Source organism: Vulpes vulpes, chromosome 9, assembly GCF_048418805.1.
Source record: "Vulpes vulpes isolate BD-2025 chromosome 9, VulVul3, whole genome shotgun sequence".
Lineage (NCBI taxonomy): Eukaryota > Metazoa > Chordata > Mammalia > Carnivora > Canidae > Vulpes > Vulpes vulpes.
The window spans coordinates 75,368,949-75,910,346 of NC_132788.1; the positions used below are offsets into that span (position 1 = coordinate 75,368,949).

Genomic DNA, 541,398 nt, shown 5'->3' on the forward strand with positions numbered 1-541,398 from the left:
GCAAAGTCAACAGCTGAGTGAGCTGCCTGGTGGTCCAAATTTTAAAGTGGCTGGATAAGGTTTCATGGGTTTCAAATCCCAAGTTCTAGTAATTATCTTGCATTCTAGTAGGAGAGTCAGACCTTAAGCAAGGAATTACAAAAATAAACGTCAAATTACCAATTTGTTTAAAGCAGTGTTTTTCAACCTTGGCGCTCTTGACATTTTGGACTGTATAATTCCTTGGTGAGGGGCTGTCCTGTGTATTGCAGGGTGTATAGTAGCATCTCTGGCCTCTATAGACCAGGGAAACTCTACACCTCTCCCCTCCAATTGTGATCTCCAAAATGTCTCCAGACTTTGCCAAATGTTCTCTGAGGGACACAGCACCCCTAAATGAGAGCCAAGATGGTACCAAGAAGGCAGAGAAGTTCGTGGTATTATCGAGTATACAGTCAGTGATGTAACACAGCCTGGACTACCTGTAAAGATTTCTCTGAGGTTATGGGTGTCAGAGCTAAGATCCCAGTGGTTAATAGAAATTAACAAAGGCAAAGCGGATAAGGAAAGCAATTCATTCATTCATTCATTCATTCATTCATTCATTCATTCATCCAAGAGTTACTTAGTCTTAAAAAACCACCCCTTGGTTTTAAGATTTACTGTAAAGCTATAGCAATCAAGACAGGGTGGTATTGGCTAAGGGATACACACATAGGTCGGTAGAATCAGGAGAGTCCAGAAATACTCACACAGAAATGGCCTGTGGGGTTTTTACAAAGGACTAAGACAACTCAACTGAGAAATGCTAGCCTTTTCAGTAAGTGGTATTGGAACAATTAGATATGCATATGTTTTTTTAAAAATTAACCTCCTACCTACCCTCACACTTTATGCAAAAATTCACTCAAAACAGGTTGTCTGGGTGGCTCAGTTACTTAAGCATCTGCCTTCAGCTTAGGTCATGATGTCGGGGTCCCAGGATGGAGCCCTATATCGGCTCCTCAATGGGGAGTCTGCTTTTCCCTCTCGCTCTGTGTGCTCGCTTTTCTCTCACACACATAAATAAATAAGTAAATAAATCTTTAAAAAATTAACTCAAAATGTATCATAGATCTAATGAAATGAAAAACTATAAAACATTTAAAAGAAAACAGAGTCAAATATCTATGACCTGGAGTTGGAAAGGAGATCGTAAAGATTACACTAAATGTATGGTAACAGAAGGAGGAGAAGAGGAAGAGAAAGAAGGAAGAGAAGGAGAAGAAGAACTTCATGAATGCCTACTATGTGTCAGTTCTGTTCTAGGTGCTGGTATATAGCAATAAGTAAGTCAAAATAAGTTCTATGCCTATAGAATTCCCCTTGTAGAAAGGAGGACAGTTAATAATCAGGTAAAACAGAAGAGTGCGTAGAGGACTATTTCAACTAGAGTGGGCAGGGAAATACTTTCTTAAGAGGTGATCCTTTTTGCCAGTCCCTGAATAATGAGAAGAAGCCAGCCAAACAAACACCTGGGGGAAACGAACTCTAGGCAGGGATAAAAGCATGCACCTAGTGACCATAGGGGGAGAGTTTGAGAATGTCTAGTCCCAAATCTCCTTTCTGTCCATTTGGAATCCTGACCCTAAGATTAAGAAACTGAAACCCAGAGCTACTTAATGGCTAAGCAGTTGTTTTAATGATACCTATTTCTGGTGTTCTTTTAGGTACAAATAGACCGTATTACCATTGGCACAGTAGAAATCAAAGATCCACTGTTAGCAGAGCTGGCATTGCTCTATTTTTCAGAACAGTTCGTCCAAGATCATATTGTCTGAGTGGTCAAGAGAAGCTTTCATGGGCTGTATCTGTTCTGTGGCTAAGAGAAAGAGCTCTTAAAATGTCGTTGGCTATAAATCTAACCCCCTTTCCCGAAGACAAAATTTACAAGAGAGATAAACAGCCTGCAATTCCTGTTAATAGAGTCTACAAGATTGCTTTATAATGAGGAAGGCAATTGACAAGATCATTTAAAAAGAAGTAATGTGGCAAGCCCATCCAGAGGGTATGTTTTCTAATAAAAAGGTTCTTGCCATGACATACAATATTTAGCAGAGCACTTTCCCCATGTTTATTTTTCCCAAAATAGCGGCAGGTTCCAAATGCTAATTCTCCACCTTCATCCTGATAGTTTCCTAAGGATTTAGATTCCCAAAGGGGACTATTGAATTTTAGAGCCAAAAGTATCTAACCATCCCATTTTACAAAGAAAGTAACTGAGGCTCCGATGAGCTGAATGACTTGCCCAAGGTCATAAAATAATTGGTAACATTGCCAAGACAAGAACATCCTTCTCTAAGTATTCCAATCCATGTCTCTTGCCCTGCGTGAACCAATGCCTTTATTTTGCATAAATTGCTCATTAAAGGAAGTGTCTTATGAACTGAAATCCAGGCTTCCCTTTAGTGCTGCTCATCGCATTAAACCAAGGGTAGGGACACCTGGGTGGCTCAGTGGTTGAGCGTCTGCCTTTGGCTCAAGGCATGATCCTGGAGTTTCCAGATCAAGTCCCACATCAGGCTCCCTGCATGGGGTCTGCTTCTCCCTCTGCCTGTGTCTCTGCCTCTCTCTCTCTCTCTCGAATAAATATAAAAAAAAAAATAAACCAAGGGTAGATTTTTGCCCTCCATGGGACATTTGGCAATGTCTGGAGACACTTTAGTTATCACAGCCTATGGGGAAGAGTCAACGAGCTTCTAGTGGGTAGAAGCCAAGGATGCTCCTAAACATCCTATAATGTACAGGAAAGCTCCCACAGCACAGAATTCTCTAACCAGGACATCAGTAGTGCTGCCTTTGAGCAGCGTTGCTCTGGGCTTTGGGCATTGCCTTTCTTCAGTAAACGTTCAGGTCAAGTGAGATCTGGGCTTTTTCTGACTTGTTCTTGTCCCTGCTACCGGCAACTTGTCTGCGCTGCTGGCATTCAATGCATTCTCAATGCGTAACTGTTGAATAATTTAAGCCACGATGAAAGACAGAAATTCCTTCAAAAAGTGGTGGTGAGAGGCAGAAGAATTGCATAAACCAATGATTACTTCCCATAGTAAGTAGGATACTTTTTTTAAAAAAAAGATTTTATTGATTTATTTGTCAGAGATATATGTAGAGAGAGAGAACGAGAGCAAGCGCACCAGTAGGCAGAGCAGCGGGCAGAGGGAGAGGGAGAAGCAGACTCTCCGCTGAGCAGAGAGCCCCCATGTGGGGCTTCATCCCAGGACCCTGGGATCACGACCCCAGCACAAGGTAGATACTTAACCAACTGAGCCACCAAGGTGCCCCATTAGGAGACATTTGACAGTTCTTCATCCTTTTGGGATCACAGATGTCTTTGAGAATCTCACAAGAATTATGGATGCTTTCCTTATAAGAATACTATCCATAACAAATTTTCCGTACAAAAGGGCCAGTGCACTCTCTAACGTAGTCGAGGAATCAGAAGTTCTGACTCTAGAAAATAGTATATAATGTTTTTTTCACTCCTCCTCACCCTATGGAGAGTATAGTGAACCACTGGTTCAATACCAGCTGTCATTTTTTTTTTTTTCAGGAAAATTGGTTCCTCCTTTAAATGTTTTAAAATGAGGGACGCCTGGGTGGCTCGGTAGTTGAGCATCTGCCTTTGGCTCAGGGCATGATCCTGGAGTCCTGGGATCAAGTCCCACGTCGGGCTCCCTGCATGGAGCCTGCTTCTCCCTCTACCTGTGTCTCTGCCTCTCTCTCTGTATGTCCCATGAATAAATAAATAAAATCTTTAAAAAATTAAAAAATAAATGTTTAAAAATGATTCAAATATTGGAAATGGTCTAGACAGCCATCCACTGAAATGAACAAGTAAAACTGGATCTATAAATCAATTTGGATAGATTTTTTAAAAAAGACTGGATACTTAATAAAACACTCATGTGGTAAGACAGCCTACATGCAAGTTTTAGAACACAGGTAAAACAATAATATGTAACATGCATTCATAGCTATATGGAAATTTGGAAGACTTCATGCAAAATTCATGATAATAGTTGCTCTTGGAGTTGGAGGTAAGAAAAAGCCTGGAATTGAGATTAGGGTACCCGGCTGGCTCAGTTCAGTGAATCATGTGACTCCTGAAATCGGGGTTGTGAATTTGAACCCCATGTTGGGTGCAGAGTTTACTTAAAAAGCAACCCAAGGAATAGGAAGCAAAAGGAACTTCACTTTTCTGTAAAGTATTAAATTTCTTCTGATTAAAAACAAAGGACAGTAAGCAAACCTGCTAAAATTTTCAATCCTGACGGGCAGCTGCAGGGATGTATGTTATATTACATTCTGCACTGGTCTGTATTTTGAAAACATTTCTGAAAAAGGGGGAAAAAATCAGATATACAGTGGAGGCTTTCAGTTACTGAGATGCTTAGAAAAATTATCTCTACTCATTCTCCAAAGTATACCCGGGTTCTCATAGGTTTACTGTGCATTTTGTTTTCTTTGGCAAAACAAGCAAACTGCCCCGAGATGCTTTGTATGCATGGTTTAGTTTTTATAGTCACTGATTCACAAGTGTATTTTGCTTTTCCTGCCCACCTAGTTCTTATTCATGGTAGGCAAGTCAATGTGGTTCCTCTTAAAATTTTTTACTTTTTCTCTATATTTGGCCAGTTAGTAAAGAGATGCAGGGAGAGAAATATAGAGAAGAAGGAATGCAGAAACTTTCCCTTAGTACATGAATGGAAATAGAGTTATACTGATCTTATAAATGCTAGAACCAATTTAGGTTATGTGATCATATGACAAAAAAAGCCACTGTTGGAGCACAAATTATGTGCTCCAAAGACAGTGAATATCATCATCATTTTTGTTAATAATGTACAGCATTTGAAATCATGTAATTAGGAACATCATTTAAATGTTAGCAAGAAAATAGAAGCAGATGTTTGTATTGGAAAAGCCCTAGGCTAGAAGCCAAGCTGCCAAGATCCCACTTCCTGTTCCACTGTTAAATAGTCATGTGTTCTTGGGCAAGTCACCTTGACTGTCTGAGCCTCACTTTCCTGATCTGCAAAGTGAAAAGGCTGAAATGGATCAGGGGTCTCAAAGTGGGGGCCCTTGAGTCATATCAGGCTTGCAGATATGCTTTGTTTGGCTAAGTGGTTAAGATGGTTCCAAATCAGTTGTCAATATTTAATAATCAAGAGGTTTTAATAAAAATCCAGGATTCTGGATTCTCTTAGCAAATATGGCAACACTATTCCTGCAACATTGTTACCAAATAGTGGAGGTTACTAGAGACAGGGTGTATACTTTCTAATTTGCCACAGTCTCCACTACTCCCTCTTGTACACTTGAGCTGTGTACAGCTTTATTATCTTGCCTGGCATTTCAGTTTGTAACTCCTGAACCAGAAATTCTCCAAATTCCTTCAAGTTTTATGATTTCTTGATGCTAAGAAAAAAAAAAAAGAGGGGGTAGTGATAGTGAGTTAACAAGGTATCCAAATGTTATAGACATATGGAAAAATGAAACTGGAAGAGCTTCTATTTATTTCGGGAGTGGAGAGCTCTACGTTGAACTAATGGAACTTCTGTTTCCTTGTTTTATACATTTTTAAAAGAAATCATAAAATCATGAATTTTTAATTAAATAATCCTAGAATCATGAAAAGGAAGTATAATTATTAGAGTAGCCAGTCTTTGGAAAATCAGTACATCTAGAATAACATTTAAAAATAGCCTTTTAGAAATGACGGAATAATATCACATTATAGAGACTGGATTTTGAATCTTCCTCCAAATACACTCAGGTACACCCACACATGCATCCAGATGTTTGTGCTAACATATCCAAGTTCTAACCACCAGCAACTGAGAAACACCACACAGGCCAAAACACATGCCAGTTTGTAAACTCTCCAGTTAAAAAGCGTCCTTCCCAAAGTCACTACCACATTATCTACTCTAACAAGACTGGGATCTTTGTGATTAGGTAACATGGCTACAAAATAGCTACAAAACATGTGTTTTATTTCCCATGGAGTGTCCTTGCCCTTTGGAAGGAAAGACGATACTCTCTGAACACTCAGATTTAAGATTCCACTGGACTCACACTATTCACTAAGGAGCTGGACCGCAATGCTGGCCACTTTCCAAGGTGTTTCAGTCTGTGAAATGCCAAAAGAACATTATTAAAAAGCATTTTCACATATAAAAAGGCTTAGTGATGTACCCTCAAAAGACAGTTATGCATACATTATTATGAGGTTCCTCTTCGATCGCATTACTTCCGTCATCTGGAAGCAAGCAGTTAGCCTAGTGACACAAGTTCATGTTCACAGTTAATCATTAGCGACCACTTCATTTTAGGTTGAACCCTATGAAATTGCCAATATTTCACCTTTAACCCCAAAGGCTATTTCCTATAATTTAACTTAATATCAACCTGTGTTTAAATGTAGTTATTTAATGGGCTTTTTAAAATTTTTCTAATTTCGGAACATCAAAACTAGTATGCTGACAGTAAAACACTTATTTATGTTTATTTACATCATGTGACGTAGACAAAGATTGAAGGTAATGGCTTAATACTTCTACTAATGAAAGAAGAGATTTTAATTTATCTCAATGTGTATGCAAAGGCCATGCGGTGAAATGAAAAGGCTTCGGTTATAATGAACACTCCCCATGGAAGCATGAAGTCACAGGTCACTCGCTGTTCTTTGTGTAGTAAGCAGTTTCAGGGTCAGAGGTGTGTGTCTAGGGCTTACACAGAAGTACAGGATGCAGTGGTACCCTTTAGGTATGGGCAAAGAAACTTGGAGTGTGTCTATACATGGCTGTTATTCTCATGAACACTTCTTGGTCATCTAAAATGTGCTTTAGAAAGAAAACACAATGACTGACATTGGACAGCTAAGTAGCTACATCTATGGTTAATGTATCTAATATTACTGTGATTTAATTTTTAAGTCCCTATTAAGCATCCCAGAGGGGTACCTGGGTGGCTCAGTGGGTTAATAAGTATCTGCCTTCAGCTCAGGTCATGATCTCAGGGTCCTGAGATCAAAGCCCCTCACTGGGCTCCACATTCAGCAGGGAGTCAGCTTCTCCTTCTCCCTCTCCCTCTGCCCCTTTCTCCATTTGTGCCCTTTTTCTCTCTCCCTCAAATAAATTAAATCTAAATAGAAAAAAGAAAAAAAAAGAACCCAGAAATCAGTGTGATCTACCTAAACCATTACATTAGTAACAAAAGTACCAAAAAAGGCTGGGTCTCCTTTCGTGATACATGAGACCTCCATATCCAGCGTCAGAAAGTTCTGGGATCCAATCTTAGCTCCTGACTTATCTGTTGTGTAACCTGAAGCAAGTCATTTCCCCTCTCTGGGCCTTGGTTTTTCTCACACGTAGAATGGAGAGAGCAAGAGTGCTTTCCTTCATAAAGTGACTGACGAAATGAGACCTCATATAGAATGTGCTTAACAAACATGTACATGTGTTCTATTTTTCTTAAGATTTTATTTTTTTATTCATGAGAGACACACAGAGAGAGAGACAGAGGCAGAGGGAGAAGCAGGCTCCATGCAGGGGAGCCTGATGCAGGACTCAATCCCAGGACTCCAGGATCATGCCCTGGGCCAAAGGCAGGTGCTAAACTGCTGAGCCACCCAGGGATCCTCTCACATGTGTTCTTATTACAAAACTCACAGATATTTGCTCACTCACAAGCCTTTAGCTACAAAACATGCAAGCAGTATTCATGTTCTTACTCTAAACCTGATTTCATCAAGAAATCTTTAGAAAGCACAAACTCCTTGCAGCTAAGAGGACCAGGATGCTGTAGGGTTGCTGTGACTTCTCTTTAGATATCTTTTTAAAATAGTACAGAAAACAAAAAATCAAAGAGACCCAATTGTACGCCAGTACATCAGTAGGGAATTGGGCATATGCATTATGCTACATCAATATAGCAGATGATCTGAATGTGTGTTTGCACGTACATTTTTAAAAATCTAGACGCATATATGTTAAAGGTACTCATTCAGGGTGGTTGAACTTATTGGTGATTTTCAATTTCTATTTTACTTTCTTTTTGTATTGTCAAAAACTTGCCTAATGAGTATATATCTGTACAAATAACTAAGTACATAAATATAAATACGTACAGAAGCCAATACATAAATCTTTTTTAAATTTGGAAATAAAATATTTATGAAGCATGTTCTTATTAATTCAGGAGCTGAATCTCATGATGCACATACCAAAACATATTCCTTTATACTGTACAGAACTGAGATAACGAGCTTGTAAGTGGCGGTCCAAGGACTTTCCGGCACATCTGGCATCAAAGATCTCAACCTCCAACATTCCATTATGTACAGAATGATTGGTGAGGCCTTCATTTGTCACCCGGAAACTCTATATTTCAGGACAGAATTGTTTCCCCCTGCTGCTTATTGCTTTTTTGTTGTTGTTGTTCATATGTATTTATCTCATCTCACCAATCACTTTGTGTTTCCGAACAGTGAGATCCATTTCTTTTATCTAATGTGTTGCACCATTTTTGCCCAGTGCCCAGGGTAGCATTAGGCATTTAGTAGTCATCCCCAAAGTACAGGAATTGTTAGTTATTTTTTAATCTGAGTATGTTCCTCCAGCCATAGTAGCGATTATAAATGGGCAGTCCATGGGTGGATTTGACCTGCAAAACATTTTTCGAGTATAGAATATTTAAAAAAATTTTAGTTGCTTGCCAAGATTTTTTAAAACACTGAGAGATTTCATACCAAAACCCAGGTTTCCAGCTTTTCTTGAAAAATCAAAACATCAGGTCGATCAGATCAACACTCCCACATGGCACAGTGTGCTGAGAATGACAGTGGCTGTCTCCTTCAGAAGGGGACAATATGTTCTCCGTTTTGCCACAGTCTTCACTATTCCTGATTGCTTCACCTCTGTTCTAGTTTACTAGCTAATGTTATTGATCTGGTCCCTGACTTCGTTACTTCTGAGTTCTCTGCTTGGTTTCTCAAACTTACAAATCTCTGGGCCTTCGCTGCTTGGCCTATATTCTGTTCAGGCTTTTGACCATACTCTTCTGTAACTGGAGCAATTTCTTTCAGGGAAGCTGCTTGGACATGCTGAATTCATCATGAAGTCCTTTCTGGATTCCTTCTTCCAGATGCATCTTTTCAACATCTCTCATGTATTGCTGTCCATCTTGTCTACAGGTTAAGAGCTTGTCACAGGGCCCCATACATTGTAAGCTCTCAAAACACCTCAATCTTACTATTATATCTTTTCATGTACCCATTTTTTTCTTCCAGATCGTAAACTCGTTCCTACCATCGAGGATGTTACTCATCTTTGGACCGATTTGTAGTCATTTGTACAAAATTGGTGCTTATTAAATGTACATTGAATTAAATAGGAATACACACACAGTATTTAACTCAAGAGTTTAATAATGTAGGGTGGGAAAAAAGAATACCTAGGTCAATAAGATGGTGGGCATCGAGGGGTGTGGAGGGGAGAGCAATGCAGTGTTTCTCAAGTAGCCCCCCAAAAAGCTTGTTAAATATGCAGATTTCCGGTCCCTGAGCCTTCTGGAGCTGGAGTCCAGGAATGTGAGGTTTTATCAACCCTAACCCCAGAGATTCTGATATAAATGCCGCAACTATTAAAAACAAAGATAAGCCTTCCCTTCTAATATGCAGCCAGAATTGGTAATTCTATACTACAGTAAGAATAAAGAAAACAAGTTTTGTTTCTTTGTTCTGCTGCATTTTGTTTTTTATTTTACTATTTTGGGTATTTTATAAATATTTACCAGAAGGTAGAAGTTGGAAAGAGAGCTGTCCCCTCTCCTTTAATAATAACCACTAATATTTATTAAGCATTCATCATGGGCCAGACATGATTCCAAATACTTTTTATGTGCTAATTCAATCCTTATAACAATCCTATAAGGTTGGCATTATTATTATCCCTATTTTAGGTTGAGTAATTGGAAAAGTTGAGCTTCAAACCCAGATATAACAGCCTTGGAGTTCCCTGGCAAGCCAGGGCCTCTTTGCTTCCAGAAAATCCAGTAAATACCCTGCATCTTCCAGAAAACTCTCTAGACTACTCTGGCTGACCACATCAACCTTACTGACATCACCTACATTGCATTTTTCATGTAAAGTCTGCATCTGGTGCCCCCTCCCCAAAACATACAGCAAGCACTTTTTGGAGGGCCAGCCTGGTGCTATTCATTTCCCCTGCGTTGCTCCACTTTGCTGTACACTCCCTGGAATGTTCTCTAGAGCCCATGCCGTATGTATTGACTTTCTCTTCCCCAAGAAATTATGTGCACTTACGAGGGGAGAGTAAGCCATTACTCTTTGCACTGCCGCCTTACTGGGGGCCCTTATGCTGCAGCTCACAGTGAACAGACAGTAATGTGCAGTGGTTAGGGGGTCTTCATATCTGAATTCAAAGACAGGTACAACTGTGTTCCAGTTTCCTATTCTTGGATGGGTCAATTAACCTCTCTGACCCTTAGGTTTTTCCCCTCTGCAAAACAGAAGTCCATTAACTGACCTTGAATGAGCCACTGCTGTGTGGCAGGGGCTGAACAAGGCCAGCATAGACCAGGTACTTATGGGGTTTCTAGGTATCCCTTTTCTCCCAGAACTAAATGACATAATTCCAAGTGAAGTGCTCCCTTTGCTCAGGTCTGGGGGGCACGCAATAGCTGCTCAACAAATGTCAGCTATTCATTCAATATATTCTATTTAATTAGAAGCAAGTAGTCCATTCGACACCAGAAGAAAATTTAATTAAACTTCACACCACACAGAGGTAATATGATACATCACTCCATCTAAAAGCCATCTCAAGGCTTTAGTGCTTCAGATCTTGTTTTCCACTTCATGTCCATGGCAGCTGTGCCAGACCTGGGAAATCAAGCCAGGCCTCCCTCCCCCACTTCATCCTTCTCTGCAGGCTGGTGATCAGTCAAAAGAAGAAGAAGAGAAAGAAGGAAAGATGAAAGAGGAGGAGAAGTGCCCAAACCAGGGTTACTGACACTGTGATCTCTTTCAAACATGGACATTGACTAATTAACTCAACTTCCCACAAAACGCAGAGGTATCTATAATTGCGGGGTCTCAGAACAATTATTTTTTTAAAAAATTGATTTAGTCTTAAAAATAATTTAATTTACACTCCTACTGTGCCCCCTTCCTCCGTTGCCTGTGTTTGTGTGGATTCCCTAATCCCCAGAGCCACGCTGAGATGGACACATTGTCTGTAAACCCCTGGGTAACTGTCAAGTCATGATCCAGGCTTCAGGTTGTTCTGTATAAAATACAAAATAAATGTTTTTATTAACAATTAAAAAACATATAAATAAATAAAAATAATTTAACTTGGGCACCTGGGTGGCTCAGTGGTTGAGTGTCTGTCTGCTTGCAGATCCCAGGGTATCGGGATCGAGTCCTGCATGGGGCTCCCTACTCGGAGCCTGCTTCTCCCTCTGCCTGTCTCTGCCTCCCTCTATGTGTCTCTCATGAATAAATAAATAAAAATCTTTAAAAAATGAATTAATTCACAGTATATAGAGAAGTGGGTCCGTCAATGGGACCCACGTTCAAAGCTGTTTTGGAAATGCTCCCTCTGGGTCCCGCCAGGCACCTCTGGTGTTCTTCTACTCGTCCACTCATTTGGAGATGAGGTCAGAGTCCCAAGAGCGGGTCCTCCCCTCATGGTCCTCCCGTCTTCCTCCACTCTTCTCGCATTTGCTGCATCAGATCGAGCTGCAGTCTCTGTCTTGTCACTTACCAGCTCTTTGCGTCAACCTCCGGAGTTTCCTCACCAGTAAAGAGAGCGTAAGGAAACGCAACTGAGTCACAGGACTGTTCTGGAGGGAAAGAGCCAGGCATGGGGTAGGCTCTTACTCCCTCTCTTTTCACTCTTCTTTCCTCTCTCTCCTTCCTTCTCTCTTACCTACCACTCTCCCTCCTTCCCTTCTTCCCACCGCCACTCCCCCCCTCCCCTTATCTCTCTGTCTTTTATTTCAAGAGGAGCCACCAGGTTCGCGGGCATCTCAGATCAAGTCGGTGGCCGGACCCGCTCCGGTTCGGGGCCGGATCCCCGCCGCGCCTCCGCCCCTTTATTCTAAGGGCAGTCGGGGCTCGGGATGCTGAAGCCTGGGAGGCCAACGGAGCCGTCCGCGCGCCTGCAGGCAGGGGAGGGCTCGGGGCGAGGGATGCAGGGGCGCGGGCTCGTGCCCCCTGCCCCCCGCCCCCCCAATCCCGGCCGCGCCAGCCGCTCCGCGCCCCTTGGCACCAGCGCCTTTTCTCGGTCGGGGTAGGCGAGCCCAGCCGGCAGCCGCGCGGCGGGGGCCGAGGGCGCCCCCTCCCTCCTCCCGCTCCCCTCCCCTTCCTCCCCGCCCGATACAATGACTGGGCCGGAACAGCGCATCAGCCGAGTCTCATTGGCAGCGGCCGCCCCGGCCCCCGGAGAGGCGGCGGCGGGCGGGCGGGGGCAGCTGCGGAGAGCCGAGCCGGGCGCCCGGGCTGACAGCGAGGCAGGCGGGCGGCGGGGCGCAGCGCTCAGCGTGGACCGAAGCGGGGACGCGCGGCCCCGGGCCGGGGATGCGGCTGGCGCCGGCCGCCCAGCGAGCCCGGGGGTCGGGCTGCGCGCCTCCCGTGCAGGGCAGGAGCTCGGGCCGGGAGCCGGAGGCAGAGGAGGGCGCGGCGCCCCGCGGAGTTGCTGGCAGGGCTGGCGCAGAGCCGGCCCCCCGGGTCCCGCGCGGTGAGCCACCGAGACAATAAAGTAGCGGTCGGCAGCCCCCGAGCGCCCGAGGCAGGCAGCGGCGCGGCAGGTAGGCGGGCGCCGGCCGGGGTGGGGGCGGTGGGCAGCGCGCGGCGGGGGCGCGGCCGCTCCGCGTGCGCCCGGGGCGCAGAGCGCACGGCCGGAGACCCCCAGCGGAGGCGCGGGCTCGGGCGCTCGGGGCCGGGTGGGGGGGGAGGGGGGGGCAGGAAACCCCGCCCACGGCCCCGGGGCCGCAGCTGCCTCCGCGCGAGCCTCGGGGGCACTTGGCGCGGCGCTGGGGGCGCTCGGCTGGTGTGGAGACAGGAAGTTTAGCGGGTTGGAGGCGTTGGCGCTGGTGGGGTCTGCAAACGCGCCGCCGGGGACCATGTGCTCCGGCGGTTGCGCGTCCGTGGGAGGTGGGAGAAATGCTGATGAATCCCAGATACTTTGAAAAGGCGGGGCCCGGACTTGGAGGGGAATCCCGGGTGTCAGCGGCGGACCCGGGCTTCGGTGTGCCTGCCCCTTCTTCAGCGAGGTGTGTCTGACTCGCACCGCTCCAGGGCTGGAAGGGCAGCGTGCGTGTGCGGATCGCTGTCTATTTTTCTGGACCGTTTCACCTTTCACCTTCGTGTGTGTGCCTGTGTGAGTGCACGCGCGCGCGCGAGTGTGTGCGCGCGTGTCTGGGTCAGGGGGAGGGGACAAAGATGCTATTTTGAGAGATGCCATTCGGTGTGTGGACTGGAAGATCAACTCTTCCTGTGCCCCGAACACCTTGTGCTCTGAACGGTGCTGCGGAGCAGCGGCTGGTGCTGTTGACAAAGGGGGTGGGAGCTGGTCGGGGAAGTCTTCCCGAGCCGAGAAAGCAGCCGCAGGAGGAGGTCTCCTCGCTCTCCTTTGTGTGGCCGCTTCCTTCCAGATGTGAGAGGGTTGGGCTGGGCGCTCCTGGGTGGGATCATAATTATCCCTGAACATTCCTGCGATCTGCTAGGACTTGTAAACATACCCGAGCCAACTCCTCTGAACTTTGCGAACCAACTTGGTGCGCTTGCTGGTACCCAGACGGCGGCGTCTGCAAGGTGGCCCCTTCCGAAGAAGGACTGCGAGGGCTGGCCGCGGCAGGCTCTCGGGGAGGCGGGGTGAGCGTGCACGCCTAGCTAGTGTTTGCCCCAGAAATTCACCAAACCCAGTTGGAGGACGTGTACGGGATTTTCGCGCAATCCCGGACATGCTGCTTCCTGTACTAAAGAGAATGCATCTGTGGAACTTCCAAATCAAATATCTGGAGAAGGAAAACAGCTTGGCCTTACTTAACCTCCTCGGGCTGCACTTTCATCTGCCGTACACATGCTGTGGAGCATGGTGGTGGGGAGCGTATGGTGTGTCAGGCGTCCCCGTAGGCGCTTTGGGGGCATCATGAATGGTCCGTGGAGTGGTAAGTGGAGCCCCCGAGGGAGAATAAGTGACTTGCCGTGAGTCACATTGGTAATTTGGAGTTGACCTGAGGTCTGATTCCAGATGCCAGTCTGTTAACCACGACAGTGCCTCTAACGGGGATGTGCTGTAATGGCATCAATGATGATGAGGGAAATAGTAGTAGTAACAATAAGCACCTCACATATATTTTTCATTCCGTTATATAACATGACGGTGACTGACCCAAAGCAAACAGTATATATTTTGGTCTCTCTCCTTTTTTTTTCTTAAGATTTTATTTATTTACTCATGAGACACACACACACACAGAGAGAGAAGCAGAGACATAGAGAGGGAGAAGCAGGCGCCATGTAGGAAGCCAGACGTGGGACTCAATCCCAAGACTCCAGGATCACGCCCTGAGCCAAAGGCAGACACTTAACCCCTGAGCTACTCAGGCGTCCCTATTTTGGTCTCCGAATTAAATGTCACAGTGTGGGACTCGATCCCAGGACTCCAGGATCACTCCCTGGGCCAAAGGCAGATGCTTAACCACTGAGTTACTCAGGCGTCCCTATTTTGGTCTCCGAATTAAATGTCACAAACTAGGTGACGGTTATATTGATAAGTCTATGATTCTTTTTTTGTATATCCAGGAATTTTGTAATAAATAGTAAAGCACAAACACATACCTTTGAACACTGCTTACATTTCCTCAAAGACTCGATCCCAGGTCCCCAGGATCAGGCCCTAGGATGAAGGCGGTGCTAAACCACTGAGCCACCCGGCCTGCCTACATTTCCTAAAAGAGAGCCAGAAGAATTCAGGCAATTCCAAGGACTTCTTACACAGGAGAGGTTACTCTCTTCTTCATGACATCCGCAAATATTAAACAAACATTTTGTTTGTTTTGATTTGGTAATGCGGGTGGAATGTATTTGAAAAATATAGTGATGGAAGATGAAGAAATCTACCTAAAATACCATTATAGTGAGGTTTGATATTCATTATCCCTGGGAAAATTCTCAGAAGTCCCTTCTCTGGGGGGTGAGAGCAATTGTCTTAAACTTCACTCTGCTTTGAAATGAACAGATTTTCATCTTGGTGGCACGACCGTTCATGGCTTCTCAAATAGGTCAGGCAACTGCATTTGACCCTAATAATCGAGAATAACTTGGGGAGGAGTTAAAGCTTCAGCCGTTCAAGAGTGCAAAAGCAGCTAAGTTTTCTCAGGGTTGTTTACAGACACTGGCCTCTGTTTCTAGCAAGCATGAGAATCTGACTTCTCCATTTGATTCCACAGATTTAATCAAGACTCTGCAGTGCTTCTGAGCAGACAAAAAGGACGTTTTGGCTAACTGACAATACAAATAAGGTATACATGGAAAGCGGTTAAAAATACCCTGTCTTATCCAGCCTGCAGTAATTGCCTAAAATTTCAGGAACTCTTCATAGTTATTTTACACACAATACACACATAAGTGAAGGCTTGAGGTTTATACTGTAAGTGACCTCTCTCTCTTTCTCCCCCTCCCTCCCTTCCTTTCTCTCTTCCTATCTCCCTACTTCCCTCTGCATCTGCCCCAGAGATCTGATCTTATCATGAAGACACTATTTTTACATACTCAGTAACTGCTGAGGTTCACTGAAATTACTATCTTCAGCCTATAGATAAATAAATCATGTAACTCAGCTCAGCAGCAGGACTTAAGTGTTTTTCCTTAATGTAGTTCTCACCTATCTCTTTTTAGACATGGTTTTTATTGTGTTTTTAGAAAATGTTTGGTGTTTCTGTTTTTTGTTTGTAATTCATTTACCTCTAGGTCATTAAGATTTTTTTTTTTTCCTTTTCTGGTAAACATGTCCTGGGTAGATAAAGAGAAATGGTAACAATTTTCTGTTGCTAAACCCTTGAGTTTATTATTGCTAAACCCAAACGTCCTATTTTCTTCAATAATCTGATTGAAATTATCATGATGTTTCTTATCTCACTTTTTCTGGTGAAATCAATTTTTAGCCTAATCTCACAAGGCAGTGTTTTTTTAAAGCTAAGGTCATGAAATCAATTTAGTGGGCTGCAACCAGTATTTTTTTTTTAAAGTATAACAGGACGGAAAATATCAGCCTTATCCTATGTTTGTGAGTTCTGTTGCTTTATGAAACTTTGAGTCCGTTCTCTCACTCGGGCTGCATGCACATTCTGGGTTGCAGTATAAAATGTAATTCTTACTGTGAGTTGCTCTGTAAAAAATTGGAAAGCTACTGCCACAGGGTATATTTTCCTAGTAAGTGACAAACACCCAATTTATTTATTTATTTTTTAATTTTTATTTATTTATGATAGTCAGAGAGAGAGAGAGAGAGAGAGAGAGAGAGAGAGGCAGAGACACAGGCAGAGGGAGAAGCAGGCTCCATGCACCGGGAGCCCGACGTGGGATTCGATCCCGGGTCTCCAGGATCGCGCCCTGGGCCAAAGGCAGGCGCCAAACCGCTGCGCCACCCAGGGATCCCGACAAACACCCAATTTAAATGAAACTAGGAGACAGGCATATATATATATATATATTAGTTTATATATATTAATACATACAACTTCAAGTTATTGCAAGACACATACCTAGAACTGGCCTCAAGAGCATCTTGCTCAGGGCTGAACAATGACTTCAGAATCTGACTTCTTTCTTTTCATCTTCACCTCTTTCTCTTCTTTCCTCTGTGTATGAGGCACCTTGTTGGCTGATTAGCTGACTGTAGCAGTTGCTGCTTTACACAATTTCAGGTTCAAATCCAACAAAAATAAATAAATCTCTTTTGCCCAGTTGTTGAACAAAAAGCCTCCAAACCAGTTCCAGTTGGCCTAGTAGGCATGGTTTGTAGGAAAGCCCTGGTGCCAATGACTTCTGTGGAGGTTAAGGGCTTTGCCTTGTGATAGACTCTCACCTAGACCACACGAACTGTGAGCTGGACCTCCAGATGAATACATTTGCTGGAAAAAGGGGAAACAGAAGCTGAGGAAGTCAAACATTTGCTGAAATGTACGAGTGTCTTAAGTCATTGACAGCCGATTTCTGTTCTCTTTGATGCTCCAAAGAATGGAAGATGAGCTGAATTATATTCAGGCAAATAGGTTATCAATACGATTTCTCGTGTGCGTAAGGAAGCCTTAGTGGTCACTTTTAACATGGTCAGTGTCAGGACTTACGAGATCACTATGCAGAACAGGTCAAGTTGTTAGTGGTTGCTCTACTTTCCAATGACACCGAGGGAAAAAAGGCAGATATATAGATTAAAAATCCACTACAGACCCTAAACCTCTTACAAGGGGTCATCTGGATCCTTTTTGCACTTATGTGCGAATCTTGGAAGGCATTTAATTTAATCACTTTGTTGCGCTGATGTGGTGAAAGTAGTTATTTAAGTGGTGTCTTTCATCAAATTATTTGAAGAATACACCCCCATAAGGGCCAAGGCCAATGAGTTTTCTGCTCCACAGCTCTTCAGCATTGAGATATTTATCTGGGTCTATGTTACTTTGCCCTTGGGGATGTGCTGCTTTTAATTATCCTTTGCCACTTCACATACAATTATCCAGTGGGTAAGGGGGCCCTAATTGTGTGCGGCTGTGAGAATAATGTTGCTTCACAGCAGAAGTTCCCTAGAAGTAGTGTGATCATGCTGGCTTGCCTGGGTCAGCCCTGGTTAATGTCTGTGACTTTGGTTTGGATGATAAATTATATGGTCACCCCACCTAGGTTATTTTAGGGGGCCATGATTAGAGGCCTTTTTAATGGATTAAAGTTTAAAGAATTCCTTTCACCAGGCAAGATTAAATGATAATATTTAAGGATGCATGCTTGTGTGGTTAGAGTTAAAAAGAAAGCAAGAAAGTGGTTACCAAAAGGGTCATGATGGTGCAGTGGTTTTTAACCAGGAGTGATTTTGCCCTCCAGGGGACACTTGTTCATGTCTAGAGAAATTGTTGCCATTTCTTGTTGCCTTTTGGGAAAGGTGCTATTGGCATGTAACTTGTGGAGGCCAGAGAGGCTGCTACACATCCCACATGTGCAGGACAACCCCCACAGCAAAGAATCGCCCAGCCCCAAATGTATGTAGTGTTGGGGGAAAAACCCCAGTACAATAGTTATATTTGAGGAGGGGGGAGAGAAAGTATCTAGGAGCTTCTGGGGCAACAGAGTGATGGCTATGTGGCTGTTTACTTGGAGCTGATTATTGAACTGCATATTTATATTTTGTTCATTTTGTTTTTTGAGAGGAGAAGAAGGGCATAGGTGGAGGGAGAGTCTTAAGTAGATTCCACACTCAGCATGGAACCCTATGTGGGGCTCAATGTCATGACCCTGGGATCATGACCTGAGCTGAACCTAAGAGTGGGATGCTTAACCAACTGAGCCACTCAGGTGCCCCTGTTCATTTTCTTAATGTAGGTTATATTTAAGAATAAAAAAAGCATTCAAGAAAAAAGTAAAGAGGTCCTCACCATAACTGAAGGATATGATGGACCTCCCAATGCCTCATAAAATCTTGTTCAGACGTGAAGGCTCACTAAATAATAGTAGAGCTAGTGGTAGCTAGACCGGCTCATGTTCAGCAAGTGTTCACCTGTGCCGGGAATTACTTTGCCAAGATCCCATAATATTTTTTGAACTGGCAAAGTCTATGGGTTGACCAGTATTTTACAGAAAAGCAGGATGAGTTGAGGTTATGAACACTGGCTCTCAAGTCAGATGACTTGCCCGCAAGTTCAGTTACACTACTTATGAAATGTATGACTTTGAGCAAGCAGCTTACACTTTGTGCCTCGGTTTCCTCATCTGTGAAATGGGTGAATAAGAGTTCATACCTCCCTGGGTTATTGTGAGGATAAAAGGACAGAGTGTAAAGTGATCATGTAGTGCCTGCCTCATATTAAATACCCCATAAATATTAGCTATTATTATTTTGGAGGCCAAGAAAAAATATTAATAGCTCTATTTTTTGTTGAACACTGACTGTATGGTGGAACTCAGTCTCAGCGTTTTTCAGCTATCCTGAAAATATCCTTGCAAAACTCCTCTTGTGTGGGTGTTATATCCATTTATTGCTTCCATTTTATGAAAGAGGAAAACAGACTTAATGAAATTAGCAAGCAAGGGAGACTTAATTTCAACCCCAAATCATTCTGACTCTGGAGGTTCTGCTGTCATATTGTCAGATATGAGGAGAACCCTGTGATTGCAAAAATGAGCCCCCAAGAGGGCTGTGATTTGGCAAGTTTTGAAGGGGTGGTGCAGGTCCAGTATCTAGATTTTCTGCCTCCTACCGTCCCCTACAACCACCTATGTTTGCAGGCAAATGCATCATAAGGCAGCCATGGTAGGTGGGAACAGGCCCAGACCAGGAACACAGGAGCAGGAATTGGGAAGATGTCTTCTGATTCAGCTGCAAAAAGCCTAGAGCTGTGTTTGCTAAAGTGGGCTAGGTGTACCCTTGGTGGTGTATGAGTTAATTTTATTTTTGTTTAAGATTTATTTATTTATTTATTTGAGAGAGAGACTGTGTGTGCACCTGTCAGTGCAAGCAGGGTGAGTGGGGGAGAGAGAGAGGGAGAGGTAGAGGGAGGCAGAAGCAGACTCTCCACTGTTCAGGGAGCCCAAAGCAGGGCTCCATCCCAGGACCTCAATCATGGCCTGAGTCAAAATCAAGAGCCAGATGCTCAACTGACTGAGCCACCCCAACATCCCAGTATAAGTTAATTTTAGATGATAGGTGGAGAACCATTTTACTTTGATGGCTATTTACTTATTTTAATGTACACCAACAGATTTTTTTTTCACTTGGAACTTCAAATCTTGTTAAAGGATATATTTCTTTCTGCCTTGCTGAATAAACTATTGACAGACTGGATATCACTGCTTAGGGTAAGCTAAGCAAGACATAATGTCAATGTAAAATCATTTAAAATATATATATTAGTAACAGAGAGTGTGATGGTACTGAAAAATGACTAGGTCTTTGAAAGGAACCTGTGAATGAGTGAAGTCTGGGAAATAGGCTCGAGCAGTGTTTCTCTAGCACTTGCACTTGAATCACCTGGGATTCTGATTCAGAGGATCTGAGATGGAGCCTGAGATTCTGACGAGCTCCCAGGTGAAGCTGCTGATGCTCATCTATGGACCACGCTGTGCCTAGCAAGGGATCAGAGAACCTAGAAAATGTGTGGACATGTGCTGGATGCTGGGGAGGAGTCAAAGAAATGTAAGGTGACCTCTTGTCCCCCAGGAGCTTAATCTAGTTGGGGAGAGGAGATGTGAATGAATGTGGGAGGCTTGCAGAGAAAGCACAGCGGGAAAAGATAGAGAGATACAGGTACAGGTCTGCCCAGAGCTGCTGCAGCGGGATGGCATTAGGGGATGGGTGGGGTGAGGCGTCCCTTTGGCCTGAAAGATGTGTGGCAGCCAAGACAGGCTTGCAGAGCTGGAGGATGGCTACAAGTAAGAGGGAACCCTCTAGGAAATGCCTGTACCCACAAAGTGGATTTTTCAACCATAATCTGATCACTGCAGAGAATTAGCCCAGAACATTCAGTTAGAATAACCTGCCTCTTCAAAGAACAGGCTGCTGCTTAGAAATAATAGTTGCTGTTTATCGAGTCCCTGTAAGTGCCAGGCATTTGCCAAGTGCGTTCCAAACAGTATGTGATGCCTGTCTCCACAGTGACCCACAGTAGCCCACACCTTCACACCTTACAAAGGTAGAAAGCAGCAGCCCGGGTGGCTCAGTGGTATAGCACCGCTTTCAGCCCAGGGCGTGATCCTGGAGACCCAGGATCGGGTCCCACATGGAGCACCCTGCATGGAGCCTGCTTCTCCCCGATTCTCCCCCTGCTTCTCTCTCTCTCTGTTTCTAATGAATAAATAAAATCTTAAAAAAAAAAAAAAAGGTAGAAAGCAAGGCTTGGAGGGGCTATGTGACTTGTTCAACATGCACACAGCTGGTAGGTGACAGATCTGGAATCTGAACTCGGAAGGGAGTCTGAGCTCTTTGACCCCACCCTGCAAGAGACTCTGCTCTTCTTTATCCCTGACAGTCTCAGCCTGAGAGGTCTAGCTTCCTCTCCGGAGAGCATACCCTTCCAGGAACCTCGGATGGTTCATCTTATTTCAAATGAGAATATTGCCCTCTGAAACAGATCCTGAGCAAACATCCAAAGTTGTCAAGTAGCTTATCTTTCATCACGATTTATAAAAGACTGTATTCCTTTCTGCCCTGCTGGATAAGTTAGGAACAGACAGGAGTTTGGGGCATTGTTCCTTGCATAAGAAATAAGTTCAAGACAGCATCCCCCAACCCAAATAAGCACTGAATGTTTTGTTGCCAGGAGGAGCCACTTTCCTTTGGAAATCACCAAGTAGCCTAGGCAGACAGTTATTGGAAATAATTATGCCTCCGTCACAGCATGGGGCCAGTCACAGCCCCGCCTGATTCAAAAGGTCTTTCTGGAATACCAGCATCCATCTTCCAGCTGGTGCTTATAACAGCCGACAGCATCGGTAGGGAACCCGCAACGGATACGGCCTGAGGATTGTTTCCAGGCCTCCCTTGTTGCACCTGACTGAGCCCATCCCATCAATTCAGTCATTGCAAAAGAGCAAGGGGACCATATGTGACCTGAATGGGAGGCGCAAGGCTCACAGAGCCAGCCCTGGCCCTGGTTCAGCCAACTATAATAGTCTGGTAAGTCTCTGCCAGACGAAGGAGGAGCTGTGAAGGAAAAGAGGTGGAGAATCAGGAAGGCTGAGTTCTAATCCCATCTCAGCGGCCTAACTGGCCTGAGCTGTGTTAATTAGCTCTCTGGGTTTGTCAAATGGGTGGTGACACTTGAGGTTCCCTCCATCTCTAATCCCTTATGCTATGAACAATCAGATGTGTGTGCACTGTACCTTACCTGCACCTGTTACACTATTCCCCTTTTATTTTTTAAGTCCCAGATAAATAAATGTGCTTAAAATAAATGCATGTATATAAGCTTCCTTATCAGCAGTATGTTGGTGGAATGACTCTGTGAAAGTATTTGCTGGGCAGTAAAAATAATATTTGGCATAACCTGTCATCAAATAACCTTTCATTATTGAGGCAAAGCTCAAAACATTAGGGTAGCATAGCTTTTTTGATAAATTGGGAAAGATAAGGGTATTTGAGGCCATCACAAATGAACTAATTGCATCCATTTAAATGGGCAAGTTGAAATTGCAGGATCCTGATTAAGTAATGAAAACCATGTGCTCCTAGACTGGGAACATAGAGCCTTAGCCCAGTGGGGCCATAACACATAAATTGAGGACATAGCATGGTAATTTGCTCCAACTGTGTTAAATTAATTCAATGTATTTTGAAGAGGAAAAAAATGTACTGTGTTATATACCTTCATGTTCTCAATGTAGCTGCATTTTCACTGCCTAAAAAAATGGGAGTGTCCAGTTTTTTAGAGGTCAGAAGTTTGATTCAAACTAATTAAGAGTAAGAAATCCTTTTTGCAATGATTCAGCTGCTTTAAGCAGTTCCAATCATGAGTGGTTCTTGTACTTCCTAGCAGTAAGCTTAATTATACGTGGAAAAAGCATATCAGAAAACTATCATTGGTCTTTTTTAGATCTCAGAGAGAAGTAGTGAAAATGGTAAAGATAAAGGATATTTAAAAGTTGACAGATTGTCAGCAAGTGTTCATACTCTTCCGTAAATACTTTCACTATAAGAATAAGAGGGGACAATGCAACTTTGTCTTCTTTCAGAGCATACAATGCAACTTTCTCTTCCCACTTCTTATACAGTTTCATTTATCTGGCCTTGTCAAGGAAAAAATAATCTGTTTCACTAAAGTGATTTTTCCAGGTGATTAAAACTTACCCCTGCCTACCCACATTATTCTTTTGCTTGAACTATTTTTGATGAAAACATAGCACATACTTCTTTACTTTTTTACATGGAGTATATAAAGGCAGTTAGATCATTCCTGGATTTGGGCTTCTCGTGACAAATACTGCTTTTTGTTCCTTGCCATCTCATCCTGTTACTCTTTGACAGCTGAATTGTGGGGCTGAGTGTCTCTGTATAAATAATCACCGATTTCTATTTTACAGTTACTGGCATTCCTAATCATAGGACTCCTCTAACTTGTTAGCAAATTTTATCTGGGGTGCTGAGAACTTCATGTACATTATAACCTTGGCTAATCTGCCTAACTGCCACCCCCCCCCAAGAAATGAGATTACTCATCCCATTTTATGGTTGAGAAAATTGAAGTTTAATAAATTAGGAGTAAGCGGTAGAGCTGGGATTTGACCCCCGTCTCTCAGTGCAGCATGCTTGTTGATAGCATACCATGAGGGTTGCCTTCTGTTTTTCCTCTCTGCCTCTGGGAATTTCTGTCTGTCCCCTTGCTTTAAAGACCGTCTCCCAGGTCAGGACGCAAGATTAGGTGTCTGCCTCTTTTACGGGTCATTTTTTGGCATCTCTTTCCTTAATTGGGGTTCTGGGGTACTTTCACTGATTCCTAGGTTCCCAGACATGTTCTGCACAGTGGCAATTTCTGGAATATTAGCTGTGAATTCATCACTGCATATGCTAAAGGCTTTGGGGGGATTATAGGATTTTCTGCATTATGATTAAGCAACATAATCAAGAAATCTGCAATTGAGAATGCTTGGCAAGTCCAGAATGCAGGGGTCAGCAAACTTTCTGCGAAGGGCCAGGGACTAAATATATCAGGCTTTGTGAGCCATATGGTCTGTGTTCACCTACTTAACTCTGTTTGTGTAGGGCAAGGATAGTCACAGAATAATGGATGAAGTTCTAATAAAATGCTGTTTTTTTTGTTCTTAAAGATTTTATTTATTTGAGAGAGAGTGTGCACACACGCACATGAGGAGGAGAGGGGGAGGAGCAGAGGAAAAGAATCTCAAGCACACTCCCCACTGAGCCCTGAGCCCAATGGGGGGAGGGAGGGCTCCATCTCATGACCCTGAGAACATGATCTGAGCCGAAACCAAGAATCAGACACTTAAACCAACCAAGACACCCAGGTGCCCCTGATAATAAAACCTTATTTAGAGAAACAAGCAATGGGTAGGAGTTGGCTTATGGGCCTATAGTTTGCTAACTCCTGATGTAATGGGGGAAAGGACCAATTAGGATATCTAAAAAGCCTAACTAGGTAGTTAGTTCAGAGGCAGTGAGTGGCCCGTGGACTCTGGAGCCAACTGCCTGGATTTGCCCCCTAGCTCTGCCACTAACTGCTCTAATGTAGGCAAGTATCTTAATATCTCTGTGCCTGGTTTTCTGTCCTTAAGATGAGGAAACTAACAGTCCTTACATCCGAGGGTTGCTTTGAGAATTAAGGGAATTCTACATAAAGTACCCAGGAGGGGACCCAGGACTTTAAAAGTTCTGTGTAAAGTCTTGTGAAATTAAGAATCATAAGGAATCCAACTTCTAGGGATGCAAAGTATTGTAACGAGTTGTTGGGCAGAACAAGACTTCCTGTGTTCTGAGTGGAGGGGAGGGTGGCCATCAGGCTGCCGCCTGGTGCCGATGGATGTGTAGAGGGAGGGGGGAGGTTTGCTAGTGCGGGCAGTACAGTGGGCCGGGGTTGGGGCCCTGGCCTGGGAGTTACGGGGAACAGGGTTTAGCAGTTCAGTCTTTAAGTCACTTCTCTCTAGGGCCCTGCTTTCCCCATCTATGAAATAAGGGGTTTCACCTAGGCTGGTGGATGTGACCTGCTTGCCCACAGGTTGACTCCCGCCTCCAGAGAGCTCGGTTAGCACCGAGAGCGTTTTTAAAATCTTTTTTGAATTCATCATCAGCAATTACGGATCAGGAGGTTCTGCAAGAATTCTGGATTCCAGGTTTCTTTTAAGCATTCAGGAGCTCTGACAGCACTGGCCGCGTTCCCTCGTGGCAACAGTTGGCCAGCGCTGAGTAATGGTGGCCCTGGCTTCTGTGTTGGTCTGCTGTGGCAGCTGCTGCTGGGGCCCAGCCATATCGCTGCCCTTCAACTTCGGAGCAGGCCAGCTTGACTTCCCACTACCAGCAGCCGCCTTCGTCTGTCGGAGGACTCTCTCTGACTGTCGAAGTGCTGGGGGTGAGTGCCAGGGAGTTGAGGCCCACCCCTCCAGGGATGAAGGATTCAGGGTGCAGACACCTGAACTCCCTTGCCCATCTGGTGAGATAACCAAGGTGTTAGTCTACACCAATCTTTACAGTCTGCCATGGGGTTAATCTCCAGTCACCTAGTGACAGTTGACTTAATAGGACACTCCTTTTTTGGTGGCCTGTCCTTCCTTTCCTCATTTCCCCCCACTCTCCTACTGGTATTCCCTGGGATGACCTCTCAGATAAATACCTTAAAGTTGAATCCTTGTCCAAGTTTCTGGAGGAAATCAGACTAAAAAAACGATAGTCCCTTGGGATCCCTGGGTGGTGCAGCGGTTTAGCGCCTGCCTTTGGCCCAGGGATCGAATCCCATATCGGGCTCCCGGTGCATGGAGCCTGCTTCTCCCTCTGCCTGTGTCTCTGCCATAAATAAATAAAAATTAAAAAACAAAAAACAAGAACGATAGTCCCAACCCCTGAGGCCAAATAAGAATTGCTTTTGTTTTTCATCAATTGCTTTTGTTTTCATGCTTGGGCAGTTTTGCTTGGGTGGAGAAATAGTTGTCCATCCTATGTCTATCGGAGGGAGGAAGGCTAAGGACTGAATGGGCTGTAGGTTTCTAGAAGAATGTGAGTATATTTCCTTGTGTAAGTAGGAATAGATGGGAGGCTTTTGTGCAGATGACGTTGGTTACTCACTGAAATCTTGCAGTATAGGTGTCTGAATTTCTCATTCTTTCAATACAAAAGCCTTATGGATTCTGTTTTTTAAATATATTTTATTTAAATTCAATTTGCCAACATATACTATAACACCCAGTGCTCATCTTGTCATGTGGCTCCTTAATGCTTGTCACCCAGTTACCCCATCCCCCCACCTGCCTCCCCTTCTGCAACCCTTTGTTTGTTTCCCAGAGTTAGGAGTCTTTCATGATTTAGTCTTCCTCTCTAATTTTTACCCACACATTTTCCCTCCTTTCCCTTATGGTCCCTTTCACTATTTCTTATATTACACATGTGAGTGAAGCCTTATGGTAATTGTCTTTCTCCAATTGACTTGTTTCACTCAGCATAATACCTTCCAGTTCCATTCACGTTAAGATAAATCTTTATGGAATCTTTTCTTTTTCTTTTTAATATTTATTTATTTATTTATTTATTTATTTATTTATTTATTTATTTATGAGAGAGAGAGAGAGAGAGAGAGAGAGAGAGGAGGAGGGAGAAGCAGATTCCATGCTGGGAGCCCCACGTGGGACTTGATCCCGGGACTCCAGGATCGTGCCCTGGGCCAAAGGCAGGCGCTAAACCGCTGAGCCACCCTGGGATCCCCTCCTTATGGAATCTTAAAGTGGAGGCTGTTTTGGGGGTATTCTGTGAGAAGCAGAACCCTAAAATGTGGTTGGCAGATGGCTTTAAACTGCCTGAAGAGGGGTACCTGGGTGGCTCAGTGGTTGAGCGTCTGCCTTTGGCTCAGGTCATGATCCCTGGGCCCTGGGATCGAGACCCACATCAGGCTCCCCACCAGGAGCCTGCTTCTCCCTCTGCCAATGTCTCTGTCTCTCTGTCTCTCACGAATAAATAAACAAAATCTTTAAAAATAAAAAATAAACTGCCTGAAGAGATTTGCATTTTAAAAAAGGAGATTTGAGAATCAAGCTTGTTTTTTCTTTCTTTAAAAAAAAAAGATTTTATTTATTCAATTGAAAGATAGTACAGGGAGAAGGGCAGAGGGAAAGGGAGAAACAGGCTCCCCGCTCAGCGGAGCTTGATCCCAGAACCCTGGGATCAGGACCTGAGCCAAAGGCAAGTGCTTAACCGACCAATCCACCCAGGCGCCCGAAGAATCAAGCTTGTTTTCTAATAGGGTGACCAATCATTCTGATTAGCTCAGAACTGAGAATTTTCCTGGGACATAAGAAAAGTGGAAAAATCCCAGGCAGACCAGAATAAGCTGGTCACCTACCCCCCAGGCAGATCACACCTAGGACCCATCAGAGTCCAACCCCTGAAAGGTTGTGTCCTTCCTATGTATGTATGTGTATGTCTGTATGCTTATCTATTTTTAAATAAAATATTTTTTTAAATGACTCCAAACTTCAATGTATGTTGAAATAAAATAACTGTTTTCTGGATTTCTAGTTATAAAAATCTAAAGTAAGTTTAGCAGCACAATTTCAGGTTTTTTTATTATTGTTGTTTGTTTGTTTGTCTTTTCATCTGTGCCTCTGCTTTGCTGCTATTTGGACTTGGCTGTGGGGTAACACAATACTGTGAGGAAAAGGAGTGGATTCATAGATGTTCAGTACCTCTTCCCTTTCACAGCCTCTACTGTCACTCAAGCAGGGGCTCTGCAGGGTCTCACCCCTCACTTGAAACTCTGAGCAACTCTCCTCAAAGGTAAATGGGGAGACTGGTGTGTTTGAGGGTAAAACGCTTACCTGTACATTTGCTCTGCCCTAAGTGATCTGTCATCTTTCTTTGACTGCCTATTTATCTATTTTTAGTGACATCATGTTTTAATCAGAAATGAACTTGTGAAAATCCTTATGCCTAAATTAGGAGAGTGTCACAGCTGGATGAGGGAGAGAGAGAGCCATGCCCCCAGACAGGAGACATAAATAGCAAAGGGCGTGAATGGCACCAGGATGTGGGAATCTCGGAGAATCAGAAACCAGATGTGTTGTCTGCATAGAACAATGGGAAAGGAAGACCTGGGAATTTGAAGGTTAGCATGATTTGGGGTATCAAATCAGGTAATTAAGACCCTGGAATAAATATGTCAGACTCAATGGAAAAGTTATAAGTAGGTTTGGAACCAGAAATGTATTTGTATTTGAACCCGAGATCCATCATTTAACTCCATTTATAACTTGGCACAAGTCAGGAAAGCTTCCTGAGCCTCAGCGTCCTCATTCATCAAACAGACGTGAGAAGGAACAGAAGCCGACTCTTGAGTGTCTGCTATATACTCTCATCAGTGCTAGGAACCTTGGAGGAATTGTTTCATTTAAAATTTTACAGTATTGCAAGGTTGATACAATTGCCCCATTTTACAGATGAGGAAATCGAGGCACCAGCAAGTCAAATAATTTTCCCAGCATCGCTCAGCTAGTAAGTGATGAAACCAGACTTCAAGGCCAGACTCCAGAGCCTGTGCCAGCCTGCCATAGCTTACTTCTCACAGTGCGGGTCTTTCTTGGGTCCATCCAGAAGCATATCCTGAGATAGACTGCAAGTAGTTTATTTGGGAAGTATAAGAACAGCAGCAGTGAAGTCAGGAAATGAGATAAGGAAAGGAAGACAGACAAGAAGTGTGTTATCAATCCAGCTCCATCCCAGTGGGGAAACTTGGAAACCAGCAGTGAGTACATGCAGCATAATGCAGCATAATGCAGCACAGTGCAGTGATCTCGTCCAAGGGGTGAGGGAGCTGGGGTGTTTATATACCAGTTCCCAAGAGTCACCAATTGAAGGCTGTTTCTGAGAGGTGGAGTGATAATTCCTAGGTGCTCCTCTTGTATCCTGTGCTTGGCAAAGTGGGACTACCAGCCCAAGAAAACCCTTGGCAGAGAAATGCAGGTGTGGTGGTTTGGAGCAGGACAGTGTGTCCAGAAGCAGTGAATAGAAGGGAGTGAGGAAGGAACGCTGGCAGCACCTGCTACGGTGGATGTTAGAACCAGAGACCATAGGTACAGAAGCAGGACTAGGGCCACCATTTGTGGAGGATATACTATGATTGTGGAAATAATTAAAGTGAGATGACTTTTGAGTAGGTCCTGTGAATCCTTAGTTGACATAGAATTGCCCCCAGACACCTATATAAAGGTCTAAGGGAGGTCAGCCTGCATGTGTTGATCATGAACTTGGGATAAATGCCAGGCCTGACCAGCTCTCCACAATGGATTGTTTCCTTGGTGGTTCCATCCATCCATAGCATCAAGATTATCTGCTACCCCTGGCCTGGGTCTGGGTCCAGAGGGAGGAGCCAGAGTAGTTGCTTCCCCACAGAGCCAGACACCTCTTCCTCCATTTGAAAACCCAAAGTTTACCCACCCTGTGTACTCTGAGGAAGGGAGTTTGACAAAGGAATATAAGCCAAAAGCAGAAAAGGATAATTGTAGCTTAGGTAACATGACTGGCAAGAACTTGTTTTTCTTATGATGACAACAGCTTGTTTTCCTGCCACCTCTTAAGGCTCTTTTTTTTTTTTCTTTTCTATCAGAATGTAATAACTGAGCACTACAGCAGTTATAGTTTTGGGTTGTCTCACTTTCATCCTTCCCCCTGCCCATTAGGGGGGGTCCTCCATTTTGTGTGGTCTTGATGGGGTAGTGTCCATCTCTCCCTCTGAACCAGAAGACCAGATTGTCCCTCTTTTCATCCAAGAAGCTGGCAGAGATTTTGTCCCTCATATCCTGTTCCCTTCCCCTGTTGGTAATAACCCACACTCTTTGCGTTTTCTCTGGGCATGTGGCTACTGTGGTAGGGATTACATTTCCCAGCCTCCCTTGTATCTGGTGTGGCTATGTGACAAAGTTCTGCATCATCCACCTCCGGGAATGGATAGGAAGTGGGGTGTGTAGGTTCTAGTTGTTCCCATTGAAAGAAGACACTTGCTTGTTCTTCCCGCCTTGCCTTGAACTCTGGAACAAGGAAGTGGTGAGTGGTGATGTAAAGTCTCCATGTCTTCAACAGTGGAGGTGAGGGCAATAATCCAGTCACTGTTTTGCAACTTTGGTGCTTCCCTAGGTGAAATCTGAAACTGATCCTCTTAAATGGAGGGCAAGAGGAGGTTGAAGAAAGAGGCAGACCACTGCACCCTTGGAAGGCCGAGTCCTTGAAATGGCTCCTACTGAGGGAATGCTGGGCAGAACATATAATCCAAGGACAGTGGTCAGGGGGTGGAGGGTCATTAAGGAGCCACTGATTGCCTGAGTGCAACTTATCATCAACCAGCCATCACATCCTCCCTATGACTTCCAACACCAGGGGATGACAGAGATGAAGGTGAAAGAGGTCTGGATCTTTCTATCTCTGTGTGGAACAGAGCTGTACTACCAGCCCCTGCCCCCTTCCAGACCCCCCCTCTACTTGAACTTGGACGGGAAACAGAACTTATCTAAATGATTCTTACTTGTTCTTTGTTAAAACCAAGAACCTATATTTTAACTGATATTAAGGCTTAATACATGACATAGCCTCAGCCAATGGTGTTTACTAAAAAAGAATCAGGGGAGTTGGTGCCAGGAAGACCTGGGTTGAATCCTAGCTCTGCCACTTGCTAACTGGATGCTGTCAAATACGAGATTAATCGCAACATCTTCTGGGCCTGTGGCAGACACTACCACATTCAATACTCCTAAGCAAGTCTCTTGGGGCAACATGCCCGGCACAATGCTTGGCACATAGTCAACAGTCAATGAAAGATGGCTATTGATGTTATTATTCATATTATTATTAATTATTCACAATGCTGCATTGTTGCTGACCACTCAGGCAGTAAGACGGTATTAGTAACTTTATACCTGCTGGCTCTGAGCTCTGGAATTAATTTTGCAAATTTCTCGAAGATTTAGGTGATCCATGGTAAATTAGCAGGTCAGCAGAAACCCTGTGTTCCCTCAGACCTCTGTGGGTAGCACGTGCTTCCTAACCTCAGGTAAAGGATATTAATGGTGCAGAGGATATATCTGATGGTGACATGGACAGACCTCCTGGGGTGGTGCCTTTTGATCCCTCACAACCCTGGGTAGGCATGCGAGGCTGGCAGGTACAGGTGGGGAAACCTACTAGTCAGAGGAGAACTAAATGAGTTACTTCATTGCCAATACTGTTCCCTGGCTAACCTGGGAAGCCACATCATTAGTGTCTGTGACAACTGCTAGTGGCTTGCATGATAACCGGTCTCTCCATTCTTAGAAACACACCCCCAATTTTATTTGCGGTGGGAATATGCTTTGCTGAAAGACTACATTCCCCTTCCTCCCACAATAGTAAATATGGCAGTGGGACCAAGTGCTGGCCCATAAAGCAAAAGCAGATATTTTGGGGAGCTTCTGGGAAGGGTCCCATTGTTAGCTGACTCAGGTGGGAGGCATGCTCTTTTTGCCTTTCCATCTTCCTCCTTCTGCTTTCTAGAACACTGGCATGGCAGCTGGAGCTTCAACAACCATTTTGTGAATTGGAGAGCAGAAACCGTGGGCTCAGGATAGTGGAGTAGAGAAGGTAGAGGGATGTGCTTTCTGCTGAAAATGGCCACTGCACATGAGTACTTGAGTGCCACTCAAAGCTCCTCCCTCGCTGTCACCCCTCCTCACCCTTTTGGTTTTATGTGTATTTATTGGCCTTGGCCTTGTTTTATAGTAAGCATTTCAGTACTTTGAAGGTTCAAAGCACCATGCTAAAGGACTACTAAGCTACTTTCTCATCCAGTGTGGGGCTGGGTTAATTTCATCATCCTTCTTGCAAGTAAACGCCTGGAGTGCAGCTTCCCCACAGAATAATCACAGATGCTATCATTCTGTCCTTTGTACTTACTCAGGACTACTGAACATTTTGGTCCTGAACTATCCTCTAACTTTTTCATTTGTTATTTTATGGCCTTTGCTGGTGGTCAGGGTTTATTTTTTGTTTGTTTGTTTTTTTCAAATACAATAACCCTTCTTATTTTCTGCTGTTCTGAATATGTGGAGGGATTCCTGAGGATTATTACTGCAGAGGAGGGATCTTGGAAAGGGCCTTAGAAGAATAACCCTGGGGGGTAACCTAAGGTTTGCGGCTTCTTGGTCATCTCTGTTGAATCAATAAACTCGACACACTGCTGGTTCTTCTTCTCTTGATTCTCATCTCCAGGCCCATCTCCCTCCCTGTCCTCTGAACTGTGATGGAGGGTAGAAGTCTACAAGTTACATTTGTCACACTCCCTTTTAGCTGGCTTCTCATTAGGCTCTGTCAGGGGGAGCTGGTGGCTGGAGATGGGGATGCAGGAGGATGGGGAAGGGATTTACTTCTGCTTTCAGCTCAGGTGTGCATTGCTCCAATAGCAGCAAACATCAGTGGAGCTTCGGCCGGAAAGTGTGTGCTCGAGTGGGAAGACCAACCCCAGTCCCATATTTACAAACTCCTCTTGCATCCAAGCATCTAAGCTAGAAAGTGGCTTAGAACAGTAAGGAAGTAACTAAAGTGCCCCAAATGTGTGCAAACTTCACAGCCTGCTACATTGTTCATTCAATCATTTATTCATTCAGGAAACATTTATTGTCTACACAACTGTGTGAGTGACCATGGGGATCATTAAAAAGGTGATTGAGAGAGTGTAATCTGGAGAGGGAGTGTTACTTTGGATTAGCTGTGAAGGAAAGTCTGTTTTTGGAGTTTGTCTTTCAGCTTAGCCAGAAGGCCTAGAAGGAACCAGTCAGGTGAGCCTCTAGTGGGAGAGCATTCCCAGGCAGAGGGTATGGCTAGAGCCAGGCAACGAAGTAGGTACATGCCTAGAGGGTATTAGGAGTAGAGAATGGGCCAGGTAGCTGGAACACCGTGAGCAGGGGAGAGCATGGGGAGGCAAGAATAAATCACGGAAGGCCTTGTAGACCGCTGTTGAGGGTTGGTTTTTTTTTTTTTTTCTAAATACAGTGGAAAGTCATTGGATTTTTATAAGCAGAGAGGTGACATGATCCAACTCACAATTTTTTCAAAAGTCGCATGAGATATTTACTAGATGAGAACATCAATAAAAAGCAGCTTGTTAGCTAGAAGGGTATAGCCATGCTTCAGGCCAACGGTGCTGGGGGCTCGAACTAGGAAGAAGGTTCTTTGGGCAAACCCACTGTGAGAGATACAGAGGGAGGGCAGAGGGCCAGGGCTTTGGGGGCCAAAGAAACCAACCTAAGGACTGACAGAGGAGACTACCAGGAAGTTTATCTGCCAGGAAGTTCACCGTGTTGTGAAGTCCACTTAGGGTCTCTAAGGCAGAAATCAAAGGGTCTTCCTCAGCATTAGGGCCTGGCCAGCCCTGGAGAGTGGGTGAGCATGGGTTGTGAGGGAGTGTGGGGCAGAGCCCCTGGGTGGCGCCCAGGCCCTGAGAGGATTCAGGCCCCACGTACATAGGGAGGCAGGCCTTCCCACACAGCCGGCAGCCCCTTCAGTCTTCTCTATCAAGCGACACTCAGAGAAACTTAATCCGACTTTGAGCCCAGGCAGGATTGGAAGGGCTGATCCCCAGGATGAAATAGGCACTCACTCCAGACAGTATTAGGGGCCTCCTCTTGGGAATATTAGAACAAAGTAGAAAACGTGAGAGTACAGCCCCATCTACATTCCAGGTAAGACCAGGAGGGATAACAAGCCTTTCTAATAGTTTTTTTTTCCTGACTTGAATTCTTCTCTTTCCTCATGATTGCTGTTGGCCTGTCTCAGCATGAGCTTCCCCTAAGGCAGAGCTGAAGACAAGGGTGCCGGTGGTGGTTGAGGTAGGGAAGAAATCTCAAGGAGTCTGAGTGGGGATTGTGTAAACAGGGGAGAAGGATGCAGACCGGCACCTGGGGCCACCAGTTCTCTATCGCACTGGGGATGCTTTCAGATGCTATATGAAATGCACCTTAGAATTTTCTACCCAGGGGGAAAGGAGGGGGAGTGGTTGTCCCTGGGCTCTGGTCCCCCTTTGGATCAGGCAGCCTGGTGAGCGTCAGCACCCCCACCCTCCCAGGCTTGCTAATGCCCCACCACGGGTGGCTCCTGGCAGCCATCCTGTGCCCAGCCCCAGGGTGGAAAGCCCAAAGCCCTTTCCTCAGTAGGCTTTTGCATTAAATACTCTTTTAAAATGCTGGGTTTGGATTCTAGAAATGTCAGAGAAGATAGCCAGAGAGAAAAAGGGTTTAAATAGAGAAAAATATAAAATGGCTGTCAAAAGCCAGTGAGATTCCTGAGGCAGGAGGAGGGATAGACTGCTGCCTGTGGGAAGAAATAAGAGGTAACTGTTTTTCAGCAGAGGGTTTCCTAATTGTTAGGCAGTGCCCCCCAACCTCTCTCTCTCTCTCTCTCTCTCTCTCTCTCTCTCTGTCACACACACACACACACACACACACACACACACACACTGCGCTAGCCACATGGGAAGACTTTGGATCCCCAAATATGCTAGACTCTCTTGACTCAGGTCCCTTCCACAGCCCCTTACCCCACTCCTCTCATCCACTTGGCTTAGTTGATTCACCCTCGTCACTGAAGACTCACATCCCACTTTGTCTCATGGGTTTCCTTAATTTCCCACATTTGGCAATGTGTACTGTCTTAATTAGATCTTTTTGGTTCTGAGAACCAGACACACACACCCCCCCCCCCTTCCCCAAAGGCTTAAGTTAAAAACAGACAGATGTAGGGTAGTGTTTCTCAGAACGGGATCCACAGACTACTCACATCAGGGCCACCAGGGTGTATCCCTCCCTGCGCCATGCCTACCTGCTGTACCAGGAGCTCGAAGGCCTGGCCCACGAACAAGCTGCCCTGATGCACATTGACATTTGAGAATCACATTTAAGACTCTCCCAGTGGTCTGTGGAGAGTACATACAGCCAGGCCTCAGAGGAACCACAGCTGTGGCAGACAACTGCCTAGGTGTACAGGAACTTGCTCTCTTTTTTTCCCATCTGGTCTCCTTACTTACCCACCTTTGCTTCCTCAGGGCTCCCTCAGTCCTAAATGCTGTGATTCCCACGGCCAACTGGCTCAGCCTCCAGATCCCCTTTCCAAACCCCTGGGTTGATCCAGGTTGGGTCAGGGATCACCCTCTCCAACTAGCTGTGGCCCAGGGGATGGAAGGTAGATGGCACCTGCTCTGATGTCACCTTCTCTACCGTGGCTGTGGACCAGGTAGCTTTTTAAGAAAAAGAATGGTGGGGATCCCTGGGTGGCGCAGCGGTTTGGCGCCTGCCTTTGGCCCAGGGCGCGATCCTGGAGACCCGGGATCGAGTCCCACGTCGGGCTCCCGGTGCATGGAGCCTGCTTCTCCCTCTGCCTGTGTCTCTGCCTCTCGCTCTCTCTCTCTCTGTGACTATCATGAATAAATAAAAATTAAAAAAAAAAAAAAGAAAAAGAATGGTGGCTGAGAGAAAGTGTCCTTTCTAGTACAATGTCCTATGAGGCTTTGATTTTCTCCTATTCTACCGTTCACTATATAATATTGTAATGGCAGTAAACTTCTTGGCATCCACCATTAAGCTGGGAGAAATTTCAGGATGAGACCACCGTCTTATATGTCTTTATATTCCCAGAGTTCACCAGAATGCATATCATCAAGAAGGGACTCAATAAAGAACAAATGATGATTGACCAGGTGCGTCAGTGCAAACATATAAGAGCACATGATTCCATTCATTTTTTATAGCTTTAAGTCAATTTTATTAAAGCATCATTTACACACAATAAAACGCACTTGTTTTAAGTGGACATTTCAATGCGTTTGACAAATGTAGGCACCAGTGTAACCATGTGCCAGGGAAGATATGGAACATTTCCATTACCCCAAAGTCCCCTCTCACAAGGGGCTATGTTTTAATTCTTCTAAATTTGCTTAGGAAAGGAGTAGTCCATGCTCAGTCTCTGGTGGTTCTTCCCCAAGACAGGTGGAGAAAAATGCAAAAAGCGTCTCCTGGGACCTTGTTAGAAATGCACATTCTTGGGGCGTCTGGGTGGCTCAGTGAGGTAAATGGCTGCCTTCAGCTCAGGTCAGGATCCCAGGGTCCTGGAATCAAGCCCTGCATCGGGCTCCCTGCTCAGCAGGGAATCTGCTTCTCCCTCTCCCTGCCACCTACCCCACCCCTGTGTGTGCTCTCTCTAGCTCTCGCTTGCTCTCTCTCTCTTAAATAAATAAATAAAATCTTTAAAAAAAATGGAAATGCACATTCGTGGGCTCTACCCCAATCCACAAAATCAGAAGCTCTGGGTGGGGCCCAGAAATCTGTTTTTAATGAGCCCTCCAGGTGATGTTGTTGAATGCTTAAGTAGGAAAACCATTGCACTAGGCATTTGGGGTTTCTTAAAAATAGGCAGCTGTGGGGAGCCAGATGCATGATAGCACCAGAGGGGCTACAACTGGGATCAAAGGAGGCCCTAACATGTGCCCATCATTGTGTGGGGCCTGCCTGTAGGATGGATTTAGAAGCAGATGGTCAGAGTCAGGAGCACCAGCTCTTTTTGCAGCACAGTTCTGGAAGATCCCGGTACCACTGCAAACGTGTAGGAACACATCACCCTGTTACTTGGGGCCTTTGATAGCTTTGGACTCCTTATGCAATGAGGCCTTTGAAATGACATTACTTTATGATGTGATTTGGTAGTTGGGCAGTTTTTCTCCTATTTAGAAAGATTCAGGTCAAATCTCTGATCCTAATGCTACTTTTATTTAAAAATTTTATTTCCTTTGTTCAACTCTTCCTCTGCCTTTATGGTGTTCATTTTAAAAATTTATGTGCGTGACTTTATACTCTTTTTTCCACGAGGTTGTGAACAAATCAACCCAACAGTAGTCAGGTCAGTCGTGATAGAGGGAAAGTAGAATGAAGAGACTATACTATATGCTACTTTAAAAAAAAAAAACAAGAAATATGCACCTAGGAACTGTAGCTTTAGGAATGATGCTGTCTGATATTCACACTTGGTTGCTGAAGAGATTTTTGAGGGAGGGGAAGAATGGAAGTATGTAAGTGCTTCAGAGAGAAATATAGATGGGGCACCTGGGTGGCTTAGTTGGTTAAACGTCCGAATCTTAGTTTCAACTCTGGTGGTGATCTCAGGGTCATGAGATCCAGACCCGTGTTGGTTTCTGCGCTGTGTGGAATCTGCTTAGGGTTTTTCTCTATCCTTCCCTGCTCACGCTTTCTTCCCCTCTCTCTCTAAAAAATGAAAAAAGAAATATAGGTAGAGCAAACAGATGTTAGGAAAGGTTATTCAAACCTTGACAATAAAGCAGAAAGATTACTATTTGTCTTTCAGCATGATACTAGAGCACTGTTGAGTCAAGCCCACCCAGGGGTCATCCAGCTCTCTGAGGGAGGAAATTTGACTCATGTTTAACTATTGATGAGAGACCAAATTCTGTAAAGTTAAATGCTAACTTGCAGGAAACTGATAAGATCCAAATGTGTTCCTTCTAGGAGAAATTATATCAATTTCCTTTTGCTGCTAACAAGTTACCACACATTTATGGCCATAACACAACACAAATTTATTATCTTACCATTCTGGGGGTCAGGAGTCCTAAATGGGTTTCACTGGGCCAAAATAAAGATGTTGGCCAGGTAATGTCTTTTTTGAGTTTCTAGGGAAGACTCCATGCCCTTGTATTTTCCAGCTTCTAGAAGCTGCCTACATTTGTTGCCTCTCAATATCTTTCTCCATCTTCAAAGCCAGCAGTTTAGCGTCTTCTAATCTCTCTCCGACTCTGATCCTCTTGCCTTCCTCTTTCTGTTATAAGGACCTCCATCATTACATTGAGCCCACCTGGACAGTCCTGGATACTCTCTCCATTGCAATGTCCTTAACTTAGTCACATCTGCAAAGCTCCTTTTGCCATGAAAGGTAACATATTCACAGGACCCAGGGATTAGAACATGGACATCTTTTAGGGGCTGTTATCTGCTAATCACAGAGATGCAAGTGATTTTGTTCATGACAGAAGTTAACCCCAAAAAGGTTTAATATAGATTTGGAAAATTATACTTCACCACAATGATGGGAATATATCAAAAGGACACAAGAGCCAATTGAAAGAACTACCAATGTCCAAAGCTGGGACAATTTGAGCAACAAAATAAATAAAATAGTATTGGATTATAATATATTTTATAATATATAATATAATATAATATAATATATTTTGCCCAAAGTGTAAAATATCTGTGAGGCAGTGGGATAACAACATGGCTGAATAAGATACCCCTTGCTGGTATCCTTCTTTCAACAATAGCAATTTAGAATTCATCCATAGACAAAAGTGCCTTTGAGGGAGCTGTAGGAAATAGTACCATATACCAGGTGACCTGGGAAGGAGTCTTGCCCACCCATGTGCCCGGTCATAGATAGACCTTAGTCCCAGCTGTGGATCCTACAGGAATCTGTGAATAGGCTCCAGCTTCTCTTGGATGTGTCCAGCAGTCCCTGGAAGACACAGTGTTAGACGGTCACCCACAGAGAAAAGAGCCTTTGTGGAAGTCCAGGTTTCCTGTAGAAAGCTGCTAGCACACCACTGCAGCAAAAAATATGACGCTCTGGAAAGGGTTCGATGGACAGTTTGTTTTAACCTGCAGCACTGTGCCCCAAGGCAGCATAGCTCAGTGCCAAACAAGACCTTCTCAGCCTATGACTTCTCCCTCTGTGGAAGTGAGCGAGTGTCAGTGACCACCATTTCCACAGCTGTGCCAGGTGTTACCAGAGAGGTCCATTCCTCTCCCACCTTCCAGTGTACTGACTCATGAGCTGCATGACTGGAGGGTGGGAAGAGGACGGAGAGCAGCAGACAGGACTTTTGGAATGCACTAAAGGGATGTGAATCCTGCTAACTGTGTCATGGATTCCATTAAGAAATCCACCCACAAGCTCTGGGGACACCTCTCTTACAGTCCCCAAGCTGACCCAGCACCTTCATACCTTGTCCACATACTGCATACCTTATCCACACACACTCCCATGGTAGCCACCTCTCTGTGTGCACTCCTGACAGTGAGGAGAGTGAGTTTTGATAGATGGCTAATGAGCTTCTGCAGAAGGCTGGCCTCAATCTGTGCGCCAGGAAGAGACCACCAATTTAAGCTTTAACTCTGCCCTTGAGAAAGCAAAACGGAATATGTCAGGAGGCATCCTGGAGCACTGCCAGACCAAGAGAAGGCATACAAGCTTAAGAATTCTGCCAACAAGAGGGAGCAAGAAGTGTGGAAGAGGTGTATCCATAGAAGCCTCAGACCCCCTAGCAGGACCGATGGAAGGTCTCCATCTTCCAAAGTCAGTTAGTAAAGACTGGAGGAGATGACTGATATATACGAATGTGAGGACAAAGGAAAAATGAGATAAGAGTGAAATAACTAAAATAAAACATGAAAGAGGACTTTACAACCGATACCACAAAATATAAAGATTGTAAGGGATAAGTACAAACAACTATATACCAACAACTTGTATAACCTAAAAGAAATGGATAAATTCCTAGAATCATGAAGTAGAAAGTCTGAACAGACCAATAATGAAGAAGGAGAGTGGGTTAGTAATCAAAAACCTCCCAACAAAAAGAAGCCCAGAACCAGATGGTGTCTCTGGTGAATTCTTCCAAACATTTAAAGAGGAATTAATGCCAATCCTTCTTAAACTCTTCCAAAAAATCAAGGATGAGGGAACACTCCCAAACTCATTTTACAAGGCCAGCATTACCCTGATACCAAAGCCAAATAAGGGCAACACAAGAAAAGAAAACTATAGGCCAATATCTCTGTGAATATAGGTGCAAAAATTCTCAACAAAATATCAGCAAACTGAATTCAACAGCACACTGAAAGGATCAATGCACCATGATCAATGGGATTTATCCCTGGTATGCAAGGATGGCTTATACACAAATCAATAAATGTGATAAACTAAATTAATAGAATAAGAGATAAAAATCACAAGATTATCTCAGAAGATGCAGCAAAAGCATTTGACAAAACACAGCATTCTTTTATGATAAAAACTCTGAATAAATTGGATCTAGAAGAATAGATACCTCAACATAATAAAGGCTATATATGACAAGCCCACAGCTAACATCATATGCAGATGATATGATCTTATATATAGAAAATCTTAGACTCCACCAAATAGCAGTTAAAACTAATTAGCTATTTCAGTAAATTGCAGAATACAAAATCAACATACAGAAGTCAGTTACATTTCTATACACTAACAACAAAATAGCTAAAAAATAAAGATAATCCCATTCACAATAGCATCAAAACTAATAAAATACTGTAGAATAAATTTAACCAAGGTGTTGAAAACTATAGAATTTTGACTGAAAAATTTAAAGGCATAGATAAATGGAAAGACATCTGTGTTATAGGATTGGAAGAATTAATATTGCTAAAATGTCCAGAATAGAGACTCAATGCCGTCTAGAGACTCAATGCAGGATTCAATGTGGTCTGTTTCAAAGTTCCAATGGCATTTTTCACAGAATTAGAAAAAATATCCTAAAATTCATATGGAACCAGAAAAGATTCAAATTGCCAAAGTAATCTTGAGAAAAAACAAAGCTGGAGATATTTCAGTTATTGATTTTTAATGATATTACAAAGCTATAGTAATCAAAATAGTATGATACTCTCATAAAAATGACAAACAAAAAAAAACCAATGGAACAGAAGCAAGAGCCAAGAAATGACCCATCACTTATATCGTCAACTAATATTTGACAAGAAATGAAGAATATTCAATGAAGAAAGAATGGTTTCTTTAATAAATGATATAACTAGATTATCACATGTGGAAGAATGAAACTGGACCTCTATTTTATACCACTAACAAAAATTTAAAAGAATTGGAAACTTAAGCATAAGACCTAAAACCATAAAACTCTTAGAAGAAAGCAAACAGAAAAAAAAAAACTCTTCGACATTTGTCTTCACAGTATTTTTTGGATGTGGTATCAAAAGTACAAGTGATGAAAGCAAAAATAAATAAGTGGGTTTGCATCAAACACAAAAGCTACTGAACAGCACAAGAAACAACAAAATACAATGGCAATATATAGAATGAGAAAAAAATATTTGCAAATCTTTTATTTGATAATGGTTTAATATCCAAAATATGTAAGGAACTCTTACAACTTAGCAAAACAAATGAGAAAACAAAAACGAAACAAAACTACACTGATCCAATAAAAAAATGTCAGAGAACCTGAAAGGACATTTTTCCAAAGAAGACACATGGATGACTGTGAAAAGACATACAGACAAATGAAAAGATGCCTAATGTCACTAATCATCAGAGAAATACAAATCAAAGCTACAATGAGACATCAACTTACACTTATTATAATGCCTGTTATCAAAGAGACAAGATAAGGAGTGTTAGTGAAGATGTGAAGAAAGAGAATCTTTGTGTGTTGTTGGGTAGGAATGCAAATTGATACAGGTACTATGGAAAACAGTATGGAAGTTCCTCAGAAAAGTAAAAATAGAACTACCATATGATCCAATAACCCCACTTCTAGGTATAAATCCAAAGGAAATGAAAGCAAGATTTTTTTTTTTGAAAGCAAGATTTTGAAGAGATTATTGCACTTCTGTATTCATTGCAGGATTATTCATAAAAGTGAAGGTATGGAAACAACCCAAGTGTCTAACAACAGATGAACGGATAAAAAAGATGTATTGTAAATGTACAATGGAATATTATTCAGTTATAAGAAAGAAGAAAATACTGCCACTTCTGACAATAAGCACAGACCTTGAGGGCACTGTGGTGGGTGAAATAAGTCAGACACAGAAAGGCAAATACTACATGATATATGTAGCATCTAAAAAAGCCAGAATTATGGAAATAGAGTACAGTGGTGGTTGCAGTTGGGTCTGAGGGGTGGTGGAAGTGGGATGATGTTTGTTAAAGATACAAATTTCCAATGATAAGATGGTCAAAGGGTACAAACCTCCAATGATGAGATAAGTAAGTTCTGAGGATATAACGTAGAGCATGATGGTTATAGTTAGCAATACTGTATTATATACATGAAAGTTGCTAATAGAGTAAATCTTAGATTTTTAACCACAAAAAAAAATTGTAATTATATGAATTTATGGAGATGTTAATAACCCTATCGTGGTTATTAGTTCACAATGTATAAATGTCAAATCATTATATTGTACACCTTAAACTTACATGGTGTAACATGTCAATTATATCTCAATAAAGCTAGAAAAAAATACCCATGAGTCTATACTGATAGCTATAAATGACTAAATAAATAAATGGGGCAGAAAGGACAAATATCCTTTGCAAAGGAATTACAAATAATTCATGTAGATACTCTATCCTCAAGGGGGGGAGCATAACTTCCCAGTGCTTGAAATGTAGGCTGCATGTAGTGACTTCCTTCCCAAGAGTACAGCATGGAAAGGAGAGGAAGAGTGTAACTACATAAAGCAACATGGCAACACTACCTCAGCTAGGTGATCAAGGCCAACATCAATAGTAGTGTTTTTTATAATATGTACTCTTGGTGTGAGGAGATGGTAATGATACTTTATGTGTTTGGTCTTCCTTCCAGAACACATAACCCTAATCTAATCATGAGAAAACAGTGAGACAAACCACAAGTGAGGGACATTCTACAAAATGCCTGACCAGTACTCCTCAAAACTGTCAAGATCATCAAAGAGAAGGGAAGTCTGAGAAATTGCCAAGAGGAGCCTCATGAGACATGAAAACTAAATGGAAAGTGGTGTTCTGGATGGAGAACTAGAAGAGAAACAGTATGGAGTTTCCTCAAAAATTTAAAAATAGAATTATCATATGATCCAATAATTCTACTATTGAGTATTTACCCAGAATACAAAAACACTAATTCAAAAAGCTATATGCATCCCTATGTAAATTGTAGAACTATTTACAATAGCCAAATTATGGAAACAGATCAAGTGTCCATCGATGGATGAATGGATAAAGAAGATGTGATATATATACAGTGGACTATTATTCAGCTGTGTGAAAGAATGAAATCTTGCCATTTGCAACAACATGGATGGATTTAGAGAGTATAATGGCAAGTGAAATAAGTCAGTCAAACAAACATAAATGCCGTGTGATTTCACTTATATGTGGAATTTAAGAAATAAAACAAATGAACAAAGATAAAAAGAGACAAACCAAAAAACAGACTCCTAGAACAGACTCAGAGAACAAACTGATGATTACTGGAAGGAGATGGGTGGGGGGATGGGTGAAATAGTTGAAGAAGATTAAGAGTACACTTGTCATGAGCCCTGAGTAATGTATAGAATTGTTGAATCACTATATTGTACACCTGAAAGTAACATAACACTGTATGTTAGCTATACTGGAATTAAAATTTAAAAAAGAATTTAAGTTTTTAATTTGGATGAAATCCATTTTATCCATTTTTTCTTTGGATGCTGGGCTTAAATGTCATATCTAAGCAACAATGGTTCAATTCAAGGTCATAAATATATACTATCAAGTTTCATAATTTTAGTTCTTACCTTTAGATCTTTGATCCATTTTGAGTTAATTTTTATATTTAGCATGAGCTAATGCTGCAAATTTATTTTTGGGGGGCATGCTAATATCCAATTTTCTTGGAGTCATTTGTGGAAAAGACAATTCTTTCTCCACTGGAGATCCCTTGTTTGAAGATCAATTGACTATAGATACATGAGTTTATTTTAATTCCATTAATTTTAATTCCATTGATTTGAATTCCATTGATGTGTATCCTCATGCCAATACCACATAGTTTGATTACTGTAGCTTGGAAGTAAGTTTTGAAATTGGAAGTGTGAGCCCTTTAAATTTGTTCTTTTTCAAGACTGTTTTGCTTATTCTGTGTCCCTTGCCATTCCAAATCAATGTTAAGATTAGCTTTTCTTTCTGTAAAAAGGGAAGCTGTGATTCTGATAGGGACTGTACTGAATCTGTAGATGAGTTTAGAGAGTTTTGCCATCTTAACAATATTGTCTCCCAATCCATGAACATGGGGTGCCATTCCATTTATATGGATCTTCTTTAATTGTTCTCAACAATATTTTGTAGTTTTCAGAGTACAAATCTTGCACTTTGCTAAATTCATTCCCTAAGTATTTTATTGTTTATGATACTGTTATAAATGAAATTATTTTCTTAACTCAATTTTTGAATTATTCATTGTTAGTAAAGAAACATGTGGTTTTTATATGTTGATCTTATTTTCTTGTAGCCTGCAATCTCTCTAAATCTCTCTTATTTTTTTTAGCTCTAATAGGTGGTTTTTTTTTTATTCCTATGGATTTTCTATGTACAAGATCATGTCATCTACAAATAGAGATAGTTTTACGTTTCCCTTTTCAATCTGGATACTTTTTCATTCTTGCTTAGTTTCCTTGCTTGGTTAGAACCTCCAACACAACATTGACTAGAAAGGATCAGAGCAGACATTCTTGTCTTGTTTCTGATCTTAATGGGGATTGCTTTCCTTTTTTTTTTTTTTTTTTTTTTTTTTTTTTGGCCATAGTAGTTAGCAGAATATCTTAGTCTATTTGGGGTCATACATCTTTTGGAGGATCTGCTCAAAGTTACAGTGCCAGTTCCAAGAAAACCACAAACATGAATAAGTATGTAATATTTCACCTACAATTTAAGAGCCTTCACAGCCTTAGCTCAGTGCCAAGAATATAGCAGAAATTTTATAAAAATGTATCAAATAACTGAATCCATGTGACCTTTTAATAATAATGAGGCAAATATATCACCTTTACACTTTTACAGTATTTTGATATTCTCAATCCCTCTTACTCCTCACCGTAACTCTGGTTTCAGTTGCTGTGACATTGGTTATCCCATTTATGAGAGATTAAACATAGATCCTGAGCAATTACTCAGCAAGTAACTGATAGAACTAAGACCACCAGCATTTGGTTTTTATAGGACCTACCTAATAATGTATACTCATCCTCTTTTGTCTCTTTCTTTCTAGCAGCTTTTCTTAGAGATGGTATTTAGATTGGGAAGAAGTGTAAAATACTTATAATAATAGCTAATAATTTTATATTCCTTTTATGTATTTTCAATTATTATTTTTATTATTACCCTCATTCTTACAAATCGTTTGAAAAATTGAGATCCCACAGCCCCTGTATTTCCCTGAAATATACTTATCTTACTAAAAAAATAAGAGCCAAAGAGCCACTTGCCCAAGGTCACACAGCTAATAAGTCTTGGAGTCAGGATTCAAACTCTAGCTGCCTGATTCAAGAGCTGCTAAGCCTGAAGCTTGTCCTATTCTTTCTGTTATATATTTAATTTTTAAATACTATGAGATTTGGAATCAGAAAATTTTGGGTTTGTCATACAACTCCTGAGCTGTTGTATGAGCTTGGGAAGTCTACATAAATATATTCCTTCAGTTTTCTCATCTGTAAAATGAAGGTAGTTACCTCAGTGCATTGTAGTGAGGAGGATAAAATGTGATAATGAATGTCAGGTTCATAGCATGCTTCTTGGTGTACAGTTAAGGGCAGTCCCTTCTTACCATGGACACATCACACTGTTACTAGGAATAGATAAGCTCCTTAGCATAGTGAGAGTCCTTTTGTGATTGGACCCTCTGCAGTGATATTTCACAGCCCGACCTCTTACTCTTGCCAAGTTGAACTGTTTCAGGTTCTACAAAAGGTGTCATGTACTTTCTTGCTTCCAGACATTTGCCTGAGATGCCTTTGCCTGGCAAACCCTACTTTTCTCTCATGTCATAGTTTAGGCAGCTCTTCTTCCAAAAAACATTCCCCGACTATTCCCCTTTCCCATGCCTGGGATGAGTGAAACTTTTGTTTGATTCCCAGTGCCGTTATTACACTGAAGTGTAATGATCTGTCTCCACAATAGAGTGTACACTCCAGAAGACCATGTGATGTTCCCTGTTGTATCCTTATATAGTCTGGCACCATGGTTAACTTGGAATGGGCATACAATGAATAAATACAGAATGAATGAAGAGAGTGTCACTATGCCCCCTAATTGTCCCCTTGTATCTGCTCTCCCTTTTGTTCATTTTTTTTTAGTTAAACCATTAAAACTTTAATTTTATACATATCCACACACATACTCCACCCCCACATGACTACAAATAAAATGGGGGAAGCTTGAAAGAGATTGGTCAATAGTAAGATTAATGTTAGTATTCTAGCTGTGATATCATACTATTATTTGCTCCCCTCATATTATAGCTTTAAAAATTGTGGTAAAAGACACATAACATAAAATTTACCATCTTGACCACTATTAAATGGTTCCAATTTTTCTACGTCCTCATCAACACTTACTATTATTTTCTGTTTGTTTTTATAGTAGTAATTCTAATGGGTATGAAGTGATACTTCATTGTGGTTTTGATTTGCATTACTCTGACGATTAATAATGTTAATAAGTATCTTTTCATGTTCGTTGGCTATTTACACACTATCTTTGGAGAAATGTCTGTTCAAGTCCTTTGCCTACTTTTAAATGAGGTTATTTGATTTTTTTGTCATTGAGTTGTGTGAATTCTTTGTGTGTTATAGATATTAGCCTCTTATAAGTTACATGATTTATAAACATTTTTTCCCATTCCATAGGTTCCCTTTTTTACTCTGTTGATTGTGTCCTTTAATGGGTAGAAGTTTTTAAGTTTTAAGTAGTCCCATCTGCCTATTGTTTTCTTTTGTTGCCTGTGCTTTTGGTGTCATATTCAAGAAATCATTGTCAGGTCCAATGTCATGAAGCTTTTCACATATGTTTTTTAGAAGAAGCATCATAGTTTAGGGTCCTGTATTCAGGTATTTAACCAATTTGAGTTTTTTTCCCTTTCTCTGTTGTGTGTGATGTAAGATAATGATCTAACTTCATTCTTTTTCATGTGGATATCCAGTTTACCCAGCACCATTTTTTGACAAGGCTATCTTTTCTCCCTCTAGTGTTCTTATCACCCTTGTTAAAGATTATTTGACCATATATGCAAAGGTTATTTCTGAGCTTTCTATTCTGTTCCATTGGTTTATATATCTGTCTTTATTCCAGTATCATAGCATTTTGGTTGCTGTAGCTTTATAATATGCCTTGAAATTAGGAAAGATCATTCTCCAACTTTGTTCTACTTTTTCAAAATTGTTTTGGCTATTTCGGATTTTATAGGACTTTTAGGATGGGTTTTAAAAATTTATTCTAAAAATTTTGTTGGGATTTGATATGGATTGCATTTGCCTTGGATAATATTGTCATCCTAATGATATTAAGTCTCCTGATCCATGAACACAGAATGTCTTTCCATTATGTTGTGTTTTCTTTAGTTTCTTCCAGCAGCATTTTGTAGTTTTGTTTGTTTGTTTGTTGTTGTTGTTGTTGTTGTTGTTTTTAGAGAGAGAGAGAGAAAGCATGACAGAGCACAAGCGGGGGTGGAGGGGGGGAGAGATAATCTTAGCACAAAGGAGAGGGAGAGAGATAATCTTAAGTAGGCTCCATGCCCAGCATAGAGCCCGATGCAGGACTTACTTTCATGACCCTGAGATCATGACCTGAGCCAAAATCAAGAGTTGGATGCTTAACCAACTGAGCCACCCAGGCACCCCTGTTTTGTAGTTTTTAATGTGTAAGTCTTTCACATCCTGGTTAAATTTATTGTGTTTTTTATGCTATCATAAATATAATTGTTTTCTTAATTTCTTTTCTTGGATTATTCATTGTTAGTGTACAGAAATGCAACTGGGGTTGCCTGAGTGGTTCATTCAGTTAAGTGTCTGCCTTTGGGTCAGGTCATGATCCCAGAGTCCTGGGATTGAGCTCAGTGTTAAGGCTCCCTACTCAGCAGGGAATCTACTTCTCCCTCTCCCCCCTGCACTCTCCTATGAATGTGTACTCTTTCTCTCTCAAATAAATACAGTCTTTTTTAAAAAAATAAATGCCCTGAATTTCTGTGTGTTGATTTTTTTTTTTTGTATCCTACAAGTTTACTAAATTTATTTATTAGTTTTAACAGTTTGGTGTGTGTGTGTGTGTGTGTGTGTGTGTGTGTGTGTATAATCTTTAGGGTTTTTTTTTAACATACAAGATCATGTCATTTGTGAACAAAGATAATTTTACTTCATCTTTTTCAATTTAGATTCTCTTTCTTTCTTTCTTTCTTTCTTTCTTTCTTTCTTTCTTTCTTCTTTTTTTCTTTTGCCTAATTGCTTTGACTAGGACTTCCAGTACTATGTTAACTTGAAGTGACAAGAGCAAGCATCCTTTTGTTTTGTTCTTGATCTTAGACAAAATGTTTTGTCTTTTATCATTGAGCATGATGTTAACTGTAGGCTTTTCATAGATGGTTTTATTATGTTGAGATAAATTCCTCCTGTTCTTGGTTTGTTGAATGTTTTTATCATGAAATCAGGTGTTGAATTGTCAAATGATTCTTTTGCATTGATTGAGATGAGCAAGTAGTTTCTGTCCTTCACTATGTTAATGTGATGTATTATATTGATTGATTTTCATATGTTGAACAATCCTTGCATTCCAGAAATAAGTCCTACTTGTTCATGGTGGGGTAATCTTTTTCATGTGCTATTGAGTTTGGTTTACTAGTATTTTGTTGAGATTTTTGCATCAGTATTCATTAGGGATATTGGTCCTTAGTTTTTTTTTCTTGTAACATATTTGTCTGCCTTTTGTGTTAGGCTAATGGTGGCCTCACTGAATGAATTTGGAAGTGTTCCTTCCTCTTCAGTTTTTTGGAAGAGTTTGGGGGAGGATTGGTGTTAATTGTTATTTAAATGTTTGACAGACTTCTCTACAGTGAAGCCATCTGGTCCTGGGCACTTTGTTGGGAGATTTTTGATTACTGATTCAATCTCCTTATTAATGATTAGTCTGTCCAGATTTTCTATTTCTTCATGATTTAGTCTTGGTAGTTTGTGTATTTCCAGGAATTCATCTATTTCTTCTAGGTCATCCAGTTTGTTGGCACATAATTATTCATGGTAGTCTCATAGTCCTTTCTATTTCTGTGGCATTGGTTGTCTCTTCCATTTCCGATTTTAGTTTAGTCTTACTCCTTTTTTTCTTAGTGTAGCTAAAAGTATGACAATTTTGTTGATCTTTCACAAAACCAGCTTAGTTTTATTGATTTTTTCTTTTGTTTTCTATTTCATTTATCTCTGTTCTTATCTTTTTCCCCTTCTTCCCATTAATTTTGGGTTTAATTCGTTGTTTTTTTATTCCTTGAGGTATAAAATTAGGGGTTGATTTGAGATCTTTCTTCTTTTTAAAATATGTCTTTATAAATACAGGCTCTCTTCTTAGCACTGCCCTTAATGCATCCCATAAGTTTTGGCATATTGCATTTTTGTTTTCATATGTCCGAATGTATTTTCTTAATTTCCCTTTTGACTTCTTTTTTGAGCCATTGCTTGTTTACCTTTTGTTCTTTTAATAATAGAACCTTCCTCCAAGTTTTATCTGAGTATATGGGTTCCCAACTGAAGACTATTTTCCCTAGCCCACTTTGCAGGCAGCTATACCCATTTCTCCAAATATCAACTGATAAGATGCTCTCTTCTCTTCTCCCCCCATTCTCACTGGTGAGAATTGGAAAAATTGCAACTTTTATAGCAGCCACATTGAAAGCCATTGTGAAAGATGGCAGAGCCAACCTACCCTCATGGATTCCAGTGTGGTCCAACAGATCACAGATCTTTACCTGCTATAGCCTACTTGCTTCTATTTGGACCATTATGTAAAAGAGAAATGCATGTCTATCTTAATTAAACCATTATATTTTTAGTCTTTTGTGATAACAGTTTAGCCTGTACCATATTAGTACTTTAACACTACCTAAAGTTGTTATGATAACCTGAGGAATTATGCAGAATTGGCTTTGTTCTTTGTTGGCCTTTCTTAGTAAGACATTAAAACTAAATGAGTAAGTAAATTCTTAGGAAAAGTTGAATGGGACCCTGACACACATAGGATATTTCTTCTTAACTCCAGCAGCATACTACACCTCACTGTGGTGAGAACGGGTGGACATTTTTTATGTTTGTCTCTTTATCTGGTCCTTGCCCTCTTCTGCACCTTCTTCTTGCTTTTTGTCTCTCTCTCTCTGCTTTTTATTCTAGGCAAAGCAACTGAAGCTTTCTTCTTTTCTCTCCATCTGGACACACTCCTGTGACTGGAGGATCTTTGCACACTGCTAATATGTATCTGGAGTGCTCTTCTCTTCCTCTTGACTTCATTACATTCTACTTACACTCATATTTCAGTTAGTACCTCCCCACTGAAGTCTTCCCTGATTCTAAAGCTAGGCATGTTCGTGTCTTATATGATGTGTTAATTCAGATCCTCTGAGGATCAGATGTTGAAAAGGGATTAGATGTGCAAGGGATCTGTTAGGGGAAATGCATGTGCCGTTTCAAGACAGGAACTGGAGAAGCAGGGATAGATGGGGAGAGCCTTCAGACTGTGGTGCAGTCTGGCCCCTGTGAAAGATGAAGGAGAGGAAGAAGTGGGAAGTCTCAAACTATGCACAGCTCCAAGAACATTTCAGTGAGGTCGATAGAGTGTCCTCAAGTCTAATCCGCCCATTAGAGGCAGAGTATGCCCAGCCATTGGCCAAAGGATCTGGAGGAGCAGCAGCTGGGACTGTCACGAATTGTGCTCCCTGCAGTAGGAGATACAAATGGTGCATTGTCATGGCCACCACATATGTTCTCTGAGCCCCGTGCCTGTGATTATACAGGCTTGTGTAACTATACAGGCACTTACCTCTCTGTACTCTATACTCCATGAGGGAAAGGACTGTGTATGTTTCACATGGTGTCCCCAAGGGCTTGCATGGCGTGTGGCACATTTTAAAAACAAAAGCAACTGGAACGCCTTTAAAAATTAATTTAAAATTACTTAGAATTTTAAAAAGATTTTAATTTAGTCTCAAAATTTTGGTCAACCTGGTTTAAAGAGGAATGTGCCCTAGGAAAAAAAAATGAAGTTCAAAATAAATGTAATCTGTAATGATAGTTGTAGAACTCTGAGAGCATTAACTTGAAAAATCTCTATTAGATGAAATTTAATGAAATAAATGTCTTTATGGCAGTTGATCAGGTCAAGTGGTAAAAACAGCTAACTCCAAGCAAATCTTGAACCTAAGAATTTATTCACTGTGCTTGGAAGGATGGTGTTTGTTCTGAGATATCTTTATGAGTTTAATAAAGTACTCCATTTATAAATGATTCCACATGTAAATAAATGCTTTATTGGTCTACACGGGGGGAAAACAGGTCAGATTTATTGGTCAACTATAAAAATGTAGATGAAAAAAAATGGAGATGATTCTCCCATGCTCACTGCTTTGAAGTTCGGCAAAGAGGAAATGTCAGCAAAGGGCAGGCATGAAATCTGGGCACCATGACAGTACTGCATCAAAATTCTTGACTTCCCCGTATGTTGACTGTTAGTGTAAATGTGGGTGGTCTCAAAAGTGCTTTGCTTATAGTGTAATGTACGGGAGTTTAGGGGCCAGTGGAATTACCATGTGTGAGCCTACCTGCTGTGGTCATCAACACCTTTGGCTCTCTTGTTGCAGCTTTGAACTCAGTAGCCCTGGATGTGTAAATTAGATCCTTAATTTACGAGTGTCCTCATGGTGCTGGGCTTCTATCCTCAGACAGCATAGGAAATAAAGTGTTTGAAAGTAGAATCCAGTTTTACCCTTGACTTATAATTTCAAATACACCTGAACTTCCTCTAACTTTCTTCACCCCAAACGGACACTGCTTTATTGTTTTATCTGATAATAACAGTAATATTAAAGCAATTCAGGATCAGGGGGAGACTAAAATAAGATACCTTTAATTCCACCACCATGAAAGAAACTGCTTAACATTCTGTGTAGAGGTGTCTGGACTGACGTCATCTCTGATCCTCATTTGGCCATGGCTTCTGACATTGTCATTTTATGTTATGATCTTATCATCCATGTAATTTTTTAAGAGTTCTAATCTAATAACAAAAATAGCTATTATGATAGTCCATGTACTTCATGTTTTGTGGGGATTGTATCATTTAATCCCACAACCACCTCTTCAAGTAGGCAAGATTAATCTACTCTTCTTATATAATAAGAAATGGAGATGCTGAGAGGTATAAATATTGGCTAAGAAAAAAATCCCAACATTCTAGCCTGGACAAATCCTCCCCAGTTTGGGAGGAAAGAAGTCCTTTATGTTACATCATCTGACTGTATTTATTTTATGGATTATTATGAGCTATTTGTAAATCCTTCTGGAATAAAACGTGAGATAAATCCCATACAAACATACATATTTGAAGGGACCCAGGGACCTTTCTATGTGAATAAATATATGGTCTGCCTTTCCGGGACCCTGGAATAAACCATTTGTCCAGGAATCGCTCTCCTAATTTATCAGACTTATAATTTCAGAGTTTCATAAAGCAAAGGCTCAACTGTAATTACTTTGAATGTACCATTTTTAAGCAGTCATGATTTTTTTTTTCAAATTCTGATGCTTGGAGACCTAATCTAGCATGTCTGCAATGTCCCATATGTCTGCTTAGTTACTCACAAGCTTTCCAAGTAGACCTTCAGCACTTTATGGCTGGTAAATATTCCCAGATACATTTTAGTGCTCTTGGCCTTCTAAATGGGACATAAATTCTATGTTTCATGTATGAGTGCTTCAAGGATGAGAGATGTTTCTGAGAAGCTATCTCTATATCTCCGATCTCAGATGCTCCATTAGGATTCTTGAGTGACTGGCTGAACTCATTATTGAGGTAAGAGAACTGTTACTTGAAGAGCTGGCAGACTTAGATTCCTCTACCTTGCATGCAGCCAACAATGTGCTTTCTTTTATACACACTCAAGAGCACAAACTCATATTCACACACATGATCCTTAGCTTAGTTTCCAATTTAACATTAAGAAGACTAGGAGTATTGGCCAAATAAACTTGTGTATTTATCATATTAAGGGGAAAGGGTCTAATCTATTGCCTGAAGTCTTTTAAAAATTGAGTCAAGAATTACAAACTTGAAATGCTGGTAAGGGCCAAACAGGCAGATTGCATAAGTGTATAATCCAGGCTCGATAGAAGCCATGAGGGAGATGGGGCCTGGAGCAAACTGGAGAACCATGCCCACTTTTTAAAAAATATTATGATGGCCAAACAAAACATGCTAAAAGCTGAATGTAGACCAGCTGCCATTTGAAAATCTCTAGGTACTGGAATGGAAGAGTGGTATGAGACAGGGAAACATTTTAAGGCCTTAGAAGTTTGACCACTGTTATCCAAGTAGATCTCCCCCTCCTTTTATCCTATTTTTCAGTAGTCTCTTTGTTCTCTTTTGTGGCACTTTTCATAATATCTGTAAATAACTTCCTTTGTTATGTGTTTCTGTTTATAATCTCTCTCCCTCTTTCTCTCTCCATCTCTCTCAACTTCTAAGCTTCATGAAGGCAGGGACTGTGTTATCTTGCTCGTGTTTGTAGTTACTGGCACTAGCCAGGGACAGGCACATAATTGGTCCTCATAAAAATTATTGAGGGAATAAAGCAAAGAGGGTGATACATCTTATCATCATGTGATATATCTTATTCATCTTAGTACCTCTGGCACTTAGTGCCATAATACTGATGCAAGAAGTATTTGTTGAATAAAATTGTTGGTGATCATGGTTCACCGCAGATGGTTAACCACAGTGAGGTGGTTTACATTTGGTGGGGCCAAGGTTTAGAAATAGATGTGGTCACTAGGCTGAGGATGCGTGGGTACTAGATCCAGCTCTGCAAGGAAATTCAGTAAGACAGAAAATTGCAAGTTTTAAATTATGGACACTAATAAGGCATGAATGGTAATCTGAGCAAGCTATTGGAATTCAGGATGTCCGATGATGGATAAAAATAAGAAATCTAGGAATGGTCATTGTTCCCAGATACAGGTTTGCAGTCTCACCCACAAGTAAGACGACTGATGATAGAACTAAATCCATAGTAGCTGAAGGTTGAGTTCACATGGTAGTAAGAAGAAGAAGGATGAGAGGAAGGCCCAACTGGGCATAAAGCACCAAGAAACCATGTAGGCATTTAATGTGGATTTAGGATTTTAAAATTGTAAATTTAAAATTGATTGTAAGGTGTAGACTTGGCCTCAGCATCATGCAGAACAATCTCAGAAGCCCAGAGCAGCCCAGAAGCTCAGAACACCAGCATTAGTGTTCGTTAGTATTGAGTTCCCAAACAAACTCACCCGCACTAAGGATACCATATTGCCAGTAACTGAGAGGCTAAGATCAGTACCCTTGACTCAAGGGAGAAGAACTCACTCTTTGTCCTGAGTGAGCATGATCCTGGAATGTTTAATTCCAGAACTGGAGAACCTTATGTGGGTTAATGCTATCACATGATATAGTGATCAGGACTCTGGCTCCTAACTCAACAGCTTTGATGCCAGAGGGCAGAGAATGATTCAGTCTGCCAATTCTACTTAAAGAAAACATCACTAGGAAGGCTGGTCATTAGTTCAGCCTGTGACAAAGGTACTGTCCATGTGAAGGGAGGGATCTTCTATCAAAAGGGTTAAAATTGAGAGATGAGGCAGAGATGCCTCTATCCACCAAAATTTGCTCTCCCCTTCTATACAGCTGTTGCTAGGAAGTGGCTGCCCAGGAACTGGCTGCATTTCCCAGCACTTGTCCCCACTGCATGGGGCTGGGGAGGTAGGTTGTACACATGACTGGTTCTTGCTCATGTCGGGTAAGTGGAGGGGATGTGTGACAATCCCAAGCCAAGGCTTTTAAGAAGTGCTTGTGTTTTCTCCATGATTTGTCTAGGATGTAGTTCATGATGAGGACAATGGTTCTCAATCCTCATTACACATTGGAATCACCTGGTAATCTTAACAAAACTAATAACAGGCCTATTTTTGTTTTTATTTTTTAGAAGATTTTATTTCTTTGTTTAGAGGGAGGGAGAGAGGATGGGTGGGTGAAGGGGGAGAGGGAGAGGAAGAGAGAATCCTCAAGTAGATTCCCCCGCTGAGCACAGAGTCACACATGGTGGTGGATCTCATCACCCTGAGATCATGACCTGAGCCAAAGTCAAGAGTCAGATGGTTAACAAACTGAGCCACCCAGGCACCCCCCAGGCCTAGTACTATACCAGTAGTTCCTAACCAGGGAGCGTTTTTGTCCTCCCACCCCACAAGTGGGCATTTGGCAGCCTGAGGACATTTTTGGTTGTCACAACTTAGGTAGAGGAGTTCCTGGAATCTAATAAGTAAAGGCCAGGGATGCTGCTAAACATTCTACCGTACACCAGACACCCTCTCCCAACAAAGAATTGCCTCGTCCAAATTTTGTCAAGGTTAAAAAACCATGTCCTAGAAGGTGGAGATCCACAGGCTAAGAGATGGAAGAGGCCAGAATGCCAGAATGACTGCAGTGAGGAAAGCTGCCTGTCAGTCTGGAACCTTCACCATGGACAGTTACCTTAATGAGAAATAGATCTCTCTTGTGTTAAACCATTGAAATCTGGGATCTGTTTGGGACAGTAGCTAGTGCTACCTTAAGTAACACAAGAAAAGAAATGTGCTAAAGACATTATAATTATTTAACTTATGAAATGGACATATTAGATATTTTACTACTATCTGCCTAGGTATCAATATTAAACTGTGGGCCACTGTTTTCTTTAAAATTTACCAATAATTCACAGCACAGATTTCCCTAATTAAAATCTCCCAAATTAGTATGCAGTGATTTTGTGGCATGGAAATAGAATATGAATCTTTACTTTGTATCCCTGATGGAAAATATTTGGGTCTGACCTTTATAAGTAGGTTAGGTTAGGTTTCAACTCAAAATTTGTTTTATTTAGTATTTCTTCTGTTTTGGTCAGTAAATGTTAAGGTAATCTTTTACATCATCTTATTAGCTATTGTTTGTAATGTAGGCAAGTTGGATTTATGAAGTAGGGGAAGAAAAACTGTTACAGATGGTAGCTTTAGTAAATATTGTAAAAATGCCAGACTCTTGAATCTGTCTTCTATGCTAGTCACTGTGAATGTTGTGAACTTGGTTAGTATTGTAACTCTAGGGATTTTGTTATTTCAGGAATTTTAGAGAAAAGGAGGCAATAGTGTTGGTGTGTGGGGTTCAGGAGGGTCCACCCCCTGCTCTGGGAGTGGCCCAGGGTTGAATAATAAAATACTGAACCTTCTGGCCATATTGATTGATTTAGAGATTGCCTAGGTACCCAAGTTGGTCCAATTAGAGCCAATCTTGCTCAGGGTCGATGAGACGAGACATGTTTCTTTTTGTTGGTTTGGACCTATAAGGCTATCAGCCATGAGCTGTGGATAGCCTTCTTAGTTAAGGGTGAAGCCAGCATAAAGAAAAGCATATATGAAAGATGAAGAGAAAGGGGGGAGGGAGGGAGGGAGAGAGAGATTGGGTTTTAATGATAGTATTTCATTTGAGTGTCTGGGTCAAGTTATCAAGTCAGACCTATGGTTCCATGGAGTGTTTATTAACCTGAGCTCGTGAGTCCCCCTTTTTGCTTAAGCCAGTTTGGGCTGAATTATTTGTTGCTTATTTCTGTCTACTTACAAGTAACTTGGGTGAGATATGTTGATTATGCCTTATCTGCAGAGGCTTACATCTCTGTTATGGTAGATTATATTATCACTACTGGTTATGTGCTCCTTTTCCAGTAATAAACTTGCATCCTCAATCATTCCATGAGACTGGGGCTGCCTATCCTGTGGAAGGAGAATACTTCTCTAACTCACTGTTGTCAAGTCTGGCCATGTCACTGGCTTTGGTCAATAGCACGTGGGAAGAAATGATATATGTCCATGCAGAATGCTTAAGGGCTATCACTTGGGTCTGTCATTTTCCCTTTTTTTCTTTGCCAAGTGGCCATCAGACCCCATGATGAATCCTTTAATGGAGAAGATATTGGTAACAGAGCCTCAGCTGACCCACGACTGACAAATCACATGAAAGAGAAATACATTTATTTTATTCCCAAACACTGATATTTTGGGGTTGTTGTTAATGAATCATAACCTAACAAAAGCTGACTAATAATACTTGTTGTTTTTTTAATGCTTGCCAAAGCTTATAATTAAATACAAATCTAGAGTACCTATAATGTTTCTTGTCATTCATATCCTGCAAATTACCAGAAATGAATTTGGGATGACTGGTTGCTTCTCTCTCTGTCTCTCTCTTTTTGGTGTTCAAGCCCTATTATATAAGTGGTGATCTAGATCATGGGCTTTGTCCTTGTGGTTTAATGACTCATAAGCTCCTGAACTTTTCTGAGTTTAAATGTCCTTAAAATACTAATACTTTCTCTTAGGATTTTTGCACATACATAGTTAAACACGGTGCAAAGCACATAGTAAAGCACTGAGTAAAGAGTAACTTTTATTTTCATCATTGTAGAAGAAAGTGCCCTGATGAACTCTTTTTTAAAATAAGATTTTATTTATTTATTTATTCATCAGAGAGAGAGAGAGAGGGAACACAAGCAGGGCAGGCAGAGGGAATAGCAGCTTCCCACTGAGCAGGGAGCCCGAACAGGAGACCTGATCCCAGGACCCTGGGATCATGACCTGAGCCGAAGGCAGATGTTTAACCAACTGAGCCACCCAGGCGCCCCCTCTGATAAACTCTTTTTGTTGCTTTCAGTAACAACTCCCTTGGGTGGGGCCCAAGGTAAACTTATTAACCAGTATTAAACACAACTTCCTAGCAGATGGCATTCTGGGGAGGTTCCCAAGACATTACTTTTAAATTTGCATCCATGCCATTCCAGGAAACCATAAGAGGGGAGAGTGTGTTAGAGAAAGTTGGATGGGAGTTGAGGGAATATACAGAGAAGTAGGGTAGCCATTTATCCCCTGAATATCTTTGTGCTCTGCGTTTAAATGAAAAGAGAATGATACCTGCAGAGTTGATCCTAAATCAGAACTCAGAAGGACGCCAGAATGTTAGTTATTGGTGCCCTTGAACATTCTTCTTCATTTACAAGTGGCATGTGGCAAATTCGTTTTGCTAGAGGTTACATTGGTCTAACTTATTTAATGTTCTTGGAAAAGAGGATAAGGAATTTTATGACACGAATATTTCTTTGGACAAATATCTCTGGGTGATGAAGAATAAGTCTTTTGAGTGATTTAGATTGAAGAGTGTGTGTGTGTGTGTGTGTGTGTGTGTGTGTGTGACATAGAAAGGCCCAGTACATGAGACCACTGGGGGAAAGAAGAAACTGGGCTTAGAAACATTATTGGGAATTTGTGTTCAGGTATTGTCAGGGGCTAAGGATATAGAGACTTGTTCATTCTGTTACTTATTCAGCGAATGTTTATGGAGTACCTGCAACGTGCCAGGTGCTGTGCTAGACACTTGGGAATACAATAACGAGTGACATCAGGTATTGTCTGTGACCCTCGTGGAACTTAAAGTCTAAGCACAGAGGTGGTTAAATCATCACATAAATAAATATGAAATCAGATGAGAATAATTGCAAGGAAGGAAAGTAACAAGAACTGGGATGTAGGGACCCCAGTAGGGATGTTTACCAAAGGGATGTCACCCTGTCTGGTTGTGTCAGAGATGTGATATGGTCAGATTTGTGTCTGAAAAGATTAGGCTGGTTTCAGTGTTGAAAGGAGGTGCAACATTAAGACCAGTTAAGGGAGCTAGCACAGTGGTCCCCAGCAGGAAATGTGGTTGGCCCAGACCAGGTTGGTGATCATGGAGGCAGAAGTGGACCAGTATCAGAAATCTTCAATGGGTCAACTCCATTGACCTTGATGAAGGATTGCATGAGACAGAAGAGGGAATTAGGGTTGAGAATGACGTCTGGGGTTTACATCTCCCTCACTGGCCTCTAGGACCTCACAAATGCACCATGAAAAAATAATATGAAATGTATGCCTCAGGTTAAGCAAAATTATTGCAGAGATCATTGGGACGTGATAAAATGCCCTATTGCTGCTCCTTGAGCTGAAATGCCTGCGAGCCCAGTGTCTGAAGATGAGAGTATAATGTATTTGTTGCATGGTCCATAGCCAAAGTCAACACAAGTAGCCAGGGTATAATGTACCACTTGAGGACACAATTTGAATATTCCAGCTCTGGGCCTAACTGTAAAGTCACGCTCTTGTGTGGTCCTATAATATTCTCCATCACCTCCCCCCACCCCCAAATGCTCTGTGCTCTTTACTTGTCAGAGCTGTTTGCAAAGCCTGAGGGATGTCACGCAACAGCATGCTCTTCAAGGAATTAGCTTTGCAATTTAATGAAGAGCAACTTTTATGACTTCAGCTGTGCTCAGTGTTTATAATTTCTCAGACTATGCTAAGGTTAAGGCTTAGTTATAAAAGCATACACTTAGACTTACATAAGTTATAGAACTTATAACTCTACAATATATGACTTGTAACTCTTGTAGCAGTTATAAGAATAAACATTTACTGGGAGCTTGTTAGTATCACTTACAAATGAGAAAACGGAGACTTATAAATATTAACTAACTTGCTTATGGACTCATGGGGACTCATTATTGTTCAATGCTTATATTTATACCCAGGACTTGTTCCTTTGACAAATATTTATTGAGTATTTACTGTATGCTAGGAATGTTTCCAAATACACAATATAATATAATAAATTTCTTGTCCTCACAAAGCTTATGCTCTTTGGGGGAAGAATACTAAGCAAAATATATATATATATATAATAATAACATAGTATACATACATATTTATATCATGAAGTATATGACAATATAAGGAATGTGGTGAAGTACATTAGAAAATGTACTTGGTTCATGAAGTCCTTTGTGAAGGGAAGATATTTGAGCTGAGATAGGATTGATGAGAAAGAATTTGGGGGGCAGAAAGCATTTTGGTTGGGGACACAGCAAGTGCAAATGCCCTGAGGCAGGAAAAGGATTGATGCGTTTTACAACAGGAAAGAGAAAGCCATGTGGCTGGAACATCTGAGCCCAGGAAAGAGGAGTATCTTTGGAGGCCAAGAGAATAGAGGCTCTTTAGGACCACAGTGAAGAGCTTGGATCTTTTCTAAGTGCAGTGGGAAACCACTGGAAGGTTTTACAGCAGAAAAGTCACATGATCCAAGGAGGAATTAAGATCATTTAGTTCCTGTGTGGCCAATGAACAAAGTAGGTATACCAGAGTATAAGAAGAAAGTTTGGTGCTTTGGACCATCCCTTTGGAAGAGAAGTAACAGAAAAGTAGATGAATTTTCAATGTCTTTTGGATATGAACTGAGAGAGCTTGCTGGCCAACTAGATACAGGAGATAAAAAAAACAGAAACAAGGGCAACTTCTGGGTTTTTGATCAAAGTGATTAAATCATGAAGCCCTATACTGAGGATTCAACCCAGATTTCCTTAACATTCCAGCAATCTCTTTTGAAAGGCAAGTATCTAATTGCCTGTTCTGGTGAGGAATTCTTCCTTTTGAAGTGTTATCTTATTATTCTATCTACAGGAAGCAGGGAGAAAGAGAGATTGATATTTATAGGGTGCATTTAAATTCAGGTTTGCCTGCCCCAGATGTCTGCTCCAAGCCTTCTGACTAGGTTACTAATAGCTCCACAGCCCTGGCTCTGCCACTCCTGGTGCCTGTCTTAGGGTCCAGTCCCTTAGATCTAAAAGAAGACAAAGAGGTTGACAATGTTGCCCTGACTGACCTTCTTGCTTAGAAAATGTACTTGGTTCTGTGCTGGCTTTTGTTTGCCGTCTACTTCCTGGATCTGGTGTCATGACTTGCCCAAGAAGACTTTGTAAACATGTTTGCTAGCATGTGTTGACAGATTGGTTTCCAGAAGGAGATCTGGACTGTGTTCAGGGCGTCTGATGGTCCCTAGAGGCCAGAGGGAGTCTGGCCCCTCTGTCTCCTTGCTTTCTACTGTCAGAGGGGCCAGGCCCCAGAACTCAGTGCTGCGGTGGAGCTGGGTCACCACTGTGCTTTGGACGGAGAACAGGGTGGGGCAAGTTGTCCCCAGGCTGCTTCGGAGTTGGCTTTAGACAAGAGACTAAGGTCCGGCATGTGGTCGAAACTACACATGTGTTTCTGGCAGAAATCACATCAGGATTTATGAAAGTATTTTTTATAACTTCATCTGCGCTTAACAACGATCATCTCTTGGTTGGAGATACACAGAGGGTCCTTTGGATATAGTCTTTCTGTGGATGGATGAACTCTGACACCAAGTGGGTCATTCTTACCCCTTAAAAGACTGTGTAGTCTCTTATTTGGGCCTAGAGGAGAGTGTCAATAAGTCAGGATCCTGGCAGGAAACAAGATTCACCTCGGATGGTTCAAATGGAAGAGAATCAATGAAGGAATTACTCACATGTGCGTGGGTGGTGCTAAGGGAACAAACAGGATTGAGGTGCCATCCAGAGGCTAGTGGCAGGGTAAGCTGTCACCAACCCCAGGGCGAAAGGGGACAATGGGCAGAACGGTGCTAACCTGAGCCAGATGAGACCAAGAACCATAGAGGAGGAGCCCCCAGCAGGGGATAGAGTCCCATCCGTAGCAGTCCTGCCAAGACAAGTAGCCTGAGGTGGGAGGGAATAAGACAGGATTACCCCTGTCCTCTCTCCTGTCATCTCCTGTCTGTCTGCCAGGAGAGAGGAGGGAGGAAATGGAGGCAGCTGCATCAGGAGAAGCAAACAAAGACCCACCAGCATAAGAGGAAATGTCATTCTTCACTCCAAATCATAGGGTTAGCATTGTCTTTAAATACACACTCATGCACACACACACACGCGCGCACGCGCATCAGGTAGGCACACCTCCTCCCACAAAGGAAATCCAACCTTGTATGTTTTATTATTACTTGGGAAGTAGTGTTGTGGATGTATAAGACCCAATTATATTTTTGGTTAGGTATATTATCATTAAAAAAAACTTCCAGCAACCCAAAATTTGCATTTATTTATTTATCTATCAATTGCATGTAGTATATGCATATTACCATGCTAATATATTGTGCGCAGTGTAGCACCGTAAGAGCCCCGTTCTGTAGCTCAGTTTCTTTGTAATGTTGCTATGAGTCTTACGTGAGCATCTACAAAATCCTTAGAATTGTGCTAGATGGGAAGTAAGCAGAATGTGGGTTATGTTGCAGTATAAAACATGTCCTAAACAAAAGTTTTTAAGAGTGAGATAAAAATATGTAAACAGAAGTTTTGGGGTACCTGTGTGGCTTAATAGGTTGAGCATTCAACTTTTGGTTTGGCTCAGGTCATGATCTCAGGGTCTTGGATTTGAGCCCTGGGTCCAGCTGTGCACTCAGTGAGGAGCCTGCTTGGGATTCTCTCCCTCTTCCTCTCCCCCTCCCCCTGCTTGCATGGGGTCTCTCTTTCTCTCTTTCTCTAAGATAAATAAATAAATCTTAAAATATATACATATATATACTTATATATATAAACTTCTGGTGTATTTATATATACATTTGTATGTTTATATATTGTACCTACCTAGCACACTTCCTCAGGGGTGTACGCTCTCTCCAATTTGAGACCAGCAGTTACGACTTAGTATTTGCTACCTGGCAGACTGTGCCATCTTGAGTAAATTCACCTCCCCACAGCCTCACTGGCCTTATCTGTAAAATAACAGCAGTTAATAGTGCCTATTTTGTAGGGCTTCTAGTGGACTAAATGCATTACAACCAGTCAAACACAACCCCGGGCCCTGGCACACCAGTACTTAGTAAAATATTACATGTGCTTATTGCTACAAAAGTAGTGGTCATAGTATTTAAATGATCAAAGAGAAAAAAATCCATAATCCTCAGAACCATATAAGATCACAATAAAAAATATACTGGCATGTTTTTAGACTTTTTCCTAAAGATTCCATATACACACATTCATATGTTGCCTAATTAGAATCACTGTACATTCCATTGTAGACCTGTTTTTGTAGTGGCTATGAAATATAACATCTTATAGATTTAGAATAGTTTAGTCACCCAACCCCGTGGTGGGTTATTATTTTTTTTCATTTTTAAACAACGCTGTGATAAATTTTTTTTTTCAACAACTTTTTTTGGGATTATACAATTGACCCTTGAACAACATGGGTTTGAACTGTGCGGGTCTGCTTGTACGTAGATTTTTTACACTACCGTACTATAAATGTATTTTCTTTTCCTTATGATTTCCTTTTTTAAAGATTTTATTTATTTATTTAAGAGAGAGAGGGAGAGTGCAAGAGCACAAGCAGGGGGAGGGTCAGAGGGAGAGGGAGAAGCAGACTTCCCTCTGAGCAGGGAGCCCGATGCGGGGCTCAATTTCAGGACCCCAGGATCATGACCTGAGCAGAAAGCAGATGCTTAACCAATTGAGCCACCCAGGCATCCCTCCTTATGATTTTCTTAATGACATTTTCTTTTCTCTAGCTTATTTTATTATAAGAATATAGTGTATAATACATATAACTTACAAAATATGTGTTAATTGTTTATGTTATTAGTAAGACTTCCTTCTGGTCAAAAGTAGGTTCTTAGTAGCTAAGTTTTAAGGGAGTGAAAAGTTGTACTTGGATTTTCAACTGCCAGGGAGGGTGGGCACCACCGACGCCTGGGTTTTTCAAGGGTCAATAGTAACTTATATACCATAAAATTTATCCTTTCAAAGTATGTGATTTAATGGTTTTTAGTGTATTCAGAGTTGTGTACCAAACCAGAATCTAATATTTTTGTCACTCCAAAAATAGACTTGTACCCATCATTCTCATCTCCATCTCCACCCCTCCTAGAATTAATCTACTTCCTGTCTCTCTAGATTTGTCTAAATTCTGGATGTTCTGTGTAAATTGGATCATGCAATATGTCATGTTTCAAAACTGGCTTTAGTCACTTCAGATAATGATTTTGAGGTTCGTCCATTTTGTAGTACTGCCAGTACATCATTTCTTTTTATTGCTGAATATCCCATAGTATGGATACATTTTATTTTTCCATTCATCAGTGATGGATATTTGGGCTATCGATGGATATTTGTGATCGATGATCTTAAAAATTAATCTGTGTACAGATGTTAATTATTTCCTTTGAATACATGTCTAACCATAAAAATGCTGGGTCAGAGATGATGCGTATAATTTCTACTTTTAATTAGCAAACATTTCTGATGCAGCCTCTCATTTGAACACATTAATTACTTCTTTTGTCATTTGAAGGGTCATTGCTCTTCATCATAAGAACTACAAAACTTTTCTTTTGTGTTCCTGTGACACCTGGAGATATTTGCAATTGCTAATCTTCTACAGAACTATCTCTTGTGATTTGATCCTGTTTTGAGTGCCTGAGACTCTGTTGGGCAGTGATATTCCTAAAGGGAACTAACTGTATTTACTTATATCAATCTGTATCATTTTCAACTAGAAACGCCCTGTAGTCAGTCTGGCATTAATGAAAATCAACAGAGACTTGTCAGTGGCAGATGGTCTCTTGAAATTGTCTGACTTTGCCCTTTTAAGTACATTTTTCTGACTATCAACCTCTTGAAAGGGTTCTGAGCCACGGTTTCACAGCACACAGACAGCTGATATCCTTAAGTGCATCATCTTATTTATTTAAAATATGTTATATAGATAAACTGACTTTTCCCTGCCTTTAAGAGTTGGAAGATAAGTGAAAATTTGTTTTCTCCATGCTGGGGTTTTTAATCCAACATAGCTGTTAAACTCTTGGGTGGCCACCTGGGTAAAATCTACTCACACTTTTCCTTTATTATATGAGAGGATCCTGCAGGGAAGGCAGCTGGTGGATAAACACCAAGCTTAAGTCTTACTCGGTGTGAATCCTGGATATTGTTTACAAATAGAATGGTCTCTGCAGCAACCAACTAGCTGCAGATAACAGAGCCACCTCATTTATAGCTGCATTTAATCTTTCCAAAGCCAGAAACACAGTCCTCGAATCATGGTGAATAGAACAGCTTATTATGCCCTCACCTTCACCCCCAGAGCCTCTTTCTCCATTGACCTTTCAGGTCACAAGCATCAAAGGTGATTAAAATACTTTGTTCTTTGTACAAAGACTGCACATCTCAAGGCTCCCCAATATTGTGGTCAGTGGTGCTGATGCCATCTTTACTTCACTACTTCTTGGGAACAACTCCATGCATTTATGAAACTGATGACCTAGAAGAGAAGAAAAGTCTAGCAAGACTAGTAAGTGTTGGACGTCTCCTACGTATCACTTACAAGAGGCTTTTTTATACAGGCCATCCAATATCAACCTCACAACTCGCCACGAAGTAGGTGCTGTTGTGGCCATTGTTAAAATATGAAAGTTGAGGCACATCTACTCTGTGCCTCTTAGCTGCCAACGTGTGAAAATTCTAATTAAATACAAACTTCTTAGGATTTCAGCATAGGAAGTACATTTATTTCTAAGTGTAAATAAAGGTAACCTGCTTGCTCAATTCTTTCCTATCAGTTAGAGACTGTGGCCAAAGCCTTTTAAAATAAATGCTGCCATGTTGTATTCTCCAAGATGCAGTGTTCAGAGACGATGCCCCCCCAAAAAGTAGGGAGGTTCTATGACCAAGAAATTTGGGAACTGTTGGGTTAGATTAAATTACATAAGATTCTTGATTGCAGACCTTCTCAGAGACTCTAATATAGGATGTACATTGTGAAACCTTAGAACGTACTTTTTTGGTGGGACATCAGTTAACATTTAAAGAGCTGGGTTTTGTGACACACACGGTCAAAATGAACTTCTTAATGGCCATTCTTTATGGGCTTAATTTTTTTAATAGGTCCAGAGTACACAGAGGTATTTAGTGAAAAAGTGTGTCTCCCTTTAACTTTTCCCTCTGAGATTCCTTGAGAGACAAACATTGATTTCAAGATCTGATGTATTCTATGTGTGTGCATATATGTGTGAGTGTGTATGTTTCCATTTTGAGCACGCTATATACATTTTTCTGTACCTTTTTAATTTAATATATATTAGAAGTCACTCCATAAAATGCTGTGTCATTTATTTTAATATCCACATTGTATTCTATTTTATGGTTGTGCCCTAATCCATTTAACCAGTACCTGACAGGTGGACGTGTAGAATATAGTATTTCCAATTTTTCCTACCAGGAACAGTGCTACAGAGGGTGCCCTTGTACATTTGCCTTGGCACCATGGTGCTCCTTGTATCAGCCTTTGATAAAAGCTGAGGGAATAATAATAATAATTAATAATAATAATAATAATAATAAGTGATTCTGATGATCTGGCTTGATCCAGAGATATTTAGAGTTCTGGAGACCTATAGATCCAAATCCTTAAAAAAAATAATGTCTTAAATTGTTTAACATAGAAGAAACAAAATATAGATTATTTTTTGAGAGAAGAAAAATTAAGATTTTAAAAAAATTCTGTTTCTCTGAGAAAATAAAGAGGTTTGGAGTTAATAATTCTACGTGTATTCCTGCTCATGGCAAAATGAAACTTGCAGCATCAGACCTCTAAGAGCAGGGATTTCCTACATGCATAACCTTTGATTTTTGATTCAAACCTTAAAGCAGCCTGCTTTATTCACCCTGGTTCAGAAGTAATGGATTCACTTCCTCACAATCTCTAACTGCTTTTCATTTCTGCCAAATAGCATTTAACTGACGCTCAGTCTTTAAGCCTTGTTTTTTCTCTTGAATGTATTACTCCCTTTTCTTTTTTGTGTACTGAATAGAAAAAAAAAATAATACCACAGAGAGTAACTCTTCACGTAACAAGAAATATAATATTTCTTTTTTAAAATGATGTTGATGTCTAGTGAAAGTCTGCTATAGAATGTGATAGAAATCCTCCCGTATTTTGCTAAACGGCTTTATTGATCATGTCTTCCATATTATTTTAATCAATTTGATCAGTGGGGTTCAGTCTTAGCACACACGGGGAAAATTTCCTCGTAGCCAAATTACCATCAGGAGATCAGGTCATTTCAGTGCATGTTACATTGGCTGGGCCTCCTTTGGAGAGTGCCAAGCGGTATGCTGTAGCCACCACTCATCATAAAGTGCCATCGCTGTAGGCTAGGCACTCTGTGTGTGGTATCTGATCATTTATACAATATGTTCGGTGTCATATGGTCCTGTATTAATAGGTGGGTACTGTTATTATCCCCAGTTTATACATAAAGAAAGCAAAGTACAGGACAATCAAGTAACTCCCTCTAGACCACTCAGCCAGGAAGTTCTGGAGCTAGAATTTGAACCCATTCTTCTAAAGTCTTGCCCAAATTAGAGATGGCCTGATTCTTTAGGTCACATTTGGATTCTTTGAAGCCTGAACACATGTAACCAACAGTAAGAGAAGAGGTGTTATCACTGCTGCAGTCTAGTTATACCAAGCAGTGTGTGGATGGGCCCCAGTGTTCACAGCCCTCTGCAGTGGGACACTCCCTTCTCCTACATCTAAGCGGTCCTGGCTTCAGAGTTGGCACCGATCTCTAGGCTGGACGTAGAGCAAACTCAATGATACAGGTGACTCTTTCAAGGAAGGAGATGCTTTGACCCTTTTGTTAACTCCCCTGGGACAGAAGTCATCAGCTACAGTGATGTCTGATCATAATTGTGTGTCAGATGGGCAGGTCCCTCACCATGTTCTAATAGAAAGCATCACGGGCAGCCCAGGTGGCTCAGAGGTTTGGCGCCACCTTCAGCCTGGGGTGTGATCCTGGAGACCCAGGATCGAGTCCCACATCAGGCTTCCTACATGGAGCCTGCTTGTGTCTCTGCCTCTCTCTCTCTCTCTTTCTCTCTCTCTCTGTCTCTCATGAATAAATAAATAAAATCTTAAAAAAAAAAAAAAAAGAAAGCATCGCCAAAAATTTCCTTCAAGAATTTTTACAAATATTCGCTGTTTCCTTCCCGTGTTTTAATGTGTAGAAATGGTCAGAATGCGTAGAACCCAGTATGACAATAAGTTTTCACATCTCCCCTTTGTGTCAAGGGGCTGATGGAGAGTCATTATATAAATCCTGAGTATTAAGGTGTTTTCAGGTCGTAAAGAAGAATTTGACCAAAGGATTCCCCAAAACACTAGTCTAATTTGATTCTAATCCTGTGCTCTTAACCACTGCTGTGCTGTGGGCATCTGGTCATTTGCATTTGTCCTTTGAGCACTATAAACCCATCTACTGCTGGAAAAATCTCAAAAACTATATACAAAGGGAACTAACACCTATTGAGAGCCAGGAACCGTTAGATGCTCCATCTCCCTATAAAAAAGGGATTGCTGGCACCATTTCACCCGTGACAAACTGCCAGCTGCCCAAACTCAAACAGTGAAATGCCCAAACCAGGACTCAGATGCAGGGCTTGCAAACCCTTGCTTCCGTATGCAGTCCTTCCACATGCTCTCTTGCCTCCACAAATAAGCAAGATGCAGAAACCAGAGACAAGAGGGAGTCTTGATTGCCAGGTTCAGTTTCCTGCCAAAGCAGGATGTAATTGCAGGGCTAAGTCTAGGGCCTATGATAAGCAGACACTAAACTTGCTCTTCGCAGAACATCTGGGATGCGTTGGGGTTAGGGCAGGAGATGGGGAGGAAGAGGCTGAGGTGCAAGGATCCCTTCATAACCGCTGCCCTCCTCTTGACTGAGCCTGCGAACATTTCCTGAAAGATGGTCCTAGATACTCAGTGGTCTCCCAGATGTAATTTAGGTTTTCAAAATGCTCATAACCTGGAGACATGGTTGCAGTAGCATGGATAGTTTTGCCGTATCTGAACTTGGTCTTCATCTCTTCTTGGGACGCTGGCTTGAGTTATTTTGGATGTGATGTCATTTGGATGTGATGTCTCTCATGATGTAACAGGTACCTGTGCGAAACAGGCTGCCAGCGCTTTCTCTCTTGACTACGCTGTTCACCAACACTGTCCAAAGGTAACGAGGAATCAAGCACCAGCCGAATGGCTTTGTTTCTGTAACTTAAACTCTGGTTTCTTTCTTTTTTGCAGAAAAGAAAACGATAGTTATGTTGCTTTTGTATAACATTTCTTTCATCCCTAATAGGTATTTCTTTTCTTTTGATTTTTCTTATTACCTGGAAGAATGTTAGGTAAGGATCTACTCTTGCTTTTACAATTTTTTTTCTTTTTCTTCTTTCCCTTTCTTTCTTTCTCTCTCCCTCCCCCCACCCTGCCACCACCTCTCTTTCTTTCTATTTTCAAAGATTGAAGGGCTCGATGCTTTGTGGTTAGCCGCACAAAGGCAGCTATAAATTTGAGACACTCCACAATGCGCCATGCTTCATTCTGCTCTTCGTTTCCCCGAGTGATCGTCATTTTGTCAGGGTAATCGCCTACCGGATGACTCCTCGTTGAAAGGAGGAACACATTAAAAAAAAAAAAAGAAAGAAAGGAGAAACATAGCACAAGGCTGAGGGGTTTCCTGATACCTATTGTTTGAGCCCCGCTTTGATTTTCCTTTTCTTCCAAGTGTGAGCTAGGCTCTGTCATTTGCTTTTCTCTCCTCTCATTGATTTTGCTTGAGACCGTAGTTTTACTGAAACATAAATTTCATCAAGCCAGTCAGGTGAAGAGGAATCTATTTTCCTGAAATTGGTCTTTCGGAGAGAGGTTTTCAGTGTAAGACGTTGTGGAGGAAAATTCTGGCTGCTTTTTGGGGTAAGTTGTGGTGAATGAGGGTAGAGATTTGGAGAGCAATAAGGCTTTGCTTGGTGGTGGTGGTTGTTGTTGTTGTTGTTGTTGCCGGGTGAACTGAGGAGACCCCAGGCTCTGGAGCCTCAACTCAGCCCGTCCCAAAGATGTCACCGAAGGCTCTTGGTCTCACCATGGGAAAGAATTCAAGCACAGACACAGTGCAATGAATGAGCGACATAAGTGGGAAGGTCTATTAAAGCAAAGGTACACTCCCTAGATGTGAGAGCAGGAGAGCTCCAGAAAGAGAGTGAGCTGCATGCCCTGGGGGTTGGGTTTCTATCTTTTACTGAGGGTTGTTAACTAGGGGCTGGAATATTCATTACTTGGGGCAAGTATTTCTTGGAAGCAGAGTTTCCAGCTTTTTCTTCCTAATTTGTTTGGAGGTTTCCCCATCATGGCATCTGCCATCTTGGGCCTGTCTAGTCTGATCCGCCTTCTTGTGGAATGTGCCAGGACAGGCTTCTGATTTCCTGATAGCTGGCCATGACTTCCTTATTGCTGGCCTCCAGGTGTCCTGTAAGAATCGAAATGAACGGCCTACTCTAACACAATTACAAGAGCAGAATCAAGCATCTTTTTTTTTTTTTTTTAAGATTTTATTTATTTATTTGAGAGCTGGAGAGCAAGCAGGGAGAGGGGCAAGAAGGAGAGGGAGAAGCAGATCCCCACTGAGCAGAGAGCCGGATGCCGGGGCTTGATCCCAGGACCCTGAGATCATGACATGAGCCCAAGGCAGATGCTTAACCGACTGAGCCACCTGGGTGCCCTGCAGAACCAAGCATCTTAATGGTGCTCCATTCATCTTAAAAGTTGGGTAGCCAGCTCTTGATTACAGGCCTCATGTGGTGGGGTCAGCTAGGGCCCAGCTTCTACTACCCTCAGAGAGCATAAGCTCTAGTGAGGAAGATGGATAGTATTTCCATAAGCAGGCAAACAAACAGAAATGTGAATGTGGAAATGAACACAGAAGCCAGCATCACATACAGATGCATACCATGAAGCAAAACAATGAGTGGAAGGTGGTGACTGTGGGCTGTTTGAGCTAAAGAAACTGAAGTCTTTGCTTTTGCATTGAACTAAAATGGTGAGAAAGGGGCAGCCTTGAAGATATCTGGGAGAAGACCTTTCCAAGAAGGAAGTTCCATTGCAAGTGCCTGAGACAAGAACAAGCCCGATGTGTTTGAAAGACAGGAACATGGAAGCTGTTCTGAAAAATAAGAGGAGCCAGTTTGTAGTGTACAGAATAAAGGTATTACCGACAAAGAAGGGCTGGTTCAAGAATCTAAAGGAAGAAGACTAAAAAGAATAGCAAGCAGGGTACGTGGGTGACTTGGTGATTGAGTGTCCACCTTTGGCTCAGAGTCTGATCCAGGGGTCCTGGGATTGAGTCCCCCATCAGGCTGCCTGTGGAGCCTGCTTCTCCTTCTGCCTATGTCTCTCTGCCTCTCTCTGTGTCTCTCATGAATAAATAAATTAAATCTTAAAAAAAAACAAAAAACAAAAACAAAAACAAAGAATAGCAAGCACTCTCTGGCTGGCAGCACTATATGGGGCAGATATATATTTTTAAAGAGCTTTAGTGAAGTGTAATTTACATACCAACATCCCATGAAAAATGTTTATGCATTTGAAATGTTACCAATTTAAAATGTACAGTTCAGTGGCATTTAGTATGTGTACAGAGTTGGGCAGCCATTGCCATAATCTTACTTTAGAACATTTTCATCATCCCTAGAAGAAACACAGTATCCATTAGTAGTCACTTTCCATGCTCCCAACCCCAACTCTAGAGCAAGGCAACCACTAATCAGCTTTCTATCTCTGCATGTTTGCCTATTCTGGACATGGGATCATAAAATCTTGGTCTTTTCTGACTTCCCTAGAATGATGTTTTTGAGGTTTTTCTGTGTTGTAGCACAGTATTTTGGCCTTCTTATTGCCAAATAATATTCCATTATATGGATATACCACATTTTTAATATATCCATTCTTCAGTTAACGGACATTTGGACTTTTTCCAATTTTTGGCTATTATGAATAATGCTGCTGTGGATATTGTATACAAGTTTTTATGTGGACATATATTTTCATTTCTCTTGGGTTAAATACCTGGCAGTAGAATTTCTGGGTCAAGTGGAAACTCTGTGTTTAAAATTTTGAGGAACTATCACGTTGTTTTTCACACTGGCCATGTTGTTTTACATTTACACCAGCAATGTGTGAAGGTTAGCATTTCTCCATATCCTTAGTAACATTATTACTCTGTCTCTTTTTGATTATAGCCATTCTGGTGGGTGTGAAGTGCTATCTCATGCCTTTGATTTTCATTTCTCTAATGATCAATAATTCTGAACATTTTTTTCATGTGCCTATTAGCTATCTGTGTATTTTCTTTGAAGAAATGCCTATCCAAATCCTTTTCCTATATTTTAATGGGGCTGGGTTTTTTTTTTAAATATTGAGTTATAGGGTTTCTTTTTACATTCTGGAGGTAAGTTCTTTATTAGATATATGACTTACAAATATTTCTCCCAAGACACCAGGTTATCTTTTCACTTTCTTGATGGTGTCCTTTGAGGCACAGAAATTTTTAATTCTAGTGTAATCTAATTTATTGATTTCTTTTTTTGCTTTTGCTTTTGGTGTCATATCTAAGAAACCTCAAGGTTTGACCATGAACATTAGAGTTGTGCCGTCCCATTTAGCCAAGATGTGTGTGTGTTTGTACAGCACCAGTGTCCTGTGTCTGGTACCCTTCACTTATGTACATTCCCCATCCAGCCCCTGTAGGAATTTGACTTGGCAGTTAGTCCTATAAGCTCTCATGATTCTTCTTTGTTGTCATGAACTGTTAAATCATTCTTCCATTGCTCTTCACTGTGTGTTTGTCTTGGATCCCCCATTAAATTGAAATGTTCGTAGCATAGTACCTATGGTGAGATCTTGTATATATAAGATACTAAATAAGTGCTCTAAAGTGATTTTTAACCTCCCATTCCTTGCTCAGAATATCCCACCCTTTGGGGTACCTGGTTGGCTCAGTTGGTAAAGGGTCCAACTCTTGATCTTAACTCAGGTGTTGATCTCACGGTCCTGAATTGAAGCCCCATATTAGGCTCTGCAATGGGCATGGAACCTACTTAAAAAAGAGAAAAAGAATATCTACCTTTTGCTTACATGGATTTAAGGTAGTATTTTTGAAAGACCTGTACCCAGAGGGTATAGAAGAGGAATTCAAATAAAAAACCAGGGCCAAAAAACCAAAGAGAAATGCAATAAACATGGTTGTCATGATTTGATGTACAAAGAGAAAAAAAGGATAAAATATATTTTATTTCAAGGAAAACCAAATCTGCAAGCTGAACCCATGGAAAGCTCACTGACCAGTGTTCTGGCTTCATTTTGTATTGGTTGGATGTAATTGGCTTTTATTTTTAAATGACATTTTCTTTCAAATGAAATAATCAATTCAGGGCTTTCAATAAGGTCATCATAATGGAAATTAAGTCTTCCATTTTATTTTAGTTGATTTTAAAAATAACTCTATGGGTCCACAGTTGGTTAACATTTATTGCTTTTATTTTTAGGAGTTGGCAAAGGGATCTGTCTCCTATTTTTCCACCAGAAGTTTCCAGGTTTTCTGTGTCTTCTCTTTTTCATCAAGTTTCCCAGCATGAAGTGCAGGGCAATGTCCCATTGGTGACCAGTTCCCAAGACAGCCCCCTATTTTTCAGTATTTTGTCATTAATATGAGGTGAGGCAGTTCTACAATCTATTTGAAGCTTTCCATTAGCCACATATGGATACCTGGCCTACTTTCCTTCTATTATGGACTCCACAATATCCTCTTAGACTAAAGATTTTTAAGAGGAAATCTCTTTAGGACTCTAAATTGTTAGAGTCATGACTGTCATCAATGTAAGCACCTTGTAAGGGAAAATGTTGCCCTGCAGAAGCAGCTCTCATGCTCAAAGCTCTGATAAGGGTCTCAGAAGACAACGGTGCTCTTTCCCACCCAGAGTATTTGTTACACTGACATGGATTTGGAACATGAGGTCTCCTTTGACCTATGAGCCTCACAATCATACATGTTTCATGACTAAAAGAATACTTCCTGAATCTTTGTTACATCTAGTACTACCGCTCTTGAGATTTTTCTTTAAATCTGCTGTCTTTTTTAAATTCAAAAAAATTTCTAAGGTAGCTTTACATGACTGTGATAAAAGGAATACCAATCTTCATAGGCTAACACTGAATGTTATTGGAATACTAACTGCAGTGAAAGCACACCAGTATTATTCAATTCTATCCAGGTCCTCTTGCCTACAGAGGCTCTGCTTTCTCTCTTATACCATAGGGGATAAGAATTGGTTTTAGAGAAGGGCTACACATATAATAGCAAACTGAGACTGCCTGAGGGCCATTCAGAAGGATTAAAAGAGGACCAGAACTGATCACTTTTTACTCTGGGATGCAATGTACTTAGGGACCTCTCTGGGGACTCCCATGATGCCATATCAAGCAGTGACATGAGACCCGCCCTTTAGCAATCCCTGGACCGATTGACAATTCCTGCCACCCCAAGTGTGTTTCAGAAAATCTTGGTGAAAGCTTTCATTCTTAAGTTAGAAGGAAATTGGTATAAATGAGCTTCCAGAAAAAAAATCAACACCATGAATGCCTGCATGAAATTTGCTCTTAAAGAAAGGTATTTACAGCAGTGGCCCAGATCAGACTGGTTTAACTTTTCAGTCTCCCCGCTTCAGTTTTTCCCTTCCTCCTTCCTTCCCATTTCCCTCTCTTCTTTCTTTGTCCCCCACCCTTTCTCCTTTGTCCTGCTTCTCCTCCTTCTTCCCACTCCTTATTAGTCATCTTCACAGGACACGCACCTGTGGGAGTGTGTTTCTGATCATTAAGTGCAAGAGCAGACACACTTCAGATGTCCCCAGGGTATGACCTGTAATTCCCAGTTTACCTAGTTCTGTGATATTCTTAGGGCTTCAGAAAAGCTCTCAGCAACGATGCTTATTTAGGGCATTTTTAAAGTGCTGTGTCTCACTGCAGCTTTTACCCACCTCCCCATCTTCTAAGAAAGCAAACTAAAGTCTAAGGAAATTGAACTTGGGCATTGAACTACAGGTTCACGAGGCTGTGTTGGCATGAGCAAAGCCAATGCATGCATGCTCAGTGATTTCTGAAGTGCAGGTGATGATTTTTCCCCAAAATTGAATTTTAGCTTCTAAAAGAATTTGTTTCATTTAGTTGTGTCTTTGGCATTAGAGAAGCAGGTTGCAGAGAAAACCTAGTCAACATTTGTTGAATTTTTTATTCAGCCCTACTTCAGTCTCCTTCTTTTGGGAATTGCCCAGCCAAGCTCTGTTTTTCTAGTTGCTGTAGGAGCAGCCATTTTATACCACAGCACCCTGTTCTCTTTCGACTTTTGGTTTGTCCTAGGACAGGCACCAGATTCCAGGAAACCAACTGGAGCTCTTCCTGGGATCCTTGAACTTGGAACCCTGAAAGTTGAGGTTTTCTCTTTCCAGGGACTGAAGTTATAAAAGGTAAAGCTTGGGAGCTGTTGTGTTTTTTGATACAGTATAGCCCTGTAATTATATTTTTCTTTCATACTATTTCCTTAATAAGTTTATTTTCTGTTGCTTATTTCCTTATAAGAATATAGAATATAATACATATATCATAGAAAATATGTGTTATTCAATTATTTGTGTTATCAGTAAGGCTTCTGGTCAACAGTAGGCTGTTAATAGTTAAGCTTTGGGAAGTCAGAAGTTATCTGTGGATTTTTGACTATGTGGGCTGAGATTGGTACCCTTGCCCCTGCGTTATTCAAGAGTCAAGTATAATAGTCTTTCCCCATATTACAGATTAGAGCCTGAGGCCCCAAGAAGTTTGGAAATATTCTCAGAATTACCAAGCTAGTAAAGGGCAGAACCAGGATTTGAATCTGTGATGGTCCAACTTCAAACCTTATTTGTTTTCCCAATTTCACCATTGTAGCCTCCCTACTGACATTTCTTCAATTTTCTCTTATTTGTGTTAGTTTTGTTGTAAAGGATGGACTAAAGATGGACTGAATGGACTGGCAATCCCTTCCAAGGTTTATACAGATGTAAGGGAACCATCCAGATTAAGTTCTCTAGACCCTAACTCATTTTACAGATCAGGAGCTAGAGCCTAAGAGGCAAGGATATGTGCCCAAGGTCACCTTGCTATTATAAGGCAGTCCTGTAACTTGAATTTATCTTCTAGCACCAAGATGTTTGCTTTTGCATTCAAACAAATTCTTTTGGTCTAAGCTTAAAAACCACTTCCTTGGGACACCTGGGTGGCTCCGCGGTTGAACGTCTGCCTTCTGCTCAAGCTGCGATCCTGGGGTCCTGGGATGGAGTCCCGCTTCAGGCTCCCTGTGAGGAGCCTGCTTCTCCCTCTGCCTATGTCTCTGCCTCTCTCTGTGTCTCTCATGAATAAATAAATAAAATCTTTAAAAAACAAAAACAAAAAACAAAGCCACTTCCTCTACAAAACCTTTCTGGTCCTTAGAATAGCTGAATTGCTTCTGCTACAGGGCTTCCTACTACCCTCTCTTTCTCCATTCATAGTATTTTATTCCTGCTTATGTGCCTGTTAAACAGCCCATCTGCCCCAGAGAGTAGCCTCTGTGAAGGCAGGAGTCCTGTGTGTCTTGTTTATTATGGCCTCATGGGTGGCATATGCTTAATATGCCTACATGGCAAATAAATGAGTGAATAAAAGAGCATTGGGGTCTTCAGCAGTGTTCTGGTTTTTAAGGCAACTGGGCTCTATGGCATTGGACCATATCTTCTGATTGTAATTCTTTGGTTTTTGCTGTGTTGAACATTTGCTGTTGTAATCATCTGTGTAGCATTTAAACGTATAGCTTTAGGGTAAAAGATGCTCATAGATGAATTACCAGGAACCATGTTTCTTTCTTCCTTACCTACTAACCTCAGTTTGATACAAGAGGTTTCTATCATGTGTACACAGTGGTCCCTAGCAGATCCATGAGCTAAGACAAAGCTAAAGATGAGAAAGCAGGAGGAGAGCAAGTAATTCAGACCATTGTATACTTTCCTGATGGTCTTTAGCGTTTGTATTTTGGAAGAAGACTGAGATGACCAAAGTGAACCTCTAATTTTTGAATCATGCAGGAAAGATTGGAAACAAAGAAGAAAGGATGTTATATGGCAGAATTAGAGAAGCCTAGGGAGAGAAGGTGGCCTGAGAGCTAAGGCTTGAAAGACTGACAATTTTTCACTGGGGGTGACAATGGAAGGAACAGCCTTCTCTGACTGAATTGGATAGGTTTTCTCCCTTTTGACTAAACACTGTGTTGGATCACTCCTTCAAGTCTCTTGCTTAGAGCTCATCTGCTTTTTATTTTTAATTTTTATTTCATAAGTTTTATCAAACCCATTAAAAAAATACTCCACATACCCCTGCAGCTGGTTATAAACCATCATTTGAGTTTCCAACAGACATAAAGCCATAAGGATGCTGTAGAAATGGAAATATATGTACTCAGATGACTTTAGAGAAGAAGACAAATATGGCTGGAGAAGCAAATTAGGTCAAATATAAGATGACTCTATGAAGGCCATACTAGGTGTGGAATGTGCAAGAGGTAACTATATTCCCATTCTCTCCAAGTTCAGAAGGAGGGATGAGGTGGGGATCAAGATATGAGCTTTACTGATGATGAAGCCACATTGTAGCCTTGAACCATAATGGTCTTCATTATATTCCATTGCCATATCTGGACTTTGGAGCCCAAACTTGGGAAGAGTTGAGGTGATATAGTGGACCTTTACCCACTAGTCCATAGAAGATTGCAACACCTCTATCAAGCCCAAGAGCAGGGCAGGCAAAACATGCACACTTGCTGTAGGTATGCAGTTTAGGAGGGGAAAAAGTCAAGGAAAGCAGAGGCTGTATATTAATAATTGGTCTTCTTCCATTCTTACCAGATGAATCACTCCTGGAGACAGTTCACAGGTTCATCCTCCAGCCTTCATGTCTTTTAGGGAACATCCTTTGTCCTCTACTTGGAAGCATAAACAATGGAGTTAGTGAGAACCACTGAAGAAGTTAGAACCCAAATTGCTCTTACGGGGGATCCCTGGGTGGCTCAGCAGTTTGGCGCCTGCCTTTGGCCCAGGGCGCAATCCTGGAGTCCCAGGATCGAGTCCCACATCGGGCTCCCTGCATGGAGCCTGCTTCTCCTTTTCCCTGTGTCTCTGCCTCTCCCTCTCTCTCTATGTATATCATGAATAAATAATAAATAAAATCTTTTTAAAAATTGCTCTTACGTCTTTAAGATACTATATGCAAAGGGCATTAGCCAAATATACAATTTCCCAAAGACTCACTTCAAGGCTAGAAAATACAAATACAGCTACCAGTATGGACAAAACTTACTGTCCTTTGGAGCTCTCTATTCTTGATATGCCCAATATGGCAATGCCAGGACCATATGACCCATTGCAAGCTCCTATTAGACAACATCTTTGACTGGTAATTTGAGGTAGAACTTTCAAAGTAATGTCTTTCTATACAAAATCTTTGTCCAAAGAATAGAGTCATTTGAAATGAAAAGCCAACCAAAAGATTTAGTATCTCCTGCAAGCTCCTCATGAGCATGCTTGGGAAAGAGACCCATCTTGGCAAAACAATAGCCTTCCCTATTAATGTAAATATGATTTCCATAATAAACCACATGGTGCTGTCTTCCTGATGTAATTGCAAGAAGCCTCCTTGACCGTGCTGAGAAATTTTATTTGCTACCATAAATGATAAACTTCTTTTCTGCAAAAGTAACCTCTTTGGGGAATACAGATCAGAAATATTCCCATCATCTTGGAGTCTTTAATGTGTTTTGCAGCTGAGTGTCTTGGGGTATATTTCAACAAACCTCTGAACTAGATTTTCTGATTCTGCCCCACAGAGAGCTGTACTGTACTGCAATTAATCTGAAACACTTGCTGCATCACACAGCAATTTGGTGAAATTATAATTGAAACATGGTACTTGACCCTGAGGGGACCATGGAGAAAGGGATTTGTTTTGGTGGCTTCTCATGCATCATTTAAAAACTGCTGCCACTGAATCAAAGTCTCACTTATATCTTAACTATATGAAGCCCATATTGACAGCAATTTCAGCTGTGCTATAGAATATGGTGCTCCTTGCCAGCCCTGTCACTTTGTTCTATTTGTTTGTCTTTACTTTTCCATAAATTGGATTACTCTGATTAATAATAGGATTGTGAAATAAGAGCTTGTTATGGGATTCTGGTGACTACCAAGCAGAATATAATTAAACCACAGTCATGCCGTCTAATTGAGGAAAAGACATTTGGAATTAAAGGAAGTTGGCAATGTTCAGTTATTAATTTCATGAATACAAGGTATTAAACTGGGCTAGCATGGGATTACTGATTGTTGGAATCCTTCTGAGATCCACCTAAAAAGAAGAAATGAAAGGGATGAAGTAAACAGGCTAATTTGGTGCAGTGCTCAAGAACATTTCTTTTAAATCTTGTTTACATTCTGAAGTTGTTTTAATTAAAAATTGTCAGTTGAACCAAATCAGTTAACCCTCCCTGCTTCTTCTGTAGCGGAGGCTGCTAACTGTGCCCCAGTAATTATTTTCCCATTTTTCTAGTAAGAATAGAACTGGGCATGTGGCCACTCAGAATCATATCTACAGTTCTCAGCCTTATGCACAGTGGGTTGTTGCCATGTGACTATGTTCTGGCCAATGGGATGTGAACGCATGGTGGAACGGAGACAGATGCCAGTATGTCTACAGAGCCAGGCTGGAAGGCTGTGCTGAACATCCTCTTGGCCCACAAGCAGTCCAACCAGCCAGCTGAAACAGACTCCATGAGTCTCTCTGAGAAATCCAGGAAGGTATTCCGAATATTCCGGCAGTGGGAATCTTTATGCTCATCCTGAAGACATTCTAGCCCTTCCCGGAGAGAAGCAGAATGAATGACTTTGGGAAATGAAGTCTGAATGTCTCTGTGGTCAGCTGATACCAAGTTTTTTCCACTCTGGTATAACCATCAGAAGCCATCATCCTTGCAAAAGGCAGTGAGTGTCACTCTCTGCATCTGACTGAAGGGAAGCCTGTTTCCATGAGGGGGTGTGGACAGGTGAGGTACAGCACATGTGGTCCTATTAAAAGAGTGTGGGGTCACTTCAACCAGACAGAAGACCAAGGCCCTGAGCACATTTAGTGTACTGGGCAGTGTCTCAAGGGCTCTTGTATACTGGGAATGTGACGATGTGTATTAATAAAATATTTGTGAATATTCTTAAAAAAATTAATTAATTAAGGGATTAATCTGGGGGTTGTGTGTCTTAAAGGTTTGAGTGTCGGCATCATCTCTGTCTTCTTCCCAGTAGGTGTGAGCTAGGGAAGGCAGGAGAAATTTGGTTCTGATTATTGTAGAGCCACCTTAACCGGCATCACCTGTGCAAACTCACCTATGAAGAAGAAATCAAGGAAGAAATCAATTGGACTCTTGAAATCCAGAAAATCAAGATATCAACTAACTGATTAGTCAGTTAAAGTGTCCAGCTCTTGATTTTGGCTCAGGTCATGATATCAGGGTGAGGTTGAAGTCTATGTGGGCTCCCCGCCGGGTCTGGAGGCTGCTTAAGATTTTCTCTCTGTCTCCCTCTTCCCCTCTCTCCACCCCCTTCCACGCATGCGTATGTGCTTGCTTTCTCTCTCTTAAAAAAAAATATCTTGCAACACCATCCTGAACTGGTTCCTTCTACAGAGGTCATAGGTCTATACTGATGGCGAAATTGAGTGCTTCCAGCAGCAAATAATAGATACCTAGACACACAGGAGCTTAAAAAGTGACATAGATTTGCAACTCTCAGAACATCAAGTTCAGAGGTAGGGCAGGCTTTCTGTGCTGCAGATTGAGCAGCTCAATAATATCATAGGCCTCAGTTTCCTTCTCCCTGTCCTTTGCCATCCTTGATGTGAGCCACAGCTTCAAGCCAGTAGCAAATATGGGTGTTCCAGGTCTGAGCATCATGTCCAGACAGAACAATATTTCATAAGAAAGAAAGAAACCACTTCTTCTGTGGCTGCTTTAGGCAGAAAACTTCCCAGAGATATCTTTCCTTCCCTAGCAGTGTTCCATTCATGTTTCAGTGGCCAATTTTCCTCACATTCCTGACCCTGTCACTGACAAGGAAAATGAAATTACCTCCTAAGCCAAACAGGTCTACCACAGGGGCATGAGTAATGTCTGTATCTCTGGCTGTGTAGGGGAGGGGTTGAGAAAAAATGAACAAACATTGGATGTAATAATTGAGGAAGTGGATGATGGATGGGCCACCAACAGTGTCTACTACAAAAGGAAACATAAAAGAATCTGGGAGAAAATATGAATGAAAAGGTTTATATTGGAGATTTGCTTCAAAATAATATGGGAAAAGGGATGTGGGTGGAGTATAAAGACAAGGTTATCCATGAATTAATAATTGTTGGATTTCATGGGGGTTCATTATACTTCGTTCCCTGCTTTTGCATCTATTTGAAATTATCTGTAATTAAAAAAAAAAAACCTTAAATAATCCAAGCAAAACAAAAAAAGAAAAAGTAGCACATGAAATTTGATCTGTTTTCCTGTTAGCCGTAATGTTATCTAACATTTATTAAGTGTTTGCTCTCTGCCAGGAGCTCTATTAATCAGGTTAGAGTGGCTTAGGCCAAAAGGAGAATTTACTTACTGGTGGGACTGGAACTTGCAGAAGTAGCTTCAGGCCTAGGTTGAGTGCATCTTTTGCTTGTACTTTCTTCCACATTTGGGGGCTCTCTTTGTGCGGGGGTGCAAAGGGAAGACAGTGTGTTTACTGGGCAGGCAAAAGTAACAGATGGCCATTGTGCTTATATTATTGTATTTATTCCTACTACAAACCCTAGGCACTACTGTTATTACTCCATTGTACAGATGAAAAACCCGAGGCTTCAGAGGTCAAGTGACTTGCCCACAGTCACATAGCTGGTAACGATAAAACTAGGATTCAAACAATGGAAGCTGATTTGGGAGACTACATGTCCTACTGTCTACAGTGAGTGACTGGCTATGATTCTCTAAGGTCAATTCCAAACAGTGAGATTTCATTATTGAAGGTGGTGCAGCATAGTGGTTCCACCATCGGTTTTGGAGGTAGGTGGATTTGGGTCCAAACTACAATGCTCACCAATAAGTTGCTGGCTCTCTTAATCAGTGCCCAAGGTAGTATTAGCCTCATTCCAGAGATGGGAAATTTGAAGTCAGAGAACCTAAGTGACTTGTCAAGATGTAGAGCTAGGGGTCTAGTCCCTGTCCTGCTGGCTCGGAAGCCTGAGTTCTTTCTGCCCCACCAGTGTGATTTAGACTGCATCCAGGGCTGCAAGGCATTGAAGCAAGTAAGGCATGTTCTGGGTCCCTGACTCACTTTGCCTGAGAAGTAGCAGTTTAAAAACCTCTTTTAAAGGTTGGAATCCCACATCAGGTTTTGTTTTTAAAAGAGTTCTCTCGGGGATCCCTGGGTGGTGCAGCAGTTTGGCGCCTGCCTTTGGCCCAGGGCGCGATCCTGGAGACCTGGGATTGAATCCCACGTCGGGCTCCCGGTGCATGGAGCCTGCTTCTCCCTCTGCCTGTGTCTCTGCCTCTCTCTCTCTCTCTCTCTGTGACTATCATAAATATTAAATAAAAATTTAAAAAAAATAAAATAAAATAAAAGAGTTCTCTCTGCCTTTCTGTTAATTTGTTTTAACTTTGAATTATGGAAAAGTCCAAATACAAAAATATATATTCACATCCATATCCAAAAACAAAATCCATATATGAAAGACAAAATATGTGATGATCACCTCTATACTCATCACTCAGCTCCACCAATTTTAGCTCATGACCAGCAGTGCTGTGTCAATATCCCCATTCTCCCCTCCTTATCATTTTAAAGCAAATCTCAGAAGGCATATCATTTCTTTTGTAAATATTTCAGTGTATCTCCAGAGGGTAAGGTCTGTTTTTCCAAAATGCCAATGTCATATCTTTAAGTTTAACAATAATATCTTAATGGTATCATACATCCCGTCAGTGTTTAGTGTTTACCTTTCCATTTGTCTCATGGATGATTATCATTTTTTGCAGATTGTTTGAATCCAGATCTAAGTAACGCCAATCCATTGAAACTTGTTAAGTCTTTTAGGCCTCCTTTAATCTATCAGTTTCCCCTCCCTCTCTTCTGTTTTCCCCTTGCAATTTTTAATTATTGAAGAAACTGAGTCATTTGATCTATAGAGTTGCTCATGGTCTGGATTTTGCTGATTTCATCACCATGGTTCAATTCACTGTGTTCTGTTAATTAGTCACTGGTAGTTAAATATGGGAGTTTGATCAGATTCTGGCTAAATTTTGTTTTTCTTTTTTTTTAAGATTTTAAAAAATCTTTAAAAAATTTTTTTTAAAAAGTACTTATTTTTTTAAGTAAGCTCTACACCCCAACATGGTGCTGGAACTTACCACCCTGAGATTGAGAGTCACCTGCTCCACCAACTGAGCCAGCCAGGCTCCCCTCAATTTTGCTTTTTCAAGAATAATTAGTGGGTGCTGTGCTCTTCCCTAAGGAACCCCACGGTATTGAGAGATCACTCTGTAATGTTGAATGACAGCACAATAGTGATTGCAGAGGGGTGAGAAGAATGAATTGACCAGGAAAGGGCCCAAGGAATTTTCTGGGCTGATGGACATGTTCTAGATCTAGATGCTGGTGTGGCTTACCTAGGTATTTGCATTTGTCAAAACTCACTGTAGGTAGATTATGCTTAATTACAAAATAAAAGCTCAGGTTCTGACACTTTATTGCAGAGTGCAACTCCAGGGACCAGGGGTGAGGTCAGAAAGGGGTGAGGCAAGGAAAGAGAGAGGGCAAATACAAGGAAGTATGTCATATACTAGGAAGCTGGCCATGGCTTTGGGACAAGCTGATTACTTAATCTCACAGGGATGTCCTCAGAGAAGAAATCACCATGCCTCAGGATAGTACAGGTGGAAGGAGAAAGAATAATTTTCCTGACAGTCCCCTGAGAAGCCAAGGGGTGCTCTGTGGTCATGAGTACCTCAGTCTGTGGCTGTGAGAGAGGCAATAATGCCTGCTCCTATAGCTGCAAAACTTTGCAAGTCATTGCAAGGGCCTTTCAGATCAGAAACAAGGCCACTGTGTAGATGCTGGGTGCTGTGGAATGCTCAGGAATCAGGACACCTGGGTGGCTCAGCGGTTGAGCATCTGCCTTCAGCCCAGGGTGTGATCCTGGAGTCCCTGGATCAAGTCCCATGTCGGGCTCTCTGCATGGAGCCTGCTTCTCCCTCTGCCTGTGTTTCTGCCTCTCTCTATGTCTCTCATGAATAAATAAATAAAATATTTTAAAAATTCACTCAGGAATCAACACACAAAAATCATTCACTATGGTTCAGGGTAGACTCTCCAGAGCCAGATTGTGTGGCTCAAGATCCTGTCCCTGCCACCTATCAGGTAGGTGGCTTTGGACAAGTGACTTCACTTCTCTACCAGCATCAGTGTCCTGACAGTAGACGCTATTGGTACTCCTGGGCCTACTCTGGAGGTTGTCTGTGGATACTTCTCACACACAGTGACAGAGTTCTCTGTGTCTTTTACCTGAGGGTATTCATTCTCTGGCTAGAGGTGAGCTCCTTGAACTGTGGACAGGCCAGATATGCAGGAGGGAGAGTTAATATCTCCAGGAATGATCTTCAACCAACGAGGGATTGGAGCTGTGAAATAAAACTGCAGCTTCCTTGTCCCATCATGGGAAAATTCTGAGGCATGCTCACACAACCTCTTATAAGGTTTCCGGAGAGACAGAGCCCTGGCTATTCACAGCTATAACCAACTCAAAATGCACTGTGTATTGATTTTCTTCCTTTTTCTATCTCCCTCCCTCAATTCCCTCTCTGTGCTTCTGGAACCATTTTCCCCAAAAAACTACTTGTCCCCAAGTCCTTGTCTGCTTTTGAAAAAAAAAAACCCAAACTAAGGACACCAACCATCAGCAAAATATTGTGATGATCAATTGGGATAATATAGATAAAGCCCTCAGAGCAGTGCCTGCTTCTTAGTAGTGTAAAATAAATAAGTAAAATAAATAAAAACTTAGTAGTATAAAATAAATGGAACAATAATTTTGACTATTTTTCTTCGAGGTCACCACCAAGGATGACCATGCGATTTATCATCCAATTTGGATATGTTTGAGAATGGAAATGGGTGCTATGTGAATTTAAGACACAACAGGTGAAAACTGACAGTATCCCTAGAAAACCAGGAGGTATTGCCAGGCAATAGTCATGATATCATTGGAAAAGGAATTCTCTATACAAAGGAATTATAACCCAAACACTATAAATACTCCCTAACTGAACTGTTTCATAATTTCACATTTTTCTGTATTGTCCTTTCTTTTTGTTTTTTAAAGATTTATTATTTATTCATGAGAGACACACAGAGAGAGAGAGAGAGAGAGAGAGGCAGAGACATAGGCAGAGGGAGAAGCAGGCTCCATGAAGGGAGCCCGATGTGGGACTTGATCTCAGGTCTCCAGGATCACGCCCTGGGCTGAAGGCAGCGCTAAACTGCTGAGCCACCCAGGCTGCCCCTGTATTGTCCTTTCTTAAATAGAAGGCTCATCTGTATTGTATCACTTTAGTGCCCAAAAGGGATAATATTAAATTTCTCATTTTCAAGTTAGCAATAAAATTGTCACTTACAAAGAACTGACAAGGGATGTCACGCACAGGAAGAAGTGCCTTAGATCTAAACACAATGAAAAGAACTGTTCAAACTTCTCCTGGAAGAGAATTGAATTTTGAGAGGGTAAAAACTTCATATGTAGAAAGCTAATACCCAAATGGGATGCATTTGAAGGAATATTAAATTACTGTCTAACTAATGTTGATGGAAAAGAGTCACTTCTCACAGTGAAGAAAGGTAGCATCAGAGCTCCCCGTAAGAGCTGGAAGGAGACTTATAGCATCCAATGTAGTGGTTCCCTTATAGATCATCTGGAAGAGCTTTTGTAAATATGCAGAGAATTGGTTCTCACCCTGTGGAGGCCACACGTGGCCTAGAGCAGAGGTCAGCAAACCAGGGTCCCCAGGCAACCTGGCCACGTCCAGCCATGCTCATTCGCATACGTATTGTATATGGCTGCTTTGACTTGACAGTGGGAGACCTGAGTAGAATCAGCTGCAACAGAGATTGTATAACTGACACAGGCTAAAATATTTATTCAACTGCCCTTAATAGAAAAAGCTTGTTGACTGCTGGCCTAGAGGGATCTCTATTTAAAAAAGCTTTCCAGAAGATTCTGGTGCACAACCAGGGTTGGGTGTTACTGATGACAAGTTGTGTCTTTCATTTATAAAAACAGTAAGCTGAAAGGCCCAGAGAGGTGAAGTGACTTGCCCAAGGTTGCAAAGCCAAGACTTCTCACTTCTCACTTCCTACCACAGCCCCCTCTTTCTCCAAGGATGATCCTAGCTTCTGTTAAAAATCAGCCGCTTCACTTGACCACTGTGGAGCTCAGCTGACAACAATCAGTTTCCTGGCTGACAACATTTGATGATGAATAATACAGTGAATTGGCTTGTCATCTGGCAGCGTAACTTTCCTGCATGCCAGAATGCCTTCCCTTTGTCACCAGCACCATCTGGATAGAAAATTATGTGGAATTTCCAACAAATGGCATTTGACAGACATGTGCCATGGAAATCTCTGAAGTGAAAGGCTTGTCGAGAGTGAGAGGGTCATGTGTCCCGGAAGGGAGTCATTTGTTCATTTGTTCATTTGCTCAACAAGCATTTACTGGTCCCAGTGCCCGGCACAGGGGATTTAGTGTCAGTCTTCATGGATCCTATAATTTGATGAAGGAGGCAAACAAACTAACAATAATAGATAACTAATTAAATAAACAGATAGGTAAGTAGAGACTGGCAATGCAATTGCCATAAGTATTATAGGCAAGACACAATACAATAGTAACCAAAAAAAGACAAATTACAATAGTAATTTCAAAGTGCTAGTTTAGTTCCAGGTACTCCTACTTGGTTTGTATGTACTGACTCCTTTCATGTTTGCAAAAGTCCTGTGGTGGTAGCTGCTATAATAACCCTCATTTTACAAATGGGGAAACCAAGGCACACAATGGTAAATTGGCTTGTCCAAAGTCCCAGGGCTAAGAAATGATGAAGCCAGGAGGTAAATATATACACAGTCTAGCTTAAGAGTCCCTAAGTACTGTGTTTTATGCCCCCAGTAGAGAGGGATGCACACCTAAGAAAGAGCTGTTCAAGTTGACTCGTGCCTTTGGCAATATTGGCACATGGATAGTAAATGTATGAATGAATTAATTAATGAGGGTTTTCAAATATCTACATACATATATATGTATATTCTCAAGAATTATGTCTGGCCTGTGGCACATGGGTGGCTCAATGGTTGAGCATCTGCCTTCGGCTCAGGTCATGATCCAGAAGTCTGGGATCAAGTCCCACATCGGGCTCCTTGCAGGGAGCTTGCTTCTCTCTCTGCCTGTCTCTGCCTCTCTCTGTGTGTTTCTCATGAATAAATAAATAAAATCTTAAAAAAAAAAAAGAATTATGTCTGGCCTCAAATGAACTGTTGTGAGGCCAGCGTTTCCCGTGCTCATTTCCTTCCCTTCCTAGTGTTTGAGATATTACCAACTATTTCAGCCCAAACACTCCTGCACTCTCATATGAAAGGTGAAATGCAATAATTAGATAGAGCTCATTAAATCAGTTAAATGATTCTGAAGTAGGAACCAGAGAACCATAATTTACTAAAATGTTTGAAGTATTAGTATGCAGTGAGAATAATAAAAATAAGAAGTCAAACTTACAAGACCGCTACAAGAAAAAAGGCAATCGATCGTAAACACAGAAGCACTGAAGATGTATTTATTGCATTTTCTCAGCATACAAAGCATTGTGCAAAGGTGCACATGTTTGAGAGGAATCGAGCTGATTCAGATTCTCAGGGAGTGTGCATGCCCCCAGAGGTTTGTAAGGTTCAGATTCTCCTAGGCTGCTTGGGGGGAATCAGCAGGCAGGCACTCTTGAAAGCAATTTTAAGTGACATCTTTGTGAACCCAAAGCTGTGGGTCTTTGAAACAAGGTACAGTGCTTTTTGCCACCCGGTGGAAGAGCCACATTCTCCCTGGTTAACAGGAACAGAATTCACCAGGCACACCCTCTGACAAGGCTGCGTCTCGGGGCCATGTTTAAATCTTTATGGCCAACTCTGGTCCTCTTGCCGATTAACACCCTGAAGGTGTCTGAGCACCTGCTCAGTTCTTGGGCTATATAACTCGTGAGATGAAAGGGGAGAATGTTTGCTGACCATGTATTTTTTTGAAATCCTCAAACCTTTAACATGCTTTGCCAGCCCATCACTTCTCCACCTTCCTGCTCTGCCTTCCCAAACAGAAGAAGTATCGAAGCCTTTGTCTAACTCACCCCTAGGGACCCATTTACATGTTGTCTTCTTAAAAATCTCATGATGGGGATTCCTGGGTGCCTCAGTCCATTAAGTGTCTGATTCTTGATTTTGGCTCAAGTCATGATCTGAGGGTTATGAGATTGAACCCGGGGGTGGGCTCCACACTGGGCATAGAGTGCTTGATATTCCCTCTCCCTCTCCCTCTGCTTCTTCCCCATCCCCCTCCTTCTCTAAAGAAAACAACAACAACAACCTCATGCTGTATCATCTCAGACTGGGTTATTGAAGGCCAGCGAATATGCCACCCTAAAATATGCTGCTTTGGTATATTATTTTGGGATCTAGGTCCTTGAAAGGCAGCAGATATAGGAAGAGGCTTTCTCTGAACTGCTCTTACCTGCCTGGAAAAAGTTCAGTTGGCATTAGATCACCTCCCTGGGAGTGTCTCCAACCAGGGAAGATTGGGTCTTAACCACTGCAGAGACTAGCAGTCAACACCACACCCAGCCAAACTTTGTCACAAACTATCACACCTTCTCATGACACCACCTCATACCTTTTAAGGGCCCATTCATCTCTCCTAAAAATTATTTACAGTCTCTGGAGGGGCCTACATGCCCCACCCTTTCCCTATTAATATGTATTTAATATTTTAGGTAGGTAAAATATTAATATGTATTAATATTTTAATATTTTATTTAGGTATTTAAGCCTGAGTTCTAAGCCACTTCTTTGAGTGACTCATTTTTATCTGGGTATCTGCTATGTATACATGAGGTACATATGTTAATAGATTCTGCTTGATTTTCTCCTATTAATCTTTCATTACAGGAGTCTCTGCTAAAAACTCAGAAAAACAGAGGCAAATTGTATTTTCTCCCCAGCATTAATCTTTCCTATATTTTCCTCTACTTTCATAGTACAGTTTGTGTGGTCACTGTTGAATGTCTTAAGTCTTCCACGAGTATAGACTAGACTGTGTTTGTCTAGTTCATTTTGCATACCCAGCATATGTGTGGCCCCATGGGAAGCCTACTAAATAGATGTACAATGAAGGAATGTATCCTAGAAATGTTTGAACCTAATTCACACACTCTCTGAGAGCTTCCTGGAGCTCTATGCTGTAATTCTTGCTACTGGTTTGATATTTGCTTATGAACTCTCTTAGCTTGAGTTCCTCTGAAGCAGAATCTGAGTCAAGATTTTTGGTGCAGGGAGCTAATTTGGGAGATTTCCAGGAAGCAAGAGAGACGGGAAGGGGAAGAAAGGAAAGGGGAAAAAAAAAAAAAAAAGAAAGATGGTCTCTACGGACAACTGATGTTCATCTCTGCTGCAATCTTGAGGCCCAGAAACCAGAGCATCCATGGCTCCCTCATTTTTGAAGGTTGCCCCCAGGGGTGTTACCTTATGTTATCTGCCATGTAGGCAGAAAAGCAGAGAGTTATATAATTGATGCATGAAGTGAGAGCTGTCAGCATTGCCAAAACTGTCCACCTTGGCCAAGAGTAAAATCAGGGCAATGTGACTGAGGTGGGGTAGGGGCATTCAAGTATCTTACCATTAAGCCAGAAAATATCTTTTCCAAACACATTTTGTCATCTAGATAGTGATGGTAATCTGTGCTTTGGAAAGAGCTAAGTGGATTATTTTTTTTAAATTTTGTAATATAAAGAGAAATCACCCAGGTCAGATTGGGGCCAACATTAATACTTTTTGAAGAAAGGTGGCTCTGGGTACTACATTCTCCATCTTGGTCATGTTTTCATTTTACTGGAACTCAATAATGACAGGCACTGTGCTGAAAGGGGTACATTCTGTGAACCTGAAGAGTTCCCCTTGCCTGGCAAACACTGGGAGACACATTCCTCCCATCTCTGTGACTGGGTACTATATTTTCACTGTCTTTCTTTTCAACATCACTTATTTTCTCTTTTTCTTATTATGAAAGTAAAGCATGTTTATTCAGGAAAGTTTAGAAAATACAACAAAGACCAAAGTAGGAAACCAAAGCTATTATTATATTTCCCTTCAGCGATTTATCCAGTCATTACAAAGATATAACCGTACTTCATACCATATTTAAAATGTTCACTTATTGTGGACATTTTTCTGTATTGACAAAACTGGATAAGCAATTCCCTTCCTCTTTCTCTTGCTCCTTCCCTCTCCTATTCACACTCTCCTTCTCCCTTCTTGCAATCTTTCCTTACTTTTGTAAAAATAATTCCAATTATTGTTTGGTTACAAAAATAATTCATGTTTGTTATTAAAAATGTATATATAAATACATATATACATACACATATAGATACACACATACATAGAGTTGTGTTAGATCACTCAGAACTTCTACCATCTCACTTCTACCATCAGAGCAGGAGTCAGCAAACTTTATCTTTAAAAGATTAGATAATCAATATTTTCAACTTTTTAGGCCATGCTGTCTCTGTTGCATCAACTCAACCTGCATTCTAGAGCAAAAGTGGCCATAGAAAACATGTAAAAGAATGAGTGTGGCTGTGTTCCAAGAAAACTTTATTTACAAAAACTTGTAAATCTAGTCCAGGGACCATAGTTTGCTGAGGCCTGATCTAGGAAAAAAGCAGTAATAACATATTTCCAGAAAGTAATGTCTATTTTTTTACCAAAATAGAATCATACTACATAGGCTATTTTGTATGTAGTGAAGTATTTATGAGTGTCTGTTATGTGCCAGCTCTTGTACAGTGATGCGTGCAGTGGTGAGTAAGACTGACCAGGACTCTGCTCTCATGGCGTTTACTGCAGTGAACCCAGTAAGTGCTCTGAAAGTCGGGGGGTGTGATACACATTTTCACATATCATAGCTTTTACAACCAATTCCCAATTCATGGGTATTTAATTTCCTTTTTTATTTTTTTTTAAGGATTCTATTTATTTATTCATGAGAGACACAGAGAGAGAGAGAGGCAGAGACACAGGCAGAGGGAGAAGCAGGCTCCACGCAGGGACCCTGATGTGGGACTTGATCCCGGGTCTCCAGGATCACGCCCTGGGCTGAAGGCGGTGGTAAACCACTGAGCCACCCGGGCTGCCCAGTATTTAATTTCCTTAATTGCTTCTGTTGTAGGCTACACTGCCATAAGAGTTCTTGGGATTAAGTCTTTATGTGAAAAACTGTCATTTTTTACTTAGGCTGAGTTCCTTAAAATGGAATCTTTGAGTCCAAAGACATACAATTTTTTTCACTCTTTTATTTGCTGGGCATTGCCAAACTACTTTCTAGAAAACTTACACCAACTTAGACTTTCACCTGGGCTGACCTTTTTTTTTTTTTTTCCTTACTTCCTTTGTGCAACCAAATTGAGTTTCTTGAATCGACAAAGTAAAATGAAAGTGACAAATCTAAGCCATGAAATAGAAATGACGAGGTAGGGAATCGTTTGTGGGAGAGGAGCCCTCTTTCAGATGTTTTGTCTCTGGGGACATCCTGTGATTTGATCCCTACATAATGGTTAGAAATAAATCTCAGAAGTTCTTTAGAGCTAGCTGACATCAGTTATTAACTCTCTTCACTATATGCCAGAAACTATGCTAAGCCCTTCATGTGTCTGATCTGAATTAAGCCTCAGAACAAAATGGAGCTGAGAAGCTACAAACACCCGATGGTGGAGCAGGACCATGACCGTGTCTCTTTGAACTACAGGAGGAATCTCAAGCTGGCAGCCCCATGGTCAGTTTTCTTTGGCTTACACAGTGACCCAGTACTAAATGTTTAAAACTTTAATGACATGGTTCTAAACATTTTAGAAGTGGAAAATGTCCCTACTTAAAACTGCAGAGTTTACAAGATCTAGGCACACTGGGGTCCCATCCCCACGTACTGACAGGTGGGTGGGTCAGCGTGTGACTCTGTTCATCCTCCAAATTCTCTTCTAGGACATGTCACCATACACTTGTAGGGAGACCTACTTCATCTCCCCTTAGAGAATGGACTTGGCTGTGACATGCACACAGAGGGTCAGACCATTGTCTCCTTTCCTTTCCTAATACATCTCTCTGCCCAATGTCACTGTCCACGGCCGCTGCTTGGAGTCGTGCACGGATTGGTTTTCTGCTGGGAATGGTTCAGACATTTGCGTAGCTTGTCATAATGCTCTGTGGCTAGAGAGCAGACTGGGGTTCCGACAGGCCTAGTGGCTCTGGGAGCCAGTGCTGGGCTATTGCAAGTCTTTCCCTGGTATTTATGTGTTTAGAGCCATTTTGTGCAAAGAATAAATTGCTCTCATATATTCACACTTCCCATACCCCAGGCAGTGTGCTAGGTGAGGGGATGCCGGGAAGGAAAGGACAACCTGAGAGCCTGAAAGGCTCATTCGAGAGTGGCCCAGACACCAGCAGGAAGCAGATTTAGGGACTCCCTGAGGCCAAATGAGCCAGGTGAAGAAGGCTTCTGCAAGGAGCTGCACCAAAGCCTCTGTGCCAGGGGAGAGCTCTTAAAAACACGAAATCTTCCTATTTCTGCCTGTCTTGTTCCTGCCTCACTCTTTTCATGAGCCCACCTGATAGCCTCTGTCTTCAGCAAACTCTCTCATCTCCAGACTTCTGGAACTGTGCTGTCCAGTACAGAAGCCATTCACCTCATGTGGCTACTGAGCACCTGGAATGTGGCTAAGCTGAATTGAGGGGTAGTATGAGTGTAAAGTATACAGAAGGTTTGTAGGTGTAGTAAAAAAAAAAAAAAAAATAGAGGCACCTGGATGGCTCAGTCAGTTAGGCATCTACCTTTGGCTCAGGTCATGACCCCAGGGTCCTGGGATAGAGCCCTGCTTTGGCCTCCCTGCTCAGCAGGATGTCTGCTTCTCCCTCTGCCCCTCCCCACTGCTTGTGCTCTCTCTCTCTAATAAATAAATAAATAAATAAATAAATAAATAAATAAATAAATAAAATCTTTAAAAAAATAGAATGGAAGCTATCACATCAATAAACTCATATAATGTTTATATGTTGAAATGATAATATTTTGGCTATCTTGGGTCAAATATGTTATTTTTTAAAAGATTTATTTATTTGAGAGAGAGAGAACACAAGTGGGAGCAGACACAGAGGGAGAGGTTTAAAGAGAATCTCAAGCAGGGTCCCTACTGAACAAGGAGCCTGACTCGGGGCTCCATCCCACAACCCTGAGATCATGACCCAAGCCAAAATCAAGAATTGAACACTTAACAAATGAACTACCCAGGGGCCTCTGGGTCAAATTTTTATTAAAATTTATTCTATATGGTTCTTTTTACTTTTATTAATGTAGCTACTAAAATTTGAAAATTATCTATGTGCCTCTCCTTTATGGCTCATGGTGTATTTCTATTAGAACATCCTATTGTACAACACTCCCTGACTCAGCCACATCAAATGTGCCCCCTTATGACTTTTGCTATATATTTGTTACATACATTCACACACGCAGGCACACATGCACACATATGTGTATATATGTATAACAGAATATATATTCTCGGTCTCTCTAGGTAGGAGACAGGATTAATGTCTCTTTACTCTGTGTTTCATCACTCTCTGCCCAGGTGCCCCTTTTGCTATTAGAGATCCAGTACATGTTCGATAAACGATTCTTTCATTCATTTGACAAATATGTGTTGAGCCCATACTCTAGACCAGGCTCCCCTGGGAACTTAATAAACTTTAACTCAATACCTGGTATAGTCCCTACAGGGTAGGAATTATTAGCTTTGTTTCAGATAAGGCAATTGGAGTAGAAAGTTTAAGTGACTTGCTCGAGATCACCTACTGTGCAGGAAACAGAATTCCAGCACTTTTGGATCTGCTCCAAATCATGTCCCCTTTCCACTTCAGCATGTTCATACTGTCGAGGATTCTTCAGCTCAGCCTACTTGCTACCTAAACCCTGTCCTCTTATCGGTATATACATACCTATTACATATTGTTAAAAGTCCATCTTTCTCAATAGACTTCATGAGAGGACAGAAACCATTTCTCTTCTGAGCACTGTTGCATCCCTGACGACTTGCACATGCCTGACACCCAGTAAACACATGGAAACTTTCCGCTGAATGTATGAAGTATTTGAATAAGTGATGGTCCCTTCTTCTCACCATTATAAAATTCACATTGAATTCCATTTTCCTGGAGAGGATACAAGTAGGAATAAAACTCTGTAGCCATTTTCTTAACAACTGTAATAATGTAAGTATTCATTTTGTGTTTTATTTATTTAGAGCTCCATTATGCAAAGAAAGAATCCCATTTATGTGAGAGTCTGGGGAAGAAATCTCTCTTTGCCTGCCAGCCTCTTTCTGCACATGACGTTATCTTAGACCAAATGACAAAAACCAGGCACCTGTCTTTTGTCAAAATAGAACATGCAAAAAAAAAAAAAATAGAACATGCATCCTCATAACAGCTTTGTGCTAGTGGTTGCCAGAGCCTTGGTACAAACCTTGGACCGGTGGGCTTTTAAAATGATCTTGGCATAACTTATTCATTATGGAAGTGTCTGAATGGATTGTAACATGCCAACATCACTTAATGGTTATAAGACAGGAAGCCATCCTGCCCACCAGAGAAGGAAGGCAGCCAGGCATGAAGAGAGCAGGACTGAGCTATAAACCATAGGGAGTAGTCACTGGTCTCAGTTTTGCCACTTGCTTTCTCCCTAGCCTTGGATGAACCATATTTCCTCATTGTTGTGAACTTTAGTTTTCATATCTATTAAATTGAGGACATTAAAATAGATCAGAGAGGACAGTAATGTCTACTTCTACCCTATATTAACTATTACGGGAGGGGAAAAAAAAAGTCTTGGAAAGAAAAAACACAAGACCAAGACTCTGAGGTCTGAGTCAAGGATCTGATTTTAACACCCAGCTCTTCTCAACTGTTGTCTGACCTTAAACTGGTAATTTCACTTCTCTGAGCCTTGATTTCCTTTTCTGTAAAATGTGATCTTTGGATTAAATGATCTTTAAGATCCCTTCTAGGTTGTAAATAATATACATTTATTTGGGTGGGGGTTAGGGGGTGGAATTTGGTAGATGCATTAACTAGAGTTTTTTCCTCTTATGAGGTGATGATTACTTAGGAGTAAGAAACTTTTTTAAGGGTCGCATGGTGTAAAAAATGCATAGTGATTCCTGTGCGAATGCTCTGGAAAAAAAATAATCTCCTTTTCGTTAGAACCATGAGACCCTCTAAACAAATGTGTTAGAGCACAACTTTGGTTGTCATCATAAGAGTCTTCATACGCAGCTTGGTCTTTAATGTACAGCCCATTTCTGTCATCGATGTCTGTCTGATTGTCTAGTCTAAGTTAAGTGGTTTTGTGGTGTTGAGGTTGTGCAGGTTATATTAGAGTTAAAATACATGCTGTTTTATTAAGTTCATTTCATTTATAGATCTTGAGAGGCTTTGGGGTGATAAAAATCTGAGTTATGCATCGCATTAAGCAGAGTTATATAAAGCCTGTTGAATATTAATTTTGTAATGATTCACCTTACAGTTTTACGAGACTAGATATAAAAAGATACTGTGAATAATTGAGCCTATGGTCTATAAAATGAAGTCTAGGGGAGAGAGAATAATTGGAAGTGAAGAAAGCTCAGCCTTTTACTTCTTCACTGAGATCAAGTTAATTCAATCTCAGCCCCTTTCTGCAAACACAGGCCCCCTGGTTTCTTAGAGCATTAGATGAATGCATAGTACAGAATACAGTGCTAATAAAATGTGGACCATATTATTGTTTTCATTATTTTTAGTGGAGCCTCAATATATTTTATTTTATAGTTTGAATATTTTCTATATCCTTGAGTTACATTTTTTAAAAGATTTTATTTATTTATTCATGAGAGATACAGAGAGAGAGAGAAAGGCAGAGAGAGATACAGGCAGAGGGAGAAGCAGGCTCCCGTGAGGGAGCCCGATGCGGGACTCGATCCCAGACTCCAGGATCATGTCCTGAGCCGAAAGCAGACACTCAATCACTGAGCCACCCAGGCATCCCATGGGTTAAATTTTTCAAAATTGCTTCTAAAATAAAGCAAAGTCTTGCACATAAGAGATAAAATTTCTTACACTTCCTTTCTCTAAAAATGCACTTTGCGTAAATTATACAAGTGGGCAATAAGCATGTAAAAGGATGCTCAGTATTATTAGCATCAAGGAAATGCAAATTCAAACCATAATAAGATATGAGCAAATACCTATTAAAATGGCTAAAATTAAAAGATTGATAATACTAAGTGTAGATGAGGACATAGAGCAACTGGAGCTCTCATATACTGCTGGCAGGAATATAAAATGGTAAAACCATTTTAGAACACAGTTTTTAGTTTTTGTAAAATTAAAAATACCTTTATTATAAGACCTAGCCATTCTACTCCAAGGTATTTACAGAAAAGAAATGAACAAATGTCCAAATCCATATAAAGATTTGTACTGGAGTGTTCATACAACTGCATTTATAACTCCGAACTAGGAGCAATCCAAATATCCATCAGGAGAGGAATGACTAAACCATTTAGGGTATAGTCATACAATAGAATACTGTAAAATCAAATGAAACAATTTAAAAAAGAACAAACTACTAATATGTGTGGGACATGGATGTTCTCAAAGACATTATCCTGAGCAGGAGTCAGACACACGAAGTTCAGACTATATGATTCAATTCCTATGAAATTCTAGAAAAAGCACACTAATATATAGTGACAGAAAGCAAAGCAGTGGTTGTCTAGGGCAGAGGTAGGAAGTAATAGGGAGGATATAGTACATGGGAACATGAAGGAACACTTCAGGGGATAGAAAGATTCTATATCTTGATTGTGGTGATAGGTATAGAAATACATATGTCAACATCTGATGGACTGAACACTTGAAGTGAGAGTATTTTATTATATGTAAATTATACCTCAACAAAGTTGATTTTTTAAAATGCATTTTGCAGTATCTTTTGTTGGCTCATTAGTACCTCTAGAAACTGATCTTCCAAGATCTAGACTCCAAATTAAGGTTCAATATTTCCTCATGGTTAAATTGTGAGTCTCATATACACAACATAAAGTAGATATAATAACTACATTTGGCCAACCTTTGGAACTGCCTAAGAAACAAAAGAGATGATGAATTTGTAAAAATGATTTATAAGTCATGATACTGTGCAGAAAATTGACTGTCACTACCATTATATGGTTCACTCTGCAAGTCAGAATGAAATTACCTTGATTTGGGCATATTTAACATTAATTGAGCCTCTTATCTGGACCCAAAATGAACTCTCCCCCATTGAATGCCTGGATAGAGCACAGAATATCCTAGCAAATTTCCTTAGCATTTTAAAAATATCTACCTGCCTCAGTCCCTGTGACATACTGATCAACCCACTCAGACTATAAGCCCTTCACTGCCAGCAATGACAACCTACACAATCGTTCCTCCAAGTCAAGACACACTGTACGAGTCATTTTAGCTTGTCAACGAGGTTTAAATTTCATTTGACATCTCCAAAGAATCCTCTGCTTTCAGAGCAATGATCTCTATGTCAGAGAATCTAGCCTCGTATTGGGTAACTGCAGATATTCACAGAGAGGCATATGTCTATTTGCAAATTAACAACTTGCATCTGGGGCAAGAAATTGGGTTTCAATTCTGAGATGGGAAGGACTGAAAAGTTGGGTCCTGATTTAATCTAAAACAACGCGCATTCATTTGACAAAAAAATCACTGAGTACTATGTGCATTGTTCTGGTGCTGGGGATCTGGCATTGAATGGGACAAGCAAGGTCTCCCTCCTCTGGATCTTACACTCTAGTGGAGGGGGCAAGTAGCAATCAAGTAAACAATGTAATTTCAGGATCATATGGGAAATATTCAGGGGTAGAGAATAACACCAAAGCAGGTGGATACTATTTAGGATGTGGTCGAGGAAGATCATGCATGTTGAGTTAGGATGGTGAGAGATGGAACCAGTTATGTGACAATCTAGAGAGACAGTGATCTGAGCAGTGGGGACAGCAAGTAAGAACAGGCTTGGCAATGTAAGGAAGGAAAAGGAAGCCAATGTGGAAGTATCAAGAATCAAGGGAAGACCATCATGAAATGAGGCTTAAGAAGTGGAGAGGGGATAGAGTTTAAGTTTTATTCCCTGAAAATAAGAAGACACTGAAGAGTTTAGAGCAGGGGAAATAAATTATCTGATACATAAATCTGGCCACTATGTGAAGGAGGGATTGTCTCGAGTCAAGTGGGGAAATTAATAAGAAAACTGTTGAAATAGTCTAGGCTAAGGTTAAGATAATCGTGGCTCAGACTGGGCTAGTGACATTAGAAATAAGGAGATATTAACAAATTGAGTAATGTATCCTAGAGGTAGTGCTGCTAGGGTTTGAGGAATGGGAAGTAGGGGAAAAGAATACATCGTTTAATGTCTGAGCAATGGAAGTCTTTCTTAGGAGACCATCTGGAGTGATAGGTTAGGGTGTCTACATCCTTGGTCCACTATTAGGACAGTGACCAAATTTCTCTGAACATAGGAATAGCAGTTAAGTATTTGTAAATATCCTGTGAGGGGAACTCTGATTGTAAAGACCTTGTCATTTCTCTTCTGTGATAGTCCAGACATGCTAATAAGTGGGTGCTGGAAATGTCATGATTTTCTAATCACAGCCTTCTTTTCCTAAAGCCATTTTCAGCAGACATCAGTTCAGGGCAATAGCCAAACTCTTTCTGGCTGCTGTTGTTTACTGCTGGTATGTCACTGTTCCCAGCACACTCACGGCAGGGGAGATGCTTTGAGGAGTTTACTTTTGCTCTGGAAGACTTTTTGGAAGCTTGCCTCTTTTTGTTAATTATAGCTTGGGGATTACTTTGTCAGAAATTTTGAACCTCCGAAGTGTAAAAAAATTATAGCATATTATTAAATATTTAAGTATTGCTCATTTCTCCATGTGGTGTGAGATTTTGGCTGAGACTGGATCATTTGGACTGTTTAGTTTCCATGTTTATCATCTGGTATAGAGTCACAGATTCAATTTTGCCTATTTAAACAAATTTTAAATTTATTTCGAACAAGCAAGGATGGCATTAAATTGCCTTGACCTAGGTATGTTGAGATTTTGTTATTTCTTTGTATTCATGGAGAGTAGTGAACATGAGCACTGAAACAGAAGCATCTCAGCTTGTGGAAATCCTGCTGGAGTAACAATGTGAAAAATCTTTTAAAATGCTTTGGATTCTTTTTGCCTTGTGAAAGTAATATAAGCCCACCCTAGGCAGTTTGGAAGGTACAGGGGAAAAATTCAGCTATAGCCCAATCATTGACAAATCCATGAGATGTTGAGGTTTCTCATAAAATGCTGGGGTGGGAAGGGGCTTGTTGAATTATCTGTTCCAACTTCTCATTTTGCTTGTGAAGAAACTGGAGGTGCAGGGTAGTGTGGAGTCTAGAGCTCATATGTCCTTGCTGCCACTTTTGAGCTGTTTCTCTGGTTGTTTATGTGGCTTCATAAGCACTTAGATTCTTGAGGACCTGATGGAGGCACAGAATCTACCGCACCCTCTTTTTGAGCAAAGGGAGTGTGACATCTTAACAGTGGGAATATAGGTGGGTCCCTCTGCCCCCTGGTGTTTGGGAGGATACATGGTCTTAAATAAGGATAGTGTTAGATTGCCTTGACCTTAGGACACCTGTGTGGCTCAGTGGTTGAGCATCTGCCTTTGGCTCAGGTCCCACATTGGGCTTCTTGCATGGAGCCTGCTTCTCCCTCTGCCTGTGTCTCTGCCTCTCTTTCTCTCTGTGTCTCTCATGAATAAATAAATAAAATCTTTTTTAAAAAATGGCTTGACCTAGATGAGCATTTCCCAAAGGGTGGTTTTTGGGCCACCTGCATCAGAGTCATCGGGCATCCTTGTTGAAAATGATTTCTGGGACCTGTCACTGGTTTGAGAAATTAACCTCTAGAGGAGGGGGTAGGAATCTGCTTTCTTAACAAACTCACCTATCCTTTGAAAAATAATGATTTATCAATAAGAATAAAACTTACCGTATTAAATAATTGGTTCTCTAATCTGTGATAAATAGATGATATAGATAGGTGGGTAGATAGAGAATGAGAGAGAGAGCGAGAGAGAAAGAGAGAGAGAGAGAGAGACACTAAGTAAATGGGTGAAAAGTTGGTGACTCCATACAAAGAAATTGTTAATAGTTATCTCTTGGGAGTAGAAATAGGGTGAATGGGAGCCTTCACTGTCCTATATAACTTAAAACCTAGATTTGTGTGCTGCAGCACACAAATCCTTTGGAATTCATATATTCCTGCAGCCAAGCTATTTCTTTAAGAGACTAGGAATGTCTACAGAATATTTTTTATTTGCTTGAGTGACATGTATGGCCAGCGGGGAAAGGGAACACTTTTTGTTGATATAAGAGGACATAGAAAGATCAACGAGGAGATGAGGTGAGCTTCAAGTCAGTTCATTTATTCACTGATTCATTTGTTCAACACCTGTACTTTGAATACCTGGAGTGCGCCAGGCACTGGTCGAGGTGCTGGGGACACAGGAGAGAACAAGAGAGCAGGCACCCCAATTGTGTAGAGCTTATCGTCTGCTGTGGGGAAATGCCAATAGAGTTGGACAAGATAATTTCTTTTTTTTTTAAAGGTTGATTTATTTATTTATGATAGACAGAGAGAGAGAGAGAGAGAGAGAGAGAGAGAGGCAGAGACACAGGAGGAGGGAGAAGCAGGCTCCATGCTGGGAGCCTGACGCGGGACTCGATCCCGGGACTCCAGGATCGCGCCTTGGGCCAAAGGCAGGCGCAAACCGCTGAGCCACCCAGGGATCCCCGGACAAGATAATTTCAAATGGTGACAAGCACTGTGAAGGAATGAAGGCTATATGCATTATGAATGATTGAAGAGTCTTTCTCTGGTGGGCAGGGACAGTGTGAGAGATGACATCTGACCTGACTGCTTAGTGGCAAGAAGAAACCAGCCATGTACATATCTGAGGAACAAGCTTCCATAAAAAGAAAGATGCAAGGACAGGGTCCTGAGGTGGAATTAGCTTGATATGTTTAGGGTGTATAAAGAAAACTGGCATGGCTAAAGCTTTATGACTAACACAAGATTCAAAATAAAGTTCAAGAGAAAGACAGGGCCAAGCCACATACCATACTCATGCCACAGGAAGCAGTTTGGATTCTATTTTAAATGTAATAGAAAGCCTCAGGAGACCTACATTCGGGGAGGGAAAGTTGATATCTGCAGATTTGGGTTTTTAGAAAAAAATCACTTGAACACTCAAAATCATGTAGAGACTTTGAGTCAAGTTTTAAAAAGATGTGCAACTACCGCAAAAGCAGTCATTGGAAACCATAAAAGATGAACTAAAGAAATGGTAAAATATACCATATACATGAAGAAAGAAGATCAATATTATAAAATGCTGATTTTTATCAAAAAGAATTTCTAAATTCATTGCAGTTCTCTTTTTTTTAAGACTATTTATTTATTAATGAGAGACAGACAGAGAGAGAGAGAGAGAGGCAGAGACACAGGCAGAGGGAGAAGCAGGCTCCATACAGGGAGCCCGACGTGGGACTCAATCAGGGGTCTCCAGGATCACGCCCTGGGCTGAAGGCGGCGCTAAACCACTGAGCCATCGGGGATGCCCCAATTCATTGCAGTTCTAAACAAAACCCCAACAGCCTTCTGAAACTGAATGGAAATATAAAAATTCAAGAATTTAATAAGGGAGGTTTGCAAAAGAAGATAAAGGAATGAAGACTTCCCCTAATTATCAAAATTTGTTATAAAGCCATAGTAATTAAGACCCTGTATTATCAGTGAAGTATTATCACTTTCTGGCCCTGAAATAGATCAGTGGGACAGAGCAGAGAGCCCAGTGATGGACTGAACATACACGGACCCTTCTATATGACACAGGAGGCTGTGAAATTCAGAGTGGAAAGCATAAACTATCAGAAGAAGTACATGAGTATCAGAAGCAGCAGAGTATCAAAAACTTCCTAATTTACATTTTGTACAAAATTAAATTGAGAAATTGTAAACTTAAATATAAAATGTAACAATTCAAAACCTTTAGGGAGAAAAAAATAAGGTATCTTTATACTCAGGATAAAGTAGATTTTATAAGCTAGAGACACAGAAATCACATTTAAGAATGATGAACTTGATGGATTTCATTATATCAAAATGTATAACTTCTGCACAAAATAACATCATAAAATGAAAAGGCAAGTGATAAGCCAATGGAAGATATGTGCAGCCCGAAATAATTAACAAAAGCTATATTTCTAGAATCTTTAGTGAACTCCTATAAATTGATAAGGAAAACTCAACTACCCAGTGGAAAATGGGCTGCTTATTAACAGGCACTTTCCTGAGGGGGAGACATGAATGAGCAATAAAAATGTGAAAAGTCTTTCCACACCAATGATAAAAGCAAGAAATGCAAGTTTAAAATCCCAGGATAGCATTTTATGCCTATCGAAGTAGCAGAAATTCAAAAGGTTGAGTTAGACAAGTAAAGCTTGGCAAGGAATTGAGATAAGCAGGCACTTGGGAGAGTAAGTTGTCATTCTCTAGTTAGACATGAAAATACGCATATTCTACAACTGATTCTACTGCAGACAGTAAGCAATCAAAGGTGTTTCTCCAAGAAGGGGATTTTGGTTTTGTGTGAGGGATGAGTCTTTGTCACTCAGGACTTTCCTGCACCATAGAAAATGTAGCATCCCTGCTCTGCTCCACTGCCAACTCACAAAAGAACTCACAAAAGAAATGGGGGAACCCATTTCCCAATGCACCCAAGAGATTTGGACTTACCAGGAGAAACTCCTGCAGGTACATGGTGATGCCACAATACTAATGTGTCAGGACAACCTCTGCCACTGAACCGAGAGACTTATGACCCCAAACTGGACATTGTCCAAATAACTATCAGTCCAGAAAAGGAAAATTAAATTATGATAGTGTGCTATACAACAATTAATGACCTAGATCTGTATGGAGCAAAGTGAAAATATCTCAAAAACAACATTGAGTGCAGTGTAATAAACAGCATGATACACTTTATAAAAAGTGTAAAAACCACAAGACTGTAGGATATATTGTTTTGGATACACATAACCCACAAACGCACACAGGCATACCCATGTGTGAACTAGAGGCTAGCTTCTGTGTGGTTCTGTTTCTTAAAAGAGTAAATGAGTGTGAAGAACATTAGTTCATTTTGAGTGATGGACACATGGATAAGAGTTTGTCGTAGTATCCTTTGCAATAATGCTGTATTGTCGCCCTCACTCAAGTTTCTGAGTGGATAGTGGATGGGGTGTATGGAAAGGCGAGCATGGGGGTGGGGGCAGGGAGGCTGTGCTGGAAGTGGAGTCGGGCACTGGAGGAGTCAAGGGAAGATCCCAACATCCCAACAGCATTCTACAACTGAATGGAAATGTAAAAATTTGAACTCCCGAGGGGTTGTGACCACTTTTCTGCTTCATTTCTCTGTCACACAAAAATTCTTCCTGGAATAACACTTTTCCTTGTTACGTCCTCTGTCTTCCATCTATGATATTGTCACCTAAGCAAGCCAAGGATTTGTCGGCTGCTCATATTTTTTAGCAGAATGAGACATTCTGTAACATACATTTCAAGCCCTCTCCACCCCATCCCTACAATTATGCTCCTACTCTTCCTTTAATTTTTTTCCTGGGCATTTTTTATTGTGGTAAAGTATACATAAAGTAAAATTTACCATTCTAACTATTTTTTAAAATACTTTATTTGACACACACACACAGAGCACAAGCAAGGGAATGGCAGGCAGAGAGAGAGGAAAAAGCAGGCTTCCTGCTAATTGGGGAGCCTGATGTGGGGCTGGATCCCAGGATCCTGGGATCATGACCTAATCCAAAGGCAGACTCTTAACTGCCTAACCCACCCAAGTGCCACCCACCCCCCATTCTAACTATTTTCATTTTTTAAGATTTTATTTATTTTATTTTAGAGAGAGAAAGAAAGTGCATGAAAGCCTGGGGAGAGGCAGAGGAAGAAGGAGATGAGAGAGAATTTCAAGCAAACTCCATGCTGACCATGGGGTCCAATGCAGAGTTGGATCCCACGACTCCAAGATCATGACAGGAGCTGAAACCAAGAGTTGAATGCCTAACTGACTGAGCTACCCAGGCGCCCCGCCCCCCACCATTCTATTTTTAAATGTGCAATGCAGCATTAAGTACATTCACAGCATAGTGCAACCATCATCAACTTTCCATCTCCAGTGATGAACTTTTTCACCATTCCAAATTGAAACTCTGTGCCCATTAAACAATAACTTCCTTTCCTCAGTCCCTTTGTCTTCTGATAACCTCTATTCTACTCTGTGTGTCTATGAATTTGACTACTCTAGGCATCCCATACAAGCGACATCATACAATATTTGTCCTTTTGCATCTGGTTTATTCCACTTAGCACAGAGTGTTTTTGAGATTCACCCACAATGTACTGTGTTTCAGGATTCCATTTTCTTTAAAAAGAATACTGTGTCTGTTATATGTATATACCACATTTTGTTTATCCACTTCTCTATCAGTGGACATGTGGGTTAGTTCTGTCTTTGGGCTACTGTGAACAATTATAACCTATAATGCAGCCATGTACATGTGTATGACTGTCTATTCGAGTCCCTCTTTCAGTTCCTTGGTATACATACCGAGAAGTGGAATTGCTGGATCTCATGGTAATTCTATGTTTAATTTTTTAAGGAGCTTCCTAACCAGAACTTTCCACAACACATTCCCGTCTATAATGTGCAAGGGTGTCAACTTTTCCACATTTTCACCAACACTGGTTATTTTTGATTTTTGAAAGTACCCCACTTAATGGATATGAAGTGGCATCTTATTGTGGCTTTGTCATGCACTTCTTTTGCAATTAGTGTTAAGAAAGCATCATACACGTCTTCTGTCCAATTGATCGATCCGTGATACCCATGGTTTGAGTATTTCTGCATTTCCCTGAGTGCATTCCATGGAACACAGGTCCTATTACAAGCTTCTGACACTAGGGGTTCAGGGAACATGAGATGGGAGAGGTTAAACTGAGAAATAATTCAAAAAAAAAAAAAACAACAACAACAACAAACAAACTCAGAGCTAAAGAAAAAAAGCCCAGAAACCTCCAGCAAAGTCAGATCAAGTACATAACTGCAAATTCAAGACATAAATGTGAATCAGTATCCTGAATCCCCATTCCTTGATAGCTATTAGTTCTTTCAAATATCTCACCATGCTGAGAGTGATTCTGTTTTTTAAATGTAGCCATCTTTGTATACAAGTGGCCCATAAAGAAAGCCAACTCTTTCATGTGGTGCTCAAAAAACAATTTCATCTATTGCAACTTTGGAGGTAAAACTGGCCACATTGATGACAATGTGCAATGGTAGACTCTATGCTGTGGCACTTTCCTTAGGTAATGCCCAGTGTTAATTGTGACCATACACAGTTTTCAGTTTGAGCTGACTTTAGAAAATCACTTCCCATGCAAGATGCAATTATACTGTATATCTTGAAGTTTGAAATACATATTTTCCAGACCCTTAGAAGTCCTACAATAAAGAGACCTGACTAACAGAGTTTCAAGTAGGAGTTGGCGATCTATCTCTGTGAAGGGCCAGATAGTACATACTTTTGGTCTCGTGTCTCTGGTTCAGCTATTCAGCTGTGCAATTGTAGCTCCAGAGCAACCATACACAATTTTTAAATGACTGGATGTTGCTGTGTGCTAAAAAAAAAACAAAAAAAACAAAAAAAACTTTACTTGAAAAAACAGACAGCAGACTGGATTTAATTCACAGACAATAGTTTTATGACCCCTGGCTTATTTAGACCATCATGACAGAAGTTTGTTGAATTGTGACCTTTCTCGCCTTTATTTTTTTAAATTAAAAAACCCTAGTAGCCCTTAGATTCCTGAATTCAAATATTAGAGAGTTTTAAATCTTTCTAATGACACTGGAGGTTGATAGCATGTAGCAGGTTTGTCACTTTTGTGGTACCTGGGTTTGCATTGCTGTAGCACCAGAAGTAGTTACTTAGTGGGTAGTGTGGGCTAAATTGTGTTCTAAGATTCATATGTTCAAGCTTTGACCCCCTAATACTTCAGAATGTCACTATATTTGTAGATAAAGCCTTTGAAGAGCAATCTTGAAAAAGAATAACTAAACTAGAGGTATCCAATCCCCTATGTCAAGATGTACTACAAAGCTGTAGTAATCAAAACAGGATGGCACTGGCACAAAAATAGACACATAGATCAATGGAACAGAATAGAGAGCCCAAAAATAAACCCATGGTTATATGGTCAATTAATCTATGACAAAGGAGGCAAGAATATCCAATAGGAAAAAGACCATCCCTTTAACAAATGGTGTTAGGAAAATTGGAGAGCTACATGCAAAAGAATGAAACCGGGCCACTTTCTTACACCACACACAATAAAATGGGCTAAAGACTACATGTGAGACCTGAAACCATAAAATTTCTAGAAAAAAACATAGACAGTAACCTCTTTGACACCAGCCATAGACACATTTTTCTAGATGTCTTTTTTGGCAAGGGAAACAAAAGTAAATTAAACTATTGGGACTACCCCAAAATAAAAAGCTTTTGCACAATTAAGGAAACTGCAACAAAACAAAAGGACAACCCTACTGAATGGGAGATGTTTGCACATGATGTATCCAATAAGGAGTTAATATTCCAAATTACATAAAGAATTTATACAACTCAACACCCAAAAACCAAATAATCCAATTTTAAAATGGGCAGAAGACATACATAAACATTTTTCCAAGGATAATATACAGATGGCCAACAAACACATAAGAAGATACTCAACATCATGAATCATCAGGAAAATGCAAAGCAAAACCACAATGAGATATCACCTTACGCCTGTCAGAATGGCTAAAATCAACTACATGAGAAATAACAAGAGCTGATGAGGATATGGAGAAAAAGGAACCCTTGTGCACTGTTGATGGGAATGCAAGCTGGTACAGCCACTGTGAAAACCAGTATGGAGTCCCACAAACAATTAAAAATAGAATTACCATATGATCCAGTAATTCCATTCCTGAGTATATATCCAAAGAAAACAAAAACACTAATTCAAAAAGATACACACACCCTGATATTTATTGCAGCATTATTTATAGTAGCCAAGGTATGGAAGCAACTCAAGTGCCCATCAACAGATGAATGGATAAAAAAGATGTGTGTGTGTGTATGTGTGTGTGTGTGTGTGTGTGTGTGTGTGTGTGGTATATACAATAGAATATCACTCAGCCATGAAAAAATGACATTTCGCCATTTGCAACAACATGGATGGATCTAGAGGTTATAATGCTAAGTGAAAGAAGTCAAGTACCATATAATTTCACTCATATGTGGAATTTAAGAAACAAAACAAATGAACAAAGAAAAAAGAGATGAACATAAAAACCCAACTCTAAAAAGTTGCCTTTCTAGGTAATCATGATAGTTCCCAGAGGGCAGTTGAGTGTCTGTGTGTGTGTGTGTGTGTGTGTGACAGAGATAAAGAGGATTAAGAGTACACCTGTAATGATGAGCACTGAGTAGCAGCATGGTATAGTATAGAATTGTTGAATCACACTATGGTGTACACGAAACCCATGTAATACTGTATGTTAATTATATGTGAGTTTTAAAAAAATGAAATGAGGCTTTTAGGCTGTTAGGGTGGTCCTAATCCAATCTGACTGGTGTCCTTATGAGAAGAGGACATCTAGACACAATAAGAGATGCCAGGGATGTACACACAGAGAAAAGACATGTGAAGATGCACAAGAGGTCAGCCACCTCTAAGTGAAGGAGAGAGTTCTCAGGACAAACCACCCTTGCTGCTACCTTCATCTTGGACTTCTAGCCTCCAGAACTGTGAAGGCTGTTCAAGCCACCCAGCATATGGCATTTGTTATGACAGTCTAAACAAACTGGTACAGAGGTGATCCTATCTCATCTGCCCTAACTTGCTGAGACCTTGAACTGCTTTGCTCACCCTCAAGTACTTAATATCACAGGTATTATCACAAGTATCCTTCACCGAATTTTATGGAGAAGTTACATGATACGCTCTAATTACATTTGCATATTTGCATATGTTCAAAGATCGTAAAGACATATCCTTTATAACTGTTACCAGTTATTATTGAATATATTCCCGTAATGCTTTTATATTAGTTTCCTTCCCTTCTTTTCTTTAGTCTCCTTTTAAATACTATCCATTCTGTTTCAGTTCCTGGGCTCTGGACTTTTCAAATAGATGCATATTTCCTGGGTTTATAGTTGCTATTCATCACAGGCAGGAAGTCAGTGTGTATCAGGACATGGAATCAAAGAACTTACTAGCTAGTTTAGAAAATGCTGCTATAAACATAGGGGTGCATGTTCCCTTTGAATTAGTGTTTTTATATTTTTGGATAAATACCCAGTAGTGTGATTGCTGGGTCATAGAGTAGTCCTATTTTTAACTTATTTTTTTAAGAGTTTATTTATTTATTCATCAAAACAGAGAGACAGAGACATAGGCAGAGGCTCCATAGGGAGCCTGATGTGGAACTCTATCCCAGGACCTCAGGATCACAACTTGAGCCAGAGGCAGATACTCAACAACAGAGCCACCTAGGCACCCTATTTTTAACTTCTTGAAGAAACTCCATATTGTTTTCCACAGTGGCTGTACCAATTTGTGCTCCAAGGGTCCATTGATAGAGGAATGGTTAAAGATGTGGTGTGTGTGTGTATATATATATGTGTGTGTGTGTGTAATGGAATATTATTCAGCCATAAAAAAGAATAAAATCTTACCATTTACAAGGGCGTGTATAGAGCCAGAGAGTATCATGCTAAGTGAAATAAGTCATTCAGAGAGAGACAAATACCATATGATCTCACTCATACGGGGAATTTAAGAAACAAAACAAATGAACAAAGGCAAAAAAGAGAGAAAGTCAAATCAAGAAATAGACTCTTAATGATAGAGAACAAATTGCTGGTTACCACAGGGGAAGTGGGTGGGGGGGAAAGGGGAAGTAGGTGGTGGGGATGAAGGCGTACATTTGTTGTGATGAGCACCGGGTGATATATGGAAGTGTGGACACTATATTGTACACCTGAAACTAGTATTACCTGTATATGAACCATATAGGAATTAAAATTTAAAAAAGAAAAAACAAAAAACAAAAAACAACAAAGAAGTAACTAGTAATGTATCACCTCAGGCAAGGTATCAAATTTCCCCAACTCAGATTCCTCATCTTCATCATATAATACCTATATGATCTTCAGAGTTCCTAGAAGCATCAGCTACAATATAAGTGATGTGCCTCCCACACTGTATGGCTTATGGTAGACACTCAATAAATAGTTGCCTTTCTAGGCAATCAGGAAATGTCTGTTTCTCTTTTCTGCCCTTGTTGTTGTTGTTTTTTAAGATTTATTTATTTTAGAACAAGCACAAGTGGGGGCAGGGGCAGAGGGAGAGAATCTTCAAGCAGACTCCCTGCTAAGTGTGGAGCCCAATCAGAGCTTGATCTCATGACTCTGAGATCATGACCTGAGCCGAAATCATGAGTCAGCCACCTAACTGACTGAGTCACCCCGGCGCCCCTCTTTTTACTGCACCTGTGATCTGAACTTCCATCAGCTGTGTAGTCTTTGTTAAAACTGAAGAAGAGAATTAACTAGTTTCTGTATACGTGATGCGAGATACGGCTTGTTATATCATTAATTATAAGGCTTAACCCCTCAAGGAACTTGTGTCACTTGGTGGACACATGAAAGTTGTAGAAAGATCTTTTGATAAAGCAGAAAATGTACGGAGTCATTGCAGTGCCAGTTCTCCTTGTGTATCCTTCTGCAAGTCACCGTCTTCCTCTCTGAACCTCATTTATCTTATCTGTAAAGTAAAAGCTGGGACTATACCATACCTCTAGTATATTTGGAATACCCAGTTTTTATTTGGAAGCCAGGTTGACTAAGGAGATGACTGGATGTGAGAGGTCTTCATTCTGTTTGGTATACCCAAACCATCCTGCTAGTCCCATAGCTATACTCTATCAACATTAGATCCCACTATTTAAATTTAATTTTGGTAGCATTTTAATGTTTAATTTAAAACACCTTACATAAGTTAGCATCTTATTAGCTTTATTTTTTATTTTTATTTTTTAAAGATTTTATTTATTTATTCATGAGAAACACGGGGAAGCAGAGACATAGGGAGAGGACGAAGCAGGCTCCCTGTGGGGATCCCAGTGTGGGACTCCATCCCAGGACTCCAAGATCGCACCCTGAGCCAAAGGCAGGCACTCAACCACTGAGCCACCCAGGCGTCCCATCATCTTATTAGCTTTAAGATTCAAAAATAAGTTAACTCTTTTGTTTCCTAAGACAAATCTATTTTTGTCCAAAAAGGATACTGAAAATATTGCCTGCAGGAAACTCCCAACCTATACCATGCTGTCATTGCCTTTGAGCTCTTTGAACATCTAGTTCCTGTTAGAAAAGATGGATGTGTCATATGGCATCAGTAAGGAGACAGAGGCAAAGGTGCTGATGCACAAATTGTACGAGTTCTTTCTGCTTCCTGCTGCCATCTTCCACTTCACACCTACATCCTTGTCCAGGGAGAGCTGAGGGGCAGGTGGAGTGTGGAGGTGCCATGGGGATGGTCCAACAGTTGAGTTTTATTTACCCACATGGCAAAACAGTGAGTGCCACACCTGCTGCTTCTGCCCTTTTGTCCAGTTTTTACACACTGGTGTGTGTGAAACAGTTTGACCCATAGTTGACAAGGAGAAGCACACTTCTTGACTTCAGGAGAGCTTCTGAGGCATAGCTGTTTCCTTTTCTTTTATTGGAAAAATGACACAAATACATATAAATGAGCATCTTATGGCGCAACACACACACAAAATTTCATCAGTATTCATGACATGCATTTCCTCCTCTCCACAACTGACAGCTGTTAAAAATGAGATTTGGGAGAGCTATCCTGGTTCTAGTAATTCTGGAACATGGATTCTAAGGTGGGGTTTTATTGATTTCTCCCACTTTCACAGCCCTGATTTTATGACTGACTATAGATAAGTTTTAGCACTGCAGTCTCCCCTACAGAGACAGTGACACCACCCATTCAATGAAATGCATTATGCAAGAGGCCAAATCAGTACCAGATCTTTAGTGGCTGAGAATAGCCTCAATTTCATGTGTATTTGGAGATAGCTCTATTTTAAATCTCATTAGGCAAATTTCTAAAACTGTGATTAAACTGTAGCCACCCAAGGGAAAATTAGAAATAAATTAGAAGTGTTACTGACTTGAGATCTCTAATTCTTTCTTGTGTGCATACAGAAATTAAGGAGCTTCTCTTTTCTGTATTACAGGCTTGGATGAGAAATCCAGAAGAAAGAATGTGTGAAAGAAAAAGATGACATCTGTGCATGGCAAAACAAATCCAAAGATTATTACAATAAAAACAAACGGAGGTCAAGAGAACACTTACTAGTAAAGGTAAGTGGACATCCCTGTACATGGTGGGTTAGAAAAGGAAAGTGAGTTTCTACATGTCGGTGTGTGAGTGTACATTGACCTGTCAAATGGAGAAAGGATAGGATAGGATAAGATACATGATATGATCTAACATCAAAGTATTTGTGTTCTAGCAGTGAGGAAGAAAATACATGCAGTTAGCTCCCTACTCTCAAATAAAAGCCAACTGCCCAAAAGTTGAATAATAGACTTACCTTTTAATAAAGGGGTTCTCATCTCAGACAGCAGAACAAACAGAAACAAAAATAAGTACTGTGCTAACTATGCTGTGCCATTAACACATTTCCTACAGTATATTTCTAATATTTTATACACTCAGTTGTAAAATTACTATCTTTTTGTTCACAGTTGAACATTTGACCAGCTAAGCCCAGTGGACAGTTAAGCAAGCTAGTGGTTGATTATTTTCAGGCAGCTGGGCTTTGTACCTTTAGTGTTAATACTTTGGAGGGTTCTGTCCCTTTTTCCACTACTTTTCATAATATAATAAGAGGGAAATGAAATATTTCATTACAGCAATGCTATGGAAACCAAACTTCCAGGTATGTAGGCAGTGCTACCGTACACTGTCTCAGGAGATTTCTTCGTTAGCTGATCTCACAAGTCCATAGTTGACACACAAAGGTGATTTGAAGGATTTTGATGTATAATATGCAAAAGTATGAGTCGCGCACAAGTAGAATGTACAACAGCTAGGGACAGCATTTACACAGTCTCTCAAAATGCTTCCTTGAGTGAAATAAACCATTGGATTGCTATGTCTGCATGCCATCCCCTGCTGGGGAGGACTGGCATCTAGAAGCCAAGGACATGGACTTAAGATTCTTGCTCTTCCACTGACCACTTCTGTGCTGTGGTCAAAATGATTAATCTTCCTTTGCCTCAGTTTTCTTGAGTAGATGAGGATGAGTAGATAAAAGGAGTTACTAGATACAAAGCACTTGGAATAATGGCGAGCACATAAAAGTGCTCAATAATTAGTAGCTGATTTTAACATTGAGTAAAGTAAAGGATCCTTCACGGATGGAAATTTCCGTTGTTTTTTTTTTTTGTGGAGTAGACACGTAGAGGAGCCTAAAAGATAGAGGGGGGTTGGAGGGGAGTATGTTTAAACCTGGGCATATAGGCACTGTCCATACCACTACCACAGGAACCCGTGAGCCCCAGGCAAGGATAAAGGAAGCTACCTGGATCTCAGTGCATCTCCCAAACTCATAGTCATTAGGTACTCTGAGAAGAATTGGAGAATATGAACTTAAGTGATGTAGGATCTTAAATTACAAATCAGGTCATCTCAGATTCTTGGCTGTAATCTGTAAGGCACAGTGTGATCTGGCTCTGGCCATTAATCTCTACCCTCTCCTGGTTAGTGTTCTCACTCATACCTTCTTCCTGTCCCTCTAAATCACATCAGCTCTTTTGCACACACTATCTGCATGACATGCTACCCGTGAGCCTTTGCACCCACCACCCGAACAGCCTGCATGCCCTCCTTCCCTACACCTGACCCATTTGCATGTTCCTTTTCGTCTGTCTCAGACCTGTCTACTAAAGAGAACCCCCACCTCGTGACATCGTCTCGCAAAAATATCACCCCTACTGACATTCTTGTCAACAGTAACTGAGAGCCATTTTTGTCCATATTCTTGTAACAAGGAGCATCCAAAATTCTTTTCGTCCTTGCCAGTCTGCCAAGTGATGAGCTTGGCTGTTTAAAGTAGTTAGAAGGGGGGAGCCTGGGTAGCTCAGTGGTTGAGTGTCTACCTTTAGCTCAGGTTGTGATTCCAGAGTCGTGGGATCAAGTCCCACATCAGGCTCCCCAAGGGGAGCCTGCCTCTCCCTCTGCCTATATCTCTGCCTCTCTCTGTGTGTCTCTCATGAATAAATAAATAAAATCTTTTAAAAAAAGAAGTAGAAGAGAGGATGCACAGATTGGCAATGAAGGTAGCAGTTAACCATTCATTCATTCACTGTCAGAGCCTTTCCTATATGGCACCCATTCTTCGTGGAAGTGATTCTCTTTATTTGGTTCTTCAGTTACATTTCCTACCTTCCGTCTGTAAGTTCTGCAAGGCCCAGGATGGTGTATTCATGGGAATATTCTGGGATCCTGGTCAGCAACTGCTATATGATGTACTTGGAAAACATTCTGGGAATCAAAGAATGAATGAGAGAGACAGGGTCCCTGATCTCGGAAGCACAGGTCTTGTCGTTGAGACAGATGGTTGCTTGATAGGACTAGAGGTGCAGAATTAGAGCCAGGAGATAATTAATGGGTCTCACACAAAATTAGCCTCATGGAGACAGGAGCACGATTCTAAATGCTAACTGGTCAACACAAATAAGGACTAACTTGAACGAGTATAGACAGTGGTGCTGGGCAGGGTCTTTACCCTGCAGGTGCTGGATTGTGTGGAGGTGGGCAGGGTTTGAAGGTAGGTTTCAGGGCAGTGATCACTTACCAACCACTATGGAGAAAATTGTAGTATTTTAATATGGAGTGCAGCTGCATAAATGCATTGCTACTGAGTAATAGCCCCGGTGATAGTATATTTTGTTTAAATAAGCAAGTGCACCTGTCACACTGGCAAGGACGAAAGAATTCTAAATACACCTTGTGGGAAATACATGGACAAAAAGGCTCTCATAGTCCCTGTTGATGAGACTGTCAGTAGGAGCAATATTTTTGGAAGCTAACTTGGCAGTATTTATCAAAATGTTAAATGCACATTTCTGTTAACCAGATAATAGAACTTTATCTTCCAGACAAACTGGCATGAATATAAAATGCTGTAGGTACAAGTACAATCACTCTAGCATTTTTTAATAGCAAAAATACAGGAGCAGTTTATATGTCTATTAATAGAAGAGTAGGAAATAAGTGATGGCATTTTCATCCAATAGAACAGTGTGGCTCCTGAAATATGTGAGGTGAAAGGGGAAATCCTGCCAAAATTATGTATATTACGATCATGTTTGTTAAAAGCAAATGAACACAACCCAAGTGTCCATCAGCAGATGAATGGATAAGCAAAGTTAGGTCTTCAATGCAGTATTCTTCAGCCATAAAAATGAATGAATTTCTGATACATGCCACATGGATGAACCTTGAAAGCATTACGCTAAGTGACACAAAAGGACAAACATTCTGTGATTCAACTTCTATGAGTTATCTGGAATAGGCAAATTCATAGAGCAAGTAGAGATTTTCAAGAGCTGGGACGAGGAAGAAAAGGGGGGGTTGGTGATTAATGCTACTGTTTGTGGTGCCTAAAATGTTTTGGAAATGGTGGTGATTGGTTGCACAACATTATGAATGTAATTAATGCCAATGAATTGTACACTTAAAGATGATGAAACTGGCACCCAAAATGATGAAAATGGCAGATTTATGTCATATTTGTTTTATCAGAATTTTCTAAAACTTGAAAGAAAAAGCAAAAGAACAAACCAAAAATAAAAGCAGGCACACATACACATGTGTGCCCACGGGCACCATATCATCTGGAAAAATGCCTGCAGATTGTTGACAGTGTCTAACAGATGAAATGAGGGACAGAGCAGGAGAGAAAAGAATTTTGTCCTATATACTTGTGCATGTTATGCATTCTTTGCAGTCAGCGCATATTTTAATATTTTTTTTAAATTGAAGGGTTTTTTAAAAGTCATCCTGACCTGTAGTAGAACCCTGGAATTGGTACAGTTTTCTAGTTTGCAATCAAAACAATGCTGAAAGGTCTGTTTACAATTGAATGTGCTCACATCTAACATCCCTGTGCAGTGTTTAACCTAGAGTGCAAATTTAATTACAGGTTAAAACGCAAAATCCTTTTCCTTTTCTAGATGAAATTACATCTTGTAGAAAACAGCATCTTGATATAGAAAGAATTTGAACTTATCCCTCCCTCAGTGAAGACAGACTCCTCTATCTAGTAATTTCCTGCAAAGCAAGATGCTTCTATTTGTAGTTTTATATCCCCTTGGCTGGTAAAGGATCTAAGGTGTGTTGACTATAAAAAGTGAGCCTCAGGGATCCCTGGGTGGCGCAGCGGTTTGGCGCCTGCCTTTGGCCCAGGGCGCGATCCTGGAGACCCGGGATCGAATCCCACATCGGGCTCCCGGTGCATGGAGCCTGCTTCTCCTTCTGCCTGTGTCTCTGCCTCTCTCTCTCTCTCTCTCTCTCTCTCTCTCTGTGACTATCATAAATAAATAAAGATTAAAAAAAAAAGTGAGCCTCAATATCAGAACACCTAGAAATTTTTATGCATAAGCAGAGATTTTTTAAAACCCTAATAAAATTCTGCAAAAATAGCATCTTATTTGGTCACCAATTTTGCAAAATGTTTAAACCCTGTAACCTGATCATAAGTTTATATAACTAGAGAGAATGTTTGAAAGGTTGTGTACCTCAGGCTATTCATGTTGGTAGTCTCAAGAAGAGAATCTCACAGGATGGTGTCAGATGAGAGGAGATTCTTTATATACCTGTACATTGTTTAATTGTTACAACTAAGGGCTTTTCTTAATAACTTCCTGAAGATACAACCAACCAGCAATAAACTGTACATATTCAAAGTTGTAAAATTTCAGAAGTGCTTGGTGGCTCATTTGGTGGAGCATGCAACTCTTGATCTTGGAGTCGTGAGTTGGAGCTCCAGGTTGAGTGTAGAGTTTACTTTAAAAAATAAAGTGCAAAACTTGAGAGAAAATGTTGTAACTATATGAGGAGAGAGATGTTAACTAGATTTATTGTGGTGATACTTTTACAATATGTTTATGGCAAATCACTATGCTGTACATCTTAAACTTATACAGAGCTTCGTGTCAATTATGTCTCAAGAAAACCAAAAAAAGTACATATATACAATGGAATAATATGCAGCCATCAAAAAAGAATGAAATCCTGCCATTTACAATGACGTGGATGGAGCTAGAGTGTATTATGCTAGGTGAAAAAAGTCAGTCAAAGAAAGATAAATACCATATGATTTCACTCATATATGGAATTTAAGAAACAAAACAGATGAACATAGGGAGAGGGAAAAAAAAGAGAGGAAGGCAAACCATAGGAAACTCTTAACTATAGAGAACAAACTGAAGGTTTGGAGATAGGTATGTACGGGGATGGACTAGATGGGTGATGGGGATTAAGGAGGGCACTTGATATGATAAGCACTAGGTGTTGCATGTAAGTGATGAATCACTAAAATCTACTCCAGAAACCAGTATCACGAATATGCTAACTAGAATTTGAAAAAATATTTGAAACAAACAAATGAAAAAGAAAAAAAAAAGACAAAGGGAGAGGTGGGAGAATGATGAACCTAACAAAATTTTTTCAAATATAGTTAAGAAAGAGCATCCTCTGAGAACTGTGTCTTGTTTTCTATTGCATGTTCAGCACTGTTTTGTCAATAAAATAAAGCAGCAGCTTAGAGTGGAGAAGACAAAAAATAAAAAATTAAGAAATAAAGTGGACAGTTTGATAAGTTTTGACACATGTATATACTCATGAAGCCATCACCATAATCGAGTTAATGAAAACATCCATCATTCCCAAGTCTCCTTATGTACTTTTATAATCCCTCCTTCCTACCTACCAACCCCCTCTCTTGCCCCAGGAAGCCACTGATCTTGTTTCTATCACTGTATATTAGTTTGTGTTTCCTACAATTTGATATGAATGAAATCCTACACTACAAATCCTTTTGTCTGGCATCTTTCACTCTGCATAATTACTTTGAGATTCATCCATGTTGTAGTATTATGGATAAGTTTTTTTTTTTCATATTTAGAAGCCAGTAAGTTTGTGTGCTTATTTTTTAGCTCTAGAATAATTTTTCTAGATGCCTGGAAAATGTGTAGCTTCTAAGCTTTGGATAAAACAATCTGGGTAAATTACATTTAAGGAAAATATAATAATTAATAAAAAGAAAACGCAAATAATTTAAGCATCTTCTCAAGCATGTAATAGACAATCATTATTTGTGAGTAACCAGGTTTTATTTTATTTTTTTTTAAGATTTTATTTATTTATTCATGAGAGACAGAGAGAGAGAGAGAGAGAGAGGCAGAGACAAAGGCAGAGGGGGAAGCAGGCTCCATGCAGGGAGCCCGATGTGGGACTCGATCCCGGGTCTCTAGGATCACGCCCTGGGCCAAAGACAGATGCTCAACAACTGAGCCACCCAGGCGTCCCAGTAACCAGGTTTTAAATCAATACCTGGATGCTGGCTGACATTCAGAACACTAGACATTGAGAAATTTGATGTGTTTCTACTGGTACTTGAATTTCTTACTGAAGCGTGATTAAAACAAACAGACCTGCTCTGGGCTCTGAAGTCTCACAAATTGATTGCTCTTATTTTTAAATTTTTTCTTATTTTTAGAATCGTTTCTTTATTTCAAAACTATTGCCTGATGATGGTTCTCAGGGGCTGGAGGGAAGGGGAAATGAGGAGTCACTGCTTAGTGGATACAGAGTGTCATTTTGTGATGATGAAAATGTTCTGGCGATGGATAGTGGTGATGATTGCCCAACAACATAAATGTGCTTAATGCCACAGAACTGTGCACTGACAAATGGTTAGAACAATAAGTTTTATCGTTGTATGTTTTACTACAACTTTTGAAACGTTAAGAAGAAAAATTTCCAGGTATTTCCAAATTAAAAAAAGATAATAGCTAACACATCACCCTAATAATTTTAGTGATAGTCAGCCCAAGTTTCTTAATGGTCTTGTGGCCCAAACAAAAGAACAATATTTCTAGAGGAGGAAGAAATTATTTTCCTTTGAAATGATGCTTCATACTTCTGACTTTAGTAGTGGAAATTCAGAAACACAAATTACTAGCCAACTACCAGGCATTCTTTTAAGACTTTACATGCATTAACTCATTTAACCTTCAATGGAATTAGAACAGATGGTTATTTCCATTTCAGAGATGAGGAAGGACATTGAGAACAGAGAGGTTATGTAACATGCCCAGAGTTACACAGTGGGTGAGAGGCAGAGCTGGTTGTCAAACACCAGAAATAGGACTCCAGAGCCCACAGTGCTCTGAGCCACTACGTTTCCCCATCTACTAACTATAAAGAGCTGGATATCAGGACAGCTGTCTGTATACTGTGTGACCATTTCTAGAATTTCTACTGGATAGTTATACCTGAAAAGCTTGAGAGTATTGATACTCTTCGCTTTTCTTCAGCAAAAGCTTGTGACTTGAAATATGTAAATAATTTATCTCCCACTGGAAATTATCCTTTAACATTTACCCAGCTTTTTACTAATGCCAATCATGAAGGAAATGTAAGAGAACGCTTTCCATAAAAATGTAAGTTTTCTAGGCTTTATCGGAGAAAAGCTCTGGAAGGGAAATCTCCATATTGAAAGAAGACATTCTTTCCTTCCCCCAAGGTTCATGTCTCCCAAAATTTTAGGTTCATTTTAAACATAATCATGTCTGTGTTCATATAAATTTAGGAAATGCTAAATTAAAGGGAGTTAGAATTTCTTTACTGCAGGACTTCTTATGGACTTAACATACTAATAAATATTGTGAATTGCCAAGAAAGGAAAATTATAGGTATAACATATTAAATAATATATGAGTAGTTATTATATAATATGCAGCTGTTTCCCAGGGTTCTTTTACCACTACTTCTCCCATGGAAAATCATGAGCAGTGAGTGCTTCCTGGAACACTTTTCTGGCATCTTGGACTAGGGATTTTCCAAATTTACCACCAGGGGGCAGTTCCCCCCCATTTATATTCTGACAAACCTTAAAACTTATTTTCCTTCATCACACATGAGACAGGCTGACATTTTCCAAGCAGACTTTGCTAAAAACTTTCAAGGGTTGAAGAATAGAAATAAGAAAAATAAGAAACTCAGAAATAGCGATTCCCAAAGAAATAGTAAATCTGCCCAACTCTCCTGGGCCAATATGGAATACAAGTTCTCAGGCGTATTGCTTGCCCCTTCTCCCTCCTGTTTCTCACCCACTTGACTTTTCTGTCATTTTGACCCCACAGAAGCATCTATGGGCTTATCTTCTCACAACTGAGGATAAATCTCATAGACCCTTGTGTTTTCACAGCTCAAATTATTTTCTGATTTAAATGTCCCTGGTCTGCACTGTGACCTTTCCTCTCAGTCCTGGTTGGCAGCTCTGAGGTACTTCCGTGGTGATGGACAGAGACGGCAGTTTCATGAATGTTCTAGTCATGACTAAATGTGCAGTAAATGGATCATCCTCAAGTCCTTTGCCAAGGCAGAGATTATTCATCAGCAAAGCATATTTTCTTTGTAGAACTCAGAACCAGTCTCATAGCCCTTCTTGACACTGGGCTCTGGGAAGGCATTATTACCAATGGGTTGCTGTTAATTTGAGTAGGAAAATTCTCTCATTTAAGTCTAGGATATAAAGTCCACCCACCTCTGGAACCTCCTGTGGCGACCCTCTCAGATGAATGTAATCTCCAGTAATCTCTACCCAACACATAATCACAGGTTTTTAAAACTCTGTTTTAGGTCCACAATAATGAACGTGTCTATTATAAGCCCATCTGAGCCTAATCCATACCTTATCTATAGAGCACTGTGCAAACACCACACCTTACTAGAAGACGAGGGTTGTTATATCCCAGCATGTGCCAGAGGCTCCAAACTTGGCCCATTCTGTTGTTTAACTTCTGAGTGGTATTGATATCATGTGCTTTTATGCCCCATTTTGATTAACATGTCCTTGGAGTTAACTGCCTTTGTAGGAGCTGCTCAGGGAACAGCCTGTGTTCTTTGCCGAACTTCAGCAAGTGTCATAAAAAGGCCTAACCTGTTACGGTAGGCTTTGAAGCTAATTGCCATGTGACAGTTTTTTTTTTTTTTTCTTTTCTCATAATGCTGAAAGCTTATTTTAGCATTCATGAATAAGAGGAGCAGTACAGGGGTGCCTGGGCGGCTCAGTCTGTTACGTGTCTGTCTTCAGCTGAGGTCATGTTCCCAGGGTCCTGGGACTGAGCTGCGCATCGGACCCCCTGATCTGAGGGGAGTCTGCTTGTCCCATTCCCCCTGCCACTCCCTCCAGCTCATACTCTGTCTCTGTCTCCTCTCTCCTGTGTCTCAAATGAATAAAATCTTTAAAAAAAAAAAAAAAAGGAACAGTACAGTGTAGTCATTAAGCTTGAACTCTGGGGTTAGATGGGGTTCCACTGTTGGCTGCACACTAAATTTCTTTAGAGCATTTGGTGAGTTACCACTTAACCCCTCCAAGCCTCCTGAACCATAAGGGAAATAACAATACCTATCGTGTTGTGATTCATTTATAAATGTTATTGTGCATCTAGTTTGTACCAAGTACCAGCAACAGGGAGTGGATGTAATGGAATGAGACCCGTAACTAACTCACCTATCACCAAAACGATACTATTGTCATTCCTCTTCTAAAGTACTGAAGGCTGAAGCTCTCATGAAAGGTGGGGGCAAAAGGAGACCATGGCTCTTGAATTTGAAATGGATTGGACCTGCAGTTTAGGTGGTGGACCCGCAGAGTCAGTATTTAATTTTTAAAGTGTGGCCGCGGGGTGAACTTCCCCCAGTGGCCAGTGGGGTGTGCTGTGTGAACAGAGTAACTGCGGTACTGCCAACCGCTGGTTTCGGGAACAGGGTGATGCTTCCCCTAGGGAGAGTGGGGATCAAAAGGGTCAGTGGCAAGTTCAACTTTGAATCCCCTAGCTTCTGTTTCCTGTTGAATTTAACTCCAACCACAATGTAATGACAGCAGAATTGATTCACCTGTACGAGACGTCCTCACTGACCAATAAGCTTTTGCAATGAAAGCCATGTGCTTGGGGAAGCGTGAGGAAGTGACACAGATGCATTGGGTAATGGTTAAGAAAGCACTAGGGGAATACTGTAAACGAGAAGCTACCTGCTGGAGAGAGGCAATACCACTGCGGATAACCTGAAGACAAGGGAATCTTGGAAAGCATTAGCGCATCTGCCCCTGCCTACTGCTGGAAGTCACAGTCCGGCCTCGGCAGCCAAGTTCTAGTGACCACAAGGTGAACTCACTATGGGCAGCACCTATGACTTTTTTATATTGCTTTTATTTGGTTTGTGATTTCGAACCTCACGTTCATTCTTTTTGGCCTTGCCTCTGGAATTCAGCTTCAGAAATTGACCCAGTCCACCTGAGCAAATTTCAGATTCATCTTTGGGTTCTCAAAAGAGCTGGTTTTATTCCATTTTATTGCTAATTTAGCAATATTTTATTCCATTTAGCAATAATCACGCGTCGGATAAACCTCGCTGGCTACCATACTGCCACTGCACAAAGCCAAAAGAACTGTTCTTATTCCAAATATGAATCCATGTTAGGATTCAAGGTAGTCAACGTATGTCCTATTTCATTTCATTTGTCTTATGAAAATATTTCAATTCAATGTCTTACGTCTCTAACCTTTTGATGAGAGAAATATCGCATCTCATTTGTTTACTGTTTATTCTGGATTATGGGTAAAGTCGAGGATTTTTCTTCTCTTTATTGGCCATTTATATATCTTAGAAAAATTGCCTATTCCTAGTCTTCTTTTTCTATCGATTTGTTTATTACATTAATAGATTAAGAAGGAAATCAGCGATTCAGGGATGACAGACCAGAGTGCATGCAATGGATCTTAGTAGTACAGTCCCGATCACAAAGCCATTCCAAACAATTGGAGAAACTGAATTCTCAGACCCTGCCTAATCTTTATAGTTAGGTGTTGTGTCTTGCCGTCTCCCTCTTGGAGTCAGTCTGAAGCTCAGAGATGGCTGGTTCCTCTCTGTGAAGGGTGGATGGTCTCTGTGAGCCCTGTGGCAGGTGGCAGAGCGCTGGGAGAATCTCTGCTGTCCATGCAGAGCCAGTAGAGGAGGTGGGGGTGCTGCTTGACAGTCCTCAAGAGAAAGCAGCAGGGACATTTGTCTGTGAAGGAGCAAAGCTCAACCTAAGAAGGAAAGATGCATAATTCCTCCATCAGCCTGGGCAGTGATTGAATTGTATTCATTTCTGTATCTTGCACTCTGGGCAAACTTTGATTGGGATGTTGGTGACTCCATCTGCCAAAATATCATTCAAGGTGTTGAGTCCTTTTACAGAGATGAGTTTTGTGATATAAAAACTATGGTATAATAACAAAGGTGCTTATTTATTAATGCAGTAAATAGCATGATCTGGTATATAATAATTTCAAACTAGTCAGGAGTGTGAACAAATATTTTGAGGTCTAGGCAATTACAGGAATATGATAGAAGAATATCTGTGATTTCTATTGAGACTGAGTGACCTGTTCTGCTAGTATTTCTGTAGTTTGTTCCTTATATTCATAACTAAAGGAATGCTAATTTTTTTAGAAGTTAATGAAAAAAATTTTTAAAGTTGTAATTTTTTACACTCATGCATGTTCCATCCTTGAAGTCCATACAAGCGTCCTCTAGGAGTCAGAAACCCCTGATGGAAGTCCTTTGGTCTCTGGCTAGTGGGGGCAGTGACTACAAAGGGGCACGGAGGAATTTTTTGAAGTGATATAACTGTTGAATTGTGATTGTGATGGTGGTTAAATTACTCAAAAATGAGGAATTTCATGTATGAAAATTGGAACTGAAAAAAGAGAGGGAGGGAGGAAGAAAGGAAGACAGAAATGGAAAGAAAGATGAGTTATGAGTTGCATATTGTTGCTAACAGAAGCAGACCTTGTAAAAATTCCTTTTCTATTGGGGCTGAGTTTCTTCCACAATTATTATCCACTGCTTTCTGGAGAGTCGTTATAGTAGTAGCGGTCAGGGAAAAGGACTCTGGAGCAAGTCTCCCCAAGTTTAAATCCTGGCTCGGCCAGTTATTTGCTGTGACCTGGGGTGAGTCACAGGACATCTCTTTCTCAGTTTTATCATCTTAAAATGGAGATGGTGCCTACCTCATATGATTATTTGGGGATTAAATGGGTTAATACATTTAAAGTTGACTATTAGAATAGTGCCTGGCGTATAGTAAGTGCTCTAATGTCATCTAATATTTAGAAATGTTTGGGAAAGAAGCCAAGGTCATGATGAAGAGCTCAGTCAATGCCAGTGATGGTATCAGCAATCACAGAAAGACTGGTCAGGATAGTCATTAACAAAAAATAAATGTGTTTATGTGTCTGTAAGACACGTCAACATACTATTCTTCTAAATGAATTTGAAACTTTTTTTTTTTTTGGCTCTGCCTGGATCTCACCTCTCAGATGTATCAACTCCCAACATCCTCTTCCTTTTCCAAATAACTTCCCCTGCTGGACCACCTCACATGATGTGTTTCCAGGGGACAAAGCCAGGGCCTTTTGTGCAACGTTTGCAAATGAAAATCACACCCATCATAAAGGAGCCAGGTCTCCTATAAAACCTGATTGACTTAACCATGAATACTTAGTTTGAGGTTATTAATTATGACTGATATTTAATATCATTCAGAGAATCTACAAAACTGTTGAATATTTACAACATGGCAAAATGTTCACCTGCCAAGTTTCCAACAGAATCCGTCTGGGGTTTTAGTCCTGGGGTGTTTTATTAGTGGGAGCACAGTTTGTGAGCTTTCAAATCATCTACAAGTGAAGAATTTATTGAAAATAAGTTTCTCTGCCATATACCAGGCAACAGCCCATTTATCTGGAGAACGAGAAACTGGGGAATGATGGAAACCTAAAATCTTTATTTAAATTCATTTCAACCTTCCTCAGTAAACCTTACAGGCAATTTATAAGGAGAGAGAACATATGGGATATCACAGCAACTTCTTTTTAATGTCAGTAAAAATATAGACAGTCAGTTCTCATTTTTTGGTAGTAGTTATGTTGTATAAAGTTGCCATGAGCACTGAATTAGCAAATGCTGAACCAGCTCCCAGGGGAGATACAGGTTAGGTTCTTATGAATCTCTGGTCACAACATTCTAATTAACCAATTAATATATAACCTTGGCTTATGTGTGTTTCTGTTTAAAGACACTTTGTTGACTGTATATTGTAGGTCTATTAACATTGAACTCATGGCCAACAGAACTGTAACTCATGCCTGAATGATATTTATCCAGCACACCCATTTTCTCTATAAGGCACATCATTGCATTTTTGTTATTCTTAGGGACACTAACCGCATTTCAGTGCTATATTTTGGGACCATTTTATTTTATTTTATAGATTTTATTTATTCATTTGACACAAAGAGAGAGTACAAGCAGGGAGCAGCAGAAGGAGGGGGAGAAGCAGGCTCCCTGCTAAGTGGGGAGCCCAATGCAAAGCTCGATCCCAGGACTCCAGGATCATGACCTGAGCTGAAGGCAGACACTCAACCCACTGAGCCACCCAGCTGCCCATGAGACCATTTTAAATAGCAAAGTCACCAATAAAAAGCAAAATAGGCAAAATACATTGTGCTAAAGAGACCATGAAAAGGATGGTATGTGCACTGAAATAAGAAGGCAGGATGTCATCCTTTTTGACCTTAGCTAGGGCCTTGCTCAAGGATTGACTCAAATTTTTTACCCCTCTGTGCCTGAGAATGACTGTAATTACAATAAAAGTTTGATTTTGGGCTAACAAGTACATTTTAGCACGTAGATGAATTTGCAAATATGGAATCCATGAACAATGGGGATCAATTTATAAATAAGAAAAAGAACAAAAAAAGAACCTAGGTGGTCTTTCCCTCCATTCCTAAACAGCTTTAGCTAAGTATAGAACTTACATTGGATAAATGCCCAGTGAATCATATACATGTGCCAGAGCACAACCCTCGCTGGCTTGAAGCCCACCGATCTCTCCACCAGAGGGCTGGCCGAACTTCATGAGTGGTCAGCAAACCCCAGCCTGGGGGCCAAATCTCTCATACTGCCTGTTTTGGTATGGTCCTGAGCTAAGAAAGGGTTTTTTTCTCTCATATAAATGGATTGGGGAGGGAGGGAATCAAAGGAAGACTATTTCATGACCCTTGAAAATTTTATGAAATTTAAATGTTGGTGTCCAAAGGTGAAGTTGTGTTGGACACAGCCCATGCCTGTTTGTTTATGCACTGTCAGTGATTGCTTTCATGTAATGGGGCAGAGAAGCACAGTTGCCATGGAAACGATGGAGTCCACAAAGCTAAAAATGTTTACTATCTGGTCCTTTATAGAATAGGTTTAATGACCTGTGGTCTAAACCATTGCTAGTGGTCATAATGTAGGGTCTTGCACAGGCGATTAAAAGGTCGTGTGGGGGAGCCTGGGTGGCTCAGCTGGTTATCTATCTACCTTGGGCTCAGGTTATGATCTCTGGGTCCTGGGATCAAGCCCTGTATCAGGCTCCCCATTCAGTGAGGAATCTGCTTCTCCCTCTCCCTCTGCCTCTGCCTCTTCCTGCCCCTCCTGTTGTTTCTCTCTCTTTCAAATAAATAAAATTTTTAAAAAGTAAAAGGAAGAAAGAAAAGCTCTGTGTGACAGTTAAACTTTATCTAGCAGGGGAAGAGGTAAGTTTTAGGCCACAGAAAATAAGGCTTTCCCTTCCTCAACCCCACCTCCTCCTTTTCAGACAAGGTTAGGTTTCGAATTCTATTAATTAAGTAATACAAGAATTTACTTCATACATTGAAGCATATTAGAAATTATCAGTTTGATTCGGTTAACAAATATGTTGAAACCAATTTAAATGCAAGTGGAAGAAATTCATCAAGGAGAAGAAAAAATGAAGACACCAACCTTTTTGTGTTGGGATTATGAAATAAAATTCCAGAAGTTTTGTTTCTTATCAATTGAGAAAGTATAGGGGTGCCCAGGTGGCTCAGTCACTTCAGTGTCTGACTCTTGATTTCTGCTCAGGTCATGATCTCGGGGTTGGGATCCAGCCCTGCATCAGACTCTGTGCTGAGCAAGGAGTCTGCTTATCCCTCTCTCCCCTCACCGCCCCTTCCCCCACACTCTCTCTCTTTAAAAAAAAAAAAAAAAAAAAAAGTAAAGTTCATTTTATTTGTTTATTTATTTATTTATTTTATTTTATTTTCAGTTTTAATAGCTGAAAGTTGCCTTAGAGATCATTAGATCAAGACTATCCTAGAGAATTTTCTGCATGGTTGAGCATGTCCTCAATCTGTGTTATCCAGCATGGTAGCCACTAATACATGTGACTGTTGAGCATTTGAAATGGAGCTGGTAGGACTAAGGAGCTGAATGTTTAATTTTTGTTCAGTTGTAATTCAGTCAAAATAGCCACATGCAAAACTATTATGTACCTTATGGAGTTAGGTTGTATTTAGAGTCAAAATGACAGTGGGCTTGTCTTAAGTTTGCCTTGAGTAGAGTTTTTAAGGAGTTTGGATTTGTTGCCAACATTTAAAGATTGGGAGATTTTATGTAAAGTCCCAAATTCGGGCTTCTTATGGGAAATTGATAGATCTAGAGATACCACAGATGCCCTTTCTGGACGAGATATGGGCTCTCCAGTCCCCATTGCTCCCTATTGTCTTATACTCAGCATGCTGCATCCTTTTCATTGCCTCCTTAGTCTCCATTGGCATTTGAATGTGCAATTGCTAATCTAATTCAATCCCCAAATTTTCGTATGGGAAACTAAAGCCCAGAGATAGTAAGTGCCTTACACAAAGTTGCCCGGTAATTAATTAACAGCCCAACTAGCACACACAAGAATCCAGGTCCCTGGCCAGCACTTTCTCTTCTCCAGGGCCCTGACTGAAATCCCTGGGTGTGTATGGGCAGTGGGAGAGGTGGTACCGCCCAGTACCTGGGTGTGTCTTGCACTCATAAGCCTTATTCTTTCCTACTTCCAGGCCATGGAGAGGTTGGACATTGGGTGAACGAGGTCTCTGCTTTCCTCCCATCTGGGCTGACTCAGTGAGAGTCACAATGGGCAGTGAGGGTGTGGAAGGGATATTGACCTGAACTTTCCCTGGCTGTTTCCCTCTCCAACTTCCTGTCTCATTGTTTGCCATTGACATTTCCAAAGTTGTCAATGGTGGCACATCTGAGAATCCACTGTTGGCTGTTTATCCTCCCTTGTATCTCTGCAGTTCCTCTGCTTATTTGTGTTCACCTTTCTTTTTCCAAAGGCCTTTTGACTTATCTCTGCAGCCCTAGTCAGTTAAATCTTGGGACAAAATACTTACTTAAATGCACAAAGAAAGCTTTTGAAATAGTCTTTCACAGAATGAGAGTTAAGTTTTGGGCATTTCTGTCTTCTCTCGTCCTGTTCAGGTCAAGGTTTAGTCAGAAAGAGGAGGTTTAGCTTAGTAACTTCGGGAACATATTCACCTAGATTTGAGTATTTGCTCTGCCATTTGCCAGATCAATGACCTTGGGGAAAAATCCCTTAATCTTCTGGGCCAGAATTTCCTCAAATGTCGAAGTATCTACTTCATAGGACTGTGGATGAGGAATAAATCTGATAATGAATGTAAAGTAAAAAGCATGGCACCTGCGACAATAATGAGTGCTCCATAGATGGGAAGGATGGAGCATTCATTTCTACTGTGTCTCTCTATGCATCTCCCATTCTTTCTTTCGAGAGGGATCTTCCAGGTCTATCAGGCCACACCCATTCTGAAATCCTTCCCTGGGGTTACCTTGTTTATTAACTCAACAGATCAACTACATTGACCCAATTTTTTTTTTTTACATTGACCCATTTTAACCCCAAACATCTCTTCCTACAGTGCATTCTCCAGGTTCTGCTCTGTGTATTCTGCATGGAAACTTCCATTTACTACTTGGTCCTTGACCTAAAAAGCCCTCTTTCCTCCTTTTTCCAAGTGTGGAACCAGCATTCATGTATTTCTGCCATCTTGCATGGTGGGGAATGGGCACCTGTGATTCTTGCCTGCCCAGGATCCAGTTCCTTTTCTTCTCAGAAGAGAACCCCACCAAATTATCCTTTAGGCTTAGGTAAGGCTCCTCCCCCAACCTTTTCTGGTATGAAGTTTGGACATGTGACTTAGGTCTAGCCAATCAGAGCTAGAGAAGAGAACTGAATGACTCCTGGTGGAATTATTAGGAAACAGAATCTCTTTTTCCACAGGAGTTGCTAAACCAGCTAGATGTAAGCTTGATCCTGCTAGTGGCCAACTCTGGCTTCCCTGGGAAACAAGAGGGAGATAAACACTGAAGAGAGAAAACTGAGAGGCCGAAAGGGACAGAGTCCAGAGCATTAGTGCCTGAAGGTGGATACCCTTGAGCTTTGCCGATGTGTGAGCCAATAAACTCCTCCACATTCACCTTTATTGGACTTATTTATCCATGTTTGCTTTGATTGGTTTGAATTGGAATTCAATCTCTGTAACTAAAAGAGTTCTGCTTAAACTCTGCCCTTTCTAAATTTCACCCCAAATCTGTCTCCCAGTATATTTCCAGTTACTATAAATCCATTTGCTGGCTCTGAATGACCTCATGTCTGCTGCATGCATTTTCTCCCAGTGTACTTTGCTATCTGGGCGTACTTGGAATCAAATGTATTAGTTTTCTCTTGCTACATGACGAATTACCACAAAGTTGATGCCTTCAACAACACATACATATATTATCTCACAGTCTCTGTGGATCAGGAGTCTCGGCACAACTTCAGTGGGTCCTCTGCTCAGGGTCTCCCCAGGCTGATACTAAGGTGTTGGCTGGGACTGTGATCTCATCTGAGATTCAGGATCTCTTCCAGGATCACTGACTGTGGGCAGAATTCAGCTCATTAGAGTTGGAGGAGTAAGGCCCTAAGCTCCTGGAGGGCACCCGCAGTTCCTTGCTATGTGCCCCACCCACTACCAACATGGCAGTTTGTTTCTTCAAAGATACCAGAAAATCATCTTTCTCGCCAATTTGCTAATAAGATAGAGTAATAACAGCCGTGACAATCTGTCAACTTTGGCACATAAAGTAATCTAATGAAAGGAGTGACACAGCCCATCACCTTTTCCATATTCTCCCAGCTGAAAGCAAGTTTACAGGCCTTAGCTACACTTAATGGAAGGAGATTACATAGGGCATAACACCAGGGTGTGGAAATCATGGGGACCACATTAGAATTTTATCTACCACCCCAACTTTACCTCCCACCAAAAGATCTAAACCCAGTTCAGAGCAGTAACATACATTGATAAGTCAATTTGTTCTGCATTGTAGATTTTTAGTAAATAAGTGTTATTGGGTATAATGTGTGTGTGCACAACACGTGGGTGTGTGCATTTTAGGACTGAAAAAGATAGCTTCAGTAGGCTGAGTAATGCCCCTCAAAAATATCAGATCCTAGTCTCTAGAATCTGTAAATGTTATCTTATATGGCAAACACTGGGGAGACGTGATTAAGTTGAGGTTCTTGAGATAGGGGGATTATCCTAGATCCTCTGGGTGGGCTCTACATGCCATCACAGGTGTCCTTAGAGAGAGGCAGAGGGAGATGAGAGAGACGCAGAAGAGAAAGAACAATGTGAAGACAGAGGTGGACACTGGAGCAACGTGGCCACAAGTCAAGAAATACTGGCAGGTACTAGAAGCTGGAAGATGCAAGAGTGGATTCTATCCTAGAGCCTCTGCAGGGAGTGTGGCCCTGCTGACACCTTAATTTGAGGTCAGACAAACTAAATTTGAACTTCTGACTTCCTGAACTGTGAGAGAAGAAATTTCTGCTGTGTTAAGCTGCGCGTTCTATGGTAATGTGCTACCACAGCCACAGGAGATGAATATAATGGCCATGGTGACTGATTAAGTATCAGGTTTTAGTTGAAGTTTTGGAGCCTATAGACAATTTGGCCAAATTTCAGCCTAACTTTGGAAGTGATGTTTTTCCCAGCAAGGTCCTTAGAGCAACGGCTTTGCAATCTTTAGAGATTCTTATTTAAAAATGGGTTACTCAGAACCACCTGCTCAACAGGGCCAATTATTAAGGGCAAGACCACAGGTTTGGCCTCAAGCCACTTGGTGCTACTTGATGGCCAAAGCAAAAAGTGGTCTCCCAATCTAAAACTTTTCATATTTGATCTTTCTAATCTTTCTTTCTTACTTTATTCAGCGAGAGGCTAATTTTTGCCTTGGGTAGGTGATTAAGTCCACAGGCACTGCCATCTTTTATCTGGTCTTTACTATGTCAACCAGATTCCTTGAGTATTTCTTCATTCAGCAAATAGTTCTTGTGTCCCTGACATGTGCCATGAGGGATGGAGACATAATAACAACCAAAAACACACAGTGTTTCCTGCTCTCAAAAAACACAGCTCCAAAAAAAAAAAAAACAAAAAAACAAAAAACAAAAAAAAAAAAAACACAGCTCCATGAAAAGACAAAAATTAAATAGTCCCATGAATAAATGTGTAATTGCAGACTTCAGTAAGTCTGAAGAAAAGATGCATTTTTTTTAAGACTTTATGTATTTATTCATGAGAGACACACACACACACACACACAGAGGCAAAGAGACACAGGCAGAGGGAGAAGCAGGCTCCATGCAGGGAGCCCGATGCGGGACTCGATCCCGGGTCTCTAGGATCACGCCCTGGGCCAAAGGCGGTGCTAAATCGCTGAGCCACCCGGGCTGCCAAGATACATGTTTTGAGGAGGTTTTTTTTTTTTTTTTTTTTAAAGATTTTATTTATTTATTCATGATAGTCACACAGAGAGAGACAGAGAGGCAGAGGGAGAAGCAGGCTCCATGCAGGGAGCCGGACGTGGGATTCGATCTCGGGTCTCCAGGATCGCGCCCCGGGCCAAAGGCAGGCGCCAAACCGCTGTGCCACCCAGGGATCCCTGAGGAGGTAATTTAGCATAAGAATTGTGTCTCGTCTGGGAGAATCATGGATGAATTTCTCCTGGATGTGACTTTTCAATTAGGAGCTAAAAGTGAGTAGATTTCAACCAGGAGAATGGGAAGAGGCCAAGGTTCCTTATGGAGGCAACAACATACAACAGCCATGGGACCAGGAGGGATGGGGCATTTGAAGGCTGAGAGGGAAGTGGGGAAGTTGAGTGAGGTAGGACTGAAGAGGCTAGCAGGGTCTGACCATGCTCACAGAAGACTCTCGAAGGAAGGCCGAGCACATACAGCTGAAATTAAAACAATGGGGGACATAAATCTCCCCAATCTACTACATCCTGTGACCCTGCTTCTGTTTGGAAGCAGTGGCCCAGCCTCAAGAAACTAGTATGGGGCTTTCTCTACGTTCACTTGAGTGATTTACTCATAGCATTGTCTGTTCACAAAATAGACATGTCGCATATTTCTTTCTTCTCACTGGGCAGTGGTCAAGGCCTTAAGAGGCTGGGAGCTGTGGATCTCAGCCTCAGTAATAGTGAAGATTAGAGAGAGCCCCGTGCACATCCTTGGAGGACAACACAGCTGCCTGCAGAAGGCCAGCGAACACCTGTGATGATGTTGAAATGCAGTCCCGTGAAATGTGCTGCACATCAAACCCACTTTAATGGCAGTGCCAACCTGCAGCAACAATGTCTATTGATTCAACCCTGTTGGAGACCTAAGATTACCATTGACTTTTTCTGCCCATGGACCACTGGACTTTCAATGAAGTAACACCTTCTAATTAAAAAGGAAACATATTTTTCCTTGCTAAAGGCAGAATCATTTATTTTCTAAGATACATGGTTCCCTGCCACATAATATAAATTCCTTAGAGGGGAGGGGGCATACTTTGTGCTACCCATCTGCCCCATGGGCAGTTTTTTTTTTTTTTAAGATTTTATTCATTCATTCTTGAGAGACACAGAGAGCGAGAGGTAGGGACACAGGCAGAGGGAAAAGCAGGCTCCATGCAGGGAGCCTGACGTGGGACTCAATCCTGGGTCTCCAGGATCAGGACCTGGGCTGAAGGCAGGCGCCAAACCGCTGAGCCACCCAGGGATCCCACCCATGGGCAGTTTTATTCTAGGGTTTGTCTCTCCATTGTTAAAGCAGTGCATTATTTCCTTCTGACTGAGGTCTTTTGAGAAGAGTATTGTGTATTTTATACAAGAAGAACTCCTGGTTCTATTCAGATATGCATCTATTACCTGGAACCACCTTTCTCTTTTAGATTCCCTCTCTATGTGAATGAAATATTGCTGCGGGATAATTTCTTGTCTCCCTGTGGATAGAAGAGCATCCATGTCATGAGAAACAGTTGAAACTATTCCATATATATACCTCTCCCCCAGGCCAACATCAACCTTATAGAAAAGGAACAAATTCAGTGTAATGAAAATCCCAACAAAATAGGCAGGGTCCAGAAATTCCAGAAGGCTTCCAATTCCCCAAGGAAGGAGGATGGCATTAGTATAAACAGGAGAAATTAAACAAACAGAACTTGTTCTCCACTTCTTCCCCCCTTTACATCTCTGAGAAATAACTAAGTGCAGTTGGTACTGTTTTCTTCCTGTTGTCCTTAACTGTGCAATTCACGGCAGATGAGATGCAGGGTTTTACTGTCTTTTTTCTGCTGCTTCTCAAAATGCTGCCTGTCTTTGGGATGCATGGTGAAGTCATCACATTCCCTTGAGATTACTGAGGCAATCAAGGCAAACTCTAAAGCTAGTGAAAGAGAAGAGGAGGGGAAATCTTGATATTCTGAGCATCTTGCATATCTGTCTCTGTCTGAAAACCACTGTTAGGATTAGAAGACATTTGGGGAAGCCTGAATATGAAGCGGGGGTTACTGTGATTTGCGACTATGTGTGGGTAAGCTTTGAGCAGACAAGATGATGGGAAAGTATCCAAGAAGAATTACTGAGAGAATACGAGATGCTAACTGCCTTCAGGGGACAGATACAAGGTGGGGCTAAGAGATCTGATTCTAACATCAGATCACCACGAGTCAAATCCAGGTGCCTCCTGGCTGAGTCCAGACTAGCTGAGTGACCTTGAATATGTCACTTCACTTCTCTGTGCCTCAGTTTCCTTAACTATAAAATGGAGATAATCAGGGTAATGTTTCCATTACAGAGCAGTTGGGAGATTAAATGAAATTATGTTCATGTAAGTACTTAGCTCCTTAGTGTCCAAAAACTGTTAGCTATTTTTTAAAAGATTTTATTTATTTATTCATGGGAGACACAGAGAGAAAGGCAGAGACATAGGCGGAGGGAGAAACAGGCTCCCCAGGAGGAGCCTGATGCGGGACTCACACCCAGAGCCAAAATTAGACGCTCAACCACTGAGCCACCCAGGCATCCCTAGCTATTTTCTTTATTGATATTATTGACCAGTTTCATTTGTTGATTTAGTTGAGTATCTTTAACTCACTCAATAAATATGACTTTTGTGCCCAATATATGCCAGGGACTGAGCTAGGTGTCAAGAATGTAATGAACAAGGACACCTGGGTGGCTCAGTGGTTGAGCATCTGCTTTTGGCTCAGGTTGTGACCCCAGGGTCCTGGGATCCTGTCCCACAGGCTCCCCCGGGGAGCCTGTTTCTCTCTCTGCCTATGTCTCTGCCTCTCTCTGTGTCTCTCATGAATGAATAAATAAAATTTTTAAAAAGAGAATGTAATAAACATTATCACAGGCCATAGGAATTACTGTGATAGAGCTATGAGTAGGCTGGCTACCATAGCAGATCCAGAGAAGAGATGTGATTACTGTACCCATCTGTACGATAGGGAACTACAAAGAAGGTTCTAGTGCCCAGAAGGTATGAAGTTTCCCACTGAACCTGGAGGGTCTGAGAAGAATATGGAGTTTGTTGTTGGCATTCTCTCAAGTACCCTCTGACTGCCTTCCATGCATGCCTCGGACTCTCATCCCAGTCCCTGCTGTCCAAGGTCCCAACTTGAGCATTTGACACAAGTTAGTACTTTCCAGCAGTTAAACTTAGATGATTAGAAAGACTCATTTCAAGTTCTAAATCTCAAGCAACTTGAGTAAATTCATGATTGGGAAGGTAGGAATACCTGATAAGCTCACATGACAGCCATTTGTGCTTTAGACTAAAACTCAGCCACATGGATTTCCCATTCCACCTTCATCTCTTCCCCTCCCACATCTGCCTGTGTTCACTCCCCTGTGCTTTTTTGGGTTAGGAAAGGAAAGAAGAGGAGAGGAGAGGGAAAGAGAAAGAAAAGAAGAGAAAAGAAGAGGGAAGAAGGAAGGAAGAAAGGGGCACCTGAGTGGCTCAGTCAGTCAAGCATTCAACTCTTGGTTTCTGCTCAAGTCATGATTGGGATCAACCTGAGGCTCCATGATCAGCCAGGAATCTGCTGGAGATTCTCTCCCTCTGCCCCTCCCCCCAGTCTTGTGCATGTGCACACCTGCATGTTCTTTCTCTCTCTCAAATAAATAAGTAAATCAAGTACATCTAAAAAGAAAGAAAGAAAAGAGGAAAGAAGGAAGGAAGGAAGGAAGGAAGGAAGGAAGGAAGGAAGGAAGGAAGGAAGGAAGGAAGGAGAAAGAAAGAAAGAAAGAAAGAAAGAAAGAAAGAAAGAAAGAGAGAAAGAAAGAAAGAAAAAGAAAGGAGTCAAAAATAAAATCAGCCTTCTGAAGATTGGCCAGTCCACCATATAGTCTGATTCCAATGACAAGCTCTTCTACATTCCAGGTGTCCTTTTCCTGTGACTTAAGTTTATCTTGCCATTGTCATAATCCAAAAGGTCTTTTGAATCTGCTTTTCAACCCAGTGAGGCAGTTAAGCCTTGCAAACCTTTGAAACCTGGCTCCACCACCCACTGGCCGGAAAACCTGGTGTAATTGTCTTAACCCTCCTCTGCCTCATCTGAAAAAAATGGGGAGAGTAATAATAAATATATGGGACCTGCTTCATAGGGTCGGTGGGCGCATGAAGGAGTTCACAGATGAAAAGTGCCTAAAGTAGTGCTTGGCACGCAGTAAGCACACAATAAATGTTACCCGTTTCATTGTCATGCACAGAGAAGTGAGATTTCTAGCTAGATCAGCAAGCAGGGAAATATTCCTGCTATATTTCTGAGCACTCAGCCACTTGTTTCTGCAACTCGGCTTGAAGACAACTTTAAAAAATCACTCAGTCAGGGATTTATTTGGATTTGATCTAGATGATTGCTCAAAAGCATGATCCTTGGAAATCTTCCACTCTGAGAAGTGGATGTGGAAACTAGGAATTGAAGCTAGTCTATCAAGAACTGAAATTTCAGTGTGAATTGTATGACAGCCACATCCCCAGAGAGTTGTCCGGGATTTTATAAGCTACTCACTTCTGTAGTTCTGATAGACTTCTTCAAAGTCCCCCTAGAACGGAGTGGGAAGGTCAGCTTTGGAACTGGAAACTTTGTTCAGGCAAATATTTTTATGAAGTCAACGAGACAGAACAGTTTCTAATTCTTCATGCTTGTGACAAATATATTTATACCACAGGGGGACGGGGCACTGAGTGATTCATATCCTGTGGGATGAAGAAGAGATTTCAGAAATCCAGTGCTGTCAGCCCCTCCCTCTCTATCCTAGGTGTTGCTCAGGCACATTTATCATCACCCAAGCATACCTGGCTTCAGACTAAGTTGGGGCGGCCATTTGTACTCTTTGTGAGTTGAGTCATATATGTAACAGGACTTTAAAGGGGTCCTAAGTTAAATCTTTTCAAATCTAAAGTAGCAACTGAGTATGCGAGCAGAGGTGGCAATTGGGATTACAATGTGGATTAGTAGCCACCATCTAGAAAGTTGGGATGGTCTCTGTAGAAACCTGGATAACTTGACTGGTGTACTCTGTTGAGCATTCAGAATTCTCCGGCACCATGGGGCCACCATTACCACTTGTCAACACCATTACCACTTGTCAACACGCAGTGCCCCCCTTCCATCAGGCGTGCCATCTCATGGCCCTCGGAACTCAGGTTTCACTGGGCTGACCTTCTTGGGTTTGCAGCTCCTGTTCCATAGGCCACGTACAGATTTTCAGACATTAGATGATAGCGTTTTCTATTACAATAAAACTCTCATTGCCTGTTTTCTTTCTTCCATGACTGTTCTCTTATTCACTCTTATTAAATAGACTGCTGTGGCCTCTGGGTAAACTGTGATGCTATTTTTTTTTCTTCTCTGTGGCCAGTCCTAGGTCATAACTACTTTCTGTCATCACAAGACATCAGTTTGACAGTTTACCCTGAGGGGGAGTACTTATCCAGAATCGCTTGTACACACACCACATATGCTCCCGCACGCTTGTGCTCACTCACAAACACACGTGCACACTCACTCAGACACTCATACATTCACTCATTTGCACAAGAATGCCAGTAGGACGCACAGATTTATGAGCATGTCAGAGCTGATGTTGGCTTTGAACTCTGAAGTCAACTAGACTTGGTGGATGGCAAATCATCCCAAAAGGAATGTCAGGACAGAGGGAACAGTCACGAGCATGAGATGGGCTCAGAGGGGAAGGTGGGAAGCCGTCCAGGTTCAGCCTTATTCCTTTGTCCTTTTGCTACACAGCCTGAGGGCAGTAAGCCAGGGTCTGCTCTGTGTACTAGGAAATCGCATTCATTGTCAGGAAATCTGGTATATTTGAGGAAAGGGTGGAGTTTTGTTGGTGTTGCTGGAAGGTCTAGGGATCTTGGAGCAAGAAGAGTCCGTATGAGCAACGGAAACTCCAGTTCGGACTGTCTTAAACAGTAAAGGATGTTTATTGGCTCATGTGACTGAGAAATTCAACGTTTCTAATTTCAGGTGAGGTTTGATCAAGAGGCTGACACAGTTCCTTGAATTCTCTCTTTCTGCCCTTTCCACGTGGGTGCTTTATTGTCACGTTTTCTTCCTTTACTGTGGTAAGACTTGCTGTGGCAGTTTAACCCTCACGTCTGTGCTTTACATGTACCAAGAAGAGAGGGTAACTTTATCCCAGAATTCCAAGCCGTAGTCCTGAGACTGGTTATGTCCCAAATCCACTCCCATGCTAATCAGTTTATGCCAATTAGGTTTGCCCCTGAAGGAGGCCTGGGGTCAACACATGGGTTGTATGAGGATGGATAATGTACAAAATTGGGATTACCACACCAAGAAAAAGGATGGATGCTAGTGGCCATTGTACCACCAGGCTAACCCCTTAGCAGTAGCTCAGGATTCCTCCAAAGGCTAAGAGCAGTTAGAGCAAAGCTGGGATTTTTACCCCAGGTTGGGTACAATCTGACTTGAAACCCTGAGCTTTTTACCTGCCTGTTTTCTGCATAAACACACTTTAAGCGTCCTTCTCACCTTGAACTTGGGAGCGAGTGCCCCAGGCTTCTTCTCTTCCCTGTTTGAAATTCTCCCCAGCCACAGCCACCCCCACTCTGAGAGCGGCCTTGTCCCTTTGTCGAAATCCACGCAGCATCTCCCAGGTGCTGGTGGCCTCCATTTCAGGAGAGGCTGTCTTGTTTTCTGCCATATTCAAACCCACCCTGCCCATCCAGTGCAGCGAGCCATGATGCTTTTCTGATTTTATTTCCTTATTTTACAGCATTTTCCATTCAAAATGTGCATGCCCCATGTCTGCCTCCATCACAGCCCCGCTATTAGCTAATATGTTCCCCAAAGCTGGTGGGTTGTTTTATTAAGTGTTCCATGGAGACAGATTTATTTTCCAAGGGCCTTCTGGAGAAAGTGTCTTGCTCACTAGCTGGAAACTTTAGATTACCAAGATGGTGCCTACGCGAGCATTTGGCTCTTAAACCACAGTGGTGGGGTAGTCATGTTTTGCTTTCGTGTGGGGGTGCCCCTGTTTGCATTACTATTAATTGAAAGGAATGTCTCATGTCTCAGAAATGCAGACTTCTCCATTACTTCAAGGGGAGCTGTTCAGGTCAGGTTTGCCCCTGAATTCCTGTTCAGAAGCAAATGTCCTCCTGATTGAACCCTCCCATTTAATCTGTGCATTATCTCCTACCCATAGTCTAGATCATAGGTCAGTAGGCCACGACCTGTTTTTGTAGATAAAGTTTTATTGGCACACAGCCATGCCCATTTGTGTCTGTGTTGTCTCTGGCACTCTTCCACTGAGTGGCAGAGTTACATTGTCATAACTGAAACCCATGTGTGTCACTAAGGCTAAACTATTTACTCTCTGGTTCTTTACCAAAAAAAGTGCTGACCTTGATCTAACTTCCATATTATTCCTCCCAAGCCCCTCAACTCCCCTCTCCCTCACATGGCCAGGAATAAAAACCTCACATGGCCTGGGCTCCATCAAGAAAAAAAAAAAAATCAAATGTCTGATGTTTAGAAATCAAAAACACAAACTCAGCCTTGGTCCAGTCTGAAAAAAAGCAAGCGAGTGACACTTCTGTATCCACTCCCTATTTCTGGGCCCCTGGCAGACATTGCTAATCAACCATTGCACTTTTTTCCACAGAGCCTCAGATTCCTTCTTCAAAACAAAGCCCCAGAGCCACTACCAGTCAACTGGAGTTGGCTTTTGAGTGGAAAACTATTTTCTGTCTCTAGTCCAGTGGCCATCATCAGGTCAGAGAATCACTTAAGACAAAAATCACGTTTAAAAAATAATTCTTGAATATCCTTTCATTTGCCATGTCAGAGCCAGACATAGCATCTCTTATAAGTCTAGAGTTGGAAATTAATCCACTGTTTCCATTTCTTTTTTGAAGTCATTGGCTCATGATTAAAGACCATGCTATATGAAAAATACCTCTACCTCCTTTTAAAGAAGAGATTTATGACACCGTGCAATGCTCAGTGAGAGGCACCAGGAACTGAGGTCCACTGAGAAAGTTCTAGAGTCCTGTACCAATGTCACCCTCATTGAGTGGCTTCATAGGTGGAGTCACTGGGAGTGTTTATGTTTTTTCTTACTCATAGCTAAGCCTTACTGTCTCTCCTATTGTTGAATTCATGTACAATATTGCCAGGGGCTAGAGTGGAAGCATCTAGATTACCACAACTTCCTTAAAGCAAGCCACACTCCTCCCGTGTTCTGGTTGATTCAGATTTCAGGAAGCCCCCGTGAACACTCTTTTCAAATGCTGGTGCAAACTGATGTTAAAGGTGATAGTTAAGAATTGACTAAAGATAGATATCAATTGACAGCTATGATGACCTGCCCCAAAGACCATAGTTGCTGCCACAGAAGAGACTGAACTGGCTTCTGAGGAGGAGGTGCTAGGCAAGTTGCAAATGAGGAGATGGTGTCACTTTGCAGTTTCTTGCTTCTTTTTGCCTCCAGAAGTTGGAGAACAGGACAGAAAGGGAAGTGGATATTTTACAAAGGAAACAAGGCAAGCCTATTTAAAGGAGCAGTTGGCAAGAGAAAGATGCACCTTCCTGGCTGGGGAACATTTGAGATGATAACTATTGACTGGAAGGATCCAGACACAGTGGGACACTTTGGTTTGAGCTTTGCACAGTTGGCATCTTGACAACAAAGTTGTAGGCACTGCTATGGAGTGCCGGCTGGAATCCAGTGCAGGTTTTTCCAAGACCAATTGTTCATTGAAAACTGGAGCTTTAAAAGTTTTAAGTGAGTGACTGGCTGAGCATGCCTTTAGCCATTTAAAAACCTTAAGCCAACCTTGGCAAAAAGGTTTTAGCATTTGGCACCTGTGTCTTTTTTGTGTGGAAGTTATGGAAAGAGAATAAGAAGTGCCCTCCCAGATGGCAGTGGTGACGGCCTTTTTAATAACATTTTAAGCTTTTAGATTTATGGGATCCCAATAAAATTAAGAATGTGGTGTTATTGATATTCTGTGGGTGAAAATAATAAAAGGCAATCCATCCATTCCTGGAACAGATGTAAGAATTTAATATGTGTTGTATCCAAGGTGCCCTATAACCAAATCATTGAAAGTGCAAATGAATATTATTTGAAATCACATTAATATAAAGACTGTTACTATTAATATGGTATATATCCTATTTTATTAGGAGGGACCTAGTTAAATTTAAATTTCCGGTGGATAGGCTGCCATGGAATGAATTAGAAGGCCTTTCTACAGACCAGAAAACACGTTACCATGGATTATTTAATCTCTGGCACAAATAAAGAAGGGGCTAGAAAATATGGTACTGGAGTAAGCTGGATACTGTGGTATTCCAGAGCAAGGACATTATGGTTTAGCACTGGTTCCACGTTAGCTTGGATGTTGGTTTACCTCAAAGGCAAGAGGCCTCCTAGGGAACATCAGCTGTTTCTGCTACCCAGAGTCCCTTTACCTCCTTCTTCTAGTAACAGGAACTTTCCTTCGCTGGGAAAAACATTCTTTCCAAACTCTCACCAAGTTGTTCAGTAGGGGGCTGCCAGTCATGTTACCCCATCCTCCTCGACCCTGGCATGGCTCCTGCTTCTGACTGAGCCAATCACTACTCACACCACCATCCCATCCACACTAACCACAGTGCGTATAATAGTTAATCAGCATACTATCCCATGATTTAACCTACTAGAGCTTGCAGGGAAGAGCTGGCTCATTAGTAGGCTAGAAGGACACATACCTGGAGCTGGCTTTGGTTATTTTTTTTATACCCTGTTAGGATTGCGCACCTGAAAAAAAAAAAAAAAAAAGGATTGCGCACCTGAGAGAATGAATGGACCATGCGAAGGAAGCAGTGACAAAGGCAAGAAGAAAGAAAGAGAAAGTTCTTGGCATCCTCAAGTCCCATTTGACCCTACTTGTCCCCCATTTGGGGAAGTTAAGAGAGTGACAGGTTATATTCAGAGACTGGAAGAGAAGTAGACATTAGAATACCCCAGACACCCAGGCAATACAGTTCCTGTTTTGCTTAAATGAGTTAGAATTATGTTTCTGTCATTTGCAAGCAAAGTGCTCTGGCGAATAGACTGATACAGGCTCTGTGTGGCTGGCACTGGCACCCCACATTTCTCTCCTAGGCTGACCATGTTTCTAACCTCTTTGATCCCTTTCTGCTCCAACAAGCTTTCTTTGAGTGACTGTTAATGTGCCAACACTGGGATAGCACTGGTCCCTGCCCTGTGGCACACACACATGGATATAACAAGACCACTTGCACCCTCTTACCATGCCTATAGAATTATGGGTTCTAAACCAACCAACTCACTTTTTTCCATGCCTTGTCCTCCTTTTTTGGTGTCCTCATTCCCACCTGCTCACATGAATTTGATTTTTTATCTTTCTTGACCTACTTTGATTGTAACAAACTCCGCCCAATACCAAATGCTAAATTCACTGCTCTACCTTGACTTTTGGCCTCTGGGTACTCTAGTGTCTGCCTCCAATCTTCTGAATCTAACCTGTCACTTCTTCACTGCTCTATGCTTCAGTTTCACTATCTATAAAGTTGAGGTATTAATAATACTTATTTCATAGACCGTGGTGAGAATTAAAGGCTTAATGAAATCTTTATAACAAGAAATCAATATATTGTAACCAAAGTTATATCTGATACTTCTACCTCTGATAAACAAATTTAAATGTAGAGTCACATGTTTTCATCCTTAGTGTTAAAATGATATGATGAAAATGATTAGATTAGAAAGCCTATAAATTTTTAATTTTCCAGAGTCCTATTATTGGACTGAAATCTCAGGGGAAAGAAATGCATTTGCATGGGGGTTTTTTGCATGGATTTTTAATTTTTTTTTCTTTAAGAGAGCCCAGAAGAAAATATCCTTAGGAATAGACTCGTCTCTGATTTTAAGTAGTTTTAAATGTGCAAAGAGAGACCAGTATGTGTGTATGTGTGTGCATCTGCATACATGCACACATGTGTGGAATAGTAAGAGAGAATGCTATACTGTATTTCATAACTAGATCTGACCACGTCCTTAAACCTCTTTTATTTTTAAGCTGATTGCATTTGATTCATATTTAAGGTTTCTACACTTCAAAACCTGTCCAGCCTGTTTCTTCTCCCTGTGAAGGATCATGTGACTGTATTTGAATAGCGCCCGATATTTCATAGTCTCAGGGGTAAGCAGTAATGGCAGGAATGAGGTCTGCTTCTCCACTTACCTGATGGGGAAGGGTTCCCTCCTTCCTTGTTGAAATTGCCCCATCACTGAACCCTTTCCTTTCTAGAAAATCTCTTGGAGAATGCTACATTACATGGCATTCTTTGGTGTATTTGTTCTTCCTTGTTTAATGGAAGAAACTGACCAGGTAGGGCAGTTTGAAAAGGAGGATGGTGATAATACCTCAGAGTTTTCAAGGACACTAGGATTGGTTGATGTGTGTACAAATCCATAAATCAATGCCTGACATGTAGGTTCTTTTCTAAGGAATATCAGAAAGGAGTAGATCTTCCTTTTCTAAGGAATATCTATGTGCATATTTAAGGCCCCCCAATCCATAGTAAACCTCAAATTACCTCTACAATCCAAGCAGTTCATAGTAATGAGATAGTGGGAATCTTACCTAGCCTTTGTGTTTCACTAATGTAGATACACACACATGGTATCACCAGTATTATCTACGCATCCCCCTGCTACTACTGGCATGTCCTCCTGGATGTTCTACAAATACACAAGCACTGTTCCTCTCCTGCATTCTGTATTTGAATGAATAGTACCATAATCCAGACATTGCAAGGTTGTGTGCTTCCTTTAAACCAAATAATCACTCTGGATCTTTCTCACTAGTTCCTTCGCCAGAGTTCCTTATCCCTTTCAATTGCTGTTTTTCATACATATTAAAAAATGATATATTGAGGTCAATTGTAGTACTGTCTTCTGAGGCCAACAACCCTATTTCCCTTCATGTCATAGTGTCTATAATCTGGGATGCTCATCTGGATATTAGAGGTCTAGGAGGCCAAGAGTTGACTAGGAATTTAATTTAGTACATCTTGAGTTTGATAATTGGTTCAGTTTAGTTCTACATATATTAATTAGACCCTTACTATCTATAGGATGCTGTGTTAGACTCTGGAATACAAAGATAATCAATCATAAATCCTCAGGTGATATAATGAGCACTGGGTGTTATATGCAACTGATGAATCACTGCACTCTACCTCTGAAACTAATAATATACCAAATGTTAATTAATTGAATTTAAATAAAATAAAATAAAAAATCAACCAATCATACACCCTGCCCTTGACAAAGTTCCAGTCTAATGTAAAGTATACTGTTAAAGGTCTCCTTGAGTAAAAGAGAAGTCACACATTAATTGGCTTAATTAATCAGGAAACAATATTATCTCGCAGAAATGGGCATCCCACACAATGCTTGAAGACTCCAGTTGCCTAGTTGGTAATTGTCTTGCTTAAATGGAGTCTCTGTCTGGCTTCATCATCAGCTAGTGGAAAGGTGGCTCAACCAGTTGAACAGGGAGCCCCATAAGGAGACTTCCCCTTGGGTTTTAATGACCAAGACTGTATTGGATGCCCTTCCTAAACTAATCACATGGGAAAGAGGATGGGATTACCATAATTAGTTTAAGCTCTTTATTTTGGGTAGAATGGATGTTGGGTAATTGCCCAAGGACCACAGCAGTTGGATAGGCATAAGAAATGAGAAATACCACACTCTAGTGTGGTATGTGCTATGATAGGAATCTCTGAGATTCCAGAAGAATTGTCTACACATAGATTACCATATTATTTTTTTTAAGAATTTGTCTATTTTAGAGAGAAAGAGAATATGGCAGGTAGGGGCAGAAGAAGAAGGAGAGAGAAACTCAAACTCAAGCAGACTCTAAGCCAAGCACAGAGCCCTAGGCAGAGCTCGATCTCAGGACTCTGAGATCATGACCTGAGCTGAAATCTAGAGTCAGGCATTTAACCAACTGTGCCACCCAGGTGTTTAATCATTTGTTGATGGAAAAAAAAAAAAAAAAAAAGCTTTTTTTTTTTTTAACAAGTTACGAGCTTTTCTGAAGTTTGTATAGATTATATGATTATTTCCCCTAATGTCTACTTCTGTACTTCTTATACTGGGCTAATGCCCTCTCCTCATCAGGGTATTAAGAGGTGCCCTAAGAGATTATGGGAAACCAAAAATAAACATGGTGCATCTTCCTGTACCATCAATTTTACTTAGTGTATTTTTAGAAGGAAAATCAAAGATATATTATGGAAAAAAATACAAAATCCACCTGAATCTTTAAGATAAAATCAGTGAATTCAATTCCTCATTGCTAAAATTGCTTTGGGACCACCCTGGCCCTGAAGCTTCATATTCCCTTCCCTTTGCCCTGTAGTTTACTTGAATGGAATAGTTGAAGAGAGCCAGTGTGCATACATTTTCACTGTTGTAAAAAGAAATTAAATTAATCTGGATGCTTTCCTTTCCACACAACTATATTTCAATGATTGTGGGCCTTGGAAAAGTTCTTCTCCAGCTTGAATATAATCTAGTGTTTTTGGTAGTTGTGCTTTATCATGTAAATATAATGTTTGCATTTTATTTATTTCTAAATAAATAAATAAATTACTTGTAAGTAAGTAAATTACTTACTTCAATTCTTCATCATCTCTGAAACTATATCGTGGCATTTATGGAAAATGACATTCAAAAAGAATGCCGGTAACTGTTGACATTCTCAGCACTCTTGTAGTTAATCATTTAACAGACTTAGGTATTCTGTTTTAGAAATAGAAACAGAGAACAAATCCACAAGGCAAATGTGTTCAAGTCTTCTTATCCTGCTCCTAGCATAACTTGAAGTAATCAAAATAGAACTAGTTTCTGAACTTCCCAAAGCACTCTTGAAAGAGGCTTTAAAGAATAAGCCACTTAGGAGGACAAATATGTCTTGGATAATCCCATTGCTACTGTCAAGACCTATTTGAATCAGGTCAAATTAAAATTGAGATGGTTCAACATATCACCTTCTTAGCACACAGTGTCCTCTGCTCTGGTAGGAATATCTCATGCTTAAGTCATCTGATCACCTTCCTAGGTCCCAACCATTTTTTCCCAGGCTTATTTTTCATCTGACAATTGCCCTAATCCAGTACCAGCTTCATTTTCTCCCCATTTCTTCCTTGGACGACACTTCTAGTCTTAAGGAGTAGGTTCCAAGCTTTATCATTCTTGGCTCTCTATTAATTCTAAGCTTTCTTTTATTTTTTTAAAAAAAGATTTTATTTATTTATTCGACACAGAGAGAGTGAGAGAAAGAGAGAGCCAGAGAGCACAAGCAGGGGGAACAGCAGAGGAAGAGGGAGAAGCTGGCTCCTCGTGGAGCAGGGAGCCCAATGTGGGGCTCAATTCCAGGACCCCGGGATCATGATCTGAGCCAAAGGCAGACACTTAACCGATTGAGCCACCCAAACGCCCCCTAAGCTTTCTTTTACATGTCACTCAATTTGTTTAAATGAGTGAGGCTCTCCTAGGATCATGGGTAGCTTTTGCATTTCCATCAACTCACTTGTCAGGTTTATTGAATAACTACTATGAGCTGGGTGCTAAGCAATGGCAGTGCAGTGGTGACAAAGCAGGCACTCATGGAGCATATGGTCTGGGGGGGGAGATCAAGCTGCTGTGATGGGGCACTCACCTGCTTTGAGGGATCGACATTCAAGCTAAGTCTGGGGATGTGTGGGTGGCTCAGCAGTTGAGTGTCTGCCTTTGGCTCAGAGCATGATCCCAGGGTCCAAGGATCTAATCCCACATCGGGCTCCCTGCAAGGAGCCTGCTTCTCCCTCTACCTGTGTGTCTGCCTCTCTCTCTGCGTCTTTCATGAATAAATTTTTTAAAAATCTTTAAACAATATTTTTAGAAAACGTTCAGGCTAAATCTGGAAAGATAAACAGGAGTTCACTGGATGAAATTTTGGGGTAGAGAAGTGTTCAGAGCCGAAGGAACAGCTGATGAACAGCGTGGGGCAAAGAAGTTGGAACCCAAAAGAAGACCAGTGTTGCCTTCTGTGATGAGGCAAAGCATGGAACAGAAACATAGGCAAAGGCCTAAAAGGTTACTCAGAGTGATAGAACAATCCTTGCAATCAGATCTCATAATTTGAATTATTTACTTATTTAACCATCATTTTCCCTAAATAGAAATTTTAGCCCAAGTTGGATAAATACAGAAATGTTAGACTATAGATTAACAGAGTGCTCTAGGTTTCCGTGTAAGCAATTCTCTTTGTTTTCGAGGACACTAGAGTGAAGGAAATGGAAGTACCAGGCTTCATGTGGGGACACTCATTTCTAGGTTTCTCAGCAGATGAAAATCCTAAGGCTCTCCATGGTGGAAGCTGGACCACGCACATACCACCATACTCTTCTAAGCTGTGGGAAGCATGGTGAATAAAGTACCAAATATCAACCCACTTGGCAATTGCATTTTAATCAATTTCATTTGCTGCTTAAACAGCATATTGAATTGGAGACTGCTCGGTTGGAAAACAATCCAACAATCCTTGCACTTAGGATTCTTCCCTTAAGACTTGTTTGTTACAAATAGGCTTTTTCCCCCTCCTCCTTTTAATCCTATTTTACCTTGAATGACTCCTCTAGAAGCATTTGAATTCTGATTATATTGTATTGCTTTTTGCTTTTCCTGGTATTTCTTTATTCTTTTTAAATAACTGTTTCATCCATACAGCGTGATGTATCTGTTTGGATAACATAGACTATGTCTGGAGGGGCATACAAAACACTAGACATAGTGGTAGCCTTTGTGGAGGGGAGAAGGGTAGGGCTGGCACTTCCTTACATAGTATTTTCATGTGGTTTAGATGAAAAAGATGGTTTCCTCAGAGCCATGAGTTGCGGCTTATCCAGCAGAGCCCAAGCTCGATTATAACCTCTGCTCACTTCCTCAGCCACATACCATTGTGCAGTAAACAACTTGGATGATCTTACATGGCAGTCCTGGAAATGAGGAGTGAGGGAACCAGGATAGGAGAGAAACTTAACATTTCATTCACTGGATAATAGCCTTTTGTATGATTTCATGTGCCTTTCAGAATTAGAAATCAAAAAGTAACATGTGCAGATATAGAAAAGAAGGAAAAGAAGGCCCTCCAAAAAATAATAATAGTAAAAATCATCTAGTGAACCTAACTCAAAATCACTATCAATAATTTGATGTAGCACTGGGTGTTCTTCTGTATGTTGGTAAATTGAACACCAATAAAAATTAATAAAAAAAAATAATAATAATTTGATGTATTTTCCTTTAGTTTTTTTGTGTTGTTGTTTTTTTTTTTTTTTTCCTGCCTGCATTCACCGAGTTGCACAGTGGAGTTCATGTGCAGTACTGATTTCCTGGCTTTTTTTTTACTTTGTTTTGTATAATAGACATTTTTTTTTCCAATCAAGAAATTCGAACACCTTTTCCTGGAGAAATAGTATACAGGTTCATTGTAGAATGTTCAGGAAATATAGATAAAGGGTTAAGATGTGTTCTATCGGGGCACCTGGGCGGCTCAGTGACTGAGATCCACCTTTGGCTCAGGTGGTGATCCCATGTGTCCTGCATCGGGCTCCCTGCAGGGAGCCTGCTTCTCCCTCTGCCTAGGTCTCTGCCTCTGTGTGTGTCTTTCACGAATAAATAAATAAAATCTTTTTAAAAAGTGTTCTATTTTATTTATTTGTTTGTTGGTAACGACTTTATTGAGATAGAGTTCACGTATAAAGTTATAAAGTTCACCTGTTTAAAGTATACAACTCAATGGCTTTTAGTATATTTGCAGAGTTGTGCAACCATCACTATAATCTAACTTTAGGACATTTTCATTTTCTTAACTCTGTACCATTAGCAGTCATTCCCCATTTTCCCTGCTCTCCCTCCAGACCCCTCTTAGCCCTAGGCAACCACTAATCTACTTTCTATACCTATAGATTTGCCTAATCTGGACATTTTATGTAAATAGAATCATAAAATATGTGATCTTTTATATCACTTAGCATAGTTTTTTTGAGATTCATCCATTTTGGCTTTTTCATTTCTTGTCAATACTTATTTTTTATGATCACTTGATTATTGATTCTTGATTCATTTATTCTATTATAGTCACAAATCACGAAATTCACCTTTTTAAAGTGCATGATCCAGCCGTTTTTAGTACATTCACAAGGTTGGACAACTATCACCATAATGTGATTTTAGATTATTTTCATTACAGTGAAAGAAACTCCAGGGATGCCTGGGTGGTTCAGTCAGTTAGGCATCTGACTCTTGACTTCAGCTCAGGTCATGATCTCAGGTTGTGAGATCGAGCCCCACATTCCCAGCAGGGAACATGCTTAAGATTCTGTGTCTCCCTCTGCCCCCTACTTCTCTCTCTAAATAAAAAAAATTTTTAAATAAAATAAATTTTAAAAAATTAAAAATAAATAAAATAAAATAAATTACAAAAAAAGAACCTCCATACCCATAGACAATCTCTTTCCATTCCATCCCCCCAAAATCCTGGGGGACCAGTAACCTATGACCAGCCTCTATGAATATATGGCTTTTGGGATGCCTGGGTGGCTCAGTGGTTGAGCGTCTGCCTTCAGCTCAGCGTGTGATCCCGGAGTCCTGGGATCGAGTCCTGCATCGGGCTCCCTGCATGGAGCCTGCTTCTCTCTCTGCCTGTGCCTCTACCTCTCTCTCTGTCTCTCTCTCTCATGAATAAATGGGTAAAATCTTTTAAATATATATATATATATATATATATATATATATATATATATATATGACTTTTTTGGTCTGGTTTCTTTTACTTAGTATAATGTTTTCAAGATTCATCTATGTTGTAGCACATGTCATTACTTCATCCCTTCTTATGGCTGAATAATATTCCACTATATAGCTGCACCATATGGTGTGTGTCCACTATCAAGTGCCATTTGAGTTGTTTCCACTTTTTGACTCTTATCAGTAATTCCTCTTTATTGCTAAATCATATTATATTATGTGTATATACCACTTATACCACTTTATTTTTAGTCTGTTCATCAGCTGATAGATGTGTGGGTTGCTTCCACCACTGGGTTATTATGAACAGTGTTGCTATGAGTATTCATATACAAGTTGGTTTTTTTAAACAAGTTTTTACTTCTTTAGGGTATATACCTAGGAATAGAATTGCTGGGCCATATGGTAATTCTATGTTTAACCTTTTGATAGATTGCCAATCTTTTCTACAATTGCTGCACTATTTTACATTCATATCAGCAATGTGTGAGGTTCCAATTTGTCCACATCCTTGCTGACACTTGTTATATTTCTTCTTTTTGATTATGGCTGTTCTAGTGGATGTGAAGTAGTATACCCTTGTGGTTTTGATTCACATTCCCTAAGGATTAATGATGTTGAGGATCTTTGGATATGCTTAGTAGACACTCATATATCTGCTTTAAAGAAATGTTTATGCAAATCCCTTGCCAACTTTTAAATTGGGTTATTTGTCTTTTTCTGGTTGAGTTGTAGCTCTTTACATATTCTGGATAGAAGTTTCTTATCAGATAAAAGATTTACAAATATTTTCTTCTAATCAGTGGCCAGGTTTTTTTTCTTTCCACTTTATGGTATTCTTTGAAAGACAAAAGTTTTTAATTTTGATAAGCGCTAAATTATTTATTTATTTTCTTTTGTTACTTATGCTTTTTATAGCATATCTGAGAAAGCACTGTGTAATCCAGTGTCACAAAGGTATACAATTATGTTTTCTTCTAAGAGTTTTGTGAATTTCACTCTTAATTTTAGTACTTTGATCTATATTGAGTTAATTTTTGTATATGATGAGAGGTAGGAGTTCATTTTTTGTGATGTTAGTATCAGCGATCCTACCACCATTTGCTGCAAAGACTGTGCTTTCCCATTGAATGGTGTTGGCACTCAAAAATCAGTTGACCATAAATGAGAGGATTGATTTCTGCACTCTTGACTCTACTCCCTTGATCTATTCTATATCTGCCCTTCTTCCAGTGCTAGTCTGTCTTGATTACTATGGCTTTGTGGCAAGTTTTGAAATGTGGTCTGTTGAAGGTAACAAAACATCCAACTACAAGCAGCTTAAACTCTGTAAGACCCTTTATTGTTTAAGTCACATTGCAAGTCATCTGAAAGTGCACTGCTCCCAGATTGCTTTGACATTTAAACAAAGTCATCAAAACGCAAGCTTTTACCATTCTTTTTTTCCTCTCTTTGCTGTCAACATATGTCCTCTTGGTCACAAAATAGCTGCTGTGGCTCAAAGCATTGTGTCTTCATCCAACAATGCTGCAAGCAGGAATCAAGGAATATGCTGACAAAATTCTTGTGGTATGTCTTTTTTTTCAGAGGGAAATCTTTTCCAGAACTCTTTAGTAGGGCATCTGGGTGGCTCAGTCAGTTAAGTGTCTGCCTTTGTCTCAGGTCATGTTTCCAGGGTCCTGGAACAGAACCTTGCATAGAGCTCTCTGCTCAGTGGGGAGCCTGCTTCTCCCTCTCCCTCTGCCCCCACCTCATGCATGTGCACACACCCTCTCTCTTTCAAATAAATCAATAACATCTTTAAAAAAGAGAGAACTCTTTAGAAAACTTTACATCTTTTGACAGATGGGGTGTCATGCATTCCCTTAGATCAATCATAGTTCATTTCAAAGGTATGGAAAATGAAAGCTCTGAAAAGAGGGGGTAAATGATTAATGAATATACAGTCGACACCATCTGCCAAAATATATAAACATACAAGGAATAAACTAAAATTATTTGCAAGCCCACCGGATTGACATTATGATGGAATCTTTTTAGAGTGAGGAGATCTACCTTAAATATCTTTAGTGCCAGCTCCTTCAGGAGTGAAACTCCTGTTTTCTTCGTTTGTTATTGATTCAAGACCAGATCATGAAATTCTTTTCCTCATTCTTCTCAAATACTGCCTAGAGCTTTCTGAACTCTTGATCTGAAGAATATACAACTGTTTTCTCAACTGTATGAAATATCCATAGGCCTTAGGCCTATAGCCTGCTGTTTTCAGCTGCTTTCTCGTGTTGCCAATCCATTTGTAGTTGAGAAGGATATGTCATTAATATCAACTTTAAGTTAATTTTAGGGTAGCAAGATAAAATAAATACCTTTATAACTTTTTGTCTTTTTTTACGGTTTTACATGCCAAACTTTGCTTTTATTTTGTTCTTGCTGCTCAAGGCCAAATAGTCGAAATTCCTAGCAATAATCCTACCAAATCATTCTGTATTTTTTAGTAATAACAGGAGAATGACCTATTTTTTATAACTTCTTTATTTGATGACCAGGATATACCTGGTCCTGAGAGTTCTTACTACTTTGCAAGCCATCAATCTTGGCTGATTTCTGTTTTTTTTTTTTTTTGCTTTACTAGTTATTGGCACATACACAGTATGATTGATCTTTGGAAAGTCAAGATTTTTTATGTATCTTTTGGTTTTCTTCTTTTTTTATTTATTGTATAGGAGCGAAGGTCCATTGGGTTTCAAGTAACTGCTTTTAACTTCCATAAAAAAAGTTCTATAACTTTTCATTTTCTTTTTCTTCTTATCACTGTTTCATTCTTACTTAAATGGGGTAAGTCCAAAGGGTGAGAATTTTGCCAAATTCACCTCCTGGAGAAATAAATAAGTTCCAGAGCCATTCATAACCTATAAATTATAGCAGGAGGCCAAAGAAAATAACTTACCGATACAAAAGAAATTGACCTTTTGTCTCTCAAATTAGGATTGAAAAATTAACAGCCCTACTATTTAAGATGCTTCTAAGTGTTTTTCCTACTGATCTTTAGCCAATTACAATGGTTCTGTTTGCCTCAGTTTGTTTATCCATGAAATGGGGCCAGCAAAGCCTTTCTGCATTTGACCTTGGGAGAATACTGTGTAAATCAACTGATGCTACCTCTGGAGATGACTGTATTTATTTAAAGAAAAGGGTACTACAGGGGTACTTGGGTGGCACTGTTGGTTAAGCAACTGACTCTTGGGTTTGGTTCAGGTCGTGATCTCAGGGTCCTGAGCTCGAGCCCTCCACTGGGCTCTGCACTCAGCTCGGAGTCATCTTGGGACTTTCTCTCCCTCTCCCTCTGCCCCTCCCCTCTTTTCTTTCTCTCTCAAATAAATAAACCTTTTTTTTTTAAGGGTGCTATATCACCAATTTATTACTATTTTAATTTTGTCCTTTTTGGTGTGCATGTAAATGAAGTGTAAATAAAAGGTGACAAATTATGGGGATGGGAGGTAAATCACAACATTGATACTATTTCTTCTTTCAAGAAGAAGGTCAACTCTTTCCCACTGACCTATGAGGGCTTCTTTGGAAGCAACATCCCCTTCAAGTGCTTTCACATCTACATAGATGACTTCTACAATCTGACTTGGCAGGAGCTTCCAATATCTGTTCAATGGATTAACTAGTAAAAATGGATACAATGTGGATCTAGCACATTGCTCCCTTTTTGTACCTCATACAATAAAGATAGCATCCCTCCTTTTTCCTTTGAGCTAGAATTTGGCTAAATGAATTAACACATGAGATGTTTGAGGAAGATGAGAAGGTTTGGTTTTCTTTCTTTCTTTCTTTCTTTCTTTCTTTCTTTCTTTCCTTCTTTCTTTCTTTCTTCCTTCCTTCCTTCCTTCCTTCCTTCCTTCCTTCCTTCCTTCCTTCCTTCCTTCCTTTTGTTTTTTCTTCTAGGAGTGGAATGAGTTTGCCAAAGGATAGATGCTGGATAGGTGCCTTAGTGCTGGATATTATTTAGTTTATAATGTTTTTAGATCTTTATGATGCCAAAAAGCCATTCAAAGTTGGGAAGACAGCTGCAGAATTTAATCAGCCTACTGGTCAGCCCTGGATGATGGGCCATAATGACTGGTTCCTTCCCTGGACGATGGGTCATAATGACTGGTTCCTTCCCCTTCAGGATTCTACGACTTCTGCACACTCCCTTCCAACTCCTGCTTGAGTCCAAGACTGGAGGACACTCCTTGCTCTCTCAGCCAAAAAGGAATTAAAGCAGGAGTGAAGGGAAGAACAAGACCACCTAACCTCTAGCTCAAGTTGGGATTGAAGCAGAATTTCTCTGTCTGCCAAGCCATTCAGCCTTTTCCTTGGGGCAGGATAGAGAAGGGAGAGGGGCAAACAGACCCCCTGAATGAGAAGCCTACCTCTGCACAGCTGCTTTTAAGGGGACGCCTTCACCCACCATTTCCTCACTCTGTTCTGCAGGATAACGCCCTGGGTTCTCCAGGGGCATGAGAGACATGTTGACTTTTTTGGCTTAGTTATTGTAGACATTCCCACCAGCCTACCTTAAGCCTTTTCTTCTCACCCATGGAACTCTGCAGCTGCTGCCCAGATGGGCTTCCCTGGCCCCCCTACTGTTCAACCATTCCCTACTGTTGGTTTTTCTAAGCTCCGCAAATCTGGGCTCTGTCTTTTCACAGAGCCTTCGTTCCTACTGCCCTTCTGCCTCAGAGCATTATTTGTGTGTCTCTTCCCCCTGTCACCTAGCTAGCTCTTTCCTACTCACTCCTCTGTCTCAGCTGCAGTCTCATGTGATGCGTTCCCTGATTCTCCCCCCGCCCATCCTATATTACAACCCTCCCTTATAACCCTTGTGGCAGTGCCTGCTTCCTCTTACTACTTGTTCAGTGGTCTGCCTTTCCCACTCTACTAAGACTCACTTAGACAGATCATCTCTGTTTTGTTACAGTGCATTCTAAGTACTTTGTTCCCTGCCTGACACGTAATGCAAACTCAATACATTACTTTTTTTTTAATGAACCACAGTATGTATTTTGGGGATGGATGAACTTCTTTCTGTATTCACTGTTGAGACAAATAGTCATTCATTTGTCAGTTCCATAGACATGTATTGATTGCCTGCTTTGTGCCAGCCACCCGGGAAACAAATATGAGTAAGACCCTTTCCCTGCTTCTGCCAGTGGTTTCTGAATGGGGGCAGCTGCCACCATACCTGAGGGCATTAGAAATGTGTAGAGGTGCTTTTGCTGTTGATGTCATAGGGCCTGGGACACTCCTGGCAGCGCCCAGGGTCACAAAACATTTTCCAGTGCAAGGGGTACTCCCCAACAGGGTGGGACCATCCAGCCACCCCACCCCCCCGCCTCACCCACAGGGGTTCCTGCTAGAGTTTACAGTCTAATAGAGAAAAAAGGAGGAAGGGGAAATAGCCTGCCACATGAGAGACTTTGTAACAGTGTGTGGCCCAAGGGAGGCATCAGTATTGCACTTTGGGGTCATTATGGAGGGAATTTTTTTAACATGCCAAAGAAAGGCTTTGGTCCAGCTAAGGAGTCTCTAATTTAAATGAAATGATAGAACCAAAAATTAGAGGATCAAAAATATAAGTAGTTTATGATGATAATTACTATTCCTCATTTTTATGAAGAATCACAAAAAGATTAAGTGAAGATGAGAGAAAATGACATTCTAGTTCTTTCTCAAAGGGCTTTAAGTTTGTTATGGTGCTTTTTAAGGACATGAAAACCATCATAGAATGATTGCTGCACCCTTCCCCAATCTGCCTTTAGGGAAGAAAATACCAAGAAGGAAGACTGTTTCTCCCAATGAAAATGATATGAGAGGAAGAGCAGAGTGTAGCATTTAACTAGAAGGGTTCATCAATCCCTGCATGACCGACGTTTTGGGCAGGAGAGTTCCTTTTTGTGGAGGCTGTCCTGAGGATTGTAGGATGTTGAACAGCATCCCTGACCTCTACCACTAGACACCATTAGCACCCACCCCCCTCACCAGTTATGACAACCAAAAATGTCTCCACACATTGGCAAATGTCCCAGAGGGAGGTATACAACGTTGCTCCTGACTGAGAGCCATTGAACTAAAATCTTGTTTTCATCCCCCTCAAGCCCTAGGTCAAACATTCAGGGTCTATCAGAATTTAGCCATTGGCTTTTCAGGTGTGTAGAGAGAGTAAAGTTTTAAAATGTTCATTGACAGGGGCGCCTGGGTGTCTTAGTCAGTAAGCATCCAACTCTTGATTTCAGCTCAGGTCATGATCTCAGGGTTGTGAGATCGAGCCCCTTGTTGGACTCCCACTAGGCATGGAGCCTGTTTAAGATTCTCTCTGCCTCTCTCTCTGCTCCTCCTTTCCCCTTCCCACTTGTGCTCTCTCTGTCTTAAAAAAACAAAAATCCACAGACAGTGAACCCTGTCTTTTTTGAGGCGCAGAGGGGACCATTGGAAGCTGCTATGTTACCAACGGGCTAGCTTTCTTTCTAGAGAGCTGGAGTTGGCATTTTGTGCTGCCTTCCCAGCATTGTGCTGATTGCTCAAAGGAAAACCGACAGGAGCTTCAGGGATAATGACAATTTCTCTTTTACCTCCGTAGCAGAACTCCCAGGTGTATGAGTAATGCTGTCACCTGAAGCATCTTTTTAAGTCCCCAGAGAGAGCTGCAGGAAATTACAGTGTATTGCAGGGAACTGTGATGCTGAATAGGAAAGAAAGTCCTCTTCCTAAATAAGAAAGAAAGAAAGAAAGAAAGAAAGAAAGAAAGAAAGAAAGAAAGAAAAAAAGAAAGAAAGAAAGAAAGATTGAAGAAAGAAAGAGAAAGAAAAATAAATTATGAACAAGATAATTTTGAAGCCAGCTTGATTTAGCTCCCTTTCCAGTGGAAATTTTAGACCAAGGGTGTGTGCCTGGGATTTGGTTTGTCCCGTGTGGTTAGTCCATTTTAAGAATGATGCCACACTTGGGTCACTCTTTTCTCCACTGCTGCACATCTGGGTTCAGTTGCCAACACCCCCACCCCCTGTTGATCTCTGGTGAGGAGGAACTTGCCTTTCCTTCCCTGTCCTGGAGCTTCAAACTTCTTCTTCCACAGAAGAGGGAAGCTGTTTGTGTAAGAAGCAGCATCAGAGTGGATGTTGGTGTCTTTATTTGTCTTGCGTCCATCTTTGAGCATCTACTGCCTCTCCAAGTCCCCCAGCAAAGGTTGGCTGTGCCAGGGAAGATGGAGATTCAAAAAGCTTTCTGGGAACTTGAATGAAAGCAACAGAATTGCCCCCTGCAAGCGAATCACCACCAACTATAACCTCCAACCCATAAAAAGGTGTAGGAAAATAGATGTGCATGATTAGTTGAAATTAAAAACAATACCAAAACCACCTTACTTCTGTTTTATCTGCATACAAAAAATGGAAACAATTCATGATTTGAGGGGTGGTGGTAGTTTTCTTTGGGTGCTTACGCTTTGCCAGCTACTACAGTAAACACTTTCTTTTTGTTTTATTTTATTTTGTTTATTTATTCCTGGGAGACACAGAGAGAGGCAGAGATATAGGCAGAGGCAGAAGCAGGCTCCCTGCAGGGAGCCTGATGTGGACTGGATCCCAAGGACCCCAGGTTCACGACCTGAGCCGAAGGTAGATGCTCAACCACTGAGACACCCAGGTGCCCCTACAGTAAACACTTTCTATGCAATATTTTACTTAATTTTCCCCAAAACCCTAGATGGTGGATTCTGATATTATACCAATTTTATAGATGAGGACATTGAGGCTTTGTGGGTTTAAGGAGCTTGTACAGGTCTCTAGGAACAGGAATTGAAGTCACGTGTGTTTCTCATAGGAGACATGGCTTCTGCCAACCATGCCCCACAACAGTGCTTTTCTCCCTTTAGTGTGAATCTCCCGGAGGCCGCGTGAAGGCTGGGATTGCTGACCTCACCCCCTGGTTTCTGATTCTGGAGTGGGCTGAGAACTTGCATCCCTCACAAGGTTCCCCCAATGATGTTGATGCTGCTGGATCAGGCCTGGCACTTGGAGAAAGAACCCTGACACCACATCCCACTTTCCAGAAAGTAGTATAAGCCCCCAACTTTGGAAATCTGGAATGAAAATGACTGAGGTTGGACTTGAGCAGTGACTTTAGACCTGTGCACAGAGGGATAATAGCCCTGGTTTCTAGAGCATCTCTTCTGAGAGCTTAGTGTCATGAGACAGAGATAATTGACCTGCTGGAGGTTTTATTCTGGTATTCCCTTTGCTGCCCGGTATTTCCGAGAATACAGTCACACTGCATCGTTAAATAAATGTACCACCTCCATTCACTCATACTAACACTCCATTTTTGAAGACCAGTAGTTTTCCATTAGAAGGATGACATTTCATTTTCGAACCATACTTAGTTCAGTTTCTTTTGATTCTGTAGGACCTAGTTTATTTTGTGGAAACACTGTGACCATTATGTTGGGAAACATCGTCAGAATGCTCATACTCATGGGCGCATAGAGTAGATTTACCGGGAGGAATTGTTTCCAGATCTCGGATCAGGTCTTGTGTCCAGTGAACTAATTCAACAGAAACTCCTAGGTGATTTTATTAGTAATAAAAAGAAGTAAAAATAGTAGGAGAAACGTCATTTAAAAGTTTCCCGATCATGGGCATTCCCAAAACAATAGGCACTTTGAGAACACAGTTTTGTGTTCTGACTGATTGAGTTTCACCTGAATTAAGATTCCAAAGGCACATTTGAAACCTGAAATAAAGCTGATTTACTTGTCGATAATCTGTTCTGAAGCCTTCTGAGCTAGTTCAGGAGAAAGGCTTTGGCGCCTTACCTCCCTGCCACTCAATAGCCAAGATAACAGCCCAGGTGTGAAACCACCAATAAAATTGACAATTGTCCTACAGATGGATTCAGAAAAAAAAAAAAAAAAGACATCCTGCAATTTGCTGCAGTGCTTTTGCTGTAAGAAATGTTATAAAAAAAGAAAAGAAAAGAAAAGAAATGTCATACTGTTATATGGAACTGAAATCTACACATATTCTAAACAGAGACTGGCGGTATGTGGGGCTCCTTGGGCTCCTTTTCCCAAATGCCTTAGGCAATATCAATTCCAGGGGGAGAACTTTAAAAAAAAAAAAAAACATTAATTATCTGGTGACTTCATGAGTGGTCAAACAGTTTCCTTCAGTTTTGAGTCGAGAATAAACTACCTGTGCCATTCTGTGCTGGCAACTAGCTGCTGCCAGACATATCCAGAGGCTGCATTTTCCAGAACCGAACCAAGGATTCTCTTGTGAGCTTCTATTTTCCAGCAAACAGTAACTGGGAGCTATTCGCTGGAGACCAAGAACACACTCTTTGTAATTCTCATGAACTGCCTTGCTGCATTGGAATTAGCGCGGCGGGAAGCTGAGGGAACCTGCCCTGTGGCGGGGGGCAGCAGCAGGCAGGCTGTCGTGTTCTTGGAGACCCTCAAATGGGGAGCAAAGACCAGGTTGTGCAGCCAACGCCAGACACAGACACCGTTGCTCTGAGACTGGTGTCTTCATCTCCTGCCTCCAGCACAACCAAGGAAACGCTCAGGGCTGTCTCCCCCCCCCCCCCCCCCCGCCCCGTCTCCGCTCCCCAGGGAAGTGGGGTCCAGAGGGATGCTTTGGAGGTTTTTTTTTTTTCTTTTCCCCTCCTGCCTCTGTGGCTGCCCGGAGGTATTCATCAGTGTGCACAGAGCAAAGACCCTGTAGTGTGCAGTGAGATGCTCCCCAAGGCGGTTTAGGAGGCTCCGGCTGCTGCGTGTGTGTGTGTGTGTGTGTGTGTGTGTGTGTGTGCGCGCAGAACGTACGTGCAAGCGGGAGGCTGAAATGCAGCCCTGGTCTTTGCCTGCCCCGAGCCGCTCCGCTCCCGCCCCTGCCCTGCGCGCTCGGGGCGCGCGGGGGGGAGTCCCCGCCGGCCTGGGCTGCCCGCGCCCCGGGAGCGCAGAGGGCTCGCCTGGCGGAGCTTAGCGCAGCTCGCTCGGCGCTGCCAGCGCGCGGGGCGGCCGGGGCGGGCACTGGGCTCGCGTGTGCCAGCCGCGGCCGTGGGCTGGCGGGCGCCCAATCCCGAGCATGCGGCGGGAGGCCGGCCGGGGCGCCCGGTGAAAGCCGAGTTCGGGGAAGGCTTGACCCCCTCGCGCCGCCGCGGCGGGGCTTGCTGGGCTGCAGCTGCGGGAGCCGGGGCGCGCCCCCCACCCCACCCCACCCCACCCCGGGGTCCCGGGGAAGCAGGCGGCATGGCTTCGGTGTTCATGTGCGGAGTGGAGGACCTGCTGTTCAGCGGCAGCCGCTTCGTGTGGAACCTGACCGTGTCCACGCTGCGGAGATGGTACACGGAGAGGCTGCGGGCGTGCCACCAGGTGCTGCGGACGTGGTGCGGGCTGCGGGACGTGTACCAGGTGAGCCGGGCGCCGCGCGATGCCAGGCGCTCTTGGGAAGCCCGTTCCACCTGTAGGATTTTATCCTCCCTCTCCCCCTCCGCCCTTGCCTCGCTCTTTTCGACTCCTAGAGGGCTGCTTGACTCTGGGGTCAAATGTGTGGGTTCAGCGTGTGTGGGTAACTGTTGCCTGACAGAGCTTGTGGATTTTGCCCACTGGGCGCGGGGGCACTTGCGAGCTAGGACCTGCACTTGCAGAGACATGTTACACAGTGATGGTGTCCACTGCCTGGCACTTGGCTCGGAGAGAGCGGCAGCTTTGCAGCTTTGCAGCTTTGCAGCTTTGCAGCAGCAGCAGCAGCAGGGTCTGGCTGCAGGAAGCCACACTTTGACATTCAGATGATTCCTTCCTTTCCATTTTATTGGGGTGGATGGGGGGTGAGCATTTCGGGGACCGGCGATTTCACGCCAGTTTACCATCAGAGGGGCCTTGCTGGGTTTGCATTCTTTCCTTTGATTTTATTTCAGTTTTCCATCAGGCAGCCCCAAATTGCAAGGCAGAGCCAGGAAAAGCTGATTCTGTGTCTACTGGCTTGCGGAGGAAGGACAGCAAATTGTGAACACTTCGCAGAAGGGTGATGGCTAGGGTAGGGAGGGCTGGCCTGGCAGATGGTTGGAATGCTTACGTTGGGGTTTACTCCCCTCGCACAACACAGCCTCTTTATTTCTCTGCTGGGTCCCATCCTGCAGGCAAAAAATGCAGCAACTTTGTTCAACTAGGAGACCATTCATCTTCTCTGGGACTGCTGCTTCTCTGGATTTTTTATTTTTATTTTTTTGGACAGTCATTTGTGGATTTAAAAGTCCTCTGCTTGAGTTGTTAATATCTTTGAGGTTTTTTTTTTTTTTTAATCTACGCTGTATTTAGGAAGATTATGCCTGGTGTTTACTATCATCACAAAAACATCATCCTGTTTTCTTCCCGATGTGGAAGTAGCTTTGTTGCAGATCCTAGAGTCCCCCTTCCTCTGACCCCAGGCCCACTCTGGCTAGAATTTGCATCTCATTGTAATGAGTCCTATGTGCCATCAAGCCTCTGGTTCTGACAAGCTGTAGCCTTCCATCCATAAAGCAAAATTAAAAGAATAGCCCCTCAGGTTAAACTGGGACGATGTAAAAAATCAGCATTCCCTTGACATCGCTGACATCTGTATCATCCTCATTATAATGTGAGCAACATTTGATTCATGCTTTCATGACTCTTGCTTTAGAAAACATGTCCCTGTCGTCTTGTATTTTGTGAGAATGCAAAGGCCAGACTGAGACGCCGGGTGGCATGTGGGGGTTTGAGAGTATTACAGAGCTGTGGATAGAGCCCATCTGGCCACTGTAGACAGATCACCTGGCTTCTTGAAGCCAGAAGTGTGTGCCTCTCTGCCTTTCTGTCTTTGGGACAATCATTGTTGCATTGGTCTGTAGGACATGTGACCCCCATAGAGTTTTGTTTTTGCTTTTTAATGTTGAAGAAACTTTTATAAGTTGTATCAATAATTATTTTTAAGCAGAACAGCCACTTGAAGGACTGTCCTGCCAAACTGTAAGTTTTCTCTTCTGTAAAATGGATGGTGACTGAGCCAATACCCACTCAGGATAATAAGAAAGGACATCTAAAATCATGATGGCCATTTTTATGAGTATGGTCAAGTAGGAAATGATCTCCAAGTTTAAAGTTTCCTATGCTTTGTGAGAAGTAAGAATTCTTAAAATATTTTAAGGCTTAGGAGAATCATAGATTTTTTCATTGCACAAACGCAAGTTAATTGCTAGCAAAGAAACACCATTTTCACTAATGCCTTTTAAATGTTGAGCAAGAAGGCAGTGACTTAAATTGTTTAGAACTGTAAGGCAGGAAAATAAAGTGGTTGATACCTTAGGCTCCAAGTTAGAGAGACATAGGAATAAATCCAACCTCTGCCTATGTTTGATTAAGTTACTTAATCTTACCCTGCTTCAGTTTAATCATTCATAAAATGGGAAATATAATAGTACTAAACACAGAGGTTGATAAAAGAATTACTTGACACATAAGATATTTAGTTCAGTGCCTAGAGTTTAAGAAGCGTTCAATAAATGTTATCTGCTCTGTCATTTGGAATTTATAATAATGGAAAACCCAACTCTAATCTACAAAATAAAAAGAAGGGACTTTTGACAAACCAGAAAGTCGAGCAGTTGAATGAACTGCAGGTATGGTTTGATCATGGCCCAATGCCTGTTGCTCATTATTCTTTTAGCCTTCTCTTGTTCATGTGTTGGCTATTTCTTTACTGGTTTCTTTCCTGATGATAGCAGAGAGTTGCAGTGGTTCCAGAGCTTAGATCCACCTATCAACCCATCCAGAAAGAAAGAAAATTTCTCATCTCTAAAGGCTATTAAAAAAAAAAATTCCGAGTTTGCACTCTGATAGGTTAATTTAGGGTCTGCCCACCCTCAGTACCATGCACTGTATGGCACAGGGAATGGGATTATGATTCAGGCATTTTCAATGGGAGTGATAGGACCACCAAGAGGCAAAAATTATTTCTTAGGAGTGGGAAGGGGGCACAGAAAATCTTCCTCTTTTTGTGTGTAAAGCACAGATATGCATACATAACAGATACACAGTATACTTTTGGCATTAGAATTTGTAGGGGGAGGGGGTGACTAACAAACAAAAAACTATCTACAAGGCTCCTTAAGACGATGATAATGAATATAACTATTGAGAAACACTAATTACATTGATGGGCTAAGGCCAGTGGGGGAGCAGACCCATTCCAGTAGCTGGTAGCTGGGAGTGAGGTTCGTCCCAGGCAGACTACATAGCTGCCAAACAGTGGGGGAGGGTCAGAGCTCAGTTGGGGTGAGATCCATAATGTCCACTGCACCTGCCTTATTAGAATCTCAAAGCTAGAGCTCCCTAAAAAATAGTTCTTTTTCAAGGTAAGTACAAAGATTAATGACAAACACATTTCCAAGTATTTTGCCGCAGTAATTCGAGTTAACAGGGTGCGGGGCTCATCATTAGAATACCCTTATTGCGATCCAGTAATTGCAAATTCTAAATCATGAAGGGGAATGTTCAGTGGTACTGCCCAGTTTACTGGCATATGAACAGGAAACACCATAGGGTTACAGATTTATTGAACCCGATTTTTTATCGTCTTGATAATAAAAAGGTGTCATGTTTCTTGCTTGTAGTCTAAATAGTTTTGTTTGTAAGGAAATCCAGGGTTCAGTCACTCCAGAGAGAAATATAAGGGTGGTGCTGGAGATATTAGTTACATGAAATACCTGGCAGTCCCTGGGGGGATGTTTTGTTTATTCATATACTGTAAGTGAAATAAGATCTCCCACCTATTCATGCAGAATTTGGCAACAACATTATTGCCTGGCTGGCACAGCTGAGAAGGCATAATTTCTCTGGAATTGGACACTTCCTCTATGTCTAGATACTGGAGAGCCACGAGGCTTAATTTGCCAAAAACCATGAATAATTAAGGTACTAGCTATAAGGCAGTTCTGTAATAACACGACTAAATAAAGAGCAGGCCAAAGCTATACTGGGCTGCTTTGAACAAAGACTTACTTCATAAGTAAAAGTTTGAATTTGGTTGAAGTAGTAGGCTGGGACATTTATCTTCAATTTGGGATTAAATATTAAAAGCTGATTCATCAGCCATTTATCTATCCTGCTGATATTTTGCCTGGATGGGTTCTGTTATAGCAATTAATTAGGTTTAACAAACAACTGAGGTGGAAAATGATGGGAGAATGTGGTTGAAAAAAATCAACACTCTTTGCTTCTTATTCAGTGTGACATGTTCTAACAAAGCCCTCAGTTTGTTACTTGGGTTTAAGTTTTCCCCTCATCTCCAACACCTCAAAGGTAGAATTTCTTGCAAACCCTGAATAGAGTCATTGCCTCCCCCAGGAGGTTAACTTGGACAGAATTTGAGATACTTAAGTGACCTTAAGAGGCTGGGTCAGCTCCCCTGAGGCAAGCAGTTGGCACTGAGGGGTAGCACACAGTGCAAAACAGGCAGAGGCTGTAGGCTCCAAGTTCAGCAAATTTGACCTTGACCAAATTGCTTTCACTCTTTGGGCCTCCTGGATAAAAGAGGAGAACTGTAGTACCTGCATTATGGGCAGGATGAAAAATTCATGAGATAAAATCTTCAATACTGAACACCCTGCCTGGTACATGCAAATTGTTCAATACATGTTAGCTCTTGGGTATGCATAGCCCTTACCACCAGACCCATAGAAGGTCCTTGATTAAGGGTACCTGGGGGTATTACCATTGTTTTTCTAAGTGATACTAGTTCTCTGGAAACTAAATTCCCATCTTTGCAGTCAAGGATGTTAAGTAAGAGAGACTGTGGCTTCCCACAGTGGGAGTAGGGTGAGCCTTGTGTATTTGCCCTCGTATTCACACAGTAGGCCCGTATTTTGTTTAAGCCAAACAAAAAAATCTAGGGGATCACAGACCCAGTAGGGTCTCAAAGGAAATAATTTCTCTAAATCCAAGACTCTGATAATCCATAAACTGGTAACACATGAACTTTGCATCCCACCGCATTGGCTGGGCAAGACCGACCTCCCCAAAAGGCAAGTTCCCCATTGAGCATTCAGTGGCCAGTGTGCATCTCAAACCATGTGTATTTTGCCTATCCCCAGCCTTCACTCTCTGAATTACACAGACTAGAAGAGGGGCTTGCAAACTGTGACCCGCAGGAGAAAACTGTCCCTCCTCTCATCATCGTAAGTAATGTTTTATTGACACAGAGCTTCCAGTTTTGGTAAATAAAGTTTTTTTTTAAAGATTTTATTTATTCATGAGAGACATAGAGAGAGAGAGAGAGGCAGAGACACAGGCAGAGGGAGAAGCAGGCCCCATGCAGGGAGCCCGACGCAGGACTTGATCCCAGGTCTCCAGGATCAGGCCCTGGGCCAAAGGCAGGTGCTAAACCGCTGAGCCACCCAGGGATCCCCTGTAAATAAAGTTTTATTGGCACACAGCCCTGCTCATTCATTTACATGATGTCGTGGCTGCTTTTGCACTGCAGCAGCAGAACTGAGTCGTTAGGACTTAACTACTTACAGCCAGGTAGTTGATACAAAGACTGTATCGGCCACAAAGATGAAAATATTTACTGATAGGTCCTTTACAGATAACATTTGCCAGTTCCCATACTAGGAATAAAGCAACACATTGGATAGAGAATGCTAGAGGAGGAAAAGTCCAAAATTCAATCATAGAAAAAAATAGAACTTGAAGGAATATGAAAGAATTTTCTCATCAAATACCTAGTCACCAGGAAATTAGTGAACAAATATTCAAGACGAGTGTTCAGTTTACTTTTACCAGGTCCTTTATGGTAGAACATGATTGAGGTTACAGATTGATTCATTCTGTGGTTCGTTTATTTGTACCTTAAATAATGATCAAAGTGCTCGGCCCGGCCCTGCTACTGTGCCAAGGTATCAGCAACACAAAGTCAAAATAGGCATTTTTTTCTGCCCTCGAGGAATCTATTGTCAAAGACGGGAGACAGTTAAGGAAATGAAATGCTACGTGCACAGTGGAGGGAATCTAAATCAGACTGGACTAAAGCAAAAAGAGAGGAGAAGGGAGTCAAGGGGGCTTCCTGGAGGAGGTCATTCTCAAGCTGAAGTTCGAGGGACAGCTAGAACTTGGAGAGAAAGGCAGAAGGGCATTTTGGGCCTAGGAAAACGTGGCTTTGGGGGAATCCTAAGTTTTAAGGCCGATGGGGAGAGAGGGTAGGGTGAGAGAAAGAGAAAAAGAGAGCTGGAGTCAGAGACAGAGATTTTGATTGAGAATAGCATCTGAATTTGAGCAATCTTTTACTTTAGGATTTTGATGTTTTTCCTCAGATCTTTGGGGGTAGGGGAGAGGTTGTTTTAGACCTTTAGACAGATTTGGGAGAGGGTGGCAGGGTAGAGGCGGGAAAGGCAGCTGGGAGGCTGTGGCAACGATCCAGGTATGTTAGGCAGGAGAGGATAGGTTTCACTCTGGCAGCAAACAGCCCCAGCATCCTGATAGCTTGAAGAAGCAAAGGTTTGTTTTTGGTTCACGCTACCTGCCCAGTCACTGGTTGTCTGTAAGCTCTGCTCATCACTGTCACGGAGGCTCACAGAATGTTCCTGCATGTTGCCAGTTACCAGGATGGAGAGTGAAGAGCCCTTTAAAGGCTTTGCACTGGCAATTAGGTGCTCGGCCTCTACGTGGCTCATGTGACTTCTCGCAGGTCGTTGATCGGAGTTGATCCCGTAACCCACTCGACCACAGGGACTAGGAAAAGGGATCTTATCATGGTACCGCATGAATGCTGATGCAGATTTGATTCCTGAAACAAATTTACAAGCAGGATGTTTACTAGAGAGCACCCTGGGAGTGACTCCTTTTTTTGAAGGGGGTGGTGGTGGAGGGAAACGTAGGTGGGGGGTGAGTTTTGCTTGAAGTGACCTCCAGGAGACGTTAGTTATATCAGCTAGATCGAGAGGTGGATGTGGGAGTCCATTGTAATGGCTGGTTGTTCTGCAGCCTCGAGGGGCTTCCCGTCACCCTCTGCCTTTGCTCCTGCTGTTTCCTCGGCTTGAGATCCCCCCAGCTGGATCCACGCCTGGGAAACCGCCCTTCCCTCCCAGGCACACGACCCTCCCTGCCTTTTCACCTGTGTCTCCTCGCTTGTGTGGGCACCCACCTCGCACTGGACTGCAGGCTGCTGACAGAGTGTCTCTGCCTAGGACATAGATGGTGCTCAGCGCATGCTGGGTGGCCTGGGGAATGACTGAGCATCCAGGAGGCCTGTGGTTCCCCAACCACAGGGGGTGAGTGAAGAGGACCTGCAGGACCTGGAGATGTCCTCGTGCACAGGTCCTTCTCTTCCATGGACAACTACAGTGGCAACATCCCTTTCTAGAAGGGAATAGAAAAAAGCAGGATGAGCAGAGGAGAAATGGCTTCAGCTGCCCTCCTGGGTAGTTCTGGAACTGAGAGTTGTCCCCATCGGGAATAAGAGGGCTGTTCTCCCGGCCAACTTACATCAACCCATCGTTGGACGTGGGGTGCCCTTGAGAAAGAATGTGGAGTGACCTTGACGTAGGCAGCTCTTTAAGGGAGGGCGATGCCCAGAGGGGCTGTGGGCTGTCAGTTCAGAATGCCTCCAACAACTGAGGGACTAAGTCTGGGCAGCACATCACAGCATCTTCTACAAATGCCTGCCCAACAGGTGCTGGGATCAAAGCCTGAACTGAGGAAGGGCCCACGGGAAGGAAGCGGGGAGTAGGGATTGCATTGACGTGAAGGATGTAGAATCTGGCTTTATTTTAGAACATGGCCTGACTGTCTCCGGATTGGATCCTACCTTAGTGAAGGGATCGGGTGGCCATGGAGTCAGTTAATAGCAGTAATACACACAGAAAGGAGAGAGAACTTGGCCAATAGGGGAAATACGAGTCTCCTTATCACAGAGAAAATTTGTCTTCCATCTTTTCTGGTAGCCAAAGACTAGGGTTTTATGGCAAGGAACTGACATGCTAAGATACCCAAAACTCAGAAGGAAAACTGCCTTAATGCTCTAGCCCATCACTTCACATAAATACATTTCTAAAAGACTGTGTTATTTAAAATCAACAAGATCGGTCTCAGTTATATTTGAAAACAATTGCAGACTCTTTGTTGCACAGCTTGAAAAACACCAAGTTAAGAATAGACTCTCCTGCTTTTTCCAATGGGTGTTTGTTTCTCCTTATACCATCTTGTCTTGGTAGAGCTGCGGCGCAAAATAACTTCTGTTTATCGTGTACTGTTTATCATAAACATGAAATTTGTGTTGTCCAGCTTGGTGGTTGTAGAAAAGTGTGACTGATTCGAGTGGAAAAATAAGATAGGTAGCTCTAAGTTTTGTAGACAAGACAATATGATGTAAAGCATGGAAAGGAAGCAGAAATTAAACTCTCATGAAAAAAATTAAAGTTGCCATGTAATTAATTACATGTATGTGTGCCTAGAAGTGTTCATATATAACAAATATAAATCCTGGCATCCTTGAAATAAACTTAGCATGAAAGAGGCTGACAAATGTGATAAATTATATTGTGCCATTTTCCCCTCATGTCCTAATCATCTTTAGTCTCTTGAATTTTGTGTTTGGGCAAAGCTTGTTGCTTAAATCACTATTTTTCTTTAACTAGTGCTTTTATATAATCTCATTGCCTTGACTTGATTAATAGCTACTAATTATTTAGCAGCTGCTGTGTGCCAGGCCTTGTCTTTGGCATTTGACATGTGTTATCTTAAAACACAAAACCCTTAGAGTTTTTTTTTCAATATACAAAAATATAAAAGATAATATGAGTAAAAGTCCATGCACCTACCTCCCATTTTTAAGACATCTTAATATTTTGCCATGTTTACTTTTTTGAAATATAATATAATTGTAAAATCGGATTTTACAATTGTAAAATCGATTGAAACCGGTACTTTTCCTTTCTCCCTAAAGTCCTATCACGAAGTTCATGTTTCTCATTCCTGGGCATGTTTTTATAATATTGCCACATATGTTTGTATGTGTTCCATATATATATATAAACAATATATATTACCACTGTGTTTGTCAAATGTGTATAAGGATATATCATTCTGCTACCTTATTAATCTCTCAACAAGCTTTTGGGATTTGTCTCTAAATTCATTTTAATCCCTATATTCCATTGCATGAATATAACCAATATTTTGTTGGTGGACACTTAGACCGTTTCCAATTTTTCAGTGTCTCAAAATACTACAGTGATTGTTTTTGTGTTTGTCTCCTTGTGCTTATGAGCAAGAACTTCTCCAGGGTATATACAGAAAATCTTTAGCTTTATGAGATGTCGTGCCTTATCTTTGTCCTTGTAACAGCTCTACGAGATGATATCTTGAACCTCACTTTATTGGTTTTATATACTTATTAACTAATAAGTCACAGTGCTGGAATTTGAATAGTGCTCTGGCTGACTCCAGTGCTCAGCCTCCTGCCACTGACTTGCTGCTTTATTTATTAAAAGGTAAACAACATGTGGAGATAGAATCTTATCAGTTTATTCACTTATTCATTCACTCAGCCAACATTGAGTGGAAACATAGGCTGACCCTTAAAAATGAAGTCTATACACTCAGTTTGCCTGAGTGCAAATCCTCACTCACCTTTTGTTAGTATGTGAGTTCTCTGAGACTAAATTTTTCTTCTGCTATAAAATATAATTATAGTATCTAATTTAAAGTGTTTCTTTCCCGGGATTGTTCTAGAAATTCAATGTATTGATACTTTCAGTAAACCGTGTTAGATATAAGTGTGGATGGATGGATGGTTGGATGGATGGAGGGACTAGTGCCTGGCAAATGGTTATCTTTATATGTGCCATCTTCTCAATGTCTTATGTGTGTGAGTAACCATTGAAACCCCTACAGTCTGCAGAATCCTTGGCTCCTCCTTTCTCTTCTCCACCAGAGATTAAGAACTATAGGATACTGTAGCGAGCAGGACAGGGACCCACTGAGCACCGCAGAGAGACACTGCCCACGTGCTTGCGTGGCACAGCTTTTTATCCTGGGATTCTGACATCTTCTGATTCTGGCATGACAGCAAAGATGCTCAGAACTATTTGGTTGGTTTCTTTCTTTCTTTGCAACCGAAGCTATTAAACTTTCTTCGTCTCAACTCTGAACCCTAGACTCTCATGCATGAAGGCTATGGGACCCCACTGACTGCTGTCTCTCTCATCTGGATGAGCTCTCTTCTCATATGACCCTGAGATTTGCAACTGCTAAGGAGATCCAGTTATTATAAGCGTCATGCTACCCTTGGGTAATGTCGCCAGCAAATATTTTTACAGAAATAAGTTTGTCTCATTAAAATGTGATTAGATGCTTATTATCTTGAGAGAGAAAAGGGCCTTGATAAAATAGGGAAATAGAATGAGCTGTAGTCAGCTGGACCTGGTTTAAAATCAAGGCTTCATGACTTACCAGCTGTGTGACCTTGAGCCAAGTTGCTTAATTGCTCTGGGCCTGTTTCTTTACCAATGCAAAACATAAAATACTACTTACATTTGCATGGTATGGTGCGAAGGTTAAAAATAACATGGGTTGAGAAATAGTAGCTTTTTGGTTGCAAAAATTTGAACCCCTTGCTCAAACTTGATCCTAAGCCTAAAGTAATCATGCTAGGAGTTATGAGTACAAAGTGTGACCAGGATAGAACTCCAAACAGGGTCCTTTCCTAGCCATGTGACATGAGCAAATTACGCGACCTCTCTGTGCCTCATTTTCTTGTGTAGGAGATGAAGATGATAATAGGACCAATCTTCCAGGGTTGTTGAGGGAGCAACACAGATAAATAAAGATTTCAGTAGGGTGCCTGGCTCATGGTAGGCCTTTAAAAAGTGTTAACTATGGTTTTTTTTTCTACATTTTCTATATGTCGTATATAGTGCTAAGCACTTTATAGTCACCATTTCATTCAGTTCTCCTAACAGTGCCATGTAACAGGTATTATCGAACCCCTTGGCTAATGTGGGAAATATGTAGAGCTACTGAGCAACTTGTCCAAGAGCAAAGGTTGGAGCTCAGTTCTGTCTAAAGACAAATCCCATGCACTCAGCCATCACATGCAAGAGGCTTAGTTTACAAACCGTTCAGCCAAAAAAAACGAAAAAACAAAAGAAAAGTTCAGCCCCTTCCTTTGCTCTGTTTACCCACCTGATGCCTTAGGACTTCCCCAGTCTTCACCACTCCCTCTACCAAATCCCATAGACATAGCAGGAATCAGTGAACTAGTTGAGACTAAATGATATATATTCTCAATCCAGGCTCCGGAAGTAATTCAGATCATGCCATTCTCTTACTTGTTTTTGTTTGTTCGTTTTCCATTCTCATATTTGAATCCTCAGGTGATGTCCCAACTCAGAAAAAGCCAGCCTCACCATACCCACAAGGCCCCGGGTGATCAGCACCTCCTTTCTCTGGGTTGTCTTCACCCCCACTGCCAGCAAACACACACTCAGCCTCTGGTGGTAACTCCTCACACCCATCCCCTAACTCTTCTCCAGTGACACTGGCCTCCCCTCTCTCTCCTAAACCTACCCAAGTGCATTCCAACCTCAGACCTTTTACCATTGGGGTGTTCTCTGCCAGGAACCCCATCACCCAGAAGTCCACACGTGTCCTCCACCTCCCCCTCCACTACCTGCAGGTCTTTCTTCAGATGTCACCCAACCCTCCAGGCCACCCCTGACCCTTCCCGCATCCTGCATTATTTTTCTTCCTAACCCCATTGCCACTTGACGTTAGAACTTTGTTCAGATTCTCCTCGGTGTCTGCCCAAGCAGAATGTTAGTGGAAGACGTGCAGGGCCTTGGCTTTGTCCACTGTAGTAGCTTCAGTGCCTGGAACCTAAGATATCCTTTGGAAATACTTATTGACTAAGTGAATGAAGGAATCTGCTTTACATTTTAAGAAGCTCACTCTAGCCAACCTGCCGGGTACAGCTAAGGAAGGGGAAGACAATTAGGGCACTGTTTTCTGATGTCCTGTGAGACGCGGTGGGGACCTGGGCAGGATGGTGGTGGCATGTGGTGTAGGGGGACACTAAGAGTCTGGAGGAAAACGTAGCATTAGGGGAACTCTGTCCAAAGGGGAAGTTCGAGGTCTGTAAAGTTCTGGAAATTTCATACAGGGGAAAAAGCCATGCAGGCTGAAATGTCTTTGTATGTGTATATTTATTGGTGTTTTTGTTTGTTTGTTTTTTGTTATTGAAAATAGCCCCAAGCCAACCTAAGTACTTGTTTGGGTTCTCTGATGTCTTGAAAAGCAGTTTCTGGATAGCAGAGTAGGTTATTTCCTGCAGGGCCCCTGAAAACGGGCTCACCCCAGGACCCTAGGTCTTATGCACAGCCGGCTTCAAGTCCCCATCTGCGCCCAGCCCAGGGTGGGGAGCTTGGCAGCTTCTGCAGTTTCTCGTCAGCTCTGACTGTCAAGTGATCACTGTTTCCTGTGCCCAGCCCTGTGGTTAGGTTCTGGAAGGTGCCCTGTTTTGCCTGACCAGTGCTGACAGACACTTCTGACATTTTGCTTTCCTTTTTCTTTCTTTTCTTTTTTTTTTTTTTTCTTTTTTGGCATTCTATGGACATTGCTTATCATTCTGACCCTGTCTCCTGTCATTCCCATCCACTGGAGTTAAGGATAGAGGGACCCTTTGGATTTCCCTGGATTCTTGGGAGAAAAGAAAAGAAAAAAAAAAAAAACAACCTTTTTTTTTTTCCCCCTGGTCTTCATTAGTGTTTAATTAAAAGCTTGCTTTCCCTAGGTCTTTGGCTATGTCTAGGCTTTTTAAAATTCTGCAAGCACAGACAATATAAAGAGAATTTGACCCTTTGAGTTATAAGAGCTGGTTATTGTGTCTAATTATCAACCTTAAATAATGACAGAATCATAATCCCCAGCACAAAAAGTAATACTAGGAATTTCCCAAATAATTCCTGAACACAGAGTACATGTACTTTTAATAAATAATCTAATATCAGTTTTTAAATGAAATTATTGGTTAAATTTGGAACAATTCAGTCAGGATATAAAGAATCTTAACTCTCAACTCATATTTAAATTTATTGCAGTTCTTTCTTCCTTAAGATTTTTATATATTAATATTTCTAGGTCTTGATGCCAGATATAGTTCTAGCCAAGCTCATAAGATTTTGCTCTCAAATACCTTTTGGAAATGGTATTTTTTTAGTGAATGTGTTTTTCCTTTAATAAACTTCAGAAGCCAACTCTGAGTTTAAAAAAAAAATTTTTTTTTGAGACCTTACCAGAGTCTAAACAGTGCCCTGTATTCACAACCAAACTGGATCAGTTAAAAAAAATTTTTTAAGGCTCCTACGCTACATTAGGTGACAGATATGGCAAAAATTTGCCGCACCTTTATGCTATATATTGTGTGTTTTAAGTAAGTAAAATTTAATTATGGTCTTTCTGTCCTTTTCTTTTTCCTCCTGACTTTTTTTTTTCTGTATATTTTCTTGGAGCTAACTAGGTCATGTTTAAGGATATGAATAATTTATATATATAAATGTATGTGTGTGAGTACAAATATACAAATAAATGTATATATACATATGTGTATATATATGTATGTATATATAAATATATGACTATATCTAAAGTTTTTCCAGAAAGGAGAACCATGAACCAATGTATTTATCAAACATAACTTTTACTTTTTTCCCTCCTCTCTTCAACATCACGATTAAAGTTATGTTATGACCCTGGAATAACTGCTCAGTACCAATAATATGGTGAAGTTCCATCATAGATTGTATTTTTTAGGAAGTTGCTATCAAGTTTGAGTTTAAGGTATGGGAAGTTGCTATCAATTTTGATGAAGTTCAGTGAATGAAAATTAGTGAACAACTTCATTTGTTTCCATTGGTTTAAAGAGAAGAAACTAGAGAACCAGAGAGATGGTTATGTGCCGAAGCTCCCGTGTCATGTCCCAGCTCAGCTCAGCTCCCCTGCCTGTGAAATGGGTCCATGCTATGGCTGCCACATGGGGGCATTGAGTATTTAAGTAGGGAGCAGTAGAGCGAGTCACTCACAATGTGGTACTTGCCCGCTCTCCTTCCCCAGCAACCACTCATCCTGTGCAAGACCAGGTGAGTCATTGCAAGCTTGAGGAACGTCTGAAGAAAAACACAGACGAAGTGGGCAACAACAGTGTCATGCCTTCCTAAACCAAAGCTGCTTCATTCATTATTTAGAGATATTTAATGACATCTGTCCATTTTAATAGACCTTGTAATGAGATGAAAGGCTTTATCTATTTCCTTTGAGTGATTTATACATATCCTTTGGGAGCTGGGGACGTTGGAGTCAGATGGATGTGAGCCCTGATCCTGTGGCTAAAAGGCAGTGCAGCCCATAGCATGATGAGTCTTGTCATCTATAAAATGGGGACATAATATCTCATAGTATTGTTGACAGGTTTAAGTGGGAGAATGCCCTGGGACTACTCACTCCAGTACCTCACCCCATTGTGATGAGAACTTAATAAATTATAGTTTATGGAAAAGGCCCTGACTACTAAAATAGGCAGAAAAGACAAGGACAAGCATCCTAGAAATGGGATCCTCTTTTCCTCTCTCATCTAGGTGAGCTTACCTAAAATAAGAATAAGGGAGCAGGGCAGCCCTGGTGGCTCAGCGGTTTAGTGTCTGCCTTCAGCCCAGGGCATGATCCTGGAGACCCAGGATTGAGTCCCACGTCAAGCTCCCTGCATAGAGTCTGCTTCTCCCTCTACCTGTGTCTCTGCCTCTCTCTCTCTCTCTCTCTCTGTGTGTGTGTGTGTGTGTGTCTGTCATGAATAAATAAATAAAATCTTAAAAAAAAAAAAAGAAGAAGAATATTTTGAAGCAGGAGAATTAAATGATAATTGATCTGGTAAATTGGTATAATCTTTTGGAGGAAAGGTTAGTGGTATCCAAAATGTGAGATATGTGACCTCTCTGACTGAACATCTCCACTTTAGGCAGTCATTTTGAGAATATTCTTACATAATGGTACATGTAGAAGATTTTCATTGCACTATTAGTTGAAATAGCAAACCATTAGATACGTGAATAAATAAGAGAAAGCATGATAAAATGGTAATACCTCTGTACCATGCCATTCCATGAGATCAAGAGGAAGAATGAAGTAGAGGACAGCTTCCCCAAATTGTCAGTGATATAATTTTGAGTGAAAACAAACACACAAGACAGAATAATATACAGGATGAGTGTGTGTGTGTGTGTGTGTGTGTGTGTGTGTAGAGTGATAAACAGATACAGATATTATGCAAGAAATATGTGTATGTATTCCTTTGCTTGGGAGAACCAGGCTGGAAATATATACACCAAACCATTAATGATGTTTACCCCTGGGCAATGTCAGTGGATGAAGGGAGTTTTCCACTTCTTTTATTTTCTTAATTCTGAGTTTAAATTTTTTTTTATAGCAAGGATTTATATAATTTTTTGTAATTCTGTAAAATTTCCTACTTAGAACAATTGATCCTGCCTATTGTGAAAGTGTTCCTGCAGAACTGGGGATCTGTCCCAGTTAACCCTGTGTCACTGCACCCAGCATGTAGTCCATTCCCCCAAGTGTTTGTCTTGTATGTCCATTTAATAATGATTACTAATCATTATTGATGTGATTACTGTTGAATACAGTAATACTTGTGCTCGTTTGCATACCATAGAGCTTTTTATCATTATAACATAAGTCCATCAGTATAATTGTTACAGAAATGCATGGCTTTTTTATTTAAGATTTTATTTATGTATGTATGTATTTATTTATTTATTTGAGAGAGAGAGAGAGAGAGTGCAAGCAGGGGGAAGAGCAGAGTGGGAAGAGTGGCAGGGGAGAATATCAAGCAGACTCTGCACTGAGCACAGAACCCAAACTGGGACTTAAGCTCATGACCCTGAGATCACAACCTCAAGATTATGACCTGAGCCAAAACCAAGAGACAAACACACTCAACTGACTGAGCCACCCAGGTGCACCCCGAAATGCCTATCAGTGGTATATATTCACCAGATTTTTAAAAAATGTATAGTGGCATGCATATTACATTAATATAAATTTTTTACAAAGGTGAAATCATCATATACATCTTATTTTGAAATGTATTTATTTATACACATGTTTAGATACTGGCCTCTCATTATTTTTTGTAACTGTTGTATATTCAGTGATATGATTGTACCGTAATTACTTCCATCAATCCCCTATAATGGGCATTTAGATTGTTTACAATATTCACTAAGACAGTGCTACAGTGAACATCTTTGTATGCAGTACATTTGTGGGAAATTTTCTGTAAGATAAAAACACCTTGTTTGGAAGGAATTTGGATTTCCAAAAAGGTTGTACCTATTTATACTACTGTTGAATGAACAAGAGTGTTGCTTTTCCATACCCTAGCCAATAACTTTTGATTTATGCTGCTCTCTTAGCCAGAAATTTATTTCTTATATCTTTTTTTTTCATTTTATTTCATTTATTAGTGGAGCTGTCTGATTTTCATAACTTTCTTACAGGCCATAATGCTCAAAACACTGGAATTGTTCTTGCCTGAGAACATCGGGGGAAAAAACATATTCTATGTTTTATCACAGTATCAAGTGGTTTGCATGTTTTCAGAGCCAGACTTGAGAGCAAATTTTGGTCTCTTATAAAATGTTTATCATCTCAGAGTAGTATGGAATTTTCTTGTATGCTTAAAATAAGTTTAAGTAGAGCACTGCATAAATCCAAGTATCATAAAGATAAATTATCATTCAGCCTCTCTGTCACGCATTTCAATATATTTCGATGTCAAGATTTCAATATAGCCAGAATAGTTCTTGCCTTTTACATTTACTCTACTGTTTAGGTCATACTATGGTTTCCCCATTCACTATTGAGTGAATTTCAGCAATTTTGTTTTGTCTCTTCTGTAAATGTTCTATACTTCATTTAGAGAAGCTGGAAAGGCTCACTGAGGCTTTTATTTATTTATTTTGTAACAAGGGATAAAGCTTGGGGCAGGAGAGCAAAACAATGCACCATCTATTTTCTCTTTTTCATCTTAGATGCCCGAGGCCTAGAAGCTTATTGGGCGCTCTCAATCCATATTTATCAACTTAAATATAATTTTGTCATAGTTGAATTGTCTCAGTGAGATTTCATAGCCACAAGCAACCACGAAACTGTCTTTTGTCCCATTCTGGGAGCCACTAGAACTGATTATGTAGATGATGGAAACTGCTGGTCCCATTAATGCCGGTGGTTATCCAAGAAGCACCTGACCCACAGATTTGTTTGTGTATAGAGTTACACCAGGGTCAGCCGAACTCAGGGGTAAGTTGGAATTGCCACAGGAAGCCCTTCAAAGAGGCCTCTTGTCACATTTTAGCTATCCAGCTCTCACCATCAGCATCTGCTAGCACCCCATCTCCCTTCTGGAGCTGTCTGCCTGGCAAAGGCAAAAAGGCAGGTCCCAGTGTAGACTTCCTACCATGGCAGCCAAGAGGGCTAGCTCCTCCTCTGTCTGCACTGGGGTTCAATGAGGGAACAGACCCAAGGCCTCTTTCTGACTCCCAGATACCTACACACTCTTGCATTCAAAATGAGGAGTGGTGTGGTGAGCTGGAAGACAGAACGTTTGAAAGTCAGAACCATCAAGGTAGCAGTGGGGTACGACACAGACAAGATGGCGGCATGACATGATACTGGCTGTGTTTGCCACTGTTGGGTTCTCTTGTTTCCTATTCATTTTCCAAGCCTGCTTCCAAGAGTCTTTTTTTTTTCCTTCTATCCTGAGAGGCCTGATTTGGTCAGGAATCAATATCGCCCTCCATGAAACTTGGGAATATCCTGGCTGGTCCCTCAGCCAGTGCTTCCCAACTTCTTTTCATATCATAGAGTATATATAAGATGATAATGTTGCTGTGGCCCCAGGGTAAGGTTTATGAAACTGCTCAAGGTCTGAGGTCACCAAGGCAGGGTCTCAGGCTGCTGTGAGGGCTGAGAGGAACAATAGTTTAGGATAGCTCTTACTCACTCTATTACAGATTGGCTGTGAAGATGTGGCCAGAAGGAACTATGATGACCTTTTCCTCTGGCCAGTGATCAGGTTAGCATAAACATATGACCCAGAGCCATGACTCTGGCCAATGGGTGGTGGAAGGGGGACAGGTTGCTGATGCATTTCTTGAAAAGCTCTCTTTACTCTTAAAAAGAGACATAGAAGAAAGACATGGTCCTCCTTTTGGAGTAGGCATGTGTGATGCCTGGAGGAGTGGCAGTGATATTGCAACCATGGAGGAATGTTAGCTTGAGGAGAACATGCTGAGTGGAAAAATAGAAGGGACCTGGGACTTTTATTTAAAAAGGTTTTATTTATTTATTCATGAGAGACATACAGAGAGAGGCAGAGCATAGGCAGAGAGAGAAGCAGGCTCCTCGCGGGGAGCCTGACACAGGACTTGATCCCACACTCCGGGATCATGCCCTGAGCCAAAGGCAGATGCTCAACCCCTGAGTCACCACCCAGGCATCCCGGGACCTGGGACTTTGATGGCATTTCTAATATGTAGACCTCACCAACCTTGGAACAGTCCTATCTTTAGGTATTGCCATAATGGATCCATATTAATTTTTAAAATTTATTTATTTATTTAATCTGAGAGAGAAAGAGAGAGTATGAGCAAGGGGAGGGGTGGAGAGAAAGAATGTCAAGCAGACTCCCCACTGCTCTCAGAGCTGTAGGTGGGGCTTGATCTCATAACCCTGCAATCATGACTTGAGCCAAAACCAAGAATCAGATGCTCAACCAAAAGAGCCACCCAGGCACCCTGTGGGTTCATATTATGAAAGTTATTTTCACTTTTTGTTTGTTACTTACTGAAAAAAGCTTTCTGATATAATATCTGTCCAGGACTTAAGATCAGGACTTACAGAAGACTTGTCCAACCAAAAAAGTTCTCAAAATAAGACTTTTGAGGAAAGAATGGGAAAAGAACTGGAGATATATTGGTGAAAAGAAAACGCTTAAGTTCAAAGTAAGATGGATAGAAGAAAAAAAAACTGGTAAATAAAGAATCAAGCATTTGCTCTGTGTCTCCTATTATGACTTATATCACTGGGTAACCTGTTAGTAGATGAGAGGAAATGTCTCATTACAGAAATAGTCTAGGTAATAAATAAAGGATGATAGAACTAGAAAGTCACCATATTGCAACACTTAAATCCATTAAATGATCTAGCTATTGAACCAGCATCACAAAAGAGAAGGCTCTCCTAATAATAAAAGAACACAGGTGATAACCAAAAAAGATCCAACTGGACTCTGATCAAGCTTTCAGATTCAACCAATTTGTGAGAAATACAATGGACAGAGGACCATGTTTAATCACACCATTAGAGGTGTAATCAGCAAAACTTAGATGGTGAAATGTACAAGATAAGCAATCCAATTTCTTCAATAAATAAATTGCAATGAGAAAGAAGAGAGAAAATGAGTAAGGTGAGTAGGAGATTAACAGAGACACAAGAGAAAAATCAACAAATGGCAAAGTGTGGACATTTTCCACATCAACATTCAAACTTGAAAAAAAACCACATTAACAAGACAATTGGAAATTTGAGCACTAACTGGAAATCTGATGATATTAAGGAATATTGTTATATATATATACATATAACAATATATATAAAACATATACACATATATAGATATACAATATACAAATATATATTAGGTAATTGGGGTTATGCTTTTAAAAAGAGCCCTTATCTTTTATATTGAAATATTTACAGATGAAATTATTTGAATGCTTAGATTTACTTAAAAGTAAAAGGACAAAAGGACAGAAAGTGGGTGAGGAAACAAGATGAGCCGAGTGCTCATAGCTGTTGAAACTGGATGTGGGATGCATGCGGGTTCATTACACCAGTCTGTCCCTTTTTGTAAGTGCTTGAAATTTTCCATCATAAAAGTTTCATTTTGTTTGTTTTTAAAGAAATGCAAAGGGAGTGGGAAAGGGGAAAACAAAACAAAACACCAGATTGTGCAGAAATACAGGAAGGAAACCTAGCAGCGCCTGAACACTAACCCCTGGATGCATTTCCCATTGTCCGCAGCAACCAAGCGGAAGGGCCATATTTAAGAACATAAGCCCCAGGTTCGAATCCTGTTCTATAATCAACTGGGGGGACCCTTGGTGCCAAATTTTCTAGGGCTCAGTTTCTCATTTATAAGATGGAGATGAACTAGTATCCACTTCAGAGGGTCGTTGTGGGGAATAAAAAAGATAATCTGTGTCAAGCATGGGTCCTAGTTCCTGGTACCAGTTAGCCCTCAGTAAATGTGGGCTATTATTTCATTGAACGTGGTATTTAAAATTAGACATTAGACAAAAGTGAACACGTGCACTTTTCAATGGATGTTGGAGCATTTTGGATAACTCCTGAAATTCAAAGGCCTTTTTTGGTTCCTTTTTTCCAAACGCGGGGATGAGATCAGATTTTACCATCTTTATGTCCATCACCTGAAAAATTGCATGTGCCTCATGGTCACACCCAATCAGAAGTCACTGCACCCGCCCTGTGAAGCAGACAGGGGGAAACCCTCAGGTGGCTTAAAAATACATATATACCTCTTTTTCACCTACCTCTTTCTCCCTACCTCTTTTTCACCTCTGTTTTTTCATTTATGGTTAAGAAAGCAAGAGAATCTGGCTAGAACAAGAAACTTCCCTCTTTTTCTTCCTGGAGGGGAACATGAGTAATAGACTTTTCCATCGGGGTTGTTTTTCCTGGACACGTTGTCCCCCCTCCAACTGCTAAAACATGTGATCCTAAAGGAGACCTTATGTAAACTTCAGATGTTCCTTATCGGTCGGTGATGCCATCCCAGCTTCGAATAAATTATGAAGTTGTTTTCTGTTTTTGGTGCTCTTCCTTTTAAAACAGAAATTCTATTCATTCGTGGTATTAGGTTAGAGCTTACCTGTGCCATGTGTAATATAGGCTCAAACAAGTCAAGAAAGGAGCCACATGGCTGGCTTCTTCATCCCTTCCAGGCCTCCCCAGAAGCTCACCCTCACCACCCAGTGCTCTCTATCACATCCTCCTGCTTTCTTCATGAGTCTCTCCTTCCTCTGAAACTACCTTTATTTATTCATGTATATTTATATTTTTTATTTCTTGTGCCCCATGGATGTCTCTCCTTTTCACCACTGCGCCCCCACCACCTAGCCCAGGATCCAGCGAACCAGCTCTAGAACCAGGCTATGATTTGTAGGGCCCAGTGCAAAAAGAAATTGTGAGGGCCCCTATTCAAAAAGTATTAAGAATTACGAGACAGCAGAGCATTACATCAAGTATGGGCCATTTCTGAGCATGGGATCGTGGGGGACAACGCTGGTTGCATGCTTCTTGTTATGAGGCCTAGCACCTAATAGACACCCCAAAAAGTTATTGGAGTGAATCCAAATCTAAGAAAAACCAGGTATTCAAAGAGCTCTGATGTACAAATTGATAAGAAATTAAGAACAGAAGCCAGCATGTGTATGACAGGGATGCATAACTTCTCAACCACGGGGCTGGCAGTGAGGTGAAAAATAAGATGATCACTCTACTCTCCTTGCGAAACACAAGTCTAAGCTGTAAATCCCTTGAGAGCCTGGACCCAAGTGTTTTCATCTTGACATCCCCCCGCGTTCCCTTGACTTCCCCCTGCGCGTTCGTGGTGTTCAGTGAACAAAATTGGTTCTAGAGGTGGAAGGAGAGCAAGATGAGGAGTAATGAAGGAAATACACCTCTGTTTAGGGCAAATTTCACTAAATTTAGGAAATGATCCAGCCTTCAAGGACATCCTCTCGGTTTATGACAAATGGTTCAGAGACAGCTCAGCTGTCATAGAAAATCAGTCCATCGCCTATGATAGGATGTTTTGGTGTATCTGGCATTCATTAGGTATATCTGTGATCATGTTCTGTGATCCTTTTGGGATAAATGCAAAGCTCTTCACAGAGATTACTAGGACTGTATATACCCTTAAAAATCAAGACTACACGACCATGACCATGTATTTTTTCCTAAATTGATGGGCGTATTTTTCTTTTCCCACTTCCAGCAATGGTGGAAGTCCCCACAGAGTCATTGGTATGCTTGTCCAGGCTCACCAGTTTGTTGGTCATGTGATGGAGTCACAGATTGCATTTTGTAGGCATAATTTCACAAATGTTCATATTTCATTTGGACTTATTCCAGAGTAAATTATTTTCCACTGGGACTCCCTAAAGTCTACATCCCTAGATCCAGATTCATCCCTGCCCCGTGTCTGGCTGCCTGGAAGGAGCCATTTGAAAGAGTTGTTGTTTCAAGTTAGATGTAGGATGAGTTTTGCTGCTATACCTGTTTGGGACTTGGAATGCCAGTTTTCTAGGACCAGTTCCTAACTGATTCACTGATCATAGACCTTCTATCTGATACCTGAGTACTACAGGAGCTATCCCTTTCCCTAAGACGTAACCCCTGGCACCTAGACTGCTTTGTGATTTGCACCCAGAGCCTCCCTGCCAAGCTCCCCAATTCTGGTTGATAAGTAACCCCGTTGTAGAGCAGCATTGGTCACCTACCTGATGATATCTAACTGTTGCTATCCGTTCTCCCACAAACGGATGTGTTTTGTTTGCTAGTGAATTCTTTTTAAAAAAATTAGAACCAACTTGAGCACAAGTGGGAGTTATAGTGATTCAGACAGTCTTCAGAGTCTATCTCCCACTCTTCTGCCCAGCATGAGGTGGTGCGCTGGTAGCCCCAGACTCATCGCAGCAGCCTTGTAATTCCAGAACAAAACCAAATACAGTTCTCTGATCCTTGTAACTGAAGAGTATGGGGTAGGGTTTTTTTTTTTTTTTCATTATTCCTGAATCATATGTTCATCCCATGATGGGAGGTGCAGCACATGAGGTTATTCTCACCCTAATCTTGTACCCTGTGATGGTACCCTCACAGAAAAGCAGGGATCTGTGATTAGGAAGAGGTGAGTCAGACTCTGAACAGGCAAAACCAACAGGCACTATGACAGTCTCCTTGTTTTAAGCCTCCTGTGTGCTCTCATGGCCATAACCTGGCTTTGCCCCACCCCTGTATTTACCTGACCCTACAAGTTGGCCGGGCTTCCTGGTTTTAGCTCATCCAGTTGCCTCAATTCTGAAACTGGTTATCAAAACTCTGATTGTCCTTCAACAGGAGAAACTTCTTCCCATACAGTTGGAAATGTCCCATTAATTTTCTCAAGAGACTCTCCAACCCAATGAGAAAAGTTGCCACTTACAGGGTTTTCTATTTATATATACATAAATAAATAGAAGTTTGCACAAAAATATAAAGTAATTCTCCATTTTCCTAGTAAAAAGATTCAAAATACATGTTTGGGGTCAACTTAAATATATACAAATTTAGGAATGAAGATTACATAGTGGAATATCTACTCCTAGTATTTCAGCTTATTTGTTCTATAGATTGAAAATCTGAGTGCTTGTTGCCTGGCACTCTCCCTCTTTGTGCTGTGGTTTGTTCAGCCTCTTTCTCTGTATCTGTGTATTAACCTTGAGACAGAAGCCCATCTTTCAGTCATCCTCTTAGCTATCCCAATCACATCTTCACTGGTGCCTGAGACATATGAGCTACAGCACTTTTTTCAATCTCCATATGTGGCATTTCATTGGGAAAATGATTACATGACTTTTTTCCTTCTCCCATCCATCCTCGAGGTGCATATGCATGGTCTTCCAGTATAACCACCTGCTGCATGACCTTTTATTTATTTTTTTTAAGATTTATTTATTTATTTTAGAGAGAGAGCTTGGGTGAGCAGGGAGAGGAACAGAGGGAGAGGGAGAGAGAATCTCCAGCAGACACTCTGCTGAGCAGGGAGTCCCACACTGGGCTCAATCCCATGACCCTGACATCATGACCTGAGCTGAAATCAAGAGTTGGATGCATAACCAACTGAGGCACCCATGTACCCTTGCATGGCCTTTTAAGATGATGAATAGGTAACTAGTTTATTCTAATATCCAGCCCATCCAATTGTGAGGTCACAGGCCCACCAGTAATTAGTAAGTCTGTATTGAATTCTTTGCCACCTTTTCCACTGATTTTATCAAGTGACCCAAATAAGCATCCAAACTTGGCATTATTTGAGGTTGTTTCAAGCTATTGTGTCTTCCCAGACTGCACATTGTGGTTCAGAGTAATCAGTTTTTGAAAGGACTTCAAGGTAAAGCCACTCCATCACTATTTGAGGGTAAGATATTTTTTTTGGTAGAGGGAAGGGGAGAGTCTTCCTCATTAAATACATGTCCTATGTACCCATCTATCCGGCAAATTCTTTATGTTATGTATGCAATCATCTCATTTAATTCCTCCAACACCCCTGACAAGATAGGGATTTTTATTTCCATTTTACTAAAGAGTAAACGGATTGTCAGAAAGGTCAAGTAACTCTCCCAAGGACAAACAACCACAGAAACCTAGGTTTGACTCTAGAATTCACATCCTTAACCATACCACACACTTGCACAAAATTTCAGAAGGTTTTTTTTTTTTTTTAGATTGGAGAAGCATGGTACCATGTCATAAGCTCCTACTTAACTATTCTAAAAATAACCCATAGATTTATTATTTTTCCTGGATTCTGTATATTTTTCTTTCTGCCCCACCTTGGAGCATAATGTACTACAGTTATTCCCTATTCATTGAGTAATTTCAATAGTAATGCTTCTGTACAATGCAAATGATGAAATAGATCTGTTTTTGAGACCACAGTCATCCTGCCAAGATTTTTTGTCTGTGGCTGGCATCTCTGCTATTGATTGATAGTACTGAGGCTGTCTCATGGAATTCTGACTTTCTTTATGAGTGTAAAAGCTAGTGGCATGAAATGGGTGTGGGTACACAGTTGAGTTCAATATCTTTCTGTTTATATGCATTCAGTCTCCTGCCTTGTGCAGAATACACACAGACTGAACTGCTGAAATTAAAGTTTGGGTTCTTCAGTCACCTAACACATCACAAAATAATGATCCTTCCCACATCATGCATCATCAGTGAAGTTTGTAGAACAGTAAACATTAAACATTTCATCGTGTGTTTTAAAGATGTAATGAAGAGAAACCTTAGGTAGCCAAAAGAAATAGCAGAAGTTTTAGGGTTTTTTTTTTTTTTCCCCATTGCTCTCCTGACTCATGTTGAAAGGCTTTTGTTTCTAATCAAAGCAACAAACGGTAAGGTCATTTCCTTGCGATTATATGGCAGCGGAAGGCGTCAGGGTTTTCAGATCCCTACTTCCACCAGCTTTGATTTGGAGAAAACACACACACACACACACACACACACACATCACAAGTGCTTAATACATGTGTCCTTTGTCCTGTACGCTCTCTCCAGTCCCTTTAAATGAGCCGAGATCATGGTTCGGAGGTAAGAACAATTTCTCTTATAATATTCTGACTACAGACGGTGTCACGGGGCTTTGTGAGCTCTTACTGGCGTTTCTTAGCAAAATCTTGGTCAGATTTTATAATATTATACTGGGGTGGAGTCCTCGAAGTACTCCAGAATATTCCAGAATTTAACATTCAGAAAAGGAAACTTCAAAAAAAGTTTGTCTCTGCTCTTTTCAAAAAATTGCTCTTTCCAAAAAACAGTTGGCTCTGCTCCAGTTTGATACCGAAATGAAGATGGTCCTTAACACCCATCTTTTGGAGCGTTTTCCTGTCATTGTTTTTAATGCTACCTCTGCTCCCTTAAAGGTCCTAAAAGGCTGATTTTTTGTTTTTACTTTGGAACTTAACAATTGTTGTTGAAGTATATCCCTCTACCTTACCGCTCCCCTCCCACACACACCCTTTTTCTTTTCTTTCGTACTTTCTCTTTTCTTTTTTCTTTTTTTTTCTTGTTTTTTTGGTGGTTGTTAATTTTAAAGGCTCAAGCTCCTTTATGGATATGGAAGGGACAGGGAGAGGGCAGGAACTGTGTCAGTGAGCAGCATGAAAATACTTTAAGGTTTCCAGTTGTTAATCATGTCCTCAGTACAATATGTGTGGTGAGCACTTCTCTATCTTTGTGGGCACTTGGCAGCAAAGATTCTGTGGGGATCTAGAACTCATTAGTTGCCTTTCTAAAAGGACCTATTAATATTTGTCCCTGTCTTGCTTGAAAAAAGCAGCAGGAAAGTGAATTCTGTCCCGGAGTCAAGATTATGGTGAAGACTATGTGATCAGAATTCAGCAGCTCAAGGCAGTGACCTTGGGAATATCATTTTGGGGGATGGCTTTTAATTAATTCATAAAACTTGTATGATTTGTCAGAGGAAGTTCTACATCCTAATTTAAGGGAAGCTTTTTTTTTTTCTTTCCTCCCTTGTAGTGTGGTGTTGGTAAACTCATCAAATTTAACTCCACATGTCCATTTTTTTCTCTGATAGGTAGATGTTGGAGATGGAGGAGGGGAGGAAAATCTGGGTTGACTTCAGAAAACAAAGGAAATTGTCTCATCCAGGAGACTGCAAAACCCTTGGGTATAGAAGGAAGTCTGTGGAGGAAGTGGGTAGGATTGGGTACAGAAGAGAAACATCAAGGAAATAAATACATCACAATAGGGACTGGGATAATACCCCCTTGCCATGATATAATACTACAGCGTAGCCTGAGAAATGAATTGGTGCTCTATAAATTAATTCTATCTAAAGCTATCTAATGATCTGAAGGAGTAGAAAAGAATATAATCTTAACCAAAATGTGTTCCTTTCACTTGGTTCTCAGACCGTCATTACGGTGACCCAGCACCTCACATTCAATGATCCTATTCTTTAGGTTCAGGCCATAGAACCTCTCTAGAAGTGAGACTCTCTTGCAATGCAGCCTCCTCAGGAATCAGAAACTACACTTCTTAGCAGAAGTTCTAAGATAGTCACAGACATTCCAAATTCCAGTCCAGAGTATATTCTGTGTGTTCTATGCATCATTTATTTGGCCTTCCATTTGGAACACACAGCAAAGTGGTGAGAGAATGGAGGCTCTCACCACCAGATACCATCCTCCCCCACCCCCCCCCCACCCCCCACTATAGGGCAAGTGCTCAGAAACTATTGGGAGAGAGGGGGATGGGTGGTAGACAAAGACCACTGGTTGAGTAGAATTGTAAAGTATGTTTATGCCATGGAATATTTGAGCCCAAAGAAACCTTGTAAGTTGCTTTGTCTGGTCCCTTCATTCTATTACTGACAGAATTAAAATCCAGAGTAGTGGGGAAATGTTTCTAAGATCTCATATCCCATTAAGGACAAGGCACAGCCTAGAATCTCCAAAGTCCTGATTCTATACCCTGTCCACCACTGTGTTGTTTCTAGGACCAGCTGATTGCTTTGTCTATTTCCAGCATCTCCAAATTACATGGAAATCAGGTTATTTCTCATTTATGTCTATCTTGGACTAAAAATGTGGTAACTCCTCTCAAATGAAGTTTTGCTTCCTATTATGCACTGCTTACAACTTTTGGCAAAAACTAACAGACAAGTACGTGAAGGACCCCAAGAAAAGGAACCAGTTGCCTTGTCTCTTTCACCACAAGCCGTAATACTGGATAAAAATGTATTTAATCACTTTCTCATAGCTTGGAAAATATTGTAGGAACTGAAAAATATTGGTGAGCTCTTAGTAAAGGCCTGTCTCAAGATCATAGTTCAAGTAAGAGATTTTTGTTTGTCCTTGAGATGGATTTCATGAAACTCCAATGAAGACTTTTTTGGTTTTTTGCTTGATATTGGAAAACTGCAAAAAAAAATTTTTTTTAAGATTTTATTTATTTATTCATGAGACAGAGAGAAAGAGAGAGAGAGGGAGAGAGAGAGAGGCAGAGGGAGAAGCAGGCTCCATGCAGGGAGCCCAACGTGGGACTCGATCCTGGGACTCTGGATCGGAGAGAGGACTCCGATCACACCCTGGGCCGAAGGCAGGCGCGGAACCACTGAGCCACCCAGGGATCCCCAAAACTGCAAAAATTTTTAAATGAAAGACTCTTTTAAACCAGAAAGATAAAGCTGAAGATAGGCTCAAATATACATGAACATATATTAACATAATGTGGCAAGAATAGGCAAGCAGTTTATCATTCCAATAAAAGCAAGTAAAGAAAAGGAAGATATTGGGCACCTTCTGCTTATTTTAGAGGGTTTTTTTCCCCCTAAATGAAGCCTTTGTAGATGGGGCTGTAAAGATATGTTCACTTCTGTTTTCTTATATTGCTTTATTCTCTCTTTTGGTTTTGTTTTTCTTCTATCCTTGGAACTTAGAATAAACAAGTCAGCAGAACTCGTATTTATTTTCAAGATTTTACTTAATATCACCTTTTCAACTTGATGTGTTCAGGTTCAGGTTTTCCAACCAGGAATGGAATTAGGCCAGAAACTGACCTTCCATAAGAGAGAATCTTTATCTGGTAAAGCAGTGGGATGTTGCCAAACGGCTCAGTGGACAGAGAGGCGATGGATTGTAGGTCTAACTCTGCCATTTCCTGATAAACTCTGTGGCCTTAGAGCAACTAATTCTTCCCATCCAGACTTTCAAGTCCACATTTGTGGGGTGAATTAGACTCATGCTAGGGCTCCTTTCCAGCCCTGAATTATTATTATTATAGTAGAGATACCTCTAACTATCTGTATTGACCTCCCTGTCACCCGGAAAAATGGCAGCTCTATCTCTCTGCTTACCCCCATCTCCCTCTCTCTTAGTCCTCTCTTTCCCATCCTTCTCTCCCTCCTTCCTTCCTCTCCACTGATATTTTCCTTTTCACTGTGGAAGGAGTGGAGGGCCTGGGCTCCAATGACCCAGGCACCTGTAGAGCCAGTGGCAGGAGAGGAGTGGGAGCAGACTAAGTACTGCTGAATTACTGAACCTGCAAACTGGAATCAGATGCTGGGATGCTCTCTAGGAAGAAGTCAGGACCTTGTAAATACTGGATGCAGCTCTTATGCTGAAATGTAACATGGCTCCGTGGATTCCAAATTCTTGCAAAGTCAACACCTCTTTCTCTGGTGGATGCACTGCCTCCGTGATGGGCCAGGCAGAGGCTCCTGAGGGGGAATACCATGCATCTACTGCAGTTCTGAAGCCTCCACCAGCAGGAGAGTGCAAACGGACTCCCTGTAACTCTTACAAGCTTGACTTGTAGTCTGTTTGCCATTCACTCTTGGGGAGTTCACAAGTTCTTGGTGGGAAATGGCCGTGCATAGTAGAATTTAATTAACCTGATTTTGAATCAAAGGATTAAACCAACAGGGGTGTACTTAGGTAGAAATCCAACAGTGTTGACTACAACAATGACACTAATGCATTCAGGGGCCAATCAGTAAGAGTTCTGTTTTTGATAGGCCCTGTCGAAATGAAACCAGAAAGAGAGGAAGTGGTAAGAGTGCAGTGTCCTGCATCTTACATGTAAACTCTGCTTTGCCACTTAGGAACTGAGTGACCGCCTCTGACCTTCTGATAGGGCTGGTTAAAGTGACCTTATAAGGTTGTTGAGGGCATTAGAGCCTGCCCTGGCACTCAAGCCATACCTAATAAAAGACAGTTCACATTATTTATTATTATTATTATTATTATTATTATTATTATTATTCCTCTAGCCCAAATCCAGGAAATGAAGTGTCAGTAAAACAGGTAGACACCACCAGCAGATTGAGAGAGCAGTAATGAATAGGTCATTTTTTCTCAGGGCCCTTCGTGTTCACGATGACATAAGTAAGAACCAGTTATTCATCACTCCACATTTGGATCTCTGCACATCTTGCCATTGTAAGAATACTTGCCAGCCTTCCATCGTTTTGGCCACATGGGGTTGCCTGAGCCCATAGCCATTTGTCTGGATTTCACTGGGTGCAGATCCTAAATAACTGATCACAACGTGTCCATTGCAGCCTTCGAGCTTGGACTTGAGGTCAACTGTCCATCTTTTTAAGGACCTGGTTCTAAATCACTTTAAGGATATGGACTCAATAAAAATCTGATCAAAGTTATAGAGACTTCCTGGCAAGAATCTCACCAGCACATTTTGCTTATATTGGGGGAGGAGGTGATGTTTTCAAACCCTTCTCACCTCAGTAGACCCGTGAAAGGTCTATGTATCCTAGTTTAAGAACTGGAATAACAGTATCTTTCAGAGAAATGGTGAGAAACTAGTTGGCCTCTTTATGATCCCCAAGAAACAAGTTTCTCTGGAACTTTTGAGGACCTAACTTTATTTTAGCCCCTAGATGTGTGGTGTCCTGGAATTGACATGGGCTGCAGAAAAGGTATTTAGGATCTAAGAGCAGAGCAAGTCCTGCCACCCCATCCTCTGCAGCTATTTATACTGTTCCTCTGGGAACAGGAGTCATACCTTTGGCAACCAACAGGGTGTGGAGGAAAGAGGCTCCCTCTTGGTACTTGGCCTTGTGTTGAGTTGAGAGTCAGTTCACTCTAGTGGGACCTGAAGGTAATTGCTCCACTCACCATTAGAGCAGCCATCTAGCTTCAGGGATTCATCTGAAAACCTTCAGAGATTTTGCAGTAACCACTGCATTTGAGCTGGAGCAATAGGCCATTGTTTGCGGTAACCATGCACACCCCCAAGCTCCCATCTCATGGTGCAAGCACCCCTCTTTATTAGAGCAAGTACTGAGGTCCAGTGCACCCACGAATCTTGCTTTGCATTCATTGTCCTTTTTTTCCTCTTTTTAAAATAAACTACTCCTCAACCAGTAATACTTTTCAATATTTTATATGATAAAAAGACTATATTGCTTCCTCAATTTTAAAAAAATGAATTAAGCAACTCAATTTTTTTCATTCGACAGCTGTTTACTGAGCGGTAGCTTCTTCAGGGTGTGTGCTACAAGCTGGGGAAGAGGGATTAAGAGACAGATAGGGTCCCTGGAGGAAGATACTGTAAACGAAGCACATCGTTATTTAATTACAATTGTAAAAAGTATGGCAAAGAAAAGTACAAAGAGCTAAAAGAAAAAGTAATACTTTTTATATAAATAACAATTAAATTATTAATTAAATAAATAAATAGCAGTTAATTAAATTATTAATTAAATAAATAAATAACAGTCATGTAGCCCAGAGCTATTCCAGACACTCTACGTACACTGCCCCAGGCACCGCTATTGTGTCCATTATGCAGATCAGAAAATTAAGTAACAAAGGGATGAGGTCCTTTGCCCCTGGTTGTGCTGCTAGCAAATTAGCTGAATCCGAATTTGAGCCCCAGGCAATGTGACTCTCCAGTCTTCAAACTTAGCAACTACATGAGTTGTGGCTTTGATAGTAAAATGATTTTTAGCATATATTTTTAAGGATAAATTGGGTTAGAGTGCGCTTTCCCTACTCTCTTGTGCTTTGAGGTGGGAAGGAGATGACACAGAGGAAAAACTGGAAGAGGACCGGGTAGCTGGAGCCCAGAGAAGGAGGAGAAGGCTAGGCAGAAAGCAGGCAGGCAGGGGTGGGTGGGCAGTGTTAGGGATAGGAGGTGGCTCCCAGCTGGGGGTATGTGCCCCTTAGTACTGTAGCATGAAACAAAGGCCTAGGAGCCAACCGGGCTTCTGGCTGGATCTGTATGTAGCATGTACTTTATTATTTTTATTGTTACTGACAGTTAAGAGGACAGTGGTATGACAGAGCCAGGTGAGCAGCTGGGCTGCACTGGCCTTTGCAAGGGGGTGTGTGCTCCTGGTAGCGGCCCTGGTGGGAGGGGGGAGGTCAAGGTAGTTTGTGTATCTCATGGTCTCAAGGGGCCAGATGTGTTCTTTGTTTTTGTATCTTTTGTTTTGTTTTGTTTTGTTTTGATCAGAGCTTCACTACTGACCTGTCCTAGGCAGTTATCTTACAGACGCATGAATGTCAGAGGAAGAAGGGGTGGGTGTTGGGATCACTTGGGGATCTTTGACACTTGAAGAAAAAAATACACCTGGGAGCTGCGTTTGCCCATCCCCCAATGTGTACTGAGTAGTTGAGCTGTGAGGGGATGGGGCTGAGTGGGGTGGGGGCTGGAACCCCTCCCCCCCCCAAGAGTGCCATCTGGGTCTTCCATCTAGAACTGTTTACATGAAGATACTCGCTGTTCATGAATACACTTGATGTTCAAGTATTAAGACCTATGCAATATTTTCTACTTTTCTAATAAAAAAAAAGTGTTTGTTAAAAAAAAAAAATTTCTTCTGATTGAATTTAGGTCAGTTCTGAAAGTAAATGCCTCCATCAAGACCCTGTCAGGAACCTTCCATGCCTGTCATATAAAGACACTGAGTAGTGTTCTCCTGAGCTGGCTGGATTATTTCAGATCAACCTACTAATATGTATAGAAAACAAACTGCTTGAGAATGTCTTATGTGTGTCATCAACCCATCCCAGTGACATCCTTTCTAAGCCAAAAGTTGTTTTCTGCCTTTCCCGGCAGAAAAGAACTACGTGTTCCATAATAGTTCACAGAGTCATGTTGTACCTGTGGCAGGTTCACTCATCATCATCATCATTATCATCATGGCTCACACTTTGTGGCCGTCATGCTTTCCATGCATTCCGGTATTTCAGCCTCAATTCCATGGGGTAAGTAGGTGCTATTAATATCCACATTTTCCAGACAAAGAAACAGATTTACAGGGGCTGACTGCCCAGCGTCCCACCAGCAGAGTCACGTCTTGCATCCAGGGTTGCCTTGTGTCAAAGTCCAAGCGTGCTGAACACAACACTGTCCTGCCTTCCTGCCCAGGGCACTTCCTATTTGACAGATGTGAAAACCATCCAAAGTTAATGATAGAACTGATTCTAAAACTTGTGTTTTACATGAACTTTCATTTTCTAGGCCAGCAGCTAAATCTCACAGTAAAAAAGAACAAGAAAGGGAACTGAATAGAACACCATGGACTCTCACCATGACCTGAAGCAGCCTTGTAAACACGTTACAGATTTACTGGCCCACAGAGATACTTTACTAGCCCACCAGCTGCTGAAGTTGGTTAACACTGGCAAAAATAGAGACCTAGGGATCCCTGGGTGGCGCAGCGGTTTGGCGCCTGCCTGTGGCCCAGGGCGTGATCCTGGAGACCCGGGATCGAATCCCACGTCAGGCTCCCGGTGCATGGAGCCTGCTTCTCCCTCTGCCTGTGTCTCTGCCTCTCTCTCTCTCTGTGACTATCATAAATAAATTTAAAAAAAAAATAAAAATCTTAAAAAAAAAATAGAGACCTAAAAGGGGTGGCGAATCTGTATTTGGATACTAACCCGTGGGTGTTTGAAAGACAGAAATAAGGGCAAAACAGAATAGTTGTATTAATTATTGGGTGCTTTCAATCTGCCAAGCACTGTGCCAAGTTCTTTACATGTATTCGCTCACTTGATGCTCACTACAACCTTATGAAATTGGTCTCAGCCATATCTCCATTTCATAGACACGAACCAGAAGACTTGTTTCTCTTTCTTCCATTTCTGTCTCTCCTTGCCCTCATCCCCTTAGTAACCAGATTTTTCTTTTGTGAGTGTCCCTAGATCACGTCTCCCCCATCCCTGGAAGCCTCTGAGAGCCTTCCCCTACAGTTAAAATAAAGTCCATGATCCTTACTATGGCCCACAGTTAAGGAAATGACACAGCCTAGTGTTTTCCAGACTTTAGTATGTATCAGTGTGACCCAGAGGGCTTGCTGAAACAGATGGCCTGAGCACCACTCTGCATTTCTAGCAAGCCCTGGTTGGTGGGGAACACACTTGGAGCGCCACTGATGAACCTCTTATTAACTCTGTGCCCTTGTCTCCTGTCGTTTTCCTTTGGGAGCCTAAGCCCCAGGCACACTTGCTGCCATTTTTTTTCTTAAACTATTGATTCTCAGTGGTGAGACTTCACTCCCAAGGAAGTAAATCTTGGTTCTTGAGGGGCAAAAACAAAAACAAAAACAAAAACCCTTAGATATTAGAATAGTTTGTGGCTCTCCAAAGTTCACCTTCACCCAAGAGGAATATAATGTGTTCATGGTGTTAAAATTTCATGGAGGAGGTGGGTGTTAGGGTGGGGGGCTCTAGGTCTAGAGAGGCTCCTTAAGAGTGCAATAATGAAAAAAAGTTATGCAGCATATCTTAAAGCACATTCCTACCACAGGCCATTAGCACTTATTTGGCCCTGTGTCTGGAATGTTCTTTTTCCAGGTATTCCCAAGGCTGACTCCTTATCATTCCCATCTCAAATTAAGTATCATTTCCTCAAAAAAAAAAAAAGTATCATTTCCTCAAATAGCCCCTTCCTGACTACTCTAAAGTAATAGCTTTCCTGTATCACATTCTATTTTCTTGTTTTCACAGTACTCAGTATGATCTGAACTCATCCCGTGTATTGGTTAGCTTCCTTGGTTGTTGGCTGCTTCCTCTACTAGTGAGCCCTGTAAAAAGGGAGCTCCTTGGCTGTGTCTCTGCTGAAAATCGAGAGTCTGTGATAAATTCTGGCACCCAACTAGAGCTTGATAAATATTTGTGAATGCATGAATGGATGGTAATCGAGTAGTTGATAAAGCAGTCATGCTGAGATGTGAAGCCAGGCATTCAGGCTTCAGACCTCCTGCATAAGCACTCCTGAAGCCCAAGGGTCATTGAGTGAAGGCCCCTCGCAGGCGTGGCGCTGTCACAATTTATGGAGTCCAGCAGATTACCCTGCTAAACCTGCATCATCTAACAGGCAGAGGGAAGGAGCAAATTTTTCCAAAATTTTTTTTCCAATTGTTTAGTTCCAGTCCTACCACTTAATTTTCTCCCATGGTTATCACAAGCAGGAATAAAGGGGGAGGAAAACCCCATTAATTTGAGATAAGGGGATCAATGCAAAGGATTATAGGTAGTATTATTCTCCCATTTTACAAATGGGAAAACAGTGGCTCAAAAGACATTTCACCAAATGCCCAAGGCCCCAGAGCCAGGAATTGAAAAGGCTGTAAAGCCCACCATTTTCTTTCTCCTCCTCTGGGACCTCTCCTCAAAGCTGACACTCCTGATCATAGCTCCATCAAGTGTCAGCCATACCAAACAGCCCATGTGCACCAGAGTATTGCCTGCATCTCAGGGAGTTCTACTGGCCCCTGATGCAAAAAGATTGGCCCTTTTCACGTCTGTTCTATCTTGATTAGGAAAGCCAGAAGGTCACCTAAAATGACATATTTCATTATCTGTACATCAAAGGAAAATAATTTCTGGTCACTTCCATTATGGCATTATATTCATTTGTCTGATTCCCCTCCCACCAAACAAAAATGGGCAGTTATTATTTTATCTCTGGGAGCCTGACTCAGAGTAGGTGCTTCAAGAATACTCATTCACCGCAAAGCAAGCAAAATAAACCAATGAATGAAACCAGCAAAATGGAGAGTGTTCACAATTTGGTGGGAATTTGGCATTATATAATCAGAGGGAAGAAATGATGAAATAGAATATTCTCAATTGCAAAAAACAAACAAATAAATAATAACCCTGACTGCCTTCAATGCAGTTTTTAAGTTTTTTTTTTTAAGATTTTATTTATTTATTTATTTAGAGAGGTAGAGAGCATGAGCAGAGGGAGAGGAAGAGAGAGAATCTCAAGCAGGCTCCACACTGACTGCAGAGCCCCACGTGGGATGCGCCCCCAGAACCCTGAGATCACAACCTGAGCTGAATCAAGAGTCAGATACTTAACCAACTGGGCCATCCAGGTGTCCCAATGTAGTTTTTATTAATTGCTTAACCACTGTGGTTGCAGAGGCAAGAGACACTTGAATTTCAGTAGGAACTCAGCAGAACACCAACTGGCTGTAAAACAAAAGGAATGGCATTGTAATGGAACAAAACAGAAGTTCTACAAATACTCCTAATTCCCAACCACAAAATTCATGGAGGTCTGGGGGTGACCTCTGTAGGCTCTCCACCTTCAGTCCCTGCCGGCACTACAGGATCCACTTTTCTTGTTTAAATAAATCACCTCTCTTGATAAAACTCTGCTCCAGTGCCTTAAACCCTCTAGGACTCAAAAGGTGTCAGTAGCTAGAGTAATAGTTCCCATGCCTGAAAAACCCAGACTTTGATCTCTAGGGCTGTTAAAAAATGCTCCCATTTTTTAAGAGTGCATTTCTTTTCATGGACTTCAGACTACTAAAAGGCTTTGGGGACTGGCAGAGTGAGCACATGGGAGGAAGGGAGGCAGCCTGAACCGTGCTGATGGAGCACTGCAGGTTCCCCAAAGCACCCCTGGGTCGGGAGAGCTACATTCTCTTTGCAGTTCTAATTTAATGTTAATGGAAGCCTTCCCACTATAAAACACACAAGAGAAAGCTTTGCATGCAGGAGCTGCCTTGTATTTTAGTGGGTTTTTTTTCTTTTCTAACTTTACTTCTTGGTGAATATTTCATAAGGGTCAGGGGATTGGGGCAGTAGAAAGCAGGAACTCCAGTCTGGAGTCTCAGCTCTGTCTAGCTGTGTGACCACGGAGAAGTCACATCCCTTCTTTGGACCTCAGTGGCCTCATCCATAAAATCGGATTATGACACTTCTGGCACATTAAAACGTGTAAAGTTTAAAAGAATAAATAGAAGTGAAGGCACTTTGAAACTTTGAAGCTCTCTAGACAGGTAAGGTGATATTATTACTAATTAGAATGTTCAGACCAAGTCTGACATGGCCCGAGCTCCTTGTTCCTTTCTGTGCAGTAGAGTTCGAAGGCAGAGTAGGACCTGCTCGCACTGGAACGTGGCCTTTGAAGACATCTGCTCTGAAGGAGTGTGTGGCAATCGCTTGGTCTTTATTAATGAAAGGTGTAATATAATACAACTAAAAACTGCATGCCCTCTGCTAAGCACTTTTATGTATATTATCTCATGTGAACCTCCCAAGCCAGGGAAATGGGTGCTTATTATCCCCATTTTTTTAAAGATTTTATTTATTTGTTCATGAGAGGCACAGAAAGAGAGAGAGGCAGAGACACAGGCAGAGGGAGAAGCAGGCTCCATGCAAGGAGCCCGACATGGGACTCGATCCCAGGTCTCCAGGGTCACACCCTGGGCTGAAGGCGGCGCTAAACCGCTGGGCCACTGGGGCTGCCCATTATTCCCATTTTCAGATGGAGGAAAACCAGGCTCAAGAGAAGTGAAGTAACCTGGACTAGGCCACACAGGAACTGAAGAGCAGGGCTGGGGCTTAAACCTGAGTCTGTCTGACTCCGAAGCCTATACTCTTGACTTTCACACGTCTGGAATAAAACACTACGTTTGAAAAAAGTAACACTAGCTGCTTCTTATGGAATGCTTACAGAGCATGAGGCAAAAATATTCCCATCGCACAGCAGCTGCTCAGAGGGTGCAGGTGTCCTGCCTGAAGTTGCCAGGTAATTAGAGGCAGAGCCAGGCTGAGACCTCATATTCATCTGACTTCTGAGTGGTGATTCCCAAACCACCGTCCTGCACCAAGTCGCCGAGTGGGTGAGCTCCACCTTGTGTTATCACCCCATACACCCCCACCCCAACTAAAGCACATATGATCAAAAAGGCTCTAGGAATTCCGGAATGTAATGATTTCCCAATGGGTTTGCAGAAGTCACCATCCAGGCCACTCTTGCCAGAAGCACCCACGTTTTTTTTTTAAGTGACCAAGCCCCTCTCTGCCTCCAGAGAGGCTATTCCAGAACAGCAAGGCCAAGAAGCAATGCTGAGGCAGGGCCTCAGGGGAAAATATTTGGTTCCCTGGATACAGCTGTGTGTTGTTGGGTGAGATTTCCTCTCACAAGACTTGACCCTTCTGCTGGAGGCAGAGGGGAACCGAGATTAAAACGGCCACCGCAGAAGTGGGGAGAAACTTGCCAACAGAGCACAATGACACATGCTCAGTTCTGCTTGTGAATGAAAAAGCTGGAAACATCTTTCACCTATGCTTTAAGGTCACGGTGGCCTCATTCTGCAGGGAGAAGAGTTCCAATGGTTTGAAAGATTCCAGAAGGATAGCAACACAGCTGGTTGGGATCTGGCAATGAAGAGGCAGGAGGAGTCCCTCACTTGCCAGGGAGACCTTGACAGGGAGAGGGAGGAAACTCAGAAGTGGGGCGGCAGATGGAAATAAAGGGAAATTCATTCATTCCACACATAGTTAGTGAGCCCCGCCATGGGCTCGGCACTGTTCGAGGAGCTAGGAGAGCAGCAGTAAATGAAGCTTGCATTCCAGTGGCCAAGGAACCAGGAAAAGCAAATGACATTGAACTTGTGACAGGAGCACTCAATCCTTGGTCGGCAGACCCTGGGGGTGAGCTCTGTCACCGGGGATTTGGGGAACTACAATAAGAAAGTAGAACAGGGACGACTGGGTGGCTCAGCGGTTGAGCGTGATGCTGGGGTCCTGGGATCGAGTCCCACGTTGGGCTCCCTGCATGGAGCCTGCTTCTCCCTCTGTCTGTGTCTCCACCTCTCTCTGTGTGTCTCTCATGAATAAATAAATAAAATATTAAAAAAAAAAAAAAAAGAAAGAAAGTAAGTAGGGCAGCCTGGGTGGCTCAGCGGTTTAGCGCCTGCCTTCGGCCCAGGGCATGATCCTAGAATCTCGGGATCAAGTCCCGCATCGGGCTCCCTGCATGGAGCCTGCTTCTCCCTCTGCCTGTGTCTCTGCCTCTCTCTCTCTCTCTCTCTCTCTGTCTTTCAAGAATAAATAAAGAAAATCTTTTTTAAAAAATGAAAAAAAAAGAAAGTAGAATACTTAATTTATGTCGGCCCCTGCCTGCCAAGCTCTGTGTCTGTTGATGGCTATCATTGGTCCCATTGTCCGGATGTGATAAGTAAGTCTTAGGCAAGTTAGGTTGGCTGAGCTTTGAATGCAGTTCTGTCTGAATCCAAAGGCTCTGTTACTTCATCTTCATCACCTGGTCTCTCAGTGGCCTCAACATCCTGACATGGTGCTCTGAACCCCATCCTTTCACTGAGACCTTCTGCTCCCACTGAACTTCTCCAGGGGTATGCTGGTGTGTGTTTAACAATTGGCTCTCTGGGGAAAAGGGTGCTGATGTGTAGCATTTGCCAATTTCTGTGGTGTGAAGACCCTCACCTTGGCCAACCTCATGTTACCACGGTAACCTCACTGACTGGGGACAGAGGAGCAGTAGCATGCCGCCATTAGATAGCATTGCTGTCACACTGACTCATTAGACGTGAATAACCTCAAGAGCAAAGATAATAGTAAAATGTAGTAAAAGAACTGGAAATGATGAATTTTGAGCATTTATTGCCTGTATTTCTTTTCTTTTTTTTTTTTTTTTTTGAGTAAGCTCTAGGCCCAACATGGGGCTTGAACTCATGACCCCAAGATCAAGAGTCACATACTCTACCAAATGAGCCACTCAGCACCACTTAACCTGGTTTGTTTTTTGGGGTGTTTTTTTTTTTTTTTTTTTTTTTTGGTCTTGGCCAAAATTTTTAGTTAGTATTCTATAGTTACTTAAGACACACTTAAATGGTCTTATTGGGGGAGGGTATATTTTTTTAAAGATTTTATTTATTTGACAGAGCACACGAGCAGGGGGAGCAGCAAGCAAAGGGAGAGAGAGAAGCAGACTCTCCACTGAGCAGAGAGGCTCAATCCCAGGACCTCAGGATCACAAACTGAGCCGAAGGCAGATGCTCAACTGACTGAGCCACCCAGGCGCCCTTTATTACCTGTATTTTTAATGTAATATATTTCGCTGTAAGTTTATATGCTGTAATTTTTAATACGGAATCGTGCTTCACAACCAGCTTGAAAATGGGGCAGTAGACTCTTGTGAGCTGCTAGGAGACTCACCACTCTCTCTGTCAAAGGATTCTTTCCCCCTTGTTGTGTTTTCTGGTTCTGGCCGAAAAATTGTTTTTGGCTCCTTTTTCATACTTCCTTTGTCTCCTTGACCTGTGGCCATCCAGTTTTTTTGTTTTGTTTCATTTTAATCTATGAAGCCTGCGTTAGCCTCAAAAAAAAAAAAAGGATTTCATCCCATTTGATAAACGAAACCTGCATTAAGTGACCAAGAAGTTTCTTCGCCAAATTTTAAAAACCTGTAGGTTGAGAAGGGAGTGTTTCTTCTGTGACAGTAAAATGAGTCCTGGACAGTATGATTAAGAAGTTTTCTATATTGTCCTACATGTGCTTGACTTTTCTGTTTTCACAGTTTGGTAATGCTTTTCTAAATTCCATACCCAAATGTGACATTTCTACCAACCCAGCTAGTGCTCTGGACCTAATACAACCCGTTTGTATTATTTATAAACTCTCAAAGGACTGATTTCAGCCCCTACTTGTACATAGGCCACAAAGAACAAAGAGACTTTGAAAAGCATAAATCCGAGACATTCTAACAAGGATTGATGAAAAAATGGAAACGTGAAAACTCTGACAATGAGTGTATACTCCAAAACAAATGTAAAGTTGATTTTGGTTTTCTAATTAATTTTAGTTCAGTTTTAGGTTTCCAGGGCAATATATGTGATTTACAGGCTCTGTGGATGACTTACATTCAGCCCAGATTTCCAAATGTGCTATACAGTGAATCAACAGTACCTTGAATATCTTTCAACTACAAGTACTGCAGTTTATTTTTAAAATCCCTTCACCCAAGCTATGCTTGTATTAACTTTTAAGTTTTTGAAAGACGCAATACTTTTGCTCATTCCTACAGACTGTTTTTCATAGGAGAAGAGAAAACTGACAGTTGGCAAAGCAAAAAGTTTCCAAACCACAGGGTGTCTGCTACTTGCATAATCACCAAAGCCAAAATTTCCATTTTCTACAAGTTGATGGAAGAACTTCATTTCTGGTCAACCTGAACGGCAGAGAACTGAAATCCCCCACAACCCATGGGCTGTGCTCTTGGCTTTTCTTGGTTACACTTTGTGACTTTTCCTGTTTACAATATCTGTGTCCTCCCATTTTTTCTTTTCTTTTTTGACTCAATACTGTACCATGACGTCTAAAAATACAGTCTAACAACTAGTTTTAAGTAAAGAGGATGTTTCTTTCTGGAAAGGAGCAGCAGATATATCCTGCACCATTTTCTGAAAATAAACATTTGACAAACCCATCAGTGCCTAATCTGAGTTTCTAACTGGAAAAGCACAGAGTATTTATAAAGACAATCCCACTTTTCACAGAAGCTTCTCCCATGAAATATGTCACCTGTTTCCACACTTATCATTGGGTGAGCTCCTAGTTGAGTTTGGCTCAGGCCTTTATTCACTAGGAAGCTTGGGTAAGCTATTTTCAACTTCTTGGGGTCTCCGCTTCTTCAGTGTAAAACAAAGAGCCAAAAACACCTGCTTCACAGGGCTGTTGTAAGAATTCAGGGGATGGGGCACCTGGGTGGCTCATTTGGTTGAACATCTGCCTTCAGCTCTGGTTATGATCCGGAGTCCTGGGATGGAGCCCTGCATCAGGCCCCCTATGGAGCAAGGAACCTACTTCTCCCTCTCCTTCTGCCCCTCCTCCTGTTTGTGCTCTCTCTCTCTCAAATAAATAATTTTTTAAAAATCCTTTTAAAAAAAAAAAGAATTCAGTGGATAAGATGTATGTCAAAGCACATGACACAGACATAGAAGTCAGCCCGTTCAATTCCACTTCATGTTGGTGAGAACCAAAGTAGCCAGCCCAAGACACAACCTGGTCACAGTCAGATAAGGAGTAAGAGTTTATAAGTATTTCCTCAGCTTTGGGTACCAGGGCAGCTAAAAATGGCAGTTTTGAGTTAATCTGTCGATGATCACTGAGAAATCAATGATCATGAATGGCATTAGTCCCCAGCTATTGGGTTGACCACTTTCTCCAGGATTTGACAGGTAGGTTGATTTTCAACTCAAATTTGACAGCTTGTCCTCTTAACCCAGGAGAATTTTTTTCTTGAGAAAAACAATCATCCAACAAACTTAAAATAACCACTTACAGTTAATATAATAGCACTCAACAGCTTACAAATCATTTGCACTAATCATGGTACTCAGTGCGCGAGGGTAAGAGTAAAGCTGATAATGCATGCCAGGTGCTTAGCACAGACTCTAACACCTAATCTATAACTAATAAATAGAGTGTGATATGATTATCATCTGCACTTTTGAGGTAGATCTTAGGTTCAATCCTTATTAATACAAGAGACAAACAAAGCTAAATAAGATTGATTCTAAACATTCTCATTTCACAGGGACAGAAACTGAAACTTAGAGAGTTACCATGATATTGAAGCTATACTCTTATAGTTAAGTGACAGAGCTGAACACAACCCAGGCCTCTTGATTCTTTTTCTTTTTTAAGATTTTATTTATTTATTTTAGAGAGAGAGAGAGAGAAAGTGAGTGCAAGCAAGAGGAGGGGTGGAGGAAGAGGGAAATAGTATCTTTAAGTGTCTCTGTGCTGACTGTGGAGCCCAACACAGGGTTCCGTCTCACAACCCTGAGATTGGTGACCTGAGCCGAAACTGAGAGTCAGACAATTAACCCACTGAGCCACCCAGGCGTCCCCCTAGGTTTCCTGATTCTAAATCCTGGCATTCCTCGCTGACACCAGGCTGGTCAGGGCCAGGCTTACTAAGTACTTTTGCTTCTTTTCTTCTTTTCGTTCTTCTTTGGAACCTGGCCTTTCTTTTCACCAGCCTTACGAGATTAGGCTCTAATCTGATAAGGATTGTCTTTTATGAGAATGCCCTCCCGAGGGAGTATCTGCCAACACTGACCGAAATTCCTTGCCAGGTTGTTGCTGGAGCTGCAGAAATGACTATCCAGTCTTTCTTATTTACTTTTCTCCAGCCTCTGCCAGAAAGGAGCTTGCACTTGAATGCTAATGTCCAGAAAACAGGATTATCCCTCGGATCTCTCCTGGGAACCCCTTGTCAAGAGCAAGGGTCCAATATAAGTTTTCTCTATTAGTTTCCTAGTTTCTCACGCCTCCTGGGTGAGACATGACTTTGCAGAGGCTCAGAACTGAACTCCATTGCCAGTTGAGCCATTTTGGAACCTTTATTATTGTCTAAGAAGATTTGTTAATTGTTCATAATTTCTTTTCTTCTCCTTACCTCAGAGCAATTGTTCTCATCCAGGGACGATTTTTGTCCAAGATACTTTGAGCAATGTCTGAAGACCTGTTTGGTTGTCACAAGGAGGTTGGAGGTGTTCCTGGCCTTTGGTGGGTAGAGGCCAAGAAGGCTGCTAAACATCCCACAGTGCACAGGACAGCCTCACAGCAAAGAATTATCTGGCCACAAATATTAGTGCCAAAGCTGAGATACCCTGCTCTGGAGCAAGCCTTGCTGCTGTATATTACTCCCCAGAGCAGTGCTTGCACTTGGAAAGTGCTTAGTGAATCCTGGTTGAGCAATAAACGAACACATGTTTCAGAGCTTTCCCACACTGTGTTCATTGCCTTAGGTTCTAGAATGCATATTAACCCCAGAGTATTGTGGAGTCAGACCCAGGAGGCCACATAACTGATAAATGTCATCCTGCACCCAGAGTGTCCACATAAGCATGAGAGCCCCCAGCCCAAGAGATGGGGCTAATTTAGGGGGATTTAATCCATCCTGATGTTCAGTGAAAATCAATAGCAAACATAGACATTGTTTTTAGCAGCTGCCCATTTTTCTTCAGTGCAGGACCAAGAGGTAGCCAAGGAACAGAAATTGTGAAAACCTTGCTCCTCCTCTGGCCTTGCTGCCGCACAGTGACCTGAACCCACAAACTCAGGTTTGGTGACTCTAGATGGGGCTTTTCCAGAACAGTGTCTTGCCTGGAGGTCAAGCTAATATGTGAAATGCCTAAGCTGGGTGTTTAAATATATTAGACCTCTTAGATGGGAAATACCTTAAACAGAAGTAGTACAATATAGCAGTGAAAGGCACAGACTCTGAAGTCACAGTGCCCGTGTTTCTACCCTCTGGGCCTCCTCCTCATTCTGTGACCTTGCGGGATAGAGTCAGCCTTTTACTTTTTCTGAGCCTCGACTTCTCATCCATAGAATGAAACTAGTCTTGGAATCTGCCTCACAGGCTTGTTATGAAAATGAATTTAGGGGAGCCTGGCCGGCTCACTCAGTGGAGCATAAGACTCGTGATCTCTGGTCATAAGTTTGATCCCCACATTACGAGTAGAGCTTACTAAAAAATAATAATAATAAAATAAATTGAAAATGAATTTAAACAGCCCATTTAAAAAGAAAGAAAGAAAGAAAGAAAGAAAGAAAGAAAGAAAGAAAGAAAGAAAGGGCTTGGAATAGTGCCAGCCACATGGTCACTGGCCATTAATTATTGTTAACATTTTTTTCCCAAGTCAAATTACTAAAGTTACTCAATTTTGTTGTTGGGAAACTGAATTCTCTCATTCCTTATCATTCTCTCTATGTCACCTCATTTTCCTTTCTTTCTGTGCACTTTTATGCCACCTGCCTCTCTGTCTCACTATCTCTTTTGGATCCTCCACTCCCAGTGAACCTATGAGAGACACACAAGAGACCTATTTTGTGTAGCTCATGGAACCTGAGAGTCCCCCCACCCCCCACCCCCGCCCAGGTCATAGCAACACGACCCAAGATAAGTGACCTAATATCTTGGCACTTCAGTTTTGTCATCTACAAAATCTAACTAATAAAACTTCTTACCTCATAGGGATGTAGGTAGTATGAAAGAAGATACTGCCCATGCGCTTCTGTGACATACAGTAAGTGGTTATAGAAGCTAGGAGAATCATTCATTGATCCGGGGAAAAAGAGGTTTCCAATGATTGCACATTGGGAGGGTCGGCACCATCTTGAAACAACTGGAGGGAAAATCACAGCTGACTTGGTGTGGAGACATCTGTGTCAGTCTAGGGCATTCTCTGAACGGGAGTGTCAATAGCTCATATTCAGTCAACACCCAGAGATGATATAAAGGAGCCCTGTTCAGCTGGGGTTGACATCATTTGGGTGAAATATAAAACTCCATCCAGTCAATAGATCCCAAAGTAAGAACGTCCCAGATCCGCCCTTCTACCTCTCTCCAGTTCCTCCAGAGTATCTCATCTGATGAGGAGTCTGATAGCACACCTTGTTCTCAGGGTGGAAAGCTTGTTTGCTACATACGAGCCTGTCTGGGCCTAGGCTTAGGAGGTGTTTTGGAACATCCTCACTTTATGTTATGCTGTGTAAATTGAAATCATTTGTGACTTTATTTCATTCGCAACTGTGTCTAGGTTCTGAGCAGTTAAGACTTCACTCAGCAGATATTTAATTTTACCACATTCTTACCCTATACCAGGCACTGTTCCTAGGCCCTGGAGATACAGTGGTGAACAAATCAATCAAGGTCTCTGTTATGAAATTTGCATTCTGCTAGTGAAAGAGAGAGACAGATAAACAAAAACAAAACAAACAAAAAATATAAATTATGAAGCAAATAAAGCAACATAAGAAAGAGAGTATTCAGTTTCCACTGTATTTTTTTGTTTTGTTTTTTTAGGTTTTTTTTTTAATTTTTATTTATTTATGATAGTCACAGAGAGAGAGAGAGAGAGAGAGAGAGAGAGGCAGAGACATAGACAGAGGGAGAAGCAGGCTCCATGCACTGGGAGCCCAATGTGGGATTCGATCCCGGGTCTCCAGGATCGCACCCTGGGCCAAAGGCAGGCGCCAAACCACTGCACCACCCAGGGATCCCTCCACTGTATTTTGAAGACAGGGATCTTGGAAACAGTGACATTTTATTTCAGATCTGAAAGATATGGGGCACCTGGGTGGCTCAGTGGTTGAGCATCTGCTTTCAGCTTAGGGCGTGATCCTGGGGTCCTGGGATCAAGTCTCACATCAGACCCTCTGCAAGGAGCCTGCTTCTCCCTTGGCCTATGTCTCTGTCTCTGTCTCTCTGTCTCTGTCTCTCTCTCTCTCATGAATAAATAAATAAATAATCTTAAAAAAAAAAAAAAAAGATGTGAAAGCATCCAATCATGCAATGACCTGGGGAAAGGGCATTCCAGAGGCAATAGCATATGCAAGATTCCAGAGGAGGAACAAGCTTTTATTTTGAGGAAGAAAAGGAGGGCCGGGGTACCTGGGTAACTCAGTTGGTTAAGCGTTTGCCTTTGGTTCAGGTCATGATCCCAGGGTCCTGGGATTGAGCCCCAAATTGGGCTCCCTGCTCAGTGGGGAGCCTGCTTCTCCCTATCCCTCTGCCGCTCCCCCTGCTTGTGCTCTCTCTCTCTCCCTCTCTATGTGTCAAATAAATCCATAAATAAGTAAAATATTTTTAAAAAATAAAATTAAATTAATAAAAGGAGGGCCAGTGTGCCTGATGTGTTAAGGCAAAGGCAGTTGGGTTGGAATTAAAATTAGAGAGGGTGATCAATGGCAAGGGAAGAAGTTAGATTTCCCCAAGTTTGCGTAAGAAACCATTTGGCAATTTTAAGCAGGAAAGTGAAGGGATTTCATCTGTATTATAGAGCTACTGCTTGCATGATCATGTGGAGATTGGACCCTAAGGGTACTCAAAAGCATAGAGCCTGATTAGATAGCTGGTTTCACACATACACAGACAAGGCACAATGGGAAATCAGACTCTGAATGGCTCATCCCACAAAAAATCCTGAGGAGTTATTTTTATGAGTCAGGCCCCCTCATGCTAGGATTTCAGAAAAGGTCAAAAGGGAACAAAAGAAAAAGAAAGGGAGGGGGAAAAGCAGCTTGCTGCTTCCTTTACCAAGCTTTCATATTTCCTTGTTCCAAAGAACTACTAAAGCGAAACCAGAGTAGGCTGAGGTTCTGGTCTTTTTCTGTAGTTGTTATTTCCTGTTGCCTTTTAAGCTGACTCTGGTCATTAGGAATGGTCCTACACTGCCCTATCTGGACTTGCCTTTGGGTTTCTGACCAAGGCTGCCTCCTCTCTCCTCTCCTAAATCAGGTAGTGGGCTTGGGCGTCTGGGGCAGGGTGTGGTGTGTCCACACAGACTTGAACCCCACTATGGGTTACACATCAGGACGCTCCATGAAGCCACAGGTCTGGCCTGTGGCCAATTCTCACTTCCCTCTGCTCTTCCTCATGAGACGAGTGACCAGATGGACAACATCCTTCTACCAACACCCAGTGTTTAGTGTCTGAGGACCCACTCTACCAGCTGGGGAGCAAACACAGGGCAGCCACAGACCAAGGTGGGACTTTTAATCCAACCTGCCCGACTTTAACCTCTGTGTCCCTGGGGTTGAATGGAGAAGGAGGTGGCAGGAGGGGTATCAAGTCTGGGTGGGGGTTAAGTGAAATTTTCCAATGAGATGATTTTTTTAAAAAATGTGTTTTCTGTTCCACGTGAGGCATTGCTGCCACTGGGGAAGGGTCATACTGAGACTGTTCAGGTGGTCTCTGTGGGGTTCAAAAGTGATTCTGTGTGACATTCTTTCACACACTGACTGGAGAAAGAGTATGGCCCATGATTCTCATGGCTGCTGATGAAAAGAAATGTGGTTTTCCTTTGGGACTTCTTAAATGAAGTGTTGTGGCCTGACTTGGCAAATTAGTTTCTGTCTGGCATGAGGGGATTAAAGAGCTCATAGGAAAATACAGACTCTTAAATCTTAAAGCAATTTGTTAATCAAAGAAAAAAAATGAAAGAGAAAAAGGCAATTTGTAATGAGAAGAGCTTATTTACTTTTCTCCTAAAGTGGAATTTAAACATCCCAATTTTTGTAAAGAAAGCAAATTGTCAGGGTAATCAAATAGAATGTGAAATGCAAAGACAATATATTTAATTTCTTCCATGGGTAATAATTACATTTTAAAATGGATTAGTGAGACATGTGGTGAGCATAGCATATAAAGTATAGAGCTGTTGAATCACTGTATTGTATCCCCTGAAACTAATGTGACATTATGTGCCAACTATATGTCAATTAGAAATAATAATAAATTTTAAAAATAATAATAAATTTAAAATAAAATGCGGTAGTGAAGAACACAGACTCAGGATCTAGTCTGCCTAAGTTGGAATCCCAGCTCTCTTACTAACTGTGTGACCTTGGGCCAAATCACTTGGGCCAAATTACTCTGTGTTTTGGTTTCCTCAACGTAAAGTGATGATGATAGAGCTATTTACTTCATGGTGCTAAATGAGTTGCTATATCTTCAATACATCAAATATGCTCAATAAAATTTGTTGTTATATTTTAAAGTGACTCTGTATTTAAAGATTCAGTCATTGTGATTCTTGAATGGTTCCCTTCAACTATAGCTCCTGTTGTTGAAATTAGAAGAGAAAGCATTGGTGGGAGTCCTGTTTTAAAATAAATTAAAAATGCCTGGGTTTTATTGTTGTTGTGGTGGTGGTTGTTACAGTATTCTTTTTTAATTAAAAAAAAAAAATCCACCTGTTGCAAACAACAGCATTTGAATAAGATGGTATCTCCTAGCCCAGTAACCTTGTGCTCAGCACTTATGCTCTGGCCTGGAAGTCAGAACTCTGAATTTTATTCTCTTGTAGTAATTACTTGTGTGACTTTACACACATCCCTTTCTTCATGTCCCCATATCCTAAGTGAGCAGCAGTTATTAAGTGCTTTCTAAGACTCTTTCTATTTGCAAGTTCTAAATTCTAACAGCTAGTCAGCTGACATGATTTTTCATGCCTGCTTTAGGATGTTTTGTTTTTGCTTTTGATACCCACTCATCCAGTCCGTTGAAAATGGGCTGCGTAGGCAGGCTCTCCCACAATTTGTCACCATAGAGCATAAGGAATAGCAAGGGTACAGCTAAGTGATTAAGAGCTTGGGCTTTGGGTTTGAGTCCAGTTCTGCCATTTATAAACCTTATCATTTACAAGATCTCTCTAGCCTCGTTCACCTGTAGTATCAGGAGACGAGACTGCCTACCTCATGTGGGTATCACCAAGGTGGGATATGTGAATACATGGAAAGTGCTGAGTGCGATGCCTGGAATACAGAGAGGACCTATTAGTGGTATTATTGGTGTTGTTATTAAAATGCTGAACTGGGGGACGCCTTGGTGGCTCAGTCAGTTAAGTGTCTGCCTTCAGCTCGGGTCATGATCCCTGGGTCCTAGGATAGAGCCACACATTAGGCTCCCTGCTCAGTGGAGCCTGCTTCTCCCTCTGCCCTTCCTCCACACTTGTATGTACATGCTCTCTCTCTCTCTCTCTCTCTCAAATAAATATGTAAAATCTTTTTTAAAAATAAAAATAAAAAACAATAAAATGCCAAACTGGATGCCAGGCTTACAGAAGGCACGCAGGAACTCTTAGTCCCCCCTCTCTCTTTTTTTTAATGTATTTCCCATTAGCTCTGGAGAATTTTTCTGCTATGTCCTTTTCAACTGGCTTGTTAACTCTACCTGTCACTTATCTTCTTCAAAATCAGTTAGTAATCTTTCTCTGTTTGTTTCTTTTTCACGGGAGAATAAATGTATTATAGGAAGGTTTATTAGCTGTTTGTTAAGCTTCAAGCAAATAAGGAGTATAATGACTGCTTTGTGGAAGTGGTTTATTTAGTCTCAGGGTGTCAGATTGAAAGCTACCAGGACATTGCTTCTGAGGCTCAGGAAGGTTATGTACCTTCTCCAAGGTAACACAGCTAGAAAAAAGATAAAATATCATTTCGAGCCCAAGTCTGGCTTAGAACTCTTGTGTAAATGCCATCATTTCTCAGGCCCTGGTTTCCTGTTGCTTAAATTGAGGAATTGAGGAAGACCTTCCAAAATGAAAAAAAAAATAATAATAAAAACCACAAAATGAGGATGCCCCTTTCAGAGGCTTACATAGAAACTGAAATACTATATGTTAATGAAGGTCAAGTGTCAAGCACTTGGCCTGATGCACAGGCGTCCCTTTTTTGACATTGGTTTTGTCTCTTCCCTGGTACTATGTGAACTTAAATAGAAGTTTGCTTATTCTCATGGCGTGACTCCCAGGAACCTGGCAGATAATAAATTTGGGCGAAGCAGAGACCACAAACCCCATCTAAAGAAGGGGGTGCCCTAAGCTCACCAAATGTTGCCATGGAGGAAATCCAGCCCAGTGTTTCCAAATCATACCATCTAAATTTTTCTTAAGTGGCATCTTCTGATTTCTAATATCATTAGCAAGAATTTATTCATACACCCACCACCTTTCAACCTCTGATTTAAATAAGTGACAAGGGCAGACTTTGCAATTGCTAGCAATGATCAAATCAGTACCCTGGCCTCCAAGAGAAGCCATCTTCCCATGAGAAAAGTGCTCAGTGAATACAGAGCATGGATGTGCCAGTGTGGGCATCAAACTATAGCATTTTTTCCCCTCAAGTTCATCTGCACTGCCCATCTCTAGCTTGTCCTGTATGATATCTTACCATGTTACATATTGAGATGTTTGTTCAGTTCTCCCTTACCAAATGTCAGCCTTTCTCCTGGCTGTTGTATTTGTTGGTGATGCCTCAGTGATTATGAATAGATGACTTTACCATATTAATAACATCAGCTGGGGAGACCATCCTTTGGAAACTTCCTCTCTGATTTAGGTGTAAATTATCATGGTATCTGGGGCGCCTGGGTGGCTCAGTCGATTACGCATCTGACTCTTGATTTCAGCTCATGATCTCGGGGTCCTAGGATAGAGCCCCACAGTGAGGCTCTACACTCAGCATAAAGTCTGCTTGAGATTCCCTCCCTCTGCCCCTCCCCCCTTAAAAATCCTTGAAAGATACCTGTGGTATCTTAGGAAGATGCTTTTAGTTGGAAGAAGCAGAATCTAACTCAAGTTAGTTTCAGAAAGGGAAAAAAAAAAGTGGATTTACCAAAGGAACACAGGGGTATTTCATGGAGGTAAGAGCAAGAATTCACCCAAACCAGTGCAAGTGACTCTGCAAGTGACTAGAATGACATTAAAAACCCTGACAGCAGAAAAAAAAAAGAAAAGAGAAAAAAAGAAAGGAAGGAAAGAAGGAAGGAATAAAGGAAGGAAAGGAAAGGAACCCTGACAGCGGGCAGCCCCGGTGGCTCAGTGCTTTAGCACCACCTTCAGCACAGGGCATGATCCTGGAGACCCGAGATCGAGTCCCATGTCGGGCTCCCTGCATGGAGCCTGCTTCTCCCTCTGCCTGTGTCTCTATCTCTGTGTGTGTGTGTCTCTCAAGAATAAATAAATAACATCTTTTTTTAAAAAGGGAAAAAAGGAAGAAAGAAACCCTGACAGCAACTCTCTCAAGCTTCCCCTTGCAGGTTGCATGATTTCTCTTCCCCCTCTAGGGCTCCTTGCGTCCTTCACTCTCTCTGCAGATGGTTTTCCTTTTTGCACACACAGCAGAGGTGAGCGAGGCCCCTGCGGCAACCGCCTTCTCATCCTCTCATCCTCAAGGCCACATTCCCGGGACTGAGGATATGATTGGCCCAGCCTGAGGCAGGTGTCTCTGCTCTGGTCCAATCAGCGACGCCTGAAGCTGATGAGGGAGGAGCAAGTGGTACCAACTTGGCCGCCACCCCCCCCACCCCCGTGTTTGTCGAGCCTCCTGCAGACCCCGCAGAAAAACATTTACTATTTAATTCTCTAGGATGGAATCAGGTGTTGACAAAAGGAGAATCCACGAATCTGAGCAAAGCACGGTGTAACAGGAAAAAAAAAAGAGGCTTTTTGAAAATTAGGAAATAAATTCATTTATTTGCGACTCATGCAACAATGCAGTAACTTGAAATATTTTATGAGTTTTGCCATATTTGATACATGTTGTGTCAGTTGATCTTTTGATTGTTATTTTATTTTCTCTTTCCATAATACATGTATTTGGGGGTTGTTTGTGTGGGTTTTACAAGAGAAGTAAAGTGATTTGAACTGACACATTTATTTCTTTCTAGGGAAAGAATGACTTTTGTATTGTTCAGCTAGACATTAATTTAAATTGTGACTTGGCTTTTTTCTTGCTCAGATAACTCTAGATAAATAAATTCTGTACCTCGGTCTCTTTGTAGAATAGGGATGTTGTCATATCATGGATTTTGTGGAGCTTTAATGAAATAATGTACATAAAGTACCCAGCTTAGTACCAGGAACAAACTAATATTTGTTCCCTTTCTCCTCGTCACCAAAGTGTGTATTTGACCTCAGCTTTGCAGAGTTAAGGATGTAATCAGGGGCTGTGGGACAAAGTAAAGCTTGCCCGCTCACCTCTTACGGTACTTCAGTGGTTTCTATGAGCCACATCTCCATAAACCATGATCTCACCATTTACATTTTTGATTAAACTTTAGAGCCAAGTTTAATAAAAAATGTAAATGTAATTGTATTTTTCACACTGAAAACATTACTTATTCCTCTGTGAGCCTCAATTTCCCCATCTGTTAAATTGGTGATAGTAACCACAATCCCACAGGGTGACCATGCAGCTCAGAGATGGTATCTATAAAAAACCTGGAACAATATTAAGTCTATAGCTGGTGCTTAGTAATGGAGTGGTCTTGTTTTTGAATTGTTTATATGTATCTGAGTTTCTAGGCCTTATAGTCTGGTACAATAGCTGAGAGATAAAATGCTGCTCATGCTTTTTAAAAGTGACCCAGAAGGTCCTCATCTGTGGGCAAAGTTGGGTATGCATAGTTCACTATGACGTTGCTTAGAATGAAGGACTGGAGGCAATCTAAGTGTTTCTCAGCAAGAGACTATTAAATGATTATATGTCTACACAATTACTTGATACTATAGAACCTTTGAAAAGAATGCACATGGTCTATATGTGCTGACAATGGAAAGATCACCAAGATATAGCCTAGTTCCATTTGAGTTGAAAAAGAAAATGCATATATAGATATATATATATACATAACATGTATGTGTGTTTATAAATAGACAGAATCACATACACAGACTCTATACGCACAGTCATATATGAAATTTCTGGATGGTTATATACACACAAACACACACACAAATATTAAGAATACTTGTTTCATTTGCAAAACAATATGTCCAATATAATAACATTGCAAAGCAAACTATTTAATATGAAGATTTTGAAAATATGTACACGTATATATCTGAACATACATGTAAAAACAGTCTGCATGGATTCTCCTCAAATTGACTGAATGGTGATTTCTGCAGATAAAATGATTTGGAGCATGAGTTAGCTAAGGGATCTCTTTGTATTCTGTGCGTTGTTTAAATATTTTACAGGGGGCCCTGGCTGGTTCTGTTGTAGAGCATATGACTCTTGATCTCAGGGTCATGGGTTCAAGCCTCATGCTGGATGTGTAGCCTACTTAAAAAATAAAATAAAAAATAAGTAAATAAATAAATATTTTACAAACAATATTTCCCAGTATTATAAGTGATAAAAAAGTGAATATGATTGGAAATATATACTGATGTTTACCGTTCTTTATGTATCTTTTTTTTAAAGCATTTCTTCTTTATTTATTTTAAAGATTTTGTTTATTTATTCATGAGAGAGAGAGAGAGTGAGGCAGAGACACAGGCAGAGGAACAAGCAGGCTCCATGCAGGGAGCCTGACATGGGACTCGATCCCGGGTCTTCAGGATCAGGCCCTGGGCTGAAGGCAGTGCTAAACTGCTGAGCCACCAGGGCTGCCCCTTAACTGTGTATCCTGATTGTTCTTAATTACAGTAGTGATATACTATAAAAGGGACAGAAATTTCAAAGACGAAGACTTTCAATTTTAATTCTAATGTTATATGTTTTCCTTTATAATTATGCATGGTTTGTGTTTATTAAAATACATCAATGAGTCTAGGCATTTTTATTTGAAAAAATTAAATATTGACTCAATGAAAAATATAGTAGTTTCCTCTGGGAAGGAAACTAGCTTTTTGTAGTATAATCTTGTGTGCACTATATAGACATTATTTTTTCAATATATTGAGTTGTCTTTGCTTTTCTTTCTTTTCTTCTTTTAAATCCACGAGCAAATTAACTAATTGATTGATTAATTCAAGAGCTAATGCCATGTAGTAAGTCTGTTTATGATCAAGGCTATCGATTAACCCAGCTGAAGCCATTTTTACTCTTGAGTACATCGTATGTGAAATAAACTATAAATTGAGTTCAAGGGTTTGCTTCCCAGCCCAGCCCCAGCCCTGATGCCACTCTTGTATTGTCCCCACAGATGACAGAAGGCAGGCACTGCCAGGTACACCTCCTGGATGATAGGAGACTGGAGCTTCTGGTTCAGGTAAGTGTTGCCCACACAGGGATAGCCTATACTGATTCCCTCCGTGAGCCTGTTTTCAGGTTACTCACTTATCTGTGTCAATGACTTGGGATTGTTTAAGGGGCCAAAGAACAGCTTCTAAGTCAGAAAACTTGACCTACATGTAAGAGTAGTTACAGCCTGGTGACATGGGTTTAAGACCCTTGGGATCCAATCTCAGCTCCGACACTCAGTAGCTGTGTGAACCCCCAGGAAGTGATTTGACTTCTCTGAACCTCTTGTTGGTAAACCAGGCACCATGTTTTCCTTAAAGGGCTAATGGGAGCTGCAAATCTGCATCCTGCCACTTTTCTGCTACATGACATTGTCCAAGTTAAATACCCAGCTTTATTAGCTGGGAACTGGGATTGAGAATGCTTAGTTTTCCTCATAGAATTATGGCTGGAATAAAGCTAGATTATATTTGCAAATGAAATCTTTCTGTAGAATAAATGGGAGTATATGAGTGGAGGTTTTTTTTTATTTTTTATTTTTGAGTGGTGGTATTTTAATTGTTGATCCTTCTCTCTTTATTTACCCAACACTGTGGACCAAGGACCTTAAAAAATTTGGGGAAATTCCATCTGATAGCCACAAGAGTAGCTACAGCTAACTCTTTCTCTTAACCAAAATCTAAATTCTTCTCCCTTCTGAGGCTCAGTTCTCACCCACTCTGCAAAGGCCTCAATTAGAATGAAAATAGTACAGCCAACAGTGTTTCACCAGAGTAGACCTCTTAGTCTAGATGTCTGCCTGTTTGTTTCTTTTTTCTTCTTCTTTTTTAAAAAAAATTATGACCATTCTTTCTTCCCCAACAGCAAACATCCAACTCTCAAAGCACCATAATGAGCCTTAAGCTGTTTGACTCTAAGTTCAGAAAGAGTCCAAGTAAATGCCCTCCTAGGTATTCCCCTTTCCTTCCTGCATCCCTGCAAATCAGGCGTCCACTCTCACTCTGGATGCTCCCCCTGATTCCAATCCAGGCTTCTTGCCACCAGGCCCAGTGCTTCTCAAAAGCTCATAGATTAGATCCTTCTTCTAACTCAGTGCTTAGTAAACACTGGTGACAATCATCTATACAATGGGTAAAATTACTCCATCTCTAGAGAGAAATGAAAAGCTTCAGCTTTGGAATCAGACAGAACCAGGTTCAATCCCCTGCTCTTACTGACTGTAACATCAAGCCAAGGATCTAGTTTTTCTTTGACTTTGGCCCCCTCATCTCTAAAATGGCAATAAGAACCCCTATCTCATAGGCTCATGATAAGGACAAAAGGGGACAATGTATAGAAGGAGTTCAGCACAGTAAATGGTAACCAGGAGTAGAGTAGTAGTTTTACCCATGACCCCAGAGCCTTGGGTCTTCAGCTTTTTCAGCTGGCCCTCACCAAGCAAAGTTATTCCTACAATCCAGGTGGTGACATGTTTGATATTCTTTGTCTTGGTCACTAGCACCATACTACATATAAAAGAGGTTTTTTTTCCCAAAATATCATCCCTGTTCCCCTAGGGGAAAAAGTAAGATACTGGACTGATTGCATGTTCCTGTTAGGATTTCTTCCCCTTTCCAATCTCTTGGAACATGTATAGTTGATTAACCTAAGCAGCAAAAGGAGGCGGATATATTTAAAAACAAACAAACAAAAGCTGCTCTGAACTACTTGGGGCAGAGAAGGGTGGTAGCAATAAGACAGTAAGGCAGCCAAATTGCTTCTGATCACATTTTATTTTAACAGCCCAAACTTTTATCAAGAGAATTGCTGGACCTTGTGGCCTCACATTTCAACCTGAAAGAAAAGGAGTACTTTGGAATAACGTTTGCTGATGACACGTGAGTGTTTTAATAATTTTTACTTGTTTACCTTTCGTGTGGACTACCTGCTGACTAATCATTCACAATCAGCACCAAGGGAGGAATGCTCCAAGAATTAGAATATTTCCTGCCTAAAGACTACTTAATACAAGATTTCTCTCCTGGGATTATTGCAAAGGGAGAAGAAAGGGAAAACTGATCACTTTTTTTTTTAGATTGATTGATTAATTGATTGATTGATTTATGATAGACAGAGAGAGAGAGAGAAGCAGAGACACAGGAGGAGGGAGAAGCAGGCTCCATGCCGGAGCCGGACGCGGGACTCCATCCCGGGACTCCAGGATCACGCCCTGGGCAAAAGGCAGGCGCTAAACCGCTGAGCCACCCAGAGATCCCCCACTGATCACTTTTAAACATAAATATTGTCTTAATGTTTTAGAAATCTATTGTAATGAGGTCATCAGTCTTAGTAGCCTATCTGCACACTTCTTGTACCGTAGTTATGTATCAGTGATAGAAATACTAGATTGTCATCCACTTGTGTTTTGAAAAGAAAATTCATATTTTAGGTATTGGTAGCAAAAAGTTTACAGGCAAATGTATTCTTTAAAAAAAATAGGGGCACCTGGGTGGCTCAGTGGGTGAGCGTCTGCCTTTGGCTCAGGGCGTGATCCTGGGGTGCTAGGATCGAGTCCCCCATCAGACTCCCTGCAGGGAGCCTGCCTCTCCCTCTGCCTGTGTCTCTGCCTCTCTCTGTGTCTCTCATGAATAAATAAATTAAATCTTTAAAAATAAAAAATATATTAAAAAATAAAGGCAAATCTGTGGCCCACTTGAAAAATATATTTATAGTTTTAATCCAGAAAGAACTTTTCCACGTCCACCTAGGCCCATTTTGTGTTACCTCTTTACATCTTTTTTTTTTTTTCTGCTGCTTACATTTTTTATGCCAGCTTGGACATTCTATGTGTTTATCAGGGATTTAAATGCTTAGTGAAATGAGACATGTATATAACAGTAAAATCATAAGAATTTAACACTCCATGTGAAAAAAATGTGTTTGGTCTTACCAGTTCTTTCCTGTGTGTGTGTGTGTTATGACAGTCCAATTTGCCTACACTATTTGCAGCCTGATAGATTATCAGAGGAATTTTTCCTCTTTGTGGGGATAATATCCAAAGAGTTCTTCCAATATTTAAATTCAAGAAAATGCATTCCAGACACAAAATGCATTGGCTTATTACCCAGCATTCTTTCTGTAACTCTCCCAGTGTAAATGTTTTTTTCAGTTCTTTAGTTTAACCCCACAGGAAACAATCTCAACAAAGGGTTAATTTTTTTTTTTTTAACACCTTACTTCTGATTATTTCTAGCTTGAGTGAGCCACAAGCATAGGATTCCCCAGGGGAAATGTCCATGGGCTGGGATATGGGCTGGGCAAAAGGAGGCAGTCACTTGTCAGGAGACAGAAAAACCTGAAAACTTTGATCCCAGACCCAGGATGCTTCCTGAATAGGATGTGACAAACCAGAAAAAAAAAAAAAATACACCAGACATCACCCACTTCACTCTGAATCACAGTTATCAGTTCACCCAACAGCTATTTGAGACCCTCTCTGATCAGTCCTCTGCTGGATGAAATAGGAAATGCAGGCATCCATTGCCCACGTGCTCTTAGCTGGAAAGACAAGGCTATTTCAAGTAAATCAGTGATGAAACACGCCCGCGCACACACACACACACACACACACACACACACAGGGTTGAAAGTAACTGTGAACGCAACAGTTGCAAACAGTATAAGTTTTATGCAAACATAAAACCTAAAATACATAATGGCTAAGCTATATGGTTGAACTCTAAGTGCTATAAACACTGTAATTTAGAGAGATCACATAGGATAGAGGCTAAAAACATGAATATCAGAGTTATTTATTCACTAAAAAAATATTTCTTGAGTGCTCCCCAAATGCCAGGTATTGTTCTAGGTCCTAGAGATTTAGCTGTGCAGAACAGAGACAAGGCTCTTGTTTTCATGGAGCTTATGTTGCAGTGGTATGGTGTAGCAGAACAAGCAAATAAATAAACAAGAAATTATTTGAAATGATAAGCACTTAGAAGAACATGATGAGGAACACCTGGGTTCAGCGGTTGAGCATCTGCCTTCGGCTCAGGTTGTGATCCCAGGATCCGGGATTGAGTCCCACATCGGGCTCCCTGCAGGGAGCCTGCTTCTCCCTCTGCCTGTGCCTCTGTCTCTTTCCCTCTCAGTCTGTGTCTCTCATGAATAAATAAATAAATCTTTAAAAAAAAAAAAAGAACATGATGAAGAAAAGCGGGGTGGGGGACAGTTTTAGATAGGATGGACAAGGAAGGCTTCTAGAAGGTGATGTGTAATAAAAGGGAACAACCAGTTCGGCAAAAGTATAGGGAGGCATTCCAGGCAAAAGCCAGTGCAAAAGCCTTGAAGTGAGACTGAGCTTGGCTTTGGTTTTTTTTTTTTTTATTTTGTGTCTTTGAGTAAAAATCCGATATGACTAGAATATAGAGAGTAAGAAGGAAAGTGGTACATGTTAAGGGTTGAGCGGGAGGCAGAGAGTGGCTATTATAGGATTGTGGAGTGTCTCTGATACACCAGTGTTCTCATCGGTACATTGTGCATAGTAATTGTACCTCTGTACAATGAGGACTACGTAAGACACATGTAATAGGGTGCTAGTATTATTTACTGTTAAGTCAGGTTGGGTATAGCACAGGTACATGCTAAAATTCCGGAAGCTACACCTTTTAGACAGGCTAAAAGGAAGCTGGACACCAGCAGCGAGTCCAGTGTCCAGAAGGGGGGCTAACACAAGGCTAGAGTGGAATTTGCACAAGACGGTAACTACAGATGGACAGAGAAGGGCAGGTAGACTTGAGGTGGAGGGGAGAGAAATGGGAGATGACATTCCACTCATATTGTGGCCCAGTGCATGAAGCATGGAGATGAATATGGTGCATGTGTCCAGTGGTGAGGAGCCCGGCCTGATGGTGAGGCAAGATATGAGAGGGACAAGATCATAGGTGAGCCCTGTGTGTCATGTAGATGGGGGAGCACCTAGGCCACTGTAGGATGTTATGCACAGGAATTACATGATTTATGGCTGGTGTTGTAAGTTCCCCAGGCTACAAGGTTCGTGATGGGCTGGAAAGGGGGGTCCTGGCCACGTGGATGGCTTCTGGGAAAACTCTCGGATCAGGTGAGCATAACCAAACAGTGCATAAATCAGTCCTTTAGCTGTAAGACCTTCTCTTCAGATAGAAAAGGAATAATATGAATGACTTCCTTTAATGCCTTGGGCCACCTCCCCCCCTCCTTTGCTCTGGGATTTCTTTCTAAATCCCCTACTGGGAGAAGAATGTCTCAGTCAAACGTCTCCTCGGCTCTCTCATTTGGCGACAGTGGCTGATGGTTATAGTCTTTCCAAGAAGCCTGACTCCAAACTGTCTTTGGTGTACTCCCCTGCAAAGTGACAGTAGAGTCTATTTTTGAATTATGACCAGTTTGGAAGGTGTCTTCTGGCTGTAGCTGTGTTTATTTTCAGAAGAAGTAGGAGCTGGGCTTTGGGAGGGGGGAGGGAAGACTTGGCCATTTCCACCTTTCTGGGGAGCAGGTCTGGAAAATTGCTTCTGTCTAAGGGTGTCTCCTTGGAATGTCTTGGTCACAAGCCTAGCTCTTTTTTCTTTGTCTGGTAAATATTTTTGGAAAGTATTTTCTTTCAGCACTCCCTTTCCCCCGCCCCCAGTAAAACCACTGAGTCCGATCCCTCCCAGGATGCTGTCTGAATTGAATTTCCAACTTAGATGCCACATCAGCCGTCTGCCTTTGGTGAACTTCTCCCAACAGAGTAAAGCAAAGCTGAAGGGGGCATTTTGTCAATGAAACTGGCTAGCTACTGTCTATGCCCCATGCCACAGGCCAAGAAGAGAAATGGAAAAATAGAATTGTGCGGTTACATAAGAAAAGTAGTGATGGTGACCAACAAAAATAAATCCAACGGTCCTATTGGATGAAAGGGTAGAGTTCCTTGAGATTACACTTGGAAGTACCTCCTGGTGGTCTGCGTGCAGAGGCAGTATTTCACCTCTAGAGGGCAGTCTCGCCCTCCTGAGGCAGCAGCCCTGAAGCTCACCAAAATGATTTCCATCCCCTGCAATCCACTTCATTTTTTTTTAATTTCCTTGTTTTGAAAGGCTTTGCTGAATAAGCTTTGTTTCCAAGGAAAAAAAAATAGATTTCACAATACAATTGTGACTTTTGATCCTTATCCCGTTTGATGGGTGTAAGATGATGGGCTTTTTGACTGATACATTCTAGTCCAAAAAAAAAAAAAAAGCGTGCTTTAGGGTTGACCTGCACAGCTTGATAGAAGTGAATGTGGAGAATCAACTGGCTTTTTGAGATATTGATTAGATCTACTATATTTGCTGATGGAAAAACTTGAGAAAAGCAGGTTATAAGCATTAAGTGTTTTGTTTTTTTTTAATCTGTCTCAAAGACTATATAAAAGAACACGTTAACTTTATATCTCAGTGATAGAGTTATGGGTAATTTTCAATTTTTCGTTCTTCTAATTTTGTCTTGGTGAGATTATGGATGAGTTTTTTGTTTTATTTTTAGGTTTATTATTATTATTATTTTAATAATCTCTGCACCCAGTGTGGGGCTCGAACTCACGACTGCCAGATCAAGGACCAGTGCTCTTCCAACTGAGCCAGCTAGGCACCTCTGGATGGATTTTTAGCTTTTTTTTTTTTAAGATTTTATTTATTTATTCATGAGAGACAGAGAGAGAGAGGCAGAGACATAGGCAGAGGGAGAAGCAGCCTCCTTGCAGGGAGCCCCCTGCGGGACTCCTTCCCCAGACCTGGGATCATGACCTGAGCCAAAGGCAGATGCTCAACCGCTGAGCCATCCAGGTGTCGCTCTGGATGGATTTTTAAAATCTAATTTCTAATTTATCCTTTTAAAAAATTAATTTTATGGTACAAATACATGAATGTCTTTTTACAAAAAAATTTTTAATATTATAATGTAAGCCAATCCCTTTTGATTACCTTCCTACTCCAAATGTTGCAATTGGCTCTGTACCCCTCCAGAACGATAAGAATTTCATCCATGTATAATAGTGTTTTAGTGTGCTTCTTTGGCTAATATAATTGATTGATGCTATATCTGTTATTATAGTACTTGTTTTGTTCATTCTTGGACATTATTCATGCAAGTTCATGTGAATATACATTGTGCTCTTATAATGCCATATCTTTCTTATATAAAAGCAAGAAGAGTGATTCCAAATTAGTCTCATATTCCCTAAGAAAACTTTCTTTGTACTATTTTATGGACTTTAATACACATATTTGAACATGTCTGAAATTGGCATATGTCTTTTAATCAGCAATTCTAAACTGGATGAATACGGTTTACTGAGAATACGGCTGGAGAATCTCTTACCTTCTAGCCCCCAATACTGTTTGTTTAAAATATATATAATATATATATTTATTTATATTATTTAATATATATATTTTAAACAAATAGTATTTCTAATACTGTTTATAATACAGTATTTACAGTATAATAGTATTTCTAATACTGTAATATAATATATATATTTTAAACAAACAGTATTTCTAAGAACTTCCCCCATAGATCATTTGTATCAGTTTATGTATTTTTATAATATTCCTCCTAGGAAAGCTAGGGACAGGTATTGGAAGCCTCATCTTATAACTGCAGAAACAAAGACACACTTTTTCCAGTGTTGAGACTAGTAAGGGATAGATTCAGCCAAAAGTTATAAAAGCTGATTCAACCCTCTAGTCTCCTGTATACAAAATCCTATAGTCCAGGTCTGGGTTCAAATCTTGGCTCTACCACTTTTTTTGCAACCTTATTATAAAATACAACCTTAATACATAAAAAGTTTCGGCTCAGTTGGCAGAGAGTAGCTGCTATTATTATTGTTATTGTTATTGTTATGTTGCAGTAACAACAATAATGTTACTATTACTCTTATTATTATTTATGTCCACTTTTCCTATCTACTTATAATGAATACAGTTTAGAGTTTTCTGAGTTTTTTTTTTTAATTATTTATTCAGAGACGAAAAAAGATGGAGGGGATCCCTGGGTGGCTCAGTGGTTTAGCATCAGCCTTTGGCCCAGGGCATGATCCTGAAATCCCAGGATCAAGTCCCACATCAGGATCCCTGCAGGAAGCCTGCTTCTCCCTCTGCCTGTGTCTCTGTCTCTCTTTCTGTGTGTCTCTCATGAATTAATAAATAAAATCTTTTTTTAAAAAAGATTAGAAAATATCTTCTCATTATAGGTTTATTATAACATGATACTCAACTACTATTGGCATGTTTTTAAGCTTTCCATAAACAAGCAAAATAGACTCTATGCCTTCCAGGAATATACAATTTAAAATGGACCAACTGAGGACACCTGGGTGGTTCAGCAGTTTAGCACCTGCCTTTGGCCCAGGGAGTGATCCTGGAGTCCTGGGATCAAGTCCCACATCAGGCTCCCTGCATGGAGCCTGCTTCTCCCTCTGCCTGTGTCTCTGCCTCTCTCTTTCTCTGTGTCTCTCATGAATAAATAAATAAAATATTTAAAAATAAAAATAAAATAAAATAAAATAAAATAAAATGGACCAACTGGGGGCACCTGGGTGGCTCAATGGCTTTGGCTCAGGTTGTGATCCTAGGGTTCTCGTATGGAGTCCTGCATTGGGCTCTCTGCAGGGAGCCTGCTTCCCCCTTTGCCTGTGTCTCTGCTTCTCTCTGTATCTCTCATGAGTAAATAAAAAAATAATCTAAAAATAATAATAGTAAAAATAAAACAGACCAACTGGTTGGACACCCTTAGAAAGGTCCTGAAAACAATCCCAAGTCATAGCATCATCAATCCTTTGGATCCCTCAGAGGTCAAAATTTAAGGAGAACTGCTTATAGTCATGAATTTGCTGGGGCTCTTGAGTAAATAAACAAATACATGCTCAAATATTAGGAAGTCCATAATATATGGTATAGAAACAGCACTCAAGGAATAGTGACCCTGTACTTTTTAGAAAGCTGTACTATTGTTATCTGTGTCTGTCTGATTTCATAAAACTAGGGGTTTCTCCCTTCTTGACTATGTAAAATATTTCAGATATCAAATTTTCAAAGAATTTAAAGATTAAGATGTTAAGTTTCACCTAGTTTTTTTTTCTTTACCTCCAGAGGCACCCAGTGTTCTCACTTTCTTGTTTATCCTCTCAGAGATATTTTATTTATGTGTGGGTGTATATTTTTAAATTTTAATATACTGTACTCACTGTTAGGCACCTTGCTTTTCCATTTAACATCATGTCTTAGAAGTTGTTCAAAACAAGTTTGTAAAGATACCCTCCATCTTTTATATGGCCGGACGCCTTGTATTTTATTGCTCAGTTTAAATTAATTTTTTAAACAACACCATGTTGGACATTTATAGGTAGTTTTGAGCCTTTTTGCTATTAACAACCAATGCTACAGTATGGGACTTTATACATAGGCCATTTTTCGCATGTCAAGTTTACCTTGGTAAATTTTTGGAAGTGGACAGTCTGCTTCAGAGGCAGATGCTTTTATAACTTTGGTAGTAATTGTTAAATTGGCCTCATTACTAGTTGTAACAGGTTATATGCCTACTATTCATGTATGACAGTAACTGTTTCACCACAGCCTTGCCAACACTGTGTGTTATTGAACCTTGCCATGACCTTCTGTTTAATCCTTTTTCTTTGCTTTGCCCTCATAGAGGTCAGCAGAACTGGCTACAGTTAGATCACCGAGTTCTTGACCATGATCTGCCCAAGAAACCAGGTGCCACCATCTTGCACTTTGCTGTAAGGTATGTATCCATAGAAACATCCAGCATTCCCACCTCCCTTTAAAAAAAATTCTGGTGATCAGATAGAGAATAAAAAAGAACAGACCTATCAAAACATTATTATGTGAAAAAATTCTCTACTGTCTTAGTCTGGAGACTAAGTTGCTATAGATACTGTGTAGAACTGTTTTCTTTGAAGATGAAGGATAGAACCATCTTCCTTTATTCCTCAAAGTCCTTGGATCAATTTAAAGCTGAAAAGCATAGGTAGTTTGTTTTAATACATAAGGCTGTTTTCAACTCAGTATACTTTTAGGATTTTTATAATTTGAAATATGGCAAACATTTACTGTTACATGTTATGTATGAAGGTTTCCTAGAGACTGTGGCAAGAACTGAATTTTATACAATTTCACGCCTTAGCTTGAATTGAAGATAAAATGCAAACGCTCATGGAAAGAATTATCTTAACGGTGCAGAAATCTGAATTCAGCTTGCAGGCAGAGCAATTGCTGAGAAGGATGTAAGGAGTCCTTGACTTGTTCTCTGGCTCTGCTTGGGCGAGTCACTTACCCATACCTGTAGGCCTCCATACATATTTTCTCCAGAAATGGATGCGTTCAACTCAATCAGTGATTTCTTAAAGCCAGCCCAAGATGGGAATAGTTTTCCACATGAAGTATTCACACTGCAAAATAAATAAAATGTTATAAAAAGTAACCTTGTGTCCCTGTAGCTAGCTTAAGAAATAAAACATGACCAATTTTGCTGAAAGCCCCTTTCTGTGCACTAGCAGCTATCCTCGCTACCTGCATTTGATGATAAATTTCATGATAAGTTATTTTCCTTGTCTGAAGCCAAATATGATAAAATAAGCTAATAGGTAGTAGATTTCCCAGGAATCTAAATAAGTTTTCATAAAGCTAGATCAACCTAAAGAATGTTTCTGTATTCTGAGCTTGTGTTGTCTTTGGATATTGAAATATGCTTTGTGTGAGGTTCCTGGCTAGCTCAGCAGGTACAGAATGCAACTCTTGATCCCTGGGTTATAAGTTCAAGACCCATGTTGGGAAGTCTAGTTCAGAGGCAGATGCTTTTATAATTTTGATAGCTTACTTAAAAAGAGAAAGGAAGGAAGGAAGGAAGGAAGGAAGGAAGGAAGGAAGGAAGGAAGGAAGGGAGGGAGGGAGGGAAGAAGGAAGAGCGAGCTTTGTTTTATGAATAGTAGTAGAAGCTTCTTATTTTTCTTTTTTTGGAATTTTTTTACTGTGATTAACTGGCAAAATCATGTTGATTTACACATTTTTTTAAACTTCAGTCTGCTCCATGAAATCCAAAAGTATGGAGTAAGAGATCCTACCCTTTTTTTAAGCATCTTTTTTATATGAATTGTGATTGTCAATAACTGCTCCTCACTCAGAAAATAAAGTTGGTTTTTTTTTCTTTTTTTTTTGCTTTTTGCTAAGATAGCTTGCTTAGAATTTCTTTCATATCACTAAAAAACATGTTTCTGAAACCCAGGAAGGAGGTAGCATAAATGGTGATTTGTCCAGGAGCATAGCTGGTATGGAGAAATATGTGGAAATCCTAAAGAAAAACAGGAGTTTTCCTGGAAAGAGTATGATGTAAGTGCTTGTGTTTGTAGAAAGGGGAGAAAAAGGCAAACGCAAACTAACAACCAGTAGGAAAAAGTGTGTATTACTAACTAAGCAGGGATCAGAGCATAGAGCAATTTTAATCTTGTGTGTGAAAAAAAGGCTCAACATATATCAATGTTTTTTTCACAAAAAATTATATTTTCACTGTAAACATTTCATATTATATAAACTTACTTTCCTCCAGCCTTCCTCCCTCCCTTCCATCCCCCAACACCTTCCCTTCTTACAGAAAAATAAGGATGACACATTGCTTGGTGACTTACTTTGTTTTTATCCTGGAGATTTCTCCTTGTGTATATTTTTTTAAAAATCCACTTTATTTATTCACACTTTCATAATTTAGAAGTCTGGTTTACTATGAAGCATTTAGGCTGTTTCCAATTATGTATATTTTAATGTAGGCTGTGGTTAAGATCCTTGCATTTTTGTCTTTGCACTCACGTGCAGTATTTATGCAGCTTAGTAACTAGTCAGCAAAATCCTCTGTCTTTGGAGAATTTAACAGATACCATTTATTTAGTTCTCTGATTGTGAACTTGTTCTCTGACACCTGATATCTAGTCTAGTTTTGGTCTCAAAATACCAAGGAAGAAAACCCTGTCTTCCCTTCTATTCAGTCATTCATAAGGCAGCCCTATCTTCTGGAAGCAGGTTCCTGAGATGCCCAAGTAGCCTGCTACTTGTTCCATGAATTTCAGCACTTACTTGAGTGTTATCTCGAGAGTGTCCCGTAATCACATGGCATGCCTTGCCCTTAACTTCTTGTATGTTTAAAACCCTTATCGAGCTCTTAATTATTCACTTGATTTTTCTTCCCAACAGTATAGTGAGATCATAATAGTCTTTGTTATTATTCCAATTAAGTACTTGTTGTTAACTCCAACTTAATTAAAGAGATGATAAAGCAAAAGCACACAAAGAATTAAGTGAACTGATGAAGGTCACTCAGTGGAATGTCATTCTTTGGAGGCCTTATGAAAGAAGGGGGTTATATGTGCCCCTGTGAAGTCTGGTGTCTCTCAGAGGGCTTCTAGCCTCTTCTTTTGAGAGAAAAGAACCATTGGTGAGACTTACATCCCAATAGACACCACCAACAACCCTTGAAGTTACCTGTGTTGGCTATATTTTTAGTCATTGAAGAGTAGAACCAAAGATAGCTTAAAAAAAAAAAAGATTTTATTTATTTATTTGAGAGAGATTGTGTTTGAGAGAAAGCGTGACAGGGGAGAGGGAGGCAGAGGGAGAGGGAGAGGGAGAGGGAGACTGCACACTGAGCAGGGAGCCTGATGTGGGGTTCAATCCCAAGACCCTGGGATCATGACGTAAGCTGAAGGCAGATGCTTAACTGAGCTACCCTGAAGCACACACCCCCTTTCAAAGTTTTTTTTTAAGATAGCTTTTGATTCCTTTTTTTTTTTTTTTTTTTATTTATGATAGTCACACACACAGAGAGAGAGAGAGAGAGAGAGAGAGGCAGAGACACAGGCAGAGGGAGAAGCAGGCTCCATGCACCGGGAGCCCGACGTGGGATTCGATCCCGGATCTCCAGGATCGCACCCTGGGCCAAAGGCAGGCGCCAAACCGCTGCGCCACCCAGGGATCCCTTGATTCCTTTTGGATATTGGTCACTACAGGAGCCTCTGGAAATGTTCAGGACCTCTTTTTCTGTTTTTTAAGTATAGTTGACACACAATGTTACATTAGTTGCAAGTATACAACAGAGTGATTTGAGGACCCTGTACATTATCTTGTACTCACCACAAATGTGGCTACCCTCTGTCACCATAAAATGCTATTACCATTGACTATATGTCTATGCTGTACCTTTCATCCCTGTGACTTACCCATTCCAACTGAAAGCAGTCACCAAGGTACAGTCACAAAGTAGTTAATGCACAATGACAAAAGATTCCCTACAGTGGTAGCACATTACAGGGATGTGCATCATGGCTATTTTCATTGCAAAAGGTTAAAAATATCCAAATGCTGGGATCCCTGGGTGGCGCAGCGGTTTGGCGCCTGCCTTTGGCCCAGGGCGCGATCCTGGAGACCCGGGATCGAATCCCACATCGGGCTCCCGGTGCATGGAGCCTGCTTCTCCCTCTGCCTGTGTCTCTGCCTCTCTCTCTCTCTCTCTCTCTGTGACTATCATAAATAAATTAAAAAAATATATATATCCAAATGCCAACAATGAAGATTAGGTTCAGTAAGTTATGGTGTTCTTACAGTGAACAATTGGTCACTTTAATAAAAGAGATTCGATTTTTTTCTTTTAGTACGTTGCATTTCAGTGTTTCCTCACAGGGAGAGGGGGTGCATATCTAAATCATCCTAGGAATTTTCAAACTATACAATCATACCCTTCCAAACCCCAAATCCCCCACATTCCTGGCGCCCGGAGTCTGATACAATGCACTAGAGATGGTAAATGCAGTCTTGTTGAAGTTGGTTGTGACAAATAAACAGACATCAGGATAGAAAGTGATCTTGCAAAATGCTATAAAAATATAAGAAAATATCAATTTTTTTCAAGTTGTAGTGTTTATGAAAAAGAAAAAAACCATATATATTTGCTTTCAAGTTTTCTCTCTACTGATATGTACATTAACCCTGTGGCAGGCACTGGGCTAAATATTTGACGCCCATTGTCTCACTGAGTCCTGAGCTAAACACCGGGGTGCAGATCTGGGTGGGGGGATGACTTTCTTGGTTAATTCCTCCCAGGGTGCAGGGAGCAGCTCAGAAACACACACCACTTCTGCATGGAAGAAAGAAAACACTAAAGGTGAAGGGCACTTAGTGTTCCCTTTATGAACTTCAGGATTAAACCTTTGTCTTTTCTTCAGTTACAAAAGCTCAGTGATATATGCTAAATATGCTTGTGACACCTGAGTGGATAGATGCCCCATAATTTATTTAAGCACCATAATTCATTGAACCAATTCTCCATTTCCATGTGAGTCCAAACTCCCCCAGGTTGCTGGGGGACTTCTTCAGGCTGGGGGGTTGTTATTTGCTGCTGTAAATTATCTTCTGCAAACACATGGGCCTCTTTGGTAATGCAGCCCAGATGTGAGCATTGGAAAAGCTTGATAGTGAGTGAACACGCAAGCATTTAAATCAGAGAGCAGGGCCTTGGCGTGACCTCATTGGAAAAGCTCCCATTCCCTCGGGGGAGGGCAGGCGGAGGTGGCTCAGGCTGGTACCACCCAGCTCCACACAAAGCAGCATTCTCGGGGTCTTTTACTCCCTTATTCTTCTAACTACTTTTTGCTTCCCACTCTCCCATCCATTCTGGTCTTCCCTCTCCTGCCCCTTTTCCTCCTCCTCTTTCCGGATCCCCTCTGCTATGCCCGAGGTCTAGTGGTCCCTAGGTAAGGGACCACTCAGAGGTCCCCCTAAAGCATTGTCTGTGACACTCAGGGCTGAGAACTCCCTGCATTACTTGGAGAGTTCTATAGAAATATGGAGGGTGGAAGGAAACTGCTACCTTTCTGCCAAAGTTGCTGCAAACATGGAGCCTTTGATGAACTCTGAAAGTGCTCTCAGCACCCTCTGGCCTGGTCCTGGAACACTCAGCCTTTAAAAAGAGTTAAGGAAGTATCATGACTGTAATCTGTGGATCCCCATCATTCCACCTGATTTTTTTTTTTTTAAGAAAGCCAAATATATGGAATACAACACAACAGGTAAAAACAAATAAAGACTCTGGTGAAAAAAGAGATTTGTTAATGCAGAAAGATGCCCCCGATATTCAAGCAGACCACAAAACAACATGTGCAAGATGACTGCACTTATGTAAAACACATGAGTAGGGAAAAAGTTTAAAAGTTAACAGTAGTTAAATGTCTGGGTAGGATGATTCCGGGAATGATTTGTTTTTGTCTTTTTGTTAATCTCTCTACATGTATTTTCCTACAATGAACACAATACTTAAGCATTTTTTTTTAATGCAAGCATTAAGATTGATTTTAAAAAGAGAGAGAAGTTAGAATGTTTGTGAGTGGCTAACTATGAGTTATTTTAAAATTATCAAAGAGTAGGTAACTTACACAATAAGTAGAGGACCAGAAAGTTTATCTCTTCGAGGAGGAATGTGATCAGAAGCCCAGAGGAATAACTGATCCCTCCTACCTTGGGCAGAGGCTCTTTGAGGCAGATATGTGAGGTCAGCTGGAGCTCTGGGCCACCCACCACACTCCTATCTGAGTGAGTGATATTCCAGAACCTAGAGAATGTGACCGTTGGTTGCCTTAATGTTGACTGTGACCTCCTAAGTGGCATAACCCATTCTTGAACTTCCAGGCCCTTGGCTAGAGGCCTCCATATGGGAGCATCCAACATCCTAATTCATATGAAAGCTCTGGAAAGACACAGAATCCTTTAAAACTCGTGGTCAATCTTGATTCCAGTTTCTTACAGGATTATATTTCTTAGTGTGCTTTCTGATCAAATATCAGACATTGTTTGTGGGAACTGGTTCATTCTCCTCCGTAATCTGTCCTTGGGGTGACATCTAAAGGGTAGAAGCAAAGAATGAGTAATGTGATGAGTGTAAAAAACTGTAGGGTGCAGAAGTTAAAGCTTGGCATTTAGCACAGTTTTTTAATAGTGGCACTACTGACATTTGGAGCAGATAATTTTTCGTCATGAGAAGCTATGCCGGGGTGTGGTTGCAGAACCCCGAGCTTTGGCTGCCCAGATGCCAGTACACCCTCCAAGCCGGGGTGATCAAAAACCATCTTCAACATTGCCAAATGTGCCACACTCCACCCACTGAAAACCAGTACATAGCATCGCTCCTCGGTTCAAATCACAGCTCTTCCATTTATTAGCTCTGTGGTTTTTGGCACCCTCTGTGGGCCTATTTTCCTCACGTAAAATGGACCTTGTTGTTTGAGGATTCGGCCTATAAAGACGTATAATGTAAATGTTAACAATCTTTGTGATATAAATGACAGAGTCTGCCTTAATCACATGTTGAATGGGAAAAAAAATTCCATAATGTAATATATGGTCTTCGAATGTGGAAGGAAAAAAAAAACTCCATAACGTGATATATGGTCTTCAAATGTGGAAGGTTTGGGACTGTCCGGCTTCAATCAGACCCGTTCACTTTTGCCCTGGGTGGAAGATCTCATCATTTGTCTCTGTCATTCATGGAGCCTAACCATCCCCACCCCACCCCACCTTTCTTCCCCCTCTTGCCTCCTCCTCAAAACCTGTGTCCCTACTTTGCTCATGGAGGACAAGAGCAGGCTCTTTTTGCAATTGCAAAGGGAAGAATCAACACTTGGATACTTCTTGTTGCCTGGGGCAGAAGACTTCCTCCCCTTTTGGACAGGTCAAAGGAAGGCCTTTACCCTCCTGGGCCTCCAACCCTTCCCTGGGGAACTCAGAAAGAGCAGCACCATGGCAGTGGAGCAGCAGGGCAGGTTCCTACAGGCTTACCTGGAGGGCCCTCACCCGTTCTCCTGGAGATGCCTGGAAATTCCGAAGTGAGGGAGCGTCTTTCTGGCAAGGGAGCACATTGTGGAAGCAAATAGTGCGTTCCTTGGTGAGTTCTCCCAGACTGCACCACTCCCAGAGATGAAAGGAGCATCTGGGATTCCCACAAGCCCTGCATAATAGCTTGGAGAAAGTGCAGTACACTTCAATTACCCAGCCGTCTTCAGCGTGCATTTTAACGTGAGACTGTGATGTTGCAGGGTCATTACAAGCAACAAGCAGAGATCTCCCTGCTCAGAATGGGAATTGGGATCTGATAGGAATCTCCTTGAGCCCGTAGCTACAGTGAGTGCCAGAAATTACCCACAATGACTGACCAACACCCAGAAGGAGGCCCTCACTGGCTGCCAGTCACAAGCTCAGCATTGTTCGCAATGCAAAGTCAAGGAGCGATTCTTGCTTGAGTCACCGTCTTTGAGGATATCACTGAGACATAAGAAAGGCCTGGAAAATGAAATGTGCTCAGTTGCAAAGAACAAGTTGTAACTGGTCAGAAGGGTTTTTGTTTCACAGCATTTTCCCATTCTGGGCCAAAATGGACACTTGTGGAGCATTTTGTGTCCTTGAAAGAACTTAGGAAAGACACCTGCTAAAGTTTTCAAAAGCTTTGCAGTTCAGTCATTGCCTTTTATTATTTATGTCTCACCAGTAGGAGAAGAAGAAGAGGAAGAACATAGTAATAACACCCACCACTTGTTGGCTGCTAAACGACATGCCACCCATGCACTATGCTGAACACATTTAAAATATCTTGCCTCTCTGGGATGTGGGGCAGATGAAGAGGGGGAGCACTGAGAGGCCCAACAGCCAGCTCAGGGCCCCAGGACAAGACTCAAACTAGTCTCTCCCCAACTTCATGGTGTTGATCTTTGGTGACAATGAATAAATGCCCCAAGAAGAAAATGTCGGTCACCTACATGTAAGTGAGTGTCGAAGGACGGCCCATTCCAAACAACTCCCAGGTTCAGCTTTTTGACACACACACATTGTCATCAGGCCAATATGCCCACCTCCTCCCCAAGCCATCTTTGTCACATGACTCAAGTGTCATGTTTTGTTAGCATCGCTAAATGGTTAGGTGAACACCTGTCCCATCAAGAAAGGACAAAGACAGCTAATGGGAAGAGCACACAGATTAGAGATGAAACCTCTTGGAGCAAATTCTCTCCTCAAGAAGTTGCACTAATGAAGCTTTAGGAGGTTTGTCTCTGAAACATATACCTACCTAGTCAAAGAGCCTGAACTCATTTCAAGGCTGAAAACTGAGCCGTGGGCTTCAACTTCACAAAATCTTGGTGAAATCATTCACAGTAAGTGTGCAGAAAGGAAACAGTATCCTTGTGTTAAGAAGGGGCTGAAACAAAAGGTCTTTATTTTAGGAGTCTGAGAGAGTTCATTTTATTTCACAAGAAGCCCTAGATTTTGCTTTCACCTCATGATACATGTTGATAGGTGTGCGCCTGGGGAGCCATTCTCCCAAAGGATGATATGCACTTTTCATACACTCCATAAATATGAAGTCATTACAATGGTCCCCTTGAGGGAGAGATAGGATTCTGGATTGAGAGAGCAGGTAATCAGATGCCTAGGAAGAAAGGGAGAAGGCAACAGGGCAGGTCGCCAGAAAGTAGTGGGAAACAAGATAGGGACCTGTTTACTGGAACTAAGGTATAGTCAGGGTCTTGGGCTTCAGAAACAAGGTGAGCCCAGTTTCTGATACAAAGCTACCTGTTCAGAGTTGGACAAGCCACAGGCTGATTTGGTGCCGAGCCACCCAGCTCCCCGCGTGTCGGTTTCTGAAATTCTCGAGGATTAGCAAGAGGACTGGTCTGGCTAATATGCCCTCTCCCTAGAATAGCTTTCCTTCCTTCCCTACCTGGTGAACTCATGCATTCTTTAAAACTCAGCTCAATTGTCCAAGGGGACAGACACTTCGTGTCCTGTGACACTCAGTGCTACGGATTCCAGCTTGGCAGGCTTCTCCCCCTTGTTTCATAAGCTGAGCTCATTGCATCCCTCTCTCTTGGCCACATGGCATTGTGTGCATGTTACATTTCATCGCGATCATTATTATAGGAAAGCATTCTATCGCATTGGTTTGGAATGTGAACTTTGAGGCCTTAGTTTGAATCATGGTTCCAACCACATCCTACCTGTATGGCTTGGAGAAGATGACTTGACATCTCCATCTCTATTTCCTCATCTGTAAAATGGGTTCATAATTCACCACCTGTGGCATCTGGTTATGCTGAAGATTAAATGAAATGATTGTTGAGAACGAAATGAGACAATGCATGGAAAGCACTCAGCACCTGGCTAACCATAAGCAGGAGCTCAGGAGATTGTAGCTGGCAGACTATTGCTGTTCTTTTCAGGCTGCCAGCCAGAAACCTGCTGCTGTTACCTCAGTTGACAGGGATAAAAGCACTTGTAGAAGCAAAGAAAGCAGGCAAATGCCACCACCACCACCTAGTTAACTAGAAGGTCCTTCAGGATGCAGCCATTGAGTTAGCTGGCCTGGAAGGAAGAGTACTCAACCCAGAGAGACTCCTTATATGAGCTAAGGAGTGGACAAAGCACGTATGACCCCTCGGAGGGAGTGAGACACAGTCAAGGCAGATGGAGGCCCTAAACAGAAGCCACCAGTTGAAGGAAGAAGGGCAAGCCAGCAGTAGGAGCTGGCAGGGCAGAAGCCAACGAGTCACTGCACTGAGGGCCACAAAGCAAGGATGCCCCTGGGCCAGCTGCCACTGCTGCTGGAGGGCTGGGATCCGAGACACAAGCTGGAGCTGCTTCCCCTGGGCCACACAGCATTACATTCCAGAGAATGGGTTTTTATTAACAGCTTAATATTTAGTGAGTGCTTTCCATATATTATCTCCTTTCATCCTTTCACGATCCCCCCAAACCTTGAGATAAGTGCAGTCATGACACTCATTTTAGAAGAGGCACAAAGCCGATGAACTTGCCCAAGGCCACACAGCTAATAAGTGATGGAGGAGGGGACTCCCTATCTCCATCTTTCTGATTCGAGAGCCTGTTCCCTGCTAGCCCCACATTTCCCTCCCTGTGTGAGTCCTTTACTTTCCTTTGTCATAAAGTAGATGTCATCATCATCATCATCGATCTTCATGAATCTCACTTCTGAAATAAACCCTTGTAAGGAAATATATAGAGGACTCAATCTCTTTCTGGAACTCCCCTTGATGATTCAACATTAGAGGTGGAATTCTTCAAATGGCTTTGCCATCTCTGTGATAAAATTATCCACAGCCCTTTTCAGTTTCTTTTCTTTATCCAACTTTCTGTCGTCGTTGGGGGGGAAGGGAGAACAAACGCCCAACGCCTGTCATAATGGTGCAGAGCTAAGGTCAGGCTCCCCAGCCACGTGAGCCCTGGTTGATCTTAACTCTCACCAATCAGAGAGCAGGTTTCTCTTCCAGGACCTGAGCTGAGCTGTGTGCTGTCTTGGGGCATTAGGTCTCTTCATGCATTATTCATCAAGGAAGGCTCTAACACTTAAGAAAAACTTCTGTGCGTGGGCTGGCCCACTCACCCACCCAGAGCCCAGTGTTCACAGGCCAGCCTCATCATTACAGGGGTTCAAAAACAGACAGTTGTGAAGGACTCTCCTCCCTTCCTTACATGGGGCTGTCGGAACTCTCCTTAGAGCAGGAACCTACCATCGGTGGCCTCACAAACAGAAAGAGCAAAAGCCCGGAAAAGGAAGAGGAGGGAGGCCTCGAATACTCTGATTTACATGAAAAAAGTCCAAGGTTAAGCGCTCCTAAGGGCTTGGCTTCCAGCCAAGAGAAAACCCTGGCTTGGAAGGATGCCAGAGAAGGAGCAGTGTGTGATTGAAATTTGCCTGGTAGAGGGGGGCAAGGTGGGCTTGGGGACCTCACAACCCACTTCAAGTTGGAAAACCAGAGCGGACCTCAGGGTTCCATTATGTAGTTCTTACTCTGGCGACTTCTACTTTCAACCCTCAAAGCTCACCTGGGCTTTGTTTTGAAGCTGTCTGAGGTATAACGAGCTCCCAGAACATGTGTCAAAGAATGATCAACACAGATAAAGCTGGGTTTGCAGTTGGGTACCATTTTGGATTTCTGCTGAATTCACCATCCAACACACAAATACTGTCTGTTAAGAGATTTTATCTGCATATACGCCTTTGTTCATAGGCACATATATGTACATACCTGTAGACATACCTATGTGTTATCTATTTGTTATAAAAGGCAAAAAAAGCACAACCAATTCCTAGTTCCTCAATATCCCCTCTGCTTTTGGGGACGCTAGATGAGGACATGACATCATGCTGAGTGAGGGAAAGAAATCTGAAGAAACAAACTTCTGTATTATTTTTCAGGTTTTACATTGAGAGCATATCGTTTTTAAAGGATAAAACCACCGTGGAGCTGTTTTTCCTGAATGCAAAGTCCTGTGTACACAAGGTAATGTACCCCATTTGTTATGTTCAGTGAATGATTCCAGAATAGAGAAATGGTGTTGCCTATATTTTCATGTTCAAAGAAAATAGCCATACTCTTTTCTACTGATATTTCCTACCCCGCCATTAAAAAAAAATTAAAATTTACACAAAAGGCAGCTCTTCTCAAATTCTGACTGTGAAAGATAGCCATCTGCAGGGGACTCATGCTCAGAGACAATTACCACTACCTTAAATGCCCCTAATACTCCACACAGAATAATCCAGAAAGACACAAAGATGGATCCATCAGATTGTGATTGAAACCTCAAAAAAGTCATGCTGGAAATTTTGTATACTCTATTAAATAAGATTTCCATAATTCAAAACCAATCTTATTTAGGGGTCTCTGCTCAGAGCCATGTGTTTTAAAGCCATGTTATCTGTGGTGAGGGATTAGTTTTATTGTTTTTTATTTGTATTCAATCTATGAAGGACACATTGCTTTTGTAAAATTCAGTTAACATGAATTGCCAGAAAAATGATCCCATGCCTGGATGTCAAATTGCTATAAAGCATTCTCAATTTTGATCTTACCTCCTTGCAGACAATGATTGCTTTCAAGGCCCCCACTCTGACCTCCTCAAACCACATCCTTGGCCAGAACAGGGAGTCTGTGAACCCATATATGCACATCTAGACCAAACTTCTCCATTCTAGGTTACAGTCTCAGCATTCAGGATCGCAGAGCCCATGCCCACTTCCAAGGCCAATGGGATCCCTTACTGTCCAGATACATCACCCTAAATCTGAGAGGTGACCAGGGTGCCTGGCAAGAAAGACAAGGGGACAGGCTCTATATGGGTTAGGGAGCCTACACGGGTACATTTCCCCTAGGCCCCCAAAATGTTAAGGTGGCTTACTGCACACACACACACACACACAGTTTTAATTGATAGAAGACTCAGACGGAGCAGAGTTTTTGTTGGATTTTTTAAAAAACAACTATATTGAGAAATAAGTGACTATACATATTTGAAGTGTACAGTCTTATAAGTTTTAACATATCTTAGCTATGAAATGATCGCCAAAATCAAGGTAGTGAATATGCCCAGCAACTACACATCTGCTTTTTCTCACAAGGGAGCAATTCACATTTTCTAGAGTTGTATATAGATGGAATCATACAATAATGTGTCTTCTTTCTTTTTTTTTTTTTTAAAGATTTTATTTATTTATTTAAGAAAGAGAGAGCAAGTGGCGGGGGAAGGGGCAACGGGAGAGGGAAAAACAGACTCCCTCATAAGTAGGGAGCCAGATGTGGGGTTCAATCCCAGGACCCCTGAAATCATGACCTGAGCTGAAGGCAGATGCTTAACCAACTGAGCCACTCAAGAGCCCCATCATTTTGTCTTCTTTCAATGAGTATGATTATTTTGAGATTCATCTGTGTTGTTATGTGTATCAATGGCCCATTCCTTTTTATTGCTGAAATATACCATTGTATGGATGTACCTTAAATTGTTTTTCAGTTCTCCCGTGGGTTTTTTTCCTAGCTTTACTGAGATACAATTAACATATTACACTCTAAATTTAAGGAGTATAATAGGATGATCTGAAACACATATATGTTACAAAATGATCCATTCACCTGTTAATGGACATTTGGGTTGTGCCAATTTGAGGACTTTTACAAGTAAAAACACAATGAACATTCATGTACAAGTCATTGCATATACACATACTCTCTTTTTTCTTGGGTAAATACATAGGAGCAGAATGGCCAGATCTTGTGGTAGCTTAACTTTTTAAGGTACTGTTACACTGTTTTCCAAAGTGGTTTTCAAAAATCAGTTGTCCATATATGCATGAGTTTATTTCTGGACCCTGTATTTTGTTTCATTGATCTATTTGTCAACCTTTTTTGTCAATAACATACTGTTTTGATTACTATAGCTTTAGAATGTGCCTTGAAATCAGAACAAACTTTAGCATTTTTCTTTTTCAACATTTTGTAATTATTTTGTTTTTTGCATTTCCATATAAATTTTAGAATCAACTTGTCAATTAAAAAAAAAGAAACAGAACAACAACAACAACAACAAAAAAACCTGATGAGATTTTCTTTAGGATTGCACTGATTCTATAGGCCAATGTAGAATTGACAACCTAGCAATACGGAGTTGTCAGACCCATGACACAGGGTATACATCTCCATTTACTTCGGTCATCTTTAATTTCTCTCAGCAGTGTTTTTTGTTTTTGTTTTTCTCAGCAGTGTTTATAGTTTTTAGCATACAGGTCTTTTGTCAGATTTGTCCCTAACTCTTCCATATTTATATTATTTGATACAATTGTAAATGGTATCTTTATGAATGGAATCTTTTTATTTCAATTTCTGAGTGTTTAATTCTAGTATATAGTAATACAATTGATTTTTGTATATTGCTCTTGAATCCTGCAACATTCCTAAACTCATCATTTTTGGTAGCTTTTTTTTGTAGATTCCATCAGGTTTTTTTATGGGTGTTCGTGGCATCCACTAATAAAGATAGTTTTACTTCCTTTCTAGTCTGCCTGCTTTTTTTATCAGTTGTCAAATTTATAGATGTAGTTGTTTAAAATATTTCCTCACCACCCTCCTAATGTAGTCTATAGAGCTGTTACCTCTTTTGATCCTGATATTAATATTTGGTGGCTTTCTCTTTTTTTTCTCATCAGTCTGCTTAGAAGTTGATCACTCTTGAGCTTCTAAAGAACCAGTTTTTGGTTTCAGTGACTTTGTTGTTTTTCTGGTTTCTACTTCACTGACTTCTGCTATGATCTTTATTATCTTTATCTTTTATCTTTATTATTTACTTTTTTCCCTTTTCTTTGGGTTTCATTGGTTCTTCTTATTCTAGTTCCTTAAGATAGAAACTAAGATCACTGTTTAAGCATGGTCTTTTCAAATACAGGCATTTAGTATGTAAAATTTCTCCCTAAGTACTGATTTTGTGGTATCCCACAAATTCTGATATGTTGTGTTTTCATTTTTATTTACTTCAAAATATTTCCAAATTCCTCTTTTATATATCTTCAGTGAATCAATTCAGTGATTGTCATTTAGAATAGTGCAGTTTGGTTTCCAAATATTTGGGGATTTTTAGAGATCTTTCTGTTATTTATTTCTAATATAACCCCACTGTGGTCAGAGGATGCACTTTGTAGGAGTTAAATCTTTTTAAATTTATTGAGACTTGTTTTATGACCCAGAATATGTCCCATCTTGACAAATGATCCGTGTACACTTGAGAAGAATGTGTATTCTGCTGTCACTGGGTAGAGTGTTCTGTGAATTTTATCATTGCTTTTGATTATGAGGTATATTAGTTTAACTTTCTTTATGGTTCTTGTGATTAATGTTTATTGAGGATCTTGGACTTTGAACTTATAGTTTAATCAGTTTGGAAATATCTTAGCCATTTTTTTTAGAAGGAATCAAGATTTTTGTTTTGTTTTAAAGATTTTATTTATTTATTCATGAGAGGGCAGCCCGGGTGGCTCAGTGGCTTAGTGCCGCCTTCAGCCCAGGGCTTGATCCTGGGGGCCTGGGATTAGGTCCTGCGTCAGGCTCCCTGCATGGAGCCTGCTTCTCCCTCTGCCTGTGTCTCTGCCTCTCTGTGTGTGTGTCTCTCACAAATAAATAAAATCTTTAGAAAAAAAATATTTATTCATGAGAGATACACAGAGAGAGGCAGAAACACAGGCAGAGGGAGAAGCATGCTTCCTGTGGGGAGCCAATTGTGGGACTCGATCCCAGGACCCTGGGATCAGGACCTGAGCCAAAGGCAGATGCTCAACTACTGAGCCACCCAGGCATTCCACCTTAGCCATTTTTTTAAAGATTTTATTTATTTCTTAGAGAGAGAGAGAGAGCACAAGCAGGGTTTGGGGGGAAGAGAGAGAGAAAAGCAGACATCCCACTGTAGTCTCCTTTCTCAAACACACTTTGTATGAATTAAATCCTTTTTAATTTATTGAGACTGGTTTCATGACCCAGAATATACCATAGTTTTAATTAGTTTGACTTGGTTGGTAATATTGTTGAAGTCTACTGTATTTTGCTGATTGTCTCTCTACTTCTTATATCAGTTATTGACAGAGGAGTATTGAAATCTGTAGCTATTACTATGGATGTTTCTATTTCTTTTTGCAAGTTCACCTAATTAACATAATCAGTTTTGTTTCATGCATTTCAAAGTTCTGTTATTAGGGCATAAACATTTAAAATTGCTATGCCCTCTTGATTATCATTATAAAATGATCCTCTTTATCCTGGTAATATTCTCTTTTTCTGAAGTCTGCTTTGTTTGATATTAATGTAATCACTTCAGGTTTCTTCTATTATTAGTGTTATCATGGTAAATCTTTTCTCATCCTTTTAAACTACTTGTATCTGTATATTTGAAGTGCATTTTTTGGGATCCCTGGGTGGCGCAGCGCTTTGGCGCCTGCCTTAGGCTCAGGGCGTGATCCTGGAGACCCGGGATCGAGTCCCACGTCGGGCTTCCGGTGCATGGAGCCTGCTTCTCCCTCTGCCTGTGTCTCTGCCTCTCTCTCTGTGACTATCGTAAATAAATAAAAATTAAAAAAAAATTCTTTGAAGTGCATTTTTTGTAGACAACACTATGTTGTCATCTTGATTTTTTAATGCATTTTGGCAATCTCTGTATCTTAACTGGTTATATATACTATTTACATGTAGTATGATTTTTGACATGGTTAAGTTTAAGTCTGTCATCTTCCTATTTGTTTTCTGTTTGTCCCATCTGTTATTTTTTTCCTTTCCCTGCCTGATTTTGGATTTATTGTGTATTGTATGATTCCATTTTATCCTCTTGTTGGATTATTCGCTATAACTCTCTGTTTTGTTATTTTCATTGTTGCTTTAGGGTTTATAGTATACATCTTTTTTTTTAAGATTTATTTATTTATTATTTGAGAGAGAAAGTGAGTCGCGGGGAAGGGCAAAGGCAGAGGGGAAGAAAGAATCTCGAGCAGAGTCCTTGCTGAGGGCAGAGCCCAACAAGGTGCTTGGTCCCACGACCCTGAAATCATGACCTGAGCTGAAATCAAGAGTCTGAAGCTTAACTGACTGAGTCACCCAGGCACCCATAAAGCATACATCTTTAACTTATTACGTCTACCTTCAAGTGACATAATATCATTTCACATGTAACACAAGAACCTTACAATAATATATTTACCTCTCCCCCCCATCAGCCTTTATGCTATCAGTTCCATACATTTCACTTTTTGATATGTTATAGATGCACATGACATTGTTGGTTTTGTATAAACATTTGATACTTCTGTCTGCTTTTTAAGATTTTCTTTTTATCAGCCCTTTTTATTATGAGGTATTATGGTATAGTTTTTCTTCATGGTTCTTGTTTTTGGTGTTTATTGAGCATCTTGAGTTTGTAAGCTTTTAGTTTTCATCAATTTTGGAAATAGCTCAGCCATTTTTTCTTCAAATACTTTTTCCTGTTCCCACCCATGCCTCCTTTCCAAACTCTAATTACACATATACTGAGCAATCTCAAATTATCCCACAGCCCAATGATGCTCTTATTTAGTTACTTTTGTGTGTATGCTTTATTTTGGATAGTTTCTAATACTCTATTACTCTCAATTTATATCTTTTCTTTTGCAATCTAATCTGCCATTGGTCTCATCCAGTATATTGAGATTTTATCTTTGCAAATTTGATTTGGATCTTTTTTATATCTTGTATGTGGCTACTTAATTTTTTGAACATACAATTCAAACAGTTACAACAATTTTTTCAAAGCCTTTTTCTACTTATTCTAATATCTATGTCAGTTCTGATAGGTATTAACTGATTCATTTTTCTCCTCATTATGGGTCATGTTTTCCTGTCTGTTTTGCATGCCTGATAATATTTGAATAAATGCTGAACATTGTTTAATTTAACTTTTTTGCCTGCTGTATATTTTTATATTCCTATAAATATTCTTGACACTTGTTTTGAAATAAAATTTAATTACTAAGATGCATTTTGACTTTTCTCAAGTCTTAGTTTTATTATTTGTTAGGCTGGCCTAGTGCAGTGCTCACTCTAGAACAAATTATTCCCCATTACTGAGGCAAGACCTTCCTAAGTACTCTACTCAATGCCCCATGAATTATGAGTTTTTTCTGTGAGAACCAGCTCTGTGTGAAGACCAGGTACTCTTCCCTTTCATCTTCTTGGATAGTTCTTTCCCCAGGCTTGGGCAGTCTCCATCCATGCATGCAATAATCAGTATTTTATGTATCTCAGGATTCTCTCTGTGCAACTCTCCTTTCTCTGGCACTCTGTTCTGAAAACTCTATCCATTTTGGTCTCCCCAGCCTCTCAGCTATGTCTCCTCAACTCAGAAAGTCCAATGTGTATCATCTGTGTAACACCTTCACAACCTAGAAACATTCTCATGGCAGTAAGGAGGTACAGTCATAGGGTTTACTGCCCTTTGTTGCCTTTTATTCAGTATTTTTTTTTATTCAGTGTTTTTGAAAACTTTGTTTCATATTTATTGGCTCATTTCTCAGGTTTTTTTCAGATGAGAAGGTAAATCCAGTCCCTGTTAATCCATCTTGGCTAGAAGCAGAAGTATTCAAATCAGAGTTTTGGGTTAATTTTATGGGAAAAGTGAAAGTCTTCAGCACCAAAGACTTTATTATAGCCTCTCTTTATTGAGACTTAAGCTTCCTTAAGAACTCCAAGAGTTGACTGATAAGTAGATATTTATATAGCAAATGCAGCATTTACTGAGTCAGGAGAAAATATTTCATAAACCACCGTTGGTCATCATCTCCTATGTGGAGACATACAATTACCCTTTGTTATATTTTTTACTACCTAGCTGGCCATGGTTCAATGAAACAGTTTCCTTGATTGTTTCTTTGCTCGGTTGCTATGTAAAGAAAGATACAAGGCAAATTTTAACTCGTATTTCTCTAGTAGCTTTGTAGGCTAAATTCTGTTGGTCTTGAGGAAGTACTGAAAAGTAGAGTTCTTTTAACTTCTACTCCATCTTATGAATGTCAGTTCTTGAGATATCCTCTCTAAGTAGGAGTGTTTCATGACTTGTCAAAGAATTCAGAACTTTTACAAAATATAGTAGTTAGGCACTATGACCTAAGAATATTATTTCAATAATATTTTAAAATTCAGTTGTAAGAATTTAGAGTTGAATATTTTCTGTCTAAGCAGTATGCAGATGGCTAGTAACAATCCCAAGAGATGTTATAGTATCCGGGAAATGATAACAGGATCAAGTAGCTGTGTGGAAAAGCAGCTTTCAAGTAATTTCTTAAGACATATAATTTAAGAACATCGTACATAAGAAATATCATCTGAATCACAGACACAGGAGTAAATAAGTTTTATGAGAACATAGTCTCGTCTATAGAACACACGTAGGTGGGTTACTGATTGGCACAAGTCAGTCACTGCTGTGACAATAGCTGTTGTTAATGCAGGATATGAGAGTGAATGGGGCTTCCTTCCATATCACGCCAAGGACATTCTTCCCACCAGTTATATGTCCAGTACCTCTAATTACCAACTACCCACACTTCTGTCTCCCCACCAAACAGTTGTCCCCGTCTGCCGGCTCCTTCCTTCCACCGAGGACAGAAACATACCGGCAAGGAAAAGAGAGCTCTTATTTGTAAATACTGACAAAGCCACAATATCTCTTTGCATGCTTGGCTAATAAGAAATAGGACTTGTGATAAAGTTTCATACGGTCACTGAAGCTCTGCATAGCTATGTAAATGTGGATTTATATTTTTAAAAATCACCTCTGGGGCAGCCCTGGTGGCCCAGCAGTTTGGCACCGCCTTGGGCCCAGGGTGTGATCCTGGAGACTGGGGATCGAGTTCCATGTTGGGCTCCCTGCATGGAGCCTGCTTCTCTTCCTCTCCCTCTGCCTGTGTCTCTGCCTCTCTCTCTCTATCATGAATGAATGAATGAATGAATGAATGAATGAATGAAAAAATAAATAAATTAAATCTTTATAAAAAAAATCACCTCTGTCAGTATGTCATTTGAAGCACTGGGTGGTTCCCAATGGTTTTGTAAATATCATTGTCCATACTGTATAGCGAAGAAGCCATTGGTAGCTTTGTGTTGAAAGAAATATTGGGCCTCACTTTTGAGTTTGGATATCCTGGGAGATTCTGAAAAAAGGATAGAAATTTTTCATTTTTATTTCAAAGCAAAACCCCAGGTACACAGTGTGGTAATGATTCGGCATTCAATGAATTGTTGTAGACTAAGTCAATAAATGAATGGATGTTGTCGATGATGAAAGCTTGAATCCCAAGAAGCCAAGAGATAAACAAACAGCTGTCTGTTGTATCATTTGACTAGCATTAACTATGAAATGTTTATAAAACTTACTGAGAAATTAAACATCCAAAATGCTAAAAAATTTCATTTTCCAAGTATTACTGAATATCACTTAGCAGTGCTATGGTAACTCTAATGATAATTTTCAGCAAAAAATGAGTAAGAATGATTCCATAAGGGAGAAAATTTAATGTATAATCTAATATTTTATTTTAAAAAGTTAAAACCTATTGGACTTTTCTCTCATTATTTTAGTATCAATTAAATACCAATATTAATCTTACAGAAAACTAGTTCTGGTAGACTTCAGTTATGAAGCCATTGGTATATAGGCCAAAGTCAACCATGGCTAGAACTAAGTACATAAGAGAATATTTATTTAGCAGTTACTTCTTGTGTCCTGCTCCCTGCCAGCACCGTTTGAGGCTGTTTGTAACTGGAAATGCTCTGAGGAGTTTGTGATTTTTTTCCTTGCGTTACTGAGCCATTTTTTTTTCCATTCTAAAATGATCTGGGCAGCATTTCTTATTGTGTGACTGACCTTTGACTACTTTTATCAGATTTACAATACATGCTCATTTTTAATGAGCATTTTAATGAACAAGCTCTTGCCTTTTTGCCCCTCTCCAGACCATGGAATCAGAATTGAAAAGAGAGATGGAAATCAACCTTTTCACCAAGGTTCTTTGGTGATTTTCCTGAGCACTTTAGTTGAAGAACTGCTGGGTTTTCTGTGTGTTAAGCAATGCAGAATGTTTAAATATGAGTTGAACCTGGCTTTGAAACGTACGAATCAAGGTCCAGAGACAACTGTTTCATTTCTCCTCTTTTTTCCTAGCAGTTAAAGCAGAAAAGCCATTTCACCTTAAGAATAAGAGAGGAGAGGAAGGTATGAAATTGTTTTCCTGCTCTGAGACTAATAGGAATGAAAGAAACGTCTGCAGAGCCTTTTCTGCACATTTGTGTGTGTGTGCCAGTACTAGGCTAAGTGGTACACATTTCCCTGCATTTGATTCTCACTATAGCCCACGAAGAAGAAAATGTGTGATCTTCTTTTAGAAATAAAAGAATAGGGGCACCTCAGTGCTCAGTCGACTAAGTGTCTGCCTTCAGGTCATGATCCCAGGGTCCTGAGATAGAGCCCCAAGTCGGGCTCCCTGTTCAGGGGGGATCTGCTTCTGCCTCTGCCTCTACCCTTCCCCCTGTTTGTGTGCTCTCTCTGTCTCTCTCTCTCTCTCTCTCTCTCTCTCTCTGTGTGTGTGTCAAATAAATAAATAAAATCTTTGGAAATAAAAGAGCAAAAATAAATAAATAAATTAATTAATTAAATTAATTAATTAAATAAATAAATAAAAGAGCAGAGGTACAGACAGGTTTAGTCATTTGCTTAACATCACAGAGTGAGTAGGTGGGAAAAGTATCCTAGGAAAATTATCCCAACAAGACATTATGCTCCATTAAAGCCCCTCTCGTTTGTCTCACCTTTTGTTTGATCATGGCTCCAGGGAAATAAAAGTGTCCTCCATAACTTAGAGGTTGGGGGCTATTGTTACAGGGGGGGAGGTCACTGCCCATAATAAATATTGAATACATATAATTTTCTAGGTGCTTACTGTGTATATTCATTCATTTAGTTCTCACTCCAGACCTTATCTAAGTTCTGTTATTGCCCCCATTTTACAGGTGGGACTACTGAGGTAGAGAGGTTAACTAACCTACAGAGGGTCACATAGCTAATAAGTAGAGGAGCTAACATTCATCCCAAACAGTGTGATGCCAGAATCTACGACTTTAACAACTACATATTACTGCTGCTGGATGGGTGAGGGTTGTCTATCCTCTCCCCATAGCGGAGGCATATCAATGTCATCTGAAGTTGAAAATCCTTTCTCTTATTCCAAACTGTGTTGTACATGCTAATGCTCTTAGCCCATGGTGGTATAGGCACCTCCAGATACCAGGAGCCAAGTGGCTTCCACAAGTTGGGCTGGGGGACAAAGCACCCTTATCCTTTTTTTTTTTTTAAAGAGTTTATTTATTCATGACACACAGAGAGACAAGCAGAAACACTGGCAGAGGGAGAAGCAGGCTCCATGCAGGGAGCCCGATGTGGGACTTGATCCAGGTCCCCAGGAGCACGCCCTGGGCTGAAGGCGGCGCTAAACCGCTGGGCCACCCAGGCTGCCCACCCTTATCCTTTCTGAAGCACCTGAGCACTCATGTAGGAACAGAACCTACCAGAAAGTGACAACCAGCCCCCATGTGGGTCAAGTGTTCCCCTGGAGAGTGCTGTTGTCTGAGTTGTCCATCAGATGAGGGCTCTTGAACCTGTTTGGCTTCCTTGGTGAGAATGCAGAGGGGCACACCTTGCCTTTGCAAAAACAAGCACCTGTGCCAGGTGGCGATGATGTGGAAATGCCGAAACTGATACTGGGAAAGCCCGGCAGCAGCGCTCAGTGTGTGGGCAGCGGTCCACCTTGGGCAGCCTGTGGCCTGCTAGGAGAAGCCTCAGTGCAAGAAACGGGACTGTAGGTGTGGCCTTTTGGACCACATTTGACTTTCGTATAATCAATCCACATTTATCACCAGGACCCCTTTTTTAAAATCAGTGATTTGAAGACCTGCTTAGAAAATTAAGAGTATTGGCCACCTTGTCTCTTGCTATGTGTAAAATTTTTATGATGAAGGAAAGGCAGGAAAAGGCAAAGCAAGTGGGGTTCAGGAGGTGCTCTGCAGTGGAGATCATGCACTGGGGTGAGGACAAGGATGGCAGCTCGACTTCCCTGAGAGCTCCCCAAGCAGCAGGCATTGATTTTTTTCATTTAGGAGTGCATTTAATCTTCTCAACAACTGATACTGTTATTTGTTGCTTTGACAAATGAGGATATGGAAACATAAGTAAGTTAAATAATTTGCCCATAATTAAATTGCTCATTAGCAGCGGAGTAATCACTAGGCAGCCTAGCTCCAGAAACCATAGTATTTGCCTTTCATTCATTCCTTCATTCATTTAGTCAGTAAAAATTTATTGCATTCCTATTAAGGGCCAGTATTTTATTTTATTTTATTTTATTTTCTTCTTTCTTTCTTTTTTTCTTTTTTCTTTTTTCTTTCTTTCTTTCTTTCTTTCTTTCTTTCTTTCTTTCTTTCTTTCTTTCTTTCTTTCTTTCCTTTCTGTTTGTTAAGATTTTATTTGTTTGAGAGAGATTGAGAACACAGAGGGAGAAGGAGAAGCAGACTTCTCGCTGAGCAGGGAGCCTGACACGGGGCTCCATCCCATCCATGACCCTGAGATCATGAACTGAACCAAAGGCAGATGCTTAACCAACTGAGCCACCCACGTGCTCCAAGGGCCAGCATTTCTGATGAGTGCTGCATTATCAGTATTCTAGCACTAGAACCTTCCCATGGCCTGTCCTAAAGGATGCTTTCATCTGTACATTTGTGTGTAGATGTGTGTTGGTTTACTTTAAAGGCAATATATATGATGATACTTTCTAGGACATAATATTTCTGAAAGATGCCAGGAACTATGGTAAGACTGAACATACCCAGAATTCATTGATGCATCTTGTTACTCATTCATAATAATACAAAAAGCAATGTGAGACATTTTCCTAACTCTGCAACCCAAGAAATCTCACAAAGAGAATTAGGAGTTTGTAATCTCATGCACACACACACAAATACTGTACTTGAAATCTACAGCTCCCAGTGCCTGGGTGGTACCATCAGTTAAACATCGGACTCTTGGTTTCAGCTCAGGTGGTGATCTCAGTGGTGAAATCAAGCCCTGTATACGGCTCCGTGCTCAACACAGAGTCTGCTTAAGACTCTCTCTGCCTCTCTCCACACACATATTCTCTCTCCCTCAAATATATAAATGAATCTTTAAAAAAAAAAAAGAAATCTACAGCTCAAGAATCTATCTCATGATCATAAGCTATTTTCTTGCCAAAAAGAGTTTAAGAAACTTTGAATATTAGACCACTTCAGTGGAAATTCACCACATTCTTCAAACATGTTCAAGACTTCAAGAAATTCTTCAGTACATAAACTTGTGATTTTGTTTAACCCAATATTGTCCAAACTTTCTTGCATATGAAATTTTTCTTTCCAGCAATATTTATTAATGGACTGCTGACCACACTTGTGAAAATGCCATTGTGGATATATACTATTCCATTAAGTAATAAAGCAGAAAGTGACAACTGTAAGCTTCCCGGGATTAGCCTACGTTAGATCTGACCACAGGATAAAATCCAGATTTTATCCTGGTCTATTCTGATTCTTTAAACAAAACGTCTCTGGAGTCAGTCAAGTAATGTTGACTCGGGTAGTAAGCCAGTTAATACTTCCTCTTCTCCAGGCTGAGCAGGAGTAGATACCATACCAAAAAGGAACAGGAATTGGCTCAGTAATGCCTTGAACAGATTTCACAGTGCAACTTTTTCTGTTCTAAAAAGCTCTCATCTCTTTGTACCTCGAATAAATGTAGAAACACAAAAGAGCCAACCATTAGTAATCCTATTAAAAATTAGTTATTGCAAGACTATCCAGTCATGTTTATTCTTATCCTCCCTCTTACCCCATTTCTTGACTGAGACCTTATTAGATGTGCCCTTTCATTAGCAGACTTGACAAGAGCCTCAGCTTAGTATCCCTAAAACACATTCTTAACCCACTTAGAGTGATAGAGCATATTGCATAATGGTCTTAGAATCTTAATGCCGTTTGCATTTAAGTGTGTGAATCTGGAGGCGCCAGAGCTCTCTTAATAGCCCATGTGGTTTTTGAAGGTAGTCTAGCCATGTCCATTAAAAGTAAGAACATATCTTTTCACCCAGCTGTCCACCAACTTTAGGAATTATCCCATGGAAGATGTTACTGAAATATGAAAAGATAAATACAAAAAGATCTTAAATAATTGTTTCTAGTAGTAGGAAACTGGAAACTGCCTAAATTAACAGGGATTAGTTAAATAAAGGACAAATCATTCATGTGATAGGATACTGTGTGGCCATCAAGAGTAGAATAGCCTGGGTACCTGGGTAGCTCAGTGGTTGAGCATCTACCTTCAGGTCAGGTTGTGATCCTGGAGTCCTGGGATCGAGTCTCACTTTGGGCTCCCTGCATGGAGCCTGCTTCTCCCTCTGCCTGTGTCTCTGCCTCTCTCTCTCTCTCTCTGTGTCTCTCATGAATAAATAAATAAAATATTTTTTTTAAAAAAAGAGTAGAATAGCCCTGCTGGACTGACATGGAAATGTGCCCAAACTACATTGTCACATTTAAAAAGAATCAACTTATAGAACCATAAATGTACTGTGGTTGTTAACTTTATTATTTACTTTTATGTGTATAAAATGAACTCATAGGAGAAAATGGAAAAAATATGTCATAGCCTAAATTTCTATTATCTCTGAGATTATGGAACTTTTGCTTCCTAAGTAATGCTTTTATAATGTTTTTAAAAAGACGCTCGAATTATTTTAAATCACAAAAATATAGATAAAAGCAATCAGTGTATTCACTGAACTTTACCTCTTTAAAGCCATGTGAAGAGAATAAAAATATTTTGCTCATCACTTTCCCTCCATTAGAAAAACACTCAGTCATCTTTTCACTGGGCAAATCTGACGGAAGTTGAAAATTCCTAATTGCTTTATCTAGAAATGCAAAAGCTCTACTCTTAAAGACAACTGCCAGAATGGGTTTTCTTCCAATTGTAAATATAATACTTGCCTGTTGTAGAAAATTTAGAAAATGCAGAAAAATACAAAAAAAAAAAAAGAATTGATTCATATGCCCAACCCTGGGCCATTCATTGTATTATTTTGCAATATTTCTTTCTTTTGAGCATAGATTTTCCTTGGTTGAGATCACTTGCTGCCTATATTTTACATTTTTTAGACTTTCAACATTTTATGTATGTTTAGCCTGCTTTAACCTTATCCGGTCCACTTTTCTTCCTATTTTCTTCATGTTCTTATGTTTGGAGAGTAAGTGTGCAGCATGGGGAAGGAGTCCAGAGATATTTTGTCATTACAGATTTTTATTTCATTAAATATAAATTCACACATCAGGGATAGTGGCCAGGTTTTCTTTATATCGGAATCTCTAGAACCTCTATCTTACATAAAAGGTTGTCAAATGGACAAATAAGTGAGCGGGTGAATGATTAAAGAATGAACAATTGGATGGCAGGGTTGAGGCATTTTAGAAAGTGAAATCGACAAGACTTAGCACTTCCCCAGGGGATCCCTGGGTGGCTCAGCGGTTTAGTGCCTTCCTTTGGCCCAGGGTGTGATCCTGGAGTCTTGGGATCGAGTTCTGCGTTGGGCTCCCTGCATGGAGCCTGCTTCTCCCTCTGCCTTGTCTCTGCCTTGTCTGTCTGTCTGTCTGTCTGTCTGTCTCTCTCTCTCTCTCTCTCTCTGTCTACCATGAATAAATAAATAAAATCTTAAAAAAAAAAAAAAAAGACTTAGCAGCCCCCACTGCCAACAGAGGCTGTGGAATGCAGTGACTCTGCAACCAGGCACCTTTGGCTCATGGCCTTGGCTCTCACGTGAGCATAGTACTTACATTTTTTAAGCCTCAGTTTTATCAACTGTTAATGTGGGGGCAGTAATAGTACCTGCCTCAGTGGATAGGTTAATCTATGCAAAGTGTATAGAACAGTGTCCGGCACACTGTTTTGCTGTTAATATTTTTGCTTTTATTACTTACTACTGCTGTGTTCCATATCAGCACCTTATAAGGACCTGCAAGCCCTGCCTTATTACTGGAGCCTCTTCCCACACTCCCCCTGTGGTCAAAGTGAAATAACTCCTTGCTTCCTGACTATCCCGGCCTTTGCCAAGCTTCTGTGCCTTTTTTTATATGCTTAGCCTGCTGAATGTCTTTTTCTCTTTTATGTTCTCATTTCCCTACTGACTGCCTTTCTCCTTTCCTTTCCCTCTGACAAATATTCCACTCATCCTTCAGAACTCAGCTCCAGTACCTGCCCATTAAGCAAGGCTTTTTTCCCCTTATACACCATCACCAATGTCCTACAAGTTCTTCCAGCCTCCAGAACACCCTTTAAATGTGTCTCCTAACTCTCCTCCCATTGGGTTGAATTGTTGGTTCATATATCTGCCACCCACAACCTAACTCCTTAGGACCAGGTCAGCTCTCATTCATGTTTATGGCCCTACCCCTGGCACAGAGCCTGGCCTACACTAGAGGCCCTCTGTAAATATTGGTCAAGTGAGCAAAGTAAATGGGGGTTTACACTAACAACTACATTGATCAATTTTTCAAAATGGCCTTGTAAAAAGATCAAGTTAAATTGAAAATCAGTTCTGAGTAACAACCATAAAATTAGACTTTTTCAGCTTTCAATCTTACTTTGTTTTCACTACTTAAGGTAGAGTTACTGCTCCTAAATTCAATTTTCCAGAGTTGATGCTGCACTCGTAACCTTGAAATTTAATATAGTGAACTTATTGGAATACAATTTGGACATCGTGTGATGGGATTTTTAAAGCACTGGTATCTCAGCATATGTATGGTAACCTTTGTTGCTATGTTCACTCTAAGTACCTTAAGGAAACATTCAGGAGAATTGCTGTAAAATCAGCTACAAGGCTAGGTAGACACACATCTCTGCTCTTCAATTCAAACATCTTCTCTTGGAATTCCAAGGAAATAAGTCACCAACTTCTGATCGCCTCTGGGACAGAGGAGCATTAAGAGTATATGCAGAGGGAATCCAGTGAATCCTAACTGGATAGGTAGTATCCATACTACCCTGGATATCACTGACTTTTCTTTTTCCTTCTTACTAGAGCCAAAGTCACCATAGAAGCAGCAAAAAAGCAGAGATGGGAGAAACACTGGAGAAATTAATCTTCCCCAAAGTTAATACATGAGCCCCTGAATAATCAATACATGACTGTTTCTTGACAGGGAAACATTCCCTACAACCTAGAAAGGTATTTTGATAATTCAGTACTATTCTAGCTGCCCATTCATGGCAAAGAGATGTTTCCTTTAAGTACACATTCATGGAAAGGTCTGTTACTATCCTTATTTCTAATGTCCTAAGAGAAACCAATGGTCTCAGTTCCATGTAACCTAACAGAACATAAAGCATACTCCTGGATAACCAAGGCAATATGTCACCATCACATTAATGGTTCTTGCCCCAGAATTACTGCATATAGTTCAACAAACAATTTGAGTAGCCATCGAGAACTAAACTATATTCAGTACACCTGCTAACCTTGCAGTTTTAGCATTTGGGACTTGAAAAGTGAATATGTGTGTGCGTGCATGTGTGTGTGTATATACACATGCATGCATATGTGTGTGTTTTAATCCTCAAGCTCTTTTCAAGATGCTGAAATAATTTAAAGGATCAGTAAGAGAAATTGAATTTTGCAGGCTCTAAGTTCTGTCTACACAGAGGCAAGCGTGCCTCCTCATAATAACCAGCCATTAGTATTTACCAAGTGAAGTCACTAAACTAAACATCAGAGTTGGTTTGAAGGCTGGCCAGTCTGCAAGGAACAAAGAAATCTAATATCATATTTTAAAGGGCTATTGCAAGCTTTATAATAAATATTTCACCTTTTTCTGTTTCATGTGGTTTTGCCTCTGTTTTCCTGACATTGAAATTATGTGTATCTTAAACCATGAACATTCGGATATATGCTACCTTGTGCATTTGTGAGAATCAAAGTTTTCATAATAATAGCTTATAACACATGCCAGTTTGAATCCTCAGGGACTTGCCATATGTACTATGTCATTTGCCTTTATCACCTCCCTGGATGGTAGAGAGGAAGATGTTTGGTCCTCAGTTGAAAGCATTGAGGTCCACAGAAATAAAAGAACCTCATCACAGAGTAAATAACAAGGAAAATGCCTTCCAGGTGGCACTAGCCAGGGTAAATTTACAAAGAATGAATTTTTTGTTCACTGATAAATCGCCAGCACAAGTAGGCACTCAAATATTTGTTGAATACATTGAGAAGAACTACTAAAAATGCAATTGGAAAGCCTGTATTTCATAGTAATGCCATTTAGCAGGAATTGTCTTAAAACATTTAAACTCAGTATTTATACTTTTGGTAAAACATCATCTCAGAAACGAGCCATAAGAAGAGCATTATAGCTAAATGTGGCTCAAAATAGTCACAAAAAGTATGATAAATGCTTGGACAGAAGCAAGAGGAGGTTGATGGTCCATTTAGCTGAAAATAACAGTATCTTAAATGTAGGAATGAATGAAAAAACTCTGTAAGATGTTTTCCCAATTTATTCTAGAAATCAAACTCTTTTATATGTTTCCTGCTTTTGAAAATGCTTAGCTTGACATCCTTGAAGACACATCTTGGATTTCAAAAGGAATATGGCAAAGAAACTTCCCAAAACAAATTTACCCATACCAGATCTCTCTCTATTGCCATCTTTTTACCTGCCTATCATCTATCTGTCATCTTTTTTTTTTTTTTTTTGACCTGTCCTAGAGCCAGATGTATTTTGCCTTTTGGCAGAGTGACACATGCTCAGGAAGCCTCAGGAGGAGATCTGAAGGGCTATTTTTAGATATTTCAAACAGAAGAAATTGAACAGAAGATTCCCATTTCATAATTAAGTAGGCCTATGATGTCTTGCAATGTGGATTCATTAGGAAACAGGCTAAGATATCCATTTCAGTTAGACCTATTGAATTGGCCACAATAGTTACACGTGTAAAGTATACTGGAAGACTGTGATTGACTTCTCAGCTAAACACAGTAGTTCATGAGTGCTGGCCACTAACCAAGACTGTTCGCTCCTTGAAGAGACTGTCCAAAGTATGACCCAATGCTTGACATGGGGAAGTGGGGGCCACTGAGGACAGGGGGTCCCAACTGCCTCACTGTGAATCTTGGCTCCACCACTCACAGTTTGGGTGGCCTTGAGCAACAATCTCATTATCTTCCTAAGGTTCCATCTCCCCACATTACCTCCTCACAAGGCTGTCCTGAAGACTCAGTGAATTAATATTTGTCAATCTCTTGGAGCAGATAATTAGCACTTCAGTGTTTCTTGTTTTTGTTGTTGTTATAGACAGTATTATTCCAAAATTCTGTCACAAGATGTTCTCATTTATAAAAAGTACTTGAGCATTAAAAAAACCACAATTATAGGGATCCCTGGGTGGCTCAGCGGTTTGACGCCTACCTTTGGCCCAGGGTGCGATCCTGGAGTCCTGGGATCGAGTCCTGCGTCGGGCTCCCGGCATGAAGCCTGCTTCTCCCTCTGCCTGTGTCTCTGCTTCTCTCTCTCTCTCTCTCTATCATGAATGAATAAATAAATCTTTAAAAAAAAAACCCACAATTATGGTATAAAAGGAGAATGTTGGTGAAGATATTTTAAGCATGGTATAACCTATTGGAAAAAATAATAATAAATAATAAAAAAACAAGTAATCCAATCAGATGGATGAACGATAGTACTGAAAATAAAAGTATCATTGCATATTGACTCATGCAAAAAAAAAAAGTCTATATAGCATACTAACTTTAGCAGAGCTTCTTTATTCAAGGACTTAATTTTAATGTCATGATCATAACTTTCCCCTTATTCATCTTTTTCTCTCTCTAGTCATCCCTGATTACCTTGTAAGCACTTTGCACTGTTTTTTAAAAATATGACTAGTTTTGGGATCCCTGGGTGGCGCAGCGGTTTGGCACCTGCCTCTGGCCCAGGGCGTGATCCTGGAGACCCGGGATTGAATCCCACATCAGGTTCCCGGTGCATGGAGCCTGCTTCTCCCTCTGCTTCTCCCTCTGCCATGTCTCTGCCTCTCTCTCTCTCTCTCTCTCTGTGACTATCATAAATAAATAAAAATTAAAAAAAATATGACTAGTTTTTCAGCTGAATACTCCACTACTACAAATTCAAATTGTAATCATAAATTGGTGCCAGGGTGCATTTAAGCAATTAGAATGTTGTAATTAAGGTCTGCTGTGTATGTCATCTTATAACGCATAAGGGTAAGTACAGAAGTCGAGAGCTTGGTTTTAAGTGTTTACTTAATGATGGCTATTCATCTGTTTTCCAGTTGTCTCCCCTCATATTTATCAGATGTGGGTGCGTTGGAACCTCCATGCTTATTAGCAGAGTGTGACCTACTGAAGCTCCCTGCCTTTCTTGCATCACCTAACAATTTGGCTGTAGATCACCACACCTAATTTTCAGGGCAGTCTCATAAACATTCACTACCTTGCTTTGAAACTATGTTGGTTCAAGACTTTATTAAAAGGATTCAGGTATTGCAGAATGGTGGAGCCAGTCTCTCTTATACTTACCACACGACAATCTCATTCTCTCTGGGCTTAAGAAGAATAAAGCAGAGCCTCAAGCTCTCAGAATAGGGATGGGAGGAATGGAATAAAAATGAGAATTAGGAGGAGGAAGACTCAGAGTCCTGATTTTTTTGTAGCATTTATCTGGTAGAACAGTGTCATCAAAAGGTTTAGGCTTTTTTTTTTTTTCTTAAGTATAGATTAATTCATTAAAAATATTTTTTGATTGTCCACTATGTGGTAGTCACTATACGGATGCTGGGTATACAACCAACCAACCAGATCTCTGCCTGTGTAGAGTTTGGAGTTTTGTGCAATGCATACTGTATTTCACAAGTTGTGTCTATCCAAACTCCAGCTCCTATTCAATTTTTTTCTAATTGTCTCAGATTCTTTATAGCTTTTGGGTTTTTTTCCCGTTCTGATCCAAAGTCCAATCTAGGATCACACATTGCAGTTAGTTGTTATGCTTCCGTAGTCTCCACAATTGGAAACAGGTGGCCAATCTTTCTTCTGTTTTTCTTACACTGGCACTTTTTTTTTTTTTTTTAAGATTTTACTTATTTATTTGAGAGAGAGAGAGCACAAGTGGGGTGAGGGGCAGAGGGAGAAACAGACTCCCCACTGAGCCAGGAAAATGGGGCTCCAGCCCAGAACCCCGAGATCATGACCTGAGCAGAAGGCAGACGTTTAACCCACTGAACCACCCAGGCGCCCCACACTGGCACTTTTGAAGGATATCAGGCCAGTTGCCTTGCAGAATGTCTTTCCATTTGTGATACAGGAATTTGTCTAATTCAGTGGTTCGAAACATGCATGATGTTGGATGTCAGAACCCTCTAGGAACTTGGTAAAAATACGGAGACCCACAACGTCTCCTATTCTATCCTATCTTACTTCAGTGAGCCTGGGTCTCTGTACTCTTCCTTAGCTCTCCAGGCAGTTCTGCTACACACCAAAGTTTGGGAGCCATGAATCTAACATAATTTTCTTGTGGCAGGAATACCACACGAGTGATGTGTGTTCTTGGTGTATCTTGCAAGGAGGCTGGCAATAGTATACTTTGGGGGTTTTTTGTATTTAAACGATTTATTTATTTATTTGAGAGAGAGAAAGAGAGCATGAGTGGGAGGGGCAGAGGAAGTGAGAGAATCCCAAGCAGACACCGGTGGCGGTCAGTCCCACGACCCTGAGATCAGGACCTGAGCCCAAACCAAGAGTCAGATGCCTAACCAACTACGCCACCCAAGCGCCCCAGTTGTTTCTGACTAAGGTAGTATCTGCAGTTTTCTCTTCCCCTTCCCCTTTGTAACTTGTATGGAGCTGACACTTTGACATTTCCTAGTCAGCATTCACCTGTAAAGAATAATTTTTCCTCTCCTCCATCTCCAGCTTTTAATAACATTTTTCAATATCAGCACAGACTCATGGATTCCTTTTTATTCAGTGTATTATCATCCATTCTGCTGTTTGTTTTGATGAGCAAAATGCTATCGCTATGGCCTTGGAATCAACCCTTTTTCCTTTCCGTGGAGAGCGATGTTTAGAAATCAAGATCCGATTTCTATTTAAACTAGTTGGAACTTCATCCCAAAGGAAAAAAAAAGTATAGATTAATTCATTAATCTATAACCACGCCTAATTTTCATTTAACATCATTTATTTCATTTATTTTAGTTGGATTTTCATGTATTTAGTTGTCCAACTAAAAATAAAAGGCACTGCACGAAGCATACCTGGGCTGGTCCTTGGGAAAGTGCCTGCCTAGTTTCCCTTCTTTCTCATTTCCATATCCGTATATTCCTTTGATTATCCTCCCACAAACGAACACTAATTCACAGGCTGCCGAACTTACTCTCGCTTTCTCTTTGCTCCTATCTTCCTTGTGATCAAGTTTCTGAGAAGCGGTCTGCCCAGATGCTTTGGTCATAAGGCTTATGTCTTTGAAACTGTGATACACGCCCACAGAAACACCTGTACTTTTTGGCTTTCCTGGTAATGCTTTTTCCCTTTTCTTTATTTCTTTTTTTTTAAAGATTTTTATTTATTTATTCATAAGAGGATAACAGAGAGAGGCAGAGACACAGGCAGAGGAAGAAGCAGGCTCCTTGCAGGAAGCCCAATGTGGGACTCGATCCAGGGACTCCAGGATCACGCCGTGGGCAGAAGGCAGATGCTCAACCGCCGAACCACTCAGGCATACCTGCTTTTTCCTTTTTCAAAGCTTTTTTATATCTTGTTTTTCTTTTTGTCCTCAAGCTCCATGAAACATGTGAGACAGGTATTATGGTTTTCCTTTTGTGTTCTTAGGAAGTGAAGACGGAGGAGCAAAAGACTTTCTGACATCTAACACCAATTTGTGTTTGGTGCGTTAAGTTTGCATATCTAGTCCTTGACAACCTAGTACTTAGCGTACAGTTCTCATAGCTGGTGAGGCCTGGGCTGTGTTCTCCCAGTTCAGAAATTCCTTCTGAGTTGAAAATCAAGGCAAATCAGCTGTATAGGAATCAAGAAATACAAGGAACATTCCCTTTTTTAAAAAAGAAAAATAAAGGCCCCCCGGGTGGCTCAGTCAGTTAAGCATCTGCCTTCAGCTCAAGGGTCCTGAGATAGAGCCCCTTGTCCTAAGGCTCCCTGCTCAGCGGGGAATCTGCTCCTTCCTCTCCCTCTGCCCCTCCCCCTGCTCATGCACACAGTCTCTCTCTCTCTCAAATAAATAAATAAAATATTTTTTAAAAGAAAAATAAAAATACTTCCATCAACTTTTTACCTCACTACTCTTATAGTTGTTGTTCTACAAATATTATTGATCACCTGCTCTGTGTTCAGCAGTGTTCTAGGTCTTGGAGCTATAGCTAGATAAAAACCCATGCCCTTAAGGATCTTGTCTGTGAGACAGGTGTGATAGTGGGTGGGAAAATAAAAAACAAAGAAAGTAGGTAAGTTGTGTAATGTATTAGAAGGTGCAAATAGGATCGCCAAGTACAATCGTACAAGGTACTCACCACTCAACTCCATGTTCGAAGGTGCCATGAGATTTTGGACCTAAGCAACTGTAGATGGAACTGCCACTAAGTACGATGAGAAAGGCCTCAGGAAAGATCAGGAGTTGTTTGTTTGCTATTTAGCTGTAAATTGAAGTATAATATACACATAGAAAAGTGCATGTAATGTAAATGTGCAGCAACAAACCTTCACAAATTGAGCACATCTGTGCAACTAGCATCGATAACAAGTAAACAGAATATTACCACCTGAGAAACCGTACACATGTTCTCTTCCAGTCATTAACGCCCTCCCCACTCCATGACTTTTAATAGCATTTATTAGTTTTGGCTGACTTTATATTTCATATAACTGGAGCCATACAACAAAGGCTCTTTAATGTTTAGCCTATTTTGCTCAAATTATGTTTTTGAGATTCATTCATACCATATGTAGTTTAGGCTAGCTTGTTCACTTTCACTACTGAACTGTAGCACATAGTATGAATATACCACAATTCATTTGCTCACTAACAGGCATTTGGGTAGTTTGCAGTATTTAGTTATTACAAACACCACTGCCAAGAAGATCCTAGTGTCCATCGTTTAGTGGACAAATGTAAACATGTATGTTAGGTATTCATCTAGGAGCAGAATTGCTGGGCCATTGTGTGTGTGTGTGTTAAGATTCGGTAGACTTCGGGATCCCTGGGTGGTGCAGCAGTTGAGCGCTGCCTTTGGCCCAGGATGTGATCCTGGAGTCCCGGGATCGAGTCCCACATCAGGCTCCCTGCATGGAGCCTGCGTCTCCCTCTGCCTATGTCTCTGCCTCTCTCTCTCTGTCTCTCATGAATGAATAAATAAAATCTTTAAATTAAAAAAAAGAGAGAGAGAGAATTTGGTAGACCCCGCCAAAAAGTTCATCCAGAACTAAGTTATACTCCACCAGCAGTGTATGAGAAGAATGTAGTTTTGATGTGTTAAGTAAAATGTCTACTTCATGTAGTACAATCAGATATACCGACTACATTGCAAAGAAGCACACCAAAATATTTGAAGGTGATTTCACTATATGCCTACAAAATGGAAATAAAGGAGCTAAAACTTATTAGCATCATAGGCTTTGGTGAAGAAATTTAATGGTAGTCAAATACACCAAAAATAATAATCCTATATAATGCTAACCAGGTAATATAATGAAAATGGTGGATCATTTATAAAGGAAAACATAAAATACTGAGTATTAACCCTAATGTTGGATGTGTGTGATCTTTATGGTATATCATAAAACTTTATGGTCATTATAAAGCCATTTCTTTTTTTGTTCTTATAAAGCCATTTCAAAAAAAAAAATTTCAATAGACATATATGGCTCCAAGGAGGAAGGCAAATTATTACATATGTATATTTTCTAAACTTGACAAGATTATTTAATTTTTTTAAATATGTGAAAGAGAATATTAAAGATTATTATGGAAAATTAAAGCACTTAGATATTGAGATATATTGTCATGTAATATTGACAGAATGTTACAGAACAGCACAAAAATTGAACAGTGTTCCAGATCAAATAGATTATTATAGATACATTAATATGTCACAGTGTAAGAAGCAACATAGTGCAGAGAAAATAACACTGAAAGAATCTTTGAGCCTAAGCTTTATGATGAATGCTTTATATTTGTCCTTCATTAATACTCTGAACAACCCACTAAATTCAATATTGTCATTCCCCATTTTGCAGATGAGGAACTAAGTTTCAGAAAAATAGCTTGCTCAGTACCCCAAAGATTCTTCCAGTGAGGGAGATGGTCCCCAGGACCATCTGATTTCATAGGCCAGGGGAAGGAGAATAGATTGAAGGATACAGTTTGTAACCAGTAGACAACACAAAGGGTTAACTAACATTGGTAGCTCAAACAGAATGTAAGTTCTCAAACAGATAAGTGAACAAAGGGTCATTTCACACATAGGCAATAGCAAATAATATGCAATTGCAAGGGAGAGACTCAAATGGATTAGTAATCAAAGAATTGCAAATTGCAACAATTTTGCAGTATTATTTGATACCTTTTTAATTAGCAAAAATAATATTTATTTGATGATACATACATTTCCCTAAGATGAAAAAAGTAGTGAGAATGTTTGATATCTTTATCTGGGTGGTGGTTGGTTGCATAAGTGTATACACATGCCAAAATTCACCAACCTGTGCACTAAGATTTGTGCATATCACTGTATATACCTCAATAAAAAAGAAAAAAAAGCACTTTAAAATATGATGAGTGACAAAATCAGAGTTACTTGTGAGAAAATAAAAGTAGAAATAATTAGATGCTGCCAAGGTTAAGGTTGGTTTAAAACATTTAGCATGGCTAGTATAAAGCATTGAACTCACAAATATGAAATTCAACTTCTCTTAAGAACCACAGCAAAGAGGGAGTTATGATCACTTGCATAATTCACAGTGGTCATTAATGTAAAAACAAAGCAGCTGCTCCGAGGAGCATAGTCACTACTGGTCTTAAAAATCAGAAGCTTCTCCCAGGGGTCCATAGGAAGGCCTATCACATGATGTCATTAACTATGTCCTCAACAACACACCTAGAGTTATTAAGATAATGAGGTTCTGAGGGTTGCTTCCTATATAGTTTCTCAATAGAAGCCAGTGGAGTGATGCCAAAACATTGTTACACAAAAGCAGTTGTACCTTGGGACAAGCCTTATGGCTCAGTTTTGTTAAGTTTTTGATGCTTTTAGCTTACAGGAATAAAACTGAGAATCTAGGTCAGTGGTTCTCAACTGGGGAAACTTTGCCACCCAGAAGACATTTAGAAATGTTTGGAGACATTTTTGGTTGTCACGCTGGGGAGGTGGCGGGGAGGCTGGGGCTAGAATCAGCAGATAGATAGAGGCCAGGGGTGCTGCTTAGCACTCTGCAATGCACAGGGCAGCCCACACAGAAAGCAGTTATCTAACCGAAAATGTCAACTATGCCAAGGTGGCAAAACTCTGGTCCAGAAGGACAAATGAAAAATATATATCATCGAGACCACATCCTGCAGAAACATTACCTGTCGCAACTAGCTTGGACAAAAAGGGACGAAGTATTGGTCCATTTATACAAGGGGAATGGGGGAGGGGGTGCAGATGTGGTAATTATGGCACAAAAATCCCTAGAAGACAGGACTAGCACGGGGAAGTATGCCAGCAAGAACTGCCTTGTAAGATAATGGGTAGGTCTTTGAGTGTTGATGCGCCCCCACCCCCCACCATACTAATTGTATGAAACTAGTGAGTCCATATCTCTGGAATTCTCTGATTTGGCAGATTCCTCCTCCATGTAGATGGGTTCATAGGAGGAATTAAGTCTCCGGAGAGCTACATCCATTCACTCATTTGTGTGCTTATCACATTCTGTTCTTTACACTCTTTGTTTGCTGGCTTAGTGGTAAGCCAGAATGAGAGCATCCAAGCAGCATCTAAGTCACTGTTCTTGCCAATTTTTTAGTTTTAACCAGACTTTGAAGTCTGGCCTGGCTGAGCAATGGATGCAGTTGACTACCAATGTCGGGAAGTTCCTTTCTCTCCGTCTGTGGGCAGTGATTCTCTATGGTTCACATCTTCCCAACTTTGCCCCGAGACACAGCAAGAGAGAGAGTTTTCTTCTCTTAGTTCTAATTTGGAAAATCCCTGGGAGTGTCTTTGGACCAGCTTCCATCACTTGTCCACAGCATGATGAGTGTGTTTGCACATAGGCCAGTAGGGAAAGAAGCAGTTCTGAAAAGAGTGGGATGTTCTACTCAGTAAAAGAACAGGTACTAAGCAGTCAAGACAAACAGATATCCAGCACTCTGGGAAAATATGTCAACTTTTTCCAGACTTTTTATTTTGAAATTATTTCAAACTTATGAAAGAGTTTTAAGAATGGCACAAAAAGTGGCAGTAGGTCTCCATCAAACCAAATTATCAGTCAACATTTTATCACATTTGCACTCCCTCCCCCTGCCTGAGTATGTGTAATTTTTTTCTGAATGATTTAAGAATAAAGTTACACTGTTTATCCTTAAATAATAAGTCATCCCTTATAACCATATTACAACGATCACATTTAGAACATTTAACATTGAACCTCTACTGTTGCATAATGTACTGTCCAGTTGTCCCATTAATGCCGTTTACAACAACTTTTCCTCTTGACACAGGATGACACACTACATTTAGTTGTTATGACTGCTTAATCTCCTTTCCTTAGAAACAGTTCTTCAGCCTTTCTTTGGCATTCATCCTGTCAACATTTTTGAAAAGTATGGGCCAGATATTTTATAGAATGTCCCCCCATTTCGGTTTGCCTCATGCTTCCTCATGATTAGATCTAAGGATGTATTTTTGGCAGGAATACTACCCAATGGTGTGCTGGAGCCAGCTAGTACCAGTGGTGAGAGCCAGTTCTCACATCTCTTCCCAGCAGCATGTTCTGTGATGTCATATTGATAGTTTGAAACCAGCTGTAGGGAGAGTATGTGGACCATGAATATCAACAAATGCTACAAACGAGGGATCATCCTCCCCACCCCCGCACCCCCAGCATTTTGATTGTGAAACATTTACATTTACCAACACAGCCATGTAGATGAGTGAAGTTGTGTCCTTCTCAGTGAATACTCTGAGGAGGCACATGATGCTGGTCTGTCCAGTTATTGGTGATATCTCATCACTTGATTAAGATTGTATCTGTAAGGGGCACCTGGATGGTGCAGTCATTTGGGTGACAGACTCTTGGTTTTGGCTTAGGTCATGATCTCAGGGTCATGGGATCAAGCCTCATATTGGGCTCAGTGCTTGGTGCAGAGTCCTCTTGGGTTTCTTTCTCCCTCTGCCCTCCCCGCTATATGCATGCTCTCTTTTTCTCTCTCAAATAAATAAATAAATCTTTAAAAAAAAAAAAAAAAGATTGTATGTCAGATTTCTCTGTTGAAAAATTACCACTTCCCCCTTATCATTAAACTTCCTCTATAAAGAGATATTTTGTAATTATATAAATACCCTGTCCCGTTTCTCACCAAGCTTTCACACAATAGATTTTATTTATTGAAAACTATTTCCTGGATAATTAGTACTATGATAATTATAAATGATAATTTTCTTTTCCTCTCATTTCTTATACATTTATTTGTTGGTGTTCTACAAGCTACCTTTTTTAATAGACTTAACCCTAGAATAGCTAGATAATTAGTTATACACTTGGAAACAAATCAACTTCCCCCAACAGTTTGTCAGGTAGTTCCAATCCTAAGTGTTTGTGAGCAAGTAATTCATGTCCATTGTTGTGCAGAATGAGTTTCCAAGAAGTACTACATCAATACAGAAAAAGCAGATGGATCTTCAGAAATAATTTTCCCCTGGGACGCCTGGGTGGCTCAGTGGTTTAATGCCACCTTCGGCCCAGGGCGTGATCCTGGAGTCCCAGGATAGAGTCCCACGTCGGGCTCCCTGCATGGAGCCTGCTTCTCCCTCTGCCTGTGTCTCTGCCTCTCTCTCTCTCTGTGCCTCTCATAAATAAATAAATAAAATCTTTTAAAAAAATAATTTTTCCATTCTAAGTGTTTATGTTCGATAATAACTTACCCATCCCGTCAACAGGAAAGGTGGCATTTGGAGTCATTTTTCAGTCTTATCTGATTCTAGCTTTTATCAAAAGCATACTTTTGGAAGATTCCTGGTGAGAGATTTACACTGGAGCCAGAAAACTAACTAGTACACGGTGGAATGGAAAGAGCACTGGACAAGAAGCACTGAGTCCCAGTCCGCTGTGGGATTGGGTAGTACACTTCATGTCCCCAATTCTTGATGCCATCATCTTTAAAATAATAGGAGCCGTATTTTCACTAAATTCCCTTTCTTTTTTTTTTTTTTAAAGATTTTATTTATTTATTCATGAGAGACACGGAGAGAGAGGCAGAGACATAGGCAGAGGGAGAAGCAGGCTCTATGCAGGGAGCCTGATGTGGGACTTGATCCCGGGTCTCCAGGATCACACCCTGGGCTGAAGGCGGCGCTAAACCGCTGAGTCACCCAGGCTGCCCCACTAAATTCCCTTTCAAACTCTAAAACTTTCTTTTATTCTCTTCTACTTATGACTCAAAACCTAGAGTGTACCTCATTAGCAAGATGTCTTGGTCAACTGAGCTAACAAGCCAAGGGCAAAAATAAGATGCCTGACACAGAGCCTGAACCTAGTGACCTAGGGACTGAATCTGTAAAGAAGCTAAATTAGCCATGAGGCTAGAGCACCTTGATACTTGACTTGATACTGTTTCATATCACCCTTGTGCATTGGGCCACATCATCCGACTCACTTCTCTGCTCCCTTTGTTTATCCCTGACCGTCATGGAAACCCATGAAGGATCCTGTTACCTCCCTCTCTGACTAGATCCTTCTCTCAAGTGTTAGCTTGCCCGGTACCTATAAGGTTACCTCTGTTGCCATGGTAATAAGTAAAAGAAATCTTCCATCCTAGGATAGACAGCAATTTCTAAAGAACTTTTTCACTTTGAGCATGAAATTCTGGAGTTCTGTATATGTCTTAATTAAATTTCACCATACGAAATTGCTGAGAACCAGGCAAATAGTATTATTTTTGCTTGATCCTTTGTTTGGTGAGCTTCGTGTGCAAGTCAAGTAACCTTGGCAATCAGTATTAGAATTCAAAATATGTTGCCTTGGATTTCCAGAACACAGGTTAAGAGGAAGGTGAGGTAGGGGCTGAGGTATATAAAAGAATGTAAGACTTGGCTAAACCATGCATTCTCTTGTCTCCATGGAACAAGAGTTCGGTCAGCCCTACCCCTCCACCCCACCACCCCACCACCCCACCATCACCCTCCTCCACCAGTATTGCTTTGGGGCAACTTGCATAGGTGAAAAAAAAAAAACCCATAGGTGAGTTGTAGATAGATTTGCCTCCCCACTCTTCTGGAGCTGTCTGAGCCTGGCATTTTTCATGCTTCAGCTCCTCATTTCAGCATTTTTAATATTTAATGACCCTTCTAAGGTAGAGAATTATTTGGCAACGTTCTTAAGAGTTTCTGTCTGAGGCCTTTTTATCTACTGGACTTCCATTTGCTAAATTGCAAAGTTGGTGTCTCAAATATTGTTTGGATGACTCACCTCAGGTTCTGATGAGGCAAAGGGGGTCATAGGGGGGCCAGAAGAGTTGGCAGTCATTTTCAATATATTTCGCTGTAGTTATTTTAATATCCAAGACAATCCATTTTTTTCCTCTTTTGTAAGATTTTTAGACAAACTGGACTTTAAGTTTGGACGTAATTTCAAACTCAAAGATGTTTTTGAGTGTTCCTCCCTGTTTCCTGCCTCCCTCTGCATGAATTTTTTTTGTTGTTTTTTTCCTTTGAGCATAAAAATTTAACCTTTGTAAAATTTAGCCTTGATTAACACCCATCTCACCTGCTGGATTAACTGCTTCAATATTTTTCACCAAATTAGGAAACCACTGTCTCTTGCCTGAAAGACAGAGGCCAATTGATTCTTAAAATCAACCTGGCTTCTCTTTGATTTTATAATCTGTTTCTAGAGATTAGAAGCAAGCTTGGAATTCCAAGCTCTGGGCCGTCAGCTTTTAAAGCAAAAAACTGGAGCAGATCCGTTGCCTCAGGTTTCAGAAGGGAAACTTTGATTGTCACAGGATGAAATTCCTTTGTTTTCATTTTGTAATATAAGGGAAATGCAGATAGTGATCACAGCTGACATTGTAATGCTCTTGGGTTTTTTGGTTTGTTTATTTTATTTTATGGCTTTTAGAAGAATTATTGTTATTAGTGCATTTTGGTTTGTTTTTGAGAACCCTAGCCAAATCACTTGGAAAGGTGAGAGAAAAGTATAATCCTTTCAGAAATCCTCAGTGAGGTAAACTGCCTCTGTCAACCTACCTCGTGTGCATTTACTTAAAAACTACTTCATACTTACCATTGATAGACTTGGTGTAACTAGAAAAACTCTTTAGCCTGAATTCAACAGGAAGAAGGGAGAAATAAAGAATTCAGTGCAATTTCTAGGCTTATGAGTTCCATGGTCTCAAACACTCTGTGCTTTCAAGTACTAATTTTTTTTTAATTTTTATTTATTTATGATAGTCACACAGAGAGAGAGGGAGAGGCAAAGACACAGGCAGAGGGAGAAGCAGGCTCCACGCACCGGGAGCCTGACGTGGGACTCGATCCCGGGTCTCCAGGATCACACCCTGGGCCAAAGGCAGGCGCTAAACCACTGCGCCACCCAGGGATCCCCTCAAGTACTAATTAGGCAAGGTTATATGAAATTGTTTTCGTGTGTGTTAATGCTTACAAGGCAGCATATCACCAAATTTTTTTTTTTACAAATTTTTAAAAAATAAAGAACCCTCTATACACTCATTGACTCACTGTTGTAATATATTACATGATGTGGCAATGGCATTAACATATATGATCATACTTGACAAAATAAATGAGGGCATGTGTGAGTATTATTGCTAAAGGCAATACTCCCTCCCCACATACTTATGCATCTTTACCAGGCTACTGAAAAAGCATTCCTGTTTTCCAAAGCCCAGAATTCCTATTTGGGGGGGTGGGGGGATCTTAAAGGATGAAAAAATAAAATAATGGGTAAAATGATAAATCAGAGTTCACCAAACTTCAGTAAAAAGGAACAGAACTTTGGTCTTCTCTAAGTATCTACTATAACTGATTCCTAAGGCTTTACATTTTATCACTAATTGTATAAATATTAATTCAACAATGTATCATTGATGCAGAAGTGAATTTATATTTTTAATAGTAGTTGCATTGTGTGTATACCAAAACAAAACAAAACAAAACAAAACCATGTGGTGACACAGAAAAAAAAAATCTCAGGAAAACACCAAATAAACAAATCTAAGTACATCTGCAGAGCTTAATAATGAACCTGTCGGGATGAAAATGATTCACTAAGAAGCTGTCTGAATTTTCAGCCTCCAAGTCATTTGTGTTTCTTCCAGAATACTGCTCTCTGAACAAAATTCCCCTGGCTAATTAAAGTACACCCGCAGGCACACACACACACACACACACACACACACACACACACACTGTGGCTTTCCCTGAACCCTGGATGCGCCCCTCCACGCCCCCCCTTCCTTTCCCCTGTAATGGTATGATCTGCGTTTGATTGTAAACTGGAGGTGCCAAGCTGTGACAGCTTCCCCAACTCCACAGCCATTTGCTACAACCTAGGGCAGCCTGTGTTCAGTGATGCTTTTCTTTCCCCCCGACAGGGGCAAATCGAAGCCGACAGCGAAACCATCTTCAAGTTAGCAGCGCTTGTGTTACAGGTAAGAATCAAGCAACTGCCTCTTGCCTGCGCCTTTTTTGTTTGTCGGTTTTTGTGAGCTGCCTGCAACTCTGAAACTTTCTCATGAGCCAGTGGCTGATAGATTTTTAAGCCAGCTGGTTGTTTGCCGATGAAAAACGTGAGCTGTGGTTTTCTGCTTTAGCCTAACTTGCATGAGTTATAGTGTGATATTATATGTCGCAAAGGAAAATGAAATTTAGACTCCTCTGGGGGAAAAGAATTTAGACCGTACTTCAGGAAAGGAGCTCTGGAATAGTTGGATTTGGGAAGCAGCAGTTGTTACAGCGGCTGTAATTTTCATTTAAATTAAGTAACTTTTGTATACATTTTCTTGAAGTCAAGTGCAAGAGCCCCTTACTTCTTAGAGATGCTAGTAGCTGAAAAGCCAAGTGTGTTCTGTGCTTATTTAAAAAGAGAAAACAAGTGGCATGCGTTGATTTACCTCTGTCTGGTTTAAAAGGTCTGTGTCCGGACTAAAAAGTGCTGCTCGAATAGACAAGCATTTATCACATAATCATAGAGACCTAAAGGAAGACATAATCATCTCTGCTTTTTCAGATCAATTTGTCTCCTCTGTTAAGAATAAGAAGTATTTCGTGGGTACTAATGTGTTCTCACCAATGCCACATTCTTCTCCGGGGCCCTAGAGAAAGTGTTCCTCAGTGGACATTCTTCCAAACAAAACTCAGGCACTTTAAGAGGGAAACGTGACCAAGAATGAAATTCATTCACTTAATTAACATAAATACATATTGATCATCTATCTTTCTTTTTTTATTTCAGGAAGCCAAAGGGGATTATAGCAGGTAATGGTTCCTTTTCTGATATTACTATGCAAAATAACCCAAGCTGAGCCCTAGCTGAATGCCGTTGCTTTAAATAACAATGGATGCAAACTCAAAAGAAAGTAGATCTCAAGGCGGGAGACTGAGATCTCTTCCCTCTTCAAATAGGGACCCATTCTTTTTATGAATGAATCCAGCAAGGACGCTTTCTTAGAATTTTTCAAGCCAGAGTGACAGTGAATTGTAAACAGAAGCCCTCCAAGGCTCTGTTATCTGTTAGCAAGATGAAGAAATCTCTAAAAAGCTTTGGTAGCCGTGCTGACTTTTTAAAATTTATAAACAATCCTGCGTTGGAAGAGTTATAACATATGCACAAAAAGATAAACTCCATCAGCTGCTTAGTTAAGGGATTAATAGGGGCTTTCTTTCTGCAGCTGCCCTAAAGGGGCCTCCCTCTTCAGACACTTGACCTAACAGTTGTATTGTTGCCACTGGGACACTTACTGGTTCTAACTGCCTAACTGGCCACCTCATCAGAATGTTTATATTTGAATTCATGCTCTACCTGCACCTTTCTGCCCTTCTAATGCAGCAGTTGTAGTTGGAGGAATCGAAACGGTTCAAGGCGGAGGCAAGGCCCCCAATTAGAAGCAGCCCACAGGCCAATGACCCATTGCAGGCCTCACCTCGACCATGTTAATGTTCCACTCCTGGTAAACTTTACCCGTAGATTATTTACAGACGACCTAGTACTCATTCCCAGCCAAGGTCTTGAATAGTATGCCCCTTAACAGACTGATAAGCGAATAATGCCTTCCAAGCTTGCAAACGTCCAGTCAGGGCTCACTACTTCACCTCAGAAACTCCAGATCCTCTCACCTGCCTGTTCAGTTTGGTAAAATGACTGCAGAGTCCACTTCGCACACCACAATCCACCTCGTGAGCATCATTCATTAGCTTTGTTCTTGTGCCATGCTATTTTTTTTAAAATGTGCATTTAAGTTAGGAAATATGCTTTGAAGGAATCAGGAAAATCTATAAACATCATCTTTTTTTAATTAAAAGAAAGTGTTGGGATAAAAGGAAGATATAGTAGTTTCTAGATCCTTGACATCATGCTGGTGTGTTCTCCGCTCTTGGCTTTCCTGGAGGAGCCCTATTTCCTAGGAAGATCAGATATGCAAGGAATGTCATCATGGAGGGTGGTGTCTGAAGTTGATTTATAAACGAGGGCTTTCAGGCCCAACCTGACCCTCTGCAGTCTGTGAACTGCTAACCCTTCCTCCCCATTTTCTCCCCACCAGCCATGTGATGGACACTCTCGAAACCTCATTTGCTCATTAGGATAATGGCCCTTACCCCTAGATTAATGGGTGTAGATTGGGAGATCAAATGTATGTAAACATTGCCCAGGGCAGTTTCTGGCACTTGTAGCGAGCTCTCTGTACACTTTGGTTATTATTATCAATTATTCTAGTATCATTATTGCCCTCCTCATTATCATCATCCTCTCCTGTCTCTTGGCAGCCTTACTCTGGGAGTAAGGTGGTCCGAAGAAGTTGAATAGTGTATGAAGGAAACATTGATATCACAAAGCTTCCTTAGGGAAGATCTCTTGCCAATGACTGAAGGCTCAGAATAGACAGTCCTTGCGTAGTCCAGACCTTTTAGCCCTAAGACTTCAAACTTGGCAAATTAGTCTAGCCAAGCCCAAACCAATCCTCTTCTTTAACTTTGCCTTGTGCCTGGTGGTTTCCTGAGGGATTAGTAGTCTAACTAGATGGAGGACACTGTTTTGAAATTGTCTAAACTACCCTGAGTCATATAAGCAATGTGAGACTGGGCATCAGGAAACAAGCAGTGTGACCCTAAGTGAGCATTGCCCTTTCTGGACCTCAGCTTCCTTGTCTGTAAATTGGGATTCATGAAAATAGCAACTTGGCAGGATAGTTTTGAGGAGATGTATGATGTGATATGATACGGATTGTTTTGCCAGTGAACGTTTGTTATCGCAGATGAGGGTGAGGGAAAGAATAAGGAACTGTGAACTTTTGCCATTGGGTTTATGATGAAGCAGAATTTTGGTTCCTTGCTACCACCTACGCCCTCCCTGTGATGTGATCGCTTCCTCCTATGAATGGGGAGAATATATTTTTCCTCCAAAATTTTATTACAAAACTAGTTTTAGAAAAATCCAGCAAAATGGGATTCCTGGATGGCTCAGTGGTTTAGCCCCTGCCTTTGGCCCAGGGAGTGATCTTGGAGTCCTGGGATCGAGTCCCACGTCGGGCTCCCTACATGGAGCCTGCTTCTCCCTCTGCCTGAGTCTCTGCGCTCTCTCTCTCTCCCTCTGTCTCTCATGAATAAATAAATAAAATCTTTTTTTTAAAAAAAGAAAAATCCAGCAAAATAAAGTACCGTGAGGCAACATTGTATATTGGTTAGAACAAAGACACTAGAATCAGTCAGCCTTGCTCAGATCCCTGGTCTGCCACTTATTTACCTGTTCAATAATTCTGAACAGATTATTTAAACTGTCCAAGCCCTCCACTTCCTCATCTGTAGAATGGAATTTATGTTAATAGTATACACCCATAATATTGCTATGAGCATTAAATGAACTAATTGCAAAGTGCTTAGAACAGTACCTACAAAAAACAAAAAAAAAAAAAGAAGAGTACCTACAGTCCCCACTTTAGTATTCGTCATATTTAAAATATATATATATATTTTTTTATTTATCTAAAAGAGAGAGAGCATGAGCTGAAGGGCAGAGGAGGAGCATAGGCAGAAGGAGAAGCATGCTCTCCACTGAGCAGGGAGTCCAATGTGGGACTTGATCCTAAGACCCTGAGATCATGAGCTGAGCTGAAGGCAGACGCTTAACTGACTGAGTCACTCAGATGCCCGTATTATTTCATCCTACTAATGGAATGATTTACCACCACCACCATCCCCATTATTTCAAATATAAATTGTTTCCCCCTTTTTTTGGCTGGTATATAAATAATTCTGTGATGAACATCATGGTGTCATTGGGATTGTGGTTATCTGTGTTTATTTTCTGACCTGATGTTTCTCAGGTGGAAACAAGCAGAGGGAAGTTCCTTAAAAAGGCAAAGTACAAAGTGCTGAAATGGAGCTTACACATTCTTGATACCACCACATTAAACCTGGACAAACTTTGTAGCTTTATCCAGTAACATTTACTGAATGCCTAAAATGTGTCAGCCCCAGTCTAGGCACTGAGGATGCCGAGAAACATAGGCTAGGGCATCTCCTTCCAGGGAACTTGGCTTTCTATCAAGAATTACCACAGTGGCTATTACAAATCCTGCTTTTCTGTTGGTTTACATGTTGGTGGCCACAGCTCTTGGCTTTTAGAATTTCACTGAGTTTACTCAGTGAGGTTTAAACATTTTAACCTTAAAAAAATGTCCCCGAGTACCTTCCAAGACCAGAGCAATGTGGCTCTCTCAATTAAAACAGTGACTAACACGTAATTCTTTTTTTAAAGATTTTATGTATGTATGTATGTATGTATTTGTTTATTTATTTATTTATTTATTTGACAGAGAGAGAGCCCGCAAGCAGGGGGAACAGGAGAGGGAGAAGCAGACTCCCCACTGAGCAAGGAGCCTGACATGGGGCTTGATCCCAGGGCCCTGGGATCATTATCTGAGCCTAAGGCAGATGCTTAACTAAGTCACCCAGGCACCCCAACAGCTACTTCTTATGGCTGTTCTGGTCCACCCACTCCTTGTAAATATCTCCCTTTTTCTCAAATTTAGCATTTCCAAAGCTGAACCCACCAGCATCCCAGCCCTCAGAGCAACTCCTCTTCCCTGTCTCCCCTTGCATGACATCACCTTTTTTCTCTTGAATCACCTCTGAGGATTTCCCCTTCTCCCTCCTACCCGTCTCCTCCATCCATGGGTCAACTTCCTTGTTTCCTTCTCTTTATCAGTAGGCTTGCTTTCTCAGTCCTCATTCTCCTCCACACAAGCCAACTAGCTCTGAGTGTGTATAGTTTGTGTGAATGCCTTCAACATTATTTTCAAAGTCCATGCGTGATTCCACTCAGTCCCCACCACAAATGTTATCACTGCCATTTAACAAATTACTAGATGAAAAATCAGGTCCGAAACAATGTCACACTTCCAGATCTTTTCTGATGCCATCACCCACAGCCACCTGCACAGAACCCTAGTTATCTATCTTCCCAAGACATAAATGTGATCGGTGTTGTTCACCTGCAAGAATCTCTTTACAGTTTCTCATTGCCCAAATGCCCACCTTCCAACACCCTACCTGGCATCACAGCACTACTTAATCTGTACTGTGTATTTTAATTTCCCATACTTTACTGTTTATACGTCTTAATATCTGTTCAGGCCTCTCTTCATTTCTCCAGGTACCTGTAGCATTTTCCCTTTGCAGCTTTGCTCAAACTCTTCTTCCTGGAATGCTTTTAAAAACAACAATCCTCCCCTCCTTATTTAGCTTCCTGCCATGTTTCCTTTAGAGTATTTTAAGTGAACATTATCATAACCAGTAGGAAACCTTGCTCTCTGGAAGTTAATTATAATAGTAGAGTGGGGACTTTCATTCTCTTTAAATAGTTGACAGTCTGAATTTCCAAGTCAGCCTTTAAGCTGCAAAGATAACAAGCTGCTTGGGTTACACAACACAGACAACGCGGAGAATTCCTGAAAGCTGACACGGCGAGGAAGGAAGGCTTTATCACCGAGCCAGCCAGTGCAAATGAGTTTGTAAAAGCAAAGCTGTTTTTTTTTTTTTTTTTTTTTTTTTTCATTTTTCTTAAGATCCTGAAAGGTGGAAGTTACCAAATAACCATGTGATTAGGGCACTTCTGCTTCTAAGAAAAAGCGAGTGACAATTTACAATTCTGTGCTGGGTCAGAATGAACACATATTGTCACCCAGCTTCAAATGGGAAGGAATAATTCACAACTTACAGCTGTGCTACAAAATGCAGCTATTTCCCATGGGAAAGGACCTTGTGTGGCTGCCCTAGGAGTAGTTAATGAAGGGAATAGGGGGGAGGGGAGAATCAAAGACTTTAAAGACTTTCCCACCTCATTCTTACATCTCTAGAGTACTTAAAGTTCTGAAATGTCCTTCCATTTCCAGAGCCTGTAAAATCAGTTACAGTAATAAAAATAGCAGCTCCCATGGGCTTGGTGCTACGTGGAGTCCTTACTCACCTCAATGGGGAGGCAGTAGCAAAGACAGGAGCTCTAAAACTTAACTGCTTGGGTTCAAATCCAGCCCCAGATGCTTGCTGTATAACTCTGGCTAACTAACCTCTCTGGAGCCCAGTTTCTGGGTCTCAGGAACTATTCCATGGTAGTGTTATTGTTCCTGAAATGCATCACTGTCACATTAACCCTGTGACAATAGACGCTATTAGTATCCCCAGATAGGGAAACTGAGTTTCAGGGTGCACAAGTGGCCTACTGCCTAAGTCACATAGCTAGGGGCACTGGGTGGCTCAGTCAGTTGGGCGTCTGCCTTTGGCGCAGGTCGTGATCCCGGGACTGAGTCCCACGTTGGGCTCCCTGCTTAGCAGGGAGTCTGCTTCTCCCTCTACTGCTCACCTCACTTTAGTGCTCTTTCGCTCTCTCTCAAATAAATGAACAAATAAATACATTTTTTAAAAAAGTCACATAGCTAGAAAGTGGCAGAATCAGGACTCCAAGCCTCAAGCTCTTTACTGTTGTCAGGAGTCTCCTATTTCATATTCTAGCATAAATTGTAAGAATCATTACCTTTCTTGCTAGCTGAGTAAAGAAGACTGGACAGAAACTGAAGGTTTCTGTCTCATTTCAAGCAAGGGTTTTAATGAATCAGCAAAAGGCCTTTGTGAAGAAAAACTTAAGAAGCGGCTTTTCACTCTCCTTGTGACATGATTCTATTTTAAGCTTTGACCTAAAGATAGAAACAAGTTTTTTTGTATATCCGTTCAGTGCATTAATACTTTATTTTTAATGATTGGTAAAAACGTCTAAACATTAGGGTGGTTTTTACGTGTTTTACAAACATTTAATTCATTGATCATCATTGTCACCTTATGAACTTGGTATAATATTATCTCCGCACTAGAGGCGAGATTAAGAAACTTGTGTGGCATTATATTGATATTACCATATTATGGCTTAACATTTCCCAATGACTTGGCCCAATGTCAAGAGTAATGTTGAATAAAAAAAACAAGGTTAACAACACAGAGGGAACCGTGGACAATTAAGTGTGGGGAAATACCGGGTTAAGAGTTAAACAAAATTCAAGTTCTTTTCAGTAGGTTTCCAATCTGTCATGTACCTTGCGAACCTCTTAGAAGAAGACATGGAAACAATATTTCCTACACTTGTTTGTTCCTGATGTGTGAGCTTCTTGCCTGACAATGTCCTCTGGACTTCACTTTGTAAAGTGTGGGTTTATTTATTTGCTGAAAGCTCAGTGTTCAAATGCCTTTTTTTCCCCTAAGATTTATTTATTTATTTATTCATGAGAAACACAGAGAGAGAGAGAGAGGCAGAGACACAGGCAGAGGGAGAAGCAGGCTCCATGCAAGGAGCTTGATGTGGGACTTGATCCCAGGTCTCCAGGATCACATCCTGGGCCGCAGGCAGCACTAAACCACTACGCCGCTGGGGCTGCCCACAAATGCCTTTTTAAAAGATGAGCAGTTTGGGGAAATCTGTTCTTTGTAATCCCTGCCAGATTCATTACTCCCCTAGATTTTAATTCCATTAACTCCTAGGCAGGGTAAACATTCATCAGGTTCTGCACTTGATTTTTCTGAAGAGCTCTGAGTTTGGAAAAAAAATCATCCATCCATAACAATGGGCACTTTTTCATCTATTCTAAGCATAGAGTGTTAGAGCTGGTCTGAATCATGCATTTGAACCCTATTTTATAGCTGATGAACTAAGGAGTGACATATCCATGACAATTCAGCTAGGCAAGACCAGACTGGCAATCTGTGTACCCCACCTATCTCAGATTTGCCATTTTAATTTACACCTGTGTAAGCAGGCCTGTGTGGATCCCTGCTGTCCCTGCTAGAAGGCAGTGAGGGACAGCAGGCAGTGGACTCTACCTTGGTAAGTGGTGTTATCAGTACAGTGGCCCAGAGTCTAATATTAGTCACTTCAGGAGATAGTTTAAGTGTGAGAAGGCAGGAAATGAGCTCGCGATCATCAGTGCCCTTGGATGCCTTACCTTTTTCTCATTGTTCAACGCTTGTTCCTTTGTGTAGATTAAATACCTAGAGTGTGGGAGGCACTTAGCCAAATAAGAGCCATGATGGAGGCAAGACTGCATTTCCAGTCTCCTTTTCAGAGACACTGGTGAAAGGCATGGGCTCTGAATTCAGAGAGGGTGGTGTGAGTTTGAGACAAGCCCTCCTAATCTGCCAGTTGCTTGACCTTCAGCTTGTTTTAAGACATCTAAACCGAAGGTCCCTTTTCTTTAAGAGGTTTGTTTTGAGGAATAAAATAAGATAAGGTAACCCTTAACCTTAACCCTTTCAGGGTGCCTGGTACAGAGTAGAGATGTCATAGTCCCTGGGAGTTGGTTTCCACTTTCCACTGAGTCCTATCTATTATAGTGAGATATGGGTTTTGTTGGGTTTTTCCCCCTTACCATCTTAGCAATTATTAAATGTGTAGTTTAGTTCTACTCAACATGTTCACACTGTTGTGCAACCATCACCACCATCCACCTCCAAAGCTTTTCATCTTGCAAAACTGAAGCTCCATACCCACTGAGCACTAACATATCTCTGCCAGTCCCCCGGCCTCTGGCAACCACCATTCCGCTTCCTATCTGTAAAGTTGCCTATTTTGGACATCTCATATAAGTGAAATCACGAGATATTTGTCCTTTTGCGACTGGCTGATTTTACTTAGCATAATGTCCTCATTGTTCATCTGTGTTGTACCATGCGTCAGACTTTCTTTTATTTTAAGGTACAATAATATTCCTTTGTATGTATAGACTACATTTTGTTTATCTGCTCATCCATGGATGGATACTTTGGTTACTTCCTCTTTTTTGTTCTTAAGAGTAATGCTGCTATTAATATGGGTATGCAGATCTCTCTTTGAGACCCTGATTTCAATTTTTCTGGGAAAAGAGATGCATTTATTAAGAAGAATCCCTGGTTTCTAGGTACTTAATTATATCCCACCATTCATTGGGATAGGATGGGGTGAAGACCTAGGAATGTCAGACGGACCTCAGATTCTTTTTTTTTTTTAAGTATTTTTTTTTTAAGATTTTATTTATTTATTAATGAGAGACAGAGAGAGAGAGAGAGGCAGAGACCCAGGCAGAGGGAGAAGCAGGCTCCGTGCAGGGAGCCCGACATGTGCCTCGATCCCGGGTCTCTAGGATCAGGCCCTGGGCGGAAGGCGGCACTAAACCGCTGAGCCACCCGGACGCCCCAGACCTCAGATTCTTATTCTAAATCATCAAATCTTACCTATCAAAATTAATGCTTAAAGAATCTAGTATTCATTTTAAAAATATTGTTGTGGATGAATGTTTATTGACATGGAAAGATGCTTACAATATACAAAGTTGAAAAAAATACAAATAGATATATTATCCATTTTTTTAAAAAACATATGTACCAGTATATTCAAACACATGATACATGCATAAAAACTGGTATGTAAGTTATGGCAGAGTGCAGTGTCCTTTGAATTCTTTTGCTCATACAGCACTTTCATTCCCAATATATGTGTTTTATTTATTTATTTGTATCAGTTATATACATGTACAACCATACCAGCATCCTGTTCAGAATAAAATATTTACAGGGCCCCTGAGTAGCTCAGTCTATTGAGTGTCCAGCTCTTGGTTTCCACTCAGTTCACAATATCAGGGTCAGGGATCTAGCCCTGATCTGGGCTCTACGCTGGACAGAGTCAGCTTGAGAGATTCTTCCTCTTTTTCTCCCTCTGCCCCTCCCCCTATTCGTGCATGTGCTCTCTCTTAAATAAGTAAATAAGTAAATAAATAAATAAATATCTTTTAAAAAAAGAATAAAATATTTACAAAAGAATAACATGTGGAAAGGAATGAGAGTAATGCATTCAAAGAAATGGAAACAAATAAATATTATTGGAAGTTCTATTATTTTTTTTCTGTATGGCCACATACTTTTCCACCGTAAGTGAGACACCATAAGAGAGTGGATTCTGAAGTTCAGCAGAGCTCCGGTTAGTTCCAGATTCCACTTCTTACTGGTGAACAATCTTAGCTAAGTTAGCGAATGTCTCTAAAACTCAGTTTCCTTGTCTGTATAAGGATAATTGCAGTTCTTTTAAAAACATTTTTTTGAGGTACGATTGACATGTAACATTAGTTTCAGTTGCAGCAATCACCATAACGGTCAGATAATTTTATGGAGCGTGCAGTGATCACCACAATGAGTCTTGTTAACACCCGTCACCATATGTAGTTATGAGCTTTCTTTGCTCTTGAGATGAGGACATTTAGGATCTCTCTTAGTAACTTTCATCTCTGCAGTACGGTATTACAGCGTTTTGTGCACTGCCTTGTTTCAGGTAGGGGCAGAAAAAAATTAAGCTATTATTATGGTTGTCATGACTTACAATTGTCTCAGGATGGTGGGCGGGGAAATGTTTACAGTTTTCCTTCTTGGCCTGGCACTGTGTTTTTGTTTATTGACATCAAAAAAGTGCTTTTGTCAGAATTTTTTTAGAGGTTATTTTGTATTTTTAAAAAAGCTTAACACAGTGACTTACACATGTCCTGCACTGCATCCTTGTTTAACATGAATGGAAGACTTGTGGAATATTACCCGCTTTGCCCAACGGAAACTTCCCAAACCAAGACTTAAGCTTTTCCCTGCCACCCAGAGCAGGGAGCTCTGACTCCACACAGCACGTGGGGGGCCCTGGCCAGAACCCGCTGGTGCCCAAGGCCTGTGGGCCTTTGTCAGTGGACTCCTTTAGTTTGGGCACAGGCGCCCAAGGCTGGGCAGGCAGAAAGGAAGTAATTAAGACAATGGAAACCTACCAGGGAAAGAGTGTGTGACCCGTGCAATCACAAGGGGCCCTGTGCTCAGAAGGGCCCCATGCTTGGTTGATGCTCTTCTGTCACCATTTTGAAATTGCTAATGATTTTTTGACCAAGGGCCCCACATTTTCATTTGTCACTGGGCCTTGCAAATTATGCTGATTGTTCTGGCTGTTGAAAATTGTAAGGCACAGAGAAGACCTGGGTGTTGAATGAATTGTTCAAAGAAGAGGCCCTCTCATTGGTGTCTGAACAAGTGCTCCACTGAGGAGGGTGAAATCACCTGGAATTCTACAAGCCAGCTTTTTGGTGGATGTCTGGAATGTCTTAGCCCTTTCTGATTCCATTTTGCATGAGTAACATGACCTCTACCTCATAGGGCTTCTGTGAAAATGTACAGAGATAATGCATGTAAAGGGATTAGAGCAGTGCCTGGTGCCTGGAATACTCATTTCTAAAAGCTTCCCAAATTTTCACTACCTTAGTCCTTGTATCAATTCCAAGAGCTAGGTATGATTATTATCCCCATTTTACAGCTGAGGAAACTGAGGCCCAGAAAAATTGAGTGACTTGCCCAAGTCACATAGCTGGTAAGCTATGGACCTGGGATTTGAGTCCAGGCCATCTGACAGCAGAGCTCATGCTCTCACTTCACCATTATGCACACTGCTTTTACCATTCTCTGCTAGCTGCCGGGCACCCTTACATTTTGTCCTCAAATTGAGATGCTCATTTTGCAGATGTGGGGACTGAGACTGGCAACCATGGTCCCACATCTTCCACATATGGAATATGGATCTGAACCCTCCTTCTCTGAATATCCACTCTGCCTTTTCTTTGGATAATTACTCAAAAATGAAGTTAGAGGATGTTTAGTGGGATCTGCTGCACAGGGCTGATAATGAAATGCACTTAGACCATGGGGTACTCCTGGACCACAGGGCAGATGACTCTGCATAGCTTGTTTATGGCAACAATGTCATGTCCTCTACATAGCTCAGGCCCTGGTGTCATGCTGGGTCCCTGTCCCAGCTCCATCCTGAGCAGCTGTGTGGGCTTCTACAAGTTGCACCTCTTTATTTCTCCGTTTTTCCATCTGTAAAGTGGAGGTGGTAATCCTGTTTGTGGAAGAGGATTCTTGGGTGGATTCTGTTTACATGCTCAGTTGAGTGCCTAGCACGTTATAAGTATTTCAAACTGTAAAAGCTGTTTTGTACCAGCTTTAGAAAAGAAAGGTATTGCCTGTGTTTGAATAGAAGCAAATACTTTTATTTCTTTTGATAGTTCTTAGCAGTTCACAGAACTCATGCTCAGACTATTCCCTTGTTGGACTTCATTTGTTTTTAATCTGTTTTTAAATGCTGGTATAGTCTTGTGTGGACTTTAAAATAACCCTGTGAAAAATAAATAAAATAAAATAAAATAAAATAAAATAACCCTGTGAAGGGGCTCCACTCTATTTTACAGAAAGGGAAAGCCTGGATCCACCACTTAAGGGCAGAAGCAGGCTAGGAATCCAGGCCTCTGTTTCATGGCTTTTAAATATTTTGCATTTCAGAACACTTTGCATTTCACAATTTAAAGATTTGATGCAAGCAAACAAAAATAAAAGACCTCCAGGATCCCTCGTGTTTTAGTGCCTTTCGGTTTGGTTCAAGAAACACTAAGTTACAATATAGCACATATTCAGTTTTATCATTTGTGTTCAAATGGCTGATGTGGCTAATCCAGTTTTTGTGTGACCAGGAAGGACACACTGAGTCACACATGCAGGAAGAAGGGATACAGCTTTGGGGCTTCAAGTTGGCCATAAATAATTTTCACTTATCTAGTAGGCAATGTCCCAGGAGAGGAACAGATTTCTTTAACTTTTCATTCTTCTATAGGAAAACACGATCTATAAAATTTTTCTTCTATTTGCCCTTTTTTTCTAACTCAAGATCATTTTTTTAAGTTAGAGCAAAACATACATAAAATTCACCACCTTAACCATTTTTAGATACGTAATTCAGAAGTGTTAAATATATTCTTATTGTTACACAACCAATCTCCATTTTGCAAAACCGAAATGCTGTGCCTGTTAAACACTCCCCCTCACCCCTGCCCCAGCTCTGGGCAACCACCATTCTACTTTCTGTCCTTATGAATTTGTAAAATATTTTTACAGAATTTCATGTCAACTTGCTTCTCAGCTTGTCATTCTTAGAAATTTTCCTTCTTCTGAAAGAGTCGGCGATTCCAAGTACACAAGATCAGAATCTTCAGCAAGCTGGCTAATGTTTAGAAAAACCTCTCATCACATTTTCATTATTACTAGAAATTCTTTAGGCTTAAAAAATAGGTGGACAGTTGATCACTATCAAGCATGCAGATGGACAGAGTAATTTGTCCTCTGTTATAAGTCAGGCCACGGACAGAAACAATGGCAAAAGAATCCAAGCTGAGAGAACACTGTGTTTCCCACCAAGAACACAAGCAGATTCTTTGCATCTTTGGTACAGTGCTGAGATAAGCAGGGGGCAAGACAGATTCCATGGACTGGTCATGATGTTGGAGGAGCAAGATTCAAGGCTGAACTTGAACCAGTTAGTGGGTTCTGTTGAACCAATCCTAAAACTGCTTACAGTTTTGGACTTGGCCCAGTGCTTCCAGAGTTCTTTCCCTGTGTCATTTATTACCAACCCTTGGCAGATTTAGCAAATAAAAGTACAGGATACCCACTTAAATTTGAATTTCAGATAAGTAATGAATTTTTTTTTTTTAATTCCTGTGGTTAACACACAGTGTTATATTAGTTTCAGGTGCACTATATAGTGATTCAACAGTGAATGATTTTTTTTTAGTATGGGTGTGTCCTGAGTATTTAATCTGTCTACTCTAACCTGGATGACCCACTGAGGATTCTTCTTGGTGGTAATCATCCATCACCAGCCTGGTCTGAGAGTGGGGGCAATAAAGGGTTTGGCAAGCTCTTTGGTTTCAAGTGCTGCTGTCAGAAAAGAAAGAACACATTTATTCAATGTAGGCAGGGGCCTTCACAGTATGCTTTGCCGTCTTCCTAAGAACCCTATAAGACAGGTCACTCTCCCTAGTTTTATAATGAGGAAGTCAAGGCTCACAAAGGTTAGTTTATCTAGGGCCACAAAAATCCTACCAAGACAGAAACTTGGGACTGAATTCAGTTCTCATTCCAAACCTTCTTACCGCACATCGGAGAAGGGCTGACTAGCTGGTTGGTTGGTCTGTTGATTTGTTTCTAAGTGGAAGCTTTGCATCCAAGTCCTGGCTGCCCATCTACAAACTCTGGCGGACAGGCACAGCGAGGTGACTTTTCTAAACCTCAGTTCCCTTATCTGTAAATTGGAAATAGTGCCTACGTGTAGGTTTGCTATGTAGATTAAGTGAGTTCCTAGAGGTAAAATGCCGAGCACCTGTCCGCCACACAGCATACGCCCAGGACAGTCCCCTTTAAAGCCAGTTTGTTTTATTCTGCTAAGGAACTGAGGGGTCTGAGGGAGCTGGAGATCAGGGACTGCCAGGAAATGTATGTTCACACCTGAACCCAAATGAAAGAGCTGAAGATGAAGGGGGGGCACCCCTTTCCTGGAAGCAGTGGGGGCTCCAGAGCTTCTGCGGGAGGCCAGGAAGATGGCTTAGGTAATGCTTCCAGTGACCTGGCTGGAGGTGTGATGGAGAAATGTTTGAATGGGGCGGGGAACAAACTCCAAGAATGTGACATGGGAGGGGAGTCCTGGAGGTCCGGCCCAGCCAGCCCGGCTTTGCCGGCTCCTCCCCACTTCCACTCCAGCCTTCCAGCTCCCTCCTGCTCCTCCTCCCCTTCTTCCCCTTCTGAGGCTCCGACCCGGAGCCCGGGGAACCAGCCAACCAGCTGCTGCTGTTCTAGACCAAGAGCCACCTCACTGCGGAGCCTTTGGTAAGTCTCCAGGCCGCGGTGGGCTGCGGTCCCTTCCAGGGACCCCCGGGTGTGGACCAGAGGAATTCAGCTCGCCCAACCCGCTGGAGGGGTGGGGGGCAAGGAGGGCACTTCATCTTAGCTTCTAGGAAATCACCTCCGTCTGGGGGTTAGGCATTGAGTGACCTGGAGCTCTAGCTTTCTGCCTTTGCATACAATTGACAATGAAAGTGACAGCACGTGCCCTACTCCCTCCATCTCCTTCCAGGACTGGGGCTCCTGCAACACAGATAACCCGGCAGGAGCGGGGAGCTTCCTAAGAAATATTAAGTCAGTATAAAAAAAGGGGTATCAGGAATATTTTGTGGGAGTGAGGGAGCCTTGTTGAGATGTCGGGCTTCTCACCTGAAGTGAGGTTCAGGTGAGTTTGGATGCCCTAGTTTAAAATGCTGCTGAAAACGAGGTCTGATTTTTTAGCTCTTAAAAAAATATACTTTTTAACAAAATTCGATCTTTTCTATTAGGGGACAAGCATGGGCTATAGTTACTTTGGTTTGGCTCAAGAAACACGGAGTGGTGGCAAATACTCAGTTTTGTTATCTGTGTTCAGATCTCGGATGCGGTTTAATTCAGTTTTTGGCAAATCCAGATTAATCTAGTTTTAAAAAGCTACCTGTCCTCACCCAAGCAACTACTACTGTCATAGAACCAGTCCATGGCCATCATGTTTATAACTTCTAAAGCCCTAAATTAAGCGGAGTCTCCTCTTTCTCCTCTTTCTCCCCTTCCCCCGCTTGTCGGAATCTGGAGGAGTTAGGCAAAGTGGGTAAAGCACAGGTTTGGAGTCACATCTGCTACTTTCTTCCTGTGTGAGTTTAAATTAATCTCTCTTAAATTTCAGTTTTCCCATCTGTGAAATGGGGGAGCTGGTGATAATAGCATAGTACACCTATAGAGAGAGGCTTTCTCCCAAGCTCTGCCACCTAATAATGCTCACAGTGAATGTGAGCTGTTACTGGCAGCATTCCTTTTGGGGGCTGAATGACAGGTTCACTTGGCATCAGTGTTGGGTCAGCCCCCTAGAGTTTCCTGAAACTAACCTCCTAGACTGTCCTCAGCCTCCTGGACCTTCTTTTCAATTTTAAATGGTTGATTACTGCCTCTTTTTTTTTGGAAATCTCCTGGTTTTGCATGATGTGTGTATTCTATTATGTTGCAGTTCTTCTCAAAGTCGTTTGTGAGACAGATTCCTGGGTCCCCCTTTGAGCCCTTTTCTGATTCAGTAGGTCCGGGGTAGGCCCCACGAATTTGCATTTCTAACAAGTTCTGAGATAATTCTGATTCTGCTGGGCAGGGGACTGTGATGTGATAATTTTAAGCTTGTCACCTTTCCTATCTCCTCATCTAGGAATTAGTAGAAAGAAATTTATGGTTACAACTCTCTGGTTATTAAGTCAAGGAGCTAATAAACTAGACTCATCATGGAAAGCCAAGTTTCCAGATAACTGAGAGAAATGTGATTTTTTAAAAATTGAAACAGGGTAATTTGAAGGCAGTCCAGCCAGTGAAAAAACCACTCTGAGTAAACTGGTAATCATGGAGTGTTAAGCCATCAGTAGATTGGTCAAGGAAATTCATCTTTATATACAGTAAGCAAGATCCTTTTAATAATGACATGGTGAAGCAAGCTGTCATCCTTAAATACTGGATCCAACACGAATGTTTTAGTAGGTGAGTTGGCACCTACACCATTTAACAGACATTAAATATACTTTCTGTAAACTAGTATGATCATTATCATGTCCCAGTCCTTCAGTGGAGTGGATTTTTCTAGCAAACTTAGATAAGGAAGTGGCTTATCACCAGGGTCTCTACAGGGCCATGCCAGGAGACTGGCAAATGTTTCTAATTCGCACAATTCCTAATAACTGCAAATCTTTAGTTTGCATGGAGCACAGCATTAGATAGAGCTCCCAGCGCTGACAACTTGCCCAAGTCCCCGGATGTCCCTTTTCATACCCTTTTATTTTATTTCTTTTTTCTCCCCTTTATTTAATTTCTGATTATATTTGGGCTATGCTAGACTTTATCTTGAGTGTTCAAACAGGCATTAACTATAGCATTTTTACATTTACATATATTTAAGCAATATACTGTACCTACTCAATATGTCTGTATGTATTATTTTAAAGTAATTTCTATGCCCAATATGGGGCACAAGACCTCAAGATCAAGAGTCACATACTCTGCCAACTAAACCAGCCAGGCTTCCCTGTGTATACATTTTTATGAAAATGAGTTTTAGGCAGCCTGGGTGGCTCAGCGGTTTAGCGCTGCCTTCAGCCCAGGGCATGATCCTGGAGACCCGGAATCAAGTCCCATGTCAGGCTCCCTGCATGGAGCCTGCTTCTCCCTCTGACTGTGCCTCTGCCTCTCTGTCTCTCTTTCTGTGTCTCTCATGATTAAATAAATAAAATCTTAAAGAAAAAAAAGAAAGAAAGAAAATGGGTTCTGAGTTATATATGGGTAAAAAGAACCCAGCAGTCCTAAGTTACTTTTTAAATAGCTTAGTTTATTTCTTTGTGTAATAAGGTTTCCACAAACATTTCTATTGGGTCATTACTTTTAACATGTGCCTTTTAGGCACTTTTGCTTTGGATTTCAGGTAAGAAAGAGCTTTAGCCTCGAAAAGAAAAGGGAAGTTTGGGGGTTGGGCTTTTTTTTTTCAAAGTGTCCTAGAAACCTAGGGATGCCCCCACACCAGGCATACACAGCTACCATCATCAAGGGACCTCAGTGATTGGTCTGCTCTGGGAAGCACTGGCACCCACAGTTTGCTAATTGCCTGTGCTCCAGCCTCAGAATGGCAGGTGGCTGGTTATCACTATGAGCATGTTCCCAATTAGCCACAAACAGGTGCACACATTTGCTGGGGGTGGCTGTTTCCACACAAGTGCTCCCGCACACACAAAGGGTGGCCTCCGTTTTGCCAACCATGTGGCTTTCTCAAAAATGAGTGAGGTTGGCACATTCCTCCAGGGCTTCTGAGGTCAGTGAAGAAAAACAACAGCCCAAGAAAAGGGGCCTGAAAATGCCAGAGGGAATCATCGCCTGGAAAGTAGTTGTAGGGGCAAAATGGTGGGTCATGGGTTGCTTCCTTTTAAAAAGCTGTCAGAATAGGAATCTGGAATACCTAATGGAGGGGTTCTCCCCAGATCATCAGGTGAAGCACAAGCATGTTCTTCAATGTGACAGATGATTTCCTGCTGAGAGATGAAGAAAAGTTAGTTCCTGATTTAGTTACCAAGATGTAGCAAGTCTTATAGATTTATGGGTATTCACTCTCGCCAGAAGCTGGAGAAATCTGCCCCTCTTGGCAATTCTGGTCAAGTGCATCTTTAAAATAACATTTCCATTGCCATTAGGGTCAGCACTAAATGCATCAGGGTGAGTGCATTTAGTGCTGGGGAAAGGCAGAGACGTCTCCATCCAGGACTGCTCACCTCCAGCTGCTTTCCGGCCCTCCCTCTGGATTCTGAGGTTGCTCCTGATTCATATACACCCAGCCTCCTGCCCTGCGCTGTCTGCCTGTCTGTCTGCCTGCCTGCCTGCCTGCCTGCTAGCCGGGAGGGGCCCATCTGTGCTGAAGCCAGACCTGGCTGCCTCTGCAAGCTCAGGGGATCCACGTGGCCTCAGGCTCCCCGGCAAATTCCCGGGCTAGGTTCTTCAGAGGGTGAACAAAGAAGCACTCATCTACTGTCAATCCACTCAGACGTGAAATCCTTGGTCCTAAACTCTGAAAATCATCAGGATTAACCTTAGAATAATGCACCAGTGTTTGTAACACCGTGGTGCGTTCACTTTTTGGTTAGTAAGTTATAACCTCTTGCTTTAGAGATGCAGCTCTTCCCCTCTAAAGCGCAACGAGCAGCCTTCCTCTACACACCTTATTTCCACCCACTAGCCACATTTGATTTCATTTCTGATGGGGAGTATATCACACAGAAGAATGCATAAAACATATACGTTTGGTTTAAAGAACAAATCAGAGAATGCACAGCTACATACCTACACCCATGGAGGAATGTCGCCAGGCAGGACCCCACCCACCCCTACTGTGGACTGTGCCCTTCCCCCCTTCAATAAAATCCTCTTTCCCCGAAGGTACTCTTGACTCTATGGTACTATATTTTCTTGTTTTGCTTTCTACTTTTATCACCTAAATATGAATCTCTAGTTTCATTCTGCTTATTTTATTTTTTAAGATTTTATTTATTTGAGAGAGAGAGCACCCCAAACGGGGAGGAGGGGCATAGGGGAAGCAGACTCCTCACTGAGCAGGGAGCCCAGTGTGGGGCTTAATCCCAGGACCCAGAGATCATGAGCCAAGCCAAAGGCAGACACTAAACCTACTGAGCCACCCAGGTGCCCCTATTTTGCTTATTTTAGAACATAAGATTGTGAGGTATACATTATTTGGGGTCTTGCTTCTTTACTATTTGCGAATTTCATCATATTGTGTGAAGCTATAGTGTATTTTCTTTGCTGTGTGATATTCCATTGTTTGAATACACTGCAATTCTATCATTCCTATTGTTGTATCCTTTTTTGTCTTGGCTTTATTTGTTTCAAATTTTTATTTAAATTCTAGTTGGTTAACATATAACGTAATATTGGTTTTAGGAGGAAAATTTAGTGATTCATCACTTACATATAATACCCAATGCTCATCACAAGTGCCCTCCTTAGCGCAGCCCCGGTGGCCTAGCGGTTTAGCGCTGCCTTCCACCCGGGCCATGATCCTGGAGACCCGGGATCGAGTCCCACGTCAGGCTCCCTGCATGGAGCCTGCTTCTCCCTCTGCCTGTTTCTCTATCTCTCTCTCTCTCTGCCTCAAATAAATAATCTTTAAAAAAAATGCCCTCCTTAATACACATAAAACCATTTAATTGCACCCCGCCCCCCCATTCCAACCCTGTCTTATTTGTTTCTTGTGAACAATGCTGCTATAAAACTTATTCTTTTGTGTAAATGTCTCTAGGGACATACCTAAGAAAGGATTTCTGTGTATGGGGTATGCAAATTTCCAAGATGATCATACCAATTAACATTTCCCCTAGCAATGGATGGGAGTATCTGCTGCCCTACATCCTCAAGTAGACTAGGTATTGTCAGAGTTTTAAGTTTGGCAGTCTGATATGTAGTGGTGGTTCCTTGAGGGTTTAATTTGTGTTTCCCTGAGTCCTTGTGAAGCTGAACACTTGATTCTGTCAGTCATCAGATTTCTACTTCTGTGCACTGTTTATTGAAAAGTTTAACCCATTTTTCTGCTAGGTTGCCTGTCTCAGCCATCTTCGGGTCCTTCTGGGACTCTCTCTTTTAATGTTTATAGCTAATGTCCACAGCTCAATTATCTCAATATCTGTGGTGGCTTGTTAGAAATGGACTATTAAATGGGTTTTTACGGGAAAGTGATGTTATATTCACAAAGAAAAGACATTTTTGCAACAGCACAAATGACTAAATGTGAAAGGACAACAGGAACCTTTACTAACACAAAGAAATAAGGCTTTGTTCTTTCCTGAGAGTATAATCACCTGGGATGGTCCAGATTCTACGTTTGTCAGAATCACTTATGTATCTCTTTTATTTTTGCTCTAGTGATAATTTGCTCTGTTAATACATTTTTTTAAAACTGGAAACCAAATTGAGGAGCTCAGAAGGCATCTCCCTATCCATTCTGTACTAATAGCTTATATCACAAATTGCAAAGTGATAGTGATGGTCTCCGGTATGTTTTATATGGCTTGCATAGTGTTTCAGTTTTTATTTTTGTTTTGTTTGTTTCTTGCTGGAGGCAATATTTTAAAATTTTACATAACCTTTATTATAGTGCATTTTTTATTTGTTCTATTTCATTATTATTGCTTTTAGTCTCTTATTATGCCTAATTTACAAATTAAATTTTATCATGGGTATTTTTATATAGAAAAAAACATAGTATATAGGATTTGGTACTATCTATGGTTTCAGATATCCACTGGGGGTCTGGGAACATATCTCCCTGGATAAGGGGGGAACATTGTATAGTTAAAATTACTCTTGACAGTTCCTTGAAGGGTGCCTGGGTGGCTCAGTGGGTGGGTGGCCAGCTGTTGATTTCAGCTCAGATCATGATCTCAGGGTCCTGGGACTGAGCCCCATGTCAGGCTCTGAGCTCACAGGGAATCTGCCTGAAATACTTTCTCCCTCTGCCTCTGCTCCTCCCCACTTAGCTAAGATAAATTAATAAATCTAAAAAAAGAAAAAGAAAAGAAAAGAAAGAAAAGAAAAAAAAGAAAAGAAAAGAAAAGAAAAGAAAAGAAAAGAAAAGAAAAGAAAAGAAAAGAAAAGAAAAGAAAAGAAAAGAAATTCCTTGAAAAGATGACATATTAAAGACCATGGTTTATTTTTCAATAAATTCCGCACAGGGAGTATTTTTTCTTCTGCTGAAACACATAGCTGTTTCTTTAGTGAGGCACTACATGTAAGTTGCTGGGGTTTAGCAAACATGTATCGAATGCTTAAATGCTAGAAAAATTTCAGTGTTGTGAGATACTGGTGTTTTGAGGTCACAGGACCTAAAACCTTCTTAAAGGGCCGTAATAACTTCCCATTTATTCTCAGCCACAAGCTTATTGAATAGAGTGGTGGATAAAATCCCTCTCTTACTTCTCTCCCTTCCCTCCTCTCTTTTTTGCTTCTACATACTAGGTGTGCAGTATATACTAATACATACTTGCTAAAAGAACACCACAAAATTAACTACAATCCAAAGAGGTAACTGAGTGCTGGGCTGAGTTCTTGGAACATGGCCTATAGTTCACATGGACCCAGAAGATGACAATCCATATGTAATTGGTGGTGATGATTAATAACAAAAAGTGTTGTCCTTAGCCTCTCATTTTAGAATATGTACATGTATTTGCCCTTCATAAAAAACTCACAAGCCAACATCTTTGAAAAGGAAATGAGATTTGAAGGACAGAGCATGAAAGAAATTATTTAAGAAAAATAAATATCATTACTGGGAGTTGACAGATGACCTTTAATATGAATAAATTGGATTGTGGTGTATTTTGGTTTTCAGGAAGCCCAAACCTGTTTTCCAAGATTGTCAATGTGGTTAAGCCATACTGCTTAGATTTCAAATGAATAGAGAGATTTATCCTTATGTAAGAACATGAGCCAAGTGACTTTTTATTTCCTGTAGTAATTTGTAAAGCTGGGTCTTTCCCCTTTAGAAAGGGCCACAACCTTCATTCTGAAATGTAATGTTGACAGGTACAAATCATAGTGTCTCTAAGCTAGGTGACACTCAACTCTCTCTGTTCTTACTGAAAGACCATAAGTGTATGTACAGTTTGCTCAGTGGGTTCACTTGGTTGCCCTGTAGCATGGTCAGGAAACATGATGGTAAAACCAAATCCTAAATAAACCTCTGTAAATGTTAAAGGAGAACCACTTACACCAAGCGTGATCTGGTGACAGGAGTGAGCAGCTTCTAATACACGCAATAAAATGTGGGTCAGATTAAACCTGTCTACAGGCCATGCTTGGTTTCCCAGATTAATCTGTAACAATTGATCTGTGAGTGCTGAATGAATGTTTTGGGAGGATATTCACCTTAGATTGAGTGTTTGGTTCTGCAGTTGGAGGGTTCATCTCTTTCAATGTAAACACTGGGGTAAACCCCAGGAAAGCTAATGTGAAAATGCATAAATGATGGCTCTTAAAACTAATTGGTTCAGTGTTTTCACTTGTAACTAGTAGGTAAAGATGAAGGGGAGCTCTGCCTTGCCAAAGATGAGAATGTGCATGTTGGCTCTTTGGGACATTGCTCTGAGAGTCTGTTGGGAATGGTTATGGTCTTATTCTTTAAAGCCAAGCAGACTGGGTTTGCCTTCTAGCTTCACTACATAGTGGCTGTGAGACATTGAGCAAGTGTCTTAGCCTCTGGAAACCTCTCTTGCCTATAAAGCATATGTAATAATAGTACCTACCACATGGAAAGAGTTGTGATGAGACTTATTTCAGGTAAATAATACCTAAAAAGTGTGTTGCATGGGGGCTCCTGAGTGGCTCAGTTGGTTAAGTGTCCAACTCTTGATTTCAGCTCCGGTCATGATCTCAGGGTCATGAGATGGAGCCTCAAGTCAGGCTTCATGCTCAGCATGGAGTCTGCTTGAGATTCTCTCTTTCCCTTTCTCTCTGTCCCTCCCTCTGCCCCATGCTCTCTCTCTCTCTCTCCCAAATAAATAAATAAATCTTTAAAAAATAAAGTATGTTGCATGGAGCCTGACATTCAACAAAGGATAGGTCATGTAAAGATATGAAGCAGTGGAAAGTTTGATGGACACCAGTTTGGTCAGGATTTTGAGTAGCTCTTATATACTTATCCTAGGCTCTAATAGACCAGAAAGTCATGTCTGTTTTCTCATAGACTACTTCCTTAAATATTGGGGGCAGGTTTTGAGACTATTTTCTCTCATACTATGTAGGAAGCTGTGACTGGTCATATTACCTGTTCTTCCTTCTGTTAAGTTCTGTTACACCCCTCTCTTTTCTTTTTAAAATTTTCCTTAAGTAACCTCTATACACCCAATGTGGGGATCAAACTCACAACCCCAAGATCAAGAGTCATATATTCTACTGACTGAGCCAGCCATGAGCCCCCATACCCTTCTCTTTTGATAACTAGGATTTTACCATTTTATAATGTGATAATAGCCAACCTTACACAAGGTACATTTTTAGTTTACTTAATGCTATTTGAGCAATAACTTGGGTTTCATTAGAAACACATTTTCAAACATCTTCTATTCAAATGATTTTTACAGATGGCCAAATTGATCTGTTTTATTTCAGAGGGTAGTAAGGAAATAAGAAAGAAGTAATAGAAAGGTCTATGTATATACACTTTTTTGAAAAGATTTTATTTTTGGGACGCCTGGGTGGCTCAGCAGCTGAGCATCTGCCTTGGGCTCAGGGCGTGATTCTGGGATCCGGGATCAAGTCCCGCCCGCATCAGGCTCCCTGTGGGGAGCCTGCTTCTCCCTCTCCCTATGTTTCTGCCTCTCTGTGTCTCTCATGAATAAATAAATAAAATCTTTTTTTTAAAAAGATCTTATTTTTTTAAGAGAGAGAATGTTGCATGCACACAAGCAGTAGGGAGAGGCAGAGGGAGAGAAAGAAGCAGACTCTTGGCTGAGCAGGGAGCCTCACATGGGGCTTAATCTTAGGACCCTGGGATCATGACCTGAGCTGAAGGCAGAGGCTTAACCAACTGAGCCACCCAGGCATCCCTTTATAAACTCTTTTATTGAATTGATATCTATTATGAAAAATTGGTGATACTACAAGTGGTTTTATGATAATCAATATTCCAACAATATTATATAGCTGCTAAAGGTCATTATGAGGATGCTAAAGGAGCATAGAGGTTTATAACAAAATTTGAAGAATGCTGTGTGAAAATGGAGTATCCATAATTATGTAATAGAATATATATACACATAGGAAATATCCGATGAAAATGGCTGCAAGTTTAGCAGGAGGGTAAGGAAAATGGGATTATGGTAGCTGAATACTGTTATTTTAATTTTTTAAAAATATTTCTAAAAACTTCAAAATATCAAATGACTTCGAGGGGTTCAGTTGGCAGCTATCTTTAATTGAATCCATAGCCATATGTGTGTCCTGACAACATTTTGATAGAGCCCAGTATACTGTAGTTATTTATCAGATTTCCTCTGGTGATTAGCTTGCATGATATTTTAGGTAATGGTGGCTGACATTACTGTATTACTCTTCTTTTCAGTGATGAAAATGCCAGAAAAGATTTAAAGACTCTACCAGCCTTTCCAACCAAAACGCTCCAGGAGCATCCATCCCTTGCTTACTGGTAAGCCAAAGCAAGACAACAGATAACCCTGTTATCCTAGCCTCCATTGAGAAGTGCACGCTTTTCAAGAAATTAAAAGAAATATAAGTGAAGAAAATATCAAATTGCCTATCACATGCATCAGAGCGACTGTAAGTAGACCTTGGTCCTTTCCACGAAAGGGTCTTGTCAAAGCTTACTGGAGATCATCGTACTAAGACTGTAGTCATTTGTGAAGAGGGGCTGCGTGCCTTCTCATTCACATATGTAAAAGGTCTGTAGAGTGTGCTTTTAAGTGAACATAATGCTCAATACATGTACTGCCACTGTGTAATGTGGCTTTAATCTAGTGGAGTGCAATATACATGTTATAAAATACAAACTTCCTTGGATAGAGGTTTTGTTAATGGCCAGAAATGACCTGACTGATCATAGGTTTCTTCCATAGCCAAAAATTGTTGTTTATTTTAAGTCGTTCTATTTGTTTATATTTTAATGAATCCATAGTACCCATTTTCCATACAGTATTTTTCCTAGAAAAGTATTTTTCTCCCTTTGACTTAGCTACATAGTTTCCTTGATTTATGGCTCTGAATCCTGAAGATAGTTTTCCTTTCCACTGAAAAACAGATTACAAAGTAAATATCCAACATGAATAGTTTTATAGGGAAGATGAAATGTGCAGAAAGAGTGAAAGTGAGTCCTGAGACTGCATTTCTTCCTGAGTCTGGAATCTTCTAAACAAATTATTGTTAAGTGATAGTTTCTTAAGAAAAAACAAACAAAGACCATTTACCACTGATTACTGGTTGTGTAGAGATAAAAACATTTACCCTTCTAGGTTATACTTGAGATACAACAGCTGTCTGAAAGTAGGGTACAGTTGCTGAGTGAGTTGCCTTTCTAGTCAACAAGTTCTTTTAACTTTTTACTGAGGAATCTCTACCCCAAACTTGGGGCTCGAACTCACAACCCCAAAATCAAGCATTGCATGTTCTACTAACTGAGCCAGCCAGGTGCCCCTCCAGTTAACAAGTTTTATGCTGGGCCAGTAATGAAGGGTTTGCTCTGAAAGCAGTGTGTCCCCAGGCAGCGAGTGACAAAAGAGCAGCATTTTGGATTATACACCAGACTCAGAACAGTTTTAATCCTTTCTAAATCTTTGTGGATAGTTTAAGGAAAATGTCTTTAATACCGAACACTTGCTGATCTCTTTTTTTAAGCCTTTTAATTTCTCTAGCAAGGCTCACTAATTAGCATTTGATAACACTATTTTGTACCTATTATATCTCATTCAGTTACAGAAAAAAAATACTTGTTTTTCATTTGACAAACTGATATTATTTCTCCATTTCCAATAAATCTTTTAAAAATATCAATATATGTCATATATCATATAAAATACAAATAGCAAATCATGATGAGGGAGTCAAATGTCTGAGGTTCAGGAATCCATGTCCTACAGAAAAGAAAGTCAGCCAAGCTTCTGTCTTTCAAACAAGTTGGTAAAGGCCTTTTTTCTCAAGTTTCTCAACAAGCCACCTGAGCATCTTCAAATTGAGTCTGTACCTCATTTAATTGTACACTGCCATATTTCTCATTTCCTTGTTTTACAGTGAGGACAGGGTAATTGAGCATTATTTGAAAATCAAAGGTCTGACTCGAGGTCAAGCTGTGGTTCAGTAAGTATCTGTCTTTTCTTTTGCTTACATAGAATTTTAATGTCTTCTGTTGTGTGGTTTGTGTATATATCATCTCTCCTTTGGTTAGAATGGCCTTGCTATGAATTATAAAATGCCTTGGGTCATTCCATAGTTGATGTCATCAATTCAGATACCTGCCAGTGCCAGGCAGGTTGCAAAACTGAGAAATCTAGGCCAGGTGTAGGTCAATAGGGAATGATGGGGACTGAGGTAAACTGGAGATCTATTGCCCTGGGGAGAGGCAAGGTGATTCCGCTTCAGAAATCAAGCCCTAAAGCTGTAAGATCTGATATTTTCTAAGAAAAGCTGGAAATTCTGATTTTTAAAATCCGAATTTAAACATTGCAAAGTAATTTTAAGAAAATGTTGTTACAATGCAAGCCAAACAAAACCTATCTGGAGGTCATCTTTGGTTGCCTGGTTTGTGCCTCTACTTTGAGCGGAGCATACAGTGTTGGTGTTGAATAATTTGTGTCTTCTTGCTGCCAAGAACAGACCAGAGCGATATATTTCTGCATTTTAGACTTACAGAGTTACCATCCATTTATTTATATATTTTTTAAGATTTATTAAAATTAGCGAGGAGCCCTGATGTGGGACTCAATCCCAGGGCCCTGAAATCATGTCCTGAGCTGAAACCAAGAGTCACAGGCTTAACCAACTGAGCCACCCAGGCCCCCCACCATCTATTTATTAACAGTAGTTCACAAGCTACATCAAATTTTTAAAATTATAAGAACTACATTTATAATTTTGTAATTTTAAAATTATAAAAATTAATATAGCATCATTGCTTTAGTAATTGTAGAATGACTCTTATGGCCAAAGATGTTCTTCTAAAATACCTGCTGAGTATAGCTTAAAGCATGTGAGAACTGAAATAAGGACTTAGACATGGCCTTTCCCCTGGTTAGTGTACAGATTTCCCTCACACCTCTACATCTTGCACTAATCTCCTTTTTATCACAACACACCTTCTGTGGTCTTTAAGGCAGAAATAAAAAATGGGCAATTCTGAAGTTAAATCCTTGACATTTTAACTGACTGTTTTTTGGGAGGGTAGTGGGGGGGTAACATCCCTGAAGGATGTTAGGTAAGGCTAATGAGCATGTTATGAAGTATCCTTGTTTAGATGCAGAGGCCTTTTACTTCCCTTGATTATTACTGTTGTGGTTCCAAATAAGAGACTAACTTGGTGGTTAAGACTCTAGACTAGGGAATCCAACTCACTTTGTTAGAACCTTGGTGGTGCAGGGTACTTGCTGCTTGCTGTTGGGACATTTACCTAGCCTCTTATATTCATCTACATATAGGTCATTTGCTTTTTTTAAAAAGCATCAAATTATTGATTACAAAACCCGGAGCAACTGATATTCAAAATGTCATTAAAAAGTTCACTCATGCTAAAGAGGAATCTCAATTCTTTGTGAGCAGAGGGGAAGTTATACACTATTTCACACCATAAAACCTTAGAAATACACAATAAACACTTGTTGACTTAGAATTAGTAAATGGAGTAGATGGAGAAATCATTGTCTTAATTTTTATTTTGAGGGGCATATATTTTAAAATGAGATTGATATAAATAAAATTCATCCTTTTTTGGTACCTGTTTCTTAGAATTTAGACTTAAGAGTTAAGTATACGTTTCGAAGAATTTACCACAATCAGTAAATGGAACCACTTTATTTTTTTTAACTATTTATGTACATATGTATATATGTAATTTCTACACCCAACATGGAGTTCCAGCTCACAACTCAAGATTAAGAACTATATGCTCTACTGACTGAGCCAGCCAGCCACTCCACAATTGCTTGATTTTTTACTTATTATGAGCATGACCCAAAGTTGATTCTCATTGCTTTGTATCATTAAGTGTTTAGTTTAAAAAAAAAAAAAACTTATAATTTGGGTTGATGATACAGTACAGTATGTTTTTAAGCCATAGAAATCTTAATGTGTAGAAAAAGAAGTTTCTTTTAGCTTTCTGAAATTGAAGTTTTATTAGCAACTTCCTAACATTTGGGTAAGATAAAATATATTACTCCCTAGAATGGCGTATTCTATTTCTGCTCTAGTCAAAGACATTAGCCATGTAGTAATGAGAAAAGTAGATACAAATTGCATTTCTCTTCTTTTTCTTTCTTTTTTTTTTTAAGATTTATTTATTTATTTGAGAGAAAGAGTGCGTAAGTGGGGTGGAAGGGCAAAGGGAGAGGGAGAGAGAATCTTAGGCAAAGACTCCCTGCTGAGCACAGAGCCCTATACAGGCTGGGTCTCAGGATCCTGAGATCATGACCTAAGCTGAAATCAAGAATCAGACACTTAACTGAACTACCCAGGTACCCCACAAATTATGTTTCTATACCTCACTTTTCCCAAAATGGTCCTCTAATTTATTAAGAGATTGTAATATATATTCATTTTCCATAGGTATATGAAAATAGTAGAAGCTCTACCCACGTATGGAGTCCATTATTATGCTGTAAAGGTAAATACTTTTGTATAGCAAAACGTTTATAATGCCCATCTTAGTTTATGAGTTAGTGAGTGGCAGCAACTTCTGAAATTACATAAATTAATATTATATGTATGCAAATTGTCTCTCTAATTTTCAACATTTAAAATATGATTGATTTTCTTAAAAAAAAAATAAAGGCCTGATTATATCTTGTTATTTGTAGCAAATTAGCAAGTTTGTTATTTTTGAAAAATACTTGTTGCATTCAGATGTTTTCCCAAAACAGCTGTTAATCCTTACACAAATTACTCTCTTTTGGTGCATCTGTTCCTTTTACTTGTTTTTGCTGCTATTTCTCTTCCCCAATTGTTCACCTGTCTAATGCTACGAAGTACTCACTTGATAGTGCCTTTATATGAGAATCATACACTTGCCACTGTCATTTTAAGAGCTTCATAAAATTCTCAAATTTTTGCAGGATTTACAATACCAATTTTCAATTGGTATGTTCCATATGTGTGTAGTATTTTCAGGTGTTTTCAAGCAGAGAGAGATTGATTAAGAAATATTTTGAGATAGTAAAGGATAAAGCACCATTAAGAAGGGAGTCTTGTTTGAAAGGAATAATGTTACCATTGATAAATCTGGAGTGACTTTTCAAGTTATGACAGTATTTACAACTCAGAATGGGGGGGCTAAATAATAAATACTTACATAATAAGGACACCTTGTACTAAAAGTATGTACCAATTCAACTTTAGCTTTTCATGATTCTTAGTTTATTTGCATATGTTTAAGGCTAAATATGTACTTCGAAGTGATGATTCAAACATCCTGCCATTGAATCATACAGTTCTCTAAAAGAGCTTTTCAGTATTCCCACGTTCATTGTTAAATGGATTATAAACCTCAGATTTGGAGTCACTTTTCTCATCTTTGTAATTCTTTGGAAACTTCTCTATTATAGCTGGTTATTAATCAAAAGAATAGAGGCTTTTTTCCTCTTTCTTTTTTTTTTCCCCCCCAATGGATAACTGGCTTTATACTGGGGATTAATTTTACTTTTTACTTCTTCTCTCCAACTGTTTAGTCAAGACAGTAATGGTTAAAAAAAAAAAAAAAAAAAAAAAAAGAAGGCAGTAATGGTTCGTTCTTTTTTATGGCATTAATGGTATTGGTCTGTTTTTTAACTTTCAGATCTTATTTGAAGGCATTTTAATAACAAGTTAGGTTTTTAAGTAATGTTTTGTTTACCAAGATAGCTTTATTTTCACTTGCTGATATTTGTTAAACAGTTAGGACTTGGTTCTCATGCTTTCTGTCTTCCAGGATAAACAAGGACTTCCTTGGTGGCTTGGAATCAGCTATAAAGGAATCGGCCAGTATGATTTGCAAGATAAAGTAAAACCTCGGAAAGTAAGTGTGAATCATTTTAGACACTTTGGAGAACTTGAGGTATTCTGGATTTGGCAACATTACTTTAATGGGCACCAAATAGTCTCAGACAAGTAACTTTGACTGGTGAAGCCATAGGTTTGGAGAAGGCTCAGGTTAAGTGAAAAATACTTTTTACAAATAATTTATGTACGCTTTACACAGCAATTCCACATCTGATCATTTATTCTAAGGAAATAAAGTTATGCACAAAGATTTAACTCTAAGGATGTGGTTCCTAACTTCATTTATACATGCATACAATTTGGGGCACCTGGGTGGCTCAGTCAGTTAAGTGTTTGCCTTCACCTCAGGTCATGATCCCAGGGTCCTGGGATCCAGCCCCATGTTGGGCTCTCTGCTCAGTGGAGCCCCTGCTTCTCTCTCTCCCTCTCCCTGCTGCTCTGCCTACTTGTGCGGTCTCTCTCTCTCTGTGTCAAATAAATAACAATATTTGAAAAAAAATAAAAATAAAATAAATGCATACAATTATATTTCTATTTTAACATCATATGAAAAAGATGATGACATTTGTTTTCCAAATTTTATATATGTTATATAGGCATGAAATATTTATTTATATACATAATTATGTATAATGTTAAAATATATTTATATATAAATTGCATATATACGTACATATTTGATACACAGGTGGATGCATTGTGAAGACATAAGCCAGGATCTTGGTGCCTGTTCCATCTCAGTAATATAGTTATGACTGACCTTTTTACTATTGCTGCTGTTTTCACTTATCTTTGGTTCACAATTTTCCACACTAAACATGTCTGCTTTTTCAAGAGAAGAATAAGTTATGGGCTGTTTGTTAAAGGTCACACTCTATCAGGTTTGGGTTTTCCAGAGCTAATAAATTACGTTATTTTCAATTTGAACTTTGGCTGTGAAGCTCTTTCTCTTGATCCAAACACAGACATATAATACATTTTCACCTATATGAGAATGGATGAGTCCACATAGCCACCCGCCTGTACTGGCCTGCTGTGTCTTATAATGACACAATGGCTTATGCAGGCTGCCCTGGTTGGGTTTTGCCACCCTCCCTGTGCTCTGCTGCCATCGCCGGGAGTCATGGCAGTGAAACAATGACCTATAATAGCAGACCATGTGTTATCACACCCCGACATCACAGCCTTGAATAACTCCTATCATTTCCATCTGTCTTATGCTTTAATGTCTATTAGAAATATAGCCATATTCATCATAAAGTGGCCCTTGTAATCATACCACAGTGTTCTTCATCTTCTGTGTGTTTTTCCCAGCTTCTATCAATGCTCACAATCTTTCTTTGAGTTAAAATAATTAAGTTCCTCTTTTCTCCTCATTTTATGATTGTGAAGCTGACACAGGCAACACAAAGGGGTGGCCCAGCGCTCGCCCTCTTCCAATGGCAATCCCATCGTCCTAGAGGCAGGCTAGCTGGGCATTGAGGCCTCTTATTGGAAATTATTTCTTTTTAAGATTTTATTTATTTATTTGAGACAGAGTGAACGAGAAAGTGAGAGAGAGCACAAGCAGGGGGAGGAGCCAAGGGAGATGGAGAAGCAGGCTCCCCACTGAGCAGGGAGCCCCATGCAGTGCTCAATCCAGGGACCCCTGGACCATGACCTAAGCCAAAGGCAGATGCTTACCCAGCTAAGGCACCAGATTCCCCTGGAAATTATTATTAAGAATGATGAAACATCATTTCACAACTAATATCCATCTGTGTGTGGGACAGTAAGACCACATGTAGTAATCATATAATAATATTGTGTCTTTCTAAGCCCTGTGACCAAAATCATTTGAAGTAAGGTCTACTTACTTAATTTCCAGGAGGAATATGAATAATGTTGTTCATACTTGAAAATTTGCCTAATTTCTAGTAAATAATGTTAGAAATGATGGGCATACAATTTTTTTTCAAAATCATTTTTCTTTATAGTTTTTTTTTAACCAAAAGTTATACATAGCCAATGTAAAAACAAACAAAGAAACAGAAACATATCAGTTAGGGCAGGAAGTCCTTCTGCAATCCCCATCCCTTCCCCTTGATAACCACTGTCAAGAGAATGATACTGGTTCATTGAATCTTTGTCAGTGTCTATCCTAGGCTTTTCAGAGAGAGAAATCTTTCTGTGTGCACTATATCATACCATATCCTATTTCTCCAGGTTACTTTATAAACACATCTCTTTTCACTCTAGCTGCCCAGTATCCATTATGTGGAAACACAGAATTCATTTAACTGATTCGCTTTGATGACATTATGGTTGTTAACCATAATGGGGGTCCATGGCAGGGGGAAGGAACATAATGAATCCCAGTCAAGGCATATAACTATTCTCTAGTTTATCTATTTAATAAAACAAAATTACTGCTTATCATGTTTTCTTGAGGTAGACCTCAACTTATATGAATATTTTTGGTAATTTATTTCTCCCCCACATTTTACTTTAAGAAATAACATTTAGGAGTCTCACTGGTTTTGCCGAATCTCTCATGTAATAACTTAAATCGACTCACAAGTCCTCTCTTAGCTATCATGGCTTCATGAAATTGAGAATCCTGCAGAATATAAATGTACTTGCTAAAAACGACCAGGCTTTCTCCCAAAATAATGGTGAATCAGAATCTGCGCAGTATATACTGCAACTAATTTCCTCGCCATTGCTCATGACTCACAGCCCTTTCTTTACATTCACAGTTTCAGAGGAATTGGTCAATATTGTTTGACACTGATCACAATCAGGCTTGCTTGTTCATCCCAGAGTTTAGACAAGGATCAGAAGACACTCTTTTTTTGATTAGCAGAGTTTTCCCTTTCATTTTCAAGACGTGCCTTATTCAATTCAAATAGGACCATAAAACAGGCCATCTTGCGTTATCCCTGCCTTGTCTTCTCTTTCTTGCTTATTTTTGCAGGTGTTCATGCTGTACCACTGTTTACTTCCTCCTCCTTCTTTAAAATCCAACAATGGATTTTGCTTCCATTGTTTATTTTTCCATGGCCAAACAACCTACGGGTTTAATTGGAGGGAGAAAAAAAAAAATAATTGGAGGGAGGATGTTCTACAAGTCACTGCCCTGGCCCAGTTGGTACAAATGAAAGAAGCCATAATTTAAAGGGCTGTGAGCATTGACTTGTAAAAAGGAGAATCATGCTTCAGCTGTTTGCATGGCTTATGTACTCAACAAGTTACCAGTGGCCGAGCAGGATTGAAGGTCAGATTGGCAAACTCTGAAACAAAGGCTGGAATGGGAGGCCTTGGAGATGCTGAGCCTCTTAACTGCTTGTTACACATGCCTACTGGGTTATAATTATGTGGCTTAAAAACAGGCCAGAAGGGGAAGATTTGCCAATAATAAGAGAGACTAATGCCAAAGGCTATTTTGAAAAAAGGTTGGTCCGAGACCCACAAGTTGGAGCTTTCTGTCCTTTCCATGTACTGTCTATTAGTTGGAGCCTATGAATGTGAGGAACTGTGTTAGTTGTACCTGCCATAGCACCCAGCAAGTGCTCTTCATGTATTTTGGCCGTAAGGCTTTTGCCGAGTTGTTTCCAGGCTATGTAGTATAATGATGGAGAGCAAGAATTCGGGAAGCAACCCAAAGCCTGTCCTTGGTGTCCATTTGCTGTGTGACCTTGGGCATGTTGTTTCATCTCTCTTTAAACTCAGTTTATTTATCTGCACCATGGTAATGCCACTAATGGCGCAGGGTATTTGCAAGAATTACATGAGATTATATTCACCACCGTGCCTGTTACACAGTTATCACTCTGCAACTGGTTGTTGTTCATTGGTAGTGACAGATAAAGACAATTTAAAAAGGTATGAGAAATCCTCAGGGTTAGAGAAGGGCCCAACATTCCTAGACTCGTAGCCTTAGCAGTCTAAGAGTTGACACTCAGATATGATGTTTTCATAGACTCTTAAAAGCACTCTGTGCCAGTTTATTAACCATGATGCCCTAAGGCATGATGCAAATTAAAAGAAATTTTAAAATTCTGAGTAACAAACCACAGAAATTCAGAGTATTAAAAATTGAGATCACAGGCAGGTTTTTTTTCTTTTTAATTCTCCCTTTATGCATAAAATGTGTCATTGCAAACTCTTATGGAATGTGAAAACATACCAGAACACAACTTAATTTCAAATCGTAGGACAATGGAACTTAAAAACAGTGAAATTTTACATTAAAAAAAAAAAAAAAAGCAAGCTTGTGTTCCTATTAAGTTTTTGTTGTTTGTCCAGTATTTCAAGGAAAAATGTCATTTCTTCACAAAGAGGTAGAGTGGGTCATTGGCTAAGTGAAGTATGTCATGACTGATTTGTACCTCCCCCCCAGCAAATTATTTGACCTGGGTAAACCAGACTCTGTCAGATGAGCGAAATAAAAAAGGCATGCCAGCCAAAGTGTCATCCTCAGACCTTAGTGGGATAAAATATCTTTCAAGATTAGTATCTTTGTGCATTATAACTGCTAACAAAGTCCTGTGATTTGCATCATCACCCGGGGGCATTTCAGGGTGGGGAAAGGGTTCTTAACTTCTGTTAACTGATTTTTCTTGGAATTCCCAAATGCCTAGAGCCAAATGAATTAAGTCACAAGGACAAAAGTCTTCCTGTTTCCTTGTCCTAAAAATAAGGGGTCCATTTCATTTAAACTCAGCTGCTTGCTTACTTTTCTAAACCAGCCATCTTGACATTTCTCACCACTCCAGTTTTTCCCCCACTGCCACATTACCAGGGAGCTGGATAGGGATGCTCCTTCTAACACTGCTTAAATTCTGGATGCACTTAGCTGCAGGAGAAGAAGGAACATTTGCTGTCCAGTCACACTTTCTACGTCAGTACATAATAAAGTATGGTGTGAAACAAAAGAATGGAGTTACAGAATGTCAACTAGAGACCGGTCCATCCTGTTTGTAAAGTGTATAATTAAGCTCCAGCCACACCAATAATCAATCTGATTGTTAAAGCCTTCTGCAGAGTCGCTGGGAGGAGAGCTCAAATCCTACAGCATGGGTTTGAAATAAGAACCAGTCCTGCACTCCTACTTACTGGTTGGCTGACCTGGAGCTGTCACTCAGTGTTTCTGGGTCTTTATTTCCTCAACTTTCAAATTCCAACAATTCTGTCTGCCTTATCTACCTCAAAGATCATTGTGAGGATCCAGTGGGTTAGTGAATTCTTTTACCGAGTAGATATTTTTTTCCTTCACATCTTACTCTAATCTATAGGACACCATAGATTTGTTTTTCTTCCCTTCCTGTAAGCTAATCACAGGATTTTAAGCAGTTCTTCTAAGACAGGGAGCTCTCAGAGAATCGGTTGGGCATTGGTGAGTCTCCATTTCCATTTCACAACTGGCAAGCAGATGGAAAGAATTCAAGGCAAACAGCCTGATTAGTCATAAAATCTAATTGCAAGGGAGGCTGGGAAGGGTAGTCTTTAGGTGGGTGGCCATGGGCAAAGCCATAACTCAGAGTGTTCTGTTACTAAAAGGAAGGAGGGAAAAAAGATCCTGAGGGTGATAAGTAGTTTCTGCCACATTGTGTTTATTTCCTCTGAAGTCTTTTAGGGGGATGGTTAGTGAGAAACTAATGAGTGAGCAGAGAAATAAAACATGATGATAAATTTTGAATAGCTTCTGATGGAAACAAAATGGAGGAGCAATAATGTGATGAGTGTGGAACACTCAGTGGGTTCAGGGAAGGCCATTGAGAAAGGTGACATTTAAGCTGGATCCTGAAGGGTGAGAAGGAATCTGGCCATGCAGAATGGGTTGGCACCTTCTCGTCGGAGAAGAGCGTATGCTGATGGGAGGGAGGTAGGCCCATCGTGAAACTGAGAGGGGACCATTGTAGCTAGAGCTTAAAGGCTGAGGGTTTTCTCTATAGAAACAGAAGATGATGTTTGAAGAAGAGGAAGTGGCTTCTGTACAGGCAAAACCATTCAATTTCATTATTTAATCTGTTAGTTTTTATTTCTAGGCATTTACCAAATGGCTGAATTGTTGGCACAGAGAAATGAAAGATAGCGCTTTTAAAGGATTGACTCATCCAAATGCTGAGAAAACCAACTAATAAATTGGTTTTTGCATTGTGAAAAAAATGTTCTAGGAAGGTTGCAAAAAAAAAAAAAACAGTGAAAGGTTCTTCGCTTTGTACTTATGACTAAAGATTGGTTTGGTTTTAATGCACTCATCCTTAGGGAATAAATTTCGAACAAGAGAGTAGAGAGTACAGTGTACCCAGTTTTGGGGTTATTTTAACAGCAACAACAAAAAAATGTATTGAGCCCGTGCTGTTTACAAGGACCCTGAGCTAGTACTTTAAATTCTTTATTCTGTTTAAGGAAAAAAACCAAGTCCCTGTCCTTAAGGATCTGACCACCCATCTGGAAAGACAGAATTATATCCAAAGTTAGGGTTTTATTGAAATATTTAATAACTGGGCTTAGTTACCAAGCTATGAGAAAAGACGCCGGTTGTAATGTCCAAAAGGGCCGTGCAGGTGCCCCTGAGCAGTGGGGTTACATCATACACATTGGGTGAGCACTCTATTGCCCATATTGATAGGAAAGTCATTAGGGCAGCCCTGGGAGGTTAGAGATTTGGCCACAGGAATCTGGGGAGATCGCAATCCTGTTGGACAATCAGAATTTTATACTAGGCATTTCCTGATGCCCAAAGCTTCTTTATCTAAACTTTTTCTAAAATACTCAGAATGTTGTACTCCTTGTTGGAAGGTTATGCTATCACACCTCAAAATGTAATTTTTGCTACCTGAGTGTGTCCCATTTGGGTATGTTATACAATTTTTGTTCAGCACACCTGACACTATTAGCATGGCCTCTAGTGGATAACAGTTGCATTTAGAAAATCTGAACAGCCATTTCTTCCTAAAGGGGTTACCTAACTGAGAAAAATAGGACCCCAGTGTTCGTTATTTTAGAGGAAACATTTCATCTTCTACATCAACACACTCTACCTATCAAAGCATAGGTGTATCACCAAAAATTATCCTCTGAGTCAGGCTTTCTCAGTCTCTGCACTGTTGACATTTGGAGCCAGATAATTTTGTCCTGAGTATGGCATGATATTCAGCAGCATCCCTGGCTTCTACCCAGCAGATGCTTGTAGCACCCATCCCTGCAGTGTGATACCCACAAATGTCTCCAGATATCACCAAATGGCCCAAGGGTTGTGGATGAGAGTATGGAGTAAATCATCACTGGTTGAGACCCACTAGTGTGAGTGACATTTGAGGGTCTCTGAGCCCTCTTCTGCCAGTGGCTGTCATAATTACTGAGTTATTTTTTTTCCCCATGAGGTTGATCTGAGAATTACTCCGTTTTTGTTAACATAACCAATGTCCAGTGAGTCCTCTTCCCAGATAGTAGAGGCAGGATGGTGTGTTTTGCTTAGGCACTGGGGTTTTGGGAGCCTGGTTATGCCTGAATGTGACTAACAGATCTCCCCCCATTTAGGTTTGTGACCTTGGACAATTTATGTAAACCTCTCTGAGCCTCAGTTGTCTGTCTTAGAAAATGAGGCTCTAAGTAGTAACTCCCCGTAGGGTTGTTGGGCAAACTTTCAGGCACATAAGCATTTGGTGGATAGAAGGATGGCTGGATAGAAGGTGGTCAGTTTGGCTTTCTAAAAGCCCATGAGCCTGCAGAATTCTGTCTTTGTGGGACTCCAGAAGGCAAAACATATCCCCAGTTTAATCATGCGTACTAACAGTATATTCATCAAGTATAACTTTTTAAAAAAAATGGAATAAGAAATAGATCAGTAATATAGTGATTTGGTTTTGCTTCAAGTTACAGCAAGGGATCACCCAATATGAGTCATTGTTTGATGTACAGTCATACACTACAGCTGAGACTATCCCAAATTTAGTCATTTCCAGGTGAACTTGCAGTTAAATGATTAACCTATATTACACTGCTATTAAAAAAAAAAAAACGAGCTTCTGATCATGCTTTTCCCATCCGTGCCTGGTGTTATACTTTTGGGTGACATCTAATTTTGAATTGTTAAGATTCAAAAGGCAGTTTGATTCTTTCTGTCCAAGGCTTTCTCTCATTCTCTTTTTCCCCTGGGAGGTCTCCCCTTGCCTGTGGCAGGTGCATACTCCTCAGCATTTTTGCACATGCCAGGGCACGTTCCCTTTCTGGGTACCCCAGGCAGGAGGGAGCTTGCTGCCCTGCGTCTTTCTGTGGGCGTGCCCTTGACCCGCCCCTCCCTCCTCCTCTGTGACCTCCACCATACAGGAACAGTGAACAGATTTCCTAGCCAGAGGGTGTATCAGGAAACCACCGATGAAATCAACAGAAATACAGCAGTTTTTACAGAAGCTGAAACTCATAGAATCGGAAACCTGATGTGTCAACAGAAAAACTCAAGTTTCTGGGTCTCATCAGTGGAAAGACAGATGTGGGATCCAGGCAGCTGTTTCTTCTTTTGTTTCTGCTATTAAGTGGCTGTCTTCCCTCCTCACAAAGACATGATAAAATTAGGGAATTGGACTGAGAGGCCTTCATAACAGTTACAACTAGCTTTATCACTTACTGAATGTTTATTCTAAATCAGACACTGGGCTAAGTGCTTCATAAACGTAACCTCACTGAACCCTTCCCAAAACCCTCGGAAGCAGGCATTGCTCCTTTTTTACAGATGAGAAAACTGAGACTCAGAAAAATTAAGCAACCTAACCGCCACCCCCAAAAAAGACAATTGATACAACAGGAATGCAAACCCCTGGTACACTCTCCCATCCCCACTCTAGTGGCAACGGCCACCACGAAGTAAGTCTGTGTCATTCCAGTTCACTTACGCTATTATAGGCACACATATGAAATCACATTTTCCATAAACTTTAAAGATTGCAGGTAGAGAAACGGCTTTTTGACTTTTAGACTTGAAGACTCAGTCTCATATCATTAACTTCTTATGCAAACCCAGTTGCTATCTAATTATTTCAAATTCTTTAAATCAGCTGAAGCCCTTCACCCTTTAAGTAGGGTTTTCGCTTGCAGGGAGCATGTTTGTTCTCAATGCAGGGACCCGCTGAATGGAGGCGAAAGCGCTAGTATTTCACTTTTGTAAGTGATAAGGGGGGGGGGGGGTGGCTTTCAGAGATCATGTTTCAAGTCCAGCCCTGGTTTTTATGTGTGTGGGAATGGACGCAAAGAAAAACACAGCTGAGCTGCATTGTGGCTCTTCCTGTAGAACCTGTTCATGCCCAGGGTGAGTAAACCCGGAGTGGAATATCTCCCTGAGACAGCCTCCCGAGAAATTTGTGCCTGGATTCAAAGCAGCTTACTCCCCAGGAGGTATCATCGGGATCCACGCTACACCCCAGTTAAAAGAATGTGTCTCCCTTCTGGGAAGATCGGCCAGTGAGCACTTTGCCCTCTATCTCCCCGATCAGAGGAAGGAGTGGAACTGGGGAGGTGTCACTCGCTGGAGTTGCTGATGTCAGTGGCGTGTCAGCCGTGGGAGGCTCTGTTTGTGAAATTGAGTTACACCTAGATGTCTCATGAAACTCCGCTCAGAACTCACCGGAGCTACTGTCTGGGAGCAGGGAGGTAGAGCCAACCTTGGGGGTTTTCCCTCACATTTCTGTCCCACTTTTGGAATTCCTGGATTAAAAGAAATGAAAGCGTCCAGCCTCCGGACATTTTAGGAAATGGGTATGTAGCTTTAAGCCTCACTAATAACTCTCTCCATCTGGGTGATCGTTGTAGCTACACTGACTGCGTGTTCCCTTACTGTGTTTGGGATTGGGGGTCCAGCCTGAAGGCTTTTGTCTCCTAGTGACATGTGCATAGGAACTTGAAGTTCATGCTGTTCCTTTACATGAGGTTCACGTGGTCGTGAAAAGTCTTGGTTCCTGTGCTTTAGGAGATGGTTCTGCTGCTGGTGCTTTGCAATTAGGCAAAATCCTCCCCTAAGATTCTCTGAGCGTAATTTCAAACTCCAGCCGAAGTCTAATAATCATCAATAGTGGGACAGGTTGCACTGGGAAGTCCAAGTTGAGAGGAAAAGCTGAGGCTCAGGCCGGTACAAGGGGGCTGGGAGTGAGCCCAGAAAATACAGCAGGGCACTCCTCTCATGAATGGGGCACCTTTCACAGATTATTTGATTTTCAAATGTTGCTTATAATAAGTTCCCTTTCTCCCAACCCATCGGCAAATGACACCGAGTGCAGCATTAGAATGTCAGCAGCGGGAATAGAGAAGAGGGCTCTGTTTACAAAAACTGGAGGCCCTAGCTCAGAAACCAAGAGGGCAACCCTACGTTTACCTGCACCCCCACCTCTGCTCCAACTCCTGGCGCTTGGGTTCTGTCGCGTTTCAGGGAACTCCTGTAGGCGGGAAACTGGCATCACAGAGAATCACTCCTGCTTGGGGTTCCATTTCACTTTCACTTTGCATTCTTTTGAAATTTCATCTGTGGTTCTACTGAAACATCCCTTTGACTATCTTTCCACTTAAATTGTGAAGTCAACATCTTTGATCAGAAAGCATGTGCTTACTGGAATCTGTGAGGATTTCCTCACTATTTATTTAGTTGAGTCAGAGGAAAAATAGTGTGCATGTTCCCCACACTTGCCTGGTTTTATCGTTCAGGGAAGAGTTACTGGTGAGGTGAAGATTACTGTCAGAGAAAGGAATGGAATGGTTTCAGGTGGTGGATTGATAAAAAGACTGCATCACATATTCGTGCTTTGCTTCAGAGTATACCTTCTTGATTATTTGATGATTGAGCAGAGTTCTAGATTTCATAAAAATTAGCATTGATTAAAGCTGTGCGTCTTTTCTGTTTTCTTAATTTCTTAGTTATTCCAATGGAAACAGCTGGAGAACTTATACTTCCGTGAGAAAAAATTCGCTGTTGAAGTTCACGATCCACGGAGGTGAGGATAACGGCCTTTTCTGTGTATGGTCCTGGAGGACCGTAGCAGAACATTCATAACATAACATTGCGGCTAGGAACATTCATGTGCAAGTGTTTGTGCAGACACATTTTCATTTCTCCTGGATGTACCTGGGAGGAGAATTGCCAGGTCCAATGTTAACCCTTTGACCTTTTGAGGTGCTGTCACAGTTTTTCCCCTTAGCTCCACCATTTTGCATTCCCACAAGCAATGTATTTGGTTCCATTTTCTCCACCTCTTTCCTAACACTTGTTATTTTTAGTTGTGTTTTTGTTGTTTTTTAAATAGCCATCCTGGTGTACACGATAGCCCATTTTTGGTTTTGACTTGCATTTCCCTCATGACTAATGATGGCTAAGCATCTTTTCATGTGCTCCTTGGCCACTTGCATATTTTCTCTAGAGAAATATCTGTTCCAATCCTTTGTTCATATTTTAATTTGGTATTCCTGGTCACATTATTTTTTTTTAAGATTTTATTTATTTGAGAGAGAGAGAAAGAAGTGCATGAGTGGGGGGGGGGGGCAGGGGGAGAGGGAGAAGCAGACTCCCCACTCAGCAGGGAGCCCGATGCGGGGCTCCCACCCTTGAGGTCATGACCTGAGCTGAAGGCAGATGCTTAGCTGACTGAGCCACCCAGGCGCCCCCCTGGTCACTTTTAAAACAACAGTTGCCATGTTATCAACGCGGACTGAAGTCAGGATTGTAGGCTCTCCGAGCTATTCAGAGGAATTCATTATCAGTCCTCAGTGTTTGCCTTTCAGGTACATTTATGGATGTTTGGAGATCAGAGGGATGAGGGAAACAGCTGTAACAAAAAGATGGCCAAGAGATAAGCCAAATTCCTACAAAGAACATTGGTACTCTTCTCCTTCCTTCCCCACAGCGTCTGCCTGCCCGCCCCCACTTCCTTCTCCGTTTACCCTCTCTTCTTCTGACCTGCTCCCCTCTTTTTATCTGGTGCATAAGAAGTACACTGGACTGCCTTCAGACTTGCATTATCTGTAGACACTATCATGTTCATCCTCTGATACTGTCAGAGCTGCACAAGTCTACCTAGATCTGAGATGCTCTTTTACCTTCAGGAAGGTGGTGATCCTGCCCTTTTGGTTGTTTTCTCTTTGAAATATTATCACATTAATTCCAGATCTATTATGATGGTCACATGTCCTGTGGTTTTTGAGTAAATGTTTTTACTACTACCCCTAATTTGAGGAGCTCTTATCACTTTTATGTGTGTGCCTTTTTAGAACATGCTAGTTTAACAAAAAAAAAAAAAAGAGATTATCCAGGTGCAACTGGTTTTTTCATAAAAGGAGGAAATGAGGGGCACCTGGGTGGCTCAGTGGTCGAGCATCTGCCTTTGGCTCAGGTCATGATCCCGAGGTCCTGGGATCGAGTCCTCCATCAGGCTGCCTACAGGGAGCCTGCTTCTCCCTCTGCCTATGTCTCTGCCTCCATCTCTGTGTCTCTCATGAGTAAATAAATAAAATCTTAAAAAAAAAAAAAAAGGAGAAAATAAGAAGCTTGGCCCCTGTTGGCATCAGAGTGTGGCAGCAGAGAAACAATTAGGAAGATACTTCGTGATAACAGTCCTCACTGGATATGTTGTGTGTTGTGCTGGGACTAGAGATGAATACATCAAAAGCTTTCCTTAATCTTTCAGGATTTCTGTGTCAAGAAGAACCTTTGGGCAAAGTGGCCTCTTTGTGCAAACGTGGTATGCAAACCCTTCTCTCATCAAGTCCATCTGGGTAATGGCAATTAGTCAGCATCAGTTTTACTTGGACCGGAAGCAAAGCAAAGTAAGTAACAAGAGCACTTCTATAGGAACAGACTCTCCTCCTCGTTTGCTTTCTGTTCAGAAGTTAAATTTTCTCAGAAAAGATGCAAGCGCATGGGTTTTTGTTCTTTGAGTTTTGGGTTTTTAAACTTTCCAACTGCTGTTTTAATTTTTCTTACTCTTAAAAGGGGAGCAGTATAATATAATCTGATTTAAAAGTTATAAGACATGCCAACTTTTTGGCATATGTGTACATATTCACAGGTGACATTTTGAAGTTAATAGTTGAACTATACCATGAGAGAGATTCATGCGTATTTAAACATTTTCCATAGAAAACTTGTCTTACTTTATTTCCTTCTGAAGTGTCAGTTGAGCATGTAAAAATTCTAACTTGTCCTCCGTGTTGACTTACTCCATAGTAACTTAATTGCTTTATTAATTTGAAATAGGTGTAGTTGAGTGAATTCTGTTTCGCTGTCATACCTCTTAGGCAAAAATTCCTTCAGCCAGGAGTTTAGATGATATCGCGATGGATTTGACTGAGACAGGAACACCAAGGGTCTCCAAAATGGTGACACTGGAGGCAAAAAGTCAGTTCATCATGGCGAGCAATGGCAGTTTAATCTCTTCAGGTAACGTTTTGGGAACGTACAAGTGATCTTTATTTCACTTCTTTTTTGTCCTAACCTACTTTTGGGGGGGTCATTAACCACTTTTAAATACATTTAAGCCCATTAATTTGGGAATAAATAAGCCTATCAAAACCAGCAGCATGTAACAAAAACCAATATTTTAAAAGGTAAAAAGAAAGTTAAATTATAAATAGTTTGTATAAACAACAGTACAAAGACAGTAAAACTCCTCAGGGTAACTTGAAAAGACACTTTCTCCCAATCTATTCCATCAACTTCTTCTCCCAATATTTAGTTTTTGATTCAGACAGTTGTCTAATTCCCTATTTAATATATAGTTAAACATGATTACAAACTTCAAACCTCACCCCAACCTTACCTCCCTGTGTGATTACTGCCCCAAACCCTTCCTCTATAGAAATTCTGGAATCTCTTTATCACCAAGTATATGTAACTTAACTCAAATGAATTTTCCCATCTAAGTCCTATTGTCAACTTAATCTGAGGCACAGAGCATTCCTTTTGCCTTGCTTCCTTGCTTTCTACAAGGACATTCTAAATAACCATCGCAAGAAACATCTTACCTTCTCTCCTGCTCAGAAAAATGAAATCCTTCATTAAGCAATTTATCATTGCTTCTAAAATGACTGAGTCAAAATACAGAAGGTATATATAATTACCAGGCTCTGTTGGATGCCCAGAAGCATGAGAAAATGTTCTCCAGTTTCCTTTTATTATGTTCAGAAACAAGGAGAAAAATAAATTATTATTTAATAGCAGATTTGGTTTAAAAATCCTTTGTCCTTTAAAAAGGAAGGAAGGAAACATGCATTGTATAAACCTTCCCTACCCTCCCGTCCAATCCCTTTAGGTTCTCAAGACTCAGAAGTTAGTGAGGAGCAAAAGAGAGAGAAAATCCTGGAGCTCAAGAAGAAGGAAAAGCTCTTGCAAGAAAAACTCCTGAAAAAAGTCGAGGAGCTTAAGAAGATCTGTTTGCGGGAGGCTGTGAGTGTCTTCTGCTTTTGGGGACTCTTCAAATTGTGTTTGACAACCTCTGCCAGTGTCAGTTATCCCCCCTCTTGATTCTGTCCTGTTTTACAGGAGCTCACAGGCAAAATGCCAAAGGAATATCCGCTGAACGTAGGTGAGAAACCGCCTCAGGTCAGAAGGCGTGTAGGCACCGCATTCAAACTGGATGACAACCTACTGCCCAGTGAAGAGGTATGAGCACCAGCATTTCGATTAACAGGACAGAAAAGCTGTCAGCTGAATGTGGCTGACTTGTCCCTTTGGTTTTTGAGTCCTGTTGTACATTTCTATCTCACCACTTAAGAGTGCTATAATAGTCCAAACAATTCTTTCTTCCAGGCACAGCCCAATTACAGTTGAGTTATTTCTCACTACTTTACTCCTCCAAATATAGAGAGCATTAAACAAATCCCAAATGTTTGTAAATTGAGAAACATTACCATAAGAATTAACTCCAGTATTAGACACTTCCACGTAAAACAAAGAAGCTTTGAAAAATAAGATTGCCCTTTCTGATGGGTCATTTCTCGGGTCCCAGTTCCCCTATCCATGAAGATAATCCTCATTTTTCCCCGCTAGGGGACACAAGTAGTAAATGATATAATACATGTGCAGCATTCAGGTATAATAAAGTCCTAATATAGAGTGTACTTTGTCATTTGCCTGTCATCACATAGTAGGGCCCTAGTCGTGTTTATTGCCCAAATTTATCCATCTTGGCTGTAGAAAACCATAGCAATTTCCATCCATAATAGAGTGAGGTTCACAATTTTTTAAAAGATTTGTTTATTTACTTTAAAGAGAGAGCACACACTCAGGAGTGGGGGGAGGGGCAGAAGGAAAGGGAGAAAATCTCAAGCAGACTCCCCACTGAGCATGGAGCCAGACACAGGGCTTGATCCCACAATCCTGAGACCATGACCTGAGCCTAAATCAAGAGTCGTACCTCAACTGATTGAGCCATACAGGCACCCCTGAGCTTTGAAATTTATTGAGTATACCCAGTTCTGAGCTAAGCAATGCACATATATTATCTCATTTAATCTTTGCCATATTTTTTCAAGGTAGATGTTCTCTCTCCATTTGAAATGGAGATGCAAAATGAAAAAAGCCTGCAGCATTAAAAAATTAAACAGTGTTTCCAGGGTCATGAAGCAGAAACCACCAGAAAGAGAAATCAAACCCAAATGTATTTGTCACTAAAGCTTTGTATGTGAATATAACCTTCTGTGTCTGTGAATTTGGGGCTAAGACTCTCTCCTTGAAAAATATAATCTTCACCTAACCAACTACATGAATGAAAGGCCATTGCCTTCTTTAAAAGGAAAAAAGTCGGATGAGTGAGAAAGTTTAAATAAATGGATGAGAGAGGTCTTATTTTCTAGAAAAGTGTTTGGAGATATCTATGCAGTAAACTTAAGAAGGTTTTATTCTCAAAGAGCATCTGATTTGAGAATGTACAAGAAACAGTATCATTGTATAAATGCAGGATCCTGCTTTGCAAGAACTGGAGAGCAATTTCCTAATACAGCAAAAGCTGGTTGAAGCTGCAAAGAAGCTTGCCAATGAGCCAGACCTTTGTAAAACCGTGAAGAAAAAACGAAAGCAAGATTACACGGATGCAGTGAAAAAGCTTCAGGAGATTGAAAACTCGATAAATGAGTACCGAATCAGATGTGGAAAGAAACCCAGCCAGAAAGCAACAGTTATTTTACCAGGTTCGTAATAAGTAAGGTTTTTCAAGTAACACAGTCAATTTTCTTGATGATATGTAGCATTTCCAAATCAGTTCATTTGGTGAGAGATAAAAGAAAGAACAGATTTAAAAGTAAGTTCCTTAGGGGAAAAATGATTTGGAATGTCATTCTTGCTAGTGTGTAAATTTGGTTTTCAGTGACATTCTCATTATTTTTATACTATACTATTGCTTTGCCTTCATTTTTAGGATGAAAGAGCATTCGTAGCAATATTGATTCATGATAAGACAAATCCACCTTTAACTGGCTTGATATCATCACAGGAAACATAGTTGACAGCACAGGGTAGTATGGGAGCTGGGCCTACCCAGTCACTCCTCAAAGGTTTTTAATGCAGGGACCGTACATTTTTTTAAGGACCTACCTAACATTTGTGAAAAGAGCTCTCACAATTCCTGTCATTTGTGGAGGCTATTTAAAGCTGTGGACAAATGTTTGTGATAGAATATGAAATGAACAAAGCAGGACATTATGTTGTAACCACAACATAATCCTGACATCATATAAATATCCACATACAACAACTGGTTGGGAAATATTTCAAAACACAATTGTGGAATTTCAAGTAACCTATTTTTCTTTTAATACTTCTCTATATTTTTAAAATTCTCAACATTATATACCTAAGACTTTCATATTCAGGAAAAATGTACACTGAAAATCTCATTTAGGTAGATTTCAAGTCCAGTTGGCCTTACTTTATCAGCATGGTTTTCAGCTTTCATCATTGGTTGAAATATGATTATATTTCTTTGATTCCAAGACTGGTTTTTTTTTTTTTTTCACATTTAAACATCTGTGAAATTTGAATAATTCTTAAACTAGATGGTGTATTACAGTTACAATTGGCAATACTTTTTCTTTTTTTATTGAGACATAAAACAATTATATATGTCAGATTGGATAAAATGTGGTGACTAGGTTTAGAGTCTACTCGGATTTAGGGCGGTATGGTTTATACGGCAGAGATATGGCTTTTGGAAAGTGAATGCACAGACATCAACACACAAGTGTTCATCAGCTACAGCTGGAGAATTTAGGATGGCTTTGACTCCGAATGAGAAATCCAGTTGGCCTTGGAGGTGGCTACATTCTGGACCTGCAGGAATGGGTGATTAGCAGTGTACTTAACTTTCATAACCATTTGTTGTGGCCCATTCATCCCCAAACTGTGCAAGATTTGAGCGATTTCCCTTACAATGAGTGACATTTGGGCAGCAGATGGTGCCAATGGTTGAGCATATATTGGGTAGATTTTTTTTAAGTGTGCCTGACAGCTGACTACACTGGCACCTTGCCTTCAAACTCTACTGTGTGTCCAATTAAGAGATAGTCTGCCCAGCTCTGATGGAGATTAACTTTTGAGATCAGATGGGAGAGATTTCCTTCATGATGGTATTGAAACCTACACTAAGGTGCTATACTTGCCTATAACCTTGCCAGGACTTGCCCCTGTGTATGGAATGATTGACCAAGGTAAATCAACACATCTGAGATGACTCCTATTACTAAATACATTTTTTAACATTTGATGGGCAACAGTAATACTTAGGAATATTACGGGTATTTCCAACCAACAGAATGCTGTGTCTAAGTAATAAAAGCAATAAGTATAGCTAATTTTTATTGAGCATTTGTCCTGTACAAGGAACTGGGCTAAGAGCTTTACATTCATTATTTTAATTACTGCTCACCTTAGCACTGCATACTACGTACTACTCTTATTCCCATTGTAGTTGAGCCAAGTGATGCTAAGAGGGGTTAAGTCATTTGCCCAAGATCTTACAGCTAGTAAGTGACAGAACCAAGATATGAATCCAGGTCTGTCTTATTCAGTGGTTCTCAACCAGGAGCAATTTTGCACCCCAGGGAACATTTGGCAACATCTACAGACATTTTTGGTTGTCAAAACTAAGCATGGCAGTGCTGCTGTTAGGTAGAGGCTAGAGATCCTACAATTCAAAGGACAGCTCTCCCCAGTGAAGAATTATCCAATCCAAAACGTCAGTAGTACCATGTGAGAAACCCAGGTCTAATTGAAAAGCTCGTCCACCACAAAGCGTTCACCTATTAAGAAAGTCCCTTTTCTTAGGGAGGGGCCACAAAATAACTTAAACTAACAGTAGATTTTCAAATGAGGGTTCAAGTGTATTTTAACATTTAGCATTTATGACATGAGTGGCATAATTTTTCTTTCCTGTTTATTGGTTGTGCGCCCTCAATGTATAAGGTAAAGTTTTCATCCTATGTAGAAGCTAGATTGAAAACTAGTTGAAAACAAAAATTTCCTTGAAATCTGTTCCATTTTTAAAAGATTTTATTTGTTTATTTGTTTATATCTTTACTAGTAAATGATTCCATTGTTACAATCATTAATAACTCTTAATGCACTGTAATTAGTTAATACTTACTAAATAAAAATAAAGATGCACTCCATTGAGAATTGCTGTATTAAACTCACTGTAGGTGTATAAATGTCCCATTATTCTAAAGGCACGTATTTTTATTCACAGAAGACATAATCCCCTCAGAGAGCAGCTCCTTGTCTGACACTACCACCTATGATGATTGTAAGTAGCTCTTCTTTTTCATTTCAAAATGTTATATATTCTGAAATATTAAGACAATTACCTTAAGTAGTGCCTACGTGTTATTCTTTTGGGAAAAGTAGAATGAACTAACTTACGCTTATGGAGAACGGTTGGGGAAAGGAGATTATGATTAACTTCCATCCAAGTTAACTCATCATCAAATACAGCGCCATACAAATCACGTGACCTCAGGAAATCAGAATACTATTACATGACTGAGCAGCCTCTCAGTAAGGGTTTGTGAGGCTTTGTAGAATTTTTTTTAGTAGCATTTTTTTTTTACTTACTTATTTATTTTTTAGTTTTAAGTAAGGTCCACACTCAATGTGGGGCTTGAACTCATGATCCTAAGATCAACAGTTGCATGCTCTCCTGACTGAGCCAGCCAGGCGCCCCTCTGGAGGATTTTTTTAACATTTTATCTTGAAGTGATTACACATTCATAGGGAGTTGCATAAATAAATACGAGTTTTTCACTCAGCTTTTCCCAATGGTGACATCTTACATATTTGGAGTCTAATCTCAAACCAGGAAACACAGTGTAGACTTTGATTATCCCTGGATAGCTAGGAGTTTGTTTTCCTCAGGAAGAAATTGGGTTACATGTCATTATAATGGTTTCATAGAGGAAGACCTTATCTGTTGTGATGGCCTTTGTTTGTTCAACACATTTCATGATGGAATGGATTTCATATTGAGTGGTAGAGTACTTCCTTGTAATCCCTTGTCCTTAAGCAGAAGAGTAGCTGTCTGTCTAATATGATTTAAGAAATTCCGGGAAGCCACTAACCCATACTGCTTTATCTCCCTCATCCCCACCCCACGCCATGTTTTATGGTGCATGAAACTCCACCATTCCAAAATTCTTCCTTTGAGCTGAAGTTGGGTCATGCTTACCTTTTCCTCTTTGAAAATGCAAATGTCAGCAGGAGACATAACAAGTCTCTGAACTTGACAGACCAAGTTCAGCATAAATCAGTTATATCATGTTCAGTGACAAGATGAGTCTCTGGTCACCTAAAGAGGCCTGACAACTTGAAAGGTGAACAAAAGTGATCCATGCCAACTTTACAGGTCAGCTTTCTTTTGGCCTTTTACACACTGGGGCTTTTCTTTTAATGTGACTCTAGAAAACCTATAGTAGCACCCATTCCACCTGAGTGATTTATAGCTTATTTGCTCAGAGTGGTACCCACTAAACTGGAAAAAATTGGCTCAGGCCCCACATCCTTAAACAATGTGGGAGTTAGGGGTGGCCACATCCCCCAGAGTCAAATCTGAGTATAACTTTTGATTCCCCCAGAACTAAACTAGTAGCATACTACTGACAGAAGCTTTAACTTAATCAATTAATACATATTTGCATGTTAAATGTATTGTACACTGTATTCTTACTGTCAAGTAAGCTATAGAAAAGAAAATGAGAAAATTTTCCTTATTAGAAAATCATAAGGAAGGGGTGCCTGAGTGGCTCAATCAGATAAGTGTCTGCCTTTGGCTCAGGTCGTGATCCCAGGGTCCTGGGATCCAGCCCCACACAGAGCTCCCTGCTCAGCAGACAGTCTGCTTCTATCTCTCCCTCTTCCCCTCTCATGCCCCCCCCTTATGTGGTCTCTCTCTCTCTCAAATAAAAAAATAAAGTCTTTAAAAAAAATCATAAGGAGGAAAAAATGCATTTAGTGTACTATATTTATATTTTTAAAAATTCATTAAAAAAAATTCGTATATAAGTGGACCCACACAGTTCAAACCTGTGTTGTTCAAGGGTCAACTGTATCCAGTAATTTGTGTTTTCTAAGTCTATAAAATATAAAAATAAATTTCTTGAAAGTAATATACCTCTAAAAATATCATCTCTGGTAAAGCACTTTGTTCCCCAGCTCTTTTGATTTGTTTTTTGGAGTGCTGGCAGAGTATTTGTTAACTTATTTATTTACCTACCTACTTATTCATTCATTCATTTACTTTTTATAGCCAATGACACCTTCACTCTTGCTGGGCAGCGACCAAGTTCAGTACCTCATTCTCCAAGAATTCTTCCCCCTAAATCTCTCGGTATTGAACGAATCCATTTCAGAAAGTCATCCGTCAATGAACAGTTTGTGGATACCAGGCAGTCCAGGTGAGAAGTCACATCATCAATAAGGCAGATGCCTCCCAGCCATGACACCTTTCCTCCAAAATGGTTGACTTTTTTTGGCATTATCCTATTTTTCCTTTCAGAAGGAGTTATCTTGTAAACCCGAAGCATAGAAACTAACCCTTGTTATTTGTAGTTGATGACAAGTGCAAGTGTTTCTAAGAGATCTTTTCAAAGCATTCAGCAGTGTCCTATATTTTAAAGTCTGTTGGATTTATGTTAGGTTCTAGGAGCATTATTTATAATCTGGATTTGGATATGATGCCCAAAGTTCAATTTCATAACCCATGCTCTCAGAAAACTGTTCTTAAAACAACTCTGTCAGTGCAAGTGACAGAAATGACTTCTGATCTTTCAAATGAGACTTCAACTCAGTTTTAATCTGTAAAATAGATAATATGACTTTTTTAAAAATAGATAATATGACTTTTTTTCTCAAATGTCTCAGGTAAATGTTATCCAAGCAATAACACCAGATCTTAAAAAGATGACAGACCAGTGATTCTCAGAATTTGGCTGCATGGATCAATACTACTTAAAAAAAAAAAAAAAAAAAGGACCCAAGATAGGATTGCCAAATGTTTGCTCTGTGTAATCAGAATGCTCAAATAAACAATACCGTGATTTCATGAAAAAAATGACATGTAAATATCAAAAATACAGTCCTTGTCATAATAATAAAATGAAGTTAACATTTATTGAATGCTAATTATATGTCAGACGCTATTCAAAGTGCTTTAATATGTATTGACAAATTTAATCTGTACCACAATCCTAGGAGTCTGATAACTACACCTGTCGTTACCATTTACAGATAAGTACACTGAGGGCCAGAAAGCTTGAATAACCTGTTAGGTTCATATGAATGTTAGAATCGGGATTTGAACCTACATAGCCAGACTCCAAAGCCTATATTGTGATTTTTACCAATATGTCATATTTCATCTCAGCAAAGGTAAAAATTAGCCTGAAAATAAAGGAAGATTATTTAGATTAAATAATTCTTCACTTACAAAAAATACAACTAGCACTTTGTTATATTCCTCATTTGTGAAAGACAACTTTTATTACATATCAGCTTCAGTTGTTAGATTAGGATTTAGAACTGTTGCCTTAAACAATAGCAATCCAAGTGTCTAGAGCTGTGCCAGCCAGGTCAGTTAAATGTAAATAAAATTAAAAATTCATTTCCTCAATCATGTTAGCCACATTTCAAGTGCTAATGGGCACATGTGAGCTAATGGCTGTAATACTGGCACAGATATAGCACATTTCCATCATTGGACAGCCCTGGACAAGTATATTTATTATATTTGGGAAAATAAAACTATTGCAGCAGAAGGAAAAATTATAACTGGAAATCATTATCTTAAAAATTATTATACCTACTTCCTTAATAGCTAAAGATGGGTTTGTTCTTTGATCCAACAATTTCACTTAGAGGACTTTTTCCTATTGAATTAATTAACTACAGGATGCTCATCATAGCATTGTTTACAATAGTGACAAAATGAAAATAACTCAAATGCTCAACTAGTGGATTGCTTAAATAAATCATAAGTCCTTATAATGAAATGCTATGCTGTCATTAAAATAACATTGTAGATGAGTATTAACCAACACAAAACATTAGGTATAGTTTTTTTAAATATGAGTTTTGAAAGAGAATATAGGGTAAGATCTTATTCTTTTGTTGTTAAAAACTATAAATGCTTATAAGTAAATATGCTTAGTAAAAACATCTGAAAATACTCAGTGTTGACTGCTTGTATCTGAGGTTGCAGATTATAGACTTTAAAATTTTTCTTTTTTATCTGCACTTCCGAAATTTTCTGCAGGGGACTTTACATGCTTCTGTAATAAGTAAAAATGTAATCAGAATCACATTTAATTAAAAAATTAACTTTAAACTGTGTTCTCACTCACTGGGTAAGTGCTGGGTAGCCAACAAAGTGATTTGCAGAACTCACAGGCCTGCAAACAGTAGCCCACTGGCCAAATCCATTGTGCAACTTATTTTCCTATGGCCCATGAGCTAAGAATGGGTTTTATGTTTTTAAATAGTTGGAGGTGAAATCAGAAGCAATAATATTTTGCGATGTGAAAAATTATGTGATATTTTACTTTCATAGCCACAGTCAAGCTTTATTGGTACACAGCCACCCCCATTCACTTACATGTTGTCTACACTGCTTTTGTACTTTAGGGATAGAGTAGAGCAGTCAAGATAGGGCCATCTGGCCGGCAAAGCCAAAAATATTTACTATTAAACTTTATAGAATAAGGCTTTACCAACTCTGCTCTAGTTGCTTTCAATCTCTTTTATTCAGTATACTCTTTTTAAATTTTTTAAAAAAATGTTTCCTTCATATTTATGATTCAGCAAGATCACTTGTGTTTCCCCTAAAACTCATGTAGGTCATACGAGGATACTTAACCACAAAGACACCCTTCCCAGTTTTCTCCTATGTCTTTTCCTTTGGTTTCCAGTAAGTTTCAAATCAGCTTATGACAAGTTTGCCAGAGATGCTGGGAGGCTCATCACCTTCTAAATTCTTCTTTTTACCCTCACAGGGAAATGCTGTCGACACACAGCAGCCCTTACAAAACCCTGGATCGGCGGCCCCAGGGCGGACGGAGCATGCCCACCACTCCAGTTCTTACCCGCAACGCCTACAGCAGCAGCCACTTGGAGTAAGAACGCTTCCTTCCAGTTACTTCAACTCTGTTGATTTTTGCTTCAAGGTTTCACTCTACTTTGTTGTGTGTTTTAATCATTTTAAGGGTCCTTACCCAACAGGACTACGTTACGAATCTGTGTTTTCTACTTAATGGTTCAACTGCATTGGCAATGAAAACATACCTAAAAATATACTTTGCTGGGTAGATATGAGATTTTTGGGGTTGTGTGCCTTAATTTTCCCAACCAGACATCACCATTTGTTATTTGGTGGTGAGGGCGAAGATAATGACACTAGCAACATTTTGAAGTGTTTGGGGAGGGTTTTGCTAGCTCTTTTTTTATACCTGATATAATTCAGTCTGCACAACGAGCCTAACTGTAGATCCCAGATCCTGTTTTACCTCCTCACCTTACAGAGGAGGAAGCAAGACTGAAGTTAAATGTCTTACCCAAGCTTGCATAGCTGGGGGACGGCAGAGCCATGACTCAACCCGAGTATATCGGGGGTCAGAGCCAGGCTCTCCTGCATGTGATGCTGCCTCCACCTAGTCTGTCTCCTGCTCTCCTGCTCTCCTGTTGGGAGAGAGGAACCTCCAAAGATGAGTTGGGCTTTTTTTTTTTTTTTTGAAAGCTTTGATGCAACTTGTGCATCATCAGTGTATTTTCCCTACTCTCGAGTAAGGCTATGGGTTGCACAGTTGTTAGAACCTGGTTCTTTTCTCGTTTGGCCCCTGACAGTGAAACCGGTATGGGAACCAATAGATTATGTGAAAAATGGATTCTCTTGTACAGTCAGCTTTGGATACCTTGAGTTTTATGGCAGGTCAAGGGTGATTAAATCCTTCACTTGTAAAATTTTGGTCTTTCTTTCCTTCCTCCGTTACAAATTTGCCTTGCTCCTCCCGCAGACCCGAATCTTCAGCCCAACACTGCCGCCAGCGGAGTGGAAGCCTTGAGTCTCAGTCCCACCTGCTGTCTGAGATGGACAATGATAAGCCATTTTTCTCCCTCTCCAAATCCCAAAGAAGCAGTAGTACAGAAATCCTGGATGACGGGTCTTCCTACACCAGCCAATCAAGCACAGAGTATTACTGCGTGACGCCCGTTGCTGGCCCCTATTACACCACCCAGACTCTGGACACTCGTGCCAGGGGCCGGAGAAGGTCCAAGAAACAGAACGTTTCGACTTCAAATTCAGGAAGCATGCCCAACCTAGCACAAAAGGATAGTATGAGGAATGGCGTCTACACAAAGAGTCAGGAGCAACCTTCTTCTAGTTACTATATTGCTGGATACACGCCCTATGCAGAGTGTGATCTGTATTACAGTGGCGGCTACGTCTATGAGAACGACACTGAGGGACAGTACAGTGTCAATCCTTCCTATCGGGCCTCAGCACACTATGGATACGAGCGCCAAAGGGACTATAGCAGGTCCTTTCATGAAGATGAGGTCGACCGGGTGCCCCATAACCCATATGCAACTCTCCGGCTGCCCCGGAAGGCTGCTGCCAAGTCGGAGCACATCACCAAAAACATCCACAAGGCCTTAGTTGCAGAGCACCTGCGTGGCTGGTACCAGCGGGCCTCTGGGCAAAAGGATCAGGGGCACAGCCCACAGACTAGCTTTGACTCAGACAGGGGATCGCAGAGATGCCTGGGGTTTGCTGGGCTGCAAGTACCCTGCTCTCCCAGCAGTCGAACATCCTCCTACTCTTCAGGTAAGAATACTGCGAAAGCACCTGATTCTCGGATCAAATTTACCTCATGTCCCCCAGCCCACCTTCCCCCCCAACCACTCCCCTGAGGGATTATGGGACCAGTACCCAAAGTCATGACACTAGTAGCCATTCGGTAGGGCCTACACAGTAAGAATTTCCAACTTAAAAACAGCTTTTTCTTTTCAGCTTTCCAAAGAACACAGTTTACAGGAGTCCAGTGGAGCAAGTTGTAGATTCAAATCAAACAAACGTTCATGGAGTACCTACTGTATGCTGCCCTGTGTGAGGGGCTTTCAAATATTGTGTGTTCTCCACATTTCATAAAAGTGTTTGAGTCACTGATGTTTGATGTATTTTTTTCAAATTTTTTTAAGATTTTATTTATTTATTCATAGAGATGCAGAGAGAGAGAGAGAGAGAGAGAGAGAGGCAGAGACACAGGCAGAGGGAGAAGCAGGCTCCATGCAGAGAGCCTGACATGGGACTTGATCTTGGGACTCCAGGATCATGCCCTGGGCTGCAGGCGGCGCTAAACCGCTGCGCCACCGGGGCTGCCCTGATGTTTGATGTATTAAAAAAATAAATAGAATAAATCCGTCAGGCAAGCGGAAAACATTAGGATTATACATCCTAACATCCTAATACACCCTGTTCACCACCAGGAACTTGATCATCTAAAGGCAATTTGTTTTGAATGTGCAGGTAGCTATGGGAGGCTCCTAATAGTTCTTTTAGGAGGCAGTATTTAGTAAGCCCTGTTCCTGGCACTGTTCTACGTGCTTCGCATGCCTTGACTCAACTCAGTAATCATATATACTTCACCTTAGGGTTGATTTCCGGGATTTTCAAAGATAATTTTGGCTAGAGATGTTGCCTCATGCAGTGACTTTTGCCCCTCAGTCCACTAAAATCCATGGAGGACCTACTGCCTGCCCCTAGCTGTGTGACCTACTCTAAGTAGAGAAGTGAAGGGAAAGAGGAGTATCTGCCTCTGGTTGCATTTATTCAGCAAGCAAGCAGGCATATCCTGGGTGCTGAAGAGCTAGTGTTAACCAGCTTCTGGCCTTGAGGAGCTCAGTCTAGTTAGCAGCCAGAGGAATGTATACAAATTCAGCAATTTTAGAGCTTGGAACTGAATGTGTTCTTGAACTGTGTGGCAACCTGAGGTCACATGTTCTTGCCCCCTCTCTCAGAATAACCCCTTAGTAAGACATAGCACCAGGTTCCTGAATCACTCCACAGTAGTCTGTGAAAACTGTGCCTTTAAAAGTTTCCTAAGCTTGTTGACCAGAGGCATTTCCATGGAGATTTCTGTTTGGGTTTAAGGTCTCTTCTCTCTGGGTAGGACTTTGGACTTCCGCTAGGGCTTTCCCATTTATTACCACACCGACCATACAAAAAGGCTCCTGTCATTATTCCTTGTTATTTATGGCTCAGATCTAGAGAATGCCTTTCTTCCCCTAAGGTTCAGGCAGTTGCACAAAAATCTCTCAGAAAAACATGGGGAGAACATTAGAAAGAAAGAACCAAACAAGGAGGGCTGAGGTGCATATGGATGGATGGTCATCAAAGCACCTGCCTTTTTAAACAGTGAGGCTGGAGAGCAGCAGGTGTACCTCAGAAACCATGGCATTACTGGAGGGTGGCTCAGTGTCTGGAGCAAAGTTAAGAATGGAGTTAATGCTTACTGATTTATACCCAGTAGGAGCCTGCCTGGGAGCTGTAGGATTTGGCCCCACAGACCAAAAAGCATTACATTTTAAAGAACTAAAGGGTTGGAATTAGAGTTCCTCAAGAAAATTCCCTTTTGGAATCTTCCTCATTCCTGTCTACATTTTATAGCTACAAGAAATATAATACAACAGGCATGCATCATGGAAAGTTTCCTGTTATATGCCAAAGTAGTCAGGTTTTGTAGTCCCTTCCAGCCATCTAAAGACTCTCTTGGTGACTCAGTTTTATTTATTTATTTTTAAAGATTTTATTTATTTATTCATGAGAGACACAGAGAGAGAGGCAGAGATATAGGCAGAGAGAGAAGCAGGCTCCATGCAGGGAGCCCTATGTGGGACTCGCTCCCAAGACCCCAGGATCACGACCTGAGCTGAAGGCAGATGCTCAACCACTGAGCCACCCAGGCACCCCAGTGACTCAGTTTTAGTAGTACTGACAGCCACCATCTCCTGGCAGCTTACCCTGGGCCACACCACATGCTCAGTGCGTCATGCTCACTCTCCCATTTAATGCACGCAACAGTTCTATATAGTGAGTGCTGTTGTCACGTATGTTTTTATTATCCCCATCTTGCCGTGGAGGCAGTTCTGGTTTAGATTGAAATGACCCCGCCCAAAGCCCCAAACCTGGTAAGTGCTCAAGTGGGAATTCTCTCCCAGCTCTGACCACAACCACCAAGCCTCATAGCCCCCTGACTCGGAGTTATGAAACGTTCTTGGAAACTCAAAGGGAGAGGATTACATCTTTGAGTCAAAACTTCACAGCATCCAGGGCTACGGATGAGTTTTGCATCTGTAGTACGCTGGTCACAAGGGCTTTGTGGGTCTGAGAAAGAAGAGGAGGAAGGTGGCTGCCAGGAGCAGGAAATGGAGCAGAGCTGGGAGGCTCCATGAGCGGTGCTGGTGTTGGACCATCAGCTTGACATGGTGGTCACCTTGCATATCCTCGGCATGAAGCAAGACTGGTTTTAGAGAGGAAAGCAACGCCCTGGGGTGAGACATTCACTGGGCTTTGCTCCAGATCATACCCTTGTCTTGTTCCAGTTCAGTAGAACTAATGTCCTTCTGTCCTAATTACTCTCCCTACCCCTTCACCTGCACACTTTTGTTTAAGGTGAAAAGTATGCATTGATCCTGCTAAAAGCTGGTATTGCCTTGGGTCAAGGAACAAGTCATGTCCCAACAGATCAACCTGTGGAGTGCTTTTCCTCCAAAAGCCTCCAGGAAACTCAAACTGGTCATCTTATCTTTACAAATAAAGCCTTATCTATCCAGCCACCATAGCGAGGATGGAGAGATCCTCTCCATATAGAAGAATTTTTTTCCTCCTTGTCTTTGAGGTTATTTCTTATAGCATGCCTTTCAATTAACTTTAGTCTCATTAATAATATCATTAGTTCTCATTTTTGGGGGGTACATATTCTATACCAGGCACAGTGCTAAACATTCTCACATATAACTTGATTTAATCATGGTATCATCCCTATACAGGATATATTTGCATGATTACCCCCACTGTGCAGGTGAAGAAACCGGGACTTAAAGAGAATAAACTATTTGCCTAAAGACACGGCCAATAAATGACTAAATTGAAATAGGAACTCTGTTGATTATAAACATTGGCTCTTGATCTCTGCACATAGATGATTATAATGTATATCTAAATGGCCTGAACAGTCTTCATTTTGAATAGTCCCACTAATTTTGTCTCTTTCCATTTTTATTTCTAGTATCTTCTACAAATGCTTCTGGGAACTGGAGGACCCAGATAGCTATAGGGCTATCTGAATACGAGACCCCGGCACATTCTTCCTACACCAGCTGCTATGGCAACATCTATAATCCTTTGCCCTCCCCAGGCAGGTGAGAAACCAATGCTCCAAAATTCTGGTAACCTGTTCCTGGTCAAAAGAATTGAGGAATTCTGTTTTACTTTATAATGCACAAGGATTATCAGACTATAGCCTACAGGCCAAAACCAGCTGCCACTGGTTTTTGTAAATAAAGTTTTATTGGAAAACGGCTGCATTCATTCATGTACATACTACCTCTGGCTGTTTTTGCACTGTGAGGCAGAGTGGAGTTAGTGACAGAGCCTGAGTGACCAACAAAGCCAAAAATATCTGGCCTTTTAAGAAAAGGTTTCTTGACTCCTAATCTAGATTGTTCCAACTTGATTCTGTTGTCTTCTGTACATTAAATTCTGTGCCTGAAGGGTTTTTTTAATTGCAGTACTCTAAACTGAATTGCTGATATATCCATTTAAGATTCTTCTGGAACCTTGGAGGAAAAATATCTCTACTCCAGAAAAGGCTGTTCGCACCAAAATTCCTCATAAACAGTTGGTGGGCTTGATTTCAAACATTTGCTGCCTTTTTGTGTCTGACCCTGTGTTCACTAAGAAGCTACAGACACAGCCAGCTGTCCTGTTTGTAATCGTGGTCCTTTGTAAACATTTGGAGGAAATACGTAAGAACGATTTGTTAAAACGCGATTTTAAAAAAAGATTGCTAACTCCACATTTCACGTTTTTCACTTGTTTGTATATGTAGGAGGAATTAAGTTTGAAGAGGTCATTTCTCCCTATCACTTTGCACAGAATATAATTCACACCCATCGTGCTAAGAAATAGAACATTTTCTGTTTGTTTTTATTTAATTTTGCTCTAGGTCAACTTGCTTTGGCCATAGGGAGACTGCCACAGACCATAACTTATAAAAGTGTCTATCCTGATGAATTTGAGAGGTTAATTTCTTTGCTTTTTTACTTCAATTTTTTTATTTCAATTCTAGTTAGTCAGCGTATACAGTAAGATTGGTTTCAGGAGTAGAAACCAGTGATCCATCACTTATATACAATACCCAGTGCTCTTCACAAGTACCCTCCTAAATCCCCGTCACCTACTAGCCCATCCCCCCCCCACCTTCCTCCATCATTCCTCAGTTTGTTCTCTACAATTAAGAGTTTCTTATGGTTTGCATTTCTCTCTCTATCTCTCTCTCTCTCTCTCTTTCCCTTCCCCTATGTTTATCCACTTTGTTTCTTAAGTTCCGCATATGAGTGAAATTGTAATTTCTTAATAAAGTACTCTGTAACAAGCGAATTGGAGGTAGTCAACCAACAAAGTCTTATTTTTCTTCTCCCTGTTCAAGAAGAGTTTTTCTTGGCTTGAACTATTAGGCCAATTGTCTCAGCTCAACAAAGAGTGTGCTCAAAATAGAATTTAAGCAAAAATATACCTCAGGGGATTTCAGATAGCTTGGATTTCTGTAAATAATGCTTGCAAATGAGTTAGGAGCGAGAACAAAAGTGCCTTTGGCCCAAAACTTGAGCTGCACTTTTTCAATTCAGGTTTCATCATTTTGTAGAATTCACTTGCAAATAGTTTTCCCCTTTGTATACCTTTTACTTTCTTTCTCGTTGACTGCGTTAGAAATGATAGAAAAAGCCCAGCACGTAAGACAGTTTGAAGATCCTTGACACCACTTTCACTGGACTCAGGAAGTACTAAACATTTTTAAGGAAAATCTGTTTTTACCGAGTGTGCCTATCTATTTCAGCCAGCCCAAGACGGCTTGACATGGATTCTGATGTCAGAGGGGGATAATCCACAGGAAATTAGAAACTATTTAAAGATCCCTATTGTGTATGCTCACATGCACATAATATGAGCTAATTGTGGAAAATTAGGAAAATGATAAAGGGATAAATAAGTAGGAAATCATTTACCCATAATCCCACCATCTAGGGATGGTAGCTATTAGCATTTTGACACATCCCCCCATTTTCCCAAATCCACTTTTAACCTGGTTGTAATGATAACCTTATGTGCAATTTTACATCTTTCATTGTCTAGGAACTTTTGCATCCCAGTTTTTTGTTTTTTTTACTTAATTTTGCAACATTAGACATGCTCCCATATTTTTAAAAATACCTTAAGCCTTATTTTATGTGATCAACATGATATTCCACTCAATAAATATACCATACTTTATTCAACAGTTCCCATTATTTTGAATTTGAATGGTTTTTAGATTTTCTCCTTTTTTATTGTAATGCTGCTGTTGACCTCTTTGTGCAAAACGTTTGTCTGAATTCCAGATTACTGCCTTAGATTACATTCCAATAAGTAGAATTAATGGATTAAATTGAAAAGTGTATTTTTTTTAAGCCCTTGCTTTCCAGAAAGATTTGCCAATTGACCCTCCCAGCAAGGTACGGGTGTGCTTATTCCCATCTATTAGTCTATTAAGGATTTTTTTCTTTTATTATACCTCAGAGTGATCAATTTAACTTGACCTACTAACAAAGCAAGTATAATAACAGCCATCCATCAAGTTTTAGAAATTTGCTATGAAATTGTGTTATTTTTGATGAAAACATAATTTTCAAAATAAGAGAGAGATTAGGTTTCAAGATAAAGATAAAAAGAAAAATTTTAGATCTGCCCTGAAGTTAAAGATTTGAGTATTTTTTTTAAACAAATGAAGTCCCCATTATTTCAAGACCCTTTTCCCCAGAGGGTCTGGCTCTTAACATTTACAGAAAGCTGCACGTTTTTACCAATAAAAATTTGTTTCCAAGTGTAGTGCGGTATAATTGTCAGTGGCATAAACTTTCTAAAATTATAAATGCCAAAGTCTCTTATGCTGCTTGGTATATAATATGCTCAGATTCTTGGCTCTGCGCTGCAAACTTTTTTCAAGTAATTTTTTTCTTTCGTTTCCTGTTTTCCGTTTCCCATCCTCTTCCCCATCTAACTCGACCTACACTAGGCAAAACCAAGGGCTTCTGTCCCGGAGAATGGTTGCGACTCCAGAAATGAGATCAGTTTTAAGTGCTCTTTTGCTAAGTGTAGCCAGCAGTAGTAAGTATAGCCCTTCAGATCTGGGTGTTGCATCTTGTGTAGTAGCAGCAACTTTGCTTGCTCTGGCTGATGTGTGAAGCTATGGAAATCTGACTTTGTGTTTATATTAGATGAAAACACTAAATACCTGGTTTCGCATACTATTTATTTCCAAAGCTCTCCTTCCAGTGACTTTTTAATCATCTTTACTAAAGAAATTTGAAATAAAAAGAAACCTACTAACTATCTAACCTATTCTAAATGACTCTTGCAGGAACGAGGTTTTGCTTCTTAGAATGGCTTGTGTAATAGAATGCTTTCGTCTGGCTCTCCCCTCCGAATATGCCTATGATTGTTGTATGGGGTGTTGTTTCCAATTTACAACCAACCCATTATACCCCAGGGATGTAACATGTGTCCCTGAGCGCCCCTGCCTTCCTCTAACTATATTCCTTTGTCCCTTAGGAAAGCATCTAGTAGATTCCCTTAATTTGAAGAATACTTAAAATGCGGCTGTCAAAAGTAGACTTTTTTTTTAAGTTCAAAATATGACTCCCACCCAAAGAGAAAATAGGCCTGTGTCAAAGCCTTATTTAACTCATCAATGAGAGAACTAACAGAATGGTAAAGCTGCTTCCAAGAGTATTCAAAAGACTAAATTCAACACACTGAAAGATAAAATGCTGGCATGAGATTACTAAATTAGATTTAAAAACCAGTCAATGGCCTACGGGGCAATAAAGCTATAACCATGATCTTTTTATACTAGAGAGAAGTTATTTGTATTTCTTCCAGACATAAAAAAACCTTCGAGTTAACATGTAACTAACCACAGTCTGGGTCCTGATCAATGATAAATGTGAGTGAGACAAAGGACTGTCTCTCTAGAGAATCCAGGGCACCTTGCATGGACCTTTTTGACAGTGCGCCAGCAGGACAATGAAAGAACACACACACACCATTATCCTTTGACTTGACAGTGCTTTCTACCAATTCTTTGAGTAATCTTTGTACTCCGATAATAAAAATGACCACAAATAATAACTTCTCTGGTTTCCTTTAATAGACAGTACACAGAGATCAGTCAACTGGACAGTACAGATGGAAGCCGGTTGGAAGAAAGCCTGGAGAGCAGGGAGCAGAGGCTCTTTTGGCATGAAGATTCAAAGCCTGGAACATTAGTCTGAACTGCAGTTGGATCTCTCGACCAAGCACTGCGTTCTCACACTAGTGTGCCTTGCAGAATGTGCTCGTCTTCCCAGAAAGCTGTTCGGCTGTAGAAAGCTAAAGGCATCAAAGGTCGAAGAGAGGACTCAGTTGCCCTGGAAGTGAATCACACGCTGAGGCTGTGCAGAGTCCCTGAACGACTTGCCTTTCAAACTCCGGGCACTAACCCAACAGAGCAAGGTAGAACCGTGGCCGAGAAAGGACTCAGCCTGTATCAACAGCAAGCACTTTTTTTAAGGGACTAAAAGTTTTGAAGGCAAACCACAAAACTGTGACAAGTGCGTTCAGGGTCTCCAGTAGGGAAGAAGGACAGGAAATTTCAGAGCACAATTTGGAATGAAGAGAAAAGGGAAACCAGGAGCTCCTTAGACATTGTTCACCTTCAGAAAGTTTGAATTTGTGAGCCAGCGAAGAATAACATGCTATTTCTACGTGGCCGTGGACAATTGAGACAGTATTGGAAAATTACTTGAAAAGAGGCTGGATTTTCATGAAGTTCTGGATGAGTGTAAAGGATTTTAGCAGATTATAAAGAGTGATGGTTTTCATAAGCACCATAAAATGGGTTCTGGAAAGACTTAGTGCCGTAGCATCCTGTAATATAACTTTATGGTAGCAGATTGGGGAACATGAAGCAGCCCACTGAATAATTGACAAACTCTGCTTGGAGAATTTTCTAAGGTACAATATTACTGGGCTCCTTTTTCCTTTGTACACCAATGGCCTGATGGGTTATTATTCGGGCTGGTAACTCTCCAATTTGGCTGCCGTTTGAAATGGCAGACCTGATATGGAAAGTTTTTATAATTGAGAGTTTGAAAAAGTATTTTAAGGTAATACAGAAAGAACCCGAAACAAAATGAAATGAAAAAAACAAAAGCCACATCATTTTAGATGAATTGCGTGCCTTAAAATGGTGAACATTAGAAAAGGAAGCAAATTGTCCAGATTCCACAGGGGGTTCTAAGTCACCAAATGACAAAAACAAGATTAGTCATTAAAGAGACGAAAGCAAAAAAACTCCAAGCTGCAGTAGATTTAATTATGAGGCTAAAACTACCTCATACTTTACTTGGAAGAACTAATTAGCTATGGTTTATTATAGTGTTTTTTTTTTAAAACAAACAAACAAACAAATATTTCCATATTCCAGATTGTTCTTTTGTGTCATCTTCACTCTGCTTCAATATTCCATAAAAGGTGCTCCCTCCCCCCTCCCTTTTATACAGGTTTCGTGTTCATATTGTGAATAGAGAAGTTTCTGAACAACTTTTTTGGAACATTTTCTATCTATATTCCAAAGCATGTAATATATGCATAAAGATGATTTGTTAAACTGGTCCTTAGTCATTTGTATCATTAAATATGAAGTTTGAGGGAAAATTTGGAACAAAAAAGAAGACATGCAAAAAAAGTAACTTATTCCTTTTTGCATATTTGTATAGCCTTCTAGAAACAGAAATACCCTTTTGCATATTCTTTTACTGTTCTGACTTTTTAAGACCTATTATTTTTTTACATAGGTCAATAAACCGAAGGTGTGCTACTGAAAATGTTTACGTGTTCTTCCATTACATTCAGGGTTCATCCGAAGCCGTTAAAAGTGCTCTACTTCAAGTGATCATGTCGGACAAGATTGCAGGTTTTTAGTCATAGTATTACCATAGTTTACGGATGCCAAGATGCACATTTTTTTCATATTTACATCTTTGAAATCGGGATGCATCTTTTGATTGATGGCATGCTCTAAATGAATTGGCAGTGTTTTTTTTCTTTCTTAGTGCTGCATAAAATAATGCTGTGTCTTACAATAAAGTTGTCTTAGAACTGATGAAATACGGTAGTTTATTGCCTCATGGAGGATGACAGATGTGAATTTTTAGGCTTCCTAATCTTGCGAATGTTGTTTATTTGTAACGAGTCATTCATCCTAGTTTTGCAGACTGGCAAACAGGTCTTTTAAATTCAAGAGAATGTTTCATCTGACATCTCTTTATCCTGCCCAATGGGGAGAAGGGAATGGGAAATGAAATATAGGAAGAACTTAATATTTCTGTGCAAGTGTCTTAGATGGAAATAACCTTCTTCTGTTCAAGAAAGGTAATGCTCAGAATTACAAGTGCACCTTGAGAGAAGGTATGGAACCTGGCTCCCAAATGGCTTAAGAAGGTACAGAAATGGAAGCAAGTGGGCCTGCTGTATAATTTTTTCCCCATATCTTTTTAGGAAAACTGCTTTCAACCACATTTTTGGTATGTTTATTAATAACCAAAACGTGACAGGGGCAAATTGGTCAACATAACCCATTGATCCGTTTCCTACTGTAAGATGTCATATCTTCCTGATAAAAATTTTAAATTAAAAAAAAATTCAAATTCAAACATAAAACAAATAAATAACATAAGAACATAACTGTGCCCTGGGAGCATAACGTAAGCAGATGTAAGATTTATTCATTTATTTTCTATTAGTTCACATTTTCTTCTATGCACACAGTAATTTTTTTTTAATTCAGCATCATATTACAAGTAGTTTACACGTAGGGGTTTTTTTACCTAACATATCTTGGGCCTCTCTGTATCAATATATATTGATCTACCTCATAAAAATGTCTATTTTACAAGGTGGATTTTTTAAATTGCCTCACCTTCCTTGCTGTTCATATTTTTTCTATATTTGAGAAAATTCTACAGAATTCTTTCTTGTACTCCTAAAAGCTTAATGTTACAAGCAATAAAGATTCCAGAACTGTTTCAAACTATTAGTTTGGCCTGTTCTTAGGAACAAAGGTTCAGAGTAAAGAGTTTCCTCAAATACTAGTCCTCAGAGCATTCAGGAAGTGGAATAATGACTTTCTTCAGGACGGTAGAAAAGTTTGGGTTATTTTCCAGAGTCGTTCTTTTCGAAGGACCGGTGGGGAAAGACAAATTTTTTAAATTTTCAACTACTTCAACTTCTAGTTTTGTGAAGAGAAATAAAAATGGATTACTAAGCAAAACAAGGTAATTTAAAAAATGAATTTGTAGAGAAGTGGAAAAAATAAATACAGAAATAGACATTTCTGCTCGTTATTAAGATTCATTGGGCACAAAATGTTACAAGCAATCACAGATCTAAAGTTGCAATCACAGATTCTAAACACACTCTTACTTTCTGTATTTACCCCGATTTACTTTCCAGTAACAGTTTCTTAACTCCCCATGTTTTTCTTTGAAGTATAGTTAACATACAGTGTTGTTAGTTTCGGGTGTACAATATATTGATTCTCTGCATGACTCATTGTTCGCCATCATAGGAGCATCTGGACTACCCTTTGAGCACCACTAACTTGGACTTCTGTCACAGGAGGTTCCCATCCATGCATGGTGATAAGGCAAGTCACTCCTGGTCCCCTGTTACCCCATAAGGCATGGAGATGTAATTCATTTCCAAAGAGAAAAGCCTTGTAACGCATACACAGAGCCCAGAATATGATGTAAAACTTAACTCATCTTTCTGCTCTAACTTCTGACTCAAGCCCCTTATCTCTCCTATTCCTCATGTTTCCCACCCAAGTCCAATCCCCTCCTCTGGATCCTCATAGGACTTTTCTGCCTTCTCTCTACCCCCATCCTTGTGCCACCCCTGGAACAGCAAAAAGAAAAGCATGTCCTGCTGCAAAAATGAGTCGGCATTCCTAGAATTTGAGTTCAGTGTGTGCTGGGCTGGCGTGCTGAAGTGCCGGATGTATACGTGCTACTTTAACCTCTACAGCAGCCCAGGGACTTGATATTATCTCCACGTTACTGAATCTGAGAATTGGGAAGGTCAGGTAATTTGTCAAAAGTCAAGCAGCTTGTGAGAGAAAAGCAGGAAATAGATTTTGATTTGTCCAACACCAAGTCCTACACTACTGCAGCCTTGTTCCAAGAACAATTTCTCTACAGTCAGGATGGCGAACAAGATTTTTAAAAAATTTACTAGGGGCGCCTGGGTGGTTCAGTCAGTTAAGTGACTGACTCTTGGTTTCAGCTCAGGTCATGATCTTAGGGTCCTGGAATGGAACCCCACGTCAGGCTCCCTGCTTAGTGTGGAGTCTGCTTGGGACTCTCTCTCCCTCTACCACTCCCCCTTCACTGGCTCTCTCTCACAAATAAATAAATTTATAAAATATATGTGTGTATGTATTTAAAATAAACACATAAAATTTATGTAAAATATTCACATAAAATATATATGAAAATTGAGTGAATACATGCTAAGCTCAGCTGTTCTTGCTTTTTTGGCAAAAAGAGGCAAAAAAGGCAGAGGCAGCCGTCAGTCTGAATATAGGTGAAGATAACCCTTCTCTGTTTACTATCTAACCTTGCAGCCTGGTAGGCAGCCTGCATTATTTATTGCTATGTGAGCTCATCAGTGGGCCAAGTACATTTGTTAAATTCTTTTCAAATCAATAAAATGTCTTACACCGGTGAATATACTTGTTACAATCACAGATAACTGTAATGAGCTAAATATTGATCAATAGCACTGAAAATACCTATCGATCTTTCTCCATTTCTGATGGTTCAGGGCGGTATGATAATGTGAAGCTATATGCTCTTCTATCATGACCCTGAGGAGTCCTCTCAGAATTGACGTCTATCAGATGTATGTGCCTGTGGACTTTCACTCTTGAGTCTCTTTGGAAAGAATGAACCTGGGATTTATCTCCTATTAGATAGAATTTGAGCCCAGTGCCAAAAAATCCTTCTAATACTTCCAACCTCTTCTACTTTTGATGCTTCACTATCTCCCCTACAAAAGAAAATAGGAAATATGCACCAAGATTTGTTTTGGCAATACTTAGCTGATTCTTTTTTTTTTTTTTTTCCCAGTACTTTATCTGTAAATTAGACTTTTTTTCTTTTTTTGATTTTTTAATTTAAATTCAATTAGTTACCATATAATTATTAGTTTCAGAGCTAAAGTTCAGTGATTCATCAGCCTTATATAACATCCAGTGCTCATTCCATCACGTGTCCTCCTTAATGCCCATCACCCAGTTAGCACATCCCCCACCCATCTCCCCTCTAGCCTATGTTTCCTGTGTCTCCCTCTCTGATTTTGTATTGTTTTATTTTTCCCTCTCTTCCCCTGCTTAGCTGGTTCTTAATGTTAACATACACACAAACATGTTTTCTCTCTTTTCTTTTGCATTTGATTATTAGCAGTCTTGACAAGCATGGTGTATCAGGACCGAAGGAAATGGGGGTGGGAGTGGATCTAACTGCCGAGTTTTGGGATAATTATATCATCTTAAATGCTTGTTACACCTAAGGAGTGTCCCAGGTTTTAAAAGTTCCATGATTTTCAACCAGAGTTGTACCACCTGTTATGGGGCATTTGGAAATGTGTTGCTGTATATTAGAATCCCCCAGTGATTTGGAAATACTACTGGCATTTAGGGACCAGGGACTGTAAATAGCTACAAGGCAAGGGATGGTCCCACACAACAAATAGTTGTTCTATCCAAACTGCCTAAAGTGACCCCACTGAGAAACCCTTTTCGACTTACCTAGGAAAATGTGTTAAATCTACTTCTATGGGTACTGCGTTCCAGTGTTTAAAGCAGAGATTCCTCAATTTTGAAGGGAAGGAAGGGGGAAAGTAAAGGAGATGATTGTTTCCTGAGGATGGGGGAGAGGTTGTATGTGATTTGAAAAGGCACACATCCAACAAATATGAGAACACCAACTATGAGTCAGTCTCTGTTCCAGGCAGTGAGGATAGAATGTTTCCCTGAAGCTGCCCATCCAATCAATGAGGGAAAAACAGAAGTGACTAATGTGAATAACTTAGAATCATCATTAGTCTTATGAAAGCCAAGTGTTGTGAGAAAAAAGAAAGGATGTAGATAATACCCTAGGTTGGTGGGACACAATGGGGCCTTTTGGGGCTGTGCCCAGGCTTGGGTGTTGGTAAAAGAAAATTCAGTTAATCAAGAAGTAAAAGAAGCTCTCCCGGGGGTTAAGAGAAGGTCACAAAGGGAACAATGGGTAGCTCAATCAAATCAGGTCCGACTCTTGATTTAGGCTTAGGTCATGATCTCAGGGTCCTGAGATCAAGCCCCACATGGAATCTGCACTGGGCATGGAACCTGATTATGATTCTCCTTCTTTCTCTCTCTCTCTCTCTCTCCCCTCTGCCCTTCCCCGCCTCAAAAAAAAAAAAAAAAGGAGAGAGAGAGAGAATGTTACCGTGGCATTCACCAAAGCCCTAAAGCTAATGGAGTTTAGCTAGTTTCAGAAACTAAAAGATAGGAAGACATATTATTCTGAGATTGAAGAAATACAGGTAATCAGAAAGAAAGCTACCTGGCTGGGTGCCTGAGTGGCTCAGTCGGTTAAGGGTCTGACTTTTGGTTTTGGCTAAGATCATGATCTCAGGGTCCTGGGAGTGAGCCCCATGCCGGGCTCCCTGCTCAGTGTGGAGTCTGCTTGTACCTCTCTCTCTGCCCCTCCCCCTACTCACGCCTGCTCTCTCTCTCTCTCTCTTTCTCTCAAATAAATAAATAAAATCTTTTTTTTTAAAAGATTTTATTTATTTATCCATGAGAGACACAGAGAGATGCAGAGAGACAGAGAGGCAGAGACACAAGCAGAGGGAGAAGCAGGCTCCATGCAGGGAGCCCGATGTGGATCCCCGATCTCCAGGATCACGCCCTGGGCTGAAGGTGGTGCTAAACCCCTGAGCCACCCAGGCTGCCCTAAATAAAATCTTAAAAAAAAAAAAAAAAAAAAAAAGTTTCCATTTTTGAGTTCTAACTATAGTCTCAACGATGGGCTAAGTGCTCTCATTTGATTTAATCCTTCCTACAACTGTGTGACAAAGGTGATCTTAGCCTGAGAAAGGAAAAGAGAGATGCTCCGAAGGATTACCACAGCCTCATTACATGACCACACAGCAAGTTGTAAAGCTAAAATTCAAAACTATGTTTGTCTGACTCCAAACCTCATGCTCTGGGATCCCTGGGTGGCGCAGCGGTTTGGCGCCTGCCTTTGGCCCAGGGCGCGATCCTGGAGACCCGGGATCGAATCCCACGTCGGGCTCCCGGTGCATGGAGCCTGCTTCTCCCTCTGCCTATGTCTCTGCCTCTCTCTCTCTCTCTGTGACTATCATAAATAAAAATTAAAAAAAAAAAAAAAAAACAACCTCATGCTCTTTATTGACCACGACATTATAGAAAAGCAGTTGTTCACCAAGCATCTCTCTTGAATGGAAGCCAAAGAAAATGAAAAGAGAAAAGAAGGAGCAAACAAAAGAGCTGCCCTGGGAGAAAGAAGGAGGGAAGTCAATTGGCCGGTTGGAAATCTGATCAGCAAGGTGAACATGGGGAAAAAGAGAATCCAGGGCAGGCTGTAGTGCGTGGGTTTTCAAGATACACACTTCAGACACTTCTGATTGTGGTGGTGTTGCTTGGAGATGTTCCTGATGAAGGGCCAGCTGGGGGAGAATTATCTTTGCAAAAAGGGTGGAGGAAAGAGCAAAGGCATTTGGGGAATGTCCTCCAAGGTGGGTCGTGAATAGTGAACTAAACTAGCATCACAGCCTCCCGCCCCTGCTCACTTGCAAAGCAACACTTCACATTCCCTGGAAAATCACTCTATGTTGTCCTCTCCTCATTTTCAAAAGAAATTGAAAGCTCCCTAAGGAGATCAAAGATTGGGAAGCCGGAGTGAGAAAGATCTCATCAGGCAAACTAGCAACCCAAGACTGGGAAGGACAGTCTCCTCAGCCCTTCAATTATCAGAAGATAGTGGGTGTCTGCATAGACATCACCATCTTTATAAAGCAGTGGTTAAATGAGTGGGCTTTGAAGTCAGGCAGACCTGGAGACAGGCTGCCGGGCTTGAAATCAATCCCCGCCTTAGCACTTGTTCATTGGATGAACTAGGGTAAGCTTTCTAACCTCCCTAGGTCCCAGTCTCCCCACTAGTACCCATCACACAAGGGGGTTTGTGGGCCGAACAAGATAATGCATGTAACAGAGAGGCACAGCTAGTCTCTAGCAGGTGCTTCATGAGATCAGTTATTTCCTGGGGTAAAAATGGTGAAAAATGATGGTTGGATATTAAATGAGATGTAGAAAGTTGGGGTTCTGAGGATTGGCACCGACTTAGTTTTGTCACTGAAATGACAACACTTTTGTTAAAATTTTATTTATTTATTCATGAGAGACACACAGGGAGAGGCAGAGACACAGGCAGAGGGAGAAGCAAGCTCCCTGTGGGGACCCCAATGTGGGACTCGATCCCAGGACTCCAGGATCATACCCTGGGCTGAAGGCAGTGCTTGCTGAACTGCTGAGCCACCCGGGCTGCCCAGACAACACTCTTGAAATTACTCATCATTGTCAAGAGCTAATTATATTTCGGGCCCTGTCATGAGCATAGTGGAATATTGGAATATTTTTTCCTTTTTTAATCTTTACCTCAAGTTTGTAATTATTAATCCCAAACAAAAGCTCGGGGAGGTTAAGCGCTTGGCCCAAGTTATATATCTAGAAGATACTCAGGCCTGGATTGCAATTCACAAATGCATAATTGTGCAAATGCAAATTCTGCTTTACAAAGCAGAATTTGTAAAGTATGGATCTGTGTCACTCTGGAGTTTGGAGATGGAAGATGCACCAAGGTTTAATGCACACAGTCAAGCCAATTAAGGTGTTTTCCAGACTTTTCAGCTCTCCTGCAAGTTCTAGACTAGGGTGACGTGAACTTGCAAGAGCCTGGGACTGACTGCCTACTTAACCTGGGTGTCCAGCTGTCTGACTTGCTTCTCCCTGGGCTTGGCACTGCTGCTGACTCAAGGACTACACCTGCCTTTTTGTGTGCAGAAGAATGCAAACGAGCCAGCCCAGTGGCCAGATTCAGCAAATGAAAATCAAGAGGCTAGGTTAAATTTGTGTATTTTTAAAAGATTTTATTTATTTGAGAGAAAGAGTATGAGTGAGCGAGCGAGCGAGAGAGCACGAGTAAGGGGAGGGGCAGAGGGAGAAGCCAACTTTCCACTGAGCAGGAGCCCAACCCAGCTCAGTTCCAGGACTCCAGGATCATAACCTGAGCCAAAGGCAGATGCTCAACTTACTGAGCCACCCAGGTGCCCCTATGATGCTAGGTTAAAATTTAAAAATAGCTCTAACTGCCAAATTTTTGTCATTACTAAAAGAGAAGAAAAGAAAAAAGTAAGATAAGGACATTTAGGGCACTCTGGAAAAAAATCACCAAGGGACACCAAACACAATCATTAAATTCAGAACATGCACCATAGGGCAGCCTGGGTGGCTCAAGCGGTTTAGCGCCGCCTTTGGCCCAAGGTCTGATCCTGGAGACCAGGGATCGAGTCACACATCAGGCTCCTTGCATGGCGCCTTCTTCTCCCTCTGCCTGTGTCTCTGCTTCTCTCTCTCCTCTCTGTGTATTCTCAGAAATAAATAAATAAAATCTTTAAAAAAAAAAAAAAAAGAACATGCACCATAGATATGGGACACTTGGCAATGCCATTTGCCAGCCCACTACCCACTGTCAGGAGGGACAGTAATGAATGGATACTTCAGAAGCTCTTGTAGTTGGTTTTCTAGAAAAGTGTCACACCTGGGTCCATTAAGAGGTTTGCCCTCCTGAAGCCAGAGTCTTTCTTCAGATCAGGAACCATCGAGATCAGGCCCGGTTTTGTCTGAAAACATGCACAGAATGTGCGGAAGTTCTTCTGAAGAGCACGCCCGAGAAAAACCTTTCCTAAAACAGACTTTTGCTCTGGCCAAAATTCTGGCTCTTACAAAATTGGTCGACGAGGACACCTAGAGGCCTGTCTAGATTATCACAGGCAGGAGGTTTCTGGTGGGCTGCCTGGTGATAACTGAATTAAAATGCTGTAAAAAAAAAAAAAAAAGCTGTGTGTACAAAAAAATTTAAAAAATTAAGAATAATAAAAAATACAATAAATTAAAAAAAGAAAAAATCCTATGTGTGCAAACATGTTTCAGTAACCCTGCAGGGGAAAAAAAAAACAATTTTGAGTATCTGACACCTTGATTTGTTAGCTGTATCTTCTTGGGGAAATTGTTTAAATTTTTGAAAACTTCACTTTTCTATAAAACAGAAAATAGTGACTTTAGGAATCTCACAGTATTGTAAGAATTCAACGAAACTATGCACTTAAGGAAGTTAGCAGCCTGCCAAGGATACAGAAAGTTCTTATAAGTGTTTCTTGCCATTACTGCTTTTAATGTGACCCTACAAGGCAGTGTAATGTAAGAGAGTTGTTATTCATAATATTTAATGTTATTATTAAATTTAAATATTAATACAATGAAAAGGGTAAATATCAATATTTAAGACTCATTGAATGCCAGGGCCAGGACTCGGGTGAAGTGATTGAGCTTCTTGCTCAGGTGCAAAATGATGTAAAGGCGCATCAGAAAACCCCTAGATAAATAATATTTTTTTAAAAAAATGAGTAAAATAAATAGATAATATTTTATTTTATTTTTTAATAAATAATATTTTAATGCAGTCTTTTTTAAAAATCAAAACTTAGGCTGAGAAAATTCATGATGAACAAAACATTAAATTTTTAAATAAAGGGCAAGATCAGTATTACTGGTTATTCCTTTTTCCTCTGGCTCCGTTATGGCTCAGCATTACACTGCACTGTACTAGCACTTAAACCTAACAAGCAGAGGAGGCAAGTGTTCTATATACCCATTTTACAGATAAGGAAATCGAAATCCAGAGGAACTGCTCAGACACACTGCCCAGAGCCACATAATCAACTATAGAGCCAGCAATCTCCCCCAGATTTGAATGATTCCAAAGCTCACTCCTGCCCCCTTTTTATCTTGTCCATACTTTTCCATTCATGAAGTGATACAGGCTCAAGATTCTCTGCCCCACGTGTGTCATTTCACTTGCACTAGTTTAGAGTTGCCAGATTTAGCAAATAAAAGGGTGCCCAGTTATATTTGAAGTTGAGACAAACCACAAAAAATTTTTAGTATGTGTATATCCCATGCATATCCTTTATTTTATCTGGCAGCCCTCCTCTTCACCCCATCACCAAGGAGACCAGACATTTTAATAAATAGAGCTCACAATTTCAAAATGGAATAAATCTGCTGGATTAATCCTGCCATTTCTGTACTGAGCACAGATCAGGAATGGTAAACGGCTTTGATAGAGTTACAAGCTCTACCCCCCAAATAAAATAGAAAACTGGCTTAGTATCTTGCTTACAGGCAAAGGGACAGTTTGAGCCTTATCTGACCTTACAAAGCTCTCCTTTTGGTCTTTACTGAGATGTTTTAGGATAAGAAATTACAAGCTTGAGTTGAAATAAAATAAAGAAAATGCTTTAGGCATTCTGCGCTGCGTGTCCTGCAAATGTTATTTTCAGATCGCTGGCTCCAGGCGACATAAATTATTTCCTTTGCAGAATAATATTCTGAACCCTAATGATTTGCTTCTGTTCACAGTGTAACGAAGATGATTGAGAACGAAAGAAATTTGTTCTTTTAAAAAAAAAACCTGGTAATCCTGTTGCCCACCTGGAGCTGAACCATCAGCCCCTTAGAGCTCAGTAAATGGAATCTATTGTCAGAAACTATTTCTTCTAATAATGTTATTGCATGCAGATGAAGAAGGAGAGAAATATTTCAAGGCTAACCTGAACTTTAAGCGCTATTTGAATTATTAGGTTTTTAATTATATAAGAGTGAATCATTAAAACCTGTCAATGGATTGAACAACCATTTTAGTTTCTAATTCACACCCTACCTAGCCAGTGAAAATTTCCTAGAGCCTTCCTATATTTTCCAGATCACTCCTAGATCCCTCTCAGATACTGTGTGTGTGTGTGTGTGTGTGTGTGTGTGTGTGTGTGTGTGCTTACCCTCCATCCCCTTTATTTTATTTTTTTAAAGATTTTATTTATTTATTCATGGAGAGAGAGAGAGAGAGAGAGAGGGAGACACAGGCAGAGGGAGAGAAGGCTCCATGCAGGGAGCCCGACATAGGACTCGATCCCAGGATTCCAGGATCAGGCCCTGGGCCTAAGGCAGGTGCCAAACCGCTGAGCCACCCAGGGATCCCCCTCCATCCCGTTTAGTCTGTGAGCTCTTAGAGATCAGGGAACATGTCTTTCTTAAATATGAGTTCCATTCAGAATCTAAAGCCAATTTTTTTGTCTAGCAAGTGCTGTATACACACCGGATTAGTTTCCTAAGGCTGCATAAACAAAGAACACAAACTGTGTGATTTAAACAACAGAAACGTATTGCTTCCCATTTCTAGAGTCCAAGACAGGGTGGTGGCAGAGTTGGTTCCTGCGGAGGCTGTGAGGGGGATCTGTTTCATCCCTCTCACTGGCATCTGGAAGTTGCATCAATCTTGGTGTTTTGTCACTTGTAGACACGGGTCCTGGGATCAAGTCCCACATTAGGCTCCCCACAGGGAGCCTGCTTCTCCCTCTGCCTCTGTCTCTGCTTCTCTCTGTGTGTCTCTCATGAATAAATTAATAAAATCTTTTTTAAAAAATGAAGAAGAAAAATCGCCTGAATCCGAAGGATGCGCTTTTGAGGTGCAAATAAGACAAAATTAAAGACTGACAGGCTCTAGGTGTTTTAACAATATCTACTCAGCAGATTTTTGAGAGAAGGGTTTGGGAGGAATTCTCTTTCAAAATTGCCCTGAATAACGATCTTGAAGTAAAGATAATTCAACGAAATCAGGATATTGACAGTTGAGAACAGATTTCTACTTGCCCCATTAACACAAGAGTTCCCAGCTTCTCTGCTAATTCTTTTTTTCTTTTGGGGGATTTTACTTATTTATTTGAGAGAGAGCAGGAGCAGGGGAGAGAAGAAGAAGGAGACTCCTCCCCTGAGTGGGGAGCCTGGCAAGGGGCTCCATCCCAGGACTCTGGGATCAGGAACTGAGCGGAAAGCAGCCCCTTAACCGACTGAGCCATCCACATGCCCCTCTTCTGCTAAACCTTAAAGTTGATAAAGCACAGGGGCTTTACTTAGGCAGTGTGACTACAAGACCCAGCTCAGACACCTGCTAGCCCTATGACCTTGAAAAAGTCATTGGGCTTCTCTAAGAATCTCTCTTCTCTCCTCCCTTCCAAGGGTTGATGTGCAGATTAACGATGATATGTACAGGGCACCTGGGTGGCTTAGTCGGTTAAGTGTCTGCCTTCAGCTCAGGTCATGATCCCAGGGTCCTGGGATCAAGCCCCGCACTGGGCTCCCTGCTCAACGGGAAGCCTGCTTCTCCCTCTCCCACTCCCCTGGCTTGTGCTTTCTCTGTCAAATAAATAAAATAAAATATTTTTTTAAAAACATGATAGGGGATCCCTGGGTGGTGCAGCGGTTTGGCGCCTGCCTTTGGCCCAGGGCGCGATCCTGAAGACCCGGGATCGAATCCCACATCGGGCTCCCGGTGCATGGAGCCTGCTTCTCCCTCTGCCTGTGTCTCTGCCTCTCTCTCTCTCTCTGTGACTATCATAAATAAATAAAAATTAAAAAAATTTTTTTAAATAAAAAAAATAAAAATAAAAACATGATACGTATAAAATGAATAGTGCATTGACAGGCTGAGAGTAAATGCTCATTGTCTGCTCGCGATGGTGGTTGATTTTGCTATTTTGTGACCTGGCCTCCTAACATGCAGTTGATGAATCCAGGGGTGCGTGCTTGACACAGCTAGGGCAATCACACCCCATCATAGGAATTTGAAATTAGGAAGTGGAAATATCAGAGACTGGATAGTGTCAAAATTTGACATTTGAATCTTTCTCCTAAAATAGCTGTCAGAGGACCAGCAGCATGAGCCTCACCTGGGAGCTTGTTACTTGATACAGGATCTCGGGCTCCAGCCCAGACCTACTGAATAAGAATGCATTTTTCATAAGGTGCATATAACAGCCTGAGACACGCTTGAGGGAAGTTTATTACTTTCTTAGGCATTTTTGTGACCTTTGCATCTTCATACCTACATATACAAATGCAGATGTTTATAAAAATACTCTCAACTGATGCCTTATCTGTTTTTTAAGCCGGAGCTAGCTCTAGTTCATTCCTGCTACTTGCAACCCCCAAATCTCAACAGCATTGCAGACTATATTCACTTAGAGCTTTTCCACCATGTCCTATAATGAAGACAAATCTAGAAGTGGAAGAGAGGTTAGGTTCTAAAATCAACCCATAAGGTAGAAACTGTATCTGGTCAAAACATGCGAGAAAATGTAGTAGAGATGTCCCACATTAAAAAGCAATACACCATCTGCAGTAAAGCCAACACAGCTGATTTTGGAACACACTGATACTTTGTCACTTGAATTACAGAGGAAGTAGTAGCTTCTCTTTCATGATTACATTGTATGAAAGTACTTATTTTTAAACCCCAGACCAAGGTGCCTGGATGGCTCAGTCTGTTAAGTTTCTGACTCTGTTTCATGATCTTAGGGTTGTGAGATCAAGCCCCACATTGGTCTCTGTGCTATGTGTGAAGCCTACTTAAGATTCTCTCTCTCTCCGCAGCCCAGCCCTGTCCTGCACTCACCCATGCGCATGCACACACTCTCAATCTCTTTCTCAAAAAAAAAAAAAAAAAAAAGTAAATCCCAAGCTCACAATCACAACAGGAAGATTACACTATGGAAACTGATAAAATAGAGGCGTATTTCCCAGCTCACATCCATTCTGGGGCATAAGTTCGTTGAGTGAAATGGCAATCAGAATCACTTACACAATTTAAATGTTTTCCCTGCTCTCTCTCTGGTGTGTAGAGTTGATTTTTCACACATTAAATGGAATCCTGTTATGACTCTCAGTATGTCAGATCACACATTTTTGTAGACATTGCGCACTCCCCAATTCTAACCTTCTGGGCAGCCACTAGGAAGTCTTTAAGGCTATTCAAGATAGTAAACAGGCCAGCAATAATAACCCTGTGACCACTCCTGTGGCTCAGTGGTGCTTGCCTTCCAGAGCATCCACCGTTAACACAGCCTTTGCTTGCTTCCCTAGAGGTTGTCCACTACTCCTGTCCTTTCCCCCTGTTGTATTCCACACTGTCCATGTCATCAGAACAGATGGCCTTGTCTGACAGGTTTCACTGTAAATTGTGTGTGCCCTCACTCCTAGCAAATACAAATTCTCTATAGTGATCAAGATTTGATGGCTCACTTGTGAAAGGTTTCCTTTTCTAGCCACTTAAAAGTATTAAGGCCTCTGCACAATAACAAACAAGCCCACACCTCCCTAATAGGCACCTATTAACACCATCTTCACAATGTACTGCTGTCTGTCATCCACTCTTCTGCTTAAAAATGGTCCTCTTGCTACAATGTGAATAAACCTGGAGCATATTTTGCTAAGTAAAATAAGCCAGACACAAAAAGACAAATACTGTATGATTCCACTTATAGGAAATGCCTAGAATTGGCAACTTCACAGGGACAGGTAGTAGATGAGAGATTACCAGGGGTTGCAGGAAGAGGGGAATGAGGACTTCTTGCTTAATGGTTACAGAGTGTCTATTTGGGTTGATGAAAAGTTTTGGAAACACGTGGTGGTAAATGCAATTAATGCCGCTGAATTGTATGTACTTAATGCAAATTTTACGTAATATATATTTTAAATAGTAAAAGAAATGGGGAAAAATGGTGGCTACTGTCCACATCATGAGATCTATATACCTAAGGTCCCATATTCTTCTAGCTAGCCTTACTGCTTAGTAAATCCAAGGACCACCATCCACTCCATTCAAAACTCTCCTCATTCTCTCCAGTACCAAACACACTCTGTGTGCATTCTCATTTCCTTTTTTTTTCATGTGCTCTTCATGTATTTATTAAATTAATTACTTATGAAGTATTAATTTATCAAATTACTACCTATAATGTGCCAGGCAATAGAAATACCAGAGTCTCAGACATGGGCTCCATCCCCTGGAAGTTTGCAGTCTAACCAGGGCGTCAGTCAAGTTCATACATAATTGTAATATAGTACAATGTGATATGATCAGGGACCCCTAGGAGACTGGGTGTGGGCAACCAACATAATGAGGGGTAGGGTGGAGTCAAGAAAAGCTTCCTGGAGGAAGTGTCCTCTGACTCTGTGTGGGTGTGCATGTGCACATGCACAGGATTGCTGTTATCTTGTTAATTTGTTTTAAAGGAGGCATATCGCCTTTGTAATAATCGACATCAGGCAATACTACTGGGAGTAGCCATCCTAGAACAGAATCAACAGCATACAGTTTGGTATTATCATTGCAGGACATCCGCCAGTTAATGGGTTCTTGTCCAAGAATTGTATCTACAGAATCATCCTAACTATAATGGGTGCTTTATCATGCTGGAATCCAAGTATGGCAGATTAAAATCATCATGATATTCTAAAAATCTGAAGAAAAGAATACCTTACAACAAGGGAATAGCATGCACAACTTACTTGGCCCATGGATTTTTCCCTTCTTTTTTGAAGTCTCAGGGTTGGGGTGAGGAGTGTCCAAGAAATTAAATAACTTAAACTTGGGATATAGGGAAAGGCCAATGTGTATGGCCCATCTGAGCCCTCCCTGAGATTGTATGTAAATAAATGAAAAAATTTTGACTCCTATTATTTGGAGGTCAAGTGGCATGGTGGGAAGGGAAAAAAAAGTGGAGTCACTTTCCCACATGGATCTTGTTAGTAGCAATAATAAGAAGACCTAACAATAGTTACACTCTTATCAAATAGTCAGGTTCAATTCTCAATCCAATACACCCTCGAGGTGAGTACTACCATTACCCCTATTTTACAGATAAACAAGCTGATGCTTTACTAGGTTACATGCCCAACCTCCCTGGGATTAATGCCATTGGACCACTTTAGAAATGAGCTCTCTCTATAACTATCCCCTTTGGTTACTTGAGAAACCAATACCCTCTGGCTAGAATTCCTTTTGGGAAAGATTCTTGGAATTCAAGTCTTTAATAAGTTTGTTTTATAAATTTTATTTAAATTCAATTTGCCAACATATAGTATAACACCCAATGCTCATCTCATGTGCCTTAATGCCCATCACCCAGTTACACCATCCCCCCACTCACCTCCCCTTCTGCAACACTTTGTTTCCCAGAGTTAGAAGTCTCTCATGGTTTGTCTTCCTCTCTAATTTTTCCCCACTCGGTTTCCCCTTTCCCTTATGGTCCCTTTCACTATTTCTTATATTTCACATATGAATGAAACCATATGATAATTGTCTTTCTCCAATTGACTTATTTCACTCATGTCTTTAATAAAGTTTAAAATTCTGGCTCCGGCTAACATAAGCACTTCCATAATCAAACAGTAATGTGTAGATTTGATGCATAAATAATGCTAGACTAACAATGAAGGTCTGATCTAGCCTTCAGAGGCTGTCGGCTTGATAGATACTGTAGATCTGGCAAGATCTCAATAGAGCAAGAAGGTTTGGGCTGGAAATCTACCAAGAATCTCAAGGGATATAGACCTTCTTAGCCTGGTGTCTCTGTTAGGGCAGTATCAAAAGTTACCATGCTATAGGACTAGCTAGGTAATCAGATAAACCCTAAAAGAGAAAGAAAGTAGTTCCGAATTCACACCCTAGATTCTGATCGACTATATATTTTTAACAAGTAGAAAAGTAGTCCAAATCCACTCTCTACTCTCAGTATCCATATCCATATCTCAGTATCTCAATAAGGCAACTGTAAGCCTTCTTTGAAGATAGTCTTGAAAAGGGTACATATGTTGATGTAGAGCAATTTATGAATCAACACATCAGTAACCATTCCTTGACATAGGCTCTACTTAAATCAAAAAGCCAGTCTGGGGAGACCAAATTTGTGTGCACCCTAATCCTCTCTATTTAGTCCCTGTATAGAGGACAGCAATAGAACAGGGGATCCAAAGAACCTAAACAGAGGGACTCCTGGGTGGCTCAGTCAGTTGAGCATCTCACTTTGGCTCAGGTCATGATTTTGGGGTCCTGGGATGGAGCCTCTCATGAAGCCCAAGCCGTCCTTTGAGCCCCAAGTGACGTTCCCGTTGCACACTCGGGGAGGAGTCTGCTTGTCCCTCTTCCACTGACCCTCCCCACTGCTCATGCTCTCTCTCTCTCAAATAAATAAATAAAATATTTTTTTAAAAAACAAAAAGCAGGGGCTCGTGGGTGGCTCAGTCAATTAAGCACCTGCCTTCAGCTCAGGTCATGATCCCACAGTGTAGGGATCCAAGCCTGGATCAGGCTCCCTGCTAACAGGGGAATCTGCCTCTCCCCCAACCTACACTCTCTCTCCTGTGCTCTCTCTCTTTCAAATGAATAAGTAAATTTTTTAAAATAACACAAAAAACAAAGAACCTAAATAGAGTATTTGGTTTTATTAATATGATTTTAAGTAGCAGATTTATTTATACTTATACTTGGCTTAAGTAAAGAATTAAATGATGCTAAGTTACTTGGGTACATACTGCAATTTGTTTTAAACAAATAGTTCTGTAATGGTGCCAATAATGGTTCTCATAATTCTAAATTCTAAAATTCCTTTGTAGGACCCTGTTCTCTCTGGTTATAGGACATCTTCTCCTGGCATGTTCTTCACTTTTACTCTGTGTTGTAGAAGAAGTTAAATGTGCAAATCTAGGAAGAAAAACAGCATGTGATTGGTTCTACTCTAAGACCCAGATGTTAGGGGATGTCTCTCACACTGGGGTCTTAGTCCAAGTTCCTTCTGTGTATTTAGGGGGCATGTGTTAGCAGGTGTTCTCACACTTCTCTACTCCCCCTTTCTTCTAGAACAGAATTTGCTAGCCCTTACACTGTTGACTGTTTGGGCCAGATACTTCTGTTGCAGGGGTGCAGGGGCTGTCCTGTGCAATATAGAACATTCAGCAATACTGCTCTCTTCTACACTCTAGAAGCCAGTAGCATCCCCTCCCCAGTGTAGCCACCAAAAATGTCTCTAAACATTGCCAAATGTCCTTTGCAGAGACACAATCCCTCCTAGAGGAGCACTGCTCTAAGAGGAGGAGTTGCTAATCTAATTGGTGACACTGTTACCTCCATTGGGCCACATTTCACTGGTAGGGTGATCACTGCTCAACAACTCTTAACCTGACCTCTCTCTTGCTTTCCGAAGCTTCTTAAGTCACAGAAGCCAATAATGTGATGGCTAAATTAAACTGGGTTCACAGACACTGGAATCAAATCCAGCTTTGGCACTCACTGGGTATTTAACTTTATTCCTTCCTTTCTCTAAGCCTCAGCTTCTGATCTGTAAAACGAACATAATGATAATACTTATCTGTGGCAGATGCAGCTCCTCCCATGTTCAATAATTGTGTTGCCCTTCTTCTATACTAAAACCCAGAGTTTTGTCTGGGCTGCAATGTGTCCAACTTAGGATTGTTAGATCTGGCAAATAAAAATACAGGATGTTCAGTTGGATTTTAATTTTAGGTAAATGACAGATTTTTCTTGTAAAACCATGTCCCAGGGCAGCCCCGGTGACTCAGTGGTTTAGCACCTGCCTTCGACCAAGGGCATGATCCTGGAGACCCGGGATCGAGTCCCACGTCAGGCTCCCTGCATGGAGCCTGCCTCTGCCTCTCTCTCTCCTTCTCTCTCTGTCTCTCATGAATAAATAAATTAAAAATATTTAAAAATAAAAAAATAAAAATAAATAAAAGCATGTCCCATTTACTAAAAGTGTCTTTGGTATATTCAGGGCCCCTCAGAGCTTGATCTGCTCTCTTCTTTCTTTTCTTCTCTTTGACACTCCTCTTCCCCTCTTTCCTACACCCTCACACTTTAGATAGGTCCCAAATATGCAGGTCGCAAAATTCTGTGAGAGAAAAAGAAGGAGTTTCACTTCATCCTTGAACCTGAGCTGGGTCCAGGGCTTTGCTTTAGAGTGTGGTACTCTTAACAAGCACTGTACAATCTTGTACTTTTCCTTTTGAAGTTGATAGGTATATATTCCATGGATCAGAACATTGAAAGGGAAAATGAGTAAGTGGTACCTCAAATTCCTAACAGAAGTTGGCAAGGAACAAAATCTAACTTTTGCAGAAATGGAGTTTTTAAGCTTTATTGGAATATAATTGAAATGTGACATTTTATAAATTTTATAAATTATCACACTGTACACACAGTGTGATAATTTAATGCACATAGATATTGTGAGACAATTGCCACAATAAGGTTAGTTAAGACATCCGTCACTTCACATAATTATCTTTTTCTTTTTTTGGTTCAAGGGAGAACATTTAAGATCTACTGTCAGTAGTTTTCAGGTGTATGATACAGTACTGTTAGCTATAGTCACCATACCATATGTTCAACTCCCAGAATTTATTTATCTTATCACTGGAATTTTGTACCCTTTGATCAACATCTCCCTGTTTCTCCTGCCCCTGGAAACCACCATCCTACTCTCTGTTTCTATGAGTTTTTCTCTTGTTTCTTTGTTTTAGAAATAAGTGAGATCATACGGTATTTGTCTTTCTTTGACTTTACAACATAATGTCCTCAAAGTCCATCTATATTGTCACAAATGGCAGGATTTCCTTCTTTTTATGGCTGAATAATATTCCATTGTATGTATATGCCATATTTTCTTTGTCCATTCATCCATAATGAGTCACTTAGGTTGTTTCCATGTTTTGGCTATTGCAAATAATGATGCAGAGAGTGACGATATCTCTTTGAGGTCCTGGTTTAAATACTTAAAATTCTTTTAGATATATACCCAGAAGCGGGGTGGCTGAATCATACAGTAGTTCTAATTTTAATATATTTTTAAAGATTTTAAGTAACCTCTATAATCAATATGGGGCTCAAACCTACAACTCCGAGATGAAAAGTTGCAACGACTGAGCCAGCAAGTTGTCCCCTATTTTACATTTTTTGAAGAACCTCCATATTGTTCTGCATATGTTTATGGGAATGTTTACATTCCCATCAACAGTGCACAGGGGTTCCTTTTTACCACATTCTTGCCAGTATTTTTTATCTCTTGACTTTTTTGTAATAGCCATCCTAACAGGAGGTTTTGATTTGCATTTCCCTGGTAATCAGTGATGTACCTATTGGCCATATGTATGTCTTCTTTGGGAAAATGCTTATTTAGGTCTTTCACACATTTTTTATTGGATTATTTGTGGTTTTCTTTCTAATGAGTTGTATGTGTTCCTTACATATTTTGGATATCAACCTTTTACCTGGTAAGAGGTTGGAAATGTTTTCTCCCACTTTGTAGTTTGTCTATTTTGTTTGTTACTACCTTTGTTGTGTAGGGGCTTTTTAGTTTGACATAGTCCTATTCTTTGTTTTTACTTTTGTTACTTATACTTTTAGTGTCATATCCAAAAAATTGATACCAAGACCATAAGTCAAGGAGCTTTCCCTTTGTATTTTCTTCTAGAACCTTTACAGTTTCAGGACTTACATTTAACTCTCTTCAATCCATTTCAAGTTAATTTTTTTTAAAATGGTGTAAGATTGGAGTCCACTTTAATTCTTTTCTTGGGAATATCTATTTTTCCCTGCACCATTTTTTGAGGAGACTATCTTTTCCCCCATTGAACATTAATCTCCAAGTATTAGTTGACCATATGTGGATGGTTTTTTTTTTCTGGACCGTCAATTCTGTTCCATTGGTTGATGTGTTTATTTTTATGACAGTAACATACTGATTTGTCTGTGTGTGTGTTTTAAAGATTTTTCATTTAATCATTTAGAGAGAGAACATGAATAGGGGAGGGACAAAGGGAGAGAGAGAATCTCAAGAAGACTCTGCCCTGAGCGGAGCCCAGTGCAGGGCACGATCTCACAGTCCTGCGACCATGAACTGAGCTGAAATCAAGAGTTGGTCACTTAACCAGGTGAGCTACCCAGGCATCCTCCTATGTGTTTATTTTTATGCCAGTAAAAACTGTTTCGATTACTATTCTATATAGTTTGAAATTAAGAATTATGTTAACTCTAGCTTTTTTCTTTCTCAAGATGGCTTTGCCTATTCAAGGTCTCCTAGAGTTCCATATGAATTTCAGGATTATCTTTCTCTGTATCTGTAAAAAATGTCTTTGGGATTTTGATAGGGATTGCATTGAACCTATCAATAGCTTTGGATGGAATGAACATTTTAACAGTATTTTTCTGATCCACAGACAAGAGGTATCTTTCTATTTATTTATGTTTTTCAATTTCTTTTGTCAGTGCATTACAGCTATCAGTGACTAGATTTTTCACTTCCTTGGTTAAGTTTATTTCTAAGAATTTTATTGTTTTATATGCTGCACATAAATGAGATTTTCTTTTTTTCAGGTATTTTGTTGTTTGTGTATAGAAACATAACTGATTTATATATGTTAATTTTATGTGCCTATTTTGATGGAATTTTTAGGATTTTCTATATATAAGATTAGATCATCTGCAATCAGATAATTTTACTTCTTTTTCGATTTATATGCCTTTTATTTCTTTTTCTTGCCTAACTGTTCTGGCTAGGACTTTCTGTTTTTGTAATTTTTTTTTTCCAGCTAGGATTTTCAATACTATGTTGAATAGGAGTGGTGAGAGTAGGCACCCTTGTCTTGTTACTGATTTTAGAGGAAAAGCTTTGAGCTTTTCACCATTGAGTAAGCTGTGGGTTTGTTATACATATAGCCTTTATTATGTTGATCCTTCTTTGTGCAATTTGTTGAGAGCTTTTATTGTGAAAGGGTGTTGAATTTTGGCCCATTTTCTGCATCAATTGAAAAGATCATAGGATTTTTATCCTTCGTTCTATTAATGTGATATACCACATTTATCAATTTGTGTATGATGAACCATTCTTGCATCCTAGGGGTAATCCCACTTAATCATGTAAATCCCATTTAATCCTTTTAATGTGCTTTTAAATTCAGTTTGCTAAACTTTGGTTGAGAATTTTGGCATCCATATTCTTCAGTGATACTGGCCCATAGTTTTCTTTTTTTTTTTTAATTTTTTAAAATTGGAGTATAGTTGACACACGATACATTAGTTTCAGGTATGCAACATAGTCATTCAGTGTCCTATAGTCTTCTTACAGTGCCCTTATTTGATTTTGGTATCAGGGTAACACAGGCCTCACAGAATAAGTTTGGGAGTTCCTTCTTTTCCTTTTTTTCTTTTTTTTTTTGAGAGAGTTTGAGAAGGATTATAATACCTAAATATTTGGTGGAATTCACCACTGGAAACCTCTGATCTTGGACTTTTCTTTGTTTGGAGGTTTTTGATTACTGCTTCAATATCTCTAGTCATTTTTGATCTGTTCAGATTTTCTATTTCTTCATGATTCAGTCTTGGTAGTTTGCTTCTAGGGATGTATCCATTTCTGGAGTGTTATCCAATTTTTTGGCTTATAATTATTCATAATAGTGTCTTAGGATCCTTTGTATTTCTGTGGTATCAATTGTTACCCTTCCTTTTTTATTTATAATTTCATTTATTTGAGTCGTCTTTTTTTTTTTCGTGGTTAGTCTTACCAAAGATTTGTCAACATTGTTTACCTTTCAAAAAAAAATCTAATTCTTAGTTTTTTTTTTTCTTTCTAGTCTCTATTTCATTTATTTCTGCTCTAATCTTTATAATTTCCATCCTTCTGCAAACTTTGGGCTCAGTGTGTTCTTTTTCTAATTAGATGAGATGTAAAGTTGTTTGACGTCTTCCCTTTTCCTTAATGTGAGCATTTATTGTTATCAATTTTCCTCTTAGGACTGATTTTGCTGCATTCCATAAGTTTTTATATACTGTGCTTTTCTTTTTTCTTTTTTTTCTTTTCCTTCTTTTAGGTAAGCTTTACACCCATCATGAAGCTTGAACTTATGACCTTGAGATCAGGTGTCACATGCTCTTCTGACTGAACCAGCCAGGCGCTCCATCCGGTGTTTTCATTTTCATTTGTCTCAAGATAATTTCTGATTTCTCTTTGATTTCTCTTTCTACCCATTGGTTATTCTGGATTGCGTTGTGTAATTTATATGTATCTGTGAATTTTTCAGTTTTCCCTTGTGTTACTGATTTCTGATTTCACAACATTGTGGTCAGAAAAGATATTTGATATGATTTCAATTTTCTTAAATTTGTTAAGACTTGCTTTGCAACCCTACATATGATATGTCCTGTAGAATGTTCCATGGGTACTTGAGAAAAATATGTATTCTGGTGCTGTTGCATGTTCTATACATGTCTATTTGATCCATTTGGTATATAGTGTTCCTGAGGTTTGCCATTTCCTTATTAATTTACTCTCTGGATGATCTTTCCAATATTGAAAGTGGGGCATTGAAATCCTCTGCTATCATTGTATTGCTGTCTATTTTTCCCTTCCTTTTTAAAAAAGATTTTATTTATTCATTTGACAGAGTACAAGCACAAGCAAGGAGAGTGGCAGGGAGAGAGAGAAACAGGCTCCCTGCAGAGCAGAGAACCTAATACAGGGCTCAACCCCAGCACCCTGGGATCATGACTGAAGCCAAAGGCAGACACTTAACTGATTGAGCCACCCAGGCACCCCCTCTTCCTTCATTTCTCTTAATATTTGCTTTAAATACTTAGGTGCTCCAATTTGCAATTGTTATATCCTCTTAATCAATCAATGCCTTTATCACTATAGTCACCTCATTTGTCACCTGTCTTTGTTTATAATTCTTTTTTTTTTAAATAGGCTCCATACTGGATGATCTGAGAGATCAAGACCTGAGCTGAGATCAAGAGTCAGATACTTAATCGACTGAACCATTCAGGTGCCCCTCTTATAATTCACTTTGCTGGCAAGCTGTGGCTGTGAAGAGGCTGGAGCCAAGTGGAGGGCCCTTCCAAGACCTCTAGTGGCACAGAAAGGAGTGTCTCCTGCTGGGTCCCTGTGCCAGCAGTCTTGCTGATGGACTGTGGCTGGGACAGATGAGACAGGTGGGTCAGGCTGGAGCCCACTTTCAGGGCCTTTTCAGAATCTACAGTCTAAGTGAGTTTGGTAGGCTTACCTCCAGGGGCTCCCAGACTACAGCTGAAAAAGGATAGAGCCAGTTCATGGCTTATTTCAGAGTCCACACCTGGGACCAAGGTTTGTATGCCTATTATTTGATATACAGGTGGGCATTAATTCTTCTGGGTCCCTTGGCATATGGTGGCAGCCAACAACGGCCAAATGGGGTTGTGGCTAAGCTCTCAGGGTTATGGAGCTATTTCTGAGTCTCTAGCTGAGAGCATGGTCTGAGAGTCAGCCAGATGGGAACTTGCTTTCCTTAATCCTGGTGTATGCGCATGCGTGTTTGGGGGAGCTCAGGATCTCTTACCTGGATCCCAAAGTTTCTACAAAAACATTTTCATTCATGGACGGATGACAAAATATTCTTGTTCAAGTGGGGACACAAATAAGGGACACCTTATTCAGCTATCTTGCTCAATAAATGGTTTTAATTAGTGGCTGAATAGCAGTTTCATCTCACATATGAAACTGATTGATAGTGGCCACCTCGTGTGGGGCTGTGAAGGTCTCCGAGGTTGCTTCTGGGCTTGGAGACTGTGTCATGATCAGTTAGCAATGTCCACCCTGGACACGACAGGGGAGTGGCAATACAAGTGCCATGTATTCATCATCCTGATCTGTAATATAAGCCTCAGCCAGTGGTAGTAGTTGTCATTTTCTGCTGGGTCATGCCCTGACATGGCCTTGGCAGGCTATCCAGATGTCTCGGTAGCAGTTGGGGAGTTTCACTGTTTACTAAACTAACTTTGCGCTAATTAAACTTGTAATTTAAGTAACTGATTAACGAGCATATTATGTACACATAATTGGCTCTCAAGAGGTGTTTAAGCTTTTAAAATATATTCTGATGCCAAGAAAGGTGAAAAATCTATTTGGAAAAATACAAGAAATAAATTTACTTTAGATCAAAAAATGCTGGTGATTAGTCTTATTTTTTCATGAAACTTGAGAATATTATTTCTCTTCATGCTTGAAACATTTATTTTGAAAAAAAGGAAAAATCATGTTAATAGAAATTATACATGCCCTGACATATAAAAAGCCTCAAAATTATTTTAGTGAAAACTGCAGCAGGATGGTTGTTCCCCCCAAATTAATGCCAACATTAACATTAAACATTCAAATACCATGTCCTCAAATACCATAGCCTTGCCTATGTCCCAGAACCTTGTACTTCTATTCCTCTAGTTGCTGGGTGGTTGTTATTGTAAAGGCACCATCTGACCCTCTATAATCCCCAGATTGCATTTCAGTGGATTGCAGTTGGGCAGAGGCAGACAAATATTTTTTTCAATTTTAGAAGCCTCCATCATACCTACAAGTATTTTCTAAAGTGATGCTAGTTTGTGTTACATGGAAACATTTGCTGGGCAAAGTCAGGGAATGCCTGGCAACCAAGGACAGTGAGCAGTGGTTAAATCAATCATTGTGTTGTTTATCAGGGGAAAAATTGAAGCCAATAGTGTGAAATTTGTTTTAAAGCATTTAGCATGGGACACTATCATTAATTTAAAAATAGACCCCAGGAAGTATGGGAAGTACATAAGGAACCCTGTGGGCTGTAGGATTAGTGAGACAACCTCGCTGTGAATAAAAACAATGGTGATGGTGGGGAGACCACAAATCCATGTTGTTCTAATTCTCCTAATATTTTTGTGGTTGTTTCTCCTTCGTGGATGGGTTGCATTTCCGAACTCCTGGAAGAAAACATGTGTTTTCAAATATTGAATTCTGAAGATAGTAAGAACTGTATTGCTAACAAGATTTCATGGCCCAGTGAAGTGGTTTACTGAGCAATGTAATATGAACCAGTGAAACCAGAAAGCTCTGAAATAAGTCTGCATATTGGCTGTGACTTAAAAACTGGAGAAACAATGACACACTCACCTCTAATTCCACGCTTTTATCTAGAATAATAAGAGCTCACAAGGAGAATTGATTGTGACTTTCAATTACAACTTGAAGACCAGGTACAGTATAGTTGGCTATTTTGGACTATGATATGTTATTTTTGGTTCAAGTGTTTTAAAAGTTGTCACACAACCTCCAACAGTCTCGCTTTGCAAGCTGACACTCTTATTGCTCTCCAGGCTGCATACAATTGCAAGGTGATGATATCTGTGTCCTGATAGTGTGGGAGGCAAAATTCCCTTGTGTAAGCTTTGTTGCACACCAGAGACTCTGAAGGAAAGGCCCGATCCAAATGGCAAGGCAGAAAGGGACATATGAGTTGTGGCTTTCTTTGTGTATCTATTGACCTTGTAAATTTACAAGTTGTTTTTGGTAAGCACTTTTGATAAGTACCACACATCTCTTCCTTTTCTCCCCAACCACCTACATGGCTCATTCATTCACTCAACCAGAATACTTGGTAGCTTTTTGGGTGTACTAACCATGAGAAGACATAAGAGCATTTGCCAAAGCTTTCTGATACATGGGCCATTGGCATATCTTTTGTTATAAAGAGTGCAAAGAATAACCAAACTTTATTATTTTTGCCTTTTTAAATTGAATTATAGGGGCAGCCCGGGTGGCTCAGTGGTTTAGCCCTGCCTTCAGGCCAGGGCCTGACCCTGGAGACCTGGGATCGAGTCCCATGTTGGGCTCCCTGCCTGGAGCCTGCTTCTCCCTCTGCCTGTGTCTCTGCCTCTTTCTCTCTCTCTCTCTATGTCTCTCATGAATAAATAAATAAAATCTTTTAAAAAATAAATAGAAAAAAATAATAAATTGAATTATAATTGGCATGCCGTATTATATTGGTTTCATGGGTACAACGTAGTGATTTGATATTTTTAAACAACATGAAGTGATCACCTTGAGAGGTCTAGTTACCCTCTATCACTATACAAAATTGTTACATTAACCAAGTAAATTTTATATCATTTTATAGTTAATAGTTAATAGTTTAATATTTAATAGTTATTTATAGTTATCTTTTATCTGTTATCTTTTTATCTAATAGGAGAATGTCATTTCTCCTCCCTTGTACATGGTAAAGAAAGGGTGAAAATATGTTAGTTGAAAACATTACCATTTGGAGAACTAACTACTGGCATATCCTGTCCAGCAGCATGCCCAGCCCTTATTCATAATCAGCGTAGTCAGGCTGCAGTGGCAGAGACTAGCATTCATGAGAGGTAACAGTGTATCTCAAAGATAAAGATGAGGGCACCCACACACACAAAACACCAAACAGATGAGACAACTAGCATGAGAGGAAGACAAAGTCATGAAATGGAAGAATTAATGCACAGGGAAGTGGAATTAAGAACAGAGAGCCTTGCATCCCTGAAACAGTACAGTGTGATATGTGTTCTAGGAGAGGTAACACACGTGGCTGAGGATCCGAAGAGGATGAGTCCTACACAGACAGGAAGAACAGATCAGGCTCTTGGAAGAGGTGATATTTAAACTGGTTTTGTTTGGTGTTTTGTTGGTTTGTTTGTTTTTGAATTTTAGATTGGGGGCAGCTAGAAAATAGGGCAAAGAAGATATTACAGGTCAAATGGACAAACAAGGGCAAACGAGACAGAGAACTTGATAGGATATACAAAGACACCAGGATTCCTGATTTTGAAATAGTGTGCATTAATTCCCATTTGTATAGTTCTTCACAGTTTTCTAAATGCCTTCACAGACATTCTAGGTCAATTCCACCTGCTACCTGTTAGTTGTACACATTTGATAACATTTCACAGATAAAGAAACTTTACTTGGAGAAGGTCAGGGATTTACCCGTGTGAAAGAGCTTGTCAGAGACAGGCTCCGGCCTTCTGTTACCCAATGAAGTGGTTTTTCTTTTTTCTTTTTTTAAAGATGTTATTTATTTATTATTCACGAGAATACACAGAGAGAGAGAGAGGCAGAGACGTAGGCAAAGGGAAAAGCAGGCTACACGCAGGAAGCCTGATGTGGGACTCGATCCTGGGTCTCCAGGATCACGCCCTGGGCTGAAGGCGGCGCTAAATCACGGAGCCACCAGGGCTGCCCTGAGTGGTTTTTCTACTACTTTACAGCTGTCTCTATTTTGTGTTAGCTGGCATAATACAAAGTGCCACGTATTATGCTGGCCATGTGAGTAGTGAAGAAAATGAATGAGGTGGAGAAGGAGCTCCTGGTGTGCTGTAAAGAAAACATGATTTTATCACTGAACCTGGAAAGCCTAGTAGAATTCTTTTAAATGCAACAGAAGTCACTCAAAATTTTTAAAAAATCAGCAAAATCTTGCCAATTTAAACTTGATTTTGGAAGCAGTGTCGCTGTGGGACAAAGCATCAGCGATCAATATCATAATTCTTTTACAGTGCTGTTTCGTGTCTTACAGTAATACTTCCTTTATTAACTAGCATTAACGTGTTCAATAATATGCTATGACTTTTTTTCAGTAAAGAATCACTGATGTGGTTATAAAGTTAGCACAACACGTTGGGGATATCTATTGTATTTTTGCTAATCCAGTGACTATTCCTATTTCTCCAAATAATAGCACTGCAGCAATTCTTGGGACACCATCCTTTTCCTTACTGGATAGGAATATTTGTGGACTGCCAAGTCGAGGTGGCCCTCCCCTCCCCAGGGCATCAAAGCTAAGATAATCACGTGCCCATTCTCTGGAATTTTCATCTTAAACTGAGAAATCTGAAGGCTGAATGGATAGTAGGGATGTATTCATCTCCATAAGGCATGTGAAAGACACTGCTGCTTATTCCTGCTCACTGGATGCCTACAGCCCTGTCTGTTCCACTACCAACATACATTCAGAAACAATGCACTTGTCACCACCGACAGCAGGACCTCTCTGGCTCACACTGCCATCTTGTCCCTTCTGGATTTCTACAGCAGCTTCTTCAGCATCCCCTCACTTCTACTTTTGCCCCCGATAAAATCTATTCCCCTTGTGTATTCAGAGGAATCTTTTAAAGACACAAATCATCTTATTCCTTTGCAATTTTCTTGCAGTGGCTTCCAATTGCATTGAGAATAACACGCAAACCCCTCACCATCTAGATGCTATCTGACCCCTGCCTACCTCCCCAGACCCACTTCCTATCACTTGTAACCTTACTCATTGACCTCCAACCACCCTGGAAAAAGAGAGAGGAGGAGGCAAAGAGTCATCTTAGGAGACTATAAATTATTTCAGCAATCAAATGACTCCCAGTCAGTGGAAATTTGTTACCCATTCATTCAACACGTCAGTTTTGAGGCCCTGTTTATGTTTTCCAGGCAGTGGGGATAACAAAACAGAGGAGATAGACAAAGTCCCTGATTTTACAGGGCTTGTGTCCTTTTTTTTTTTTTAAGATTTATTTATGTATTTTAGAGAGAGCAAGAGCATGGAGGGTCAGAGAGGGGCAGAGGCAGAGGGAGAGAGAGAATCTCAAGCAGACTCCCTGTTGAGCATGGAGCCCAATGTGGGGCTCCATCCCAGACCCTGAGACCATGACCTAAGTCAAAATCAAGGGTCATATGCTTAACTAACTTAGCCACCCGGGTGCCCCTACATTGCTTGTATTCTAATAGAAAATAGTCAATTGAGAATATTTAACAAAGGCCACCATAGGCTAATGGTTGCTCTCGAAGAGATGCTGCAGAGGTGCTTTAATCAATGGCAGAACCATTTAAATAAGTATACATCCTACCAAAAAGACTACCCATAGGAAAATGCTCATTTGGATTTGTAAACTCAAGTGTGTTCCTTTTTAAAATCATCTTTCATAGCCATTTGTAGTCATACTTCATGCACAAGTGTAGGTAATGGCACTTTTATATTTGCAAGAAGAAATCATGGAAAATACTACTACCTTAAAAGAATAGCATACATTCCAAGTCATTAATGGTAGCATTGGAAAGACAAACTTAATTTCTTTTAGATGACAATAGACCTATCTTTATTTCTTTAAAGATTTTATTTATTTATTCATGAGAGACACACAGAGAAAGGCAGAGACATAGGCAGAGGGAGAAGCAGGCTTCCTGTGGGGAGCCCAATGTGGGACTCGATCCCAGGATCCTGGAATCACGACCCAAGCCGAAGGCAGATGCTCAACTACTGAACCACCCAGGCTTCCCTAGACCCATCTTTTATTTTTTTAAATTTATTTGAGATTTTGGGCAGCCTGGGTGGCTCAGCAGTTTGGCGCTGCCTTCAGCCCTGGGTGTGATCCTGGAGACCCGGGATCGAGTCCCACATAGGGCTCCCTGCATGGAGCCTGCTTTTCCCTCTGCCTGTGTCTCTGCCTCTTTCTCTCCCTCTGTGTCTCTCATGAATAAATAAATAAAATCTTAAAAAGAAAAAAAATTTGTTTAAGGTTTTATTTATTTATTCATGAGAGGCAGAGAGAGAGAGAAGCAGAGACACAGGCAGAAGCAGGCTCCCTGCAAGGAGCCTGATGTGGGACTCGATCCCAGATCTCCAGGATCACGCCCTGGGCTGAAGGCAGATGCTTAACCCCTGAGCCACCCAGTTGTCCCTAGACTCATCTTTTAAAAGAGAGAAACTGAGGAAAACATTTTAAGATCACACAGTGAGTTACAGGGACAAATATGATAAATTACTTGATCTGTTGGATCCTCCTCAATAGACAGCTACAGGTTTTTGCAAAGTGAGATTTGCAGAATCTCACCTAATGACCAAAAAGATCTTAATCTTAAAAGAAGCATTACAGCATTTCAAACACACACACATACCACATGTTGAGCTGTTATCTGTTAACTAGTCATTTCATTTTTTAATTTCCGCTGATCTATAGTTCCATTTTTTGCTATAATAAACTTGTATGATTTATATAATTAAAATCAAGTGAATGTAAAGAAAAAAATTAACTTATTTCCGCTAACCATATTTTTTAGTTCTTTGGAAAGGCACCAAAGAGGAGGCTTGTTTGTACTTAGTAAGATTTGATAAAATTCTTGAGACACTGAATGTGGTTTCAGGTTATGCTTCTACAGTTTCTTGAAGCTCTGGCCTTTTCTCCAATGTCATGAGTGCTTCTTGAGTAACTGAACTGTGATATCTAAATTTCTCCTTGCATTTCAATCAACTGAAGTGCCCTTTACCTCATATCCTCAGGCATTTGGTGCCACCAATATTGTGGTTCTTTTTTGCCACATGTGCATGGCCTACTTTTTTTAGCCCCATCTTTTGTTTAAATTTTTATTTCTATATTGAGGTGAAATAAGCATTAAGTAAAATGCCTAGATCTTAGATGTACAAATAGATGAGTGGTGACAAATGGATTCCCTTATGTAACCAACACTCCAATCAAGATAGAGCTGTTTCCCCACAATTTCCCCTAGTGCCAGCTTTCCAGTCAATCCCCACCCTTCATCAGCCACGGCTCTTATGATTGCTATCTCCAAGGTTTTGCTTTACTTGTTTTTGATCTTTTTACAAGTGGAATCTAACTCATATATTCTTTGGTGTCTGGCTTCTTTCACTCACCTAAGGCTCTTGCAATTCAGTCAATCTGCTGTGTATATCGGCAGTTCATTTTTATTGTTATGTAGTCTTCCCTACACTACAATTTGTTTATCCATTCTTCTGTTGGTAGACATAATAGCCTCAACTTTTTTAAGAAAGTGGCTTTTTATTTTGTAAGATAGTTCAGAAAAAAATGAATAGGATCATTTTTTTCCTGTATTGGATATGTTTATTTGAGATGCCAACTGAACTTCATTTTTTTAAAAAGATTTTATTTATTCATTCACAGAGACACACACAGAGAGAGAGAGAGAGGCAGAGACACAGGCAGAGGGAGAAGCAGGCTCCATGCAGGGAGCCCGACGTGGGACTCAATCCGGGACTCCAGGATCATGCCCTGGGCTGCAGGCGGCGCTAAACCGCTGCGCCACCAGGACTGCCCTGAACTTCATTTTTTAAGTTTTATTTAAATTCCAGTTAACATATAATATTAACATACAGTGTATATTAGTTTCAGGTGTGCAATATAGTGATTGCACACTTCCACACCACACCCAGTGTTCATCACAAGTGCCCTCCTTAATCCCCATCACCTATTTCCCCCATCCCTCTCCACCTACGTCCCCTCTGGTAACCATTAGTTTTTTCTCTATACTTAAGAATCTATTTCTTGGTTTGCATCTCTTTCTCTTCTGTTTATCTTTGCTCATTTGTTTGTTTCTTAAATTCCACCTGTGAATGAAATCACATGGTATTTGTCTTCCTCTAACTTATTTTACTTAGTATAATACTCTCTAGTTCTATTGACAAGTGACAATTTTCACTGCAAGTGGCAAGATTTCATTCTTTTTTATGGCTAAGTAATATATATATATATATATATATATATATATATATATATATATATCTTTTTATGGAAACAGCCCAAATGTCCATCTGGCTAAGTAATATATATATATATATATATATATATATATATATATATATATACACATCTTCTTTTTCCATTCATCATTTGATGGACATTTGGGCTGTTTCCATAATTTGGCTATTATAGACAATGCTGCTATAAACATTGGGGTGCATGTATCCCTTTGAATTAGTATTTTTGTATTCTTTTGGTAAATACCTAGTAGTGCAATTGCTGGATCATAGGATAGTTCTATTTTTAACTTTTTGAGGAAACTGCATATTGTTTTCCAGAGTGGCTGTACCAGTTTGCATTCCCACCAATAGTCCAAAAGGGTTTCCCTTCCCCATAACCTTGCCGACACCTATTATTTCTTGTGTTGTTGATTTTAGCCACTCTAACAGGTGTGAGGTGACATCTCATTGTAGTTTTGACTTGCATTTCCCAGATGATCAGTGATGTTGAACATCTTTTCATATGTGTGTTGGCCATCTATGGAAAAATATCTATTCATGTCATCTGCCCACCTTTTAATTGAATTATTTGTTTTCCGGGGTGTTGAATTTTATCAGTTCTTTATATATTTTGGATACTATATCATTTACAATTATCAGATGTATCATTTGCAAATATCAGTTAATAAATATTAGTGGGCACATCTTGATCATCTAATTATTTGCTTTAAATGTTTTTCATTCAAGATGTTTTCAGATATTTTTTAAACTGTGCTAATAAACTTGTAATATAAAACTTATGATCTCAATCATTTTTATCATATTCATTTTAAAGTATACAATTCAACAGTGTTAAGTATATTAGCACTCTTGTGCAATCATCTCCAGAATTTCTCACCTTACAAAACTGGAACTCCATGTCCACCGAATAGCTCCCCATTTCCTGCTTTCCCAGTTTCTGGTAATGACCATTTTACTTCGGACTCTATAAATATGACTACTGTAGATGTCTCATAAAAGTGGAATCAGACAGCATCAGTATTTGGGTTTTTTGTGATTGGCTTTTTTCACTTAGCACAATGTCCTGAAGTTTTATCCATGTTGCAGTATGTGACAGTATCTCCTGCCTTATGGCTGAATAATTTTCCATTAGGTGTAAATACCACATTTTGCTTATCCATTGATCTGTTGATGGACAGTGTGGTTGGCTCAAGAGCCACCTCTCGGCTATTGTGAATCTGCTGTCATAAACTGCTTTCAATTCTTCTGGATATATATCCAAGAGTTTTAATGTTTTAGGAAACTGCCATACTGTTTTTCCAGAATGCCTGGAAAACAGTATGGCATTTCACATGCCCATCAACAGTGCTTCAAATATTTTTTGAGTGAGTCAAATATCATCATTAGTGTTGAGGTCCTAGGTTACCCATTCCTTTCACTCCTCTCTCTCTCTCTCTCTGCCCAGAGAGAGCCACTTCCCTGAATTTGGTGCTCCTCTTGCCAGTGCATATTTTGATATTGCTCTATTGACTGTTTACACCCACATTACTATGAATGAGATGTCTGCTGCCACTCTGAGTTTCTGTTATTCTGTAGATAATGTCTTTTGTCCCTGGTAGTTTCTCTGGACTCCTTTAGTTTTTTGTTGTTGTTCTTGTTGTTTTTAAAGATTTTATTTATTTATTTATGAGAGACACACAGAGAGAGGCAGAGACACAGGCAGAGGGAAAAGCAGGATCCCTGCGGGGAGCCCGATGTGGGACTTGATCTCACGACCCAGGGATCATGACCTGAGCCAAAGGCAGACGCTCAACCACTGAGCCACCCAGGCACCCCAATACAACACTGTGGTGCCCTTGGACTCCTTTAGTTGTACTACAAGTTGTCTAAGTATGGCCAAGTGCAAATGTTTTAAAATTGCACATGGTTTTAAATGCTTCAAAACCTATCTTGCTCAGTATTCAGAAAACACTTCCACTTAGAGGAACTAAATCTTGCTTCAGTTCTGGAAAATTAGCAGTAATTTCTCTTCATATCCTGCTTCTTCGTTGTTCTCCCCACTCTCATTCTGGAATTTCTGGTAAGCATGTATAGGAGCCCTAGAATCATGGCATATTCTGAACATCACTGTTCTATGTTCCCTTTCAGAAATGCACTCTGTGTCCAACTGGAGTTCATCCTATTAATTTTATGGTTTATTCTCATAACTACATTATTGATTTCCAAGATTTTAATTTTTATCATTTTCTTATTTGATAATTTCTAATTATGTTGAAAGAGAAATTATATTTTATTTCTCTGAACATCTTAAATAGGATTATTTTAAAACTCTATCAAAATCTATAGATTAATGTAATCTACAGTAAACATATGTTCCAAATACTGATTTTGCTGGATTCCCCCTCACATATTTATCTCCCTCACCCACTTACGTTTTGTCTTTCCCTTAGAAAAAGTATCCCCATTCTTTTTTTTCATTTTATTTTTTATTTAAATATAACTAATCTACAACATTATATTAGTTTCAGGTATGACCCATTATTAAATTTTCACTTAAACATAGTAAAACAGGGGAGATGCTAACCCCTCCTTATAATGTCAATACAGAATGGCCTACATTTTAATGATAAAAAATGACCCCAATAAGGTGATTACCTACACACACTTAAAATATGGTTTAGGGCAGCCCGGGTGGCTCAGTGGTTTAGCGAAACCTGGGATCCTGAAATCTGGGATCAAGTCCCGCATCGGGCTCCCTGCATGGAGCCTGTTTCTCCCTCTGCCTGTGTCTCTGCCTCTCTCTGTGTGTGTCTCTCATGAATAAATAAATAAAATCTTTTTTAAAAATTAAAAATAAATAAATAAAATGAAATATGGTTTAGTGTTTTTTCTAATCATAAAAGTGCATATACACTTGCAAAACATTCAAATAATTTGGAAATGTTTAAAGAAGAAAACAAGGGTCCCTGTTTCATTTGATATAGATCCTACTAGACTTTTTCTGTTTATATATAAAGTAAATATAGGTGGATTACATTTATAAGTTTTTTAAATTTAACAAATTATGCCATCAAATAATAGGCATTTTTCACTCCATATAGATAAGATTCCATAATAAAACAACTGTCAATTTTTTTAATTTTTAATTTTTTTAAAGATTTTATTTATTTATTTGATATATAGAGAGAGAGAGATTGAGAGAGAGCTCAAGCAGGGTGAAGGGGCAGAAGGGAAGCTCAATCCCAGGACAAGATCATGACCTGAGCCAACAGCAGATGCTTAACCGACTGAACCACCCAGGCACCCCTTTCTTAATTAGCATACTAGTTTTAGACTAGTTTTGTGGTATTAGATTGTAGGAATAGGATATAATTTGATTAGTCCCTCACTGTTGGGTACTTAGATTGTTTACAGGTCACAGTAAACACACTTATTTTTTTAAAGATTTTTTTTTTTTTTTTTAAGATTTTTTTTGAGAGAGATAGCATGGGTGGAAGGAAGGGAGAGAGGGAGAAGCAGACTCCCCGCTGAGCAGGGAGCTTGCTATGGGACTCAATCCCAGGACGCCTAAATCATAACCTGAGCTGAAGGCAGAGGCTCAACCGACTGAGCCACCCGGGCACTTCTGTGAACACACCTTTAAGTATTGAAAGTTGTAAGGATCTTTCAAAATAAAATATGTTTCCTATATCACTATGTTTTTCTGAATTTCACTACCCTTTGTTTTGTTATTGTGGTAAATTGTACATAACATAAAATTTACCAGATTAGCCGATTTTAAGTATACAGTTCAGTGGCATTAAGTATAGTCACAATGTTGTATGATCACCCTTTGTTTTGAAAGAGTGCAAATCTCAGCTTGATTGAAGAAATCTCCTTATGGCAAAGTGTGTTGTAGACAGTCATCAGGAAATCTTAGGCTTGCTCTCAGTTTTTAAGTCTTTAAAATATCTCTGCCTTCGAGAATGTGAATTTGTATCAAAGTAATTGGGGAATATCAGAGTAACGAGGTATCCAAAAAGAAAATCCTGACGTTGCCTGCTGCATTTACGAATGCCAGAGAAAAATATGGATGGGTTGTTTTAAAAGATGCTGATGATTTAAGGGTTAAAGTATTTTGTTCTGCGTGTCTGATCAGACCTGCATTCATTTTCTACCTGTTTTAGCAGGATATTCATAGCCCAAATTAGAAGATAAAGGCAATTATTCTGAAATTAACTTAAAGATTATCTGCAGTTATTTTCTGTGTTTTAAAATGTAAAAGCAGCATTTCTTTGTTATTCTGGAAATGTAGAGAAGGCTGGACCCAAAAAATGAAACAAAATAAAAGCACCAGTAAGGCCTCACTTGAACTTGTAACATTTTAGTGTATTTCTTTCCAGCTTTTTTTTTTTTTTTTAAGATTTTATTTATTTACTTAGCTTATGTGGGAAAGTGGGGAGGGGCAGAGTAAGAGGAAGGATCTCAAGCCGACTCTGTACTGAGCATGGGGCCCACCATGGGGCTCGATCTCACGATCCTGAGATCATGACCTGAGCTGAAACCAAGAGTTGGTCGCTTAACAGACTGAGCCACTCGGGTGCCCCAGGAACATTACTCTGTAGTAAAAAGGTTTTTGTGGTCCTCAGTTTAAAAAAGGACTATTTTCTCAATTTACACCTTCACAATTACATTTAATGTTTACCAAAAATCTAGGAGGCTCAGCCTCACTGATCTGTGATTTGTTTTAAGATTGGATTATTCTTGTGTTTCCTCAAATCACTTGGGTGCTTTCCTTTTCACTAAAATGCTAGTATACTAATTAAGAAATAAGAAATTCACCGTTCTCATTGGGATGTTCTCAACTTTGGCACAAAGAAATCTCTCTAGCTCTCCAGCCATCTCCAGACCAATTTGATCCAGGAATCCTCACAAAGTCAACATTCTGAATACACGTTTGATGATGATACTACTGCTATGGACAATTATATGAGTTACGGTCTACCGGTGTTCACCATTTTTTTATTTGTACCAACAAGCAGAGCAATTGCTTTCTGTGCTAATTGAAGTCCGCTAAGGACTTGAGATGCCCTTCCTGCTGGACTGGAAGGAAGTAACAGGACACCATTTGAGAGCCCTGACTTTAGAGGCGATTAGTCTTTAGCTCAAATGCCTATGCCTATTTGTAAAATGAGGTTCATAAAAGTAGCCGTCTTCTAAGAGCATTGTGTGTAGAGATTGGCATATCAGCTATAAAGCACTTCTCCCAGACTTAGTGATGTTAAGTGCTCAAAAAATATTAGCGGTGTGACTCTACGATTTTTTAAAAGATTTTATTTATTTATTTGAGAAAGAGAGAGAGCAAGGGGAGGGACAGAGAGAGAGGATCTCAAGCAGACTGCCCAACACTGGCTCAATTTGGGGCTCAGTCTAATGACCCTGAGATCATGACCTGAGTTGAAATCCAGTCGTGCCCCAAGAATTAATAGCAGTAGTAGTAACTGCCAGCTGTCATATTAATAGCAATAGTAGTAGCAACAGTAGTAAACATTGTAGCAACACTAGTAGTAGAGGTGCTGGTGGTCATAGCAGTAAAGGTGATACTCAGTGTAGTAGCAGTATTAGTAGTAGGGCAGTAACATCTTCATGCCCTTCAGAAGTACAGAGAATGAATTCATCCTTGAAATTAAACCAAGATCAAATGAATTTAATTTCACAATTTTGAGTTGGCTTATAAAACAATTAAGATAAAATAGTAAATACCCTCATAATTCAAGCCACTCTGAGGTCTGGTAAAAGCAAGAGAGGCTGGGTATTTTGGCTGTAGAGAAGCACTTGCCTCCTGAGTTTAAGAGTCCATCCTGAGGCAATGCAACCATGGGTCAGGGAAATTTGAGGAGAGAGGCATTTATTTTGCACACACAGAATCTTCCGGCAATTTGCAGCCAGTGAGCACAATGTTGGTGATCCAGATGAAATTGCATAAGAGAATAGGGTGCCACAAACAAGACAGAACTGATTTATTTAGTAACATTTGGAAACCATTTATAGAAGTCGTGTTCATTTACAGCCAGTGCTTGGGGCTGAAGGAGGATGTGGCTTATCCATAGTTTTCCCCATCTTGAGAGAAAAATGGGGTGAAAAAATAAGTGGATCAAAGGAAGAAGTGCTTTCTTTTAGCATCAGGACTTTTCATAAAGGTATTAAGATTTCCGTATTTCTTTTACATGTATTCTGTGTGCTGTTTGCAAAGAATAAAACGGAACAGCCATTTATTTCTGTCTTGAACAATATTTGTTAGGCATCAGGCATTTTCTAGGCAGAAAAAAATTGATATAATTTATTTGTGAAAATATGATAACTGGTGTTAAATGTTTATCATGGAGTGTGTCCTTTAGGTTTTTGGAAAGTCCTAAAGTAGGCATAATTACCATCCCACTTTCGCAGATGAAGTAGCTCAAGTGCAGAGCTGACGTGCCTAGTGTAGGTGAGGAAAAAAGTATTTTCTTACTACCTTCTGGGTTCTCCAGCTAAGACCCTGTAAATTGAATTGATGGAAGACAGATTAACAAAAGAAAAGCATACAAATGTACTAAATAGAAGTTTTACCGGACACAGGAGGCTTCATATGGAAATGAATACCCCAAGAAACGTTAGACCTAAGTGATTTTATGCTAAGTTTTAACGAAGAATAGAAAATCATGGAAAAACATGTGACAGGACAAAAGGCAATGAGCTAAAGGTAGTAAAGTGGGGGAAATGTAGCAAGGCTTGTCAATATGTATTCCTCTTGGAGTCCTGTCTTCTGAGTTAAGGATTCTCCTTTACTCTGCCTAAAGGGGAGGGCACCTCTCCAGTAAGGGACTTGGGAGCTGCTTGAGCCCAGGAAGGGGGAGGTTGGAGAGTCCTTCCTGCACCTGCCTTTTTTGAAACACCTTCAGCTTAAAATAGTCCATATCCCAAGGTGCTGAATTTGGGGGTAGCATGTTGTAACCTTCATCAAATGCAGTTCCTTAAGCTATCTGACCCTGATCTGTAAAATGGGTGTCTTGCCATAGCTCTGTGAGCCCCATGCTTATTTACATACCAGAACCACCTGGAGAGTTTCAGAAGTTACGGACTCCTGAACCCAAACCCGAGATGTCTGACTCAGTAGCTTCTGGGTGGCCTCTGGGGCATCATCAATGCCCTCGGTCACCTCTGCCAGAGGATCTGACCCGTGGTGCCCCACGGGGCTATAAAGCCCAGCTGTCCTACAGCTAGCTGCTTCCTTTCCGTAGGGTGGTTGGATTCTGATGCAAGAAGCTGCTGAGGTGGCAGCTGCACAGCATCATTAAGAGAAAGCACAGCTAAATCATCTGTGTGTCAAACGAGGCTAATTACACCAGCAAAACCCTCTCTGTCAGCGTATGAGTAAAATGCACAGTGGAAGCAGCTGGGAGAGATGTACTCACTTCCTGGACTCATTCAGCAAGATGGAAGTTAGCTGAAAGAGCACCCCTTACAAACAGTTCCTAAATCTGCTTTTGATCATCAAAAACGTTTGGTCACCAGAAGAGAATTTAAATCTGAAAGCTTACCAGCCACAATTCAGATCGTTTTCTTGGGAGAGCTGTATAATAATATGCAAATGGTGGTTTTCTATTTTCCTTACACACAATCCCATCTAAAAGCCTCTTGCTTTCTGTAAAAGCAATGAGATTTTTTCAAGCTCTTTTGTTTATTGACATTAATATAATAGTTTCTCTCGCGGAAGTGGTTTATAAAATGTATTACTTGCCTTTGTTTTTCTTGAAATGTTTCTTTGGTTGTCCACGAAAGATGAGACTAGTAATATTTAACACTTATTGAGAGCTTGCTCTTTACCATGCATGGTCCTGCTTAATTTGTATATCCATATACCACCTCATGTAGTTCTCAATAATTGCATATGGTAACTATTATTCTCAGATCCCTTAAAAAAAGATTTTATATATCCATACATGAGAGACACAGAGAGAGGCAGAGACACAGGCAGTAGGAGAAGCAGGTTCCCTGTAGGGAGCCCGATGCGGGACTCGATCCCAGGACCCCGGGATCATGGCCTGAGTCAAAGGCAGACGCTCAACCACTGAACCATCCAGATGCCCTCTCAGATCCCTTTTATATGACGAGGTAATGCCCAGAGGTAATATATGTGCCCAGAGGCACATAGCCACCAAAAAAAATTCAGCTGGAATGTGAATCCGTCAGACTGATGCCAGATCTTTCTCTTTCCTATTTAGACCAGTATTCCCCAAAATATGAATTCTGGAAAGTTAATTGCCCAGGATATTAACAAATAATTCTAGGAGGAGCATGAATTAAATGAGGTTGGGGAATATTGGGCTCAACAAATTGGTTTTGTATGTGTGTGATTCTCAGTGTTTAAAAATTAGGCGCCATACAAATCTCTAAAAGGCAAAAGCAGAATTTCACATTCCCAAATCTCCTTGAATCCAAAACTCTTCTTGGTCAAGTCTCTTTAGACCATTGTCAAACTACGTCTATGAAATGATACTTTGCAAATGAGTTATCTGCAAAGAGGTCTACCTCCCTGCCCACTGAAGCCAAGTGCATCATCCCTTTTACAGGGACAGTAGGAAGACTTGATAGGCAAGAGGCCAACAGTGTGTTGCCACTGTGCACATGTTCTTTACTTTAAAAAAAATTTTTTTTAAAGATGTTGTTTATTCATGAGAGACACAGAGAGGCAGAGACATAGGCAGAGGGAAAAACAGGGTTCCTGCAGGGAGCCCCAGGCAGGACTCAATCACAGGACCTCGGGATCACTACCAGAGGTAAAGACAGGTGCTCAACCACTGAGCCACCCAGGAGTCCCAAAAGCCTTCCATTTCTTCATATTCTTGGACCTAGCAATTTCATTTCTTAGAATGCATTCACCTTTTCCTAAGGAAATAACCTTACATGTGTATAATTATTTAGCTACAGGGAATGTTTATTAACTCCGTGTGCTTGTGAGAATTGAAAATAGCCCAAATATTCAACAATTGGGGATTGGAAAATCATGATATATCCAAAAAGTCTTAACAGAGAGCTATTAAAAATAATGTAGTAGTAGAAAAAAATGCTATGGAAAAATCCTGATTTTGTAAGTCAAAACAACAACAACAACAAACAACAGATGACAAAAGATTATTTAGTTCATATGCCCAGAAGAGTGGATTGGAATGATAAATCGAACTGTTAATAGTGGTAGCTCATAGTGGTGACATAGGGTAAATTTTTATTTTCTTTATACTTCCCCGTGTCATCTTAACTTTTGTGCAATAAATGTATAGATAAGCATTGACTAAGCATTGAAATAAGCATTAAATGCTTGACTAAGCATTATATTCATAAAATCCCAAAGTTGGCAATTATGAAAGGGTATACAGTAACAAAGTTTGGGGTTGTTTTGCATTTCATTTACGATCCAGTTTAATTTATTCCAGCTTCATGGATACTTAGTAAGAAAAGCAAATTGTTTAAAATATGAAACTCCTCACTTATCGTGGCAATCCAAGTGCTGGTTGTCCCCATCTGTTAGATCACAGGATCTAGATGCAAATAAGGACATCATCTTGCAAAGGTTCAGCTTACGCAGGGAATGAGTAACATAGCCAGACCTCTGCTCTGCTGTGTGCAGGTTTGCTTTCAGAGTCACTCTGTAGTAAAGAGGGAAGCCCTGAGAGCTCGAGTTCCACCTTCAAGTAGAATTTTCACTTCAGTAGAACTCAAGTCGCTGGTGGGATCTTCCTTCCAAAATCTTGTAAGTTGCTTGGGTCATCTAAATAAAAAAAACTGGTCTCCCCTGTAGTGTTGGGGTTGATGTGTATGGGCTGCATGAATTGGGGCATGGCAGTATAGAGGAAGAGCACTAATTTTATTCCTGTAGAGATTCCCTAGACTTGTTACTCACTGGCGAACCTCAGCAGCTGCCCTGAAATGTCAGATGGATTTGCGCAGCTGACTCAAGTTGCCAAAATGAGAGCAGCACAGTGGCTCCATAAATTGACCCTATCCAGCCAAGCCCTACTTAATATAGACCCGGCATGAGCTTAGCTGCAGTCACCCCTAGCTGCGCGGCGTGCACCACTGGGATTCTCGGGGGGAAATCTCTTAAAGTAGGGTTAACCTGGAATGCTTGTTGGCTGGGGGAACTCCTTGAGAGCTTTTTGTTCTTTTGAGAGTCTTCGATTATTTCTTCTCTTCTAGTAACAGAGAAAAGCACAGAGGAAAAAACCATGTCAGAACATAGCAGGAATTCCGATCAAGAAGAACTCTTTGATGAGGAGATTGATGAAGATGAAATCTTGGCCAACTTGTCCCCCGAAGAGCTGAAAAAACTGCAGTCGGAAATGGAGGTCATGGCCCCTGACCCCAGGCTTCCCACGGGAATGATTCAGAAGGATCAGACCGACAAGCCACCCACGGGAAACTTTGACCATAAATCTCTTATGGATTATATGTATTGGCAAAAGGCATCCAGACGCATGCTGGAAGACGAACGTGTCCCTGTCACCTTTGTGCCATCCCAGGTAATCAGGGATTTGTGTACAACAGAGGAACGGCTGCCTGGGCCTGAGCGACAGGTGTGCATGTGGCAAGTGTCATCTCTCAAGACTTCATGTTTGGTCTTGTTTTGTTGCCACTGCTAGATTAAATCATAACGTTTAATCTTATTGCCAGATTGGAAATTCCTGAAACACTTACATGGTATAATTGGGAAGGAAAAGCAGTAATTTTTGTGTAAATGTCTTCTTTTTAAAAGAAAGGCTGTAGGGTTCACTGTGTAGGAAAGCCTGTATTCTACAGACATGGTACTTAATGAATTACTCGTAACCCATCAGCATTTGTCCTTAACTCCTTTTTTTTTGGCACACAGGCTACTTTAAGAAGCTGATGAAAGCTCTGTACCCCCTTCTTCTGTATATACATTCATATGCAGTATTTCACATACCATTGCAAGGGCATCACAGTCTTTCTGAAGTCCCACCAGCCAACCTGCAGTTAAACCAAGTTAAATAACCAAATTCCATATTAATGCAGTTTATTGGATATTGGTCATGAATTTAGGAATTGATAGCTATTAAATAGGAGTTATAAAGACAGTTCTTTCTTAAATATATTTTTCTATGAAAACTAGAATTGTAGTTGAATCTATGAACCTATTGTATATCACCATACTTTTACTAATGTTCCACTTAAAAATGACACAGCAAAAGGAAGGGAAAGACCCCGCAGGTAAAGCCACTTTTAGTTATACCTGTTGATACAGATAGATCTTGTCACATTGCTATCACATGGGCTGTAAGTAAGAAGACTTATATATATAAACCATGGTTTCGTGGTCAGAAGTGTTTAAACATTTACTAAACTTAAGAAAAGAAATTGCTAGCTTGGTCAGGTTAGAGTTTAAGGTAAAATCTGCCGATATTTGGAGTGACTGTATTATGCAATTGGAGTAAAATCAATTCTTTATGAATGCAAATTTCAGAAAAAGAAAATTGGGTACTTTGAGCACGTTTTCTTCCCTTGGTATAATTTAAACAGCTTGATGATTGGCTCCCCCTGCTGGGACCGATGAGAAATGCAGTGGTGAAGGCTTTAAGGTGGTAAGGATGTCTGTTACCAACAGTCACTTCCAAACTACAATATGTTGTGAGCAAGAAGATAAAGTTCTTGCTTGAAAATGCTACACCAGCTTTTGAAATGACACTTAGGAGTTACACGTGAGGTATATAGGAAAGCACACTAATTGATGGGTAAGAATCTAATAAAATGTTATTCATTACACACTGCCAATTTCCTTTCTAGACTAAGCAGTTGTTTTCAAGGATTTGTATAATCCTGCCCTCTTTTGTGGCTGGCTCTGCCCCCTAGATACTTTGTTTCAAAAGAAACTGGACTAGTGATCCTGTCCTTGGAGTAGCCGGGGGCAGTTGTCCTAGAGCTAAGGAGACAAAAAAAAAAAAAAAAAAAAAAATCCAAGTCTAGGTCTTTGGTCTATTTCAGAGTATCAAAGTGTTCTCATTTTTCCCACAATATGTTTATGTTTTCAGGGAAAGTTGACATACACATTATGTCAATGTGTTTGTACGTATCTATAGTATGGCTATAAAAGTTCATCTTTCTTTAGATTATATTTGCTTATAAAACTAATACGTGTATTTTATTTTTAAAAAACACTCAAACACTTTAGAATTATATAATGTAAAAACTGAAAATCCCCTAAATGTGTCTCCTCCCCAGTTGTTTTTTTTTTTGTGTTTTTGTTTTTGTTTTTGTTTTAAGATTTTGTTTTTAAAGTAATCTCTACACGCAATGTAGGGCTTGAACTCAACCCTGACATCAGGAGTCACATGCTTCACCAACTGAGCCATCTGGGTGCTGCTCTCTTCCCAGTTACCTTAATGGTTCCCCCTCGTTCTAAGAGAGAACTACTAATTTGGTAAACATTGCAACAGAATTTTTTTCCCTATACATTTATAAACTTTTATATGTTGTATATGTGTTTTTATACATGTGTATGCACACAAATGGAATACTAGACACACCATTCATGTGCTTGCTTTTCTCATTTCCTAACACATTTCTTTATTATTTCCAGTAGCTACTGCTCTGCCTCATATTTCTACATTGCCATGTGTTCTAACCCTCATAAACCTCTCTTTTAGGTGGACACTCCAGGGCAGCATGAAGAAGTAGGCAGAGGTAATAAAAATGTGTCCCAGTATTTAAAAGAAAAGCTTAACAATGAAATCACTGCAAATAAAAGGGAATCAAAAGGCAGCAACGATGTCCAAGAAACCGATGATGCTGATGGTGAAGAAGATGAAGTTGACGAGGATGATGAGGATGATGATGAGGAAGATGAGGATGACGAGGATGAAGATGAGGAAGAAGAGGCTGACAGTGAAGAGAGTGTTGAAAAGCCACAAAGAAGAGTGCAAGGTGAGGCAAGGGAGCAGATCAGAAATGGTGAGAGCAGCAGCCCACAAGTAGTGAAGAAAGCATTTGGAGAACAGAATGACAGACCAGAGGCCCAAGAAAAAAGTGAGAAAAAAATATCAAAATTAGATCCTAAGAAGTTAGCTCTCGATACCAGTTTTCTAAAGGTGAGCGCAAGGCCTTCGGGAAACCAAACAGATCTGGATGGGAGCTTGAGGCGCGTTAGACAGAATGACCCTGACATGAAGGAGCTCAACCTGAACAACATTGAAAACATCCCTAAGGAGATGTTGCTGGACTTTGTCAATGCGATGAAGAAAAACAAACACATCAAAACCTTCAGTTTAGCGAACGTGGGCGCCGACGAGAACGTTGCCTTTGCCTTGGCTAACATGTTGCGGGAAAATAGGAGCATTACCACTCTCAACATCGAGTCCAATTTCATCACAGGTAAAGGAATTGTGGCCATCATGAGGTGTCTCCAGTTCAACGAGACACTCACCGAGCTTCGGTTTCACAATCAAAGACACATGCTGGGCCATCACGCTGAAATGGAAATATCCAGGCTGTTGAAGGCAAACACCACTCTCCTGAAGATGGGCTACCATTTTGAGCTCCCAGGTCCCAGGATGGTGGTAACCAATCTGCTCACCAGGAATCAGGATAAGCAAAGGCAGAAAAGGCAAGAGGAACAAAAGCAGCAACAACTCAAAGAGCAGAGGAAGCTGATAGCCATGTTGGAGAATGGGTTGGGGCTGCCACCGGGAATGTGGGAGAGGTTGGGAGGACCCATGCCTGATTCCAGGATGCAGGAGTTCCTCCAGCCTCCTCCTCAGCCTCCCAACCCCCAAGTGGCCCCCTTCAGTCGACAGAATGAAATGATGAAGAAGCCATCCCAGCCTCCGAAGTACAGGACGGACCCTGACTCCTTCCGAGTGGTGAAGCTGAAGAGGATCCAGCGCAAATCCCGGATGCCGGAGGCCAGAGAACCACCTGAGAAAACCAACCTCAAGGATGTCATCAGAACGCTCAAACCAGTGCCGAGAAATAGGCCACCCCCATTGGTGGAAATCACTCCCAGAGATCAGCTCTTGAATGACATTCGTCACAGCAACGTTGCCTATCTTAAACCCGTAAGTAGAGGGAAGGAGAAATGGTGAACAAGCTCAGGTCGGTGTGTCCCACCTCTAGCCTCTGCTTGTTTTAACACAAGGAAATTCTCAGTAATGGTGACCAACTGGAGGAAGGCCATCAGTATTACCAGGGGACGTAAATTACTAGTTATCCCCAAAGACATACATACATACATCTAGACAACTTTGAAACAATAATACTAACAGCTAATGTTTATTAAGCACTTACCATAGGCCAGTTGCATGATATGAATTAACTCATCATCTTAACAACCCTATGAGGTAGGTATTATTATTCTCCCCATTGTATAAAAGAGAAACTGAAGTTTAGAGAAACTCGATAACATGTATAGGAGATAGAGCTAGAAAGTGGTAGAGTTGACACTGAACTTCGGCTCCAAGTCCAGGGTCAAGCTTTTATTCACCTCAGTCGCAGAACTGACCAGAGATCTCTAGGAACCTGCTGCAGAAATAAGCAAGAACAAAGCCTAGGTTAGTTGGTTCTTTTTTAATAGATGAAGAAAGACTGCCTGCAATTGCATTTACCTTTACTTTTTAGGCGGCCAGACAAATGGTGAACTTCAGGTTAGCATCTCCATGAATTAATGGAGTTTTGACTATTTTTTTTTAAGATTATTTGTCCATTTGAGAGAGAGATAGAACACAAGCAGGGAGAGAGGCAGAGGCAAGGGGAGAGGGAGAAGCAGACTCCCTGCTGAGCTGGGAGCCTACTGTGGGACTTGATCCCAGAACCTGGAGACTATGACCTGGGCTGAAGGCAGACACTTAACCATCTGAGCAACGTAGGTGTCCCAGAGTTTTGGCTGTTATTTCAGTTTTTAATATTTACAGTCATTCCCAATTAACTGCTGCTAATACATAAAAATATCTTATTCCTTGCAGGATAAGTTGAAGAAATCATTTATTTGTCATTACTATGATAGTATTTATGGTATCTGAAAGGTGTATGTCCAAAGGTCACAGGGAGTTGAAAATTAACTGTATTATTTTAAAATCTAGTGTATAATTCAGCTGAAATAGTCCATGTATTATTTCATCGTAGAGAGTCACAAGTTTTTCAAGATGTGTTATACAGATGTATGTCCCTTACTCCCATCTCCTAGGAATGCAGAATTGACAACATTCCATTCTTCTAAATCAAAGATGACTTTCTACTGTGTCATAGAGGGATTCTGATGCTTCCCAGGGTAGAAGCCAGGGTGAGAACAGTAAAGGTCCTCTGAGGTCGGGCAAGAGTTCTTTGCCTGCCCTTGGGTACTACATCAAGACTTTCTGCACCTGCTCTTCTCCAGGCAGCCAGACCCTGTAGGGGAGTGGATTGGCGTGTTGATTTGAGAGAAACTAGCCCTGTCACCGTGTAACCAGTCATTTGTAAAGCATATCCAAGCTGCCTGGCAGGCTGTACCATCAGAAGATAACAGTCTGAAAAGAGTGAAGAAAAGCCTTTTTCTTTTTTCTTTTTATTTATTTTTTAGAGAGAGAGAAAGAGAGAGAGAGAGAGAGAGAGAACAGGGGGAGGAGGGGCAGAGGAAGAAGGAGAGATTGAGAATCTTTAACAGGTTCCATGTTCAACATGAAGCCCAACACTGGGCTCTCTCTTACAACCCTGAGATCCTGACTTGAGTTGAGATCAAGAGTCAGCCTCTTAACCTACTGAGCGACCCAGGTGCCCCAAGAGAAGTCTTTTTAAATTCTACGTTAGAGGTGGCCTGTGGATTCAGAATAGAAGAGAGAATGAAGTTCAGATGTCAATCTGACCCCTGCCTTCCAAGGGAGTGTTCTACTGAGCAAGCCTGCTTACCCTGGAGTCTGTTTCATTCTACCCATTCATTTATTCATTAATGCAACACATATTTATGTAGTGCGCCTGCGTGTCAGGTCCTTTCAGAGGTCAGACAGACAGCAATGAATAAGACAGGCACAGTCTTGACCTCATGGAACTTACAGTCTTGGTTTAATAGTTTCCAGTCAGGACACTGTCTTTTAGTCAACTGAGAATACTTCACCTTTGAGTCCAGATTCTAGAACAAAAGACATTAAAGTAAATTTGTGAGGATAACTACAAAAACGCAATCCCTGGCTAACTACTACATTTTCTATTTTCAATCAGTTCTAAACCGCTATCAGTTTTAAGCTGTGTTTTGTTTGTGTTTAATGTCCATTAAGAAAGAAACACGCTTCAGAGTAAACTCTGACATGATTTTTGAATGATGGTCTTGCACATCAGCCTCTACTTTGAAATGTTTTTCATCTGTTCCAAAGGATTGGCTATTTCTCCTGCTTTAACTGCCTGGCTTGGCCTGTAAGAGGCATCTCTTTGCATGTACTTAAGATACAGAATGTCACACAACTTCATCCACGTAGTCCTGTAAGATGCTCTACAAAAGGTGAAAATTCATCATCTCACTGACAAAAATTCACTCCACTAATGTCCCTCTGCTTCTCACTGATCAAATTTTGTGCCTTGCTACATACAACAATAAATTTTTGCTTCCATGCTGAATCATAGTGTGATCTTTTTAAAATAGTCTTTTTGAAATCATTTTAAACTCACAGAGAAAAATAAATAAATAAATAAATAAACTCACAGAGGTTCAAAAATAGTACAAAGAATTGTTATATACCAATCACATTGTGTCAAATTTGTCATTCTTGAAAAAGCTACTTTAAATGGCAATACATCCGATCCACGTGTGTAGTTAATGGTAGCACAGATATTGTAGAAGGCCATGGTGTGCTCGTGTTTAAATCTGTAGTCAACTACTGTAAAACACCATGGATTGTAAGATGTTTTCTGATTTGGGGGCCTTGGAAATGTCACAAAATGTGCCTCTTAGGCTGAGTGAAATATTGAAAATGCCATTGGTGGTGATATCGCAAAATCTCAGCAGAAAGGGATATTTTTAGCCAGTCAAATGACATATTACAGCATTCACTTTGGAAAAGTGAAACTAAAGGTTTTTAGGGTTTTTAACTCCCTCCTTCATTGGTGGACAAAGATGCCCTCTAAACTCCTGGGTTTTCAAGTAAGATGTTAAACTTAAAGCATAATTTTGAAATGTTGTGATTTTCTTTTAAACTGATGCTCCTAACTGGAGTCTTGAATGTCCAGAATATACCTACACATTATTTAGTCTTAGCTAGTCTTGTTTTCCTTTTTAAGTTTTCTATTTTCCTCTTACGGACTTGGAAATAGTATTTTTGCATTTCCTAGAGCATATCTTATCCAGTAGTCCATTTATATTTTTTAATTGTATTTTTTCATTTCAATACCTATTCTCACCCCATGCCATGCTTCTGGCCTGAGATCCTTGAAATGAAGTTGATAGCAAAGACTAAAGGAAAAATCTGTACACTTGCTTGGCTTAAATGCTACCTCCTCTATGAAGCTGCCCATTTAATCAGTTTAAGAGAGATGTATTCTGTGGGCCAGGTATGGAGAACTGGCAGGCTATCAGCCAAATCTGCAGGCCTGTAGTGTTTGGCTGGAATATTGTACAAAATTTAAAATATCACATCATAACATATCTGGCACCACTTGAAACATCAGATCTGGCCACGTTGGGCTTGCATTTGCATGGCACTAATAAGCTGAATCTGGCATTGGCTTCTCCCTTGAGATAGGTAATGGACTCTCCAGTTTCTCCCAGTCTTCACCATGCCCTACTGCCTCATACCTGGCCTGTATCACTCATTTGCACTACTTATTTGGCTCCTGTAGAATTCTTAGGGTTTTTTTTTTTAAGATTTTATTTATTTATTCATGATACACACACACACACACACACACACACACAGAGGCATAGACACAGGCAGAGGGAAAAGCAGGCTCCATGCAGGGAGCCCGACGTGGGACTTGATCCCAGGTCTCCAGGATCACACCCTGAGCCAAAGGGGGCACTAAACCACTGAGCCACCCAGGCTGCCCAGAATTCTTAGTTTTGTTCCTATTTTTAGCTCTGCTTTTAAACTGTCTTGCCTAACAAAGTGAATTAATTAAATAATCACAAATTCATTCCCCTCTAAGTTAATAACTGAGTCAGTATGAGACCAGCCCAAAACAAAGACGTTAGGCCTATACAAGCTTCTCTCTCCCTGGCAAATGTGTGATTTCCTTTCATCTTGAAAAAATTTGGTGGACCAGTCACTGCCTAACATCCCAGATGGGGCTTTGTACTTCTCCATGATTTCATTCACCCAGGTGAAATGCATTTATATCACACACAAGCTTCAGTGCCAATTAAAAAAGGTATTTTAACATTCACTCAATTTCACTTTGGGCTCACCTGTGTATATTTGGGATTGCTTCCACCCAGCTGCCTAAAAACACAGCTAAATTTCTCTTTTGGAAAGACTTCTGTTTAATCATATCAAAAGCAGCCTTAGCCAAAAGACTCCATGACATATTGGGAGTTATAATTATGAAATGGGACATTATAGACTCTCGAGTCTTCATCTCTATCTCTGGCCATTTCTTCTTTGCCTCATTGACAATATCTCCTTCCTTAGGATTTCTGGATTCTATCCTTTTGCAATTTCCCCCTCTTTCCCATTTTATCTACTCCTTCTTTTCAATTGTCACATAATCTAGGACACTCCCCAGATGTCTCTCTCCCCTTCGATCACTGAAGTTTTGTTTGCACCTTCATTCAATGTGTCCCCCAGCCAACCTCTTGAGTTTACATCTACTCCTATTTCTGGTTACCTATTTTGGTGCTGTCTCTCCTCTCTCATGAATTGTCTTCAACAACTTTCTCCTGCTCTTTTTTTTTTTTTTTTTTTTTTTTGCTCCTTATAAAGGAAGTCTCCATGAGAAAGAGCTATGTAACATTTCAAACTCCTCTTGAAACAACATGTGTTGACCAGAATTACATAGTGTAGGGACTGTCTTTTCCTAATACTTAGAGGGAAAAAGGGCTTATAGTGTACAACTTTTCTGAAGTGTGTGATTATGATTCTTAACTTTTAGCACGCATCAAAATCACCTGGAAGGCTAAGTCCAGATTCCTGAGCCCATCTCTAGAGTTCCTGATTCAATAGGTTTTGGATGGTGTCTGAGAATTTGCATTTCTCTCAAGTTCCTTGGTGATGCTGGTGCTGCATATTTGGACACCACAGACAACCACAACTCTGCGACACCTACGACAAACCACATCCCCTCATATTTCCCCCAAAGGACCTTCTTTTCTTACCTCAATACCCTTTGCTCAAATGACCTTTAATTCTATCTGTTGAAATCTACCCATACAGGCTTGGCTCAAATAGGACTTCTTCCAGCAAAAGAAACCAAACAAATCATCAATAGTGAATACATTCCCTTTATATTTCCATAAACTTTCATCTATACCTCTCTTATAGCATCTCCCACATTCTGCCTTAGGCTGAGCACCCATATGGGTACAGTGTAGGTCTCCTAGTAGATTCTGAATTCCTCAAAGTAGACCTTCCTCATCTCTTCCTGGACACCCAAGGTTTTGACTGAGAGCAGGAATTCAACTTAATATGCCAAATTAAATAACCCCTGCTGAGATGGATCCTCTCTTCCTGCCCCCATCTCTGTGAGTGTATATGTGTATGTGCCCTATGTAATGCTATCCACAAATACTTTTTTGAAAAAAAAAGATTTACTTATTCATAAGAGACACAAACAGAGAGGCAGAGACATAGGCAGAGAGAGAAGCAGACTCCATCCAGGGAGCCCAATTCAGGACTCAATCCCGGGACCCCAGGATCACAACCTGAGCTGCAGGTAGATGCTCAACCACTGAGCCACCCAGGTGCCCCCACACATACTTTACTTAAACTAATTTTAACCAACAAGTGAGGGGGAAAGCGGCCCCCTAACAATACTACAAGCTGATTCTCATGTGTTTGTCAGTTTTACATATTTATAACATTGAAACTGGCTATCTTTTCCTTTATGGTTTCTGTCTTTTGTGTTCTGCTTGAAGATGGCTTCTTAAGATTACTAAGGTATTTGCCCATATTTTATTGCTATTTTTATAGTTTCTGGTTTTTTATAAAATATTCCATATTACAGATGAATTAAAGGGTTAAGTTTTAGGGATCCCTGGGTGGCGCAGCGGTTTAGCGCCTGCCTTTGGCCCAGGGCGCGGTCCTGGAGACCCGGGATCGAGTCCCACGTCAGGCTCCCAGTGCATGGAGCCTGCTTCTCCCTCTGCCTGTGTCTCTGCCTCTCTTTCTCTCTCTCTCTGTGCCACTATCATAAAAAAAAGGGGTTAAGTTTTAGAAGTAAGTAGGGAGCAAGAAGCCCAGTTTGTTACTTCTTTTCAAAACAGCTGACCAATGATAGCTAACTCAGTCTTTTTCACAGTGATCTGAATTGCCAGCTTGGTCATATTTTAAATGTGTCAATATGTATCTGGGTTTACTATGTTGGGTCTGTGACACATTTTGTTTTTTAAAATATTTTTATTCATTTGGAACCCTCACATGCATATAAACATATATCCAGAAGAGCATTACATGAAATACTTTTTTTCCCCATTCAACAATAACAAGGATACATAGTTTTAATTATTTGTTGCAGCATTGTAATTATTTTAAATACCTGGCATTGTATTTTTGGCTCACTAGTGTTCCTCACTGTTGGGTGTTCTCCAAGGTTGAGCCCTACGAAGGTGCAGTCACAACCCTCCCATCCTGAAGAAGTCTGGCACTAGGAGGGAGAGGGCCAGAAGCACAGGGAGAAGACCTTGGTCTGAAGGCTGGGCAGGCAGCAGCAACATATCAGAAGCCTCCCTGTTGGGCAGGATATTGGGAAATCTTTCCAGACAAAGATAACTGGCTGCAGGAGGGGCTGTAGCAGATGGCCAAAATGGCTCATCACATTGGCTGGTGGATTTGGGGAACAGTAGGAGAAAGATTCTTAGTCATTATTATACAAACTCTGAGCGTCCTCTGCACTTCTTCAGTGTCCTACGGAAAGTTCCTGCCTGATGGATAAGTCCCTCCTAGATGTAACACCACTTGAAACTGTTTAAGAACTTACCTTATCTTTAAGTTGTTCCTATGAAACAAAGCTGAGTTGATTGGCAGTCAGGCTTAAGCTACTCTTTTATAATTTTTTTTGTGCCCTTGGGGCTTCTCCAAATAATATTTTGTTTTTAAAATTTCATTGAGCTTCAAATTAGGAATGTGCTTCAAAAAGGAAAGACCAGTTTATAAAAGAAAATACAATTTATATTCTTGTGGTGGTATTTTTTTGTGGGTAAGGCTTGGGTATGGAAGTCAGGCAGATCTGGGTTCAAATCCTGATCTGGCATTGATTAGGTGTGGGGGAAATAGATTCTCCTCTGTGAACCTGTCCCCTCTTTATAAGGTCATTGTAGGATAAAATGAGAAAATGTTTTGAAAGCATTGATGTTGCTTACTAACTTGTTTTATATCACTTAACCCTTAAAATAGCCTTGTCCATTAGATACACAGTTACTGTCATTTTACAGTTGAGAAAATTGATGCCCGGCACCACACAGCTAGAAATACCAGCACTAGGACTTGAACCGGGCAGACTCCAGCATCTGCTCTTTTGTTTTTACAATGTGCTTCATCATGTGCTTGAAGCCCTTAGATCAGTCCCTGGCATCACTAAATGCCCAAGGAATGGTGGATGTGATTGTTGTTGTTGTTTTACTATGCTTTGGGAGGCTCTCTGACCCAAATTTCTCATCCATTTTGCAACTTTTGAGGCATGTAAGTTTTGTCAGTTTTGCTGCCAAATTCTTGAATTTCCAGTATTAATTTTTTTTCCCTTTAACAACTTCATTTCACAGGTGCAACTGCCAAAAGAACTGGCATAAATGGCAACAGAATAATCTAGAAGAACAAGGAATTGAGATAATGACTCGGGTCAGAGCTTGGACAGTTTCAGCAACATACTTCCGGAGCCAGGTGGTGGAACCAAGAACAAGGCTGGCATCTGATAGAAGTATTTTGTCAAGGCAGAGGCAAAAAAAAAAAAAGGGGGGGGTGGAGCTGACAAGGAATGGGGAAGGAGAGAAAAAGAATTACTATTCTGGGACATTTTCTACTTCCAATCAGTTTGAGTAATTACAACATTTAGTCATGCTTCCAGCAGCAGAAGTTTAAAAATATTTTTTTCATAAACATTTGTTTTACTATTGCTTTCTTCTGGTCGATAATAATAAATACTATAGAAGTGTTAAGTATTTCTCCCTCCGTCTCCAGCTGTAATTCATGGCACAGTATCAGAAACAAATCGTTGTTCCTCTCTATGGAAATGTGAGGGGTGAAGTGAGCTCCAGGTCCCATGGATACTCCGGAATGGAAGAACTGTTCACTGGCTCTTCTCTGGAGAGTCAGTTGGGATTTGTAGTTTCTTGACCCTAATAGCTTGCTTTCCTGGCAGTCCCCCGGTGTCGTGCTTTGGGAAAGGGTATGTATGAAGCAGAGTCAGAAGGCATAGGACTCGGAGAAAACAGTATTTCCAGGGGGAAAAAATAGGATGAACAAATCCATACACACACACACACACACACACACACACACACACACACATGCGCATATACGTCCCAGTTTCCATATAGAGAGGAACAAAATTTTTTTGTATAAATAAGATAGTCAATGACAAGTTTCTGGTTTTAGCTAACTAAGTTTAGTTTGTGACTCTAATTTTGATCTTGTTAGTCTCCTCAAAAATCTTCTTCTTTTTTTTTTTAAAAAAAGATTTATTTATTTATTCATGATAGACATAGAGAGAGAGAGAGAGGCAGAGACACAGGCAGAGGGAGAAGCAGGCTCCATGCCGGGAGCCCGATGTGGGACTCGATCCCGGGACTCCAGGATCTTGCCCTGGGCCAAAGGCAGACACTAAACCGCTGAGCCACCCAGGGATTCCCTCTTCAAAAATCTTCTAATGGCAACTTACTATAGGATTAAACTTAAATTTCTTATCGTATTATTCAAGGCCTTCCATTGTCCCTTCCCAACTTAGTAATGCAGTCTGATTGGCCACAGATTCTTTATACTCTTCTTGATAAGACATCCTCATCCATACCCTGTGCCTTGCTCTGGTTGGCTCTTCTATAGAATACCTTACAAAACACTACCCTCCTACTCTCTGTTACCAAAGTCCTGTTCTATCTTTAAAGCCAGGGTTAGGTCCCAATCCTCCATAAAAATCAAATCATCCAGACAACTCCAATCCTAGTGGTCTTTCCTCTTTCCAAGTTCCTAGAGTCCTTAATTATTGATTGTAGTCACTAGATGCATAGAATCTGAAATTTTGCATAGACATGGCATGAACATCAGAAATCAGGAAATCACACATTGGTGCCTTTTCTGTCTTCTTTACCTGAGTGAATAGTTGGCACCTGCTTTCTTTCTCCTTTTCCATAATCATAGGTGGTAACAAGCAAAACAGGAATAGACTAAATGGGGGGAAAGTTTAAAAATACATTATTTAGAAGGACAAGTTATGGGAAAGAAATATGGTGTTTCCATTTTTTAAGGATAATTTAGTGCATATTAAAGTATCCAAATTGGAATGGCTATAGTTTTAATCAGGTAACTGATTTTGCAATAGCCAGTGGCTGAGAAGTTTTTTTCTCCTATGTTATTGTTTCTGTAAAAGATTCTTGCATGCCAAGCAGGATAGTTAAGAAAGAGCTGTTGTAAATAAAATTTTTAAGTGTCTAGCATATTCTACATCAAGAGGCTAACCACTAATGGGACAAAGTGCTCTAAACATGTTTAAAGGCTTATATACTAGTAGTTGAAGTTCTTCAAAGCTCTTATACATTTGTTTGTATAATCACAGTATTAATAAAGTCAGGAATTTCAAAAAGTGCTGATAGTCCTAAAAGAGGGCTTTAATCTGAGACGTGCAAAGAGAAAAGATGATCCAAATGCATAGCTTACTGCTTTAGTACACAGATTTTGTGAAGAGACTGGTGAAGCAGCTTACTATTGCTTTTTCCATCTACCCACTCCCACCCTAAAAATCTTAGTTGAAGATTTTGGCTTTTTTTTTTTTAAGATTTATTCATTCATTCATTCATTCATTCATTCATTCATTCATGAGAGACACACACAGAGAGAGGCAGAGACACAGGCAGAGGGAGAAGCAGGCTCCCTGGAGATCCCTGGAGATCCTGGATCTCCAGGATCATGCCTCGGGCCAAAGGCAGGTGCCAAACTGCTGAGCCACCCAGGGATCCCAAAGATTTTGTTTTTTATTTTTTATTTTTTACACAATTTTATTTTTAAGTAATCTCTACACCCAAAATGGGGCTCAAACTCACAACCTTGAGATCAAGAGTCACATATTCTACTGACCGAGCCAACCAGGCACCCCTTAATTTGTTTTTTTTTTTATTTTTAAAAGATTTTATTTATTTATTCATGAGAGACACAGAGAGAAAAAGGCAGAGAGAGAAGCAGGCTCCACGCAGGGAGCCTGATGTGGGACCCATCCTGGGACTCCAGGATCACGCCCTGGGCCAAAGGCAGGCGCCAAACTGCTGAGCCACCCAGGGATCCCTAATTTGTTTTAAAATGCAGTAATTTACAACACTTACATGCTACATTTTTATATTATTATCCTCCCAGAATTGACCACCAACCATTAGTAATTATGATGAGTATATTTTTTTATTTAAGTTGTCACTTTTTCCAAATAGATTGCACTCAGAATACAGAATTCATGTAGAAAAATAGAAGGGGGGGTGGCGCCTGGGTGGCTCAGCGGTTGAGCATCTGCCTTCTGCTCAGGGCATGATCCCGGGGTCCTGGGATGGAGTCCCACATTAGGCTCCCCACAGGGAGCCTGCTTCTCCCTCTGCCTATGTCTCTACCTCTCTCTCTGTGTCTCTCATGAATAAATAAAACCTTAAGAAAAAAAAAAAGAAAAATAGAAGGGGCTCAATTATGTCAGATTTAAAAAAGGGTCCCATTGGAATTCAATTTTATTCTGGCTGGAAATTAATAAAATATTAGAGTTTTATTAAACAGTATTGTAGTCCTCCCCCCATCCAGTTGGCATATGTTCAAGGACCCCAGTGGATGCCTGAAACCACATAGTACTGAACCCCCATACATAGTTTTTTTCCTGTACATGCCTACAACAAAGATTAATTTATAAATTTGGCACAGAGATTAACAACAAAAACTAGTATGTTAGAACAATAATAATATGCTGTGATAAAAGTTATGTGAATGTGGCCTCTCAAAATTATCTTATTGCATGTATTCCCCCTTCTTCTGTGATGATGTGAAATGAGAAAATGCCTCCTATAGAGATGAAGTGAGGGGAATGAGGTAGACATTGTGACATAGTATTGTCTACTGTTGATCTCCTGACAATGTGTCAGAAGGAGGATCATCTGCTTCTGGACCAAGGCTGACTGCAGGTAACCGAAACCATGGAAAGCAAAAGCACTGATGGGGGATGGGGGGGAGGCAGAGACTACTGTATTTGAAACACAAGCTGAGTGGCTTTTGCCGTTTAGCATGTCCTCATGCCCTTATCATTTACAGAGCTGTCACCAAGTATCCCAGATATTTAGCAACAGATATGCATTAAACAAAGCCTCACAAATAAAAATCTTCGATAAATTTTATTCTCCATATTTGGATAAGGGTACAAACTCTAGACCATATCTATCAAGTCATGGCGATATCACTGTGCTAGAGATGGAGGCTGCAGGTTGGCTGAAAAATGAAAATGCAAGAAAAACCAGGAGCAGCATATGCTGTTGCTGCTTCTTTTAGGACACACACAGTCTCTTCAGTAAGTACTGCTCCAGTTGTCTTCATAATTCAGTGTTAGGGAAACCCAAATGTTTTCTGTTCAGCTATGAAATCACTCAATTGGCAAGCAAAACATTTTTGTATGATCTATTTCTAAATACATGAGAAATAAAAGGAAGAAAGTAACAGGATATATAAACTCATGCTATCTTGATTCTAATGCCTATCTATAAAACATACGGTTGTAACAACTGCTATCTAAAATTTTTTTGAAGTGCAGAAGCCATTGATGACTCGCATTTTCATAAGTCTTTTTGCTTGGTCATCTGCAGGTGCCGTTCAGGTTTCAAAGGATCAGCCATTATTGTTCTTTTTGTGCCCCTAAGGAATCAATACAATGTACATTGATTTTCTTCTTTCTAAATGTTCCAGTTAAAAACTAAACAGTGAAAAACAATATAGGAAACATAATTATCTTGGACACCTTTCTGTCAGAACAACAAAAAATAAGCAATATAAACAGAACTCATATTTTATTTTTTTGTTGTTGCTTTTTTTAAAACAAGACCGTCAAGAATAATATAGGGCATGTAGCTATAACCTCCGTAAAGGATGATATTTAGGTTGCAACAAATACCTGCTAGTGAAAAGGCATTACTAGCATTTCAAAATTTTACCAAAATTTGACAAAATATTCTCCTCAACAGCTATCTTTACACTTGTAAACAAAATAAAAACCGGTTTATCCAGTTTCCACTGCATGTCCAACAGGCAGCAAAGTGAGACAGATCGTCTTCAATTTTAAGAGAGTAATAATAAAAACTGAAATAGTTTAGACCGCACATATTAGGGTCCCAGGAAATATTTTTGGAGGATGCTGGGGGTTTGGGGGGATTAAAACAGGCTAACCCATGACATCTACTTTAACAGGTTTTTTCTTCATTTACTCATATTGCCTTGATACTTTACAATTAGTTTTTTCCTACAAGTTAACAGTACTGTTGCTGTACAATGCGAAATTCTTTCTCATTTACTTCTCTAAAGAAATAAGTGTGATCCACTTCTTATCAGTTTGCATAAACACACTTGAAACTTCAGGCAGAAGAGGAGGGTAGTTTCTTGCAGTTTCTGAGGGCTTCTCTCTGGAACATCGGAGATGTTAACAGTTGGACCTACACATGCATGCTGCCATAGATAGGTGGATGGTACAGGCACCTCCTATTTCAAGAACACATATGGGAAGTAGGTCTGGATAAGGGCAGACTGCAACCTGATGTCTGCTGCAGTCCTCTCAGCAGGTCAGCTGTATTTATTCCTTCACTTTGCTGATATAGTCAGCGAATTTGCTGACAGTTTCTTCCTGCTGTTCTAGGGCATCTAGGACAATGCCCATCGGTGTCCTCTTCAAACCTATCCCCTCCATTTTATTCTCCAGTTTGTTCTTCAGATTCCGAAGTCTCAACGACGCGTGGATGAACATCACTGTGGGGAATTGAAAGGTGGTTAGTGTGAAAGTAACAGTTCTTTTCCACAGCAACCTAAAGGCTCCTGTCTTCACACTTTGGGGAAACCTCGCCTATAGACTATAGACTATAGTCTATAAACTAATCTGGTTCTCTAATTGATCCAAGTTCTCAAATGGATCCTTGGACTTGATCCAAAGCTCTTTGTTAAGTCATATATTATATTTTCTTTGTGTGTGAAGGAAAACCTATATAGCAGGAAGGACCTTAATCTGGCAACCACATTCTCTCTCTCTCAGGTTGATGTTGTTACCTTTTGGCTGCTACTTAAATGCCTTGGAATCCAAAGTGAATCAACAGGATTCCAATTTACATAAAAACCGACTCACAGCGTTTTCCAGAAAGGAACTCACAATCATTTCATGGATTATCTGCATTTGCTTCTCAGCAGGAAGCACACGGGTTAAGTCCACCTAGGACATGCCTCCCAAGTGCTGGATATAGATGTATAGATAAAAACTAAAGGTTTTATAGCTCTCAGGTACCCTAAGGTTCCCCAAATTTGCTTCATCATTTAGAATTACGTTTGCTTATTAAGAAACATTCCCTGGTCCCTCTCCTGGACCTCCTGAACCAAAACCATAAAGAGATGGGCCCGGGGATTTGTATTTTAAACAGGCACAGCAGAAGATCTACATCAGTGATTTTCAAACTCCTATGCACATACATATAAGTCACCTAGAGGGACTGTTAAAAAGAATTTCAGGTCTCCACCATCCAAAATTCAGACCAGTAAAACTCTGGTAGGGCTCTACAATGTAAAAAGCCAATATTCACTCTAGATGATTCTCATTTATGTGATCTTAGATGCTCATTTTGAGAAACACTGATGTGCATTGTATCTGGAGGCTCCCAACCCAGACTGGCCATTGGGAACATTTGAGGCACTTTCTAAAAATACAGGTTTTGGCAGCCCCACTGTCAACTCACAGAATAAAGATCTCTAAGGGTTATTAGGGCTGGGCAATCCATATATATATTTTTTTAAGTGTCATGTATGATTCTGATAATCATCAAGGTCTAGGAGTCACTAATCCTATTTTCCTTATTTTATAGATGAGTGAACTGCAGCCCATATAGGATATCTGGTCCAAATCACATGGCTTGTTTTCAGCAGGTATAGAAATAGAAATCTGGGTACTTGACTCTCTACCTATGATATATTTCATTAGACTGGCCTGTCTCAGGCCCTGATGTGAAAAGATATTGAAGTTAACAAGCTGTGTGTCAAAGCAGGATCTTTGAAATACTAAGCCTCTAGCACATAAGGAAAACTTAAGGAATATTTCAAAAAGTCTGAATTTGCTGAATCAAGTATTTTGTCCAATTAAGGATGCCTGGCTGGCTCAGTCAGAAGGGCAGCGACTCTTGATCTTGGGGTCATTAATTCAAGCTCCACATTGGATATAGAGATTATTTAAATAAATAAATATTTGGGATGCCTGGGTAGCTCAGCTGTTGAGCGTCTGCCTTTGGCTCAGGGCGTGATCCCAGATTCCTGGGATCGAGTCCCTCATCGGGCTCCTTGCATGGAGCCTGCTTCTCCTCCCTCTGCCTGTGTCTCTGCCTCTTTTTCTGTGTCTCTCGTGAATAAATAAAATCTATAAATAAATAAATAAATAAATAAATAAATAAATAAATATTTAAAAACAAAAATATTTTGCTCAATAAGGTGTGGGATTCATCCATAAATATTCTGGGCATAATCTAACATAACCCCAAACAAACAACTGATTTTATTTAATGAAATAAATGTACATGTGAAATGCTATTAAAAGCTACAAAGGGGCAGCCCCAGTGGCCCAGCAGTTTAGCACCACCTTCAGCCGGGGGCGTGATCCTGGAGACCACCACGTCAGGCTTCCTGCATGGAGCCAGCTTCTCCCTCTGCCTATCTCTCTCTCTCTCTCATCCTGTCATGAATAAATAAATAAAATCTTTTTAAAAAAAGTTAAAAAGGATCTTCCCATCACTTAATAGAGTAGAACTTTAATTGGATTTCTGCTGATGAGACTGGAATTCTATCTATTCTCTATCTCAGGTTTCAAGTGTTTGCACAATAACTGATGCATGTACAATTTAGAAGCTACCTAGTTCTTTCCACCAAAATCTGAATACTTGGTAACTACACTGTGGGCCAATTATTCTTAGGCAACTTTGATACTAAACATGATCTACTGAGTAAGCAGAGAGTAAATAGTTTACTTCTAAATGAAACACATTCATTCTTGTGTCACGACATTATGAATAGCACTTTAAGACTGAGAGACTAGAATATTAGACAAATCTGGAGACTGACATAGGCTGTACAAATTTCTTGCCATAGGACTTGGGATGTGTATTTCTTTGTGCATTGTTCTGTCCCCAGAAGAGTGTCGGTCACAGAGCAGGCACTCAATATTTATCTGTGGCATTAGTGAACCATCACACCTTGATCTGCTGTCGCAGAAAATTCTGATAACTTTGCAGACATGCTGACATACATAAAGAACAGGTTAGGTAATTTCCAATGAACAATTGTTCCTATTTGGTGGGTGGATGGATTGGGGTTTTTTATGGCATAAGAAAAGAAGACTGAGGTTCACTTACGCAACAAAGGAAAAGTGATGCCAAACACAAAGACCATGACTCCCCCAAACATGGATATAAGGAAGTAGCTAGCCAACATGACCACCATGACAAATGTTGTGGGATACTGCTTCTTCATCCGCCGGAGAATGTCTTTGTTGTGGGCTGCCCACACAAACCCCGTGAACACGAGCACCACAACAATGCCTCCAAGGATCATGTTGAAGGGGCTCAGGAACCTGGAATATGAAGAAAAGAGGGAGACTAGGTCAGAAGTGGTAGCAGCAGGAGGTGAAGATGAGGAAGGTGAGGAGTCAAATCATTAATCAGTAAGTTGAGTACTTACTCAGCATTTTACCTAAATTGTCTCATTTAATCCTTATAACGTGATGAAGTAGATACTCTTTATTCATTTCTCAAATGAAGAAAATGAGGCATGGAGGTGAGAAAATGGTGGAGCCAAGACTGACATTTGGGAAGTCTGACATCTCCAAACCGGTCCATCTTATTAGAGACCCACAATTTTCAAAGACATCCCCCCCCCCCCACCAAAATCCATATGTGGCTTTTATTGCATTTTAAAACATACCACAAATGAGCATCTTGCTGTTTCTGTAGTTTCGATCTTGTTTGTCACCTAGCTGAATGGTTCCTTTTCCAGAAACACGGGTACCATCCACCACTTTTTTTTATATCTTTGTTTTCAACTGCTGTGGTTGCTGAACCAGAGCAGCTGAATTTGATACATGTTCAATGTCGTTTCCTTCAAGAATTAACTTATTCTTCTGGGCTTGAGATGCCAAATAAGCAAGGCCTGGCCTCCTCTGAACCCTGCGAATGTATTTTTCACCCACGAAATTTTGGATTTCAACAAGAGCGCCATTCTCCTGGATAACAGCGTTGCTGGGGAAGAGAGCATATGCAGAACTTGGCTTGTCATGGAAGCCCAGTGTAATGCCCTTGGTCACGTTCTGTACATGACTCCAGATAGTATGAGCAGTGGCCTGTCTCCGTCTCTTTCCCCCAGTTTGTTAGCCCCGAGCTGCTGCTTTCTCCTTCCAAGGAGAGTGAGTTCCATGCTAATGTGACTGAAGTCTCCCCACAGGATCTTGTGGGGCCTTTCACAATACCTGTGTGTCCCTGCAGAGTGATGCTGACATTTGCTGGAAATCAATAGTCCGAATGCTGAGAATGGTCTTCATTCTCACCGTAAATGCAGCAAAGAGCTAAGAGGCTTTTAAAATTTAAGAGAGACTACCTCTTTTGGAGGGATTGTTTCATTACATCCTGGGCTCTAGTACACACCCAGGACAGTGCTCACATATTTTCCAAGCTCTTCAGGTTTATTTAAATTCTCATAGGACCTGCCATGACAGATGTACACGATGGCCTCCAAGGGCCAGATCCAGTCTACTATCACATTTGTGTTTGGATCGCAGTGTTTAAAAAAACTTTTATTTGAACCCTGACGTGTTGTTGTTGTTGTTGTTGTTGTTTTTCCTGACGTGTTTTAAAAAAACTCCACACAACTTGGGATTTCTAGCTTTTCCTGTAAATGAGAAAAATCTAAGAGTAGGCCCACTTTACCACATGTCAACAACTGGCTGGAGCACCTTCTCTTTCAGATAGAACAAATATTCTCCAATTAGCCCCCATCCCTACCACCATCTACTGCATTTCTGACACAGAGGCCCTCAGTGAGCCACCATTCATCACTGCTTCTCTAATAGCTGCCCTGCATTGTTCTCTTACATCACCCGTCTGGCCCATGGAGGTATTTGAGTTTATGACTCCGGGCACAGAAAATCCATTCTAATTCTTTAAAAGGGCCGAGAGTGTCATTAGGAGATGGGTTATCAACTGAGATCTCTAAGCACAGAGCCTATGACTTCATTGTTACATGAGCCAAAGTTTACACTACTGTAGATACTAAAGAGGAAAGTTAGACCCAGTGTTTCATAAGTGAGAATGACTGGGTGTGGTAGCCCCCACTGCCACCCCAACCCACTATGCACACAGAACCCTTAATATGACATTTGTAATGAGTTACTAACTTTTTAACCCTCACAACAGGCTTAATGAGTATTTACTCAGGAAGGACAATGAGGGTCAGTGTGTTTTTATCATGCTCTGAATATCAATGTGACCAATTTAGAAAGGAGGGACGGGGTCAAATGGGAATGGGAGGTGATGCCAAGAACTTACTTTTTCTGAAATAGAACAGATGAAGGATTCAGACTTAGAGCAGGATTCATATTTGGGATAACTAAGATTCTTTTCTAAATAATCCCTTTACATTGTAGCTCTGATTCTGCCTTCTGAAACACAAAAGCTATCTGAAATAGTTTCAAATAAGACTAAGAAGTATTGCATACCTTAATGGGCAAATCCAGGACATAATCAATGTGAAACTACTTTGGAAAAATTAAAAATTTCTATTAAAATGCATGGAATTAAACAGTGGCAAAAGCAGTGTAGTACTTAGTACTACGTAACTTAAAGTTAAGCCCTATAATAGTAAGTTGCTTATTTCATTCAAAACTCTTGCAAATATTCATCCCCTTCTAGGCAATAATCTCTTCCTCAGAATAGAATCTAAGGAAATAAATACAAAATGCAAAGATTGGGTTGTAACAATATTCACGAGTGGTATTTATGATTTAAAAAATTTAGAAATAACATATGGCCACCAATTTACTAGAGGTGGTACAGCAATTTTAAAATAATAATATGGGAAGACATTAATAATCTATTGAGTGGGTAAAAGAAATCATAATACATTCTCTCTGTTAGATGTATATATGTTATGTAGCTTAGCAGTTAAGATTTTTACAATTAGTATGTTATTTTGTAATCAGAAATAAAATGGACATCTAAGAAAAGAAAATATAAAAGTAACTGGTTCCTAGTCTACGACCCAGGCTTGGCACAGGCCAGCTACAACAGCCCACCTTTATTTCCGTCATCTCTCCAATAACATTAATGCGATTGCAATTCATATGCCACAGCGAAGCTGTTCTTTCTTCCACACAAACCTTGGTTCCCTACCGATTCTCCAGATCCTCTTGTGGCCAGGTGCACCACCCCACTCCCCCAAGCTTTCCCAGCATCCAGCAGTTGAACTATTCTGTGTGTCCTTCATCAGTTCTCTATCATCTGGGTCCAGAGTCATTCTGTACTTTTTCTGTTTTAAAATTTGATCTGGGGCAACCCCGGTAGCTCAGCGGTTTAGCACCGCCTTCAGTCCAGGGCGTGATCCTGGAGACCCAGGATCGAGTCCCACATCGGGTTCCCTGAGTGGAGCCTGCTTCTCCCTCTGCCTGCATCTCTCTCTGTGTGTCTCAGGAATAAATAAATTCTATAAATAAATAAATAAATAAATAAATAAATAAATAAATAAAATTTGATCTGGGTTATGCCGTCCTTCTGCCCAGATCTGGGAAAGACAATTATAGGCCTGGAGAATGGAAGAACTGGATAGGGCAAAAACAAAATCTTTTTTAGCAGGTGGTAAGGAAACTGGGTGGAGAGGCCCAGAAACTGTCACTGATGAATAAATCTCATTCCTAGCACCCAGAAGATTCCGAAAGAAATTATACTGAAAGACTAGTGTGTTTATGTTGGGTAGTAGTAGCATCATGGGTAGTTTATTCCCATTTGTTTATTAGTTTCACCCAAATATTTTTGAGCTGTCAAGAAAAGCAAAGATCAACATTAACTCAAAAAACTAGAGTGGCGGGTTCAAGGTTAACAAAACTGCTTTGCATAAAGCTGCAAATAAAAGATGGCTGGTTGGTAGCAAAGTAGCAAAGGTACCCTACTCAGTTCTTTGTAGAATACCTATTAAAATAATTCATGAGGTGAAGCATAATAATAAAAGTATGCCAAGCTTTGTATATTTTCCTTGGGACAAGCAAAGCAGGCATCTATGTTGAATGTCTAAATAAAGCCCAGGACAAAGAACAACAAAAAATCCAGGCCTGACTCAAGCAATTCCAAATTTGCTTTTCACCTGTTCCTGTTGCTCATGGTCAAGAGCAAAATGAACAGAGCTCAGAGCCCTATAGAACTGGTTTTAGCTTACAACACACCCAGCCACAATCTATAATTAGAAAGTAACCAAGTTTCCAAGCTGGAAAAAATTAGCAAAGTTACTCGGAGCAGAAACGGTCTTTCTTCCTTTATTGTTCTTAAGTGCCATTCCATTCTAACAAAGAGTAAAATCTGTACCACTCCAATGCCTTGGCACCTACTTGCACTTGGAGGAAAATAAAACACATACACCACCCTCTAGAGTTTCATTTCATTTTCCAGGGAGTGCAGGGACTTGGGAGGTAGTTCTCATCTGAGAGGGAGGGAAGCTTTTTAAAAGTCAACAGCTGGGCTCTCTTGTCACTCCAGTCTCAAGAGAGCCCAGGAAACCTTAGGTAAAAACTCCCACAAATATGTGGCCCCAGCTTCCAAGGAGACGATTGCCACTGGGCTCTGGGGGGTAGAGTTTCATTTACTGGTATACTCCCCCTGCGGCCCCCCCCATGAGGAAGTGTATAAGGAAGGGAGGCAAGAAGATAAAGGGAAGGGAGGAGGGCAGAGAGGGGAGAGAGGACAGAGGGAGAGAATGTGGCTTTCCATCCTTGATGGAAATAGGACCTAGTTTAACAAGCCAAAAGCATTCAATGTTTTTCTCTTGTGAGATAAAAATATAGACCTACATACATATACATCCTATTCCATAAGAAAGTAACTGAGTAAATAAATAAATCACTGTAATGGTTAAAAATTCTACTGGAAATATTGATGGTTGGAAAAAGGTTTACAATCCCATCACAGAATCCTGTAGCAGAGCGTTCAAAGATTCAGTCCCATTACACAGATGAATAAACTGACAGCCTGGAGAAGTGAGGAGACATATTCAAAGGGGTCTAGGGGAGAGAAAAGGGTACCAGCTGATGCAACCGTGACAGCAATTCATAATGTAACCCCTCTGTGTGTTGTTAAGCAGCTTCAGGAATCTGCCTCCCCCTCCCCCACACCCACCCATTCTTAGTATCCTTCCAGTTGGGATCAGCAGTGAAGGGGTATTCTGGGAAATCCCTCAGCATTCCCGTTTCTCTCTGAAGGAAGGTGGCTATCAGCAGGTGTGGACACATGTCCTGAATGTGCCAACATGATTCAGCTAGCTAGAGCTACAGTTTCAGCACAAGTTCTTGAAGGGTGAAAAAACAAACAAACTTGGCTGAAAACGGAATTTTAGGGCTAAGATAGATCTTTAAAAACACATCTCATTCTACATATAAGCAAGCTAGGGAACAGACTGGTTAGTAAATATGTCCCAAACCCAACTTTAGAGCTGGTGCTAAGTTTACCAAAACAGAGATGGTCAGATCAAGACGGGTGCACAGTTGGTAACTCTGGGCTCACTGCAAAGCCATCAAGAACCAGAAAGGGAGCAAAATACTTCTGGAGCAGTAGAAGCCACTCTGCCCCGAGTCCCAACTTTCTAACCCAAAAAGCTATTTTTGTAGTTTGGTTCCTGAGGAAGCCTGACTCACCAAAAAAGCAGGGGGGTGGGTGGAGAAACAATTTACTCACAGTGGATTTCTCTAAATTGGTGATGTTTTTCTGTGGTCCTTAAACAGCCAGAGGGGTCATTGCAAATATGAATCCACCCATTCATTTTCTTGCTTCTCTTAGCTCTTAGAATAAAAACACAATTTGTTACACATGTTCCAAGGCCCCACAGGGTCTGGCCCCTCCCTGTTGGTATAGCCAGGGCCACTGCATCCAGTTGTGTAATTTGTACCTGGCACAAGGAAGCCTGGCTAGGGTAGTAAATGGGGAGGCTACAATCCAGGCCACATTTGACTCACCAAACAATTTGGCTTAGGCTGCATCTGCTAGCAGTAAGGGGTGCTTTCAGCAATCAGTCTGAGGGAGCCTGAGGGCTAGCATAGCAGCCCTGCCTGCGGTCTTCTCATACACCTGCTCCAGCCCCTGGGGTTTTGATTTACCTCTAGACCTCACCCTGTCTCTGGCCTCCACAGGCCTGTGCACAAGCCATTCTCTGCCTGATTCATTCCTACTTCCTTCAAAACACAGCCTAATCAGCTCATCTCTGTCTCTCTGACGACGTCATAGCACCATATGCCTCTCCTTCCTAGCCTCATCACAGTGGTGCTTATACATTTACTGGAATGAGGATTGGATGCACGTCTGCTTCCCACTGGTGATTGAGTTCTATGAGGGCAGGGACTGTAACATTTTCTCCACAGCACCTAGTGCAGAGCCTGGCACACAGTAGATATTCAATACGTGTATGCTGAAAGAAAGAAAAAAGGTAGGTAAGGATCTAGCACATTTTCATGTTATTTAAAGGAAGCTCAGCAACTTTCCATGGCCACGAAAGAAGGGATAGGAGATTTATTTTGGACAAATCACTATTATTCCCATTGTACACTAAATATTACTGGAGAAATAATCCCTGAATTTGTACCTTCACAGAGTTACGATGAAACGAACAGAGGAAAAAGAAAAGTAGGAAATATCATATGAATATCCATGCAGATGTGAGGTATAATGATGGTGACATTGTCAGATGGAATGAAAAGGCCCTTTAACTTGCTGGCAGGAGGATCTTCGTAAGTCTTGCTGCTATTGTGTGCTGGGGATCAGGAGGGGGAGGAGGTCTAGCACAGAAGGAGACTCCTAATCCTGCAGACCTGTCTATTTAGGCCCCTCTTGCTCATTGATTCCTCAGATAGCCCCAACAGCCTTCCATGGTTATACTGGTTTCCCAACATGTTTCCATCCTGGCAGGTAATATTTCTGACTGGAAAGTATAAATGTAAATGTACAAAGCAACTTTGAGTCAACACGATTAAGGTAACCTTGGCCTAATAATCACCAGGTAAAGGAGACTTTGGAGCAGTTGAGGTGGGATGGGAGCCTGCCTCTTTTGTCATGAAAAGGGCATACTAACCTAACATTGAGATGTTCTTAACCATTTGAGTGAAGGAGACCCAGTATTTATTGCATTCTTGTTGGTACTGTATATCTGTTGCATCCTGTGAACTTGGCACCATGAAACTAAACACTCAAATGATCCAGTGTCTTGGCAGCAGTTGGCATGTTTAAAATATTCACAATAAGACACACCTTATGAACCTCCAGTTTTCTTTTGTGTTTATTAAGCAAATTGCTTATTTTATTCTTCTTTTTTTTTAAGATTTTATTCATTTATTCATGAGAGACACAGAGAGAGAGAGAGAGAGAAAGAGGCAGAGACACAGGCAGAGGGAGAAGCAGGCTCCATACAAGGAGCCTGACATGGGACTCGATCCTGGGTCTCCAGGATCACACCCTGGGCTGAAGGCAGCGCTAAACCGCTGAGCCACCTGGGCTGCCGCCTTATTTTATTCTTTTTTATTTTATTTTTATTTATTTTTATTTTTTATTTATTTACGATAGTCACACACAGAGAGAGAGAGAGAGGCAGAGACACAGGCAGAGGGAGAAGCAGGCTCCATGCACCGGGAGCCCGACGTGGGATTCGATCCCCGGTCTCCAGGATCGCCCCTGGGCCAAAGGCAGGTGCCAAACTGCTGCGCCACCCAGGGATCCCCTGCTTATTTTATTCTTAATAAACAGTGAGTCGGGCCTGGTTTAGAAGCCATATATCTCAGACTTTCCACAGCGACGGAGCTTCAAGTAACAGTGTACAAGGATCTGACTGGTTTGCAATTATTCCTTTTTAAACTTTATATAAAGCAAATTTCTAATACGATGTTAGAGAGAATAGTATAATGAACCCTCATGTATACTTATCATTGCTTTCAACAATTAGGAACTGATGGTTACTCTCACAACAAATAATGTTTTGAAACTGAGGTGGAAAGATCTTTCTTTACAAACTGTTCTTTCTGAATCCTTCCAGTAGAGTAAATTCCATTGTTTTCACATGCCAAGTTCTTACAGCACCGAGAAGGCTGGGGATGGGCAGATGCAAATGAGCCTGGTGACACATAATCTTCCTTTTTACAAGGAGGCTCCTGCCTATTTACCTCCCACGAACACCCAATTCCTGCATTCCTTCTGTTTCTGAGACAGGGAGAAGCCACAGTGATGGCGTACTGAAGCAGATTAATAGAAGCAAGAACCAAAGCCTCGGTTTTCTATTTGAGATGGACTTTCTGCCTTCTGAGTGGAATCTTCACTACTGACTGGCTCAATGGAAGGGCAGGCTGGGAAATCCTTCCTGTCTCTGGTAAATCCTGGCAGAATGAGAGGCAGGCTGCAGCTTCTGTCTCAGATTACAGGCATGAAAAAGTTCTCTGAAACAAGAAGCCAAGCCCATTGGGTATGTATTCTGAAACTGAGTGATAAAGGATAGAATTCAATTGTCCAGAAGGAAAAGAATAAGACATTTCCAATAGTGCTTCACAATTTGGTATTAAGGTCAAGTTCATCTTTTTAGAATTGGATTTCTTATGCAGAGCTCTCAACCCCTACTAAGTAGATTGAGAGCTTTGCCTTCTAAGAAAGGGTCCAGGAATCGAAAATATGCTCACCTGCACACTTATCCAGAATCATTATAAATCCTAATGTAGGAAAAGGAGACAGAAATTACCATCCCCAGGCTGATGGTGGCAGGAAATATTTTAAATATGTGGGGAGAAGTCAAGAATAAGGTTGCATAAATGATGTCCAAGGATTTAATGGAAGGCAACCCTTATTAGATGAAGAAATTTGAGATTACATTTTTATTGAGCTGTCAACGCCTTCTTAAAGTTCTTACCTCAGAAGAAGCACATGACCCATCAGGGAAAGATATATGCCAGCATTGCACATGCCCTGCCTCAAGTGCAGATAGAGGTATAGGAGGGATAGAAGTATAGGAAGGGATTAATTCTGGGAGGATTGGGAAGGCAGGGTGAGGTTGTATTCCTGTTTGTACCCTCAGTGCCTACACAGTGTCTGGCACACAGCAGGCACTCAGTAAATACTGCTTCAACTGAGTCAAAGATGTCTGAGCTGCAGGGGAGAATGGGAAGGAAATGAGGATTTATCCTTTCCCCTGTCCACATACTCAATGCCTCTCCCATTTTCAACACCTGAGTTTTAAAATTTGGAATCATAATGTACAAGGAAAAGAAGGCAAGTCAGTTTGTAAAGAATGTGTTTATGTAGATGTCTATCTCTGTACACTTGGTATAAAAATTATTATGTCTGTAGTTTCATCTTGCTGCCCCTCTAGACGCTAAACATGATGAATGTAGGAATCACAGTGTCTCTCTCTCTTTTTTTTTTTTTATGATGGTCACACAGAGAGAAAGAGGCAGAGACATAGGCAGAGGGAGAAGCAGGCTCCATACACTGGGAGCCCGGGTCTCCAGGATCGCACCCTGGGCCAAAGGCAGGCGCTAAACCGCTGTGCCACCCAGGGATCCCAAGAATCACAGTGTCTTATTCTCTACTCTATCTCCTAGCATGGTACCTGAGAAATTGGTAAATGCTTCATAATCTTTGTGGAGTGAATGAAGCAAGAAAAAGAAGAGTAGCATTGGTGTGGAAGCTGATTGATCTTAAAAACCTTTCCACTAGGTTTTGGCATAAAAGAAATGCAATTAATTTCATCTGCAAATGTTTCAATACATTCCGATCCAGAGCATCCCAGGGCTCTCTTATCCTTTTCTTCCTCTCTTATCCTTTTCTTCCAACTAGAAACTTGGGTTTTTCATCTTTGCAGCATTAAAAGGTAAAAACAATTTGACTATTTTTCAATATTAGGCACTGGCAGCCACAGGCCTCAGACATATTATGGGACCACACTCATTTTGAAAAGGCTAAAGTAATGCTCTTTTCAAACAGAAGTACCAGCCTTCCAAAAATCCCTTGTCATTTCAAGCAACTAGAAGCATAAAGTGGCAGCTGGAGTTTCCACCCTCTGGTAACGCCTCCACAGGCCACATGGTGGAGAGACACTTTAAGAATACATGGGCTCATTCAGCAGCTATACTATGCTGGCTTAAAGGGGAGGCCGGACCATACACATATGAAAATAAATGAGCCTTTTAGTGAGAGATGCACTGGACACATGTATATGTTTGAAAATTCTGCATGTGGCTGGTGCTTTTTGATGCCATGCCAGAAAATGAGAATCCTGATGGCAGGGAGGAATTTGTGAGAACAAGAAAGGCAAATAATACAAATGTGTGAGACTCAGCAATTGAGCTGAATTTGGTTAATTAGGAGCTTCAAAATATTTGCAATATGACTTAACAGAAAAGGTATTTTAGTGCACATTAATAAAAGAGGCTACTATTTATTAGCAGTTTTTGGTCCTTACTAGGTTTTCACAATTGTGAAACTGAGAGTTTGATGGGATCCGTGCTTCTCAATTTCAACTTGGGAGTATATATCAGAATCACTTGGGAAGTTAAGATCCTGGACTCATCCAAGAAGTATATATTTAGAATTGCTGAAGTTGACACCTGGGCATATGAATACATTTATTTAAATTTTCTCAGTGTTTCTTTTGAACCAGACCAGACTAGCGTTTCTTAAATTTTAATGTGCCTATGAATCATCTGGGAATCTTGTCAGAAAGCGGACTCTGATTCAGTAGGTCTGGATGGGGGCCTGGAATTCTGCATTTCCAACAAGCTCTCAGGGTGAAAGATGCTGCTGCTCCATGGCCCACACTTAGATTTTAAGCACAGAAATTCCTGTCTACAACCAGAATGTATCACATGCCGAGCACTTAAACTCCAAGTGCTATTAGGTGTTGCCTTTGCTTCTCACTTTGAAAATAGAGGCAGGAACTTCTATTGCTGTGCATGATATAAAAAGAATACCTAGAGGTGCTTGGCTGGCTCAGTCAGTGGAGCGTGTGACTCTTGATCTTGGGGTTGTGAGTTCAAGCCCCATGCTGAGGGTACAGATTACTTAAAGAAAAAAAAAAGAATATCTAGTGCCAAGATGTACTGTGTCAAGGATGGAGGAGGTAAGTCATCTATTCTTCAATCTTAGACATTTTTCTTGATTTAAAATATGCAAAACACTTTCAGCAAAACATACACTTCCCAACTTGTTATTCGTGCTATTCTTTTTAATTCACCCAATCTCTTCTGTAGTGATGCCTGAATCTCAAGAAGGAACTGAAGTCTTTAAGTGAAACACGAGTTTATAAGAAATACAAGTTGCAATTATGACAAAAGCACTAAAGTATATCCATCATCTAATACTTTTAAGAGAATGCACAGCTGTCAATTCCAAATATACCTGTAACCTAGGATTTAACATAATAACAGCAGCTGCTGTTTAAATATTATTACTCCTTGGGACTTAAGGCACTTTATATTAAGTGACATAACTCCGATTTTATGATAGTGGAACTCCAGAGTGAGTGAACTTTTGAGCAAAAACGAATAAAAGCAACTGCCAGAATGCTATCACACAACAGAAAATGAGTTTGTGGAATCAGTAGAGGCTTCTAGGCGATTAATAAAAGAATGATAGCATAATACATTTAATAAATCAAGGGTAGTAATCAAAACGCTGTAAGCTTCAAATCTGCTCCATTCTTAAGTATGAAAAGTCAGAAGCCAGGAGCTAAAAATCAAACTGTTTTTGCTAAGTAACTGCCAAGAACTCTGTTTTTGTAACTTGCTATAAACCAACTTGAATTTAGTGAAGGTGATCACTAAATTATCATTGTTTTCTTGGAAACTAAGCTATGGTTCTCAACCGGGGGTGATTTTGATCCCTCAAGGACATATGGCAATGTCTGAAGGCATTTTTTGCATGGCATGGGTACTACTGGCATTCAGAGGGTAGAGAGTGGGGATGTTGCTAAATATCCTACAATACAAAGGACAGCCCTGTACCACAAAGAATTATATGAGTCTGATTGTCCATAGTGCTGACACTGAGGAAGCTGGCAAGAGAGGATTTCATCAAAATTCTACAAGGACAATATGAATTAGCAAGGAGTTTAAATCATAACCTTTTCTATACTGAAATTTTATGCTGTAATAATCCAAATCAATGTGTAGCAAGGGCTATCAGCAATGACCCAGTTAGAATCACTTTAGGAGCATGCTATTGCTGTGTACTAGTGTGTTGCTATGTGCTTCAAAATAATTTGTTCTGTTAGGTAGGTTAAAAGTTGCCCCTGTGATTATGTTGAGGCCTTCTGTTCAATTATTTACTCTGCATTCACCAACTAAGCATCTGCCATATAGTAGGCCTCAGGGATACAGTGAATAAAAGTAATGATAACCACAACAAGAAAAAGAAAAAGCAATCACAAACAAAACCCACAGACTCTAGCCTCAAGGAATTTATATAGCCCAGAGTGGAGACAAGTAAACAGACAATTTAAAAGCCTGTGAGGTAACTACCAGGAAAGATACAGGCACAGGTGTGTGGCCCAATTAACACAAGGGAATGAGGGATAAAGGGAAAATGTTTCCTCAATGAGATGGTACCAAAGCTGAGTCTTGAAGGAGAAGCAAGAGTAAGTATGTTGGCAACTGGAGCTTGGGAGGATGGAGGTTTTGGGATTAAAAATGCTGTCTATGTTTCTCACACCAACAATGATAAAAGTAATAATAATAAGTAACATAAGTGGAGCCAAAACTAGGAGCTAGACACTATTCTAAGAACTTTGCCTATAGTAATTTGGGTAATCCTCACAGAAACCATATGAGGCAGGCACTATAATTAGTCTCATTTATAGATGAGGAGGCTGAGGCACAGGTGTAGCTGAAGTCCAAGGTCACACAGCTAATGACTAGCAGTTGGGATTTAAAATTTACTTAATCTGGCCCTGGTGCCTGAACTCTGAACCATTACTTTATACTATTTGAAGAGCCAGAAGATATGACTATTATCTTTAACAAGGGCTGGGGATCCCTGGGTGGCGCAGCGGTTTGGCCCCTGCCTTTGGCCCAGGGCGCGATCCTGGAGACCTGGGATCGAATCCCACATCGGGCTCCCGGTGCATGGAGCCTGCTTCTCCCTCTGCCTATGTCTCTGCCTCTCTCTCTCTCTCTGTGAATATCATAAAAAAAAAAAAAAAAAATTTGAAAAACAAGGGCTGTTAGCCAAGAGACTTACTCAGAATTAATCCAAGAGGCAGAGTAGACCTACTGAGTGGAAGTCACATGCCTAGTAATCCATGCTTTTAGGATGAAGACCAATTTTCTAACCATGGATTACAAAGCCCTGCCCATCAGCTCACATACGGATTTCTCTCTACCTTAATCCCGCTTAATTTGCATCTTGGTAAAGGCAGCCCTTTCTGTTGTTTTTGGAGCTAGATGATATCCACTTGGTTTTCTCTCTTCCTTCCTGTGATCTAGAAGGGCAGGCTCTCTCCATCCTGACCCAAACCAGTTTTCAACATAGGAGAATTCCCAGTTGAAGCTAGAGTCCTCCAACAATGCCCTGGAGTACCCTCCTCACTACTAAGGGATGGAACCACTGAAGAACACACTTTGAACATGATCCGTTCCACAGTAAACCCCCATGCCATGTTTTCACACACTCTCTACCAAGATATGGAAAAGTATCAGATGCTGTGGAAGATCCAGATAAACAGCCTCTAACACACCTCTGACCCACCCATCTACTGACATCACCTAGAGGAGAATTCTCTTTAGAATGAGAAATGTTCCAGAGTCAACTAAGCTCTCTGACCCTGAAGATATTTAGTTTCTTCCAGCTTTCAGAGACTATAATTCTAAACTTCATGACTCATAAGAAGATAGCACATTGGGGCTCCTGGGTGGCTCAGTCAAACATCTACCTTCGGCTTCAGGTGGTGATCCCAGGGTCCTGGGAGGGAGCCCTGGTGTTGGGTTCCCTGTTCAGAAGGGAAGGGAGCCTGCTTCTCTGTCTCCCTCTCCCCTTCCCCACCAACTTGTGTTCTTTTTCTCTCTCAAATAAATAAGTAAAATCTTAAAAAAAAAAAAAAAAAAAGATGGCACATTAGTTCAGAACACATAACTGGGTCTGTGACTTTGAGCAAGTCCTTTATACTCTGAGCCTCAGGAATAATAACAGTAATAATAATATCTCATCTCACTGGGTCACATGAGATAATGCAGGTAAATTACTTAGCAAATACCTGGTACACAGAGCATCCAATACTCAATAACTGTTTGCTTTTATTATTACTAGATTATAAAGACAGAAAAAAGTCGTTTGTAGAAAAATTACTATGTGTTTGTGGATGCAGAGAAAACAGTCAAAGGTCATACACCAAATTTTTCCTGGGGTATGAAGGAAATCTCATATTTTACACACATATAAGTTTCAAAACAATTTACTTCTGGCCTGTATCTTTTATAAGTTTTTTAAAAATAAGAATAAAAAAAACAAAGATGGCTATTTTTTACTTTTACCTTCAAAAATTTCACTCCCTATCAACATTTCTAATTTGAAAAGGAGACAGGGAAGGGACAACACTCCTAAACTGCCTGAGTTAGGAGTCTAAGGCCCCATAATGAGGGAGCTATATTTAGTTAGGGGGCTGGACCCTGACCTTCACAGTGAAAAATGGATTCCATCAAAGCAGCAAGACTGCCCAAGCCTACGCGTCTGATCTGGGCAGTACATCTCTTTGAAAAGCAATTGTTTTTTCCAAACATTTGACTGGTCTGTGTCCCACCTTGTCCGACATCTAAGTTTTGAGGATTACTTCAAAAAAAAAAAAAAAAGCCTCATATCTAGATCACCAGATAAAAGTCTGGCTTGCTTCTTTACCAAGAGGGAGAAAAGAAAAAGAAAGCAAACTAAGAGATGCAATCCCATAAACTATTATGTTTTAAAGATAATTCTTAGTGTCCTGGGAAATGAGCGTCAAGCATAAGGTTAGAGGAAGTTTCTCGGGAGGCCGCTGCCTCAGACCTCAGGCCTGTCCTACCCCAACTAATTTTAACTTGGCTGCCACGCCAATTCAGTCAGCTCAGAGCCTGTGCCCTCCACACACCAAGTCATTCTCAGCGTTTGTGATTCCTTAAGCAACACAGGATGAGGATCGGTGCAACTGTCTACTGCAGCCCACAAATGAGCGTTCTCTTCTGCAGGGCGGCAACTACTCTGAACAACATCTAGAAATTGTGAACTCTCCCTTCTGTGCTGTGTTCTTGGTCCTATAGCTTCTCAACAATTGCCACATGCCGTTGGGCTAGAATTCCGGTCTGACTGATCTTGGTGTGTTTTGTGTCTGGCCCAGAGAAGTGACTCAATAGTAAGTAAGCCAAAGATCGGCAAACCAACCTAAGAAACCACCCAGGCAGCTGGGGTGGCTCAGGGGTTTAGTGCCTGCCTTCGGCCCAGGGCGTGATCCTGGAGACCCGGGATCAGGTCTTACGTCCGGCTCCCTGCGTGGAGCCTGCTTCTTCCTCTGCCTGTGTCTCTGTCTGTCTCTGTGGGTATCTCATAAATAAATAAATAAAATCTTTATAAAAAAAAAAAAAGTCTGAGTATCCAGACATTAAAAAAGAAGAAGAAGAAGAAAGAAAGAAACCACCCTATTTGGCCTTTCCCACACCCTCCAAGTTTGGATATCTCTTTGCCCCAGGCCAGCGTGTACTTTCCCTCCGTAATGGCAAAGTTCCCTTATAAAGTGTGAGGTTGGCTTTTTCTTCAAAGATGCACAGAATCAGCAAGATCTAGAATATTGCCAACCTGTAAAAGCGGGAGAAGCATTTCTTAAAGGGTACACTACAAGAAGAGGTGGTTTCTAGTAAAGCAGGTGTCGTGTGCACCAGAAGCGGGTGGAATCTTATATGACACAGAACCCTTTTGATTTTAAGATCTGGTATTGAGAAGGCCTTTAATAACAGCCTGAGACCACGGGCTAGGAAGTGAAGGGGACAAAAGCGGCCACGCCTGACAACTCCTGGAGGAGAAAAGCAAGAGAATGCGCGAGTCATCCTCAGAGTCAGGGCAGGAGGTGCGCTTCCAGGAAGCACCCACCCCCTTGCTCCCTGAGCTCCTCTTCCTCATACGCTGCAGCAGGCACCAGGCTTCTTAGGTGCCCTTTTAACACTAATACCCCCAAGAATGCAGATTTCGAATCCACACCCAGGTCACCCAAGTCTCCCAGGGCGGTGCCTGTTCCCGCCAGCCGGGGGATAGGGTTACACCACTTCTCTCTTATTTTTATTTTTTATTTATTTTTATTTATTTTTAACATTTTTTATTTACATATTCATGAGAGACACAGGAGAGAGAGAAAGAGAGAGGCAGGCAGAGACTTAGGCAGAGGGAGAAGCAGGCTCCTTGCAGGGAGCCCGATGTGGGACTCGATCCTGGGTCTCCAGGGTCACGCCCTGGGCCCAAGGCAGGTGCTACACCGCTGAGCCACCCGGGGATCCCGCTCTTATTTTTAAAAGACTGGGGCGCTGCAAATATCTACAACCATCAGGGCACAGTAAAAAAAAAAAAAATTTTTTTTAATTAATTAAAAATAAATAAATTCAAAAAAAAAAATCGTTTGCATTGCTTGTCCGAAGGTGGCACAATCGCCTCACCCCTGGGAGTCCCCACACGTCTCCGCCCGAGGCACGGGGAGGTAGCAGAGACCTCCCCCCGCCCGGACCCCCACCCCCCACCCTGCACCCCGATTGCTACGGCCTCGCCCCGCCAAGTTTCCACCGGCCTGACCGCTTGCACTTGCCAGGGCGGAGGCCGGTGCGGAGCGCTTGCAGAGGCCGGGGTGCCGTCCGCCCCGAGCCCCACGGCCTCGCCCCCGATGGGTGCCCCGGGAGGGGGGGTACCCCACTTACCCCACAACGGAAATCATCATGGCAGCTACCACCAGGTAGTTGGTCTGATAATAGAGCAGGTTGCTCACGACGCGGTTGTTCCATTTGGAAATGTCCCTGAAGTCCGGCCGGGCAAAGCGGTCAGAGCCGGGGAAGAAATCGTCCCAGGCGCGGAGCGGGGCGAAATTCACGTCCATGTCTCTCGTCTCTGCGCTCAGCTTCTTGTTCTGACCCCCTCTGGAATCCGGCGGCGGCGGCGGCGGCAACCGATCAGCTGAGCTGGGTTAGAAGTGACAGCGGCTCGGGCTCAGTCGGCTCTGCGGTTGGTGAGCAGCTGAGCGAAGGCAATTGGGAGCGGGCGGGCGTTTTTTTCTTTTTCTTCTTCTTTCTCTCTCTCTCTCTCTCTTTTTTTTTTTTTTTCTTTTTCCTCTCCTTGACTTCTTGATTGGCTCTAAGAGGTTGGTTACAGGAAAAGTGTGGCCTCGCGACAGAGCAAGGGGCAGAGTGCAAAATTGAGATGAAAAGACAGAAAGAGACCAGTGGAAATCCCCAGTGTGAAGTGAGATGGCAATGCCTTCCCCGGCAGTCGGAATACACACAGCCTCCTTTAAAATACCCCCCTTTTGAGTGTGCAACCTAATGTGCTCCGGACTTAAGGGCACTTTTTTTTTTTTTTTTTTTTTTTTGCAGCTGTTCAGATGCCAATCTAAGTGAAATGGAATGGAAGGCAACTATAGTGTTACTGGAAGATGAGCTGGTTTTGAAAACTAAGTAGTTACTAACCTCTGCACATCTGAAGGCAATTTTCATGTTTTCTGTTGCACCATGAGTCACTTTGAGTGAAATCAGATTGGCAAAATGGGAAAGAAAGGACGTGGAGAATGGAAAGGCTGACTTGTTCGTTCACTTCCTTTTTTGTTCTGCATCTCTGTCTTCTCGGGACAAAATTATTGAACTACTGTGCTATTCTGATGCAATGGGAACTCTAGTCTACATCAGCCTTGAGCTGTAATATTGTTCACATTAGAAAGCAAAGAATGGTCTGCAGTGACCAATAGTGTAGAGCGATTGCTTACAGTTAGATATTATTGCTACTGTTATTAATAATAGTACAGGCCATGATTCGTCTGTATGGTAATAATAGTGCTTTAACCTAATTTGTTTTCTGTGCTTTATAATGAGCACCCACTGATTTCTCTCTATGTTGTTGCAATTTTACTGTTGTGGTTGTATCTGAGTAGACTTGATAAGGAACAAAGAGGCTGAAAATTTCAGTATGATCCCAACAGATATTTTGAGTTCCTTCAAGGCTATATGAAAGCCCTGTGGGGGATAAAACAAAACAAAACAACAGAAGAGTGCAGCCTTTCCCTGCCTTCAAGGATTTTGCAATGCAGTGGAAACACTAACTTAAATATATTACAGTAAGAGGAGTGCTAGGTAGAGATGTGCCAGACCCTAGTGCTCAGTTACAGGAAGTTAGAGGGTGTGGAAGAGTTCCCTGGGGCTTAAGAATTTCAAGAAGCAGCACTGTGGGCAAGCTGAGAAAATGATCTTGGTCATGACCAGCAAACCAGCACCAGTAGGACCCCACACCTGTTGGAGACGTCAGTGAGCATTAGGAGCTGTGACCAAGAACCTTGCAATTACTCAGGACTGCGTGACTATAAGCTGTCAGATATCTGCTAGTAATAATATGATTCCTCATTGATCATAGGCAATTGATATCCAGTAAACATTTTTTCTGTGTATTTTTACTTATTTGTTTAGAGGAAGCTGGCTGGCTCAGTTGGTAGAGCATGTGACTCTTAATCTCAGAGTTCAAGCCCCACATTTGGCATGGAGTCTACTTAAAAAAAAAAAAAAAGAGTGAATTTTTTTGTTTAAACCTCTAAAGAAGTTTAAAAATAAATAAATGAAAAAAGCCAGAATAACTGTATTTAACATGATTTCCTTCTCCCTTTCTCACGAAATATTAACCATGCTTCTTCTCTGGCTGCATATGAGACTTTTTTTTTCCCCCCACTACACATTTTTTTAATTTTATTTTTTTCCACTACACATTTCTATCTTTGTCAAAATAATTTTAAATAAAAATGGACACATCTGAAACCCTTACTTGATTTCAAGTACCCTTCAAAATGCTATTAGCAGCACTTTGTCACTATTCATTCAGGGAGTCAGATTCAATATAGAGGCCTTCCTGCAGTTCTTATATCCACACTTGTGCTTCTAGATAGCCCCACCCTAAATATTTATCTGTCTGTATACAAACCCTAGTGGATAGTCTAATAGTTTATGATATATTCCATCTGAAATGAAATAAATCTGTTGCATGTCTGTTAACTTTTCATGCTGGCAAGAGGAGGTAGCTATCTCTAATTGGTCAGTCTGAGCCAGTGGGAGTGACTGGTGTCATTTACCAAAACACCACCACAAGTCTCTGGGTGTTAGTCCCAAAGCACAAAGCACAAAGCTGAAGGGCTAGATGCCTTTGCAGGTCTCTTCATCGTCCATCAGCACCTGTTTCCCGGGGTCTCGGGTTCCTCCCTGTGAAATGGGTAGGTTTAGACTAGGCGATCTCTAAGGTTTTTATCTTCTGAAGGAACTGTGGTACTGCTTGTGGCCACTAATCAAAGTCTCCTGAAGGTAGCATTGCTGGAGCCCTGCCCACATGAGCCTGTTTTTAAAAGCATGGGCTTAATCTCAGTGGTTTCTGTCTGCAGAGTAGTCTGGGGAAAAAAAAAAAAAAGGTTTCTGAGTCGATGTTGAGACATGTGACCTGAGAAAGTGGCTGGTATCTCCTGCTACGGACTGTGACTGTGAACTCTGTCTTCTTTCATTTACTGCCTGGCACTGACTTTTAGCTCAATGAGTGCTATTGAACTGAACCTGACTGGGTGATAATAAAGGACAAAGAGGAGACAATATCATAATTTATTAACATCAGCTACATTTACTCAGTACCCATTGGGTTTTATGTACTCCATGTCAGTGGTTCTCAAGCTTTATTTTGCACAGAATCATCCAGGGCTTTGTAGAAGGTTGGGAATGGGGCCTGAAAACTTTCGTCTGCAGCAATTTCCTAAGTGATTCTAATAATATGGCTGATCAGGGATTATATTTTGAGAACCACCCTATTTCATTCAATTCTCAGTCTTCCAAGGCAAATAGTTTACAAATGAAGACCCAGCAGTGCCCAAGCATTGTTCATTAGTGGAGAGTTAAGAACTTAACTGTTCTTGCTGACTCTGATTCTAGATCTCATATTTTTTTTTCTGGCTACAAGAAAGGATATATGTATCTGTATGTGTATCCTTTGTACCAGTCATCCAGACACCCTCACCCACCTACACTTACATCTATCTATCTATCTATCTATCCATGTCTTACCATGGAAGAAAATAGTCCAAGGTTTATCATTTATCTTCAGGTAGTAAGATTATAGGTGTTCCAAAATAATTCTTTAATTTTTATGCTTTTTTTTCTTCATACTTTTGTCTAGATATATATTTTCCCCAGAAAAAAAAGTGGCTTTTTGAAATTCAGTTTCATTTCTGTTGAACTTGTCTGACATTAAAAGACTACCACTGAAAAAAAAAAAAAAAAAAAAGACTACCACTGATACTCACAAGGGAAGAAAATAATAATAATCTCTCCACCCCACCACTATAAACTGATTTAGATTTTATTCTTAAAGTGCGTACTCTTAAGCAAAAGTGTTTCCTGAAAAGTTAAGGGTGAAAATTACTCCCATGCTTTGCCTTCAGAGAGACAGCTCTTTGGTATGAGGGTGGCACCTCCAAGGAGTTTTCTCATAGAATATACCATTTTTTATCATTATTTATTAGCACGTAAATCAGCACGTATTAGCACGCAGTATATATATAAACGTACAATGTATTATGCGTGCATGTTCACGCAATGTAACATTATACACGGGATAAGATTTATGTAATTATGCAGAGTTAATCAGGATTATAATTATGAGAAGAGACTGAAGCCCATGGGAGCCTCGGCGCCGTCAGCCCCGCCCCTCCCATCCCCTAGCCCCGCCCCTTTCCGGCTCTCCCAGCCGGCCCCGCCCCTCCGCCCCGCCCGCCGTGGAGGCACCTGGGAAGAGGCGGAGAACAATATGGCGGATGGCGAGGAGCCGTAAGTACTCGGGCTCTGCAGGCGTGCGGGGCCGGGCTGGGCTGTGAGAGAGCGCGGCGCTGGGCGGTCGCCGCCGCCACCCGGGGTCCCCCCCACCCCCGCCCCGTCCCCTCGGCCCCCCATCCCCTCGCGGCGCCCAATGTGTAGCGTGATGCTGACCCTTCTTTTATTCTCTCTTTCTTTTAGGGAGAAGAAAAGAAGGAGAATAGAGGAGCTGCTGGCTGAGAAGTTAGTGCTGCCGGGAGGCCGGGGCCCTCTCCGGGGACCCCCGCCTCCCCCCACCCCAGGCCTAGGGGACCAGCCGCAGCGGGCCCGGGGGGCTGGGAGGGGGGCACCCGGAGCGCAGGCCGCGCGGCCTCATCCCCTGACCCCCATCCCGGAGCCCCAGGGGCCCGGCGGGCCGCTCCTCGTCCCTCTCGGGCGGGCGCCGGGCCGGGGTCCACCGCAGCAGGCCCTGCACCGGCCGGCCGGGGTGCTCCTTGACCCAGAGGTCTTGCGGAAGGACCCTTGCGCCCCACCCCCTCCTCCACCCCAAATTGCCAAAGCCATGACCTTGTGAAAAGGCGGTCTTAAAACACGTGCAACGGACACTAGGACGTTTTTTTTGGCCTTTCGTAAACACTGAGACAGTAGTATTAATTGCAAACTTTTTTTATGAGAACTTTATGTGTGAGGTATTGTACTAAGCACTTCAGTCATTTTCTTGCAAAATAATTGGCTCTTCCCTTAAGAATGTTGACTCCAAAGAGCTTATTTTCTCCATTTGTTACACACCCCTTTTTTCTTTAATCAGATGCTCAGTTTTGTGCTGGTGAGACAGTGTTTTCCAACCTGGCCCACGCCACATAATTTTTCGTCTCCCTACATGGGAGGGGAAGCAGGTACTCTTGCAGTGGGTGTGGTGAGTTACTAATTTCTGTGCCAGTTCCCACTAGCAGTGCTTTAAAGTCTTTACGTAGCTTCCTCAAAAAGTTTGATTTCAGTTGCAAAAGGATTGGAATGACGAGCTTAACTTCACATTCCTTCCCACCTTTCATTTCCTTCCCACTTTTGCTTAAAATGACAGTAAAGGTTCAAATGCACACTATATGCCCGGTATTGTACTACGGCCTCAATGTGGATTATTTCTTTATCCTTGTCCTGACCTTACCAAGTAGCTACCAACAACCTATAAATAAGGTTTATAGCTGTTAGGAAGTCTGGTCAAGGTCACAATGTTGTGGAACCAGAACCAGCCTGACATGAAATGCTATGGTCTTTATTGTTAGGCAGTGTACCTATTTGTCCCTTCTGTAAGAATTGGATATTACAGATAACATTTAGAGGTAGAAACTGGGATTACAGGAAATTTGAAAATTAAAGATAATTACAACCAAACATAAATCTTGCCTAGAGTAGAAAATACAATTTGTTAGAACATACATTTTTGTACTTTGTTAGGAGTCCCTCCTTATTCTAAAAAGTTTTTAGATGGTAATCCCTATCTGTAGAGTAATTGTAACCCCAGACTTTTTTTGTGTTGAGTGGAAACAGTACCTCATAGTGTTAATGCATTCTTTTTTGAAAAATGGGACCATTTTTTTCAGGGAAAAATGGATAAAGGCTCTCTCATCAAAAATAAGTCACATCTTTCAAACTTGGAAAGGACACATGAGTTATATTAGATTTGAAGCATCACAATTCTGAAAGTGGAGGTGTTTTTTTTTTTTCTTTTCCTGATCTAAGTGTATTGATGGAACAAACTGAGGAAGTTTACAGTGATCTTTTATAAATTCCAAATGTAGAAAAGCCCATTTCTCACCAATTGACCAATAATATCCCAAGTTTGATCTTGGGGTGCTTTAGGATCCCAGAAACATGTAGACTGATTTATTTTATCAAACATGTGCAGTTCTTAATTTTAAATAAATTAAATAATAACCAAGAGAAAAGTTAAAAGCATAAGGATAACCACATTGATATTTCCCTTTTTATTTGAGCAGGTCTGGTGTGGTTACTTTTTCATTTGGGGAAACCATAATAGTTGTAGGTGTGGCTTTTTCCTACTGATCTTTGCAGCTGAATTTACTGTGTTCTGTGCAGAATGGCTGTTGATGGTGGGTGTGGGGACACTGGAGACTGGGAAGGTCGCTGGAACCATGTAAAGAAGTTCCTCGAGCGATCTGGACCCTTCACACACCCTGATTTCGAACCGAGCACTGAAGTGAGAAACATTTATTTTTAAATAACTCCTCTAATAGTTTTATGTTTCAAAAATAATAAAATGCTTTCTTTTTAGTTTGCTCTTTTATAAAACTAGTAACAATTGTCTAAGTTACTTTGAAATACTAAATTGAATATTTGCAACTGATTTTATTTGAATGACAGATATTTGAGTCCTTATTTTCACATTTCTCATATAGTATGTTGAAAATTCTCAACAGTAAAATAACTTCATAATCTCATTTAAGATTCTAAGTTATACTTCACAAAATTACAGTTTAAAATGACTTGAGATACATTCCCCTTTTTAGCCCTACTATGAGAAATTAAATTTGATAGAAATATAGATGTGCTTGCTTAAATTTTGAAATTTAGTTGAAATGAGCATCTTTTCCTAGAATTGAAAATAATTGCATGTTAAAAATTATGTAACTGCTATATAATAGAGGAATAGAATTTTGGACTGGTAGTGTTTGACATAAGGCAAATGTTCAATTAGATGCAACTTGTTTTTTACTGCAAGGTAGAAAATACATTCTTTATGGTAAATTTTTATGTCTTTTGTGTTTATAAAGATAGTGTTTTGAAATAGCGGTATTATGCTACTCCTAAAATTAAGGTACAGACTTTGGGTTTCATTCACTGTATTATCAGTATAACTTTAACTTTCTCTTGTTTAATCTTGGACAGAATCGAAAGTATTTGTGTTTCTTTGGATACGCCACCATGGTTTTTTTTCACCATATTTTTTTTGTGCTTCTGAATTCTTTTTTTTTTTTTTTTTGTCCTGATACTTTAAGATACTGCTGTTAAATTACTGTTTTAAATTATATTTCTACTGATGTACAATTTTCCAAGAGACTTATCTGGGTTTTTTTCTTCCTGTCCTCTTTTGTTTTGCAAATTTCATTCACTGTGTTGAAAAGCAACAATTATTATTCTTACCTTTTTAAGACTTTTAAACACCTTGTGCAATGCTTGAGCCTCTGTTCTTAAGGATTTTACAGTTTACTCTTTTTTAGAAAATCGAAGTAAATAAATATGATGCTTTCCAAAACTTACTTTCCAAGTTTAGAAAAAAGATAAATCTTAATTAACTAGGTATGTAGTTTTTCTTGTTGGAAATAACCTTTTAATTTCATAAAAAGTCAATTTAAAAACATTAAAATTGGAACCCTCTGAAATCATTAGATTACAGAATTCCTGGTTCTACCTTGTATATAAATTTAAAATAATTAAATACAAAGTCTGCTCTTTATCCTCAATTGCATTTTTCATGGAAACATCAGAAACTGTTTTATGGCCTACGGCTTTATTGGTAGTACTTATAGTTATTATCAAGCAGATTTTAATATGCCTTTTCATTCTTTACAGTCTCTCCAATTTTTGTTAGATACATGTAAAGTTCTAGTCATTGGAGCTGGCGGCTTAGGATGTGAGCTCCTGAAAAATCTGGTAATATATATATGTGTGTGTGTGTGTGTGTGTGTGTGTGTGTGTGTGTGTGTGTGTGTGTATACAATGTATTGTTTTTCCTCCTTGTGATAATTAAACCTTTTTCTTTTTCTTTTTCTTTTTCTTTTTCTTTTTCTTTTTCTTTTTCTTTTTCTTTTTCTTTTTCTTTTCTATTACTAGGAAATTTCTTTGTGATGATTGTTAACCTTTTTTCCTGTGAGCCGTTGTTTGATAAATCTAGCAGGTCAAATTCAAGATAGTAATTAAAATAATCATATAACTGTGGAACTTTTTATACTCTAAAGTCCTCAACTATAAAGTCATTGATAGAAAATTCTTCTGTTTTCTTCTCTGATCTTTATCAAATAAATCTTTGTGCTTCTTCTTGCACAGCAGTCATTAATTTCAGTGACATAAATAACAAAACTGGTCATTCATATTTTAACATGTCATTTCAAAGAATTATTTCTTCTGTTTCTCAAGCAGAAGTGGATAGGGTATTGTCTCATTTTATTTTATTTTTTTTATTTTTTATTTTTATTTTTTTTTATTGTCTCATTTTATATAGAGGGAGACACTGAGGTTTAGAGATGTTAAATGATTGCCTAAAGTTTTCTGTATAGTCATGTGCCTGGAACCTAATCCAGGTCATTAATTCTTAGTCAAGTGTTCTTTTTTACTGAACCATTAGGTCATTACATGACTTAATGAAACATAAAATTTGGGATAGCTAAACTTTTCTTTTTTGGGGGGGGGGTCTTTTTTTTTTAGCTAAATATTATCTTAAGAGGGGGTACTCTTTAGAGAAGCTGTTTCTGTTTACTGGTTTGAAATCAATATGTGACTTAATAGTTTCACTGACTTCTCATAACCACAAATAGCTCCTTTTTCTTTTTTTTTTTTTTTAAGATTTTATTTATTCATGAGAGACACAGGGAGAGAGAGGCAGAGACACAGGCAGAGGGAGAAGCAGGCTCCCTGCAGGGAGACCAATGTGGGACTTGATCCCTGACTCTGGGATCACACCCTAAGCCAAAGGCAGACGCTCAACAGCTGAGGTACCCAGGCGTCCCTACAAATAGCTTTTTATAAGCGTTTATGGGTTTATTTAATATGAAATGGATAGGAGAGGAATTGTTTTAAAGGTGTTAGGTCAGCCTTCTCATTGGTATGTAGAAAGTTGGAAATGCTAGAGCAAACCTTAGGCAATGAATCAGGTCACATACTTAGATGAGGAACCTAAAAAGTTGGCCATGGGGCTATATTTCAAATGTAAACAGCTACATTCATTTTGCTTAGAAAACACTAATGTCACTCCTAGTGAAATTGCAGAAACTTAATGTGCTTCTTGGTACTTACTGATGTGTTCAGTTCTGAAGGGATTATAGGACATCTTGGTCTATGTCCTTAATGAATTTGAAATTTCATTGGAGAGACAAGTCTTACACAAAATAAATAGCATTATGTATGATATACTATGTGATGGGGTGCCAGAATGACAGTACTTTGTCAAACATAAAAACACAGTATCAAAGAGTTCTAGAAGGGAAAGATTTATAGAGGATGGGTAGTGATTTTGGTAGGCATTCTATGTAAAAATCCCCTAATGCTTAACCTTTTCTGTTATGAAGCTGTTACCTGCAAATGTGATTTATAGTAATTTTAAATGTAAATTAATTGGAGATTAGATCTGAGAAATAGTCCTCATGCAACTTTAGGAATAGCTTTGTTATTTATTGCATTGTAATGTCTTAAAAGAAAACTAAAGCTTTTCGATTACCACTTGTTAATTTCAGACATAAATACATAAGAGACATACATGGTTTTTAAAATTTACTATAAGTCCTCCAAAGGCTCATTTTTTTTAAGATTTTTTAATTTTTTATTTATTTATTTTTTTTATTTTATTTATTTTATTTTATTTTTTTAAGATTTTATTTATTTATTCATAGAGACACAGAGAGAGAGGCAGAGACACAGGCAGAGGGAGAAGCAGGCTCCATGCAGAGAGCCTGACGTGGGACTCGATCAGGATCACACCCTGGGCTGCAGGCAGCACTAAACCGTTGCACCACCAGGGCTGCCCTATTTTTTTTTATTTGAGAGAGAGAGAGAGAGAGAGAGAGAGAGAGAGAGAGATTGAAACACAGCAGAGGGGCAGAGGGAGAGGGACAAGTAGACTACCCCATGAGCATGAAGCCTGACATGGCACTCTATCCTGAGACTCCAGGATCATGACCTGAGCTGAAGGCAGATGCTTGACTGACTGAGCCACCCAAGCGCCACCAGAGTTTATTCTAAAAAAAGAATATGACATTAATATTGACTGAGCAGATAGTTATAAAACCTCTTCTCCCTATATACCAGGCACCATTTTGAAAGCTAAAGACACAGCATTGAAATATACTGACAGGTGTTTCTGTTTGTGGGGCTTACAGAAGGAAAAGGACAAGTAAAATACATGGTATGTCAGACAGTAATAAATGCTATGGGGAAAGGAAGAATGGAAGATACATAGCCTGGTGGGAAAAAAGATGCTATTTGAGCAGAGAGGTGAGTAAGAATATTCTAGGCAGAGGGTACATCAGGTGCAAAATATGTGAAGTGGGAGCATGATTTTTCTGTTCTAGGACAGCAAGGAGGTCATTTTTATAGCTAAAACAGAAGTGGATCAGTTTCCCACAGGATATCGAGAGGTGATAGGAGATGGAAGGGCTCAGTGAATATTGCAAAGGGCTTTAGAGGCTACTGTAAGGACTTTACCTTTTACTCTGAGTCAGGAAGTCATTGGAGAGATTTAAGCAGGTGAGTTGATTTGATTTGATCTGACATTTAACCTGGCACACTGTGCCTGATGTACAGAGAAAAGACTCAAGAACAGAGCAGGAAGCAGAGAGGCTGGTCAGAAGGTTGTTGCAGTCACCTGGGCCAAGAGGTGGCAATGACTTGAAGCAAGGTGGTGGCATTGAAGGTGGTGAGAGGCAGTCAGATGAGGGATATGTTTTGAGGTTGGAGTCAACAGGATTTGCTAGTGGATTAGTTGTTGGGCATGAGAGAAAGAGAGGAGCCAAGGATGACCCAACGTTTTTCCCCTGAGCAACTGGAATGATGGGGTTAGCATTCATCGAAGTGGGAGACACTGGGAAAAGAAGAGATTTAGTGGTGGTGAGTACGGATGGTTGAGTTTGGTTTCGGAAACTGAAGTTTGAGATACCTGTTAGATGTCACTATCTTACAAGGTTGCTTGAGGTCACACGCACTAACCAGAACTGAGCACAAAGGCACTCCAAATTCTGGCCAGTAAAGTAGGAGGAAAACTCCTAAGGAGGAAAACTCCTAAGGTAAAGTAGGAGGAAAACTAACTCCTAAGGCCAGTTTTTAATGTTTAGATTTCTCATGAGTGTAGCGACCAAGTGAAGAATGTATTTATTTTTTTTAAAGATTTTATTTATTCATGAGAGACACAGAGAGAGAGAACCAGAGACACAGGCAGAGGGAGAAGCAGGCTCCATGCAGGGAGCCAGATGTGGGACTCGATGCCAGGACTCCAAGATCACGCCCTGGGCCAAAGGCAAGTAAACTGCTGAGCCACCCAGGGGTCCCTGAAGAATGTATTTTAAAGAGGAGGAATTGATCCATTTTCTGCCAGATGCTTCAGGGAGGTACGATCAGAGAGACGGAAAATTGTCATTGGAATTAGTAACATACAAATCTCTGGTGACCTTGACGAGTGCAGTTTTCCATGGAGTGGTGCGAGGGAAAGCTTATTTAGTGTGAGACAGGACTATGAGAAAGCAAGTATGGACAACTCAAGGTTTTGTTGCTATAAGGAGGGGCCGAAAAGTAGGGAAATTATTGACACCTGATTTAATTTGACTATTTAACTGACCAAGACCAGAAAAGCATGATTAATTATGGAGACTTGTTTTTTCCAATCTTTTGCTTCTGCTGGTAAATTTGAAGAGTGGTTGTACTGCTCAGAAGCAAGTTTGTTGCTTTTTCCTAGCTTTTTTGACTGCTTGTTATTGACTCAATACTTTTAGTATATTCCTTTTACATGTGCTATGTACATATGTGTGTTGATAATATACACCTTCTAATAGTTATTTCTGAATTGTGATATACTTAATGTTACTTAAACTAAGATAAAGCTTATAGGAATTGCTTTTTAACAATATTATGAAAAAGAATAGCAAATTCAGTTAATTAGTAAGACTTGTAAAATTAAAATATCTGGTGGCAGCAGCAAAGCAACAAACTTTACAAATGTGTTTATGGGATGATAAAACAACTGTAGAAATTTTGAGTTGTTTTCTTTTGGTTATAGACTATTTAAAACTAAGTAGTTACAGATTTTTGACCTTTACAAGAACCTTGAATTTTATATACCTTGTAAGACTTTTTAACCATTGAATACAATTATGTGGAATTTATTATTGAGCATTTATAAGTTTAGGACTACCTTGAAAACAAGTCTTAACATTTCAAATGTGTGGAAACTTCTGCTTAATTGGTTTTTTTTTTATTCCCACAGGCCTTGTCTGGTTTTAGACAGATTCATGTTATAGACATGGACACTATAGATGTTTCCAATCTAAATAGGCAGTTTTTATTTAGGTAAGTTTTAAGATCTTAGTTTAAAATTCTGATAATTACTTGAACTTGAGTACATTGTAGTTTCATAATTTATAAAAACTATGAGAGGGCTAACTAATTTTATTTTTTAAATAATCACCACTCCCTTTTTAGGTAAAATTTTGCAAGAAAATTTTGAACACCCTGGTGAAACTAGTTTTATAAACAAATTCATGATTTTTTTTTTTTTTTAAAGAGATTTCCAAATGGCTTATGTGATTTGGGGGTGATTGTGCTCTGAAGACATAGAACAGGGCTCTTTTCCTCCTGTTCATTTCATAAGAGAACAGTAGCTAGACTATTAGGTCCTAGTGAGATATATTGGTGGGGACTTAAGAGCCAAGAATTGTATGGTATCTCTGGGGGAATAAAGTTGTGACAGAGTTTGAAGTTACTTCTACAAAGATAAAGAAAATGAACAATTAAGGAGAGAAAATCCAGGAGTGGTTGAAATGGAACAAAGGGATAATTACCTTTTTTAAAAAGGATTTTATTTATTTACAAGAGACAGAGAGAGAGAGAGAGGCAGGGACACACAGGCAGAGAGAGGAGAAGCAGGCTCTGTGCAGGGAGCCCGATGCAGGATTCGATCCTGGGTCTCCAGAATCACACCCTGAGCTGAAGGCAGACACTCAACCAGTCAGGTACCCAGGCATCCCCAAAGGGAAATTTACCTTAAACAAACATGAAATAAAGAAAGCATCTAGGAATGGATTGCTAGAAATGACTTTAAAAACTGGAAGTAGGCCATGTATGCAGACCTGAGGAGAGGTTCATTAGTGAATTTTAGTATGTAGCATGTAAAGATTTGACTAGCTCAGATATAAATGTCAAAGAATTACAGGAATGGAGAGATAAGGACTTTTTATTTTTCTTTCTAGTGATTAGATTATTGGCAGAAAGTGCTCGTAGGTATGCAGTATAAGGTTAGGTTAACAGAGAAAGTAAATTTAAATTTTTGGATAGGCATGAAACCTTTTTTTCTGGAAGATATTAAAGAGGTTGAAGAATGGTTTAAACAAAGTCAAGTTAAGGAAGTGTTGTAATTGCAATGTGAACTCTGTTTAATGTTTGGGCTTTATCTTTTTGTTTATTTATTTTTTAAACCCTTGAAATTACCCTTCTCTACAGAAAACTGTGGATCCTGACACATTTTTAGTATATGAATGCTCTAACAAAGATAACACTGAATTGGTTGGTTATTGATAATAGGGCACGCCCTTTAGTTTGTACCTAAAATAATGATTGAAAATCACAATGATAGTTAACATTTGTTGAGTGCTTAGGTTGCAGTAAATACTTTCTAAAGTCTTTATCTGTATTTCCTATAATCTCAGAGTAGCCCTCCGTAGGTACTTGTTTTCAAGATTAAGCAATTAGGCCAAGGTGTTTTGCAAAGATGATATTTGTAAAAGGCCTTTTTGTTCAAAGTGTAGTTTTTAGGTGGAACAATCTGATCCCCTAATTCTGGAAAGGTAAATTAGCAGTTTCCACAGAAACCGTCCAGGAATTTTTTATTTGGGATCTACTGTAGGAACACATACAATTCACAACATTAAAGAATCTTGAAAGTTTCCTTTATCCGCTTTACCAAAAGAGCTCTGTCCGGAGTAGTTGAATGCAGTACTGAAATCAGGTTCCTTGATTTATAACTAGAGCCTAGTTGTAGGACAAAGAATAAAACTCTTATCAGAGGTTTTGAATCAAGAGTAGCAGACTGCTTCATTGGCTAGAAGAAAATTGACCTGTTAAATGATTTTTCTTTAAAATTCCAATTTTAAGTAAAAATAATTTTTATTAGGGACATTGATTTTTAAAAATGTTTTCATTTATTTTTAAAGTATTCTATGCTTATATATGAAGGAATACAAAGAGATAAGAATATGGTCACTTTCTTCCAGGTGTTCAGTCTAGGGGGTATAATAGATCTCTGTATCTAATGAAAAATATATTGTGAAAAAGTAGTAATGAAGCACTATGTATGTGTGAGGGAATGATTTACTTCTGTGAGGAGGATGAGGAAATACTGCGAAAGAAAATACCATTTGTACTGAGATTAGAAGAGAGAATTCTTTGTGTCCTCTTCTGTCTATAGCTGTGGTTCTTATCTAGGAGTGATGTTTTGAGGCCTTCTGTTTTTAGTTTCTTAAGAATGTTGGCAACATTTGCAATTTTAGATAATGCCTTCAGAATTGTTTTTTCTTCAGAAACATGCTTATGGCTTTGTTTGGGACATAAAATTTATTATTTAATCTGCACATGTGGGAAGAAGAGATAAATGAAGGCTCTTATATCCCTAGAATGAATTGTGTGTATATTTCAGCCAAAACCTCCATGGTAACACCTTGAGGTTCTAGGGTTCAGGGTAGATTTGGAAGGCTTTGGGTGTGGGATAATTTTTTACATTGGGAAATGCCACAATGAGAAGTGGCCAGGAAACATGCCATCATTATGCTTTCCGTGGGTGGGTGGGGGGGAAGCACCATTTATATTTTCATTTAAGAAATACTTAAACTTGTCAGTACTTGTAAATACTTAATTTAGAACATCAGCAAATGTTGACATTTGATGTTGAATTACTAATTACTCATCAACATTTAGATAAAAGTATTCCTTCTAAATATCCTCTAAATAAGCTCACTGTGGATATTTTTTATGTTTGAAAGTAAATTATATAGATCATCTAGATTTATATCATGAATGATAATTTAAATATAATTTTTCCCATAGGCCTAAAGATGTTGGAAGACCTAAGGCTGAAGTTGCTGCAGAATTTCTAAATGACAGAGTTCCTAATTGCAATGTAGTTCCGTATCCTTTTGACAAAAAAGTTACTTAACTTTCTAAAGCTTTGTGTTTTATTATAAAAGTATTTAACATAGAAAATACAGATAAGCAAAAAAAAAAAAAAAATCAGCAGTAAGCTTATTACTGAGGTATCTACTGATGACGTTTTGCTTTATATTCCTTCCAGTCCTTTTTTTTTAAGGTTATATAAATATTTTTTGCCCAATTTTTAAATTAAGCATTTACGGCCAGTGCAGTTATTTTGCATTATTGCCCTTACTTTCAGTTTGATTGCATAGCTCTTCCGTTAGACTGTAAATTCCTTATCTGGCTGTAGTTAATCTGTGTCTCCCTACAGTTGCAGACTGAATAGACAGTCAACATATATTAACCAAGTGGAAAATGTGTCAGAGTAAATTTATTTTTCAAAAAAATGTTTTTTTAAAAAAGGAGTGTTCTTCAGATCTGGATAACTTTCAGTGTTTTATAGAAATTCAGAAAGTGAGATTTGCTATTTGGGAAATGCCACAGGATTCAAAATAAACATAGAAAATTCAATTGTATTTGTGTACTTGGAGTGAAAATGTGGAAAGTGAAATTTAAAATAAAATGAGTGCCATTTACAATCACTCAAAAAAAGGGCGGGGGAATACTTAGCTGTTAATCTATAAAATAAATCTTATAGTATAAGACCTGTATGCTGAATACTACAAAGTACTGATGAAGGAAATCAAAGAAGGTCTAAATAAATGTAAAGATGCTCTGTTCAAGAATTGGGCGATTTGACATAGTAAGGATGTCATGTCTCCTTAGATTTGTATACAAGTTTAATACAATTTCTATTAAAATCTCTGCAGAACTTTTTGTTGATACAAAATTATCCTAAAATTTATGGAAAGATAAAGGAATATCTAAAACAAATCTGATAAAGAATAAAGTGGGAGGAATCGCTGTATAATTTCAAGACTTACTATAGCTACAATATCAGGACCATGTGGTGTTAGCAGAGAGACACATCAGTAGAACAAAGAAACCAGAAATAGCCACAGGCAAATATTGATGTTTGACAAAATGGCAAAAACAGTTCAATGGAAGAAAGGATAATTTCTTCAACAAATTGTGGTGGAGCCACTGGAGGCAAAAATATGAATCCCAACTCAAACCCCAAAATTGCAAAAATTAACTCAAAATGCATTGTAGGTTTAATATAAAATGTAAGACAGTTAAACCTTGGATGACAGTGTAGGAGAAAATCTTTGTGATATAGGGCTTGGTGAAGAGTCCTTAGACTACATCAAAAAAGTGTGATCCATATAAGAAAAAAATTGATGAATTGAACTCTATCAAAATTAAAAACTTTCTTTTGTGAAGGGCCCTGTTAAGAGAATGAGATACAATGATTAGAATGGGATATAATTATGAAGTAAGTATCTGACAGAGGATTCATCCAGAATAAATAAAGAATTCACAAAATTCAGCAATGAAAAAACAATGCAATTAGAAAATGTACTGAAAATGTGAAAGGACATTTCACTAAAGAATATAGCAAAAAGCACCTGAGAAGGTGTTCATCGTCACTAGCTATAAGAGAACTCTAAATTACAACCACAATGAAATATTACTACATACTTCTAATAGCTAAAGTAATAGTAACCTCAAATGCTGGTAAAGCTACAGAACAACTAGATCACTCCTACATTGCTGGTGGGAAATGCAAAATGGTATAGCCATCTGGAAAATAGGCTGTTTTATAAAAACCTGAACATACATTTTTCCATACAATTCAGTAATTTCATTCCTGGGGGTTACCCCAGAGAAACAGATACTTAGGTCTGTGTAAAACTTGTTCTTGAATGTTCATAGTGTCTTTATTTGCATTAACCAAAAACTGGGAACAACCCAAACATCTGTCAATAGGTGAATTATTAAGCTGTAGTACAGCCATACTGTGGAGTAATGCTGAGCAATAAAAAGGAATTAACTAAACATGCAGCAAGTTGGGGAGATATCAAAGACATGCATAATGAAAGATGACACTCTCAAAAGGTCATATGTGTATGTTTCCATTTATGTAACATTCTTCAAATGAGGAAATTATAAAGAGAGAACAAATTAATGATTGCCAGGGATTAGGCATTGTGGGCCAGAGAGGTGTGAATAAAGGGGTAGCAGGAGGAAGAGCTTTGCTGTGATGGAAAGTTGCGTAACTTTATGGTGGTTACAAAAATCTACACAAGTGTTTATTTATTTATTTATTTTAAGATTTTATTTATTTATTCATGAGAGACACACAGAGGAGGCAGAGACATAGGCAGAGGGAGAAGCGGGCTCCCTGTGAGGAGCCCAATGTGGTACTTGATCCCAGGACCCCGGGATCATGACCTGAGCCAAAGGCAAATGCTCAGCTGCTGAACCATCCAGGTGCCCCTACACAAGTGTTTAAATCACAGAACTACGGGACGCCTGGGTGGCTCAGGGGGTTGAGCGTCTGCCTTCAGTCGGTGTGATCCCGGGTCTGGGGATTGAGTCCCGCATCGAGTTCCTGCAAGGAGCCTACTACTCCCTCTGCCTATGTCTCTTCCTTTCTCTCTCTCATGAATAAATAAATAAAATCTTAAAAAAAAAATAAATCACAGAACTATACATATTTATTTTATCAATGTTGTATTTGTGATTTTGATTTTATAGTCCTGTAATATGTAACCATTGGGAGAGACTGGATGAAATACACATGGAACCACTTTATACTAGCTTTGCAACTTTCTGTAGGTCCATATTATTTCAAAATAAAAAGTTTAAAAAGGCAAATACAGGCCTATTGGAAGAAAGATAAAGAAGAATGTGCATATTCTAAAAGTTAGATCTGTGAACTTTGGGTATTTTATAGAAATCTAGGACATAGGATTTCTTGGTATGGCTCCTGGGTTCCCCTATTGCTATTCCCCTGTTTGCTCTGGTTCTCTTGATCTCCCTGTGCTAGCTGCAGCTTATGCCTCTTGCTTTCCTATTAAAAGGAAAAGAGGCCTGAATGGGTGAGGGCGAGAATTGAATTTATTATAGCTTTGTTTGTAGACCAGAATAAAAAATCTAGGATAAGAGTATTTTATATTGTCCCTCTTTTCTCCATTTTGGTTTTTAAAAAATGGATAATGGACTATTTATTATAATTTTAGAGAAGTATATAATTAAACAGAAAATTGCTCCATTGGAAAAATTAAAAATTTTTTTGTACACATGTGCTGTTAAAATATTAAGTTCTGTGATTGATTTACACTCACAGCTATTTTTGAATGGAGTTTTCTTTGCACCTTCAGGTAGGGAAAGACTGCTGGTTAGGTTTGGTAAAGTAAAAAGAGAGAGACTTGGAAAACAGAGAGGAAAAAAGAACTCATACCTCCCCTCACCCCCAAAATAACCAATCATATTTGTACCCGAAAAAGCTATTGGGAACATGTGTTGTTTTTTTTCTTAATTAGCTTTGCAGCAGTAACTCTTATTTTTAATTGAAAATATTTGATATATAACCTTGTATAAATTTAAGGTGTTCAAAGTGTTAATTCGTATTCTGAGTCTTGCAGTCCTCTTCCCAAATGGGAACTGTAATATGCTTGTTTCCTTCACTAAAATGCATTATTGCCTCTGTGCTTGATGCTAATGTTTGAGGACACACAGTCTGCTTCCCAGGATGTATGGTTTTATATAAAAACTGAAGCAGAGTAGAGAGTATTACAAAGACATAATATCAGGGTTCAGGGATGAGAGAAAATACTCTAAATAGGCAAGAAGTATTTAAAAAAGAGGTTTTGTGACAAATTAGGGTTGTATTCATTTTGTCACATTCCCTGATTTCCACTGCTTTGAACATTGATGACTTCATTTCTTGTTATGTACAATTATAATTTGTTCCTTCTGACATTGTTAAATTCACTTTATAAATTAAAAACTTAGCAGCTAAATTCCTTTACTTATAAGCAGACATTTCAACAAGATTCAGGATTTTAATGATACTTTCTATCGACGTAAGTTGTCTACTTTAAATTCACTTCTCACTAAATTCTTATTATATTTTAGCTGCTAGCTATTTGAAGGGTATTTCTTCATTTGTTATCAGCTCTTGGTGTTTGCTTTTCAGTAAGGTTGACTGAGCAGAGCATGCCACTGTTTTAATTCTTAGCTAATCTCATTAGCTGCATTTTTATATGTTGTCTTGAGTAAGGTTACTCAAGCATGAGGAGCTGTGTGTTATAATAAAAGGTGTGGTTTTTTTCTTTGTTTGTTTCCTAAAATGTGAATTATTTTGTGCAATGGCATTTTTAAAAACTAGCTTTTTCTTCCGTAGAATTTCATATAATTGTGTGTGGACTGGACTCTATCATAGCCAGAAGATGGATAAATGGCATGCTGGTAAAGATTTTAGTGTTGTTATGGTTCTTTGAAATTCTTGCTGATGCTCTTAACATACCAAAAATTAGAGTACCATGTCATGTTTTTGACAAATCAGAGTTTAATTTTCAACTAAGTAGAGGTTCATCATTGTTTATTGCCAGTTATTAATTTTCAGGTGAGAATATAAGTTGCTAGTATCCTAATCCCATGATTTGATAATCTAGTACTCAGTATTGCGATTGATTTATGGAATTACTTGACAGCATGTTCTTTTTTTCGAATTCTTACTCCCCTCTCCTACCTTTAAATAATTTTCCTAGATATCTCTTCTAAATTATGAAGATGGTGTATTAGATCCAAGCTCCATTGTCCCTTTGATAGATGGGGGGACAGAAGGCTTTAAAGGAAATGCCCGGGTGATTCTGCCTGGAATGACTGCCTGTATTGAATGCACACTAGAACTGTATCCTCCACAGGTAATCAGAAAAGCACCTGCATTTATTTTATAGTCTCTTGGGGCAGAGTTAGGATTAATTAATAAGTCTAGTCGACATTTAGGATTTAAAATTTTTTAAAATTTTATTTAACTTTATTTATTCATTCATGAAAGACACACAGAGAGAGAGGCAGAGGCATAGGCAGAGGGAGAAGCAGGCTCCATGCAGGGAGCCCAATGCGAAACTCGAACCCGGGTCTCCAGGATCACACCCTGAGCCGAAGGCAGACGCTAAACCGCTGAGCCACCCAAGCATCCAATATTTAGGATTTTTAATGAAGGGTAAACAGTTTTTTAAAAATTATTCTAAGAAGAAAGATAAAATACGAAATTCTGCTCTATTTATGGAAAGATAGGAACTGAAGATTGTGGTACTGATATTCTGTTCTCAATTCATTTGTATTAATTTTTTCATTTGGAGAGACGGGATCAAGGGAGCAATTAAAAAGTTATATGTTGGGATTTAGTTATAATCTGTTTTCTTTGGTTTTTGCCTGTGAATGTTTCAGGGAGATAAAGATACTAGGCATGAAAACGATCCTTCCAAAGATGGGGCCCTTTAAGCTACATACCCAGTTTAAGGAATAGTTAGAATGTTGATTCATAAATAAAAATATTTTTTTTAGTATTTACTTGGAATTGATTTAACTCTGTGAATTTGCTTTTGCTTTGATTTTATACCTTCAGATATAAACATCATATAAACATAATAAAATGCCCATATTTGAGAACTTATTCAAACATCTCATGATCTAACAAAGCTTAAATTTATATACCCTGTAAATATAGGGCAAACCAACATTCCTATATGAATGTAAGTCAAGTGACTCAGATGCTCTTTTTAATTTTAGAAACATTATTAGTGGTATAAAATGTTTTGTTTTTATAAGTGGAAAGCTAAAATGAATTATAACCTACTACCTACTTTTACAAAGTCTTAACTAGAAGTTGCATTTTAAAATAATTCATTGTGTAAAATCCACTAAAAAGGCAAACTATGGTTTTAGGTTAATTTTCCCATGTGCACCATTGCATCTATGCCCAGGCTACCAGAACACTGTATTGAGTATGTAAGGATACTGCAGTGGCCTAAGGAGCAACCTTTTGGAGGTAATAAACTGAATTTCATAATCTGGAATTATGTGAGATGAATATTTATATTATTCATTTATATAATTATATTAAAAGACAAGCTGATTTAAGTTTACATGTTTCTGTCCTGTTCTCTTTGTTTTTTCTAACAGAAGGAGTTCCATTAGATGGAGATGATCCTGATCATATTCAGTGGATTTTCCAAAAGTCTCTCGAGAGAGCATCACAATATAATATTAGAGGTGTTACCTATAGACTCACTCAAGGTAAATTAGTGAATTGTCATGAATTAACAACCTTGGGATAACCCCATTTCAGGGGTTGGGAACTCTGAAGGAAATAATGGATAAGTGATTTCAGATAGTACCAGCCATTTGAGGTTCAGTCACGGTAAGGAAATGATAGTTTCCAGGTGGCCTAAATTTGGTTGGAGGAAACAGGGTTTGACAGAATTCATATTACTTCTTAGTTAGGAGGAATTTTTTTTTAAAGATTTTATTTATTCATTTATTTGAGAGAGAGAAAGCATGTGCAAGGAGCAGAGTGGGAAAGGGTCTCAAGCAGACTCTGTGCTAAGCCCAATGTGGGGCTCAGTCTCACAATCCTGAGATCATAATCTGAGCAAAACCAAGAGTCAGACGCTTAACTACTGAGGCACTCAGGAACCCGAGCTAGAAGGAATTTAATAAAAGTCACTGAATCTTACTAGAATTGGAAGAGGCCCTAAATCATCTAAGTTGAACCACTCATTTTATCTTTCACTAAGAGGAAGGTGTCACCTCCTAAGGCGATCTATTTCACATTTGGATAAGACTGTTAAGACAGTTTATTTTGTATATTGAACAGAAGTCTCCATCTTCAGTTTGGTCTGAGTATTGTCCCAGGTTATACCATAAATAAATCAAATTCCCTTTTAAGTAATAGCCTTTAATATATATAGAACAGGGGATGCCTGGGTGGCTCAGCAGTTGAGCATCTGTCTGCCTTTGGCTCAGGGCATGATCCTGGAGTCCCGGGATCGAGTCCTGCATCGGGCTCCCTTCATGGAGCCTGCTTCTCCCTCTGTCTGTGTCTTTGCCCCTCTCTCTGTGTCTCTAATGAATAAATAAAATCTTAAAAAAACAAAAACAAAAACAAACAAAAAAAACCCAACATATACAGAACAGTAATCACATTCCCTCCAAATCACTGTCATCAACCTTTCTAGTTTCTTTAACCCTTTTACATGTTGGCTGACATTAAGTTCCCATCCTGTTTGATTTTCTTTTTTTATTTTTCTAACTATTTTCCAGTTATCCATATTTTTCTTATCTAAGCTAGAATTCACCATGCTAGGATTGATTTTACAATAGACTTCTAATAATTGATGCAGTCTTAGAGGAGAGCAGGATTTTTTGCTTGTTGATTATGTTGATGCTGTACTTCTGATTCTTTAAGGTCACTGTCCACTAAAATCTGGAAGTTTTCTTTATATGCAGTTGCTAAGCCTTATTTTCCCAATAAAATGTTTGGCAGTTTTTTAGGGTGGTAGTTTTGTTTTTTTTATATTCAAGTATAGGTCTTTACAAGTTTATTCTTAAACCTGCCGTTTTCTTTCTTTATATCCTTTTATTTCTTTTCCAAATAATTAGTTAAAAATTTTAGTAAGACTGAACTGGCTGATAACAGACATTTGAATCCTACTTCTTCTGGTCGCCCTTTTCCATTTATCTCATTCTCCCTACCAGGCCTTCTAGAGCACTTCTTTTTTTGTCTTGTTCACAAGGAGGTCAGAAAAGACCTTTCCAACTGCTCTTTTTTTTTTTTTTTTTTTTTTTAAGATTTTATTTATTTATTCATGAGAGACATAGAGAAGCAGAGATATACACAGAGGCAGAAGTGGGCTTCCCATTGGGAGCCTGATGTGGGACTCAATCCCAGAACCCCCGGATCACGACCTGAGTCAAAGGCAGATACTCAACCACTGAGCCACCCACGTGCCCCTCCAACTGCTCTCCTGAAGCCTAGATGTACTACTTCCACATTTCCCTGGGTTGCCAAATTACTAGTTACAATACCAGAATCCAGCATGACTTGTCTCAGTGAACAATCATAATGCTTAATCTAGTGATCACTGCTTCCTAATCTAGGTACTCAATTCATCTTTCTAGAGTTTTGTCCCAAGTTCATCACTAACTTCACCAGAAATAAAACTTTGTCTTCTTTTTGAAAATGTGCTGTTTCTCTTCTGTGATTATTTCCTCATATTTACTGATGTTCTGGTGATGTCTTTTAAAAATTCTGTTCTTACACACTCCTTGTTGCTTTCTGTATTCCTCCTATTCTGACCTGCTGTGTTCTTGAACACACCAAACTCATTCCTGCCTTGGAGCTTTAATATTCCTGATTCTTAAGCCAGGAATGTTCTTCCTTGGATCCCATTAAGGCTGGCTGCGTATCGCTCAGGTGTGAAGTTAACCAGTTTATTTGATCATTCAACTGAAAATGACTTCTGAGCCATTCACTATTGATGTTTTTATAATTTCTCAGAAATAATGGTAGCCTCATTTTTCTATGCAAAGATTATTTCATAGGCATAGTCTCATACATTGTTGCCCTGGGGCCTTTGCCTTTACTATTTACAGAAATACTGTTTCCCCAAGTCATTGCATGGCTGGGTCTTTCTTCTGGTTTTAGATTTCAGCTCAAATTACCATCTCCCAGTGGAGGTCTTCCCTGATCATCCACCCTGATGGGACTGCCTCCATCATTGCCAACTCTATCATATACCTTGTTTTACTTTCTTCATAGTACTCTTCAGTATTTGAAATTTTGTTATTTACTTGCTTGTTATCTCCCTTAGCAGAAGGAAAGCTTATTAAGAGCAATTTTTTTTTTTTAACTGGCACTCTGCACAACACCTAGAACATTGTTGGACATATAGTGCACAGGTGGTAACTGAATTAAATGATCTCAGTTGGTCCTGATCAGGAAATATAAAGTCATTTCAATATGTAGTCTCACTTATCTTTTCATACTTTTTAGCAAGTATTGGTTTGTACTTTTGAACTTGATGATTGAGAGCCTTGACAAAGAGTAGAGAAGCAAAATTGGAAGTGAAGTCCAGCTTTTTTAAGGGTAGGGGACAAGAGGACTCTTTATCATTTCTGGCTTTTATTGAGCAATGTCTCTTATACTACTACTTCTTCCTTTCAGTATATCTTGCTCTATGTGGTTCACTGCAGAACTTCCAGTTTAACCATCATGAAGTTAAGCTCCTCCTAATTTCCCCTTCTCTGAAATGATATGTAATCATATGGTCAGAATTAACATTTTAAAATAGCTTTCCAAACTTTGTCACTGTCTTCTTTTCATGTCTTCTTAGATTATTTGGCTTTTTTCTGAAGTTTTTGAAACCTGCCTATTCCTGAGGCCTTGGGGACATGTCTTTAAGTGCTCCCTCACACCCCAAGATAACATGGCTACTTTTTTCTGAAGTTTTTGTTTTCTAAAATGAACAACCCAAATATAGTTAAGGAATATTTATGTTTTACTTTAAAAAAAATGGTGTAAGGTCAGGCTGTCTTCATTCCTATTCTGTGAATACTAATATGGAAGAAGTGAAGTAGAAATAAAGAAGTATATTAATAGTTTGTGTAGACCATGTTATAGAGTGAAATGAGGAGACAAGGGCAGGCTTTCTGATTGTTGAAAATTTGGAGGAATCAAATGGCTAGAACTATTATATGAGGAACAGTTAGTTCTTACTCTTTATACTTTATTCACACCTCATGGAGTATAGCATATTGTTTCAGTTAAGATTATGCACTTTGGGGCATATGTAGATTCATATGCCACTTCTGTCACTTACTAGATATATAACTGTGGATATTAATTTGTCTCAATTTCATTTTCCTTATCTTTAAAATCAGAGTAATGAGACTAACAAGGATGTAATGAAAATTCTGTCCTATCTTATTTAATCTTTATACGGTGCCTGGAACATAATAAACATCCTAACTGTTAGCTATTATTATATTGTCTCATCTTTATTTGAAGCTTAGTGAAGAGTTTTCTTTGCTACTATACTTTAAGATTCTGAAAATACAACAAAATGATGGGAATGTGAAAGAAGATCATTTCATTGTTAAATTTCAGTCTGTTTTCTGACTTGAAAGCCTGAGAAATCAGGTTGTGGAAAATGGTATTTAATAATCAGATTGTCTAAAAAAAAAAAAATCAGATTGTCTAAGGTACCTATTTTTTAAAAGAAATGACCATATTTTAATCAATATATTTTTTCAGGAGTAGTAAAACGTATCATTCCTGCAGTAGCTTCCACAAATGCGGTCATTGCAGGTAAGGAAAAATGGCCACCACTTAACTTTGGTTTCCCTTTCCTTTGGTTTTTGATTCACTATCTAAATTAACATTCCTGCAGCTACTTAGTTTCAGAAAACTGGCATTTCAAGAATCTGATATCTTCTTGGGTGTTGTAATTAAGCTATCCAAAAAACAATAAGCTGTTGGATCTGTGTATATTTGGTCTTACACTATGTCATAGATAAAAATGCTCTGCAGTAAGGGGACATTTTAATGCCTTTCCCTTTAATCAGTGTAACAGGTTGCTCATTAATCTGAAGAAGAGGAAGGAAAGCATGTAACTCTGTTACTTGGTTTATACAAAAGAAATATAAAATTTGTTACTTTCTCAGTTTTTTTTTTACAGTTTTTTTTTTAAAGTATATTCTTTATTATCAGTTTATCTGTTCCGATTTGTAACTTTGAAAAACTTGAAATTTTAAATGTCTGAATTGCATCAAGTTGAAGCACCTTTATTTTCTTCCCCTCTTCAGCTGTGTGTGCCACTGAGGTTTTTAAAATAGCCACAAGGTAATAATGGATTTCATTTTATAAGGTGTATGTAAATTGATCTTTTGGCTTGGCTCAATTATATAAAGATGAACCATTTTTCATTGCAGTGCATATATTCCACTTAATAATTACTTGGTTTTCAATGACGTAGATGGACTGTACACATACACATTTGAAGCAGAGAGAAAGGTTAGTATTATAGTAATGAAAACTTTTTTCGATCATTTACACTTAGATTTTTACATACTAATTACTGGTTAGAGATATAAATGAAATTGCCCACATCCTAAGTATTTTCTAACTTTTAGAACCCTACTCACTGTGTATCTTTTGCAGTATAGCCCGAAATAAGTACTATGTAGAAAAATAATTTAGGAGATTTTAGAGCATAAAAATTTGTTCATAGGAAATATGCATAATTACAAAACAAGTTGATTTTCATTTGATCATTATAAAGTATTATTGGTTCATATGCCTCTGTGATCTGTTATGTTTTATATATGCAGGAAAACTGCCCAGCTTGTAGCCAGCTTCCTCAAAATATTCAGTTCTCTCCATCCGCTAAACTGCAGGAGGTTTTGGATTATTTAACCAATAGTGCTTCTCTGTAAGTGTTTCGGACTTTTGTTTTGTTGTAGAAATACTTTTGTGATTTTAAAGCTTTAAAAACTAGAATTGTTTTTTTAAAAAGTGATCTTTAATTTTGTTTGTTTCCCTGCTCATAATTATATTTAGGCAGATGAAATCTCCAGCCATCACAGCCACATTAGAGGGAAAAAATAGAACACTTTACTTACAGGTAATCAGTGTTGGTTGTTTTTTGTTTTTTGGATGTTTTTTTCCCCACAAAATTATATTACAAGTTTATTTATTTATTTATTTTTTATATTACAAGTTTAAATTCATTTTATGTGCTTTACATTAAAATAATTTTGTTTTCTAGTCAGTAACCTCTATTGAAGAACGAACAAGGCCAAATCTCTCCAAGACATTGAAAGGTATTCTAAATGAGTATTTTACTAATCAATTTCTTCCTTTCTTTTTTCCTCTTGGTAAAAGTAAAAAATGCTTATTCTAGGTTCGTTTTAATGCCTTTAAATGGTGATATCATTGTAATTATGTCTTGAGAAACACTAATAGAATGGCTCTTTTAGCAGAATGTTTAAAAATCTCTAAGAAATCAAACTTAATATTACCTTGATTAAGGAGAACTGGATTTTGATGTTAATCTAGACATAAAACTGTGCAGTTTGTGTGCATTGTGCATTTTGTTGAGATTTTTTTGCTTGGGTTAATTATACTTTTTTCTGTTTTAGAATTGGGACTAGTTGATGGGCAAGAACTGGCAGTTGCTGATGTCACCACACCACAGACTGTACTATTCAAGCTTCATTTTACTTCTTAAGGAAAATAAATCTGCACATAATAGAAAACTCACGGAAATATTATATTATGTGGATGCTAAGAAATTTAATGTAATTTTTAGCATTAGTGTTGCTGGACTTTTGACTTTTTTTATATAATGAACCACTCTTTTTAAAATTTATAACTTACCCTTGAAGACAGAATTTAGGGTTGGTACTTGTAAGCATTTTCATTAATAATATGGGAAATGATGCCTGGAGAGAAAGATAATGAGCAAATATATTGCTTCTTTCGAAGGAGGAGGCGAGCACTTTCTTGTGTCTGAATTTTGTTCCTTTGGTCAAAGAATGCATTCCTCAGTTTTCAAAGATGTCCCTTTAAAGAAAAAAGGAAAATTAAGTTTTAAATAACATTGAGTATTACACCCTGACATCTAGAGCATATTAAACATAGCCTATTTCTTGCTTGATTTAATATTCATTTAGTTGTAGTTGTCCAAATGAATATTAATTATTGCAAAGGTTACCTTGTCCATAATAATTTGTAAATGGTGTTATAGCTGAATACCTGTGCATGAAAATGGGAACTATTTTCATGTTTACTTGTAGTGCCATAGAGGCCAATATGCACAATATTAAAGCCAAGACTTGAATGTTTAAAAGAATTTAATGTTCAGTTATCACTGATGCTTTCACACTATTTATTAATAAAATCATATATTGTCTACTTTTCTCAGTGAAAAATTTTTAAGTATATTAAGGATAAGTATAGTTGCATAGTAATACAGGAATAATTTTTAAATGTGTAGTAGGATTACTAATACAAAACTACTGTGGTACCTGAATTAATACTTTTACCATAATAAATACCTCCTGATTGAATTTGGTTTACCATAATAATGTAATGAAATAGAATCTTCTCATATTGGGATCCCTGGGTGGCGCAGCGGTTTGGAGCCTGCCTTTGGCCCAGGGCGCGATCCTCGAGACCCGGGATAAAATCCCACATCGGGCTCCTGGTGCATGGAGCCTGCTTCTTCCTCTGCCTATGTCTCTGCCTCTCTCTCTCTCTGTATGACTATCATAAGTAAATAAAATTGAAAAAAAAAAAAAAGAAAATTAAAAAAAAAAGAATCTTCTTATATTAAGGTCTCTTAAAATGCCTTTTTTCCCCTGTAAAAAAATAAGCCTTAAAATTAAGTGTAAGTTGTGAAAAGTTGAGTTTTAGTATCTCTGTGGGAACATATTTAGTTTTTGATTTGGGTGGCAGTTTTCTATTCAGAAACCTTGTGATTACATGTCACTGGGTTAAATTTTTATTTATTATTCTTTTTTGCTCCAAACTTATGTTTCATTATAAAGTCATATGAGGAAAAATAATTGCTTTATTTACAAAATTACAGATTCAGTTTGAATTTTTGAACATGAAGCAACTAACATTTACACCTCCTTTATACAGGTGCTCTAATAACTCTCAAAGTCACCGTGTGAGGTGATAGCCTCTCCATCTGAAAGTCAAAAGGTTTTAGAAAGCTTGTATCATTTACCCAAAACTGTGTATTAGAGATCTTGGAACAGGGATTTCGATCTCAGTCTGCTCCCAGCCTCCTCCTCAGTCTATGTATTTAAGCTTAAGAAACAGCTTAACACTTCAAGGGTAATCTACTTGTGTATAATACTAAGTTTATATTTCAACATGAAATTTTTTACTGGATAGGTGAAATTATTGGACGGTTATAACTTAGAGTTTATTATTTTTTTTTAATATTTTTATTTTATTTTTTATTTATTTATGATAGTCATACAGAGAGAAAGAGAGAGAGGCAGAGACACAGGCAGAGGGAGAAGTAGGCTCCATGTGCCGGGAGCCCGACGTGGAATTCGATCCCGGGTCTCCAGGATCGCGCCCTGGGCCAAAGGCAGGCGCCAAACCGCTGCGCCACCCAGGGATCCCGGACGGTTATAACTTAGAGTTTAAATCTGAATTTATTTTTTAATATTTAAAATATTAGAATATTATTTATAATATTATTCTAAAATATTAGAATCTTTAATATTTACATTTTTTTAAATTTATTCATGATAGACATAGAAAGAGAGGCAGAGACACAGGCAGACGGAGAAGCAGGCGCCATGCCCGGAGCCCGCCGCGGGACTCGATCCCAGGACTTCAGGATCGCGCCCTGGGCCAAAGGCAGGCGCCAAACCTCTGAGCCACCCAGGGATCCCCCTGATTTTGTTTTATAGGAAAATAATTCCTTTATGGCATAGGTGCTTACACTAAGGTAAAATACATAAGTGTAGGAGGCAGGCAGGTTAATGTAAATAATCACAGCAGGGAGGTATAATGAGGTTTAATAAGATTAGTGGGGTTTGTGGCAAATGGTGAAAATTATTTGCCCAAAGAGGCAACGACCTCAACAATCTGTGCCATGTTGGTATCCATATAGTTCAAAAGCACGTGGAAGTCTGGATTTTTGTACCGAATCCAGCTTTAAAGGTTGACAGAATTTTGCGTTCAATGCTGTGGAGTCCAGATTCCATAGCTACTGACCAGATTCGGAAGGTCACCAACCTGATACTTCTCATCTAGCGAAGTGTTTGAAGAGTGAGTGCAGAAAAAGCTGTATTGTAAATAACGTACACGAACGCGGGAACAGTGGAGTCTTCTCAGGTTAGTTTCGACCGAGGCCGAGTGGCGCTGCACCGTCAAGAGGTGCCAGCCATTCTGTACCCTAGTTCCAACTTTTCACACGCTGTGGAGGACGCCTTTTTACTTACGTCATCAGGCGGGTTGGGTCTGGCCTTTCATACAATGCCCAGTATTTTGAGGCAAACCCACGCCCAGGGTTCCTCCTGAAGGCCACGTTAACACCGGACTGGTTAAATATTTGAGACAAAGCGCTAATAGACGAGGCCAAACTTCCTCCGTTTGCAACTCTTGCTGGCAAGGCGTCAGCTCTCAGGGCGTGAGCTAGTTTCTAGGACGGAGCCACGTGAAAACCAGCCTTTCCTCCCGGAGGACTCCACCGCGGCTCCGGTGGCCGGATGTTTGCGCGCTACGCCTGGAGCCAGCATCCGCAGCAGCAGTTCCGCGTTCTCCGTAACTAATGGCAATCCCCGGGTCCCGGATGTGACGTCACGTTCCGCCCGCTCTTCCGTCCGTTGACGGAACTCTGGGCTCCCGGATTTGGTGGCTGTGGACGTGGACCAGGCCGGCGCATGCGCGCGCCGGGCCTCCCGCCTCAGCTGTGCGGGAAGGGCTGAGCGCGACCTCCGGGCTCGGTCGGGGAGGCGGTGGGGGTCATGGCCAGCCGCTGACAGGGCTCGCCGAGGGCAGAAGGGGGCGAGGCCGTCCCGCCGCACCCCTCCCCGGGCCTGAGGCCGGTCGGCCTGGCCCTCGGCCTTCCCGCTCGGTGCTGCCGCCGCCGCGGCCGGCCGAGGACGGGAGATGAGTTGGTTCAACGCCTCCCAGCTCTCCAGCTTCGCGAAGCAGGCCCTGTCCCAGGCCCAGAAGTCCATCGACAGGGTCCTGGACATCCAGGACGAGGAGCCGAGCGCCTGGGCCGAGGCCATTCCCTACGGAGAGCCGGGTAAGGGCGGGGCGGGGCGGGGCGGGGGTCTCCTCCCCGCTGGCGGAGCTGCGGGCAAGTTCCGCCGGCCCAGCCCGCCCGCGGTTCGCCGTGGTCCGGAGGGAAATCCCGGGGCCCCGGGGGCCCTGGCGCCTGCGGCCGCGGGTGCGGGTGCGGGTGCGGGTGCGGGTGCGGGTCCCGCCGGCCTCGGAAAACCCGCTGCCGATTTGTCGGGCGTGTTCCCCGCCCTGCGTCGACGTAGCTCGGGGCGCGAGCCTCCAGAAGCTGGGGGGCGGGGGGCAGCCTGTGAAGCCTGTGAAGCCCGGGCACGCGAGCAACAGGCCCCAACCCTGGCGGGGAGCCGGACGTGCCTTTCCGTGGCTTTCCCGGCGCCCACACAGCTCCTCGAGTTCGGGGTCCAGAAGGGGAGGACGAGGCTGGGAAAGGCCGCGCAGCCGGTCGGGGGCACGGCGTGGGGGAGGTACCCCCCGTGCGGGTCGGACCAGGACTCTCCGACGGGCTGCGTCTCCGCTGGTCACGTCTCTTGAGCCGAGCCTTTCAGGGATCCTCAGCTGCTTTGGCTCTAGGTCTAAGGAACACTCCAGCATTCGGGGGTCAGGGATAGAAGGTGACATTTGTCGGGGGGTGGGGAGTAACTCAACTCCCTTTTCCCCAGATGCCCCCTGCATTTCTGAACTTTAGAGGCAACAGAATATACATTTTAGGTGTCAGGGTACTCCTTTTGTGTAAACCTGGGGCTTGAATCGTCTATAGATGTAGGAAAAGATGTTAGGGTTCGAAGCCCACGGCCAAGAAAGAATTCTCAAGGTGCAAAAAGGTGGTTTTAGTAAAGCACGGGGACAGGACCCATTGGGCAGAAGGAGCTGCCCTGGGATCGTGGGGAGTGGCCCATTATATACTTTGGCGTGAGGCTAGCTAGTTAGGAAAAGGTCATTTATTACTGTTCAGGAAAAACTCCATTGTAAGACTCTTCAGATGTATATCCATGGGTCCTATGCTTGGGAGGGTTATTGCCAACATGTATCTTGGGGAGCCGAGATAAAGGAAGGTCCCAAAGGAATTTATAAATGTTAGAGTAAACTTAGAGGATCCTGGGGAGGCGGGGGGTGTCAGGCTAAGATTGCCTTTGCTCTTAAAGTATTAACATCCAGGTAGCTGAGTTCCTAAAAGGAATGTTACTCTGCCTGTTTTAAGGACTTGTCAGTGGGATGCAAGTAGTAAAGAATTATTACGTAATAATAATAATAATAATAATTTTTCTTTTCGCCTTTGTGTCCCACATCAGTCTTTAAGATTCACTTTTCAAAATAGGTTATCCAGAATATCCATTTAGTGAAATGCTATGAATATTTGTTGATCACCCATGTTTATTTTGCCTTACTCAAGGATGACCAGTGGATGTCAGATGACCCTGGGGTTTATAGAAAACATTCTTCAGTTTCTGCAAGAGGCAGATTTGACTTCTGTCTTTCATTAAGATGACCTGCTAAATTAAACTAATTAGCATACTTCATCTTGCTTGTTCTTTCGCATCTTTACTTACGGTTTGCTCATTTTTTTTTCATTGTTTTCATATACTGGACCAATGGCTGTAAAACAGTGTCCCCCAATTGAAGTATCCTACATACTTATGAAACCATATTATAGAGTAGACTTTAATATAGGGCGTGATAGTTTTGGGGAGCTTTTCAGTGCTTGTTCTCTCCCCACCAACTTCAAATTGTGTAGAATTTGTGATAATTCTCAGCCACTTTTGAATTTAGAAAAGGAAGAATTTTTTTAAAAAGAAATGCTGTAAGTATTTTAGTAAGTATGCCATTTTTTTTATCATTGGGTTTTTTAGTACCATGTATTTCTGTGACTGAATCATCTTTTTTTATCCAGAAGAAAGTTATTTTCTCTGTAGTATTTTTAAAAAGGCCTAGTGTAAGCTACCATCTATATAAAAAAATACTTCTTAAAAAATGCACATCTTTGAAATTCATATGGCTTTTTTTCTTTTTAAGGTTTTAGTTTATTTACTTATTTATTTAAGTAGATTCCACGCCCAGCATGGAGCTCCATGCAGATCTTGAACTCAGGACATGAGATCAAGAACTGAATTGAGGTCAAGAGTTGGAAGCTTACCTGACTGAGCTTCCCAAACACTCTTTTTATATTTTATTTTTAAGTAATCTGTATATCCACAGTGGGGCTCGAACCCTCAACCCTGAGACTGAGAGGTACACGCTCCATTAACTGAGCCAGCAGGTGCCCTTGAAATTCATAAGACCTTCTAAATTCCCCCTAAATTTGGAACTTAGGAGGGGAACAAAACTTCCTTGTAGACTGGGTTGGGAGAGTGGCACTTGGAGAATGAACTTGTCATTAAGTGGATAAAAATGAATTTGTCCTCTAGAAGGTACTGTTCCCATCAGTTTACTTTGATCTTTAGAAAAGGACACTTGTCATGAATATGTTGGGTTTAGTTCTTGAATGTTACCCTTTGTCCAACTCATAACCATGTTTTATTACTGATATTATAAGAATAAAGTTAATATGAAACTATCTGAATAGAAGGTAGGGTCAATTTGCTATGACCACTTATGACCTGTGAGTGAGTGTACTGTCTGTTGTTGTGAGATGCATCCTGTGTGTCTTAAACTTAGCATGAGTTATATAATGTATACTGGTACTCTCTTAATTTGTCGTATGAGGGAATAACATACTTGCTTCTGTGCTTCTGGTAGGTCAGATCCATTTTGGTCTCTTAACCTTTGCTCCTAGTTCCTTTTGGGCAGATCCATACCAGTTTTCCTCTTTAGGCCCAAAGTTCAACAATGACCTAATTAATTATACAGTCAGCAGGGAGCTTAAGAGGTCCAAATTGTAAGTCATAAAGCATAAGTTTCCTTTTTTTTTAAAAAAACTTTATTTATATTGACTTATAATGATTGTAATAACATAAAATGTGTATATATATATTTTTTTTTTTTTCTCTTTTAACACATATGGATATTTTTTCTTAAAGGAATAAGTCCCCCTGTCAGTGGAGGATGGGATACTTCAACCTGGGGGTTAAAGTCAAATACTGAACCTCAGAGTCAGCCGGTAGCCTCTCCTAAAGCAATTACAAAGCCAGTTCGGAGAACTGTGGTAGATGAATCTGAAAATTTCTTTAGTGCCTTTCTCTCTTCTACGGATGTCCAGACCATTCAGAAGAGTCCAGTGGTATCAAAACCACCAGCTAAATCACAACGACCAGAAGAAGAAGTGAAAAGCACTTTACAGGAATCCTTGCACACTGGACAGTCAAGAACATCTGAAACAACTGAGTCAAACGTAAAAGACTCTACTCAATGTGTATCAGGGGAAACTCTGGCAGTCGATTCTCTGTCACCTAAAACTGAGGGCAAGTGTGAAGAAACAATTAATAAAGAATCTGATATGAAGGTATCAACTGTACGTTTGAAAGTGTCTGAAAGTGTAATTAATGTGAAAACAACTAGAGAAAATATATCTAATATGTCTATGGCAGAAACAAAGGACATGGTTTTGGAACCTAAGGAACAAAAACATGAAGACAGACAGAGTAACACACCTTCTCCTCCTGTCAGTACCTTCTCATCTGGTACTTCTACCACCAGTGACATTGAGGTTTTAGATCATGAAAGTGTAATAAGTGAGAGCTCAGCAAGTTCGAGACAAGAGACTACAGATTCAAAATCAAGTCTCCACTTGATGCAGACATCTTTTCAGCTTCTCTCAGCATCTGCTTGTCCTGAATATAATCGTTTAGATGATTTCCAAAAACTCACCGAGAGTTGCTGCTCATCTGATGCTTTTGAAAGAATAGACTCGTTTAGTGTACAGTCATTAGATAGCCGTAGTGTAAGCGAAATCAATTCAGATGATGAACTGTCAGGCAAGGGATATCCTTTAGTACCTATTATAGTTAATCCTTCAACTCCAAAGACTAAAATAAATGAATCAGTTGAAGGAAAATCTGAAGAAGTAGTGAATGAAACTTTAATTATACCCAATGAGGATACAGAAATGGAAGAGAGTGGACGAAGTGCAACGCCTGTTAATTGTGAACAGCCTGATATTTTGGTTTCTGCTACACCAATAAATGAAGGACATACTATCTTAGACAAGGTGGCTGAGCAGCATGAAGCTGCTGACAGTAATCCAGAAGCGCATTCTGAGAAGGAAGATGTTTGCAAGGTAACTCTAGAAACCAGAAAGGGGATTTGGGGATATGTCTTATAGAGATTAAATCATTGTTTTTAATCACTGATTATTTTTAACATTCAGTATTGTATGATGATTGTTACTGACTAAAAAAGACAGGCATTTTGTTTTTTGTTTTGTTTTGTTTTTAAGACAGGCATTTTGACCCAGGTGTAGCATTAAGGATTTTAAAACTGATCAATTACTGATACTAAGTTACTTGAAATTTCTCTGAGGCAACTATGATAACATAAATTGCTATTTCAATATAACTAAGCATAAAAAAGTCTCCATCTTGCGCCAGTACTGTTGAGTCTTTTCACCTATGGTTTTTGTATGCTGTGCTCGTTTATTTGTCATTTTGTGAAGGATTGTCTTATGGAAATGTATATCTTCAAATCCTTTGTAGGTAAAGATGCTGAAACGAATATAAATATATGGTTTTTCTTACATCAAAAAAATTTCGCATGTTCACATTGTTTGTAGCAAATCTTAAGTGTAGTCTTTAATTATTGATGTGTTTCTGTTATTATTAATTCCTTGTTTGTTTTCTCTTTTATGTTATTTTGATGTTTCCCTGATAGCTATCTTACATGAATAAGAATGGGAAATGTCCAAGGAACAATGAATGGTATTGCTTAGGAATAACAAATTGCTTCTACCTAATACCTATAAAAGAAAAGTGGTGTAAATTCTTTAACATAAGTCACAGTTCTGGTTTTTCCTATGATTTTTAGATATAGAAATTGAGTTGGATTTGGCATCTTTAATAGACTCCTCTGAGATATAGGATGTCTTGAAGAAATGTCCTGTAAGTGCCATGTATTGAATTATTTAATGCAAAAAAAAGTGCCAGATTCTGTTACTTAGGTTTAATATTATTCACAAATGAAATGCCATGCTCTAGTTATAATAGTGGTTTGAATTCCTGAAACCAATACTGTTTAGTATCAATAAAATAATTTTGAGCTACTTTCCGAAGGTAAGTGATTTCTAAATCTAGACCTCAATCAGGTAAGACCATTTTTTTTAGTGCATAAAATCGTCATTCCTCCCCTCATACACAACTTTATCACTACTTCCGCAAGACCTAAGGAGTAAGATATTCTAACCATTCCTTTTCGTTTAGCTTTATACTGGTATATTCTGGAGATTTTTTAAAGTTACAGGTCTAATGATTATCTAAAATTACTTTTATTTTTTTAAATGCAAAGTATCATACTAAAAAAAAAAAGGTACACATATTTGGATTAAAGAATAATATGGAAAAACACTTTTATATCCACTACCCAGCTAACATACAGAATATTACTAGAGGTTTTAAAGCCCCCTTTGATCTTTTTTTTTATTTTCTCTATTTCCCTTCCTCTTTTGGTGGATGTGCACATCTTTCCTAGGTTTTTGCTGTAACAAACTTGTAAATATTCTTGTATATTTATGCAAGACTTTTCTCTAAAGCATATCTAAAAGAATTTTCTACATTAAAGAGTGTGTAGATCTTCAGTTAGATATTGACTAATTGTTTTCCAATGTGGTTTACTAATTTATACTCCTACCAGCTATGTGGTTGCACTAATTTATACTCTCCTACCAACGATGTATGAGTTCTTGTTGTTCTGAATCCTCTGTGTTCTCAGTATTGTTTTAATTCCTTTTATGAGATAACACTTTTATTTATAATAGTGATTAGATTATCTTTACAACTTACCACCTGCATGTAGAAATGGTTTTTTAAGTTAAATGTTTGACTTTTGTATATTCTCCTTATTCAGAGAGTTGAATTTCTGAATGAAAAACTGGATAAAAGGGAGGCTCAGTTATTATCTCTTAGTAAAGAAAAAGCACTTCTCGAAGAAGCCTATGATAATCTGAAAGAGTAAGTATTTTTACAGATGTGCATAATTTTATGTTTTGTAGAGGCCTAAATACTTGGTTATTATTTAAGAATGTTTTTAAAACTAAAATGTTTAAAATTTAACTTGTGTATAGTTGTTGAAAATGGAATAATATTTCAATTTTCAACTATAGATTTCTTTTCTCCTCAAATTATCTTTACTATATTACCTTTGGCATTGAAGAGAAGTATGTGGAAAAACAAAACAGAAAACCTTTTTCCTTTTTACTACTAGAGATTGAAAACTTGTATTTAAAGAAAACTATGATATTAGAAAAACGCTGAATATTTGCCGTAAGGAGGTGGTTAGTAAAATGTTAACAGATTGAAAACTGAAAAATTTTGTTTACCTTTCTCTTATTTTTACACATCAAATATTGGTGACATTTTGACTTCTAATGGGTTTTCATTGAGATGTTTTAAAATACATTAGGCAGATAATTTGTCTTTTGAAAGTTAACAGGCTTAAAACTAACCGATTTTAGTAAAGTATATATTGAAGAAAATGTTATTTCCTTTTGGAAACAACTGCACTCCTCTTGTTACCCTAGGAATATGTAAACAAGTATTTCTGTCTGTTGTTTTTAATTTAGTGAAATGTTTAGAGTAAAAGAAGAAAGCAGCAGCATTTCTTCCTTGAAAGATGAGTTTACTCAAAGAATTGCAGAAGCAGAAAAGAAAGTTCAGCTAGCCTGCAAAGAGAGAGATGCTGCTAAAAAGGTAAATGAAAGTTAAAAATAATATTAGTTAAATTCTATACAGATGTGGATTTTTTGAGGGATGCATTCATAATATTTTGGTATGAAAAAAAGAAGATTAAAGGATACCATTTAGTATATTAACAAATTATAGATTTCTTAATACCTTTAGACTTATAGATTTTTGATACTTTAAACAAATCTAAACCAGTGTTTGTATAATCCATCTGTAAGTCCCTTGTATATATAGCCAGGATCATTAGAATAATTTTCATAAGTGATAATTTCATCAAAATAAATAAACCTAAGTGCACTGTATAAATTTTTTTAAGTATCCTTACTCTCGTTTGTTACTGCTTCAAATCTATGTGTTTTTTCAAGTCAAAATAATTTTAAAATAAAGGGATTGTAAGAGTTAGTGACTCTTGTGAGGCACAGTATTGATTTATTCTAATACAGGATTTCTCAGCCGCAGTACTATTCACATTTTGGGCTGGATAATTTTATGCTGTATGGGACTGTTCTGTGCATTGTAGGATGTTTACCAGCATCCAGGGCTCTAACTACAAGACACCAGTGTCACCCTCACCTCCGCATCTCCCAGTGCACATCCATCACTCCCTTCCCCAAGTTGTGATCATTGAAAATGTTGGCAGACTTTGCCAGATGTCCTCTTAAGAACAAAATCACTCCTGTTTGGGAGCCACTGTTCTAATTCCTACCATTTATAGCAGTTGGCTATTTTAAAAGTTGGTAACCAGATAAGGTTAGTAATTATTTCTTCTATCCCAACTCTTAGTAATAACATTTCTCATCATTAGCCCTTTTCAGCTAAGCTGCTTTCCTTCTTGACCAGTGTTAATGTTTATATTTTTTCTTTGTATACTGTTACAGAAGAGAAATAAGTCATATACTTCCTTCTGCTTAGGTTGCTTTAATTAGGTAACTCATTTCAGATATAATAACTTGACAATAACTTGAGACTACCTAACCAACTTACTTTTTCTTGTCCCTACTGTATTCCATCTAAACCAGTCTAATTGAGAAATCAGATTTTAAATAATGCTTGTTTTCTGTAATGTACTTTGAATTGTAGATCTAAGATAGACCCAAACCATTGAGTATAGGTGGGAAAAGCTTGGGCCCTAAGTTTTTTGTTTTTTGTTTTTTTTTTAATTTTTTTTTGGGGGGGGGCCCTAAGTTTTAACACGTTTTATGTGTACTGCTATATATGATCCCCCTACTTAGGATCTATAGGAAATTCAGGGTGAATTGAATTCCCTTAATCGAAGAGTTTGCTTTTCTAGTGATGGAAAACAGATAATGTCAGCACTTACATAGTACTAGGCAGAATGAAACAAATTAGAGATAAAGATGAATAAGCAGTTTGGAATGGTATCACAGGATGAATTCTGACCGGGGGAATGGAGGAAAGTTTCATGGAAGGCAGGAGAGTCTTATTGGGCCTTGATGGATGAATCAAATTTTGACAGTTGGAAAATACACAGCAGTATTGTGAATGGTTCAGAGAATGGGCTTATCGGCTTTGTGGACTCAAACCTGGTTTCCAGTGCCTAGGTGGTTCAGTTGGTTAAGGCTCTGCCTTTGGCTTACATCCTAGTCCTCAAGTCCCATTTCCAGCTCCCTGCTCAGTGGAGAGTCAGCTTTTCCCTCTCCCTCTGCTCCTCTCCATTTGCACTCTGTCTCTCGCTCACTCTCTCAAATAAATAAAATATTAAGAAAAAACACCTGGTTTCAAGTTAAACTCTACCACTTAATAGCTCTCTGACCTTCAAAGTTTATTCAGTCTCTCAGCGTCTCTTAGTTTTCTTATTTGTGTAATTGAATAAAATACCTCCCTCATAGGATTGTTGTGAGGATAAAATAATGGGTAGAATGCATGGTTTAAATACCTGATGTTAGTTGTCTTTAGCTGTTGTTTGGTTTCAGATCATTGCTTAAAACCTAATTTTAAGTATGATTATACAACACTTTTCCCATCACCATACATACTTCTCCATTGTGGTTTTGAAAGATAAACTGTCTTGACATGTTTGTGCTGAATCTCTGCCTTATTAAAGTAGGTTGAACCTTATTATGTTTTCTCTTATTTCACAATGCACTAGCAAGTACAAGTTTTAGATGAGGAAAAAAAAAAAACAGTGAAAAATAGAGACATATGTTCTTCCAAATATTATACTTCACCTGAAAAAAGTATGTGTATAGAGATACTCAAGAAAGGTATTGAAAGTTAACTTATTCTCATTTGCATTTGCATTTTTTTTTAAGATTTTATTTATTTATTCATGGGAGACACAGATCGAGAGAGAGGCAGAGACACAGGCAGAGGGAGAAGCAGGCTCCATGCAGGGAGCCTGATGTGTGACTCGATCCTCGGTCTCCAGGATTATACCCTGGGCCGAAGGCAAGCGCCAAACTGCTGAGCCACCCAGGGATCCCCTCATTTGCATTTCCATATTAAAACTTGTTTATACGTGAATTCTGGTTTTCTGTGTTGTTTCAAAACTGTTTACTTAATTAACCAAGGTAATAATAAACTTAGTTTAACAGAATAAAACTTACAGATCTTTATCGAGATTTTGATTATTGATGACTTTTTTGGATATGGAAAAAATTGAAAAATATGCCCAGAATGAAAGTAATTCCTTATGATATTCACATTCTTTTTTTTTTTTAATTAGGAAATCAAAAGTATAAAAGAAGAACTTGCTACTAGATTAAATAGCAGTGAGACTTCAGACCTTTTGAAAGAGAAAGATGAGCAGATCCGAGGGCTAATGGAAGAAGGTGTGTAAAGTATTTAGTTAACTATGAAAAATACTGTAAGAATGGGAAAAATACTTGCCACCTGATTAGCTGCTACTTCTTAATAAAAAACACTTGGAAGCAAGAAAAGTTTGTGCTTAAACCTCAGAAATGGTAGGTGACAATTTATGGAAGAATGGGGAGCAATATATATAGAAGCAGAGATGCGTTATATGTAGCCTTCTTTTTCCTAGAGTAAAAAAAAATAACTTGCTGAGAAATAAATGTGGTTTCATAAAAAGAGCTTTTTTTTTTTTTTTTTCATAAAAAGAGTTTTTAACAGGTTTTATTGCTGTCACATAAAGCAAGGTATTTGAGGGCTATTATCCTGGAATTTATATAGTATTTGAATATCTGGCTTGGGTACTATGTGGTGTCATCATATTGTTTAGTTGTTTGATAGTGAACTTTTTGTTATACTCTTGTTTTAATTTTTCAGTTATTTAACATTTCGTGAAAAGACTTAAAATTAGCAAGGTTGTAGAAATTAAATACCCTTCGTGAGAAAAATTGTTATAAATAGACACTGGATTAATTTCTTTATGTACTATCATAGGAAAGAAGGTAGTTTTGGAAAAGGTGATTAAATTTTTAAAGTTTTTCTAGTTGTAAGAATTACACTTACTACTTGGAGAAATTTTTAAAGTTTTAGGAGACAGAGGAAGAAAAAATAGATCATAACCCATTTTATAGGGAACTATCAATTTCTTCTAGTTCTTTTTTAATGCGTTTTTAATACATTGTTAAGCATAATTAAGGTTACGTATTTAATTTGTAATCTTTTACATTTTCATAGTTCTTTTACATTTCCCCATGCTATTAAATGCTTTGCTAGCATTGTTAATGGCTTTTAAAGTCCATTATATGGCCATAGACTATAATTTATTTTATTCTTTTTCTAATGTACATTTATTTCTAAAATGTTAATATTACAAATAGTTTTTAGATGAACATTTCTGTGCTTAAATCATTGAACTTAAGAGAATTTCCAGAGTAAGTGTTAGAAAACAATTGGAAACAGTCATTGTATTTGAAAAAATGAGTTTTACCCTATTTTTATTTTTCATTTATTCAGCTAATATTTAACAGTTGGTATGTCAGATACTATATTTGATACAATAATTCCTGTCCTTTAGGAACTTACAAACTAATGAGAGGGAAGTGTAAGTATACAGATAATGATAATTATAAAACATGGCCTACACTGCAATAGAAGAATGAAGGGAGAATTAATAAAAGAGATAATCATTATCTCAAGACATATTAAGGTGGTGAACTGCCTGTGTTACAACAAGAGACTGAGGGGAAGGCTGTGTGCATGGTTTCTTTATTTTATTTCATTTCATTTTTATTTTATTTTATTATTTTATTTTACTTTACTTTGATTTTATTTATTTATTAGAGAAAGTGAGCACAAGCAGGCAGAGGGGCAGAAGGAGAGGGAGAAACAGACTCACTACTGAGCAGGGAGTCAGATGCTGGGCTCCATCTCAGGACCCTGGAATTATGATCCGAGCCAGAGGCAGACGCTCAACCAGCCTAGCCATCCAGATGCCCCTGGTTTCATAATTAAAAAAAAAAAATACTTAAAGTATTTATATCGGGTGTCACTATTTGAGTATTTATTAATTTAGGTAAGAGGTGGGTTGATGTTCTCTTTTGCTTAATGAACTTCTTTATACTGAAAACAGAATGATTTCATATGGGATTATTTATTTATTGCTTCTCTATCCCCCAGAAGTATTTTTTTTAAAGATTTTATTGATTTATTTGAGACAGAAAGAGAGCACACAAGTGATGGGGGAGAAGCAGAGGGAGAGGGAGAAGCAGACTTCCCCCTGAGCCAGGAGCCCCATGGGGCTTGATCCCAGGACTCTAAGATCAGGACCTGAGCCACAGACAGATACTCAACAGAGTGAGCCACTCCAAGCACGCCTCACCCAAAAGTATTTTTAAATTCACAGCTGAAAATCTGAAAGACTCAAAGCTGAAAGCACATTACAATGAGTAGCTGATTATTATCTTGCTTCATTAATTATTAACATCTAGGCACACCTACTTCGTATCTTTCTGCACACACACACACTTCCTTTTGCCAAACCATTTGAATGTAGGTGACAGATAAGAACATTCCACTTCTAGGGACACCTGGGTGGGTTAGCAGTTGAGCAGCAGTTTGGCTCAGGGCGTGGTCCCGGAGTCCCAGATTGAGTCCCACTTGTGGGATCGAGTCCCACATCGGGCTTCCTGCATGGAGCTTGCTTCTCCCCTCCCCGCTGCCTATGTCTCTGCCTCTCACTGTCTCTCATGAATAAATAAGTAAAATCTTTAAAAAAAAAGAAAAAAAAGAAAGAAAGAAAAAGAAAAAAAAATTCTACTTATAAATTCTTTTTTTCCCCCCAGTTTATTGAGGTATAATTGACTAATAAAAATTGCATGTAATTTTTGATACATGTGTACATTGTAAAATGATTACCACAGTCAAGCTAATTAACATATCAGTCATCTCTTGTAGTTACTATTTTTTCATATGAGAACACTTAAGATCAATTCTGTTAGCAAATTTCAAGTGTATGATATAGTATTATTAACAGTAGTCACCATTCTATATGTTAGATCTGCAGAATTTATTCACCTGCATAATTAAAACTTGGTACCCTTTGACTAGTATCTTTACATTTCCCCCATCCCTGGTAACCAGCATTTTACTCTCTGCTTTTATGAGTTAAACCTTTTTTTATATTCCACATATAAGTAAGATCATGCAGTGTGTGAGTCTGGCTTATTTCAGCCTCCAGTTTCAGCCACATTATCACAAATGACTGGATTTTCTTCATTTTCAAGGCTAAATAATATTACTTTATATACACAGAGCCACTTTTTTTTCTTTCTTAGAATATTTAATGAATTGGGAAAATATTCACAATTTTAGATAGCAAAAACAAGTTGAGCATTTGTGTATAAAATACAACATTTTACTCAAGTATAACTACATACAGTGTTATATTAGTTTCAGGTGTCCAACATAGTGATTCAGCAATTCTATACATTACTCAGAGGTCACCATAATTACAGTCACCATCTGTCACTATATAACATTATTATAATATTATTGACTATATTTACTATACTGTTAATTTATATTTCACTGACTTATTTTGTAACTGGAATTTCGTACCTCTTAATCCACTTCACCTATTTCAGTCCCCCACTCCCACTTCCCCTTTGGCAACCACCATTTTTTTTTTTTTCTGTTTTTGAGTGTTTTTTTGTTTGCTTGTTTTTATTTTTTTGTTTTGTGTTTTAAATCCCACATATAAGTGAAATCATATGGTATGATCCTTTTAACATATTGTTGAATTCAGTTTGCTAATATTTTGTTGGGGATTTTTACTTCTTTGTTCACCAGGGATATTGACCTATTGTTTTGTTTTGTTTTGTGTGTCTTTGGCTTTCTTATCAGGATAATGCTGGCCTCATACAATAAATTTGAAAAGTTTCTTTTTCCATTCTATTATTTGAAACAGTTTGAGAAGAATAGGTATTAATTCTTTATTAAATGGTAGAATTCAGCTCTGAAGCCATTTGGTCCTGGTCTTTTGAGGGAGGAGTCTTTTGATTACCAATTCAATATTGTTACTACCAACTGGCTTATTCAAATTTTCTTGGTTTTTTCTCATTCAATTCGGGGAAATTTTATGTTTCTAGGAATTTATCCATTTTTTTTGCTAGGTTGTCCAGTTTGTCAGCATATAGTCTTCATAGTATTATCTTATAATTCTTTGTATTTCTCTGCACACAACATTTTTTTTAGGCATTTATCCATTGATGGATAGGTTATTTCCATAACTTACTTGGCTGTTGTGAATAATGCTGCAGAATGCACATATCTCTGAGATACTGATTTTATTTCCTTTGGATATATGCCTAGAAGTAGAGTTGTTGCATCATATAGTATCTCTATTTTTAACTTTTTGAGCAGTCTCCATGCTGTTTTCCATAGTGTCTGTACCAATTTATATTCTTGCCAGTAGTATACCAATGTTCCTTTTTCTCCACATCCTTGCTAATTCTTATCATTTGTTGTGTTGATAATAGATATCCTTACAGGTGTGAGGCGTTTTGGCTTGCCGTTCTGTGATGATTAGTGATGTTGAGCACCTTTTCATATACTTGTTGGCCATTCATATGTCGTCTTTTGAGAAAAGTCTATTCATGTCTTTTGCTTATTTCTTAATTGGCTTATTTGTTTTTTGCTATTGAGTTGTATGAGTTCTTTGTATATTTTGGATATTAATACCATATCAGATGTAAGGCTTGTAAATATTTTCCTCCATTCTGCAGATTGTCTCTTCAGTCTGTTTATCACTTCCTTTGCTGTACAGTACTTTTTACTGTGATGCAATCCCAGTTGTCTGTGTTTGCTTTTTTGGCTTATGTTTTTGGAATTATACCCAAAAAATCATTGCCAAGACCAGTGTCAGAAGGTTTTTCCCCTGTGTTTTCTTCTAGTAATTTTAGTTTCAGGTATGTTAAGTCTTTATTTTGAGTTGACTTTCGTGTTTGGTGTGTCATAGGGTCCAGTTTCATTCTGCCTATGATTATCCAGTTTTCCCAGTAGTATTTATTGATCATACTGTCCTTTCCCCATTGTGTGTTCTTGGCATCTTTGTTGAAGATCAATTGGTTGTAAATTTATTTCTAAATTCTGTGTGGATTTTCTAGGCTCTCTATTCTGTTCCTCTGGTCTGTGTTTTTATGCCAGTACCATACTGTTTTGATTACTGTAGCTTTGTAACATGTTTTGGAATTAGAAAATGTGATATTTTCAGTTGTGTTCTTGCTCAGGATTGCTTTGGCTGTTTGAAGTCTTCTGTGGTCCCACATGAATTTTAGGATTTTTAAAGAAATTTTTGTGAAATATGCCATTGTAATTTTGACAGATACTGCAGTGAATCTGCAGTCCACTCCTAAATTCATGAATCTCCATCTCCCAATAGCAAGTACATTTTGCTTTGCCAGCACAGCATCATAATCATACCTGAGAAAATCAGTATTAATTCAGAAGTGTACACCGGCATATATTTCATCATTTATCTCCCATTGTCTCTAAAAATCACTTTTATACTTAGTCATTTGTCTTGTCCCAAGATCTAGTCAAAACTTATATGTTGCATTTGACCATTATGTCCTTTTTAGTCTTCCACCAATCTAGGAGAGCTCTCTTTTAGTGACATTGAAGACTTCTTAGAGTCCAGGCCTGTCCTACGTATTCCCCTTCTTCATGATTAGATTCAGATAAAATTTCTAGTAAGAATTATCATTGGCAACACTGTGTACCTACCACTCCATTACATCAATAGATACCTAATATGCCACAATTGGTGATGCCAATACTGAATGTTTAGTTAAGGCAGTGACAGCCAGATTTCTCCTTGTAAAAGCACATTTTTCTCTTTATAATTCATAAGTGATATGTAGGAATGATTTTTTAAGGTGTAAGTATCCTGTTACCTACCATCCTTCATCTAGTAATTTTAGCATTCATTGATACTTCTTACCCAAATCAATTTAGCATTCATGGTTACAATATTGTGATTTTAAAAATAGTCTATTATTTTTATGTCACTGGTTAGATCATTCTATCCAGATTCTTAAGGAATCATTGTTTGAATTTATTTATTTTTTGCCATTGCCAGGAGAAAAACTTTCAAAACAGCAGCTGCATAATTCTAACATTATTAAGAAATTAAGAGCTAAAGACAAAGAAAATGAAAATATTATTGCAAAGCTGAACAAAAGAGTTAAAGACCTAGAAGAAGAGTTGCAACATTTAAAACAGGTGAATGTTAACCATTCTCTAAATATATGTATCAATCGTTATTACTTCCTATATGAACAATTGGCTGTAGTTTGTAAAACATTTAGAATAATTTATTGAGGTGTACCATTTGGGAAGAATTTGTCAAACAATTTAATAAATGAGTGTTAAAGTTTTTCTTCATTATTGTAACACTTAAGATTCCTGGAATACAAATATTTACTATGGTATTGTTATTTAAGGTTTTATTTATTTATCTGACAGAGAGAACACAAGCAGGGGGAGCAAGAGAGGGAGAAGCAGATGCCCCACTGAGCAGGGAGCCCCATGTGGGGCTGGATCCCAGGACCCCGGGATCATGACCTGAACCAAAGGCAGATGCTTAACCTACTGAGTCACCCAGACACCCTTACTATAGTATTACTTATTGAAAAATACTTTTGTCTGTTTTTACAATATAGGTTCTTGATGGCAAAGAAGAAGTTGAGAAACAGCATAGAGAAAACATTAAAAAACTAAATTCTGTGGTAGAACGCCAAGAGAAGGATCTTGGCCGACTTCAGGTAGACATGGATGAACTTGAAGAAAAGAACCGAAGTATTCAGGCTGCTCTGGATAGTGCATACAAGTAAGAAAATGAACAGATATGCAACCCATTTAAAATTAATTATCAGAATGGGATGTTGAAGAAATACTTTTTCTGTTATCTAATCACTAACAATATTTATAAACTTGGCTATATACGAACTTGTAATTGGTCAAAGCAAGTACAAAAGAGTCCTTATTGTAGTTGGTATTTATTATGTGGTAAACTCTCCCTCATTGCATGAGTCTTATGGAAATCTACATGTAAACTTCACTAATTTGGCAGTGTAATTAACTATTTTAAATAGAAATTATCTAATTTTTTAAGAGAGCTTACTGATCTCCACAAAGCCAATGCTGCAAAGGATAGTGAAGCACAGGAAGCTGCTCTAAGTCGTGAAATGAAAGCTAAAGAAGAACTTTCTGCAGCACTAGAGAAGGCCCAAGAAGAAGCCCGTCAGCAGCAAGAAACATTAGCAATTCAAGTAAGCAACAGATAATGAGTTACATTAGTCTTTAAAAGAGTTGTGCTTTTGCAAATTAAAGAATACATTAGTTAGTTTGAATCAAAATATCAAGTGTTACTTGCGTTACATTTCTAATCTTATTGGACGCTTTTCTAGGAGTACTGGACTGTGCCAATCTTAATTGTGTATTTTTTAAACTGTTAAAGTGATGCTTACATTGTACTGTATTTCTTATTTTTTGTGACACTCAGACTTAAGAATATTATGAAAAGCAAAGACTGCGTTACTGAACATATGCAGATAAAGATTAAACATTCCTTATAATTTTAGGAGAATCCATATAACTCCTGAGTTTATTCTTAACATCTGTGGGAGTCCACGTAGTTCAGATAAGAGGAGGAAAACTGAAATTTGTCAGGCTTTTTCTTTTCTTTTCTTATTTTTAATTTTTTTTTTATTTTTAAAGATTTTATTTATTTATTCATGAGAGACAGACAGAGAGGGGCAGAGACATAGGCAGAGGGAGAAGCAGGCTCCCCACAAGGAGCTCCCAGATCCCGGGATCATGCCCTGAGCTGAAGGCAGATGCTCAGCTGCTGAGCCACCCACACATCCCCAGGCTTTTTCTTATAAAATCATCAGTTGTTAGATATTTGGATTAGTTTCACTTTTTGGTTATTATGGTTAATACTGCTATAAACATTCATTTACAAGTTTTTGTATGAATATTTATTTTAAATTCTTCTAGACATATACCTTCAGGTCAGTATAATAACCCTATATATAACTTTTTGAGGATCTGCCAGACTTTCCCATAGCAATTGCACCGTTTTATGGAATATATGCAATTTATGCAATATATGATGGTCTACATCTGCCAGTATTTGTTTGTTATTGTCTTTTTTTTTTTTCATTATAGCCCTTTTAGTGGGTGTGAAATGGTATCTGATTGTGATGTGCTTGTTTACATTTTCTTAATGACTAACAATGTTAACCATCTTCTTATGTGCTTACTGGCCATATGTATCTTTGTTTTATTTTGTTTTTATAAAGGTTTATTTATTTGAGGAGGGGGAGGGGCAGAACGAGAAGGGGAGAAAGAATCTCCAACAGACTCCCTGATGAATGAGGAGCCCAATGTGAGGTTCAGTCCCACAACTCTAAGATAGTGACCTGAGCTGAAATCAAGAATCAAGACACCTAATGGATTGAGCCACCCAGGCTCCCCTGGCCATTTATATCTTACTGCAACTTCTTTGGAAAAATTTATTTGATTACTCAAATCCTTTGCCCATTTTTAAATTGGGATTTTTTAAAATTGTTGAGTTGTTAGAATTCTTTATGTATTCTGCACATTAGATCCTTATCAGATGTAGTATTTGCAAATATTCTTTCCCATTTTATAGGTTGTCTTTCATTTTCTTAATGTCCTTTGATGTAGACCTTTAACAATTTTGATGAAGTCTGACTTACCTATTTTTTTCTTTTGTTGCCTCTACTTTGAGTGTCATATTGAAGACTCCATTGCTTAATCCAAGGTCATGCAGGTTTTCACCTGTTTCCTTTGAAGAATTTTATAGTCTTAACTCTCACATTTAGGTTTTTTGCACATGGATATCCAGCTGTCCCAGTATCATTTGTTGAAAAGACTATTCTTCCCTCATTGACCCCAAAGCAGTTTTGATTTAATTTTATGCAAGTATGTTAAACATTTTTACATGATTCCAAAGTGAAAGCTATATAAATATATTAAGACATTTGCTTCCAACTTAACTCCTCCCTATCCCCTTTCTTTGCCTATAAGTAACCATTTTACTAGTGTTTGGGTTATTTTTTTCAGTGTTTCTATTTGTAAATACTAGAAAATGTAAATCTATACACTTACCTCCACACATATGTGGAACCTCCTTACGCGTGTTCTCTCTCTCAAATAAAATCTTTATTTTTATTTTTTTTAAAGATTTTATTTATTTATGCATGAGAGACATAAAGAGAGAGAGGCTGAGACATAAGCAGAGGGAGAGCAGGCTCCATGCAAGGAGCCTGACATGGGACTCCATCCCGGTCTCCAGGATCCTGCCCTGGCCTGAAGGTGGCGCTAAACTGCTGAGCCACCAGGGCTGCCCTCAAATAAAATCTTTAAAGAGAAAAATCACCTTTATAAGTAATGTCAATTTTGGTTATTAATTTCTTGTCCTTATCTCTGATATGTATTTTTTATCATTGATATCATATATATATATATACATATATATAATAGTTTTTTGTTTAAGATTAAATTATAAATTTTTCCATATTCCTTACATTCACCATAATTTTTAAAAAAGATTTATTTTATGAGAAAGTGTGCACGCACAAGTGAGGGGAGGGGCAGAGACAGAGGGAGAGGGAGAGAAGCAGACTCTCAACAGGGGGCTGATCTCAAGAGCCTGAGATCACGACCCAGAGCTGAAATCAGGAGTCAGATGCTCAACTGACTGCCAGGCGTCCCCACATTAACCATAATTTTTAAAGATTTTTAAAAAAATTCATTTAGGAAAGACAGACAAGCAGAGGCATAGGCAGAGACACAAGCAGAGGGGAGAAGCAGGCTCCATGCCAGGAGCCCGATGTGGGACTTGATCTCGGGTCTCCAGGATCATGCCCTGGGCCAAAGGCAGGCGCTAAACCACCGAGCCACCCCAGGATCCCCTCATAATTTTTAATGAGAATGTTCATGTTCTTTCAAAATTCACAAAAATAGATGACTACTAATGGATATTTAGAATATTTCCTGTTTTGTCTGGTTTTGCTAGTCCAGCTAATAGTGTAGGGAGTATCTTTGTATGTTTAGATCTGCTTCTGTTAAGTAAATTCTTGAGACTAGGATAACCAGGTGAAAGAAGGTGAGAGTTCTATGATTGCTTTAACATGTGCCATAATGTTTTACAAAAAGACTGTTGTAGTTTACATTTCCAGCTGTGTATGAGTATAGCAGTTAGCTTTTATAGCTATTTCATTCTGCCTTACATTGCAGACATTAATAGATGCATTGTCTCTCCTATATTGTATGGCAGTGGCTGTGCCTATTATGCCTTTTTTTTTTTTTTGGTCTAACAATGCTTTTCTAAGTATATATTTATTAAGTATACAAACGTTCAGTTTAGAATTACTTGGTAAATGGTATGTGTGATAATCATGTAAAACCTCATTGGATAGTGTAAATACACATAAACAGTAGTACATAAACCTATTGTGTTGACAACACAGTATGTAGTTAGGAAACTATAATTAGTGTTTTGATACTGTTTGTGATAGTGTATTGGTTCTCCTCATATAGGTTGGAGACCTTAGGTTGGCACTGCAACGTGCAGAACAGGCGGCTGCCAGAAAAGAGGATTATTTACGCCATGAGATTAGTGAACTCCAGCAGGTACTGTCACAGTTTTCCTAAACACAAATCCAAGATGTGTTTTCCTAGAAATAAAAAAAAAGGATTCAGTGGGGATAATGTTCATGGAATTGAGATTACTACCATACTTTATCATTTACTGTATTTTTGTGGCTTATATGAATAAAACAGGAGTGGACACCCTAAAAAATAAACACAAAAAGCCCTAATTTTGTTTTATAGAAAATAATTTTATACTGATAGATTTGTGTTAGTATTGTTTTTTCATTTGTTATAGCTAGTTTATTATTATCAGTCTTTGATTACTGTGGGGCAGATAATCAGTGTTGTTTTTTTTTTTTAAGATTTTATTTATTTATTTGAGAGAGACAATGAGAGAGGGCATGAGCAGAGGGAGCGGCAGAGGGGGAGAGAGAAGCAGACTCCCTGCTTAGCAGGGAGCCTGATGTGGAACTTAATCCCAGGACCCTGTGATCATAACCTGAACCAAAGGCAGATGCTTAACCAACTGAGCCACCTCAGTGCCCTCGGTGCCAGTTTTTCCACTATTCTGTTAATTTTCAGTCAGTGAACATGCACGGGAAAAGGAGACAAAGTGCAACTCCGATTGATCTTTCTGTTTTTTTAAATACTTAGAAATATTTGGATGATGAGGCAACTGCTGGGAGGTTTGGATGATGGTCTTTTTTACCTGAAGATAATCAAAACTTCTTCTTGTTAGAAAAGAAGCACTCCCTTAGATACTGTTATGCATCCTAGCTGTAACTTACAGATTGAATAATTAGAAAATAATGTAACTACAAAACAATTTTATCTTGGGAAAATAATATTTTCCAGAATTCTTTCATAAAGTTTATTTGCTAGTGTTTTTAGAGTTTTCATTGTTATTGGTGGTAATGATTTAAGAATTTCATGATTTAGAGACTCCAGGAAGCAGAAAATCGAAACCAAGAGCTGAGTCAAAGTGTTTCATCAACGACAAGACCATTGCTTCGACAGATAGAAAACTTGCAAGCAACTCTAGGGTCCCAAACGTCATCGTGGGAGAAGTTAGAGAAGAATCTTTCTGATAGGCTTGGTAACTGCTTTAGTTCTTATGTTCAATGTAGAAGCCCTTTCCTTTTATTTATAAAAGTAGAATGGTATGAAATTGAAATTCATTTGATCTGATAGTTACACTTTATGTCTAACTTGTAGAGTTTTACGTCTTCTCCTTTCTTGCTTTTATTTTCTAATATTCTAATTGACTTTTTCAGACCCATTTGTTTTCCCTTACACAGTGTGTCAAATATTATCCAAATATTTCCATGTCATCTTATCATTTTTACAGACAGCTGTTCTCATTTTTTTCCTTGTCTGTTGCTACATCTGACCTCTTTCTAGCTTGTCTGTAATAATGTAGGAGGTAGAGATCAGATATGGTTCTGGTCCTTGGTAGAATTCCAGGAGCAGAGATAGGTCTCAGGAGGATCCCAGTCAAACTTTACTAGACAGATTCTGTGGAGTCTTGAGAGTCTTTTGTATAGAAATGTCCCAGGTTGCCCTTCTGTGCTGCTGTTAAGAAAATAATTATTCTAAGATGTTTATGCAAGTACAGATAAGTTGTGTGTGTGTGTGTGTATCCCAGAAGCTGACTAATTGATGAAAATTTCATGTGCCCTTTCTATGCCTAAAACTAACTGTAGTTTGAGAGATGCCATGGTACGGTGATAAAAGCAGGCCTGAAAGGGTATCCCTGTAAATCATGAGGAGTAAACTAGAATGAGTGGTTTTCAAACAATATTCGGTGGATCCCTTAGATGTCTTAGGACTAGCTGTCATGGTGAGAGGGCAGCTGTATAATTAAGGTGCTTGATATAGCCCTTTAGGCTGCTTTAATGAAAGTAGTGCCTCGTTTTTGATCTTTTTTTTTTTTTTTTTTTTACTTCCATGTGAGATTATGTCTAGAAAAAAATTCATCTACTTAAAAAAAATCACTAAACTAGATGAAATGTCATGTATTGTTTAATTTATAGATATATGTTTTGGGTCTGTCATTTGTTACTGAGACCCATTTGCTATGAACATGAGACATCTGAAAATGACATCTGAAATGAATTTTCTTTTAGCAATAAATGAAAACCAGAAGCTGGTTTTTTCTTTTAGCAGTAATGAAAACCAGAAGCTGTTTTTTTTGTTTGTTTGTTTGTTTTGTTTTTGTTTTTGTTTTTGTTTTGTTTTGTTTTTTTAAAACTGGGCTCTACATCCCCTCAGTGATATGTGGTATTGTGCTGGAATATAGGCAAAGCCATGGGACACACATACCAAATATTGCTTTTAATAGGAGCACAAATACAGTATGTAACAATATAAAGTGGAAAAATAGAGATAATGTTAGGTCTACTTTGGTAGAGAAAAAATAGAATTAGTGATTAAATCTCAGACAACTCTAATCTTTTCTTAACTGAAATTTTTTTATTGAGATAATTGTAGATTCACATGCAGTTTTAAAAAATAATACAGGTGGTCCCTTGCATGCTTTATCTAATATCCCCAAATGTTAACACTGCAAAATTATAGTATAATATCACAACAGGTTATTGACAGTGATGTACTAATTTTATTCAGATTTCTTCAGTTCATACTGATACTCATTTATATATGTGTGTGTCTCTGTATTAAGTTGGGCATGGTTTTATTATATGTGTAGGTTCATGTACCCATCTCTACATTCAAGATTTTGAACAGTTCCGATAAGCTGTCCTTTTAGAACCTCATTTTACCATTCTAGTGGCCCTCCTTTTGTGTCCCGAATCTTGGCAATCACAATCTGTCCCCCATCTAAAATTATGGAATTTCAAAATGTTATATAAATAGAATTATATACTACGTGACAATTTGGGATTGGCTTTTTTCCTTCACAACATAATTCCCTGGAGGTTCATCTAAATTACTGTGTATATCAGTGATTTAGTCCTTTCATTGCAGAGTGTTTCTGTGTTATGAGCATACCACATTTTCTTTAACCATCTACCTGATGAATGATATCTGGGCTCATTCCAGATCTTTTTCTGTACAGATAAAGCTGTGAACATTCTTGTACATGTTTTAGCGTAGACATGTTTTTATTTCTCTGGCTAAATGCCTTAAGTGTGCAGTTGCTGGGTTGTCTGGGTAGTTGTATGTTTAGTTTTTTAGGAAAACACCAAACTGTTTTTTCAAAGTGGCTATATGTATGACAGTAATCTAATTTCTCCACATCCTTGTCAGAATTTTGTGTTGTCCCTATTTTTTCTTCTAGTCATCCAGATATCATTTAGTGATATCTTACTGTGATTTTCATTTGAATTTCCCTAGTGACGCATATCATTTCATGTGCTTATTTTCCATTTGTATATCCTCTTCAGTGAAATTACCTTTCCATGTCTTTATTTTTTTTTTTTTTTAAGATTTTATTTATTTATTTGAGAGAGAGAGAGAGAGCATGAGCAGGGAGGAGGGGCCGAGGGAGAGGGAGCAGCAGGCTCCCCACTGAGCAGGGAGGCCCAAGCAGGGCTGGATTCCAGGACCCGGGGATCATGACCTGAGCCAAAGGCAGACACTTAACCAGCTGAACCACCCAGGCACCACACCTTTTCATGTCTTTTGCCCATTTTCTAATTGGATTCTATTTTCCCTGGTAAGTTTTGAGACTTCTTTATATATTCTAGACACCAAGTAATGTGGTTTGCATTTTTTTCTTCCCAAGTCTGTAGCTTGTCTTTTTATCCTGTTCACAAAAGCAAAAGTTTAAAATTTTGAAGAAGTCCAGTTTATCAGTTTTTCTTTTTACGGTTCTGCTGTTGGTGTCAAACCTAAGTACTCTTTGCCTGTCTAGGGACAGTGTTTGCTCACCTTGCCTCTTTGGGCTTCCACTAGAGAATGGTTGGGGATAGTAGTCACCTAATGAGATATCTAGGGACAGGCAAAGAGTAAAAGTTTTAGAAAACTTTTTTTCTAAAAGTTTTAAGGGTTTTTTTGCACTTAAATTTTTGATCCATTTTGAATTAATTTTCATATAATATAAGTTTAGTTTGATGGGTTTTTAGGTTTGGTTTTTTTTTTTTCTTGTTTTTTTTTTTTTTTTTTTGCATTTGGATATCCAGTTGTTCCACTTTCAATATGTGCCTCCACTTTCAAATTAAAATATTTTAGGAAGAAAACAGGGGATCCCTGGGTGGCTCAGCGGTTTAGCGCCTGCCTTTGGCCCGGGGCACGATCCTGGAGTCCCGGGATCGAGTCCCGTATCGGGCTCCTGGCGTGGAGCCTGCTTCTCCCTCCTCCTGTGTCTCTGCCTCCCTCTCTCTCTATATATATATGTCTATCATAAATAAATAAATAAATCTTTAAAAAAATATTTTAGGAAGAAAATAATAAAGCAGATATAAGTTAAGATTTGTTCTTTTGTCTATTTAAGCAGTTCTGCCTCGGTCAATAAGTTCTTATAGATTTCAGTGAGGCTATTTTGAATTATTAACTGTTTGAAGTAAAAATTTATTTGATATTTTGGCTTTTTGGGCATAAGTAAATTTGATTTTTCTTTTTTATCCTACAATCAGGTGAATCCCAGACTTTGTTGGCAGCAGCAGTTGAAAGAGAACGTGCAGCTACAGAAGAACTCCTTGCCAACAAAATTCAAATGTCCTCCATGGAGTCACAGAATTCTCTCTTAAGACAGGAAAACAGTAGATTTCAGGCCCAGTTAGAATCAGAGAAAAATAAGCTAAGAAAACTTGAGGATGAAAATAATAGGTGAGCATGTTTCTTGAGTGTTATTCTTGGTGGTTTTGTGACATCTTAAAGCACTTAAAAAAAAGAAGTTGTAGTGTTTAAACTCCGAGTCATTAGTAATAGAATATTATAGCAGAATGGTTTGGGATTCATTGAACTTGAGACAGGCTCGTGAAATTGTGTGGCATGTTCTGCATGTTTTTGCATTTTCCAAGGAAAGGATTCATTACTTTAATCAGGTTTTTTCAAAGGAATCTGTAACTATAAAATAGTTTGGAGACCACTCATTGGAGTTATTTTTTATATTTTACAATGGTCTTAGCAGTGTTCCAGTCTTTCTAAATAAATGTCTGGGTTCTTTGGAACTGCAAGCCATAAAGTCCATCTATCTGAAAGTGTATTAAGGCTGTTATTAGTTGGTTTTACTCCCTGAGTTCTTCCTTAGAAATTTTAGTTAAAAAAAAAAAATGGTCAAGTAAAAATGATACCTGAACTTCTGCAAATATTTTCATAGAACTCCCTAACAAGCTTTTGCAGAATCTGAACCTATTAGAGAATGGTGGTATTCAAAATTCTTTTCAGAAAATCTCTTTTTAAATGAAATCCTAGCTCAGAGCATCAATATAATTCACAAAAGTAGTAGCTTGGCTTCTGAGTGTAAAACCCCTGTCATCTAGAAAGTATATTTGGAAAATCAAGCTGATAGTTGAAATGACTATTAAAGAGTTAATAAAGTGGTGAGTTTTCAGTAGTATGTACTATCATCTTTGTTTTGTTTAATTCTTTCTGGCTTAATAGGTACCAGGTTGAATTAGAAAACCTGAAAGATGAATATGTAAGAACACTTGAAGAGACAAAGAAAGAAAAGGTATTTAACAGTGTTTGCTCACCTCTCCTCTTCGGGCTTCCACTAGAGAACAGTTGGGGATGGTAGCCACCTAATGAGATGCCAGGGTGGAGTAGGCACTGTGACTTCTTTCTGAACTTGGTCTTTAGTAGTAAAAGAAATAGGAATATATACTTTATGTTCCTGACTTTGGAATGGACTTAGAAGGATGATTTAGTATCACAGAAATTATCTAACTGTACCTTTCTCCACTAGACACTACTGAATAGTCAGTTAGAAATGGAGAAATTGAAAGTTGAACAGGAAAGGAAGAAAGCAGTTTTCACCCAAGAAGCAATAAAAGAAAAGGTACTGAATTTGGGGTTTTGTTTTGTTTTTGGTGTAACCAGTTCATAGCTGTCCTGATTAACCATTGTTACATAATTATAGGTATACCTTATAAATACCATTTCTTCTGCTTAAAATCAATAGAGTGATGAATTATAGTATTGTAATCAGTATCCTGTCAGAGTGGGTCCAAAGTAATTTGAGTTTATCCAAAGAAATCTGTGATTCTAAGGCTTGAATTATAGAATCTGTTGGGGCCATTTTTTAATGAATTTTGTGGTCTCTCACTGAAACTAATGCACTTCATTTGGCCTCTAGGCACCTTGGGAATAAAACTGGTATGTTCACTTTATTTCTGGTTAAGGAAGGTAATTTTTCTAAAGTGAGTTTCCTGTATGTGAAGGATTGGATTATACTTGGTAGCATGATTTGTTAAAATTGCCTGTATGTACATGGAAATTACCTTTTGAATTTGTTTGGAATTTTAAAAATATATATTAAAAATAAATTGGATAAGCCAGAAACTTGATGGTTTGTAAAACTTATTAGTAATCTTATTCTGAAGAATTAGGTTTAATTGGTAATAGGTTATTTAATATATAATAATATGTAGACATTAGTTCATGTATTTGTTAGAACAAAAACATTCTCATTCCATTAAAAATAAATTGTTGTAATATAAATGAGTCCTGAGATGATTTGACCACATCTGTCTACAATTTTAAATAACTCTTGTGCCTTTAATAAGACTTCAGAAATTCTATCTGTAACATTTTATATGAGGAAATGAGAATGAATCTTTGTTGTCATTTATCGTAGAAAAGTTTCTTGCTTTTTATTTACCATTTTAGTCTTTAATGTGACCTGAATGTTTTTTTTTGTTTTTGTTTTTGTTTTACTCCTTAAGGAACGGAAGCCATTTTCTGTTTCTAGCACTCCTACCATGTCACGTTCGAGTTCAATAAGTGGAGTTGATATGGCAGGGCTACAAACATCTTTTCTGTCTCAGGTGATATTTTATTTCTTATATGTACCTAGTTGTTAAACTGACGATAATAAAGGAAATAAGCAGGTAGCATTTTGTCTTTCATCTATCACCTTGCCATTCCATAGGCAATTGTTATGAATATTCATGAAGGAGTGCTAATTGCACTGAAGAAATAAGAGATGATTTCGTGCCTTTGAGAAAGTTACAGACATTTTAAAGCAAGAATTAGCAGAACCATTTGTTTGAACCTTATTGTGGAACTCAGCTTATAACTGTATAACTATATACGGTTTAATATAGGATGAACCTCATGATCACTCATTTGGACCAATGTCTGTATCAACAAATGGAAATCTTTACGATGCTGTGAGAATGGGAGTGGGATCCAGCATTATTGAAAATCTACAGTCTCAGCTAAAGCTAAGGGAAGGAGAAATTACTCATTTACAGGTATTGGAAAAATTAAATGTGCAACAGAAGTAAATGAAATTTTGAGGCCTAATAAGTAGCACCCTTCATCTCTACCTCAATTCTGAGCAAATTGAAAAATAAAGTGAAATAGTGGCATGTGAAGTTTAAAATGTATCACATATATTAATGATGTATGTGATATATATATACATATATAATGATATATGTGATTTTTATGATAAGACTAGTTTGAGAAATTGGCCAGATGAGAGCCAAATGAGTCTGCTCACGGGCTCTGACTGTCAGAATTAGCGCGACTTACCCACCCTGTCATAGCAAATGCAGAGCTGGAGTAGGCCTCCCCATGTGTTATAGGCTGCCATCTAAGACTTGTAAGCATCTAAGAGCAGAGAACTCCTGGCAGGCACCTTTCCCAAACATTAAAAAAAAAGAGTTTGCTGACCTGAACACAGTCATTTTATTTTTCTCAAGAGTTACCACTTAGGTCACTCCCCCTTGTGAGGAAGGAGTGAAAGAGAGGAGAGAGATTAGAACTAGAATATCCTGTATATGAAAGAAACCATCTTGAATAGGGAGGTGGCACCCTCCCATCTTACTTTACTTTTTAAAAACTTAATGTGAGAGATGTTAAAACACTTTACCTATTTTCATTGTTTAACTTGAAACAGAAGTGTAAATCTTTCCTTTTATTCTCATTATATTATTATAGTTGGTTGGAAATACTACTCTATTAAAGACCAAGTCTTTGAATTGGAAAATAAACAAGATCAGAATAAAATTCATATGAGTTATGTTTGTGTAGCCCAGTGTGCTGTGCTTGAGGGTCCAGATTAAACTTCATTGGTAGTGATGATAGATTCCATCAATGTGACCTGCACAGCTGGGGATGCATTAAAGGATAGTTTTATTTTTCTGAGTTTCTGTACTAATTTAGAATGACTGAAATATATGCTGTTTCTCTAGAGAAAAATATAGGGCTCCGTACTTGAAACAGATGATTGGATTTTCTTTAGTTCTTTTTCTTTCATAGTAAGCCCTGGTAACTTCTGAGGAGAGCAGAAACCCTTGTTTTTGCCACCATTTCCTTAAAGAGTTAGTTCATGGCTATATGTTGACATACTATTTTATCAAAAATAACATTGAATATATTTATATTAGTATAAGTATTAATAACCAAGATATATTTTGATTTAAATTATTTCCCTGTAATGTTTCTCAGCTAGAAATTGGCAACCTAGAAAAAACACGTGCAATAATGGCTGAAGAGCTAGTTAAATTAACAAATCAAAATGATGAACTTGAAGAGAAAGTGAAGGAGATACCCAAACTTCGAACTCAGCTAAGAGTAAGTACTCTTCTCTTCATTTAAGGATGAGTCCAAGGGAATCCCTAGGTGGCTCAGTTGGTTAGGTGTCTGACACTTGATTTTGGCTCAGGTCATAATCTCAGGGTATGGGCTTGAGCCCCACATTGTGTTCTGCACCCTGCAGGGCATCTTTTTCAGGATTTTCTCTCTCTCCCTGCTTGCTTGCATGTACACACTCTGCTTCTTTCTGTAAAATGAATAAATCCTAAAAAAAAAAAAAAAAAGGAATGAATCCAAGATATTTTTATCCAGTTACATTAGATTTGATATTGTTATTTTACATAAAATATGTAAGTTTTAATGATTTCTTTGAAAATGGTATTAAATAGTTCAGTTAGGAAGTTTTAAGAATCTTCTTGCCTGTCACATTACATGAAGTATTTTTCATAATCATGTGTAGTCCCAATATAGGAAAATAATTAGGGATGCCTGGGTGGCTCAGCAGTTGAGCACCTGCCCCTGGCTCAGGGCGTGATCCCACGGTCTCGGGGTCGAGTCCCACATCCGGCTCCTTGCCCGGAGCCTGCTTCTCCCTCTGCCTGTGTCTCTGCCTTTCTCTCTGTGTGTCTTTCATGAATGAATGGATAAAATCTTTAAAAAAAAAAAAAAAAAAAGAGGACACCTGGGCGAGTGGTTAAAGCATCCGCCTTTGGCTCAGGTTGTGATCTTGGAGTCCCAGGATCAAGTCCCATCAGGCTCCTTGCATGGAGCCTGCTTTTCCCTCTGCCTATGTCTCTTCCTCTCTCTCTGTGTGTCTCTCATGAATAAATAAATAAAATCTTTAAAAATAAATAAATAAAAAATAAAAATAAAGGAAAATAATTAGATTTTATTTGACCAGGGCTCATTTATAATACTACTCTTTTACATAATCTTATGAGTATTTTTGTTCATTGATATTATTATGTATCACAATTTACATATTTGGTATTAGGAGTCACTGTTAAGCCATATATGAAAATATATTTTATCTTTTTTTGGTGGGCTAAATGACAGATAATACTTAAAGTGCAATGAACCCAAGAGAGTAAAATTTGATCACATGTGTTTAAATTAATGGGAGAAAAGACAGATTAAGCTTTAGATGGGGAGAATTGTAGAGTAGTGGAGAGATATGATAAAATTGGTAGCCATCTGGCTTGGGTTTTTTGTTTTTGTTCTGTTTTTTTAATTCCTCGACTTGCTATTTATTCCAGCGGATTGGAATAGCAGTTTAATTTTCAGAAGAGATGACTGGGTACTTTTCTTTAGATTGTAATATGTTTACTGGTGACTCATTTGTAATATAAATATATATTAAAGATGTTTTGTAGAGTTATTTTAAAAATTATGAACACATTTTTTTTGTAGGATTTGGATCAAAGATACAACACTATTCTGCAGATGTATGGAGAGAAAGCAGAAGAGGCAGAAGAACTTCGATTAGATCTTGAAGATGTAAAAAATATGTATAAGACTCAAATAGATGAACTTTTAAGACAAAGACTCAGTTAACTTCTGAAAACTACATTCCCATCAAACTGAATGTAAACATTTAATATCTAAGTGTAGACTCCCAATAAATTCTTTTATAGAATTAGAAAGTGGAATTTACTGTAGAGTTCAAAAACTGAAAATTGTTTTATAGTATATAGTAATATTTGCAGTTAAATTATTTTGTGCAATATTTGAACTTTATTTTTGAAACTATTCTTTAAAGATTTATTTTTTAAAGCTTTTTTTTTTTTTTTTTTGTCTTGAACAGCATAGAGATTACTTTTCCTCATATCAGTATGGTAGGAAAGGAGAGTGGTGTTCATATGTTGCATTGTAAATATATAATTAATTGTATCTGTAATTTATATGTGTTTGTATATATTAAGGACATTTAAAGAGTGATATTAACATATTGAAACTTTGAAATCTTTCACATTTCAACATCTCTAATTATTACTTCATGAAAATGAACATTAAATGTTCTAGTAAAAAAAATTATTAAACCCACAGTTACTAAATTTTGAACTAATGTTTTTTCTTTTAAAGTAGAAATCACACTGACACTCTCTGAAGCTTAAAGGGTGAATGATTTAAACTTTAAAATTTTTGTGGTCTGAGAATTTATTTCACCCACATTCCACAATAAAGTATACAAATTTTGGTACCTCTCTGGTGAAAGCTGTAGCTATTCAGTTAGTTATATAGGCATGATCAGATAGTGGAAAAATTTTACTTAAAATGATTTTGTGATGACATCAGTGACATTTAAGTGCTTTTAAAGAGGTATTGTTTTACTAACCCTGTAAGATGAATCAAAAGTGATAAAGTAATAACATGATTTTCTCTTAAAAATTAATTGTTCACATTTTGTAAAGCCTTATTTTTTGGCACATTAAAAAAATCAATGTTTGATATTACAGAATATTCATAACAATATACAGAAACTATAGGAGTAATTTAAATTTGGCATTTTGCAATTCTGTATAATTTATCATTTTATTTTTTCTCAAAACTTTACACTCAAAAATAGTGTGGAATAGCTTTAAAAAATAGCTATGCTTTCTTCCAAGTGCTTCCAAATGTTATTTTGTTTAAAAAAAGTTAACCAGGCCAGTGTTTTAGATTTGTGAAATATTTTGATACATTTTATTACTGAAAGTCATTTAGTTGCCTTTACTTGCAAATAACTCTCATTTAACTTTTAGTTGAATTTTAAACAGTAGAACTTTGGGTTATAGCTATAAGCAAGCCATGTTGAAGAATTTGGAATGCTTTTCAGGGCAATTCAAGTGACCTCATTTTTGTTCTTTTTGTATTCCAGGCAGTATTTCTGTCATTGGATCTCTGATTTGTAGCACTAATAAATATTCTTTCAGTGTGAACCAAATTCATAAAATTAATTTTCTATATTTTAGTGGTAAAAAGCAGTGTAATAACTTTTTGTCAGCTTGGACTTTTTTGAGGGGGGGGGATTTTTTTTTTTTTAAATATTCGCTGGGCTGACAAGGAATGACAAGATGGATAGCAATAAGAAATGTACAGAATTAGGAAATATAGGAAACTGAAGTTGCAAAATTGTCAAGCGTTTGAAACTAGAAGTTTAGGAATTAGGAAATTATTATTTTAAAATATCCATTAGAAAATAAAACCTTCAGTTGTGGAAAAAAGATGGAAATAAAACTCCTATATTTTACAATTTCATAATATTAGACATTTTCTTTTCTTAATTCTTATTAACATTAATAAAATCAGTTCAACTTAAAATTTTAAAAGTGTTTTCAATTTATTTAACTTAAAAATGGTAAAGTTATTTAGGACTCTGGCTATATATTATTACCATATGTTCATTATCCAAAAATTAATAATGGATAGTCACACAGATTTTATTATACACTTAGATCTCTCGGTACATTTATAAGTTGAGAAGGTGTAGTGAGTATCTTGAAAAACTCCACTAAGAGGCGGAATACCTAGTGACATACTGGTTGCTGTATTTTGCTGTTGGTCATTAAAACTTCTCTATCCATATTCTAGTAAAACAATGTTTATATTTTATTTTTTTTATTTTTTTTTACAATGTTTATATTTTAATGGTTAAGAGAATAGTTTGCAATCATATTTCTCTTGAAAATATATATTAAAAATCAGAACTTCAAAAATATAAGGTTAGACGTGTGAGCATTGTTGATATATAGACAACTGAGCACATACCAGGTGTTTTTCCAGCTCTTGGGAAGCTTGATTGAGACTACCGACTTCTTTTTTTTTTTTCCATTGACTCTGTTGAGAAGTTTCAATTGTACACTATTTAGCATATGGGAATGTATTGAACATATCTATATCGTGATTTAAGATATTCTAAATATGGACAATTTCTGACTTAGGGAAACATGAGTTTTTGTAGTTAAGTGAAAATTTTTTTCTCATGATTCTTCAATTGGCATTTGATTTCTGAATTGAACATTTTATTTAGATACTTATTAAAAGTATGCGATTTGTAGTATTTAGAAAAAAGCCACAAGACAAAAGAGAAAATGACTAGATATTTTTTTTTTCTTGTTTTACTATTTGGTATGTATATATTTTTTTCTTCTAGTATATCATAATTTTTAAATTTTTCTTTAAAATTCTAATCTCCCTATTCTTTTCAGTTTTACAGTATAACTTCATATTTTGTAAAGGGCTAAAATTATGATTTCAACTACAGATTGATATAATATTTTAATTCTAAATGAAAGGTAATGTAAATAAGCATGGATCTGATTTGAATAAAGATTAAAATCTTTATAATAGTATTAATGTATTTCATTGTTACCATAATTTAGACTGCCCAGTACCAATGAATGAAGGTGGTATTGTTTTATGAAGGTAATAGGACTTGTATAACTTCAGAATTCATATTTTAAAATGAGGATAAGTCCAAATTTTCTATGAGTTATATTATGAAGAATATTGTCAGCATTAAGCATAGTTTTCCTAATGAAGTTTTTGGAAAACAACCCTGAGAATTTACCGCAATTAAATTATTGTAAGGATGATTTGTGTCTTTTTTAAAAATCTTAAACAGTGTTCAGGATACTCTTCTAAAAGTTTTACAACAGTTCTGTATTCAAATAATAACAATAGATAAGTTGTCCTTTATTCATAAGTTATTCTGAGTTCATATTGCTTGTAATATTGAACTCTTACAACTTTGATCCTTAAAAGTACTTGTAAGGGCAGCCTGGGTGGCTCAGTGGTTTAGCGCCACCTTCAGCCCAGCCCCTGAGGCCGTGATCCTGGAAACCCAGGATCAAGTCCCACATCAGGCTCCCTGCATGGAGCCTGCTTCTCCCTCTGCCTGTGTGTCTCTGCCTACCACTCTCCCCCCCCCCCGCCCGTGTGTGTCTCTCATGAATAAGTAAATAAAATCTTAACCCTTATTTAAAAAAAAAAAATACTTGTAAGCTTTGCCTTTACACATATCCATTTTACCTTTAGCAAATCCAGATCCTTTAATAAGATAGAATGGAAATAGTTTCTTTCTTCTTAATACTAAATACTTCTCAAAACAAAAACCACAAAATACAATGGTGGGTACAGAGAATTTGCTTTTAGAGCTGTCCAGAATTTATTCTCCATTTTGCCCTGCTGCTAAGTAAGGTAAATTCAATTTTAGAATCTTCAAATAATACTAAGGAAGAGGTAATAAGAGCTCTTGCTGTTTGTGTAACATTAAACTGTCTTGTTGCTTTTAGAGGTAGTGATGGACACATAGAGGTGTTCCTTTCAGTTTTATACAATGCCACGCCTGTTTGTCTCTTGAAATTAAAATCTTAATTTTAAAAAATACATATTGTTAAAAAATCTGTGGTTATGCTGATTATAGGAAACACAGTACTTTGTTACTGTGGAAATAATTCACTTAAACAGGATCATAATCCCTTATCCACTGTTCTGAAGTCTAAAAAAGCTCTGAAAACTGTTAAGTGTTTTTGTAAGTTTGCTGTCAAACTTGCTTTGGTGGTAAAGCTTAACCTTTCCTGACGTGGGGTTACTTAGAGGGTTTATCTCATGGTGAGTGAAATGAAGTGCATACATTTTGCTGCAGAAATATTGTATGGGATAATGGGGTGTTGACCCAGGGCACACTGAGTGTGTTAAGTTGTAAACTGCGCACACTCTCTTCTACACAAAAAAATTCAGGAACACATAGGGCCCCAAGGATTTTGGAAAAGAGATTGTATACCTGTACTTTACCTTCAAATCAGCTTTTTAAAGTCGATACTATTCTCATCTCCATTTTTAAAATGAAGAAGGTTTAGTTGCTTAAGGTCATATGGCAAGTAAGTGGCAAAGATGAGGTTCTAATTTGTGCAGTTTGGCTCCAGAGAATATGCTCTGAACCATTAACTGCAGTGCTGCTTCTCTTATTCCTTTCCTGTGAAACCATAAATGTATAGATCAACTAGCGTAAGGTCAACTTTTGTCAAAATCTATTTGCTTAAAACTTCAGAACTGTTGAATTACATTTTAAGCAATTGGATATATCAGATAACCAATAAGCGATATTCTGATTGTTCAGCATTTTGCTGACACTGTGAGCTATCCAAATGTCAATATATGTGCAGCAAGCTTAAAACACATTTAATAAGATTATAATGCACTGTAAAAATTATGATTATATAAAATTTTAAACTTGTACAAAGAGAACAGATTATGAATCCCCATACTCTCATTAACCTATACTCTTTAACTGTGTTCAACAGTTCATTGCCCATTTTGTTTCATTTATAGTTCACTTGTGCTTCATCTCAATCCACATTATTTTGAAGCAAATTTCAGACATAAGACTTCATTATCAAATTTAAGTATGGAATATTTTTGTAAAAAGTACCTCATCAACTATTTAGTTACTTGCATCATGATTCATATAAAAAATGGGATAAAATAGGCTTCAGTTGTTTGCATTTACCGTTTTCATGTTTTTTGGTTTTGTTTTACTAGTTTTCACATTAGGAGTTGGTTCCCTTTTGCCATCAGACATGAACAATGAGGTTTTGGTCTGTGTATTTGGTTGATTGGTCAGACCTCCTTGAATATAAGATTTAACTATATGTGTACTTCAATCTATTACAGTTACCCTTTACTGATGCTTTAAATTATCCTATCTTTGGCCAGAAGGTGGCTTTTCAGACTGGTTCCTGAGTCCTTTTGATAAGGCCCTCATTATCTTTGATTGCCTCCCTGCCTCCTCATGTAAGGTTTTTTAGCTGCTTCTTGTACATCATCTAAGATGATGTACATATCTAAGATGATCCATTTTTCTATGGAACTCATGTTCCTTTTAGTGGGAAATGTTTGCAGATCATAGTCTGGGTACAACAGGTGCTTCTTGCTACAGGGTTGGTTGTTTTGTAGGTCTTTTCAATGGATGATGGAGGATAGCTCTGTTCTTAATGATAAAATGTTAATTTATATTACCTCCAAATTCATAAGTAGTATTTTTATGAGGTTAGGCTTATATCTACACCACATTACAAAAAATTCAGCTTCAAAGATACCATCTTCATTACTCCTATTTGGTGTATCCCAATCAGTATTCCCACTAACAGTTTGGTTCCTGGGAACAGTTTGTGATTTTTTTAAATTCTTTTAGTCCTGAGGGCACATCCACCAGACGTGCTAATTGTGTTTCAAAATCACTTGGGATAGGTCCTTTGTTGTAGTATATGCCACAGCTGGATAGCATGTAAATTGTTTCATTTTACTTTCAATTTTTAAGGATTACTTTTTAAAAATTTTGTTTTATACTGTATTTACATGTTTCTAAAGCTACTTCTATATAGTGTACATCCAGAGAAGTTTTTTGCCCCGATATCCATATTCCCTTCTTCCCCCATAGGTAATCATTTTAAATATTAATCTATTTGTAAAATAACATATATATATATATATATCCCCTTTCCTACATAAGTAATAGCATATTACACATTCTTTCCCCACTAAACAATACACCCTGAAGTGTACAAAGATTTCTCAGTTCTTTTTTTACACCTACATAGTTCTTCATTGTGTGGATATACCAAAGTTTACTCAATCAGCCTCCTATTAATGGACATTTTAGTTTATTTTAATGTCAGTTTGAAGAAAGTTTTAAATTTTAACATTGGTATCTTGGGTGGAAATCCTGTGTTTCAAATGGCTGCTGCAATACGTTAGAACTCGAGCTGATGTTCTTAAAGCTCTATCATGTGTCCTCCGAGCCTGAATGACCACAACTTAATAAGTAGCCATTTAAAATAGTACCACGTTTATATCACAACAATTTAATTGGCTTGTCCTTGCAATTTAATGGACTAACCTCTTTTTAGAACCTTTTCTCATGTATTCAAAATACACATGAGTACAAATATAAATATATATTACCAGTCAGTGACAAAAATTTATTTTAAATGACTACAATTCATCTTGAACCAACTAGCAGGAAAGCTATATTTCCTGTACATGACAAAAAAAGAGGATGGTGACATATAAGCTGAGAAAGCACTAAAATTACTGCCCTTATTGGTATGGGATGGACAAAGTATAAAATAATAGAGCAGTAGTTCCCTTAGAGACAGTCTTTTACCTAAAGAGTAAGTGAGGTGCTCCCTGGGTGGCTCAGCGGTTGGGCGTCTGCCTTCAGCCCAGGGCGTGATCCTGGAGTCCCCGGATCGAGTCCTGCGTCGGGCTCCCTCCATGGAGCCTGCTTCTCCCTCTGCCTCTCTCTCTCTCTATCATGAATAAATAAATAAGATCTTAAAAAAAAAAAGAGTAAATGAGTTAATACTTTAAGTGCTTTAGAATTATGCCTGGCACAGGTCAAATATGTGTTTTTTGCGGTGTTGTTATTTGAAGAAAAAATTCAGATAACATTCCTTGTTTAGCAGATTACTAATGGCATTTGTGACACTTCTTACAACAGCATCTCAAAAAATATTTAAAAAGCACTTAAGCCCTTGGAAACAAACTGTTGCTTCTTTATGATCATATTAAGAGTAGGTGACTTTACGTGTCTGAGCTTAAGTTTATTCTGATGGTATCAACCTTCCTAAATTTAGCCAGTTCGAGTTGAATCCCGTAACGACCGACGCTGCTACGCTCCAGAGAGTAGAGAGCATCCTAGAACCAAGGACAGTGTGGGAGGCCAGCGTTCAAACAGGCATGATAGGGATCCCTGGGTGGCGCAGTGGTTTAGCGCCTGCCTTTGGCCCAGGGCGCGATCCTGGAGACCCGGGATCGAATCCCACGTCGGGCTCCCGGTGCATGGAGCCTGCTTCTCCCTCTGCCTGTGTCTCTGCCTCTCTCTCTCTCTCACTGTGACTATCATAAATAAATAAAAAAAAGTCAAACAGGCATGATAAAAATCATCATAAATAAATCTTTAAAAAATAAAATAATATAATAATAAGGGAATTTAAATCATCGTAAAACAATACAGCGATAAAAACTACAGCTCCGCAGAGCATCATTCGCGCTTGGCGAGTTTCCCGGGGAGCGCGGGGAGGGCCGAGCGCACCGCTGCACCGCGTGCGAGGGGCCGCCCCCGGAGACGCCGCCGTCCGAGTTCGCGCCCCACCCGGGAAGGGCAGGGAGGGCCGAACCGTGGCCACCGCGCCAGCGCCACGCAGCCCGAATGAGGATGGGCCAGTCAGGTGTCCTCGGGCCCTCTGAGCGCCCCCGCCCGCCCCCAGGGCGCCGTGCAGCGCGGACCCACGCCCTCCGCGCCCTCCGCGCCCTCCGCGCCCTCCGCGCCGGGCCGTGCGCGCCCAGCGCAGCTGCCGCGGGTTCGGACCCGCCTCCCCGCGCAGACGGCCTCGGAGCGCCGGCGGCTCCCTGGCGCCCCCTGGCCCGGCTCGGGCGCCCGAGGTTTCCGGTGAGCCGCAGCCGCCGGTTGTGACGACTCGGTGCTCTGGAGCGGCGGCCGCCTCCTCCGCCTGCGCAGCCCGGCGCCCCCGACTGCAGGTGGGACGCGCGCGGCTGCCCGCGGACCCCCTCCCCCGCCGCCCGTCCCGGGGCGCGGTGGGGCGGCCGCACGCGGGGCTCCCGGGGGCCCCCCGGCCGCGGGGAAGGATGCTCCGGGGGTCGGCGCGCCCGCCCTGGCGAAGCCGCTCCCCGGCACCGCCCCCCCCCGCCCCGGGGCGGGTGACCGGGAGTGTGTGCAGGGGGTGGGGGTGGGGGGCCGGTGCAGGGCGGCGGGCGACGAGCGGGGACTCCGCGGCCGCGAGGGGGCAGGACGCGAGCGCGGCCGTGTGGCTGCGGACCTCCCCGCGGTGTCCCAGGCGGCCCAGCCGCTCTCCCCGCCCCCTCCCCGCCTCCACCGACCGTGAGACCCGTGGCCCCCCCGGGAGGGGGGAGGGCGGGGGGGGGCACCGGGTAGGTTCAACTTCTCACCTCCCCCCGCCTCCTTGAGACCCCCCCAGCTCTGTGACAGCGCGCGGCCCGGGTCAGCCTCGAGCTTTCATGTCTCACCATCTTTCAGGCTCTTCTAATTCTTCTTCTTCTTCTTTTTTTTTTTTTTTTCCCCTCCTCCACCTTTTAAGGCCTGAGGAAATCCGGTCAAGGAATACAGAAGAGGAAGGAGCCAGTTGCTTGTACTGAAGGAAAGCGCACCCCGAAAGCGCACTCGCTCACCCATCCCTGGGGGGCTTTGCAAACGGACCGCTCCCGAGACCGGCTTTCTGCCAGGCCCCCAGGGGCTGTGCGTTCATGCTCCAGCAGCCACCTCCTTCCAGCTCGTGCAAGTAGGTACGTGCTCTTGGCAAAAGCCTGACTTCTGATCTGAGACTTCCGAAATTTTCCCGTGACTTAAATGTTGTTACTCCTCCCACATGGATCAGTGGGTTTAGTTGTAGCCAGAGCTCTGTCAAGGACAGCAGAGTTGCAGAACTGAAGGTCAGGACTTCATCACAGCAGTGACTTTATTACTGGAAAGGATGAGTCAAAAAAAAAAAAAAAAAATAGGTCAGCCTGCCTGTTGAATGGTAAGGCTGGAGTAGTAAATAGGAAGGCTCAAGTAGCAGTAGGATTCAGCGAGTAGGATTCATAGGATGAGAAGCGGGAAAGTTGTTTGTCTCTAGGAATGTCTTACCGGCAAAATGTCCCTTTGGCCTGTACCAGTTGATGCCTGTATAAAGTGGGCCATATCCGGGATCCCTGGGTGGCGCAGCGGTTTGGCGCCTGCCTTTGGCCCAGGGCGCGATCCTGGAGACCCGGGATCGAGTCCCACATCGGGCTCCCGGTGAATGGAGCCTGCTTCTCCCTCCGCCTGTGTCTCTGCCTCTCTCTCTCTCTCTGTGACTATCATAAATAAATAAAAAATTAAAAAAAAAAATTTTAAAGTGGGCCATATCCTTCTGCTTACCATCAGAATCTAGTGTAAGTTACAGTGTTGAGAGTGGTACCTATCACTTTGCTTTTAGCAGCATGATGTTCATTAAGGAAAAAGGGTAGGATGATCCAGGATTTTTTGCTTAACAAAATGTCTTACTAAATGCTAGCCCTACTGCTTAGAGGTTTTCTCATTAATTTTTTTTCTTCCTTTAATATTTCCTTTAATCCAAAATAGCATCTGAATGATAAAGTCTACTTTTGTATCCTTTTAAGGTAATATGTTACATTTCTGACACATTTCAGATACCTAAGGCATAACAACGGCTTCTGTGTGCTTCTGATAATTAAAGACAAATATTTCCATTATAAGTGCACTATTACTATGTATTTTTTTTTGAAGATTTTATTTATTTATTCATGAGAGACACAGAGAGGCAGAGACTTGAAAAGCAGGTTCCCTGTGGGGAGCAGTCTGTGGGACTCCATCCCGGGATCACACACTTAGCACTTCACCACTGAGCCACCCAGGTGCCCTGATATGTATTTTTACATTTTGTAGAATTACTATCAACTCTCTGTTGGGTGAAAATCCTAACTAAAAAGTCTTAATTCAGGTCACCTTTACAACAGGTAACGATATACTCTTCAGAGCCATGAATGAGAGAAACCACTATATTTACCACTCTAGAGGAGAAAAGGATTCCTTTTCAGTACCCACACTCTTTTGTTATGAAACCTTGACCTTGGGACTTTAGGCTAGATTGAATGTAGCAGTTTGTTTCTAAAGGCCCCATCTTAATTACCCATAGTCACTGAAGGCTGATTCTGAAAGCTGGTTTTTTCAACATGCCTCAGTGACTGCAGATCTTGCTGGGGACTAGCTAATGTGTAATATGGTCCTATCATTCAGTGGGGAGGGCACCTTTTTTTTTTTTTGTCATAGAGCAAAATATACCACTAAAGTGAACCAAGAATGGGACAATTATTGTCTAGGATACATAGGACAATTCTAGTCCATGAGATTTAATCCTTATGAGGTAAGTTAGATGTGCAATAAGGTCCATAATGGTTATTATCTCTTTTCACATTGCTAAGGCAGGATGGGGACAGGTTAATGGCACACTCTCTAAGTTTTCTAAGTTGTAGTTACTGTTATTATAGATCATTATCATACCCCCTAGGAGGTAAGCTTCACAAAGATAAGGAGTTTTAGACTCCACGTTCATTGCTGCATCCTCAGTACTTAGAACAGTACCTGGCACATAGTAGGAACCTGTATAAGATTGTGATTATTATTATTTTTTTAAGTAGATTCCATGCCCAGTGTGGAGCCTGTGCGGCGCTTGAACTCATGCCTCTGAGATCAAGACCCAAGCTAAGTTTAAGAGTAAAACGCTTAACCAATTGAGCCACCCAGGTGCCCCATGATTATTAGTTTTTATTCAGCAGATATACATATGCTCAGAACTATTGTACTTTCTTTTCTTCTCTCTCCCTGGCATGATTTCCCTGCTCCTCATCAGTCAAGTCTCAGCCCAAATAGTATTTAGCAACCTCTTCTTTCCCCCATCATCCCAAGTCGTTTTAAACATTTACTCACTAAACGCTTATATAGCATTTAATGTGCCAGGTACATCTAAGCATTTTACCAAGATTTATTTCACAACAGCCCTATGAGAAAGGTTTATTATTATTTCGATTTTACAGAGAAAAGCTAAAGCACAGCGAGGTTAAATAGCTCAAAATCATATAGTCGGGAAACTGTAGCTAGATTCAAACCCAGGTGGTCTAGCTTCAGAGTTCATGTACTGAACCACCATGTTTTATTGCCTATCATATTACCTACTTTATTTCTGGCATCAGTAATAAGTAGGGTTACATTCAGGCCTTCGTCACATTTTTATAAATCAAGTCTTATTAGAACACAATCACCTCCATTCTTTAGGATAGGCTGTGGCTGTTTTCATGGCAAAAGTACTATTGAGTAGTTGCCACTGAGATTGTATGGCCTCCAGAACCAAAAATATTCACTCTCTGGCTCTTGACTGAAAAAAGTTTGAAAAAGGTTAAAGTTCCATCAGAGCAGGGGCCTGGTTTTGTTCACCTCCTGTGTACATAGCTTCTAACAGTGCCTGGGGCAGAGAGCAGTACGCAATAAATACGTGTTGAACCAAGGAGCTTTTACTCAGTGGTGTAACAAGGTTCTGTGCCTTCATACTGACCCCTTGACCCCTTTGACTTTTTAAAGATAATCTTAACAATAACCTTTCTAGTTTGATCTCTAGGTTTGGAGGTTGCTATGTTAAAGTTGCTTGTCCTTGGAGTATTGCTTCACGATGTTTCACTGAGTGGCCAAGATGAGGCTCCTCCCAAGGCCGATGGCATTCCAGGCGAACCTCTGTTTAACTATGCCAGTATCCGCTTGCCCGAGGAGCACATTCCCTTCTTTTTGCACAATAATAGGCATATTGCCACGGTCTGTAAGAAAGACTCACATTGTCCTTATAAGGTAGGTGTTAGTTTTTCTCCTCTTATTTATTTTTAAAAGGATGTTGGTTCTACTTTACCACCTGAACTTGAAGGTATCATTCTGTAAGGTAGCTATAAGACCTTGTTTGCGTGTTTGCATCTAGTGCTTGTAAGTGCTTAAACTTTGCTTAAAATTATATTCCAACCCCTTCACAAGAATGAGATTTAAAATCTGAATCGTGAATAAAATTTAAAATCTAAATCACTAATGAAATAGTCAGCCAGTGTATACTATTTGTATACACTGTAAACAAAGCGAATTAGAATTTATCCAGACAAGAATGTCTAATTAAAAGTAACTAGAGAATTTCACACCTCTTTTTTTCTCCTCTCAACTGGCCTTGAGAGGGTCTCTTAGCATTTAATTTTGGTAATAACACCTCCGCCTCTGTCTCCACATAATTATGACTGTTACTATGGCCTTCCTTCTGTTTTAGAGTTGTTGGAAACGCCTCAAATTGGAGCCCATTAAGATGTCTCACGAGGTCTCAGAGATCAAAGCTGGGCCTTGTGAGACACTTCCTTTCCCATGGTGCTGGCTCAGGAAGCATATGGAGAAGCAAACCTGGGAACCAGACCAATGTTGTTTCTGAGCCTTGCAGAAGAGCAGCTTAGGTTCCCCCGCCAGCAGCCTCTGCTGTGTCCCTTCAGGGCTGCAGAGCTAACCCATTTTGTGGCCTTTCTGTTGATCTTTATTGATGAGTCAAGCTGATCCATTTAATTTTCTGTGATTCTTTTGATTATAGAAATTCCATTCTATGTGACTTTTTTAGGAACTGATTTAAGAATCACTTTGCTCACTGAGAAAGGCAGTTTCATTATGCTCCTTTGGGAAATTCCAATTCAAGTGGTCTTTGGTAGTGTAGGGAAAGCCTGGGCTTTTGGTTGGGGCACCGACTTGGTGGCGGAGGAGTGATGATTAAGGATCATTGTTGTTAGATCTTTGAGACCGTTATTCTTAAGGTTTATTCTAATCCTTTTAATTACATGAATGTGTACTAGAAGATGTAAGAGCGAAAGTTCTATGAAGATTTGTTTTTTTGCATGGAAAAATCTGAAGAATCATCTCTAACTGTCAGAAGAAGGGAGACCTTCTGTCTAAATGTACATGTTTTATGTTCTAGAAACACTTAGAGAATCTGAAATACTGCTGGGGTTATGAGAAATCCTGCAAACCAGAATTCAGGTTTGGTTACCCTGTTTGCACCTACATCGACATGGGATGGTAAGCTTCTAGGCGGAATCCTCCCCCTTACATCATCTTTCTTTGCAGTATATGATGATGCCCCACCTCGCAGCTAGACTCTTTTGGCTTTAGATAATATTTCCTTTAGATATTAATTTGCTTACACAGTCATGAATTCAAGTTGACCTACCTCCCCACCCTTCTCCCACCCTGTACGGGAATATCTCTTATTTCCTCTGCCAGAGAGAGAAAACAATATGGATCACCAGAAAGTATTTCCCCCCAACAACCACTAAAAAGAGAACTTGATGCTTTCTTCTTGATTGTGGAGGGGAGTGTGAAATGTAATTAGTATTTCCAATACATGTGAGATTAGTGGAGTAAAGAAAATACAGTAATTAGTAGCTCATTTTCTCTTATTTTCTTCAGTTCCAGATAACCCTAACATCATACATTTCTGTTGTGTATTTTTAGTGTAAGGAAGTAAGTCTGTGAATAACTTATTTTGGTAACTTCACATAGCAAGGGAGTTATAGGGAGATTATGACTGTTAAAAAAAATTAATGTCAGACTTCTGGCAGTTTAACCTTTAGGAAGAAATTCAAGGCTCAGAAAAGGTTAAAAAAAAGAGAGAGAGGGAGAGAGAAAGAAAAATCAAAGAATCTTTTTGATTGTGAATAGGACAGATACCCTTGAATCAGCCCAGGACATATTCTGGAAACAAGCTGACTTTGGATATGCAGGAGAGCGCCTGGAGGAGCTGCATGTTCTCTGCCAGCCTGAGGAACCGGTGGGTATTTATCTTCAAATGCTCCTAGTGTTTAGATTGTCATGTAAAAACAAGATAAATGGTTCCATGAGAGGGATCCTTATTCCTGTATATATTGGCTTAGTCTTTCATTTAACATTCTAAAAGAAGTTGTTCTGTTTCATTTGGAAGCCGTGTCCTCACTTTCACACATATATTGGATGGTCATATTTTGAGGCAGTTAAAATATTACCAGGTTTAGAATTCCGCCCCCCAACATTACGCCAAAGAAGGTAAACTGATAAATTGCATCTTTCCAAATTCCCTCACAAGTAGTTTGGGACAGATGACACACCCCCTCCCTCTATACTGCTCTGTCTGTTTAGGACTTTACAGTTTGCGAAAAGTTTATCTGTATGTAAGCTAGCTTGATTTTCACAGGCCTTATAGCAGAGAGACAGGGTAGGTATTACTGATGCCACTTGGCCACAGAGGAAAACAAGGTCCTCAGAGAGGTCAAGCGACTTCTCCAGAACCACAAAGCTAATAAATAGGTAGACTTGTCATCTCGAAATCAGATACAGTTCTTTTTCTGTGAGGCTTCCAACCGCAGTACCTTACGCTCAGTGGGTAAGCCAAACATGCTCCATGAGTCAGTTTTGTGTAGTCGAGACAAGAGCAGACTCCGCGCTGTAGGGTCAAAACCTGATTCTTAGAGTACCCAACCCTTCTATGTTTCAATTTCCTTTTCTTTCAGGCTATGCCTATATCATAGCTTGTGCTAGAGAGGAAATGAGATTCTGCTTATAAAATTGCTCAGTGTGAGACCCGGCTCCCAGCAAAGGGCTCAGTTAGTTTTCAAAGGTCTGTGGGGTTGTGAGCACTTACTATTAAAGGTGTCTTATCTGTCAAGGTTCTTGAGCTCTGGCCAAGTCTCTGACCTCTTGGAGGCAGTCTAGAAAATTAAAAAAAAAAAGTTTCTTTGTCTACTTTCATTAAGAAACTAAATATATGCTCTGTAGTGCTTTAAAATTTTTTTTAAATTTTTATTTATTTATTCATGAGAGACACAGAGAGAGGCAGAGACACAGATGGAGAAGCAGGCTCCCTGCGGGGAGCCTGATGTGGGATTCCATCCCAGGACCCCGGGATCATGACCTAAGCCAAAGGCAGATGCTCAACCACTGAGCCCCTTGGGGATCCCTCTGTAGAGCTTTTAGGGGTATCATATAATAAACCCGAAGCAGTTGTAGGCAAGTGGATGAATCCCATAGGAGGAAGGCGTGGTTTTAACCTGCACTGCTGCAGGATGCCCTTAACATACATTGGTTTTTGTGTGTTGCATACTCTGGCCGGAGTCCACCTGTTCCTGTGGAAGGGGCAAGGGGAAAGCCACAACCCCACCTCACACACCCCATCCCTGACAATATGTAGGATCTTTCCTGGCCAAGATCTACTGTGATATATTTTGTCCAATCAGCATGATCCCTTACCAACTACTGATTCCAGAACCCCATGTGGGTTAAGGTTAAAGCTTTGCATTCATTGGGAATTATGGCAAAACAAAAACAAAAAAAAGGCATTTAAATCTATAAATAAAATCTAGAGCAGATAAAAGTTTTTGAAACTGTCCCTATTTTGGCACAAGCCAGACTGGTAAAAAGAGAAACAGGCTCTGGTAGTTGACTCTTAAGCTCTTTTATATCAGTGATTTAAAAAACATCGCCCTCTTATTGCTGCTGAGACAGGGACTCCCAGAAGTTTTATGGTTTGTAGAAAGCACCTCATATTAAAATTGGCAGACTGCCCTTCCAGCCTTCATTTTAGCGTCTGTTATGTGTGCATTATTCTCTGTTTCATTTGGCTTGACTTTGAAAAAGGCTTTTTCGCATAGCTACAAGGGTAGTATGGCTTTGAGAGTTTTTTTTTTTTTTTTATAAAGAAGACTACAGTGAAAACACGCATAAAGCCTTAAAGTTTGAGATGATATAAATAGAACATTTGGGCATTCTTTGTAGTAATTTAAAAGTGAGCATGCACACTGGCAAAACTAGGCTTGACCAGAGTCTGCTGGGAGGGGAAAAAAAATCCATCCACAGATGCTGCCTTTCAGAAGTGATTCTTCCTTATGAATCACTGAACTCTACCTCTGAAAGTAATAACACATTATATGTTAACTAATTGAATTTAAATAAAATTAAATTTAAAAAAAAAAGAGATGCTATTCTCATCACGTTGTGTGGTTTCAGCCTGACAGTGTACATGCTGTTACTTTGTCTGGTGAGTCTGAGAGTGTCCTCAAAATATTGGTACCTGGCATTATTTTTCTCTTTTTTCTCAACTTCAATTCAGCATGACTCAAGCCTTCTGTGTTCCCGTTATCTCCAGTATTGCAGAGCAGCCAATCTCTATCTTGATTTAAGAAACATCAAGAGAAACCATGACAGGTACATAAGTGGTTGATGTTAAAACCTAATGGAAATTCTGAAATATTTCCATGTCCGGGGTAATTGCCTTGGATTTGCTTCATGATAATATAGCAATGAGGTTGGGGAACGGGTGGAGGATGGAAGACCTAGTCAGGCCACAGGGTGATCATTGCAAATTTGGGTTTGGGTCCATTGGGTTTCTGTACCTTTCTACTACTTTCATGTATGCTTGAAACGTTCTCTTATAATAGAGTTAAAATTATAATGACACACTGATTTTGGAAATTGGTAAACCACCTTAGTTCCATCCCATGTGCTTAAGTAGTAATGACATTTTTCAAACTCAGCTTAATTTTTGGTCATCCACCAGATTTAAGGAAGATTTTTTCCAGAGTGGCGAAATTGGAGGACACTGCACACTTGACACTCAGACGTTGCTGTCTGAAGGTCAGCGCAAAAGCCCTCTGCAGTCTTGGTAAGATTATTTTTTTTATAAATATGTTTCTAAAATATTTGCTTTTGTTTCTGACACTTACAGACTTTGAAAGGGATTTTTGTTTTTCTTTAAAGATTATATTTATTTATTCATGATAGACGTAGAGAGAAAGAGAGAGGCAGAGACACAGGCAGAGGGAGAAGCAGGCCCCATGCTGGGAGCCCGACGCGGGACTCGATCCCGGGACTCCAGGATCATGCCCTGAGCCAAAGGCAGGCGCTAAACCTCTGAGCCACCCAGGGATCCCCTGAAAGGGATTTTTGAATGGAAAATGTTACTTCTTTTGTGGAGAATTTGGCTACAGAATGAATCTATCAGTTGTATATGAATTAAATATATGTTTATAAAATATTAGGAAGTATGATATAGGATTTACTGATTACTAATGAAAGAAAAAAAATTCAAAAATGAATTTTTCTTAAGTCCTCATAATTTTACATGTGTTTGAGGAACAATTTTTTAAAGAAATACACATTTAGGGGTGCCTGGTTACTTGGTTAAATATCTGCCTTTGGCTTGGGTCATGATCTTGGGGTCTTGAGATCAAGCCCCCCGTTAGCTCCACTGGCACCCCAGGCTCCTCTTCAAAGTTGTAAACCCTACTTTGACTTTCAAGACCTCTGATCAGCTTTTTGAACTTTATATAAATTGGTGGATGTATTTTGATTTTCAACATTTTTTTTCCTTTTTTTTTTTCAACATTTTTAATAGTAAACTAGTTCTGTGGTCTGACTTGTTATCTCTAGAAATTAAGAAATTAGGATATTTTACAAAAACTTTTTATTTTAAAATAATTTTAGACTTACAGAAGTTTAAAAATAATACAAGGAGTTGCTGTTGTAACCCTTCCCCCAGCTTCCTCTAATGATGACATCTTACATAACCATAGCACAATGATCAAAACCAGGAAACTGACATTGGTATGGCATTATTAACTAAACACATTGGAATTTCACCAGTGTTTATATGCACTTTTAAAATTTTTTTATTTTTGATACATAATTCTGTGAAATTTATATCACATGTCCAAGTGCATGCAACTCCTGCCACAATTAGGATACAGAACTGTTGTGTCATCAGAAAGAACATGCTACCCCTTTATTTGAAGCTGAGCACTCAATTCCAACCTGTGTGTCAGGTTTTCCACATACCGCCAAGCAATTCTCCAACAGCTGAGTGTCCTACAATTCAACTCAATTTTACCACCATCTACCCAGAGACAGCATCAGATCCCATAGGTTAAGGGCTCAGTCCCAGAATTTGGACCCCAGTTGTAAGCCGAGGTGGTCACCTGTGCTTCCGACCAATTGGATGTAGATTGGGTTAGATTAATTTGCAAGCATGGCTCAAATAACTTTGAGACCCATTATACTTACTAGCCTACTGGTTTAATATAGAAGGATACAGCTCAGAGCCAACCAGATGGAAGAGATACATAGAACAAAGTATGGGGAAGGGATGCAGAGATTCTGTGCCCTCTTCAGGCACCCCCTTTTCCCCGTATCTCCATGTCTTCCCCAACCCAGAAGCCCTCTGAGCCTTCTCCTTTTCTTTTTTTTGTTTTATTTTATCTTTTGGGTTTTTTTTAAGGATTTTACTTATTTATTCATAAGAGACACAGAGAGAGAAGCAGAGACATAGGCGGAGGGAGAAGCAGTCTCCCCGGGGTGAGCCTGATGCAGCACTCGATCCCAGGACCCCAGGACCATGACCTGAACCAAAGGAAGCCGCTCAACCACTAAGCCACCCAAGTGTCATCCTTTCCAGTTTTTATGGAGGCTTCATTACATAGGCCAGTGATTGATTAAGTCATTGGATATTGGCAATTGATTCCAGCCTGTCTTTATTCCCCTATGGTGTGGGGGAAGAGTGAATGAACGCTCCAACCCTATTATCCCATGTTTTGTTCTCCTAGAAGCCAGCCCCCAATCTTAGGGAGGTCTGAAAGTACCTCGGTAGCACCGTTCTGGCTTTTGTCACTTGGAAATTCCAAGGATTTTGGAACTCTGTGTAGAGGGAATGGGAATGAATACCAAATATGTATATACCATATTATAAATGACAATATCACAGGTCACATAGGATACTCTTATGTAATGTTCATTTTTTGAGGTCAAATATTCATGCTAATAAGTAAATTCTTCAGGATAATAATCTACTATACATTTCTATGGCATTTATATTCCACTATGCAGTAGCTTTCCTAACTCATGTTAAAAATCAAAATTCAGGGGAGCTCTGGGTGGCTCAGCAGTTTAGCGCCTGCCTTTGGTCCTGGGTGTGACCCTGGAGTCCTGGGATTGAGTCCCACATCGGGCTCCCTGCATGGAGCCTGCTTCACCCTCTGCCTGTGTCTCTGCTTCTCTCTCTCTCTCTCTCTCTCTCTCTCTCTCTCTCTCTGACTTGCAGGAATAAATAAATAAAATCTTTAAAAAAATCAAAATTCAGCTGAGTAACTTTGAAATGTAGTTGGCTCTATTTAACGATTCATGAATTGGGCAGCATCCCATCTAGCAAAAAGAGAGGAGTTCCAAGGAGCTGTATAAAATGGAAGGTTTTTCTAGGCAGAAGGGGGCAGATCACCTCATTCCTATAGGGGGATAGACAGGGTCTGTGTGGCAGATGACCTCATTGGTGCTGAAAATTATAGACTGATTAAGAATACATTCGAAGAGAAGGTTGAAACTGTAATTAGGGTAGGCATTAAGCCTTGGTTTGGTGACATGGGCTTAACACAAGTGACTCCATCTTGAGCCTTTTGTTTCTTTTTAACACTTAATAGAGTTTTAAAGTAGGAGTCCTGCATTCTAGTGGGCCTTTTGATTCCTACTACATTTCGGTATCTGATTCCAAAAGGTTGGAAGTTCCCTAAGGTGTATTTATATTAGTTATTTATTGCCATGTGACTAATTACTCCAAAATATAAGCTAGTGTATATTTTTATTTATTATCTGTTTGATAACAAATTACTCCAAAATTTAACAGCTTAAGACAATACATTTTATGAGTTCATGAAGTTTCTGATGGTCAGGATTTGAAGGCAGCTTAGCTGGCTGGTTCTGGCCTATGATGTCTCATGAGGTTGAAGTTCAGCTATTGACAGGGGCTATAGCTATCTCTAGGCTCAACTCGGCCTAGAGGTTCTGCTTCTAGGCTCACTCATGGTCTAAGTTTCAGTTTGTCTCTGTCTGTTGGCTAGAGGTGTCATCTTTTTGCCATGTGGGCCTCTCTTTTAGTGCTACCCATAGCATGGCAGCTGAGTTCCCAGAAAGAGAGGCCCCAAGTGTGCCTACAAGAGACCAAACACATGCCCTAGGATGGAGGCTTCGGTCTTTGTATACCCAAATCTCAAAAATCACATACCATCATTTCTGCTATATTCTGTTCCTTAAAAGTGAATCACTAAGTCCAGCCCGAACTTAAGGGGAGGGCATTAATCTCTACCTCTTAAAGGGAGAAGTATCAAAGGATTTGTGGACATATTTTGAAGCCACTACAATATTTCAGCATTGTGCATATTTAAAAGGATTTTTTTGATATTAGTTTACATCAGTTGTGGTCTCAAAGGTGAAGGGTTACAAACAATCTTTGGGTTAACTCTAAATATCTCTTGGCACATGCTTGCGATTGTCTTCTTTTATAAGGAAGAAAACTGTGCCATGTGGTATCCAAAGATATTTTCTGAGAAAAAGGACTTTACTTTCTTCTGAGAAGCTTAGCTGTGTGCTGTCTTTCTGAGGCACTCAATAATTTTTGGAATGCCATCTGTCTCAGCATCCAAGAAGTCTATCACAAGATCACAGGACGCCTTTTTGAATCTTCCCACTTTACTGGTAGATTATTTAGCCAATTCAATGTGTAAATTTCTTCTTGTCTAGAAAATTCCAAGTTTATCTTGCACCTGAGGCTGAAATTTGAAGTCATTTTTGTTCTTTATCTCAGCATTAAAATTGGTATCAAGTTATATAAGTATTAGTATGTTGGAGAAGTTCCACATCTTCATAAGAGTATATACTAGAAGGAAAACCCCCATAATGAGCAGATCCTAAGTTACAGTGTTGCAGTCTGATGTTCAAGAGGACCCCTTTGAAACCATTTCCCAATTCATTTTTCCAGGTTTGCTGAGCTGCAGAGCTATACTGAGCTCAACTTCAGGCCTATAGAAGATGCTAAATGTGACGTTGTTATTGAAAAACCAACCTACTTCATGAAACTGGATGCAGGTGAGAAGTTAAATGTGTCTGTTACTTATTTATTGGTGAATTAGGCTTTGTTCCTTTTTTGACATGTGTATGTAGTAATTTCCTGTGACTTTCTGGGAGTCTGTGGGACATAAGTAGTGGGTTTGGGTTTTGCTTTCTTCTCTGAAGAAGTGAGCTGGTTTGAATGTCCCATTATATAATACATTTGGTATTTTAGAGGAAACCTGCACGTTTGTATCAAATGACTCACTCAGAATCAAAAGATGAACGAAAAAGATACATGGACACCTTCTGGAACTAAATTTGCCCCATCTGATTTCTCTAATCACTTGATTTGTGTTGTGCTTCGTTAGAAAAAAATTAAAAGTAAAAACTATGTGTATACTTGTGGGTAGAAAAGGAATGCCCACTGAGCTCTTCTGGCAAACTTTCTAAAACCGTTTCCCTGACTGAAGTGAACTTAAAATTCCTCTGGAAGTCAGCACTGCAGTATATTCTTGGGGGGATAAAAAAGAAGTTAAATTTATAATTATTTTCCCATTTCTACTTAGAGCTTCTGACTGTCAGCTTGCAAGTGCAGCTTTAACTCTGTGAACCAGTTGCCCTGGAGAGGGGAAATGTGGGCCAGGCCACATTTGTGTCTCATTATGAGAGGTGAAGATAACTGCCACACCACATCAAAATGCACGAGAGGCTGGGCTTCCAGTGAAATACGGAGAGCCCTCTGTCACGGATGTTTCAGAATTACTATAATTTATTGATTATATCTTTAGTGTGCTCTGCCTCCTGAAGCTGTAATTCTTATATAACAAAGTATTAGGTTCAGAAACCAGACAAGTTGAGGTTTTTGAACTAAGAGTGAGCAAGAATGCTGTGTTCAAGGTCCTGACTCATTTTTTAAATATGCAAATTAAAAAGGAGCCAAGCAAATGCTGTGATCTGCCTGCAAAAGAGGTAGATGCGCGGGAGTTGTTAAATGGGTGCTGGTACTCAAGCAGCTAACTATATAAAATGGAAATAATAGGTGAGTGTAGACCTGGGCTGTTTCTTTCCTTTATTTGAAATTCTACTTTTTTCTTCTGACTTACACCCTCATCCCGTTTCCCTTTCCACATTGACTCTTAACCATGAGAGAATGAGGTTTAACAGAACACAGACCTATTTAGGGGCACATTTCTTGAGCACGGAACCTGCATTTTCTCCCTCCTTGAAAAATCCTTGTACCACTGAGCACCAGTCTGGGCTGCGTTCCTCAGTCCATGTTACGAACTTGCTGGATGACACGAGAGAGCTAATGGGTGCCGTGTGCTCACCCTGAAATAAGGATGTGTTGTCACAAAACTTTCTTTTTCTCATGAATTTGAAAATATGCTCTTTGCCAAATGGTTCTGAATGATTAAAGGAGTGTCTCCAAATATTCATCTGAGATACCAGTCTAAAAAGAATTTTCTTTCCTTTTTCTTTCTGTTCCACTGAGGTGTAATTGACCTGCAGCCCTGTATAACTTGAAGGTGTATACAGCATAATGACCTGACTTACAGAAACTGAGAATGTTTTACTCTGATTTTCAGGCATAGAACATTCTTACTCACTGTGGGAGTGAAGTCAGAATATGTTGTGATTTCTGCTTTTGAGAGTCACTGTTTTTCATTCAGTCAACATTTTCTGTCTTTCAAGTACATGTTTCACATTGTCAGTTCTTGAAATTTCATGACACTTAGATATACATATTGCCAGGTTGGACACTGGGTCCTGCATACTTAAGTCAAAAGAGTGCATGTTTGGTTTCTTTAGACTGACGGACTTACCAACTTAGAAATAGTTGCACCCACACTCCCCTTGCCCCTGTTTGAGCCAGCAGGATCCAGGTCATCTTCATTACAGTTTCACTGTGTGCCATGCACGGGGCCGGGTGCTTTTAGGTGCACTACATGATCTTTGGATGTCTCCTAACAAAGCTGGCACCTAAGTTAAGGATTGCCTCTTTCTGGTAGAGAAGCTAAAGCTTAAGCACTTTACCAACTCATCTGAGAATGTTGCTCATGAATGGCTGAGCTGGATTCAGCCCGGTGCTTCTGATTCCAAGGTTCATGCTCTTTCAATTAGAACATGAGACACTGAGCCCTTTTAAATGATACTTGGCTAATATTTTCCTTAGAAGCAATGTTGTAAACAGTGGTGAAAAAAGGGAAAACAAGAGACAGGAATGAAAAATACCAAAATGTTAATAGGGCCATCAGTGTCAATACTTCTATGATAATAGATATTGCTTAATTGATTTTTAAAAGTAAGTGATCATAAAAAATAAAATCAGCATTCATGGTCTTATAGTTCTACTCCATTTTGAGCTAAATAAACTTCTATTATTTTTGTTGTTGTTGTAATTTACTGATCACTTGTTGCTTAGTGTATATGCAAAAAAAAGCAGGTCTGTAAGTCAGGTCATTATGCTGTATACACCTTCAAGTTATACAGGGCTGCGGGTCTCTTTACTTTTTTAAAGATTTTATTTATTAGAGAGAGAGGGAGAGCCACAAGCAAGGGGGGGGGGGCAGAAGGAGAGAGAAGCAGACTCCCCACTGAGCAGAGAGCCCGATGAGGGACTCCATGCCAGGACCCTGGGATCATTACTTAAGCCAAAGGCAGATGCTTAAGTGACTGAGCCACCCAGGCTCCCCTGCATTCCTGATTTCTAAATAGCCAATTTTACAGTGAATTTTTGAACATACTCTGTTAATTGAGGACTACCTGAATACAGATCCTTTTGTGTATGAAAAAACTCTTATTTTTTTCTCCCAATTATTTTCAGCTTAAAGTCTATCACCCTGTAAATAGCTGGGGTAGAATAAAAATTGTTGAATCCTTTGCTCTTTGGGGTTAATTAATCTAGTTTTTTTTTTCCAATACTAGGCGTTAACATGTATCACCACTTCTGTGATTTTGTCAATCTTTATATTACGCAGCACGTTAATAATTCATTCAGCACAGATGTATACATCGTGATGTGGGACACTGTAAGTAAGAATGCGCTCTCTGCTTCAGCTTTTTCTTTGCCTGGCTCAGTAACTGTATGGCTCTGATGTGGTGAAATGGAATTTTCTATGACACCCGCATTGGAATATATACACATCTACATACCTGTGCAGATGGGTGTGAACGTATATCTGCATGTACATGTCCACATATGTGTAGGCAGGTACCTTTGCCTGTATATAACTTTGTTCATTGAATTTTTAAAAAGATTTTTATTTATTTATTTGAGAGAGAGCGAGAGAGCACAAGTGTGGGGAGCAGCAGAAGGGGAAGGAGAAGCAAGCTCCCTGCTGAGCGGGGAGCCCCATGTGATGCGGAGCTTGATCCCAGGACCAGGGATGGTGACCTGAGCCAAAAGCAGATGTTTAACTGAACCACCTAGGCACCCCTGTTTTTTTGAATTTTAGAATGAAACAGTGGAAGATTACTTTTCCCCTTGGGGAAGGCAGAGGTCCAGAGACCTATGCTCAGTGTTCTTCTGAGACACACGTGTGAAGGCTTCATTTGCTTACCCTCTCTGACCACCCACCTGACCCCCATGGGGAGAGCTTGCCTACGTTTTACAGTGTGGCTTCCTGTAATTGCCATTCACCTTTGCTTGATTGTAGAGCTCCCCTTTGCTACTTGCTCGGTGACAATGCTGTGTGTATCAGCTCACTAACAAGGGCGAGTCTTAGGCATAAGCATAAAGACATGTATGTTCTGAATTATACCTGCTGTTTGCTTAGTTATTTTTAGCACAGACTGTTCTCTTTTTTTTTCTTTGCTGGCCTTTTCCCTGCTTCTTCCCATATCCTGCTCCACCTGCCAAGGTAACTCCTAAAGTTGCTCCAATTTCCTCAATTGTGAAATGGGATAATTCTGGTATCTAGATCAGTGTCTTCTTGAGGACAAACCGTAGAGTTTATAACCAATCATAGTGCTGGCACATAGCACATGTACTCTGCATGTTGACTGTGACAATGACAATGATAGGGAGAACAAGTGGTTTATGATGTACGTGGCAGGCTGCCTCAACTGTAAAGTTGGAACAGCCACTAGAGATCATCTAAAGTTCAGCTAGACATACCAACTCACAAGTTGCTTGGCCTATCGTTCTTGCAGGGGGACCACAGCTTGCTGGCAGGGCAGCTTCAGGCATTTCTTCCAGAGGCCTGAAGAGCACAGCTCAGATGTGAGGGGCTGGGAACCACCTGGGGCAGGTACCGGCATCTCATGCCCCACAGGGACCAATATCTCCTGCACACCAACCAAACTGGCCGAGGCCCCAGGATCCCCATACCACACGGCCAGTTCCAAGAGTCATTGTACCTTTCCCCAGTCCAGATTCAATGTACCCATCAAGCCTCTTTTTAAATCACAAGTAGTGGGGCACCTCAGTGGTTCAGCTGGTAAAGCATCTGCTTTTGGCTCAGGTTGTGATTCCCGGGTCTTGGGATCGAGTCCCACATCGGGCTCCTTGCTCAGCTGGGAGCCTGCTTCTCCTTCTGCCTGCCATGCGTGCTCTCTCTGTGTCAGATAAATATATAAAATATTAAAATAAACAAATCGCAAGTAGTGTTTTACCTAAAAAGACAGTTGACATGTGTCGTCTTTATTTCCGGAGAACAGGAAATGAGAGCCAGTTATCTGAGGGTCACCTTCTTGTGCAGAAGGGGAAATGGCTTCATCAGTGTCTTTTTTTTTCGCAGACAGGAGGCTCATAGTAGAGCTGCATAGAAAGGTTTTCTTTATCACAGCTCCATGGACCTTAAGTCCCATGAGAACTGGTTAATAATTCTTGGCCTGTTAACATTCTCTTTTGATTTATATTTCCCTTTCATGGGCCAATGTGGCTACCAACATAGTTTCCATTCTTGAAAATGTTTTTGTGAGCAGAAGGCACGGCATTTCCTTTCTCCTCCTCTCTCTGTAGAAATGCTTCCAGGCTGCCATCACTAGCTATCAGAAGCACTGAATGATTAACTCGGAATGGTTGAGATAACTGGTGTTATCTCATTTAATGCTTACAGCGCTCTGTGGAGTAGGGTTTTTATTTGAGGAAGCTGAGGCTGAGCCACAGGCAGGTGTTCTGAGAGGACACGGTAAGGGCTCCAAGTCAGGCAGCCAGACCCCAGTCCTGTGCCCTGAAACCACCGTGCTCTGTCCCCTCCCTCTACTTCTCTGCAGATCAGATTAAGTTGATGGAAAGCTTTTTAGACACTTTTCCAGAAGCTTCCTTATCTCTTGTTGCATGTTTTGCCATGTCTTCCTCAAGCAGATTGAGTTAAACTGAGCCAACTTCTACAACCCTCCCCTTCTCTGCACCTGCTGGGAGGGCATAGATCACATGTCCAGCCACTGTGAAGTCCCAGGTTACTCAGTTAACTGGGTGCATGATGTTAGGGCAGTCTGACCACGCTAGGCAGGCACAGACAGGCCAGATTTAGCCAAGCACAGTTGCCACCCTGCTATTACGTCCTTCCTTTGGTATTCTCTGTGCAGACCCTTCAAACCTGTGTACTTGGGCACAGAGGTCTTTACTAGATGCTCAGTCAGGTTCTTGGGACAAGTAAGTCTGCCAAGTAGCTTCAGAATTGAGGCCCACAGGACACTGTAGGTTGGATGAGGACAGCATTAAGGTGTCGTGTGGCTTCACTTTTTTCTCTTGCTGGTAAGGCCTTGGATGAAGTGACACTGCAGCCCCTACGAAGATAGTGATGCAAACCTCCCCCCGTGAATGCTGTAGCCTCCAAGCCAGGGTTGAGCAGCGTGCCTGGGAGAAGAACAAGCGGTGGCTGTGGTCACTGTCCACATCTTAGTGACATTTTACAAATAGTCCTCTCAAGGAAACATAGTGGGCCTTCCCTCTCATCCTCTCCAGTCTTAGCACTTTGGCCTCTCCTCAGGCACATGGCTTCCTTGGTGAGCTGGGCAAGGCCACCAGCCCCCAGAGATGCACAGAGGGATAGTCCTGCAGATGCATTTCTGGCCACAGCAAGGTTGCTCTCACTCAGCAGAATGAATAAAAGGGAACTTACTGCAGGCTTTCCACATTTCCTTGTGCTGAGTAGTAGTATAGCTTCATTATTATTATTTTTAATTTTGCAAATAATACCTGTTTGTAATGGGTTCAAACAACACAGAAGTATGTAAAGTTAAGAGAAGTCTCCTGTCCCTAGAGAGGAGGAGGTTGGAAGGTGGACAGGATGGATGAAGGGAATCAAGAAGTACAGATATCCAATTATAAAATAAATAAGTCATCGGGATGTAATAAATAAATATAAATAAATAAATAGATAGATAGATAGATAGATAGATAGATAGATAGATAGAAAAAGGTCTCCTTACTTTCTTTTTCTTCCCCATTTCACTCAAAGGTAACTGACTACAGTTACCATGTATGAATCTTTTGCAAGACTTTAGCAAATATAAATACATCCTTATCCAAAGTTTATGTAAGGATTTATATAAGGATATAATACAATTTGTGTCAGGGAATGTTTCTATTAGATCCTTACAGAAAATATGCTCTCATATTTGTGAACTTAATATTATATCAGGGGCCATCTTTCTTTTTTTTTTTTTTTTTTAATTAATTTTTATTGGTGTTCAATTTACCAACATACAGAAAAACACCCAGGGGCCATCTTTCCAAGTGGGTACATGTAGGGTTCTTATTTGTTTTCAGTGGTTACATGGTGTTCAATTTGGTGGATGTTACGGAGTTTCTGGTATTTGATATGTGCCAGGGTGTGTGTATGATCTCCAGGCCCTCACCCCAATCATACTTAGTTTCCATTTTTGTGCTATTTATGGAAATGCAGTGACATTCTTTCCACAGACATATGTCTTTATGCCCTCATCCCAGCATTTCTGTAGGATGCATTCCTGGAAGGAGAATTTCTGAGTCATAGGTTAGATGCATGTTTAAGTTGGAGACATACACAGGAGGAAGTTTTATGACATCTTTAAGAATATCCAAATATTCTTCAACATGAGACTAGAAAGAAGTCCCTCCTTCCCCTGTGGCAGATAATTTGAAGTTGAGGGATGTAGATAAGAAGCTTCCAGAGCTGGTGGTTACTGAATAATACATGATTTCCCTGGAAAGGGATCAGCCAGGATTGCTTTATTTTATTATTAACTTTTCCTTTCAAAGGTATCTTATTTTATCTGAGGTATTTTATCTCAAGAAACCATCTAGAATCACTTCTTTTAATTGCCCTTTATTTATTATTGAACCAGAATAGGGACATTTCATTTTTGATGGTGTTGAGAAGGCCTTTATTAGAATGGGATTGGAGAAACATCGAAGGAAAAAAAATTTTTTATCACTACATCTAACAGTTCTCAATAACTTTGAAATAACTCTAATATGTGTAACATAAAAATTTCAAAATCTGAAAAAAAGAATGCTATAATGATAAAAAGACATGAACATAATGTATAACCCACTATGGACCTTGAATGTCATCCCACAATACATAGTTCTTACTTATTTTGACTGAAGTTTTCAATCTAAGTTATACCATTTTTAAATAAATTGATCTCTTTCCTTTAGCTGATGGAGCACATAATTAATTTCTACTTTTCAAAAATGAAATGCATTCAGTAAATGTACTAGAAAGAACTACTTCCTGCTGTGAGGCAAATTGCCATACAGAGATTAAGAGCTTGGAGTCTGGAAGCAAACAGACTGAATTTAATCTGAATTCTGCAAACACACCAGCACTACCATTTATGCAAATTACCTAAATTTAGTTCTCAGTTTCCTCATCTGTAAAACTGGGGTAATGATATCACCTAACTCATTAAATTTGTGGGGTGTTAATGATTTTTAAGTGCTTGGGATATAGGAAATATGCAAGATACTATTATTATTATTATTATTATTAATTTTTAAAAGATTTATTTATTTTTTCATGAGAGACACAGAGAAGCAGAGACATAGGCAGAGAGAAAAGCAGGCTCCCCATGGGGAGCCCGATGTGGAACTCGATCCCAGGACCCTGGGATCACATCCTGAGCCAAAGGCAGATGCTCAACACTGAGCCACCCAGGCGCTCCTAATTATTATTAATGTTAATGAGGAATTATCACATGTTATTCTTTAGTCAATAGAGAGATCATTTCATAGGATAATGTTCCATATTTTAGTATTAGAACTTTCAAGGGATATTTTTACTTTGAGATTTCTTTTCAAAAGTATATTCCATTTACCCTGATAATTTTTGCTCACCAAGAATACCCAAGTGTGTACAGATGTTGGTGTCTGTATATGCTGTATGTCTGTGATTTGGTTGGAAGAGTCACAGGGGAAAAAACCCCACACTAACTGCTATTCGGAGACATGAGTGTAGAAAGGGATGGGGTAGAAAACCAAAAGGTTTTTAACACACTAAAATTATAATCGTGGTGATTATTTCTGATGGCATTACATCAAATTAGGTACTTGTTCAGGCCTAAGATGAAAATCTGTTTTTCTTCTATGAATTTTATGAGCTTGTTTAGGATCATTAAGTTTTTAATACTGTCAAGCTGGTTCAGATATTTTGTTGCACTTTTAACAAGCCACATTGTAGCCTTTTGTTGCCCTAACCTATTTTGTTTGCACTTTCAGAGCTCCTATGGATATGGTGACCTGTTCTCTGACACATGGAAAGCATTTACTGATTATGATGTTATACATTTGAAAACTTACGATTCCAAAAGGGTACTGGAAACTTTCCTGAAATGTCTGTAAATAACAATCATTACAAATGACTCACTCATCAAATGAATATTTAATATGAGTTTCTGTTAGCTATTACCATTGATTTGTGACTCGGTAGTTTCTTTTTTTATAACTGAATCGTTCTTAATTATTAACCATGTAGCGTTAAAAAAACTTTTTTCCTTTAGATTTTCCAAAATTATGAATTTCACTTGAGTGAAATAGTTTACTCTTGAAAATATTTCAATGCGAAAAAGAGATTAATTAAAATTTATTCTCTGTAATTATAAGTACTATTTTGATGTGGTGGAAATTGGGTCCTCTTACCTCATACAATACCTTCATTCTTAGGTATGTTTTAAAGAAGCTGTTTTTTCCTTACTCCCCCGGATGCGATACGGGTTGTTCTATAATACCCCTTTGGTAAGCATGTCTGTTGTTCATATTCATATTTGTACATTTATTTTTGATATATTTTTTTAAAGATTGATTTATTTTAGTCAGAAAAAGAAAGAGCACACAATTGGTGGGGAGGGGCAAAGGAAGAGGGAGAGAGAATCCTCAAGCAGACTCCCACTGAACGTGGAGCTGGATTCAGGGCTCGATCCTCGGACTGTGTCATCATGACTTCAACCAAAATCAAGAGTCCGCCAGTTAACTGACTGAGCCATCCAGGCATCCCTATTCTTGATAGGTTTTAAAAGAACGTGTATATATAACTTGAGAACATCTTAAATAGTAATGCACAATTATTCACTGTAATGTGAACTGTTGTTTTCATGTTAGATATCTGGCTGTCAAAACACTGGATTATTCAGAGCTTTTTCCCAGCATGTGCTACACAGACTGAACATCACACAGGAGGGACCCAAGGTAGGGAATCCCTTATGGGTTTTCTGATGCAGGCCTGACTTCTCACCCTCAATAAAAATCAGTGCCACCTTTTCAGAAAAAGAATCTGAAGACAGTGTTTTCTGGGTTAACAGTTTCTCACCTGAAGTGATCCGAATCAGATATCACCAACCTACGACAAATAAACTAAGGGACAGTGGAAATCTGTGCTATTTTTTTTCCCTTTTCCCTTTCCCTGTCTTTCCTCACGTCTCCTTGTTCTCCCCTCAATCTCCTCCTCAACCCACAAACCCCAGCCAAAAATTCCACCCAGCCAACCAAACAAGTGTAGTAAACAGGTTTTGTCTTCTGTGGCTAAAGTGGATGCATTTTCATTTCCTGAGAGAACTCTGGAGGAATTAGGCTCAAAACATAATAGTTCCCTTAATGTATCCTGATGGACTTTCATCCCTTGTGAGAATCACGTTTTAGGTTCTAGCATTCACTCATCTGTGCAGGCATATGCAGCATGATTTTGCCTTTTCCTTTTGACTACAGGACGGAAAAATCCGAGTCACCATACTTGCACGGAGCACAGAATACCGGAAAATCCTAAACCAAAATGAGGTTAGTTTTTGGTATGTGTTTTTAATATCATCATATTGAATTTAACTTCCTGTGACTGATGTATTTAATATTTTTATACATTGCATTAAATGCTTTGATTTGAAATTATTAGCTTTTAGAAAAGTTTGATGGCTATGCCCAGTTCATTTATTGGACTTCTACTGGGAGTCAGCAAACCACCAGTTGCCCAAACTAGCTTTACCTCACCATAAACATTCATCTCCCCCAACTCAGAGTGGAAACAGAGACAGAAGCTCTCTGAATTCTGCCTTTACTGCCATAGATTGCCAAACATTCTGCCTCTGGACAAACTAGCAGCAGAAATGCGAGAGTATTTCTATAGAGGGCTGGTGGATACAGTGATACGTGGTGATACAGTGGCCTCCAGAGGCTAAGTTGGAAGAGTCTCCATTTTTTTCCTGATTGTGTGTCTTAGGAACTATTCACCTGTCAGATTTTCAAATTCATTTTGATAACATCAACTCACACATTATACTTAAATAAGATCACCGTGCAAGGCCCCTGCCTAAAACAGCATGGCTGGAAGATGTTCTCACAATAGTATGATTGACTGCACAGAAGTGTATTAAGCACCTGCTATGTCCTGGGCCATATTTTAGGCCCTGGAGCTACAGTAGGGAACAGGATAAGTAAGGTCCCTGTGCTCATAGAGCTTATGCTCTCAAGGTATGACAGACAAGAAATAAGTAAGCTAGTCCCTAGGTGAGGTGATATCAGGTAGTGGGCAGTGCTACAAAGGAAGTAGAACAACATTTGTTGGGGCAGGAGATGCAGGAGGGAGGGGGAAGCAGTCAGGTAAGGTGTTTAAAGAGGTACTGTTGGGCAGAGACCCAGTCAAGAGGAAGCCAGCCAATGAGACTGCCTCTGGGGGGGAAGAAAATGGCCTATGGTGTCTAGAGCCTCAGGTGCTTCAGGAACGGAGAGGTCACCAGTGTGAAGGTAGCACAGTGGGAGAGGTGAAGATGACCCCATAGGGGTCAGAGAAGTCAGGCAGGGTGTGAGGAGGTCTCATATCTTTTTAGCCTCATAGGCCTACGTAAGAGGATGGGTGGGCTGGATTCCAGTGTGAGGGAAGCCACTGTGAAGTTTTCAGCAGGGTGTGGTAGGCAGAATCATGGGCCCCCAAAAGATGGCCACGTCCTAATCCCTAATCCTGGAACCTGTGACTAGGTTAGTTTACCAGGCAAAAGGATGATAAAGTTGCAGGTGAAATTCAGGTTGCCCATCAACTGGCCTGAAAATGGACAGATTAACCTGGATTTCCCAGGAGGGCCCAATAGATTCACAAATTGGGCATAAGCTGTCTCCACCAGAGATCTTTTGCCTCTGCCTGGAAAGCTCTTTGCTTAGCTGGATTCATTTCACCGACTGGATTTCAGTTCAGCACCTCCTCGAAAGTGAAAGAGGAAGAGGAAGACATGAGGATAGAAGCAGGGCCAGAAAGATGCCACATTCCTGTTTTTGTGGATAGAGAAAGGGCCCCAAGTCAAGGAGTGCAATGGCTTCTAGAAGCTGGAAACTGATTCTCCCCTAGAGCCCCCAGAAGGAGCAAAAAGCACAGCCCTGCAGACAACTGTCTGTCTCACTGTTGGACTGTTGTCCTGTAGAACAGTGAAAGGGTCAGTTGCATTCTTGTAAGCTGTGGAATCTGTGGAAATTTGTCATAACAGCTAGTAGAAAATGAATGCATGGGCAGAGACATGAACTGGCTTACTTATTTGTAAACTACTTTGGCTGCAAGAGTAGGAACAGGGGATTCACTTAGAGCTGTCACTGTGGCCCCGGTAAGAGTTTAGATGAAGATGGTGACAGCAGAGGTAACAGTAAGTGGATTCAAGATCTGTCTCGGAGATCGTGTTTAGGAGACTTCCTGTGGGGATATGCAGGTATACGTGAGGTCAGGTCAGGAAAGGTATTGAGAATTAGAGGTGAACTCCCAGGCTTTTAGCTTGAGCAGGTCAGTGGAACTAAGATGGGAAAAGCTCAGTAGGAGGGGACTGGGTGCAGGTTTGGATGGGTAAAATGATTTACACAGATTAATTTGGATGCCTGACAGGCTGATCAAAATTATGTAATTAGTGTCTTGAGATCCATATGGATTATGGAGGACATGAACATATGGTGTAATGAGACATTGATTGGAAGCTGTGGGTGGAAGAAATGAGCAGTGTGTGTCTATGTTTTAAAGACCTGAAAATAAAAATGTATCAAGTGATACAGTGTTGAGGTAGATGGATGGGAAGCCTCATGGACAGGCATATCAATAGTATATATTGGTGGAGGTATCACAAATTGAATGCTAATTATGGGCCAAACGTATTGCTGTATGTTCCCCATGCATGTTATCCAACGCTTCCAGCAAACCTATGAGGTGTGTATTTTATCATTACACTCTGTTTTAGACAAGAACACTGAGGTTTAGAGGTTTAAAAACTTGCTTAAAGTCACCCAGCTAGTAAGCAGAATAATGGGAGGTGAGCCAGGGTCGTCAGGGGCTGAGCCTACTTCTTAACCAGAGAGCTCTACTGCTCCAACACAAATAAATGTGAGAGGAGGCTGACCCACCTTAGTTCCCAGTCCATCAAGAAGGCCAAGGAGCAGCATCAAACCACTGGAAAGCAGTCCAGCAAAAAGGGGTAGTGCCAGTAGGTGATGCAGCCACTGATGTGTTCGCATCTGGTCACACAGATTGTGCAAACGATGTTGCCCACAGGTGAGATTTGGCAATTTGGATCTGAAATCTGAGCCAGAGAGCACCCATTGGCATCACTTGAAAAGGCAGCTACCAAGCAGAGAAGAAAGCACCTTCGACTGTACCTTGTTTCGTGAATAAATAATAAAACCCAGATGCTCTCATTAAAATGACATTTCCTGCAATCCTGCCCAACCTCAAGGTTGGATAGTCACATCAGAGGGCTGTGGCCACTTCCACAGTGTGACTAAAAATTGTAGAAAAGAGCCTGTTTGCTCGGGGACCCTCTGAAACAAGAGATTCTTTTTATGTGGGCCCATCTCATTACAAGGCCAGGGCTCATGCACTGGGATTAATTCACTCCTGGAAAATGGAATTCTAACCTATCCTTGCTCCTTCAACTCCTTGACATAAGCAGCATCTTCATGGGAGTTTGGGGGCTGTCTAGAGAGAGAAACTTCCATTCTATGACTGTGTATATGTCTGTAACAGGGGAGGGGATGGGATGGAAGTCCCTGCCTATTGCTTTTTATAAATGGGTGAGTTTAGGGCACTGACTAAAAACACAGGTTCTGGAGTCAGATGACCTAGATTTAATTTTGGCTTTGCCCTTTGCTAGCTACAAGATCCTGGGAAAGTTCCTTAACATCTCTAAGCCTCCATTGTATCATTAAAAATAAGCATATGCGGGGGTAGGGGTGGGGTACACCTGAGAGGCTCAGTCAGGTAAGCATCCGACTCTTAGTTTCGGCTCAGGTCATGATCTCAGATATTGAGATTGAGCCCCATGTAGGGCTCCCTGCTCTCAGCTCAGAGTCTGCTTGAGATTCTCTCCGCCCACCTCCCCCACCCCCACTCACATGCATGGCTCACTCTCTCTCTCTCTCAAATAAATAAATTAATTAAATGTAAAAAAAAAAAGTAGACATATGGGGATCCCTGAGGCTGGCTCAGTTGGAGGAGCATATGACTTGATCTCTGGGTTGTGAGTTTGAGCCCCACATTGGCCATAGAGATAATTTCAGATTTTTAAATCTTAAAAAATAATAGGCGTAATAATAATAATATTGACTTGGTGGGAGACTCATGTGAGGATTAAGTGACAAACACCTAAAGCACTGGGCATTTCCCCCATAATTGAAGTGACACTTTGTTACCGTTGCAGTCCTATAGTGTACAAGCATGGGCAACAGGATAAAGGAGCAAAACTTTCTGAATAGCAGCGACCCACAGTGTTGGGTTAAGATGGTTAATTGTGATGGACATAGAGAACCATGGCTGTATTTCTGATACTAGGTTAATTGTGCTTTGTTGCTTTCTGTTTGCTAAAAGAATAATTATTTTTCTGTGTAGAACTATTGAAAACATTTTTCTGCCAAGAATTTAGTGTTTTCAGAGGATAAAGTTGAGAGCACAAGTAGTTGTCTGAAGTGAGATAATGGATAGGGAGAGAACTCTTAACGTAAAGTCTGGAACAAGGTAGGTACCTAGCAAATTTATGTTAGAAACTTGAGGGAATAAGTAGTAAGTAGTGATAATAGCAGCTAACACCTAGTGGCCTCTGTGCTGAGCAGGAATTGTCTGCTTTCAGCCTGAGTGACAACCTGGTGTAGAGAGGGGGTGTTGGGGGGAATGGGTTTTAGGGAGGTTGTGTGACCGAGGGTTGGAATCTGCATATGAACTCAGTTAAAGATTAAGATGGTAGACCTAAATGATAAGTATGTTCTGAAAAATGTTTTGTATGAAAATAAGAAATTTTCAGACTCAAAGGAAAATAAAAGAGAAGGAAGGAAAAGAAACTCTGTGTGTTTTTTTTCCCCCTAGCTGGTAAACGCACTGAAAACGGTATCTACACTTGAGGTTCAGATTGTCGATTACAAATATAAGTAAGTAACATCCCACTCTTGGGCAGACACTGTCGTCTTTTGCTTGGATGAGTTAATAGGGGATCAATAGGGTTTTTTCAAATGGTTGCTGTTGACACTGATAGACCCGGGTGTGTGTTGGGGGGGGGGGGGACGGACAAGCAGATGCATCAGTGAGGGAAGGGACCAGGTGGGGGCCCTGGAAGGTGAGGACCCTGGGCACATAGGGGTGGTTGCTCTTCACCTGTGTGGGGTCTGGTATTCTGGTATACCACCTCATTGTTCAAGAGAAGTGATAAATCCATATTTCTTTTTTTTTAATCTGCATTTTCATTAGAAATTTTTGAATTTTTAAAATTTGGCCTAAGGGGGGAAGGTGCCAGGGTGGTGTAGTCAGGAAAGCATCTGACTTGGCTTCAGCTCAGGTCATGATTTCAGGGTCCTAAGATCAAGCCTCACATTGGGCTCCACGCTCAGCACAGAGTCTGCTTGAGATTCTCTCTCCCCTCTTCCTCTGTCCCTTTCCCATGTCATACTCTCTTTCTCTCTCTCTCAATAATAAATAAATCTTTTATAAAAAAAAAGGTGGCAACTAATCCTGAATTTTGAAAAAAAAAGATAATCCTGGCCTCATTTGTCCTGCTAGTTTGCTGAGTTTCAACTCCTGACTTAAAATTAGTTACATGGGAATAATTTGAGGGTCATAGAGTAATATGAGGTTTCTAAAAATATTGCAAAGTGTTTGTATTTCTTTTCAAACTCTGACACAAGCAAAGGGCTTAAAAAGACTGAATATGCCTAACATTTCTTGTGTAGGTAAGCCCTGTTGATATTAAAACAATACTGTAAAATAATACCTGTTCCTGGTTGAAAAAGTCAAGCAGTTTAGGAAAAAACTCAAAAGGAAAGGAGACAACGTTTCTTTCCTCCACTTGCCCGCCCACAGTCATTGTCTTGTTCTCCAAATATAACACTATGAACAGTTTCTATGTCAAAAAAGAAAAAGTAAAAAAGAAAAATAAAAAAAAAGAAATAGTATACATATACACATATACTAGCATATGGGTATCTATTATAGACGGACTAGAATTTAACAGTAGGAGGGCCGTGTAGCTGGCTCAGTTGGCAGAGCATGTGACTCTAGATCTCAGGGTTGTGAGTTCAAGCCCCACACTGGGTATGGAGCCTACTTCAAAAAAAAAAAAAAGAACTTAACTGTAAGCAGGGGAGTTCGCACCTTACTCATCATGCATCCACTCATTTATCCAATAAGTCTTTATCGTGTACCTGCCATGAGCTGGTCACAGGCTTTGAAGTAGGAATTAGTTACGGAGGGCGGCATGGCTCTGGTCTTGAGGACCAGAGAGACCGAATACAAATAAACAGCAATCATGAGAACGGTTACCATTTGTTGAGACTTACTGGTATGCTTTATCTCATCTCCCTCTCCCTCCAGTTTTATAAGGGTGGCAAAACTATTCCTGTCTTACTAATTACACTGTGCAGTGGTGGCTACCATCATCGCCACAGGAAGACATGGAGGAAGAAGCGGCCCCGATGTCAGGCTGACAGATCTGGGGATGGGGTGCACCTCAAAGGCTCTGGTGTTGACTGGTTTTTGAGGATATGTAGGATTCCCCAGATGAAGGAGGAATGACAATAAATTCAGACGTTGCCAATCTGAGGGATAGAGTAGATGGAGCCTTCCCTCCTTATCCTCAGACGTTGTCCCCAGGTGGTGACTCCAGGGTTATATCTATCTGGGCACGTACCCATCCTTCCCCTGGCATCGGTTGGCATTCCTGGAGAAACCAGGGCATGTGTACCTCGTGTAAGACGTCCGTAATACTGCCCCCTGTCTTCCTTTCCCTATGTGGGGTGTGGGGTTTCCATTGTACTTCAAGAGGAAGCTCTTAAAGAGGGGGAACTGAGGGGTGCCTGGGTGGCTCAGTCGGTTAGGTGTCCGATTCTTAATTTCAGCTCAGGTCACGATCTCAGGCCATGAGATTGAGCCCAGCGTTGGGCCTTGTGCTCAGCATGGGGTCTGCTTTTCTGTCCCCCTCTGCTCTTTCTCCTGTTTGTTTGCTCTCTCTGTCTCTTTCAAAAAATAAAGTCTCTTTAAAAAAAATAGGGGAGAAGCTGGGAATTCACATTCTTTTCTTAAATCCAAAATAATCTTGGTCATTTTTTTTTCCTTTGGGTAAACAGGACTGGGAGATCTAATTCCATTCAATGTATTCATAGGGTTATACTTAACTCCGGCGTTTCTTGTCAGCCATTTCAGTGGACTTTTTTGACATTGATTTTCTGTTCAGAGTTTGCATGTCTTTTAGGGTCTTGTATTTAGATGGTACTTTTACAATCTTAATGTGCATAAAATTGTGGATTAGTCTGTTGCAAAGGCAGGACAATGCCCTGGTGGTGTCTGAGCTAATTTTAGGTATACCCAGATGGCATTGAATAAACTCCAGTCACACAGGGAGAATTTATTTTATTTTTAAAAATCCTTTTATTATCTTAAAGAACTAGGCTTCAGCTTGATGCCCCTATATTATAACATCTCTCTAGTGCCTGCTCATTTCCCTTTTTTTCATAAAGAAAAAGAGCAGGCCTCAGGTTCAGAGCTTTGCCTTGCTGTGGATCTTCTTAGATTTGATTCTTTTTCCTTTGATTATATTTGTTTTTACAATTTTGTTTGTCCTGTATTGCTGGCTTTTCATTTAAGACAGCTCTAAAAGTTTCCTTTTAAAATAAATGCATTTAGGGGTACCTGGCAGGGTAGAGCTTGCAACTGTTGATGTCAACTGTTGAACTCACGTTCAAACCCCACGTTGTATGGAGATGACTTAAAAATAAAATCTTAAAAAAATGAAATACCTGCATTTAAGTTTATTTTTTTTTTATTTTTATTTATTTATGATAGTCACACACACACACACAGAGAGAGAGAGAGACAGAGAGACAGAGAGACAGAGACACAGGCAGAGGGAGAAGCAGGCTCCATGCACCGGGAGCCCGATGTGGGATTCGATCCCGGGTCTCCAGGATCGCACCCTGGGCCAAAGGCAGGCACCAAACCGCTGCGCCACCCAGGGATCCCTGCATTTAAGTTTAAAACAAAGTGAGCTAACTCAGAAATAATGTTAAGTTATTGAATAATTATTAATTACTGGAACAGGCTTTAAATTGGCAAAAAGTCATAGTGGAATATGATTTAAATTGGGAACGGCACTTGTATAAATATTGTTGACCATGAGTCATGAGCTAAGTCATCTTAACAGTTTCTCTCTTCTCCCCATCTGTCTTTTGTTGTTCTATATGCTCACAGGGAACTTGGGTTTTTAGATCAGCTGAGGATCACTCACAACACGGACATATTTATTGGAATGCATGGAGCTGGTCTTACCCACTTACTTTTTCTTCCAGACTGGGCTGCCGTATTTGAACTGTAAGTGTTTGGAGACAGTGTTAAGGTGGCGAATGATGCTTTTAATGCCTGCCAAGACTGTCATTCAGAGCTTCAAAAGGCGTAATATTTAATCACTACAGGAAAGTCACATCATATAAGCTTCTAGAAAGGAAACAGCAAGCAAATACCCCTTTCCCCCCATCTCAGTATGATGTGGGAGATGTGAGTCTGTGACTTCCGTCCTCAGAGCTCGTTCTTGTTTGCCTCTCAGACGGTGACTGTCTCTCTGCCCTCTGTGTCATTATTATGGTAAAAGGGAGCCTGTATGTTGCCGACCTGTGTTCATGGCAGCAGTGTTCACAATAGCCAATGTGGAAGCCACCCAAATGTCCATCAGCAGATGAACGGATAAGCAAAATATGGAATGTGGGTATATGGACATGCCTCTGCATTGTTCAGCCTAAAAAAGGAAGGGAATCCTGTCACATGCTACAACATGAATGAACCCTGAGGACATTATGTTAAGTGAAATAAGCCACTGACAAAATGACATAACACTGTGTGATTTTGCATGTGTGAGGTGCCCAGAGTCGTCCGGTTCCTAGAGATAGTGTGTAGAGTGGTGGTTGCCAGGGGCCCTTGGTGTGGGGATGAAAATGAAGAAGAAGAGTTCATGTGTGTGGAACAGAATTACAGTTTTGCAAGATGGGGAATTTCTGGAGATTGGCTGCACCATGTGAATACACGTAACACTACTGAACTGTGCACTTAAAAATGAACAAGATGGTAAATTTGATGTGTTTTCTACCACATTAAAAAATGAGAGTTCGGGGCACCTGGGTGACTCAGTTGGTTAAGCGTTTACCTTCATCTCAGGTCATCATCCCAGAGTCCTGGGATCAAGTCCCACATCGGGCTCCCTGCTCAGCAGGGAGTCTGCTTCTCCCTCTGCCTCTCCCCCGACCCCACGCATATGTCTGCTCTTTCTCTCAAGTAAATAAATAAAATCTTAAAAAAAAAAAGTTCAAGAACCCGTATGTGTCTCAGAAAGAGCTCTAAAACATAAGATGGCCACTTTGCCTTAAGCTCACTAATTTCATCCACAGCTAAACTGAGGCTTCAAGGTGAACACGATCTTTCTGGCATGCTCCATGAACTGGGTGGGTGGTGGAGACATGGCCTCCTCCCCCTTGGCTACTTCTGCACTGGACACTAAGCCTCATCTTTAGTTCTGGATGTGCCAACAGCAGTTACTGTTACCTCATTTCTCTCTTTGTGTCTAAACACCTATATTTTATGGTATCATTTTATTTTTATTTTATTTTTTCAAAGATTTTATTTATTCATGAGAGACACACAGAAAGAGGCAGAGACATAAGCAGAGGGAGAAGCAGGCTCCCTGTGGGAAGCCTGATGCAGAACCTGATCCCAGGACCCAGGGATCATGCCCTGAGCCGAAGTAGATGCTCAACCACTGAGCCACCCAGGTGTCCCTCTGGTATCATTTTAAAAACAACTTCACTAGGTATATAAATGGGAAATGATTTAGAGAAAAAGTTGTGAACTTCCAACATTCTGCGAAAATATTTGAAATACACATATGTTCGAGAAATGGCCAAATAGTTATGGATTCTATCTCAGTGCATCATTTCTCCCAGAGGGAGGCAAAGGAAGGAAGGGAGAGAGGGAAGAAGGAAAGAGGTATATTGATAACCCTTAGGCCATAGAGCTCAGCAGACCTGGGTTCAACTATTTGTACTTCCCTAGCTTTGTGCCCTTGGATGTGGTGCCTCCCCCTCTACACACAAGTCCGTGTCCATGTGTGTGTAGACTGGGTATTAGGAGATAATACCAAGTTCACAGGCGGTCAGCCCTATTGATAAACTTCATTTCCCTCCATTCCTTGATCCCATTTGGTTTTTTGAAGTTAAGGTAGCTTAGTTACGAGGAGCTTTAAAAAATAATCTCCATCTATCTCGTGTAGTAGTTACACAACCTTTCACAGGAACACACTTGAGAGGTGCGTTATCTCCCAGAGAAGTGTTGATTTGGCCAAACCCCTGGCCACAAATCTCGTGTGGGTGACCTTGCATCCTTAGGTACAACTGTGAAGATGAGCGCTGTTACTTGGACCTGGCCAGGCTGAGAGGCGTCCACTATATCACTTGGCGAAGACAGAACAAAGTCTTTCCTCAGGATAAGGTAAAGTTCAATGACTAAACTCACCTTGTTTTGCTTTTTTTGTTTTCCTTTTCACCTCATTTTGCCTTTTAATTGGTTTAAAGTATTTAATTAGTGTGAAAAAGTACCACTAAACTTTGTTCCAAAGATAAACTGTTCTTCTCTGGAACGATGAGTTGTATTTTATATTTGCAAGTTGAGGTAAAAGGGAAATTCAACACTCCATATCTTTATGTTGAGAAGACAACTTTGGGAAATTTGGGCCTAGGAAGATCTATTAAATTATATATAGGAGGGATCAGCAAACTATAGACCAGTAGGCCAAATCTGGCCCACCACTGTTTTTATGAATAAAGTTTTATTGGGACACTTGCCTTTGCCAAAGTAAAATAATTTTATTTTACTGAAACCCCTGAAAACCATGGCCTCAGTGACTTACATATTTATGTTTTGGTTTGTTTTCTCAGGGCCACCACCCAACTTTGGGGGAACATCCGAAATTTACCAACTACTCTTTCGATGTAGAAGAATTCATGTACCTCGTCCTTCAGGCTGCAGACCACGTATTACAACACCCAAAGTGGCCATTTAAGAAAAAACGTGATGAGCTATAAATGTGCTGAATCTGTTTGCAAAAGTCTATTTGTTTAAACATTCCACCACTCAGACTCCCAGTTAAATCAGTAAAACACCTTGTTATTTCCTAGCCCCAAATTACCTTTTCTATGCCAAAACATGCCTTCAGGATAGTACTGAAGTGTTTTAGAGTCTTTAACTGTTTCCTATGATTTTTGTGTCATAACTATTTATCAAGATACTATTTTTGCACTGAAAACTACTACTCTTTATAGTTCAAAAATAAGGCATAGGCTCACTTAGTACATTTGAGCTTCTTAGATATACCAAAATTTTCACCTTTCTTGGCTTTAGAATTTGTAAATGTTTTTGTACGATACCATGGGATTATAATTCTAGAGGCTTCCAACTTGTTTGTGTTATATTTGAGTAAATTCACAGAAGCTTTTTTATTTGCCAAAATCTGTTCATAACAGTGTATGTGGTAGGAAAGGAAAATATATAACACATACACGCACACAGTGTTATGATTCTCAGTACCAAGCTATAGGTAGCCTACTCCATGTTAGAGATCAAACAATATTATAAACATCTGTTTTACCCTCTCAGAGTCCAAACTAACTTCCACAGAATTCTCTGCTGTATCTGCTTAGTGAACTCCAGGTTATATGCACCAAGAATCTGTATAAACCATGCTGCTGCATTAATTTATACTAACGTATTTCATATGCAAATAGTGTTTTCCGAAAATGTAGCAACTACATATGATAAAAACAAATCAGAACATCCGTTAGGACTTCTTTGGATACCTTCTAGCTGGTTTCCACTCATTCCATCTTTGTCCTGGAGAGCATTTATGTTGAATTGATGTACCAAAGGGTCGTTTTCAGTGTGCATGGATCTGTGACTGCATACAGATGTGTATATGCATCTACCTCTTTTAGCATGGAAGTATTCCCCTTTGAGTTTGCAGACTTCAAGTTAGCTACATGAAGAGAGTTTTCCCTTGTCAAAAATAAAGACCAGAAAAAAAAAAAAGTAAAGACACCTGTGAATTATCCATTTCAAAATGAAAAGCCATGAGAAAGTGCCATTGATTACAAAGGATATCTGAAATGCAGACTGACTCTTTAGGATTAATTTCTCACTGTTTATGAACTTTCAATGCAGGGGTCAGAAACCATGGATTTCATTTGCTGCAAAATGTGGAGTTTACATTTTATTAACACTTGAGAAATCTAATTTAGAGATGAATGACTTCTGTTTTTTCAAGTACAGGATTAGCAGAGCTGAGAATTTGAAAAAGAAAAAAACCATTTTAGCATTGCAAGAGAAAGAGAGAGGGAGTGTGTGCAACAGAGAAGGAACTTGAGAAACCCAATCGATTTGTTTTTTGGACCTTTACAGAACAAGTTCACTGACTCCTGCTTTAAAGGATTATGAACAGTCCTCAGAGTTTAGGAATATTTATTAAAATCTCTGTAAAGAAAGTAGTGAATCACTGTAGTAATAGCTTTGATTTGGGTGTTAAAATTGCGTAAAAAGAATTACAACATATGAATTTTTAAATGACTGGTATGGCTGCTCTTTGTACAAAGTAGTGAGTAACCACTGGGAAACGATTTCTCTTGAAAGGCATTGCAAAGGCAGCATTGCACTTTTCGTCAGAGAGGTATAAACATCCCAGGAAAGTATCTGAAAAAACTATTAATGTCTATATTCTTACCTCATCTTAAGAAGTATGTAGAAATGCAATTCTGTAGACAGGAAGAATTTCAGAAATTGAGGACAATTTCATAATACACCTGTTATATTTAAATATTTTGCATTTACAGAAAGAATGCTTTTTATATAAATGAGTACATTTGACACTTTGGAATTTTATTAGACTTTTTATATGGGAGGAAAAGATCTTTAAATGGTTATAAAATTAAATGTAACGAGTTTTTTTTTATTAAGTCTTGAGATGCATTTCATTGTTTGTACATTTTGGGTATGGCTTTGGAATAAATCTTTTTATATATTTTATTTGAATACCAGAACAATTTTTAAGGTTTGTGTGTGTGTGTGTGTGTGTGTGTGTGTGTGTGTCTGATGGTTACATACTTTTTGGCAATCTGGTAGCTTTATTTTATTTTATTGTTAAGATTTTTCTTAACATGAGAGACATACAAAGAGGCAGAGACATAGGCAGAGGAAGAAGCAGGCTCCCTGTGGGGGGCCTGATGCAGGACTTGATCCCAGGACCTCAGAATCACAGCCTTAGCCAAAGGCAGATGCTCAACCACTGAGCCACCCAGATGCCCCTATAGATGATAAAAATGGAGTAGCTCCCTGATGAATTTATTTTCAGCAAAAATTATGCCTTGCATTTATTTAGCAGCTTATTATATGGTGCTTTCACATGTAATAGTGTATAATTTTTATAAATGACATAAAAATTATTCTCCTTTTTCATATAAAAAAAATCAGATGCTGTTTAAGGGACTTCCTTAAAGGTCACAGTCCTTCTGGTTCCACATCCATAGTCTTCCATTGTGTTACTCACTTGTTCCATAAATATCGAGTAACTACTGTGTACCAGCTACTGTTGCAGGTTCTGGGAATACAGCAGTGAAAAGAACAGAAAAATGTTCTTGCCCTCATGGAGCTTGCTTTCTGGAGGAAGAGACAGACACAAAACAATAGAAATAAGTAAAATATACTATGTTCCAGGTGCTGGTACATGCTATAGAGACAACGAAAGCAGGAGCAAGGGATGTGGATTCCTGGGGTGAGGTGGAGTCAAGTGCACCTAAGCAGAGGTTGAAGGAATTCCTCCATGATGTAACATTTGAGTTAAGTTTTGGAGTAGGCAACTGAGAAACAGTGGCAGATAATTGGGCAAAGAACATTCCAAGAAAATAAAACAGTACATGCAAGGCCCTGAGGCAGGAGCATGCCTAACATATTTGAGGAAAAGCAAGGAATTTTTGAACTTTATAGTTTATATAAAGTTCAGTTTATTTTGAACTTTATAGTTTTAATTTTGAACTTTATAGTTCAGTACAGCTGGAGTGATCCAGGGTTGGAGGAGTAGGAGATGACAGTATCTGGGAGGGCTGCGGGTGGCAAGACTCTGGCCTTTGGGTTCTGATAAAATGGGAATTGTTGAATTGCAGGAAGGAGTAATGATCTGACATTAAACAGGGGAACTCTAGCTATTGAACGGACCACAGAGGGATCCCTGAGGTGTTCTCTGGGAAACAGACTCTGGGATGGAGAGGTGTATACAGGGTACTTCGTATTGTCGAAGGCTATGTGGACCTTATGTGATCTTTTATTTGTTGGTCCCCACTCAAGCTTTAAAAAATGTAAAAACCATTCTTTAGATGTTTAAACAGAGAGCAAAGAGGTTAAGTAACTTACTCAGAGCTACGCGGCTAGGAAGTAACAGATTGGGTATAGGACTTTCTCTGTGAAGTTTATTTTTTAAAAAAGATTTTGTTTATTCATGAGAGACACAGAGAGAGGCAGAGACACAGCAGAGGGAGAAGCAGGCTCCCTGCCAGGAGCCCAACATGGGACTCCATCCTGGGACCCCAGGATCAGGCCCTGGGCTGAAGGCAGCGCTAAATTGCTGAGCCACCAGGGCTGCCCCTGTGAACAATTTAAACAAGAAAGTTTGCAGGTAATGAAGGAAGGAAGAGAGGGAGGGAGGAAGGGAAGGAGAAGGGAGGAAAAAGAAGAGAAAAAGGTTAGTTGGGAAATAGAGAAAAGAGAAAACACTCCTGAAGTTAGGCCCCTTCTTGTGGTTACAATATAGTTTTCTTCAAAACATAGTCCATGGAGAGAGAATTTGGAAAATACGTGCTTTTTCGAAACTAGGAGCATTTAAGCAAATCAACTCAGGTATGGTTGCCTTAGGTTTCAAATAACCTATTCCCAACCAGGGACCGTTGCCAGACACTCTAATACCTTTCTTCTCTTTTAGCTTATTGGGGCATGTCAGAAGATGTCGTAAGCATTCTTGTCATAGAAGAAGAGGCTTAGACCAGTGCACAGGTTGCGTGGGCCTCGCCTTGGACGGCAATGCACACTTTGTCCACGAGGTGGCAGTCAAGCCCTTCCAAAGTGGCCTCTTTGAGGCCTGAGGCCCCCCTGTCTTCGTCTCTTTGTAGATTCCAGACACCTGAGGGCCAGGAGTTAAGACCTTGCTTCTGCGTAGTGATGGATCTTTGCTCCATTCCTGATTTGACGGAAAGTGGGGAAATTTTCACAGCAGTTTCACACGTACGTGTGAAATTTCTTAGTTGCAGCCAGCACCTGAATCCTGTGCGATAACTCCCGATCATCTTGTACTAAAAGCATTTGGCCCCGTGAAGATGATGTCTAGTGACAGAAGCTGTTAGTGCAATGCGTTCTCAATGATGTGCACAGGGGTGTACTTGGGACATGAGCTCTATTTTAGGGTCTAGCATATTAGCTTGTCAATTCTTTTCAGGGGCTAATTTCTTTCTTGTATAGGCTTTATGGGTTATCATATATGTAATTGCTGTTATGGTTTCATTTGAGCAGAGCCAGACTGCAAGCAAAGGAGTCCCTTGAAGGCTGCACATGGAAGGCTAGTGGGACATTGATTAAACAGGGCTTTCAGCATAAACAAAAAGAGTCTTGACAGTCGTGTCTTGATGTGGGTGTGACTTAATGGCGATTCTCAAAGTATTGAGTATCCTTTATTTTTTGCAACCTTGGGTTGCAGGTTTTGGGGGGTGCCTTGCCGAGAGGGACCTTGGAGGTCCTTCATGGCATTTGTTCATTCCACAGTGGTCTGTTGACTGCCCACCAGTAAAAGCAGTAGTAGCAGACCTAGAAAGGTGGGTTCCTCGAAGAGGCAAGTTGTGTGCACTGAAGGACTCAGACATAGGAGTCAGAGACACTGACTTCTCAGCCTTGCGACACATAAGCTCCGTGATCATGTCACCTAGCCACATGGAACTTCAATTTTCTTACTTATGAATTGGTAGTCATATCTATCAAGCCGAGTAGATTTAAGGATAACATTTTATTTATTTATTTATTTATTTATTTATTTATTTATTTATTTATTTATTCATGAGAGACAGAGAGAGAGAGGCAGAGACACAGGCAGAGGGAGAAGCAGACTCCATGCAGGGAGCCCGACGTGGGACTCCTGGGTCTCCAGGATCAGGCCCTGGGCTGAAGGCGGCGCTAAACCGCTGAGCCACCCGGGCTGCCCAAGGATACCATTTTAAAAATGCAGCCACACTTGTTTTGTCTCTGGCACCATAGGATATAGAGAATAGAATAATCACATTAAATGTGATTATTGTACTATGACATATAAAACTATTATTATTTAGAGCTCTAGCATCTGGGGAAACTTTATATTCTGATCTCCAAGCCTTTCCCCAGACCTAGTATATTATAATCTGTGGAGGTACAGTTAACTGACCCTATGTAGTCAAATGTCCCCAGGGGGTTTTGATGCACGGGAGTTGGGGGCTGCAGGTTTAGGCAACAGTGAAAAAGCTGGTGGCACTATACAGTTCATGAGGTCTAGGCCAGCACTTGTCCAAAAGTGTTGCAGTGGGTATCAATAAGATGTTACATAAAAAATAGTCTTCTTGGAAAATGTTGCCACAAGCCACATTAACTAGAATTATTTATTCTGGGGCTACTCCAAACTTTTGATACAGTAATGTGCCTTGTGAATCTCTAAACAGGAAGATATAATACTGTTCAAATTTATTTGATCGCTGGATCTTTTTCTCAAGGAGCATGAAGACCAGCGTTGCAAGAATCCCTCTCCAGGCACATGTAAATATTTGCTCTGGCCACAGCCCCCTTCTGGAGAAAGGGTACCAGGCAGTGTTTGGGGATAAAGTTGCTTTGGTCAGTTCACCTTGCAGTTGGGTTAAGTCAATGGTGCTACCAGGTCGCAGTTGATTTGACCAGGGATCACTAGCTGAGCAAATCAGCCTGGCCCATGGTGGGGCCTTGGCAAACAGGGACAGGGCAGGTTCCAGAAATCATCTGGAAAGCAAATTGCAAGGACACAATTCTGTTGAAGCACCTACAGCTTTGGGTGGATATCTAAGCTGGGCCGAGCCTTAAATCAAGGAAAAACGAAGGAAACAAGCACATATCACAACTTTCAACTCTCCAGGCAGGTGGAAAATGGGGAGAAAAGCAAGGAGGGATTGATGCATGGTAGGAGCAATTCTATGCTGATAGAAAAATGTAAATCCTCTAGAGGAATGTCTTTGTCCACACATATCATTTTTCCAAAGTGCAGGGGGTTTTAGGCAACTTCAGGGAGAGAGAATTTGCAGACAAGTTGCTTTCAGAAGTGTTTATGGTTCACCTTGTGGAAATGGGACCAGTTTTTCCTCTTCTGGTTTACAAGGATGTCACCACATCTTGCTTTTTTTGTAAAATAAAAGCAAGATGTGGTGATGGATCATCTCATAGCACCATCCCCAAAGCAAGGCACGCAGTGGAGATGGACACCGCTGCTTCTCCCTGTCAGGTATCTATGGGCAAATAAATCACCTTTCGGAAATCGCTTTGTAATACTATCATTTTACTTTTTACTGGATTATATGTTCTTGGATAGTCTTGCTTTTGCAATTCAAACAGCGGTCTATTGAAAAGAAGAGTTTTATGGTGGCGGCGACTGGTGCATGCAATAAATCTGGAGGACAGGGGAGTGAAGATTACTTGGTTACCAGCGAACAGAAGAGCAAGCAGAGCCTGTTCCAAGTGCTCACCCGCCGGGGTAAGACAGGTTTTGGACTTACTCGGAGATGGGCCCTGGCCATCTCTTGGAAGAGAACCCAAGGGAGCCTGTGGATAACGTTTATATTACCCACTGAGACTTCCTGGGCCCCACGGAGGGTCTCAGCCTCCATCCTGCCATCTGCAAATGGGAACCCACCCCAAGGCTACTGGGGCGGCATTTCTCCATGGAAGACACTGTGCTGGGCAAGCAAGGGGGAAGGAGAAGGGCAGGCTGGTGTCAATCCGATAGGCACACAGAGGAGCCGGTTTAAAGGACACTGAGGTTAGGGCCCTCTGGGGCAGGGCCTTGTTCTAACCCAGGGAAATGCTGCAGGTGAAGGGGGATTGGAGGCCAGGAAGGTGACCCCCTGCGAAATGTAAGATCGCACGGTGCCTGGCCCACAGTGGGGCCTCATCTGGCAAATAGGGAGAGAGCCAAATAGGGAGAGAGCGGGGAGATGGGGAGGAGGAGGAGGAGGCAGGTGAGGGGGGGACCACACAGAATGCACGCACGGGAAGCCAGGGCCGTGGGCCGGGAGCACCAGAGCATTCCTCGTGGAGTGCACCTGGCACCCGAATTGCCCCAGAACAGCAGCCAAGGCCCTTGAGGGCTGCAGCCCATCCAGGGAGACAGTGTCAGGGAGGAGGCCAGTGGGGGACCAGTCGGCAAAAGAGGTCCCAGGTGTTGCAGGGGCTGCGGGCCTCGAACTTGGCTTCCACCGAGCGCCAGCCTGGCCCTGCTCCTCGGGCCTCCGCACGTCCGGCTGGAAGTGAGGGACCTGGGCCCGGTCGCCTGCTTCCTCTGCGGGGTCTGATGCCACAGCACGGGGCACGTGGAAATATGCAAATACATGAACAGACGTAAAGCCACGGTTCAGTTCTGGAAGGCGGCCTCATGGGACCCTGAGAGGAGGGCCTCGTCCTAAAGGCTGGTTTCTAAATGCCTGAGTTCTTCGTCCAGAGGGAGTGGGGGGGTGGTGGTCATTCACTTGCTGATGTGTTTAGGGATGCGCTGAGACTTCAGGAAATCCTGCTGTGGCTCAGGGTTTTCCAGTATTAGCAGACACATGACTACCAGGAAGGGGGAAGACCTAAAGCTGTCTTGTTGGGGAAGGGGTGCAGTCGGGGTAAAATAAATAAAATGGATTGTTGTTCAGTGGAGGAGGACGGATGCTCTTGAAACAGGTGTTCTTATTGATGCTCCTTGCTCAGAGCCTGTGGTAGAGGAGACCGCCGCCTGGAAGCTAGAGATTTGTCTCAATGAAGGTCCAAGCCTGTTAAAAAAAAAAAAAAAAAGAAAAGAAAACAGGGAAGTGAGTTCTTTACGCAAATGGCAAGTGCTTAACTCCATCAGTGCTGCTGTGGTTGGTGATCTTTGGTCAGCTTTCAGCATTTTGTTCATCAGGCCCTTAGGAGCCCCTGGCAGGTCTGCTGGGTAGATCTGGGCAGCCTAGAGATGCAGTGGTGGCCGAGGGTATCTTAGGGGCAGAATGAACTTGGGAATATGTACACAGCCCGTCCTAAAGGACAACCTCTCCGTGCCTTTTGTCTGGGAGCCTTCTTTTTTTTTTTTTTTTTTTTGGAGCCTTCTATTTTTTAAAACAAAATTTATTTGAGTATAGTTGATGCAATGTTACATTAGTTTCAGGTGTACAACATAGTGATTCAACTTCTCTATACGTTACGCTACGCTTGCTCCAGGTGTAGCTACCATCTGTCATCAGACCAGGCTATTACAACATCACTGACTAGAGTCCCTGTGCCGTGCTCTTTATCCTCCTGACTTATTCATTCCATCCCTGGAAGCCTGGGCCTCCCTCCTCCCTTCACCCATTTTGCCCCTTCCCCGCCCCCTCCCCTCTGGCAACTGTGAGTTCTCTGTATTTATGGATAGGTCTCTGCTTTTTGTTTGTTTATTCATTTGTTTTGTTTTTTCAGATTCCACCTCTGAGTGAAATCATATTCTTTTTTGCCTTTCGTGTCTCTGAGTCAGAGGAGTTGAGTTTCTGAGTTGAATGCAGTAGCCGCAAATAGCTTCCGAGTCACAGAAAAAAAAAAAAAAAAAAAAAAAAAAAAAACTCCCCTCCCAAGCAAGAAAGCAGAACAGTTGGAAGGTGGTGTTTTACTGCGATCGTGTCAAAATGTGCCCTCATTTATATTCTTTGTGGTGAAGTGTGTGACATGTCCCACAGTCATGGAGGACCTTTATAGGACCCCTGACCCTCACCCCATTCTTAGCCCCAACCCCTTTTTCAGCAAGTACCTGTACCTGACCTCACCCTCCTAGTTTTACACACCAGGGAAAGAACAGCAGCGTTATTCATCACCCTGAAAAATGCTGCACGGAGCCCAAGGGTTGTGTGAGATGGTGATGTCAATGGGAACAATTCATTATTCCATCAAGCCCTTGGCATGTCAGTCAATGAAAAAATATGTGCTTTAGAACTGACAGCTCAAAATAGTCTTTTCAGCAATTGGCATGCCAAGATCTTGATAGTATAATGAATTATCCTTTAAACCTATCATTTCATCCCATCAATTTGGCCATATAGACTCCTTGGAGGGGGGGAGGGGCAGGACTAAATTATAGAAGTTATCTAAAATAGCAAGCAAAACAACTTTGCAATCTGGGGAGGAAAGACCAGAGCTTTGAGGAGGAGAATTAAAAAGAGTGTTCCTCGGGGAAGATACTGCAATAAGGATACGATTACAATTCACAAAAGTGTAAGAAAAGTTCCCTGATTTTATGTGACTCTCAAGCAGGAAAAATACTTTATTCTCATTGGCCACCTGTAGAATGACACTGAAATTTCATCCTTATTTTCCATTACAATGCACCGGGAAAATAGGAGATAATTTATTATTCTGTTTGTATTGTGGTGCAAGCTTGCTGAGCAATATACTTCCTGATTATTTAGGACACACGGGTGTTTAGAGCAGTCTTGGACTGGCCTTTGAGGCTAGTTGGAAGATCAATTTTTCCCAGTTTATCTCCATATGTAGATTACTTTTCCCACACTCCAAGTATGATTTTTCTTATACTCATGTGGCTAATTAATTCTGTTCGTTCTGAAGTCCATCCTCTTCAAAGATCTGTACCCAACTCTTCTCCGAGTGTTTGAAACCAGGGTGAGAAATTGCACAGCTCGCTGGCTTTATGGAGGGTGTGTAGCATGTTGGCATGCATTTTGGGTGACTTCTGAACATGGCACAAAGCATGTTTAGGTTTCAGCTGGTCAAATTGCTTTCATCCTAAAATGTCAGCTTTATTTCTAGGAACAGCAGCTGCCACATACTTTTTTTTCTCTCTTGAATATCTCCACTGAATCGCTTGATGCAAATGCTTATTTTCTGTTCTGTTAAATAATGCCTTGTTGCTACAGCAATGGTCATTTTAAATACCATCACAAAATAACAGCAACACCAATTTGTTCCCAGGATTGGGTCTTAATTGTCTACCCATTGTTTGAAAGTGGAGAACAGCCTCATTAATCCACTGCAGAATATTACGCATTTCATTAAAATATTGCCTGGAAAGGAGAGTTACTTCAGATCCCCTTCATGTGTCCTTCATGGCCAGCAATATGATCTATTCTGCATTTTAACTATCAACCTGAAGAAAAATCTGGGCATCCGTGACCTTTTAATTTGTGCTTCAAAGAAAACATTTCTTAATGTTATGTAATAAATCAATCATTACTTGCTTAATAATCTTAATGCATGTCTTTGAAGTTAGCAATTCACATGAGAGGCTGGGATTTTTAAAAATTGACAACTCTCTGGTCATTTGATGTAAACTGTGTTTTATTGATCAGCCATAAAACAGTGCTTGATATTAGCTGAATTTAAAGGCGTGAGATCATGGGGAACAATGAAAAATAAAGACTGTTTTCTATATGTGTGTATTTATATATAGGCTCTGAAGTCCATAGGAGATATGACTTTTTAGTACTTTCCTATTTGAAATTTGTGAGATAATACTAAATTCCTTTTAACTCTATCTCATCTTTGCATGTGAACATACTAACATACACAATACTTATATATCCTATAGTTTGTTTAACCTTGATCTTTGCAACTATATTTTCTCTGTATTCTATGGATCCATCATTTAAAATGCAGATTTACCTCTGTTGTCTCTTGGCCCTGATTTCTTTTGTTGTCTGACGAATTTTTCAATTTAGACATTCTCCAGCTTAAAAACACTATCCTGGTTACGTATTATTAATGCTCTGTTTATCATACCAAAAAAAAAGATAATCGCAATCCTGGATTTTTATGTTATTTTCTAGATGAGCTTCAGATAACAGTTGCAGATTCACTGCTACTTTAGTGACTAACTGCTGAATTATAGGGTTCCTGATTTGTAGCGTATTTAGAAAAAGCAACAAAATGCCATTAATCTGATAGTAATAGGAACGGAAGTTAATATTGGCCTGAAGCTAAGCTGCTCATTGTAAACATCTAGTCTGAATAATTTACAGTCACAAAGGCTCACTTCTGGTTCCTAAACGAGTCCTCTAGTTGCTGCCTGTACAGCTCAGCTTGACCCCATTCCTCTTCAGAGAATTCTCCCCAGACATTACTAAGGTCCTACCCTAGTCTCTAACACTATAGAGACAATGCCTGTCTCTTCATTTTTGAGCGCCCCTCTTCTGGTAATGGAGAGTTCCTGAAGCTTAGTGGTGAAAAACACATCCAAGCCCTAACCTCAGCTCAAGGCTCCAGCTCTGACCTTGGACAAGGCACTGAACTCCCGGGGCCACCCTCTAGGAAGACCTAGCTTGAAGGGTGGCTGTAAGGGTCAGAGAATAATGCCTGGCACAAGATAGGAATTCCAGAAAGCTCTGGCACTCCAGGAAAGAGAGTATTTCACTAGTTTGGGGAGCCACAGCTCAGAGCTCCCAGCCTCAAGTTGGGACATCGCTACCAATTGCAGATGGATTCTGACCTTCTCTCTGCTCCTTTGCTCTTTACCTTTTCCATCATTTCTATTCAATAATTAATACGGGAGAGCTTTTCTTTATTGAAACAATGCTCCCAAAAGGTTATTTTTTTTTTATCGTCTTCCCCAGGTTTTTCCATTTTCCTTTTATCTCAATGCTTGAAACACATTTAGACAAGATAGGTTTTGTCGGTTATTTCTGTTTCTTCTAAAATCTCTTATGTAGGTACGACATTCACTGGAGAAATACATGAAAATACAGAGAAGGGAAAAGAAAGCACTCAAAGGAAACCATAGTATTTATCAAACCGGACATAGGTTGTGCACAAACCCTCAACACTCCCTTTAACATATACACACAGATTTTTACATACACGCACATATGTATATAGATAAATAATTTTTACTGCTAGACCTTATATATATTCATACTATGCATATTTCTGGGTAACTATTGCTATTTGCTATGAGGACTTAATGGTACCTCCTCATTACCAGAAAAATATTTACACCATATTTGCAATGTTTGTGGGTAATTCCATAAGCCAATCTCATACTGTTGCATAGTTAAACTTTTTGTATCTACTTAGCATTGTTAAAGAAATAATGTCATGCCTTGAAAATCCTTACATATACATCCTTGTGCATCTGTCCAATTAATTCCTTAGGATAAATTCCTCAATATGGCACTACTGGATTCCAGGGCATACACATTTGCAGAGATTTGTTTACATACTGATAAACTTTTATCCAGAAATGTGGTACTTTCCACCCAACCCTTTGGAAGATATGCAAGAATCCAGCCGCCCCACATACCCACAACCCTGGACATTGCAAGTTGTCAGAAGAGTTTTTTTTTTTTTTTTTAATTTAAATTTTTATTTATTTATGATAGTCACAGAGAGAGAGAGAGAGAGAGAGAGAGAGAGGCAGAGACACAGGCAGAGGGAGAAGCAGGCTCCATGCACCGGGAGCCTGACGTGGGATTCGATCCTGGGTCTCCAGGATCGCGCCCTGGGCCAAAGGCAGGCGCCAAACCGCTGCGCCACCCAGGGATCCCTGTCAGAAGAGTTTTAAAGTAGAGTTCAGAATACCTTGTGCACAGAAACACCGAGAAAAGAGGACACATTGGATCAAGCTGTGTTTCATATATTGAAACAATTCTAATCAGTCTGGTTAGCAAGACAGGTTGCAGGATTGGTGTCTGTGACAAGGACTGGAGTAGAATAGAAAGTATCATCAGGTCTGCAGAGCTGGACCATACACAGGAAACTATTGTTTTGATTGAAAAGACCCAATAAAGGTGCAGCAGTGAACATTATTTAGACAGCCCAAGTGGCTGTCACTTTCAAACTAGGTTAAGTAAAAAGGCTACACAGGTTAATTAAAAGATAACACTATGCAGTTGGACACAGTGCCCGGGTAATTGTTTCTTCCATTAAGACAAGTATGCAGTGCATACTACCAGGGTCTAGGAAAAAAATAAACTTGTGTGATGAGACATTTGTATCTAAAACTGGAGTGCTCACCCTGTATCCCCACATTAGGTATTTATAAGCCTGGCTGCATAATGGAACATTTTATAATTATCCATAAACACTGAAAGACTGTGATGCTCAGGAGGCTGGGGTATTTGTAATTGCCTGTAAAAGATGACATTAAAAAACCCCACTTTTTTATTTGATAAGTTTCAAACATACACAAAAATAGAATGAATAGTACAACGAACACCTGTGCACTCATAATCCACTTATAAAAATAATCAATTCATGGAGACTTTTGTGTTGTCCACACCCCAACTCCTCCTGCTCTGGATTATTTTGAAGCAAATTTTGACATCATATCATTTGACTCAAGATTATTTTAGTGTATAAATAATGATTTTGAGTGATTGATCCTAATCAATTTAAATTTTTGATTCAGCATTATGTGAATATCTTTGTAAAATATAGATTAATTCTATGACCTTAGCAAAATTACTTGACTTCTCTGGGCCTCAGTTTCCGGTCTGTAGAAGAAATACTAACACTACTTAGGTATTGTAGTGGTATTGTGAGGATTAGAGGAGATAATTCAATCTTAGTACATGTGCTGCCAAAGCGAACACAGGAGATAGTTCAAAATAACATCCAAATGACACACAAAAAAGTTAACTAATCACTTGCCATTATCATCACTGAAATTTGGATTTTATAAGAATATGATATATGGGCGCATTGGAGAGCTTAGTGATTAGATATCATATCCAGGAGCCCAGGCACGTGCGTGAGTGAGACTGTGAGTGTTTTGGTGGTGGCAGCCACTTGCCAATGTCCATTTCTCAGCAACAGGATAGGAACTTGGAGAAGCAGGATGTCAGCGGAAGATGGACAAGGAGAAGACAGAGAACTTGAGGTTCAAAAATGTTAAAGTCTATTAAAGGTCAATAAATAGTATTACAATGCAGAAGTTGAGCTAAATATGGAAACAATTTTTGAGTCTTGCTCAATGGGTCCCTAATTTCCAGAAATGATTGATACTACAAATTCATATGTGACCAAGGCATGTAAGCCATCCCTTGGCATTTTTTGGCGGGGGGGGGGGGGGTTGATTGGTTTCCAGCTAGAGTAACCTTATCCAATGAGGACAGTTAACTGATTCACCAGATGATTTTGAAAATTTGGATCTGAAGTGGCTGTCTCCACCATTCCATTCATTGGTTACCTTCTTGCTTTCTTCTTCTTCTTCTTCTTCTTCTTCTTCTTCTTCTTCTTCTTCTTCTTCTTCTTCTTCTTTTTCTTCACTAATATCAATCTTTATCTAATTTTTTAAATCTAAAAATGGCATGTAGGATAATTTCACAGTACAGAATATCTCCAGACCCTTGAATATTTTATGGAGTCAGTAAAAGATTTTAATTGTTATGCATCAGAAATGTCTCCAGGCACCTACTTAGACAACCCTTGCTTTTCTTCCCCCAAGACTTATCTATCCTATGACCCAGCCCCAGAAGATCAAGTAGTCACAGTGATACTTTGATAAATGAACACCAGCAAAGAAGTTCATAGCTGATAAGGTGTTAATTGTGGCTATTCCTCCTAGTATCTATTTGCAATTAACAGAGACTTCTGATGCCATGACTGAAAGGAATTGATAATATAAATGTTTTATTAGCAATGCCAGAGAAAGAAATCTGTGGAGGCAGGAGGGCATTTATGTCTTCAAATCAAATCACACAAGAAGAAAATTTGTAGATCACATTAAAGAATTTGGGTTTTATTCTCAACAGTGTGCCTCCCAATACAATGGAAAGTGACATAATCATATCTGGAGTTTAGAAATGTCAATCTGGATTGTGTGGAAGCAGGGCAGGAGGCAGAGAAAGTAGGAGAAGAGTGTAGAAGTCCATGAACAAGGATAGTGGGTAGTGAGGATGGAGTGATACAGCTGGATATTAGGAATTAGATTCTGTAGGCCCTGATTATCAATTTAATGCAGAGTGTGAGGGTGAAGGAGAAGTCAAGGACAATGCTTAGGATGCAGTAGAGGGCTACATCACAGCAACACGAAGGCAGGGAGAGAGGCAGGCTTTAGAGGAAAGGTGGTAAGTTCCATTTTGTGCTAGGATCAAGGTGACTGGGAGGTATCCATGTGGAGGTACCTGGTGGATGCAGGAATCTGGGAACATAGGAAAATAGTTGCTGCTGGCATAGAAATGATGGTTGAAGCCCTGGGAATGGATAGAATGAGACAGTGGCCAGTCAACAAAGACTACAGGTGAACACATGGGAGATGAGCCCTTCTTATATCAGCCCTCTCAGGTTTGCAGTTACACCTGATAGAATTAATTTCTTTTTTTTTCTAAAGATTTTATTTATTTATTTGAGAGAGAGAGAGAGAGAGAGAGCAGGAAGAGGGGCAGAAGGAGAGGGAGAGTCTTAAGCAGACTCCACGCTGAGCATGAAGCCCCACATAGGGCTGAAGTGGGGCTCCAACTCATGACCTAGAGATACAACATGAGCCAAAACCAAGAGTTCATCGCTTAAGCGACTGCATCATCCAGGTGCCTCTAGAATTAGTTTCTTTGAGGAGAATAGCTCCTGCTATCAGGGAAGGTGTCAGAGTCATTGAGCCATCTTTAAACATTTAAGTTGGAAGAGATTCTCAAGATCTTATGCAGATTAAAGAAGGCCACAGATTTTTTTTTTTTATATTCTTCCCTTCTAGAGATGGGATTTATTACTCCTTTGTACTCCCCTCACATTGTAAGTCTAGGTGGTCTTTGTGACTGCTTTGAACAATTGATTATGGTGGAAGTAACCTTGTGCCAGAATCTGGGCCCACACACTGCTAGGTACTCTCAGAATACTTGCTCTTGGCCGCCACTAAGAAGTCTGACTATCCTGCTGGAGAGATCAGTGGGAGAGGTTCTGAGATTGCATGGAGAAGAGGGACCCAGCTGAGCCCAGCCTTCCAGCTGGCCCCCACCAAGGCACTTGTGAGTGAAACAGTTCTGGATACTTCAAACCAGCTAGCAGCTCAATACCACAGAGTGACTTCTATGATCTCAGTCAACATTATGGGGAGGAGAAGTTCTCAGCTAAGCTCTGCCTGAATTCCTGTCCCACTAAATTGTGAGATCCAGTGAAATGTTTGTTGTTTTAAGTCACTGCATTTTGGGGTTATCTATTCAGCACTAAAAAACTGAAACAGTTGTCTCTGCCGTATTCCCTCCTAATAGAACTTTGTAAAACATGATGTCATCAGGTGAGTGTTAAGCCAGAAACATATATGTTATACCAAAACCTGTATTTTCATCTGTAAATTGAGCATGAGAAAATCTGCTCTTCCTTCTTTTCAGAGTTATTTTAGAGCTCAAGAGAGATAATATATACGAATGCGTTTCACAAATTATAAAGCACTCTACAAATACAGATGAATTTAAACAGAATCTACAGGTACAGTTTAAATATCATTTTATTGTAAAAAAAAGTTTTAGGGGCACCTGGCTGGCTCAGTGAGAGGAGCATGCGGCTCTTCATCTCAGGGTTGTGAGTTCGAGCCCCATGTTGGGTGTACAGAACACTTAAATAAATAAATATAAGAAACATTTTAAAATAAAAGAGTTTTAAACTGATATTACAAGTTTTAAGACAGTGTTAAATATAAAATGTTAATGAAATGAATGTACTTACAATTTTAAGTTACATTAGACCAATCAGAATTACTTTGACTCTTCATAAATTGATTTGAAAGCTTTTTATCAGTTCTCACTGCTTATTCAGTATTTTGATTCTTTACAAAAAGATGGAAGTTCATTTTTACCTCTTCTTTCACCATGTGTTGCTCTAAAAAGGGCCTTATTTACTTGAAGAAATTGAACAGATTCATTTTGGTTGAGAATAAGTAGAATTGGATCCAAATTGATACACAGCAGGTACTGACTTCCTTGAATGGCTTGGTGCTAGCTACAGATGACTAGCTTTTAAACATTTGTCACATTACCTCTTTAGTAAATTGAATTACCAAATTAGCATCAGTTGCTCAGCAATCTGGTGATCTGGTACCAGTTTTCTTCAGGGTAATTGAATTAATTTGTGTAATTGAAATGAACACCAATCTTGCAATTTTTCCATCACGATGCTTTTGAAAAAGTAGATGGATGTAGAGTTCAAATCGAATTGTGTCCTTTTTTTTTAAAAGATTTTATTTATTCATTCATGAGAGACAGAAAGAGAGAGAGAGAGAGAGAGAAAGAGAGAGGCAGAGGGAGAAGCAGGCTCCATGCAGGGAGCCGGACATGGGACTCGATCCCGGGACTCCGGGATCACACCCGGGGCCAAAGGCAAGTGCTAAACTGCTGAGGCACCCAGGAATCCCTGAATTGTGTCCTTAATAGAAACATAGGAAGAGATGCTTTCTAGTGTTTATATTTAGTTTATACACACACCTATAGTGTCCAATGCAAAGCAAAAGCAAGATAAAGTCAGCTGTGAGGTGGGGGGTTAGTTAGGGTTGGTCCTATATACTAGGCTTTCTCATTCTTGACACTGTTGACCATTTAAGGACAGATAATCCTTTGTTGTATCAGGTTGTGCCGTACATTGTAGAATAGTTAGGAGCATCTCTGGCCTCTACTCACTAGATGCCAGTAGCAAATCTCAGGCCTCAACTTAGTTGTGACAACCAAAAATGCCTATGGCCATCACCAGATGTCTCCTCTGGGGCCCAAATTGGCCCCTGCTGGGCATCATTGTTGTAGACAATTCAGTTTGTTTCTCATACTAGAGAGCAAACAAATTTTGCCCCAAACTCCTCCCCTCTTGACATCCCCACCTCCCCAACCAACTGCTTTAATGCATCACATACATTTCTATTTAATCAGCCCATCTCTGGTAGCGTTTTCTGGGGCAATGAGCTCGTGTTTATCCCCTTTGATATTTGACAACGGACTGCTCTTCATGAGACTCATTCGGAAGCTGACATCCATATTTGGAGGTGATTTTTTTTTTTAAAGAAGTCATCCTTTAAAAGGTCATAAAACACTTGGCATTAGGTTCTTAGAGTGTGTGATGAATATTTTAATAGTTAAAAATGTAGCCAGGCAGCAAGGAAATGATTTAATGTTGTAAATAAATCTCTTTGTGGGATTTAATGTGCAAAAATGGACAGCAATGGCTTTAAAAAATCATTCCCCAAATGATGGGATCTATACAATGGTGCACTCTGTATGTCGGATCCATATCTGGAGTAAATGTTCACTATATCTTTTTTAGATATTGGAGGAAGACACTAAGATCATTTTCTCTCTGAGGACCTCTATCCTTTTTTCTCAAAACTAGAAGCCCATAAAGTCAACTTTCTGGGAAATAGTACTAATACCAGAACCCTGAAGAGAACAGCATTCATTATCTTCTACTAGATATTATGAATACTTCGTAACATGGATGTGGTGCTTATGATGTGTCAAACACTGATCTAAAAGCCTTACATGCGTTGATACTTAATACCATGAGCTAATTTAGTTTATCAACTATGGCCTGTGGGCCAAATTTGACCACTGCCTATTTTTGTACAGCCTGTGAACTACAAATGTCGTTTATAATTTTTAAGAATTGAAACATAAAATCAAAAGAAGAAGAATATTTCTTGACAACTGAAAATTATATGAGATTCAGCAAAAGACATCTAATAAAGGACTGTTATCCAACATATACAAAGAACTTAAAAAATGGGCCAATGGCCTTAACAGAATGGTCACCAAAGATGTACAGATGGCAAACAAAGCTATGAAAAGATGCTCCGCATCAGAGGTCATCAGAAGAATGCAAATTAAGACAGCAGTGAGACCCACCACACACGTTAGAATGGCCAAATATAGGACACTGACAACACCAAATACTGACAAAGATGTGGATCAAGAGAACTCTCATACTTTGCTGGGGAGAATGCACTTTGGAAGACAGCTGGGCTACTTCTTACAAAACTAGCCATACTCTTACCATAAGTTACAGCAAGTGTGCTACTTGGTATTTACCCAAAGGACTTAGAAACCTATGTCTGTACAAAAAGCTGCAAAAAGATATTTAGAGCAGCCTTATGGTTAATTGCCAAAACTTGGAAGCAACCAAGATGTTCTTCAGTAAGTGAGTAAGTGAGTAGATAAACAAACTGTGGAAGATCTAGACAATGAAATATTATTTGGTGCTAAAATCATTAGCTATCAAGCCATGAAAAGACGTAGAGAAACCTTAAATACATAGTACTAAGAAACCAAGCCGAAAAGCCATGGACTATATGAATCCAACTATATGACATTCTGGAAAAGGTAAAACTATGAAGACAGTAAAAAGATCAGTCATTGCATATTGTCGGAGATGAATAGGTGGAGCACAGAGGATTTTTAGGGCAGTAAAGATACTCAGTATGATATTATAACGATGGGTATATATCATGATATATTTGTCCAAACCCATAGAATGTACACCACCAAGAGTGAGCCTTAAGGTAAATTATGGACTCTGCATGATTATGATGTGCTAATGTAGGTTCATCTTTGGTTAAAAAAATATTCTGGTGAGTAGTGTTGATAATGGAGGAGGCTATGCATGTGTGGGGGCAGAGGTATATGGGAACTCTCTGTACCTCCCTCTTAATTTTGTTTTAAATGTAAAACTGGGGGATCCCTGGGTGGCGCAGTGGTTTAGCGCCTGCCTTTGGCCCAGGGCGTGATCCTGGAGACCCAGGATTGAATCCCATGTCGGGCTCCCGGTGCATGGAGCCTGCTTCTCCCTCTGCCTATGTCTCTGCCTCTCTCTGTCTCTCTCTCTCTCTCTGTGTGACTATCCTAAATAAATAAAAAAAAAATTTTAAAATGTAAAACTGCTCTAAAAAATGTAAAATTGTTCTTAAAAAAGTCACATGCTCAGTCTTATTTGTTTGATAGTGAGAGCCAGAGAGAGAAAGAGAGCACTAGTGTGGGGAGGAGCAGAGGAAGAAGCAGAATCCTCACTGAACAGGGAGGCTGATGTGGGACTGGATCCTAGGACTCTGGGATCATGACCTGAGCAGAAGGCAGATGGGTAACTGACTGAGCCACCCAAGCAGCCCCCAAAGTAAAATCTTTTAAAAGAGAAAGTCTTTTTTTTTTTTTTTAAGATTTTTAAATCTTTATTTATTTATGAGAGACAGAGAGAGAGAGAGGCAGAGGGAGAAGCAGACTCCCTACGGAGACCCCAAAGTGGGACATGATCCCAGGACCCTAGGATCACACCCTGAGCCAAAGGCAGACACTCAACCTCTGAGCTACTGAGGAGCCCCTTAAAGGGAAAGACTTACAAAAAAAAAAAGTCCTATTAAAAAATTATGTGTGATTCAAATCCCAGTGTCCATAAATAAAGTTTTATTGGGACATAGCCACACCCACTATTTTACATAGTGCCTAGGCTGCTTTCATTCTACAACAAAAGCAGAACAGTTGTAACAATGCTTGGACCATGAAGCCTAAAGTATTTAATATCTGGTTTTTAGAAAAAGTTGGTTGACCCTGAGCAGGGTGTTTTCACTGTCCCCATTTTATAGAGGTGAAGACGGAAGTACAGAGAGGTAAATGGTTTGTTCAAGTCACACATCAAATATGTGGCAGAGTCAGGATCTGAACTCGGATAGACTGGCCTCAGAATTTCTTTACTCTTCCGTGATACCAAAATATGATGACAATAGAACTTGCCAGTACGAACTCCTTGTTTAAAAAACAAACCAACAGAAACAACTTCCCACAACTGAGCTCTTTTTATTACACTATACAGTCCATTCATCCTTTCCTTTTGTTCTTAGGTCCCTAAGCAGCAATTACTGAATGAAACGAAGAGCATTTTGCACTCCTTAGGCTGTGTATATATTCCCTTCAAGATCTCCAAGGATGAACGTTTGCAATGAACGTTTGCAATTCTCCTTTTATTCTGCAGGATTCTCGCTGTACAAGGAATCACCCCTGAAGTGCAGGGTCCCACAGGCTGGGAATACAGGTAGGTAACTGTTTTCCTGCTACACGGGAACAGGTGAGGGAGGAGGAAATGTCAAGGATAGAAGGACAGTTTCTGAGTCTGCTGTAATTGAAATTTTAATGTCTATGTAGAACAGTTAGGATCTTTAAAAAAAAAAAAAAAAAAAAAACAACCCAGAATCTCATCCAACAGTCTGGCCCAGAATTGGCCGTGCTTCATTCAATTTATCCATTTCAGAAGATGAAAGGCTGTGTCGTCTGCCAGGATTTAGCGTCCAGTCCCAGGGAATCATTGTGCTTCTAATCTGATGTTTGGGCCATGACGCCATCCCCCTCTGCCTGCTGGTCAAGATCAGCTCCTTTTTTTGTGATGTTGTTAAAAGGCCCTTGCCATGGACTGGTTTCAAACAGCATTTGGCTCCATAGGGAACCCAGCTAACAGGTCTTCTGTTTTATTTTATTCCTTTTAGAATTTAGAGGGGTGTTCATTCCTAGTAGCAGAGGGCTATAATAATTTTCATTTTATTAAAAACAGCCACACCCAAAGAAATTAAGAGTATGGAATGTTCTAGATCTTGATTGGAATGATGGTTCTATGAGTAGATTGCACTTGTCAAAGCTTATCCAAACAGTATGCTTAAGAACTGAGCACTTTTACCTCAGTTTAAAGGGCATTAGAGGGGGAAAAGTATGGAAACCAGATTTCTTTCTTTTTTTTTTTTTAAGAGTAAGAACAGTTAATTATAGCACCTCTCTAAGGCTGGTTAAAGCCAGAATTACTCTCTAGTAATCACTTCTAATTCTTTAGATTTCTTGAATCCCAGATCAAGGTATCTCCTTGCGGGAGGCTTAAATTCATTCCCTCTAATTTGTGTTCTGCATTCCTTTGAAAGCAGTCATTCTAAGGCCACATAAGGATAACTGATATTTATCCCTATAAATAGTCAGTGTCAGAAAGGTAATCTTTATCTTTGAGTCTCTTTATTATGCCACGTTGGATTCACAATTAAATAAAGATAGAAAATCTACCTGGGATAGGGGGCAGTGAATGTATTTAGTGCTTATTTCCTGCAGCATGTGAGGAGAGTGAAGTGTGGAGATAAGAAATATGACTTTAAAATAAAAAATCTTTGGTTGCAATCGTTCATCATGCCTCCGATACAGATTTCCAGTCTTAGATATAAATATTTCAGGATCAAGATGCTTTCATCTTTCTCTGCCTTGCAAGAAGGGAAGATTGGAAACAATCTTCCTTAAAGTAAGCAGCTTTAATCATTGTTTCTAAATCAACTGAACTGTGTTGGAAAAAAAGAAGATGTAAGAATCCTATAATCCCTGGTTTAGTGGTAATGAAATTGTCCAGGCTGAGAAGGGAACAGATGGATTTTGATTAATTTCCACTAAGACCAGCAAGTATCAACCTCAATATTCTTTATAAACTTGTCAGGGTAAATGTTTTATGGTCATAAGAGGATGAAGAAAAAAAAAGATGTAAAATAAACATGATTTACAACTGGGTTATGAATAGTTAAGTGGGATATACTTAAAAACAAACACTGTCCTCATCAACATGTCAAAATTCAGATTCACTGGATCGGGGCAATTTTTTTCAGAGACCTTTTCAGATTTAATGTCTTAAAAAATGAAAGAAGTTGTTTTTGTTGTTGTTTTTCAGAGAGGATCCGTTGCCCCAGGTATCCAGTAAACAGGGCCATCCCCTATCGTGGGCTTAATGATAAGAATACAAACAAGACTCAGAGCTGAGAAGCTGTACCTCAGATTCGACATTTATGATTCCAGGATGATAATTGGAAACAAAGATGAACTTTACGAAGACATAATCTGGAATGAACTTAGACGATTCAGTTGCCACAGATCATTAGTTTTATGGTTGATACTCAGGGTGCTGAGGGGTAGATTCTCAGCTTCTCCTGTCCTTTTAGGGACCTCCCTCCTCCTCCAGTCCGTCAAAGAATTGACCGGCCAAGGGGATCAAGGGATCCAGGGGCTTAGCACTTTATATTTGGCATTACCTTGAAATTACAACTGAAGATTTGAAAAAGGCAAAGAAGGAATCTGAAGAGCCTTCCATCCCATGTTGCGGGGCATGAGGCGTGAAACTCCAAAAGAAAATCAATAACTTTGTTTTCGATTTAAAAATACTTTTGCTGCCTCGCCTTTTCCCCCAGCACAGGTTCACATTGTCCACTTCCTTCCGCCTGGTCCCTGAGAGCTGGCTGAGCCAGGAGAAGCCCGAGTATAACCTTTAAGATCATCAATAGTTAACAGATTGCCAATTAAAGGCAGTATTTTAATCAAAACATTCTCGGTTCTCATTTGAAAACCAGACAAAAACCACCAACTTGCTTTTCTGATACTGGGAGTGAACTGTGACCCGAGAACAGATAGAAAGTGTTCTCTCCTTTCCAGCTATGGAGTGATATAGTCACATGGGGAAAGTGAGGATTATTCATGAAGTATGTGACTGTTGTACCATCAGCCCCTGGAACGTGGTTGGGTCGTAAAGGAATTAGGCATTAACTCAACACTAGATACTCCAGTTTTCTTCCTTTATTATCTTGTCATCATCGCTGTGACTTAGAAACAGGATCTGCTGAAGGACAAGGAGGCTGGGTTCACTGTAATGGAAACAGGCTCTTTGGGAAATCTGACCCCAGGATCATGATCTTCAGTTGATAGTAGCCCACCTTCCTGGAAGCTTCTATTTTTTGTCTGTTAGGTATGTAGGTAGAAGGGTTAGCATCTGTCAGAGTCCTGGCAGGAGACAAGCGGGCCTGACTTCTCTATTATGCATAACGGGCACAGTGCCTAGGGCCCAGAACACTTCGAGGAACCCATGAAAATGTTCTCTGTGTTTTTATGATATTCACAGTGAGAGAGAGAGAGGCAGAGACACAGGCAGAGGGAGAAGCAGGCTCCATGCACCGGGAGCCCGACGTGGGATTTGATCCCGGATCTCCAGGATCACGCCCTGGGCCAAAGGCAAGCGCCAAACCGCTGCGCCACCCAGGGATCCCAGTTCTCCTTTCTTCTAAAATCAGAAGAGAAAAGTAGATGCAATCCAACTGGGATTACATTCATCTTTTTACCAAAGTAGTCACAAAATATCTCTTAGTAGTTTTTTTTTTTTTTTTTAGATTTTATTTATTTATTCATGAGAGACACACACACAGAGAGAGAGAGGCAGAGACACAGGCAGAGGGAGAAGCAGGCTCCATGCAGGGAGCCCGATGTAGGACTCGATCCTGGGACTTCAGGATCACGCCCTGGGCCGAAGGCAGGTGCTAAACCGCTAAGCCACTCAGGGATCCCCAGTCCCTCTCTTAATAGTTTTTTAGTGGAGGAAGGCGTTCATGAAAATAGAAATGCCATGTAGACCTATGTATAGACTGGTGACAATTTCAAAGATTTTAACCGAAAAGAATGAAGCACAGGGGCCCTTGGTAAAGGTGTTGTTTGGATTTGGTAAATCAGCAAGGGGGTGGTGAAGCACCCAGGGACTAGCAACCATGGGAATTACCACCACCTTTGGGCCTGAATTCACAAGGGTGGGTGACCAGTGGCCAAACCCAACTAGAAGCCAGAGGGAAAGGGGCTCAGAGGTTCGGTCCATGTGGGTCAGTTTTGTAGGGCACGGAGCAGGGAACAGGGCAGGCAGGAGCAGAAAATGTGTTGGGGATGGGACGTGGTGTTGTCAACAAAGGATAATCAGTGCTAGGATCATACTCCAACCATTGCATGTCTCTAGATGTTTTAGGTGAGTGTAGCTCCTGCCCTGTGTATGATTAATAGGATCTATGCCTGGATTATAGAAGGAGGAATTTTCTTTTTTTCTTTTTTCTTCCAAAGATTTATTTATTTGAGAGAGTGTGTGTGAGTGGGGGGTGGGAGAAAGAGAAAGAGAGGAATTAAGCAGACTCTGCACTGAGCACAGAGCCCAAAACCGGGACTAGATCTCAAGATCCTGAGATCATAACCTGAGCTGAAACCAAGAGTTGGACCCTTAACCGACTGAGCCACTCAGGGGCCCCAGGAACTTACTTTCTGCTTCAGAAGAAAATACACAGATTCTGAAGGATAGTACTCCATTGTGTGACAAGTGACCCAACCTTTCATGTTCCTTTGCTTTATTTCGGAAGCGTCTGTCTTTTAGCTTTTAGGTTTTCTAAATCCCTTCACAATCAGGGCTCAATCTCCTGTTCAAGCCTAATGAGGAGACAGTCGAGAGAAGTGGCCAAGGAAAGCCTTTTGAATCAGATTGCCTGGCCAGCTGGGATATATATCGAATAGCTGTACAACCTCTCTGTGCCTCAGTTTCTTTATCTGTAAAAGTAGGATAATAGAGTACCTGTTTCATAAGATGGGGGAGGATTAAATGAAATAATGGTAGCAAGATGTATGTTGTGTTTATTGTGAGATGAGCACTATTCTAAGTGCTTTATGTATATTAGTCAATATACCACATACAGAAAAGCAGAGATTACAACATGAAGAGAGATGAATTTGTGATGGTATTTTTTTTATTTTTATTTATTTATGATAGTCACACACAGAGAGAGAGAGAGAGAGAGAGGCAGAGACATAGGCAGAGGGAGAAGCAGGCTCCATGCACCGGGAGCCCGACGTGGGATTCGATCCCGGGTCTCCAGGATCGCGCCCTGGGCCAAAGGCAGGCGCTAAACCGCTGTGCCACCCAGGGATCCCTGTGATGGTATTATTTGGATATCTGCACGCAGCTGTGCTCGAAAGTAAACTGCCACTCAAGTTTTCATATATGTGAATCAATAAATGTTTCCTAATTTTTTGGAGGTGTTCTAAGACAGTCAAATTGAATTTCCGTCACTTGCAACCAGGACAGTTCCAATAAAGTGGATGCTCTATAGATACATATGTATGTATATGCACCTATGTATTTGTATATATCTTCATTAGCTAAATAAATCAAGGGGAAGGGGCACCTGGGTGGCTCAGAGGTTGAGCCTTTAGCTCAGGTCATGATCCAGGGTCCTAGGATTGAGTCCTGCATCAGGCTCCCCGCAGAGAGCCTGCTTCTTCCTCTGCCTATGTCTCTGCCTCTCTCTCTCTGTGTCTCTCATGAATAAATAAATAAAATCTTTAAAAATAAATCAATCAAGAGGAAGATGGAAGAATGCATAGATAATGTTTCTAAACTTTGAGGAATACTGCTCTAGAGAGTCTTCCATTAAGGGAACTGGTGAAAATGACCTCGAATTTGTTCAGGACTTACAGCCCAGGTGATTGTGTGTATCTGATTTGGAACAGTCCTCACAACCACCCTGTGAGGGCAGTCAGTACTAATGTTATGCCCACTTTATCGAGGAGGATAGAGGAGCCTGAGAAAGCTAGCATAACTTTCCCAAAGTCAATTAGCTGATGAGTTTGTTGAGCTAGAATTGAACCCAAAGCCCATGCTCTTTTTCTTATAATAGGCTTCCTCCTCCTGTTGCCCTCAAAATGCAAGGATGGATGGACCATGGCTTTGAGCCGGTGTGGTTTTTGCCATCATCTTTTGTTGCTCAGAGAAGGCTCGCATAACCGCAAGAACAAGGCAAAGGATGATGGGGTCAGAATTGTGGCGATGAGCACAGTTCATAATAATAAATGAACTGCATGCATCAGCTTTGAACAGGCAACCATCTCTCCCGCAGAGTGACTGAATGGACAGAGACTTTCCTCTACCTGTTGCCACACACTGTGTGTGCATTAATAGCAAAGCTCTCCGTGTTTACTTCTGCCCCAAACCCAGAGAGCAACTGTCTTATTGTGTTATATGCTTTGGCAACTACAGAAGAGTCTGCAATGGCACCTGCTGGCCCACATCCAGAAGCAAATTCCTTCCTAATGATTCCTATCTGTTAACAATAGTGCTGCCCTCTTTGGAACAAAAGGCAGGTCCTACTGGTGAGTGGAGGTGGGCAGGTAGTGGGGGAGCATTTCTTGGGCTCAGAGCTCCAGCGCTTCAGTTCTCCCAGAGGGCGCCTGAGGTCGAGGTGGGGAGCTGGTGAGTCAGGAGGCTTACTCCAGCGTGGCTGAAGCACTCAGCCTTTACCATATCCTTCAACTCAGGAATGAAGAATGGAAGAAATCTGTAGACCTTTACAAGGTCAAGAGTCCCATCTCTTGGGGCTAATATCAAATGATTGTTAAAGTTCCTGTGATCTTCCTGCCGCTCAACAACTCCTGCTTCCTCTGTGCTTCCAGAGCTTTCTACAGCAATCACTATTTTTCTCCGATGCCCTTTCTTTTTTTTAAAAAAAATTCACTTCCCTCTCTGTCATAAAAAGTCATTATATTATAGAGCACTGGAAAAAAAAAACCTCGTAATTCCATACCTGAAAAGAAACATTCTAAACATTTGCA

General features: G+C 40.2%; 6 protein-coding genes and 2 long non-coding RNA genes across 22 annotated transcripts; 5 read left to right on the forward strand and 3 right to left on the reverse strand.

Moving 5' to 3' along the window:
* Nucleotides 1-11,769: 11,769 nt before the first annotated feature.
* FRMD4B (FERM domain containing 4B) lies at nucleotides 11,770-332,605 on the forward strand. Of its 6 annotated transcripts, none has more exons than XM_072720486.1 (24): nucleotides 11,770-11,914; nucleotides 111,922-112,048; nucleotides 213,865-213,930; nucleotides 215,685-215,779; nucleotides 223,590-223,682; nucleotides 235,200-235,284; nucleotides 267,307-267,363; nucleotides 268,167-268,189; nucleotides 292,017-292,100; nucleotides 293,696-293,761; nucleotides 296,219-296,276; nucleotides 297,576-297,662; nucleotides 308,534-308,610; nucleotides 310,297-310,435; nucleotides 310,907-311,048; nucleotides 311,920-312,053; nucleotides 312,150-312,269; nucleotides 313,567-313,795; nucleotides 316,348-316,404; nucleotides 318,400-318,547; nucleotides 321,140-321,259; nucleotides 322,157-322,968; nucleotides 326,432-326,564; nucleotides 330,614-332,605. In XM_072720486.1, exons 3-24 carry the CDS (start codon nucleotides 213,865-213,867, stop codon nucleotides 330,732-330,734), a joined length of 2,946 nt encoding a protein of 981 aa, XP_072576587.1. In that variant the 5' UTR covers nucleotides 11,770-11,914; nucleotides 111,922-112,048; the 3' UTR covers nucleotides 330,735-332,605. The 6 variants fall into 6 exon arrangements, with proteins under 6 accessions (XP_072576587.1, XP_072576586.1, XP_072576588.1 ...); XM_072720485.1 differs by lacking the exon at nucleotides 11,770-11,914 and adding an exon at nucleotides 12,535-12,855; XM_072720487.1 differs by lacking the exon at nucleotides 11,770-11,914 and adding an exon at nucleotides 13,173-13,320.
* LOC140593919 (uncharacterized) lies at nucleotides 195,458-204,483 on the reverse strand. Its single transcript, XR_011994344.1, has 2 exons — nucleotides 204,399-204,483; nucleotides 195,458-195,575 (listed from the first exon to the last, which is right to left on the reverse strand). It is a non-coding gene; the product is annotated as an uncharacterized lncRNA (long non-coding RNA).
* A 37,538-nt stretch (nucleotides 332,606-370,143) lies between the features above and the next one.
* Nucleotides 370,144-386,402, forward strand: LMOD3 (leiomodin 3). 4 transcript variants are annotated; one of them, XM_072720489.1, is made up of 5 exons: nucleotides 370,154-370,287; nucleotides 373,755-373,877; nucleotides 374,324-374,646; nucleotides 376,786-378,192; nucleotides 386,007-386,402. In XM_072720489.1, exons 3-5 carry the CDS (start codon nucleotides 374,353-374,355, stop codon nucleotides 386,031-386,033), a joined length of 1,728 nt encoding a protein of 575 aa, XP_072576590.1. In that variant the 5' UTR covers nucleotides 370,154-370,287; nucleotides 373,755-373,877; nucleotides 374,324-374,352; the 3' UTR covers nucleotides 386,034-386,402. The 4 variants fall into 4 exon arrangements, with proteins under 4 accessions (XP_072576592.1, XP_072576590.1, XP_072576589.1 ...); XM_072720491.1 differs by lacking the exon at nucleotides 373,755-373,877 and having other exon boundaries at nucleotides 370,144-370,287; XM_072720488.1 differs by lacking the exon at nucleotides 370,154-370,287 and having other exon boundaries at nucleotides 373,658-373,877.
* A 3,389-nt stretch (nucleotides 386,403-389,791) lies between these two features.
* On the reverse strand, nucleotides 389,792-411,107 carry ARL6IP5 (ARF like GTPase 6 interacting protein 5). The gene is made up of 3 exons (XM_025984971.2): nucleotides 410,834-411,107; nucleotides 394,056-394,273; nucleotides 389,792-391,425 (listed from the first exon to the last, which is right to left on the reverse strand). The coding sequence occupies exons 1-3, from the start codon at nucleotides 411,007-411,009 to the stop codon at nucleotides 391,253-391,255; spliced, it is 567 nt and encodes a 188-aa protein (XP_025840756.1). The 5' UTR covers nucleotides 411,010-411,107; the 3' UTR covers nucleotides 389,792-391,252.
* UBA3 (ubiquitin like modifier activating enzyme 3) lies at nucleotides 411,004-438,965 on the forward strand. Of its 3 annotated transcripts, none has more exons than XM_072720492.1 (18): nucleotides 411,004-411,138; nucleotides 415,154-415,195; nucleotides 417,050-417,170; nucleotides 418,544-418,624; nucleotides 423,159-423,241; nucleotides 425,990-426,070; nucleotides 430,022-430,065; nucleotides 430,386-430,450; nucleotides 430,753-430,908; nucleotides 431,936-432,038; nucleotides 432,173-432,286; nucleotides 436,305-436,358; nucleotides 436,856-436,892; nucleotides 436,982-437,063; nucleotides 437,381-437,481; nucleotides 437,610-437,673; nucleotides 437,818-437,872; nucleotides 438,191-438,965. In XM_072720492.1, exons 3-18 carry the CDS (start codon nucleotides 417,051-417,053, stop codon nucleotides 438,277-438,279), a joined length of 1,329 nt encoding a protein of 442 aa, XP_072576593.1. In that variant the 5' UTR covers nucleotides 411,004-411,138; nucleotides 415,154-415,195; nucleotide 417,050; the 3' UTR covers nucleotides 438,280-438,965. The 3 variants fall into 3 exon arrangements, with proteins under 3 accessions (XP_072576593.1, XP_025840738.1, XP_025840747.1); XM_025984953.2 differs by lacking the exon at nucleotides 411,004-411,138 and adding an exon at nucleotides 414,876-414,967; XM_025984962.2 differs by lacking the exons at nucleotides 411,004-411,138; nucleotides 415,154-415,195 and adding an exon at nucleotides 414,887-414,967.
* A 2,437-nt stretch (nucleotides 438,966-441,402) lies between these two features.
* Nucleotides 441,403-474,697, forward strand: TMF1 (TATA element modulatory factor 1). Its single transcript, XM_025984942.2, has 17 exons — nucleotides 441,403-441,831; nucleotides 444,842-446,037; nucleotides 447,816-447,919; nucleotides 448,531-448,657; nucleotides 451,338-451,443; nucleotides 457,161-457,303; nucleotides 457,744-457,910; nucleotides 458,196-458,352; nucleotides 461,654-461,746; nucleotides 462,647-462,803; nucleotides 466,303-466,495; nucleotides 467,273-467,342; nucleotides 467,577-467,669; nucleotides 468,556-468,657; nucleotides 468,937-469,086; nucleotides 470,288-470,413; nucleotides 471,785-474,697. The coding sequence occupies exons 1-17, from the start codon at nucleotides 441,690-441,692 to the stop codon at nucleotides 471,926-471,928; spliced, it is 3,270 nt and encodes a 1,089-aa protein (XP_025840727.2). The 5' UTR covers nucleotides 441,403-441,689; the 3' UTR covers nucleotides 471,929-474,697.
* Nucleotides 460,635-480,541, reverse strand: LOC112909145 (uncharacterized). 3 transcript variants are annotated; one of them, XR_011994347.1, is made up of 4 exons: nucleotides 480,404-480,541; nucleotides 478,521-478,689; nucleotides 474,122-474,190; nucleotides 460,635-461,790 (listed from the first exon to the last, which is right to left on the reverse strand). It is a non-coding gene; the product is annotated as an uncharacterized lncRNA (long non-coding RNA). The 3 variants fall into 3 exon arrangements; XR_011994346.1 differs by lacking the exon at nucleotides 460,635-461,790 and adding an exon at nucleotides 469,507-470,639; XR_011994345.1 differs by lacking the exon at nucleotides 460,635-461,790 and having other exon boundaries at nucleotides 473,669-474,190.
* Nucleotides 479,706-515,818, forward strand: EOGT (EGF domain specific O-linked N-acetylglucosamine transferase). 3 transcript variants are annotated; one of them, XM_072720493.1, is made up of 17 exons: nucleotides 479,706-479,896; nucleotides 480,475-480,679; nucleotides 483,538-483,773; nucleotides 484,918-485,018; nucleotides 485,661-485,769; nucleotides 488,080-488,174; nucleotides 488,527-488,631; nucleotides 492,769-492,875; nucleotides 495,765-495,868; nucleotides 501,490-501,582; nucleotides 501,934-502,005; nucleotides 502,369-502,455; nucleotides 502,972-503,040; nucleotides 507,578-507,639; nucleotides 510,947-511,066; nucleotides 513,127-513,229; nucleotides 513,676-515,818. In XM_072720493.1, the coding sequence occupies exons 3-17, from the start codon at nucleotides 483,564-483,566 to the stop codon at nucleotides 513,820-513,822; spliced, it is 1,584 nt and encodes a 527-aa protein (XP_072576594.1). In that variant the 5' UTR covers nucleotides 479,706-479,896; nucleotides 480,475-480,679; nucleotides 483,538-483,563; the 3' UTR covers nucleotides 513,823-515,818. The 3 variants fall into 3 exon arrangements, with proteins under 3 accessions (XP_072576594.1, XP_072576595.1, XP_072576596.1); XM_072720494.1 differs by having other exon boundaries at nucleotides 479,769-479,896; nucleotides 483,550-483,773; XM_072720495.1 differs by having other exon boundaries at nucleotides 479,785-479,896; nucleotides 480,475-480,675.
* Nucleotides 515,819-541,398: the final 25,580 nt, after the last annotated feature.

Bases quoted from the DNA above. Each gene is read 5' to 3' on its own strand.
- UBA3 (XM_025984953.2), top strand. From the start codon at position 414,948: ATGGCGGATGGCGAGGAGCC. The intron at 430,451-430,752 runs GTAAAGATTTTA...TAATTTTCCTAG, and splicing joins GATGGATAAATGGCATGCTG to ATATCTCTTCTAAATTATGA. The intron at 432,287-436,304 runs GTAAATTAGTGA...ATATTTTTTCAG, and splicing joins TACCTATAGACTCACTCAAG to GAGTAGTAAAACGTATCATT.
- TMF1 (XM_025984942.2), top strand. From the start codon at position 441,690: ATGAGTTGGTTCAACGCCTCCCAGCTCTCCAGCTTCGCGAAGCAGGCC. The intron at 451,444-457,160 runs GTGTGTAAAGTA...TGCCATTGCCAG, and splicing joins CCGAGGGCTAATGGAAGAAG to GAGAAAAACTTTCAAAACAG. The intron at 467,670-468,555 runs GTACTGAATTTG...TTACTCCTTAAG, and splicing joins AAGAAGCAATAAAAGAAAAG to GAACGGAAGCCATTTTCTGT.
- LMOD3 (XM_072720491.1), top strand. From the start codon at position 374,353: ATGTCAGAACATAGCAGGAATTCCGATCAAGAAGAACTCTTTGATGAG. The intron at 374,647-376,785 runs GTAATCAGGGAT...CCTCTCTTTTAG, and splicing joins TCACCTTTGTGCCATCCCAG to GTGGACACTCCAGGGCAGCA. The intron at 378,193-386,006 runs GTAAGTAGAGGG...TTCATTTCACAG, and splicing joins ACGTTGCCTATCTTAAACCC to GTGCAACTGCCAAAAGAACT.
- ARL6IP5 (XM_025984971.2), bottom strand. From the start codon at position 411,009: ATGGACGTGAATTTCGCCCCGCTCCGCGCCTGGGACGATTTCTTCCCC. The intron at 394,274-410,833 runs GTAAGTGGGGTA...TTCATATTCCAG, and splicing joins ATGATGATTTCCGTTGTGGG to GTTCCTGAGCCCCTTCAACA. The intron at 391,426-394,055 runs GTAAGTGAACCT...AATTCCCCACAG, and splicing joins CATCACTTTTCCTTTGTTGC to TGATGTTCATCCACGCGTCG.
- EOGT (XM_072720493.1), top strand. From the start codon at position 483,564: ATGTTAAAGTTGCTTGTCCTTGGAGTATTGCTTCACGATGTTTCACTG. The intron at 488,175-488,526 runs GTACATAAGTGG...GTCATCCACCAG, and splicing joins ATCAAGAGAAACCATGACAG to ATTTAAGGAAGATTTTTTCC. The intron at 511,067-513,126 runs GTAAGTGTTTGG...TTGCATCCTTAG, and splicing joins TGGGCTGCCGTATTTGAACT to GTACAACTGTGAAGATGAGC.
- FRMD4B (XM_025984930.2), top strand. From the start codon at position 159,925: ATGGCTTCGGTGTTCATGTGCGGAGTGGAGGACCTGCTGTTCAGCGGC. The intron at 215,780-223,589 runs GTGAGTGTTTTA...TTGCCCTCATAG, and splicing joins ATAACGTTTGCTGATGACAC to AGGTCAGCAGAACTGGCTAC. The intron at 321,260-322,156 runs GTAAGAACGCTT...CTCCTCCCGCAG, and splicing joins TACAGCAGCAGCCACTTGGA to ACCCGAATCTTCAGCCCAAC.